Source organism: Oncorhynchus tshawytscha, linkage group LG26 (assembly GCF_018296145.1).
Source record: "Oncorhynchus tshawytscha isolate Ot180627B linkage group LG26, Otsh_v2.0, whole genome shotgun sequence".
In the NCBI taxonomy this organism is placed as follows: Eukaryota; Metazoa; Chordata; class Actinopteri; order Salmoniformes; family Salmonidae; genus Oncorhynchus; species Oncorhynchus tshawytscha.
Genome location: NC_056454.1, coordinates 36052428 through 36629143, shown reverse-complemented (window position 1 = coordinate 36629143; position 576716 = coordinate 36052428). Strand labels below are relative to the sequence as shown.

General features: G+C 41.9%; 1 protein-coding gene across 1 annotated transcript; it reads left to right on the top strand.

Annotated features, from left to right (window-relative positions):
• The first annotated feature begins 140312 nt into the window (after positions 1 to 140312).
• Positions 140313 to 505886, top strand: LOC112224856 (low-density lipoprotein receptor-related protein 1B). Its single transcript, XM_042306367.1, is given in 91 exon segments — positions 140313 to 140391; positions 141051 to 141191; positions 184877 to 185014; positions 215040 to 215159; positions 219704 to 219832; positions 237480 to 237953; positions 238311 to 238473; positions 248272 to 248494; positions 250168 to 250357; positions 251057 to 251200; positions 259459 to 259695; positions 259917 to 260097; positions 262578 to 262797; positions 263036 to 263225; positions 265759 to 265881; positions 266093 to 266233; positions 266879 to 267004; positions 267805 to 267921; positions 272360 to 272440; positions 278725 to 278895; positions 284154 to 284336; positions 289226 to 289426; positions 291280 to 291525; positions 292855 to 293052; positions 294110 to 294314; positions 302552 to 302716; positions 303728 to 303972; positions 312054 to 312185; positions 312495 to 312722; positions 314157 to 314331; positions 317967 to 318061; positions 320599 to 320748; positions 353134 to 353274; positions 353503 to 353628; positions 353914 to 354045; positions 362372 to 362506; positions 362789 to 362918; positions 367953 to 368079; positions 368228 to 368379; positions 372694 to 372818; positions 373101 to 373475; positions 379939 to 380128; positions 381822 to 382026; positions 388544 to 388736; positions 390276 to 390401; positions 392662 to 392790; positions 393395 to 393514; positions 394754 to 394867; positions 395905 to 396054; positions 397504 to 397632; positions 405114 to 405233; positions 406180 to 406308; positions 411485 to 411619; positions 411835 to 411975; positions 414078 to 414265; positions 422754 to 422937; positions 426562 to 426647; positions 431830 to 431952; positions 437123 to 437304; positions 437828 to 438027; positions 438303 to 438491; positions 438735 to 438883; positions 439153 to 439246; positions 443731 to 443847; positions 444295 to 444414; positions 445836 to 445955; positions 448905 to 449021; positions 450822 to 450928; positions 451985 to 452117; positions 454706 to 454812; positions 455111 to 455243; positions 464509 to 464631; positions 464854 to 464976; positions 465255 to 465398; positions 465715 to 465849; positions 466929 to 467048; positions 470629 to 470870; positions 475031 to 475254; positions 475820 to 475926; positions 476887 to 477003; positions 477631 to 477804; positions 483758 to 483883; positions 485792 to 485956; positions 490645 to 490806; positions 491590 to 491764; positions 497067 to 497171; positions 500414 to 500490; positions 500876 to 500966; positions 501838 to 501988; positions 502932 to 503006; positions 504145 to 505886. Coding segments are annotated over 91 exon segments (14061 nt in total). The 3' UTR covers positions 504286 to 505886.
• Positions 505887 to 576716: the final 70830 nt, after the last annotated feature.

Genomic DNA, 576716 nt, shown 5'->3' with positions numbered 1-576716 from the left:
CGCAGAAGGAGGAGGAGCCTGTTTGTTCGACCCACATGATCTGTTCGTGCTAATTCGACTTAATTATTCATCCGCGAGTCGTTTAATGTTACATAATTGGTTTGTGATTAATGAATCAATGACTGTTTCCTAATGAAAAGGGGCCTGTCTCTGCTGACTTGTCTCTCAAAGTGCTGGGCTAAGCCAGCTAGTACTACTGAGATGGCTGTTGCCTTGGAAAATAATCACAATAAACTATTGATATGATAAAAAAAGAATCATCCTATTATAACCCTAATATGATCATAATTAGTTTAGTTCAAGATAAGGTTATATAATGGTAGATGAGATAGTATTGTATATATTTATTGCAGAACACATTGTAAAAGCTGCAAAGGTCACAGCAATTATCCAGTGTTAAATCAACACCGAAAGAGTGGGAACGTATACACACTGGAATTAACACACTGCTTAATGTAAAACTTAATTTGAATATTTTCCAGAGTGCCTTACCTTTCGAGTGAATTATGACATGTTTATTGCATTGATCAATGTTGACTCCTATAGGCTTCACCAAGTTAGATCCTAAGTGAATATGTTATTCACATATGTGACTCACCACCTTGATTCGGTCTTATGTAGTACTATTTGAAATGGTGTTTTTTACATTGGATAAAAGTAGACTCAGAGCTAGAAAATGATATATCATACACTGCAGTTGAGGAATAAATGGGAAAGTAATTCTGCTTTGAAAGTTGATAAACTTGTCACGCCACCTTTGAATGTTTTGGTACACCTACAGTACTGGGGAGCTCTTCTTTGTCTACATCCGTTCAGCATAGTTGACACCCCACCTTAGCCCTACCTATCTCTTTAAGGATTCACATGTGAGGCCATGCACTAATCCACCAAAGATTTCAAGAGGTGAAAGTAATAGCAAAAAGTAGTAGTAAAAATACATTTTATCTAGTCCTTGGCCTATTTCCTAATCTGACTTTGGTGCAGGTCATATTGTTCTTCACATTACCATCTCTGGTAAACAAACACTATATAAAATAAAATAAAATGTTTATTTGTCGCATGCTCAGGATACAGAAGATGTAAACGGTACAGTGAAATGGTTCCTTGCATAGTAGTCTTTAGACATGTAGCTAGCTAAACAATGAACCATAATCCAACCCACACTACTAGCAATACAAACTGATTGTCATAGCTTACCACCATGCATGAATCTGTAGGTATCTAAAGCTAACCAACTATATAGGTTCAATGTTAGCTAGCTAGCTAACACTAGGCTATAACCAGCAATGAAAATGGATTTCTGAAATACTATTACTAAACAGATCATACACTAATGTTAGCTAGCTAGCTAACGGTACGCTTTAACTTGCAATGAAACAACTATCTGACAAAATTAGAAATTTATAATATCTGAAAATGTGGCTTGACGATAGACCCGTATACATGGATGAACGCTTCTCCTTCTCTGTCATGGATGCCATGGTTTCCCTTAGTTTGAAGATGTAATCCAGAGACAGGTGTTTTATACAACTGCCTTCTGTGTTCTCATTTCGACTCCCTCTGCATTTGCAGTCATATTCTGCTTCCACCGGGCATTCCACTGATTTCAAAACTCGGTCAACTTCTTCCTGTTGATCGCCGTCTCTTCCTCATCACTGTCATTAGAAGACTCTACAATGTCTGGTCCGATAAAAATGTTATCTAAATCAGGGATTTCCTCATCGTCTGATTCATTTTCAGAGTCAAGTTGTTAGTATGGCATGATCGTCCTACAGAAAGTACTCATTCACAACTTTTCCCATTGATCTTTGTCGATAGCTCCTGTTAAATTCAGGCCAGAAATGTTGAGATCAGTAGCAACACTTTTTCAGTACTCCATGATCACTTTCAAAAAAGCCACAGTAGCAAGGATTAGCTATACATACTGAGTAGCTTAAGTTATAGACAAAAGCATGCTACATGGAGGATCAAGCCGAACTCATCTCCCAGCGTTTCCAGCCCATCCGTCATCTCAGCCAAACATGGCTAGCGGCAAGGTTCCAGTTTTTTCCTTGGCTAAACCAACTAGGCAATTTTAAAACAATTTTATTTCTATTTACAGATGGCATACAGGTTTGTAATTAAAGCACATGAAAAGTTCACATGTTCTAGAGGGCATTTATGCCAAAAAAAGCATTTTGCTTACACAAAATGTTTGTTTTTGCTCGTGATTTTACTTTTGATGACAGATCTTCGAGGCATGCATCAAAATCACTAAGCAGTGTACTTTGAAGCAGTGTGCTGATGCCTGTAACACTTTAGCATAAGCACCTGGTCAATGGTGTCCGAAGCTTTCTTTTGATCACATGATCACCGTCGAACAACCACCTGATTGGTTTGATAGAAGACCAAAGGCTATGCCGCGCATGCGCTACAGAGTGTTGGATGTCATCTATAATAATTTAACTGGTCTAAATAATTTTGACCAGCAGGTTCCACTAGTGTACACTAGTTGATCAAATCCTTGTGTAATGATCCTATTTAAGACACAATTGGATGGAAAAGCTCAATGTATCAATGCATCAGGAAGCTTTGTTTCCATCACTAGTTTTTGCATGTACATTGATTGATTCATTCATTGATTAATCTTATCCTACACAAAGATAAATAACATACATTTTTCTAAACTAATCCAAAAAGTTAGTTAGATTGTTTTGCACCCGTTAGTTACTGAAATGGTTGTTCTAGTTTGAATGGTGTACATAGTCTCCACACAATTTCCCTAATCCTGACAGTCATTCTGAATGCAAGTCTCGCTGAGGCTGTGTAACATGCTGTTCTCCCTGTTATCTTGTTCCCCACTCTATCCAGACTGGACATGAAGTTTTCCCTTCAGGAAATACCACTGCAGGTTGTCCTTTTGCCTAACTTTGAACTAGTTTGTGTAGTTGACCTTAGGCCTCCTCCTGTGCCAGGTACGGTTACCTTGGCAGCAGAGTGATTGTTGTTGTTGCCCTGGGGGTTGTTACCATGGAGATAGCCTCCTGTTGCACTGTACTGTACAAGCCATATAAAAAGCAATAGAGAGAGAGAGGGAGAGAGGACATGTTTATTTTTTATTATTCTTGGGAAAAACAAGGATTGTAAAATCAAACACATCAAATCAAAAGTATTTATATAGCCCTTCTTACATCAGCTGATATCTCAAAGTGCTGTACAGAAACCCAGCCTAAAACCCCAAACAGCAAGCAATGCAGGTGTAGAAGCACGGTGGCTAGGAAAATCTCCCTAGAAAGGCCAAAACCTAGGAAGAAACCTAGAGAGGAACCAGGCTATGAGGGATGGCCAGTCCTCTTCTGGCTGTGCCGGGTGGAGATTATAACAGAACGTGGCCAAGATGTTCAAATGTTTATAAATGACCAGCATGGTCAAATAATAATAATCACAGTAGTTGTCGGGGGTGCAGCATGTCAGCACCTCAGGAGTAAATGTCAGTTGGCTTTTCATAGCCGATCGTTAAGAGTATCTCTACCGCTCCTGCTGTCTCTAGAGAGTTGAAAACAGCAGGTCTGGGACAGGTATTAGGTCCGGTGAACAGGTCAGGGTTCCATAGCCGCAGGAAGAACAGTTGAAACTGAAGCAGCAGCACGGCCAGGTGGACTGGGGACAGCAAGGAGTCATCATGCCAGGTAGTCCTGATGCATGGTCCTAGGGCTCAGGTCCTCCGAGAGAGAGAAAGAAAGAGAGAAAGAGAAAATTAGAGAGAGTATACTTAAATTCACACAGGACACCGGATTAGACAGGAGAAATACTCCAGATATAACAGACTGACCCTAGCCCCCCCGACACAAACTACTGCAGCATAAATACTGGAGGCTGAGACAGGAGGGGTCAGGAGACACTGTGGCCCCATCCGATGATACCTCCGGACAGGGCCAAACAGGCAGGATATAACCCCACCCACTTTTCCAAAGCACAGCCCCCAAACCACTAGAGGGATATCTTCAACCACCAACTTACCATCCTGAGACAAGGCCGAGTATAGCCCACAAAGATGGGGGGGCAACCCAGACAGGAAGATCACGTCAGTGACTCAACCCACTCAATTGACACACCCCTCCTAGGGATGGCAGGGAAGAGCACCAGTAAGCCAGTGACTCAGCCCCTGTAATAGGCTTAGAGGCAGAGAATCCCAGTGGAGAGAGGGAAACCGGCCAGGCAGAGACAGCAAGGGCGGTTTGTTGCTCCAGAGCCTTTCCGTTCACCTTCACACTCCTGGGCCAGACTACACTCAATCATATGACCCACTGACCAAATCGGAAAGATAGGTAGGAGCAAGCCCATGTAAAGCTTTGTAGGTTAACAGTAAAAGCTTGAAATCAGCCCTTGCCTTAACAGGAAGCCAGTGTAGAGAGGCTAGCACTGGAATAATGATCAATATTTTTGGTTCTAGTCAGGATTCTAGCAGCCCTATTTAGCACTAACTGAAGTTTATTTAGTGCTTTATCCGGGTAGCCAGAAAGTAGAGCATTGCAGTAGTCTAACCTAGAAGTAACAAAAGCATGGATACATTTTTCTGCATCATTTTTGGACAGAAAGTTTCTGATTTCTGCAATGTTACGCAGATGGAAAAAAAGATGTCCTTGAAAAGGTCTTGATATGTTCGTCAAAAGAGAGGTCAGGGTCCAGAGTAACGCAGAGGTCCTTCACAGTTTTATTTGAGACGACTGTACAACCATCAAGATTAATTGTCAGATTAAACAGAAGATATCTTTGTTTCTTGGGACCTAGAACAAGCATCTCTGTTTTGTCCGAGTTTAAAAGTAGAAAGTTTGCAGCCATCCACTTCCTTATGTCTGAAACACAGGCTTCTAGCGAGGGCAATTTTGGGGCTTTACCATGTTTCATTGAAATATACAGCTGTGTGTCATCCGCATAGCAGTGAAAGTAAACATGTTTTCGAATGACATCCCCAAGAGGTAAAATATATAGTGTTAACAGTGGTCCTAAAACGGAACCTTGAGGAACACCGAAATTTACAGTTGATTTGCCAGAGGACAAACCATTCACAGAGACAAACTGATATCTTTCCGACAAATAAGATCTAAACCAGGCCAGAACTTGTCTGTGTAGACCAATTACATACACAAATAGATCCAGTTCTGTAGGTCAGTAATGCTCATTTCATGCCCCTGTGCCATGGCAGCAGTAGCTGTGTTGTGGCTGTGGCCCAGGGACCAGGCTGTAGTGTGGAGCAAGGCCCAGGGCCCAGGGCTGCTGAGCCTGGCTGAAGAGACTCTCTCCTTCCCAGCTGCCACCTGGAACAGGCCAAAGGCAGAGCAGAGGGCTCAGGGGCCGATGCAGCAGTGGCCCAGAAATGAGAACAGGCCAGGGATTCATCCAACACCCAACCAGCCTTATTCAGGATCAACAGAGAGAGAGACACCCAGGGCCAGATGGTGATGTCAACATAGAAATTAATAATAGTAATTTCATGCTACACTGTCCTTCGTTAAATCAGGGTGCTAAGACATGAAAATTGGTGTTGTAAATACATCAGTGGTCACCAACCTTTTGAGTCAAGATCGCTTTCGCAGTCAAAAAGCAAGCTGAGAGCTACTGCTCAGATTTTTTAATTAAAAAAAAAAAAATTACATTAAACTCACACAAACAATGTTGTAGGAATGAGGTTTGGGCAGTAGGCCTAATACATTATCACGGCATATTAGCTATATGATTGGCCTGCCAATATTGTTAATCAGACCCTATAATATTTCAAAACTCAAGCTTTGATAACAAAATAGATCAGTTGGTTTAGCACTTGTGAGGCACTGTGGAGCATGAATTGAAATAATTCACTTTTTATTTTATTTTACTGGAGGACTGATGGTACCTGTATCTGATGGTCAACGAGGTCAAATCACGACGTCAGTGATCTTTAGGTCGAAAAGTCGAAACTCTAGAAAGATGCCCGAGTTTCCGAATTGGAATTCCGAGTTGGTTGACTGTTCACAACTATTTTTCCCAACCGCATCTCACGGTCCCTGCTCTCTCGTTCCTTTCCTCCGGTGAGACTGACCAGAGAGAGGGGACACCGTCTTCTACCTGCTCTCTCATTCCTTTCCTCCGCTGAGACTGACCAGAGAGAGGGAACACTGTCTTCCACCTGCTCTCTCCTTCCTTTCCTCCGGTGAGACTGACCAGAGAGAGGGGACACCGTCTTCCACCTGATGGCGAAACTAGAGTCACACCGCATCTGCCTCATGGTCCCTGGTCCCTCCTTCCTTTCCTCCAGTGAGACTGACCAGAGAGAGGGGACACCATCTTCCACCTGCTCTCTCCTTCCTTTCCTCCGGTGACACTGACCAGAGAGAGGGGACACCGTCTTCCACCTGCTCTCTCCTTCCTTTCCTCCGGTGAGACTGACAAGAGAGAGGACACCGTCTTCCACCTGCTCTCTCATTCCATTCCTCTTGTGAGACTGACCAGAGAGAGGGGACACCGTCTTCCACCTGCTCTCTCCTTCCTTTCCTCCGGTGAGACTGACCAGAGAGAGGGGACACCGTCTTCCACCTGCTCTCTCATTCCTTTCCTCTGGTGAGACTGACCAGAGAGAGGGGACACCGTCTTCCACCTGCTCTCTCCTTCCTTTCCTCCGGTGAGACTGACCAGAGAGAGGGGACACAGTCTTCCACCTGATGGCGAAACTAGTCACACCGCATCTGCCTCATGGTCCCTGGTCCCTCTTTCCTTCCCTCCGGTGAGACTGACCAGAGAGAGGGGACACCGTCTTCCACCTGCTCTCTCCTTCCTTTCCTCCGGTGAGACTGACCAGAGAGAGGTGACACCGTCTTCCACCTGCTCTCTCCTTCCTTTCCTCCGGTGAGACTGACCAGAGAGAGGTGACACCGTCTTCCACCTGCTCTCTCCTTCCTTTCCTCTGGTGAGACTGACCAGAGAGAGGGGACACAGTCTTCCACCTGCTCTCTCCTTCCTTTCCTCCGGTGAGACTGACCAGAGAGAAGGGACACAGTCTTCCACCTGATGGCGAAACTAGTCACACCGCATCTGCCTCATGGTCCCTGGTCCCTCTTTCCTTTCCTCCGGTGAGACTGACCAGAGAGAGGGGACACCGTCTTCCACCTGCTCTCTCCTTCCTTTCCTCTGGTGAGACTGACCAGAGAGAGGGGACACCGTCTTCCACCTGCTCTCTCCTTCCTTTCCTCCGGTGAGACTGACCAGAGAGAGGGGACACCGTCTTCCACCTGCTCTCTCCTTCCTTTCCTCCGGTGAGACTGACCAGAGAGAGGGGACACCGTCTTCCACCTGCTCTCTCATTCCTTTCCTCTGGTGAGACTGACCAGAGAGAGGGGACACCGTCTTCCACCTGCTCTCTCCTTCCTTTCCTCCGGTGAGACTGACCAGAGAGAGGGGACACAGTCTTCCACCTGATGGCGAAACTAGAGTCACACCGCATCTGCCTCATGCACAAATTCATGTTGTTCCTATGACCAGAAAAAGTTAAATATTGCTTAATTAATATTAAAATCGACACAATGAACTGCTAATAATAAAATGCAGAGCTATCGATACTTGGCTACTCATTCATTGCAGCTGCAGCCTGAGCGGAAGTACGGAGAAGCACGTTTTGTAATAGTGTTGAATAAAAACAGTGACAGTGCTGAATATAAACTGAAACATATACTCACTCATAAAAACAGCAGCTCTTTGCTGTATTTGTTAACAGTCTCTGTGGTCATGGTTTTAAAAGTTATTAATCGTAGCCTATTAAACTTGGCTCTGGCCAGGGTCTTGGAAGCTCTGTAGCCATGTTGATTTGAGCTATCCAATTGGGCAGTGCAGTAGGTGCACTCGATTTAGTCACAGTTTTGTTCGTTGGCTTTTCTACAGAAATATTTGGTGATCGACTAGGAACACATTGAAGATCAACCAGTCAATTGTCATCGACCGGTTGGTGACCACTGCTCTACATAATGTAATCATTTTTTTATAGATATGATCATACTATATGAATGCATAGGCAACAATAGTAAACTGGGCTGTCACTGTATCAGATATATATTTAGCTTTTACTCATAAGACATTATTGGTAAACTATTAGTGGTATGAATCACTAATAGGAGACAGATCAATTGGAGAGGTGCAAGGCATTGCCATAATATACATTATGTATAAGGAATGCATAGGCACTACTGTGTATGGGCATAACACACAGACACGAGGAGGCTGGTGGGAGGAGCTCATTGTAATGTCTGGAATGGATTCAATGGAATGGAGTCAAATGGGGTTTCCAGATATTTGATACCATTCCAGTCATGACAATACACCTGTCCTCCTATAGCTCATCACACCAGCCTCCTCTGACACACACACACACACACAAACAAGCACAGGCTGTCATTTTTAAGTAGTTCATTGAGCTGTAGTACATGTAGAGAGGATTTGGCTGTGTACACTGTTACCCAGTCCAGGGCTTTGGAAGTCTAGATGGAAGAGAGAATGATTTGCATTCATTGTTACAACATATTGTAACATGGAATCTACATGGAAAAGACATTGGATTTGAAAAAAATGAATTATAAGTAAACTGTTGTTTTGAGGGTGAATTTTCAACCCCAGAATTATGTCATCACTGTAACCAATTTTCAACACTGAATTTGTACCTTTGAAACATCAAAACCTTCAATGTTATATCCACTATCAGAAGAAAAATAAACTATAGGTTGGACAGCATCTCCTACTGGACAGTATATCTACAACTATTAATTGATATTTGTCACTACTACCAATGTGCTATCTTGAGAAATCTTAAAAACTAAATAATATGTTCTGTTGCTATCGAAGTCATTCCAAAGGGTAGGTTTAACAGAGCAAATGAATACTTTGTCATATATAAATACTTTGTCATATAAAACAATACTTTGTCATATATAATCAAATCACTAGAGGCTGCTGAGGGGATGACGGCTCACAATAATGGCCGGAACAGAGCAAATGGAATGACATCAAACACATGGAAACCATATTTGATACCATTCCACTTATACCGCTCAAGCCATTACCACAAGCCTGTTCTCCCCAATTAAAGTGCCACCAGCCTCCTGTGTCATCAATAGCTTTTGTTTAAATTCAACCCAGGGTTCAACTAAAAGAAGACAATACATGCAGTGCCTTCAGAAAGTCTTCACACCCCTTGATGACTTTTTCCACATTTTGTTGGTTTACAGCCTGAATTTAAATGGGATTACATATAAATGTTGTTTCATTGATCTACACACAATACCCCATAATGTCAAAGTGGAATTATGTTTTTAGAAATGTGTACAAATGAATCAAAATGGAAAGGCTGAAATTTCTAGAGTCAATAAGTATTCAACTCCTTTGTTAGAGCAAGCCTAAATAATGTCAGGAGTAAAACATTTCTTAACAAGTCAGATAATTGCCTGGACTAACTATGTGTGCAATATTGGTGTTTAACTGATTTTTTAATGACTACCCCATTTCTGTACGGTCCCAGTGAATTTCAAGCACAGATACAAAGACCAGGGAGGTTTTCCAATGCCTCGTAAAGAAGGGCACCTATTGGTAGGTGGGTAAAAATATATAAAAAAGCAGCCATTGAATATCCCTTTGAGCATGGGTAAGTTATTAATTACACTTTGGATGGTGTATCAATACCCCCAGTCACTACAAAGATACAGGAGTCATTCCTAACTCAGTTGACGGAGAAGACAGAAACCGCAGTGATTTCACCATGAGGGCAATGGTGATTTTAAACCAGTTACCGAGTTAAATAGATGTTATAAGAGAAAACTGAGGATGGATCAATAACATTTTACTTACTCCACATTACTGACCTAAATTACAGAGGGAAAAAAGGAAGCCTGTACAGAATAAAAATATTCCAAAACATCCATGCTGTTTGCTATAAGACACTAAAGTCCAAGATGGCATAGCAATCAGACGTCATCAGGTGTCACGACTGGACTACCGACGTAATCCACCTGAGGGGGTTTTCAACAGGCTCCTCCGTCACGACGTCCCCTGAATGCCCATCTGCTAGCCTGATAGCCACGGCCCACTAGCTGTCTAGAGCATATCGGACTGTTTGCTAAAAAGGTCCATCAGCCAATTTCTTGGGCTACAATGCCTATTTTGCCAATTGGCCTGAAACCTTTTACTACACGGAGCCCTGCCGATCCATTATGACTGGTCTGTCGACGTAACCACACGAGGGGGCTACAACAGACTCCTCCGTCACAACGTCCCCCTAAGGCCATTCTGCTTGCCCCAACCCGTTAGCTGTCTGAATCACTGTATCTCCAGCCCGCCTACCTACTCACTGGACCCGATGATCACTCGGCTACGCATGCTTCTCCCTAATGTCAATATGCCTTGTCCATTGCTGTTTTGGTTAGTGATAGTCTTATTTCACTGTAGAGCCTCCAGCCCTGCTCAATATGACTTAGCTAAACCTTTTGTTCCACCTCCCACACATGTGGTGACATCAACTGGTTTAAACGGTGTCTCGAGCCAATACCGCACTCATCATCACTCAATGCCTAGGTTTACCTTCACTGTATTCACATCCTACCATACCTTTGTCTGTACATTAGGGCTTGAATCTATTCTACCGCGCCCAGGAACCTGCTCCTTTTACTCTCTGTTCCGAACTTACTAGATGACCAGTTCTTATAGCTTTTAGCTATACCCTTATCCTCCTCTGTTCATCTAGTGATGTAGAGGTTAATCCAGGCCCTGCAGTGCCTAGGTCCACTCGCATTCCCCAGGCACTGTCATTTGTTGACTTCTGTAACCGTAAAAGCCTTGGTTTCATGCATGTTAACATAAGAAGCCTCCTCCCTAACTTTGTTTTATTCACTGCTTTAGCACACTCTGCCAACCCCGGATGTCCCAGCCGTGTCTGAATCCTGGCTTTGGAAGGCCACCAAAAAACAGAAATTTCCATCCCTAACTATAACATTTTCCACAAAGATAGAACTGCCAAAGGTGGCAGAGTAGCAATCTACTGCAGAGATAGCCTGCAGAGTTGTCTTACTATCCAGGTCTGTGCCCAAACAATTTCCAGGAACAAGTCTCTCACCGTTGCCGCTTGCTATAGACCTTCTGCCCCCAGCTGTGCCCTGGACACCATATGTGAATTGATTGCCCCCCATCTATCTTCAGAGCTTGTAATGTTAGGTGACCTTAGAACCAGGAACAGATAAAGCCCTTGGTTCACTCCAGACCTGACTGTCCTTGACCAGCACAAACACATCCTGTGGTGTACTGCATTAGCATTGAATAGCCCCCACGATATGCAACTTTTCAACGAAGTTAAGAACTAACAGAAATTTGCATCCTGCAGCACAAACTCCAAAATGTTCTGGGACACTGTAAAGTCCATGGAGAATAAGAGCACCTCCTCCCAGCTGCCCACTGCACTGAGGCTAGGAAACACTGTCACCACCGATAAATCCTCAATAATTGAGAATTTCAATAAGTATTTTTCTACGGCTGGCCATGCTTTCCACCTGGCTACCCCTACTCTGGTCAACAGCCCTGCATCCCCCCACAGCAACCCTGCACAAGCCTCCCCCATTTCTCCTTCACCCAAATCCAGATAGCTGATGTTCTGAAAGAGCTGCAAAATCTGAACCCCTACAAATCAGCCGGGCTAGACCATATGGATCCTGTCTTTCTAAAATTATCTGCCGCAATTGTTGCAACCCCTATTACTAGCCTGTTCAACCTCTCTTTCATATCTTCTGAGATCCCAAAAGATGGGAAAGCTGCCACAGTCATCCCCCTCTTCCAAGGGGGAGACACGAGACCCAAACTGCTACAGACCTATATCTATCCTACCCTGCCTTTCTAAGGTCTTTGAAAGCCAAGTTAACAATCAGATCACCAACCATTTCGAATCCCAACATACGTTCTCTGCTATGCATTCTGGTTTCCCAGCTGGTCATGGGTGCACCTCAGCCACGCTCATGGTCCTAACAGATATCATAACCGCCATCGATAAGAGACAATACTGTGCAGCTGTATTCATCGACCTGGCCAAGGGGTGGCAGGGTAGCCTAGTGGTTAGAGCTTTGGACTAGTAACCAAAAGGTTACAAGTTTGAATCCCCGAGCTGACAAGGTATAAATCTGCCGTTCTGCCCCTGAACAGGCAGTTAACCCACTGTTCCTAGGCTGTCATTGAAAATAAGAATTTTTTCTTAACTGACTTGCCTAGTAAAAAATAAAAAATAAAATAAAGGTGAAATAAATTGTGGTCACAGGCAGGCAATGGTCATACACAGGTAGGCAAACAGGCAGGTGAATCAAAACTAGCACGGAAGGCTGTAACTGGTTCTCACAAACGAGCTAGGAAAAGGTTTGGTAGAGTCACAAACAGAATGAACTGAACTAAATAAGGAGCAGATGAGACCAGGTGAGTACCTAACACAGGTGACATCAATGAACAAAAATGAAGAACACAGAGAAACAGAACACAAGGTTGACTAAGAAAATAAAAACAGAACCTTACATGTGTTTAGTGCCAGCAGCATACCACCCTGCATACCACTGCTGGCTTGCTTCTGAAGCTAAGCAGGGTTGGTCCTGGATGGGAGACCAGATGCTGCTGGAAGGGCTGCTAGAAGGGGTGTTGGAGGGCCAGAAGGAGGCACTCTTTCCTCTGGTCAAAAAAAACAACATATCCCTCTGCCCTGTGTAGGGTGCTGTCTTTTGGCTGGGATGTTAAATGTGTCTCCTGACTCTCTGAGGTCATTAAAGATCCCATGGCACTTATCGTAAGAGTAGGGGTGTTAACCCCGGTATCCTGACTATATTTCCAATCTGGCCCTCAAACCATCACGGTCACCTAATAATCCCCAGTTTACAATTGGCTCATTCATCCCCCTCCTCTCCCCTGTAACTATTCCCCAGGTCGTTGCTGCAAATGAGAATGTATTCTCAGTTAATTTACCTGGTAAAATAACAGATAAATAATGTATTGTATAAGGCATAATCTTATTTCAGTTTTTTCTTCTGGCTTGGGCTCATGAACCTATGTGTATGGGTGTTTTGAATTAATCATCACTTTAGAAAACGTTGTCCATTTAGTTAGTGATAGGCTTTTAAATAACAACCACAACGACCATGTTTTACACAGTTTCAACCTGCTGTTGAACTTCTTTCTTCAAATTGATCATCACAGTGAGGTGAGTTTTAAACACGGGATACTGTTTTGATGATAAGTGTTTGTTGTGATTTTCGATTGCGTTTGCGTTGATGTCAGAGTGCTTAAAGGAACAATAGAGCCCTGGTCGTTAGCAAGTTAGGTACTACCAAAGCATCTCCAGAGAGCATAAAAGAAGATTACCGTGACTCAATGGTCACATGGAATTTTACTGCGGTCATGACTCATGACCAGTCTCCGCAACATCCCTACTCAGTACTGTACTGTATTGTACTGTGCTCTACTCACTGTACTCTACTCACTGTACTCTACTGTACTGTACTGTACTGTACTGTACTCTACTGTGCTATCCAAACTTGTGAAACATAGTCTATGATGGGTTCAGATTAGGTCCAGTCCGGTCCGTCTGTGTGCGTTAACATCAAGGCCAGTGTCGGTCGGTGCTCAGTGGCTGACAGTAAATGGAAAGAGAGAGGGAGGCTCATGGGTAGGTGTCAGTAAGAGCTGGGAGAGGTGACATTAATTGGAGAGAGAGAGACACAGGAACAGCGACAGAGAGGTTGTCCAGACCACCAGAATCACAAAGAAAACAGTTATGAGTTGAACATAACAGTATGGCATAGGAAGCTAATAAACCAACTGTGGTTTGTGACTATTATGATTTCCCATTGTAGCTAATTCAGTAGCAGTAATTCAATTACTGATTTTTAGGTTACTGACTTACGAGTTTTGATCACTTAACAATTAATAAACTGAATTTATATCAGTAAAATCACTACAACTAATTGATAGGTTTACCATTACTCTTTACTTCTGCAAACATTATAATCCTCCCATCTCATGTGGGAGAGAAATGTTAAACTATCTTAAAGATACTGTATGTGGGTTTTTGGTAATGAAATAACAAAGCACAAGGCGATATTATTTACGAACAATTGAACATCTTGGCCATGTTCTGTTATAATCTCCACCCGGCACAGCCAGAAGAGGACTGGCCACCCCACATATGCTCTCTCTAATTCTCTCTTTCTTTCTCTCTCTCGGAGGACCTGAGCCCTAGGACCATGCCCCAGGACTACCTGACATGATGACTCCTTGCTGTCCCCAGTCCACCTGACTGTGCTGCTGCTCCACTTTCAACTGTTCTGCCTTATTATTATACGACCATGCTGGTCATTTATGAACATTTGAACATCTTGGCCATGTTCTGTTATAATCTCCACCCGGCACAGCCAGAAGAGGACTGGCCACCCCACATAGCCTGGTTCCTCTCTAGGTTTCTTCCTAGGTTTTGGCCTTTCTAGGGAGTTTTTCCTAGCCACCGTGCTTCTACACCTGCATTGCTTGCTGTTTGGGGTTTTAGGCTGGGTTTCTGTACAGCACTTTGAGATATCAGCTGATGTACGAAGGGCTATATAAATAAATTTGGGAGAGGTGTAAATAAATTTGATTTGATTTGAATATTTTTTAAACAATATTATCTTTTGCTCTATTTCTGATAGCCTTTAAGACTCTTTCTGATAGATGCTTACTAAGACCCCTTTTCCATCTGAAATCATAGCCTTTACTTATGCCTGATTTTTAAGATGGAAAATGGTTGAAAAATGTATCCATGCCTTTATTTCCCTAAAATATAGCCTCTGCTTTCATTTGACTCCCAAGTTTGAAACTTGGTTTAAAACTCATTCTCTGCTGTTGGTTTGAAATGTGCAATGTGCAATCAGCCCTTTTTGCCTTGCTTCGCTGTGCTATGCCTCAGTGCTCAGTAAAAAGGAGCAGAGATTAAGCTCTCAGCCTCAGACAGACTGTCACAGTCACAGGTATCTGCTGCTCACCGACTAATAAAGGACGTTTGTCTGAGACAGCCCTCGCAGTCGCAACTCTAAAACAATACAATCAAAGCATTTCTTCTAGGACCATTTTTGATACTGTTATATATATATATAAGGATGAATTACACTTAATCAGAATGGATGCGATGGCTTGTGTGTTGCAAGCCAAGTGTTGCAAGTGGATGTACTGCCTCATGGTTTTCTAAATAGTTGCAGACCCTTCATATTTGGTGTTGTATCTTCCTGCTGATGTCTGCCAAGTTATTTGAAATATCTTTACTTGCGTTGGGCCAGTACCTGAAAGGTTGCTGGTTCAAATACCTGAGCCGTCAAGGTGCAAAATCTGGCGATGTGCCCTTGACCAATGCACTTAACTCTAATTTGCTCCAGGGGTGCCCTACTACTATAGCTGACTCTGTACAACAACACATTTCACTGCACCTATCCCGGTGTATGTGACAGAAAAACATATTAGATCTGACCTTCATCTCTTTACTGGACAAAAGTTAACAAAAGGTGTGTAGGGTCAGAGAGGTAGGAGGGAATGGCTGTTGTGGTGGTTGAGTTACCCCCTTCCCTCCACACTGTGCCTTAGCCCACCGTCCACTGAGGTGAGAATTTATGGTAGTGCATTGTAAGGGCAGGGTGTTATAAATAGTAATGATTCATCACGCTAAGGTCACAGCAGGTCTTTGCTTAAGGTATTGATATTAACATGCGATTAGCTCTCATCATGGTCATCATTAGCTTATATCATGGGCAATAAACACAATACTAATCTGAATGGAAATATTGGCATTGAACAATGTATAAACTACTCCGAGTCCACACTGATTGTTGAAAGTTTGTGAAGAAGAGACGTGGAGGTTGTTTTCAAACATTCATGCTTTCATCTATCAGTGGTTTGATAGATTGGTAGTGAAGAGGAGGTGAAAGATCTGTTGATTTTGGTTGATTCCATTAATTTCTCGCTCCAGTTGGCTCAATTGACACATTGTAAATCAGCCGTGTAAACTGTCTTTTTATGTAGCATAGCCAGTAAACAGAGGTTGGAATGGGATGGAGTGAATGAGAGCCTGGACATAGGAGAGGTTAACGCCTGGACCGTTCTGTCTCTCCCAGTATTGCTCACATCATACTGTATGGTGACTCTTCCACCTTAGTAGGACTGGGGCACTTTTTCTCTCAGTCTCTGTTTCTGTCTCTCTCTTTATCTTTCTCTCTCACTCACTCTCTCTTTTTCTCACTGATCACACACTTATTTTTCGCTTCTGTCCCCTCCAAAGATAATTAATGTATTTCTGGGGACAAAATCAAAGGCGTGATGCAAGTCATGCAATCACAGGTGTGAGGCAGGAGCTGGAGCTGAGAGGTAAAAACCACACACCCCCTTCACCGCTGACTGTATAGCAGTCTGAACAAGCTCTTAGTATGGAGATGAAATCCTCTGTTTATTCGTTTATTTTGTCATGAGATGAGAACGACGAGCACCTCCTCTGCTGATGATTCATTATTGTCAAGTTGAGGGAAACCCTCACAATCAATCACTCTGCTCTGAGCTGACATTTTACCTTGATTGGCAATTACACACCATTGTTCACAGCAACAGATCGCTCCGTTAATAATATTATTGGGTGGTGACTCAGTCACTGCTGTTCTGTGGCTATGAAAATGGGCCTGTTTTGATTTGGTACTCATAAAGGCTTTTGAATTTCTAATGTTAATGTGCAATGTGCAAACATGAACCACCATTAGAGTTTTATTGAACAGTTTTTGATGTTTGACAAATTATTATGCACCCTGATTGTTCTGCTATCCCCTGAAGCAAACTGACTTGTTTCTTGTAATCAAGTGATGGCTTGTCACTTCACTGACGTGGTGTCTGTTCAGTTAACATCACTGTATAAACAACCTGCTCTCATTAGTATTTCAACTTTCATTTGAGGTAAGAGACATAACCAGAGAAAGAGAGAGAGAGCCAGAGCGAGAGAGGGAGAGAGAAAGAGAGATAGAAAGTGACAGTCACCTATGGAACAGACCTAATTATCGGAGAATACAAACACTGCAGCACAACAATTACATTGCTGCTTTGAGAGATTCCCTTCTTCCATGTAATCCAAAAACTAAATACAAACAAGGCATGTTTATTGCCTCTTGGTACAGTAGTGTATATACATTACTTTTTGTGTGTGTGTGTGTGTGTGTGTGTGTGTGTGTGTGTGTGTGTGTGTGTGTGTGTGTGTGTGTGTGTGTGTGTGCGTGTGTGTGTGCGTGTCTGTGTGCAGATGCATGCATACATCCAAAACCAGCCTTTTAGATTACAGCAGCCAAGTACACTACACCACTGACATTTCACACACCACTGAAAATTACAAACTTGATTTTGAAGATTGACCGGCTGACTGTAGATATTATTATTTTTATATATATTTTTTCACCTTTATTTAACCAGATAGGCCAGGTAGGCCAACAAGTTCTCATTTACAACTGCGACCTGACCAAGATAAAGCAAAGCAGTGTGACAAATACAACAACACATGGATACAGTCAATAACACAAAAGAAAATTCTGTATACAGTGTGTGCAATTGAAGTAAGGAGGTAAGGCAATAAATAGGTCAATAGTGAGATAAGAGATAAGGCAGAGCTTTACCTAGCAAAGACCTACAGATGACCTGGAGACAGTGTGTATGGAGACAAATATGAAGCGAGGGCCAGCCAACGAGAGCATACAGGTCGCAGTGGTGGGTAGTATATGGGGCTTTGGTGACAAAACGGATGGCACTGTGATAGACTACATCCAATTTGCTGAGTAGAGTGTTGGAGGCTATTTGTAAATTACATCTCGAGTGAAGGATCGGCAGGATAGTCAGTTTTACGAGGTTATTTTTGGCAGCATGAGTGAAAGATGCTTTGTTGCGAAATAGGAAGCTGAATCTAGATTTAATTTTGGATTTGAGATGCTAAATGTGAGTCTGGAAGGAGAGTTTACAGTCTAACCAGACAGACACACTGTACACCTAGGTATTTGTAGTTGCCCACATATTCTATATCAGAACCATCCAGAGTAGTGATGCTGGCTGGGCGGGCAGGTGCGGGCAGCGATCGGTTGAAGAGCATGCATTTAGTTTTACTTGCATTTAAGAGCAGTTTGAGGCCACGGAAGGAGAGTTGTATGGCATTGAAGCTCGCCTGGAGGTTAGTTAACAGTGTCCAAAGAAGGGCCAGATGTATACAAAATGGTGTCGTCTGCGTAGAGGTGGATCAGAGAATCACCAGCAGCAAGAGCGTCATCATTGATGTATACAGAGAAAAGAGTCGGCCAAGAATTGAACCTTTTGGCACCCCCATAGAGACTTCCAGAGGTCTGGACAACAGGCCCTCTGATTTGACACACTGAACTCTGTCTGAGTGGTAGTTGGAGATCCAGGCGAGGCAATCATTTGAGAAACCAATGCCGATAAGAATATGGTGATTTACAGAGTCGAAAGCCTTGGCCAGGTCAATGAATACAGCTGCACAGTATTGTCTCTTATCGATGGCGGTTATGATATCGTTTAGGACCTTGAGTGTGGCTGAGGTGCATCCATGACCAGCTCGGAAACCAGATTGCATAGCGGAGAAGGTATGGTGGGATTTGAAATGGTCGGTGATCTGTTTGTTAACTTGGCTTTCGAAGACCTTAGAAAGGCAGAGTAGGATAGATATAGGTTTGTAGCAGTTTGGGTCTAGAGTGTCTCCCCCTTGGAAGAGGGGGATGACTGCGGCAGCTTTCAAATTGTTGGGGATCTCAGACGATACAAAAGAGAGGTTGAACAGGCTAGTAATAGGGGTTGCAACAATTTCAGAGGATAATTTTCGAAAGAAAGTGTCCAGATTGTCTAGCCCGGATGATTTGTAAGGGTCCAGATTTTCTCAGCTGTTTCAGAACATAAGCTATCTGGATTTGGGTGAAGAAGAAATGGGGGTGGCTTGGGCAAGTTGCTGTGGGGGATGCAGAGCTATTGATCGGGGTAGGGGTAGCCAGGTGGAAAGCATGGCCAACCGTAGAAAAATGATTATTGAAATTCTCAATTATCAAGGATTTATTGGTGGTGACAGTGTTTCCCAGCCTCAGTACAGTGGGTAGCTGCGAGGAGGTGCTCTTATTCTTCATGGACTTTACAGTGACCCAGAACTTTTTGGAGTTTGTGCTACAGGATGCAAATTTCTGTTAGAAAAGCAAAGGCTAGCTTTTTCAAACTGCCTGTGTATATCGGTTCCTAACTTCCCTGAAAAGTTGCATATTGCGGGGGCTATTCGCTGCTAATGCAGTACGCCACAGGATGTTTTTGTGCTGGTCAAGGGCAGTCAGGTCTGGAATGAACCAAGGGCTATATCAGTTCCTGGTTCTACATTTTTTGAATGTGGCATGCTTATTTAAGATGGTAAGGAAAGCACTTTTAAAGAATAACCAGGCATCCTCTACTGACGGAGGTCAACATCCTTCCAGGATACCCGGGCCAGGTCGATTAAAAGGCCTGCTTGCTTAAATGTTTTAGGGTGCGTTTGAAGCTTGATGACGGGTGTTCGTTTGACCGCTGACCCATTACAGACGCAGGCAATGAGGCAGTGATCACTGAGATCCTGGTTGAAGACAGCAGAGATGTATTTGGAGGGCAGGTTGGGGAGGATGATATCTATGAGGGTGCCCATGTTTACGGATTTGGGGTTGTACATGGTAGGTTCGTAGATAATTTGTATGAGATTGAGGGCATCAAGCTTAGATTGTAGGATGGCCAGGGTGTTAAGCATGTCCCAGTTTAGGTCACCTAACAACACGAGCTCTGAAGATAGATGGGGGGTCAATCAATTCACATATGGTGTCCAGGGCACAGCTGGGGGCAGAAGGTGGTCTATAGCAAGTAGCAATGGTGAGAGACTTATTTCTGGAAAGGTGGATTTTTAAAAGTAGAAGCTCATTGTTTTGGTACAGACCTGGATAGTAAGACAGAACTCTGCAGGCTATCTCTGCAGTAGATTGCAACTCTGCCCCCTTTGGCAGTTCTATCTTTTCGGAAAATGTTATAGTTAGGAATGGAAATTTCAGGGTTCTTGGTGGCCTTCCTAAGCCAGGAATTAGACACGGCTAGGACATGGCTAAGTATGCTAAACCAGTGAATAAAAAAAACCTATGGGGGAGGCTTCTAATGTTAACATGCATGAAACCAAGGCTTTTGCGGTTACAGACGTCAACAAATTAGAGCGCCTGGGGAATGGGCGTGGAGCTCGGCACTGAAGGGCCTGGATTAACCTCTACATCACCAGAGGAGTAGTAGGATAAGGGTACGTCTAAAGGCTATAAGAACTGGTCATCTAGTCCATTCGGAACAGAGAGTAAAAGGAGCAGGTTTCTGGGCGCGGTAGAATAGATTCAAGGCATAATGTACAGACAAGGGTATGGTAGGATGTGAATACAGTGAAGGTAAACCTAGGCATTGAGTGACGATGAGAGAGGTATTGTCTCTAGAGACACCATTTAAACCAGGTGAGGTCACCGCATGTGTGGGAGCTGGAACAAAAGGCATAAGCTAAGGCATATTGAGCAGGGCTGGAGACTCTACAGTGAAATAACACAATAATCACTAACTAAAACAGCAAATGACAAGGCATATTGACATTAGTGAGAGGCATGCATAGCTAGGCGGGCTGGAGACATGGTGATTCAGATAGCTAGCGGGCCGGGACTAGCAGGCTAGGAGAAGAGCCTTAGAGGGACATCGTGACGGAAGAAGTCTGTTGTAGCCCCCTTGTGCAGTTACATCGGCAGACCAGTCGTGATGGATCAGCAGGGCTCAGTGTAGTAAAAGGGTCCAGGCCAATTGGCAAAATAGGTATAGTAGTCCAAGAATTTGACTGATGAACCTCTTCAGCTAACAGTCCGATATTCTCTAGATAGCTAATGGGCCGTGGCTAGCAGGCTAGCAGATGGGCATTCAGGGGACGTCGCGACGGAGGAGCATGTTGAAAAACCCCCTCAGGTTGATTACATCTGTAGTCCAGTCTGATGAATCGGCTGGGCTCTGTATCGGTAGTAAAAAGGGTCCAGGCCAATTGGCAAAATAGGTATTGTAGCCCAAGGAGTGGCTGATGGACCTCTTTAGCTAGCCGGGAGATAGGCCTAGCATAGGCTAACTCCAGGCTAATTGGTGCTTGCTATGGGACAGAGACGTTACCCAGGAGTAGCCACTCGGATAGCAGCTAGCTAGCTGTGATCATCCTGGTGAAAAGGTTCAGAGCTTCTGGTAGGAGTACGGTCATATGGAGAAGAAGAAGTCTGATATGCTCTTATGCCACTCCTGGCGCAAATATGCAAGCAGCTCGGCTTTGTTTGATGGTTTGTGACCTTCCTCTTGATCACATTCCAGAGGTTTTCAATGGGGTTCAGGTCTGGAGATTGGGCTGTCCATGACAGAGTCTTGATCTGGTGGTCCTCCATTTACACCTTGATTGACCTGGCTGTGTGGCTTATAGCATTGTCTTGCTAGAATAACCAATCCTCAGAGTTGGGGAACATTGTCAGAGCAGAAGGAAGCAAGTTTTCTTCCAGGACAACCTTGCACGTGGCTTAACTCATGCGTCCTTCACAAAGACAAATCTGCCCAAATCTGCCCAATTCCAGCCTTGCTGAAGCACCCCCAGATCATCACCGATCAAATTTCACAGTGGGTGCGAGACACTGTGGCTTGTAGGCCTCTCCAGGTCTCGGACCATATAAATAGTAAAACCAGAGAAACTGATAATTTTGCAGTGGTCTCTTAGTTTTTCCAGAGCTGTGTGTGTGTGTATATATATATATACAGTATATATATATATATATATGGCCAAGCCATTCAAGTGTATCTAAGGGCCCTCTCTGGTTAAATTTTATCTTAAAGATTTTAATATTTTTCATTTAGATTTTTACGGTAAACAACATTACAATGATTTTGATATATACATATATGTATATATATATATATATATATATATATATATATATATATATATATATATATATATATATATATACATATATATATGTGTTCAAATACAATATAAATATATATATAAATATATATATATATATATATATATATATATATATCAAAATCATTGTAATGTTGTTTACCGTAAAAATCTAAATGAAAAATATTAAAATCTTTAAGATAAAATTTAACCAGAGAGGGCCCTTAGATACACTTGAATGGCTTGGCCTGCTATGATTTAAAACCACACACTATTAAAGAGACTTTGATATTACTGTCCGGAATTGATATGGTGAAAACAATGTGTGGTGAGGCAGAAGTACAAAAACTCACACCAATACCGTTATCAGATAACACCTTGAAATGAAGAATTTATGCTAGCAATCAAGAGGAAACTGACTGATAACTCAAACTCCACAGCTTATGCTCTCCAAAATGGACGTTAGCTGTGAAGGCCTAGATGCTCATGCATTGACTTTTGTTCGCTATACTGTTCAAGTCGGGGGATGCTATTCACGAGGACATATTGTTCTGTCTCACGGTTGCAACTGCACAGAGGATGTTCAGTGTGCTGTGTGGCTATATTGACGAAAAACAGATTCCATGGGATCGAATGGTGGGCTTTTGCTCAGATGGGGGTCCATCTATGGTGGGACGGCAGGCAGACCTCTGCACTCTAGTTATAAATGTGTCTCCCTCTGCCATATTGAGGCATTGTATGAAACACTGAGGCTTGGTGGTGTTGTGTCTTTGGCTATGCCGGATTAAGTGATATGACATGCTATTCTATAAAATCCTTTCTCTGTAATTAATATTACCTGATTGAGCTAATCAAGTCAATGTAATTAACTAGAAAGTCAGGGCACCATGAAAGAATATTTATAGAGCTGTTATCTTCCGAATAAACTCTTAAAGAACTAGTAATATTTTACAATAGCAGTCAATATTAATCGTCACCTTATTTCAGTCTCATCTGAAAGTTGCAAATTCTTGGTTATCCTCACAAACCCTGGCTAACAAGTTGAATCAGTAATGCAAAATTGGGTTTAATTATTTATTTACTAAATACCTAATTAATCACACAGAATTACACATACACAGAATGGATTACAAATTATGTCATAAAGGAAAACATCCCTAGCGGACGGAACAGATATGACAGCTGGTTACACAAAGAAAAGGGGAGTTGGGTTTGAGTGAAAGAGCGGGAAGACTGAAGAACAAAGGGAGAAGCAGTGTCTCTATCAGAAATACAGGATCTTATGCATTCTAAATTACCGCCCATTTGGAAAAGGAGAATGGATTGAATATTTACTCTGAGCTGCGCTTAAATAGGTTGGCGGTAGATGAAAGGCTGAGTTGCCCAAGAGTTCTTCCATCCTTTGAAGCGTGTCTCTGGTGGTGAATGGGAAACTTTGTAGTGTCGTCGTTGTGTGGTAGACGGGATATTCTGTCTGTTCTTTCCTAGCCCACGTTTACAGCGGCCGCTGCTTACTCAACGGCTAGGAGGTATCACTTCTGTAGCGAATAAGAGTTCAAAGTTCATACCATTCGCAACCAAAGCTCACGCTGAGGTTGGCTTCGTTCTGTAGTTATTATCTGAATCCTTTTGACATCGGATCGTCATCCTAATGTACCTGGAACAGGAGGGTACATTTTCGTCAAGGCTTTATATAGTGGAGCGAGAAGGGTGTGTTTGAAAAGTTTTATAACCCATGTCTCTTCACAGCGGCAGATCACTGATTGAGCAGAGCCCTAACCTTATGAAAACCCAAATCTCTCATTTGGAAGCTAAAATTACATCTAATCTTTTCACCAATAATTTTATATTCAAACATTTAAATTGAACAACAATTCCATGTGATTCTGATAACTACAATGTGCAGATTTTCCACTGTAGAGTTTATGTCATCCTATCATTGATGAGAATGTCTCAGATGACAACCAAACTGACATCATATTCATTAAGTACAACCGCATATGTTCAATTGGTCGGATTACCAGAATATAGTTAATTTCCCCCCACCTTCTGATGTTCCCAGAATTTCTATGTTAACCAAAGGATTTTCAAATGTCACATCAGTAGGGTAGAGAGAGGCAAAAGGGGGGAGAGGTATTTATGACTGTCAAAAACCTGCTCCCAAGCCAACGTCATGACATTGGTTATCGAGGGGGGGTGTTGCAAAGATTTTTTTTTGCATTGAGAAAGAAACTATTCACAATGCAAGTAAAAAACAGACTTGGTTGACTTTCTGTGAAGTTAAAATGTGTCTCATTGCCTATGTATCAGACATATTTGGAAAACTGAACAAACTGAAGGCACGCATGAGGGGAAATACAAAACCATTCTACAAATGAGTGACCGAATCAGTGGACTCAGGAAATAATTATTTTTGGAGAGTCTTTCAAAAGGGAACCATGCCACTTCTCTCAGCTGTGCATGTATCTAACAGAAAACCGCATCAGTAAGTGTCCCACACGATTGATGACTGCTCACTTCCAGCGCTTTGAAGTGCACTTTGGGACATAATTCCCAATCAGTTTGACTGTGATCCTAGTTCAGTTGACATGCCAGTAAGTGAAATCGAACAGCTGATCGAGCTGTTTTGTGACCGAATGCATTCACCAGTAACTACAGAGGAGTTTTTATTTCCTGAGTCAAAGAGAATAAATACACTGCCGTGTCCCTCTGAACATTAATACCACGTTCAAAACAACTGAGAACTCGGAGCTGGGAACTCAGAAATATCAGACTTCCGACTTCAGTGCGCTCAAGACAACTGGGAATTCTGAAAAAAATTTGCTCCGACATGGCAAACTCGTTATGAACGTTCATCCAACTCGGGCCTCGAGCCTCTTTCTAGAGCTCCAACTTTCCAACGTGAAGATAACTGACTTCTTCATTTGACCTCATATTTTTCTAAGTTCCCAATTGTCTCGAAAGCACCATCAGTGCTCTCGTCAGCATTAAAACCAAATATCGATCCACACCCCCAGACTTTGAGAAGCTCCTATGTGACATGCATCAAGCACACCCATCTCATTAGTGGTAAGATACATTATGTCAGACTAATTTGGAATTGACTGTCATAGCCCCACATGTGATTGTGAGTTGAGAAGACAATCAGAATTACTGTTAAAATATAATTCAATTGACTGCTATAACTCCAAATAGAAAAGTAAACATTGGCTGTGAATTAATTATATACTTTTTTGGGTGACAAGAATTTTCAGATATCAAAAGTTTGGGAACCCCTGCATTAGTTCCTTTTAGGTAGCAATTGTACCTGTGAATTAAGGGTATTGAGGGTACACAAAATACATTTGTACCCTGGGAAACAGAAATGTACCTTCATATTGTACCCATTTTTGATAACGAGTGTGATGATTGTACCTTAATATTCAAAATATGGGGTACAAAAATGTACCATTATACTCTTTATCTGCACATGTACCCTAAAAAATAGCAAACAGTAACATGTGAGATCATATGAGTACCTCTGAAGGTACATTTTATACCCCAGGAAGAAATACCGTACCCTTATTTCTAAGAGTGTAGGGAACTACTAATGTAGTTTGAATATTTCTGACTATCAAAGTGTCAACCTAGAACCAGCCTCCACTGGCCGAAGAATTGAAAAAGAAATATCAGAGACAAAGAAATGTTAAAAAATTCCAATATGCTCCTCCTCTAAAACCAGTAAAGCATCTAGCCTCGTAGCGTAAATCTCCAGAAAGAGCTAGAATTTGGGGCTTCGTTCAAAGTTTAGGAGCTTTCCTGAGGGGATTTGTCTCACCCTATTACAGTATGTTGATGTGCCTAATTCATCTCACTGTAATGTTTCCCAACTAGAAATGCAGAACTGGGTGATAGAGAGAGGAGGAGCCATAATTTCACTGTTGTGGTCTTCAAAGTGATTTTCTGTCCTATTTAGATTATATGTACTTTTCTATGTCCAATTTTGCTGGAATAGTCCATCATTTGATGCAACAGGTGTATTGAGCTTCTGTTCATTCCTTTATAGCTATACACAAATTCTATAAATGTCCAGGAGTTCTGTGCCTTTAGAATGCCTGGTCTTGACTCTATCATGTATTTGCTATGTCAGCATTATAACAATGACGGATGTCTCAGCCCATGTGTAGGAGTGACACGTCACTTGCTAGTTAGGCTATTTAATCTCTAGTAAATTGGGATAGCCAATAGCTTGCATATACAATTCTGATATCAACTTGTCCACACAGTTAGTTTGTGATACTTGAATGAAAATGTGTCAGGGAAATCGACAATATTTTAGGGATTGGATGAAATTGCATTAAAATGACATTCTCTGAATTTGTCTGTCTATGTGCTGTTCTCAGTATCTGTAGTAATGATGTTCTCATGGACGGTCGGTCAATCTAACGGACATATCAAGTCTTCATTGTTCATGATTTTCAGAGAGAGACAGTCAGTCTTATTTTAGAGTGACAGTCTGTCACAGATTAAAATGGCTGTCAACAGATTATAACACCTTGGATGGTCTCTAGATGTGGCAGCCCTGGGGGACCTTTCTCCAGATAGCACCTCAAACCTCCTTCATTTTTATATCCACCTCAATGCAATCACCTTGTCTCTTCCCGGCAGCTAGTGTTTCCCAGAGGACACATGGGGTGCTTCATTATAGTGAGGCCCCTTACCGTCCATCCTCCACTCTACTGTGACCTAATGACTTTCTACACAGCATAGCCACGGATTAAAGCTCTGAAGCTCATCCTCCTTATTTTCCTTTTTTCTCTTGCCTTTCCTTCTCAGGAGAGAAGATGCAGTCAAAGCTGTAGCAGAGTGCAGATGTGTTTTATATTTATTCGTAGTACGAGAAAATGAAAATGGCATTGCCCTTTGCTGCATTGAATTGTTGTTCCCATTGTAGGATTTAAAGCTTATGTTATATAGATAGAGGCCAGCTAATCCACATACAGCTAGACAGTAAGTAGCTTTTTAGTGACTACACAGTTATCAGCGTTATGGTGGTGCTAAGGGATTCATTTTATGAAGCAAACAGAAGAGCCTGCTTGTGTTACAGCAAACCTGGTTGTTTAAAAGAAGTAGCCAGTATAATCTTATTATGTAGGAGGAAAGTTGATTGGACATAGATGTCTAGAAATATAGTATGCTGATGGTTGCAATTTTTGTTTTTACCATGTTCATGATTACAGTAGTTTAAGGGTGATTGACGGTTAATCACAGGCTGCTCTTGCCCTCATACCACCTATTGAGTAGCCTGTGAATATGGTTATTAGTATGGGGACTGGGCCCATAGATGCAGATAGAGCTTATTAAACAAGACAAGAACAGATCCTAAGAACGATGGATCTTAGGAGCTTTCATAATATTTTTTATATGATTTCCAATACCTTATTTGAGTGGATTGTATGTCGTTCATCAAAGTGAATAGTAAATTGGGACTCCACTATTTGTTAAAGTCATGTTGAGTATTGGTGTCAAAACAGTCTCACTGATAAATCTCTGTCATTGTAGCAGCAAATTTGCAACTGTCAAGCTAAAAGAGCACAATGATGCTTCTCCCATCTTCTTATTATTATTCACAATCCAATAGATAGTGTTAAGAATTATACACATCAAGAAGTATGGTATGAGCAAGTAATATTCCTCGTAGTGTAAGACTATTAGTGTACGAGTCAGTGTGTGTATTTTGAATCGTAAAACTACTGTTAAGCTGTGCATTCTAACTAGCTCATGGGACATGCACTGCATGGTAACTATTACAGGGAGTGAGATGTGTTGTTGGCAGATGAACTGAAACAGGCAGAGAATATGAGCTGCCTTTAGAAGCTTATTAAAACTTTAAATAGAAAAACAAATGCAGTCGTTACTGTATGCCTGTGTCGACGACAACACTTCATGTCATTAGTTGCTTGAGTAGGGGAACAACTTTGGTTTTAGAAGTGGGGGGGACAAATTTTCAGTTTTATTTTATCTAGTCAGACAAACACTCCTAACAGCCTACCCGACCGCTCGGAGCCGTCCACATGGTCCGAAAGCACACCGTTGCCTCGTTTTGTATCACATTCCAATGATGAAACTGGGGGGAGGCACAAATGCTATTTCGGACTGTGGAGGGGACATGTCCTCCCTGTCCCCAGAGAAAGTTGCGCCCCTGTACTTGAGGATTTATTTGAATGACTTGTGGTAGTCTGCTGTGATTAAAAAGGAAGGCCTCCAACTGATGCACATTGATTGGATGCTTGTTGCTCTTAAACCTGTGTCAGCCCATACTCAGCCAGCCATGGTAAAACTCAGCCGCCACAGTGCCCTCTTCAAAAACAATAACAACTGCTAACACAAAATCCTTTTTTTTTTGTCCCTCTTATCTTGTCATTCTGAAATAGTTTTTTGGTATTCTCAAGTTGTGCCCCAGGGGCATAGTTCTCTGTAAGTATTGGAAGTAAGAGGGTAAATTGTTCCACTTTCAGGTGCATGGAGCATGTTCTACACTGTAAACCACACGGGTCTGTCATTACTCAAAACATTTGATTAAGCACGTTGCACTTAATATATCTGAGTACAGTTACTTGAAGTGTTTTTGTAGTAATTACTGAAACTGATATAGTCACTGTGACCATGTAAGGGTTCAGATTTTAGTTGTATCAGCTTGAAAATGTTGACTAACGCCCCACTAAGCTATGCCTTTAAGTTTCAAGTTTTATAGGGAAATGTCAAAATGTTTCAACTTAATATTCATCACCTCCAGCACCACCCCAACATCAACATATGTGAAAATGACACGTTTCTATAAGTAAAAAGATCAAGACAAATTAGTAGATAACTAGTTGACTATTAGTGGGCAGGGCCTACTCACAATTGGTAAAAATCACACGATGCACACCGATGGTTTCATTGGAAACACATATCTTCCTTTTTTACTACAAAACATAGAAATGCACCATTTTCACATATGTTGAGATTGGGGTGGTGCTGGAGATGATGAATATGAAGTTGATACATTTTGAAGTCATGAGCAAAACTATAGTGAAATGTCTTTCTTGCAAGCTCCAAACTCAACAATGCATTATCAATGTAGCCCTAATAATAACATAAGGTAGAATTCAATTTCCCAGTGTGCCTTGCCTTTTAGACTGAATTGTAGAGTTAATGTAAATGTGACAGAGACATGGTTGTTGAATATGTTCAGTTTCAGGACTGTAGCCTTCACCAAGTGAGTTCCTAGGTGAAAACTATCATTATAATTACACTCTTTATGACCGTGCATAACATATCCTATAAGGCCTTATTTAGAGGCCTGGCTTTACCCTAATACAGTGGCCTGAAATTCATGGGTTACAGGCCATATCAGGCCTGCGAGTAGATTTACAAATAAAAAAAAATATCCTGGTTGGATGATCTCCAGGAATCTTTCAACTGGGATTTCTGGAAGACATGGGACATTTACCAGAATTTTGCAACCCTACCAGCAAGTCACATTATGCTGGCTTGCAAAGATATCCACGAAATGCTTATCTGACTGATTATATGCAGATCCTTTATGTACACATAATTAGATTCGATTGGATGAAGTTTATTAGTCACATGCACAGGGATGCAGATGTAATTGCAGGGTAAAGTGAAAATCTTATGCTCCGGGCTCCAACAGTGCAAGTCTGTTGTGGAATTTGAGCCAATCAGTTGTGTTGTGACAAGGTAGGGGTGGTATAGAAGATAGTCCTATTTGGTAAAAGACCAAGTCCACATTATGGAAAGAATAGCTCAAATAAGCAAAGAGAATCGACAGTCCATCATTATGTTAAGACATGAAGGTCAGTCAATACGGAACATTTCAAGAACTTTGTGCAGGAGCAAAAACCATCAAGCACTATGATGAAACTGGCTCTCACGAGGACCTCCACAGGAAAGGAAGACCCAGAGTTACCTCTGCTGGATACGTTCATTAGAGTTACCAGCCTCAGAAATTGCAGCCCAAATAAATGATTCGCAGAGTTCAAGAAACAGACATCTCAACATCAACTTTTCAGAGGAGAGTTTGTGAATCATGCCTTCATGGTCGAATTGCTGCAAAGAAACCACTACTAAAGGACACCGACAATAAGAAGAGACTTGCTTGGGCCAAGAAACACGAGCAATGGACATTAGACTGGTGGAAATCTGTCCTTTTGGTCTGCTGTCAAAATTTTAGATTTTTGGTTCCAACCACAGTGTCCTTTTGAGAAGGAGTGTTTGTGAATGGATGATCCCCGCATGTGTAGTTCCCACCGTGAAGCATGGAGGAGGAGGTGGCATGGTGTGGGCGTGCTTTGCTGGTGACACTCTCTGTGGTTTATTTATAATTCAAGGCACACTTAACCAGCATGGCTATCACAGCATTCTGCAGCGATATGCCATCCCATCTGGTTTGGGCTCAGTGGGACTATCATTTCATTTTTCAACAGGACAATGACCCAACACATCTCCAGGCTGTGTAAGGGCTATTTGACCAAGAAGGGGAGTGATGGAGTGCTGCGTCAGATGACCTGGCCTCCACAATCACCTGATCTCAACCCAGTTGAGATGGTTTGGGATGAGTTGGACTGTAGAGTGAAGGAAAAACAACCAACAGGTGCTCAACATATGTGGGAACTACTTCAAACTGTTGGAAAAGCATTCCAGGTGAAGCTGGTTGAGAGAATACCAAGAGTGTGCAAAGCTGTCATCAAGACAAAGGGTGGCTACTTTGAAGAATATAAAATATATTTTGATTTGTTTAACACTTTTTTTTGGTTACTACATGATTCCATATGTGCTATTTCATAGTTTTGACGTCGTCACTATTATTCTACAATGTAGAAAATTGTAAAGATAAAGAAAGATCCTTGAATGAGTAGGTGACCAAACTTTTAACTAGTACTGTATATTATATATATAGTATTTGCCCCCATTCTACTTATGCATATTTTTTATTCTGAATGTTATCAGATCTTCAACCAAAACCTAATATTAGTTAAAGGAACCTGAGTGAACATATAACACAACAATTACATAGTTACTTAATTTGTTTCATAAACAAAGTTATGCAACACCTGTGTGAAAAGGTAATTGCTTTTCACACCCTTTCACTCAATAATTGGTTGTACCACTTTTAGCTACAATGACTCCAACCAAATGCTTCATGTAGTTGTTGATCAGTCTCATGTTGCTGTGGATGAATTTTGGCCCACTCTGCCATGCATAACTGTTGTAACTCAAAGCCATTTGTGGGTTTCCAATGAACGTCTCGTTTCAAGTCCTGCCACAACAACTCAATTGGGATTAGGTCTGGACTTTGACTAGGCCCTTCCAAGACTTCAAATTTGTTGCTTTTAAAGCCATTTTCATGTCGACTTTATTGTGTGTTTTGGATCATTGTCTTTTGTATGACCCAGCTGCTCTTCAGCTCGTAGATGGATGGCCTGACATTCTCCTGTAGAATTCTCTGATACAGAGCAAAGGCCATGGTTCCTTCGATTAAGGCAAGTGTCCTGAGGCAGGAAAGCATCACCAAACCATCAAACATCCACCACCATGCTTGACCGTTCGTATGGGGTTCTTACTGTGGAATGCAACGGTTGGTTTTTGCATGCATACTGGGTGCCATGTCATTTAAAAAGTTATACTTTTGAATCATCTGTCCATAGAATATTCTTCCTAGAGTCTTGATGATCATCAAGGCGCTTTTCGGGCAAACCTGAGTCAGCATTTTGGATGACATGGGTGGACATCTTGAAGCAGGTGGGGGTAGCGGCCTGAGCTACAGAGAGAATGAAAATGTCAGAAAACACAATAGCCAGCTGTTCTGCACATATACTGAGGGCACGGCTAGGGATGTCGTCTGGGTCGGCAGCCTTGCGAGGGTAAACAGGTTTGAATGATTTACATACATTCTCTGTGGAGGCTGTAAGTATGTAGCCCTCGTTGTCCTCTGGGTCTCTCCTCAGCAGCTCAGAGTCGTCGTTGTGCTCAAAACGTGACAAAAAGGTGTTTAGCACGTCCGTTAGGGCGGCGTTCATCTCTGCAACGTGGCTGACTTTCTTTCTTTTTGTAATCCGTGATTGTTAGGAGACCCTGCCAGACACGCCTCGTGTCTGACCCATTGAATTGCTCCTCCACTTAGACCCTTTTTACTTGTGTTTCGCCATCTTGACCGATCTGCGTAGGTAGTTGTCTGCGTAGGTAGATGTCCACTCCTCCGTGGAAATCCAATATCTGGACACTGACATTTGAGAAGAGGGGCGGGCAAACTACGGCCGGCTCAATCCGGTCTTTGGGAGGGTTGAGTATAAAAAAGAGGAACAGCAAACAGAAGGAACACCATCCTAATATTGAGTTGCTCCCAATGGTGCACCTGTAGATTTTTTTGAGGATCTGAGTGCCCATGCCAAATCTTTTCAGCCTCCTGAGAGGGAAGAGGTGCTTTTGTGCCTTCTTCATGACTATGTTGGTGTGAGTGGACCATGATAATTCTTTAGTGATTTGTACACCGAGGAAGTTGAAGCTCTCGACCCGCTCCACTACAGCTCGATGTGGTTGGGGGCATGCTTGGCCCTCCATTTCCTGTAGTCCACAAATAACTCCTTTGTCTCGGTGACGTTGATGGAGAGGTTGTTGTCCTGGCACAACACTGCTCGTTCACTGACCTCCTCCCTATAGGCTGATTCATCATCGTCAGTGATCAAGCCAAACACTGTCGTGTCATCAACAAACTTAATGAGGGCATTGGAGTCGTGTGAGGCCACACACTCATGGGTGAATAGGAAGTACAGGATTGGACTAAGCATACACCCCTGAGGGGCACTCATGTTGAGGGTCAGTGTGACGGATGTGTTGTTGCCTACCCTTACCACCGGGGGAGGCGGCCCGTCAGGTAGTCCAGGATTCAGTTGCAGAGGGAGATGTTCAGTCCCAGGGTCCTGGACTTAGTGATGAGCTTTGAGGGCACTATGGTGTAGAACACTTAGCTATAGTCAAAGAACAGTATTCTCAAATTCCCTCATGTCCAGGGCAGTGTGGAGTGCAATAGAGATAGTATCTCCAAGTTAACGTTGGTCGTAAATTATCTCTGCTACGGCAAACAGTACCTATCCTTTAACACTCAATGGAGAATCACATTAGCCTGTTACAAATCAGTAGCTAGCTTCAGACAGTAACTTAAGCGCAATGACCTCCATAGCAACTATGTTTCTATACTCAAGCGGAACATTCCAATATAATCTAGGTAATTTATGCTTTTAGACTGTTATATGTTTTCCTAGGGATAACATTTGTGGTGAGAATATACTGTAATATCCTCTCAGGATCATTTTTAAAGCAAGATCGGAATGTAAAGCATAGGCCCCCTTTAGATGGATCCAAGTCTCCAACAACCATTTCAATGTTCATTCTGCATGTTCTTGGCATGTGCCTCAAGGCCAGGCATCTAAACGACATGTAAGTGCTCCATCAGTCATCTTCTGCTGTCTGTAAGATGACCTCCTCTTCTCCTGGCCATAGACCTGAGTAGCTGGTAGTCATCAAAGTAGAATAGACTACATCAGACCTGGGATAACTATAGTTAATATAGTTACTAGACTACATCTCTGTGCTCACAACATACAAAATGAATGATTTATATTGAACTGAAGGGATTCTTAACAGAAAGGAAATAACATACTGGCTGCCAATCATTATCTTCCTGCTCTTTTAATTAAGTCGAGCACCTGGGATATAATGGGTCTGTACCCTATGGGGAGATACAGGATTTAATTTTCCTTTTTATAGGTGTTTGTATTTCTGCTAAGAGAACCTTCATCTGCCTGTTGGCACCTCTTCTGCCTGATCATAGACACCTGTCATTTCCCCTCGCAGAGACATTTTTTTCAGCCTTTTATATTATACTGGGTTATATCTGGGTAGATTGCAATTCACGAGGAAGACTCTCCCTGAGTTTGTTTGAGCTGTTAGCTTTTTAACACTGTACTTTTCTACTTTTGCAGTGGTATAGCCTAATTAAAGTGTGCTGTATCTGTATATCAGGCTCTGGGGTGATTTGATTCCCAAGGACAGCTGGTGATAATAAGAAAGTATTATGACCAAACATCCATTCCTTTGCAAAATACAGTAGCAACTCATACAAGACTTCAGTAGTCTGGTACTCCCTGACACAATATAACACAAACTGTGTGGGATCGATCCAGCGGGGATCCGATCTATGGCATAGCTAGGGGTGTTGTAAACTGAGGAAGAGTGAACCTTTTAAGTTGCAAAACTGTAAATTATATATTTAATGTTCACAGAATGGCACTCGGCCGGTTCAAGAAAGAGGAAACAAAATCCAAGTCCGGTTCAGAGCACTCCACTTAAAAAAGATAATTTCGATAATAAACTAACTTGACTTTGGCTCACGGCTGCGGGAATAACTCACGCAAGTTCTTCCTCTTTTAAACCATTCTTTGTCTTTCTCTCCCAATGTCCTCTTCTGTCCTTTTATCCTTTCCTCGTTCTATATGTCTTATTATTTCTTTGTCCGCTCCTTACTCTCACCCACTTCTCCATTGTTCTCCTCTTTTTCTCCCCCGTCCCTTCACCTGCGCCGGTAATAAGGGGTGTGTTCAGGGAACCCTGTGACGTCGGCGGGGATTCCCGGAGTAGTCCTCCCCCCCGACTCTCATTGGCCCCCACACCTCTGGATGGTTCACATGTGATTGTTATTAAATCTAAATCAAATAAAATCACATTTTTTTCACATGCGCCGAATATAACGGGTGTAGTCTTTAATGTGAAATGCTTGCCTACAAGCCCTTCCCAACGATGCAGGGTTAAACAAAATATAATGAAAAGGAAAAATAGTAACACAAGAGGAATAAAATGCACAAGAATGGAGCTTATATACATGGAGTACCAGTACCAGGTCAATGTGGAGCTATATACAGGGAGTACCAGTACCAGATCAATGTGGAGCTATATACAATGAGTACCAGTACCAGATCAATGTGGAGCTATATACAGGGAGTACCAGTATCAGATCAATGTGGAGCTATATACAGGGAGTACCAGTCCCAGATCAATGTGGAGCTACATGCATGGAGTACCAGTACCAGATCAATGTGGAGCTATATACAGGGAGTACCAGTACCAGATCAATGTGGAGCTGTATACAATGAGTACCAGTACCAGATCAATGTGGAGCTATATGCAGGGAGTACCAGTACCAGATCAATGTGGAGCTATATACAGGGAGTACCAGTACCAGATCAATGTGGAGCTATATACAGGGAGTACCAGTACCAGATCAATGTGGAGCTACATGCATGGAGTACCAGTACCAGATCAATGTGGAGCTATATACAGGGAGTACCAGTACCAGATCAATGTCCAGGGGTAGGAGGTATTTGAGGTAGATGTGTACATGAAGGCAGGGTAAAGTGACTAGGCATAAGGATAGTTAATCACAAGAGTAAAATAAAGATCAGAGTAGCAGCAGCATATGAGTATAAAAGTGTGTTTGTGTGTTTGTGTTGTGTTGGTATGTGCGTGTGTATGTGTTATGTACAGTATGTGTGTACGTATAGTATGTAATGTATGTGAATGTGTGTGGATTTTGTGTGATAGTGTGAGTGTAGTGTGTGAGTGCATATATCGTCTCGTGAGAGTGCATAGAGTCAGTGCAGATAGGGGCAGTGCAGATAGACCAGGTAACCATTTCATTAACTATTTAGCAGTCTTCTGGCTATTTAACAGTCTTATGGCTTGGGGCTAGATGCTGTCTCGGAGACTGTTGGATGGAGAGCCGATGCTCCGGTACTGGACGGTGGCAGAGTGAACAGTCTATGGCTTGGGTGGCTAGAGTCTTTGGCAATTTTTGGGCCTCTGAAACTGCCTGATATAGAGGTTCTGGATGGCAGGGAGCTCGGCCACAGTGATGTACTGGGTTGTCCTCACCACCCTCTGCAGCTCTTTGTGGTCAAGGGCGGTGCATTTGCCATACCAACCGGTTGTTCAGCCAGTCAAGATGCTCTCAATGGTGCAGCTGTATAACTTTTTTGAGGATCCGATTATACAGTATGTTGAATGTGAGCGTGTGTGCTTATCTGTGTGTGTGAGTATCCACCCAGTAACATCCAGTCCACTTCTACAGTAGCTACGATCTCGGCTCACAAAGGAAGACACACCACTAGTTTTGAGAGAAATCGAGTAGAACAGCTGGAATCAAGCTGTAAAATGTGTAACTAGAGGGTAAAAAATCTCCCTGAGGAAAGCATCTTGGAGAAAGTACTGTGGAGTCTTTCAATCAGTCCACACCAGCAGGAGACTTGAGCGTCTTCCATGAACAAAATCGTTAGTTCTGCACAATATGGTCGACAGCTAGGCAGCAGTGAAAACAAAAACATCAGGCAAAATGTGCCATCTCTACTCCATCTCCGACTTTATTTTCTGAACTGTCTACACTGAGTGTCCAAAACATTATAACACCTGCTCTTTCCATGATATAGACTGACCAGGTGAATCCAGGTAAAATATATGATCCCTTACTGATGTCACTTGTTAAATCCACGTAGATGAAGGAGGAGACATGCTAAAGAAGTATTTTTTAAGTCTTAAGAATTGAGACATGGATTGTGTGTATGTGCCAATGAGGGTGAATGGGCAAGACAAAAGATTTAAGTGCCTTTGAACAGGTTATGGTAGTAGATGCCAGGCGCACTGGTTTGAGTGTGTCAAGAACTGCAACACAGTTTTCCATGTGTATCAATAATGGTCCGACACCCAAAGGACATCCAGGAAACTTGACACAACTGTGGGAAGCATTGGAGTCAACATGGGCCAGCATCTCTGTGGACATCTCTTTCGACACCTTGTAGTCCATGCCCCGACGAATTGAGGCTGTTCTGAGGGCAAAAGGGGGTGCAAGTCAATATTAAGAATTTGTTCCTAATGTTTTGTACACTCAGTGTATATAATAATTGTGGAGTTGGGAGACGGAATATGAACACTACACATGATTCAATAATAATAAGAAGGTAGCCATGTTTTGGGTACTGTAATAAAGCTTCTATTGCTTTAATTCTATGGTTGTGATTCACTTTGATGGTTTGTTACAGTATGAGTTACATTTCCCATCAGGGACCGATGATTTATTCATTTATGAACGGAATACCCATTCAGTTATTCATTTTAATTAAGCAGAAACACGGGCCACATCAAGGGTATGAACTGTTAGAGAGAGACTTGTCTGAGAGCTGCGCCTTGCAATTAGTGGGCATCTTGCTGTGGTTATTATCAATGACATACTCTAACTGACTATGCTAAGAACTGTGCATGGAATATTTAGCTATACTTTAAAACCGGACGTTGTGGGGAGAGCTAGAAAGTTGGCTGTCAGAAGTATTACACTGTAAATGTACTTTTAAACCATCTGTCTGCATATTTCAAGACATGGCATATGGGGGTGTAGTGAGATACCCTATGGGTTGGATGATTCTCTTGTCATCACTCATCGTGAAAAAACGTATACTAAAAACGTGGAAATCAACCAATCCGCCATCATTAACACAATGTAAACATTTCATTATATAAAGATTGAATGTGTGTGGGCTTCGGAGAGAAACAAAATAGTGCAGTTTCAGGCCATGTGGCAGAAAGTGATGCAGGTGCTGGAGATGGGGGGGGGGGTGCTAGTGGGTCTGGGCAGGTGTGATGTAGTTGATGTTTGTATGATGTTGTCATTTGTATGTTTTGTATTGTTTATAAAATATCAAATGAATCATACTATTTAGCTATACTGTAGCCCTCTGACAATGGCATATACTTACTTGTGTATTGTAGTCAAGTGACAACTAGGCTATCCCTAGCAGAAACCTACTATTTTTAATTACACAATGTAGCCTACTGTACTAAGAACTGTGCATATACTATGTTCAGCAATATCCCACTAACAATAGCATACACTTGTGTATTGTACTGCAGTGAAGTGATGACTGTTCTTAGCAGCAACTGAATATTATCAATGACATAGTCTTCTGTACTAAGAACTGTGCATGTAATATGTAGCTATAGTCCTCTGACAATAGCATTACACTTGTGTATTGTAGTGAATTGACGACTATCTCTAGCAGCGACTGCTTGGATAGTCAGATTTGAAGGTAAGGCCTGACAGCGAAGCGTTTGTTTGAAGATGGCCACCCGGGTTTTATTCCGTTATCACTGTCGGTTTGATTGACTGGAAGACAACAGATTGCCTCCAATCCTGGCTCTCCTTAGTGAGTCTGTCAAATCATCTTTTGGCACGGGGACATGCTGTTGGAGAGTCCTGGCTGGGCTGCTGTAGCAGTCAGAGTTGGCCGCCGAAACCTTCACTGTGATTGGATTGACTGATAATCTGGTAATATGGTCCAATAACTCTCCTGATGAAACAGCAGAAGCAGTCCTGGACCAGACAATGCTGCGAGCTGATACACTGAGCCAACACAGTCGGTGTGAAACAGATTGTGTTTACATTCTGACTGTGCCAATTTACTGCTTAAGAGCAACAGTTATCAATTCTATTGAGGTCCAAATAATTGACAGAGAATTTAATTTCCCTCCATCCAACATGATGTGGCTTAGAGAATGTCTGCTATTGTTGATTTGTTGAGGTGGGAATTCTGTCTAACCATCACTATGGTACGATAAATAAAAAATGTTAAATATCCGAACGAGCAATGTCAGAGTCCAGAATATCAATACATATATACAGTATGTATTTTAATGGTGTGTATAGACAGCATGGACAGTATGTGAGTAGAAAAGGTGTGTGCAGCAGTAGTTACATAGGATGAGCCATGATTAAAATAGAGTATATAGTGGAAAAAAGCATGTAAACATTATGAAAGTGACCAGTGTTCAGTGACTATATACAGTACATACATGTACAATGCCTTCAGAAAGTATTCACACCCCTTGACTTTTCAAAATGTTGTTGTATTACAGCCTGAATTTAAAATGGATTACATTTAGATTACGTGTCACTGGCCTACACACAATACCCCATAATATCAAAGTTGGAGTTATGTTTATTGAAATATTTACAAATGAATGAAAAATCAAAAGCTCAAATGTCCTGAGTCAACAAGCATTCAACCCCTTTGTTATGGCTTTAAAAAAAGTAACTTAAGTTGCATGAACTCACTCTGTGTACAATAATAGTGTATTACCCACACATATAATTATCTGTAAGGTCCCTCAGTCGAACAGTTCATTTCAAACACAGATTCATCCACAAAGACCAGGCTGGTTTTCCAATGCCTCGCAAAGTAGGACAGCTCAGTGGATGAGTAAAAAAAACAGACATTGAATATCCCTTTGTACATGGAGAAGATATTAATTACACTTTGGATTGTGAATAACACCCAATCACTACAAATATACAGATGTCCTTCCTAACTAAGTTGCCAGAGAGGAGGGAAAACACCATATACTGTTTTTAATGGCTGTGATCAGAGAAAACTGAAGATGGATCAACAGCTTTGTAGTTTCTCCACAATTCTAACCTATTTGAAAGAGTGAAAATAAGGAAGCCTGTGCAGAATACAAATATGTATTTTAATTTGATTTATTTCACCTTTATTTAACCAGGTAGGCTAGTTGAGAACAAGTTCTCATTTAAAAGCAGTGCGACACAAACAACAACGCAGAGTTACACATGGAATAAACAAACATACAGTCAATAATACAATAGAAAAATTCTATATACAGTGTGTGCAAATGAGGTAGGATTAGGGAGGTAAGACAATAAATACGCCATAGTATTAAAATAATTACAATTTAGCAATTAAACACTGGAGTGATAGATGTGCAGAAGATGAATGTGCAAGTAGAGAGACTGGGGTGCAAAGGAGCAATAATAATAATAATAATAATAACAGTATGGGGATGAGGTAGTTGGATAGCTATTTACAGATGGGCTTTGTACAGGTGCAGTGATCTGTGAGCTGCTCTGACAGCTGGTGTTTGAAGAGATATGAGTCTCCAACTTCAGTGATTTTTGCAATTTGTTCTAGTCATTGGCAGCAGAGAACTGGAAGGAAAGACGGCCAAAGGAGGAATTGGCTTTGGTGGTGACCAGTGAAATATACCTGCTGGAGCGCGTGCTACGGGTGGGTGCTGCTATGGTGACCAGTGAGCTGAGATAAGGCGGGGCTTTACCTAGCAAAGACTTATAGATGACCTGGAGCCAGTGGGTTTGGTGACGAATATGAAGCGAGGGCCAGCCAACGAGAGCATAAAGGTCAAAGTGGTGAGCAGTATATGGGGCTATAGTGACAAAATGGATGGCACTGTGATAGACTGCATCCAATTTGCTGAGTAGAGTGTTGGAGGCTATTTTGTAAATGACCTCGCCATATTCAAGGATCGGCAGAATAGTCAGTTTTACGAGGGTATAATTGGCAGCTTGAGTGAAGCTGCGAAACTGGAAGCCGATTCTAGATTTAATTTTGGATTTGAGATGCTTAATGTGAGTCTGGGAGGAGAGTTTACAGTCTATCCAGACACCTAGGTATTTGTAGTTGTCCACATTTTCTCAGTCAGAACCGTCCAGAGTAGTGATGCTGGACGGGCGGGCAGGTGCGGGGGGCGATCGGTTGAAGAGCATGCATTTAGTTTTACTTGCATTTAAGTGCAGTTGGAGGCCACAGAAGGCATTGAAGCTTGTCTGGAGGTTAGTTAACACAGTGTCCAAAGAAATATACAGAATGGTTTCATCTACGTAGAAATGGATCAGAGAATCACCAGCAGCAAGAGCGACATCATTGATGTATACAGAGAAAAGAGTCAGCCTGGCAATTGAACCCTGTGGCACCCCCATAGAGACTGCCAGAGGTCCGGACAACAGGCCCTCCGATTTGACACACTGAACTCTAACCAAGGCTGTTGATTCTGTCGATAAGAATGTGGTGATTGACAGAGTCGAAAGCCTTCGCCAGGTCGATGAATACAGCTGACAGTATTGTATCTTATTGATGGCGGTTATGATATCGTTTTAGACCTTGAGCGTGGCTGAGGTTCCCCCATGACCAGCTCGGAAACCAGGTTGCATAGCAGAGAAGGTACGGTGGGCTTCTAAATGGTCGGTGATCTGTTTGTTAACGTGGCTTTCGAAGACCTTAGAAAGGCTGGGAGGAAGTGCTCTTATTCTCCATGGACTTTACAGTGTCCCAGAACTTTTTGGAGTTTGTGCTACAGGATGCAAATTTCTGTTTGAAAAAGCTAGCCTTTGCTTTCCTAACTGCCTGTGTATATTGGCTCCTAACTTCCCTGAAAAGTTGCATATTTTGGGGTCTATTCGATGCCAGTGCAGTACGCCACAGGATGTTTTTGTGTTGGTCAAGGGCAGTCAGGTCTGGAGTGAACCAAGGGATTTATCTGTTCCTGGTTGTACATTTTTTGAATGTGGCATGCTTATTTAAGATGGTGAGGAAAGCACTTTTTTAAAAGAATAACCAGACATCCTCTACTGATGGAATTAGGTCAATATCCTACCAGGATACCCTGCCCAGGTCGATTTGAAAGGCCTGCTTGCTGAAGTGTTTTAGGGAGCATTTGACAGTGATGAGGGGTGGTCGTTTGACCGCAGGCCCATTATGGTTGCAGGCAATGAGGCAGTGATCGCTGAGATCCTGGTTGAAGACAGCAGAGGTGTATTTGGAGAGCAGGTTGGTTAGGATGATATCTATGAGGGTGCCCATGTTTACGGATTTGGGGTTGTACCTGGTAGGTTCATTGATCATTTGTGTGAGATTGAGGGCATCAAGTTTAGGATGGCCAGGGTGTTAATTAACTCTTGCGACGAGCAATCCCGGATCCGGGATCGTAATCATAGCCTCAAACGAATTAGCATAACGCAGCGGACATAAATACCCCTAGAAACTTTTCCTATTCATGAAATCGCAAATGAAATGAATTAAATATATTCAAACACAAGCTTAGCATTTTGTTAACAACACTGTCATCTCAGTTTTTCAAAATATGTGTTACAGCCAACGCTAGACAAGCATTTGTGTAAGTTTATCATGGCATAATGCTCTGCTATGCTCTGCTGGCAGCAGGCAACATTTTCGCGAAAATAAGAAAAGCAACCAAATTAAATAAGTTCCCTTTGAAGAACTTCAGATGCTTTCACTCAGGAGACTCCCAGTTAGATAGCAAATGTTCCTTTTTTCCAAAAATATTATTTTTGTAGGCGAAATAGCTCCCGTTTGTTCATCATGCTTAGCTGAGAAATCGACCGGAAAATGCTACCACTACAACGCCAAACTTTTTTCAAATTTTGCTCCATAATATCGACAGAAACACGGCCAACGTTGTTTAGGATCCATCCTCAAGGTGTTTTTAACCTCTTGATCCTACTTGAGACGCAGACGTCCCAACTAGAGCTCTGGAAATGCAAATGCGCTACGCTAAACGCTAATAGTATTAGTTAAAACGCAAACGTTCATTAAAATACACATGCTTGGTATTGAATTAAAGCTACACTCGTTGTGAATCCAGGCACCAAGTCAGATTTTTAAAATGCTTTTTGGCGAAAGCATGAGAAGCTATTATCTGATAGCATGTAACACCCCAAAAGACCCGTAGGGGATGTAAACAAAATAATTAGCATAGTCGGCGCTACACAAACCGCACAATAAAATATAAAACATTCATTACCTTTGACCATCTTCTTTGTTGGCACTCCTTGATGTCCCATAATCAATACTGGGTCTTTTTTCGATTAAATCGGTCCATATATAGCCTAGATATCGATCTATGAAAACTGTGTGATAAACGGAAAAAAATAGCGTTTCATAACGTAACGTCATTTTTTAAAAGTTAAAAAGTCGACGATAAACTTTCACAAAACACTTCGAAATACCTTTCTAATGCAACTTTAGGTATTACTACACGTTAATAAGCTATAAAAATCATCAGGAGGCGATGTAAATTCGATAGCTGGTCGTCTGGAAAACATGTCCGGAAAAACACCGAGCCGATGCATCAAGTTGGTGGTCGGAGGGAATCGGTTTCCTTTGGTCGGATCTACCAAGAATCAAATCAGAATCAAATGAGAAGACTCTATACATCCTGTGGAAGCTGTAGGTACTGCAACCTCGGCCTCATTTAATACGGTTCACCTTTAACAATGGGTTGAAGTGGCGCATGGATATTTTTTTCCATCTCCAGTGATCAGATTTTCCTGCGCTTTTCGATGAAACAGACGTTCTGTTATAGTCACAGCCGTGATTTAACCAGTTTTAGAAACGTCTGAGTGTTTTCTATCCACACATACTAATCATATGCATATACTATATTCCTGGCATGAGTAGCAGGACGCCAAAATGTTGCGCGATTTTTAACAGAATGTTCGAAAAAGTAGGGGGTCGGCTTATTAATTAACATATATATTCGATAATATATCCGTCGAGGCAATTGGTTTCTCATAAGAAGCGATTGGAAAAATGGCTACCTCAGTATTTTACGCAAGATTTTCTGCGGGAGACACCATGTGACCACTTGCTATATATGGTCCCTTACGGCTATTCTTCAATGGAAATGCGTAAAAAGACGTCACAATGCTGTAGACACCTTGGGGAATACGTGGAAAACGTAAGCTCATTCGTAGCTCATTCACAGCCATATAAGGAATCATTGACATGAGGCGGTTTCAAAAAATGCGGCACTTCCTGGTTGGATTATCTGGGTTTCGCCTGTAACATCAGTTCTGTGGCACTCACAGACAATATCTTTGCAGTTTTGGAAAAGTCAGAGTGTTTTCTATCCAAAGCTGTCAATTATATGCATAGTCGAGCATATTTTTGTGACAAAATATCTTGTTTAAAAAGGGGAACCGTTTTTCATCCCAAAATTTTAATAGCGCCCCCTAATGCATAACTGGTTTTAAGCTGTTTGTAGGATGGCCAGGGTTATGATTGGAGAAAAAGGGGGAGGACTGCAAGCCGAAGAACACCATCCCAACCGTGAAGCCTGGGGGTGGCAGCATGTTGTGTGGTGCTTTGCTGCAGGAGGGACTGGTGCACTTCACAAAATAGATGGCATCATGAGGTAGGAAAATTATGTGGATATATTGAAGCAACAGCTCAAGACATCAGTCAGGAAGTTAAAGCCTGTGTCGCAAATGGGTCTTCCAAATGGACAATGACCCCAAGCATACTTTCAAAGTTGTGTGCAAAATAGCTTAAGGACAACAAAGTCAAGGTATTGGAGTTGTCATCACAAAGCCCTGACATCAATCATATAGAAAATCTGTGGGCAGAACTGAAAAAGGGTTTGTGAGCAAGGAGGCCTACAAACTTGAGTCAGTTACACAAGCTCTGTCAGGAGGAATGGGCCAAAATTCACCCAACTTCTTGTGGGAAGCTCGTGGAAGGCTACCCAAAACATTTTACCCAAGTTAAACAATTTAAAGGCAATGCTACCAAATAATAATTGAGTGTATGCAAACTTCTGACCCAATGGGAATGTGATGAAAGAAATACAAGCTGAAATAAACTATTCTCTCAACTTTGATTCTGACATTTCACATTCTTACAATAAAGTGGTGATCCTAACTGACCTAAGACATGGAATTTTTACTCGGATTAAATGTCAGGAATTGTGAAAAACTGAGTTTAAATGTATTTGGCTAAGGTGTATGTAAAACTTCTGACTTCTACTGTATTCTATAATATTCTACGGTATCTTAGTCACTTAATGTTTACATATCTGGCATTACTCATCTCATATGTACTATATATACTGTTTTTTTTAATTCTTTTTTTACCTTTATTTAACAAGGCAAGTCAGTCAAGAACACATTCTTATTTTCAATGACGGCCTGGGAACAGTGGGTTAACTGCCTGTTCAGGGGCAGAACGACAGATTTGTACCTTGTCAGCTCGGGGGTTTGAACTCGCAACCTCCCGGTTACTAGTCCAACGCTCTAACCACTAGGACGCCCCACGTTTTCTAAACTATTGTATTCTATCATCTCATAAGTATATACTGTATTTTATACTATTCTACTGTTTCTTAGTCCATTCCGCTCTGACATCGCTCATCTATATGTTTATAGTCTTAATTCCGTCCTACTTAGGTTTGTGTGTATTGGGTATATGTTGTGTAATTTTTATAGATATTACTTGTTAGATAGTACTGCACTCTCTGAGCTAGATGCACAGGCATTTCGCTACACCCACAATAACATCTGCTAATCACATGTATGCGACCAATAAAATGTGATGTCTGCCCTGCTATATTGGAGAAGCAGCTTCCATATACCTTTTCTCTCCTACTTTTCTCTCCTACTTTACTTTATGTAATGGTGTGAATGGACCCTAATAACTTCTAATGTTCCATGTTAGAGTGCTACCCTGTCCCTGTCACTTTCTGTGTCACCCTCATCTGGCATGCTACAGAGAGGTAGAAGGGGAAAGAGGGAGCATGCGACTCAAATGGTACTCTATTCGCTGTACCGTGCACTACTTTTGACCATAGCCCTATAGGCCCTGGTCGAAAGGAGTGCACTATGAAGGGAATAGGGTGTAATTTGGGAGGCAGGAGAAGACACATTTGGCTCCTCAGTGGACCATTCTAAGGCTCAAACCTGATCGGAGCTCTCAGCCACAGCCTCAGACGTCTCGGTCTGTTCATAGCCCAGGTCTCTTGGTGCGTGACCTTATTCGCTGTGACATTTTCAACCATTAATCTCCAGACACACGTAAAGTGATGAAGTACCTCTCTCTCCCAGGTTACATTGTGCTCGTGTCCCACCATTTTCTGTGTGGCACAGAGGTCATTCAACCCTGTAGTTGTCGGCAGCGAGGAGGCGGGAGGTTCAACTGTAATTTAATCAGCTCACGAGGGACTGTAGGAGATCACTGCTTCAGTTGGTTGTTTGGTCATTTTTGCTATGTTATCACTGTGTGGTAGCATCAGTGTTTGGGATTTGTATGCCATTTTCACAACAAAAAAAGAGAGTCTCTAGTAACAAAAGAGAATGTATTCTTCCTAATAATGTGCATGGTTTTAGCAGCATTTACTTCCAATCTGTTTTTTGTATCCACAATTGTTAGTATGCTTTTGAAATGAAGCAGTGTAGGCACGTAAAGCATGCTACACTGACTATTCCATGTGACAACAAAAAGCATAGCATTTTTGCGCTGTCAGATGAGCAGAAATTTCTCAACTCGGCAAAACAATGGACCATGACTCTCTCAACAGTTTTGGAAACAATAGAACCTTAATGTGTGCTGAGCTATTGCTTTTAGGGATTATTCCTGCTCATAAATAATGTGGGATTCTGCTCGAATTCACACATGCAATACAGTATTCAAGATAGTTAATATCTCCTCTCTCCAATGATTTCTTTCTGGGCTTCTATAATGGAAGACTATCATTAATTTATAATATGCTGTAGAACAATGCACCGCTGTAGCCTACCTGGAAACCCAGGTTTAGTCTGTCAGCTCTGTTTGCCAGTGCAGTATATTGGGAGTAAAAGGTTACCCACTAAACCAGGGCCTTGAACAAAGCAACAATTTACAGTGATGACCCCGTCGCTTTTTCTTATCAGTATTATTTAATCACTGTCTGTAATATCACTTTATGGATCTGTTGACGAAGAGACCTAAGACAATAGTTACACACGGTTTCCCTTCTCTTTTCTCTTATCACTTTTGGGGTTGACATTGCGTTAAAGGAAAATTCCACTCAAAAACTATAGCTCAGTGACTTTCAACGTGGCACCATCATAGGATGCCACCTTTCCAACAAGTCAGTTAATCAAATTTCTGTCATGCTTAGAACAGCCCTGGTCAACTGTAAGTGCTGTTATTGTGAAGTGGAAAGTCTAGGAGCAACAACGGCTCAGCCGCGAAGCGATAGGCCACACAAGCTCACAGAACGGGACCATCGAGTGCTGAAGAGCGTAGCGCGTAAAAATGCAAGACTCACTACCAAGTTCCAAACTGCATCTGGAATCAACATCAGCACAATAACTGTTTGTTGGGAGCTTAATTAAGGAAATGGGTTTTCATGGCCGAGCAACCGCAGACATGCCTAAGATCACGATGCGCAATGACAAGTGTCAGCTGGAGTTGTGTAAAGCTCTTTGCCATTGGACTCTAGAGCAGTGAAAATGCGTTCTCTGGAGTGATGAATCATGCTTCACCATCTGGCAGTCCGAAGTGTACATCTTTTTCGAAGAGGTTTAACGGCTGGTTGACATCCAATAAATGTTGCATTACCTCCACCTACTAAACTGGAGTTTTAACTTCCTTACACTACTTGAAAAAATTTATAAATTATCAAATACCCTACGATCTAAACCTACACTCACAAAAAAAAATGCAAAAAAAAATAAGACCACCCTTCTCCACTATCGAAATCTGTTTAATACTACTTCAGGTCAACAACATGAAAGTAAGGGATACCACCACTTAACACACCCTGTAACTCTTCTGATGTCAAGTCTCGCACACCCAAATACCTCTCTGCAGCTGCCACCACAACCTCAATTTTCTGCAATTTACAGTACATTCCATCCCTGCAGTACAGTTGATAACTATTGCTATAAATGCAAAAAAATCTAATCTTACTGAAACATACAATACCAGTCAGAAGTTTGGACACACATACTTGTTCAAGAGTTGTTCTTTATTTTTACTATTTTCTACATAGTGAAGACATCTACACTATGAGGTAACACATATGGAATCATGTAGTAAGCAAAAAAGGGTTAAACAAATCAAAATATATTTTATATTTGAGATTCTTCTTATTCTACAATGTAGAAAATAGTAGTAATAAGAAAAACCATGCAATGAGTAGGTGTGTCTGAACTTTTGACTGGTACTTGCTTAATTAATTTGATTAATATTACAATGTTTCTATTCCAAGAAAAACCCTCTGGGTTAGGATGGAATGGAAAATATGGCGCTGTACAACGTGATGATCGGGTGTAGGCTACAGTACTGGACTATTTAGCTAAATAATCCACAAGTTGTGCAGGCACGCAGGAGACCAGGGTTCAATTCCCCAATGGGGAGGAAAGAGTAGGCTGTCCTTGTAAATCAGAATTTGTTCTTAACTGACTTGCCTAGTTAAAGAAAGGTTACACTAAGTGCAAGCATAACATTTCTACATCCTAATTGTATAATTGTAGTTGAACCAATACCCAAATGGAGATTCAGTCAAAATATAAATCTCATTGATTTATCAAGACCAGTCCCCATGCTTGTCTCAGAGCAGCGTGAAACAATGCTAAAATAGGCTATTGCTTCAAATCCTATTGCTTCTAACTTCAATATGCTCTTTAAATAAATAAGACCAACACCACTTTTAACAGCACATTACTCAACACTAGTTAGACTCATGTCGCCTACAGTATATCGAAAAATATGACGTGACTCTCCGCCAATGATTACATATAGAGGATTGCAGGATTCTAAATTAAAACCAAAAGCCACCTCATGGGTCTCCAACCTGCATCTGTAACAACACACTGCGGGAGCCCCCATCCACAAATATCAAAGTACAGAGAGGTGTTGGTATATTGTCCTGCTAATAGCTCATAATGGGCTATTTTAATACTGTACATGTTGTCCAGGTCAGGATTTGTTTATTTTACTAGGCAAGTCAGATAAGAACAAATTCATATTTTCAATGACAGCATAGGAACAAACAGTGGGTTAAGTGCCATTTCAGAGGCAGAACAACAGATTTGTACCTTGTCAGCTCAGGGATTTGAACTTGCAACCTTCCAGTTACTAGTCCAACACTTTAACCACTAGGCTACCCTGCCGCACCAAAACATTTCTTTATTCAAGACTATAAGAAAGAATGTTGGTACTTATTTATTTTGATCCAATGCCATGAATGAATGAGTCACTCAGCTTTATGTAGGGGATTTTTATATGACTGTGCCATCAACTTGATATTATATACCAATATTTTGGAGGTTATTTAATGTTCAATAAAACTACATTGTAATCTGAATAAAGGCCAAACTAATATTTGTAAAGGCCAAAACATTTATTTCTGTTTTTAGAGGGAGAGAAACACGGGGTCAATTGTGCACCGCCCTATGGGACTCCCAATCACGATCGGATGTGATACATAATAAAAATACTTCATGTAGAACCTAACTTAGAAATACATTTGACAATATAATTCTCTCCCTACTGTCCATCTAGGCAAGTCTATTGTCCAGCTACCTGCTAGAACAGCTGGAATGTTTTCCTAGTCACCGCCATTATTTGTGCAATGCCACTTAAAGTGTTGCTCTGTGCTACCCAGTGTGGTGGGGTGGGGGTCCACACCACTCCCTCCTCATCCCTTCCCCATGGGCTAGGTCTGTCCTCTGTGCGCGGCTCTGCAGTCCATCTCATGCCCTCTGCTCTCATGCCTTGAACCTTGCACGCTTTCAGTGGATACAGCTGGAGAACTGCAAGGCAGTCCCATTGTGTGCCACTCGGAGGCCATAAGCAATATGACCAATATATACTGTCCTGCTGATAACAGGGTTAATAATATATATGTGAGAATATCCAAGGGGATTTTATGTAATTCTAAATTATTAATAATAATCGCTTTGTTTAAAAAAAATGACATTTTGGAGATGATTTTGTTTTCAAATAATGTCAAATGAGCGAGGAGAATGGCCATTCTTGAAAAGGTGGTGAGACATTGTTAGTAAATTGTAAATAATCCAGTTTGTTATTTAGTTGTTTATTATTTCTATCTGTTTTTAGGAGGAGAGAAACCAAAAAATGTGTCTTCTTATGGGTCTTCCACTTGAGGCCAGCACAGGTACTGAACCAGCACATGTAACACACAGCTATGCCATGTCTTAGACTGTTGCGCCACTCAGGCACTGTACAACATGACCGACCAGGAGTGGGCTACAGTCTACAGTAAGAGCAAAATAATCCTAACAAAATAAAATAAAAACCTTAGTGTAACAACAGTTTTAGTAAGTAATACTGAAGTCATGCACAATTATCAGTTTCTACTTAGGTTTATGCCACCCATTCATTGTCAGTTAGAGACACAGTAGGACCCAAAAGCATAATCAGTGCTCCAACTCCCCCTTGCGCTGGTCCGCAGCATAATTGCAAAACTTTTAGTGGGGCAACCACTGTATGCAACATTCAGTGGACACCCCATATGAGTGTCTTTTAAAACCTGTTAGCAGTTGATGTTCCTCTTCAATGACACAAACCCCTAAGCAAATCAGAGGGAGGAAAATAGGGTTATTCAAATAGGATAAATCATAGATGTTATGCTGAGGTAGATGGTCATTCTCCCCTGTCCTCAGTGATGCTCTCTCTGGTTCTCTCCCCACAGAACAAAGGAACAGCATGTAGTTTATATTCTTACAAACCCCTCCTAAAAGTCAGTGATTCTTTGTTAATTCCCCCGTCTGTTTGAGTGACATTTTTTGTTTTCTTGCTGGGTAACGTAACAGACGGACGAATCTGGGTTTGACGGATGCCAGGAGACCACTACCTAACCCAATGCCAATTGCCAACTGTAAAGATTGGTGGAGGAGGAATATTGGTTTGGGGCTGTTTTTCATGGTTTTGGCTAGGCCCTTTAGTTCCAGTGAAGGGAAATCTTAAAGCTACAGCATACATTTTAAACGATTCTGTGCTTTCAACTTTGTGGCAACAGTTTGGGGAAGGCTTGGTGTGAAAGAACTTGACTGGCCTGCACAGAGCCCTGACCTCAACCCCATTGAACGATCTTTGGGATGAATTGGAACGCCGACTGCGAGCCAGGCCTAATCGCCCAACATCAGTGCACAACCCTACTAATGCTCATGTGGCTGAATGGAAGAAAGTACCCGCAGCAATGTTCCAACATCTAGTGGAAAGCCTTCCCAGAAGAGTAGAGGCTGTTATAGAAGCAAAGTGGGGACCAACTCCATATTAATACCCATGATTTTGGTTAAGATTTTCAACAAGCAGGTGTCCATTTCTTTTGGTCATGTAGTGCAGAGATGAAAAGGTATGAACTTTTAATTTCACGATTATAGTGACAAAAATTATCACAGTTATCATTATTATCACGGTATTGTTAAAATGTGCTGGCAATGTTCAAAAAGTACCGATGCACACACTGAAATCATTTCACCAAGTTTTAAATTGAAAACCAACAAAAAACAAATACAATTAGCAGCACTATGCACTTTTTGCGTGCATAAACATTAAAGTAATAACATTCATTTTAAAGATGGCACCATGTCCACATGAGAGGTAAGTTTCCCTAGTGCAGGTTTAAATGAACACAACCTTAAGTAAGCAAATCAAATCAACAAACAACAAATAAAATTAGCAGCACTCACTTTGTAGTGAGGCAAGGCAACCTTCAACCTCAGAAAGCCAGGCCTCTCAACAATTTGAAATGGCATCATGTCCATTGCAATGTAATATGAAAGGGCTGCAGTGAGGGCTTGAGCAGTTTTTGATGTGGGTGCATAAGCAGCCTGCCTTTTTAAATGCTTGCTCGAGTGTCTGTGTCACAACTGTAGATGTCTTCTGTGTTGCTTCTGTGTTGCATTTGAGTATATGCAATGACGCCATGCACAATTTACATAAATACACATGAGTCTTTAGAAGACAGGGATAGTAATTGCAATGAGCCCAACAATTGACATAAATATAGGAGTCTTGTATAGGAGTCCATAGTGTTTCTGCTGTTGGAACACTTTTACAACCAAGTCGACGTCTGCCGGATTTTAAATTAACAAAATATGTTGGTTGCGTGACTAAACTACATAACGTGTTATCGTGTGCAATGGGCAAATAGAGTCTGCAGACACAGCGCATACAGCTGCAGACCAACGTGTAGTGTTTTTACAAGAGTAGGTAACACTGAAAGCTTCAGTTTACATTATTGTCAAGCTATTATCAAGTTAGATAAACCATGACATTTTCCCCCATTCCGAAGTCCCCACATCATGCATTGAGCTAAAAGTTAACTAATCTGCATTTATTTTAAAAGTAGTGGGTGTTGGTCACAAAGATGACTCAAGCGATTTGAAGTGTCGCCCCCTTTCTCAGTGTTTTTGGTGTTGTTGTTGTTGCATGTTCTGCAGACAGGGGGGCCATCGTCGATTAAGTGTCCCTCAGGACTCTTGTAAAAGCCAAAATACGACCACATTTCAGATTTGGTCCTCTTAGAAGGCTGAGAAATCTCACAAGAGCTGTCAAATCAAATCAAATCAAATGTATTTATATAGCCCTTCGTACATCAGCTGATATCTCAAAGTACTGTACAGAAATCCAGCCTAAAACCCCAACAGCAAGCAATGCAGGTGTTGAAGCACGGTGGCTAGGAAAAACTCCCTAGAAAGGCCAAAACCTAGGAAGAAACATAGAGGGGAACCAGGCTATGGGGGGTGGCCAGTCCTCTTCTGGCTGTGCCGGGTGGAGATTATAACAGAACATGGCCAAGATGTTCAAATATTCATAAATGACCAGCATGGTCAAATAATAATAACCGCAGTAGTTGCCGAGGGTGCAGCAAGTCCGCACCTCAGGAGTACATGTAAGTTGGCTTTTCATAGCCGATCATTAAGAGTATCTCTACTGCTCCTGCTGTCTCTAGAGAGTTGAAAACAGCAGGTCTGGGACAGGTAGCACGTCCAGTGAACAGGTCAGGGTTCCATAGCCGGAGGCAGAACAGTTGAAACTGGAGCAGCAGCACGGCCAGGTGGACTGGGGACAGCAAGGAGTCCTCATGCCAGGTAGTCCTGAGGCATGGTCCTAGGGCTCAGGTCCTCCGAGAGAGAGAAAGAAAGAGAGAATTAGAGAGAGCATACTTAAATTCACACAGGACACCGGATAAGACAGGAGAAGACAGGAGAAGTACTCCAGATGTAACAAACTGACCATGGAGGCTGAGACAGGAGGGGTCAGGAGACACTGTGGCCCCATCTGATGATACCCCCGGACAGGGCCAAACAGGAAGGATATAACCCCACCCACTTTGCCAAAGCACAGCCCCCACACCACTAGAGGGATATCTTCAACCACCAACTTACCATCCTGAGACAAGGCCGAGTATAGCCCACAAAGATCTCCGCCACGGCACAACCCAAGGGAGGGGCGCCAACCCAGACAGGAAGATCACATCAGTGACTCAACCCACTCAAGTGACGCACCCCTCCTAGGGACGGCATGAAGGAGCACCAGTAAGCCAGTGACTCAGCCCCTGTAATAGGGTTAGAGGCAGAGAATCCCAGTGGAAAGAGGGGAACCGGCCAGGCAGAGACAGCAGGGCGGTTTGTTGCTCCAGAGCCTTTCCGTTCACCTTCACACTCCTGGGCCAGATTACACTCAATCATATGACCCACTGAAGAGATGAGTCTTCAGTAAAGACTTAAAGGTTGAGACCGAGTCTGCGTCTCTCACATGGGTAGGCAGACCATTCCATAAAAATGGAGCTCTATAGGAGAAAGCCCTGCCTCCAGCTGTTTGCTTAGAAATTCTAGGGACAATTAGGAGGCCTGCGTCTTGTGACCGTAGCGTACGTGTAGGTATGTACGGCAGGACCAAATCAGAGAGATAGGTAGGAGCAAGCCCATGTAATGCTTTGTAGGTTAGCAGTAAAACCTTGAAATCAGCCCTTGCCTTAACAGGAAGCCAGTGTAGAGAGGCTAGCACTGGAGTAATATGATCACATTCTTTTTGGGGGGTTCTAGTCAGGATTCTAGCAGCCGTATTTAGCAGTTTATGAAGTTTATTTAGTGCTTTATTCGGGTAGCCGGAAAGTAGAGCATTGCAGTAGTCTAACCTAGAAGTAACAAAATCATGGATTCATTTTTCTGCATCAGTTTTGGACAGAAAGTTTCAGATTTTTGCAATGTTAGGTAGATGGAAAGAGCTGTCCTTGAAACAGTCATGATATGTTCGTCAAAAGAGAGATCAGGGTCCAGAGTAACGCCACGGTCCTTCAAAGTTTTATTTGAGACGACTGTACAGCCATTAAGATTAATTGTGAGATTCAACAGAAGATCTCTTTGTTTCTTAGGACCTAGAACAAGCATCTCTGTTTTGTCCAGGTTTAAAAGTAGAAAGTTTGCAGCCATCCACTTCCTTATGTCTGAAACACAGACTTCTAGCGAGGGCAATTTTGGGGCTTCACCATGTTTCATTGAAATGTACAGCTGTGTGTCATCCGCATAGCAGGGAAAGTTAACATTATGTTTTCGAATGACATCCCCAAGAGGTCAAATATATAGTGAAAACAATAGTGTTCCTAAAACAGAACTTTGAGGAACACCGAAATTTACAGTTGATTTGTCAGAGGACAAACCATTCACAGAGACAAACTGATTTCTTTCCGACAGATAAGATCTAAACCAGGCAAGAACTTGTCCGTGTAGAACAATTTGGGTTTCCATTCTCTCCAAAAGAATGTGGTGATCGATGATATCAAAAGCAGCACTAAGGTCTAGGAGATGCAGTGCCTCGGTCTGATGCCATTAAAAGGTAATTTACCACCTTCACAAGTGCAGTTTCAGTGCTATGATTGGGTCTAAAACCAGACTGAAGCATTTCATGTACATTGTTTGTCTTCAGGAAGGCAGTGAGTTGCTGCGCAACAGCCTTTTCTAAAATTTTTGAGATGAATGTAAGATTCGATATAGGTCGATAGTTTTTCATATTTTCTGGGTCAAGGTTTGGCTTTTTCAAGAGAAACTTTATTACTGCCACTTTTAGTGAGTTTGGTACACATCCGGTGGATAGAGAGCCGTTTATTATGTTCAACATAGGAGGGCCAATCACAGGAAGCAGCTCTTTCAGTAGTTTAGTTGGAATAGGGTCCAGTATGCAGTTTGAAGGTTTAGAGGCCATGATTATTTTCATCATTGTGTCAAGAGATATAGTACTAATACACTTGAGTGTCTCTCTTGATCCTAGGTCCTGGCAGAGTTGTGCAGACTCAGGACAACTGAGCATTGAAGGAATACGCAGATTTAAAGAGGAGTCCGTAATTTGATTTCTAATAATCATGATCTTTTCCTCAAAGAAGTTCATGAATTTATTACTGCTGAAGTGAATGCCATCCTGTCGCTGCTTTCCGCAATGTTTTCACACAAAACAAACACAGACACTGGACAGAGGAAGCTTGAAAAAAAGTGTTATGGATAGACATATCTAAGTTTGAGGTTTTTGGATCACATAGTTGAATATTCGTGAGACACAGAAACAATGAAAAGAAAAAACAATCCTACCGATCCTCGACATCGGCGATGTCATTTACAAAATAGCTTCCAATACTCTACTCAGCAAACTGGATGCAGTCTATCACAGGGCCATCCGTTTTGTCACCATAGCCCCTTACACCACCCACCACTGCGACCTGTATGCTCTAGTCGGTTGGCCGTCACTACATATTCGTTGCCAGACCCACTGGCTCCAGTTCATCTATAAATCTATGCTAGGTAAAGCTCCGCCTTATCTCAGCTCACTGGTCACGATAACAGCACCCACCCGTAGCACGCGCTCCAGCAGGTATATCTCACTGGTCATCCCCAAAGCCAACACCTCTTTGGCTGCCTTTCCTTCCAGTCCTCTGCTGTCAATGATTGGAACGAATTGCAAAATCCGCTGAAGCTGGATACTTATATTTCCCTCACATCAGCTATCTGAGCAGCTAACCGATTGCTGCAGTTGTACATAGCCCATCCGTAAATAGCCCACCCAATCTACCTACCTCATCCCCATATGGTTTTTATTTACTTTTCTGCTCTTTTGAACACCAGTATTTTTACTTGCACATCACCATCTGCTCATCTATCACTCCAGTGTTTATTTTCTAAATTGTAATTACTTCGCTACTATGGCCTATCTATTGCCTTATCTCCTCGCACAATTTGCACACACTTTGCATAGACTTTCTTTTTTTCTATTGTGTTATTGACTATACGCTTGTTTATTCCATGTGTAACTCTGTGTTGTTGTTTGTGTTGCACTGCTTTGCTTTATCTTTGCCAGGTCGCAGTTGTAAATGAGAACTCAACTAGCTTACCTGGTGAAATTTAAAAAAATTAATTCCACCGATTCGGTTGAAAAATGTTTCTTAAATGGAAGCAAATGGAACGAAACAAGGATAAACATACTTGAATTTGTCCTATAGACAGATTCAAATTATTTTTTGCAACTTTTGGACTAATGATTATATCCTGTATCAGGAAGATGCAGGCAAGAGTGTGCAAGTGTGTGTCCATGTGTCACTGTCTGTGTACCTACGCTGTAAACTTTCATTCATAGGCTAGGTTGTAGCAACCTCATGATGGGTATAGGGAAGATTAGCCTAAACCGATCGCTGTTACATTGAACTGTAATAGAAATAAGGCCATTCTCATGAAAAAAAAGTTGTCCTCCCTCATTCCTCAACGCGTTTTGACTACTAGTCTTCCGTTGATTGCTCCTATATGTATTATTTTGTAAATATATTCTGTTAATATTTCACTCAATTAATTGCAATGTACTTGCTGCCTACTCGTTCTTCTTTTTTAAAATACATGTAACAACAATATTGCCCATCTCTGGGTGTTATGGACTAGTTGGATTGCTTACAGATATGGTAATTTGAGTAAAATTGCTAAAACTTTAAACTCTTTTGAAAACGACTTTTGGGGTATTTTGTCCATGGACTCACTGTGAGCATGTGGATCCCAGGGGAATTCAGTGCTTTGACCATGTATCAATGTGTCTGTGGCCTCCATCCTTTTACTGTGGATATTGGCGGGCAGAGCAGACGGTCAGAAAGCAAAGCCAGGAGTTCACTCCTCCGGCTTCTATCATTTCTCATCTCTGCTTCTGAAATGATGCTGCAGCTCCTGTGAGCTTGAAGCTGAATTAATAATGAACAATCAATAGGCAGCCAGTGTCCCATTCTCCCAGAAATCACACTGGAGTGACTTTCCTCAAGTATTGAAGTATTGAATTCAAGAAACCAATACATGTTTGCTGTTAGTGATGTGGTCCGCTTTCCTAAACTCAGAACAAAAGCAGTATTGTTTTTTAGATACCTTTTTTACTGTATGCTGGCATTACCAAAGGTTGCTATGGGAATGGAATGCTTGTCTGGGAAAATTCTGAAATACTAAGCCTTCCATAAACGGGAAGAGTACAGACAGCCAGACCCAAAGATGGGCCTTTTTTTCTTCTTCTAATCTATCTGATATTACTAGACTCTCTATTCCACATTTCTCTGATCATGTCACAAGCAGGACATAAGCTTGCATAGATGGATGTGATATTGTTTGTTTTTCCTATTCTGTATAGCTGGACTCCAGGTACTTTCTCCGATCATTGTTAAAGGAGAAAAGCTCAGGGGCCCCAACGTGTTCAGGATAATTAAACCAGTTACTTCTCTGTGATTTTTTTCTCTAAAGCTATGACATATACCATCACACACACATACACTTTCTCTCACACAAGCACGCACACACACACTTTCTCTCTCAGGTGCACACGTGTACACACACACACTGTAGAGAGCTTTACTGTCACATGACGTTTTTCTACCCTCTGTTTGTGCAACACTTGTGTAATCACTACTGCGAGACATTTCAATTTCGGCAGGGAGGGTAAACGCTTGGAAATTAGATTGGTCTGCGTCTGTTTTGTTTGGTGCAAACTAATAAAATATGCATCGGTCAGTTGCAATGCTATTTAGAGCTGTTGATCAATATTCTGGGCTGTTTTTTGGAAAAGTCTCTGAGGAGAAGCCCTGTCAGTCTGTCAGACATCATTAGCTTGGCACAAAGTGAGGTAGATTGTGACTTTTAAGAAAAGAATGAGGCAGGTACAACTGACAAATACACATTCCCATTGTTACAATTCCATCTGTCCTCCTACCATTCCATTATACACAGTTTAAGAACTTAGTCAGAGAACACAACACATGACTTACATTCTTTTATTGGTTTGCTAGGTGGGCATTTACATGTTTATGTTTTGTGGGAGAAGACGCTGTGGGGGAAGACTCAACTCATCCTACTGATTATATTGTTCTGGTTGCCTAGGCATTTTGACCATTTCTCTTTGCAAACATCATGAATACCCTCCTGATTCTGAGCTTTATTGTGTGTGTGCACAGTGCCTTCTGAAAGACCCCTGGGTTTTTCCACAAGTTACAGCCTTATTCTAATATGGATTAAATTAAAACAAATCCTCAGCAATCTACACACAATAGCCCATATTGACAAAGTGAAAACAGATGCAAATGTATTCAAAATGTGAAACAGAAATGTTTTATTTAAATAAGTAGTCAGAACCTTTGCTATGAGACTCAAAATTGAGCTTAGGTGCATCCTGTTTCCAATGGAACCCTGGCACCATCCCTACGGTGAAGCATGGTGGTGACAGCATCATGTTGTGGGGATGTTTTTCAGCGGCAGGGACTCTGAGACTAGTCTGGATCGAGGCAAAGATGAACAGAGCAAAGTACAGAGAGATCCTTGATGAAAACCTGCTCCAGAGCGGATCAGGACATCAGAATGGGGCGAAGGGTCACCTTCCAACAGGACAGTGACCCTAAGCACACAGCCAAGACAATGCAGGAGTGGTATTGGGAAAAGTCTCTGAATGTCCTTGAGTGGCCCAGCCAGAGCCCGAACCTGATCGAACATCTCTGGAGAGACCTGAAAATAGCTGTACAGTAACACTCTGCATCCAACCTGACAGAGCTTGAGAGGATCTTCAGAGAAGAATGGGAGAAACTCCCCAAATACAGGTGTGTCAAGCTTGTAGCATCACACCCAAGAAGACTCAATGCTGTAATCGCTGCCAAAGGTGCTTCAACAAAGTACAGGGTAAAGGGTCTGAATACTTACATAAATGTGATATTTATGGTTTTTATTTTTAATACATTTGCAAACATTTCTAAAAACCTGTTTTTGCTTTGTCGTTAGTGGTATTGTGTCTAGATTGATGAGGAGAAAAACAAATACATTTTAGAATAAGGCTGTAACGTAGAAAAATATGAAAAAAGTCAAGGTCTCAATACTTTTCGAAGGCACTGTATATACACAGCTACTACAGTGTCCTCTGTAATTATTGGGACAGTGAAGCTTTTTTTCTTCTTTTGGCACTATACTCAAAGTTTGGATTTGAAATTGAACAATGACTATGAGGTTGAAGTTTAAATTCTATGAGACTGTCAGCTTAAATTCGAGGCATTTTCATCCATATTGGGAGAAACATTTAGAAATTACAGCATTTGTTATACATAGTCCCTCCATTTTTAGATGAGCAAAGTTATTGGGACAAATTCACTTGTGTTTTGAAGTAGTAAAAAGTTCTACAATGTGATTTTCTGGATTTGTTTTCTCATTTTGTCTGTCATAGTTCAAGTGTACCTATGATGAAAATTACAGGCCTCTCTCATCTTTTTAAGTGGGAGAACTTGCACAATTGGTGGCTGACTAAATACTTTTTTGCCCCAATGTATGCACGTACCAGTTTTCCATTTTTTTTTTCTCGTTTAATTTTTTGAAACAAGTTATTTTTTTCATTTCACCTCACCAATTTGGACTAATTTGTGTATGTCCATTACATGAAATCCAAATAAAAAATCAATTTCAATTACAGGCTGTAATGCAACAAAATAGGAAAAATGCCAAAGGGGATGAATACTTTTGCAAGGCACTGTATAGAGCCAAAAGATTTTTAAAAAGCTTCACTGTCCCAAGAATTATGCAGCCAGTATATATATTGGAATAGGAAAATGTTGCGCATGCAAATCCTGTAATGAGGCAGCCAATAAAACATAATTTTCAAACATTTGCCAAAATGCAATTTGTGGAAAACACCATTCTAACCAGCACACGTGATGCGAGCCGTATGACAGAGACGTATATCTCAGTTAGAAACATAGAAATAGGGTGAATCTAAAGATGCAACAACTAGGATGGGTTGCTAATATGACTAGGATTGTGCCTTTGGCTTTTGGACAATGAAAGAAAGTTGATATGAAAAGAAATAGACAGAAGAGAAATGGCATGTGAGGAAGAAATTATAGGCAGCGTGCGTGGCAAAAAGCTTAGCTGATTATTGAATTGAGGCTGTCAGTGAAAAGCATCTGAAATATGTGTGAAGATAATGTGTCTTGAGTATAATTAAAAGTTGAGTCAAGAAGAAGGGAAGGGGAGTGTTGTGAAGATAGCCTATGGGCATATCTCTCTCTAGAATGAACTCAGCTGGCTCCCAAGTCTTGCGCATTCATTGTTTCATGTGAATTGTTGCCCTTTGATTGTTTATTTTTTATAAATTTCCCATTACATATGTCAGAAGAAGTAAATGTACAGTTAATCCCCGCAATGTGGTTACATTAACATCTGTTAATGCATTGTATTACTAATTAGGCCTATAGTCATTTTATCGTTCTCATTCTCAGAGTGGAAACGTTATTTGCAGAGTTCACAATCTGCTACATTTGTGAGAAAAAGGTTTTGCTTTATTTCATAACCATCATTTACGACTTGTCAATGTTCTCATTGTCTTTTGTTTGGAGTGCTCCATGTGAGCAATTAGCATGAGTCTAGTTTCTCTGTCTTGTTATTAATGTTGAGGGAGCGTGCACACCTGAGCATGCATAGAAGTAGCCTGCTGCACACAAATAAAGAAAAGTGCCCATTTAAGGATGTTTGATTTTGGATTGTCTTAATTCACCACGTCCACCACTAATAAGGAGACCTTCTCAGTCATTTTTCATCACCTCACACAGTAAGTCAACAAAGTCTGTTTTTTATTAAATTGTGAATGATACCCTCATAGTTCCACACGTTAGGCCGAATTTGAAAAAATATCTCCCCCTTGATAATCAAGCTGTGAAAGAGCAAAATATCTGAATCCCATACAATATATCCAGTGGAAACATCATGAAATACCTGAACACTTTTCTCTTGCGCAAAAACAGCTGTCTGTCCAGAGCTCACTGAAATGAGAACTCTGAGGGCTCAGAACAGGCTAGTTCACGGTCCCCAACCTTTTCTGAATCAAGATCACTTTCTGAGTCAAAATGCAAGCCGAAATTTACCGCTCCATTTTTTGTAAAACATGACTTAAAAAATGTAAGCCTATGCAACGTTAACCAATTAAAACAGTTATTTAGCAATGAGTTTTGTGCAGTAGGCTATAGGCCCAATACATTATCACTGCATATTGGCAGTGGTGATTTTAGGACGTAAATCTTGGTGGGGCATGCCAGCAAAGCCACAACACAACAAAACAGTACATTAATTGCACTATGACAAACAGTGCCCACAAACTGTTAGGTCCTACATAAAGCTGTCCCAACAACAGTCCAAGCACCTTACCACTGCTATACCTGGCTATCATCGGAACCTTGTCTGGCAGCGAAACAGTTCATTCAGGCTAATTTAATCCCTTTTAAAAAATCATAGCTGACTTGCTTAACCAAGTGTGGTTTCAACTGACAATTGAGATGTACAATGCATGGCATAAAGGGACAATGAGCAGATAAGAGGCAATTCGTAATTCCGATTAAGACAATGAGCAAGCTAGGACGGCCGTAGTCAAGATAACTATTTGTTCAGCACTTTTGAAATGTACAGCGACAGAATTCAGAACATTGGCCGTTCTTGCAGTAATCTCCCTGTACACCAAGTCAGAACCGTAGGATAAATAAAGGGGATATAAGCAGTCAGTGAAGCTCTTACAGCATTTCATGATTACATTTCTCTAAAACAGGCTATAGGCTACCAAGTCAGAACAGTAGGCGAAATGATGAGGGGAAAAGTGACCAAATTATTAGGGTGAGGCACATGGGCTACTAACAGCTTACTACACAACATACACTTAGTATTACTGTCTTAGCTACAGAGAGTATACATATCTCCCTTGCATATTACATCATTTATGCAGAAGCATACAAGTCATTTTTGGACTCACCTTGTTGTGCTGTGCTCACTTGAACAGGAAGGTGGTGCAGCGGTCCTTTGTGGGGAAATTTTGTCAACAAACTTTAATCAAATTCTGTCATTCTCTGGATTTATTGTGCTTTTATGATAACTGGTAACTCAGAAAAAAACAAGTTTGAATCACGATGATGTCAGTGATCTTCAGGTTGTAGCTCTAGAAAAAGGCCTGAGTTCCCGACTTACAATTCCGAGTTGGATGGCCGTTCAAAACATATTTTCTCAGTCAGAGCTATTTTTTTTCCGAGTTCACTGAAGTCAGATTTCCCAGTTCCAAGTTTCCAGTTGTTTTTAGCGCGGCAGAAGTCATGCTGGATTGACAGCCTGACCAATGTTGCATGTAAATATCCTTTTAAGTTTGGAAAAGAGTCCTGAAACCCAGACTTTGGACCACACAACCACTCCACTGAATAGCAGGCTAGCGATTTATTTGCCATGCTTGCTGTTAGCCATTCCTTCCAAACAAATCATTGTTGAATTTGCGATTTCTCACTTGTTGTGTAATGTTGATGCTCAATGGCCGATGAGCACCGATACGTTTTATCTATCATTTCTCTTCATTTGACCATGCTAGAAAAGGATTTGCCAGTAGATTGTTGACTTGATTCATGATGACGACTAGATTGCTAGCTACGATTTTGAAAGTATGATGTTGACATAAGTCCAATCAAAGCTGCTGTAGATATAATGTGATTTGACGTAACTTTATCTGTGGCCAATGATCTTGAGCCTTCTCGGCTGGGCACTTCTAATGTAACTCTGTGGCAGCACCCATGGGGCTTGATTTTTTGAGCTCTAACCTTAGATTTTGTGGTGATGTAGTGTCCCCATGAGTGACAAAACACTGAGCCAATTTAATTTAACTAGGCAAGTCAGTTAAGAACAAATTCTTATTTTCAATGACAGCCTAGGAACAGTGGGTTAACTGCCTGTTCAGGGGCAGAATGACAGTCAGCTTGGGGATTTGAACTTGCAACCTTTCGGTTATTAGCCCAACATTCTAACCACTAGGCTACCCTGCCACCTCTGCTCCACCAATCACGGCGCAAGTAGAGAACATTACCAACCTCTACGCTTCGTATTTCACGCTGGCTGCCCCACCACAGAAAGCATGGAGCTAGGCTGAAACACCTGCGTTTTGGAGCTGTCTTACTTATTGAATTGCCCTGCCAATGTTGTTCTTCTCAGATAATTTTGCAATTATATTTAAAACATTTAGCTATATGATAACACTGGTAAAATATAATTTGTTGTGAGGAACAGCAGTGAGCATAATTTTTGTTTTGTTTACTGGACTGGTGGACTGCATGTAATGGTCAGTCTGCCTCTCACTGTACCTCCAACCCGCCTTCCCTCCACTGAGAAAAGGGGCTTATGGCGAAACTTCCAGCTTATTGCGAAACTCAAGTCGCATTGTATTATTTCTGCCATATGCACCAATTCATGTTGTTACTCCTATGGACAATAGAAAGTTAAATATTCCAAAATATAAAAATAGACACGCCGCTAATAATAACAACGCAATCTTATCGGAACACTTCCACTGATGCTACTGTACTGGTGGCGTATGAAGCTTATATGGCTTACAAGGTTTTGAATAGCAATTTAAACATGAACTTACACATAAAAACATCAGCTCATAGCTATATTCATTGATTCTCTTTATCGTTATGGTTTTAAAAGTTTTGTAATCTCACAGTGCCAACTTTTCTGTACGTTCGAGGCTTCTTTTTACAGTCTATGGCTCGAGGAAACTGTGCAGCCTCTGTGATCTGAGCTATCTGATTGGCCAGTGGTAGGCTTATAGGTACACTTGATTAGGTCTCTGGGCCTGCCAGGTAGTCGGAGTTCTACCTTCAGACACATGAAATGGTTCAAAATGGGAACACTTTACCTCTGCGCTAGTGCTGCTGAATGAAGTTCACCTACCCTTCATCTACACTGATTTGAAATTACTAATAAGGGATCATAGCTGGTCAGTCTATGTCATGGAAAGAGCAGGTGTTCTTAATGTTTTGTTCTCTCAGTGTACATTCTTTGTTTCGGGAACTCTTGCTCTAATCTGATATTTTCTTTGTCCTGGGACCCGTTGGTCTGATGTTATATCTTCTTTGTTCTGGGACATCTGGGTCTAATGTTATATCTTCTTTGTTCTGGGCCCTCTTGTTCTCTTTTCTTCCCTTATGTGACTCTTTTTAACTTCTCTGTCACAAATGAAACCTTTAAAGCTCACAATGATGAAGAGTTGTAAAAGGCCGGCCCACTGTAGCTTTGTCATTTGTTTTTTTTCCTTCTTCAAATAACCATTCCGTTTGTTCAGTCTCTCAAAGACAACCTTTGTCTCGGTAAGAGAGCCATACTTTACCCAACACCATGTTAGAATAAAGTGGGAAGAGAGTCAGCATTTACCCAAAGAGATTTGATAGCCGGCTGTTAGTGAACGTTGTGTAGCATGGGCAACCCTGAGGCTTCTTTGTGCAGCTGTCTCATTCTGGCCCTTTCACTCCCACTCAACCTGTGTACTGGGTCTGGGCAGTATCCAGATTTTCATACCTTTTATACCGTTTCTGTACCATACCGGGATATCCGGTATTACTGGCAATGCACACAAGGGGCGCTATTTTTTCCCAAACATAAAATAAGAACAACCATAACAAAATATTAGGCAGCAGGGATCTCTATCCAGGAGAGGATTGATTGTCTCTGTTGAAACCAAAAGCTTGATCTTGCAAGCTAGCCACTTAACTAACAAGTTAGCAAACCAAATGAATAGCCGGACTTGCACATCTTAGATCTTGTGTGTATGTAGGGGTGCAAGATGGCGATGGTCAGGCAGGCAGCTCAATTACCCACTGTGTGATTATCTCCCCTTTCAGTAAGGGAGAGAGCAAAATAGTGACAAAAGTGTTAATTATAATTCCCACAACTATACTGCTCCAGTTTGTTTTTGCAGTCCCAGTTCAACTTAAGAAATTACTTTTTTTGTGATGCCAATTTGTGATGGTCAGTATAAAAGACATCACCATAGCATCAAATTCATAGCGTGGAAGCATCAGCACATAGAGGCAAAAATATGTGAATGTCAGATTAGTTTTGTTAAACAGATGAGTGAGATTGATGAAATTCGAAGTGAAGGAGGCTACAGATGACAACTGTAGTGAGTGATTTCAAATAACAAAGGCCACTGATGCATTTGAACAACGAAGTTAGTCAACCAATTTTATCTCCCTGTGTGACAGGCTAGGTGAAATAGACACTGTTCATGGTGCTTATTATTTGTATTTGCTTTGGTTGTGATTTAAGATATGTATTTCCTTAAAGATGCAAAATGTAACTTTTTGGGGGACCTGACCAAATTCACATAGAAATATGTGTCATAGATCTGTCATTTGCATTGAAAGCAAGTCTAAGGAATGGTAGATATCATCTATATGCACTATTTATATGCACCCCATCCTTAAGTTTCGTTTTTGCATCTTTTACTTTCGGTTTTGTACACCAGCGTCAAACAGCTGAAGTCTAATCTTTTTGTTATGGAAAATATATTTCACAGTTAGATGGTACAATGATTCTCTACACTATATTCCTTTTTTGAAATTGAAACTGAAATTAGGCAAAGTATTAGAATTTTAGCAACCAGGAAATGGCGGAGCTATTTCTGCATAGTGCTTCATTAAACGTTTATAAGACCAATGAAATGCAGAAACTTTTTTCGTCCTGTGATGAATTTCATTATGACATTGCAATGGGTTTTTGACCCAAAAACTTGAACTATGTTTGATTTGAAGGATGAGTACATCTCCTATCTCGAAGGATAGTACAATTGTGTGAGAGAAAATAGAATTGATGCTGTTCCTCAATGATGCGAGGAATGAGCATAAGAGCAGGAGTCAGGCAGAGTGAAGGTGGACGTATAGACACTGATTGAGAAGTAGAACAGAGTCAAGATTACTTAACCTGTTAGGGAGGCTGCGAATTTTCACAGCTTTTTGTTAAAAATCGCGCAAAATTTCAACGTCCTGCTACTCATGCAAAGAATATAGTAAATGCATATGATTAGTATGTGTGGATAGAAAACACTCTGAAGTCTCTAAAACTGGTTAATGCATACAATTCTTGCCTCGCTCCAGCCTCCTATAATCTCACATAGGATGCGTCCCAAATATAGTGCACAAATATTTAGCAGATCCCAATGGGTTCTGGTCAAAAGAAGTGCACCAAATAGGGAATAGGGTTTCATTTGGGATGCATGAATATAAATGAAAGAGGATGAATTCTTCCCTCCACCCATACCTCTCTGTCCTTCTGACCCTCATCATTCTGTTCATCATGTCTCATCCTTCCAGTTGACACCACCCACAGTGATCTTCTAATCCCAGTAATCCTGAAGCAACATTTAATCTACAGATAATTAGCCTGCTAACTCTTGATAACTGACAAGAGAAATGTATTTCCAATTTTCTTCACATTAGTGACAGATAAGTCGATATGTTATTTTTTTGTTGACATATGATCTTAATTTGATCACCCTGTTGCAGAATACCTTCCTGCAATGCAGGACATTTCAAATGTGTAGTGTATTTGAGGTTTTCCACCTTTTACATTTCAGACTTGAAAAAAATATATCAACCCCTACAAAAATGTCAATTAATTATAATCCACATAATAATTCACATTTACTGTTGCTACAGGATTATTTTCCTGCTTATAAATCTGGCGGAAATGAAGATCCTACATCTGTAACATGAAAACACTATTTAATGACACTTTCCTACATGTACTGTATCTTTGAGCTCTTTAGGCTATATAAGTCACCTCTGTGGCTCTTTGGCTAGTGCATGATAGAGAGTCTTCAAGACTGTTCCATGGTACAATGATAGTTCTCTACAGGTGTGGAGCAGAAAGCAAAACCCTGTCAGTGAGTGATTGACAGGGCTAGGTGGCAATTAAAATAGACCTGTTAAGCAAAAGAGGGGATTTTGGTCTTAGAGGTGTCCCTGTGTGTCAGCGTATAGCACAGCTCCAGTTTCCTCTCTTTCTCCTGTGCCCTCAGGCTTAAATGCAAGCTTCCCTCACTCCCTCCATCCACTCTTCACCCAGCTCCCTAATGGCAGCCAGCAATTACACACAGGACAATTACGCTGTCGCGGCTCTACGTCTGCCATACTTCACCGCTATCTTTTAATTGGAGGAGTGATGAAGTAATTTCATAGAGGATGAAGGAGATGTACTCTACCTGCTCTTAGAATAGAATGGATTCCAGAATCTCCCTGGTGCTTCTCTGTAATGAGATTTCAATCCCAGACCACATTTTTTATTATTGTTATTTTATTTTGTACCTTTATTTAACTAGGCAAGTCAGTTAAGAACAAGTTCTTAACTACAATGATGGCCTACCCCGGCCAAACCCTAACCCGGACGACACTGGGCCATTTGTTTACTGCTGTACAGCCTGGGATCGAGCCCGGGACTGTAGTGACGCCTCAAGCACTGCGATGCAGTGCCTTAGACCGCTGCGCCACTCGGAACCCAAATAGTCAGGGATAGGATAAGACACCCACTGTTTTTGTGGAGAAGTAATGGAGTGTTGGCCTATGCACATTTGGAACGTGATATTTAGCCATTCTCTGACATGGCTCATTCTGATATTTCCTCATTTATTTTCATTTATTTGGGGAATTTTTGTGTATTGTATTGTATTTTCAGCTGTTGTAGAAAATTGAAAGTAAAAGATGAAAAAACTAAATTTAAGAATGGGAAGCATGGAAATAGCGCTTATAGAACACATCTATTGCTTGTTAGACTTGCTATAACTCACATTTCTATGTAAATTTGGTCGGGTCACCAGAAAAAGTTGCATATTGTAGCTTTAAGCAATTAACTCCAACTATGTGTGCCATTTGAATACAAGAAGCAAGGATAAAATGTAGGTTTTTGGTGATGGTGATGGACGATAGAATCAGGCTACATTTTTTCTTTAAAAAAAATCTGCCTGAGGAAATTCCCAAGAACTAACTGCAAATCATACTCAATTTGATCCCACTGCCAAATGACTGGCTAAATTATGCATAACTTTTTAATTGGCTGAGCTCATAGTGGATGTGAGATTTCTTTTGTGAATATGTGATGTGAAAGGTGAGGTCGTGTTGAGTCTGGCAATGGCGGACAGCATCCCTGGATCTGTTCCAGAGGTCGCCTAGCACAGCGGTAGGCAGCCTCCTCCATGCTGTGCTGCTGTCTCCCTTCTCTCGCTTTCTCTCCTTTCTCACACGCACTCTTTCCCTCTTCCATCCACCCCCCCTCTCTCTTTCTCTCTCTCTATCAATCTATCGCTCTCCTCTGCATCTCTGTATGCCCTGTTTCGTTGACCCAAACCCTCATCCTGGTAGCTTTAATTTACCATCTGGCCAATCAAAAACGTTACCACAGGATTACAGGATTGTATGTATGTACAGTATAACAATACCTATTTTAAATGAGTGTCAGAGAAGCACACAGCACAGCCATGATGTAATGTGTCCACCGAACTGCAAACATTGAAAAAGTTAGTTGCGCAAAGATTTGTGTGTGGAAGCACACATGGTTCACTTAACGTTGACAACCTCATGTCATCATGGTGGTGTGATATTTTGTTACGAAACCTATTTCAATTCAGTCAGAAAGAAAGGGTCTGCTTACATGGCATTTTGTGTTCCTTGGTTACGACATTCAGCTAACTTCCCTACCATCATATCAGCTTACTGGCAGATAGTACCTTAGCTGTCATTTGTCCACATTGATATCCACATCAACGAAGAGGAGAGTGGATGATTGTCAACTTCCACATGGAGCCATGCAGAGGATATGACGATTACTGAGATTAGTTATGTGATGAATTACCACATCAAGCCTACATAAACCATTCCAAAAGCTCTTGAATGCACAGAGCTATCGGCCCGGGGATGAATGCTAATATCAGCTGCATTAGGTTGCAGTTGACACGCTTATCAAAATTACTTCTCTCTAACTGCTAATGATCCATTAGCTTCTCTAAATGCATAATTTGCACTGGGTCCAGAATTACCCACCTCTGAAATCCATATTCATGACAAAGGGAAAAATTCTCCATGGAAACCATCAACTATATATTTTCATTAATGGCACAATAGTGACACTAAGCAAGGGCTCATTTTCTGGAATGGCAGAAGGAGAAGATGAGAGGATGGAGGACAGGAAAGTGGAACATGTTTTGAGTGAATATGGAATAGAGGATCATACAGAACTTTTGGAAGAGCTACAGAAGGAAATTGAACGTGACGAGAGTGAGGATGAATAAAATGCGGTGTTAGGTGCAATGGTGACTGCCGAAAAGGAGCTGAGTGTAGAGGGAAGCCGTGTGGTGAGGAAGGTTGGCATCAAGTGCAAAAAGACGGATACGTGCTTCAGTAGCTCAGAGATGGAATCTGACGATAGTGAGGATAAAGTACCTGCAGTGACTACCACAGAGTCTGAGCCTCATCCCGATGATGACAAATATGATTCTGGCCCAATTGAAGTGAGATTTGTGGAGAGAATGGATCCTTGTATTCTGGCTGATCCATATGTGGTGTCAGGATGGGTGGGGAAGAGGTTGGGGACTGTTGAGTTGGTGAAAGTAACTCGAACTGGACTGGTGATGATTTATTGTGTTTCTTCCATCCAGAAGGGAGCTGGCACTACACGACTAGGGACAAGAAATGTGACTTGCTTTGCTCTTCGGAGCAGGGCTCTATTGAAAGTTGTATTAACGGGGTGGAATTAACTGTTGAGGAGGATCAGCTGAAATGGAAGATTCCTGGTCTCTATGACTCCGACCGTTCGGTGCAACGCAGACCCGGTGGAGAGTGTAGTGAAATGGAGAATACATTGTTTGTCCTGTTGAGTTTTGATGCCCAACAAGGTCAAGTTAGGATGTGTTAGTTATTAAATCAGAGATTTTGTTCCGAAAATACTGTGATGTTTTAGGTGTCAAGCTTATGGTCATGTTGCAGCAGTGTGTAGGAGGGAGATTCCTAGATGTGAGAAGTGTGCAGGAGAGCAGGAGACAAAGGAATATGTAGTATCGGTGGAGAAAGTTGTGTGTGTAAGCTGTGGGGGTGCCCATGGGACTAGAGATCACAGGTGTCCGGGGAGAGAAAGGCAGGTTGAGGTTGTCATGGTCAGAGTAGTACAGAAAGTGCCGTATGCTGAAGCAGTGAAGAGAGTGGTAGAGGAAGATGGGTACAGGAAGACCAAGGTGCAGCGTGGTGAGCGTACATTTTCTTTTATTTAGTCAAATGTCGCCAACAAAACAAGAAATAACTAAAATGACCGTGAAGCTTACAAGGGCTATATTGCCCCTAACAAAGACAACTTCCCACAATCACAACGGGGAAAAAGGCTGCCTAAGTATGATTTCCAATCAGAAACAACGATAGACAGATGTCCCTGATTGAGAACCATACCCGGCCAAAACATAGAAATACACAAACCTAGAAACCAGAACATAGAATGCCCACCCAAATCACACCCTGACCAAACCAAATAGACATAAAAAGGCTCTCTAAGGTCAGGGTGTGACACATCTGCATAGTAGTTGTTTTGGTGGTGTCGGAGGTGGAACTGCTGTAGAGCTGTCAAATCCACAAGCTAATCCCGGCTCCTGGCACTTTAGCTAAAGCTGACATTGCCATTGGCTGCATGGAGTAGTATTAAGAGAAATCCCATGCAGCCATTTTTACAAGTTCAAACACTCGAATGTGAGATATACAGTGGGGCAAAAAAGTATTTAGTCAGCCACCAATTGTGCAAGTTCTCCCACTTAAAAAGATGAGAGAGGCCTGTAATTTTCATCATAGGTACACTTCAACTATGACAGACAAAATGAGAAATAAAAATCCAGAAAATCACACTGTAGGATTTTTAATGAATTTATTTGCAAATTATGGTGGAAAATAAGTATTTGGTCACCTACAAACAAGCAAGATTTCTGGCTCTCACAGACCTGTAACTTCTTCTTTAAGAGGCTCATCTGTCCTCCACTCGTTACCTGTATTAATGGCACCTGTTTGAACTTGTTGTCAGTATAAAAGACTGATAACAACACCTCAAACAGTCACACTCCAAACTCCACTATGGCCAAGACCAAAGAGCTGTCAAAGGACACCAGAAACAAAATTGTAGACCTGCACCAGGCTGGGAAGACTGAATCTGCAATAGGTAAGCAGCTTGGTTTGAAGAAATCAACTGTGGGAGCAATTATTAGGAAATGGAAGACATACAAGACCACTGATAATCTCCCTCGATCTGGGGCTCCACGCAAGATCTCACCCCGTGGGGTCAAAATGATTTATTATTATTATTTTTTTATTTCACCTTTATTTAACCAGGTAGGCTAGTTGAGAACAAGTTCTCATTTGCAACTGCGACCTGGCCAAGATAAAGCATAGCAGTGTGAACAGACAACACAGAGTTACACATGGATTAAACAATTAACATGTCACGAATCCCGCTTCCTGAGTCTGTGCTTGCCTGTGTTTCTGTCCTGGAGTGTGTTTCCGGTGTCCTGGAACGCACCCTGTCTGGTTGCCGGGCGAATTAGCTTGTTGGGAGATCGATGTTCACCCGCACCTGTATCCCATCAGTAATCTGCACACCTGTCCTGATCATCACCTCTCCCCTTCAAAAGCTCTGACCTGACATCCATTCCCTGCCGGATCGTTAGCCATGAACAGTATGTTGTGCCATAGTATCAGCCTCAAGTTGGATAGAATTTGTTTTGTTGTTTTTTACGTATTGCTTGCCTTAAACTTACCTCCGTTTGTTCTGTCTTCAGTTACTCACCCGGATCATTTACCCCATTCCCGCCTGGTCGTCGTCGGATTCCGCTACCCCATTGGATCCACCTATTTACTCCCATCAACTCACCACCGCTGCCCGCTACGCCACCTGGATATATCTACCCATTCACATTCACTTGTAAATAAATACTCACCTTCTTCCTACTCTCCTTGTCCTGGTCTGCTTCTGGGTTCGATTTTGAAAGAACGTGACATAACAAGTCAATAACACAGTAGAAAAAAAAGGGGAGTCTATATACATTGTGTGCAAAAGGCATGAGGAGGTAGGCGAATAATTACAATTTTGCAGATTAATAACACTGGAGTGATGAATGATCAGATGGTCATGTACAGGTAGAGATATTGGTGTGCAAAAGAGCAGAAAAGTAAATAAAAACAGTATGGGGATGAGGTAGGTAAAAATGGGTGGGCTATTTACCGATAGACTATGTACAGCTGCAGCGATCGGTTAACTGCTCAGACAGCAGATGTTTGAAGTTGGTGAGGGAGATAAAAGTCTCCAACTTCAGCGATTTTTGCAATTCGTTCCAGTCACAGGCAGCAGAGAACTGGAACGAAAGGCGGCCAAATGAGGTGTTGGCTTTAGGGATGATCAGTGAGATACACCTGCTGGAGCGCGTGCTACGGATGGGTGTTGCCATCGTGACCAGTGAACTGAGATAAGGCGGAGCTTTACCTAGCATGGACTTGTAGATGACCTGGAGCCAGTGGGTCTGGCAACGAATATGTAGCGAGGGCCAGCCGACTAGAGCATACAAGTCGCAGTGGTGGGTGGTATAAGGTGCTTTAGTGACAAAACGGATGGCACTGTGATAAACTGCATCCAATTTGCTGAGTAGAGTGTTGGAAGCAATTTTGTAGATGACATCGCCGAAGTCGAGGATCGGTAGGATAGTCAGTTTTACTAGGGTAAGTTTTGCGGCGTGAGTGAAGGAGGCTTTGTTGCGGAATAGAAAGCCGATTCTTGATTTGATTTTCGATTGGAGATGTTTGATATGAGTCTGGAAGGAGAGTTTACAGTCTAGCCAGACACCTAGTTACTTATAGATGTCCACATATTCAAGGTCGGAACCATCCAGGGTGGTGATGCTGGTCAGGCGTGCGGGTGCAGGCAGCGAACGGTTGAAAAGCATGCATTTGGTTTTACTAGCGTTTAAGAGCAGTTGGAGGCCACGGAAGGAGTGTTGTATGGCATTGAAGCTTGTTTGGAGGTTGGATAGCACAGTGTCCAAGGACGGGCCGGAAGTATATAGAATGGTGTCGTCTGCGTAGAGGTGGATCAGGGAATCGCCCGCAGCAAGAGCAACATCATTGGTATATACAGAGAAAAGAGTCGGCCTGAGGATTGAACCCTGTGGCACCCCCATAGAGACTGCCAGAGGACCGGACAGCATGCCCTCCGATTTGACACACTGAACTCTGTCTGCAAAGTAATTGGTGAACCAGGCAAGGCAGTCATCCGAAAAACCGAGGCTACTGAGTCTGCCGATGAGAATATGGTGATTGACAGAATCGAAAGCCTTGGCAAGGTCGATGAAGACGGCTGCACAGTACTGTCTTTTATCGATGGCGGTTATGATATCGTTTAGTACCTTGAGCGTGGCTGAGGTGCACCCGTGACCGGCTCGGAAACCCGATTGCACAGCGGAGAAGGTACGGTGGGATTCGAGATGGTCAGTGACCTGTTTGTTGACTTGGCTTTCAAAGACCTTAGATAGGCAGGGCAGGATGGATATAGGTCTGTAACAGGTTGGGTCCAGGGTGTCTCCCCCTTTGAAGAGGGGGATGACTGCGGCAGCTTTCCAATCCTTGGGGATCTCAGACGATATGAAAGAGAGGTTGAACAGGCTGGTAATAGGGGTTGCGACAGTGGCGGCGGATAGTTTCAGAAAGAGGGTCCAGATTGTCAAGCCCAGCTGATTTGTACGGGTCCAGGTTTTGCAGCTCTTTCAGAACATCTGCTATCTGGATTTGGGTAAAGGAGAACCTGGAGAGGCTTGGGCGAGTAGCTGCGGGGTGGGGGGGGCGGAGCTGTTGGCTGAGGTTGGAGTAGCCAGGCGGAAGGCATGGCCAGCTGTTGAGAAATGCTTGTTGAAGTTTTCGATAATCATGGATTTATCGTTGGTGCCCGTGTTACCTAGCCTCAGTGCAGTGGGCAGCTGGGAGGAGGTGCTCTTGTTCTCCATGGACTTCACAGTGTCCCAGAACTTTTTGGAGTTGGAGCTACAGGATGCAAACTTCTGCCTGAAGAAGCTGGCCTTAGCTTTCCTGACTTTACTGACTGACTGCGTGTATTGGTTCCTGACTTCCCTGAACAGTTGCATATCGCGGGGACTATTCGAATGATCACAGTAACGGTGAGCAAAAATCCCAGAACCACACGGGGGGACCTAGTGAATGACCTGCAGAGAGCTGGGACCAAAGTAACAAGCCTACCATCAGTAACACACTACGCCGCCAGGGACTCAAATCCTGCAGTGCCAGACGTGTCCCCCTGCTTAAGCCAGTACATGTCCAGGCCCGTCTGAAGTTTGCTAGAGAGCATTTGGATGATTCAGAAGAAGATTGGGAGAATGTCATATGGTCAGATGAAACCAAAATAGAACTTTTTGGTAAAAACTCAACTCGTCGTGTTTGGAGGACAAAGAATGCTGAGGTGCATCCAAAGAACACCATACCTACTGTGAAGCATGGGGGTGGAAACATCATGCTTTGGGGCTGTTTTTCTGCAAAGGGACCAGGACGACTGATCCGTGTAAAGGAAAGAATGAATGGGGCCATGTATCGTGAGATTTTGAGTGAAAACCTCCTTCCATCAGCAAAGGCATTAATGATGAAACATGGCTGGGTCTTTCAGCATGACAATGATCCCAAACACACTGCCCGGGCAACGAAGGAGTGGCTTCGTAAGAAGCATTTCAAGGTCCTGGAGTGGCCTAGCCAGTCTCCAGATCTCAACCCAATAGAAAATCTTTGGAGGGAGTTGAAAGTCTGTGTTGCCCAGCAACAGCCCCAAAACATCACTGCTCTAGAGGAGATCTGCATGGAGGAATGGGCCAAAATACCAGCAACAGTGTGTGAAAACCTTGTGAAGACTTACAGAAAATGTTTGACCTCTGTCATTGTCAACAAAGGGTATATAACAAAGTATTGAGATAAACTTTTGTTATTGACCAAATACTTATTTTCCACCATAATTTGCAAATAAATTAATTAAAAATCCTACAATGTGATTTTCTGGATTTTTTTTCTCATTTTGTCTGTCATAGTTGTAAGTGTACCTATGATGAAAATTACAGGCCTCTCTCATCTTTTTAAGTGGGAAGACTTGCACAATTGGTGGCTGACTAAATACTTTTTTGCCCCACTGTACACCTCAATTGGGATTATATAAATCCTCATTATTTTGTTTAAAGATTATTAATTTTGAGCTTCATAGTTTCAAAATAGCCTACACTTTCTCCTTCTGAACTTGTGGCTTGGTGACAATGATCACCTATTTGATGGGTCCAAAGTAGTTCCATCTCCAACACCACCAAAAATTCCACAAACTGGGTGTCTGCTATCGCCGGTTAACACCTGATCTTTTTAAAAAACTTTTATTTAACTATGCAGGTCAGTTAAGAACACATTTTCAACGACAGTCTAGCAACAGTGGGTTAACTACCTTGTTCAGGGGCAGAATGACAGATTTTTACCTTGTCAGCTCGGGGATTCGATCTTATAACCTTTTGTTACAACGCTCTATCCACTAGGCCACCTGCCGCCCATTTGTTTGAATCTAGGCCTAAATGTTTTCATCTTGTTTATTTCATGGATATTTGAAAAGGCAACACTTTAGATTGCATTTCCTGTTCAATAGTGTCAGGTTCCGTAGTGGAGCAGGTTGAGAGCTTCAAGTTCCATGGCGCCCACATCACCAACAAACTAACATGGTCAAACCAATCAATCAATCAATCAAATGTATTTATAAAGCCCTTCTTACATCAGCTAATGTCACAAAGTGCTGTACAGAAACCCAGCCTAAAACCCCGAACAGCAAGCAATGCAGGTTGTAGAAGCAAGGTGGCTAGGAATAATTCCCTACAAAGGCCAGAACCTAGGAAGAAACCTAGAGAGGAACCAGGCTATGAGGGGTGGCCAGTCCTCTTCTGGCTGTGTCGGGTGGAGATTATAACAGAACATGGCCAAGATGTTCAAATGTTCATAGATGACCAGCAGGGTCAAATAATAATAATCACAGTGGTTTTTGAGGGTGCAACAAGTCAGCACCTCAGGAGTAAATGTCAGTTGGCTTTTCATAGCCGATCATTTAGAGTATCTCTACCGCTCCTGCTGTCTCTAGGGAGTTGAAAACAGCAGGTCTGGGACAGGTAGCACGTCTGGTGAACAGGTCAGGGTTCCATAGCCACAGGCAGAATCGTTGAAACTGGAGCAGCAGCACGGCCAGGTGGACTGGGGACAGCAAGGAGTCATCAGGCCAGGTAGTCCCGAGGCATGATCCTACGGCTCAGGTCCTCCGAGAGAGAGAAAGAAAGAAAGAAAGAAAGAGAGAAAGAGAGAAAGAAAGAAAGAATGAAAGAGAGAAAAAGAGAGCAAGAGAATTAGAGAGAGCATACTTAAATTCACACAGGACACCGGATAAGACAGGAGAAATTCTCCAGAGATAACAGACTGACCCTAGCCCCCGACACATAAACTACTGCAGCATAAATACTGGCGGCTGAGACAGGAGGGGTCGGGAGACACTGTGGCCCCATCCGACAATACCCCCAAACAGGGCCAAACAGGCAGGATATAACCCCACCCATTTTGCCAAAGCACCGCCCCCACACCACTAGAGGGATATCTTCAACCACCAACTTACCAAACCACACAAAGACAGTCATGAAGAGGGTACGACAAAACCTTTTCCCCCTCAGGAGACTGAAAATATTTGGCATGGGCCCTTCGATCCTCAAAAGGTTTTACAGCTGCACCATCGAGAGCATCCTGATGGGTTGCATCACTGCCTGGTATGGCAACTGCACCGCCTCCGACCACAGGCACTACAGGGGTAGTGTGTACTGCCCAGTACATCACCAGGGCTAAGCTTCCTGCCATCCAGGACCTCTTTACCAGGTGGTGTCAGAGGAAGGCCATAAAAATTGTCAAAGACTCCAGCCACCCTAGTCATAGACTGTTCTCTCTGCTACTGCACGGCAAGCAGTAACGGAGCGCCAAGTCTAGGTCCAAAAGGCTTCTAAACAGCTTCTACCCCCAAGCCATAAGACTCCTGAACAGCTAATCAAATGACTACCCAGACTATTTGTGTTGCCCCACCCTCTTCTACGCTGCCTCTATGCTCTGTTATTATATATGCATAGTCACTTTATTAACTCTCCCTACATGTACAAATGACCTCAATTATCTAAACACCGGTGCCCCCGCACATTGACTCAGTACTGGTACCCCCTGTATATAGCCCCACTATTGTTATTTACTGCTGCTCCTTAATTATTTGTTATTCTTGTCTCGTACTTTTTGGGGGAAATATTTTATTAAAACTGCATTGTTGGTTAAGGGCTTGTAAATAAGCATTTCACTGTAAGAGGAATACCTGTTGTATTCGGCGCATATCACAAAAAATATTTGATTTGAGGTTCCATTTTAGAAGTTTTGAGTTTGATAGCAATTAGCAGCAGGGTGCCAGACTGCTCCCAATCTGTCAGTGCCCAAAGAAGAAAAAACCTTTTAGATTCGTTTTTTTTTCGTCTGTTTTGGTATAAATTGGAGTTTCATTTAACATCATCCCTACGTGCCCTTCATCTATGGCTTTTAGTGTCTACCAACTAAATTATCGCCAGTATTTTATATTTTTACTGTAGAAACATCCTTAAATCTCTCCAGTGACATCTCAAGTACCAGTGAAACTTTCCTTAAAAGCCAACACATGGCCTGCCCATCGTGCCAACTATAAACGGCAGACATGTCGAAAGATGTGTTGCCAGGGTGCCAGTGTGTCTGCCATCCCACCTGCCAGTGTCACACAGGTCCCTTCCCGGTCTTCAGGCAATGCATGATGGGATGGCCATCTGACGATTCTGGCTCTATTTGCCAACACCCCTACACCCTCCTCAGTCAAACTCTCCAACACGTACACACACACGAACCCACGCACATGAACCCACACACACACAAAGGAGAGAGAGCTATCTGTTAATAGTGCTGTCCTCATATTGTAAGCCATCTGCTCCTCTGCAAGTTGTCTAGGGACTAAAACATCAATTTGTTGCTGTGGGTTTTTTCTTCCAGTCAGACATCCCCACTTCTACTCGTCTGCCTCTGTAATGCCAAGTGATAATGCAACCTGTCCATCTCTCCTCCCCCAAACCGTCTGAATATCAGTGACTCTCCCCTGCCAAATAGTCTTCGAGAGAGGAGAACAGTGAAGCGATTTGGAAGATTTCCATATGTTCAATTTACAGTCATACCATATATTTAAAAAATCATGTCAGCTGTGATGGAAACAGGAATTTTCGGTACAATTTTATAAATGCAGACAGATCATTTATTCATTCAACATAGTGGGATCTTTTTTTTTTGTTGGTAAAATTAAGTATGCAAGAAATGGTGGAAATGCCTTTATGCGCAAATATTGATATAATAACCATCATATACTGTAGAAGTGAACTTAAGAGTCACGTGATGATATGGTGTGTGTTCCTCCCACTACAACTCGAGAAACCATGCATTTTATTAGGCTACAGATGAAATAACTTGTGAACTTCACAGGGTGGTGAAAGTGCACACTGATCTTGATGCTCCTTTCCAATAAATATTGAGGGTCATATTCTGGTGACATGATGATCAATGCTTGACTGCCGTTTGACAAATAAAAATATTTGTCTCCATAATATCATGTAGACTAGCCTAACCCCACTTCATCATGTAGACTAGCCTAACCCCACTTCATCATGTAGACTAGCCTAACCCCACTTCATCATGTAGACTAGCCTAACCCCATTTCATCATGTAGACTAGCCTAACCCCGGGGCGGCAGCGTAGCCTAGTGGTTAGAGCGTTGGACTAGTAACCGGAAGGTTGCGAGTTCAAACCCCCGAGCTGACAAGGTACAAATCTGTCGTTCTGCCCCTGAACAGGCAGTTAACCCAGGCTTTTACCAGGCCGTCATTGAAAATAAGAATGTGTTCTTAACTGACTTGCCTGGTTAAATAAAGGTAAAAAAAAAAATTAAAAAAAAAAACACTTCATCATGTAGACTAGCCTAACCCCACTTCATCATGTAGACTAGCCCAACCCCACTTCATCATGTAGACTAGCCCAACCCCACTTCATCATGTAGACTAGCCCAACCCCACTTCATCATGTAGACTAGCCTAACCCCACTTCATCATGTAGACTAGCCCAACCCCACTTCATCATGTAGACTAGTCTAACCCCACTTCATCATGTAGACTAGTCTAACCCCACTGTATCTGCAAACTGTTGGCCAGAGGGCACGTGCCAAGACCAGAGTACTGTAGGCACATTTGTTATTTAACACCACAGTTTTTCTGAGAAAAATATTGGTAGTGTTGAAAATGTAATGGAAACACATAGAACTTTAGATTTTTATTCGGTACATGAAAACTTAAGGAAAAATTTAAATTCCATCTACACTATGTCATCCCACCCTGATTTTTATTTGCATCAAGTCCTTTTGGTGGAAACGCACCACTAGTGGAAAAAATAGCCTATTTTCTTTATGCGGATTTCAGAATATTCACATAAAAATCCAGCGCCAATTGGATGGAAACCTAGCTACTGACAGTGTCAAATTGGGGCCAGTGTCTTTACGGGCCCACTCTTTTCAGCGTTAAATTAACGCTATGCTAAGTGCTGACACTCTTACACTTTGTAAGTGTTAGGGAGTGACACCTCCATGTATCATTTATAACACTAGGACGTGTGTATTGTTTACACAAATGGTGTTGTGCAATAACACCTCATATAGTATTTTTAACAATTTTTATCCAACCATTATACCATACTCATATACCTCTTGACAAGGTCACTCAGTGTTGGGTTAAATGTCCTGAACAGTCATTCTGAAAGTACTTTTTCTCTCATGGCTAATGCTGGTAAAAACAACTGGGACAGCTGTGCCATACAGATTGCAAAATAGTTGGGATGAGATTTGTGATGTACCGATTCCATGGTACAGGGTATATGAGTTGATATATAAAATGACGCAAGATTCAAGACTTCGTGCTTTTCAGCTAAAGTGATTATATAGAATTCTTGCCACCTACAAAATGTTGAATATTTAGGGCATACAATCATCGAATCTCTGCAGATTTTGTTGTGAGGATACAGAGTCAATAGACCATTTATTTTGGTAATGCCCTCAGGTTTTTGGTCTCATGTTCAGGAATGGCTGAAAATGCATAACATTGATCTAAAATTTACCCTAGAAATAGTACTGTTGGGAGAACTGGAGAGACCCGGTCAGTCAATTACTAATACTCTTAGTAAAAGTTATTTATCTTCAACTCGCAATCTGTGGATTCTATTCGATTAGATTGAAATTGTATGTTAAACATCACAGCATAGTTGAACGATATATGCTGCATAGAAATCCGAAGAGGGTGGCCAGCAGAGATAGGAGGGATGTGTTGAGTGTTGGGATGTAGAATTGGAGACAAGTGGGAGTGGAGTTGCTGGGCGGGGCATAGAATGACGGTCAATGATAAAAGACAACAAAATAAAGTCTAAATAAAACATAACAAAAGTAAGTTTGAATGACACTGAGGGGCAATATTGTTACAGTTAATGGCGGTTTACCTGAGGCTAATGCCGTGCAAGTGTTTGCAATATACACACACTCTCATTCAAATGCACACATGGGCACATACACAGACACACTGATGTAAATAGTGCCATACATGCACTCAAACATTCAGTTGGCCTTGCTGTTGTGATTTTTGTTGTCCTTGATATCTTTCGTTTTTTGCATTGTTGTTTTCTTTTTTCCTTTGTTTCTCCTTTTCCTCTTTTGTTGGGGGTGGGGAATGGAAACACTGTAGTTATTTTTTTCTCAGAGGGGGGACTGTGGGGGGGTCTTGGATTGTTGACTGGCAGCTCTTGGGAAACTGTGGGGGGGATCTTGGAGGGCTGGTGGGAGATCTGTCAACTTGCCCTTGAGTAGGGCGTTGACCCTGGTTGCTTCTGTGTGTTGCTCTGAATGGGAGGCTGTTAGATTACTACTATGATGTAGTTGTTGATTGGCTTCACTGCAAGTATATTGTATGTTTTAAATATTCAATAAATAAAACAATTATGATGTCAGTGATCTTCAGGTCAGAAAATCGGAGCTCTCGAAAGAGGCCCGAGTTCCCGAGTTGGATGACAGTTCAAATTGATTTTACCCAGTCGGAGCTCATTTTTTTCAGAGTCCCCAGTTGTTTTGAACGCGGCACAACTACCAGCAAGTTTGAGAAGACATGCTGAGTGGGTGATGAGTTTTTATATTCAGAGCTTGCCTTGGATGACAGCTCTTTGAAATGCCTATGTCAAGCAACTTGGATGCAGTGAGCAGTGTTTCAGTAAAGTCATCAAGCAAATTTGATTATACACAAAGCAACTGAAACAACAATTATATTTTTTAGATACATTTCCCATTTGGCATATCTGTTGTGTTGAGGTTCACAGCAGAACTGATGGATGTGCTGACTTTCAGTTTTGAACAACCATTCCCCCACTCTAATTAACAGTTTACACTATTCATCTAGGGCGAAGATACTTCTATATTTCCCCTTTTATCTGTGTCTGTTGATAGTGTAGCTAGTTACTGGCTAGCTAGGTCTTCAGCCAGCATGGAACAAAAACACATTCAAAACTCTGATGCAGTTGTCAAGTCTACAAATCCATCAGTGATGCTTGAACCACATCACAAGAGGCATGCCAAACAGGAGATGTATAGAAAAATGGACATCCATCCACTGTTTTTATATGAGTAAGTCATACTGTATTAAAAAATAAATCATGACAGCTGTGATGGAAACAGGAAGTTTTGTAAAAAACAAAAATTAAAATGCCGACAGATCATTTGTTTGTTTCGACACGGTGTAATCTTTTTGTCTGTTAAATGTATAATGAGAGAAGTGGCGATGGAAATGCATTCATGTGCAAATATGAATATAACTACCATCATTTGACACGTAACCTTGGAGTCATGCGATAATCTGGTGTGTGGTCCCCCCCACCATGACTCAGGAAACCATGCAGTTTGTTAGGCTACAGATTCAATCATTTATGAACTTCATAAGGTGGTAGAGTGATTTTAATGCTCCTTTCCAATAAATATCAAGCGTCTGATTCGGGTGACATCGATGCCTGACTGCCTTTAGACTAATAAAAAATGTGCACTCTTATCCATAATAATCTCATGATGTAGACCAGGGGTGTCAAACTCATTCCATGGATGGCCTAGTGTCTGCAGGTTTTGGTGTTTCCTTTCAATTAAGACCTAGACAACCAGCTGAGTGGAGTTCTTTACTAATTAGTGACCTTAATTCATCAATAAAGTACAAGGGAGGAGCAAGAACCTGCAGACACTCCATGGAACCTGCAGACACTCCACTCCACAGCCTACACCAGCATTTCCCTTGGAACTCCAAGGGGTGCACATTTAGTTTTTTCCCTAACGCTACACAGCTGAAAAAAATGATCAATGTTTCATGATTAGGTGATTACTTGAATCAACTGTGTAGTGCAAGGGCAAAAATCTAAACAAGCACCCCTGGGGGTCCATAGGACAGAGTTTGGGAAACCCTGGGCAAATGTAATATCACGTTGGAATTAAGATAATTAGGATTAAGAAAGTGAGGTGAGGATGAAACAACCAGGCTATAGTGTCAGTCTCTGGGTGAAACAGTGGGGCCTAGAGCAACCTGACCCAACGGGGAAAGACTGGAAGGCACAGAGAAATGCTTTCTCTTTTTCTTTTGATGGAGTACTCCAAAAACACCTGGGAAGATCGTTGTTGAGAAACGTCATAACTCTTTCCCAGTTCCTGCTTCCCGTTCCCAAGTCCCAGCACCAACCCAAGGTTTCCAGTCCTGGCCCCAACACCAGCACGGTTCCAAGTTTCAGCCCCAGGACCAACCCCTCCACCAACCATGTATACAGCAGCGGCCACCAAAACTGTCACTTCCATCGAGCTGCTGCTAGCCCATATCCCACCCCTCCTCGACACAAACACACCGTCAACCACTCCACCAGACCAACCACTCCATTGAAGACTCCAACTCCTAGAAGATTCAAATTCCCAGAAGATTCATTCCTTAACAGACAATCTAAAAATAAACAAACAGCGAAAAAGAAGATAGACGGCATTATATTGTAATGATTTGTTAGATGGTTTAGTGTGTTACAAATTGTTTTACTCTTTGGAACTTAATATTTGAATTTCATTATTGATTGATTGTTTGGATAAATAAAAATATATCAAATCTTGTGACTTTCAGAAATATAGAGTGTACCCATAGGAACCAAGTGATTTACTCTGGCATGGTTTAATGACACCCTCACTGTGCAAAGCCATAGCATCATTATATTGGTACAACACAGTACATTGTCCTAATTACTAAACAAATAAGATGATAATGGAGTAGAAAGAGTAGATTGATGATCCATAAATAACTGCGACATAATATAATTGCAGGATAAAAAACACTGTTAGGTTTTCCCATGTTCAAATCATTGTTTGTCATGGACCAACCAGGCTGATGAATACTGAACAGAATGTCTTTGGAATTCTATCTTCGGGTCCTTGCTTCTGATTGTTGCATCATTGCATAATGTAGGGTATTTAGGCTGCATTTACACAGGCAGACCAATTCTGATATTTTTTACTAATTGGTCTTTTGGCCAATCACATCAAATCTTATTCAGAGCTGATCTGATAGTTCAAAAGACCAATTAGTGAAAGACATATCAGAATTGAGCTGTCCGTGTTAGCAGTCCTTTTCGGCACAATGTAATTTCTTGCATAGCATGCTAACTCCCACCAGTCTCCCATCTGTCCTTTTTCTACATTTCCTCCTAAAATAATCCAGAGTGAAATGTCCACAGACATTTTTGAGTAATGGAACCTGTATCGCTGGCTGTCCAAAGCCTCAAAGGCGAAGTCTTGTCAGTTGTCATCCCCATTCCACGATGCTGCGGCAGCCTGAAACTGATTGCTGTTCTGTTCCATTCTACCCAGTCCCTATAAGCATTATTTCTGTTAAATGTATTTGCAATATGTATTTCAAATACTTCTGAGTATTTTGTCATTTGTATTACACTGGGCTGAACTACACTCACATTCTTTTTAACAAGATACAGTACTTGAGAGCTGTAATTTGTATATTTTTTTAAAATACAAAATACTTTTCTATACCAGGCACTTCATGATGACAGAAGTGAATGCTACAGGGCGATAGTTATTTAGCTTGGTTACCTTCACTTTCTTGGGTACAGCAACAATGGTGGACATCCTGAAGCAAGTGTGGACAATAGACTGGGATATGGAGCGATTGAATATGTCTGTAAACACTCCAGCCAGCTGGTTTGCACATCCTCTGAGGACAAGGCTATATATTTTCTGACATTTACATTTTTGTCATTTAGCAGACAATCTTATAGTCAGTGCATTCAACTAATGTATACTGAACAAGAATATTATCACAACATGCAACAATTTCAACAATTTTACTGAGTTACAGTTCATATAAGGAAATCAGTAAATGTTAATTCATTAATTAGGCCCTAATCTATGGATTTCATATAAAGGCCCACCCACTGGGGAGCCAGGCCCAGCCAATCAGAATGACTGGGCTTTGTTACAGAAATAACTACTCCTCCGTTTATTCAGCTGTCCAGGTGGCTGGTCTCAGATGATCCCACAGGTGAAGAAGCCGGATGTGGAGGTCATGGGCTGGGGTGGTCACACGTGGGCTGGGGTGGTCACACGTGGGCTGGGGTGGTCACACGTGGGCTGGGGTGGTCACACGTGGGCTGGGGTGGTCACACGTGGGCTGGGGTGGTCACACGTGGGCTGGGGTGGTTGGACGTATTGCCAAATTCTTTCAAATTATGTTGGAGGCAATTTATGGAAGAGAAATAAACCTTACATTATCTGACAAGGGTTCTGGTGGACATTCCTGCAGTCAGCATGCCAATTGCACACTCCCTCAACTTGAGACATCTATGGCATTGTGTTGTGTGACAAAACTGCACATTTTAGAGTAGCCCTTTATTGTCCCCAGCAAAAAGAGCACCTAAGTAATGATCATGGTGTCTAATCAGCTTCTTGATATTCCACACCTGTCGGGTAGATGGATTATCTTGCTCACTTACCGGGATGTAAACAAATTTGTGCACACGTTTTCAAGGAAATAAGCTTTTTGTGAGTATGGAACATTTCTGGGATATTTTATTTAAACTCATGAAACATGGTACCAACACTTTACATGTTAGGGTTTAGATTTCTGTTCAGTATAGATAAAGAACAACATGTCATCATCATAGCAAGTAAAATGTTTCTGTAACCGTTACTGAGAAATCTTGCTGCTGTTCAGGCTGACTATTTTGCAAATGTATTTCTATATTTTTAAAAAGACAATTATTTTGTAGTTTATTTTGATACATTGATCTTGATTACATGCTAGCAGATACCAGACTTGCACTCAACTCAGTGTCATAGAGCTCTACATTCTATTTTAGGACTGCGCAGTGGAGATTTTAGCATGTAAATCTGGGTGGGGCAAACTCAAAAAATATATTTTAGATGCATGGCAGCAAAGCCACTACTAAACACAACACTAAACAATACATGAATTGCACTATAACAATGACAAACTGTGTCTACAAACTGTTAGGGTCTACATAAAGCTGTCCCAACAGCAGAGTTTTCTTTTCAGCACCATGGAGTGAATCTTTACCACCGCTACACCTGGCTATCAGCGGAGCTCTGTCTTTCTGTGAAACAGTTCATTCGGCCTCATATACTGTGCTTTTTTTAAAACATAGCTAATATGGCTGACTTGCTTAAACAAATGTGGTTTCTACTGACAATTGAGATGTACAAACCATGTTATAAGGGAGCGGATAAGAGGCAATCCATAATTTATATTAAGACATTAATGAGTGAGCTACGGCGGACATAGTCAATATAACTATATATATAAAAAAGTTCAGCACTTTGAAATGTACAGCGACAGAATTCAGACCATGAGCACGTCTTACAGTATTCTTCCTGTACACAAAGTCAGAACGGTAGGATAAATAAAGGGGGCATATAAGCAGACAATGAATACTCTTACGATATTCGATAATTACATTTCTCTAAAACAGGCTATAACCTACATGTGCACCACTAAGTCAGAACAGTAGGCTAAGTTATGAGGGGGAAAGAAACCAAATTATTAGGGCGAGGCACATGGGCTACTAACAGCTTACTACACAACATACACTTAGTATTACTTTCTTAGCTACAGTATACATATCTCCCTGGCATATTACATAATTTAAGAAGCAGCATACAATACATTTTTGGACACACCTTGATGTGCTGTGCCCACTTGATCAGGAAGGTGGCACGACGATCCTTCTTGTGGGCAAATTTTGTCATCAAACTTTATCATCAAATTCTGGCATTCTCTGGATTTATGGTGTTTTCAAGACAACTGGGAACTCGTAAAAAAACAAGGAGGAATTATGACATCAGTGATCTTCAGGTTGGAGCTCTAGAAAGAGGCCCGAGTTCCCAATTTGGAAATCCGAGATGGATAACCATTCAAAACTAATTTTGCCATTTTTTTCCAGAGTACCCAGTTGTCTTGAACCCACTGAAGTCTGAGATTTCCCAGTTCCGAGTTTCCTGTTGTTTTGAACGCGGCAGAAGTCTTGCTGGATTGACAGCATGGCCAATGTATTCCACCTTTTCTGGCCCATGGTATTGCATGTAAATATCCTTTTAAGCTTGGTAAAGAGACCCTTAAACCCAAACTTGGACCACACACCCTATCCACTGAATAACAGGCTAGTGATTGCTTTGCAATGCTTGCGTTTAGCCACTGATTCCTTCCAAACCACTCACTGTTGAATTTGCGATTCCCAACTTGTTGTGTAATGTTTATGTCCAATGGCCAATGAGCACTGATATGTTTTATCTACAATTTATCTTCATATAAAGGCTCGAAAAGGATTTGCCAGTAGATTGTTGACTTGATTCATGATGATGACTGCTTGTCTAGCTTTCTAGCTAAGAGCTTGAAAGTATGACGTTTACATGATCAGTCCAATCAAAGCTACGGTAGATATAATTTGATTTGACAATTTTATCTGTGGCCAATGACCTTGAGCCTCTTTGGATGGGCACTTCTAATATAAATATATGGCAGCACCCAAGGGGCTTGAATTTTCAAGCTCTCCCTGTAGATTTTGCGGTGCCGTGGTGTCCCCATGAGTGACAGAACACTGAGCCAATCACGGCGCAACTAGAGAACATTACCATCCCCTACACTTTTGTATTTTCTGCTGGCTTCCCCACCAACACAGAAAGCACTGAGCTAGGCTGGAACACCTGCATTTTGGAGCTGCCTTACTCAAGAAAGCAAAAAAGACACCATGTTTGTATGCAGCTTTATTTTTTTCCTTCATAATTTTCTGTATTTTATTTTTTGCCTAAAAGGTGGGGCTCAAAATAGGTGGGGTCCTGCCCTGAATAAAGGTTGCTTCTGGGACTGAGCCTTAGAATATCAGATGAGGAAATTATAACATTTTCTACACTTCCGTGTTGCAGTTTGTAATAACAAATAGGCCAATCAATGTCGGAAATTAAAATAATTAGTGCAAGTACTATGGATAGCAAGGATACTCACCATGAGCAGAAATTTGTTTATGGATACTAGAAAAAACTGTGACTAAAAGTTGAATAAAAGTTGAATTAGTTATGAGTTCTTTAGCATTCTTATTTTGAAGACCTAGTGACCTTTGCGTAATTCTAATCCTTGCTGGCTAATTTCCACAGTCTGCTGCAATAAACACTGTTTTCCCCCTCATTGAACTCCAAACCTGAATCATTGATCTCATCCACAGGTGGATAGTTGCAATTAAAAATATAACATTAATTTAAGTATTAAATGTCTGAAGTTTCTATAGAACGAATGGACACATTTAGTAGGTTACACACCAGTCATAATCTGCATTAATATTTCTAGAGAACATGTTAATAAATCAATAAAAACTATTTATGAAGCCCTTTTTACATCAGCCTATATCACAAAGTGCTGTACAGAAACCCAGCCTAAAACCCCAAACAGCAAGCATTGCAGATGTGGAAGCATGGTGGCTAGGAAAAACTCCCTAGTAAGGCCGGAACCTAGGAAGAAACTGTCACAAGACTTTTTCTCCCAATGGTTGAACTCAACTATCACTATAGCTTTGACCAATTCCCAGAAGTTTGTAAGACCCTGGTTAATGAAGAATTAGACAAAGCCCCCAGTCTGCAATAGGTTAGTTCTTTATTCAGAGAGTACTCTGAAGTCAAAAATGCAAAAGCAGTCATTTTGTATACACACACACACACACAAACAAACAAACAAACAAACAATCAAAACAAACACACACACACACACACACACACACACACACACACACACACACACACACACACACACACACAGTTTATCACTTTTTTACCAGCCTGGCCGTTTCTAGCCGTTCCTCTCCTCCCTAGATTAGAGGGACCTGGACCTTGGAAGGGGCTGTGTTGTCTCAACTCTCACATTACTACATAGTAACACAATGGTCTAGTCACACGCACATTATGGAATTATGACTCTAACACATTTCATACAATTATATGATTTCAGGGTGGAATTCTTTAGTCATTACTTTAAACATGTAAATTCAGAAACCTAGAGAGAAACCAGGCTATGAGGGGTGACCAGTCCTCTTCTGGCTGTGCTGGGGGGAAATTATAACAGAACATGGCAAAGATGTTCAAACATTCATAGATGACCAGCAGGGTCAGATAATAGTAATCACAGTGGTTGTAGAGGGTGCAACAGGTCAGCACCTCAGGAGTAAATGTCAGTTGGCTTTTCATAGCCGATCATTCAGAGTTAGAGACAGCAGGTGCGGTATAGAGAGAGTCCAAAACAGCAGGTCCGGGACAAGGTAGCACATCCAGTGAACAGGTCAGGGTTCCATAGCCATAGGCAGAACAGCTGAAACTGGTGCAGCAGCATGACTAGGTGGGCTGGAGACAGCAAGGAGTCATCAGACCAGATAGTCCTGAGGCATGGTCCTAGGGCTCAGATCCTCCGAGAGAAGGAGAAAGAGAGATAAAGAGAGAGAGAGTATTAGAGGGAGCATACTTAAATGCACACAGGACACCGGATATGACAGGAGAAATACTCCAGATATAACAGACTGACCCTAGCCCCCTGACACAAACTATTGCAGCATTATTACTGGAGGCTGAGACAGAAGGGGTCGGGAGACACTGTGGCCCTGTCCGACGATACCCCCGGACAGGGCCAAACAGGCAGGATATAACCCCACTCACTTTGTCAAAGAACACCCTGAGACAAGGCCGAGTATAGCCCATGAAGATCTCCCCCATGGCACAAACCCGAGGGGGGCATCAACCCAGACAGGAAGATCACGTCGGTGACTCAACCCACTCAAGTGACTCACCCCTCCTAGGGATGGCATGGAAGAGCACCAGTAAGCCAGTTACTCAGCCCCCATAATAGGGTTAGAGGCAGAGAATTCCAGTGGAGAGAGGGGAACTGGCCAGGCTGAGACAGCATGGGTGATTCGTCGCTCCAGTGCCTTTCCGTTGACCTTCACGCCGATGGGCCAGGCTACACTCAATCATAGGACCTACTGAAGAGATGAGTCTTCAATAAAGACTCAAAGGTCGAGACTGAGTCTGTGTCTCTCACATGGATAGGCAGACCATTCCATAAGCTCTACAGGAGAAAGCCCTGCCTCCAGCTGTTTGCTTAGAAGTTCTAAGGACAGTAAGGAGGCCTGCGTCTTGTGACTGTAGTGTACGTGTAGGTATGACCAAATCGTAAAGATAGGTAGGAGGAAGCCCACGTAATGCTTTGTAGGTTAGCAGTAAAACATTGAAATCAGCCCTAGCCTTAACAGGAAGCCAGTGTAGAGAGGCTAGCACTGGAGTAACATGATAAATATGGTTGGTTCTAGTCAAGATTCTAGCAGCCATATTTAGCACTAACTGAAGTTTATTTAGTGCTTTATCCGGGGAGCCGGAAAGTAGAGCACTGCAGTAGTCTAATCTAGAAGTTACAAAAGCATGGGTACATTTTTCTGCATCATTTTTGGACATTTCTTTTTTTTTGGACGTTTCTGATTTTTGCAATGTTACAAAGATGGAAAAAAGCTGTCCTTGAAATATTCTTGATATGTTTGTCAAAAGAGAGATCAGGGTCCAGAGTATCACCGAGGTCCTTCACAGTTTGAGATGACTGTACAATCATCAAGATTGATTGTCAGATCCAACAGAAGATTTCTTTGCTAGAACAAGCATCTCTGTTTTGTCTGAGTTTAAAAGTAAAACATTTGCTGCCATCTACTTCCTTATGTCTGAAACACAGGCTTCCAGGGAGGGCAATTTTGGGGCTTCACCATGTTTCATCAAAATGTACAGCTGTGTATCGTCCGCATAGCAGTGAAAGTTAACATTATGTTTCCAAATGACTTCACTAAGAGGTAAAAAAATATAGTGAAAACAATAGTGGTCCTAAAACGGAACCTTGAGGAACACCAAAATGTACAGTTGACAAACCAACCACAGAGACAAACTGATATATTTCAGACAGGCCAGGACTTGTCCATGTAGACCAATTTAGATTTCCAATCTCTCCCAAAAAATGTGGTGATTGATGGTATCAAAAGCAGCACTAAGGTCTAGGAGCACGAGGACAGATGCAGAGCCTTGGTCTGACGCCATTAAAAGGTAATTTACCACCTTCACGAATGCAGTCTCAGTGCTATGATGGGGTATAAAACCAGACAAGCGTTTCGTATACATTGTTTGTATTCAGAAAGGCAGTGAGTTGCTGTGCAACATCTTTTCAAAATCTTTTGAGTGGAATGGGAGATTCAATATATTTTTGGTGTATTTTGGGGGTCAGGGTTAGGCTGTTTCAAGAGAGACTTTATTACTGCCACTTTTAGTGAGTTTGGTACACATCCAGTGGATAGGGAGCCATTTATTATGTTCAACATAGGAGGGCCAAGACAGGAAGCAAATCTTTCAATAGTTAAGTTGGAATAGGGTCCAGTATGCAGCTTGAAGGTTTAGAGGCCAAGACTATTTTCATCAATGTGTCAAGAGATATAGTATTAAAAAACTTGAGTGTCTCCCTTGATCCTAGGTCCTAGGTCCTAATGCTGCTTTTTAGTTAGCTTTGCAACAGTATCAAAAATAAATGTTGGATTGTTCTTATTCTCCTCAATTATGTTGGAAAAATTTGATGATCGAGCAGCGGTCAGGGCTCTTCGATACTGCACGGTACTGTCTTTCCAAGCTAGTCGGAAGACTTCCAGTTTGGTGTAACGCCATTTACATTCCAATTTTCTGGAAGCTTGCTTCAGAGCTCGGGTATTTTATGTATACGAGGAAGCTAGTTTCTTATGACCAATGTTTTTTGTTTTTAAGGGTGAGACTGCATCTAGGGTATTACGCAAGGTTAAATTTAGTTCCTCAGTTAGGTGGTTACCCAATTTTTGCACTCTGACATCCTTGGGTAGGTGGAGGGAGTCTGGAAGGACATCTAGGAATCTTTGGGTTGTCTGAGAATTTATAGCATTGCTTTTGATGATCCTCGGTTGGTGTCTGAGCAGATTATTTGCTGCGATTGCAATCATAATAAATAATAGTGTAGGATTATGAGGAAAAACATTAAGAACCACAATATTTATTCCACGGGACAAAACTAGGTCCAGAGTATGACTGTGGCAGTAAGTAGGTCTGAAGACATGTTGGACAAATCCCACCAAGTCAATGATGGCTTCTGAAGCCTTTTGGAGTGGGTCTGTGGACTTTCCATGTGAATATTGAAGTCACCAAAAATTTGAATATCTGCCATGACTACAATGTCTGATTGTAATTTAGGGAACTCAGTGAGGAACACTGTATATGGCCCAGGAGGCTTGTAAACAGTAGCTATAAAAAGTGATTGAGTAGGCTGCATAGATTTCATGACTAGAAGATCAAAAGATGAAAACGCAGTCTTTTTTTGTAAATTGAAATTTGCTATTGTAAATGTTAGCAACACCTCCGCCTTTGCGGGATGTGAGGGGGTCATGGTCACTAGTGTAACCAGGAGGAGAGGCCTCATTTGACACAGTAAATTCATCAGACTTAAGCCTTGTTACAGTCAGGCCAATCACATCAAGATTATGATCAGTGATTAGATCGAGGCACAGACACGGTCTCAATGGGGATAGCTCAGCTGACTACACTGACTATGCTAGTGGAAGACTCCACTAAGCTGGCAGGGTGGCTAACAGCCTGCTGCCTGATCTGCACCCTATCTCATTGTGGAGCTGGAGGAGTTAGAGCCCAGTCTATGTACGTAGATAAGATGAGAGCACCCCTCCAGCTAGGATGGAGTCCGTCACTCCTCAGCAGGCCAGGCTTGGTCCTGTTTGTGGCTGAGTCCCAGAAAGAGGGCCAATCATCTTTTGGGAGGGACAGAAAACAGGTTTCAACAAGCGATTGAGTTGTAAGACTCTGCTGTAGAGCTCATCACTCCCCCTAACTGGGAGGGGGGCAGAGACAATTACTCTATTCTGACACAATTTTCTAGCTGATTTACACGCTGAAGCTATGTTGCGCTTGGTGACCTCTGACTGTTTCATCCTAACATCGTTGGTGCCGACGTGGATAACAATATCCCTATACTCTCTGCACTCGCCAGTTTTAGCTTTAGCCAGCACCATCTTCACATTAGCCTTAACATCAGTAGCCCTGCCCCCTGGTAAACAGTGTATGATCGCTGGATGATTATTTTTAAGTCTAATACTACGGCAATGATTAGGGTGTTCAATTTGTCAGAGCTAATGGTGGGAGGTCATTGGCGTCTCAGAGCCCGTAACCGGTGGAGGAGAGACCAGAGAAGAGATATAACTGCGAAGTGACTCTGACTTGTTGCTTAATGGGGAGAACTAGTTGAAAGTTTCTGTCGGCTGAATGACCGACACCGGTTGAGCATTTCTACAGCATTTCCTTCCAGAAGCCATGAGAAAATTGTCCGGCTGCTTGGACTGTGCAAGGGGATTTATACTACTATCTGTACTTATTGGTGGCATAGTCACTGTTTCATCCTTTCATACACTTAAATTACCCTTGCAGCACGGCTACCCTCTCTGTAAGGTGATCCTTATCCTATATATTATGAGTACATTGACTGCAACTAGAAGGCATAATGTTAATGTTACTGCTTGGCTTTGGCAGGTGGAGGTCGTGTAGAACCATGTCCAGATAAAGCGTCCGGGGTGAAAAAGTTGAATGAAAAAAGTTGAGCGAGGGAAAAATAAAAAATATAAAATGGTAATTAAAAAGTAAAAATGTAAAGTTGACAGGTAAAAAAGGAACCGTTTGCTTGTAGGCGGACCTCCGGAGCAGGTTGTCACTTTGTTTGACTTTGTAAACAACAATTAAATGCACAAATAATTATGGTTGTTAAAGGTCTTGTTAAGACTGAATGGTTAGACTTTAGCTTTATCTGTATTTAACATCCCCTGTATTCTCCCCATAGACTCCCCACAGTGTTGGTTCCATTTCAAATTATTTTAATGCATACTGAATGTAAACATGAATCCAAAGTTAAACACAATTAACACTGAATGGTAATGCAATATGTATGGCCATCATTAACAAGAAGAAACATACATGAATCAGACTAATATTAGTAAACAATTGGAGTTTAATGAATTACAATATTGTCACCAAATTATTGAATAGCCAAAATAAGCTCATAAGAACTAAAACTATAGTAACAGTTATCATATACTTTAGGCCTAATCATATGCAGTACCGTAACACTTTACTGTATATGAGTTTTAGTTGTCATGATTAGTTGAGGGAAATTAATAGAGGACAATGGGAGCGTTGCCAACCAGACATCTTATTGGTCCAGATGGGAAAGTAATAGGGGAGGGGCCACCAGATGGAGGATACTAGTAGAGAAGAACGGTTAGGGCCCGTGCCATACTGTTGGAAGGAGAGAGTCTTTGAGACTACTCTCTTTTCTGAATCAGGACTTTTCCTTCACTCTATCTAAATATTATCCAGGATAGAAAATCAGTTAACGTGATATCCACATTTTATCCTTAGGATATCAGGTAAGTCGGAGGAGAAATCTGACTAAACTGCCACAGATGTGGTAGAGGCTCTTAGACAGATGGGCTGGTTCCCATTGGGTAGATGAGCTATGTAATCTATGTTTGTCAGCCAAACATGTTACACTCCCGTGGAAAAGTGTAGGCCAGTCGAGCACATTGTGGGTTCTGCCCTCAAATCAATTGATACGACTCCCATAAACGGACACAACGCAAATAGTAGTTTATGTAACTGTAATAATCAGTGATGATACCTGAAAAACTTGCATCTGTCACAAAACAGACTTGACATTCACTCTGTCAATGGACACTACTATAATCTATTTTAGGTGTTCTGAGCATCCTCCTGTTGATCCCACCTTTACCTTAGGGTTTCCATTTTCCATGTTCTGAAATAACAGGTGCATTGTACACCTCGCACACTGCAAACTGTTAGTATATACTAACACATTGTTATCGTAGCGATTAGAAGTTCATATTCTGTGGCTGAAGCATGACTCCAAGTTCGTCAAACAAATCAGACAGAAGTTAAAAAGAGACATGATGTTCTGTGTATAACCATTTGTTGAGTCTATAAATGCAGTTTTGGTGATTAGGAGTTGTTTGCTGTAATTAGGGAAGATCTCCCAGTGGGCCAGTGGAATGGAGGGACATCACTTGATTACCTCCATTAAGAATCTCTCTCTCTCTCTCTCTGTCTCTCTCTCTCTCTCTCTCTCTCTCTCCGAATTAAAGGAGGACGACATGGAAAAAGCTGAAATGGACCAACCAAACAACACTTTTAACAAATGAATAATTTATGCCACTGTAAATTGTCTGGATGAGTCACTGTAGAGGAGGATGGTGTTACTTTTGACCCTTTTAAAACAAATAATCAAAAATTTCCTGTGTGAGATGCCAACACAATTATTCTCATCTTGTCACTGTTATTTTAGGTGTGTTAAGTTACAGGTTAATCAAGAGCCAAATGCAGAATCCATTCATTCTAGACCCCTGTCATTCCTCTCCATTCCATTCTACATCCATCCCTCTGAGAATGCTCGCAGTCCATTTACCCTTGAGGCTACATTTTCCCTATTAAAACTTGAGGGCTTTTCTTTCATCTAGCCAGTCCCAATACAGCACATTTAGATTATGCAAGATGTATGTTCTGTGAAAGGCCAAATGTAGCTCTTTGTAGAGGCGAGGCAGAATTGGGATGTTTTTGTCATATTTATGTCATATTTATGAGGATGCAGGAAAGGATTGTTGCGTGTCCGGAGGAAGTGGTCTAACCAACATATGGTTAACTGCCGCCACACAGCAAATTCTCCATTGTTAAATCAACACTGAAAGACTGGGACCATATACACACTGAAACCTGTGTTACATTAACACATTGCTTTGTGTAAAACCTTATTTGAATATTTCCCAGAGTGCCTTGCCTTTAGAGTGAATTGTAGAGTTTACCACTCATGACTGTATTCGTTAGTGAAAGAGACATGGTTGTTGCATTCATCCATTGGTAGTTGTATGAACTTCACCAGGTGAGATCCTAAATGAATATGTAATTATTATTATTATTTTTGTTGTTAATATTATTATTATATATACAGTATATTTTTATTTATTTAACACTATTCAATGCCTATTTTATAAGGCTGATTTTGAGGGCCTAATTTACCTTAATACAGGTGTCTAAAACTCATACACATAACTTGAACCAAAGCCATGCCTAACTTTCATTTTTCCCAGCATGCTTTACTGCAGGTAGAATTTGTGTATTGTTTTTAATATGTGTGTTTTTGCATATAAATGGATTCATTGATTAATCCTATGCTACACAAAGATAAATAACATACATGTTTCTAAACTAATCCAATCAGTAGATTTTGATTGATCCAGTATGAATGGTTTACATACAGTGGTTGCTCCACTAAAAGTTTTGAGATTATGCTGCGGGATTTAGAGGTCATTTGGCGTATAGTACGGTACCCTGTGTCACTACTTAATTGCTCCAGAACAGCGCAAATTGGAGTTAGAGCACTGATTATGATTTTGGGACCCAAGGTTCTACTGTGTCTCTGTAGTACTGTAGCCTACTCCCGATGGGTCACGTAGTACAGTGCCTTATTGGCGCAGCAGTCTAAGACACTGCATCGCAGTGCAAGCTGTGCTGCTACAAATGCTGGTTTAATACCCGTGCCGGCCTCAACTGGGAGATCCATGAGATGACTGTAGGTGTTTGGTTTTGCTCCCTCTAAAAACAAAAATAAATCATACTAAATAACAAGCTGACTTTATTTTCAAATTAGTAGCAATGTTTCACCCCATGTTCAAGAATGGCCTTTTTCTCACTCAAAATGAAATAATCTCCAAAATATTGTTATTTTTTAAACAAAGCGATAATTATTATCATTATTATTAATTTTGAATTATATAAAAGACCCTTGGATATTCTCACAGATATTTTATTAATCCTGTTATTAGCAGGACAATATATATTGGTCATATTGGTCATGGCTCCCGAGTAGCTGCACAATGGGAATGCCTTGCAGTTCTCCAGCTTTATCCACTGAAATAGTGGTGGGCGCACGAGGTTCAAGGCACGAGAGCAGGGGGCATGGGACTCATGTCGCCTACGGTAGGCCTACAGTATATAGAAAAATATGCTGTGACTCTCCGCCAATAATTACATATAGAGGGTTGGAGGATTCTCAATTTTAAAAAGTGTTAAACAAATCTAAATATATTTTAGATTCTTCAAATTAGCCACCCATTGTCTTGATGACAGCTTTGCACACTCTCGGCATGCTCTCAACCAGCTTCACCTGGAATGGTTTACCAACAGTCTTGTAGGAGTTCCCACATATGCTGAGCACTTATTGACTGCTTTTTCATCACTCTAAGATTCAACTCATCCCAAACCATCTCAATTGCATTGAGATCGGATGATTGTGGAGGCCAGGTCATCTGAAGCAACACTCCATCACTCTCCTTCTTGGAGAAATAGCCCTTACACAGCCTGGAGGTGGGTTGGGTCTTGTCCTGGAAAACAGATGATAGTTCCACTAAGAGATGGTGTATCGCTGCAGAATGCTGTGGTATTCATGCTGGTTAAGTGTGCATTGAATTCTAAATAAATCACATATAGTGTCACCAGCAAAGCACCCCCACACCATTACACCTCCTTCTCCATGCTTCACAGTGAGAACCACAGATGCAGAGATCATTCATTCACCTACTCTGCATCTCACAAATTTGGACTTATCAGACCAAAGGACAAATTTCCACTGGTCTAATGTTCATTGCTCGTATTTCTTTGCCCAAGCAAGTCTCTTCTTCCTATTAGTGTCCTTTAGTAGTGGTTTCTTTGCAGCAATTCGACTATGAAGGCCTGATTCACTCAAAATTAGTACCCGCAAAATAACAGTCTCAACAATGAAGAGGCGACTCCGGGATGCTGGCCTTCTAGGCAGAGTTGCAAAGAAAAAGCCATATCTCTGTGTTCTTTTCCCCAACTGAATCTTTTCTTTTTATTTGCCAGTCTAAGATATGGCTTTTTCTTTGCAACTCTGCCTAGAAGTCCAGCATCCCGGAGTAGCCTCTTCACTGTTGACGTTAAGACTGGTGTTTTGCGGATACTATTAAATGAAACTGCCAGTTGAGGACTTGTGATGCGTCTGTTTCTCAAACTAGACACTCTAATTTACTTGTCCTCTTGCTCAGTTGTGAACCGGGCCTCCGACCCCTCTTTCTATTCTGGTTAGACATTTTGCACTGTTCTGTGAAGGGAATACTTCACAGCGTTGTATGAGATCTTCAGTTTCTTGGCAATTTCTCGCATGGAATAGCCTTCATTTCTCAGAACAAGAATAGACTGACGAGTTTCAGAAGAAAGTGCTTTGTTTCTGGACATTTTGAGCCTGTAATCGAACCCACAAATTCTGTTGCTCCAGAACCAGTCTAAAGAAGGCCAGTTTATTGCTTCTTTAATCAGAACAACAGTTATCAGCTTTGCTAACATAATTGCAAAAGGGTTTTCTATTGATCAATTAGCCTTTTAAAATGATAAACTTGGATTAGCTAACACAACGTGCCACTGGAACACAGGAGTGATGGTTGCTGATAATGGGCCTCTGTACGCCTGTGTAGATATTCCATGAAAAGTCAGCCATTTCCAGCTACAATAGTCAATTGGGGGTGGCAGGTAGCCTAGTGGTTAGAGCATTGGGCTACTTTGAAGAATATATAATATATTTTGATTTGTTTAACACTTTTTTGCTTACTACATGATTCCATATATGTTATTTCATAGTTTTTCAGTCTTCACTGTTATTCCACCATGTAGAATATAGACAAAATAAAGAAAAACCCTGGAATGAGTAGCTTTTGACTGGTACTGTATACTGTTATTTATTTATTTTTCTGTGTTTTCTTATATCTACTACATATAGGACAAACGCTTCATGATTTATTTATTGTACTGTCTTTGCCATTTATAATTGTACTATTCAATGTGTTTCTCTGAGCTATAGTAGTAAAGGCCAACTTCAATATTTAATTATATCTAAAGGGGTTCTAAAATTCTAAATCAAATAGCTAAATGATCCATAGCTTAGAACCCCCCCACCAGGGCTTAGACTTTTAAGAAGTAAACGGGGCCTGAATCTTTGCACTTTCAGAATTTTGACTACAACAGTTCTACACTCGAAAAATAAAATATTTTAGGGGTTCTTGAAATGAAAACTGTGGGGCAACCTCACTGACGGGAAACCCCCTGGTTTCTTGAAAAACCTTTTGGGGTCCTTTATTATTATTATTAATAATCAGCATAACAATAACAATAACACAATATTTTAGTTGTCAGTGTTTCTTATGATTTTAGTGGCAAAGCAGAAAAAAAAAAAATATAAAATATATATATATATATATATATATATATATATATATATATATATATATATATATGAGGTAAACTCCCAGCAAAGCTCCAAGTTCAATCACTATATCAACTGGTGTATTAATGTGTTGATATCCTGAGTCCTATAAGTTTAGAGAAACCATTAATACAAATGTGTTGATAGCCTACATATGATCTGCATAACATTATGCGACAAACCAATACCAATTGTGTGCCTCGTCAGCATGCCTGCAGACACTGACACACACAAATAATTGGGCAGTTCAGTCATCTGAGCCCAATGCAGCAATAGCCTTCAACATATTCTTACCTGGATTGACATCCATTGAATTGGGTCCATTTTCTGTTTTAGAAAACAAATGTAAAGGGAGAAAGTGCAAAACAACACAGTCATTTGCACAAATATGAAAAGATAGATGGCATCACCATAAAACAATATCAGTTGAAATCATACAAGGGGGAAACCTTACCTTAAATTGAGTAGATCTAGTTAAGTGCCTGCATCTGCTGTTTTCTCAAATTCAAATCTACATTTTTCAGTTGGGCAGTTAGGTTCCTGCAAGAACCCCCAAGAAATAATGAGGTTCCTCGATGAACCGCACCTCCTATGGGGTTCTTGGAAGTACCTTTTGTGGAAATATTTCAGTGCCGAGAACCCTAAGGTTCTTCAAAGAACTTTGAGGATCTTAGAAGAACCCTTGTTGAACCCCTACTTTTTAGAGTGAAGTAACTGGGGGGTCTTGAAACTGGCTTCATATTATTCCTGTGGCCCTGGGGGTTTCACCAGGCAGTTCATGTCATACAGCGCAACGTCTGTACCTCTCTGGAGAACTGCCCTGCTGAATTCCAGGCAGGTCATGGTTTCTGGTCTGGCAGTTGTTGTTGCTGCTCAGCGAATAACAGCTTTTTCCTTGGCAGCTTCCTCGTTGGGGTAGTGTCAGCCACACCGCATTGTAGCGGCACATCACTCCTGGGTTCATCCCGGTCATCTTGTTCAGGTGGGTTTTTGGGTCTGCTCCAGTCCTACAGCGGAGGAAGGACAAACCTCAGAGCGGGCAGATACACCTGGAAGTCCATGACCATTGTTACTGTGTATTATGTAGTGATGTTACGTTTGATACCGAAGCTTTGAGGCACTAAGTTGTTTATTTTGAAGCAGCGTGCCGTGCCGATGCTTTGAATGCTTATTCAGAAACACATGATCAATGACTTCTGAAGCTTTGTTTTATCGAACAACCGCCTGATTGGTTTGGTATTGGTTTCGGTAGAAGACAAAAAGGCTGTGAGGCACACACGCGACAGTGTGGGACGGCATCTATAATAATTTGGCTGCTCTAAATTCTTTCCACTAGAAGGTGCCACTAGTGTTGATGAAAACCTGGAGTAATTAATCTATTTTCGACACAATTGGCTGGAAATGCTTCAGTAATCTTTGTTTTGCCATCACTAGTATTACACACCTATATGTAAAGATACAAAACAAGTGTTTCTACCTTCTTAGGAACAAATCTAAACTTTTGTTCGTAAGAGTGTAATGTAGTCGCCTGAAACTCACAGTTTACAGTGATGTTACGTTTGATACCAGAGCTTGAGGCATGCGTTGAAATTGCTAAGATTCAGTTTGGAAAAATATTCAACTTGAAGGCAAATGAAAATAATAATGGAGAAAAAAATCCCTCTATCTGATAATCGCATGCTGCTATTTATTGTTGACCAGCTAATGGGCATTGTGAACAGAAATACGTTTTTTTTTGCACAATTCAGTGAAATTGTCAAAGCCTTTCCCATCACTTCACATCAGGTCTGCTAAACACATTGTACTGGCTTGCAAAGTGATGCATAATTCCTTTTGGAATCTAGTCAGAGAGGTGTTATCAGACATTTGGAATGTTTTATCACCCACAACCTGCTTTCAGAATGTACCAGGGAAGGGAAAAATAAGAAATAATAGGACACTACCTAAAGCATCTAAATTGGAACAACCATTTCAGTAACAGGTGCAATAAAGCCATGTAACAAATTGTATTTGTTTAGAAAATGTATGTAATTTATATTTGTGCAGCATAATATATGTTAATCAATCAATGTACATGCACAAACATAGATATTGAAACAAACAATTCTAAAAATCTACCTGCAATAGAGCATGCTGAGAAATATGATAATGATGGGTGTTGTTTTGGTTCACAGTGATGTGTATGAGTTTCAGGGCCTTGTAGGTTAAAACTAGACCCTCGGTTTAAAACCTTACAAAATGCATATGGTATTGTGTTAAATATAGATATGTTTTAATTACAACATATTCACTTAAGATCTCACTTGGTGAAGTCCATTGGACTGAAAATGGATGAATGCAACAAATCAACAAATCAAAATCAAATTTATTTATATAGCCCTTCGTACATCAGCTGATATCTCAAAGTGCTGTACAGAAACCCAGCCTAAAACCCCAAACAGCAAGCAATGCAGGTGTTGAAGCACCTGTGTAGAAGCACAACCATGTATCTGTCACTAACAAATACAGTCATGGGTGGTAACTTTACTCCTTACACTAAGCAGTGTGTTCATTTAACATTGGTTCCAGTGTGTATACTGTCCCATTCATTCACTGTTGATTTAACTTCCCTAATGTTGATTTAATTTAACACTGGTTCCAGCGTGTATATGGTCCTACTCTTTCAGGGTTGTTGCTTTAACACCCTCAGTGTTGATTTAACCCTGGATAATTTGCTGTGCAGGAGAAACGATTGGCTGCAATAGCTACTGGTGCAGTCATCGTTCTACAGTAACTATAATTCACAAGGTGTACATTTTAGGACATCCCTACCTGCATTGATATAAGACCATTCCATTATAACTGACTCTGAGTCATTGATTATCACAACTCAGAGTAGTGGAATGTAATTTCATCTCACCTAAGCGATGTATTTCATCTGACTCAATCATCTGATTATTAACTAAACACCCATTTGTTTTTTTAAATTACAAATGTCATTTCCTCTTCAAGATGATAGGCACTGGCGTTCAATAAAAGTTGTGACAATAATTTAATAACTCTCCTAATCAATACAAGCAGTTTGATAATCCTCACAGCAGTTTCTGGAGTTTAGTCATGTGAAGTATGGTGTTGAAAATTCTAATATTGAGTTGCAAGTTGGAAACATTTTATTCACAGTCCTGCAGCCCCCTAGCATTCAAAGAGGTTAAACAAAGGTCATTTAGTAGGTGTATTTTGGGTACTGCAGTATGGGCTGTCTTGTATTGTTTTCGAGGCTGCAGGTGGAAAAGTGTTTCCAGGAGGGGACAGTGGGCTGGGTAGGAGTCACCTTGCTTGTGGGGCAGGAAAGCAGGCACACACACACGCAGGCAGGCAGACAAATGGGCATGGAAACTGGCAGGCACAGAGACAGGCAGGCACATTTGGAGAAAGAGTAACCTGGTGTTGTCGCTGAGGACATCCTTGGGACCAAGTGAGTCAAGCTGGCCTGCGGCCACAGGAGTCTATCACCTTCAGACAGCACTTTGCCCATTGGGGAGCGACACTAATACTGCCTGTGGTCACTGCTGGCCCTCCATAGCTTAACACAGGGAGCAGGTGGTGAGAACACACTGCCAAAAGAGACATATTTTTGGGCTGAGATTCTGAAACAGAAGAGGATGAAAATCTTCTCAGAACAGCGGTAATGGGATAGGGGTCATTCTCTAAAGTGATATTTAATCACAGATTTTGTTTTGATTTACAGCTTTTATATGACATATTTGAGGCTGGAGATACAGTGCTGTTGTAAATAGGATTGCTGTTTTCATCAATAATACTTAATCAATAATGTCTTATTGATATGTATCATGATCGTAGAAATACCATTTCAGACTAATCAAATCCATTAAACATAATGGGTTGTTTTGTTGTGGGTGGCATTCCGCTGTGAGCAAATGTTCACTGAATATAATATGATAATGTTTTATTCAAATGCAATGATTCAGAAACATTTTGACAACTTTTATTAGAAAATGCAATATTTAATGTACCACCACCTGGAAAATATTAGATATCTTAAGAGGTTAGAGGAAAGTGATCTCATTATCTAGCGGAAATCAATGTTATGCTAACCAAAATGTGTTTGCCGCCTGGTGTTGCTGCAGCAGTACAGTGAGGGGTCTGTGTAGATCAAATCAAAATGTATTGGTCACGTACACAGATTTGCAGATGTTATTGCAGGTGCAGTGATATGCTTGTGTTTCTAGCTCCAACAGTGCAGTAATAATACCTAGAAAACAATACAAAACACATCATCCAAAAGTGAAAAAAAAGAAATTAAGAAATATTGCCCTCAGGTAGCCTGATTCTGGTCTCCGGTTTAGGAATGGCTGAAAAAGCATAACATTAATCTAAAATTCACCCTGGAATAGCCCTGTTAGGAGATCTGGAGAGACCTGGTCAGTCAATTTCTAATATACTAATACCCTTAGTAAAAGTATTTATCTTCAACTCGCAATCTCTGGATTCTATTTGATTCGATAGATTCAAATTGTATGTTAAACAACACTGCATAGTTGAAAGATATATGGCACGTAGAAATCTGAAGAGGGTGGCCAGCAGAGGTAGGTGGGATGGGCTGAGGGAAGCTAAGGGTTGGGATGTGGTATTCTAGACAATTGGGAGCAGAGTTGCTGGACGGGGTATAGAATGACGGCCAAAGACAAAAGTAAAAACAAAGTAAAAAAAGCAACAAAAAAAAGGACGTTTGAATGACACTGAGGGGTAATGTTGTTTCATCTAATGGCTGTTTGCCTGAGGCCGATGTCGCACAGGTGTTTGTATGAGTGTACACATGCAAATACACACACTCGCATTCAAACACACACACGTGCACATACACGGACACACACACATGTAAATAGTGCCATACATGCACTCAAACGTATTCAGTTGGCCTTGCTGCTTACGAGTTTTTGTTGTCCTTGATGTCTTTTGTTTTTGGATTTTTGTTGTTTTCTGTATTCCTTTTTTTCTGATATCTTTTGTTGATTTGATGGTTGCTGGAGCATTGGGGGATGGTGGCTTGGGAGGGGAGGGATTTCTTGGGGGTGAGGAATGGAATTATAAAAAAAGAAAAAGAAAATGGGGGGGCTCAGATGTTTGAGGGACAGCTCTCGGGAACTGTGAGAAGGATCTTGGAGGGCTGGTGGCTTAGCGGTTGGGAGCTTGGTTCTGGTCCCTGTTTTGACCTTGTGGGAGATCTGTCGACATGCCCTTGGGCAGGACGTTGACCCTAGTTGCTCTGGATGGGAGTCTGTTAGATGACTGAATCCATTTTAATCGTTGAGCAGCTTCAATGCAAGTAGATAGTATGTTTTAATATATTTAAAAACATTTTTAAAAAGATATATAATAACATATATTTATATCAGCTCAGCAAAAAAGAAATCCTCTCACTGTCAACTGCATTTATTTTCAGCAAACTTAACATGTGTAAATATTTGTATGAACATAACAAGATTCAACAACTGAGACATAAACTGAACAAGTTCCACAGACATGTAACTAACAGAAATTGAATAATGTGTCCCTGAACAAAGGGGGGGTCAAAATCAAAAGTAACAGTCAGTATCTGGTGTGGCCACCAGCTGCATTAAGTCCTGCAGTGCATCTCCTCATCATGGACTGCACCAGATTTGCCAGTTCTTGCTGTGAGATGTTACCCCACTCTTCCACCAAGGCACCTGCAAGTTCCCGGACATTTCTGGGGGGAATGACCCTCACCCTCCGATCCAACAGGTCCCAGACGTGCTCCATGGGTTTGAGATCCGGGCTCTTCGCTGGCCATGGCATAACACTGACATTCCTGTCTTGCAGGAAATCACACACAGAACGAGCAGTATGGCTGGTGGCGTTGTCATGCTGGAGGGTCATGTCAGGATGAGCCTGCAGGAAGGGTACCACATGAGTGAGGAGGATGTCTTCCCTGTAACGCACAGCGTTGAGATTGCCTACAATGACAACAAGCTCAGTCCAATGATGCTGTAACACACTGAACCAGACCATGACGGACCCTCCACCACCGATCTACATGCACATTTATTTCTGTGTTTTAAAATACAATATATATGTATTTTAGTTAAATGAGTTTCAAAATACAAGTATTTTCTCATTTATTTTGATACATTGATCTTTATGGTAATACATTTGATACATTGATCTTTTATTGTATTTTGAAATAAAGACCCAGGGCCCTGAGCTTAGTGATGAGCTTGGAGGGCACTAAGGTGTTGAAGGCTGAGCTGTAGTTGATGAACAGAATTCTTACATAGGTATTTCTCTTGTCCAGGTGGGATAGGGCAGTGTGCAGTGCAATGGCGATTACGTCATCTGTGGATCTGTTGGGACGGTATGTGAATTGTAGTGGGTCCAGGTTGTTTGGTAAGGAGGAGGTGATATGGTCCTTAACTAGCCTCTCAAAGCACTTCATGGTAACAGAAGTGAATGCTACAGGGCAATAGTTATTTAGTTCAGTTACCTTCATTTTCTTGGGTACAGCAACAATGGTGGACATCTTGAAACAAGTGGGGACAACAGACAGTGATTTGATGAGATTGAATATGTCTGTAAATACTTCAGCCAGCTGGTCTGCACATCCTCTGAGGACGCGGCTTGAGGTGCCATCTAGGCCGGCATCATTGCAAGTGTTAACACGCTTAAATGACTTATTCATGTCCAGAGATGGGCAGTATTTTTTTAAATATGTTTTACTTCTGAGTATTTTGTAATTTGTATTACACTGGGCTGAACTACACTATTTTCGAGAGCTGTAATTTCAATTTTCAAAATAAAAAGACTATTTTTTATAGTGGTTAACAATTTTGTGGCCCCTTTTCACCCTGCATTGGTATAAGAATTGTGATGGCAGTATGGTGTGATAAGTGTCTGCTAAATTACCTAAATATAAATATATGCAAAAATAAACAATTCTAATGAGCTCCGCCCGAAAACAAGGCCAATAGTAATACCCAGTGTGCTTTGCAGTTATTTCGGGTATGTTCATTTTCACATATACACTACGGGTAAAACGTTTATGAAACACCTACTCATTCAAGGGATTTTATACATTTTTACTATTTGCTACATTGTAGAAAAATAGTGAATACATCACAACTATGAAATAACATATATGGAATCATGTAGTAACCAAAAAAGTGTTAAACAAATCAAAATATATTTTACATTTGAGATTCCTGAAATAGCCACCCTTTGCCTTGATGACAGCTTTGCACACTCTTGACATTATTTCAACCATCTTCATGAGGTAGTCCCCTGGAATGCATTTAAATTAACAGCTGTGCCTTCTTAAAAGTTAATTTGTGGAATTTGTTTCCTTCTTAATGCGTTTGAGACAATTAGTTGTGTTGTGACAAGGTAGGGGGGGCCCTATACAGAAGGTATAGACCAAGTCCATATTATGGCAAGAACAGCTCAAATAAGCAAAGAGAAACAACAGTCCTTCATTACTTTAAGACACAAAGGTCAGTAAATCTGGATAATTTCAAGAACTTTGAAAGTTCCTTGAAGCGCAGTCGCAAAAATCATCAAGTGCTACGATGAAATTGGCTCTCATGAGGACCCCCACAGGAATGGAAGACCCAAGTTACCTCTGCTGCAAAGGATAAGTTCATTTAGAGTCACCAGCTTCAGAAGTTGCAGCCCAAATACGTTCTTCACAGAGTTCAAGTTACAGACACATCAACATCAACTGTTCAGAGGAGACTGTGTGAATCAGGCGTTCATGGTCAAATTGCTGCATAGAAACCACTACTAAAGAACACCAATAAGAAGAAGAGACTTGCTTGGGCCAAGCAAAACGAGTAATGGATAATAGACCAATGGAAATTTGTCCTTTGGTCTGGAGTCCAAATTTGAGATTTTTGGTTCCAACCGTCGTGTCTTTGTGAGACACGGTGTGGGTGAACGGATGATCTCCGTATGTGTATATCCCACCATCAAGCACGGAGGAGGAGATGTTATGGTGTGGGGGTGCTTTGCTGGTGACACTGTCTGTGATTTATTTAGAATTCAAGGCACACTTAACCAGCATGACTACCAAAGCATTCTGCAGTGATACACCATCCCATCTGGTTTGCGCTTAGTGGGTCTATCATTTGTTTTTCAACAGGACAATGACCCAACACACCTCCAGGGTGTGCAAGGGCTATTTGACCAAGAAGGAGAGTGACGGAGTGCTGCATCAGATGACCTGGCCTCCACAATCCCCCGACCTCAACCAAATTGAGATGGTTTGGGATGAGTTGGACCGCAGAGTGAAGGAAAAGCAGCCAAAAGGTGCTCATTATATGTGGGAACTCCTTCAAGACTGTTAGAAAATAATTCTGTTACTGAGAATGTTGTTGCAGTTTGCACAATCTATTTGCACATTTATTTATGTGTTTTAAAATACAAAATACATGAATTTTGAAACTCATTCAATTAAAATACAAGTATTTTCATACATTGATCTTCATGGTATTTTGTTATTGTATTTTGTCTTTTTTTTTACCATTCCTGCTCATGTTGGCCATGGAGAATGGGTGCACACAGTCTTTGTAAGCTGAGGGGGCCAGCGTTGGAGGCTCAATCTTGTTACCCTCGAAGCAGGCAAAGAAGGTGTATAGTTTATCTGGGAGCGAGGCGTCAGAGTCCGCAAGGTGGTTGGCGTTCCCTTTATAATCCATGATTATCTGGAGTCCCTGCCACATACGTTTCGTGTCTGAGCCATTGAATTGAGACTACACTTGGTCCCTGTACTGTAGTTTTGTCTTTTTGATTGCCTTACGGCAGTCATAGCTGGTCTGTTTGTACAAATCCATGTTTCCAGTCACCTTGCCATGGTAAAATGCTGTGGTTTACACTTTTGCACTTTTGCGCAAATGCTGCCATCTATCCATGGGTTTTGGTTTGGAAAAGTTATAATTGTCACAGGGGGAACAAAATCCTCTATTCACAGAGTCAGTGTATAGGTCAATACTATTGTCAGAGGTGACCCAGAACACTTCCCAGTCCGTGTGATCAAAACAATCTCGAAGCATGGATTCCGATTGGTCAGACCAACGTTGAACAGTCCATACCAAAGGTGCTTCCTGTTTAAGTGTCTGCCTGTAGGTGTGGAGGATCAGAATGGAGGCGTTAGCTGTCCTGGGAGGGAGACTAGCTATGATCCAGAGTATGTGATGCGTGTGTACCACGGGATGTGTTGATATATTAAAGTCACAAGCTACAATAAATGCGGCTTCAGGATGTACAGTTTCCAATTTGCACTGAGTCCAGTGTAGTTCCTTGAGAGCTGTCGCTGTGTCGGCTTGGGGGGGAATATACACGGCAGTGACGATGACTGAAGAAAATGATCTTGGGAGGCAATGCAGTCGGCACTTGATGGTGAGGTATTCCAAATTGGGAGAACAAAAGGACTTGAGTACCTCTTACCACAATCACACCATGAGACAAACCCCTCTGCCTTTTTTCCCTGGAGAGTTCTTTCTTCCTGTACATTGTTCCTGTCCAGGTATGTCCTGCTGTGGTCTGGTCTGGTCTGTGGTTATTAATTGAGAACATCAATTACAACAGGATCGGTTCTGTCTGGTGAGAAGAGCATTCATCATGAGGCCACAGCAGGCGCTGGAACCAGCCAGGAGAAACTGGAGGAGAAAATGGGACAGCTTTGGCCTAGCCACGGTGAGCAGAGCAGGAACAGACTGGCTCGCTGCACAGGCACTGCAAATCATCGCCACCTCACCAAAGTGACAAAGTGCCATAACACAGGCCACACATTCATGTTAAATTACTACAGCATGTTTCTGCCCGTGATCATGTGTACGGGTATCAGGGCTTTCTCTTTCTTGCTCAGTCACTTTTCTATATTGTTGCAGGTAATGCTATCAGTTTGGGTGAGACTCACATGATAGCAATTGTAATGATATGGAACAGCAGGAATAACAGAGTAGGTAGGCTTATACAGAGATGGATACTAGCAGAATATCAGTGATAACACCTCTTCAATGCTTGGCTGAAAATAATCCTAATTTTCAATGTCATATGACCTGTTGTGTGAGCATAGTAGAGCATATTTCTGTAAATTTGGATTTGGTTTAAGGCTTGGCCAGTTTTAGAATCCCTACAGTAAGACTGTGAATGAGTCTCTCTGTCTGTACCACGCCTGTTTCCTCTGCATGCAGCAGCCGTTTGGTCAGAGTTAGAGTGGGTAAAAAAGTGATTTTTAAGTTGATGTTATATTTATATTTACGTGGCCGGATGGGTGTGTGTTCATATCACTGCTAGTGGTGGAGGTTTGTTGGATGCTTATAAGGTGGATGAATTAATGGTGGACTGCAGTATGAGGTCATCTGTTTATAGACTTCAACTCCACTCTCTCCACTTCCACTCTCTGTTGAGACAGCGGTCTCCAAGCCCCATAGTCAAATAGCCTGGTTAAGCCAGACTGAACTAGCCCCATATTCATACAGTTGCCTGGTTAAACCAGACTGAACACTGACAAGCTTTCCAGCCCCATAGTCATATAGCCTGGTTAAACTAGACAGCATGCTGCCTATGCCAGATTGTGCTACTAAATTCAATCATAGATACAAGATTGATTAGAATAAGTAGAAAGAAATCATTACTTTCATTTCTATTAGGTAGTACTTGGAACGCTTTGTTCCCTACGATATCTTGACTAAAATCAATAGATCTCAAAGTCTTACCTCATCATGTTCATCTTATTAATGTCGCCCACATGGAGTGTGCAGTACCTCCATTCACTGAAGCACTCCATTTTACATGGGGTCTTTGAAGAAGAATTAGAAGAAGAATTAGCATTTTTTATTATATTTTCATGTCTCCCTATAAAATGCCACTGTGCTAGGCTTGACGTTTGTGTCTCCTTGGGTCTGGGAGGAATAACATAACAAAATTCCATGATTTATCCAAACAGCTCTCTACAATAGCTATTGGGGAGGTTGTACTGTTCTAAAACACTGGTGTGAAACAACCCTTAGCCCTTCTTTTGACTTGATTGACTCCAAGACAAAGAAGTCTTAAAAGGATGCATCCTTTAAATAAACAGAAATGTACCGCATAGTGTACATCGGGTCAGGTTAAGTAAGGAACATAGCTGTTCATTTTAACAAATAATATGTAATTGTCCTTCAAGGTTAATATGATACAAAGTAAATGTCTGGCATTATTTCCTGTGTCTGAGATTCACTGTTCATTTCATTAGACTACAGTAAAGCATCATTACCATTATTATTACATTTCTACAGTCTAACAAACCAATGCAAAAGCTCCCTCAAAATAGCACTTTCAGCCCTCAGTTTTATTGTTCTGGCCTTCACTCACACGTCTAAAAAGGAGAAAGTGGTGATTAAGGAGCCTTTTCAAATAACAACCAACCCTATCCTCTAATCTTCAAATCAAAGTCCCATTATAGTTTTCTGGCTGCCTACAGATTATTCAGATAACAGGGGTATAATGCCTCTGTTTTACCTGTCAGGTTTGAGCGTTTGAAAGCTCTTTGGTCTGTTTTTAAAGAGTTGAAATGGCCACCCATTTGTCCCTCAGAGAGCTGGAGTAAGCTGAAAACTCACTGTGACTGGTGGTTTGGGGTATTAACCACTAGCCCAGACGAAAAGAGGAAAGAGACAGACATAACACATCAGACAAAAGTAGCGTACTCTTATCATCCAATATAAAAACAGAAATTAGTCATGTTGTCTGAGTGCATGATTATTATTAAGTTACATGTTGTCGTTTTTGTAAACCTGTCAGTCTTACAGCAATTTTATTTCTTGTTTTGCTAAGGAGGCCAAATATGGCCTTAACCCTAATCCTAACCTTAACCCTGACCCCTACTCTAACCTTAACTCTTACATAACCCTAACTTTAACCCTTACTTTAATTAAGACCATAAACAAAAAGCACATTTTTGTTTTCATTAATTTATGCGATATAGCCAATTCTGACTTTGTGGCTGTGGTAACTAGTGACAACGCAGATTGACTGAGGACATTTATTAGCACCCACACACACATCGTTGCACTTGGTTGCCATGACAACCCATAAATTATTTTAGCAATAGATGTTTGGATTCCCTTATGTTTTCTCCCCCTCATTTTATTTAGATCAGAGCAGCTTTACAATAATATAAATTGCAAAAATGTTGTTAATGAGGACTTTGAAAACAACTGGAATTCTGCAGAACTATGTTATTCTCAAAACATCAAGCAGTAAAATCAAGCAGTAACCGCCGGGGCGGCAGGGTAGCCTAGTGGTTAGAGCGGTAGACTTGTAACCAGAAGGTTGCAAGTTCAAACCCCCGAGCTGACAAGGTACAAATCTGTCGTTGTACCCCTGAACAGGCAGTTAACCCACTGTTCTGGGCCATCATTGAAAATAAGAATTTGTTCTTAACTGACTTGCCTAGTTAAATAAAGGTAAAAAAATAAATACAATTGTTGAATATAAATGAGGTGAGTCTGCTGCTGAAAAAAATGCAAGCAATAGCATTGGCTTCCAAATAGCCAAGCAATGATAAATCAGAACACTGCTTGAGGAGTAGGAATGTTCTTGGTGAACATGTGTTCAAATGACAATATGGATGGTTATACATTTTCCAAACAATGTTTGACAAGTGTCATTGTTGTTGAGGTTGCCTTGTGCTGAGAGGATGCATTACATGAGATTGCTAAGACCTGAGTGGTAGGCTAGTGTTAGTGTTGTAGTGTGCTGATGTCCCTCCCTATCCATCGATCGTACCCTGGTGCATATCCGTCTCCTGGATGCCCCTATTAGGCCATTGTGTGTTTGTGCGTGTGCATGCGTGTGCATGCGTGTGCATGCGTGTGCATGCGTGTGCATGCGTGTGCATGCGTTCCTGCCTCCATTAAGCCAGTGTTTGGCTGACCTTTGTCTCTATAAGAAAACAAACAGGGAAGGAGGGAATATGTTTGCCTGAGCTAATAGATGGATTTGATTTATTTCTGTCTGCTTGGTGTGCCATACACATATGTTTTATTTCCTCATATTTCTCAGCTCTTAACTTTGTATAATTACACTCTAACAAGGACCACAGCTCTCCATATGGTGAAGGATGAATTTAATCATGCATAATTAAAGTTTTCACTCATTAAATACTGCAGTAAAGTAAATTGATATACACTCTCTTGAGTGAGAAAACAAACAAACGTTATAGACCTTTACATACATGGCAAGTTTCTATTTCAGTATAGCTATATTATTATGTAGCTTATTAATCTATAGACTCTATGCTAGGTTCATAGGCTTCATTAACACAATAGTATAGTTAAGTGATAATGTCTGAGAAGCCTGTGTTCGGAGGATATATTGACACGGGTGTTGTTAGGCCCGAGACGAAGTTGAAAACCGTGCCAATATATCCTCCAAACACCGGCTTTGAGGACATTATCAAATCAAATCAAATCAAATGTATTTATATAGCCCTTCGTACATCAGCTGATATCTCAAAGTGCTGTACAGAAACCCAGCCTAAAACCCCAAACAGCAAGCAATGCAGGTGTAGAAGCACGGTGGCTAGGAAAAACTCCCTAGAAAGGCCAAAACCTAGGACGAAACCTAGAGAGGAACCAGGCAATGTGGGGTGGCCAGTCCTCTTCTGGCTGTGCCGGGTGGAGATTATAACAGAACATGGCCAAGATGTTCAAATGTTCATAAATGACCAGCATGGTCGAATAATAATAAGGCAGAACAGTTGAAACTGGAGCAGCAGCACGGTCAGGTGGACTGGGGACAGCAAGGAGTCATCATGTCAAGTAGTCCTGGGGCATGGTCCTAGGGCTCAGGTCCTCTGAGAGAGAGAAAGAAAGAAAGAAAGAAAGAAAGAAAGAAAGAAAGAAAGAAAGAAAGAAAGAAAGAAAGAAAGAAAGAAAGAAATAAAGAGAGAATTAGAGAGAGCATATGTGGGGTGGCCAGTCCTCTTCTAGCTGTGCCGGGTGGAGATTATAACAGAACATGGCCAAGATGTTCAAATGTTCATAAATGACCATTATCACTTTTATACCACGGGTCACCAACATATTCAAATAAAGATTGACATATTTTGATTCATTTATTCATACTATTTCATCATTCCACAAGATACAGTCCAGACACAAATCTAGGGTTACTACCCAAGCCGGCTGGTCGTTCGTTCAATCTATTCGTTTGCCAGAGACGCGACCGAGTCGTTCAGTCTTTTTGTTCTGTATCTAAGGAAAAACCCAGTCGTTCCTTCTAAATGTTCCATTGCCATACTGGCTGGCAACGTTCTTATCCCTTGCTTGCTAGCTATCCAACTATGGCTAACTTACAGTCACGTCAAAAGGTGCAGCCAGAATAACATTTGCATTTGTTTAAGCTGTTTTCTAGTGACACTTATTTGGATAACAATGAGCTAATGAGGGGAGATTTCGCCTGGCATAGAAAATGTGCTCACTCGTCAGAACACTGTTGTTCAGAGGAGCTAGCCAACAACACAGCTAATACAATCACTTCAAACTGAAGCTGGAAAGACTGCAAGCAAGCTGCATTTAGTTTTACCTTTTTTCAATTTAATTTTTTTTGTATATATCCATAAAAATATCAATTCATGATTTCGACTGGCTGAGAAACACTGCCTGCCTGTCTGTCTCTTCCCGACTCCCGACACCTTGATATAGAATTTCAATATTGAAGCAATGTTGCAAATGTCAAAGAAACAGACAGCAAGGTTTATACAAATCTCTGCTGTTGAAAACTAAATGTTAGTACAAAGGAAATGTGAGATAATGTCTGATGTTTTTTATAAAGGAGATCAACTTTATAAATTGCCTGGCTGGGCCGATGAGACAGTGGATTGCTGAGTCAGATGGAAGAGAGTAAATAGGCATTTTAACGTCATAGATTTAGTCGGTGGTAACTTTTGGAATAGACACCGGCTGGCATGCGCTTTTAACCAGTCAGCATTCAGAATTAGACCCACCCATTGTACTAAAACTAGTTAAGCTCTAGTATATTATTTTCCTCTAAAAAGTTCAGTTGAAGTTGCACTATATTATGAATATATGTTTATTTCACCACTGTATGTGTTTGCTGCATTCCTTTTCCCATCTGTGGTGGTCTGCATCTCAATGAAGTCTAGCAGTGGCTGACAGCCTTGTTAATTGGCTGTTGAAAAGGTCAGATGCCAAGTCATGAAACGAGCCACACAGCCACACTGCAATTAGACATTGTTCCTGGGTAATTATCAACAGTAATGCTGCACTGCTATTTTGCACTAAACTTTCTCCCACCATAAGACTAAGTGAAACAAGGTATTACAGTGCCTTCAGAAAGTATTAACACCCCTTGACTTATTTCACATTTTGTTGTGTCACAGCGTGAATTCAAAATGGATTAAATTGATTTATTCATCTACACACAATACCCCATAATGACAAAGTGAAAACATACTTTTAGAAATGTTTGCCAATTTATTGAAAATTAAATATAGAAATCTCTAATTTACGTAACTATTCACACCCCTGAGTCAATACTTTGTAGAAGCACCTTTGGCAGCAATTACAGCTGTGAGTCTTTCTGGGTAGGTCTCTAAGAGCGTTCCACACATGGATTGTGCAACATTTTCCCATTATTCTTTAAAAAATTCTTCAAGCTTTGTCAAATTGGTTGTTTATCATTGCCAAAGATGAATTGCTCTTGTCTCAATCCTCTCATATTTTAGCTGTGAAGTAAACAGAGTAACAGAGGGAGAGAACCCCCGGCACAGCCAGACGTTTTATATTCCTTTCTTTTTACCTGGCGAGTCGTAAAAGATCAGATTGATTGTCATTTAGAGAATTAGATACATCTTCTCCTCTCTCTGTTCTCAGGGTTTATAGGTCCTTTAAAAGAGGATGATCTGGCCTCTCCTTGATAGATTTGAATTAAAGCATCCCAGCCCTGGCAAAATCCATATCATAATTTTGTCTGTTTATTATAGGGGGCAGTATTTCCCCTTTGGATGAATTGCGTGCCCATAGTGAACTGCATCAAAATCTGTCCTAAATTGCTAATATATGCATATTATTATTAATATTGGATAGAAAACACTCTGAAGTTTCTAAAACCGTTTGAATTATGTCTGTGAGTATAACAGAACTCACACGGCAGGCAATCTTCCAAACTAGTTTTGAAATCCTGAAAGTTGGGGCAACTTTGACGTCATCGCCCCCTCCCTTCCCAGCAAGTTATGGATCTGGAAACACTTCCTATGTCTTCCACTAGATGTCCTCTTTCAGTAGAAAGTGTAATGGAGCATTTGCTGTGAACTTTGACCTAATGGGAAGGAAAGTAGTAAGTGTCGCAAAAGATTTCCATGTGCTTGAAGCGCATTTGCGTTCGAGTGCTTCGGCTGTTCCAATCAGCCATATTTCATTCCATATTTTTTGCATTACACACATTTGTCTATAATAATATGATTATTTATGACATACAAGAACGTATACAACCTTATTACATAACAAGGTACATCAGAATATAGTATCCCAACATCACGATTTACATAAACTCTAAAGGAACTCATACACTGCTGTAAGGCTCATTAAATTTGCAAAAATATTACTTTCCAACAGAAGCATGTGCTGACTAGACAACAGAACATATGAAAAAGAATGACATTTAGTCTCATGGGTGGCTAAAATAATGATCTAAAAGCCACACCCCTCTTAAACCACACCTCCAGTCTTCTGATCTGACACGCTGGGTCATATCTCTATTACCCAGCACCAATAATTCAGCACCCAGCATCAATTACCCAGCAGTTTTTAAAGAAAACAACCCAACTAAGTGACCCAATGCCTGCAATCCAGCAGTTAGGTCAACCAAACAACCCAGCAATTTTTAGAGTGTACAAAGCCTTTTGAACAGAAACCACAAATGTGTTACAGGAACTGTTAATGCAGCCAAATGAGTTTAGCTTCAGGCTCAGAAAGTGAAAAAGCATTTTATACTCAGTATTCTACAACAAGTCTTAAGTTTTGCTTATCACTTCCTTATATTACTTCAGCTGCAGGGCAGAGGCTGGGGCAGAGGCTGCATACCCACATGTAGAGTTAGGCATACATGGTTCTGAATGCACACATACACACAAGCACAATATTACACTTTATGTAATGGCTAGGTATTCAGCTATAATTACAGTACTATACCATGGTGAGAGAACACTGCCTCAATATAAAGCCTTTAACAAGACCTTTACAAAGTTAAGATTCTCCAGTTGTAAACTCATATTTCAAAGAAAGCCCTTTATTTAACCTTCTATTAGCAATTGCATAGGAGTTGTATAGCACTCTTCCACAAATGACATAGGCAAAGAGTGGCATGTCAACACAACCTTTGCTTAAGTGTAAGAACAGTAAGACATCTTGATAGTTGTCCATTTTTAGAGCCATGGCTGCTAAACCTCTAGTCTGTTGGATGAAGAATTTTCCAGCTTTTATTTGTATAATGTATGAAGGTGTAATACTGTGGTAGTCTTAAATATTGATTTCTTATGAACTCTCAGACAAGCTACTCAGTGCTGGTCCCTGAGGACAATGTGATCGGCTGTTTTTTGTAGCATCTCAGTGGTGTATTGATTCATCAAAGTCTTTCAATCAGCAATTAACTTTCCAAATAATGAGTCCAATCTCCCAATTAAACAGTGAAACCACAGCAGGGCTGTCTTTGACCAGATTAGCATCCCGCCGAGCCCAAGTCTACATGTCTGAAGTCTAGTCCACCTTTTATCTACAGTAGGATTTATATAAGATGTATTTATTAATTGATCTACAGTATTCCAGTATAAAACCACAAGATGCGTGACCTGTTGTAACTATGTGAAATGCAGACGTAACAATGAATTGCGACTATTTCTTCATGATCATCTCTTCCCACACATGGCACATATCAAATAAAACAGGCTGCTCTCCTCATCAAGCGGTTGTATATGAAATGCTCTGGTGGCTTCATTTTTTTATGTTACGTTCAAATTTCAATTTACCACAATTACATTGGCTCATACGGAAGTCTAATAGGACAGGGTGAGAAACATTAGATGCGACATGTGCTCCCCATTTTCTAATGAAATGAAACTAATCAGATCTGCTAAAGCTGCCTTCCAGCTGTGAGCCTGGGCTCCACTCACTGAGGGAGAAACTGGAAACTTTTCATTTCATTTCTTTACAGCAGGTGTATCTTAATCAGAGGCATCTGTGATGGTACTGTCAGCCAGCAGCAATGATACACTGCTATATCACATTAGTGAGAGGGAAGGGGTTTAGTAGAAAGATTTGTATTTGTTTTATCGTTCATTTTCTTGCCGATTTCCTGGCTGCTGTTCCTTTACTGGTTGTCAATATTCTGCCAAAAATGTATATCTATAGAAATCCAGTCAGCAACAAAAATGTTTGTTCAATAAAATCCAATTTGTATTAGTTCTCTCGGGTTTTGTACACATTTCTGTTGGATCAGGAAGCCAAACCTTTTCTATTCTGGCAATTCTGCGAACATGAAAAATGACCTGGTTTCAGCTGTTATACCTCAGTGATAAGAGTAACAATCTACCTTCTCGCCGGCTGTACAACTTGTCATCTAGTCATATTCACATCCATAGAGTTGTTGTGTATATCTTCCTGGCTTTGAACACATCATATGCAGTTTCAGAATACAATCTAGATGTAGAGTTATACACATTACTCACAGGGCATCCATTAATATAAATGTTGATGTACCTCCCAGTCATCAACATTTACACAAATGAACTTACCTATTTTGATAGACTGTATATTTGCTAAATAGTTAGGTTCAGTACTTTAGTTTGACAATGTAGCCCTACACAGCAAAGTTTCCAGTTTTCTACTGAGAGTGTTAAATCAACACTGAAAGAGTGGGACCATATACATACTCAAATCAAATCAAATGTCATTGGTCACATACACATGGTTAGCAGATGTTATTGCAAGTGTAGCGAAATGCTTGTGCTTCTAGCTCCAACAGTGCAGCAATATCTAACAAGTAATCTAACATTTCTACAACAACTACCTAATACACACACATCTAAGTAAAGGAATGGTACAAGAATATATACTGTGCATATAAATATATGGATGAGCAATGACCGAGCGACATAGGCAAGATGCAATAGATGGTATAAGATACAGTACTGTATATACATATGAGATGAGTAATGCAAGATATGTAAACATTTTTAAAGTGGCATTATTAAAGTGACTAGTAATCCATTTATTAAAGTGGTCAATGATTTCAAGTCTGTATGTAGGCAGCAGCCTCACTATGTTAGTGATGGCTGTTTAACATTTACAGTAACAGTCTGATGGCCTTGAGATAGGAGCTATTTTTCAGTCTTTTGGTCCCAGCTTTGATACACCTGTACTGACCTCACCTTCTGGATGGTGTTAATTTAAATCAACAATGAGTGTTGAATCAATAGTGAAAAAGTGGGACCTTATACACACTGAAACCAGCTTTAAATTAACATACTGCTTAGTGTAAAACTTTATTCAATTATTTTCCAGAGTGCTTTGCTTTTCCAGAAAATGTTAAAGTAACTACCAATGAATGTATTTTTTAGTACCTATACTCAATTGCATTCAACCATTTTTGGATCTATCAATTTCACCAAATAAGATTCTAAGTGAATGCTATAATTGTTTTTGTTTGTTGCATAATAATACATTTTTCATAAGATCTTATTTTGAAGGCCTAGTTTCACCCTACAGGGGCCTGAAACTCATAAACTGTGTTCGAAAAGTCATACTAACCACATTAACTGTACTATTTGTGAAGTAAATTGAGAATGTAGTATGCTTATTGGTCATAATATGGATATACAGTTGTCAGAAGTTTACATACACCTTAGCCAAATACATTTAAACTCAGTTTTTCACAATTCCTGACATTTAATCCTAGTAAAAAATTCCCTGTCTTAGGTCAGTTAGGATCACCACTTTATTTTAAGAATGTGAAATGTCAGAATAATAGTAGAGAAAATGATTTATTTCAGCTTTTATTTCTTTCATCACTTTCCCAGTTACCTACACTCAATTAGTTACCTACACTCAATTACCTACACTCAATTAGTATTTGGTAGCATTGCCTTTAAATTGTTTAACTTGGGTCTAATGTTTCGGGTAGCCTTCCACAAGCTTCCCACAATAAGTTGGGTAAATTTTGGCCCATTCGTCCTGACAGAGCTGGTGTAACTGAGTCAGGTTTGTAGACCTTGCTCGCACACGCTTTTTCAGTTCTGCCCACAAATGGTCTATAGGTTTGAGGTCAGGGTTTTGCGATGGCCACTCCAATACCTTGACTTTGTTTTCCTTTAGCCATTTTGCCACAACTTTGGAAGTATGCTCATGGTCATTGTCCTTTTGGAAGACCCATTTATGACCAAGCTTTCATTTCCTGACTGATGTCTTGATGTTGCTTCAATATATCCACATAACTTTCCTGCCTCGTGATGCCATCTATTTTGTGAAGTGCACCAGTCCCTCCTGCAGCAAAGCACCCCCACAACATGATGCTGCCACCCCCGTGCTCCCCCTTTTTCCTCCAAACATAACAATGGTCATTATGGCCAAACAGTTCTATTTTTGTTTTACCAGACTAGAGGACATTTCTCCAAAAAGTACGATCTTTGTCCCCATGTGCAGTTACAAACCGTAGTCTGGCTCTATTATGGCGGTTTTGGAGCAGTGGCTTCTTCCTCGCTGAGCGGCCTTATGTCGATATAGATACTTTTATACCTGTTTCCTCCAGCATCTTCACAAGGTCCTTTGCTGTTGTTCTGGGATTGATTTGCACTTTTCGCAACAAAGTACATTCATCTGTAGGAAACAGAACGTGTCTCCTTCCTGAGCGGTATGATGGCTGCGTGGTCCAATGGTGTTTATACATGCGTACTATTGTTTGTACAGATGAACATGGTACCTTCAGGAAATTGCCGCCAAGGATGAACCAGACTTGTGGAGGTCTACAATTTTTTTTCTGAGGTCTTGGCTGATTTCTTTTGATTTTCCCATGATGTCAAGGAAAGAGGCAATACGTTTGAAGTTAGACCTTGAAATACATCCACAGGTACCCCTCCAGTTGACTCAAATGATGTCAATTAGCCTATCAGAAGCTTCTAAAGCCATGACATCATTTTCTGGAATTTTACAAGCTGTTTAAAGACACAGTCAACTTAGTGTGTGTAAACTTCTGACCCACTGGAATTGTGATACAGTGAGTTATAAGTGAAATAATCTGTCTGTAAACAATTGTTGAAAAAATGAGTTGTGTCATGCACAAAGTAGATGTCCTAACCGACTTGACAAAAGTATAGTTTGTTAACAAGACATTTGTGGAGTGGTTGAAAGACTAGTTTTAATGACTCCAACATAAGTGTATGTAAGCTTCCGACTTAAACTGTAGTTAGTATTCCAAAAGTTCCCGGAAGTCGTACTAAATTAGCCAAAATACGAAGTATACAAGTAGTGGACACTATTTCGGTGCTTTTAGGGACCCAAAATGCAATTCTTCAGAAAATGGGCATGGCATCAATGTATTCAGATTGGAAGAAAATGGCATAAAATCGGACGAGAGGGGATACAAATGCATTGCTTTAACTAATAAAGTAATTACTTTTCAAATAAGTTACGTTACATGTTATGTTGGCTGACAATTTGTTAGCTATGCTATCCTTACGAACCGCATAGCATTACAGTATGTACCGGTATGTTAGCTAGTTACCATCCTAACATTAGTTGGCTACTAATACATCGAACTCACCAGGCAGTATATTTATTATTTGCTATCTAACTACCAAAAGTTTATTGATTTATTATTCACGTCATTCTTAGCTACGTGGTATAGTTGTTCTGAGTTCTCAATGAGCATTGTTACTTCTGGCTATCTATTCCTATTTCAGAGCACTCGTCTGAGTGTGCCAGTGCCCAGAATAACGAATGGATGTATCAATGCTCAACACCCGTTGAATATGGCCAGTGTCAGTAAACGCTGGCAAAAACAATCATAATTCAATCATTACCAACAGCACAGCTATAGTCACCAAAGCGCTGGATAACATGAGCACAGCCTATCCACCTATGCTAGGGCAAGTACAATGGTCAGAGTGAGGTGTATGTGTGTATGGAAGTAGCTAGCAAGATAGCCAACGATAGCCAGTTATCTTGGGTGCTTGACTGCCGTTGTGAGGTCAGAACGATCAGATCAACCCTACTCCTCAGCTAGAACAACCAGTGTACGCGCCGAGAGCAAAATGCGAGAGCAGAATTTACGAACGGACAATCTGACCATACTCTGGATTTGTGCACTCTGGCACTCCAGATTGTATTTTACGAACACACCCGAAATCGAAAAATGTCTAGCTAGTCATTTGTTATGCTAACAAGCTAGCAAGAGGTTGCATAGCAACAGCATCAACTTCCAGTAGACAGGCAAAGCGCTAGTACGCTCAACTGAAATGATACTGTTTGTTTACAGTATACTAAAATGAACTAATAGTATACAGTATGCTAGTATGGGTATTCGAAACTAAAACCACACCCACCATTATCATATTTCCCAGCATGCTCTACTGCCGGGTGATTTTTAGAATAGTTTGTTTCAATATCTGTCTGTGCTTGTACATTGATTAATATTTGTTTTGCTACGTAAATATACATGACATACATTTATTTGATTTGTTCCTGAAGGGGTACAAGCACTTGATTTATATCTTAAGTTATAGGTATATACAAATAGGTTACCACCACAGAAAAAATCTATTTTTCCCCCTTGTAAATGTTAATGTTGTACCCTTACCATACACCACTTAAACTGGTACACCTCCACTCACAGGTGGCAAAAAAACTGAAATCCACACCCCCGCTAAGCTTTGCCATCAATATCATTTCCGGGTGTCCCTAGCCTTTGAGGGAATTGTAGAGTTACCACCCAAATGTACTTGTTCGTAATAGAGATATACTTGTTGAATTTATTTATTTAAAAAACCTGTGGCTTTCACCAAGTCAGTTTCTAGGTTGAATGTTACCATTACATTTATGTCAATAAATTATATATTTCAAGAGGCATAGTGTAACCCGAACACAGTGGCTTGACACTCATGGAGACCAGACCACATGACTAATAATGTAGGTATGCAACAACCGTGTCTTGGTCACTAACAAATATAGCCATGGGGGTAACTTTACAAGTCACTAGAAAGGCAAGCCAGTCTGGGAAATTTTCAAATAAGGTTTTACACTAAGCAGTGTGTTAAAACTAGTTCCAGTGTGTATATGGTCCCACTCTTTCATTGTTGATTTAACACTGGATAAATTATTCATGCATTTTGACTATAAGATACATTGATTTTCAAAGGAAGTTAAGTTTTGTCAGGGTCTTATCCTTCTCTATCTATGCACTATGTATGAGTGGAGTTGCCCTTTGTTACCTACACAGAGACATGTTGCTTAGCAAAGTGGAGCTGATGGGTAATGGATAGCTCTGTGCAGACACTGCAGAGGTAATCCATCCCTCACAGTAACAGCTCTCACTCTGATTCTACAACACAGATGATGGATGCTCCTAATGTAGGATAGACACGCACACACAACCCCCCCATTGCAAAAAAATGAGCCCCAACAGAACCTTGACTGGCAGTTCACCCCGTAGCTTGACAAAGATCCTGTCACATGAAGCACCAATTATTCACTGTGATTGGTCATCATGACGTGTTTAGGGACATAAATCCTATATAGGACCCAGGTAAAATGGAGTTCTCTGATAGGACACAGTGATTAGGTTGACCTTGGACACAACTTGGAATAGGGCCATATGATTATCAACCACCACGTTTACTAACTAACTGCACATTGTCATGCATATGCATTTTTTGGCTGTGCTGCCACCTACCTCTATACAGAGTAGGCACTTAGGATGTATTACGTGTTGTGTTGCATCTAAAGAATTGTTATGAAATAATGGGGGGGGTGACCTGGCTTATAGAGGCTTTCATTGCATCTTAAGTGTTGACATTTAAGAATAGGGGATAATGATCTGGTTTACAGAGACTTTTGATTCTCACTCAGGGAGCTCAACCTCAAGTAACATTTTCTGAACAACATTTTTACCCTGCCGTTGATAATACGAGCATTCAGCTCTCACTTGCCAAATAACAATTACTACCGCTATGATTCAATAACCCATGAGATCCTGTACTTCCGCTGTGAGGCACATTGTGCTATAATGCTTTGTCTTGCATGTGGAGCCAAAAGGGAAGCAAAGGACCGAACAGCTTAAGATCATTCTCATGAATCATTCAATGTTTACTCTGTGGAATAATGCCAAGCAGCAAGGAGGTGCAAGGCTATTCCAGCATTGTCTTTCTCCTCTGAAACTTTTCCTGCTGGTTGTTCACTTCCTCTGCTAATGGGTTGACATGGACCGGCTGCTGCAGAGAAAATAAAAGTGACACTTCTCAGTAACCTGGTCTCAGAGAATTTTGAATTATTCTGTAAGTACATTTGAGTATGATATATTACGTTTCACATGTATTCATTTGTAGATGTTCACCATCCATTTCGTATGATATGTAACGCATTACAATTCGTATTACATACAATGTGTTACACATTCTAGCTAGGCTAGAAGTTAGGGTTAAGGTTAGGAGTTAGGTTAAAGGGTTAAGGTTAGGAAAAGCAGTTGCAAAGTTTTTATTCATCATTTATTTAACTAGCAGCCATGTTCAGGGACAGAACAACATATTTTTATCAATCTAGCAACCTTTTGGTTACTGGCCCAACACTCTAACCACTAGACTACCTGCCGCCCCAACTAATTAGCTAAAGTTCTAATGCTGTCTATGATGAGATTCAAACTTGCACTCTTTGGATTGCTAGATTTTCGCATTATACGCCCATTATACGCCCATCCCGAACAACCATTGCGTTATATGCCTACCCCTCCACTCCTTTAGTTTTGGCCATAAGTAACCATCTGTCTTAAGTAACCATACGAAACCTAACATATCATACTAAATGGAGTGAATCGTATTTACGTACAGAATAATAAGAAGGGCCCTGAGACCAGGCTGTTCTCAACGTTGAAGGTCACGCTGTGTCTAATGAAGACCCTGTTGTCCTTTTTCGTTGATTTCTGACCCAGTTCAGTTAGGATGCAGTTGTTGCTGCTCCACGTTGCCATGTGAGAAAGGTCCCCCGGCAGAGTCTGACATGACTTTCCTCCGGCTAGTTTAAGTGCTTAATGGAATTTGTAATTTGTAAACGCATCCTTCTCTCCTTTGTACATCATTATTTTCTCTTACGCAGAACAGTATGCTAATGAGTTGGCTATGCAAGCACTCACTTTATCTACCCTTATGGCCATTATTCTTGGCCTGAGGGAAATGGACTAAGTCTTGTGTCAATACTGATGACATTCACATAATTCCATATGGGTGGAAGCCTGAAAAATTAGTGTAATTCTGAAGTAATTTATTACAAAGAACAAAGTAATGGAGCTCTCACGTCTTCATATTCCTGATCAGAGTCAACATGGATGGCATTTTGGTTCTAAATACCACATGGAGGGTGTCACCATGAGAGATAAGCTTGTAATAAAGATGAATTGGAGTGTTAGCGACAGGCAGCAGCATTGAAATGCATGACATTGGCTCTGCATTGGGATTCATGGCAGACATGATGTGAAGATTAGGACAGGGCTTGAACACGTCCATGCTGCAGTGTGGTTATATTCTTAATAACCTGCTCAGTTTGGCAAAGCTCCCTCTCCTCTCATCCATAATGTATATGACCCACAGCTGGCCAGGAAGAGGAGTCGGTGCTGACGTACAGTAATGTTGTGTTGCATTGTATGTGTGTGTACGTGTATGTGTGTGTGTGTGTGTTTACTGTAAAACTTAAATTAATAGTCTGGGTGTTTATTTGCTTCAATCACTGAACATAATGCTTCTATTTGAGCCAGGCATCTATTTCCTTAATGCACACAGATTTTGGTCAATAAAATGTTAAAAGGACTACCACAGTGTTTATTGTGACCAGTCCGACCAGTATAAACACTATAATAACAAATCCATTGCAGATCAGACAAAGGCTGCCTATCATACACCCCCGATTCTTTTATTCAGCACCAAGGAGAGCAGTACCAGTACTCACTCATTTGATGTTGTGTTTTCTTTTTAGAGGCGCCATGACTAGAAACATGCACATGACTGTGGGAGTACCAGAGCTGTGTCCATTGTAACCTCGCAAACAATTAATTTATCCCCACGGTTGATTTGAAACGTGTTAATTTGCTGAAATGTGTGCTGATACCCGACTATTAAAAGGGATAGGTGAATATTTGAGACTCAGTGTTTAATTTAAGTTTTACGGTACTTATATTTGTCCCCCTACATAAGACCTTCAGTACCTGATGCCAGTTGAGTATTCATTGGGCTGTCACTGGACTGTCGGTTCCACAGCCACACACAACCTGTAGGGGAACATTGTGGAGAGGTTATGTCTGCGGAGCAAATTGACCAGCAAACAACACAGAGCAAAGACAAATGTTAAACTTTAAAGGTTTAATTTGAGGTTTTCAATAATAGTGTTGGATATTAATTAAACTAGTCTCTCCAGCATTGTATTGTTGCAGAGTTCCATTCCATTTAGTGTATATTTAGTTCTTGCATAGGGATATATTATGATGGAGATTTAGCCATTGTTAGGAGGGAGGGAACATCGAATGGCAGATGAAAAGTTTAATAAAGGCAATGTAATGATCAAGTAATGTATTTTCTATTAGAGGGCCTGCTCTTTATCAGCCAATTGTTGGATGTTACGATGTCAAGTGTCAAGCCTTATTTCAGCCCTTTCCATGGATAGGAATTGTATCATAATTGTCATCCTATTGGTTTATGATACAGCACAGTATTATTATGAAGTCCACTCTGCTCTGTAATGAATAATGGTAGGGTTTCAATTAATGAAGTACAGTTCTGTATCTTAATGATGGATTTACAGTACAGTATCTCACGATTAATCAACATACTGAACCTATACTATAATTTCACTTTCAAAAGAAGTAGTCTGTTATGTATTCCCTGTTAGAAAAGCAGCTGCCTTCATGGTTTTCCAGTTCTACTCACTATCAGTTCTGAAAGCCATCTTTCCTCTCTCTCTTCCTGTCTCCAAATGACATTTTCTGTTCTACTCTCTAAAATCTGCCGTGTTTCAAAGAGCTCAATGGATTTAATGAGCAGTGGTGTTCCGCCCGTCATAACGATTGCAGGGTGTCAGGAATGAAGCTTGTGATAATGTGCCCAACCAGGCTCCACTGAACGTTTCTGACCGACCAAAGCCTGCTACGGTAGCTGCCATTTTGTTATGCTGTTATTTGTGCTGTTATCCATCCATCACTGATGTTTGTTAGAAATTATCTTCAAATAATTATACCATTTAGTGATGCAGTATCTGTGGTATGTTTCTTTCTCGTGCAAATTCAGTCATTGTCCTATTTATTTTACTAGGGATCGACAAGACAGTGATGATAGTTTTTTTCCCCTCCATAGAATGTTTGTTTCTTTCTATTTCACTCTGAAATGAAATGGGGTGCAACAGTTGCAGTGCCAGCAAACATTAAGAGTCAAGAAGTAAAGGCTTTTGATTCCCGAAAGGGGAGATAAATTGACATGAGAGGTCAACCAAATGACTCAAATGTGGCCCTTTGCCTTTCAAGGCTGGCAGACAGGCAAGCATGAAAGCAGGTAGACACATCAATGGAAACCCTGGCTGCTCTGAGGTCAAGAGGCCCTCTCTTTCTTTCATGGCCCCTGCTGCCTGCCAGGAGAGTAAATGGCCTCTCAGTCACCACGAGCCTCCACCAGCTCCCTTCCTACCTTTAATGGTAATCAATTCAGCTTCAAAGGTACTAGAAACATCCATTCTGCAAACCAAGCACACCTGGTCCAACCCCTTATAACCTAGCTATTAATAGCTTATTACCCTTAGCTCGTATCTATATTGATACCTTATACCCTTATGCTCTCTCATGTTGTCAGTGAAGGTGGATAACCATTTTTGTTTACTCGCTCAACATACCCATTATTTTTCTTTTTAAAAAATGCAAAGATTTTATTGCAAAGTCCCAGAGCACTGATTTCTGCTAACAAAAGTGTATGTTCAAGACAATAATCTTTGTAAGCAGCTGTCATCACACATATACACCTGTATTTTGTAGAATGTCATTATCCGATTTGCAACCATATACATTTGACATAAAATAAAGAAAGACCTGCCTTAACCTGGTACAAACCATTTAAACCTTTAAGTACACTTTACTTTACTTTTACTTGACTGACTTTATTATCCCCCTGGAGAAATTTTGTTGCAGTGGCATGGACACGTTTAAATAACAAAACAAATTGACAATACAACTTTCATAACAGTTACAGACCAATAAAAAGAGACTGGCCTTACTGGGTCGATAGGGACATTAGCCCAAGCTATTAAGGGGGGATATCCCACCTGGCACAAATTATTGTCTAGTTCTGTTTTTTTCTGCCAATGGGTGCCCTATACCGACGCCAAGAGAGGAGTAGTTCAAAGTCTGGTACAGGGGGTGGCTTGGGTCAACAACAAAAAAAATTGAGCCTTGCAGAGGGCCCTTCTCTTAAAAAGATCTCATCCAGACCTGTCTTTTTGACTCCAAGTACCTTGTTTGCTGTGGTGATAATCCTTCTCAGAATATTTCTCTGGCTGACAGTGGAATTGCCAAACCAACAAACAATACAAAAAGTTAAAATACTATCAATGAAAGATTTGTAAAACAGAGTCAGTGTAGTACAATTAACATTAAAAGATCCCAGCCTTTTGAGAAAGTACAGTCACCGTTGACTCTTTTTGTAGATCAGTTCTATACATTTACTCCACTGAACCATATTGTCCAAGAGGACACCCATATAATTGTATTCCTCTACAATCTCTATGTTCTGACCTCTGATAGATGTTGCAGAGGTAGGTGTTGTACACTTCCTGAAGTCTATGCACGTCTCTTTGGTCTTATTGGTATTGAGGACCAAGTGTGATTCATCACACCACTCTACAAAATCATTTAGGACAGGGCCATGATGTTCCTCGCCATCATGCAACAGGCTGATCAAGGCAGTGTCATCAGCGAACTTAACGAGTTATCTGTCAGGATGGGAACTAGTACAACTATTAGTGTACAAGATGTACAGGAGTGGGGACAAAACACTTCCCTGAGAAGAGCCTGTGTTGGTGTTGCGAATGTCTGACACGTGGGGACCTATTTTGACCTGCTGTGACCATGGGCTCAGGAAGTCCAACAGCCATAAAACCAGCCCCCCATCTAAGGTGAAGACACAAATGAGTCTCTGTGCCAGAATGTAAGGCTGGATTGTGTTGAAGGCAGAAGAAAAGTCAACAAACAAAACCCTGACATGGGATTTGGCACCTTCTAGATGTCTGTAGACCATGTTGAGGAGAGTAAGAATGGCATCATCAACTCCTCTGCTGGGTTGATTTGTAATGATGCTTCCATTTGTTTTACCTCCGACACAAGGTTGTCTGATTCAAATCTTGAGATAAAAACATTCAGTTCATTAGCCATGTTCTGGCCCTCATGTCTCCCAAGGTCAGCACTGGTTTTGTAGAACCAGGGTTGTGGGTTTGGTTCCGGGGACCACCCGTATGCACACATGACTGTAAGTTGCTTTGAATAAAAGCACCTGCTAAATTACATATTTTATAAGTACAATATATTGTGTTTTCCCGTCTATCTACCCAGCAATATGGCTCAGAGTATTGTTTAGTGGAGACTGTACTAATATTTTATCATCTCAATCTCAGTGTTATCAAAAATATTTATGTGAATGACATTGTCTCCCGGTATATTTCCATAACACACACACACACACACTCTCTAAACACTTTCAAGCTACCAAAATGAAATGCCCCCTGTAATGTTATAAGTACATTTCTGGCAGCACAGAAGCCAGTAAATGACTGTAGATTTACAGGACCTTTACTGAAACACACATTTACAGCATATTACTGGAACACCTGACGACAGCAACGTACTGTATTTTTAGAATTTACAGTGCATTACTGGAAGCACAATGGTTAGTAAACCGTTATAGGTTTACGATGGGCAGTGTTTCTGTTACATGTATTTGATATAGCTATTTAAATAGTTTCAATAACAATTTTGTAATTTGTATTTCACTGGCCTGAAGTACAATTCATGTAGTTTGTAACAGTATAATTAGAACACATTGTAATGCATCTGTGTGTAGCTGGTGAGATGAGTCAGGCGCAGGACAGCAGATATGAGTAATGAAAGCAATTTTACTCAAATATATAACAATACATGTCGTATAACTACAAGGCCACAAATACGGACCGCAATACAATAAACAATTACTCACAAACAAACAGAGGGTTAAATAATGAACAACTAATTGGGGGATTGAAACCAGGTGTGTAAGACAAAGACAAAACAAATGGAAAATGAATATTGGATCGGCGATGGCTAGAAGGCCGGTGACGTCGATCACCAAATGCCGCCTGAACAAGGAGAGGGACCGACTTCGCGGGAAGTCGCGACAGTACCCCCATCCCCCTTGACCCGCAGCTCCAGCAGTGCGCCGACACCGACCTCGGGGACAACCCGGAGGACGAGGCGCAGGGCGATCCTGATGGAGACGGTGGAACTCCCGCAGCAGCGAAGGGTCCAAGACGTCCTCCACCGGCACCCAGCATCTCTCCTCCGGACCGTACCCCTCCCACACCACGAGATACTGAAGGCCCCTCGCCCGATGCCTCGAATCCAGGATGGCTCGAACAGCATACGCCGGGGTCCCCTCGATGTCCAGAGGGGGCGGAGGAACCTACCGCACCTCAGACTCCTGGAGTGAACCAGCCAGGTTTCTGGTCGAGAGCCAGACCCGGTCCTCACTGCGGTGGCGGTCGGCGCTCACCTTCTGCCATCTCACGGCCCGTTACAGGTGCACATGGGCGGCGTCCCAGGTCTCCTCCGAGCGCTTAAACCATTCTTCCACCGCAGGAGCTTCATTCTGACTCTGATGCCAAGGTGCCAGAACCGGCTGATACCCCAGTACGCACTGGAAGGGAGAATTGGGTGCACACTGAGCAGGAGGAAACATAAACCCTCATGTCCTTGGCCAAGGTAGGCCACCAGTACTTCCCACTAAGGCAACGCACGGTCTGACCGATGCCAGGATGACCAGAGGAGGGTGTCGTGATGGCCCAATAGATCAAACGGTCGCAGACAGCAGACGGAACGTACAGGCGCCCAGCTGGACACTGGGGGGGAGTGGGCTCTGTGCGTAGCCCCTGCTCGATGTCCGCGTCCAGCTCCCACACCACCGGTGCCTCCAGGCAAGAGGCCAGTGCCGGGACAGTGCATCTGCCTTAGCGTTCTGGGAACCTGGTCTGTAGGACAGAGTGAAAACAAAACGGGTAAAGTGGTCAGTCCAGATGGTCAGTCCAGATGAGGAAAGGATGTTTAGCCCCCTCAAGCCAATGTCTCAATGACTTCAGAGCCTTGACAACAGCCAACAGCTCCCGGTCCCCCACATCATAGTTTTGCTCTGCAAGGCTGAGCTTCTTCGAAAAGAAGCACAGGTGCGGAGCTTTGGTGGCGTGCCCAAGCGCTGAGAGAGCACAGCTCCTATCCCAGCCTCGGACGCGTCCACCTCCACTATGAACGCCAAAGAGGGATCCGGATGGGCCAGCATGGGAGCCGAGGTAAACAGAGCCTTCAGGTGACCAAAAGCCCTGTCCGCCTCAGCCGACCACTGCAGTCGTACCGGTCCCCCCTTCAGCAGTGAGGTAATGGGAACCGCTACCTGAACAAAACCCCGGATAAACCTCCGGTAGTAGTTGGCAAACCCTAGAAACCGCTGCACTTCCTTTACCGTGGTGGGAGTCGGCCAATTACGCACGGCTGAAATGCTGACACTCTCCATCGCCACCCCTGAAGTGGAAATGCGGTACCCTAGGAAGGAGACGGACCGTTTGAAGAACAGACATTTCTCAGCATTGACGTACAGGTCATGCTCCAACAGTCGACCAAGCACCTTGCGCACCAGAGACACATGCTCGGCGCGTGTAGTGGAGTACATCAGAATGTCGTCGATATACACCACTACACCCTGCCCGTGCAGGTTCCGGACAAATCTCATCAACAAAGGCCTGGAAGACTGATGAAGGATTCATCAACCCGTACGGCATGGCGAGGTACTCATAGTGCCCTGAGGTGGTACTAAATGCCTTCTTCCACTTGTCCCCCTCCCGGATACGCACCAGGTTGTAAGCGCTCCTGAGATCCAATTTTGTGAAGAAGCGCGCCTCGTGCATTGACTCGATCGCACTGGCGATGAGAGGCAGCGGGTAGCTGTACCTCATTGTGATCTGATTGATACCCCGATAGTCAATACACAGGAGCAGACCTCCATCCTTCTTTTTCACAAAAAAGAAACTCGAGGAGGCAGGTGAAGTGGAGGGCCGAATGTATCCCTGCCCCAGGGATTCGGAGACATATGTTTCCATAGCCACCGTTCCTCCTGTGACAGAGGATACACGTGACTACTGGGAAGTGCTCCGTCTACCAGGAGATTTATCACACAATCCCCCCGTCGATGGGGTGATAATTGAGTCGCCTTCTTCTTACAGAAGGCGAGAGCCAAATTGGCATATTCTGAGGCGAGACCTGGTCTGAACTTTCCACCATAGTCGCACTGATGGAAACTCCTACACACCTCCCTGAGCACTCTCATGACCACCCCTTGAGAGCCCTCTGTTGCCACTAAATAGTGGGGTCATGACAGGCCAACCAGGGTAGGCCCAGCACCACGGGAGACACAGGAGAATCAGTAAGGAAGAGACTGATTCTCTCCTTGTGACTCTCCTGCGTAACCATGCTTAGTGGAGCGTGCTTAGTCATGCTTAATCAACCCTGACTCTAATGGTTGACTATCTAGGGCATGCACAGGGAAGGGCTTATCCACAGGAACAAGGGGGATCCCTAAACTATGAGTAAATGAATGGTCAATAAAATGCCCAGCTGCGCTTGAATCTACGAGCGCCTTTTGCTGGGAATGCAGGGAAAACTCAGGAAGTTTAATAAAGACATACATGTGAGCAACAGGGGGCTCTGGGTGAGCCTGGTGCCGACTCACCTGGGGTGACACGATAGTGCCCTGTCTGCTGCCTTGACTCCCTGAGGAAGCTCCCCAGCACCGTGCCCTCTACGGCCACAGATGGTGCAGGGAATGGCCCCTCCTCCGGTCGCCCTAAGCGCTGCACCTCCTAGCTCCATGGGCATCGGAGCGGAGATGCTGGGGGATGGAACTGACAGGCCCCAATCTGGACGTCCGCGGGCAGCCAGCAGGTTGTCCAGCCGGATGGACAGATCCACCAGCTGGTCTAAGGTGAGGGTGGTGTCTCGGCAGGCCAACTCCCGACGAACGTACTCGCGCAGTCTGCACCGGTAGTGATCGATCAGGGCCCTGTCGTTTCATCCCGCGCTGGCAGCCAGGGTCCAGAAGTCCAAAGCGAAATCCTGTGCACTCCTCGTCCCCTGCCTCAGGCGGCACAGACGTTCACCTGCCGCTCAACCCTCAGGCGGGTGGTCGAAAACTTCCTGAAATCGGCGGGTGAACTCTGCGTAATGGTCCGCCATGTCTCCTTCACTCCATACGGTGTTGGCCCACTCCAGGGATTTGCATGAGAGGCAGGAGACGAGGGTGGACACGCTCTCATGTCCCGAAGGAGCCGGGTGGATGGTCGCCAGGTAGAGCTCCAGCTGGAGTAGGAACCCCTGGCATCCGGCAGCCGTCCCCATCATATTCCCTCGGGTGTGCGAGCCGAATCCTGCCGGGACTGGGTGTATGAGGGCTGGACAGTGGGGCCTGCTCTTGTGGGGCTGGTGGAGGCGCTGGACGACCTCCTCCTCTCTCCCAACGATCCATCGTCTGCAGCGATCCATGGCGGTGCCCAGACGTTGCAACGTGGTCACCTCGTTTAAATACAAGGCCATAAATACAGACCACAATACAATAAACAATTACTCACAAACAAACATGGGGGAACAGAGGGTTAAATAATGAACAAGTAATTGGGGGATTGAAACCAGGTATGTAAGACAAAGACAAAACAAATGGAAAATGAAAGTGGATTGAAAATGGCTAGAAGGCCGGTGACGTCAACCGCCGAACGCCGCCCGAACAAGGAGAGGGACCGACTTCGGCGGAAGTCGTGACACACATGTATTTTGTACTTTCTAATACAGAAATAAACTTGCTTGTAGTCCGCTTAACTGCAGGTCGCTCTGGAAAATGACTAAAATGTAATGAACACACGTTTTACATTTTGGTCTTGTCCAGAGCGACTCACAGTTACAGTTTGAACTAAGGTTGATTCATAAAAGACATATTATAGTCAGAGCAAGTAAAGAGTTTCTGTAACTGTTACTGAGAATGTTGTTGTAGTGACAACAACATTGGTCGTCAAGGTATTTTGTATTTGGAATACCTTACAATACCTTTTGATGTCTCTTTGCCCATCTCTGGCCAGTGCCAAAAACATTACTGTAATATTCATAATAACTTGCCACCAACTTCCTGCAAGTTACTGTAATATCAGTACAATACTGTCAGAAAGTAAATGCTACTAATCATAATATTGGTATTTTGTCATTACATGGGATTGGTGCCAACAGGTTGGCTGCTAGGTGTTTTTATAGTACAGCATATTTATGAATATTTGGTGTTATAAATCACTTGCATTTCTAGAGGCTTAGACAAAGGCTTCCAAACTGGCTGTGATTACAGGGCAAAACAGACCCAAATAACTTTACAAAATACAACCAGTTAAAGTTTAAAACATTCTATTACTCTTCTCTGTCCCCTATACACATTCAATTGTTAGGGCACTACTACCACATATCAGTTCAATTGGTAGAGCATTCTCACTAACGGGTGCAACAAATATAGCCACTTACAAGGCACACCTTGCAATAAGTTAATGAGCCAGCAATCATTTCGCCTCCCACAACATTTTTCCACAATGCACCATAATTTACACAACGCTGCAGTAAATGTACAGCAAAATATGAATACGGTCATTTATTGTTAAATTCTTACATTGTATAGTAATAAAATGACAGCAATTGCTAACAGTGAATATGTAATTAAATTTGACGGCATACCAATTAATATTTGGTGTTTTAACATGTAGAGGCTTAACAAAGGCTTCTAAACTGACAGTGACTATAGAGTGAAACAGATCAAAAGGACATGGCTTAACACTCAACCATTAACTTCTTGAGTGTAGGGGGCGGGATTTTCGTTTTTTGGCTAAAAGACGTACCCATTTGAAACTGCCTATTTCTCAGGCCCAGAAACTAGAATATGCATATAATTGTCAGATTAGGATAAAAAACACTCTGAAGTTTCCAAAACTGTCAAAACATTGTATATTGTATATAGTATAACAGAACGGATATTGCAGGCGAAAACCTGAGGAAAATCAAACCAGGAAGTGCTGTTCTTCCTGAAAGCTCTCTGTTCCATTGGATGCCTTCCATCCATTTAAAGGAATATCAACCAGATTCCCTTTCCTATGGGTTCCCCAAGGTGTCAACAGTCATTAGACATAGTTTCAGGCTTTTATTTTGAAAAATGAGCGAGAAAGATAACATCCCGTCAGTGGATAGCTGGGTGTTCGCAGAGTTTTGCTTGAACAACAGAGTGGGGCAGCCATTGTCTCTCCATCTCCGATTGAAAAAGTGACAATCCTGGTTGATATATTATCGATTATATATTTTAAAAACAACCTGAGGATTGATTATAAAAACATTTGACATGTTTCTGTGGACATTACGGATACTATTTGGAATTTTTGTCTGCGATGTCGTGACTGCTCGAGCCTGTGGATTTCTGAACATAACGCGCCAAACAAATGGAGGTATTTTGGATATAAAGACTCATCTTTATGGAACAAAAGGAACATTTATTGTGTAACTGGGAGTCTCGTGAGTGCAAATATCCGAAGATCATCAAAAGTAAGCGATTTAATCTATTGCTTTTCTGACTTTTTTGACCAATCTACTTGGCTGCTAGTGTTTGTAATATTTTGTCTGCTGCGAGAGATGTTCTTACATAAACGCTTGTTATGCTTTCCCCGAAAAGCTGTATTGAAATCTGACACACCAGGTGGATTAACAACAAGCTAAGCTGTGTTTTGCTATATTGCACTTGTGATTTCATGAAAATAAAATATTTTTAGTAATTTAATTTGATTTTGGCGCGCTGCAATTGATGATGAAAATGATCCCGCTAAAGGGATGGGTGCATAAAGAAGTTAAAGGTTTTAGACTTGCTGATCATGAGCTGCTGCTTCCTCTTCTGCTTCTTCTTCTGCTTCATAGCGCTCACACATTTTGTTTGTGCATGCCGCCACCTACTGTGTGTAGTCAATCACGTTACATTTTGTGATACAAAAATAAAAAAGGAAGGGGGAAAAGTTAACAATTGCCACCAACTAACCCTCCACCTATATACCACTATTACATACAACCAACTAACCCTCCACCTATATACCACTATTACATACAACCAACTAACACCTCCACCTAAATAAAAATCACCACCCCATTCCACTACTTTGACCCTAACTGATCTACTTTAATGGCCTGGGAGCTTCTCTGCAGCTGCCACCACAACATCCATTTTCTATGATTTACGTTACATTTCTGCGGTACAGATGATAACCATGGCAATGAATGCTGGGAAGCCAACCTTACTCAAGCACAAATTCGTATCACTCTGTATTGGCCTAGATCTCCTACTCACCCTTGACCCATCATCCACTGCGTTCTTCACAGTCGACATATGATACATTCTGTTCTACTCTGACCCTGGCAACCTCAACCTGTCTCTCTCACACCAGGTATTTCTGATCCCCAGCAACATGGGAACCCCCACAATTGACATGCACATTTTTTTCCACCTGTAGTACAGATTCCTTTGTCCCATGCTCTCCTGCACACTCAGTTCTCAGAATCTCCTTCCTACACACTGCTGAAACATGACCATAAGCTTGGCATCTGAAACATCTTAGTGGGTTGGGCAAAGAAGCACTCACTTCATAACTAACATACCCTAACCTGACTTTATCAGGAATATTAAAAAAGACAGTTTCACATTGCTCGCTACCAGGTGTGCATTACACCAAACGGCGGGCAACACAGACACAGGGAATTTTCCATTTCAGTTGCTCCACCTCAACACTTAACGCCACCCCATGAATCACTCCTTTCAAATGGCCCTGCTCCAGAGAGCAAAGCAAATCACATGTCTTGTCCCTAGTCGAGGGATGTAAAGCAGCTGCTCCCTTCGAATGATAGAAACACAGGTCCACGTCGCGCTACCAGGACGTGTACTCCGAGCATGCAATGACCAACTGGCAAGTGTCTTCACTGACATTTATAACCCTGACGAGTCTGTAATACCTACATGTTTCAAGCAGACCACCATAGTCTTTGTGCCCATGAATGCCAAGGTAACCTGCCTAAATGTCTACTGACCTGTAGCACTCACGTCTGTAGCCATGAAGTGCTTTGAAAGGCTGGTCATGGCTCACATCAACATCATGCCAGAAAGCCTAGACCTACTCAAATTTGCATACCGCCCCAACAGATCCACAGATGACGTAATCACTATTACGTTAAATACCTCGACTAACTGTACCCCTGCACATTGATTTGTTACCGGTACCCATTGTATATAGTCTCGTTATTGATATTTTACTGTTGCTCTCTCATTTTTTTAAACTGTTTATTTAGTAAATATTTTCTTAAATCTTATTTTTCTTAACTGCATTGTTGGTAAAGGGCTTGTAAGTAATAATTTCACAGTAAGGTCTACACCTGTTGTATTCAGCGCATGTGACAAATACAATTTAATTTGATTTGAGCTACCTGACCAATTTAACACTTGGGCTCCCGGTCTAAGGCACTGCATCTCAGTGCTAGAGGCATCACTACAGACACCCTGGTTCAAATCCAGACTGTATCACAACCGGCTGTGATTGGGAGTCCCATATGGGGTGCCTGGGTTTGGCCAGTGTAGGCCGTCAATGTAAATATCAAGCCGAGTGGCGCAGCGTCATTACAGACCCTGGTTCGTTTCCAGGCTGTATCACAACCGGCCGTGATTGGAAGTCCCATAGGGCGGCACACGTGTTGGCCCTGTGTCGTTAGGGTTTGGCCAGGGTAGGCCGTCATTGTAAATAAGAATTTGTTCTTAACTGGCTTGCCTTGTTAAATAAAGAATAAATAGAAAATAATGCAAAAAAATCCAAGCAGTACCCAGCCTGAGACTTCATATGGATCAGTCAAAAAGCAGGGATACATATTCTCCATAAATATCACTCCTACTAGGGCCCGGAATCTGAGGTCTTTCCCCTACACACATTGAATTGTTTGTGAACTACTCCGACATTACAGTTGAATTTCTCCAGCACTCGCACTAACGGATGCAACAAATATTGCCTCTTACAAGGCACATATCAAAATATGTTAATGAGACAGAGATTCTTTCTCAATCTACATGTTCCCACAATGCATCACAATTCACTGTACGCTGCTTTAAATATACAGCGAAACAATATGCTCCATCTTTAGAAGAGCCACCTTTTATAGTTATTTATTGTAAAATTGCTGTAATTTTACAGCAGTGTAGCGGAAAGCCATTGAGCCACATAATGCATTGCTCTTTACAGTACTGTACTACAGAATTAAAGTAGCTAACTGTAAAATGTTTGCTGTAAATTTGTTACAGTGAATGAAGGCATGTGCTAATGTCAGGCCAGAATAGTTACAGGGAATTATCTATTTTAGAGCAATACAAAAATCCCCCTGGAAAGATTACTACAGCTCTACCCATAACCTCCTATTATAATGCATCTTATTATAGTGACACAAATGTTACTATTTGTTATGGAAGTTGAGTGCTGTGCCACTTTATTTTATGGCTGTGCGCCAAATTTTTATTGGAAGGACCACAATAAATTTCTCTTAATATTTTGTTTTATCATACCAGCCTTCGTCTTTGGATATAAAGATTAAGGTCTTGCAATAGTCCAATTAGATTTGATTGTAATGACGATCTTCAATATTTTCTATTCCCAGTCCCCACTCACATGGGTATGAGTCAGGAAGGACTCAGGGGTTTGCAATATGATCAATATGCTCCATCTTTAGAAGAGGCACCTTTTATGACATAAAAACTTTCAATATTTCAAAGAAGACCTTGAATGAAACAGGGAGGTTTTTAGATGGATGGCACCGGTGGAATTAGATAGAAGAAAAAGTGTAAAAGATGAGATGGTTGACCTTTTCATATCTGTCCCCGGGTAGTGAATTTGCTTGAGGGCACTATAGGGAATAGTGCAGTGGTGCATTGAATTATCACCACTACTTACGTGCGGCAAACTTGTTCCCCCATCCTCCCCCCCACACACACACACACACACACACACACACACACACACACACACACACACACACACACACACACACACACACCTTCCTTCCTCCTTCCTCCTCCCACCATAATAGCGTTCGAAATTCAGTGTGTGTGTGTGAAAGAGAGATTTGGAGGTGGTAACTGAGCTGCACTTCCTAACCTCCTGCCAAATCTATGACTATATTAGAGACACATATTTCCCTCAGATTACATAAACCCACAAAGAATTTGAAAACAAACCCAATATTGATAAACTCCCATATCTATTGGCTGAAATACCACAGTGTGCAATCACAACAGCAAGATGTGTGACCTGTTGCCACAAGGGCAAACAGTGAAGAACAAACACCATTGTAAATACAACATGGATTTATGTTTATTTATTTTCCCTTTTGTACTTTAACTATTTGCACATCATTAAAACACTGCATATAGACATATGACATTTGGAATGTCTTGATTCTTTCATATTTACTGTTAATTGTTTATTTGACTTTAGTTTATCTATTTCACTTGCTTTGGAAATGTAAACATATGTTTCCTAGTTTCCCATGCAGAGAGAGAGAGAAAGGGAAAGAGAAAGAGAGAACAAATAATATGCCTGAGCATTAATGCTTTTAAACAAATGATTTGTTTTCTGCAGGATGGAGAGGAGGAGATAGTGGTGGGTAACACGGTGTCAAATCTTCAGCAGAGCATGTGTGAATGATCACACAGAGTGTCTGACAGCTCCCGGCAGGGAAACATGTCAACATGCTGACAGATGCCCTGCTATTGGAAGGTTGGGATGACTCTTTATTTGACCAGGTTTTCACTTTGGTCAGGGCTGGGCAAAAATTATAAAGTACCACATTCAATGTGGTACTTCATATTCAATGTATCAAAATAAACTAGAACATTCTTGTATTTTATCATGTATTTACAGTAATTAAAATACAGGTATTTTGTATTTTAAACTATGAAATGAAATTAGAAGCAGGCCTCTGAACAGCTACAACATTTTCAGTAAGGTTACAGAAACATTTGACTTGCTCTGACTGGGATATGTTATTGTTTATCTACCTTAGTTGAATGCACTGTAAGTCACTCTGGATAAAAGTCTCTGCTAAATGACCAAAATGTCAATGTATATGTGAAAAAGAACCTACCAAAATGAACTGCGGGATAAAGCAGAAAGATGTCTGTTTCCAAATCATCTGCGAGTCAACAAAATATTTTCATTGTCACGTTGTATAAATGATTGGAAAAAGGCACAGTAATATGTAATAGGGGATTTTAAAACTCCACCCAAAAATACAACATGCCATGAAAAGGCACAGGGACAAAGCCCAAAACAAACACATATAAAAAAACACAGGGATGTAACCCAAACCAAAGAGCGTGGTTACACCTCTAATAAATACACAGAACGAGACCCATAATACACTACATGGGGTGAGATCCGTAATTACAAATGCACGAGACAAGACCTGTAATAACGAGTACACAATACATGCAGCACGATCGCCGAAACCACAAAGCAGAGGTACTCAAGAACAACAGCCATGGGAACAATAACCAACAAGACAATGGTGAACAGAGGGCACATATATACAATTACTAATCAGGGGAATTGGAATCAGGTGTGCGTAATGAGACATTTCAGTGACGCCTAGAGGCCGGTGACACAGACCTCGGAACGGAGCTGTATCCCTTCTAGCCGTAACCCTTGCATATGTATGTCTCTTGTATTGTTGGCCTAGGCTTTTGGCTAACAAGCAATCAGAAAGTGTCTCATTGTGTCCAAATTATGAATTGTGAATAAGCTCTGTATTGCAGAGATTGTTAAATATTTGATCTACAAAATATCATTTAGACATCACCACCACTAAGTAATGGGCTTTTATAGCTATCAATCTTAAACAAGTTTGTGTCTAGAGATAAGGAAAGAATTCTTAAAATAGCTTACTCACAGTGAATCTCCAGTTTTTCTGAAAAAGGTATTTAGTTAAATGAACTTTATTGATCCCTAGAGCGGGAAATTGGGTAAGGAAGACCACATCCATTATTTTTCATGTTTATAGAAACTAGAGTACATGTAATAAGATCATCTCTTTTAACAAACCTGTAACCGCCTCAAACTAAATACACAATCACTTCATAGTCGTCCAACTACAGGTCGATGTTTTGAATGAAACATGTAAGCCATCCATCCCATCCCCTCCATAACATCTCTATCTCCTCTCTCCAGCCACTCTCCTCCATCCAGAGCCCATACTGTGTGACATAGGGGAGTTTCACTGCCATGACCAGGTGACCTGTGTCCCAGAGGGCTGGCTATGTGACAGGGAGCCAAACTGTCCAGATACCTCGGATGAAACACAAGACGGATGTAAGTCACTCACTCACACGTTCATCCATGCTACCATTCACCATACACTTCAATAGCGCCAGACAGATGTAATTCACTAATTCATTTATTCGCCCATTCACCATATACAGTACTTCAAGGTCACCATATTATTTCACATTCTGTGATCTCTTATTCCATGGTTTTACTTGCCTTTAACTGAACACATTCTTTAATCGTTCTGCAAATTCTGAGCATAGAAACGGGTATTGCTTCATGCTTATATCCATTTTAGATCTTTAAGCACATTTTATTATATTTTATGATGTGAAATGTAGCAGGGTGACCAGATAAGAATCCACTGCAGTTGCTGACAGATACAGCAGCTTTTACTGTCGACACGTTCACAATTCTCTACATAATGTTACATCTTGATATTTATAGTGGAGGCTGCTGAGGGGAGGATGGCTCATAATAATGGCTGGAATGGAGTCAATGGAATGGAATCAAGCCGAGTGGCGCAGCGTCACCACAGACCCTGGTTCGATTCCAGGCTGTATCACAACCGGCCGTGATTGGGAGTCCCATAGGGCGGCACACAATTGGCCCTGTGTCGTTAGGGTTTGGCCAGGGTAGGCCGTCATTGTAAATAAGAATTTGTTCTTAACTGATTTGCCTAGTTAAATAAAGGTTAAATAAATAAATAAATCCAATTAAAATGAAAATACCATACCTTTGACTCCATTCCAACCATTACTAGCCGTCCTCCCCTCAGCAGCCTCCACTGCTTGATAATGATTACAGTACCTTTCCTATTGACCTCCTGTTTGTGAGAAGATGGTACAGTATTTTACTTAACCATGGCATGTATTCCAAGGTTGCAGTGGGCCTTGTCTTCCCCGCCTCACCAGGTATTCCATTATCATTTAGATTAATTGTGTTGGCTCCATTTTATTTACTAAGCCTGTAGGGAGAAGCCCCTGAATATTCATCATGGGAATTTGGTGCAGCTCATTATCATGGATTATGTATTTTTTTTTAAAGGAATTAGATCAGCTTTGAGTGCTGCAAAGAAAAGCACAGTGAAATTAAACCACCCCTGTTTATAGGCTACCAGTGCTTTGGTTCCAATACCTTACACCATGCCCAAACTGGACGTACGTGCGCCATGGTGTGCAAATTGATTTTGTACCCCCACATCAAATCATGACACGCAGGTTGAAATACCAAAACAAACTCTGAACCAATTATATTAATTTGAGGAAAGTTCGAAAAGCATTAAACATATATGGAAATTTAGCTAGCTTGCAGTTGCTAGCTAATTTGTCCTATTTCAATAGCTAGCTTGCTGTTATTGGCTAATCTGTCATGGGATGTACACATGGAGTTGTTATTTTACCTGAAATACACAAGATCCTCTACTCCAACTATTAATCCACACATAAAAAGGTCAACCGAATCGTTTCTAGTCGTCTCTCATCCTTCCAGGCCTTTTCTTCTTTGGACCTTATATGGTGAATGGCAACTAACTTTATAAGGTGCATAACCACAACCGACCTCCATTCATATTTCAATCGCCCACGTGGGTATAGCCAACGAGGAGATGACACGTGGGCTTATGCTTTTAAAAGCCAATGGTGAGATGGGAGAGGAAGGACTTGCAGCGTGTTCTGAGCCACAAATAGAAGCAATTTCTATTTAAACGCCTGTCAACGCAGACGCTCGTTGGTGCGCGTGAGCAGTGTGGAAGCGATTATTGAATAACATGTATGTGTACATTTATTTTGCAAAGCTCATGCACGCGACGCGAGCGGTGTGGTCAGCATGTTAGAGCAGGTTTTCCAAGAGTCGGTCATCCCCCCCTTTTGGTTTCTCCCTGGCACTACACAGCTGATTCAAATAATCAAAAGTTGATGATGAGTTGGTTATTTGAATCCACTGTGTACTGCTAGGACAAAAAGCTAAACGTGCACATAATGGGGGCCCCAGGACTGAGTTTGGGAAATCCTAGTGATGGGAAACCAAGGCTTTTTAAAGGTGTTGTTGGTGCTCTCACCATATTGTTCTGAAAAATGTTTCATTACTCAGGGCATCAGTATCTGTTCACAATGCACATTAGTGAAATCTGCTGGTCAGAAATAAATATCAAATCAAATTTTATTGGTCACATACACATGGTTAGCAGATGTTATTGTGAGTGTAGCGAAATGCTTGTGCTTCTAGTTCCGACAGTGCAGCAATATCTAACAAGTAATATCTAACAATTCCACAACAAATACATCTAAGTAAAGGAATGGAATAAGAATATATAGATATATGGATGAGCAATGTCAAAGAGCATAGGCTAAGATTGCAATAGATAGTATAGAATACAGTATATTCATATGAGATAAGTATGTAAGATATGTAAACGTTATTAAAGTGCCATTATTAAAGTGACTAGTGTTCCATTTATTAAAGTAGCCAATGATTTCAAGTCTATGTAGGCAGCAGCCTCTCTGTGCTAGTGATGGCTGTTTAACAATCTGATGACCTTGAGATAGAAGCTATTTTTCAGTCTCTTGGACCCAGCTTTGATGCACCTGTACTGACCTCGCCTTCTGGATGGTAATGGGATGAACAGGCAATGGCTCGGGTGGTTGCTGTCCTGGAGGGCAGGTAATTTGCCCCCGGTGATGCGTTGTGCAGACAGCAACACCCTCTGGAGAGCCTTGCGGTTGTGGGCGATGCAATGCCATACCAGGTGGTCATACAGCCCGACAGGATGCTCTCAATTGTGCATCTGTAAAAGTTTGTAAGGATTTGTATTTGACAAACCACCTTTCTTCAACATCCTGAGGTTGAAGAGGCACTGTTGTGCCTTCTTCACCACACTGTCTGTGTGGGTGGACCATTTAAGTTTGTCCGTGATGTGTCCGTAGAGGAACTTGAAGCTTTCCAGCTTCTCCACTGCTATCCTGTCAATGTGGATAGGGGGTGCTCCCTCTGCTGTTTCCTGAAGTCTACGATAATCTCCTTTGTTTTGTTGACATTGAGTGAGAGGCTATTTTCCTGACACCAAACTCCGAGAGCCCTCAACTCCTCCCTGTAGGCTGTCTAGTCGTTGTTGGTAATCAAGTCTACTACTGTTGTGTCATTTGCAAACTTCATTATTGAGTTGGCCACGCAGTCATGTGTGAACAGGGAGTACAGGAGGGGGCTGAGCACGCACCCTTGTGGGGCCCCAGTGTTGAGGATAAGTCTAGTGGAGATATTTTTTTCCAAAGTCACTTCAGGAAGTCCAGGATCCAATTGCACAGGGCAGGATTGAGATCAAGGGCATCAAGCTTAATGATTAACTTGGAGGGTACTATGGTCCTGAATGCTGAGCTATAGTCAATGAACTGTATTCTTAAAAAAATATATATTTTATTTTAACCTTTATTTAACTAGGCAAGTCAGTTAAGAACACATTCTTATTTACAATGACGGCCTAATAAAAGGCAAAAGGCCTCCTGCTGGGGCAGGGGCCTTGGATTAAAAATAAATAAATATATACAATATAAATATAAATATAGGACAAAACACACATTACAACAAGAGAGACAACACAACACTACAAAAAGAGAGACCTAGACAACATCATAGCAAGACAGCAACAAATGACAACACAGCAACACAGCATAACAACAACATGGTAGCAATACAACATGGTAGCAGCACAAAACATGGTACAAACATTATTGGACACAGTCAACAGCACAAAGGTCAAGTAGGTAGAGAGAATAATACATCACACAAAGCAGCCACAACTGTCAGTAAGAGTGTCCATGATTGAGTCTTTGAATGAAGAGATTGAGATAAAACTCTCCAGTTTGAGTGTTTGTTGCAGCTCACTCCAGTCGCTAGCTGTGGCGAACTGAAAAGACGAGTGACCCAGGGATGTGTGTGCTTTTGGGACCTTTAACAGAATGTGACTTGCAGAACGGGTGTTGTATGTGGAGGATAAGGGCTGCAGTATATATCTCAGATAGGGGGGAGTGAGGCGTAAAAGGATTTTATATATAAGCATCAACCAGTGGGTCTTGCGACTGGTATACAGAGATGACCAGTTTACAGAGGAGTATAGAGTACAGTGATGTGTCCTATAAGGAGCATTGGTGGCAAATCTGATGGCCGAATGGTAAAGAACATGTAGCCGCTCGAGAGCACTCTTACCTACCGAACTATAAATGATGTCTCCGTAATCTAGCATGGGTAAGATGGTCATCTGAATCAGGGTTAGTTTGGCACCTGGGGTATATGAATATGATAGAGGAAACCAAGTCTAGATTCAACTTTGGCCTGCAGATCTGATATTTGATGAGAGAAGGACAGTGCACTGTCTAGCCCATGTACCTGTATGAGGTGACTACCTCAAGCTCTAAACCCTCAGAGGTAGTGATCACACCTGTGGGAAGAGGGGAATTCTTCTTACCAAACCACAAGACCTTTGTTTTGGAGGTGTTCAGAACTAGGTTAAGGGTCTTCTTAGGGCTGCTGGACACCCGTCAACAACTTCAGGTGAAATGGTAGGGCGCACAACTCAAATAAATAATCATAAAAATTATACCATGCGATTGTGAGGACGGCTCCCCACATCAAAATATTTTTCAACCTGTACAGGCTTCATAAAATCACAAATAGCATTTAAATATTCACATACTTTTTGAAAATCTTCCTCTGATTTGCAATCAAAAGGGTCCCAGCTACAACATGCATGGTTGTTTTGTTAGATAAAATCCTTCTTTATATCCCAAAAAGTATGTTTAGTTGGCACGATCGATTTGAGGAATCCAATTGTTCAACATGAAGAGAAAGGAATCCAAAAAGCAACCTCTAGACTTTGTTAAAACAAGTCAAAATAAATTTCTATTCAATCTTCAGGTAGCCTAAAATGTAATTAAACTGTAATATTTCATAAGGAAAGAAGTACGTTCAATAGGAAAGCAAAATTAGCAGGTGCGCTTCCTCTTCATCACTCGCGGACAGTCTGACTCCCAGTATTAAAACTCAAAATTCTCCCTCGTTTGGGAAGAAACAAGCATGAAACCTTGAACAAAGACTGTTGACATCTAGTGGAAGCCATAGGAATTGCAATCTGGGAGCTGGATTTGGATATTACCCTATACGTTCCATTGGAAGGGAATGGGCTCTTGGCTTTGGGCTCTTGTTTGGTTTTTCTTTGGATTTTCTCCTACCATATCAATTGTGTTATCGCCTCATACATAATTTTAACATTTCTACAAACATCAAAGTGTTTTCTATTCGATGGTACCAATTAAATGCTTATCCTGACTTTTGGGCCTGAGTACAGGCTGTTTACTTTGGGCACGTCAGTCAGACGGGAGGTGGAAAACATAGACCCTAGCCTGAAGAAGTTTTAAGGGTAGACAAAGCTTTTTTGGTCACTAAGAAAGCTTTGTGGTAGAGCATTTTTTCCGGGGAAGGGCCAGCTGAGTATAAGACTGTATCATCTGCATATAAATGGATGAGAGAGCTTCCTACTGCCTGAGCTATGCTGTTGATGTAAATTGAGAAGAGCTTGGGGCCTAGGATCGAGCCTTGGGTTTCTGCCTTGGTGACAGGCTGTGGCTGAGACAGCAGATTTTCTGACTTTATACACTGCACTCTTTGAGAGAGATAGGTAGCAAACCAGGCCAAAGACCCCTCAAAGACACCAATACTACTTAGGCGGCCCACAAGAATGGAATGTTCTACCGTATGAAAAGCTTTGGCCAAGTCAATAAATATAGCAGCACAATATTTCTTAGAATCAAGGACAATGCTGACATCATTGAGGACCTTTAAGGTTGCAGTGACACATCCATAACCTGGGCAGAAACCAGACTGCATACCCGAGAGAATACTATAGACATCAAGAAAGCCAGTCAGTTGATTATTGACAAGTTTTTCCAAAACTTTTGGTAAAAAGGGCAAAATAGAAAAATGCCTATAACAGTTAGGATCAGCTTGATATCCCCTTTAATTAAAGGACTAACTGTGGCTGTTTTCCAATCAATGGGAACCTCCCCAGAAAGGAGAGACGGGTTAAAAAGGTTGGAGATAGGCTAGGCGATGATAGGGGCAGCAACCTTAAAGAAGAAAGGGTCTAAACCATCTGACCCAGATGTTTTTTTTGTGGTCAAGTTTAAGGAGCTCCTTTAGCACCTCGGACTCAGTGACTGCCTGTAGGGACAAACTTTGTAGCGGGGAAGGGGAAAAAGAGGGAGAAGCATCGGAGATAGTCACATTAGAAGGGGTGGGAGATGAGGAAATCTTGGACGGGCAAGGAGGCATTGCTCAAATACGAGACCTGACTTAATGAAGTGGTGGTTAAAGAGCTCAGCCATGTGCTTCTTGTCAGTAACAACCACATCATCAACATTAAGGGACATGGGCAGCTGTGAGGAGGAGGGTTTATTCTCCAGGTCTTAAACCGTTTTCCAGAACTTCTTGAGGTTAGACCCACAGAGAGATAACTGTTCCTTAAAGTAACTAATTTTGGCCTTCCGGAAAGCCAAGGTGCACTTACTTCTCATTTGCCTGAACGACACCCAGTCAGCTTGAGTATGCGTGTGCTGACCCTTTCGCAAAATGCAATTCTTGAGGTGGGGTAACTCTGCAAGTTCACGGTTGAACCAGGGGCTAAACCTTTTTAATTCTCATTTTCTTTATGAGGACGTGTTTTTTAACACACCACTGAAAATATAAAAAAGAAGCTCCAAGCATCTTCGACAGAAGGGATCAAGCTGATTCTATATCATTTTACAGAGGCCAGTTCATGAAGGAAGGCTTGCTCTTTAAAGTTTTTTAGCAAGCATCTATGACAAATCAGGACAGGTTGTTTCACTGAGCAGCCATTATGAACACAGGCTGTAAAACAGTAATCACTAAGGTCATTACAGAAAACACCAGACTGATACCTATCAGGATTATTTGTGAGGATAACATAGAGGAGAGTAGCCTTTTCTGGGTGTACCTTGTGGAATTGGTGTTCATCTGAGAAAGATTTAGGGAGTCCCATTGCTTTAGGACTTGGTCAGGTGGTTTAAGAATGTCCCTGTTTAGGTCACCTAGCAGGACAAATTCAGACTTAGAGTAAGGGGCCAGGAGAGAGCTTAGGGCCAGTGCTGATTGAGGACGATAGCTATTTGAAAGTTTAATACTTAAAACCAGCAAATCAAAATGTTTAGGGACAGACTTGGTGGAGACAACTGAGCACTTAAGGTGATCCTTGGTAAAGATTGCCACTCCCTCACCTTTGGAATATCTGTTTTGCCGAAAAAGGTTATAACCAGAAAGGTTAACATCAGTATTCACTCTTTCTTAACCACGTCTCAGTAATGACCAACACATCTGGATTGCAGCTGTGAACCCACACTTTCAATTGATCCATTTTAGATAATAAGCTTTCTTGTGTTAACGTGCAGAAAACCCAGGCTTTCACGAGAGCAGAAATCAGTGAAGCAGATATCAGAGCACAAGTCAGAATTGGAGATAGCAACAATAGATGGGCCAGGGTGTACATGCACATTTCCAGATATCATCAACAGTAATACAATCAAGGCACGGCATAGTACAAGGAGAACTCTACAGTGCTGACATCTGAATGTGCATCAGATTGCAACAAGATCATATTGTACAGCAATTTCATCAGGTAACATGAATACAAAGCTGGCGAGAGGTGGTTAGAATAGGATGGGAGGCCAAAAGTCTGTGTAACCAATAGAGAGTCAGAGTCCCGAGTTTGGGAAAAAAACATAGTCTGTCCCACGGTTGGGTAAAGAAAGTTTGTGGTCAACAAAGCATGCAGAAGTCATGAGGCAAATAGCAAAATGCACAATAATTAAAATAAATATATAACGACTTGGGGCTAGCCATTGTAAGTTCAGAGTCACTCGCCCCAACAGTGCATGTGTGCTGGAGGCGAGCGAAAGCTCGGGAGAGAGGGGTGAGTGTGGTGGGGGTACCTGTACCAGACAGGGGGAGACAGGCCAGGGCAGACGGTGAACAGATCAGATCGCCAGGTGGAATCAAAGCAGCAGTGCAGCAGGCAATGGGAGTAGGTGTCACACCCACTTGGGAGAAACTTTTATTTCTGGAGGCCAGTGAATTGTCTTTGAAACAGCAGGAGGGGGCTTCAGAGGATGCTTCAAAGACTCCTGACACTTGTTGGGCCCAAAGGGCTTTTACTTCACACCTAGTGCTAATTGAATTTTGTATCTGGCTCAGTTCCAGGTTGGAATGGTGTCCTCAGGTCTTTGCTGTTTGTTGGCTAGAGCACCCTCCATATAGCTTGGAAAAATAAAACCTTGGAAGCAGTAATCTCTCCGGTTAAGGCCATACTGTGGAGGGTAGCATCCTGCATATGTACCTGCCGAAAAATCCAAGTTTACCTAACTGCAAATCTATCCTTTTGTAAACATAGGTATTCCTTTTGTCTTAGATGGGATTTGGCAGTGTGCAGTGATGATGGCGATTTCATGGTCTGTGGACCTATTAGGGTGGTAAGCAAATTTTAGTGGGTCTAGGGTGACAGGTAAGGTGGAGGTGATATGATCCTTGATTAGTCTCTCAAAGCAGGGAGTGCTATGGGGGAGTGGGAGTGCTATGGGGCGATAGAAATTTAGTTCCGTTACCTTTGAATTCTTGGGTACAGGAACAATGTTGGACATCTTGAAGCATGTGGGGACAGCAGACTGGAACGGGGAGAGATTGAATATGTCCATAAACACACCAGCCAGCTGTACTGCACATGCTCTGTGGACGCGGCTAGGGAAGCCGTCTGGGCGGGTAGCCTTGCAAGCGTTAACATGTTTAGATGTCTTACTCATGTCAGCCATGGAGAAAGAAAGCCCACTGTCCTAGGTAGCTGGCCACGTCGGTGGCACTGTGTTATCCTCAAAGTGGGCAAAGAATGTGTTTATCTTGTCTGGCAGCAAGACGTTGGTGTCCGTGACGTGGCTGGTTATCCTTTTGTAGTCCGTGATTGTCTGTACACCCTGCCACATACGTCTCATGTCTGAGCCGTTGAATTGCAACTCCACTTTGTCTCGATATTGATGTTTTGCCTGTTTGATTGCCTTGCAGAGGGAACGACTACTCTGTTTGTATTCTGCCATATTCCCCGTAACCTTTCCTTGGTTAAATGCGGTGCTTCCTGCTTTCAGTTTTGCGTGAATGCTGCCATCTATCCACGGTTTCTGGTTAGGGTAGGTTTTAATAGTTACAGTGGGTACAACATCTCCTATACACTTATTGATGAAATCAGTAACTGTCTCAGTGTACTCGTCAATATTATTCTCGGAAGCTACCCGGAACATATCCCAGTCCGCGTGATCAAAACAATCTTGAAGCATGGATTCAGATGGGTCAGACCAGCATTGAATAGGCCTTAGCACAGGTTCTTCCTGTTTCAGTTTCTGCCTATAGGAAGAGAGGAACAAAATGGATTTGTGGTCAGATTTGCCAAAAGGAGTGCGGTGGAGGGCCTTGTATGCATCCCAAAAGTTCAGAACTTCCAGTGAAGTTCCTTGAGGGCCGTCGTGGTATCGGCTTGAGGGGGGATATACACGGCTGTGACCGAAGATAATTCTCTTGGGAGATAATACGGTCGGCATTTGACTTTGAGGAATTCTAGGTCAGGTGAAAAAAAGGACTTAAGTTCCTGTATGTGTTAGAATTACACCATGAATCATTAATCATGAAACATACACCCCCGCCCTTCTTCTTCCTGGAGAGATGTTTATTTCTGTCGGTGCGATGCACTGAGAATCCAGATGGCTGTACCGACTCCGACAGTATATCCCGATAGAGCCATGTTTCCGTGAAACAGAGTATGCTACAATCCCTGATGTCTCTTTGGAAAGCATCCCTTGCTTTGATCTCGTCAACTTTGTTATCTAGGGAATGAACATTAGCGAGTAATATACTCGGAAGCAGTGGGTGGTGTGCGCACCTCCTATGTGTGACTAGAAGACCGCTCCGACTTCCTCTTCTCCAGCGATGTTGTGTGAGTCTGATTATCAGATACTGTAGGCATTCTCTTTCGCCAGTGTTTTCATCAAAACTCTGTGGTGCAGCGGTAGGTCGTTGGCTTTAGTAGGCTAGTATAATTTGGTACACCAGGTTTGCATTTTACATCATGGTTCCCTTTTTGACAAAATACAGCCTTTGTTAGGAGATATTTTATGTGTTATCAGTGATGGCACCATACAATATTTTATTAGTGCTTTGTGTTGAATGTAGTATGATTGATGGATGTTTCTTATCCAACCAAATAAGAGGCTCTGTGTTTAAGGATTTTTTCTTTGGACATGACTTTTCCCAGTTGAACTCCATGTAGTTGTACCCCACCCTGCATATTCCAGGGAACGGTCATGTCATGGTACCATTTGCTGGTACCGTTTGCTTGTCCTTGGCTCTGCCTCTCCCTCAGTGGAGAAGTGTAATCACCACATGTAAAGCCCCAGAGGGGAGACCAGCCAGGCATTCCATTACACACACACACACACACACACACACACACACACACACACACACACACACACACACACACACACACACACACACACACACACACACACACACACACACACACACACACACACACACACACACACACACACACCTTCCATTCCATTCCATTAACGTGAGACTGTAGTAGGCCACTGGTTCAGATGCTCAGCCACGGCATAGCTTACCCTGCAGGGACTGGACTGCTGACGCTCGCTACCAATACCATACGGCACCAGGGGAACTAGAAAACAGGACACTCTCCTGAAATGGCTAAAAGAAACACCAGTGAAAGTGGCAATTCTGGGAGTCCCAGAGCAAAGCAGACAGTCGACAGAGAGAATGAAGAATTAAAATAAAACCGTGTTTGGGAGTCCAGAACATTTTGAACCTTAATCGATAGAAGGTAAATTTATTTCAATATACAGTGAGCTCCAAAAGTATTGATACAGCGACACATTTTTGGTTGTTTTGGCTATGTACTCCAGCACTTTATATTTGAAATGATACAGTATAATGATGATGAGGTTAAAGTACAGACTGTCAGCTTTAATTAAAGGCTATTTTCATCCATATCGGGCAAACCTTTTAGACATTACAGTACTTTTTGTACATAGTGGGGACCAAAAGTATTGGAACAAATTCCCTTACATGACTGTGTATTGAAGTTGAAAAAGTTAAGTATTTGGTCCCATATTCATAGCACGCAATGACTCCTTGACTTTACACATTTGTTGGATGCATTTGCTGTTTGCTTTGATTGTGTTTCAGGTTATTTTGTACCCAATAGAAATGAATGGTAAATAATGTATTTTGTCATTTTGGAGTTACTTTTATTGTAAAGAGTAGAATATGTTTCTAAAAACTTCTAAATGAATGCAGATGCTACCATGATTATGGATAATCCTGAAGGAATTGTGAGTAATGATGAGTGAGAAAGTTACAGACGCACAAATATCATACTCCCCCCAAAATGCTAACCTCACTTGTTATTGGTGAGCGATTAGTCAGCATATCTTGGGGATATGACATTGTGCGTCTATAACTTTCCTGAAATGCAATAAGGAGGGAACTTGCAGTGCGTGGAGAGTCTCAAATAATACAAAGTTTTATATTAACGTTTGGCTACACAGATGCTTGTTCACACGCACAAGCAGTGTGAGTGAAATGATTGAATAACGTATGTGTACATTTATTTTACAATGCTCATGCATGCAATGTGGCCGGTGCGGTTTGTGTGTAACTATGAACTGGGTGATTCGAGCCCTGAATGCTGATTGGCTGACAGCCAGTTTATAATAGCAATAAGGCACCTCTGAGGTTTGTGATATACAGTGGCTTGTATTCAGACCCCTTGACTTTTTCCACAATTTGTTATGTTACAGCCTTATTCTAAAATTGATTAAATTGTTTTTTTCCTCTCATCAATCTACACACAATACACAATAATGACATGAGCATAAGTATTCAACCCCTTTACTCAGTACTTTGTTGAAGCACCTTTGGGAGCAATTACAGCCTCAAGTCTTCTTGGGTATGATGCTACAAGCTTGGCACACCTGTATTTGGGGAGTTTCTCCCATTCTTCTCTGCAGATCCTCTCATCTCTGTCAGGTTGGATCGGAGCATCGAAGCAAAGCTATTTTTAGGGCTCTCCAGATATGTTTGATCGGGTTCAAGTACAGGATCTGGCTGGGCAACTCAAGGACATTCAGAGATTTCTCCCGAAGCCACTCCTGCATTGTCTTGGCTGTGTGCTTAAGGTCATTGTTCTGTTGGTAGGTGAACCTTTGCTCCACTCTGAGGTCCTGATGGCTCTGGAACAGGTTTTCATCAAGGATCTCTCTATACTTTGCTCCGTTCATCTTTGCCTCGATCCTGTCTAGTCTCCAAGTGCCTACCCCTGAAAAACATCCCCACAGCATGATTCTGCCACGACCGTGCTTCACCGTAGGGATGGTGGCAGGTTTCCTCCAGATGTGACGCTTGGCATTCAATCTTGTTGCTCATGGTCTGAAAGTCTTTAGGCGCCTTTTTGGCAAACTCAAGCGGGCTCATGTGCCTTTTACTGAGGAGTGGCTTCCGTCTAGTCACTCTACCATAAAGGCTTGATTGGTGGAGTGTTGCAGAGATTGTTGTCCTTCTGGAAGGTTCTCCCATCTCCACAGAGGAACTCTAGAGCACTGTCAGAGTGACCATTGGGGTTCTTGGTCACCTCCTTGAGAAGGGGGAGCCCGATTGCTCAGTTTGGCCAGGCGTCAAGAGTCTTGGTGGTTCTAAACTTCTTCCATTTAAGAATGATGCTGCAGAAATGTTTTGGTACCCTTCCCCAGATCTCTGCCTCGACACAATCTCGTCTCAGAACTCTACAGACAATTCCTTTGGTTTTTGCTTTGACATGCACTTTCAACTGTGGGATCTTATATAAACAGGTGTGTGCCTTTCCAAATAATTTCCAATCAATTGAATTTACCACAGGTGGACTGCAAACTGTAGAAACATCTCAAGGTTTTCATTGGAAACAGGATACACCTGAGCTCAATTTCGAGTCTCAGTGCAAAGGGTCTGAATACTTATGTAAATAAGGTATTAATGTTTTTTATTTTTAATACATTTGCAAATATTTCTTAAAGCCTGTTCATCATGAGTAATGTGTGTTGATTGCTGATGATTTTTATTTATTTAATCGATTTTAGAATGAATACTTTTCTAAGGCACTATATGGCCATTATACCACTGTCACGAATCCCGCCGAACATGGTGCCTCTTCCTGTTCGGGCGGCGCTCGGCGGTCGTCGTCGCCGGCCTACTAGCTGCCATCGATTCCCTTTCCTTTTGCTTCTGTTAGTTTGGTCTAATTGGTTACACCTGCACTAGGCCCGCTGGCTATTGTGCGGGCTTGTTCTCTGTTTTATGGTGTTGGTTTAATTTGTGGTCTCTATTTTTCCGGACAGTTGTAGTCCTGTTTGTTTGGACGGGTTGTTTCATGCGCCCTTGTGTTTTGCATGTCCGTTTTTTGCTGTCATTGGAATAAAGATCCACGTACGGAACTAACCTGCTCTCTGCGCTTGACTCCTCCACCCACCATTCATAGAAGCCGTAACAACCGCGGCTAAGAGCTGTGTCCAGGCACTCCACGTTGCGCATAACAACAACCCTTAGCCGTGGTATTTTGGCCAAAAACCACACCCATTCATGCCTTATTAAGCGTAATGACAATCAGCCTGCAAAGGGGAGGGCATTCTAGGATGCCAAGGCAAGCCAGGCTTCCCACAAAAATGTAACAATAAAAAAAGAAACAAACTAATGAAATTATTTCGTGCCTATCTGTGTTTCACAATTTCCTTTAAATTCGCAAGAAGCTGAATCTATTTCACCAAAGAAAGCATCCGAGCGAGGCAAACATACTCTTTTTGGCAAGACAGCATCAGATACATGGGCTACACATACTTAAACAGAAAGGCGCTGTTTTGCTGTTGGTGCATATCAATATATTCAGGGACGACCCATCAGATCTAAACATTTCTGGGGGTGGCACTGGTGTGGCCAATCAGATTTCAGGGGCAGCTATGGCTACCCTGGGCAACCCCCTGGACACACCACTATGGGAGACACAACATCCTGTGAACCATTCAAGTGTGTATAGGACAAGTAATGGTATACATACAGTAGCTTAATCACATTAGATAATTTAGGACAGGTAACTTATTTTGTGCCGAGGTTCTCTGGAGTCTGGAATGATATCCGTTGTTGTTTTTGTTTATTTGAGTAGGAAGAGATTATTAATAAATGGTATATTGTACGTTTTAAAACCATTCCAGTGTGTACATGATGACTACCGATATACATGTACAGTAGCTTAATCATGTTAATATAACTTAGCAGACAGGTAGGTATATCTCAGCGCCAAGTCTCTCTAGAACAATATGCATTGTTGTTGTTGTTGTTGTTTACTGCATATATGAAAATATTATTAATAAGTGGGAGTGCAGGGGCCTCCCAGGTGGCGCAGTGGTCCAAGGTTCAAAACGTATAATATACCATTTGTGCCACCAGAGACACTGGGTTCAATGTCAGGCTCTGTCCCAGCCAGTCACAACCAGGAGGTCCATGGGGCAAAGCACAATTGGCCTAGTGTTGTCTGGGTTAGGGAGGGTTTGGCCAGTAGGGATCTTAGTAGAACCCTATAAGACCCAAAGGGGCTTAGGTGGTGGGTGTGACAGGTGGAGTGGTAGAGGATGTGGCAATGTACAAGGTTGGCCCGTCAGCATGGCTTGTTTGTCTTTTTAAATACATTTCTTGCAATTCCATGGAGCTGAGAGAAAATGTTGACGTTTTCAAGTTAATTTCCTGCGATTCTACATATGTGACCGACCGGCTTGATTCGGTCATATGTAGCAAATTTTTTTAAATTGTATTTTTTACATTGGGATAAAATTAGAAACTCAGAGCTAGAAAATTGCATATCATACACTACAGTTGAGGAACAATGGAAAAGTAATTCTGCTTTGAAAGTTGATACCCCTGTGATTATTATTATTATTTGACCCTGCTGGTCATCTATGAACGTTTGAACAACTTAGCCATGTACTGTTATAATCTCAAGCCAGAAGAGGGCTGGCCACCCTTCCGAGACTAGTTCCACTCTAGGTTTCTTCCTAGGTTCCTGTCTTTCTAGGGAGTTTTTCCTAGCCACCATGCTTCTACATCTGCATTTCTTTCTGTTTGGGGTTTTAGGCTGGGTTTCTGTATAGCACTTTGTGACATTGGCCGATGTAAAAAGGGCTTTGTAAATACATTTGATTTATTGATAAACTTGTAACCTCACTTTTGAGAAAATGGCCATTGAATGTTTTGGTACACCTACTGGGGAGCTCTTCTTTGTCTACACCCATTCAGCATCGTTCACACCCTCTTTAGCTCCGCCCATCTCTTTAAATATTCACATGTGAATCCATGTACTAAACAACCAAAGATTTCAAGACTAAAGGCTAGTTTATATTACGGGTGTGTTTGTAAATTTAATCTGGAGTGCCAGAGTGTGCTTTGGGCATTTGTAAAGCGAGATTGTCCGTACGTAAATTCCGAGCGTTCCGCTGTCGGAGTGTTCAGAGCGCACACTTGACACTCTGGCTGAGGAGTAAGGTTGATCCGAGCGCTCTGCCCTAACGGCAGCAGTCAAGCACCCAAACTAACTGTCTAATGTTGGCTAGCTTGTTAGCTACTTCCAGAAACAAATGAGAGAACAGCTCACTATGACCATTTTACTCGCCCTAGCAGAGCTAGTTAGGCTGTTTTTATGTTATACAAAGCTTTGGTGACTGCAACTGTGCTGCTGGCAACAATTTAATTACGCTTTTTTGCCAATATTTACAGACATCGGCCATATTCAATGGGTGTTGAGCATTTGTACATTCATCAGTTATTCTTCGCTCTGGCACACTCAGACGAGAGTGCTCTGAAATTGGATTAGATAGACAGAGCAAATTTAGCAACTTCGTCTATCAACATTTGTCGCAGTGACATCATGAACATTCTATTAAAATTATTACTTGCATAGTGAAGTCTTTTGTTTTTGACATGTAGCTAGCTAGCTAGCTAAACAGTTAACCATAATCCCAACTCATGATGTTACTAACCTGCATAAACCTGCAGGTAGCGAACCAACCAGGTTCAATGTTAGCTATCTAATGTAACCCTCTCACCAGGCTCGAATATGACTCTCACGATATTACCTTACGTAGAATATCTCAACAGCATGGGATGTTAGGTGAGAAGGACATCTCCAATAATAATTCCTATTGTAAACTATCTAGGGTGATGACAATAGGGTATTAACTTCAGATGAAATGATTATAGGTTTATGTTATTGAATCAGGATAGGCTATCCCATGCATTAAATTAGATTGAAACATTAAATGACTCCACCAAGGCAACATATATAAGGTTAAATATGTGTATTATTACATTTTCACAGCACAACATCAAAGGAAATACAAATAATAAACCCCAATGAATCGTGCACAAACCATGTCCAAATAATTTAAAGCTTGCTTAAAACCTCTTGCTCCTACCTGACACGCAGGCGTCCCATCTAGAGCTCTGGAAATGCAAATGCGCTACGCTAAACGCTAATAGTATTAGTTAAAACGCAAACGTTCATTAAAATACACATGCAGGGTATTGAATTAAAGCTACACTCGTTGTGAATCCAGGCAACAAGTCAGATTTTTAAAATGCTTTTCGGCGAAAGCATGAGAAGCTATTATCTGATAGCATGTAACACCCCAAAAGACCCGCAGGGGATGTAAACAAAATAATTAGCATAGTCGGCGCTACACAAACCGCACAATAAAATAGAAAACATTCATTTGACCATCTTCTTTGTTGGCACTCCTTGATGTCCCATAATCACTATTGGGTCTTTTTTTCGATTAAATCGGTCCATATATAGCCTAGATATCGATCTATGAAGACTGTGTGATAAACGGAAAAAAATAGCGTTTCAAAACGTAACGTCATTTTTTAAAAGTAAAAAAGTTGATGATAAACTTTCACAAAACACTTCGAAATACTTTTGTAATGCAACTTTAGGTATTAGTACACGTTAATAAGCGATAAAATTCATCAGGAGGCGATGTAAATTCTATAGGTGGTTGTCTGGAAAAAATGTCCGGAAAAATCTCAACCAAAACATCCTGTTGGATGCCGGAGGGAATCGGTTCCCTTGGGTCAGTTCGACCAAGAATCAAATCTGAAGCAAATGAGAAGACTCTAGACATCCTGTGGAAGCTGTAGGTACTGCAACCTCGGCCTCATTTAATACGGTTCACCTTTAACAATTCCTGGAAGTGGCGCATGGATATTTTTTTCCATTTTCAGTGATCAGATTTTCCTGCGCTTTTCGATGAAACAGACTCTCTGTTATAGTCACAGCCGTGATTTAACCAGTTTTAGAAACATCAGAGTGTTTTCTATCCACACATACTAATCATATGCATATACTATATTCCTGGCCTGAGTAGCAGGGCGCTGAAATGTTGCGCGATTTTTAACAGAATGTTCGAAAAAGTAGGGGGTAGGAGCAAGAGGTTTAACCCATTGGCCCACATTGGAGCTAAAAAAAATGACGACACACATAAAGTCCAGAAGCACCTCACGCTGTGGTTACTCACTACTTGTAGATATTCCTTCAGCGAAGTATGGCCCTTCCTTGCAGGTTTCCTCACAAAAGCCACAGGAAGCACCTCTATCAATGCAGACAGTACTCCTTAGCCGTAACTGATATCCCATGGGAACATAAACTCGTTAAGCTTTCCCAAACAATTCTTTCTCAGTGTTACACGATGCTAAGCTAACCTCAAGGCTTGTCAAAATCCTCCACGAGTTTAGTCTTTACTAAGTCTTAACAAAATTATAACAACTCTCTTATAAAATAAAATCGGTATTTCCCTTCATCAAATCAAATCAAATCAAATCAAATTTTATTTGTCACATACACATGGTTAGCAGATGTTAATGCGAGTGTAGCGAAATGCTTGTGCTTCTAGTTCCGACAATGCAGTAATAACGAGCAAGTAATCTAACTAACAATTCCAAAAAAACTACTGTCATACACAGTGTAAGGGGATAAAGAATATGTACATAAGGATATATGAATGAGTGATGGTACAGAGCAGCATAGGCAAGATACAGTAGATGATATCGAGTACAGTATATACATATGAGATAAGTATGTAAACCAAGTGGCATAGTTAAAGTGGCTAGTGATACATGTATTACATAAGGATGCAGTCGATGATATAGAGTACAGTATCAACGTATGCATATGAGATGAACAATGTAGGGTAAGTAACATTATATAAGGTAGCATTGTTTAAAGTGGCTAGTGATATATTTACATCATTTCCCATCGATTCCCATGATTAAAGTGGCTGGAGTAGATCAGTGTCATTGACAGTGTGTTGGCAGTAGCCACTCAATGTTAGTGGTGGCTGTTTAACAGTCTGATGGCCTTGAGATAGAAGCTGTTTTTCAGTCTCTCGGTCCCAGCTTTGATGCACCTGTACTGACCTCGCCTTCTGGATGGCAGCGGGGTGAACAGGCAGTGGCTCGGGTGGTTGATGTCCTTGATGATCTTTATGGCCTTCCTGTAGCATCGGGTGGTGTAGGTGTCCTGGAGGGCAGGTAGTTTGCCCCGGTGATGCGTTGTGCAGACCTCACTACCCTCTGGAGAGCCTTACGGTTGAGGGCGGTGCAGTTGCCATACCAGGCGGTGATACAGCCCGCCAGGATGCTCTCGATTGTGCATCTGTAGAAGTTTGTGAGTGCTTTTGGTGACAAGCCGATTTCTTCAGCCTCCTGAGGTTGAAGAGGCGCTGCTGCGCCTTCCTCACGATGCTGTCTGTGTGAGTGGACCAATTCAGTTTGTCTGTGATGTGTATGCCGAGGAACTTAAAACTTGCTACCCTCTCCACTACTGTTCCATCGATGTGGATGGGGGTGTTCCCTCTGCTTTTTCCTGAAGTCCACAATCATCTCCTTAGTTTTGTTGACGTTGAGTGTGAGGTTATTTTCCTGACACCACACTCCGAGGGCCCTCACCTCCTCCCTGTAGGCCGTCTCGTCGTTGTTGGTAATCAAGCCTACCACTGTTGTGTCGTCCGCAAACTTGATGATTGAGTTGAGGCGTGCATGGCCACGCAGTCGTGGGTGAACAGGGAGTACAGGAGAGGGCTCAGAACGCACCCTTGTGGGGCCCCAGTGTTGAGGATCAGCGGGGAGGAGATGTTGTTGCCTACCCTCACCACCTGGGGGCGGCCCGTCAGGAAGTCCAGTACCCAGTTGCACAGGGCGGGGTCGAGACCCAGGGTCTCGAGCTTGATGACGAGCTTGGAGGGTACTATGGTGTTGAATGCCGAGCTGTAGTCGATGAACAGCATTCTCACATAGGTATTCCTCTTGTCCAGATGGGTTAGGGCAGTGTGCAGTGTGGTTGAGATTGCATCATCTGTGGACCTATTTGGGCGGTAAGCAAATTGGAGTGGGTCAAGGGTGTCAGGTAGGGTGGAGGTGATATGGTCCTTGACTAGTCTCTCAAAGCACTTCATGATGACGGATGTGAGTGCTACGGGCGGTAGTCGTTTAGCTCAGTTACCTTAGCTTTCTTGGGAACAGGAACAATGGTGGCCCTCTTGAAGCATGTGGGAACAGCAGACTGGTATAGGGATTGATTGAATATGTCCGTAAACACACCGGCCAGCTGGTCTGCGCATGCTCTGAGGGCGCGGCTGGGGATGCCGTCTGGGCCTGCAGCCTTGCGAGGGTTAACACGTTTAAATGTCTTACTCACTTCGGCTGCAGTGAAGGAGAGACCGCATGTTTCCGTTGCAGGCCGTGTCAGTGGCACTGTATTGTCCTCAAAGCGGGCAAAAAGTTATTTAGTCTGCCTGGGAGCAAGACATCCTGGTCCGTGACTGGGCTGGGTTTCTTCCTGTAGTCCGTGATTGACTGTAGACCCTGCCACATACCTCTTGTGTCTGAGCCGTTGAATTGAGATTCTACTTTGTCTCTGTACTGGCGCTTAGCTTGTTTGATAGCCTTGCGGAGGGAATAGCTGCACTGTTTGTATTCAGCCATGTTACCAGACACCTTGCCCTGATTAAAAGCAGTGGTTCGTGCCTTCAGTTTCACACGAATGCTGCCATCAATCCACGGTTTCTGGTTAGGGAATGTTTTAATCGTTGCTAAGGGGAACGACATCTTCAACGCACGTTCTAATGAACTCGCACACCGTATCAGCGTATTCGTCAATGTTGTTGTCTGACGCAATACGAAACATCTCCCAGTCCACGTGATGGAAGCAGTCTTGGAGTGTGGAGTCAGCTTGGTCGGACCAGCGTTGGACAGACCTCAGCGTGGGAGCTTCTTGTTTAGTGGGTTGTCTAGCAAGGTCTAGTTTCTGTCTGTAGGCAGGGATCAACAAAATGGAGTCGTGGTCAGCTTTTCCGAAAGGGGGCGGGGCAGGGCCTTATATGCGTCGCGGAAGTTAGAGTAACAATGATCCAGGGTCTTTCCACCCCTGGTTGCGCAATCGATATGCTGATAAAATTTAGGGAGTCTTGTTTTCAGATTAGCCTTGTGAAAATCCCCAGCTACAATGAATGCAGCCTCCGGATAAATCGTTTCCAGTTTGCAGAGAGTTAAATAAAGTTCGTTCAGAGCCATCGATGTGTCTGCAGGAGGGGGATATATATACGGCTGTGATTATAATCGAAGAGAATTCTCTTGGTAGATAATGCGGTCTACATTTGATTGTGAGGAATTCTAAATCAGGTGAACAGAAGGATTTGAGTTCCTGTATGTTTCTTTCATCACACCATGTCACGTTGGCCATAAGACATACGCCCCCGCCCCTCTTCTTACCAGAAAGATGTTTGTTTCTGTCGGCGCGATGCGTGGAGAAACCCGCTGGCTGCACCGCTTCGGATTGCGTCTCTCCAGTTAGCCATGTTTCCGTGAAGCAGAGAACGTTACAGTCTCTGATGTCCCTCTGGAATGCTACCCTTGCTCGGATTTCATCAACCTTGTTGTCAAGAGACTGGACATTGGCAAGAAGAATGCTAGGGAGTGGTGCACGATGTGCCCGTCTCCGGAGTCTGACCAGAAGACCGCTCACGCGTTTCCCTCTTTTTCTGAGTCGTTTTTTTTTTTTTGGTCGCTGCATGTGATCCACTCGGTTACACTGGTTGTAAGGCAGAACACAGGATCCGCGTCGCAAAAACATATTCTTGGTCGTACTGATGGTGAGTTGACGCTGATCTTATATTCAGTAGTTCTTGTCGGCTGTATGTAAAGAAACCTAAGATGACCTGGGGTACTAGTGTAAGAAATAACACGTAAAAAAACAAAAAACTGCATAGTTTCCTAGGAACTTAACAGGCGGCCATCTCTGTCGGCGCCGGAAGTACAATGCGCCGGAAGTTCATGTCTTAGTAGGTATGGGTTTTGTTCTAGTTTTGTCGTCTTTTTTTACAATTTTTCTTCACATTAACAACATTACAATTCAGGAGCAATTCAATCACCTTTTAAATATAATACCAATTAATTATAACAAATAAACTCAATAATTGGTTTTACCAAGAATAATCTCAATACCTGGTTCAAACAAGGGTATTACACTAACATTAGGGTATAACTAGCAAAGCAAATGGCTCTGAGATATGAATAATATTACTACACATACATAAAATGTTAGTGAGCCAGCCAGCCAGCTAGTTAGCTAGTTAGTTAACGGTACACTTCAACGTGAAATGAAAATGACTTTCTGGCAAAATTAGAAACGTGTAATATCTGAAAATAGAGCTAGCTTGACTATCTTACCGTATACATCGATGGATGCTTCTCCCTCTCTGTCAGGGATACCCTTAGTTCGAAGATGTAATACGGAGACAGGTGTTTTCTCCATCTCCTTAGCTGTCATACTCTAATTCCACTGATTTCCAAACTTAGTCCTTCAGAAAGTGGAGAGAAACATTTATGCAGTTCTACTATGTGATATCTTTAAAAAAAAACTGTGTTAGAAAGGATTACCTGCACATTCTGACCAGCTCAAATAGACAGAACCGAGCTACATGGCAGACCAATCCAAACTCATCTCTCGGCATGTCCAGCCCACTCATTATCTCAGCCAATCATAGCTAGTGGGAAGGTTCTCTCTATATTTTTCTGTGGCTAAAACAACTAGGCTCATAAGTTAATAATTGTATTCGTATTTACAGTTGGCATACAAGTTTGTTATTAAGGCACATGAAAGTTCACATGTTCCAGAAGGCATTTCTGCAAGAAAATGCATTTTGTTTTATTTTTTAAAGTTGACATTCAAATGGCTCTCCTGTGAAGTAGTGATGCGTGACATACACCTAGTTTCCTGAAACGAGTCATATATTCTGCCATGGAGCTGAGAGAAAATGTTGCAGTTTTAAAGCTAATTTGTTGCAATTTTCACGTTTAACGCTATGTTATATTGCTCAAACCAAATAATAAAATCAATACTGCTAAATTCATTGTTTTGGGAATTTTCAATTCTCCCTTACTGTCTAGCTTTTATTTTGGTAATTGTTTGTTCTCAAAGATTATAAAAAAATATATAGTTCCATTATATTTTCTACATATTTTATATCTGGTTTTAGTCGTTTAGGTTTCCATCCAGATTAATTATGTGAGATTTGCCAATTTTTGTTACACTTAGGTGTCCCGGAAATAAGCTTAGGCTAACTGCCCAAGGTTTTCAATAGCAGAAAAATCCCCAGTACAGTTTAAACTGTCTGAATGTTCTCTTTTCATTAGTATCCCAAGAAAAATAATATAACTACATTGTGGAAGCAAAAGGGTAGGTCTGCAATTTGCAGATGATTGCAGTTTTCTTAATGCACTATAGTTATTTTGAACAGGTCATGATAATTTACTTTAGGTTCATTTGTGCTGCAGTCCACTCAAAAGGAATGACCGTGGTCCAATTTCTGTCAAATCATCTTCGCTTTACATTGCTAGTAATTATTATATTTTGTGGATATACAGTACCAATGACATAAAACACTGTTGAACTAGCAATGATTTCTGGTGATGCACTAAGCAGCATAAGTTCCAGGTTTAAAAACTTTCAGGCATGGCTTCGAATTATTCCATTTTTAACAAAAATAGGTGAAAACCAGGTCACGTCGCGATAACAGCCTGAGGCTATAATGCATCAGGGTGTTTTTTTTCTGTCTGTGTCCATAATGCAATAAATGTATTGTAAATGTGTCCATTCCCTGAGAGAGTTGGCAGCAATAGGACGGAGGTTTAGGGGGGTAATGTAGCGTAGCACCTTGTTTTTGAGCGGAAGGACAGACTAGGCCTTCTGCATTATGTAATGTTTACCTCCCCTGGCTGTCCTGCAGCCCCTGTTGACTCATTGTAAAATCTGAAACACATAGACTGCATCCTAAATGGCACTCCATTCCCTATGTACTGTAGTACAATGAGCCCTGGTCAAAAGTGGTGCACTACGTCGGGAATAGGCTGCTAGTTTGGACAGAGACATTGATCTGCAGTGAAAATAGACAGCCCTTTTCAAGGATATGATGTTTTAATTGAGAATACACATGTCTTTGTAATGTGCATGTTTTAACTGTCTTCTCATCTTATATTTCCCTTCGATAAGGGGAGGAGAAGGAGGACATGTCTCAGGTATGAAAGCCGTTCCAGGTCCTATTCTGACAGCTCTGACACATCATTATTTTGTGTGTGACTGGAGTGACATCGTTGAAGCAGTAGGTAATTGGATCTGGTGTTTAGATCGTCGTCCCGAAGTCAGGACGCCTAAGTGTGATACAGATCAAACATAGCCCATAGTCATTTACCCCTCATTAGCATCCGGGTGCTGTTCATAATGTTCACAATGCTGCTGTCAGTGTCTTCTCTTTAACCTGTCATGTGCATTCTGTTCAGTTATGATCTAAACTCATATTTTCCCATCCAGAGGGGAGGGTTGTGTTGTGAGGCAGAGGCAGAGGGCTTTGGAAATAAGCCTTTTAATTTAGTGGCAATCTCTCCCCAGTTGGAGTACGGCTCATCTAATTCCGGAGGCTGCTGGCACCTGCTTATGGAGAGCACAGAAACAGACACACCAATGATTATGTTTTCTCACCAGTTTGTGTGTGTGTGTGTGTGTGTGTGTGTGTGTGTGTGTATGTGTGTGTGTTTGTGTCAGGCCTGGAATTTCATGATTTAGGGGCAAGGCCACTTGGCCTTAAGGGGTTGCCCAATTTGCCAGGGCACCAAGGCAGTTAACCCACTGTTCCTAGGCCATCATTGAAAATAAGAATGTGTTCTTAACTGACTTTCCTAGTTAAATAAAGATAAAATAAAGGGCACTAATGCCATTAACCAAATTGGTTCATTAAATTGATTCGGAAACACTATTCTGTTAAGAAAAACATAAGCAATTACTGTGGAAGATTGATTCATTGCTTCTTTGAAATATGTTGTGTGTCCCTTGCCTTAGTTATATATCTAGTACCTACTGGCTAAAACGCGATGCTTTCCAGATGATATCCATGGAAAAGAAAAGCTTGTAGGCCTATTGTGTAGGCTATACAATAAACTCTTTGTCCTCCCGATTCTGTAACCTATACTTACCAAACAATATAATCAAGAATTATAGTTAATGAATTAAGATGTACTGATGACTTTAAAGGAGCATTATGTAATATTTTAACATTGTTATTCAGAAAATGTTCATGAATATCTGCAGTAATGACCCAACACACCTCCAGGCTGTATAAAGGCTATTTGACCAAGAAGGAGAGTGATGGAGTTCTGCATCAGAGGACCTGGCCTCCACAATCACCCGACCTCAACCCAATTGAGATGGTTTGGGATGAGTTGGACCGCAGTGTGAAGGAAAAGCAGCCAACAAGTGCTCAGCATATGTGGGAACTCCATTAAGACTGTAGGAAAAGCATTCCAGGTGAAGCTGGTTGAGAGAATGCCAAGTGAGTGTAAAGTTGTCATCAAGGCAAAGGGTGGCTATTTTGAAGACTCTCAAATATAAAATATATTTTGATATGTTTAACACTTTTTTGGTTACTACATGATTCCATATGTGTTATTTCATAGTGTTGATGTCTTCACTATTATTCTACAATGTAGAAAATTGTAAAAAATAATGAAAAACCTTGAAATGAGTAGATGTGTCCAAACATTTGACGAGTACTGAATAGATTCTGATGCAAAATTGCATTCTAATTGTGCAGCTTTCCTATTTGTCAACCAAAGCCATATTATTTCTCGCACAGGGCGTTAAGTTGAACAATAAAATAGGTAAACTATTCTACTATGGCGGATAGCAGATTTAAATAGTGATTTTGCTGTCCGTTGCGCGACTTGTTGTCTGAGGTAAAGTGGACAGTTCTTCTAACATCTTCAAAGTGCGCATCGGCTGAAATTTTTGTTCATTTTCCATATTTTTTGGGGAGTGGCGGCAACTACTTAGCAAAGGCGCAGAGATGAGGTAGAGCAGTGGCAGCCAGTAGGGATAGCAATAGGCCTACTTTCTTTTCTAAATTCGATATAAGGACGGGTGGCGTTGCGTCCCCGATGTGTCTGTCTTCACTTGAACTTCGGCGCTGCAAGGGCTGAGAGAAGGACCCGGTCATTGGCCAATATAAATGAGATATCTGAGAGTGCCAGTGAGTGAGGTGCTTCGGAGTGTGGTGATTGGAAAGAGCAGTGTGAATTTCACTGGCAGCCGGGAGAAGGGAATTATAATTATATTCAGCCCAAGGGCACAACAGCCACTTTGGCCGCAAGGCATGGATTTTTTGGGGGGCCATTATAGCCACACAAGGGTGGCTGGGTAATTCGAAGCTGTGTGTGTGTGTGTGTGTGTGTGTGTGTTGTGTGTGTGTGTGTGTGTGTGTGTGTGTGTGTGTGTGTGTGTGTGTGTGTGTTCTAAATGTCATTGGTGTGTTCATGGTGGCCTTTGGAGGTGACATATTGTATCTCACCCAAAAGATTCAATAAATAGAGGAATGACAACCACACAGTGTACCAACAGGTATATTGTATTAGAGTTTGAGTTTCACTCTTGATGTTCATTTCCCTTTGTGATTGATGAGAACTGAACTGACCACTCTGCCCTTGAAATATAGTTTGCTCAGAAATGTTTTTCTACCATGCTGCCGTGCAACTTTCTCAGAATCTTGGCTGGTTATGTTTGGAGCACTTGAAATGGTTTGAGTCCTATTCCTGTTCCCATTGTGGTTCTAACATCGCTGATGGTGCATTGGGAGGATAGTAGTTTCAAGTTTCAAAGTTTATTTGCCACAAGCACGGGATGCGACAGGTGTAAAGCAGTAAAATGAAACTCTTAATTGAGAGCTCTTTCACAACAATGCACACAGCAAATTGGCCAGTGTTGATTTTTCTAGTGTTGATTCTTGAGTTATAAGAATCATTTAACACTTTCACCCTTTAAGAGTGAAATTAACACCCAGTGGTGTTAAATAACCCAGTGTTGGTGTTAATAACCATAATTATCGTGTAGAAAAAACAGTCCAATCATAACTATGCCCACCAGTATCATATTTCCCAGCATGCTCCACTGCAGGTTACTTTTTAAGGATTGTTTTTAATGTCTGTGTTTTTGCATGCACAATAGTTGATTAATTAATCTTATGCTACACAAAGATAAATATTTTATTTAAAAAACATTTTTTTATGAATCCAGTCAGTTACTGAAATGGTTGTTCCAGTTTAAATGGTTTAGGTAGTCTTCTTATAAACCTTCCTAAACCTTACAGTTATTCTGAATGGAGGTTGCAACATTTCAAGCGTTGGATATCCTAACTCTGGCTGAATTCCAAAAGGAATTACACATCACTTTGCCAGCATAAGGTGACTTGCAATTATGGGTTTCATAAGACCCCTGTGTTTGGAAACATTCAGCTATCAAAGTAAGGCTTTTTGATATATGTAGTTTAATAGAGGTTAATATTAATGACAGCTTTTGCCTAGATGGTCACTTGGTAAAAGCCACAGGCTTTCCAAATGAAGGAATTCAATAACGATGTCTGTCACTAACAAATACGGTCATGGTAATTCGACAATTCACTCAGCAAAAATGCACCTTGGGAAATACCCAAACTAGGCTTTACACCACACAATGTTAAAACCCTACTCAAAAAGGATTTACTGTAAAACTACAGGTTTTAATTTCTTACACTGAGAAAGTGTAGATCTTTTCAAACACCACAATCAACTTAATTTGAACACTTTAAGAGTTAAATAGGGAACACTGCAACAGAGTTAAATCTTTAGAACGTTCAAAAGTGTTATTTTAAAACCATTTCAGTGGGACTCATGTGTTCACTGAAAATAGTATACATTTAACACTTTCAGAGTTAAATGTACACCATTGATTTTGCTGTGCAGTGATAATAACAAAAATAATAACATACATTTTAATAAAAAAACTCATAAGAAGTATGTTATCAGTTGAAGAAAGACAACTATGCAAATATATACAGATCCGTGCCAGTACCATGTGCAGGGGTGGTTGAGGTATGTTTATACATAAAAAGTGACTGGCAGTAGGATATAAATGTAAACATGGCTGAAAGGTGACTGATAACAGGAATATATAAATACTTATGGTAATATACTAACGGTAATATATAAACTCAGCAAAAAAAGAATAACCATATTCAACATCTGAGACATAAACTGAACAAGTTCCCTGAACAAATGGGGGTCAAAATCAAAAGTAACAGTCAGTATCTGGTGTGGCCACCAGCTGCATTAAGTACTGCAGTGCATCTCCTCCTCACTGCACCAAATTTGCCAATTATTGCTGTGAGATGTTACCCCACTCTTCCACTAAGGCACCTGCAAGTTTCTGGACATTTCTGGGGGGAATGGCCCTAGCCCTCACCCTCCGATCCAACAGGTTCGCAGCAGTGCTCAATGGGATTGAGAGCCGGGCTCTTTGCTGGCCATGGCAGAACACTGACATTCCTGTCTTGCAGGAAATCCCGCACAGAACGAGCAGTAGGGCTGGTAGTCTTGTCATGCTGGAGGGTCATGTCAGGATGAGCCTGCAGGAAGGGTACCAAATGAGGGAGAAGGACGTCTTCCCTGTAACGCACAGCATTGAGATTGCATGCAATGACAACAAGCTCAGTCCAATGATTTTGAGAAATGTTTTACCTTTATTTAACTAGGCAAGTAAGTTAAGAACAAACTCTAATTTTCATTGACAGCCTAGGAACGGTGGGTTAACTACCTTGTTCATGTGCAGAACAAGAGATTTTTACTTTGTCAGCTCGGGGATACGATCTACCTGCCGATGCTGTTACACACCGTCCCAGACCTTGACGGACCCTCCACCGCCGAATCGATCCCGCTCCAGAGTACAGGTCTCGGTGTAACGCTCATTCCTTCGACGATAAATGTGAATCCGACCATTTCCCCTGGTCAGACAAAACTGCAACTCGTCAGTGAAGAGCACTTTTTGCCAGTCCTGTCTGGTCCAGCGAAGGTGGGTTTGTTCCCATAGGCGACGTTGTTGCCGGTGATGCCTTACAGGCCCTCAGTCCAGCCTCTCTCAGCCTATTGTGGACAGTCTGAGCACTGACAGAGTGATTGTGCTTTCCTGGTGTAACTCGGGCAGTTGTTGTTGCCATCCTGTACCTGTCCCACAGATGTGATGTTCAGATGTACCGATCCTGTGCAGGTGTTGTTACACATCGTCTGCCACTGCGAGGACAATCAGCTGTCCGTCTTGTCTCCCTGTAGCGCTGTCTTACGTGTCTCACAGTACGGACATTGCAATTTATTGCCCTGGCCACATCTGCAGTCATCATGCCTCCTTGTAGCATGCTTAAGGCATGTTCACGCAGATGAGCATCCCTGGGCATCTTTCTTTTGGTGTTTTTCAGAGTCAGTAGAAAGGCCTCTTTAGTGTACTAAGTTTATATAACTGTGACCTGATTTGTCTACCGTCTCTAAGCTGTTAGTGTCTTAATGACCATTCGCAAGGTGCATGTTCATTAATTGTTTGTTTTTATTTTTTTATTTTTTTTATTTAACCTTTATTTAACCAGGTAGACTAGTTGAGAACAAGTTCTCATTTGCAACTGCGACCTGGCCAAGATAAAGCATAGCAATTCGACACATACAACAACACAGAGTTACACATGGAATAAACAAAACATACAGTCAATAATACAGTAAAAAAAAATATGGGAAACAGTGTTTAAACCCTTTACAATGAAGATCTGTGAAGTTATTTGGATTTTTACTCATTATCTTTGAAAGACAGGGTCATGAAAAAGGGACGTTTCTTTTTTTTTTGCTGAGTATAGATGTAAACAGGAGTAATAGTGAGCAGTAGCAGGATAAATAGATAGATACTAATGGTAATGGCGATCAATAATCAATTAACAACATCGTATTGGTAGTAATAAATCAAATCAATAATAATTTAGCAGCAGTGTGAGGGGGTGTGTGCGTGTGGGTGTGTGGCGTCAGTAATGAGTGTGTGTGATGATGTACTGTATGTGTGTCACACTGACTATTATTTGTGTTGTTTGTTTCTATGTTTTGTTTGTTTGTTTGTTTGTTTAGGGTACTTCATGTTTTTTCGTCTTTCATTAAAAAGATGTATTCACAACACGCTGCGCTTTGGTCTCCTCAATATGACGATCGTGACAATGTGATTGTATGTATGTGAGTATATTTGTGTGCGTGTGAATAAGAGTGACAATGAAGGTACAGTATGTGTTTCTGAGTTGGAAGAGACCTGTGGATGACCAAAGAGTCAGTCTGGATAGTCTGTGGGAGAGAGATGGCAGTAGTTGTTAGGCATTTAACAGTTTTATGGCCAGGGGATAGAAGCTGTTTGGGAGTCTGTTGGTCTGAGCCTTAATGCACCGGTTCCACCTGCAGACGAGAGCATGGGGAACAGCATGTCTCGGTTGGCTGGAGTCTTCGGCAATTTTCGAGCCTTTCTCAGTCATTACCATCGTGTTGTCAGCAAAGTTGACGATGGAGTTGGAGTCATGCATGGCCACACAGTCATGGGTAAAGAGGGAGTACAGGAGGGGGCTGAACATACACACCTGGGGTTGGCCCTCGTGTTGAGGGTTAGCATTGTTGCCTACTCTCCCCACCTGGGATTGGCCCCAGGATCCATTTGCAGAGGGAGCTGTAGTCGGTGAACAGCATTCTCACATAGGTATTCATCTTGTCCAGGTGGCAGAGGGCAGTGTGGAGTACAATTGAAATGGTATCGTCTTTAGATCTGTTGGGGTTGTATGCAAGTTGGAGTGGGTCTAGGGTGTCTGGGATGATGGAGTTGTTGTGAGCCATGACCTGCCTTTCAAAGCACTTTATGATTACAGATGTGAATGCTACAAGGTCATTTTGGCAGGTAGACTTACAGTTTTTGGGAACAGGAATCATGGTGGTCAGTGTGTGGGGATCACAGACTGGGACGAGGAGAAGTTGAAATGACCGTGAAGATGCCTGCAGGCTGGTCTGCACATGCTCTAAGAACGCGCCCTGGAATACCGTCCGGCCCCGCGCCCTTGCGATTGTTGACCAGATTAAAAGCCTTACTCATTTCGGACTTGGAGAGCGGGGCTTGTACGTGTTTGTGTCCTCAGCCATAACCTCGGGGTTGGCTGCGACAGCGCTGTGTGTTGTGGTAACTCTGTACCTATGTGTTAATCCAAGGCTTTTGATTGGGTAAGCAGCAAACCTTCACTGTGGAGACAACGACGGCGATGCATTTCCTGATGAAGCCGGTAACGGAGGTGCTTAGCTCGTTGATGCTATCGACAGAGTTCCGGAACATATTCCAGTCAGACCTAGAAAAGTAGTCCTGCAGTATAGCCTCCTTTTCTCTACATAGTGGACCATTTCGCTACAGAGCGTTTCATGGGTACTTACTGTTTGAGCTTCTGTTTGTAAACATGAAGCAGGAGCACTGTTCTGTATTTCATCCACTATCTCTATTTTCTGTCTTTTCCTCTCCCCCTCTATTAGTATTATAAAGGACAACATATCCATCTTGGCACCTGGAGACCTTAAAAAGGAGCAAATTGTATAACCTGTCAGGGTGGTTTTCATGGAACCATGGAGTGACATCAAAGTACTAATGCCTACATTAACCCTCTGCTGTTTCGACAGAGGAGATTTTGATGGCGCGTATCAAATGAAATTGTATTTGTCACATGCGCCGAATTACTTACAAACCCTTAAACAACAATGCAGTTTTAAGAAAATAGAGTTTTAAAAAATTTACTAAATAAACTAAAGTTAAATAAATATATATGTATAATAATAATTATAAAGTAACACAATAAAATAACAATAATGAGGCTATATACAGGGCTATGTCAATGCAAGTAGTCCGGGTGGCCATTTTATAAATTTTTCATCAGTCTTATGGACCTAGACTTGGCGCTCCAGGACCACTGCAGCGTGGTAGCAGAGAGAACAGTCTATGATTTGGGTGACTGGAGTCTTTGACAATTTTGTGGGCCTTCCTCTGACTCTACCTAGTATATACAGTAGGTCCTGGATGTCAGGAAGCTTGGCCCCAGTGATATACTGGGCTGTATGCACTACCCTCTGAAGAGCCTTACGGTCGAATGCTGAGCAGTTGTCATATCAGGTGGTGATGCAACCAGCTCTCGATGGTGCAGCTGTAGAACTTTTTAAGGATCTGGGGCCACATGCCAAATCTGTTCAATCTCCTGAGGGGGAAAAGGCGTCGTCGTGCCCTCTTCACAACTTTCTTGGTGTGTTTTGACCATGATAGTTTGCTGGTGATGTGGACACCAAGGAACTTGAAACTCGAACCACTCCACTACAGCCCCGTCGATGTGAATGGGGGCGTGTTCGGCCTTCCAGTGCACTTTGAGTCAGTACAAACACAGACAACACATAAGGGCTATGCCACCAACAGTCACCAAGAGAATGAATTGATTCCCTGGAAAAATATTCTATTTAGTAATACAACATGGATAAATGCATTTTGAGCCTCTGTACTTCAAAATAAACTGTATAATGTATTGTAATGACCATAAATCAATAATTCCTATTCTGGTTTGTTTTTCAGTCGTGTAAACACAGTTAGATTATGAAATAGTGCTATTGCCAAACCAATTATTATAGGCAACTGTTACGGTTTTCTTCTGGTGAAAGAGAGGAGGACCAAAATGCAGCGTGGTTATCTTTATACATCTTTAATGAAAGATGAAAAATACGAACAATTTACAAAACAAGAAACGTGAAAAACCGAAACAGCCCTATATGGTGCAACAAACACAGAGACAGGAACATTCACCCAACAAGAGACCTAAAGAATATGGCTGCCTAAATATGGTTCCCAATCAGACACAACGATAAACACCTGCCTCTGATTGAGAACCACTCCAGGCAACCATAGACTTACCTAGAATAATTCACTCAACACAATCCCATAACCTACAAAAAAACCCTAGACAAAACACACCACATAAATCACCCATGTCACACCCTGGCCTAACCAAAATAATAAAGAGAACACAGAATACTAAGACCAGGGCATGACAGCAACATAAAAACACTGGTTATAATCAGATAATTATCTTCCAGGAAGCTGGATTATAGCCAGCTGTTATTGAGTTCAACTGTAGTTTACTGCACATAATGTTTATGCTAATATGTATACCCCACACAATGCTGCAACATACAATGCCTTCTAAAAGAACGGCAATGAATTACATTTATGTGAATGGCACTACAACGGTACAGTACATGATTGTGCCAAAAGTATTGAGTGACAGATTATTGATAGACTGCACAATCTGTAAATGTTTTCCCTCTATGATTGGCCAGGAGACTTGAAAAAAATACTGCACAATGTATTCCAAACAAATAGCTTGTAGACAAGATTGGTTGTAGCCTTTCGTTAAATAATGTACCATATTATTCATTTGAAGACTCCCCCACCCACCCTCCCTCTAAACAATTCGATTTGTGCGTTTTCATCTAGATTCCTCCCTTAACACAAATTATGTTACTATTTCTTCCCTTAAATTAATTGGACTTTTTTTGTGATTGCTGTGCTGCTGTGTTTTGTGTTTTTTTATAAATGTAAGTTGTTGTGAATTGGCCCCAGCCTCAGTCATCACCACTTGAGGCTGATGTATGGGAATTTTATAGTACAGTAAGTGGTTTTGAATTTGATGTATTAATACTCGCAAGTTTATTGAAGTGATAGCCTCCATTTCATTGCATTTTGATTACATTACTCTGCTCTGTCTCTCACAAATGTGCATATATAAATTCTCTATGTGATTTACATTGGATTTGTGATCAATGCACACGTCTCAGTTTTGGGTCACACTTTATTTGGATAGTGAAACTATGCTCCAACTAGTTAGTTATATAGTTATTATTAATCGTAGATCTTTGTTGATGTCCACTGGGAAGAAAAAAACAACATCTAAATGTATATTAATGTTGAAGAGACTCGAGATGACATATGGACCAAAAGGCTTGCAGCTAATCTGGTTGACATTTAAAGATACATTAACAGGGACAACATGAATGCCACTGCCTCTCAGAAAGAATACAAACAGACTATTCCTGATGCAAACCTTAATAGTACAATAACATATAAATATTGCAAAATATGATATTTTTCTGAGAAGTGAGCTAAAGTGAATCACTGGCCCACCCACACTCTAAGCGGTCTCCTGCCCTTAAACCAAGAGCACCGTGTGGGGGAAGAAGGGGCCATTCATAAAGAGACTAAACACAAAGAACAAGTAAACAAATACCATCTAATGAGACCTAGTTACCATCCAGGGGTTCTGCAAAGTGAGGACAGGGCAGGATACTACTCTTTACATTCACATGTTCTACCCAAACACACTAGTAATTGATTCACACTATAGGACCAAATCAAAAATAACTTATCCAAGCCAGCACAGAATGGTTCAGGTCAACCCCATGATGCTCTAGTTATTTCAATGGAAACCAGGCACTGGTGTAAAGCCTTGCCAGGTATTCTCTAATGAGTGGAGAACAGAAGGAAATGATACTGATGTATTAACTGAAGCAGTGAGGCAATGTTCATGGGTGACCACGAAACCATGAAATGGAACCTCAGCTCGTGTATGTCATCAGAACAATTTGCCTCCGTTGTCCTAAGGGCAGGAAAATACAGAGCAGAATCTCCTTCGGCTGTAAGCAACATTTCAAATGTCAATGACCTGAAGGTCACTGGGGGAGAAAAGGTTATTTGAAAAGAGGGTAGTTTTAAGGTTATTGAGGCTATTGAAGTTAGCGTGGTGAGTTCATTTTAGGCTTACTCTTGGAGCTATATTCTCTTATGTATTGTCGGATGCTACATGTCTTTTTTTCCAAACCTAAAATACACCCACCATTGTTTTCCTAGATCTTTTCTTCAAACAAATGAACTGGCAATTATAGTACTCTTTCAGACGGACCTTATAAATCCGAGATGTCAAACTCATTTTCCCCCGGGGGCCACGTTCGGTCTGCAACGAGGGCCGGACAGCCGCACTGAAAATTTGATATATTTACTCACCGTCAAAATTGTCCTCTATTCATTGTTTTTGGAATCTTCAATGCTCCCAGTCTGTCTAGCTTACCTTTCAGTGATTATTAGCAAGCTGGACACAGTCAAGGAACTGTATGAATGTAGGTCCATTATCATGAGGAGAGAAGAGGAGAGAAGTGGAGAGGAGAAGAGGAGCCTGATTATGTGGCCAGGGTAAGGTTTGGAATTCATCCACGACACTCTCCTACTCTCACTACCATGGTTTAATTATAACCACTCAGTGTCAGGACCTTGGTTTACTGTCCAATCCACAAGATTGAACTCTTTGTAGGGCAGTTTCCCTGATCACTGCCCTGAGGCATTGGTGTCTGCTTTGACCAGAGGGATGATTGCCCCTAACTGCCCTCACTAAGCAGCAACACCGCTGGTCTCCCTTCCAGGGCTATACCAGGCCCAACTCTGCTGAATTCTCAAACAGTAGCTTGCAAGAGAGTGTGGTGGTATGTTTTACGTTGGCATGACTGGGTCAGTCTCAAGTTAGGATTTGGTTCTTAGCATCTACAGGTCTAACAGTTTTTTCTATTCATTTTTGTTTCCAAAGTCAGAGGCAGAATACACATTATGCGCTAAGGAGAGCTAGCGATGTGTGACCTTAATCATCAACATGGTTGGAAAAGGAATCCATTGGCACCCATGCAATCACAAGGCATGAGCGTTACGAATCTAGAACAGAAGAGTTCAATGAGCATCCCTACTGATTAATTTTCTATAAATCTCTTCCAAGAATTCATCATTCCACATACCGGTGGTGGAGCTCTGACTTAAAATGATAATTATAATGAACATAGCTTATGAAATTTTAGCCAGAAGGCTTTTCATTGCACATTAAATGGATGGATTAGCTAGCCCAGTCCCAGCTGATTTCTCACTATTCTCTCCTCCAAAGAGTGTAAATATCACCATGGTTTTTAATTTAAAATACTATGTGGATAGGGATAACGGAGATTGAAGATTTACTTTGGCAGTAAGTGGACTCACACCAGCAAATGACATTGCATATATTATTTTAAGTTAATGGAAAGGACAAAAACAAAACAAAAAGCTGATTTCCGTTGCACTGAATAGAGTGGACCCACTTATCTCCTTGTAAGCTCATTGTTCATAGGAAAACATTTGATATCCTCAGCCCCTTGGGCAGCAATAGTCTCTCTCTCACTGCACCCTCTGTTATTGAGAATGATATTAATAGTTTTTTCTTCACAGCAACATTAGGTTGGGATATGACCCTTGATGGCTTTGGAACCTGGGTGAGCCCTCATTTCCTGTGTTCTATCACGCACCCACCGGCACGCGACCAATTGTGCTATTTTGTGTGTTTTTTTGCATTATTTGTAACTTATTTTGTACATAATGTTTCTGCCACCGTCTCTTATGACCAAAAAGAGCTTCTGGATATCAGAAAAGCGGCTAGTCACCTCGAACTTGACGAAGATTTTATATTTAATGAGTCGGAAACTAAAAATGTACTGTTGCTACCAGACCAGGCCCAAATCCCCGTCATTCGCATGAAGAGGAGATTGCGATACAGGAGACGGGCCTTGTGAGAAGTCGCCGGCGAGTGGGTAACGCACCTCTACCATCCGTCCTATTGGCCAACCTACAATCACTGGAGAATAAACTGGATGAGCTCTGTTCAAGACTATCCTACCAACAGGATATTGAAACTGTAATAGCTTATGTTTCACCAAGTCATGGCTGAACGACGACATGGATAATATACAGTTGGCTGGGTTTTCCATGCATTGGCAAGACAGAACAGCTACGTCCAGTAAGACAAGACGGGTAGTGTGTGTCTTTTTGTGAATAACAGCTGGTGCGCAAAATCAAATTTTAAGGAAGTCTCAAGGTGTTGCTCGCCTGAGGTAGAGTACCTCATGATAAGCTGTAGACCACACTATTTACCAAGAGAGTTTTTATCTATATTTTTCTTAGCTGTCTATTTATGACCACAAACTGATGCTGGCACTAAGACCGCACTCAATGAGCTGTATAAGGCCATATGCAAACAAGAGTCGGTGCCCTAGTGGCCAGAGACTTAATGCAGGAAAATGTACATCCGTTTTACTTCATTTCGACCGGTATGTAACACCTGCAACCAGAGAAAAAAGCTCTAGACCACCTTTACTCCACACACAGAGATGCGTAAAAAGCTTTCCCTTGCCCTCCATTTGGCAAATCTGACAATAATTCTATCCCCCTGATTCCTGCTTAAAAGCAAAACTCAAGCAGGAAGTACAAGTGACTCGGTCAATACGGAAGTGGTCTGATAACTAAGCTACTGGACTGTTTTGCTAACACAGACTGGAATATGTTCCAGGATTCATCCGATGACATTGAGGAGTATACCACATCAGTCACCGGATTCATAAATATGTGCATTGATGACATTGTCCCCACAGTGACCATACGTGCATACCCCAACCAGAAGCCATGCACTACAGGCAACATCAGCACTGAGCTAAAAGGTAGAGCTGCCGCCTTCAAGGAGCGGGACTCTAACCTGAATACTTATAAAAATGAGCTGACCATTGACACGAGCCTACCAGATGAGTAAAATTACTTCTATTCACGTTTCAAGAGCGACAAGATAACTTCTATGCACCCAAGAGCGACAAGATAACCTGTCTACCAACTCGTAGCAGTCACATCTGTAGCCATGAAGTGCTTTGAAAGACTGGTCATGGCTCACATAAACACCATCATCCGGGAAACCCGAGACCCACTCCATTTCGCATACCGCCCCAACAGATCCTCAGATGATGCAATCTATATTGCAATCCACATTTCGCTTTCCCACCTGGACAAAAGGAACACCTATGTAAGAATGCTGTTCATTGACTACAGCTCAGTGTTCAACACCATAGTGCCCTCAAAGCTCATCACTAAGCTAAGGACCCTGGGAATAAACACCTCCCTCTACAACTGGTTCCTGGAATTCCTGATGTGCCGCCCCCAGGTGGTAAGGGTATGCAACAACACATCTGTCACGCTGCTCCTCAACACAGGGGACCCTCAGGAGTGCGTGCTTATTCCCCTCCTGTATGCCCTGTTCACACAACTGTGTGGTGAAGCACGACTCCAACACCATCATTAAGTTTGCCGATGACACAACGGTGGTAGGCCTGATCACCGACATCGATGAGACAGCCTATAGGGAGGAAGTCAGAGACCTGACAGTGTGGTGTCAGGACAAATCAAATCAAATCAAAATCAAATCAAATTTATTTATATAGCCCTTCGTACATCAGCTGATATCTCAAAGTGCTGTACAGAAACCCAGCCTAAAACCCCAAACAGCAAGCAATGCAGGTGTAGAAGCACGGTGGCTAGGAAAAACTCCCTAGAAAGGCCAAAACCTACGAAGAAACCTAGAGAGGAACCAGGCTATGTGGGGTGGCCAGTCCTCTTCTGGCTGTGCCGGGTGGAGATTATAACAGAACATGGCCAAGATGTTCAAATGTTCATAAATGACCAGCATGGTCGTATAATAATAAGGCAGAACAGTTGAAACTGGAGCAGCAGCACGGCCAGGTGGACTAGGGACAGCAAGGACTCATCATGTCAGGTAGTCCTGGGGCATGGTCCTAGGGCTCAGGTCCTCAGAGAGAGAGAAAGAAAGAGAGAATTAGAGAGAGCATATGTGGGGTGGCCAGTCCTCTTCTGGCTGTGCCGGGTGGAGATTATAACTGAACATGGCGAAGATGTTCAAATGTTCATAAATGACCAGCATGGTCGAATAATAATAAGGCAGAACAGTTGAAACTGGAGCAGCAGCACGGCCAGGTGGACTGGGGACAGCAAGGAGTCATCATGTCAGGTAGTCCTGGGGCATGGTCCTAGGGCTCAGGTCCTCCGAGAGAGAGAGAGAGAAAGAGAGAATTAGAGAACGCACACTTAGATTCACACAGGACACCGAATAGGACAGGAGAGGTACTCCAGATATAACAAACTGACCCTAGCCCCCGACACATTAACTACTGCAGCATAAATACTGGAGGCTGAGACAGGAGGGGTCAGGAGACACTGTGGCCCCATCCAAGGACACCCCCAGACAGGGCCAAACAGGAAGGATATAACCCCACCCACTTTGCCAAAGCACAGCCCCCACACCACTAGAGGGATATCTTCAACCACCAACTTACCATCCTGAGACAAGGCTGAGTATAGCCCACAAAGAACTCCGCCATGGCACAACCCAAGGGGTGGCGCCATCCCAGACAGGATGACCACATCAGTGAATCAACCCACTCAGGTGATGCACCCCTTCCAGGGACGGCAAGAGAGAGCCCCAGTAAGCCAGTGACTCAGCCCCTGTAATAGGGTTAGAGGCAGAGAATCCCAGTGGGAAGAGGGGAACCGGCCAGGCAGAGACAGCAAGGGCGGTTCGTTGCTCCAGAGCCTTTCCGTTCACCTACCCACTCCTGGGCCAGACTACACTCAATCATATGACCCACTGAAGAGATAAGTCTTCAGTAAGGACTTAAAGGTTGAGACCGAGTTTGCGTCTCTGACATGGGTAGGCAGACCATTCCATAAAAATGGAGCTCTATAGGAGAAAGCCCTGCAACAACATCTCCCTCAATTTGATCAAGACAAGTGAGATGAACGTGGACTACAAGTGATGGAGGGCCGAGCACACCCCCATTCACATCGACGGGGCTGTAGTAGAGCAGGTCGAGAGCTTCCTTGGTGTCCACATCCCCAACAAACTATCATGGTCCGAACACACCAAGACAGTCGTGAAGAGGGCACGACAACGGCTATTCCCCCTCAAGAGACCAAAAAGATTTGGCATGGGTCCTCAGATCTTCAAAATGTTCTACAGCAGCACCATCGAGAGCATTCTGACTGGTTGCATTACCGCCTGGTAAGGCAACTGCTCAGCATCCGACTCACCTCGACTAACCTGTACCCCTGCACATTGACTCGGTTCCAGTACCCCCTGTATATAGACTCTTTATTGTTAATTTATTGTGTTACTTTTATATTGTTTTTTTGTTTTTTTAATCTTTAGTTTATTTAGTAAATATATATATATATATATATATATTTTTTTTTTAAACTGCATTTTTATTTAAGGGCTTGTAAGTAAGCATTTCACCTATTGTATGACAAATAACATCTGATTTGATTTGATTAGAAAGGTGTTAATAAGTCAGTGCTATGCTATGAACAGTGTGCCTATTGTTATGCTGAGGAACTGTTATTGATAAGGCTCATGTTTAACTACAGTTATCGCCCTGTAAATAAATAAACTCCACTACAGCAGGCTACAAACATTCCTTTTCATGTAATTGATAGAAACATCTGTAAATAGTCCTTTGTGTTTTGAATAAAGTTATATTTAAGTTTGCATGGCTGTTTCATCTCTTGACATGATTCTTTTATTACTCAATTATTGTGAGGCTGGAGTTGTGCCACTCTCATCTACAGTAATTGGAGAGACTTACATATCACTACTTGGTTAACTAAGACACCAGTTACAGGAGCTACAGCTCCCTGCGTTTGGCATACATCTACCCACTGAAGACGTGTCATACTTAATTATCTAAAACTTTATCGTACCTGACTGTTTGATGTCTTGAAGTCTTAGTTTTGCAAACTTTTCCACAGACCCCACAGCACCATAATGAGCAGAATGTGGTTGGTAGTTTTGTGCTGGGCTATGTAGAATGATTGTCATCATCTCTCAGCTGTAGAAAAACCATCTGTGTATTCCTGCATGGTGGATCAGAACCACTGAATATTCAGTATTTTCTCTCATTGCATTTTATCAGTGCACACAGGGAGAGGATTGGGAGATATTGTCAAAGACCTACACATTCCTACACAGCAAATTATCCTGTGTTAAATCAACACTGAGAGTGTTACATTAACACTGAGAGTGTGGACCTGTGTAGATGCTGGAAATAACACACTGATTGATGTAAAGCCTTTTCTCCAGAGTGTTTTGCCTTTCATGTGAGTTGCAGAGTGCCATTTGTTAATTAATGACAGAGACATGGTTGTTGCATTTATCCATTTTCAGTCCTGTGGACTTCACCTAGTGACATCCTGAGCGAATATGTTATCATTCAAAATGTATTATTTAAGGCAATCAAGGGCCTACATAACCATTAACTCTGCAATAGTTGAATTAACATTCAAGTAAAATGATGTAAAATAACACCAGTGTTGGCATTAATAACATGTTTAACCAACACCACACCCATTTCCCAGCATGCTCTATTGAAGGTTGACTTAAATTATTGTTTATTTCAATATCTATGTTTTTGCATGTACATTGATTGATGACATACATTTTCTAAACTAATACAATATGTTGCTTGGATTTTATTTGTGCCCGTTGCTGAAATTGTTGTTCCAGATTAGATTCTTTAGAAAGCTTAGTCTCTCCAACCCTGGCAGTCATTCTGAATGCAGATTGCGGATGATTAAATATGAACATCAAACCCTGCATGGATTTCAGTAGGAATTACACATCTCTTTGCAAGCCAGCGTGATGTGACAGGTTGTTTATATTACTCAAGCATGTGTTAATTTAACCTTCAATTGGGTTTTTATTCACGTTCATGCCGTGTAGACCAAGCAGCTGGGTCTTTTTTAATGTGGATATCACATTTGGATTTGCATAGGTTTTTAAGGAACTCTCTGACTTTGCTGATAACTATTTTATTGAGAAAAAAGTGTACATACTATACCTGTGATATGTGGTTTTCCCATCAAGCTATCTTTAGATGAAATCACTAACTGTAAGTCACTCTGGATAAGATCGTCTGGTAAATGACAAAAATGTCAAATATTTGTTTTTGTCATTCCAGACATAAAATAACACAATATATGTCACAGTATATGTCAATATATGTCACAGGTGTAAATATATGGGTCATGACAGTGTTATGACAAGTTGTCAGCTGTTATGACATATTTTGACATGGTTATGACTGTGTTATGACACTGGGTGTTACCCTTTGCTGTTTGTATGGTGTTCACTTTGAAAAGTCTTTATTCGGGCTACTAGTGAATATTCTGTTAAAGAGTTTCACCTATTTCCCTTAAAATGCACCTATTTTCTAATGTTGGTTGAACTGTGGATCGCGGCAGGGGTCCATTTGGGTCACTGGATGACATTGCCCCCCAACATTTTTTCTGGGGAAATACATTTTCAATGTAGAAAAACGTAAACGTAAACGTAAACGATTAAAACCATATAGAAATTAAATAGAAAACATAATGGACCTATACATTTTTCAATAATAGTCTATAGTCTTTCAGAATTTACAATGAACAAAATAAAAGCTGGACATTCAGGCCCCCATTGATTATGTTATAATGTTTGAGCATAAGAACACAAGATTAGCCATGTCAAAATGCTTAGAATTGTAAGAAATTGCCTTTAAAACGGCAAAATGTTATGTTAGCTCCGTGGCAGGATGTCTGGAATTGCACATTTTTCTCTACTGCCAAGATATATATATATATATATATTATTATTTTTACTTTTTTTTACTCGACTCGAAAGACAGAAATTGGTGGGTCAGTAAGTAAAAAAGTTTGGGAACCCCTGGTTTTGGCTACTGCTTTCCTAGTATACTGTATAGCCTACTCTATACGAGAACAAAGATTACATCCTATTGTGTGCAATGTAGGCTTCATTCCAAAACAGATAGAGAAAATGTAACCTAAAAGATTGACTCTTAACACAGGTCTCAGAGGAAAAGTGTGAAAAGAGCCCAGTTGATTGGGCTGCCATTTTGCTCATGTATGAAATATGAACTATCAGAGTAGAGGTCACTTATATTTGACTTTCCCTAAATCTACCATATCCTCGGGGCTGGGGCGATATGTCATAGTAATAAGAGACCTAAAAAGATCACATTTCGATTAAATGTAATAAAGCAGGCCTGAGAGGAGAGGAGAGACCATGGCATTGTTACAGGGAATCATTATGGTCTCACTTCTATTGCTCCCACAAATCTCACAAATCTTAAATCTCTTGGGAATGACAGACCCCTTTTGTAATAATGGCCACCTTAATTGTGGCATCATCCTGCCTTATGAAGTGTAATTGAAAGCTGTGAATAAGTAATCCCTCAGCGAGGATGGTTCAAGTGCTCTTGGTTTTATACGAGTTTCTACAGAGGTACATGGAGGAACACTGGGGATCGTGAAGAGATCCTGTCACATGTAACAATAAATCTCCTTGTTAAAAGGCTATTGTTGCCGTTATGGTAATTGACACCACTGTAGTTAGGTGTGATATAACACATTTACAGTGCTGGCTGTTTGGGGCAGATGTGTTTTATGTCCTGTCGTGGGTTGCTGCCACGCAGATGAGGGTCACCTATATGCCTCATGAATCCTTAAACAGCTGCTCTTTCGCTGTGCGTGTGTGCGTGCGTTTTGTGCTTACGGTGTGTGCATGTGTGCGTGCGGATGCATGCGTGTGTGTGATTACATTGTTATAGGTTCTACTGTGTGGTTCAGGAGCATGGCTTTCGCATTGTAGCTCGCTGAACATCTACCGTGTATAAAGAACAATACTGTCTAGTGTAAACAGAATTTGCATACTCAGGAATATGCGTCCTATATATTGCACTCTGATGTGCTGCTGTGAATGGTAATCTTGTTTCCGTAGTGGGGGAATAGTTATTTGGGAAGAGCTTATAGAGTATGAAAAGAATATGTCTCAAAGCAGTGGATACACACAATGGTCATAAAAATAAATGCTTATATGATTAATTAGGTATAGTGATAGTGTTGTAATTTATTACCCATTCGCCTAAATAGCGACGTTTCAACCTCACATCCCGAGGATTTTGTAGTGAGCTGGTTTGGAACCATGGGTTTATTATTAAAGACCTATTAAAGCAACACCCTTGGGTGTTCCTTGGGTGTTCCTCAGAATCGAACACCTATAATCAGGTGATGAACATAGACTTGTATCACACATCATATCATACACGGCTTGTGAGCTTGCTAACAGTGACTGTCTTCTCTGTTCCAGGTGCGGGGGACGTGGTGGTGAGATGTCCCCTGAATCACATACAGTGTATAGGGACCAGGAAGTGCATTCACTTCAACAAGCTCTGCAACGGAGCAATAGATTGTGAGGATGGCTTCGATGAAGGAGTTCACTGTAGAGGTAAGAGCTGGTTGTATCTTATTCACATCAATTAGCAGTCCATGGACCACATTAACAACACTGGTTTTAGTGTAGCATGTGGTAACATAGCCATTTTTAGACTGCAGTATGTCTTTTAGCAAAATCAAGCTCTAGTCTTATTGCTATAATAGTGCAGAAGTCCAGTATCCTTTTCTAGCGCAGTATGGTTTCAATTTTGTACTGCAGCTGGTCTTTTATAATTTGCCCTCGGAGTGTGCCAAGGTCACTTCCTATTACCCAGGTATGTTGTCAGGAACAGACCAGGTTATTGGCTGACTCAGCAGGTCAGTTGTATACAGGTTGTTGTTGCTCACAACATTCTAAAGCAGCATGTAACACCAATCTCCTATAGACACCTGGCTTACTGTGATACTGACAAAGCCCACCCAGCGGGCAGCACTGACTAGATGCCCGTTAGCTGCTGTCGGCTTTTCCAGTTCTGCCAATACTTTGACCTGGAAGACATACAAGTCGCACTGTGTGTCAGTTCAAGGTGATGATCTTGGCTTTAGATTTGAATTGCTGAAAACAGTCTAAACGCCCCATCCCATTCACTGTGATGCCACTGGACATTGCACTGGCTGTTCTGTTAAATTCAATGTTCTGCTCTGGTAGCATACCGTAATGTTGGCTCTGATGAATTGGCTTGGTGTGTTGGCTGAGAGAAAGACAGGACAGGAATTGCATTAATATCGATCTCAAAGTGGTTGACATTGTAATAGAGCACTGCGTGTGTTTATTTTTTAAAACCCTCTTAAAATGTTTGATTTTGAATGAATAACAACTCCCAAAGTGATTTCATACTGTATTTGTTGAGTCTGCAGTTTAACTGCTGTATATAGCCTATAGACCGATACAGGGCTGTCATTGGCCTTAATGCAATAGTGCAATCTAGCCATGTTCTGTCAACCAGAATGTACCTAATCCATTTGCTAAGAAGTTGTTTGAAGGACTGTAAAGATTTTTTACAAACAAAAAAATCAATGCAATCATTTTAACAGTGGCACTGGCTCTTGTTTTAACAGTCATATTCATCCTCAAATTACTCATATCTGGCACCATGCAGGGATTGACTGTGGAATTGTTTTTGCTTTCTGGCCTTTTTAGTGATTCCAGAGGATGGAATATTACAAAGCATCTAATTTAACTGGAGTGGCAGTGACCTTCTGTTAGGTCCAGCTCAGGTTGGGACACATATGTTCTATTCTACTATTATGCACATAGATAGCAGTGAGAGCAGAGCAGGCTCATTCGGAGGCAGCAGAACGAACAGAGGAGGAATTGAGGTCACTAAGAGAAGTTAGATAGAACCAGCTGGGTCTATGACAAAACTTTTCCTGCTACCTCCTCTCCACTCCTCTTATGAATATACATGGCTAAATCCCAGGAGGACATAATACCAAGGTGCCCATATGGAAAAGCACTAAACCCTTCTCTCTCACCTTCAGAAAATGTGTTTATTTTTAATCACATACTCCACTCTGGGCAGTGCATGGTGGAACTTCTTTTCAGGACCACAGGGCATGATCATATTTTTCAACTGAGCCACCTGGCTCTGTTTGCTTAGTACAGTCTGTAAAGTAGCCTGAGGTAACTTCATTCCCTGAAGTCTACAGGTGCAGTGAAGAGAACATTTAGCAAGCTGGCTACTGTACTAATATACAGTATACTGTACACATACTGTAACCACAATATCACAACAGCAAACTACACACACCATTTAACTACTCAAGACCAAATGATAATGATAATGGTGATAGTAGTGAAGAATACTACTATTACTTCTACTACTACTAGCAGCCTACTACTATTGCTACTAATACTACCACTATACAGGATTCTACCTGCCACAACATAACCTTCACTCCAAATAAAACTCCAAACCTAGAACCTGATTTTGGACAAAATTACCTGGAAGGATTCCTACTACCAAAGATTCTTATTTCCAAGGTCGATACAGCAAATTCTCTGGCCAACCAACGACCAGCAAAATAAGCATAAGAAAGCTGAAAACACCATCCAACCTAGAACTTAGTGAGTAATGTTTAGTCTGAAGCTACCTTTAAAGTAAAGAAGAAAAATAAATTACAATTATATATTTTACTTTATAAGGACTTAATGCTAAGTTAAGGCAACCAAGCTTGCTAGGACAGATCAGATCAATTAGCACTGAGGTGTGAAGTGAGAGGTGTCAAATCCCTTGAGCCCAACAATGGCAGGAGAGTTTCACAGCCTCCCCCACCCAAATGCAGATGCCTTTGAAGCCCCCTCCATCTGTGCAGATGTCATTACAATACAGTACCCCCTGGATTCATCTCTATTTTGAACTGATATGCAGCCAGGACCCTTCAATTGTAAGTTACCAAGAAGAAACAATATTGTTGCTTTGATCAATCACATTAGAAGATATCCTCCTCACAATCTCCAAAATACAACAGCCACAGGACAACTTTGTTTGGACATCGTAAAGGACCATTCACCAAAACTGAAGAGATATAGCTAGCTAACAACCTCCTTTTCTACAAGGAAAAAAATGGTGGACAGAGGGATTTTCTACAAGGAATCTGCCTCCCGAAAAAGGCTTCTCCCAAGTGGGTGTGACACCTACTCTGGTCGTCTGCTGTACTGCTGCTTGGATTCAACCTGGCGATCTGTTCACCGTCTGCCCTGGCCTGTCTTCCCCTGTCTGTGCTGTGACTTGACTTTACATCAATCTGAAGACTGTTATTTATCTAATTACCTAACTATGTTTAATTGTCACCCAATTAAATTAATCATGTTACAATTAACTCATTAGGATCTGGGGCACCACGAGAGCGGTTCTTTAAACAGTTACCATCTCTCGAATTAAACTCGAAAAGGTCTTTGCCTATCACATCTATAAACAGTTAACTTATCATCATTCTGAACAGTCATAACCTCCTTGCATCTGCAAAAACCAGAGCCTTACTTATGATTCAGTACTACACAAATTGGTTTAATTATGAATGTACTAGCTAATTAAATGGAAACACAGGATAAACATACATACTCTGCACCGGTTATTGACTGGAGATGTAATATGCTGAAAACAGGTCCCTAGTGGAATGACAACAACATTGATGCTTGTTAAAGATGAGATGGAGAGAGAGAGGGACAGAGACACTTAACACTGGCACATTCAGAAACTACTCTCACCTACCATATACTTTGCACACGAACTGCCGCCGCTTTGAGTAAGAAATTATTAATATATGTATGTGAAATGCCTGGGTTCGCCAGGGGTCTCTTGGTGAACAGGGCAACCTTGGAAAGGGGGTTGGGCCTTTTTGCGGCATGCTTGTAATGCTCTGATTGTCCAAAATGGTTCCAACAAGTCTTCTATTATTGTCCTTCTTTGTAGTTGTCCGGTATCCGGTGACTTGTCGTGTAGTCCTGAACAGAACTACAGAGTTGACTTTCATAGCCAGCCGTATCAATGGTTTGAGAGCAGAGTAACTGTCACGCCCTGGTCTTAGTATTTTGTGTTTTCTTTATTATTTTGGTCAGGCCAGGGTGGTCAGGACATGGGTTTATTATGTGGTTTGTTTTGTCTTGGGGTTTTAGTAGGTATTAGGATTGTGGCTTAGTATGGTTATCTAGTAAAGTCTATGGTTGCCTGAAGTGGTTCTCAATCAGAGGCAGGTGATTATCGTTGTCTCTGATTGGGAACCATATTTAGGCAGCCATATTCTTTGAGTGTTTCGTGGGTGATGTTTCCTGTCTCTGTGTTTGTTGTCACAAGATAGGCTCAGTCACTTTGGTTTTTATTTTTTCCTTGTTTTGGAAGAGAAGAGAACGTGAGCCGGGTGCGCCATTCTCCTTGCGGAGATGGTGCTAAATCCATCAACACGGTCGGTCCCTGGGATTGGGCTGGCCAACACGATTCGGTTTGCTTGGAAGGAAAAGGAGTTGGAGCCTTTAGGATGGGAAACTTTTGGAAGGATAATATTGATGGGGATTCTAAAGCTGACGGTGAATGACGTGTTTTGTCTCCAAGGCAACTCGTTGGAGGGAGCATACGACGTGGCACTATATACAGAGGAGAAACACGATGATATCCTGAGAAGAGGGCAAGAGCAGTGAGAGGTGAGAGGCCGATGAGCCACTATGAAATAACAAGCCTGGCGAAGAACAACTTTAGGGTTGTAACTGTCAACATTTACAACCCATACGTTAAGGACGAAGAGGTGAGGGCCTTTCTGGGGAGATACATGGATAACGTCTCCTCAGCAAGGCACCTCAAAGACTCCCTTGGGTTATGGAATGGGAGGAGAGGCTTCCAGGCCCTCCTCAGGGAGGACCCAAAGGGACATGGTGGCTACCTTCATCCTCCTGCTATGTTCTCCCTAGGGGCTGACAGGGGGACGTTGTTTTATGCACGTCAGCCCCCATTTTGCAGGCGCTGTATGGCCTACGGCCACATATTCGCCTCGTGCAGCACAAGAAAATGCAGATTTTGTGGATCTGAGGAACACGAGGCGAGGGATTGTGACAAGCCTAAGGCGTGCCATGGGTGTGGCTTGTCAGCACACCTGTGGCGGGGGTGCCCGGCTCGTCAGAGGTCATATGCGTCTGCGGCTGGGGGGGGAGCAGGAGCGGGGAATGGGGGAAGAAGAGGAGGGGAAGGAAGCACACCTTATGACCAGAGTACAGGTCCAAAAGGGAAGGCCGCAAGGAAGGAGGAGGAGCAAGAAGCGGCGGATGGAAGAGAGAAGGAAACAGAAGGCACGGGAGTAGGAGAACCAGGAAAAGCGGCGGAAGAAGGCAACCGAGTGGAGGAGCATGAGAGAGAAGAAAGCGAGGGAGGAGTGGTGGAGAAGGAGACGGTGGAAGAGCAAGTGGAGTGGGGGGAAAGTGCCCTGGTGGAAGAGATGAGGGGTATGGTGGAGGAGCTGGGGGGGAGGGTGGTATCTCTCCACTGCCGCCATCACCAAAGAAAAGAATGAAGTGGAGGGTGCGATTGGCCGACAGTGAGAGGGAGGGGATGGTCAAGAGAGTGATGGGGGTGGGAGAAACCTCTGGGTTGCTGCTGGTTTCCCCAGGCCCTCAACTTCTGTTGGGTGGGGACACACCTAACAAGACTCAGGACTGGGTACAGGAGGAGGTGGGGAGTTTTTTGTTTGGGGACTCAGCCTCCCCGATTTTTTTCCAAACCAGCTGCAGCACTGGGGAGGGGGAGGAGTGTGGGGGTAGACCCAGGGTGCAGGGCACCCCGGAGCCAAACACTATTCCTGCATCCTGGGTTGGTGAGAGGGAGGGATGTCGGGAGTACGGATGGTGTTCTCACCGGTAGATATGGAGCAGGGGAGCATCGGGTGAGTCTCCTGTTTTTTTTTTTTTTTCTGTCTGGGTTTAGAATTTGAGTATATTACATGTTTTTATTTTTTCTTTCATGGGGTCTAATTTTACTTTTGTTAGTTTAAATGTAAAGGGTTCAAGGGATTTTGTTAAGAGGAGGGCGGTTTTTAGTTATTTGGAGGGTGTGGGGTTTGATTTTTGTTTTTTACAGGAGGTTCGCCTGAGGGATGGAGGGGATGTTAGTAAGTTTAAGAGGGAGTGGGACAAGGGGGTGTCGGTTTGGGGTATTGGGGGTGCACTCATCGGGGTAGGGATTTTGTGTGGGCACAGGAGGTAAAAGTGGAGGATACTTTTGTGGTGATGCAGGGGAGGGTTATAGGGGTGGATGTCACGATAAGGGATTGTAAATTTAGATTAGAGGTGGTGTATGGGCCACAGGTGGTGGCAGACAGGAGGGAGATGGTGGACTGTCTGGCGCCCCTGTGTGTCACAAATAGGAATTTAGTGATATGGGGGGATTTTAATACAGATTTAGGAATAGGGGGGATAGCAGTGCAGGCGCCATCACCGGGCTAATGGCTTGCCATGGTCTGGTTGATGGTGGCCTGCACACTACTCCGAAAATGGCCGGTCCTACATGGCGCAACTCCAGGGGGGTTGCGCGGAGGCTCGACTATATTTTTGTACCCAGGTCTTTGGGTAAGTTGTCTGGGCGGCTGTTGCCTGTTTTCTTTTCGGATCACGACGGGGTGCTCCTGCATGTGGGGTCGCCAGTCTGCCTCTTTGGTAGGGGGTACTGGAAGTTAGATCGGGATGTGCTGGAGGAGCAGGCTTTTGTTGACGGGTTTTATGGTTTCTTTTGGAGGCTTGAAGGCCTCCGGTTCATGTGCGAGGGGGTGTTAGAGTGGTGGGAATTAGTTAAGGTGAGGATTAGGGCTTTTATAATTGTAACGGCTCTCTTCTATCTCCTCCTCTGATGAAGAGGTAGAACAAGGATCGGACCAAAATGCAGCGTGATGATGATTCATGATATATTTTAATGAAGGAAAACCTATACATACAGAAACTACAAAACTAACGAAATGAAATAATGAAAACCGAAACAGCCTATCTGGTGAAAATACAAAACACTAAGACAGGAACAATCACCCACAAACACACAGTGAAACCCAGGCTACCTAAATATGGTTCCCAATCAGAGACAACGAGAATCACCTGAACCTCAGGCAGCCATAGACTATGCTAGACACCCCTACTCAGCCACAATCCCAATACCTACTAAAACCCCAATACGACAACACAATAAACCCATGTCACACCCTGGCCTGAACAAATAATTAAAGAAAACACAAAATACTAAGACCAAGGCGTGACAGAACCCCCCCAAGGTGCGGACTCCCGGACGCACCTCAAAACCATAGGGAGGGTCCGGGTGGGCGTCTGTCCATGGTGGCGGCTCCGGCTCGGGACGTGGACCCCACTCCATAAATGTCTTAGTTCCTCCCCCTCGCGTCCTGGGATAATCCACCCTCGCCGCCGACCATGGCCTAATAGTCCTCACCCAGAACCCCACTGGACTGAGGGGCAGCTCGTGACTGAGGGGCAGCTCGGGACTGAGGGGCAGCTCGGGACTGAGGGGAAGCTCGGGACTGAGGGGAAGCTCAGCACTGAGGGGAAGCTCAGCACTGAGGGGAAGCCCAGCACTGAGGGGAAGCCCAGCACTGAGGGGAAGCCCAGCACTGAGAGGAAGCCCAGCACTGAGAGGAAGCCCAGTACTGAGATGAAGCTCAGGCAGGCAGTTGGCTCCGGCAGATCCTGGCTGGCTGGCGGATCTGGAAGAGTCTGGTTGACTGGCAGATCTGGAAGAGTCTGGTTGACTGGCAGATCTGGAAGAGTCTGGTTGACTGGCAGATCTGGAAGATCATGGCTGACTGGCGGATCTAGCTGCTCTGGCTGCTCCATGCAGACTGACATCTCTGGCTGCTCCATGTAGATTGGCAACTCTGGCTGCTCCATGCAGATTGACAGCTCTGGCTTCTCCATGCAGACTGACAGTTCTGGCTGCTCCATGCAGACTGGTAGCTTCGTGCAGACTGACAGCTCTGGCTGCTCCATGCAAACTGGCAGTTCAGGCTGCTCCATGCAGACTGTCAACTCAGGCTGCTCCATGCAGGCTGACAGCTCTGGCTGCTCCATGTAGACTGGCAGCTCTGGCTGCTCCATGCAGACTGGCAGCTCTGGCTGCTCCATGCAGACTGGCAGCTCTATGCAAACTGGCAGCTCCATGCAGACTGGCAGCTCCATGCAGACTGGCAGCTCTGGCTGCTCTATGCAGACTGGCAGCTCTATGCAGACTGGCAGCTCTGGCTGCTCCATGCAACCTGGCAGCTCTGGCTGCTCCATGCAGACTGACAGCTCTGGCCGCTCCATGCAGACTGGCAGCTCTGGCTGCATTGAACATTGACAGCGCTAGAGAGAAGGATGGCTCTGGCTGTGCTGAACAGGCGGGAGGCTCCGGCAGCGCTAGAGGGAAGGAAAGCTCTGGCTGTGCTGAACAGGCGAGGCGCACTGAAGGCCTGGTGCGTGGTGCTGGAACTGGTGGTACTGGATCGAGGACACGCACAGGAAGCCTGGTGCGGGGAGCTGCTACCGGAGGACTGGTGTGTGGAGGTGGCTCTGGATAGACCGGACCGTGCAGGCGCACTGGAGCTCTTGAGCACCGAGCCTGCCCAACCTTACTTGGCTCGATGCCCACTCTAGCCCGGCTAATACGAAGAGCTGGTATGTACCGTACCGGGCTATGCACCCGCACTGGAGACACCGTGCGCTCACTAGCATAACACGGTGCCTGCCCGGTCTCTTTAGCCCCCCGGTAAGCACAGGGAGTTTGCGCAGGTCTCCTACCTGGCATCGCCATACTCCCTGTGAGCCTCCCCCGAATACATTTTTGGGGGTGACTCTCAGGCTTCCATCTGCGTCTCCGAGCTGCCTCTTCATACCAGCGCCTCTCCGCTCTCGCCGCCTCCAGTTCTTCTTTGGGGCGTCGATATTCACCAGGCTGTGCCCAGGGTCCTTTTCCGTCCAATATCTCTTCCCAAGTCCAGAAGTCCTTTGATCGCTGCTCCTCACGATTAACAGGGAGAGTTGGCTCAGGTCTGACTCCTGACTCAGCCACTCTCTCCCTGAGCCCCCCCCCCAATAAATTTTTGGGTCTGCTTTTCGGGCTTCCTTGCCAACCGTGTTCCCTCGTATCGTCGGCTCTTATCTCCGGCTGCCTCTGCTCTCCTAAATGCCTCCACCTGTTCCCATGGGAGGCAATCTCTTCCGGCCAGTATCTCCTCCCAAGTGTAACAACCTTTGCCATCCAACACGTCTTCCCATGTCCATTCCTCCTTTCGCTGCTCCTGCTGTCGCTGCCTGTTACCACGCCGCTCGGTCCGGGTGTGGTGGGTGATTCTGTAACGGCTCTCTTCTATCTCCTCCTCTGACGAAGAGGTAGAACAAGGATCGGACCAAAATGCAGCGTGATGATGATTCATGATATATTTTAATGAAGGAAAACCTATACATACAGAAACTACAAAACTAACGAAATGAAATAATGAAAACCGAAACAGCCTATCTGGTGAAAATACAAAACACTAAGACAGGAACAATCACCCACAAACACACAGTGAAAGCCAGGCTACCTAAATATGGTTCCCAATCAGAGACAACAAGAATCACCTGACTCTGATTGAGAACCTCAGGCAGCCATAGACTATGCTAGACACCCCTACTCAGCCACAATCCCAATACCTACTAAAAGGTGGATCGTATCCAAAGGTTAATTGAACTCGAGTACGAGGCAGGCAACCTCGGCGGGTCGTTTGACTGGGAGAGATCCGCAACCTTAAAGGCGCAGCTCAGGGAGTTGCAGGAGCGGAAGGCTCGAGCTTTCCTGGAGCGTGCGCATAGTGGCTTTATAGAACACAATGAGACTTGTTCTGCTATGTTCTTTAAGTCGGTTAGGGCCAGACAGAGTAGGAAGGTAATGCATGGTGTTAGGGAAGAAAATGGTAGTATAGTTTAGAGAACCAGAGGTTATGGTCAGGGTGACAACTGATCATTTCCAAGTTTTATTTAAGGAAAGGGAAATAGATGTAGAGCAGGGAAATGTGTTTTTAGAACACTTGTCCAGGCGGTTGCCGGAGGACATTAGAGAAGTGATGGAGGCCCAGATCTCACTAGAAGAGGTTGAGAGCGCTCTTAGGAGGATGGGAAAAGGGAAGGTGCCTGGGATGGATGGGCTGCCGGCTGAGTTTTATCTCAATTTTTGGGGTATACTTGGACCAGTGGTCCTCGAAGTCTTGAAGGCCATCCTTGAGAAGGGGGTCCCGGGGGGATCAATGGCTGTTGGTGTGCTGTCACTTTTATATAAGAAGGGGGAAGTAACAGACCTTGGCAATTGGCAGCCGTTGACCATGCTGTGGCAGCCGTTGGCAACTGGCAGCCGTTGACCACCCGAGCATCGGGAGCGGTTCTGAACCATGCAAAGTCTTCCGTCAAGTTTTTCGGAAGATGGCGCGGTAGAACGGATGTGCCCGGGGGGTTATCTCTCTGTGAGGGGGCCCTGAGGATTCTCGGGGTCCATTTTGAGACCTCCGGCTCAGCGACGCTAAACTGGAACATGCGTATCGCAGTGGTACAGAGGAAGCTAGCAATGTGGAAGGCTAGGTATTTGTCTTTTATGGGCAAAGTCCTGGTCCCAAAGGTGGATGTGTTGCCGTCTCTTTTGTATTTGGCATACATCTAGCCATTGCCGGCTTGTCTGAGGAGGCCTCTAGTGAGGCTTGTGTTTCAGTTCATGTGGAGTGGCAGGTGCGAGTGGGTCGCCAGGGCACGCATGCTCTGTCCCATCGGGGAGGGAGGTAGGGGGGTACCACATTTCCCCATCAAGCTGGACGCAATTTTTGTTTCTTTCTTGTTAACGGAGCTTGCTCATCCAGTGATACACCCGTCCGGTTACCTCCTGCGGGTGTTCTTCTCATATCAGGCGAGAAGCGTAATGATGTGGTCTAACACGGGTCCTCGGGCGGAACAGCTGCCGTGGCACTTTGGTCATGCGGCCAAGTGGCTGCGTGCTCGCACCCTGAGGTTGAAGTTGCCCGAGTAGGTTTAGATCACAGGCACCTGTACGAGGAGGTCAGAAAGGCAGGGAGTCCGGCGCCTGCAGTGGGCATCTCGGAAGTGGTCTGGGAGGGAGTGCAGGTGCGGGGTCTGGACAACAGGCTCAAGGACCTGAATTGGTTGAGCCTCCATAAGTGCTTGCCGGTAGGTTCCATCATGTACCGGTATAGTTTGGTGCAATCCCCCACCTGTCCAAGATCCTCTTGTGGCAGGGAGGAGACTGTGCGCCATGTCTTTTGGGACTGTGCCTTTGCCGGAGTAGTATGGGCTAGTATGGGGGGATTTTCTATTGACGTGGGCCAGATTAGAGAGAGTTGTAGGGAGAGAGAGAGGGACGGATAGGGCCAGGTTTCTGCTCTGGCTTCTCATGAGTCTCTTTAAACGGGGGCTGTGGGAAGCCAGGCAGAACATGGTGAAGAGAGGGAGAGATTGGGGGGTGGAAGGGATAGTGAGGAGGGTGGAAGGAGATTTGAGGGGGAGGATGAAGAGGGAGGAGAGGAAGTGGGGGCAGCATGCTGCTCGGGAGAGATGGAAGGGGGTTTAGGGCTGGGTGTCATTTAGATTTGTAAGGGGATAGTTTAGGGAGGGGGAGATAGGGAAAGTTAGTTTGTAGGGTGAAGGGGAGGGAAGATGCTCCCCTGAGGTTTTGTTTGGGGTTTTTGTTTAGTTAAATTGGTTAAATTAAAATACCATTATTTGAGTATATATGAAAATTATGAGTTGTAAAGAATGAATGGTATTGAAGATAATAAATTATTTTTTATAAAAATAAAAAAAATAGGCTGTATAGGTTTTCACGTTACGTTTGTTGTTTTTGTATTGTTCGTTTTTTCATCGTCATTAAACATGTATTAAGAATAACACGCTGCATTTTGGTCCGACTCTCCTTCACCGCAAGAAAACCGTAACAGTAACAGGATGGTCCTACTTAAATTCGCTTTCGAAGATACTTTACGTAGGACAGTTAATCAGCGTACCAGTGATTATCCGGGAGGTGAGTCTATCATCGCCACTTCGTGTTGAGATTCAAAGTTCAAACCACTTTAAATGTGCAGCTACAGCTTCACATCTTTCTGGTCTGGTATATTAATTTCTTAACCCATAATTTATACAGTTTGCTCAAAAGGGGTGTTTTTTTGCAAGCTGTCACGCTCGATGACCTCACTCCGGGCAGTAACGACTCACTGTGCAAAGTTAGGTAAATGAATTATCTCCTATAGCTTCTCAAATCACATCCCTCTCTTAACAAAAAACATTTAATCATTGTTCATTTTACATGCACAATAGAGTATGGAAATTTCATACATGTAGTGGGTATTCTTTCCAAGTTTAACATTTGTAATTACATCACAAAATAGCAAAGGTACATTAGTGTTCTAAAGTTTCAGTGGGTACAAATCTGTTGAAACAAAGAACATTCCTTTGGAGAATCTTGAGAGCGCAAGCCTGGATCTTCTCCCTTGATTTACAACAGGGCGTGAGTTGTTAACCCACACTAGTTCTTTCCTTCCCCCTCCAGGGTAAGAGGGGGTCTGATTGCAGTTATGCATTGCAAACCTGATCTGACCTATTTGGAAGGGATAATTCAGCCACATGATTATTGACTCTGAAGTAATGGAAATAATTGTAACATGAAGTTAAAGTACAGTAGGCATGTAATACTGTACAAGGCAAACAAGAGAGTCATACTTTACAGAATGCACAACTCCTTTTACAGAGAGCACTAATAGTTACCTCTAAACATACACAGACTTCACTGGATGTGCAATGTCATCCTGAACCCGTCACATTTACGGAAACATCTTCACTGGCTTCTTATTAGAGAAATATGACTGCAATAATAAGACTCCAGATGTCTTAAAATATTACAGTGATAAGGTGTAGCTGCCTGCTGCCTTCAAAACTGCACTGTTTTGACAGGTGCATCTCAGTTTGATCCACCAAAATATGGACCTCTTGCCACCTGCCATAAGTCTGTCTGTCTATCTGCACTGCTCAGCCATATTGGAGATTTTTTTTTAAATGTTCAGTCACCTTTTAAAACACATTTCATAAAAAATATACCTATCCTGAAGTTAGGTGTTATACATTATGTCTAAATGATGAGAGCCGCTCTCTCATAGGAGCAACTTCACAAGGCAAACTGCATTTATAGTTTTTCATTTCGTAGTTATACCTTTCATCATCTAGTTGACCTAGACAGGCTGTAAGTGATACAAATTACATTATTTTTTCCCCATCCCTTAATTGTATTTATTTTTTAGAAACAATAGATTTCTTAATATATATTTTTTTTAACTCACAGAGTAATGAGAAACAATGTCACACAAGCCCTCTCCCCTCCCTCTCTTTACCTCTCAACAGCATTCAATTATCTCACTTGATTAACTTTTCATTACCAACAATTCCAACAAACAAACAAACAAACAATATCCACCAGGGCGAGGGAGGCTGTGATAAGAGACAACGTCCCTGTTACTAAAATGACTAGCCATGAATACAGTCCAAATAATTTCCTGCTTTTCTTTGTAGCTTGAAGGAACGAACCATCCTTTTAGAGGCAACTATTAGCATATTGATTGAAATCATACTTGTCTAATGAAATTGTATAATATTCACAGAAAAAGGGGTAAATTGCTTACAATATGAACTCTGTGTTACACTTACTATGGCTTTATGGTGTTGTTTGGTTCATTCTTATCATTACAATTCATATGGCTGTTTGTAAGACACTGATTGAGTTGTAGTCAAGAGTTTATTTTATTTTAATTGAACTTTATATTACACTGTTTATCAGTGGTGCAGTGTTCCATGTAGGTAATGACATTCAGTTATTCAGTTCACTTAAACGTTTTGTTTTAATGGGAGTTCATGATTTAGCCCAGTCTAAAGCAGGCGAACACTTTTCAAAGTTTAAAGGGTGCATTGTCTTCTACCTCAGCTCAACAGTTAAATATTCTCTGGGAACTATGGAACCCATAACATAAGAAATACATACTTACTCTATTTAATATACTGCTTCCTGTTAGCTTAGATTTGATGCAATAACGCAATTGAAGGCATATAATAAAAGAATAAGGCCATGAATGTTTAGTTTACTGTAGATGTGGATTCCAAACTTTTAAGTCCAACTCTTTGAAAAGTTAAACATTTCACTCGTGTTTTGTGTTTTGCCAGTTTAGCTGCATGCCAGGCGCGCACACGCACACACACACACACACACACACACACACACACACACACACACACACACACACACACACACACACGCCATATAAACAATGACAGACTCTCACAATCAATATTTGATGCATCTCCCTCGGTTTATTTGCAGTCTGGTGAGATATTGTCAGTCATATCATTACTCTCCCTAATGGCTAAGACAATCTGGTGAGATCAAATCCTATTATGTAGGATTTTCCTCCTCGCGAGTGGATTCTGAAATAACAATGTGTGGGGTTAGATTCACATTCTGACACTCACACACCCAGGAGATTTCTTCTAATATTTAAGGGCATGTCAGAAAATTTGTGGAGTACCCGTTTCTGAAATCCCCCAGAAGATTGTGCTTTGAGGGATTAACAATATTTCCTGTCCCATTTGAGCCTGATTCCTGAGCTATGGGATTATATGCCTTCAAACTAACATGTACATGTTCATGTATCGCACATTTTTCATGACTGTTTACACTGTCAGAATCTAGACAGTTCTATGTCACATTCAAGCTGACACACTTAAAGCTACTTGGATAACTTCATAACTTTTATGATCACTTCAAGAAAAAGTATTGTTCTTCTGTTCTACAGACAATTGCTTGGTGTGTTGTAATTTATAAGATCGCTCCAAGAAAATGCTTTGTGACGTCTCTTCTTACTTCAACTTCTGGTCCATTTGAATGTTTGAACCTTGTTACTCTGCTTACCCACTCAGAGGACACCCACAGTGATTAGAGATCAGGATGGGTTAGTGTTTTAATATGGGAGCAGGGGAGATCCACGCCATGCCATGCTTATTAAAGCTCCTACAGGCTTGAGACAGCCCTGGCTTCTGTGTTGGGTCAGCATCTTAATTTGGTCTCACATTAATTGGAGGCCTTGAGAGCTAACGTGGGAGGCTGGGTAGGGGAATGGAGATGCTTGTTAAAGGGCTGGCCTTCCCAGATACAAAGGCCATGCATATCCCAGAAGGAAAGCCTATAATGAGTCCAGATGGGGGAGATCACTGTTAGTCTGGCTTGCCCCTTTTGTAGCTCCGTGGTGAAGCAGCACCAGCCGTGTTTGTGCTGGCACAGGATCCAGTGCCACAGTGATCACTATGCAGGCCATACCTGGCCATCTGTGTGACCTCCTGTGGTGTTTGCTCAGAGCCGGTTAGATTAGCGCAGGGTTTCCTGGGGACTCCATTGGGTGCACGTTCTGCTTTTTGCTGTAGCGCTATACAGCTGATTCAAAAAATTAACTCCTCATTTATTTAACCATCATGCTTTAATTATTTTAATCAGCTGTGTAGTACTAGGGCAACAACCAATACTTGCCCCCCTTGGGGTTCCTGGTATCAGTTAGCGATCAGCTCAGACACTGTGTTTTCAGATGGATGATGGGTTTATCTTTCCTTAGATAAAAAAAGGTAACACTTTTTCAATAAGGTTACATTTGTAAAGGTTTTATAAAGAGGTTATAATTACGTTATTAATGATTATTTAATTGTTTGTAAATACATTATATACCATTCATAAACAGTTATATTGCATTGTTCAAAATAGTGCAGTAACTGGTCAGTGTTGTCCAAATAGTGAGCCAATATTTACCTAAGATTATTTTATTTTCAATATTTGCACAGTTGAACAATAGTTATTTTCTCACTTTTGGGTGTGATGCATTGGTACTCTGTCCCAGGAACAGAAATGGTTGGTTTTCATGATGTGTCTTGATCCACCTTTGAAACCCTGATTCCCTGGCCAAATGTACATCTATGACATTATTCAATCATCATTCCTAACACATTACCCCTTACCAGATTATTCCAACACACTTACCACTTCTCTGTGATAGTTCAAGGATAGTGAACACTCTGGTGTTAAATGGTAACCATAATACCTTTGGTTGGTGAAACAGTGGAGGAGGTATCCTCTCACACCATTTAATGTTTTGGTCTTCATACCCACCACTAATTGACTGAACATTTAAAAAAAGTTTTGAATCTTGTCATGATTGTAGTGATGAGGTACCCAATACTGCGTATAACACAGGGGGTTGGTGGCACCTTGATTGGGAAGGACAGGCTCGTGGTAATGGCTGGAGCGGAATCAGGGGAATGGTTTCAAATACATCAAACACATGGTTTCAAGTGTTTGATGCCATTCCATTTGCTCCGTTCCAGCCATTATTATGAGCTGTCCTGCCCTCTGCGTCTTCCACTGGCGTATAAGTAAGTCTAAGCTCCGAGTGAACTCTAAAATCATCTATACATGATTTAACCACATGTATAACTGCTAAAAGTATGCCTTATTTTAAAGTCACACACCTATAAATATTTATCGCTGAGTTACCAACATTTATAACTGCTAAAAGTATACCTTATTTTAAAGTGACAGACCTATGAACATTTATATAACTGAGTTATAAACATTTATAGCTACTAAAATGATACCTTATTTTAAAGTGGCAATGCACTGACCATTAACAATTGAGTTACCAACATGTATAACTGTTGAATAGATATGTTTAACTCATTTATTAATGAGTTGCAAACATGTATAACATAATATAATCTCCTCAAACATGCAATATATAAGCGATCTTAAAAAAAATGTGTAGCCTATCATTGGTATGGTGAGTAGCCTAACTAATTCAGATAAACAGGGCATGTCTTTTTCTCCACTTCTTAACATTACAAGTCAGAATAGAAATGGACAACAGATTAACTATTTAAAATTCAATATGTGACTCACCACCTGGATTCGGTCTTATGTGGAAAAATGTGAAATTGGGTTTTGTTTTTTTACATTGTATAAAAGTAGAGACTCAGCGCTACAAAATGGTATATCATACACTGCATAGGGTCTCATGGTCCCCTTCTGTGTTGTCATCTGTTTCTTTCTGGTTAAGAATTTATTTTCCAATCCTGGAGTCTGAGACCTTATGAGAATATGTGGGAGAGAAGAGGAATTTATGACAATTTAGCATAGACACTCTAGCTATACAACTCTACTATAATCATTATTTATACCATTTAGGCTTAGCTAGTTAAGTTATCCACTGCTAGCTAATAATAATTGCTAGTTTTTAACTTGCTAACACTAATAGCTAGATACACCAGATTAAAGGGGTTAGCTAGTTATCACAATTGTGTCTAATTTACTAGCTAGTTAGCTAGATAGTAAGTTAGTCGGGCCATCTCTTCTGTCTGGCCTTTGCACACTTCTCATAGCCACGCCCATCCCGATTCCTCACTATGCACTGTCACAATGTAAGTGTCAAACAACATTCTGGGCATGTTCTAGGTCGTCTTTATATTCAGCGCAATTCACCGATGGGCAGATCTCACAAAGTCAGGGGAATTTCTTCAGAACTAGCAAACCACACCAATATTATGAAATCAAACTTTATTTGTCACATGCGTTAAATACAACAGGTGTAAACCTTACTGTGAAATAGTTACTTACAAGCCCTTCACCAACAATGCATTAAGAAAGAGATAAGAAAATATTTACAAAATTAACTAAAGTAAAAAATTATTTTAAACAGTAACAATAAAATAACGATAAAAAGGCTATATACAGGGGGTACCGGTACCGAGGTTAGTCGAGGTAATTTGTACATGTAGGTAGTGGTAAAGTGACTATGCATAGATAATAAACAACGCGAAGCAGCAGTTTAAAAAAAAAATACATGGAGGAGGGGGGTGTCTATTTACATAGTCTGGGTGGCCATTTCATTAATTGTTCAGCAGTCTTATGGCTGCTCGGCCTCCGACCGCAAGGCACTACAGAGGGTTGTGCGTATGGCCCAGTACATCACTGCGGCTAAGCTGCCTGCCATCCCATCCCATCCCATAGTCTGGGTGGTGTCAGAGGAAGCCCCTAAAACTTGTCAAAGACCCCAGCCACCACAGTCATAGACTGTTCTCTCTACTACCGCATGGCAAGTGGTACCTGAGTGCCAAGTCTAGGACAAAAAGGCTTCTCAACAGTTATTACCCCCAAGCCATAAGTCTGGTAGGCTCACGTCATTGGGCAGCTCGCAGCTGGGTTTCCCTTTGTAGTCCGTAATAGTTTTCAAGCTCTGTGTCAGAGTGTGTGCAACTGGTCAAATGAAGTCAGGTGCAGGAGAGCAGAGATGAGTGAACAGGCACACTTTAATCAGGCAGAGGAAAACAGCCGGATGCAACAATGTCAACACTCTGGACCAAGGAAAAAGCCATAGCGCACAAAATCAAACAACATGGTACAAAATAACAAAACCACGGGTTAACAATATCCGGCGCAAAACCAGCCTGAAACGACACACACATAACAAATGAACAAAACCACACACAGACATGGGGGGAACAGAGGATAATATACACGTAGAGTGATGAGGGGATGTAATCCAGGTGTGCGGAAAAACAAGACAAAACAAATGGAAAATGAAAGCGGCGATGGCTAGAAGACCGGTGACGTCGACCGCCGAACACCGCCTGAACAAGGAGAGGGACCGATTTCGGCGGGAGTCGTGACACTCTGCCACATCCGACGAGCGTCAGAGCCAGTGTAGTAGGATTCAATTTGAATCCTGTATTGACGGTTTGCTTGTTTGATGGTTCATCTGAGGACATAATGAGATTTCTTATAAGCGTCCGAATTAGTGTCTCACTCCTTGAAATCGGCAGCTGTAGCCTTTAGCTCGATATTGATGTTGCCTGTAATCCATGGGTTCTGGCTGGGATATGTACGTATGGTCACTGTGGGGACGACGTCGTCGATGCACTTATTGATGAAGCCGATGACTGAGGTGGTGTACTCCTCAATGCCACTGGATGAATCTCGGAACATATTCCAGTCTGTGCTAGCAAAACAGTCCTATAGCGTAGCATCCGCGTCATCTGACCATTTCCGTATTGAGCAAGTCACTCGTACTTCCTGCTATAGCTTTTGTTTGTTAGCAGGAATCAGGAGGATAGAATTATGTTCAGATTTGCCAATTGGAGGGCGAGAGAGAGCTATGTATGCGTCTCTGTGTGTGGAGTAAATGTGGTCTAGAATTTTTTTCTTTGGTTGCACATGTGACATGTTGGTAGAAATTAGGTAAAATGGATTTAAGCTTGCCTGCATGAAAGTCCACGGCCACTAGGAGCGCCGCTTCTGGATGAGCATTTTCTTGTTTCCTTATGGCCTTATACAGCTGGTTGAGTGCAGTCTTAGTGCCAGCATCAGTTTGTGGTGGTAAATAGACTGCTACGAATAATAAGGATGAGAACTCTCTTGGGAGATAGTGTGGTCTACAGCTTAGCATAAGGTACTGTACCTCAGGCGTGCAATAACTCAGGACTTCTTTAAGATTAGACATCGCACACCGACTGTTACTGACAAATAGACACACATCGCCGCCCCACGTTTTACCATATGTAGCTTCTCTGTCCTGCCGTTTCATGGAAAATCCCGCCAGCTCTATATTTTCTGTGTCGTCTTTCAGCCAAGACTCGGTGAAACATAAGATATTACAGTTTTTAATGTCCCGTTGGTAGGATAATCTTGATCGTAGATTATACATTTTGGTTTCTAACGATTGCACGTTGGCCAATAAAACGGATTGCATTGTGGGTTTACTCACTCGCCTATGAATTCTCAGAAGGCCGCCCGACCCTTTTCTCAGTCTTTTCTTCACGCAAATGATGGGGATTTGGGCCTGTTCCTGAGATAGCAGTATATCCTTTGCGTCGGACTCGTTAAAGAAAATAATCTTTGTCCAGTTTGAGGTGAGTAATCGCTTTTCTGATGTTTATTTTCGGTCATAAGAAACGGTAGCAGCAACATTATGTACAAAATAAGTTTCAAACAACGCGAAAATACTAACAAAATAGCACAATTGGTTAAGAGCACGTAAAATGGCAGCCATCCCCTCTCATCTTCAGATGAGGCTTTCGTTCCTAGAATAAATACGGTGCATTCTGTTTTTTTTGTTTGTTACGTTACAGCCTTATTCTACAAAAATATGTATATTTGTTTTTCCTCATCAGTCTACACACAATAGACCATAATAACTAGGCAAAAACACGTTTTTCGACATATTTGCAGATGTATAAAAAATAAATATCCTTAATACCTTATTTACATAAGTATTCAGACCATTTGATATGAGACTCAATATTGAGCTCAGGTGTATCCTGTTTCCATTGATCATCCTTGAGATGTTTCTACAAGTTAATTGGAGTCCACTTGTGGTAAATTCAATTGATTGGACATGACTATCTGTACAGTAAATTTACCAATGCATCATAAGTGTTTCAAACGTGGGTCAAAAATACATTGTGGGAGCTGACCATTGGTCTGAAAACAAACTATTTCCTTTTCCTGATGAGGAAATTAGAAAATAGCAATTGTTTAACTGTGCAAGCATTGAAAAGAAGGTTGCATGGTGTGCTCCCGAGTGGCGCAGTGGTCTAAGGTACTGCATCTCAGTGCTTGAGGTGTCACTACAGACACCCCGGGTCAATTATAGGGCGGTGCACAATTGGCCCAGCGTCGTCCGGCTTTGTCCGGTGTAGGCTGTCATTGTAAATAAGAATTTGTTCTTAACTTACTTGCCTAGTTACATACAGTACATAAGGGTTCAATATCATAAGCATTTGAAAGTGCATTTATAAGTGGTTAATAGCTGGAGGTAAATAGTGGCTCTCTCGCTATTATGAAATCCAAGATGGCATAGCAGTCAGACGTCTTGTCGTGTCGTGTCCCCTTGTATATATCGTTTTAAATTTTTTTTAACATATTTTTCTTTGCATATCTTTTAAAACATTTTGCTAAACCTCAACTTCTAAATACTCTCCTGCAACCCGCCTCACCCAATGTAGCGTGGATCTGCTTTTTTTCTAAAGTATTTATATTTACTTCGGATCCGGAACCCCCCTCAACTGAAGCTAGCCAGCTAACTACCAGCTATCAGCAAACCATTGCTAGCGGTCTTCAGCTAACCGGTCATCAGCTAACCTTTAGCTCGGAAAGCTCTCGCCAGTTCGAACAACGTGACTCTAACCAGAGCATAACGGACCTATTATTTTTTATCCCCGGATTCCCACCGCAAACGGAACATGCTGGATCTTCACAACTAGCTAACTAGCTAACCGCAACCCCGGATGATTACTCCTGGCTAGCGTTTCCACCCACTTAGCTTGAAGCTATCCCGGCCAGAGCTCCTGTGCTACCACCGAAGCATACTCCTGGGCTACAACATCCGGACCCACGACCGGTCTATCGATGTCACCGCATGAAGAGGCATAAACAGACTCACCCCCATCGCGACGTCCCCCAAAGGCTAACTTTCTAGCCCTTGCTATCTCCTTGCTTGCTAATTCGGCCTGCTAACTGCTAGCTTGTTTAGCCCCGGTCCGCTAACTGATACCTTGTTTAGCCCCGGCCTACTAACTGTTAGCTTGTTAGCACAGGCCTGCTAACCGTCTGAATCGCAGCGTCCCAAACACTCACTGGACCCATATTTACTTTCAATCTCTTTTCGATTTTTAATTCGTTTATACCTTCCGGTAACCTGCCTCACCCAATGTGATACGGAATCGCTATTATTTTTAACTTTTAGAACACACTCAAGAACCTCCAGAAGCTAACCAGCTAACTAGCTACAAGCTATTTAGTCATTGTTAGCCACTGCTAGCGGCTTTTACCTTTTACCTTCTGCACAGCCAGCCAGTTTTTTTAACCTGGATAATACCCGCCAGTCTACCTTCCCTGCCCCATCCACCGCTGCCCCCTTGACACTGATCACTTGGCTACATAGCTGATGCATGCTGGACTGTCCATTAATCACGGTACTCCATTCTGCTTGTTTATGTTTTATCTGTCGACCCCAGCCGCACTCAGGCTCTGTGTCTTGGATTTCATAATAGCGAGAGAGCCACTATTTACCTCCAGCTATTAACCACTTATAAATGCACTTTCAAATCCGACCCTCCCTGCCTAGTCAACGCCATTTTACCTGCTGTTGTTGTGCTAGCTGATTAGCTGTTGTTGTCTCATCTCCTGTTTTAGCTACTGTTTTAGCTAGCTCTCCCAATTCAACACCTGTGATTACTGTGTGCCTCGCTGTATGTCTCTCTCAAATGTCAACATGCCTTGTATACTGTTGTTCAGGTTAGTTATCATTTGTTTTAGTTTACAATGGAGCCCCTAGTTCCACCCTTCATACCCCTGATACCTCCTTTGTCCCACCTCCCACACATGCGGTGACCTCACCCATTACAACCAGCATGTCCAGTGATACAACCTCTCTCATCATCACCCAGTGCCTGGGCTTACCTCCGCTGTACCCGCACCCCACCATACCCCTGTCTGTGCATTATGCCCTGAATATATTCTACCATGCCCAGAAATCTGCTCCTTTTATTCTCTGTCCCCAACGCTCTAGGCGACCAGTTTTGATAGCCTTTAGCCGCACCCTCATTCTACTCCTCCTCTGTTCCGCGGGTGATGTGGAGGTAAACCCAGGCCCTGCATGTCCCCAGGCACCCTCATTTGTTGACTTCTGTAATCGAAAAAGCCTTGGTTTCATGCATGTCAACATCAGAAGCCTCCTCCCTAAGTTTGTTTTACTCACTGCTTTAGCACACTCTGCTAACCCTGATGTCCTTGCCGTGTCTGAATCCTGGCTCAGGAAGGCCACCAAAAATTCTGAGATTTCCATACCCAACTATAACATTTTCCGTCAAGATAGAACTGCCAAAGGGGGAGGAGTTGCAGTCTACTGCAGAGATAGCCTGCAAAGTAATGTCATACTTTCCAGGTCCATACCCAAACAGTTCAAACTACTAATTTAGAAAATTACTCTCTCCAAAAATAAGTCTCTCACTGTTGCCGCCTGCTACCGACCCCCCTCAGCTCCCAGCTGTGCCCTGGACACCATTTGTGAATTGATCGCCCCCCATCTAGCTTCAGAGTTTGTTCTGTTAGGTGACCTAAACTGGGATATGCTTAACACCCCGGCAGTCCTACAATCTAAGCTAGATGCCCTCAATCTCACACAAATCATCAAGGAACCCACCAGGTACAACCCTAAATCTGTAAACAAGGGCACCCACATAGACGTCATCCTGACCAACTGGCCCTCCAAATACACCTCTGCTGTCTTCAACCAGGATCTCAGCGATCACTGCCTCATTGCCTGTATCCGCTACGGAGCCGCAGTCAAACGACCACCCCTCATCACTGTCAAACGCTCCCTAAAACACTTCTGTGAGCAGGCCTTTCTAATCGAACGGGCCCGGGTATCCTGGAAGGACATTGACCTCATCCCGTCAGTTGAGGATGCCTGGTCATTCTTTAAAAGTAACTTCCTCACCATTTTAGATAAGCATGCTCCGTTCAAAAAATGCAGAACTAAGAACAGATATAGCCCTTGGTTCACTCCAGACCTGACTGCCCTCGACCAGCACAAAAATATCCTGTGGCGGACTGCAATAGCATCGAATAGTCCCCGCGATATGCAACTGTTCAGGGAAGTCAGGAACCAATACACGCAGTCAGTCAGGAAAGCTAAGGCCAGCTTCTTCAGGCAGAAGTTTGCATCCTGTAGCTCCAACTCCAAAAAGTTCTGGGACACTGTGAAGTCCATGGAGAACAAGAGCACCTCCTCCCAGCTGCCCACTGCACTGAGGCTAGGTAACACGGTCACCACCGATAAATCCATGATTATCGAAAACTTCAACAAGCATTTCTCAACGGCTGGCCATGCCTTCCGCCTGGCTAATCCAACCTCGGCCAACAGCTCCGCCCTCCCCCGCAGCTACTCCCAAGCCTCTCCAGGTTCTCCTTTACCCAAATCCAGATAGCAGATGTACTGAAAGAGCTGCAAAACCTGGACCCGTACAAATCAGCTGGGCTTGACAATCTGGACCCTCTATTTCTGAAACTATCCGCCGCCATTGTCGCAACCCCTATTACCAGCCTGTTCAACCTCTCTTTCATATCGTCTGAGATCCCCAAGGATTGGAAAGCTGCCGCAGTCATCCCCCTCTTCAAAGGGGGAGACACCCTGGACCCAAACTGTTACAGACCTATATCCATCCTGCCCTGCCTATCTAAGGTCTTCGAAAGCCAAGTCAACAAACAGGTCACTGAACATCTCGAATCCCACCGTACCTTCTCCGCTGTGCAATCTGGTTTCCGAGCCGGTCACGGGTGCACCTCAGCCACGCTCAAGGTACTAAACGATATCATAACCGCCATCGATAAAAGACAGTACTGTGCAGCCGTCTTCATCGACCTTGCCAAGGCTTTCGACTCTGTCAATCACCATATTCTTATCGGCAGACTCAGTAGCCTCGGTTTTTCGGATGACTGCTTTGCCTGGTTCACCAATTACTTTGCAGACAGAGTTCAGTGTGTCAAATCGGAGGGCATGCTGTCCGGTCCTCTGGCAGTCTCTATGGGGGTGCCACAGGGTTCAATCCTCGGGCAGACTGTTTTCTCTGTATATATCAATGATGTTGCTCTTGCTGCGGGCGATTCCCTGATCCACCTCTACGCAGACGACACCATTCTATAAACTTCCGGCCCGTCCTTGGACACTGTGCTATCTAACCTCCAAACGAGCTTCAATGCCATGCAACATGCCATACAACACTCGCTACATATTCGTCGCCAGACCCACTGGCTCCAGGTCATCTACAAGTCCATGCTAGGTAAAGCTCCGCCTTATCTCAGTTCACTGGTCACGATGGCAACACCCATCCATAGCATGCACTCCAGCAGGTGAATCTCACTGATCATCCCTAAAGCCAACACCTCATTTGGCCGCCTTTCGTTCCAGTTCTTTGCTGCCTGTGACTGGAACGAATTGCAAAAATCGCTGAAGTTGGAGACTTTTATCTCCCTCACCAACTTCAAACATCTGCTATCTGAGCAGCTAACCGATCGCTGCAGCTGTACATAGTCTATCGGTAAATAGCCCACCCATTTTTACCTACCTCATCCCCATACTGTTTTTACTTATTTACTTTTCTGCTCTTTTGCACACCAATATCTCTACCTGTACATGACCATCTGATCATTTATCACTCCAGTGTTAATCTGCAAAATTGTAATTATTCGCCTACCTCCTCGTGCCTTTTGCACACAATGTATATAGACTCCCTTTTTTTTCTACCATGTTATTGACTTGTTAATTGTTTACTCCATGTGTAACTCTGTGTTGTCTGTTCACACTGCTATGCTTTATCTTGGCCAGGTCGCAGTTGCAAATGAGAACTTGTTCTCAACTAGCCTACCTGGTTAAATAAAGGTGAAATAAAAAAAATAAAAAATTAAAAAATTGGTAAGGACTGGAAATCACACTATTTTGACCAATTTATTGATGGTTTATAATGCATTTACAAATGATTAAATAACCATGAATATCATAGTTACAAACCCTTCCCCTTGTTACCAATAAATAAAATGCTATTTGGTCTACTCTGTGAATTCTTAGCTCAGGATGTTATTACCTACCCTCCCCCTATCCTAGGTTGAAAATGACCTAAGATAGGTAATATCTCCAGTATTGTTCTCCTATTTATGAACTACACATTTAAATGAGAACACCTGAAAGCATGTCCTTCCAGTTGGCCAAGTACATAGAAGCGGATAAATAGACTGTTTGAGCTTTAAAATCACAAAATACATGTTATATTGCTCTGCACTCCATCTCCCTATGGGTGTAGCGATGCACTTTTCATCTGCTTTGCATCTCTCTGTAGCTGCTCCGCTACAGTTGTTAGTCCCTGATGCATAAGTGAAACGAATGCTATTTAAAAAAAAATATTTTTACCTGTGACTGAGCAAACAAACCTCCAGCCAGCCATAGAACACCTCTGGAGGTGATTAGAGGTGACTGCTCAATGATGCACTCAAAATATATAAAAACATATGAAGGGACATTATAACTGTCATGCACATGAAGGCTTTATGAATGCTACATTTAAGGTGGTACCCAAGGCTTGCCAGTTGCTCTAGCAACAGAGCAGAAGGCAGGCATCTCTCCTTACCCAGCCTTTTGTCTGGGAGTGAAATAGATGGTCTGGTGTCTGCTAGGAGATATGCGGATTAGCTTTGGTTTGGATATCTTTGGGCCCAGCGTCTAGTCGTTTTGCATGTTCTCTTCCCACAGAACAGGGAAGTATGCCAGTTAAACACATCCTGAACGATAACGCCTGAATCTTACTGGGCATAGAAGAAAGGATCAAGAGAAACAATACTAGCGGGTGGGCTGTACAGAGTACATGCACCACAAAATACACAGACAGCTTGGTGCATTTGAGCTATTTCAACAAAGTATGTCTTTGTTACATAAATGACATGGTCTGTGTCAAATACAGCTCTTGCCAGTTAAATACAGTACATTTGGAAAGTATTCACACCCTTTGACTTTTTCCAAAATGTTGTTACGTTACAGCCTTATTCTAAAATTGATGATATATTTTTTTCTCTTGTCAATCTACACAGAATACCCCATAATGACAAAGCGAAAACAGGTTTTTCGAAATTTTTGCAAATGTTTTTATAAAAAATATAAAACAGAAATACCTTATTTACATAAGTAATCAGACCATTTGCTATGAGTCTCTAAACTGAGCTCAGGTGCATCCTGTTTCCAGTGATCATATTTGAGATGTTCCTACAACTTCATTGGAGTCCACCTGTGGTAAATTTAATTGAGTAGACATGATCTGGAAAGGCACACACCTGTAAGGTCCCACAGTTGACAGTGCATGTCAGAAAAAAAACCAAGCCGTGAGGTTGTCTGTAGAGCTCCAAGACAGGATTGTGTCGAGCCTCAGATCTGGGGAAGGGTACCAGAAAAATCCTGAAGCATTGAAGGTCCCCAAGAACACAGTGGCTTCCATCATAAATGGAAGAAGTTTGGAATCACCAAAACTCTTCCTAGAACTGGCCTCCCGGCCAAACTGAGCATTCACTGTCGAAGGGCCTTGGTCAGGGAGGTGACAAAGAACCCGATGGTCACTCTGACAGTGCTCAGAGTTCCTCTGTGGTGATGGGAGAAACTTCCAGAAGGACAACCATCTCTGCAGCACTCCACCAATCAGACCTTTATGGTAAAATGGCTAGACGGAAGCCACTCCTCAGTAAAAGGCACATGACAGCCGGCTTAGAGTTTGCGAAAGGCACCTAAAGGACTCTCAGACCATGAGAAATAAGATTCTCTGGTCTGATGAAACCAAGATTGAACTCTTTGGCCTGAATGCCAAGCGCCACATCTGCAGGAAACCTGGCACCATCCCTACGGGGAAGCACAGTGGCAGAAGCATCATGCTGTGGGGATGTTTTTCAGTGGCAGGGACTGGGAGACTAGTCAGGTACAGAGAGATCCTTGATGAAAACCTGCTCCGGAGCGCTCAAGACCTCAGACTGGGGCTATGGTTCACCTTCCAACAGGACAACGACCCTAAGCACACAACCAAGACAATGCAGGAGTGGCTTAGGGACAAGTCACGGAATGTCCTTGAGTGGCCCAGCCACAGCCATCTAACATCTCTGGAGAGACCTGAAAATAGCTGTGCAGCGATGCTCCCCATCCAACCTGACGGAGCTTGAGAGGATCTGCAGAAATGAATGGGAGAAACTCCCCAAATACAACCCGTTATTGCTTTGTCATTATAGGGTATTGTGTGTAGATTGATGAAGTGCTTTGAAAGGTTGCTAATGGCTCACAACAACACCATTATACCAGAAACCCTAGACCCACCAATTTGCATACCGCCCAAACAGATCCTCAGATGATGCAATCTGTATTGCACTCCACACTGCCCTTTCCCACCTGGACAAAAGGAACACTTATGTGAGAATGTATTTCATTGAATACAGCTCAGCATTCAACACCATAGTATCCTCAAAGCTCATCACTAAGCTAAGGATCCTGGGACTAAACACGTCCCTCTGCATCTGGATCCTGGACTTCCTGACGGGCCGCCCCCAGGTGGTAAGGGTAGGTAGCCACGCATCTGCCACGCTGATCCTCAACACTGGAGCTCCCCAGGGTTGCGTGCTCAGTCCCCTCCTGTACTCCCTGTTCACCCCCGACTGCATGGACTCCAACACCATCATTAAGTTTGCAGACAACACAACAGTGGTAGGCCTTATCACCAACAACAACGAGACAGCCTATAGAGAGGAGGTCAGAGACCTGGCCAGGTGGTGCCAGAATAACAACCTATCCCTCAACGTAACCAAGACTATTGAGATGATTGTGTACTACAGGAAAAAGAGGACTGAGCACGACCCCATTCTCATCGATGTGGCTGCAGGTTGAGAGCTTCAAGTTCCTTGGTGTTCACATCAACAACAAACTAGAATGGTCCAAACACACCAAGACAGTTGTGAAGAGGGCACGACAAAGCAACCTCAGGAACTAAAAAGACTTGGCATGGGTCCTGAGATCCTCAAAAGGTTCTACAGCATCCTGACTGGTTGCATCACTGCCTGGTATGGCAATTGCTCTGCCTTTGACCACAAGGCACTACAGAGGGTAGTGCTTACGGCCCAGAGTTACGGTAGTATACATGTATGTATGAATGTGTGAGTGTGTGTGTATATTCATGTGTACTGTACAGCATTGCATTGGGATTCATACATAATGATTTCAAACATGCCTTTGAAATGAAATTATCCATCTGAGATGTCTTTATCCTTACTAGTTAATGTACTAGGTTCCAACAGCCACCCGGACAGCTTGTATTTTTCACCTGCCATCTATCCACCTGACCAATACATCTTCATGTGGCAAGCAGCCTGCAAAGACACATAATGAAACATTAACTTCTGACGCCTCTGTAAATCAATGAAGCATTCTACGCTTTTAAACTGTCAACTTCCTCTGTATAGTTAAGCAATAAGGCAATACAGGGGTTTGTGGTATATGGCCAATATACCAAGGCTAAGGGCTGTTCTTATGAACGACGCAACGCAGAGTGCCTAGATACAGCCCTTAGCCATGGTACATTGGCCATATACCACAAACGCCCAAGGTGCCTTATTGCTAATATAAACTGGTTACCAATGTAATTAGAGCAATCAAAATAAATGCTTTGTCATACTCGTGGTGTCCGGTTAGATATACCACGGTTGTCAGCCAGTCAGCATTCACCACCCAGTTTATAAATGCATTTTAATTCCTAAAAACAAGACCAATATAAATCAATTTATTTCTGTTCTGTTGGCTCTCTCCTCCACAGATAGTGAGGTTCTGAGGCTTTGGTTATTGTCTGAGCTCACTGATGACTTCCTGTCTAAGCATAATGCTGTCAGGAGTTTGCTTGGTTCTGCCGCAAGGTTCCCAGATTGTTTTAAACACAAACTAGTGCTATGTTATTGGTAATAGAAGAAAACAAGTCAATTCAATGAGCAGCCTTAACAGCCTTAACATCCTCACGGTTTCTATTTGACAGTAATTCATGTTCAGGGGCGGCATATCCATATTTTCAACAGTTAAAACTTTTTTTTCTCTATTTTTGAAGCTCATTCTTTTCTATCGGTCACGTATTCCATTGAACATCTATCAAGTCTTAAATTGCCAGTCTTTTGTTCTGTTCTGTACAGAAAATGGTGTAACACAGAGAACATCCGTACAATAGAATGAACTCTAGCAGCTTGGGACAAGAGAAGTTGTCCCTCTCAGAACTGCTGTCATTTTTTATTCCAAGTAGACAAGTGTACTAGAATACAAGGTGTACTAGAAGTGTGGTAGAATACAAGGCTGATGTCTCCTTTGTTGTAAGTCCCACAAAGTCATTTTAGACTGCTTTGCTTGCGATAGACTAGCATCCTGGCCTGTCCTGGGGATGTACTTGTGCATCAAGCTGCCTCACGCTACAGAAAAAGGAGATATAGGCTCTATGGGACGTTCTTGCATATAGTATTTGTCCTATACTGTGAGCAGGGTTCAAAATTCAAGTTATTAATTGGTAGCACTGGTCACGACTGACACGAGCTGTCATCCTTGACGACTACAATAAACTTAAGGGTACTCTGCTTCAATTATTAGTATAATTGAGTGCAGCACAGTACATGCAGGTTTATTCTGTAAATGGAAAACTAATGTACTTTGATCATTTTTCTTCTCCTCTATTAGCTTCCGTGATTTCTCTGAGATTGTAAGAAGGCTGTCTGCAGAGAGAATATCTACTAATATCAGTTTAAAAGTTTTTAGAGTTAGCAGTTACATGAGCGGCTGTGTTCTCAACCATTTTGCATTTCCTAGAGACTGACAGTAACTGTTGCGCAACATACCTATTGATTCTCTCTCTCTCTCTCTATCAGAGCTGCTGTCAGCCTGCCATGAGCTGCGTTGCCGCTACGGCTGTGTCATGACGAGAAACGGCACCTTCTGTTTCTGCGCTGACGGCTTTGAGGTCAGCGAGGATGGGACAAGCTGCAGAGGTAGGATTCGTTAACACTATCGCTCCTCTCTTTTCTCCTTCACCCTCTGCCAAACTTCTGAAATCACTAGCGCAGGCGGAGGCCTGTTGGAAATGAGAACCATCTGTCTGCAGGGCAAGGAGTTCTTCCCTCAGACCCCTTAAGTAGCAGCCCAGTCCAGTCTGACAGCTGCTGTGACATATCAGAGGTCAGGTCAGTTTTGTAACCAATGTTTGGTTCATGATGGCAATGAAGGACTAAAATAGACAAAACATTACAATATAGTTCTACTTTTCTAGTATATCTAAAGTTTACTATAAAAATACTATCATAAACCTTCAATACACTTTTTTTTCCAGTCTTTAAGTATACTAAATGTTCACTATCATTAAACTTAAACACACAAAAATGTATTCCTGGTAAAAAAAATCCCTGTCTTAGGCCAGTTAGGATCACCACTTTATTTTAAGAATGTGAAATGTCAGAATAATAGTAGAGAGTGATTTATTTCAGCTTTTAATTCTTTCATCACATTCCAAGAGGGTCAGACGTTTACATACACTCAATTATGTCATCATGAAGTGCTTTGAGAGACTAGTCAAGGACCATATCACCTCCACCCTTCCTGACACCCTAGACCCACTCCAATTTGCTTACCGCCCAAATAGGTCCACAGACGATGCAATCTCAACCACACTGCACACTGCCCTAACCCATCTGGACAAGAGGAATACCTATGTGAGAATGCTGTTCATCGACTACAGCTCGGCATTCAACACCATAGTACCCTCCAAGCTCGTCATCAAGCTCGAGACCCTGGGTCTCGACCCCGCCCTGTGCAACTGGGTACTGGACTTCCTGACGGGCCGCCCCCAGGTGGTGAGGGTAGGCAACAACATCTCCTCCCCGCTGATCCTCAACACTGGGGCCCCACAAGGGTGCGTTCTGAGCCCTCTCCTGTACTCCCTGTTCACCCACGACTGCGTGGCCACGCACGCCTCCAACTCAATCATCAAGTTTGCGGACGACACAACAGTGGTAGGCTTGATTACCAACAACGACGAGACGGCCTACAGGGAGGAGGTGAGGGCCCTCGGAGTGTGGTGTCAGGAAAATAACCTCACACTCAACGTCAACAAAACTAAGGAGATGATTGTGGACTTCAGGAAACAGCAGAGGGAACACCCCTATCCACATCGATGGAACAGTAGTGGAGAGGGTAGCAAGTTTTAAGTTCCTCGGCATACACATCACAGACAAACTGAATTGGTCCACTCACACAGACAGCATCGTGAAGAAGGCGCAGCAGCGCCTCTTCAACCTCAGGAGGCTGAAGAAATTTGGCTTGTCACCAAAAGCACTCACAAACCTCTACAGATGCACAATCGAGAGCATCCTGGCGGGCTGTATCACCGCCTGGTACGGCAACTGCTCCGCCCTCAACCGTAAGGCTCTCCAGAGGGTAGTGAGGTCTGCACAACGCATCACCGGGGGCAAACTACCTGCCCTCCAGGACACCTACACCACCCGATGGTACAGGAAGGCCATAAAGATCATCAAGGACATCAACCACCCGAGCCACTGCCAGCCACTGCCTGCCAAAAACAGCTTCTATCTCAAGGCCATCAGACTGTTTAACAGCCACCACTAACATTGAGTGGCTGCTGCCAACACACTGACACTGACACTGACTCAACTCCACAAGCATTTCGCTACACTCGCATTAACATCTGCTAACCATGTGTATGTGACAGGTAAAATTTGATTTGATTTGATTTGAATTAGTATTTGGTAGCATTGCCTTTAAATTGTTTCATTTGGGTCAAATGTTTTGGGTAGCCTTCCACAAGCTTCCCACAATAAATTGGGTGAATATTGGCCCATTCCTTCTGACAGAGCTGGTGTAACTGTGTCAGGTTTTTAGGCCTCCTTGCTCACACACGCTTTTTCAGTTCTGCCCACACATTTTCTATAGGTTTGAGGTTACTCCAAAACCTTGACTTTGTCCTTAAGCCATTTTGCCACAAATTCGGAAGTATGCTTGGAGTCAATGTCCATTTGGAAGACCCATTTGCGACAAAGCTTTAACTTCATGACTGATGTCTTGAGATGTTGCTTCAATATATCCACGTAATTCTCCTACCTCGTGATGCCATCTATTTTGTGAAGTGCACCAGTCCCTCCTGCAGCAAAGTACCCCCACAACATGATGCTGCCACCCCCGTGCTTCACGGTTGGGATGGTGTTCTTCGGGCTGCAAGCTTCCCCCTTTTTCCTCAAAACATAACAATGGTCATTATGTCCAAACAGTTCCATTTTTGTTTCATCAGACCAGAGGACATTTCTCCAAAAAGTATGATCTTTGTCCCCATATGCAGTTGCAAACCATAGTCTGGCTTTTTTATGGCGGTTTTGGAGCAGTGGCTTCTTTCTTGCTGAGCGGCCTTTCAGGTTATGTCGATATAGGACTTGTTTTACTGCGGATATAGACACTTTTGTACCTGTTTCCTCCAGCATCTTCACAAGGTCCTTTGCTGTTGTTCTGAGATTGATTTTCACTTTTCGCACCAAAGTACGTTCATCTCTAGGAGACAGAATGCACCTCCTTCCTGAGCGGTAAGACGGCTGCGTGGTCCCATGGTGTTTATACTTGTGTACTATTGTTTGTACAGATGAACGTGGTACCTTCAGGCATTTGGAAATTGCTCCCAAGGATGAACCAGACTTGTGGAGGTCTACAATTTTCTTCTGAGGTCTTGGCTGATTTCTTTTGATTTTCCCATGTTGTCAAGCACAGAGGCACTGAGTTTGAAGGTAGGCCTTGAAATACATCCACAGGTACACCTCCAATTGACTCAAATTATGTCAATTAGACTATGAGAAGCCTCTAAAGCCATGACATCATTTTCTGGAATTTTCCAAGAGGTTTAAAGGCACAGTCGACTTCGTCTATGTAAACTTCTGACACACTGGAATTGTGATACAGTGCTTTATAAGTGAAATTATCTGTCTGTAAACAATTGTTGGAAAAATGACTTGTGTCATGCACAAAGTAGATGTCCTAACCGACTTGCCAAAAGTATAGTTTGTTATCAAGCAATTTGTGTCGTGATTGAAAAATATGTTTTAATGGCTCCAACCTAAGTGTATGGAAACTTCCGACTTCAACTGTATGTGTATATATATATATATTTATGATACTCTGTGAGTGATCAATCTGTCACGTTCGTCGCATGAATGAGACCAAGCGTAACCGTGAGTAGAGTTCCACATGTTTTTAATAAAATCAAAACTCAGCAAAACAAAACAAATATGCACAAACGAACGCTATACGAATAGTGCAGACAGTCAACTAAACATAGAACAAGATTCCACAAACACCAAAGGGAAATGGCTACCAATATATGATCCCCAATCAGAGACAACGATAAACAGCTGCCTCTGATTGGGAACCATATCAGGCCACCATAAACATACAAATCACCTAGACCTACAATAACCTAGACATACAAAAACCCTAGACATACAAAAACCCTAGACATACAAAAACCCTAGACATACAAAAACCCTAGACAATACAAAACCCCTAGACAATAACCACCCTAGTCACACCCTGACCTAAACAAAATATAAAGAAAACAGAGATATCTCAGGTCAGGGCGTGACACAATCAATCAAATGTATATATAAAGCCCTTTTTTACATCAGCAGAGCAATGGAGATGTAGAAGCACAGTGGCTAGGAAAGACTCTCTAGAAAAGGAGGAACCTAGGAAGAAACCTAGGAACCTAGGAAGAAACCCAGAGAGGAACAAGGCTCTGAGAGGTAGCCAGTCCTCTTCTGGCTGTGCCGGATGGAGATTAAGTACACTAAAAGTATACAGTGCCTTGCAAAAGTATTTATACCCCTTTGATTTCTTCAGATTGTATTGTGTTACAAAGTGGAGTTAAAACTGTAAATCTTGTTTTGGTCAACAATTTTCTCAAAATACTATAATATCAAAGTGGAAGATATATATAAAAAAATTGTAAGATCAATACAAATTTGGTTAGTCAAGTCTCACTTAAAGTATATTTGTTTTGCTCATTATCTAATATACTAACAATATACTTAAGTACAAACATGTATTTAATATACTTAAATGCTAATAAAAACAAATAAAATGGACATTAAAAACATTAAATATATTTTAATTGTTCCAATTTAGATCATTTTAAATATACTTAAGTATATTTATCACAGACCTATGTAAATATATTAAAATATATTAATGAAGTATTTTTTAAGTATTTATAAATATATTTATGTTTCGCATGGGTGGCTACAGCTCATACAGTATGACTACGAGGCTAGGAATATGCCTGTAGCATAAAGAGTAGAAAAGAGTGCCTGAAGTGACAGTTTTCACACTACAGGATCCAATGACTTTCCAACGTAAGTTCCTTGGTTGTGTGGTAACCATTTCTACGGTGGTACAGTGAGGGCCACATTAAGTATACTTTATGTATTTGGGTCATGTTTGAGCACACCTAATTTGTTAGAAATGACTCTCCCTTTCTGCTCAGATTATGATGAATGTGCTGTGTACGGAACATGTAGCCAAACCTGCCTGAACACCTACGGCTCATATAGATGCAGCTGTACAGAGGGATACATCTTACAGAATGACAGAACATCCTGCACAGCCAAACAAGGTGAGACTAAGAGAACTGTATTACAAACATCATCTGCATATATGCCATGTATTCTTCATTTCTATTAATAAACATAGATGATACAATGTTGGTTCTTCGTTCAACCATTCTGGGTGTCGGTACATGATTAGGCCTAGTTCATCGTAAACTTGTTTTTCAGCATTGGGTAGCTTCAGTAGAGGAACTATTAATTTGTTCCACCACTGACCACATCTATCTTCCCCCGAGTGGCGCAGCGGTCTAAGGCACTGCATCTCAGTGCTAGAGGGGTCACTATAGACACCCTGGTTTGAATCCAGGCTGTATCACAACTGGACGTGATTGGGAGTCCCATAGTGCGGTGCAAAATTGGCCCAGCGTCTTCAGGGTTTGGCCGTTGTACTGTAGGCCGTCATTGTAAATAAGAATTTGTTCTTAACTGACTTGTCTAGTTGAATAAAAAATAGATCTGCCACCAGGGAATGTGGTAGTAGACATAGTCAGGTTAGGATAATGACAGATTTAAGGATTCCGAGGTTTTAACTGGTAACCATCTCAACACTCTGGGAGAGTTTTGTGGTGAGACAATACCCGGTGTTGTCTTGATTTATGTTATGGTCCAATAACTGGCAAACGAAGCAGCACACCTAGCTGGGGAGAGTCGCACTGTTGCTAGTTTTAATCAATGTGACTGGTTTCCTACCAGGAATAAACTGAATATGATTACCCATAAACTTAACTGAACCTAATGTTCACACACATTAATATTAATTTAGCAGAGAAACATTGCAGTACAGGGATAACTATGGGTTTACCATTAGTTGTATAAGCTCACAAATATACATTTAAGGAGCATATTTTCTCAGAGGCCATGAGATGGGGAGATGTAGAGAATGAAAAACATATTAAGGGGTTTAATGTTTAATTCAAGTTGAGAAAATATAAAGCATTGACTTGTTTTCTTCTTCTACACTGTAAAACATTTCCTGTAAAATGTACAGTAACTTACTGGCAGCAATTAGCTAGTAAATTACTGTAACTTATTTTACAGTACAGCTACTGTAATCCATTGTATGGTAATACATTTTATGGCACAAAATATTACTGTAATCTATTTAACAGTATATTACTGGAATTGCCCATGCAGTGACATATTACCCAGTGTTCTTTGCAAGTTTTCAATTTTATATTTACATTTGTATTTTGGTCATTTAGCTGGCGCTCTTGTCCTAAACAACTTACAGTCAGGGCATTCAACCAAGGTTGATGAAATAAAAATGTATAATTACATTTCAGTGGACACTCTTGTCCAGTGAAACTTAAGTGGACAATATTTCCATACTTGTCCCCAATGGGAATCAAACCCACAACCCTGGCATTGCAAGTGCCAACCAACTGAGCCACACAGGACAATATCACAGTTGTAGCAAGTCAAATATTTGTGTAACCGTTACTGAAAATGTTGTTCTAGTTAAGGATACATTTTTTTTCCTCCAATTTTGACTGTGTGGTTTCAGGGAAAAAAGTGGTGTTTCATTGGTGGGGGTGGCCATGTTGTTGGGGATCAGAAATGTCCTTTATAAGTGAAACAGATTGATGTTTCCAGGGTGAAAGCAGTGCAGAAAGTGTCATATGGTGAGGAACGTAGAGGATGGTGGACAAAGCCTGAAAGGATCCCTGTGAGTAGTAGGCCAGTACAAAGTGACCCGAACAGTTTGTGCTTTAGTAAGGTTGACTTCTTGGCGTTTATTGCTATTGTCATTAAAGATTGAAAGGAAATCCCAGAAGTTTGAATTGCTGTAACAGCAGCAGAGAAGATTTTGGATATCAGTTTTTAGTGCAGAAAAACTACAGTGTAGGATATGTTGGGGTGTGTTGGGGATAGTGGTACAGTGCCAACAGAAAGTATTCACACCCCATGACTTTTTCCACATTTTGTTGTGTTACAATCTGAATAAAACATTTATTACATATACATTTTGTGTCACTGGCCTACACACAATACCCCATAATGTCAAAGTGGAATTATGTTTTTAAAAATGCTTACAAATGAAAAAATGAGACAATAAGTATTCAACCCCTTTGTAATGCCAAGCCTAAATATTTTCAGGAGTAGAAATTTGCTTAACAAGTCATATAATAAGTTGCATGGACACTGTGCAATAATAGTGTTTAAAACATTTTTTTTATCACTACCTTGTCTCTGCACCTTCTATAAACAATTATCTGTAAAGGCAGTGGCGGTCGGTGCTGTTTAAAATGAGGGAGGACGCAGAAATGTTTTATGAACATGGACTCATATCTATTACATTTCTATTATTATTGGATGACAGTCATTCATATTCCATTCACCCAGCTCAATATAACATTGATGGTTTAGACTACTACATAACTCACATTTTCCATATACCCATCATGATGTTGCTATAACCTAGCCTATAATGAAAGTTTACAACGTAGGTGTACACAGGTCTAGAGACATTTGAGTAATCAAGGTGGCAGACATTGACACATTCATTACGGCCTCGCACACTAGCTAGCTGCCCAGAAAGACTCACAGTTGTAATCGCTGCCGAAGGTGATTCTAACATGCATTGGCTCAGAGGTGTAAATTAGATATTTCTGTATTTTATTTTCAATAAATTTGCTAAAACTTCTCCAAAAATACTACCTCATGAAGCTGATTGAGAGAATGCGAAGAGTGTGCAAAGCTGTCATCAAGGAAAAGGGTGGCTACTTTGAAGAATCTGAAATATAAAATATTTAGATTGGTTTAAAAAAATGTTGGTTGCTACTTGATTCCATATGTGTTATTTCATAGTTTTGATGTCTTCACTAGTATTTTTCAATGTAGAAAATAGTAAAAATATGGAAAAACGTTGCAAATGATCCATTAGTACTTGTTATTTGTAGCGTTCTGACAGATGACTGTGAATACCCAGTAGGCTCTCCAATGCCATTTCCAAAAGGACAAATTCACTCTCCTTTCCGCTTTCAAAGTATGGCAGTTTGGGTCTGGGAATTCCATAGGCTGAGTCTACTAGAAGTTTCATATTGTTGGCTCCCTCTTCTGGTTGCATGAAGGATAAACCCGGGACTTCTGATGAGCCCACTGTGGCCTCATTGGGCCGGTCTCCTACTGTCCCAGACCCTCCATTTGTGGCAGCCGGAATTGGGTGAGAGCCCTCCGACCTGATATTTGAGGACTGGCCTGGCCCTGGATGAAAGGAACGATTTGCCGTGGTTGGTAATTGGCCCAGGGTAAAAAAAGCTCACTCAAACTCAATTGAAGGCCAGGATCACTTCAGGCGAGCAATGCTACAAGTGTGCCCGTAGCCATAAGGCGGAGACCTGCACATTGAGGAAACCCTGCAACCGCTGTAAAGAAATCTATCTCACCGTGTTACATGATGTAATTCCCCAAGCACAGAAGGAGCAGAGTATGCTAATGGTAGGAGCTGCAAAGGAGCTGTACATCGACCAGCAGAACCGGTTTCCAAGGGTCATGTTGAAGGGAGAAGCATTGATACATTTGCCGTTCTAGATGATGGGTCAGAAAGAACAATCATTCTCACGGCGGCCACCCGTCAGCTTAACCTGGAGGGGACCCCCGAGACCCTTAATCTCAGAACGGTGCGACATGATGTTATCCAAATGAAAGGCTCTGCTGTGACCTTTAGCATTTCACCTTCAGGAAACAGGGACGTGGCCTATAACATCACCAATGCCTTCACGGCAGATGGCTTGAATCTCGCAGAGCACTCCTGCCCGGTAAGTGTTCTACAGAAACAATATCCTCATCTACGAGGATTGCCTCTTCCTAACCTGGCCAGAGTAGCACCACTTATCCTGATTGGGTCAGAACACCCACATCTCGTCCCCCCAACTGAGCCTATATGAGCTGGACGAGAAGGAGTGCCCATTGCTGTCCATACATGCTTGGGTTGGGCTGTGCAAGGTCCAGCCCATCTACTTCTCTCCACCCAAGCTGTACAGTCAACGCAAGTCCTCTTCACCAGAAGCAATCCAGATTCATCCCCCTGTGCAGCTACTGACCTCCTTCGGAATGCTGAGATGCTCTGGAAGATGCACACCTTCTCCCACCGGAAGCTACAGGAGGTTACTCGTTCGAAACATGACTCCTATGCATTAGACCTCCTAGAGAAGAGCACCACCACCACTGAAATGTATGGCGTTCACAGGTATGCGACCTCACTGCTACGGGTGCACAACCATCCTCCTCTGGCAACCACAACACGGGCTGTACTCCCCACTACTGTGTGGAACTGAGCGACGCCTGGTGAAGAATCCTGAGCTTGCTGAAGTTCATAACCGAGAGATTCATAACCTTGTGAAGGCAGGCTATGTCACAAAAGTGACCGCTCATGAAGAGGGAAACCCACTCAGCGAGTCCTGGTATCTCCCTCACCATGTTATCCAGCAACAGCTCTCCCTGAGCTAGCACAATCCCAAACACTGCCGGATCTGATCGCCTCCACAAACCAGACCTCAGATGGGGTGGCTTAGATACCCACCTCCCTCGCGGCAGAGACACTACTCCTCCAGCAAGCACAAGCAGTTAGCTTCCCTGAGGAGTTAAAAGCTCTGAAAGCCGGTAGGGAAGTGGCTAAGGACAGCCGTCTTCTCTCTCTCGTCCTTGAATATGATCAAATCCTTGGAGTGATCAGAGTCGGAGGGAGGCTGTGCCAAGCAGAGGTTTTGGACCCAGATGCTATCCACCCAATTATCCTGGACTCCAGACACCCTCTAACCAGTCTCCTCATCAAGAGTTATGATGGAGGCTTCTCCACCCAGGGCCAGAGAGGGTCTATGGGTAGATGAGGTGGAAGTACTGGATAATTGGAGGACGAGGAGCCATTCGTAAGCACCAATACGCCTGCGTAGAATGTCAGAGACGGCGGGCCGGAGCCACGGTGCCCAAAATGAAAGATTTACCCCCTGTTCGCGTCTCCTTAAACCACCCTTCTGGTCAACAGGAGTATATTGCTTTGGCCCCTTGATCATCAAGCTACAGCGGTTTATCTCCCGAGCTCAAGGCAGGAGAAGCCAGGTTGGAGGAAGCCTTCCAAGCCATGGAACCCAGGATCAGCTGATGGACCAACAAATCTCATTCAAATTTAACCCTCCAGGAGCTCCTCATTTTGGAGGAACATGGGAGCGAGAGATCAAATCTGTAAAGACGGCCTTACGAGTCGTACTAGGGGACAAAACTGTCACTGAAACTGTCTTGAGGACCGTCTTGATAGAGGTGGAAGGGATTTTGAACTCCAAACCCTTGGGATATGTCTCTGCAGACATCGTGACCCCGATCCGGTTACACCGAATATGCTCTTGATGGGATGCCGAGATGCGTCACTTCCTCAAGCCATGTATGCTGATACCAACCTCGTAGGCAGACGCTGGTGGCGACACAGCCAGATCTTAGCTGACCATTTTTGGGCCCGATTCATTCTGGATTACCTACCAAGTCTACAGCACAGAGGGAAATGGCGGAGAGAAATGGCCAGCCTGGAAACTGGCCAAGTAGTAATGATGGTGGACCCTCAGCTGGCTCAAGCCTTCTGGCCGGTGGGCCATATAACTAAGACCATGCCTGGGACCGATGGTCGTGTTAGATCAGTGGAGATCCAGGTGAAGAACCGGACATATATCCGGCCAGTTGCCCGATTTAATTCCTCTCCCTGAGATGACAGAGGACGGGGAGCAATTAGCCTTTTTTGAGGAGTGTGGAATTTAACACATTTCCGGGGTGGCTGTAGAAAAGTCCCATGGAGTTGGTGGAATAATCCTTTAATTCATTGCCATTTACTCAGCTGGGCCAGGGGTGCTTTAATTAGGTCAGGTGGAAATGTCCGACAGATCTCAACTCCATAAAAGGAGGAAATTGCCATCGCCTGATCTCGCTGCTTTCTCTTCCTTAACTCCGTCCGATCCAGAAGTTCTGTGTCTATGAATCCACGTAAGTCCACCGACTCTGTTACCTTTTCATCTGAATTATCTGTGACGATCGGGGGAGTGGGCCATCAGTTATTGCTTATCATTATTACTGCGGAGCGCGACTTGGAGCCAACGCTGCAAACATATTGTGTAATGTGAATTGTCAATGATCATGGCCCTACAGATCCACATAGGCCAATTATACAAGCGATTTTGTTAATATGTAATGAAATTAATTATATGTACACATGAAGACACATGAAGACAATTGAAAGGGTGAAATGAGAAACGTCACTGTTTGCTAACTGATCGACTTTGATACCAAACTAATGGGGATTATAGATTGAATAACCATTCACTGTTTGTATTCTTTCATGATTTATGATAAATGGTTACGAGCCTAAATGACTCACAAATGATTACTGTACAAATGTGCAATGCACTTTCCAAACTGTGAAAGGCAACAAAGCGTTTAGTCTGCTGGAAAACCATGCAAAGAAGAAGACATTTTATGATATACAGTGCATTCGGAAAGTATTCAGACCCCTTCCCTCCTTCCACATTTTGTTACATTACAGCCTTATTGTAAAATGTATTAAATCATTTTCCTAGAGCTGGACGCCCGAACAAACTGAGCAATCAGGGGAGAAGGGCCTTGGTTAGTTAGTCCGTTAGTTAGTTAGTTACTGGCTAGCTAGGTCTTCAGCCAGCATGGAACAAAAGGAGGAGATGGGTTGTTCAAAACACAGATGCAGTTGTCAAGTCATTACATCCATCGGTGCTGCGGTGAACCACATTATGAGAGACATGCCAAACGGGAGACGAATACAACTTTTTTGATGTCATTAATTCAATTTCAATGTTTTGTGTATCCCTAGATTTGCTTGAGATTATTTTACTGCAACACTGCTCACTGCATCCAAGTTCCTTGACATAGGCATTTCAAAGAGCTGCAGTCAAGGTGAACTCATGAATATTAGCTCTCCGCCCACTCAGCCCGTCTTTTCAAATCTCCTGGTAGTTAGCCATGAGAGATAAAGTACTTATTCTCACATTTTTTGCCTTTTTATCCAAAACAAATACTGTATTATGGGTGCTATTTTAGTCACTAAAATGGCATTTTTACATTAAAATCAGAATGACTGTTCAGGACCTTTGACAAAGGCTTCTAAATGGACAGTGATTACAGGGCAAAACAGATCAAAACGACATGGCTAGCCACTCAACCGTTAAAGGTTTGAGATTTGCTGCCACTCTCACTAACAGGTGCAACAAATATAGCCTCTTACAAGACCTGCCTCAAAATGTTAATGACTGGGAAACAACAATACCATGCACCCACTATTGTTCAAAAGGTAGTTAGTGCTAAAAAAAATATGGTATGGTACTGTGTTCTTAATTACAGTACACGACTGACAGCATTTGGTCAGTAAGCTACTATAGCGTTTTAGGGAAAAGTTGGTAGAATTCCTAAAATGCAGTGTGTTTTACTGTTGAAATTACAGAAAGGTCTTACGGTCTGCTGTAAAACAAATGTCCTTTTTTTCAGGGGAGGATCAGCTTTAATATTGCAGGTTGTTGCTTCCATCAATGTAATTGTCTGCATCATTTCCAATCAAGCATATTTTTTGGGGGGATAAATATATATATCTATACACATACACTACCATTCAAAAGATTGGGATACTTAGAAATGTCCTTGTTTTTGAAAGAAAAGTACATCTTTTGTCCATCAAAATAACATCAAATTGATCAGAAACACAGTGTACATTGTTAATGTTGTAAATGACTATTGTAGCTGGAAACGGCTGATTTTTTATGGAATGTCTATGTAGGCGTATAGAGGCCCATTATCAGCAACCATCACTCCTGTGTTCCAATGGCACGTTGTGTTAGCTAATGTAACGGTTCTCTTGTGGTGAAGGAGAGTCGGAACAAAATGCTGCGTGTAGATTTCGATCCATGTTGAATAAACAAACGTAAAACACGAATCAATTATAAACACTACAAAACAAAGAACGTAACGAAAACCGAAACAGCCTATACTTGTGTAAACTAACACAGAGACAGGAACAAGGACACTAAGGACAATTACCCATGAAACACTCAAAGAATATGGCTGCCTAAATATGGTTCCCAATCAGAGACAACGATAAACACCTGCCTCTGATTGAGAACCACTTCAGACAGCCATAGACTTAACTAGAACACCCCACTAAGCTACAATCCCAATACACACACACCACATACAAAAACCCATGCCACACCCTGGCCTGACCAAATAAATGAAGATAAACACAAAATACTTCGACCAGGGCGTGACAGCTAATCTGTTACGGATTTCTTCCGTCGAAGGAGAGTCGGACCAAAATGCAGCGTGGTATTTTTGATACATGTTAAATGAAGACAAAAAAATTAACAATACAAAAACAAACGTAACGTGAAAACCTATACAGCCTATCTGGTGCAAGCAAATACAGAGACAGGAACAATCACCCACGAAACACTCAGAATATGGCTGCCTAAATATGGTTCCCAATCAGAGACAATGATAATCACCTGCCTCTGATTGAGAACCAATTCAGACAGCCATAGACTATGCTAGAAAACCCTACTAAGCCACAATCCCAAAACCTACGAAAAACCCCAAGACAAAACACACCACATAATAAACCCATGACACACCCTGGCCTGACCAAAATAATAAAGAAAACACAAAAAACTAAGACCAGGGGGTGACATAATCCAAGTTTATAATTTTAAAGGGCTATTTGATCATTAGAGAACCCTTTTCCAATTATGTTATCACAGCTGAAGACTGTTGTTCTGATTAAAGAGGCAATAAAACTGGCCTTCTTTAGACTAGTTGAATATCTGGAGCATCAGTATTTGTGGGGTCGATTACAGGCTCAAAATAAAAAATTCATAACTTTCTTCTAAAACTTGTCAGTCTTTTCTTGTTCTGAGAAATTAATGGCTATTCCATGCAAGAAATTGGCAAGAAACTGAAGATCTCATACAACGCGGTATACTACTCCCTTCACAGAACATTGCAAACTGGCCCTAACTAGAATAGAAAGAGGAGTGGGAGGCCCCGGTGCACAACTGAGCGAGAGGACAAGTAAATTAGAGTGTGTCACGTAGAGTAGGCCAGATGGCTAAACTGGATAACCTAACCTCTATAAAAATAAAAAGATGGCGGAACCGCAAAAGTTCTTCTGTGCAAAGGTGTTTATTTACAAGTGATTCCGGAACAGAAAATAACAGTACTGCCATCAACGTCTACCTTATGGGACAGCTTAACAATGCTGCCCCATCCACAGCTCAATCCAAAAAATCCCCCTTAGAGACTGGAGAGAGGCTCCTTTTGTAGGGCTAGCCCCTCCCCTCAGAACAATTAACCCTAATTAATTAATCAATTAACAATACAAACCTACATTTTCCATGAACTAAACATACTAAAGGATATACACTGCAACACGGTTTTAAACAATATCACAACATAACATTTACAACATTACATCATTACTGACAATATCTTTCAATATGCCCATATGCATTAATGAGCCATTTGGGACAGGCACTATAAAGCCAACCCAATTCCCTTAGCTCGGGTCCTTTTCCAGCATACCCAGAAGCTACAGAGATGGAGAGAGAGGAACAGAACAAACAAACAATGCGCTCATCCACAACATTGATAAGTATAATAATTATTGTATCTCTCAAATATGAACATTGACAAGTGTGAAATGCATGCACCAAGACAGAAGTTAAATTGTGTGTCGACCCACATTGTTAACTTATGGTATAATGGCGCAGGGAGGAGTGATGAATATGTGTGTGCGTTAAAGAACCAAATGCTGCCCGCGGCCAGTGACGGACTTCTACGTCACATTACCTTCCTCCTCTCCTGAAGCGACCATGTTCGGGAGCCTTGATAGGTAGTCCGCAGTAACGTTCTCTTTTCCTGCCTTGTGACGGACACAGAACCTGAAGGGCTGGAGCTCCAGATACCACCTGGTCACACGAGAATTCCGGTCCTTCATGGTCTGGATACAGGTCAGTGCTCTGTGGTCCGTGTGCAGGTCAAATTCCCTCCCAAGAAGGTAGTAACGGAGGCTATCTAGGGCCCACTTTATAGCCAGGCACTCCTTTTCGATTGTAGAATACCTGGTTTCCCTGGGCAACAGCTTCCGACTCAGGTACAGCACAGGAAGCTCTTCTCTTGGCTCCCCTTGGGCCAGTACAGCTCCAATTCCTACAGCCGAAGCGTCCACCTGCACGAGAAATCTCTATTTAAAATCAGGGGTCTGGAGAACAGGGAATGAGCACAGTCGTTTTTTCAGTGTCATGAAGGCTTCCTCACACTCCTCAGTCCACTTCACAGGGTTGCTGGCCCCCTTCGAAGTGAGGTTGGTCAGAGGGACAGCGATGGTCGAAAACTGTGGAATGAATCTCCGGTACCACCCTGCCAGACCTAGGAAGGACTTCACCTGTGTCTTGGTTCTGGGTTGAGGGCTATTCCTGATGGACTCCACTTTCTCCACCTGAGGCCGAACTTCACCCTTACCCAGCTGGTAACCCAGGTACTTTGTCTCCTGTTTCGCACACTCACACTTCAGGAGGTTAAGCGTGAGGCCTGCTTCATGGATCTTCCCCAGGACGCTGCTAAGATGCTGTATGTGCTCCTCCCAGGAGTGGCTGTAGATCACCACGTCGTCCAAGTAAGCAGCACAGTAATCATCACAGTCCTGGAGGACCTTGTCCATCAGCCTCTGGAAAGTCGCAGGGGCCCCATGAAGGCCAAACGGCATGACCTTGAACTGGAACAGGCCCATTGGCGTCCGGAATGCAGTGTAGGCCTTGGATTGTTCATCCAGGGGCACCTGCCAGTACCCTTTGCAGAGATCCAATGTGGTGATGTAATGAGCTCTACCTATTCTCTCCAGTAAGTCGTCAATGCGGGGCATGGGATAGGCATCAAACTGGGAGATGGCATTCACCTTACGGAAGTCCATGCAGAAGCGCAAAGAGCAATCCTTCTTTGGGACAATGACAATAGGGCTGCTCCACTCACTTGAAGATGGCTCGACAACATCCATCTCTATCATGGTGTGGACCTCTTCCTTGAGGGCTACCACCAGCCTCTCAGGCACACGGTAAGGATGCTGGCGGACAGGGTTCTGGCCAGGTTTCAAACGAATGACGTGTTCCAGGACTTTGGTTCTTCCTGGTCTCTGACTGAAGAGGGCCGGATACTTGCCAAACAGCTGCTTCAGCTCATCTTGCTTGTCTTCTTCCAGGTGAGCCAGTATGACTTCTGCTCGTTCTTTCCATGCCTCTGTGACTCCATCCGACTCATCCTCTTCTACTCTGCGGACCAGAAAGGACTTTCCTTTGGAGAGTTCCTCTTTCTCCTCCCAGGCCTTGAGAAGGTTCACATGGTAGGCTTGCTTCTTCTTACCCTTGTCCTGGTGCAGCAACTCGTAGGTCACTGGGCCCATCTTCCTCCCGATTAGGTACGGTCCTTGCCATTGCGCAAGGAGCTTGCTGGTAGACGAGGAAGGAGGAGCAGGACTTTCTGTCCTGGCTCAAACTCTCTGTGGCGAGCGTGCTGGTCATAGCCTCTCTTCTGGGCCTTCTGGGCTTGCTGAAGGTTTGCTCTAGCTTCCTCTCGGTACCGTTCCAACCTGTCTCGCATCTGGAGGACATACTGGACAATCCCCTGTCCTGAGGTAGCTACTGGGGAACCTTCCCAGCACTTCTTCAGCAGGTCCAGTGGTCCTTGCACTGGCCATCCATAGAGGAGTTCGAATGGCGAGAAACCTGTCGATGCCTGAGGCACTTCCCTGTAAGCAAAAAGCAGAAAGGGTAACCACTTATCCCAGTCTTTACCAGTGTCAGCCACAAACTTCCTCAGCATGTTCTTGAGCGTTTGATTGAATCTCTCTACGAGCCCATCCGTTTGGGGATGGTAGGGAGTAGTCCTCAAGCCTTTAATGCCCAGCTGTCGGTGGAGTTGAACCATCAGTCGCGAGGTGAAGTTTGTCCCTTGGTCCGTCAGGATTTCATCTGGGATTCCTACACAAGAGAAGAGCTGAACAAGAGCACTGATTATCTTTGGAGTGGTTATGGAACGGAGTGGGAAGGCTTCTGGGAACCGGGTGGCATAGTCACAGATCACCAATATATACTTGTAACCTGCACTACTCTTCTCCAAGGGTCCAACAATGTCCATTGCAATTCTCTTGAATGGGGTAGAGATAACTGGCAGTGAACATAGAGGAGCCCGTTCAGACCTTCGGACAGCACTGGTTTTCTGGCACGTGGGGCATGATTTGCAGTATTTTTGTACATCAGTATACATGGAGGGCCAAAAGAAACGGGAGCCTAGCCTAAGATAGGTCTTATGTTGCCCTAGATGGCCTGCCCATGGAACTGTATGTGCAAGGTTGAGAACAAGTGGTCTACAGGTAGATGGCACCACCAACTTCCTGCTATCTGCCTCTGACCCAAGGTAGAGTATGTGGTTGTCTACTGTGTAAATCCCCCCACATAAAGATTGACTGTCCCCAGCTAAGGCCTTGTCAAACAAACATTTCAAGGTTGCGTCAGACTTCTGCAGAGTAGCAAAATTTTGTGGAACATCCCATTGCACCTCTAACCCAGACACATCAGCAACAGGTACAGGGGTTCCCACATACTTCTCAAGACGCCGCTGGCGGCATGACTTTCTGGGCCCTTTGGTTCCCCCCTCGCACAGACTATCACACAAGTCAGGCAGAGGTTGTAAACCAGCTTTGGCCTGGGCACGAGTGACAACTGAACATGCCATCTGAACATCAGACTGGCAAACTGACTGCTCATATAGCTGACCCCCACACTTCCCAACAGATCAGAGAGTACAGGCACATCCCTCCCCAAAATCATCTCAAAAGGTAGCTTCTCCATTACCCCAACTTTGAGGAGGTATTTCTGACCCTGAATCTCAACTGTGAGCTCAGCTGTGGGCTGCTGTGACTGGTCACCATGGACACATTGGATCAGTGTCTGATGACCATAATCAATGTCATTAACAGGTACATTACCTTTTCTGATCAATGACAGGGAACTGCCGGTGTCAATCATTGCAGTAAGACTTTTACCATTCACTTTTACAGGTACCAAGCATGACCCTTCCCGAGTCTGTCTATTCTGAACACCATCCCCCTCTCTGGGTACATAACAGTAACCTGAGAGCTTGGATTTACGTAGCGGACACATTGAAGCTTTGTGCCCCTGCTGCCGGCAGTAAAAACAGGTCAGACCCCTCCCATCAGAGCGAACTGCATGATCCCTTACCTCCCTCCCAGACACATAACCCCCAGAGTTACCTCCACCATCTCTGGCGTTTCTGATGTCCCTTGTGTCTCTGAGACTCCTTGGAGCGGGTGCTGCAGGTTGTGGTGGGCCCCCTTTACGTGCATTAAGATACTGCAGTGCAAGCTTGGCCGCCATAAGCCCGTCCTTGGGCTCGTGCTCTCGGACCCAGGTTCGAATGTCGTGTGGTAGAACTTGTAGAAGTTGCTCGAGGATGATGACCTCCCCGATTTCGTCCTGTGTCTTCTCCCCCCGGTCGAACCCATCGTCGGTAGAGACCCTTGAGGCGGTGGTACGTCTCTGTCGGCGACTCACCCGATGGCGTTGATGCAGCTCTGAAGCGTTGACGGTAGGTTTCCGGTGAGATGTCAAACTTCACCAGCAGCGCTTCCTTCAAGCCCTTGTAGACATTAGCCAGCCCCTCATCCATTGCTGTGTAAGCCTCTAAGGCCTTGCCCGTGAGCAATGGGACAAGCCTGCAGGCCCACTCTACCTCAGGCCACTGCCACGCGCCATGCGCTCAAACCTCAGCAGGTAGTTTTCAATGTCCTCCCCCTGCTGGTATGAGGACATCTTTGGCTCCTTCCTCAGGAATGCTGGAAGATGGACGTTAACACTGCTGGACTGGTCTCCTGGTGCTGGCCTCATTACTGCTTGGGGTGCCTGCTGTGGAGTTGAAGTCCCTGCTGCATCGAGCCTTTGTCGTCCTGGTGTTGGAAGACCCAATCTTGGGCTCTCACTGACGAGTTCCGCCTGGTGGGGAGCTGTGAGGATAGATTGGCGTAGGCCACGTAACTCCTGCTTGAGGTCTTCGTCCCTCCTCTCAAGGCAGGTGAAAAGTTGCTGAAAAAGGGTTACCATGGTTGGGTGTGGTTCTGGTCCCCCAACTGCTCCTTCAGTCAGCAGCTCACCCAGTTCTGGTTGTCTTTGGTCCCGCGGTCGGGCTCCTAGTTTCTCATACTTGACCTCTTCTTCACCAGACGATTCCATGGTATTCCACCCCGGTTCAACTTCAGGTACCTTTTCTGACAGTTGATGCTGTTGCTGAGAACGCAATCCTGTACGCATTCCTTTACCTCTCTTGTTGGAATTCACTGATTTGCGGTACGCCATCCCAACACTGCCACCATATGTCACGTAGAGTAGGCCAGATGGCTAAACTGGATAACCTAACCTCTATAAAAATAAAAAGATGGCGGAACCGCAAAAGTTCTTCTGTGCAAAGGTGTTTATTTACAAGTGATTCCGGAACAGAAAATAACAGTACTGCCATCAACGTCTACCTTATGGGACAGCTTAACAACAATGCTGCCCCATCCACAGCTCAATCCAAAAAATCCCCCTTAGAGACTGGAGAGAGGCTCCTTTTGTAGGGCTAGCCCCTCCCCTCAGAACAATTAACCCTAATTAATTAATCAATTAACAATACAAACCTACATTTTCCATGAACTAAACATACTAAAGGATATACATTGCAACACAGTTTTAAACAATATCACAACATAACATTTACAACATTACATCATTACTGACAATATCTTTCAGTATGCCCATATGCATTAATGAGCCATTTGGGACAGGCACTATAAAGCCAACCCAATTCCCTTAGCTCGGGTCCTTTTCCAGCATACCCAGAAGCTACAGAGATGGAGAGAGAGGAACAGAACAAACAAACAATGCGCTCATCCACAACATTGATAAGTATAATAATTATTGTATCTCTCAAATATGAACATTGACAAGTGTGAAATGCATGCGCCAAGACAGAAGTTAAATTGTGTGTCGACCCACATTGTTAACTTATGGTATAATGGCGCAGGGAGGAGTGATGAATATGTGTGTGCGTTAAAGAACCAAATGCTGCCCGCGGCCAGTGACGGACTTCTACGTCACAGAGTGTCTAGTTTGAGAAACAGATGCCTCACAAGTCCTTTATCTAACAGCTTCATTAAATAGTACCCGCAACACACCAGTCTCAACGTAAACAGTGAAGAGGACACTCCGGGATGCTGGCCTTCTAGGCAGAGTTGCAAAGAAAAATCCATATATCAGACTGGCCAATAAAAAGAAAAGATTAAGATGTGCAAAAGAACACAGACACTGGACAGAAGAACTCTGCCTAGATGGCCATCATCCCTTCACTGTTGAACTTTGTAAGGATTGTTTAAAAAATAATGATATTTTGGAGATTGTTTCATTTTAATGTAACTGAAAGTGAGCAGTTGTAATCTGAATGAAGGGAAAAAGGCCATTCTTGAACATGGGGTGAGACATTCTTAGTAATTTACTAGAGAACCATTTCAGATTTAAGTATAACTTTTGCATGACTGATGAGAGGTCTAATGCTTTAATATTTAATCATTTCTGCCCTCCGAATTCCTATTCGTTATACAGTATAAATAGGGCCTTTTATTTTTTTCTGGTTTGCCATTCCTAATAGATTTGAGTGTTTTTTGTTCATATAACAAAGCAGGTCACTAGGTGTAGGCAAAACCATCAGCAAATAGGTAAACTGTGATATGACTAGAGTTAATCAGGGTGATTTTTCCACAAATAGGCAGGTATTTGCCTTTTCATGGTAGCAAAATCGTATCTATTTTTGCTAACTTTCTATTAAAATGTATTTGAGTGAGATAATTACTTTCTTTCGGGATATGTATAGCGCTTTCACCTTGCATGTTCCAAAAAGTGCATAGTCCAACACTTTGTGACATTTACCTTGAATTGACATTTCATGAGTTAAAAACATATTTTTGCCTCTTTTAAAATCTAATATTTATCAGACAAATTCAATGAAATTCTAGAAATGATGTGGAAGGTAGATAGGCAGGTAGCCTAGTGTTTAGAGCATTGGACTAGTAACTGAAAGGTTGCAAGATTGAATCCCCGAGCTGACAAGTCGTTCTTTCCCTGAACAAGGCAGTTATCCCACTGTTCCTAGGCCGTCATTGAAAATAAAAAAAAATTCTTAACTGACTTGCCTAGTTAAATAAAGGTAAAAAAAAAAAATATGTGTATATATATATATATATATATATATATAGGGTAATTGTTTGACCATTTTGGTACAGTAGAGATATGTAGAGTTGAATGACAGCTACAGTTTTGCATTCAAGACAACAATGTCTCTATCAGAGAGCTTGATTGTGCCCAAAATGGCACCCTATTTCCCTATGAGCTCTGGTCAAATGTAATGGATTACACTACAAAGAGAATAGAGTGCCATTTGGGACGCAAAAATGTGCTCGTATGAGAGAACCAAAGCCCCATCCATGCTGTAGTAGTATCCCAGGGTATATTATCTAGCTCCTAAAGGTTGACTTAGAGGGATCAGGGTAAAGAAAAGTGCTTTTCACAGTGGACACACTAATTTATTGCCCATATTAGGAGAGCCAGCTCTGACTTGAACTTGTGTGGGGGATCAGTGGCAATCAATTAATCAAAATGTGTTTATAATGCCCCTTTTACATCAGCAGTTGTCACAAAGTGCAGAAACCCAGCCTAAGACCCCAAAGAACAAGCAATGCAGATGTAGAAGCACAGTGGCTAGGACAAAATCCCTAGAAAGGCAGGAACCTAGGAAGAAACCTAGAGAGGAACCAGGCTCTGAACTGTGGCCAGTCCTATACTGGCTGTGCCAGCTGGAGATTATAAAGGTACATTGTCATTAAGGACAGATCGTTCTTCAAGACATTCAAATGTACATAGATGACCAGCAGGGTCAAATAATCTGTGTGGTTATAGGGTGCAACAGGTCAGCATCATAGCCGAGCATTCAGTGTATTCACACATTCAGAGGAGAGCTCGTGGGGAGGGGGGGTAGGGGGGGGACAAACACTGTCAGTTAGGCCTCAGAAGTGGGTTGTGTTAGCCTATCACTGGGCTAAATCCCCCTTCTGACACAAAGCTGGGGAAGGAGCTTGGACTGTGGAACAAAATGTTTTGTTCATCTTCCTCCGCTTTTCATTGGAAAACGAAGTTAGTTTGCTCATGTATAGAGAAAACAGCTGGTAAATGACTTTTATTTAGATATGCTTTCCCAGCTCATCTACGACAATAATGGAAATAGGGGTGTATTGGGTAGAGGAGGAGATAACAGCTGTATTGAAAATTGTAATTGCAATAGTTGTTTTATTGAATCTGATGTAGTTTTGATGTAACTTTGATGTTCCTTCTGGAGTTTTTTCTGTTTAGTTCTAAATTACAGAAATGTCTAGAAGAAAATCCACATTGTGTTTAATATCTTCTTAGTCCTCCTGGGTTGATACAGACATTTTATATTATTTGTGAAGGATTTCCACCATGTTGTTTTTCCCCAATTTTTCCAAATGTCCTTTTTCTTGTGTTCCAGACCCTGGCGACTCTCCTCCAGCTCTACTGATTGGAAGGTCAGATTGCATAGCAACCACACGATTAAATGGATCTAATCTACAGACCTTGAAACTGTTGGATGAAAATGGATACCTTTCATTGGATTACAATTACCAGGAAAAGGAAGTGTGTTGGCTTCTTTCCTCAGACTCCCTCAGACGGCTACGCTGTGCTAAAATGAAGAATCTGAATGGATTTACAATGGAAATGGATATCAAAACAGTACAAAGTTTACAAAGTATGTCTTGCAGTGTGTCAAGTGGTCAAAGATATTCTCCAATTTACAATGATTGGCAACTATTGATTTTTTTTGCACACTCAGTCATGCCCCTTCAGAAAGCCTTAAAACGCTCCCGGTCTCTCTCTTTCTCTCCTTCTTCCTCTCTCTATGTCTCGCTCTTCTCAATGTCCATTTTCCTCCCCCTTCAAGCAACCACATGCACCCACAGCACTTAGGCTTGTATATCTCCATATTTTCAATTCAGTTTTTTTCCCCACTTACTTTCACAATGTAGGAAATGCCTACCCAATGCACTTCCCATGGTCACTCTCTTCTTCAGGGTCATTGTAGTGCTAGTCTATCCTGTTAATTCAATCATTCAATCTGTTCACTCTCAGTATACCATCAATGTTAGATTCCTTCCTTACTTTGCATTCAGTTATGTGTCTTTACCTTTAATAAATGACATGAATGTCCATAATAAAATGTTATCTAACATAATGGAAGATCAGCAGGTCTATCCTCACGATATGTCCTTAATCAAAGAAAGTTTTGGTGGAAAGAATTTAATGACTTTGTTTTCATCCATAGATGTAGAACACATGACCATTGATTGGCTCACTGGAAACTTCTACTTTGTGGACCATGTAAGCGACAAGATATTTGTTTGCAGCCATGTTGGGGACACCTGCATCACCATCATAGATTTAGATCTGACCAATCCTAAAGGAATCGCTGTGGATCCTCTTATGGGGTAAGTTTTCTTTGTATGTTTACTTTGACTGGCAATTACAAGTGTAACCTTTAGTATCCCTCAAGTCCATTGGCTCCATCTATTGTCACAGATCTTGTCACGTACCCATGATATGCATTTTTTTGTGTCCATTTAACTTGACAAACCAATTAGCTGGTATTCAAACAAGTGTGCAGAGTGGTTTTCCGAATAGCGCTTCCAGAAATGTGTTTTCCATGGTAGCACATCACAGATGGGGGTAGTAAACACTTCAAAACTGCCACTTCTGAAAAACCATTCCAGAAAAACAGTACAGTATCTTCAGTTGATTGAATAAAGCCTTTCTCAGAATGTTAAGTCTTTAAAACCTTGTGCCCACCATACCATATAACAATATGCATGATTGCCTGACCTTACGCAATGCAGATATTGCTTTCCTTTCGGAGCATGTCTTGCTGTGTAAATGCTGGGGAGCCAGTGCTCCAGACAGCTCCCACTGTCACCAGGTTTCATCAGTATTTACTGATTCCCCCTCACATCCCCCTGTATACAACTCCCCTGCAGGACCCTCTCTGTTTGAACATTTTTGGTTATGTCACCACCACATGTACCCAAACCACTGTGGGGGAGACAAAATGGCTGTCTGAAAACAGTGCTTCAAACGGAGGAGGAAAGGGGGGGTTGTGGAAAGGGGGGGTGTTATGGAGATCTGATTATATTATTTGTTATTTATTTAGTCATCAGCAGCTAAAAGGGTTTCTGTTCTGTTGTAAGATTCCCAGGGAGATGGAACCCAGGAGCTCAACAGAGAGAGAGAGAGTCAGCCCCATTATTTTCATGAGGGTACAAGGACAGTCAGTAGACATGAATTCAGAACAGCTGTGTAATGAGAAGCCTTTCGCTGAGAGATGCTGTATCTTAGCACTACGGCTCTTGGTGGAGCAAAGGCCATTTACAGTGCAAACAACACCAGAATGAGAACATTGGAACTTCTCTTCTCAATGTGTGTTATTTGGCAGTTATATACTAACCCATGCCCGGAAAAATGGCCGGGCCTTAGGGGGCCTGGCCCGCATTACCGTACCTCCTTGCCTGTCCAAATAAAATATTGAAATATTGATAATTTATTGAAATATTGATAATTTATTAGACCGAGACGCATGTCAATCTCACTTAAAACATCTGAAACAGCGCTCCTCTGTCTCAGTATGTGTAGACCATGTATCTCATGCTGTCTGGACCAAAAGAGTATGGCATGTCATACAGCATCAGATACATGGGCTACATATAGAGGGGCACTGTTTTGCTCGCTCGGATTCTTTCTACAGTGATATAGTTTCAGCAGAGAGGAAGAGGCGAGGAGAGAGGGCTCACTTTCGCAAATCTGTCTAGAATAAACCCAATGCATTTCTATGGGAATAATATGCAAACCTAAACTTGTCGCCTACCTTCCCGCCTTTGGGACAAAGGCTCCCATTGTTAGGGCGGAGACATGAGCATCTTGTCATTATGGGATAAAAGAGCTAGAAAATTATATCATACACTGCCATTGAGGAACAAGGGGAAAGTCATTTCATTTTGAAAGTTAGCGACTGAAAGTTCCTCAGTATTTGAAAAATATTTCCAACACTCCCGGCCTCGATAATCACCAAGCCTCGGTGTGAAAGAGCAAAATATCATGATCTGATAATCCCATATATCTAGTGGGAAAAAAACAGCTGTCTGTCCCAAGCTCACTGGCACAGGAAACTCTGAGAACCCAGAATAGGCTAGTTGATACAATGTTTAAAGTTCACTAATGACAGCTTCTGGCTGGACCCAGTGATGATTTGATACAATGTTGAACTTCACTAGCAATACTTCAAGACTGATAGAAAGGGAGGCAGACAGGCGGCATAGAGAAATTAATGTGATTGAAAGAACCAGAATTTTTGTCATGATATTTTCGACTATTTTTATTTGTCGGCTTATGCATTTTACTTAGGTGACGATGAACGTTATAGGCCTACTGCTGCATCAGGCTATCTCTGAGTTCTATGCTCTCATTTCTTTAGCTGTCAATGGACCACACAGTGAATCAATGTTTCCATATTGCAGAGGCTGGTGCTCTTGCCATATTTATATTTTAACATTTAGATTTGTATCATTTAACTTCAAATTTTTATGATTAACCACTTGACAAGGATTTTGACAAACAAAAACATTAATATTGAAATCAATCTGTTCCACGAAAATGCACATATAACTGGCATGCAGATCAGTAGAAATGGTAGGATAAATTGTAAGCCCAATTTTGAAACTCTTTACAGTACTTTTCCTCAGCTAAACCTCAGCATCCAGATTATTCAACATAACTTCAGATGCATGCTTCTGGTTCTCAATATAACTCCCGTATCTCTAAATAATGCAGCGTCTACTCTGCACAGCAAAATGATTCCTGTGAAGTGAACATTTTTATTGATACAAGGATTTTAGATTGGTTTCTCACATCCTCGCAATGAATTCCCCACCTAATTCCCCAAAACACTTCCTTCCTATGAAATGTCTCTGTGTTGTTTTGCTAAAAGCAATGCGGCTTGTCTCTTATAATTCACTGTGAATCTATGCAGGGTGTTGCTGTGACTGTGTTTGCATGGAGAATGACAAACATTCCCTTTTAACTTCATGAAAATAGAATGAAATTACTCCCAGGACAAACATGCCTTTTTACTTTACATGGAAAAACATTAGTTGTGGAAAAGTTAGTCACTTACACACATATACACACACACACACACACACACACACGTGCGTGCATGATGTGACGTGGTGTGTGTTTTGAGGGATAATGGTGTAGGAGGAGAGTGCATGTGCAGGTCCCTCCGGGAACAGGGAGTTGGGCATGAATTCTGCCAGCTAGATTGGTTATCAGGAGGAAGCGTTTTTCTGGTCTCGTCTTCCTCTAATTGGTGAGACATAGCTACAGCTGTTTCTAGTGAGAGAGAGAGCCTGGGGCAATGGAGTGAAAACAAAAAGAAATTGGGGAGGTTGGTGATAGCAGCATAGCATGAGGAGCAATGTTAAGGGAATATGTTCTGACACCACCCTATATTTTATTTTGCTGTTGTTTAGATTTTTTCTTTCTCTTTCATGAAAAGGAATGTTATTCTTTTACTTTTTGGCTCTGGAAAGCTTTGATGGATATGGTATGGTCTATTCTTCCCACTGTTAAAATTATCTTTGAAAAGGAATTGAAATGAGAATGAACTTTGTTTCATCTTGCCTGTGGTAGTTATAGTTACACTCTTACTTCCCAAACAAATACTGTTGACTGAGGGGGCATATTTTTCCATCATTTATATTTTGATGGGAGAATGGATTTTGATTAGGCTAAAAGCAAAAACTAAAGTAACAACAATGTTTATTAGTTTAGTCAGGCCTAGAGTCTCTAAACCCGTTGATAAATAAATCCTCGACAATATGAAACCTAGTGAGCTCTCTCAGCGTATGATGTTGTAGGTTCTCTGCAGTGCAGGCCTCAAATCAAAACAAATCTAATTGTATTTGTATCATACACATGGTTAGCAGATGTTAATGTGAGTGTAGTGAAATGCTTGTGCTTCTATTTACGACAGTGCAGTAATATTTAACTAGTAATCCAACAATTCCCCAACAACTACCTAATGCACACAAATCTAAAGGGGTGAATGAGAATATGTACATATAAATATATGGATGAGCGATGGCCGAGCGGCATAGGCAAGGTGCAGTAAATGGTATAAAATACAGTATATACATGTGATATGGATAATGTAAGATATGTAATCATTATTAAAGTGACATTATTTAAAGTGGCATTATTTAGAGTGCATTGTTTAAAGTGTCTAGTGATCCATTTATTAAAGTGTCCAGTGATTGGGTCTCAATGTAGGCAGCAGCCTCTCTGAGTTAGTGATTGCTATTTAGCAGTCTGATGGCCTTGAGATAGAATCTGTTTTTCAATCTTTCGGTCCTAGCTTTGATGCACTCTCTCGGTCCAAACTTTTTATGCACCTTCTGGATGATAGGTGTGAACAGGAAGTGGCTCGGGTTGTGGTCCTTGATGATCTTGCCCCCGGTGATACATTGTGCAGATCGCACCACCTTCTACAGTGCCTTGCAGTTGAGGGCAGTGCAGTTGCCATACGAGGCGGTGATACAGCCCGACAGGATGCTCTCGATTGTGTATCTGTAAAAGTTTTTCAGGGTTTTGGGTGACAAGCCAAATTTCTTCCGCCCTCTGAGGTTGAAGAGGTGCTGTTGTGCCTTCTTCGCCACACTGTCTGTGTGGGTGAATGATATGTTTGTCGGTGATGTGTACGCCCAGGAATTTAAAAAATGTCCACCTTCTCCACTGCTGTCCCTTCGATGTGGATAGGGGGGGGTGCTCCCTCTGGTGTTTCCTGAGGTCCACAATCATCTCCTTTGTTTCGTTGACGTTGAGTGAGAGGTTGTTTTCCTGACACTACACTTCTAGTGCCCTCACCTCCTCCCTGTAGGCTGTCTCGTCGTTGTTGGTGATCAAGCCCACTACTGTTATGTCGTCTGCAAACTTGATGGTTGAGTTGGAGGCGTGCATGCCCACGCAGTCGTGGGTGAACAGGGAGTACAGGAGAGAGCTGAGCACACACCCTTGTGGGGCCCCAGTGTTGAGGGTCAGCGAAGTGGAGATGTTGTTTCCTACCTTCACCACCGGGGGCGGCCCGTCAGAAAGTCCAGGACCCAGTTGCACAGGGCGGGGTTGAGACCCATGGCGTCCAGCTTGATGATGAGCTTGGAGGATACTATGGTGTTGAATGCTTAGCTGTAGTCAATGAACAGCATTCTTATATAGGTATTATTTTTGTCCAAATTGGATAGGGCAGTATGAATTGTGATTCCGATTGCGTCAAATGTGGACCTGTTATACCGGTATGCCAACTGAAGTGGGTCTAGGGTGGCCGGTAAGGTGGAGGTGATATGATCCTTGACTGGTCTCTCAAAGCACTTTATGATGACAGAAGTGAGTGCTACGGGGCGATAGTCATTTTGTTCAGTTATATTTGCCTTCTTGGGTACAGGAACCATGGTAGCCATCTTGAAGCATGTGGGGACAACAGACCGGGATAGGGAACGATTAAATATGTCCGTAAACACACCAGCCAGCTGGTCTGCGCATGCTCTGAGGATGCACTCTAGGGATGCCATCCTGGCCAGCAGCCTTGTGAGGGTTAACAAGTTTAAATGTTTTACTCACATCAACCACGGAGAATGATAGGGGGGACACAGTCTTTGTTAGCGAGCTGCGACGGTTTCACTGTATTATCCTCAAAGTGGGCGAAGAAGGTGTTTAGTTTGTCTGGAAGCGTGACGTCTATGTCCGGGACATGGCTGTTTTTTTTTTTGTGCCCGTGATATCCTGTAGACCCTGCCCCATACTCCACGTGTCTGAGCCATTTAATTGCGACTCCATCTTGTCCCTCTACTGGCATTTCACTTGTTTAATTGCCTTGAGGATGGAATAACTACACTGTTTATATTCAGCCATAGTTCCAGACCTCTTTCCATGGTTAAATGCGGGGGACGCGCTTTCAGTTTTGCACGAATGCTGCGATCCTTCCATGGTTTCTGGTTAGGGTAGGTCTCCAAGTTAGGATTGAGGGGGTGAGGAATTGGATGATTGGATAGAAACACTTGGATTTGGAGATGTGGAGAGTAGTCGCACTGTTATCTTTTCAATTGAATTATGTCACTGAAATCACAAAATTAATGCAGATTCAGCTTCTCTTTTCAGTTCCTATATCTACACCATCTTTCATGGTTATTTAATCTAATGGACACAAAAATACAAAAGCAACAATACCTTGAGATATGTGTATAATGTGCTGGTAGTCATTGTCTGTTTGATGGAGGTCATGGTACAACCCAAATGTCACCTCATTATGTTTTCAATTATTTTTTTAAAAGAAAGTAGTATTTAACAGAGAGAATGTATCACATTCACTGTATTTTTATGGAAGAAAGGATTTGTGGAGATGTGCAGATTGTCTCTTTTGAGGAACAACTGCACAAAGAGGAGCCCTGGATGTTTTTCCCAACTGTTCTATGGTCTAGACAAAATGTGTCCTTGTGCAGATATAGTTATAGATACATTATATGTATTGGAAGTGTAGCGGTATAAAAAGGGCCAAGGAAAGGCATGCCAATGTCATTTATTGTAGGATGTATGAACCTAAAACGTTTTGAAAGACGTTCTAAAAAACTACTGTAAAAGGTAACAAGATATATTTACAAAGGAGAAGAAAAATAGACTTCAGATAGGATGTTTAAAGACCATCATCCTCTAGATTTTGGAGCATTGCTTCGGGGACTTCCATTCAGCGACAAGAGCATTAGTGAGGTCGGGCACTGATGTATGGCGATTAGGCCTGGCTCGCAGTCAGCTTTCCAATTCATCCCAAAGGTGTTCGATGGGGTTAAGTTCGAGGCTCTGTGCAGGCCAGTCAAGCTCTTCCACACCGATCTCAACAAACCATTTCTGTATGGACCTTGGTTTGTGCACAGTGGCATTGTCATGCTGAAAACAGGAAAGGGCCTTCCCCAAACTGTTGCCACAAAGTTGGAAGCACAGAATCGTCTAGAATGTCACTGCATGCTGTAGCGTTAAGATTTCCCTTCACTGTAACAAAGGAGCCTAGCCCGAACCATGAAAAGCAGCCCCAGACCATTATTCCTCCACCAGATTTTTACAGTTGGCACCATGGATTGGCGCAGGTAGCGTTCTCCTGGCATCCGCCAAAACCCAGATTTGTCCATCGGACTGCCTGATGGTGAAGCGTGATTCATCACTCCAGAGGATGTGTTTTCACTGCTCCAGAATCCAATGGCGACGAGCTTCATACCACTCCAGTTGACACTTGGCATTGTGCATGGTGATAATGTGCTTGACGGCGGCTCCTCGGTCATGGAAACCCATTTCATGAAGTTCCGGACGAACAGTTCTTGTGCTGATGTTGATTCCAGAGGCAGTTTGGAACTCGATAGTGATTGTTGCGTCCTGTCAGTTTGTGTGGCCTACCACTTTGCGGCTGAGCTGTTGTTGCTATTAGACATTTCCACTTCACAATAACAGCACAGTTGACCGGGGCAGCTCTAGCAGGGTAGATTTGTTGGAAAGTTGGCATCCTATGACGGTGCCACATTGAAAGTCACTGAGCTCTTCAGTAAGGCCATTCTACTGCCAATGTTTGTCTATGGAGATTTCATGTCTGTGTGCTCTATTTTATACACATGGCAGCAATGGGTGTGGCTGAAATAGCTGAATCCGCTTATTTGAAGGGGGGTCCATGTACTTTTGCATATATAGTGTATGTCAAGATGCTACATTATTCTCAGAATTGTGGTAAGAGTGTGCCCAAAAATATGTCAAAATCGCTCCTTTTTTAAGCAATTTATACAAGTAAATCTGATATGCACCCTAGAGGTCAAGGGTCAAAGGTTCTGTCCAAAAATGTATCTAGTGGATAGCTGTCAATCTAAGCTTTCTAGTGATGTATAATTAAAGAGTATATGTGAGCAATAACTTATTATATACTGACATTGTTTGTCATAGGGTAAAATCCCTATGGGAAAAATAAATGGGATGGAGGGATGAAAGAAAGATTGATAACACAGAGAAAGCTAGGATTGCTGCACTGATATCACACATTCTCCAACTCTGAGGACATAGTCCTTCAAGAAAATCCCTATGAGACATTGTCGGCCCAAATTTAGGGTCTGTCTCATGGACTGTCATGACCGTGGCAATGATTATTTTTATACTGTTTATTTTGTCATCTGTACTCCATCAGCAACAATCATTATCCCGGAAAGCCATCATTGCTTTGCCACGTGGAGGCTCATCTGTTTGAGGAAGTTGATTCTCCCTGACAGAAGCTATTTTTCAGTCTAGCATGTATATCTGGGTTCAAACATCACCACTATCTCTCCCTTGACTTAACTTGTATAGATTAAGTGGGCTCTCTGGCTAACCATTAACGCTATTTCACAACAAAGCCTCCTTCACTCATGCTGACAAATATACCTGTGTAAAACTGACTATCCTACCCATCCTCGACTTCGGCGATGTCATTTACAAAATAGCCTCCAACACTCAACTCAACAAACTGGATGCAGTCTTTCACAGTGCCATCCATTTTGTCACCAAAGCCCCATACACTACCCACCACTGCGACCTGTATGCTCTCGTTGGCTGGTCCTCGCTTCATACTCGTCGCCAAACACACTGGCTACAGTTCATCTACAAGTCTTTGCTAGGTAAAGCCCCGTCTTATCTCAGCTCACTGGTCACCATAGCAGCACCCACACGCTCCAGCAAGTATATTTCACTGGTCACCCCCAAAGCCAATTCCTCCTTATGCTGACTTTCCTTCCAGTTCTCTGCTGCCAATGACTGGAACGAACTACAAAAATCGCTGAAGCTGAAGACTTATCTCCCTCACTAACTTCAAGCACCAGCTGTCAGAGCAGCTCACAGATCATTGCACCTGTACATAGCCCATCTGTAAATAGCCCATCCAACTACCTCATCCCCGTACTGTATTTATTTATTTATTTTGCTCCTTTGCACCCCAGTATCTCTACTTGCACATTCATCTTCTGCACATCTATCACTCCAGTGTTTAATTGCTATATTGTAATTTCCTCGCCACTATAGCCTATTTTATTTCCTTACCTTCCTTAACTTACCTCATTTGCACACACTGTATTTATACTTTTTTTTCTTCTGTGTTATTGACTGTATGTTTGTTTATTCCATGTGTAACTCTGTGTTGTCGTATGTGTCAAACTGCTTGGCCTTATCTTGGCCAGTTTGCAGTTGTAAATGAGAACTTGCTCTCAACTAGTCTACCTGGTTAAATAAAGTTTAAATACAATTTTTTTAAATTAGCAAGACATGTTACAATCTTAACCATTAGCAAGGCATGTTTACAACCCTAACCATTAACAAGGCATGTTAGAACCCTAACCCTTAACAAGGCATGTTACAACCCTAACCATTAGCAACGCATGATAGAAACCTAACCATTATCAAGGTAGCTCTTCCTGCATTCATATCAATGTAAAGGAGAAGAAACTTATGTTGTATCTCTCTTTATGTATATTTTATTCACCAGATTTGTGAATACATCCTTCTATTCGTTAATTGGCAATGTACATTTAATGGTCAGTTTAAAGCGATGACATTTCCATGTAGGTACTGTAGAACAGGTGATTCCTGGAAAGAGCTGGCTATAGACTGCTAGCTTAACAGTGGGTACTCGTGGGGGGTAATTTTAGACAGCCATACAAAACTACAAAACCATACTGGCCCTGACACACCATTTTCTGTATAGGTAAAATCAGGAAATGAATAGTTCAGCTTATAAGACTTACAATGATAAGGTTCAGTGGGGTTGCTTGCTTTTCATACCATGCCTACAATTAAACCATTAGCAATGGGATTCGTCAGGATTCTTCTTGTATCTGTTTTGAGTACCGTGTCCCTTTTTCTTATTGTCAACTCCTTCCATTTGTAAACCTGTAGGTTCTATACAGTCACTCCAGTTCATTTAGAACTGTCCTTGGTAGTTGGCTCTAACTTAGGTGCAGTAATTGTGTTCAAAAAGTGTTGTGGATATTTCTGAATCATTATCAATGTAGGCATGAATAACTACATGCCTACATGATCACATACACCTACTATGTATTCACTCACTGTGCTCTAAGTTTACTCAGTGGCATATTTCTACACGTTATTTTATACACATTATCTTCTCGTAGGATGCTGTTCTTCACTGACTACGGAGACGTAGCCAAGGTGGAGCGCTGTAACATGGACGGCACCAACCGAACCAGGCTGGTGGATTACAAGACAGTACAACCCACAGCCGTGGCCCTGGACCTGGCCAAGAAGCTGGTGTACTGGGCAGACGCCTACTTGGATTACATTGAAGTGGTGGATTACAATGGGAAAAACAGGCATGCAGTCATCCAGGGCAGTCAAGTGAGTGTCTAGCCTCATTGTGTTGTCGTCGTGAGGCTAAGCTGAGCTCTGCTTCTGATGATTGTCTTCTTGGGTTTACAGTTTACACGCCACGCAGGGAAATGAGTCTGAGGACATTTATATGAATTTTGAGAGGGAACAATCTGAGCTGTGTTTGTCCAGTGTGTGGGTCAGTTGTTAAGAGTGTGGCGCTAGCAATGCCACAGTTGTGGGTTAAATGTTTGCAAGGATCACATACACATACAAAGACATTACAAGAATGATAAAATCTTCCTCCTTGCAGACTGTTAACTACAGCTTTCCAAAACTATACTTGCGACGGCAGGTCAGAGGGCAGTTCAGGGGGCATTTCAGGTGAAGTAATAAATGCCTTTCTTCTACCTACAAAATGAATTCTACCTTGCCCAAGTCACTGTAGAGCTTTAACATCCCAAATGTCACCCTCTTTCCTATATAGTGTACTACTTTTGATGAGAGCCTCTGGTCAACATTAGTACACTATTTAGGGAATGGGGTGCCAGGGATGCACCTAAGGTTTGATATCTCCTGAATATGGATTTCACTGCATGGTGATAAATCAGTGTGGATGAGCTTGAGAAGCTGTGATAAGGTCACTTACAAATAGCCCAAATGGTTAGTCATTCTCCCTGTACTACACTTTGGAGATGGACAATTAGGGGATGATATTATTCAAAAGGATGCCCCTTGAAAACAACCTACTGTAATGCGAGGGAGACTTATATTGTAGGCTACGATGGAGATGGAAGGAAAGAAGGAGGCCAGGGCATATGAAATAAACCTCATTGTGTGTGCAGGTGTTCTTAGCATAATGATGCCTCTTTCTGTTCATAAATGAGTGACCTCAGTAGACCTCTGAGATGTTGCTCTGCATATGGTCTCCATGACAAATGAAAGACAGATTTGACTTTTTCTACTGGCAGACGATGTAGTGTTGCGTCGTAATCCATTTTTTAAATTCCACTTACATTTCAGCTCCAACACCACAGGGTTAATTTAACACAAAACTAAAAATACAATACAATATGCAGGTTCAGTCATAGGTCTATAGTAATTGTGAATGCTATATGATAACCTGTGTAGAAAGCACACAGCCTTGGACAAAATATTTGAAGCAAACTGTTTCAACATCATATTAAAAGAAACCATATGCAGGTCAACCCTGGACGTATAGTGATTGTGAACAGAATATGAAAAACCTTTGTAGTTTATAGATCACACAACCTTGAAATAAACTGAATGATATTAATATTCAAGCAAACTGTGTGTTTCTGAAGAACACGATGGTTCACTGGTTTCCTGGTTGTGTTTTTTCTCCTGCCACATGTTTTGCCGCCCCAGGGTTGAGGTGAGGCCGAGTGGGTTAAGGCATACTTTCTGTGTACAATGATCACCCAACCCTGTCCTGTGTGTGTGTGTGGGGGGGTCGTGGAGGGGGGGTCGTGTGTGCATGCACATGGAAGGTGTTGCTGGGTAAATGTAGCGTGTAGGGCATTATGCCCACTCCACGACCCTGTGATGGCTGGGGAATACACACACATCTCCTGTCTTAGATCCTGGATCTCCCACAGTTGAGTTATAGATTAAAAGCTTTGTTATTTTTGCAGGGGTGGGGGTTCTGTTGCATGTCAATGCATTGTTCTGCTCTGTTTTAGGTGTCCTACATCCATGGATTAGCTGTCTTTGAGAACTACCTGTATGCCACTCATTCTGACCCCTCCAATGGGAATATCATGGAAATCTTCAAGATTCATCGGTTTAACACCACAGAACCCAGGACACTTACCAGCCTAGGGAGTTCCAGAGGAGCAATACGGGTTTACCACAGACTCACTCAGCCAAAAGGTAAAGGATATTTGGTCTCCAGTTGTAACATGTGCATGTATGCACAGTACTTGTAACGCACAAGCTCATGGAGATGTCTGCTTCACTGTGACTTGATCCAGTCAGGGTACTGCAATGCATGCTGGTGTCAAATGTATCTGTAGCCTACATTTGAAAAACGTGTGTCACGTTCGTCGAAATGATGTGACCAAGGTGCAGCGTGAAAAGAGTTCCACATATTTTTTATCAACTGAAACTCACCGAAACAAAACAAAACAAAACAACAAACAACCAAACGAAACGTGACGCTACTAGTGTGCACACAGGCACCTAACTGTAGACAAGATCCCACACCAGATAGTGGGAAACAGGGCTGCCTAAATATGATCCCCAATCAGAGGCTACTATAAACAGCTGTCCCTAATTGGGAACCATATCAGGCCAACATAGAAATTCAAAAACCCCTAGACCTACTACAACCCTCGACATCCACCACCCTAGACATACAAAACCCTAGACATACAACACTGAAGAACCTACCCCAGTCACACACTGACCTAACCAAAATCAATAGAAAACAGAGATATCTACGGTCAGGGCGTGACAACGTGGTGTGAATATGAGAGAATTCTCCATCATTTGATAAAGTACAGTCAAATTATTGTGTTAGAGCTGTGTTTAATGAGTCTAATAGACTTTTCTACTCCTCCTGTCCTCTAGTTAGGAGTCACGCGTGTGAGACGGACCCGTATGGAAAGCAAGGGGGATGCTCCCACATCTGTCTGCTGAGCGGTAGCTACAAGTCCAGGACCTGTCGATGTCGGACAGGCTTCAGTCTGGAGAGTGACGGACAGTCCTGCAAAAGTCAGTGTCACGTCTCTCCCTCCTTTCCTTTTGTCATAAACATGTCATCTGTCATCTGTCAGTGTCATGTCTCCCTTCTTTCCTTATGTCATAAACATGTCATCTGTCAGTGTCATGTCTCCCTCCTTTCCTTAGGTCATAAACATGTCATCTGTCTGTGTCACATCTATCCCTCCTTTCCTTATTTCATAAACATGTAATCTGTCATCTGTCAGTGTCATGTCTCCCTCCTTATCTTATGTCATAAAAATATCATCTGTCTGTGTCACATCTATCCCTCCTTTCCTTATGTCATAAACATGTAATCAATGTAGAAAATATATAATGTAGATGAAATAGTTCCCTAAAACTACAAAAGTGTGTCGTGGAAGAACGGTAGAGATGTCGCCAAAATGTAAAACAAATATATAATAATAATAATAATAATGATAATATGTTTTATTAGGAACAAAAAATGAAGACTACAGATTAATGTATGGGACAATATACAAACGTTTTTGAGAAAGATCATGTGAAAGAACATTTTACAGAGTAAATGTACTTTTTGGTTTCTTTTCATTTTGATAAGATATGAAAATGCAATGAATTGAAGGTTATTGTTGATGTAAAAATCTAACTTTACCAATTTTAAAGTTGTGTCATGTCAAAGTCGTGCGTGTGCATGCACATGGAAGGTGTTGCTGGGTAAATGTAGCGTGTAGGGCATTATGCCCACTCCACGACCCTGTGATGGCTGGGGAATACACACACATCTCCTGTCTTAGATCCTGGATCTCCCACAGTTGAGTTATAGATTAAAAGCTTTGTTATTTTTGCAGGGGTGGGGGTTCTGTTGCATGTCAATGCATTGTTCTGCTCTGTTTTGGGTGTCCTACATCCACATCCTGTTATTGCAGGATTATTTTGCTGCGACAATACAGGTCAAATTAAGATCTTACATCTGTATATATTGCCCAGCCTCAGATAGTCAGACAGTGATGAAGACGAATACTGGTTGAGACTGGTCCATTAGAAGATTATGTCCCACTATTGACCTGTCAGGAGCTGCAATTCATTATGGCCTTAATGGAGTTTTAAGTTTGTTTGCATTTGTTAGCTTGCCTGATCAATCCACAGACATTGTGTAGTTGACAAAAAAAGCAGAAGATCAAATTGAAGACACAATCAGAGGTCCACCTCATTTCGATCGGGTGTACGAGCGCCTTGCCGCATTCCCCCTCCGAGACACGTTTGATTTATACCTCCTTGCTAGATGTTCTGATGACACCAGCTCTCTCTTCCCTTAGCCTAATGAGATTCAGTGCTAAATGGTAGTGCTTCTTTATGTCGCATCGCAGCCAGTCACGGTGGGGTTTGAGATCTGGGTCTTAATTGTCTCCTGGGGTTGCCTGGCTCTCCCTCACAAGATGATAAATTGAAGTGATGCCTGTGTGGTCTGTCTCACCCAAGCCAGTATGGTCTCCTGGGTAAAGGGGGTAGAGAAGCTGGGGGTAGAGTGAGGAGAGGTCTGGTTCTGTCTTTGTAGCCCTGGAGGATCCCTGGGGTCCCACCCAGAACCCCCCAGAGTGACTGGTGCTTTGCCGCAGTGGAGCTGCCTCAGCTTTCTATGCAGGCTCTCTATCTGCCTTTCAAAGGAGATACTGTGAAAGTCTGTTCATTAGAAGTTAACAGTCATAGTACCTTTGCTTTATTAGTCTCTCTCACCTGACTTTCATATTGTTAAAGCAGAAGGCCAAAATAGCTAGCGAGTATACTGCTCTCTCAGTGTTCTTCAGCCATTTCCCCTCACGGACTTGTTACAGGTTTCAGTTTATCTAGCCATTTTGAGGTTGGTTAGCACATTAGCACATTAGCACTGATTGGAGTCACCTCGTTAGACAGTGTGTGTTTCACTTGCGCAGGACCAGCGCATCAGTTGGAGATGCGATGTTGAGAAAGCCACATCTCACATCGGACAACCACATTAGTTTGAAAGAAGCCTGAGTTTTGGTGTTTGGCTCCATTTTCTTTTTACACCCTATCCTAAATTGGTGGGGGTTATTCTTTTAGTTTGTCTTTTCGGAGATACGTTAGTGGCCATCCATGATGGGTGTCTTTTAGAACCCCTTTTGAGACCCTTTGTTTTGGTTGACAAAGGGAACGACAACATTTTGAGTTTGTCTTATGGGAAAGTAACAGACTGAAATGCCAGTTTGGAACAAATGTGACAGAAGGGAAGTAAAACATTCATTGGCACTGATCATTGCTCCCATTAAGGAGAATAGAGGTGGGTGGACACAATCACAAAGACAGGTGAAACAGATCAGTGCGTGACAGTTAGGGCCTATAAATATTTCATAATATATTGTCATTTTTTCCTTCTTTTTCCCAATATCGTAATTTGGTGTTTTATTCTATGAGTTATCATTTCCATACTAATACATTTCATGAATTGTTTCTTTACAATTGCTTCTCTGTGGTGCCAGCGGTTTAAGACAGTTTATTGTAATCTGTTTAAGTGCTGTTATTCTCAGAATTCTGAAGAGGTGATTATCAGATTGGAGGACCCGTGCATGAGGGGTTCTTCACAGCAGTATAAGTTCTGGATTTAGAGAAAGTGAGCGTTCAAACGTATCATCCAATACTTTGTATACTTCGGTCCAGAAATGATTGAGGACTGGGCAGGAATATAGCACGTGGGTGTGGTTAACCCTACTCTCCCCAATTTACCCAGCAACTTGATGTGATGTCACAGTTGTCCTGATTGTATTATAGGAGTTCCGAAAAATCTTGAGTGCATTTTCAGAGTATTCCCTCAAGAGTAGAAAGTTGGTTGTCTTGGACGTGTTTCTAGATATGTCCTCCCAGTCCTCTTGGGTTACTACTATTTGCAGCTCGTCTACCCAATTGGTTACCGATATAATATTCTCATCTTTTGTGTCTTCTTTGGGGATTCTATATACAGTATGTGCGCCAGCACATTCTAGGCATTTACCTTGTTATATTTCTAATTAAAAGATGTACAGTACATAATTGAGCATTTCATTCGGTCCCACTGCTTTAGTAAGAAAGCATCTTGAGATTTCTGGAGGTTGTATTTAAAAAATATATATATATTCTCAAATGTGTCTATCCCATTGTCCGTGAACATCTGATACCTGGTCAGTCCTTCTTCAGCCCACGATTTAAATGTATCACCTATCATAGTTGGCTTAAAGTTTCCGTCTATTCAAATCCTCACCGGTAGGTCAGATCTGTTTGGATGCATTTTATTTTGGTGATCTTTGTCCAGACCTCTATAGTGTTATTTATACAGCCATTTTCAATCATCCTAGAGTGTGTATTGATTGTCTTCATAAATATAGTTGCACTTATTAGTTTTTTTATTTGTTGGACTTCTATCTCTCCATTTAGCTGTAGATGCCGAGTTCATCCATATTTGGTCACCTACAAACAAGCAAGATTTCTGGCTCTCACAGACCTGTAACTTCTTCTTTAAGAGGCTCCTCTGTCCTCCACTTGTTACAGAGCATGCGCAGATCTGTATTAATGGCACCTGTTTGAACTTGTTATCCGTATAAAAGACACCTGTCCACAACCTCAAACAGTCACACTCCGAACTCCACTATGGCCAATACCAAAGAGCTGTCAAAGAACACCAGAAACAAAATTGTAGACCTGCACCAGGCTGGGAAGACTGAATCTGCAATAGGTAAGCAGCTTGGTACTTCCGGCGCCGACAGAGATGGCCGCCTCGCTTCGCGTTCCTAGGAAACTATGCAGTTTTTTGTTTTTTTACGTGTTATTTCTTACATTAGTACCCCAGGTCATCTTAGGTTTCATTACATACAGTCGAGAAGAACTACTGAATATAAGATCAGCGTCAACTCACCATCAGTACGACCAATAATATGTTTTTCGCGACGCGGATCCTGTGTTCTGCCTTACAAACAGGACAACGGAGTGGATTCCATGCAGCGACCCAAAAAAACGACTCCGAAAAAGAGGGAAACAAGGCGGTCTTCTGGTCAGACTCCGGAGACGGGCACACCGTGCACCACTCCCTAGCATTCTTCTTGCCAATGTCCAGTCTCTTGACAACAAGGTTGATGAAATCCGAGCAAGGGTAGCATTCCAGAGGGACATCAGAGACTGTAACGTTCTTTGCTTCACGGAAACATGGCTCACTGGAGAGACGCTATCCGAGGCGGTGCAGCCAGCGGGTTTCTCCACGCATCGCGCCGTCAGAAACAAACATCTTTCTGGTAAGAAGAGTGGCGGGGGCGTATGCCTTATGGCTAACGTGACATGGTGTGATGAAAGAAACATACAGGAACTCAAATCCTTCTGTTCACCTGATTTAGAATTCCTCACAATCAAATGTAGACCGCATTATCTACCAAGAGAATTCTCTTCGATTATAATCACAGCCGTATATATCCCCCCCCAAGCAGACACATCTATGGCTCTGAACGAACTTTATTTAACTCTCTGCAAACTGGAAACCATATATCCGGAGGCTGCATTCATTGTAGCTGGGGATTTTAACAAGGCTAATCTGAAAACAAGACTCCCTAAATTTTATCAGCATATCGATTGTGCAACCAGGGGTGGAAAGACCTTGGATCATTGTTACTCTAACTTCCGCGACGCATATAAGGCCCTGCCCAGCCCCCCTTTCGGAAAAGCTGACCACGACTCCATTTTGTTGATCCCTGCCTACAGACAGAAACTAAAACAAGAGGCTCCCACGCTGAGATCTGTCCAACGCTGGTCCGACCAAGCTGACTCCACACTCCAAGACTGCTTCCATCACGTGGACTGGGAGATGTTTCGTATTGCGTCAGATAACGATATTGACGAATACGCTGATTCGGTGTGCGAGTTCATTAGAACGTGCGTTGAAGATGACGTTCCCAAAGCAACGATTAAAACATTCCCTAACCAGAAACCGTGGATTGATGGCAGCATTCGTGTGAAACTGAAAGCGCGAACCACTGCTTTTAATCAGGGCAAGGTGTCTGGTAACATGACTGAATACAAACAGTGCAGCTATTCCCTCCGCAAGGCTATCAAACAAGCTAAGCGTCAGTACAGAGACAAAGTAGAATCTCAATTCAACGGCTCAGACACAAGAGGCATGTGGCAGGGTCTACAGTCAATCACGGACTACAGGAAGAAATCCAGCCCAGTCACGGACCAGGATGTCTTGCTCCCAGGCAGACTAAATAACTTTTTTGCCCGCTTTGAGGACAATACAGTGCCACTGACACGGCCTGCAACGAAAACTTGCGGTCTCTACTTCACTGCAGCCGAGGTGAGTAAGACATTTAAACGTGTTAACCCTCGCATGGCTGCAGGCCCAGATGGCATCCCCAGCCGCGCCCTCAGAGCATGCGCAGACCAGCTGGCCGGTGTGTTTACGGACATATTCAATCAATCCCTATACCAGTCTGCTGTTCCCACATGCTTCAAGAGGGCCACCATTGTTCCTGTTCCCAAGAAAGCTAAGGTAACTGAGCTAAACGACTACCTCCCCGTAGCACTCACTTCCGTCATCATGAAGTGCTTTCAAAGACTAGTCAAGGACCATATCACCTCCACCCTACCTGACACCCTAGACCCACTCCAATTTGCTTACCGCCCAAATAGGTCCACAGATGATGCAATCTCAACCACACTGCACACTGCCCTAACCCATCTGGACAAGAGAAATACCTATGTGAGAATGCTGTTCGTCGACTACAGCTCGGCATTCAACACCATAGTACCCTCCAAGCTCGTCATCAAGCTCGAGACCCTGGGTCTCGACCCCGCCCTGTGCAACTGGGTACTGGACTTCCTGACGGGCCGCCCCCAGGTGGTGAGGGTAGGCCCTGATTACCAACAACGACGAGACGGCCTACAGGGAGGAGGTGAGGGCCCTTGGAGTGTGGTGTCAGGAAAATAACCTCACACTCAACGTCAACAAAACTAAGGAGATGATTGTGGACTTCAGGAAACAGCAGAGGGAACACCCCCCTATCCACATCGATGGAACAGTAGTGGAGAGGGTAGCAAGTTTTAAGTTCCTCGGCATACACATCACAGACAAACTGAATTGGTCCACTCACACAGACAGCATCGTGAAGAAGGCGCAGCAGCGCCTCTTCAACCTCAGGAGGCTGAAGAAATTTGGCTTGTCACCAAAAGCACTCACAAACCTCTACAGATGCACAATCGAGAGCATCCTGGCGGGCTGTATCACCGCCTGGTACGGCAACTGCTCCGCCCTCAACCGTAAGGCTCTCCAGAGGGTAGTGAGGTCTGCACAACGCATCACCGGGGCAAACTACCTGCCCTCCAGGACACCTACACCACCCGATGTTACAGGAAGGCCATAAAGATCATCAAGGACATCAACCACCCGAGCCACTGCCTGTTCACCCCGCTATCATCCAGAAGGCGAGGTCAGTACAGGTGCATCAAAGCTGGGACCGAGAGACTGAAAAACAGCTTCTATCTCAAGGCCATCAGACTGTTAAACAGCCACCACTAACATTGAGTGGCTGCTGCCAACACACTGACACTGACTCAACTCCAGCCACTTTAATAATGGGAATTGATGGGAAATGATGTAAATATATCACTAGCCACTTTAAACAATGCTACCTTATATAATGTTACTTACCCTACATTATTCATCTCATATGCATACGTATATACTGTTCTCTATATCATCGACTGCATCCTTATGTAATACATGTATCACTAGCCACTTTAACTATGCCACTTTGTTTACATACTCATCTCATATGTATATACTGTACTCGATACCATCTACTGTATCTTGCCTATGCTGCTCTGTGCCATCACTCATTCATATATCCTTATGTACATATTCTTTATCCCCTTACACTGTGTATAAGACAGTAGTTTTGGAATTGTTAGTTAGATTACTTGTTGGTTATTACTGCACTGTCGGAACTAGAAGCACAAGCATTTCGCTACACTCGCATTAACATCTGCTAACCATGTGTATGTGACAAATAAAATTTGATTTGATTTGTGATTTGATTTGGTTTGAAGAAATCAACTGTGGGAGCAATTATTAGGAAATGGAAGACATACAAGACCACTGATAATCTCCCTCGATCTGGGGCTCCACGCAAGATCTCACCTCGTGGGGTCAAAATTATCACAAGAACGGTGAGCAAAAATCCCAGAACCTCACGGGGGGACCTAGTGAATGACCTGCAGAGAGCTGGGACCAAAGTAACAAAGCCTTCCATCATTAACACACTACGCCGCCAGGGACTCAAATCCTGCAGTGCCAGACGTGTCCCCCTGCTTAAGCCAGTACATGTCCAGGCCCGTCTGAAGTTTGCTAGAGAGCATTTGGATGATCCAGAAGAAGATTGGGAGAATGTCATATGGTCAGATGAAACCAAAATATAACTTTTGGTAAAAACTCAACTCGTCGTGTTTGGAGGACAAAGAATGCTGAGTTGCATCCAAAGAACACCATACCTACTGTGAAGCATGGGGGTGGAAACATCATGCGTTGGGGCTCTTTTTCTGCAAAGGGACCAGGACGACTGATCCATGGAAAGGAAAGATTGAATGGGGCCATGTATCGTGAGATTTTGAGTGAAAACCTCCTTCCATTAGCAAGGGCATTGAAGATGAAACGTGGCTGGGTCTTTCAGCATGACAATGATCCCAAACACACCGCCCGGGCAATGAAAGAGTGGCTTCGTAAGAAGCATTTCAAGGTCCTGGAGTGGCCTAGCCAGTCTCCAGATCTCAACCCCATAGAAAATCTTTGGAGGGATTTGAAAGTCCGTGTTGCCCAGCAACAGCCCCAAAACATCACTGCTCTAGAGGAGATCTGCATGGAGGAATGGGCCAAAATACCATCAACAGTGTGTGAAAACCTTGTGAAAACTTACAGAAAGCGTTTGACCTCTGTCATTGGCAACAAAGGGTATATAACAAAGTTTTGAGAAACTTTTGTTATTGACCAAATGCTTATTTTCCACCATAATTTGCAAATAAATTCATTAAAAATCCTACAATGTGATTTTCTGGATTTTTTCTCATTTTGTCTGTCATAGTTGAAGTGTACCTATGTTGAAAATTACAGGCCTCTCTCATCTTTTTAAGTGGGAGAACTTGCACAATTGGTGGCTGACTAAATACTTTTTTGCCCCACTGTAGAACCCAAAAAGAATTATACCAATTAACTAACAAGAAGTAGAGTTAAGAGTAAAGATCCCTTTTCTGTTTCTGTGTCCTAGAACCCAAGAACGACCTGTTCCTGTTCTATGGTAAGGGTCGGCCAGGGGTCATCCGAGGCCTGGACATGAACGTGAAGTCCAGTGATGAGCACATGGTATCGATCGAGGACCTGGTCAACCCCAGAGCCATCGACTACCATGCAGAGTCAGGACACATCTACTTCGCTGACACCACCAGCTTCCTCATTGGCCGGCAGAAAATAGACGGGAACAGCCGGGAAACGATACTCAAAGATGGTGGGTTTATTTTGTGTTATATTTTTATGCTACAGACAAATTAATGTATCCTTTATTGCAGGTACTCTTTAATGACTAGTACCAGTTACTGTAATGACATAAAGAACACCCTTTCTGCATCAGTTAAAATACTTTCTAAATCACCCATTTACATTTAAGAAAAACAAGAAATGCAAGTCAGGGGGAGATAGCACTAACATTGGTGTTCCATCACCTTGCAGACCTGGACAACGTTGAGGGGATCTCTGTGGACTGGATTGGTAATAACCTCTACTGGACCAATGATGGGTACAGGAAAACTATTAGTGTGGCCAGACTGGAGAGGGCCTCTCAAACCAGGAAGACTCTTCTGGAGGGGGACATGTCTCACCCCCGAGCCATTGTATTGGACCCCCTCAACAGGTGAGCTCACTGAAGACGAGGCCAAATCATACAATTCCTACGGCATGTGTTACTAATGCACTGATGTCAGAGAACAATATGGTTGAAAATGTGAGTTGTCTGTGTGCACATATCTATTCAGTGATTGACCCACTGCAAAATGTACACAGAAAAGAGAATATGCACACCTCTCTAATCCTATGTGATGTTGGTTATAAACAAACAAACAAACACCCAAGAAAAGGATAAGGGATATTGTCGTCTCTGGGTGTTACAGTAGAGAACCATATAAAGCACACAATCCTTCTTGACCCTTTCTGTACTCAAAGCAATGGCATTTCCTAGCAGGTAGTGAACAATAGGTGATTCCTGGAAAGAGTTTGCTATTGTCAATTCTTTGGGTATTCGTCGGAGGTCTGTCTCTGTTTGGACGGCCATGCATAACTACTAAATCATGCTGCCACTGACCATGGAGATGGAATCATTCTATTTATGTGTCTTTGATATCGTGATTCCTTCCCAGAAATAGCTCCCGCACAGTATTGCACCAATCTGATTCCTCCCACATCAGGGGGTTTAAATTATTTTCTTTGTTATCATAACGAAGGAATAATTTCTAACTACTGACCTTCCTATTGACAGTTGCCACATCTTTATTAAAATGTTGTTTCGGGTCCTAAGTGAGCATTGGCCGATCCATCAGCAGAACCAGACATCTTTATGTGCCCTGCAGGATGGGTCTCCACAGGTGAAATGGCTGCTTAAGATCCTCTTCTGTTCGCCCCAGTTATATTTCCCTCTCTGCATGTCACCTCCAGTCTGTGTTAACATGATAGGGATTCACTTTGCTGACATACTGTCTCAATCACTTATTTTTCTGTATTTTAAATGTTCTTTCCCTATCAGTCTCTCAGTCTCTCTCACACACATCTTTTTGCTTTGGATATTGCTTCACAGAGCTTTAGCCAGGCATTGAAGACTGCGGTGTGTGTGTTGAATTATTCAGTGGATCATGAAGATGACTTGCAGAGACAGACAGTGCTTGATTCACCCTCTATCACACTGTTTTATGTAGTGCATGTGTTGCAGTCAACTCCATCATAGAAGAGACAGAAAAGGGTGTGCAGCCCCGCCAGAGGACACAAATCCCTTAAGCATGTTTATGGGTCACTAGAGACTAGATCATGTCAAATCGTTGACCCAATCACTTTTCAAATATCACAAGTCTGTTGGTAATAGCTGAGTGAAGCCCTGAAAAGATATTGACGCAAACCAGGACCTGGTTTCCGATGTGAGGGCCTAGTAGATGAACTTGTGGATTACTGTATATGTTGAATTGGGTAGGTTTGAATCAATGCTTATTTTGTGTGTGTTGAATCTTACAGTGGCAAGAAAAAGTATGTGAATCCTTTGGTCATAAAATTTGATCTGATCTTCGTCTAGGTCACAACAATAGACAAACAGTCTGGTTAAACTAATAACACACAAACAATTATAAGTTGGGATGAGGTTTTGATGTTGGTGTGCTGTAACTTTTTCTCCACCCATAGTGTTGTGTGTTCCTCCCAAACAACTCAACTGTAGTTTCATCTGTCCACAGAATATTTTGGCAGTAGCGCTGTGGAACATCCAGGTGCACTTTTGCAAACTTCAGACGTGCAGCAATGTTTTTTTTTTTGACAGCTGTGGCTTCTTCAGTGGTGTCCTCCCATGAACACCATTCTTGTTTCGTGTTTTACCTATCGTAGACTCGTCAACAGAAATGTTAGCTTGTTCCAGAGATTTCTGTAAGTTTTTAGCTGACACTAGAATTCTTCTTAACTTCATTGAAGAATCCTAGTGTCAGTCACCTTTGCAGGACGGCCACTCCTAGGGAAAGTAGCAACAGTGCTGAACTTTCTGCATTTATAGACAATTTGTATTACCGTGGACTGATGAACATCAAGGCTTTTCCAGCTTTATGCAAGTCAACACTTCTTAATCTTAGGTCTTCTGAGATCTAATTTGTTCGAGGCATGGTTCACATCAGGCAATGCTTCTTGTGAATGGAAAACTCAAGTTTTGTGAGTGTTTTTTATAGGGCAAGGCAGCTCTAACCAACATCTCCAATCTCATCTCATTGATTGGACTCCAGGTTAGCTGACTCCTGACTCCAATTTGCTTTTGGAGAAGTCATTAGCCTAGGGGTTCACATACATTTTCCAACCTACACTGTGAATGTTTAAAGTATTCAATATAGACAACAAAAAAATACAATAAGTTTTGTGTTATTAGTTTAAGCACACTGTTTGTCTATTGTTGTGACTTAGATGAAGATAAGATCAAATTTGATGACCAATTTATTCAGAAATCCAGGTAATTCCAAAGGGTTCACATACTTTTTCTTGCCACTGTATATGTTTGATGATAAAACATATTTAATCCCCAATTAATATGGTTCATTAGGGCTTTTTCCCCCTTACACTCAATTGTAGGGAATGTATTATGTTTGTGAATTTCAGTTGGATGTATTGGACGGACTGGGAGGAGGATGAGGTGAACGACAGCATAGGAAGGATAGAAAAAGCGTGGATGGATGGATCTAACAGACAGATATTTGTCACGTCTAATATGCTGTGGCCTAACGGCCTTACCCTAGACCATGGGACCAGCACCATGTACTGGTGTGATGCCAACTACGATCACATAGAGAAGATCTACCTCAACGGCACTGGCAGACAGGTGAGTGAAGCTGTACTCTAGCGGGCAAAAAACATTTTGTCATTATAGCCATGTAATGATGTCATTTCAACCAGATTTGCCCACTGGGATATCACCATTGTAGTTTTCAACTAAAATGGTCATAGTTCTCTGCCATTTCAGTGGGTTTTTTCTTCCCTCTGCTCTCTCAGGTCTTTGAGTACTGTTGTGCAGGTTGTGTTCTTTCTTTGATAAGTGTTGTATCTGATTACTCATGCAGGTTGTGTACAATGGCAAACAGCTGAACCATCCATTTGGGATTTCTCACTACCGTAACTCCATCTTCTGGACGGAGTACATGAACGCTTCTGTTTTCCAACTGGATCTAACCTCTGGGGACGTTACTCTACTAAGGAGTGAGAGGCCTCCCCTGTTTGGCCTGCATGTGTACAATGCTCAGAGTCAGCAAGGTATGTCTGACTGCTTTCACTTTTCCATCCCCTATCACTAAAGCTTAACTTTGGTGAATGTAGTCTACACAATCTTATATAGCTGTTCCTGCAAATTATCACAAAACCTCCCCCACCATTACTAAAGGTTGCCTTCAGAGAATGTTTTCTAAGGTTAGCCCTGATGCTTATATATGCAACCTTCAAAAATAGTGTTGCAATCTATCCACTATGGTATCTTATATAGCCGTTAGTATAATGAAAACAGTATTCTCCATCGTGGCATTGGTTAGTTGCTGGATAAATTGAGAGTGGCAGCAATTTTACTTTGAATTCCAGTCTATGGAAATAAAAGACTGACTCAACATAGTGCTCCCTGCTGTCTGTGTGGTGGATGATGATAGATTCCTGTTGTGGGTAGATGAATAGATAACATCAGAGAGAGATGCATGATGCGCTTTGTTGATGGTGCAGAACTGTAGGGCCTCACAGCAGGTAGAACCCTTGTTATCGTGGTTGTGAATCACTGTTTAGAGTTTAGACTAATGTGTGTGTGGAGCAGGGGGAGGTATGATTACTGTCATCTCCTCTAAGAAACAGAGAGAAGTGCCAACACTAATCATCTGCTGGGCAATCAATGGATCAAGATAAGGGGCATTTTGAGACGATTCACAGGCTTTTCATTTGTGTAATAATTTCTAGCGGTTTACATCAAAATAATACAGTTCGTTAGAGTGGTGTATGACTGTGGTATACCAAACATGTGATGCAGATAAAGAGTGAAAGGGAGAAAATGGCTGGCTGTATATGAGTTCTAATTCTCAGCATGGGTAAAGTAGAATTTCACTGGCCATTCCTCCAAAGCTCATGTCACCAAAGAGATGAATTGGCTCTGCTGTCCTCTGAGTATTACTTACTGACTCTCACAAAACAGAAGTCTTTATCTCATTGGCTCAGGCACTGCCTTTGGACCTGACACTAAACCAAACAAACAATGTTCTCCATGCCTCAACTTTATAAGTGACAGTTTCTTCACACATATTCCATTTTTTTGGTCTCGCTCCCTTGAGAACGGTTGGTTTTGTCCTAAAAGACTAATTATTCCCCTGAAAGGATACAACTGTCAAATCAAATCTCTACAATGTCCCCAATAATATGTTTGATATGTGGTTATACACTATATATACAAAAGTATGTGGACACCCTTTCAAATGAGGGGATTTGGCTATTTTAGCCACACCTGTTGCTGACAGGTGTATAACATCGAGCACACGGGCATGCAACCTCCATAGTCAAACATAGAATGGCCTTACTGAAGAGCTTAGTGACTTTCAACATGGCACCGTCATAGGATGCCACCTTTCCAACAAGTCAATTTGTCAAATTTCTGCCCTGCTAGAACTGCTCCGGTAAACTGTAAGTGCTGTTATTGTGAAATGGAATCGTCTAGGAGCAACAACGGCTCAGCCACAAAGTGGTAGGCCATATAAGCTCACAGAACGAGACCAAGTTCCAAACTGCTTCTGGAAGCAACATCAGCGCAAGAACTGTTTGTCAGGAGCTTCATGAAATGGTGTGTGGCCAAGCAGCTGCACACCATGTACAATGCCAATTGTTGGCTGGAGTGGTGTAAAGCTCGCTGCCATTGTACTCTGGAGCAGTGGAAGCGCTTTCTCTGGAGTGATGAATCACGCTTCACCATTTGGCAGGCCGATGGATATATCTGGGTTTGGCAGATGCCAGGAGAACACTACATGCCTGAATGCATAGTGCCAAATGTAAAGTTTTGTGGAGGAGGAATAATGGCCTGTGGCTATTTTTCATGGTTTGGGCCCCTTAGTTACAGTGAAGGGAAATCTTAATGCTACAGCATACAATGACATTCTAGACAATTCTGTGCTTCCAACTTTGTGGCAACAGTTTTTGTTTTTGTTTTTGTTGTCAACAGCCAGCATGACAATACCTCTGTGCACAAAGCGAGGTCCATATAGAAATGCTTTGTTGAGATTGGTGTGGAAGAACTTAACTGTCCTGCAGAGAGTCTTGACCTCAACCCCATTGAACAACTTTAGGATTAATTGGAACGCCGATTGCGAGCCAGGCCTAATCACCCAACATACTTCCCGACCTCACTAATGCTCTTGTGGCTGAATCGAAGCAAGTCCCCGCAGAAATATTCCAACATTTAGTGGAAAGCCTTCTCAGAAGAGTTGAGGTTGTTTTAGCAGCAAAGGGGTGCCCGCTCCATAGTAAGGCCTATGATTTTAGAATGAAATGTTCAACGAGCAGTGGTCCACATACTTTTGGCCATGTAGTGTAGATGACGTGGCACCCACCTGCCACATTCTTCTCAAACAGGAAATGGCTTTTGTATTAAGATGTTTTATATGCGTTTCTTCACAATTCACATTGATCTCTGCACAGTTGTTCATAGAGAGATGACGACAGACAGAACAACAATAGAGACACATGACAAAATACAATAATAATGCTTTAGAAGAATAGGATTTGAGGTTAACAGTGGTATTATTTTTTTCCTACTCTGTATTTCCAGGTGACAATGCATGCAGTGTGAATTATGGGGGATGCGGTACACTCTGCCTCGCTATCCCAGGGGGCAGAGTGTGTGCCTGTGCTGACAACCAGCTCCTGGAGAAGAACAATGTCACCTGCTCAGGTACTGTAAGACCATGCAGTGAATCAGCCAGAGCAGTATATTGCACTGTAGACAAACTATGAACATGGTTTTCTCTCACCGCTATTTTGTGCGATTTCAGTGTAAAGTATGCTTTACTTTTCAATGGAATTCATTCCGCTGTGGTTTAATTTGTCTCATGTCTGTTTCTCTGGTATTAATGTTAGTTTCTCTGTTATGTCTGTTAATTAAGTGTCGTCTGGGGTGATGGAGCCACAGCACTGTAAGAGCGATGAGTTTCAGTGTAGTAACCACCGTTGTATCCGTGCGTCATGGAGATGCGACGGGGACGATGACTGTCTGGATGGGAGTGACGAGGAGATCCAAAGCTGCTGTGTGTATATATCTGTCCACCCCCCACCATCACCATCACACACACACACACACACACATCACTTAGCATGCAACATTGCACAAAGTGATATTTTCTTGCTATCAACTTTTATCTCGCTAAATGTCATTGATATGATTCAAAGATGGTGAATACGGCCCCCCTCCCCTCTTTACGTCCCCATCTATTCGCCTCAGAAGAGAATTTGCTGTTGAGTGGATCGATAAGATAAACACCATGTTAGACGCTTGGGTGCTGACTCATTTCTCACTATGAAAAATCCTATAATGTAATCTTCTGCCAGAATTATCAGAATTGCTAAATCTATTATCTGCTCTGCTGGAATGTCAGCACGGTTTTTCAAAGTGTTCTCCTTTGGGGACAGCCAAAGAACCCTTTTAGGTTTTAGATAGCACCTTTTTTTCTAACAGTGTATAACAAGGTTTGAGGCATTCTCTGATCCAAATTCCTGCTTCGCATTGATACCTCAGATTTTTGTGAAGTCAAAGTTGGACTTTTAAAGTTAGAAACTGTAAATGTCAAATTTGTAAATCCTTTAGAAGATAAATTATATTCTACAAAGAATTTCAACTTGAAAATTTTTAAAAACAAAAAAATAATAAGAGTGTCTCTGTCTATCTGTTTCAGTGAACCACAGTTGTTCCAATGACCAGTTCAAGTGCCTCAACAATCACTGCATCCCTAAGAGATGGCTGTGTGATGGAATCAATGACTGTGGGAACAATGAGGATGAGTCCAACAACACATGTTCAGGTAACTGATACAATAACTCAGCTTTTTCTCAGATCTTCAGTCTAGCAATTGTGTTATGCCGTTTTCTGAGCTATGGAAATATATTGATGTGGTGTATTCAGTTATGCAGTTGGACTGTGTATTGTAAAAAAATATCAAACCTCTGCCCCCTTAAACTCTGCTTAGAGTTTTATGCTATGCTTAAGCTCTACATTGACAGATAGGTTTAAGCACATCACAATATAAAATAACAACATTCATAGTGGTGTCTTATGGCACTAAACAAGCCAGCAGCTACAGTGTAATCAATCTTATGTGAAAGCTCAGAATCAAAGAAGTTTAGCACTCTCAAGAGTTAACTTTTCCTGATATTGAGTTAGCGTCAGAATCACTTATGTCTGACCCTGCAGAAGTGTTTTTTTCCCCTCCTCACAATAACAGCTCTTAGCCTTCCAGGATCAATCACTGGATATCAGTGGGGGTGACTAATGTTGCCTTGTAATCAGATAGACATGCATGTTACACAGCACCAACCACCTCGCGTGCTATGCTGGTGCTGCTGTCCTTGCATGTCTGTCTCTGTCATGGACATGTGACTGAAAGGTTTGTGTAAGGGCGCCACTAATTTCCTCCAGACTTGATATATGTGATATATATGTGATGGAGAGATCAATTTAAGCTCCACAGGCCTGACATTGACATGCCATATGATTGAATGATCATTAGGGGGCTGAACACGTCTGGCTTTGATACCCACTTGATACCCATGTGATCGAATTACAAATGCGCTTCTGTCTTCCATGTCTCTCTCTCTCTCTCAGCCCAGGCCTGTCAGCCCAACCAGTTCTCTTGTCGGAACGGACGCTGTATCCCCCTAGCCTGGCGCTGCGACCGGGACGACGACTGCGGGGATATGTCCGACGAGACATCATCCTGTGGTGAGTCAGACTCTGAATCTGCATTCTCTGGCCCTGAAACCTGAATCTACCCCCATTGACATCGATGCATGATTTATATGATTGTTAAGTTGGTTATGCTTGAACATCTCAAGTTAGGTTTTTGGCCCTAAAAGAGTATTCATACTAAAAGGTTGTAGACCTGTTAACACAATACACCACACACTCTCTCTGGGAAGCCACAGTGTAAAGGAAAGTGCAGGGTTTATAAACGGCAAGAGAGGCTTTCAAAGAAGAGGTGACCACTGTTATGATGACACTGACAGTTCTGACGATTCTATTGACCACATCTCCAACCTTGGAAGGAAACCAAAAGGATATACTGCTGTGAGCTGTAGCTCAAAGGAAATGGTTCAGTGGAAAAGACCACTCAGCCTATAGTGACATAACTATACCAGAGAAGCCTTAAAAGCATTGCAAAAATATAACCTCCTGGTGAGACAACTGAATGCTAGCTTGGCTATTTGAACTCTTAGTGTGTGTTCTTGTCTAGTGCACAGCAGCCGGTTTCTTATATTTCTCTCAAAGTATAGCCTTAGTGCTTTCCTCTCTCTTACTGGGGATATAATGCTTGGTCTTAGCTCCTAGTTTTTGGGAACTAAAATGCAATATCCACTTGCTCAAACCCAGGTTTTTGAATACCATTACAGACTATTGGGTTACCTTTGAGTTGGCATAGTATTGGTTGTGAAGGGGTGAATGAGTGTACCAGTGTGCTTGTTATTGGTTGACCGGTAGTGCTGTGAAATAAGAATAGAGATATTATAACATGTCCTTGGCATCTGACACACTGTTTTCATTCTGTTTCCCCTAAATCAAATTTTCTGATAAGAATGTCCCATTTCTTCATTTATTAGGACCTTGAATACTTTGTTGTCTCTCTATTTTCTTTCGCTTGCATCAGTCATGTAAGAAGTGAGTTTTAGCAGTTACATCCTCTGGGCCAGGACCTCAGAATTCACCAGCTCAGTGTTCTAACTTACAATTACAAAGTTGCTGCCAAATAAGACTTGTAGTATTATTATTATACGTTTTATTATTATTGCAGAATTACAGGATCTATCAAAACTGATATCGAAGTAAGTTTTAGTGCATGTAATTTGAATGGCCGAAACGTTTAGTTTTCATATGGTAGACTTTATTTCTGTATGGTACTATAGTCAAATCTCGCAACAATACTATTTTGACTCGTTCAGAGGGAACTTTCCTGGCCATAAATTCTGTATTTAGTGATGTGATGTGGAAATAGAATTACTCAACAAGCATAAAAGAAGTGAGAAAAAAAATCATTTGAAAGGTTTTTAAACCTCTTTGATGTTAAGTCCCCTATTTAGCGGACTTTGAGAGGTTCTGGACCAGCTACGACTGACAGTTTGGTGTACAAAGCGCTCTGTGAACATCGCTTCACACCCCATATTTGCATCGGGAGTGACGTGTAACATTTTCTGGCCTATCTAGACAACGAATCAATTTTCTCTCCCTTCAATCGACAGAGCCCAGCCTGGGAGATGGCATATAAAAGTGGACAGTCTAGCGATTTCAGCAATCGTGGTCCCATGTTGCTCTGATATTCGCAGCCAGACATAGAGCTCTCAACATGAAAAAACACTAAATCATTTTGTATAATTGAAACACAACCACTTTATGTTTGTCCCAGAAAGATGAAATCACTTTGTTTGTAATGCTGAAGTTCTAACGTGTCTGCAGACATTCGAGTGGTGTCTCTGCGTTGGCTCAGATGAGGCTTGGTATGGTAGAAAATGCTCTGTCGCCAAATTTGTAGTCACTAAATACACTACATGGACAAAAGTATGCGGACACTTGCTCGTCTAACATCTCATTCCAAAATCATAGGCCTTAATATGGAGTTGGTCCCCTCTTTGCTGCTATAACATCCTCCACTCTTCTGGGAAGGCTTTCCACTAGATGTTAGAACATTGCTGCGGGGACATGCTTCCATTCAGCCAAAATAACATTAGTGAGGTTGGGCACTGATGTTGGGCCATTAGGCCTGTTCCAATTAATCCCAAAGTCGTTTGATGGGGTTGAGGTCAGGACTCTGTGTAGGTCAGTCAAGTTCTTCCACAGTGATCTCAACAAACCATTTTGTGCACGGGGACAGTCATACTGAAACAGGAATGGGCCTTCCCCAAACTGTTGCCACAATGTTGAAGCACAGATTCGTCTAGAATATCATTGTATGCTGTAGCATTAAGATTTCACTTCACTGGAAGTAAGGGACCGAGCCCGAACCACGAACAATTGTCCCAGACCATTATTTATCAACTTTACAGTTGGCACTATGCATTCGGGCAGGTAGCGTTCTCCTGGAATCCGTCGAACCCAGATTCGACCGTCGGCCTGCTAGATGAGGAAGTGTGATTCATCACTCCAGAGAACGTATTTTCATTGCTCCAAAGTCCAATGGCGGTGAGCTTTACACCCCTCCTGCCAACGCTTGGCATTGCACATGGGGATCTTAGGCTTGTGTGTGCCTGTTCGGTCATGGAAACCCATTTCATGAAGCTCGAGACAAATAGTTATTGTGCTGACGTTGCTTCCAGAAGCAGTTTGGAACTCGTAGTGAGTGTTGCAACCGAGGACAGGCTATTTGTACGCTCTACTCGCTTCAGCATACGTCTGTACCGTTCTGTGAGCTTGTGTGGCCTACCACTTTGTGGCTGAGCCGTTGTTGTTCCTAGACATTTCCACTTCACAATAACAGCACTTACATTTGACAAGGGCAGCTCTAGCAGGGCAGACATTTGACAAACTGACTTGTTGGAAAGGTGGCATCTTGTGATGGTGCCACGTTGAAAGTCACTGAGCTCTTCAGTAAGGCCATTCTAATGCAAATGTTTGTCTATGGAGGTTGCATGGCTGTCTGCTCAATTTGATATACCTGTCAGCAACGGGTGTGACTGAAATAGCCGAATCCACAAATTTAAAGGTGTGTCTACATACCTTTGGCAATGTAGCGTATGATCATATTCATTTTATAGTTATAAGAAAGATTAAATTTCATAGTAAGTTGTTTATAATTTTACGATTACTATATTTTGAAAGCATTTCAGTTATTTCAAGCCCTATTCCCTCTCTTTTGTTGAGTAGGAATAAAATATTTTCATATTTTCACAATATTTGTACTATATATTTGAGCTTCTATCCTCATGTGAGTCAATGTGTAACTATTTTTACCAGGAAGGTGAGATCCAGAACCTTCTAGAACTATGCAGCATTTAAGTTTTGTTTATGGCTATCTCATGAAAATGAATTACTCTTGGATATGTCTATTTAGGTGAAAATCTACATTTTGCTGTAACGTTCAACCTCCCATCCCTTCACTGTATGTGGTAAGGATGGCACATATCAGTCTCTGTTGTATCGTCTCCGACTCTCGTTGTGTGCCTACTAAGCTGCTCCAATACACAGTCACAAACAACCAGAGTGTAAGCTGTAATTAAAGTTTATGCTCGGCTTCATTCAATCATAATCAAGCTGCGCTCCAAAACATATTCTCTCCCATACTGTTGTTTGAGGTTCCTCAGGCATTACTGCTCTGTAGGAGTTCTCACCGCGTCTCTGGCAGTTCAATTTGCTCCACTGCAGCGACGAAGGGTTTTAAACACCTGAAGCTCCACACGTCGTGGTGCCACTGCCATTTGAGATGGATGCTAATTTGAATTTTGTTTGCTAGAAGTATGGTAGTTGTCAACCTGTATGTTGAACCCATAATCTCCCCTCTGTCGACTAGACTGAGAAATTAACCAGACATTATTTATGCATGTTGATATTTATTTTTAATGAGTGTTAAACCTCAACCAGACGGTCGCTGTCGAAGATAACTAAAATCCTTAGAGCGAAAATGTAGAAGACGAGTGTGATAAACATTCACTATGTCCTAGCTAAAGCCCTAGGTGTTTGTAGCAGTAGGGATTCCAAATAATCCAATAAAATGTAGTCTCTGAATTCAAACCAAAGTCAATAAAGCTCCTGGCCTCCAATGGAAATATCTCAGAAAGTGTGTTATATGTGATGCGAATTCAAATGCAGATCAGATGTATTTTTGCCCAGATTTACATTGACACTGACACATTGACACAGATTTACATTGACAATAGTGGGTGGAATATTTAGCTACCAGCACCATCAACAACAGTTAGAGAAAGTGAGAGTTGGTGTCTCTTTGAGCACACTGGAAGAAGTAAGGAGCCGATGTTGGTTAATTAAGAGGTGTTAGTTGGTTTTGAACAGGCAGCTAGCAGAATAACACACAAAACAATATATACGGTTGAAAAATGAGTTGGAATGGAGTGTTTGTAAGGAGTTTTAGACAAAGTATTTTCAGAATAAATGTAGCCCTATGGGTTTGGCCTTTAAATAACTGTAGTTGACTGTCTCTTTGCTTTTATGTCTATAGCATTGCCGACCTGTGAACCACTCACCCAGTTCAGCTGTTCCAATGGGAGATGCATCAGTGTCAAGTGGCATTGTGACTCAGGTACGTTCCTACTGAAAACCTACAGCAGTGTTTCCTCAACAACCATCAGGGCTTCAACAAAAATAAACAACGTTGAGGTCAGAATACTTGAGGACAGGAGTTGAAAAACACTGAGCTACTGTACATTTCACATGCACCTTGTATAACCCACAACCTTGAAATCAACCACAATCTCCTTATGTAATGAAAGTGGTTCGGAGAACCACACTCTTCACCCACTATGCACAACACGTCATTTCAACTTGGATATTTGGGTAATATTTGGTTGAGACATTGATCAATGAGATTACATCCTTTACTCACCCATTTTTTGTTTAGTTGTCATTTAAATGTGTTATCACTGACACGCTTTCAACCATTTGAAAACACAAAAAGTTCAAATGGGAATACAACACCAGATATTTGGTATTTATACAACAACTTAATGTGTTGTCTGTGCTTTATCTAATAGAACAACCAACTGTCCTGGATTGCAGTTGAGATTACAGTAGAAGTATGTAGTGCAAGTGATCAATGCTGTTTGAGATTTTGCACAGACTATTGTGCAGAATCAGCAATTGTGAAGATTTCTACAGACCTGCAAACTTTGCGTGCTTTCTGAAACATGCACGCTTCCTATGATTACATAAGAAGACATGTATAGTTACAGTAAGAGAGCCTTACCTTTAGGCGTGTAACTGTATTACAAAGTCCTATTCAATTGTGTTGCCTTCAGAAAGTATTCACACACCTTGACTTTTTCCACATTTTGTTGTGTTACAGCCTGAATGTAAATGTTGTGTCACTGGCCTACACACAATACCCCATAATGTCAAAATGGAATCATGATTTTATACATTTGTACAAATTAATAAAAAATGAAAACCTGAAAAGTCTTGTCAATAAGTATTCAACGCCTTTGTTATGGCAAGTCTAAATCATTTCAGGGGTAAAAATTCACATACATTGCATGGACTAATTATGTTTAACATGATTTTTGAATGACTACCTAATTTCTGTACCCCACATCCAATTATCTATAAGGTCCCTCAGTCGAGCAGTGAATTTCAAACACGGATTCAACCACAAAAACCAGGGAGGTTTTCCAATGCCTCACAAAAAAATGGCATACCATGGTAGATAGGTAAAAATAATTCAAGCTGACATTAAATGTCCAGTTGAGCATGGTGACGTTATTAATTACATTTTGGATGGTGTATCAGTACACACAGTCACTACAAAGATACAGGCGTCCTTCCTAACTCACTTGCCAGGGATTTCACCATGAGGCCAATGGTGACTTTAAAAACAGTTACAGTGTTTAATGACTGTGATGGGAGAAAACTGAGGATGTACCAACAATATTGTTGTTACTACTAACCAAAATGACAGAGTGAAAAGAAGAAGACCTATACAGAATACAAATACTCCTAAACATCCATCCTGTTTGCAAATAAGGCACCAAAGTAAAACTACAAATAAAAGTCTGGTAAAGAAATTAACTTTATATCCTGAATACAAAGCGTTAGGTTTGGGGCAAATCCAACACCACACATCACTGACTACCACTCTTCATATTTTCAAGCATGGTGGTGGCTGCATCATGTTATGGGTAGCTTGTCATCGGGAAGGTCTTAGGGAGTTTTGTAGCATAAATAGAGCTAAGGACAGCCAAATCCTAGAGGAAAACCTTCTTCAGTCTACTTTCCAACAGACACTGGGAAACAAATGCACCTTTTAGCTAAACAATAATCAACTGTGGCTCAGTTGGTAGAGCACGATAATTGCAACGCCAGGGCTGTGGGTTTGATTCCCATGAGGGACCAGTATGGACAAATGTGAAAATGTATGCACTAACTACTGTAAATCACTCTGGATAAGAGTGTCTGATAAATGACTAAAATTTAACAACCTAAAATACATACACTGGTTGCTTACCAAGTTATAGTTTTGACTTAAATCATCTTGAACATCTATGGCAAGACTTGAAAATGTCTGTCTAGCAATGAGCAACAACAAACTTGACAGACCTTGAATAATTTGACAAATAATCATGTGCAAATATTATACAATCCAGGTGTAATTGCTGCCAAAGGTGATTCTACCATGTATTGTGTGAATACTTATGTAAATGAGATATTTCTGTATTTCATTTTCAATACATTTGCAAACATTTCTAAAAACATGTTTTCACTTTTTCATTGTGCAGTATTGTGTGTAGATGGGTGAGCATTTATACATTTTTTTTAATCCATTTTGAATTCAGGCTGTAACACGACCAGATGTGGAATAAGCCAAGGGGTATGAATACTTTCTGAATGCACTGTATCTAATGCTTGGATAGTTTCATCTGAGCCACTGGCTTAATCCTATTTTTTAACTTTTATTTTTGGTTTAGTTGGAGACATGAATCCAACATATAATTTGTTAACACAACCAAGCGAACAAAACAGCGCCCCTCTGTCTCAGTATGTGTAGCTTATCTAGGCTATCTGAAGCTGTCTGTTCAGAAAGAGAATGACATTGCTGCCACCTGTAGCATTGAATGTAAGGGAAGCCCATGCGCATTTGGTCTTCCATGATAACAAAAAATATATAAAATAATAGCATATCAGCGTTGAGTTAAACTGAGTGAGCTCAACTGTGAATGGTCCTGTCACACCAAAAAAAAAACTCTTGGATTTGGCTTCAGGTCAATCACATCACATGCCAAATGTCATTATTGACAGAAAAAAAGTTGAATTGTTGCATCTCGTTGTGTTGTCCTTCGGTGGCTAGCTAGCTAGCTAGCAAGCTAAAATAGTCCCTTTCCTAAATTATCCATGGATGGAGATAATGTGTGGTTTTACTTACATCTCCATACTGGCCAATGATTATAGCAGCAATTCTGATCCAACCTTAAATGCATACAATGTGCCCCTGGCCTGAGAGGATGGAAGTTCAACATGTAGCTAGATGTAGTATGCTAATGTTAACTTAGATTTTTGGTTTAGATGGAGATGTGAATCCAACATTATCAATTATTAATTTGTAGACAAACTGGAATTAAAGCCAGTGACACAACTATACAAGATCCCCTTCAAATGTTGATATTTGGTTGTGTGACAACCAAACACAATTCAATAGCCAGTTGTATTCCTCCACTATTTGTGGAGGAACACAATGGCGCCGACAGAGAGGGCTGCCTCGCTTCTAGTTCTTAGAAGACGTTGCAGTATTTTGTTTTTTATGTGTTACATTGTTATCCCAGAAAATGTTATGCGTTATTACAAACAGCCGGGAAGAACAAAAGGATATCAGAGGAGGCACGCTCACCCTCCCTCCGCTTCCAAGTATATCACTCACTAATGTTCAGTCCCTGGATAAAAAAGTTGATGAGATCGGGGCAAGGGTTTCTTTCCAGAGAGACATCAGGGATTGTAACATACTCTGTTTCTCGGAAACATGGCACCCCCGTGATATATTGTCGGAGTCGGTATAGCCATCTGGATTCTCAGACCATTGTTATTCCAATTTTCGGGATGCATACAAGGCCCTCCCCCGCCCTCCTTTCGTCAAAGGAAAAAAAAGAGTTGTCATTCCCTCTGCAAGGAAATCAAACAGGAAAAACATCAGTATACAGACAAAGTGTAGTCGCAATTCTCAACTAGCCTACCTGGTTAAATAAAGGTGAAATAAAAAAATTAATAAAATAAAAAATTCAACGGCTCAGACACTTGACATATGTGTCTGGGTCCACAGACAATCACGGACTACAAAAGGAAAACCAGGCTCTTCGCGGACACTGACGTCTTGCTTTCGGACAAGCTCAACACGTTCTTTGCCCGCTTTGAGGATAACACAGTGCCACCAACGTGGCCAGCTACCAAGGACTATGGTTATCCTTCTCCTTGGCCGACGTGAGTAAGACATTTAAACGAGTTAACCCTCGCAAGGCTGCCGACCCAGACGGCATGCCTAGCCGCGACCTCAGATCATGTGCAGACCAGCTGGTTGGTGTATTTACAGACATATTAAGTCTCTCCCTATCCCACATGCTTAAAGATGGCCACCATTGTCCCTGTACCCAAGAATACAAAAGGTAACTGAACTAAATAACTGTCTCCCTGTAGCCCTAATTTCCGTCATCATGAAGTGCTTTGAGACACCAGTCAAGGATCATATCACCGCCACCTTACCTGTCACCCTAGACCCAGTTCAATTTGCTTACCACCCCAAAAGGTCCACAGACCATGCAATCGCCATCACATTGCACACTGCCCTATCCCAAGAGCAATACCTATGTAAGAATGCTGTTTATTGACTATACCTCAGCATTCAACGCCATAGTGCCCTCCAAGCTCATCATTAAGCTCGAGTCCCTGGGTCTGAACCCTGCCCTGTGCAATTGGGTCTTGGACTTCCTGACGGGCCGCCCCCAGGTAGTGATCTTCAACACTGGGGCCCCACAAGTGTGCGTGCTCAGCCCCCTCCTGTACTCCCTGTTCACCCATGACTGCGTGGCCATGCACACCTCCAACTCAATCATCAAGTATGCAGACGACACAACAGTAGTTGGCTTGATTACCAACAACGATGACGAGACAGCCTACAGGGAGAAGATGAGGGCTTTGGGAGTGTGGTGTCAGGAAAATAGCCTCTCACTTAACGTCAACAAAACAAAGAAGATGATCGTGGACTTGTAGGAAACAGCAGAGGGAGCACCCCCCTATCCACATCGACAGGATAGCAGTGGAGAAGGTGGAAAGTTTAAATTGCTCGACGTACATATCATGGACAAACTGAATTGGTCCACCCACACATGCAGTGTGGTGAATGCTCAACAGCACTTCAACCTCAGGAGGCTAAAGAAATGTGGCTTGTCGCCCAAAACTTTTACAGATGCACAATTGAGAGCATCCTGTCGGGCTTTATCACAGCCTGGTATGGCAACTGCACTGCCCACAACTGCAGGGCTCTCCAGAGGACAGTGCGCTCTGCACAATGCATCACCGGGGGCAAACTACCTTTTCTCCAGGACACCAACAGCACCTGATGTCACAGGAAGGCCAAAAAGATCATCAAGGACAACAACCACCCGAGCCACTGCCTGTTCACCCCGCTATCATCCAGAAGGCGAGGTCAGTACAGGTGCATCAAAGCTGGGACCGAGAGACTGAAAAACAGCTTCTATCTTAAGGCTATCAGACTGTTAAATAGCCATCACTAGCACAGAGAGACTGCTGCCTACACACAGACTTGAAATCATTGGCCACTTTAATAAATTGAGCACCAGTCACTTTAATAATGTCACTTTAATAACATTTACGTAACTTGCATTACTCATCTCATATGTATATACTGTATTGTATACTATCTACTGAATCTTAGTCTATGCCACTCTGACATTGTTCATCCATATATATATATTCTTAATTCCATTCCTTTACTTAGATTTGTGTATATTAGGTATTTGTTGTGTAATTATTAGATATTACTTGCTAGATATTGCTACACAGTCGGAACGAGAAGCACAAGCATTTCGCTTCACCCACAATAACATCTGCTAAACACATGTATGTGACCAATACATTTTGATTTGATTTGAGTTTGTCTACAAATTAAGAATTGATGTTGGATTCATGTGTCCTTCTCAACCAAAAATGTAAGTTAAAGAATAGGGGTTGAATTGAAACAATAGCTGTTGATGACTTCACCAATGCTATATCCTGTACTGTAAGCCTAAATAGCATACTTGATGATTTATGACTCATAAAATATGGTTACATTTAATTTGCTCTGGTATACCTCATTTGAAATGACTTTGATGGCAACAGTAAATCATTTTGTTATTAAGTGGAGCTTTCTTAATAATAATCATTCTCACAATTGCACATGGTTTTAGTCAGTCACAAATATCAAAGCTAATCAGGGCTGAACTTGGTTAAAACCCTGGAATGGAGAACAAAGGAATAACTGTAGATATATCAACTCTTCAGTAGGAGTTTCTGCCCAACCTGTAGTTTTTTTTCTGATAGTGGATTTAACTTTATACAGGGTTTGTCTGTTGAAAATTGGTTACCATGATGACATAATCCTTTCACCCTCAAAACACATTGATGACTTTTTTTCATGTCACATTACTTTGACAACTGAAATTGAAACAACTTTGATTCAACCAGTTTGTGCCCAGTGGGATGTGGAGAGTACGCGTACCTTGCCTAAAACGTGACTTCTGAGCCCTCCCCAATCTAATGCACATTCTTATGACATGAAGGAGTCAAACCTAGTCTGTCAAACTTGCTATTTTTCCTCTGTGTCCCAAGATGATGACTGTGGAGATGGTAGTGACGAGGTGAGTTGTGTCCACTACTGCTCCAACACCCAGTTCCAGTGCTCCAGTGGGAGATGTATTCCAGACCACTGGGCCTGCGATGGGGACGACGACTGTGGGGACTTCAGTGATGAGAACACCACCTGTGGAGGGTCTGGAGCTGGTGAGAGAAACCATGTTTTTTTGTTTTGTAATTCCTTTATTGTAGCACTTTTAGTATTCGTAATGCAAATGCAGCTTCATAAGTGATAGTGCCATCCCTCATTTTGACAAATTAATGTACTCTGCACTAAGTATCATGTTAACTATCCCAACATTGTGAGTATTGTGTTTTTCCTATTTTGCTGCATTACAACCTGTAATTTAAAATGTATTTTTATTTGGATGTCATCTAATGGACATACACAAAATAATCAAAATTGGTAAAGTGAAATGAAAAAAAATAACTTGTTATAAAAATTCCCCAAAATAAAAAAATGGAAGCAAGGGGCACCAAGGATCTCTCCAAGTTGTGGAGAAGTACAGTTGTGGAGAAGTACAAATCATGTTTGGGTTATAAAAAAAATATCCGAAACTTTGAACATCCCATGGAGCACCATTAAATCATTATAAGAAATGGAAAGAATATGGCACCACAACAAACCTGCCAAAAGAGGGCCACCCACCGAAACTCACTGACCAGGCAAGGAGGGCATTAATCAGAGAGGCAACAAAAATACCAAAGATAACCGTGAAGGAGCTGCAAAGCTCCACAGCAGAGATTGGAGTATCTGTCCATAGGACCATTTTAAGCCGTACACTCCACAGAGCTGGGCTTTACGGAAGAGTGGCCAGAAAAAAGCCATTACTTAAAGAAAAAAATAAGCAAACATGTTTGGTGTTCGCCAAAAGGCATGTGGGAGACACCCCAAACATATGGAAGAAGGTACTCTGGTCAGTTGAGACAAAAATTGAGCTTTTTGCCCATCAAGGAAAATGCTATGCCTGGCGCAAAGCCAACACCTCTCATCACCCCGAGAACACCATCCCCACAGTGAAGAATGGGGGTGGCAGCATCATGCTGTGGGGATGTTTTTCATTGGCAGGGACTGGGAAACTGGTCAGAATTGAAGGAATGATGGATGGTGCTAAATAGAGGGAAATTCTTGAGGGAAACCTGTTTCAGTGTTCTAGAGATTTGAGACTGGGATGGAAGCAACACTCAAGTGGTTTAAGGGGAAATGTGTAATTGTCTTGGGATGGCCTAGTCAAGTCCCAGAGCTCAATCCAGTTGAGAAGATTGCTGGACACCAGCGGAACCCATCCAACTTGGAGCTGGAGCAGTTTTGCCTTGAAGAATGGGCCAAAATCCCAGTGGCTAGATGTGCCAAGCTTATAGAGACTTGCAGCTGTAATTGCTGCAAAAGGTGGCTCTATAAAGTATTGACTTTGGGGGGTTGAATAGTTATGCACAGTCAAGTTCAGTTTTTGTGTCTTAATTTGTTTGTTTCACAATAAAAACTATTTTTCATCTTCAAAGTGGTAGGCATGTTGTGTAAATCAAATGATACAAACCTCCCAAAAATGTAATTTAATTCCAGGTTGTAAGGCAACAAAATAGGAAAAATGCCAAGGGGGGTGAATACTTTCGCAAGCCACTGTAGATGCTTTCAAGGTGGGCTAACTACTCATCCTCATTACTGCACGTGAAACATGGAGCGTAACTATTAATTATTCATTTGGCATTTAAATCAGCAGAAATATGTATGTTTTTAAAGATAATTAGTTTAATTTTATATTAACTGTTAACTGGTCTGGTCTAATGTCCTTAAGTCTTCATCTTCCTCTCGCACTGCTGATCTAATCTCATCTACTGTTCACAACAGTACAACATGAATATTTTAATCTGGTATAATTACCTCAGAAAGCTGAGCCTAGCCCGGGTAGCTGAAATGCTCACAGCTACCTTGTCACTAGAATGAGGAAGTTATTCATCAAACCGTCTCCCATCTCCAGCCTTTTCCTTTCTACTCTAATACAGTGTAGTGTTGCTGGGTTGTGGTCCACCCCTGGGGTTAAAGCTCTGGCTCGGCAGCCCCTGACTGTTATGGAAATACTTCTGATCTCTGATTTCAGAAGTTGTTTTTTTCCTGGCAATGTGGAAATGGTTAGGTTGAATACAAGCGGTCTTGTGACCTAGCATGATTCAAAATAACATTTGAAAGATCAATCATACAGATTATTTTGCCATAGCTTTGAATGGAAAAGAATATACATAACCCAATATTGTCAAGTTTGCCCACTGGGAACCAATTTTCACATTCACAGAAGGATTCTATTTAAGAGATAATGCCAGAGAAGTTGGTGTTTGGGGGATATATTAGCAAGGGTGTTGTTCGTCAAGGGACGGCAAACTGTGCCAATATATCCTCCAAACACCGGTTTTGAGGGCATTATTACTTTTATACAAATGGGTTACCAACATTCAAATAGTGATTGACATGTTTTCATTTTTTAAAATTTTGATTAATTTATTCATACTATTTCATCCTTCCACAAGATATAGTCCCGACACAAATCTAGGGTTGCTACACAAGCCGGCAGGTCGTTCGTTCTATCGGTTCAGTTGCCAGAGATGCAACTCAGTCATTCAGTCTTTTTGTTCTGTATCTATGGATGCAACCCCGTCGTTCATTCTAAATGTTACATTGCAATACTGGCTGGCAACGTTCTTATCCCTTGCTTGCTAGCTAGCCAACCACAGCTAACTTAAATTTACATCAAACAGTGCAGCCAGAACACCAGCAAAGGAGCTGCATTTGCATAAGTTTAAGCTGTTTTCTAGTGCCATTTATTTAGATACATCCATAACAATGAGCTAATGATGCACAATTTCACCTGGCATAGAAAATGTGCTCTCTCGTCAGGACAATGTTGTTCAGGGGAGCTAGCCAACAACACAGTCACTTCAAACGGAAGATGGAAAGACAGCAATCTAGCTGCATATCATTTCATTTGACCTTTTTTTAAATTTACATTTCTTTGCATACATCCATAAAATTATGCCAGCTGTTTCAGGATTTTGACTGGCTGAGAAAAGCTATCTGCCTGTCAGTCTCATCCAGACACGTTTATTTCTATGCGACAGCTGGAGATCGAATTTCATTATTGAAACAATGTCGGTGAGACAGACAGCAAGGTACAGTGGGGCAAAAAAGTATTTAGTCAGCCATCAATTGTGCAAGTTCTCCCACTTAAAAAGATGAGGCCCGTAATTTTCATCATAGGTACACTTCAACTCTGACAGACAAAATGAGGAGAAAAAAATCCAGAAAATCACATTGTAGGATTTTTAATGAATTTATTTGCAAATTATGGTGGAAAATAAGTCTTTGGTCAATAACAAAAGTTTCTCAATACTTTGTTATATACCCTTTGTTGGCAATGACAGAGGTCAAACGTTTTCTGTCAGTCTTCACAAGGTTCACACACTGTTGCTGGTATTTTGGCCCATTCCTCCATGCAGATCTCCTCTAGAGCAGTGATGTTTTGGGGCTGTTGCTGGGTAACACGGACTTTCAAATCTCTCCAAAGATATGGGGTTGAGGGGTTGAGATCTGGAGACTGGCTAGGCCACTCCAGGACCTTGAAATGCTTCTTATGAAGCCAGCCCTTCGTTGCCTGGGCGGTGTGTTTGGGATCATTGTCATGCTGAAAGACCCAGCCACGTTTCATCTTCAATGCCCTTGCTGATGGAAGGAGGTTTTCACTCAAAATCTCACGATACATGGCCCCATTCATTCTTTCCTTTACATGGATCAGTCGTCCTGGTCCCTTTGCAGAAAAAGAGCCCCAACGCATGATGTTTCCACCCCCATGCTTCACAGTAGTTATGGTGTTCTTTGGATGCAACTCAGCATTCTTTGTCCTCCAAACACGACGAGTTGAGTTTTTACCAAAAAGTTATATTTTGGTTTCATCTGACCATATGACATTCTCCCAATCTTCTTCTGGATCATCCAAATGCTCTCTAGCAAACTTCAGACGGGCCTGGACATGTACTGGCTTAAGCAGGGGGACACGTCTGGCACTGCAGGATTTGAGTCCCTGACGGCGTAGTGTGTTACTGATGGAAGGCTTTGTTACTTTGGTCCCAGCTCTCTGCAGGTCATTCACTAGGTCCCCCTGTGTGGTTCTGGGATTTTTGCTCACCGTTGTGATCATTTTGACCCCACGGGGTGAGATCTTGCGTAGAGCCCCAGATCGAGGGAGATTATCAGTGGTCTTGTATGTCTTCCATTTCCTAATAATTGCTCCCACAGTTGATTTCTTCAAACCAAGCTGCTTACCTATTGCAGATTCAGTCTTCCCAGCCTGTGTCAGCGCCGTGTGTGTATAGGTGGCAGGGAAGTCAGGGGCAGGAGAGTCAAAATGGAGTGTAAATGGAGTATTTTAATAAATGTCCACAGAACATGCTCCATAACACTAAAACATACAGACATGAAAAAACATGGGTACGAGGACCCGTCGCGCACCAAACACTAACAATAAAACACTCTGACAAAGACTTGAGGGTTAAATACACAACAGGTAATGAATGGGATTGAAAACAGGTGTGTGGGAAGACAAGACAAAACCAATGGAAAATTAAAAATGGATCAATGATGGCTAGAAGACCGGTGACGTCGAATGCCGAGCACCGCCCGAACAAGGAGAGGCAACTTCGGTAGAAGTCGTGACAGCCTGGTGCAGGTCTACAATTTTGTTTCTGGTGTCCTTTGACAGCTCTTTGGTCTTGGCCATAGTGGAATTTGGAGTGTGACTGTTTGAGGTTGTGGACAGGTGTCTTTTATACTGATAACAAGTTCAAACAGGTGCCATTAATACAGGTAACGAGTAGAGGACAGAGGAGCCTCTTAAAGAAGACGTTACAGGTCTGTGAGAGCCAGAAATCTTGCTTGTTTGTAGGTGACCAAATACTTATTTTCCACGATAATTTGCAAATAAATTCATTAAAAATCCTAGTGTGATTTTCTGGATTTTTTTTCTGATTTTGTCTGTCATAGTTGAAGTGTACCTATGATAAAAATTACAGGCCTCTCATCTTTTTAAATTGTAGAACTTGCACAATTGGTGGCTGACTAAATACTTTTTTGCCCCACTGTATATACAAATCTCCGCTGTTGAAATTCAAATGCTAGTCTTAATGAAACAAGAGAGAATGTCTAAATGATTTTTGTAGTAGAGATCAAGTTTATAAATTGCCTGGCTGGGCTGATGAGATACTGTATTGCGCAGTAAGATGGAACAGCATTTCAACATCATAGCTTTAGCCGGTGGTAACTTTTGGAATAGACACTGGTTGGAATGCGGTTTTAACTAATGAGCATCCAGGATTAGACCCACCCATTGTATAATTATTTATTTATTTTTCACTTGCAGCATTGCCTCCTGTGATAGAGTGCAGTGGGGATGAGTTCCACTGTACGGAAGATGGTACGTGTATCCCAGAGCGCTGGAGGTGTGATGGGGACAAAGACTGCGAGGACGGTAGTGATGAGGTGGCCTGTGAGGGCACCAAGAGGATTTGTGACCCCAAGGCCAAGTTCACATGCAAAGACACAGGTAGTATAGAGACTTCTGTCAGTAATCATAATCCAGAACCAAAACTTCCTAGCTACTCGGTTTGCCTAAGAAAATATATTGTCTGATGGTAGTGTACAATCTTTGACCATTACATTAATGCTAAACTAGAAGCAAATTTAAAAGGATGACATTGACCAACATCAAATAGCAGAGCTAGAAACTCTAGCCTCACCAACTGTCTATGTAGTACATCATAGAAACCGCATATATTTTATAGTACCATCTCTACAAAAAAAGAATGGCATGAATAAATTCCAGCTACATTATTTTTTTAGTTGCCGCTTCGCTTTGTCTCCTGATTGTAACTTTTTTTGTACATAATGTTTCCGCCATAATTTTCTATGACCAAAAAGAGCTCCTGGACATTAGAACAGTGATCACTAAACTCAATTAAGATTTATACTTCAATGAGTCGGCGACCCAGGACATAATGCTTAACTGCTATATAGACTGCTATATAGAGGCCGATGTGCGGGAATCCTGATGAAACTACAGCGTTGAGTAAATTAACCACCGCTATCTCTGTTCTATTGGTGAATGTACAATCACTGGAGAGCAAACTGGACGAGCGCCATTCGAGACTATCTTATCAACAGGACCTGAAGGACTGTAATATCCTATGTTCCTTTGAAACTTGGCTGAACAAGGACACTGACAATATTCTAGATGGTTTTTCTATGCATCGGCAGGACAGAACGGCAACGTCGGGTAAGCTCAAGGGACGTGGTGTGTGTCTCTGTTAACAACAGCTGGTGTGGAATCTCTAATATTAAAGTAAGTCTCGAGGTTCTATTCACCTGAGATAGAATACCCCATGAGAAGCTATAGACCATGCTATTTACCTAGAGTTCTCATCTATATTTTTCAGAGCTGTCTATTACCACCAAAATATTATGCTGGCACAAAGACGGCCCTCAACGAACCTTATAGGGCCACAAGCAAACAAGAAAATGCTCATCCAGAAGCGGCGCTACTTTTGGCTGATGATTTTAATGCAGGAAAACTGAAATCCATTTGACCTAATTTCTAACAGCATGTCACCTGTGCAACTAGACGCGAAAAAACTGTGGATCAACTTTACTCCACACACGGACGCATACAAAGCTCTTCCTCGCCCTCCATTTGGAAAATCGGCCCATAACTCTATTCTCCTTATTCCTGCTTAGAAGCAAGCACTCAAACAAAAAGTACCGCTGATGTGCTCAATACAGAAGTGGTCAGATGAAGCAGATGCTTAGCTACATAACTGATTCGCTAGCACACTGGAATATGTTTCTGATGGTATTGAGTTTATTACATCAGCTTAATCAATAAGTGCATCACAGTGACCGTACATACAGTGTACATATCCCAACCAGAAGCCATGTATTACTGGCAACATCCACACTGAGATAAAGGCTAGAGCTTCATCTTTCAAGGAGCGGGACACTAACCTGGACGTGTTTAAGAAATCCCGCTGCGCCCTCCAATGAATCAGCAAACAGGCAAGGCGTCAATACAGGACTAAGATTGAATCTTACTACACCAGCTCTGATGCTCATCGGATGTGTCAGGGCTTGCAAACTAGCACGGAAAAACAAAGGGAAAACCCAGCCGAGAGCTGCCCAGTGACACAAGCCTACCAGACGAGCTGAATGCATTTTATGCTTGCTTCGAGGCAAGCAACACTGAACCATATGTGAGAGCACCAGCTGTTCCAGATGTCTGTGTAATCACACTTTCAGTAGCTGATTTAAGTAAGACCTTTGAACAGGCTAACATTCACAAGGCCGCAGGGCCAGGCGGATTACCAGGATGTGTATTCAGATCATGCAATGGCCAGCTGGCAAGCCTTCACTGATATTTACAACATTTCCTGATGTAGTTTGTAATACTGTATACCTGCATGTTTCAACCAGTAGTCCCTATGCCCAAGAACGCCTAGACATCCTGTCCAAATAAATATCGCCCCACAGCACTCACGTCTGTCGCCATGAAATACTTTGCAAGCATGGTCAAGGCTCACATCAAAACCATCATCCAAGGAACCTTTGCGCCATTCCAAATCACATACCGCCCCACCAGATGCAGACATGGTGCAATCTCTATTGCACTCCACACTGCCCTTGGACAAAAGGAACACCTACATGAGAATGCTGTTCATTGACTACAGCTCAGCATTCAACACCATAGTGCCCTCCAAGCTCACCACTAAGTTAAGGACCCTGGGACTGAACACCCTCTGCAACTGATTCCTGGACTTCCTGACGGGATGCCCCCAGGTGATGAGGGCAGGCGAAAACACATTTGCCACGCTGACCCTCAACACGGGGGACCCTCTGGGGTGCATGCTCAGTCCTCTCTTGTACTCCCTACTCACCCAGGACTACGTGGCCACGCATGACTCCAACACCATCATTAAGTTTGCCAACAACACAACGGTGGTAGACCTGATCCCTGATAATGATGAGACAGCTTATAAGGAGGTCAGAGAACTGGCATTGTGGTGCCAGGACAACAACCTATTCCTCAACATCAGCAAGACAAAGGAGTTGATCGTGCACTACAGGAAACAGAGGGCCGAGCACGCCCCCTCACATCACTAAGGATCTATCATGGTCCAAACTAACCAACACAGCCGTTCCCCTGACGAGGCTGAAAATATTTGGCATGGGCATCTCAGATCCTCAAAAAGTTCTACAGCTGAACCATTGAGAGCATCTTGACTAGTGTTACGAATCCCTTTTGGCCCGACAGTCTAGGGGGGGGGGGATGGTAAATGAGACCCGTAACATAACTCATGCAAATTATTATTGTGACAAAGTTAAAAGTGTGAACGAAATAACCACGACAACAGAAATCTACCGTCAAACTCCAGGTTTATTTATAAACACACGGTAATGGGGGGGGAGCAGGAAAAGGGGGAGCAGGAAAAGGGGCTGAGCTGGACCCAAGGAAAGAAATAAATATACAAAAACACCCCTAAGCTAGACTAGCCTACTTTAACAACAGCTAACTAACTAACCAAAAATACAGTGGGTGGTCCGCCCAGTTCTAACTAGTGTATTTAACAAAGTTCACCTACGGGTAGTGTATGCCCATGGGCGACTTGTCTTGGTTTCCCCTTTTCCCACCAGCAACAAACAAACACCATAACCAAAAACAATACTCACAGGTGATGAAAGTGCTATGGAGGTGCTCAAACAAAAGAGAGGTTAAGACACAAAGCGAGAGTGAAACACAGAGACCTACAGACATGGCATTTACAGAGAGAATTGAGCTCTAGAGCAAACAAATGATGGGGTTTTTAAACCATGGGGAAGGAACTGTGATAGGGTAGGAAATAGGAGGAGGTGTGTCTTCTGATTGATGATTGATTGTTGACTGATTGGAGAGTGATGATTTTCACCTGTGAGGGGAGAAGGAGAGAAAAGAAACACACACACAGGATATACAAACACACAGGATAACTGTATCCGTAACACTAGCTACATCACCGTACATCACTGGGGCCAAACTCCCTGCCAATACAAGACCTCTATACCTGGCATTGTCAGATGAAGGCCTTAAAAATTGTCAAAGACTCCAGCTACCCAAGTCATAGACTGTTCTCTCTGCTATCACACGGCAAGCGGTACCGATGCACCAAGTCTGGAACCAACAGGACCCTGAACAGCTTCTAACCCCAAGCTATAAGACTGCTAAGTTGTTATTTAAATAGTTAACCAAATAGATACCCAGAATATCTGCATTGATCCTTTTTGCACTAACTTTTTTGACTCTGTTACTGTTTACTATCTGTAACTCTATTCCTAGATACAGTATATGTGTGTACATATCCTCTTCAATTATCTTGTATTCCTGCATATCGATACGGCACTGGTACCCCTTGTATATAGCCAAGTTATTGTTACTCATTGTGTAATTATTATTACTTTTATTATGTTTTACTTTTCTATTATTTCTCTATTTTCTTTCTCTCTGTATTGTTGGGAAGGGCCCATAAGTAAGCATTTCAATGTTAGTTCACACCTGTTGTTTACTAAGCATATGATGAATAACATTTGATTTGAAATTTGATTTTAAGTGCAACAGAGGGCAACTTTTATCGCAGGCCTCTAAATTAGGATGCTCTGTAATCCAGGCTTCACACAGTCACTGGCCTAGCTGCATTAATTAATGATGATGCTGTAAATTCTGTCAATTCTGGCATATTTGTGCCTCTTCCCCTGCAGTTATTCCACCTGCTCTGGCTGCCTCTTTGTAATACACATGGCGAGCAAGGGGAATTTGAGATTATCCCTGGTAGCAGGTATCAGGAGGCTGTAATTATCTAGCTGTGGATTTTCATTTGAAGTGAAGCATTTAACTCACAACTGTGGCTGTGCCTTTCTGTTGATGGCAGGAAGAAGATAGATTTTTTACGAAATATCTCAGCAGTGCATTACCTCATGTAATGTAGTACTGTATATTCTAGTCTAAACTCACAATACAGTACATATTTTACAGTCTTTGTAGACTGCAATCACCTCATTCTGTGGAAAAGATTATGATACGGATCATGCTATGCCTTAAATTGCTTTCAGGCTGTTGGTATGAATTCCTGATTCTTGATTTAGATGTCAAATAGCTTTTTTTCAAAGTGCCTGAGGGATGCTTGAAGTTCACTGTGTGGTTATGTTGATTGGTTCCTCTTCAGCATTTGCAGTAGTGTATTCCCTTAGGGTTCTATTTCAGAGGTTCTACTCGACTGTGTGGACAGTTGATCATTGACATTGTCTCTGAGGAATATCTTCTGCATCTTTTTTTGGTTGGGTTTATGGATTGTGCACATTTGTGTTTGTTTGTGTATGTCTGGATGTATCTGTATACATGTGTGACACCATCAGGAAAGTGTATCACCAAGAGCTGGGTTTGTGATGGCGATATCGACTGTGAGGATCGTTCCGATGAGGATTCCTGTGAGGCAGCTGTCTGTAAGCCTCCAAAATACCCCTGTGCCAATGACACCTCCATTTGCCTGCCACCAGAGAAGATCTGCAACGGCAAGACCGACTGTGCTGACCAGTCTGACGAAAGGCCTTTCTGTGGTAATAAGGAGAGATATTATTTGTAGTACACCATATTGCTTGATACCCTAGAAATAGATTAGTCTGTGGTCTTTCTGCCTAATTGTGAAGAAGTGTTCCATGTTTTTAAGTGGAAGAGATGTGTTTAGAGTAGTGGTATTCAAACTTTTCCATCTGGGACACCATTTTTTCTCACCGGAATTTCTGGGGACTCAATTCTTGTTGACAGAAATTTTAGCAACCCCACCCCAAATCTAATGACACAACCTTACAATCTGTGAAGTTTTATATTCACATAAACAAATAACCATTCACATTCATTACATTTCCATCTCTCTAAGACAGTGGTTCTCAAACCTCTTCTTGGGGACCCGCAGATGTTTCAGAATTTGGTTGTAGCTCTGAACTAACTCACCTGATTCAACTTGACAGGTTGAAAAGAAGTGTTCCATGTTTTTAAGTGGAAGCTTGCTAGCTCTGGAATAGATCGAATACATGGAATGGCTGTGGGCCCCCAAGGAGAAGTTTGAGAACCACTGCTCTAAACCACTCCTCTTCATTTTTTATTATTTCGGGTCGGGGGGGTTGGGTCGGGGGGTCGGGGGACAGTGTGACCCCATCTGACAATACCTCTGGACAGGACCAACCAAGCAGGATATACTGTAACTCCTCTCACTTTGCCAAAGTACAGCCCCCACACCACTAGAGGGATATCAACAGACCACCAACTTACTACCCTGAGACAAGGCTGAATATAGCCCACGAAGATCTCCTCTACCGCACAAACCCGATGGGGTGCAAGACCAGACAGGAAGATCACGTCAGTGAATCAACCTACTCAAGTCGAGTATAGTGCAAAAAAGCCTATTTCGCACATAGTGCACTACTTTTGAACAGAGCCCTACGCAGAACATTGTAAACGGAAAAGGGTTTAGGGAAGAGGATGCTATTTGGGATACACCATTTGAGAAAAGGCCCACACTGTGCTGCCAGCTTCATAACCAATTAGGTCACACAGGGAGACCTTGAGGGACCTGATTGATTTGAGCCAACTCAGCAGGAGTCATTCCTCCAGCTGTAACCTATGGGTGCACAGTGCTCCTATATCCTCTTCCACCCTCCACACACGCAGGCAACTAGGGGACCCCTGCAAAGAAAATGCTATCGTTTTTTTGTCTGTACCAAGAAGATTGTCTTAATCATGGCTAGCTAGCAAGGAGACTTCTGATCTGTAGTGTCCTTTTCTCACCAGAATGCCTTTTTACTTACAATAATCGGGTGCCTAGCTGCTTCAGAGAAAAGTATTTAATTACAGACTGGGGAGTGAATGGGAAAGAGAGAAAGAAAGAAAAGTAGTTCTTATTTGTTTTCCCTCTCCATATTAGTTTTATGAAAGGAATAGTAGACAACTCCACAACATTCCGATTTCATTTTGTGCCTTGGCTATAATAAAGGCGTTATCCCACAGGTCATGCTACCGAGGACTAACAGAACTGTGGAGCCTCTTTCATTATGTAATAGCTTTCGTTATGTTGTATATGCAGCGGAAATATTCTGTCATCATGCTTGACTAGGAATCTCTAGCTCAGAGCAAAAAGTGGCAGTGTTATTTTTGTGCCAGCTAGTTTTAATTCTGATATTATTTGCGTTCTCATTCTTTTTTTAAGCGTACCATGCAGCATATGGCCCAACATATTGTGGTATATTATTTTTCTAACCTCCGTTGAGGATCCCCCTGTTCATTAACAACCCAATGCTCTTTTGAAAACCATCTCAGATAAGTGTTTGGTTCTTGCTTGCTGTCCTCTCTCTCTCTCTCTACTCCCAGATCGGAGTTGGTTCTTACTTCCTGTTCTCTCTCTCTCTGCTCCCAGATAAGTGTTTGGTGGCCAAGGTTGGCTGCAGCCATCAGTGCACGGTGGTACCAGGGACGGGGGTGGTCTGCTCCTGCCCTCCAGGGCTCCACCTGGACTCTAACAACAGGACATGTGAGGCGGTGGACTACTGCAGTAGGCATCTGAAGTGCAGCCAGGTGTGTGAGCAGTACAAGACCACCGTCAAGTGTTCCTGCTACCCAGGCTGGAGGCTTGGCCCTGATGGAGACAGCTGCCACAGCACAGGTTAGGTGACAGAGTGTGTCTGTGTGGGGGTTGTGAGGACTGCGTGTGTAGAGAATATAGAGTAGAGTAGTACTTTATTGATCCTAACTTGGGAAATTGTTTTATTGCTCAACATCATTAATAAATTACAAAAACCATACCTGTATGCATGATAAACACATTTTCTTTTAAACACATGATAAGACATATAGGATGGTTCCTCCATGTTAATAGCCATTGAAGATAGAGACCAGTGAAAGATAGGTAAAAAATACTGTTGCCTATCCTACTCCTGGGAATCAAGCAACAAAAACATTCCTATTAAGAAGGCATCAGAAAGAAGGCAGTGTGTGTGTGTGTGTGTGTGTGTGTGGGGGGGGGTATTTTACATAAATCCAATCACACAGCTTTACATGACTAGAACAAACCGTCTACTTGTGTTGTAGTTTGTGTGATTGAATTGATGTTTTGGATCAATGTTTTTTTTGCTTCTGTGCTGCTGCTCGTAAACGAGGAGAACATGGCAGAACATGCAGCCTTGATGTGTCACATTCAGATTTATGAAGCTCGTTTTTTACTACTCGCCTCTCTATTTCCCTCAGAGATTGATGGCAGTTGCAGTGCTAATCATATGTTAAAACAGGGAAAGAATAGGCAATTTACTAAAGCATCACATGAACATTTTATTGGTTTTTACATAAATAAATTTTCTGCGCACAATAGAAAACTGAGTAAGAACCTCATTTAATTTAGACAAATGTGCTATTGAATCTGTGGTGATGTTTCATGCAAGAGCTCTAGCTTTTGTACAGAGAATTTCAGGTATAACTGAATTATAAATAAGTAGGGACTTGTCAGTATAGCAAGTAGTTAACATCCCTTCTCCCTACACTATCCAGTCTTTCTCATTGTTCTGTGATTTGAGGATAATATGTGTCTCCATAGTCAGGATAGGGTTTCTGTTCTGTGCATAACACAGGTTTTGCCTTAGAGTAACCTTGTATCTGGAATTCTCTGAAGATAAGGTGTGTGTACCAGTGCCCAGTCATGAAAGACCATGATCCAGTGTGTGTGCATGGGCGTGTTTGTGTAGTCATGCATACCTGTGTATGTCCTCCACTAATGGCTCCAGTTCAAACCGCTCATGTTGTTATTGTTATGGCATCGGTCACCTCCGCTTTAACATCGGTCACCTCCGCTTTAACATCGGTCACCTCCGCTTTAACATCGGTCACCTCCGCTTTAACATCGGTCATCTCCGCTTTAACATCGGTCACCTCCATTTTAACATCGGTCATCTCCGTTTTAACTCTTTCCTCTTCGTTTCCTTCCTTTCTTTCCTTCGGCCAGATCCCTTTGAGGCTTTCATCATCTTCTCTATCCGGCATGAGATAAGACGGATAGATCTTCATAAGCGAGACTACAGCCTGATGGTGCCAGGGCTCCGGAACACAATTGCGCTTGACTTCCACTTTAATCACAGCCTGCTCTACTGGACAGATGTGGTGGAGGATAAGATCTACAGAGGACGCCTCTCAGACTCTGGAGGTATGTAGGTCCTATACGTTAGATCTAGGCTACATGTTAGATCTAAATGGTGTATTCTATTGGGCTTTCAGACTCTGAAGGTACATAGGTCTAAGCTGCACATTAAATTGTAAAAGCTGTGATGTTTTGAGGGTATCAGAATCTTTAAATACTTTGGTTAGGCTAAGCGTTAGATCTAAATGCTGTGATCTATTGGATGAGGAGGATAAACATGGCTTCCTTCCCTCCCACTCTTAAACTGTAATGGAACTTTTTTTTAGACTTTCCAACTATATAGTTTAGTTCAGTAATGTTCTCAGTTTAGTTCTACTTAGCACCCTTTGATACTGTGAGTGATACTGTGCCTCCATTGAGGAGTTATTTCAGTAGGGTAATGCTGAGTGTAGTGGGTAGACTCTAGAACACTCAGTAGTCTTCCCACTGTTATAGTACATCTCTGAAGACTGATGAATTACAGCTTCTTGTTTGGTATTTGGGTTGGTGTTTTGTGCTGCACTACATTCTGTGCCTCTGCTGCAATAAAACTCTTTCTCTTAATGTGTTCTTAATGTTTTACATTAGGAAGGTGTTAATGTTTTGTACACTATTTCTCCCTTTTGTGATCCTTCCACAAAGGCTCCAGTTGCAGAGGATCACCGTAAACAGCTGGATTATAGACATACTGGCAAAACCTTATGTTTAATGGAACACTTCTTTCTTACTCAATAGTTTTTTTAGCTACGGTTTTCTCCCCATAAAATGTAATTTTGTTGGCAGACCAACAAACAAATCCCCTCAATACTGGGGAAATTATCAGGATGAGTTGAATACATCCCTTCTCCAGTCTTCTCTCACCTAGTGTGTGTCAGTGGAGGCTGCTGATGGGAGGACGGCTCATAATAAAGGCTAGAACGGAGCGAATGGCATGGCATCAAGCAAATGGAAACCATGTGTTTGATGTATTTCATTCCACTCCACTGATTCCGCTCCATGAGCCCTTTCTCCCCAATTAAGGTGCCACCAACCTCCTGTGATGTGTGCATTGATGACCATGGTTCTGTGGTTGGTGTTCCATCAGGTGTGACAGGGATCGAGGTGGTTGTGCAGCATGGGCTGGCAACTCCAGAGGGGCTGGCGGTGGATTGGATAGCAGGGAACCTGTACTGGATCGACAGTAACCTGGACCAGATTGAGGTGGCCAGGCTGAATGGCGATATGAGGACCACACTGATAGCTGGATGGATGGAGCATCCACGGGCCATCGCTCTGGACCCAGGACAAGGGTGGGTGCTAATTCACATCAGACCTGGGTTCAAATAGCGATTGTTTTCTGTAAAATGCTTTGAGTGTTTGATTGAGTCTATTTGGAGTGACAGATTTGCAGGGTTTACACTTTTGGGATTATTCAAGTTGTTCTGTTGTGCCAGACAAGCTCAATCAAACAAAGCTAAACTATTTGAAAGAAAGCAAATACTATTTAAATCCAGGTCTGAATCAAATACTGTACACAATCAATCAGGTTTGAGGTCATAATATGAAAAACAACCGCCTTCATATTCTTCTACTTCCTTCTCCCTTGATGTATGAAGATGTCTGCTAGGTTAAGGTCCATTAGTGATAAAAATATAGAAGACATTTATAATAATACTGTGGACATTCTAGCGAAGACAAGTGATATGGCTAATATTTTCCTCTTCCCTGACTCATGCACTTTACCACTCTTACTTTTTCTATTTTAATACATTGCTTCAATTAATCTCTGAACAACCTCACAGGCACAAAGTTGGATAAAAAAACAGAATAAGATGATTTTTTGGCATAGTGGGTTTAGCCTAGTTCTTCCATTTATGCATACTGATGAATTACGCTTATGTGATCATAAAACTGGTTTATTTTGTTTTAAAACAAAGTCCAGACATTCATAAAAATCAATTAAGTAGTCTTATAAGAAATAAATCTGCACTGCACATTTTAAGGGGGATGACTGCATTATAGAAGATAACACATTCTGATTAATGGATGATTTCTGTGCCTACAGGAAAAGTTTCTCTCCATAGCAATAATTCTAATTTAATTACTTGAATCCACTCAAAAGAGTGGGCCATTGATCTAAGGGGCCTGATCCAATGAATAAGGCTATTGATCTGTAGAAGGATATTTTTCCTAACACTGTTTCATTGTCATCATTGCCCAATTTAAGCCTGTGCTCTTTAAGGGCTCTATGGGTCTCCCGCACTTGCCTGTGGCTCTGTGGGCAAAAGCAGGATAGTTGCCATGTTTGGGAAAAGAAATCGCAGTGTTCATTTACAGGCTACATTGAGCCATAGAATGTAATAAAAATCAGATGGCTTCCAGTTCCAGCCAATGTCACAGATCCTGTGGAACATGGATCGGTTTGGTGCAGTTCTAGGCTACTCAGACTGCTACCAATGTGTATGTTCATGAGTCCCACTGATGGCTATACACTTATGGCTATGTAGTTATTGTAGTTTGCAATGCTTTTACATTGACAAAACAATGAAAATCGTTATGAAAGACCACCCAAAAAAATGTAAGGGGACTCTTGGTATTATCTCGTACGAATGACTTAGTGTCTCTTTTGAACAACTTCGTATCTTGTTTGAACACATTTTTTATTAATTTGTTCAATTAAGATACTAAATCATTCAAACAAGATACTAAGTTGTTCGAAGGACATACTAAGTTGTTAGGATGAGATAATTCTAAAAGTGGATATGTTTTCTTTTTTCATGGCCTTCAGTCTTGGTCATCTGAGGGAAAATAAGAATAATACAATTAATCTTCAATGTTTACTTTAGAGCTGTCCCTGAAGAAAAAAATCTTTGCCAACCAAAAGTTGTATGTTCTTTTAAAACGTGTATTTTTCCATATATAGACACACCCTATGTGTTTTAATAAAATCAACTACAATATATATGCATTGAGCTTGTCTGATGCTTTAAGCGCACTGTTTGATGAAATAAGACACAAATGACTTACTCCTACATCCTCCTCCCACTCCTACACCTACTGGCTTTTGCAGATTCTGGCTTAACTCTCCTGAAGTTGCCGGTAACAGGCTACATGAGGAGTCTGCAAACTTTCTCATGTGGAATGCCAATTTATCTTCCTTACCATTTCTACCGATCTGTGTGCCAGTTATGGTTTTCATATGCACATTTTCGTGGAACAGTTTCATTGCATTTATAATAAAGTCTTCGTATCTCAAAGTCATTGTCATATGATTAATCAAAATTCGATCCAAATCTAGATGAAAATGATACAAAGCTAAAAAGTAACGTCTATTGCCATTGCCAACTATATTAAAAATAGCCTATGAAGCCAATTTAAAAAAACATTGTAGCCTGCAATTGGAAAATATTCTGATAAAAATAAATATCACATACATCACATTGGCTACACATGGCCTGTCTGCAACAAACTTGAAACATTGTATCAACTATTAACTTAGGTCTGGCCCTGAAGCTCATGCTAGCAAACTTGCAACATTGTATAAAATAGTCTGGGCCCTCAGAGTTTCCTGCACCAATAAGCTCGGAACAGACACAGCTGTAGGCTATTTGCTCACGGGAGAAGAAGTAATCAGATAGGCCTATTTTATGACGTTTCCACTGGATCAGAGCATTACGTTGTTCCCTTTCACGCTAAGTGGTTATCGAAAGGGAGCGCTGGAAAGATCTTTCAACTACATTGATGAACTATTGTCATTCTCAGTCAGTGAAAAACAGACTTCGTTTACTTGCTGTTTGAGGTGAAGAAAACATTACTTTGAGAAGCTCTGCAGCTCATTAGTCGTGTTGCGTTAAGCCATTCAGAAATACTGTCAGAACCCCAAATGGGCACATTTATATGCGTCCTTTTGCACGCAGGCCAAGTAGCCTATAGGCCTACTTCTATGCATAATCAGGTACGTGTTCTTACTCAACATTGACAGAAGCGCTCCAAACAAAAGACTATAGCTTTGTTTAAATACTCATACTAACCACACTAACCATACTATTTGTAACGTAAATTGAGTATGCAGTATGCTTATTAGTCATATTATGCGTATGGTTAGTATGCCAAAGCAGTGGACACTATTTCAATGAGGCATTGTCTCTGTTTTTCCGGACATTTTTTCCACACGACCAACTATCGAATTTACATCGCCTCCTGATGATTTTTATAGCTTATTAACGTGTAGTAATACCTAAAGTTGCATTAGAAAGGTATTTCGAAGTGTTTTGTGAAAGTTTATCGTCGAATTTTTAACTTTTAAAAAATGACGTTACGTTATGAAACGCTATTTTTTTCCGTTTATCACACAGTCTTCATAGATCGATATCTAGGCTATATATGGACCGATTTAATCCAAAAAAGACCCAGTATTGATTATGGGACATCAAGGTGTGCCAAGAAAGAAGATGGTCAAAGGTAATTAATGTTTTATATTTTATTGTGCGGTTTGTGTAGCGCCGACTATGCTAATTCTTTTGTTTACATCCCCTACGGGTCTTTTGGGGTGTTGCATGCTATCAGATAATAGCTTCTCATGCTTTCGCCGAAAAGCATTTTAAAAATCTGACTCGGTGGCTAGATTCACAACGACTGTAGCTTTATTTCAATACCAAGCATGTGTATTTTAATGAACGTTTGCGTTGTAACTAATACTATTAGCGTGTAGCGTAGCGCATTTGCATTTCCAGAGCTCTAGGTGGGACGTCTGCGTCTCAAGTAGGATCAAGAGGTTTTTAAGGCCCATCATGGAATTCTTCAGAAAATGGGAGTAGCTTCACAACATTTTCAGATTTGAAGAAAACTGTGGAAAATATGCAGCCGAAGTCTGCCGAGAGCACATACAAATTCATTGCGTTAACAAATTATGACAAATGTTAAGAAATGTTGAGCAATGTAATAAAGTAATGACTTTTCAAATGAGTTACGTTACACGCTATGTTAGCTGACAATGTATCTATGCTAGCCTTATGAACCGCATAGCATATCATTACAGTAGTTGCTTGTATGTACCCGTATGTTAGCTAGCTACCTAATGTTAATTAGCTACTAATGCATCAAACTTGCCGATATATTAACTATATGCTATCTAACTAACTGCCCAACATGTATTGACTTGATTATTAACTTCATTCTTAGCTTAGCTAAGTAGTATAGTCATTGTGCATTCTCAGCGGGAATTGTTAATGAAATCGTAAGATGTCCGGTTCGTCATTTGTTATGCTAACAAGCTAGCAAGAAGTTGCATAGCAACAGCATCAACTTCCGGTAGAGAGGCGAAGCAATAGTACACTCAACGGAAAGGACACCGTTCTTTTACAGTATACTAAAATGATCTAATAGTATATAGTATGTAGTGTATATACTCATTAAGTATGTAGTAGACCATATGTTAGTATGGGTATTCGAACAAAGCTAATGAATAAATTGACAAAACTCATAAATGGAATGAAACAAAAAAGGTGTTTCTCTGAAATGTAGCATAGGTTGTGCGCTCTGCAAACAGCGTGTCCACTCCAACAATGAGATTGGTGAAAGTCTGGAATAATAATATGTTGAATGCATTAACAGAAATTACGGTAACCAAACAAACATTATAGATTCAACATTATATGAATTAGCGGTAAATGTACTACTGGTGATATATATCATGAGGAATTGATAGACACTAACAATCAAATGCTAATAATTCACACAATGAAGTTGTGAAACAGTAACAAATTGCACAAATTGACGGTTGAGAGTACATTCTGGAGAGGGACATCTTAACCACATGCCACTTCTACTTCAATCCCCGGCACTTCCATGATGGATTAGTCTCGGCCTCCGCAATGGATTAGTTCACTGAAATGGGCACGAATAAGACAGGTGTCTCGTGGCATAAAATAAAAAAGATTTAAAAAAATATATATATATACAGTGCCTTCGGGTCTTTTCCCACATTGTGTTACGTTACAGCCTTATTCTAAAATCAATTAAACTTCTTACGGCTAGGGGTTCCCCTCGACAACATTCCACTGAAAATGCAGAGCGCGAAATTCAAAAATATATATTTTTAATTCATACATTCACAAGTGCAATACACCAAATTAAAGCTTAAATTGTAATTTTTTGAAATGTTTGATAATTTATATTTAAAAAATCAAATATCACATTTACTTAATTATCCAGACCGTTTACTCAGTACTTTATTGAAGCACCTTTGGCAGTATTTACAGCATCGAGTCTTCTTGGGTATGACGCCACAAGCTTGAAACACCTGATTTGGGGAGTTTCTCCCATTCTTCTCTGCAGAATCCCTCAAACTCTAAAAGGTTGAATGGGGAGCATTGCTGCATTTTCAGGTCTCTCCAGAGATGTTCGATCAGGTTCAAGTCTGGGCTCTAGCCGGGCCACTCAAGAACATTCAGAGACTTGTCCCGATGCCAATCCTGCGTTGTCTTGGCTGTGTACTTAGGGGCGTTGTCTTGTTGGAAGATGAACTATTACCCCGGTTTGAGTTCCTGAGCACTCTGGAGCAGGTTTTCATCAAGGATCTCTCTGTAATTTGCTCCGTTTATCTTTGCCTTGATACTGACTAGTCTCCCAGTCCCTGACACTGAAAAACATCCCCACAGCATGATGTTGCCACCACTGTGCTTCACCGTAGGGATGGTGCCACTTTTCCTTCAGACATTACGCTTGGCATTCAGTCCAAAGAGTTCAGTCTTGGTTTCATCAGACCAGAGAATCGTGTTGCTCATGGTCTGAGAGACTTTAACATGTGCCTTTTACTGAGGAGTGGCGTCCATCTGGCCACTCTACCATAAAGGCCTGATTGGTGGAGTACTGCAGAGATGGTTGTCCTTCTGGAAAGTTCTCCCTTCTCCACAAAGGAATACTAGAGCTCTGTCAGAGTGACCATTGGGTTCTTGGTCACCTACCTGACCATGGCCCTTCTCCCCCATTTGCTCAGTTTGGCTAGGCGGCCAGCTCTAGGAAGAGTTTTGGTTTCCAAGCTTCTTCTATTTAAGAATGATGGAGGCCACTGTGTTATTGGGATCTTCAATGTTGCAGACATTTTTTGGAACCCTTCCCCAGATCTGTGACAATTTCGAGTCTCATAGCAAAGGGTCTGAATACTTATGCAAATAAGATATTTCTGTTTTAAATCTTTTATATATTTGCAAACATTTCTAAAAACCTGTTCGCTTTGTCTTTATTGGGTGTTGTGTGAAGATTGTTCAGGAATTGTTTTTATTTAATACATTTTAGAATTAGGCTGTAACGTAACAAAATAGGGAAATGGTCAAAAGAGTTTGGACACACCTGCTGCGTGAATCAGGCCTTCAAAGTTGAAATGCTGCAAAGAAACCACTACTAAAGGACACCAATAAGAAGAGACTTACTTGGGCCAAGAAACACGAGCAATGGACATTGGACGTTCCCACTGTGAAGCATAGAGGATGAGGTGTGATGGTGTGGGGGTGCTTTGCTGGTGACACTGTCAGTGATTTATTCAGATTTCAAAGCACACTTAACCAGCATGGATACCACAGCATTCTGCAGCGATACGCCATCCCATCTGATTTGCACTTAGTGGGAGTATAAATTGTTTTTCAACAGGACAATGACCCAAAACACACCTCCAGGCTGTGTAAGGGCTATTTGACCAAGAAGCAGAGTGATGGAGTGCTGCATCAAATAATCTGGCCTCCACAATCCCCCAACCTTAACCCAATTGAGATGGTTTGGGATGAGTTTGACCACAGAGTGAAGGAAAAGCAGCCAACAAGTACTCAGCATATGTGGGAACTCCTTCAAGACTGTTAGAAAAGCATTCCTTGTGAAGCTGCTTGAGAGAATGCCAAGAGAGTGAAATGCTGTCATCAAAGCAAAAGGTGGCTAATTTGAAGAATATATTTTGATTTGTTTAACATTTTGAGTGTAGGGGGCAGTATTTTGATGTTTGGATGAAAAACGTACCCAAATGTAACTGCCTATTTCTCAGGCCCAGAATCTAGAATATGCATATAATTGTCAGATTAGGATAGAAAACACTCTAAAGTTTCCAAAAAACTGTCAAATTATTGTCTGTGTGTATAACAGAACTGATATTGCAGGCGAAAACCTTAGGAAAATCCAACCCGGAAGTGCTGTTTTTCCTGAAAGCTCTCTGTTCCATTGCCTGCCTTCGCTCCATTTAAAGGGATATCAACCAGATTCCTTTTCCTATGGCTCCACCATGGTGTGACCAGTCTTTAGACATAGTTTCAGGCTTTTGTTTTGAAAAATGAGCGAGAAAGATCACATCGTGTCATTGTATGGCTGGGTGCCAGCAGCGTTTTGCATGCGCAACAGCTTGGAGCAGACATTTCTCTCTCTATCCTATTGAAGAAGCTACTGTCCCGGTTGAAATATTATCAATTATATATTGTAAAAACAACCTGAGGATTGATTATAAAAAATGTTTGACATGTTTCTACGAACTTTACGGATACTATTTGGAATTTTCATCTGCTTTGTTGTGACCGCTCGAGCCTGTGGATTTCTGAACATAATGCACCAACCAAATCTTTATGGAACAAAAGGAACATTTATTGTATAACTGGGAGTCTCGTGAGTGCAAACAACCAAAGATCATCAAAGGTAAGTGATTAATTTTATTGCTTTTTCTGACTTTTGTGACCAATCTACTTGACTGCTAGCTGTTTGTAATGTTTTGTCTACTGAGAGAGATGTCCTTACATAAACGCTTGGTGTGCTTTCACCGAAAAGCTTTTTTGAAATCTGACACGCCAGGTGGATTAACAACAAGCTAAACTGTGTTTTGCTATATTGCACTTGTGATTTCATGAAAATGTAATATTTTTAGTCATTTAATTTGAATTTGGCGCTCTGACATTCAGCGGATGTTGACGAAAATTATCCTGCTAACGGGATGGGTGCATCAAGAAGTTAACACTTTTTGGGTTACTACGTGATTCCATATGTGTTATTTCAAAGTTGTGACGTCTTCACTTTTATTCAACAATGTAGAAAATAGTAAAATAAAGAGAAACCCTTGAAATAGTAGGTGTGTCCAAACATTTGGCTGGTGCTGTGTATATATATATATATAGTATATTCATCACACCTCCTAGTGTATATATATATATATTCTACTATTTGAATAAAATGCATCTCAGTCCACCAAGCAAACGACCAGTCAATTGGGGTCAGCCCTAGTTTTCTTTTGTATTCAACACAGTGAATGGTTTTGTTATCTAGTTTGTGCTGTTGTCTAGTTGTCCATTTATTCATTTGTTTCAAATGATCTTAATTAATTTATTCCTTACATGGAGGCTTTTTCTTCAAGTCCTATTTAAACTATCAGTCTTCTTTGGATCATCTGAAAGGGTTTTATTGTCTTGGGTTTTCTGCTTGCTCTTCATAGTCTAAGGCTGGTTACTGTAGAGCGCTTTGTTGATGTTGACGTAAAAACATCTTTATTCATTCATTTTCTTGATTGATTGAATGTTTTTAGAATCCTGTTCTGGACAGACTGGGACGCTAACTTCCCCCGTATCGAGGCTGCTTCTATGAGCGGAGGAGGACGACACATTGTGTTCAAGGACATGGAGATAGGAGCCTGGCCCAACGGACTAACTCTGGATCATTTGGAGAAGAGAATTGTCTGGACTGACGCTCGGTAATTCACTCACACGTTATAATGTTTTATGTAACCTTTATTTACATATAACCTTTACAAGTCAATTAATAACAGATTCTTATGTACATTGCCAACCTATCAGGATAGGAGCACAGCAGTGATGAACATTAGGCTGCAATGATGCCTATTTGGATATACATATGGTATAAGCATGAACAGCATGTTATATTCTTTGCCTCATCTCCTTTAGGGAGATGTTCAATTACAGCGAACAGAAGGCCAATTTATCTAAATGTGCCGTAACCACAGGAAGTCATGTCTATGATGAGAAAATATCATTTGTAAACCTCCTCTTCTATCGTCAGAATATACATTAAGATTATTATTATTATTAGATTAACATTAACATTCTACAGCATTCCCCAAAAAACACCTTATGACATCCTTGTTAAAACACCTTCCTCACTATTTGGGAACTGGTGGGAACTGTGCTTTAAATTACATTTTAATTTAAAAGTAAATAAGGAGCTGCAATGTATACTACCATGGTAGCCTTACCTGGCTAGTCTTTTTAATCTGTAGACATTCACCTTCCTTACTCTTAAATGCAATACATTGAATCAAGAGTAAATATACCAAGTGAATGAGCAGCTGCAATGTACTGTTCAGTACTCCCATGGCTAAGCTAGTCTGTTTACTGTATATAGACCGGCAGCCTCATGATGAAATCCATACCACAGTGTCTCTTTTCACCAACAGCTCTCATGCCTTCTATGCTACAATGTATTGTACATCCATAGTTACTCTATCTGGCTAGTCTGCATATACTGTATCTCTTTCTCTATACAATCTCATGACATCCAGATAATGTCTTTTCCCTCTAACAGCTCTGATGTAATCTTATCTGAGCTGTATGTTATCTACCTGGCTAGTCTGTTTACTATATGAAGAGAGTCTAACCTATCATGTCTCCAATGCCACCTACTCTGGCTAGTCTGCTTACTGTTTAGAGTCACCCTCGTACTGTATCATATCTTCTCCCTCTCACAGCTCTGATGCCATCTACTCAGCGCTGTACGACGGCAGTGGGGTCATAGAGATCCTGAGGGGACATGAGTATCTGTCACACCCCTTTGCTGTGTCCCTGTTCGGGGGCAGTGTCTACTGGACAGACTGGAGGACTAACAGCCTGGCCAGGGCCAACAAGTGGACGGGCCGTAATGTCACAGTGATCCAGAAGACCAGCGCTCAGCCCTTTGACCTACAGATTTTCCACCCCAGCAGACAGCCACAAGGTAAACAGCCTAGACCTACACTGTTAGCCATTTTTGTAATTCTATCAGTAACTTAATGTATTAATAAACATTATGATACTGTATAAACTGAATAAAGTAGATTACCGTAGAATGCACAGTAAAATTCCATACATTTGTTTTACAGCACACTGTAAGACAGTTCTGTAATTTCAACAGTAAAACACTATAGGAGGCACAGTAAAATACTGTATGTTTTACAGTGGTAATTTGTGGTGCATTGTGGGAAAATGGGCGGGAAAGAGTCTCTTGCTCATTAACATTTTTGAAGGCGTGCCTTGTTAGAGGCTATATTTGTTGCACCCGTGAGTGCGAGTGCTGTACCAATTCAACTGATATGTGGTACATTTAGGTAGGGTACATATCAGATTAACAGAATGTCTTAAACCTTTAATGGTTGATTGACTAGTCATGTCCTTTGATCTGTTTTGTCTTCTAGTTCCTGTCAGTTTACAAGCCTTTGGTGCCATATAAAATACCAATAGCAATTACTGATTTTGTTTGCATACATTTAAATTATAAAGTACTGTATTGCTGTTATGCTATACAGTTTTTGCATAACAGATTGGGCTCTGTTTTCTGCAGTGTGAACAGGCAAAAGCCTCATGGATTTGGATATTTCAAGCCACATGTCAAACCACCTTCTTAGGTTTGAAGTAGATGAAAATCTGTTTCCTGGCCATGTGACTTGTCTCAACAGTAAAATCTGATATATTTGCCCCTGTTGTTTTTAGACTGTTATTTGGCAATATCTATTCTGTTGACAGTTTGACGATAACATGACATGGTAGCTAACTAGCTTGTTAATTGTTTACAAACAAATGAGTGAATGTGCTAGAAAGCTAAACAGCTACCTAGCTAGCTAGTTGACTGCTGTGGCTAGCCAAAAAATGAATTGTTTTGAAAGTTGGATTATCTTCTCCTTTTGATGCTTTAATTACAATGAATTCGGACATTCGCAGCAACTGGGAAATGGCCATGGCAGGCATAGATGTCACCTTAGCTTGCTACATAACTTCTGAGTGATAGGAAGCATGAGCACCACCACCAATCAGCCTACACCACTGCACACACACCCGTTGTCACAATGACAACTAGCGTAGCCATGTCAGCAAATGACTGCTGTCTGAACACACACACATCCGATTTGATCACTTGTAACTTGCTGTTTGGACACTCAGTATTCCGAAACGGATTTGATAAACAAACCTGATTTGAGTATTAAGGCCTGCAGTGTGAACAAGGCTTTAATGGTTAAATATTTACCCATGTCCATTTGATCTGTTTGGCCTGTAATCACGGCCAGTTTGATGCCTTTGTTCTCAGTGATTTGTTCAGGACTAAACAGCAATGAAGATTCTCCATATAAAGTATTTATCTCACTTCCCTGCTGTATCCTGAAAACTGGTTGCATATAACTCTTACTCAAATTCTGAAAATAATATGTATCAGATTTGGCCTATTATTTTCTAGTTGAACTGATTCTACTCATAATTCCTCTGTGTATTGACTAAGAAGCTTTTCCGAATAGGTGAAACCCCTGTTTTATTGAGATGAAGAGAGACTATAATGGTATTAATTTTAGCTGCTTCTCTGCCGTCATTGGGCCTGCCAATCATGGTTCTTCTCAGCATGCCTACAATGAGAAGGGGCTGAATGATTGAAAAAGGTGGTCATGCAGAGAATTAGCTTGAATTAATGGTACCTCAGAATGTGTTTTCTCCCTCCGCCCAAATTAGGCTAATTGGTTCATGCTAAAGTGTCAAGCCATTTAAAAAAATAATTGAACTAGAATTAATGACAGGAACTGCAGAATGAGAGCGTGTTACGAATAATCCTGTCGACACAGATGACAGCCTTTCTCCATATATGCCCATTGGAAATCAGAATAAAGGTACTAATTAAATCAATTATGCAGATTATGCATATAGGTGTATGGAAAGTAAAATAGTCTTACCAGTTAATACCCGATTTCATTTCATAATCCGTTTGGCATTTCAATATACTGTCATTTTCAATGTTTTTTTTGTTAATGTCTCTTTGACTATAGGTTCAGTTCAGATAGCATGGCAGAAGGCCTGAATATATTACTCTCATGTAATATGCATAATCAACAGTTATATTTCCGGGCTCAGAGTAATTTTCTTCAGCATTGAGTGGGTGTTCATTCATTTCACTTTGTTTCTAAATGAATTTGCGGAAATTGATTGATCTGTAAAACAGCTGATCATCAATGAATCATAACATCTTGGATGCCGATATTCTCTTTCCTTTAACGACCACCGGATTTACTCTCAGACCCTTAAAAATATAATATTTTCTAAGAATGTATATCGCCGGCCATGAACAAGCATTCACAGTTTAGTAATCTGGTTTGCATCTATTCAGCAATCCGGAATGATGCCAATGTGGTAGGAGTTAATGTCTGTTTCCACCTCTGTAACTGCCTGCCCGAGACTGTTCTGCTTAGATAAGTGAGCAAATTGAACTGCACGTTTAAAGAAGCCAGTAAGTATGTCTAATCCCATTTTAAAGAGCCCAGTGAGGGAGAGTTGGCTAATATCCACTCCAACCAGTCAGTCCCAAAGCCTGTAGATGCTGGTGCTCTCTGCTTGGCCCTGCAGATCTGGACCAGAGAGACCAAGAGAGGGAGGGAGGGAGACCACAGGAGAGCTGTCAGTGATACAGTACTTGTCTCTGGGGGTGTTTGGTGGGTGCCAAAACTGGAGCTTGTCTCGGGGCGTCAACAGTCTTGTTGTAAATACATCATGTGGTGTGTGTATGTATGTATGTGTGTGTGGGGGGTTAAAACAGGGAGGAGGTGCCAATGATTAGTTAAGGGAAAAATCTGTTCCAATGCCTCCCAGTGAGGAACAGTAATTGGTTAATTATAACTACAATAACACATCAAACAGATCCTAACACTCTCCACTCACTGCTCTGGTGATACGCAGCAGACTAACATGATCATATTGGAAATACAAGAATAGTGTCCGTACATTTGTGAAATGATGTATCTCAGATTGCTTTATATTGTATTTACAAAGACACAGTACAGTGTAGTAAGTACCAGTTGTTGAGTAATGATGATTTCATATAAAGTATTCTGTATTCATGGCTGCGTTAATGCAACCAAATCTGAGTGTGCCTGAAATGTTATTAAGCAAAATGACCTCTGAATGCATCTCCACATCTTTGCACTGTGCTTGCAGCGATTAGGAATGAATAAATCTGATCAGCATGCATAGTGCATGCAATCACTGCATGGAAGTAAGCAGCTGTTTCAAATACATGCAGAGTAGTAATATTTGAAGCTATAATGATAATTTTGTATTCAGAAAATGGGCAACTCACATTTACAAGGTAAATATGTGTCTTTCCTACACAGCCACCTTGTCGCATTTGCTTCTGAGTGATGGAAAGAAAGAGAGGAGTGTTGTTGATAATACAACCTGGTTATAACACATCTTGCTTGACAGAGCCACTACTCCCTGCATTAGTTTAACATAAACATGTTGAATTATTAATTTGATTTAGAAAATACACCTCTATGTGTGTCTGAATATTTATGCAGTCCTATTTTTAAAAAATGTACCTTTCAAAACAGTGACTGTTAAAAAACAACAACAACAGCATAATACACTTCACTCCACATATTTTACTGTAACATTTACCATGACTACCTGAGGCCTTTTATGAATATTCTAGCACCTCCTGAGAGTTAAGATTTACAACAGCCAAGTGCCCCAGCCCTGGCTTACATTACGTAGTATACCCAGTAGACTTAACGGTTTGCATTGAAAAGATATCACTCTTTGGAAACTAGCATATTTCTGCTCTTTATGTTAGCTAAGCATGGGGGTTTATTTATTCAGTCTGCCAGTCTAGAAATGAACAACGTCTTTCCCATGTTATTGTCATTTCTCAAGGCTGAACGCTGAAATGTATCCAGGCTTTGGTTTCCTATCATGAGTCAAGTGTTGTTGGGTATGTTTTCAACTCACACAGACAGAACAGACGGAGCAGACGGAGCGGTTTTCTCTCTTCTAAACCATCTGAATGTATAATTTATTCAACAAGACACAGTCCAGGAAATGAGTTTGGAAATGAGTTTGTCAAACTTGCTTCAGGTAAATCACTGCAAAAAGGTATCTTTATATCTGGTTTGAAAATGTACCAAAAGGAAATATCTATCCAATCTGAAAAAGCGGTGCATTTATTCGTCTGAAGTGACTGTTGACAAAGAAGGAGAAACACTGTTTGTTTGTATAATGCGTATATACTGCTTATATAGGGAGCAAATTCTCCAGTGTTAAATAACACAAACCATGTTTCCATACAACCATTTCATGTGGATTAATAATATATAATTTTATAAATGCCGACAGACAAGTTGTTCATTAGACATGGTGAGATCTTTTTGTGTCTGTAAAAATCATTATGTGAGAAATGGTGGTGGAAGCACCTTTATCCGCAAATATTGATATAATAGCCATTGTATCAAAGTAAACTTGGAGTCACGTGATGATACATTTTTTGGTCCTCCCACAACAACTCGGGAAAGCATGCATTTTATTAGGCAACAGATGAAATAAGTTATGAAGAACTTCAAAGTGGTGAATGTGCAAGGTGATGAGCTTGATCCTCCCTTCCAGTAAATATCCAGGGTCTTATTCTGATGACATGATGATCGATGCTTGGATGCCGTTTGACAAATGCAAATAATATCGGTCTTATCCATAATGATCTCATCATGTAGGTAGCCTACCCCCACTGTATCTGCAAACTGTTGGCAAAAGTATATGTGCCAAGACCAGAGTGGGCACATTTACTATATAAACAGTTTTTGTGACAAAACCATCAGTAGAGTTGAAAATGCGATGGAAACCCACAACGTGATCACACTCAGCTCTAAATCTGAAAAAGTATGTTTGATGGGAACATCTTCGGAGGGGAAATGTGCACGTTTTATGAATATTATAGAATATTTGCAAGAAAATCTGTCACAAATTGGATGGAAACCTCGCTGTCGAGTGCGTTAAACACTGAAAGCGTAGACATGTATAGACACTGGAACAGTGTTAAATGAACACAATGCTTAGTGTAAAGACTTATTTCCTAGAGTGCCTTGCCTTTTGAGTGAATTGTATAGTTACCACACGACTGCATTTGGTAGTGACAGACATGGTTGTTGCAGTCATCCATTTTCAGTCCTAAGGACATCACCAAGTGAGATCCTAAGAAAAATGGTATCACAAAAATGTAATTTTTTAACACAATACAATGTGTATTCCAAAAGGCCTTATTTTGAGGGCCTACACTCTAAACATAATTCAATACTTATATATTTCATTAACACTCATTGGTGTAAAATAATCCCAGTGTTGTTGTTAATAACCAGAGTTGAATCAAAACCACGCCCATCATTATCATATTTCATAGCATGGTATATTGCAGATTGATTTTAAAAATTGTTTTTTCAATATATATGTTTTTGTATGTTGTATTATAATTAAATGTTGTACATTGATTGATAAATTAATGTTAAACAATAAATAACAAATTTATTGTGAAGGTGTAAGCTATTTAACATGGATTTATTAGACCTTTTAAAGTGGCTTCTAGGCTGTGTGTGGAAGCCAGGAGATACTAAATGTGTTAATGTTAATTAAGTATTTTTTTAAAAACATTTATTTAATTTAACCTTTACATAACAAGGCAAGTCAGTTAAGAACAAATTCTTATTTACAATGACAGCCTACCCCGCCCTATGGGACTCCCAATCACACCTCTAGCACTGAGATGCAGTTCTTAGACCACTGTGCCACTTGAGAGCCAGTGAGAATGAGACTTTTTTGCTTGACAATCACCGGCTGGCTAAATTTTGTGACTGCCACAGCACTAGTCTTTCCAGAGATGTTTGATCGAGCTCTGGCTGGCCCACTCAAGGACTTTCAGAGACTTGTCCTGAAGCTACTCCTGCATTGTCTTTACTGTGTGCTTAGAGTCATTGTCCCATTGGAAGGTGAATCTTCGCCCCAGTCTGAGGTCCTGAGCGCTCCGGAGCAGGTTTTCATGAACGATATCTCTGTACTTTGCTCTGTTCACATTTCCTTCGATCTTGACTAGTCTTCAAGTCCCTGCTGCTGAAAAACATCCCCACAGCATTATGCTGCCACCACAATGCTTCACCGTAGGGATGGTGGCAGTTTTCCTCCAGATGTGAAGGTAATAATTCAATCACGGTTTCATCAGACCAAAGAATCTTGTTTCTCATGGTCTGAGAGTCATTTAGGTGCCTTTTGGCAAACTCCAAGCGGGCTGTCATGTGCCTTTTACTGAGGAGTGGCTTCCATCTGGTCACTCTACCATAAAGGCCAGATTGGTGGAGTGGTGCTTAGATATTTGTCCTTCTGGAAGGTTTTTCCATCTCCACAGTGGAACTCTGGAGCTCTGTCAGAGTGACCATCGGGTTCTTGATCACATCCGTGACCATGGCCCTCCTCCCCCGATTGCTCAGTTTGGCCGAGCGGCCAGCTCTAGGAAGAGTCTTGGTGGTTCCAAATTTCTTCCATTTAAGAAAGATATTTGGTACCCTTCCCCAGATCTGTGCCTCGACACATTCCTGTCTCTGAGCTGTACGGACAATTCCTTCGGCTTCTTGGCTTGGTTTTTGCTCTGACATGCACTGTCAGCTGTTCGACCTCATATAGACAGGTGTGTGCCTTTCAATATCATATCCATTCAATTGAATTTACCACAGGTGGACTACAATCAAGTTGTAGAAACATTTCAAGGATGATCAATGGAAACAGGATGCAGCTAAACTCAAAACATTTTTTGCATTTGTATTATAACTTTCTTTTTCTCCCCAATTCCATGATATCCAATTGGCAGTTACAGTCTTGTCTCATCGCTGCAACTCCCGTATGGACTCGGGAGAGGCGAAAGTCGAGAGCCATGCTTCCTCCGAAACACAACCCAACCAAGCCGCACTGCTTCTTGACACAATGCCCACTTAACCCGGAAGCCAGCCGCACCAATGTGTCAGAGGAAACACCTTACACCTAGAGACCGTGTCAGCATGCACTGCGCCGCCTGGCCTGCCACAGGACTCGCTAGTGCGCGATGGGACAAGGACATCCCTGCCGGCCAAACCCTCCCCTAATCCTGACAATGCTGGGCCAATTGTGCGCCGCCCCATGGGTCTCCCGGTCGTGGGCAGCTGCGACAGAGCCTGGACTCGGAACCCAGAATCTCTAAACTCTATTTCGAGTCTCATAGCAAAGCGTATGAATACTTATGTAAATAAGGTATTTCTGTTTTTATTTTTAAATAATAATTTTTTTCAAAATAAAAATATCTAAATATCTGTTTTCGCTTAGTCATTATGGGGTATTGTGTGTAGATTGATGAGGAAGTACTTTCTGATACTTTCCAAACCAGCCAAGTCTTACCAGGAGTAGGTGATGCCAGTGATTTAGACCACTTGAAAGCAGTGTTGAAACACGAGAACCAATGTGGGTGGTAGTAGGTGTGGATAGGGTGGAATGCCATCTCGTCAGCATTATTGTTGTATCAGAGGGAGTATCAGAGGGATTCAGCATTATGGTTGAACAGTACAGGTGGCCAACTGCCCATGGAAAAACTTTACACACAGTTTTACAGCTGTTCCTTTATTTCCTGCATTTTAAAATAACCCTTTAATCATATTGGTCTGTTGCAGATTTACAGAACTAAGCATCTGATTTTCTGTTTTTAAAAGCTTTGTTGCCCTTTACCCTGTCAGGAAGGTAAGCAGACCTTTTGACCATAGGCCCAAAACCAGATCATACTTCTGTATTTCACCACTAGTGCACTACCACTTACTCTGTTATATACTTCATAAAAAAGGACTTCCTATAAATGTTTTCCACAGAAATTAGATTATTGGGAGGCTTTTTGTTCAATTCACTTCATGTATTCATCATGGCCCAATTGTTTCTCCTCCTTTTGCATCTTTTTCTGTATTTTTGCTGACAAGTCTCAACCTGACCCCCTCCTCTCTCTCACTCTCTCTTCAGCGTCTAACCCATGTGAAGAGAATAATGGGCGTGGCCCATGCTCACACCTGTGTCTTATCAATTACAACCGTACTGCATCCTGCAACTGTCCACACCTCATGAAACTGTCCCTCAACAAACAATCTTGCACCGGTGAGTGGGACAGCCATCTTCAATCCTGTAACACCTGTATCTATCGTTTTTGTTATCAAAGTCACAAACAAGTGGGATATTGTACACAATCACTAAACAAAGAACCATAAAAATGACAGAATTATGTTTTTACATATTTATGATTTCATTGGCATTTATGAAGTATTGACTTGGGATTATGATTAGGGATAAACATCAGCATTTGCATGTCATATCTTACCCCATAAGCATATCTGACTAAAAAGTTCAACCGCTTCACAAATCAATGGTAGTCATTGATATTTCTCTCCTAATCTGATTTCTCCATAGTGTTGAAAAGGTTCCTCCTGTACGTTAGGCGGTCAGAGATCCGTGGTGTGGATATTGACAACCCTTACATGAACGTCATGACGGCACTGACTGTCCCAGACATTGATGATGTCACCGTTGTGGATTACGACACCCAGGAGGACCGGATCTACTGGGCGGATGTAAAAACACAGACCATCAAACGGGCCTTCATCAACGGCACCCGCCTGGAGACTGTCATCTCTGGAGGTAGTTAATGGCTGAATCTCAGTATATAGGGTATGGGGTGCCACTTGAGACACAGGCACTGTCTGTCCTTCATAAGTGTGTAATTCAGAGAGATAATAATGTATCAGAGATGGTTGAGTCATGGTGAGTTACCTTGCCTAAGACATGACGACTCGTGTTAACTCCCCTGAGCTTATTCTCAGGCTTTAGCTCAGTTGGCTAACAGTCTTGTGGGTTGAAGGAACTCTGGGAACAATACTGTATAGGCCTTTAAATAACGTAGTGCCAGAGCCTGCCACTCATTTGATTAATAAGATGGACATTTACATTTCGAGAGCTTGGTTCTATCTGCAAAAAGATGATTCTGAGATAATTGACTTTAAAGTTCCGAACCCTCATTGGTTTGAATAGTGTCAGCAATTGTTTATCTAGTATTCTTTTGAACTTAACAACATGAATGGGGGTATTTAGAGTACTATATAGGTAGAGAACATTGAACAGAACAAGATCTTGTCAATAACTACATTTTGACAAAAAATGCACATAGAACCTTATAGTCCCAAGCTCTCAATTGTCTGATTGGCATTACTAAGGGATGAAACACTGTGTCAAGACAAAGGCAGGAAATAACTTCTACGATCATTATTTGTTTTGTTGTGGCTTTGATGGGAATATCTGTTTTGCCAAATTGTATTGCATGAAAGTACGTCATCAAAGAGCAAAAGACAATTGCTGTTTTTCAAGAAGAGCCTCCTCTCTTCTTTCTTTGATTATCCAAAGAGTACACCCTAATTCCCATTCTGTAAATTTGTGCTTTAGATTTCATTAATGACCACCTGATAAAGAACAGAACAATAACCTGCCTGCATAAGCTTTTTGACACACTCTTATTATAATCTTTACTTTGGTAACACTTAATTTATGGGTCCATAATAAAGCATTTATAAACCATTTATAAGGCACTTACAAACGTTTGCTCACCATTTATGAATCATGACTCCTGCATTTGTAAATGTTAATAAGCTAGTTATTCACACATCTATATATTTCACTAAACATTCTGTGTTGTGTGCTTATTCTTTTACTAGCGCCTGCTGTCTACTGTCTACCAATTGCATGTTCATATTTTTGTAAGAAATTACACTGGTCACTCAAAACATTTCTAAAGTATAAATAGCGCTTCATAAATGATGAACACACACTTTATAAATACCTTATAAAAGAATGGTTTATTACGGTCCCATAAAATGAAGTGTTATCTTTACTTCCTCTGTATTTAAAAAAATATATAAATATATACATTTTTAGGAAACATAAACAACATTGAATACCAATGTTTTGGTACCTGTTTGCTGTCCCAAGGTCTGTATATTATCCTGTCTAACTGATGACCAATGTGATTCTGTAAAACTAGATGTTGGATTGACAGCCTCACTCTCTTTGTTATCCCCTCAGATATACTAAACTGCCGTGGGCTGGCGTTAGACTGGCTCTCTAGGAATTTATACTGGCTCAGCTCAGAGAATGACGAGTCTCAAATCAATGCCGCTCGCCTGGATGGTTCCCTGAAGACCTCAGTCATTCATGGGATTGATAAACCAAGGTGCCTTGTTGTGCACCCCACAAAGGGGTAAGTAGATTAAACCAGCATCTGTGTACTTCATCATTATCTACTGGGCTCACCGTCAGCGTGGGATTAGGAAAAACAAATATCTTCCACGTGTAGACAAGACACTGATAGAAGTACATTTCCAAGCTTCTGTCATGAAAAAAAACAGAATCTGCAGCAATTATTCACTGGAAATATTTATATTGTGTGCAATTTAGCCACACAGTGTCAACATGAAGAAAGTAAACAGCTCTCTACGACCAAATTATTTCTTCCTAATCAGATAGGTTTTTTACATTGACGATACATTGGAGATAATATAAGACAAGTAGTGAAAACAATAGAACACTATGAAAAATCTGGGAAACCAGATTTCACATTCATAGCTGACTTTGAAAGGCCTTGGATAAAGTACGACTGGAATCTATATATAAATGCCTGGACTATTTACATTTTGGAGAATCTCTTATACGATGGGTTAAAGTCATGTATAATAACCCCATGTATAAAATAGTAAATAATGGCAACTTCTCAGAAATAATTAAATTGTCAAAGGGAGTAAAGTAAGGCTGTCCTTTATTAACATATTTATTTATTTATTATGGCCATTGAATTGTTATCTATTAAAATCAGATCCAACAATAATATCAAGGGTTTAGAAATCCAGGGTTTAATAAAAGTGTCATTGTACCGCTGACAATTCATGTTTTATTTTAAATCTGCAATTTGGATCCCTGCACAGCCTCATAGAGGATCTAGATAATTATTCTAACCTCTCTGGATTAAAACAGAATTATGATAAATGCAACATATTACATATTGGATCTCAAAAAATTAAACTTTTACATTACTGTGTAGTTAAAATGGTCCGACAGTGAAGTGGGCATACTGTACTCGGTATTCATATCCCAAAATAATAATTTCACAACAATACATTTTAATAAAATTTAGCCAAATTATATAAGGGTTTTCTACCATAGAAAGGACAACACCTGTCTATTTGTGGAAAAATCACCCTGATGAATTCTTTAGTCATATCCCAGTTTACCTACTTACTTAATGTGCATATAGAAAGTCAACAAACTCTTTCAAAATGTTCACCTTACAGCCTGAATTGAAAACACATCAAATTGGACTTTTTCTGGCTTTATTAACAAACAGTAACCCACAATATCCAAGTAAATTTTTTTCTTAAAAACTCTGAAAATGTATAAAAATTAAAGCTGTAAAAAAATTCATTATTTGGGTAAGTAAACCCCCTCCCCTTCCTGTAAGGCAACAAAAGGGGAACATTTTGAAATGGGGTGGTGACTTTCTATACCCACTGTATGGCCTTACCTACACCTAACTACTTGTTTTTTTTATTATATAAGGAAAAAATATTCCACTCTTATTTGGAACGGCAAGCCAGGCAAAATTAAATGGACCTATTTATATAATGAATATGAATTCGGAGTGCAGAAATATTAAAGCATTGGACCTCTCACAAATGGATTCAGTTAAACAAAAATGATACTTAAATCCAAACTGGTTCTCTAACAGATTAGTAAGAAGGGCTAACCCCATGTTTAAGAATGGCCCTTTCCCTTCATTCAGATTAAAACCTCTCACTTTCAGTTATATGACAAACATTTTTAAAACAAGCAACAGATAACTGGTTGCAATTTCAGTTTGAGCCACAAATAAATTAATTTTAAAAAGTTAAAGTTAAAAGTGAAACAAACATTAGAAGATATATTATGGTTAAACTCAAATATACCAATTGGAATAGATTTTTTAAAACTGTATAATCTTTGTAAATGATATCATAAATAGGACTGGTGGAGTTATGTCACACATGGAGTTAACAAACATAAAAAACATAAAACAAACACGGAAACTTCTCTTCAAAATTACAACTAACTGATTGCAGCATTACTGCAAAAATGGAGGAGGCAAGTGGAAAGGTGAGAAGGTAAGGACCTTGTCTATTGGCCCCTGCATTAAAGACCAAAATTGGCTAAAGAAAATGGTGATAAATAAACTATACCACTTTAATTTAAGGACAAACAAATTGACAACTGCACCATACAGGTAGCAAAATAATTAGGAGGAGATTTCCGATGTACCGATTCCATGGCACAAGGTTTATGAACTGATACACAAAACGCTGGATTCAAAACGTACAGTTTTTATATTTTAAATGATTACACAAAATGTTTGCAACCAACAGAATGTTTTATATATATATATATACAGTGCTTTCGAAAAGTATTCAGACCCCTTTTATTTTTTTAAATGGATTAAGTATAATGTTTCCCTCATCAATCTACACACAATACCATAATGAAATGTCTGCAAATGTTTTAAAAAAAACACACAAAAAAACAACCTTATTTACATAAATTCAATTGATTGGACATGATTTGGAAGGCACACACCTGTAAGGTTCCACAGCTGACAGTGCATGTCAGAGCAAAAACCTGGCAATAATGTTGAAGGAATTGTCCGTAGTGCTCTGAGACAGGATTGTGTCGAGGCACGGATCTGTGACAGGGTACCACAAATGTTTGCAGCATTGAAGGTCCCCAAGAACACAGTGGCCTCCACATTCTTAAATGGAAGAAGTTTTGAATCTCCAAGACTCTTCCTAGAGCTGGCCGCCCGGCCAAACTGAGCAATCGGGGGAGAAGGGCCATGGTCAGGGATGTGACCAAGAACCTGGTGGCTCCAGAGTTCCTCTGTGGAGATGGGAGAACCTTCCAGAAGGACAACTATCTCTGCAGCACTCCACCAATCAGGCCTTTATGGTAGAGTGGTCAGATGGAAGCCACTCCTCAGTAAAAGGCACATGACAGTCCGCTTGGAGATTGCCAAAAGGCACCTAAAGGACTCTCAGACAATGAGAAACAAGATTCTCCGGTCTGATGAAACCAATATTGAATTATTTGGCCTGAAAACCAAGTGGAGGAAACCTGCCACCATCCCTACAGAGAAGCATTGTGGTGGCAACATTGTGCTGTGGGGATGTTTTCAGCGGCAGGGACTGGACTACTGGTCAGGATCGAGGAAAAGATGAATGGAGCAAAGTACAGAGAGATCCTTGATGAAAACCTGCTCCAGAGCTTTCAGGACCTCAGACTGGGGCGAAGGTTCACCTTCCAACAGGACAACGGCCCTAATCACATAAGACAATGCAGGAGTGGCTTCGGGACAAGTCTATGACTGTCCTGGAGTGGCCCAGCCAGAGCTCAATCAAACATCTCTGGAGAGACCTGAAAATAGCTGTGCAGCAACGCTCCCCATCCAACCTGACAGACCTTGGGAGGATCTGCAGAGAAGAATGAGAAAAACTCCACAAATACAGGTGTGACAAGTTTGTAGTGTCATACCCAAGAAGACTGAAAGCTGTAATCACTGCCAAAAGTGCTTATACAAAGTACTGAGTAAAGGGTCTGAATGCTTCTGTACATGTGATTTTATATATATATAAATTTTCAAAAATGTAAACTGTTTTTGCATTGTCATTATGGGGTATTGTGTGTAGATTGATGACAAAAAAAACTACCATTTAATACTTTTTAGAATAAGGCTTTAACGTAACAAAGTGTGGAAAATGTAACATGTAATGTGCAATGTGTGTGTAACTGTAGGCTTCTGATGTTCTTTGACTTTAGGAAAATCTACTGGACAGATGGCAACACGATAAACATAGCCAACATGGATGGGAGCAACAGCAAGGTCCTTCACCAGAACCAACGGGAACCAGTCGGTCAGTTGAACATTATAGCTCTGTTTGTTCAGACTGTGGAACACTACTGCTTGTTCCAACACAATGTTTCCAACATTATTTATCATGGGACAGATTCCAATGTCATACACAGGAGCAGTACAACAACCTGGCAGTGCCTGCTTTGGCCAATGTAGGGTGTACATTTGAGGACTTCCCTAGTCCTGATAACGAAAGGCCTAAAATGAACATGATACATATTTCTACCTGCATATCCCCTGATCATAAGCACTGGTTTCTTCTATTCTTATAAAGCAAAATTACAAATGGTTGGGATTTAAATAATTTGCTACTAACTGAAAACATAATCTGCTGCCATACACAGTTGTTCAACCTGAAGCTTGTATACTCAGATGATACAAGCTTCAGTGAACAATGGTGCATCTGCAGGTTCATGCATCAAGCAGCTGTTCTGTTCTCACTGCATATGTAGACCTGAAAGATCAAGTCTTCACTTTCTCAGTTAAACACAGTATCATTGTATTTGATGGGTCTCAATCGGGTTGACTTGATGGGCCCTGTCAGAAATATAAATTGATGGTTCACAATATACATCACATTACATCATGTATGATGATGGGCCGGACCTGCGAACGGGAGTAAATTATTGATGTGTTGTGACTGTGAATCTGCCTTCCATAAATCCACACACACACACACAGACAAAGCTGTTCATAGACACAAAATAGCCTCCAGTTGCCACCATCAATTGTGCCGTTCTGTCAAATCCCATCATGTCCGCTGGAGATTGGTCAAATTGTTTATAATGTCAAGTGGAGGTCACAGAGATATCCCAGCCAGGCCACGACGAATCATTCCCACACACACACACACACACACACACACACACACACACACGCAAAGACACACAAACACACTCTCGCAAACACTTAGGCATGCACACACTCACAAACACAGCCACAAGTACACACCCACATTAACACTGCATCCTATAGATACAAATAAAGGCCCATATGGAGTCACATCCCAGGTCGCAAAAAGTATTCCAACAATCTCACACTCATCCTCACAGTATCATCTCCGTGCCCAAGAAAGGGAAAGTAACTGGACTGAATGACTATTGACACGTAGCATTCGCTTCCATCATCATGAAGTGCAGTCAATGATCACATCACCTCCTCACTTCCTCCCTCCCCGAAAAACACTCAGCCCTCTCCAATTTGCCTACCACCCAAAAGATCCACAGACGATGCAATCACCACTGTTCTGCACGCTGCCCTCACCCACCTGGACAAGAGGAATGCATATGTGAGGATGCTATTCATCGACTACAGCTTGGCCTTCAATACCATGGTGCCCTCTAAGCTCACCACAATGCTCAAGGCCCTGGGACTGAACTCACCCCTATGGAGGAGTTCCCGACAGGCCGCCCCCAAGTGGTGATGGCAGGCAACATTACCTCCTCCAAACCCTCCTCCATAAGGGTTTGTCCTCAGTCCCCTCCTGTACTCCCTGTATACCCACGACTGTGTGGCCTCACAACACCATCATCAAGTTCACTGATGATATGACAGTAGTAGGCCTGATTACGAACAACCACGAGACGGCCTACATGGAGGAGGTTGGCACTCTGACGGTGTGGTGACAGGTGAACAACATATCCCTCAATGTTAGCAAAACAAAGGGGCTGATTGTGGATTTTAGGAAGAACCAGACTGGGTACGCCCACATCCTCATCAACGGAGCCGCAGTGGAGACGGTTAAAAACACATCTGAAATGGTCAAACCACACGGACACAGTGGGGAAGAAGGCACGACAGTGACTCTTCAACTTCAGGAGGCTGAAGAAATTTGTCATGTCTCATTGGGCCCTCATGTGTTCTACAGGAGTACCATTGAGAGCATACTGTCGGGCTGCATCACAGCTTGATACGGCAACTTCAATGCTGCGGACCACAAGGCGCTACAGAGGGTGGTACACTCAGCCGAACACACCATTGGGTGCACACTGCCTGCCCTCCAGGACACCGAGAACATCAGGTGTTGCAGGAAGGCCAAGAAGATCATCAGGAACCTCAGCCACCCGAGCCACGGTCTGTTCTCCCCGCTTCCGTCACTCAGACACGGGCAGTACAGGAGCATCATGGTTAGCACTGACAGACTGGGCAATATATTCTACAGCCAAACCATCAGGCTGCTGAATAGCAGCCTACGGACAACTACCCTGCCCACACCTCAATTAGCATTATACTGTATGTATGTATCCTTGTCACAGTTGTAAACATGTACCGTACATATATACATTATGTTTTATTGTTTTATTATTATTGTTTCATTCTGTACTGTTGGAGCTTAAGTATTTGACTGCACACTGCAAGTAGGCTACATCTGCGACCCTGTGTCATTAAATAAAAAATAATCTAATCAAAGAAACACACATATTATACATCTGACTTGAAAAATAAAATTCACTATATTTCACCACTCACCAGATTTTCATTTTATAGTGACACAAAGGTTTAATACCTATTATTAACCCTGTCATTCTTCTCTTCCAGGTCTCTCCATAGACTATACAGCCAACAAGCTGTACTGGATCAGCTCTGGTAATGGCACTATCAACAGGTGCAATGTGGACGGCAGTGGTCTGGAGGTGCTGGAGAGCATGAAGAGGGAGCTAACCAAAGCCTCAGCATTGGCCGTTATGGGTGAGTAGTGGCTAGTTCCAAACATAGTGTACCCGCATCCAATGAATGGTGGTCCTTTGTAGCTCAGTTGGTAGAGCATGGCACTTGTAATGGCAGGGTTGTGGGATGGATTCCTGGGACTAACCCTTTATAAATGTATCACTCCATTACTGTAAGGAGTTTTGGATAAAAGCATCTGCTAAATTGCATATATTAATGAATTGTAGGTTCTGGGTACACATAATATAAACTCAGGAAATAAAGAATATATACCTGCACATTGATGAAGGCTCCCGCTGTTGTATTGTGCAATGTTTCGACCTGAAGGTCTTCATCAGGCTTGAATAGTGGAAAATGTCAGTCAATGCATCAGATCCAGGTCATGGATTAAGGGAGAACGTGGGGAGGATTAGGGCCTAGGTGTGGTGTATGTTGCTAGTTAAGTGGCTCCTGGATAAAGCCATTTAACCAATACTATGTTTTGACTGACAGTTCTGCTTCACTCTGTGTGAAATTGTCTGGGAATTAGATAATTAAAACACTGGTTGGAGCTGCAGCTTGACTGATGATAGATTGTTTTGGAATTAGAATGGATTTGGATGGCCATTGTGTAGTGTTATTGCTTGGTATCAGTGCTGGATGCAATATGTTGGAAGATCCATCACTTAGATTTGTGTGTGTGTTTGTTTCATAAGGAAATGTGCTGAAACATTATATTTCTCCAACATGATCCTTCTTTTCAATAAGATGTCATTTTTTTCTCAAGACCATTTGTTTTGTTGTGCCATTGCACTTTACATAATACAAAGACTCATGAATGAATGAACTGATTCCCAAACTTGATGACACTTTCACCTTCATGCAAAAGGCTATGTGTAATCACAGTCTACATTAAGTTGAAAAGTTTGAAAGGAGTTTGGAATCTGTGAATGCATCTTTTTCAAAAAACATTTATACATTGTGGGAATATAAATTAAAATGTTCATTCTCTATTCTTTTTCCTCCACTGGCAACTAGTCAGCAGCACGGTAGTACTTAAATTGAAGAGGAAAGTAAAGTTTGGCCTCAGAGGATGACAAAACATATGCCAAACATCCAAGTAGGGGAATGTTAATGGGATTGATTTAAGACCAGATGGAAAGGGAAAGTAAGACCACAGTGTCTCATAAGACATTTAATTCAGCACAAAGCATCTGGCTTCTTAATTGCATTACATTCGATACACCATTTTGGATTCAGGATGCTTTTTTTTTTTAACTACACTTCCTAACAGCTACAATCTGGACAATTGGGAGGAAGCTTCTTGCTGTATGAAGGTACATTTATGTTTGCCAGGAGTGGTAATGAGAAGCAGTCACAGAATGTAGATTTTTAACTTGGTGTTGACGGTCAGAAACGTTGTCAGAGGAAAATTCACTGTCCTTTGATACACTGTACGAGGCATTCCTCGTTCCTCCGTGAACAAATGTGTGCCTCTCTCTCGCTAGGAGTTTAAAAATACCTAATTAGGCTGTCAGAAAGTGAAGAAATGAGTATAGAAGTTTGATTCGTTACTTTAGTGTCTGCTTAGAGTCTGGATGTATGGAAGTTGGAACAAATATGACAATACTTCATATATTAACACTTTTTAAGTTGGCAACCATTTCAGAGTTTTACTTTACGGAGGAAGTACTGTAAAGTAAAATGTTCTTGCTGTTAAAATGGAGACCGAGTTGGATACTTCATTATCGCATTCCACAAAATGTGAACCAAAATGCAAGGTGACAAAGATTAATGCCCTGATCAAAGCAGTAGAAACTTCCAGTAGAACAGTGGAATGTTGTGTTCACAACAAGCCATCTATCACACAGTTTGGTTGTAATGCTTTTCATTGCTTTGACTGGGATATTCCTATTCTGCCAAAGAAAGAGAACAATTGTAAAATGGTTTTATATTATGACTGTTTATGTTTAACTGTTTATGGCCTTGCAACTTTATAGCAATTTGGATTTAATTTCAAATCACATGAGGTTTTTTATTCATCCGAAAATGAAAACCAACAAACTGAACAGACACAAACAGTCAACACCACATAATGTCATATACAGATCTCCAGGCCATGATAAATCTGAAAGAAAAACAGAACATTTAGTAGATTATAGGCATTGGTTTAAGTGTAGTGTTAATAAAAATGTCCCTACCATCATATCTAAGCAAATATGAAACCAATATCGATGGAAGTTCATAAATCAGCTTGCCTGGAGGTACACAACACACTCCCCACCTCTCATTGAATCAAATCAAATGTTATTTGTCACATGCACCGAATACAACAGGTGTAGAGTAGACCTTAGAGTGAAATGCTTACTTACAAGCCCTTAAACAACAATGCAGTTGTAAGAAAAAAATGAAAAAAAGTAAGAGATATGAGTAACAAATCATTAAAGAGCAGCAGTGAATAACAATAGCATAGCTATATACAGGGGGTACCAGTACAGAGTCAATGTGCAAGGGCACCGGTGTCAAGGTAATTGAGGTAATATTTACATGTAGGTAGAGTTATTAGTGTGACTATGCATAGATAACAGAGAGTAGCAGTGGCGTAAAAGAGGGAGTGGAGGGGTGGGCAATGCAAAAAGTCTGGGTAGCCATTTAATTAGATGTTCAGGAATCTTATGGCTTGAGGGTAGAAGCTGTTTAGAAGCCTCTTGGACCTAGACTTGGTGCTCCGGTACCGCTTGCCGTGCAGTAGCAGAGAGAACAGTCTATGACTAAGGTGGCTGGAGTCTTTGACAATTTTTAGGGCCTTCCTCTGACACCACCTGGTATAGAGGTCCTGGATGGCAGGCAGCTTGGCCCTGGTGATGTACTGGGCCGTATGCACTACCATCTGTAGCACCTTGCAGTCGGAGGCCGAGTAGTTGCCATACCAGGCAATGATGCAACCCTTCAGGATGCTCTCGATGGTGCAGCTGTAGAACCTTTTGAGGATCTGAGGACGCATGCCAAATCTTTTCAGTCTCCTGAGGAGGAATAGGTTTGTCGTGCCCTCTTCACGACTGTCTTGGTGTGCATGGGCCACAATAGTTTGTTGGTGATGTGGACGCCAAGGAACTTGATGCTCTCAACCTGCTCCACTACAACCCTGTCAATGAGAGTGGGGGCGAGCTTGGTCCTCCTTTTCCTGTAGTCCACAATCTTCTCCTTTGTCTTGATCATGTTGAGGGAGAGGTTGTTGTCTTTGCACCACACGGTCAGGTCTCTGACCTCCTCCATATAGGCTATCTCATCATTGTCAGTGATCAGGCCTACCACTGTTGTGTCATCGGCAAACTTAATGATGGTGTTGGAGTTGTGCCTGGCCTTGCAGTCATGAGTGAACAGGGAGTACAGGAGGGGGACTGAGCACGCACCCCTGTGTGTTGTTACCTACCCTTACCACCTGGGGGCGGCCCATCAGGAAGTCCAAAATCCAGTTGCAGAGGGATGTGTTCAGTCCCAGGGTCCTTAACTTAGTGATGAGCTTTGAGGGCACTATGGTGTTGAACGCTGAGCTGTAGTCCATGAATAGCATTCTCACATAGGTGTTCCTTATTGTACAGGTGTGAAAGGGCAGTGTGGAGTGCAATAGAGATTGCATCATCTCTGGATCTGTTGGTGCGGTATGCAAATAGGAGTGGGTCTAGGGTTTCTGGGATAGTGGTGTTGATGTGAGCCATGACCTGCATTTCAATGCATTTCATGGCTACAGACGTGAGTGCTACAGGTCGGTAGTCATTTAGGCAGGTTACCTTAGTGTTCTTGGGCACAGGGACTATGGTGGTCTGCTTGAAACATGTTGGTATTACAGACTCAGACAGGGAGAGGTTGAAAATGTCAGTGAAGACTCTTGACAGTTGGTAGGCGCATGCTCAGAGTACACGTTCTGGTAATCTGTTTGGCCCTGCAGCCTTGTGAATGTTGGCTGTGGAGAGCGTGATCACACAGTCGCCCGGAACAGCTTGAGCTCTCATGCATGTTTCAGTGTTACTTGCCTCGTAGTGAGCATAGAAGATATTTCGCTCACCTGGTAGGTTTGTGTCACTGGGCAGCTCTCAGCTGTGCTTCCCTTTATAGACTGTAATAGTTTGCTAGCCCTGCCACATCCGACAAGCATCAGAGCCGGTGTATTTGATCTTAGTTCTGTAATGAAGATTTGCCTTTTTGATGGTTCGTTGGAGGGCATAGTGGGATTTCTTATATGCTTCCGGGTTAGAGTCACACTCCTTGAAAGCTGCAGCTTTATTCTTTAGCTCAGAGCGAATGATTTCTGTAATCCATGGCTTCTGGTTGGGGTATGTATGTAAAGTCACTGTGGGGATGACGTTATCGATGCACTTCTTAATGAAGCCGGTGACTGATGTGGTGTACTCCTCAATGCCATCGGAAATACCCAGAATGTATTCCATTCTGTGCTAGCAAAACAGTCCTGTAGTTTAGCATCTCCTTCATTCATTCAATTTTTGCATGTAAGCAGGAATCAGGAGGGTAGAATTATGGTCAGATTTGCCAAATGGAGGGCAAGGGAGAGCTTTGTACTCGTCTCTGTGTGTGGAGTAAAGGTGGTCTAGAGTTTTTTCCCTCTGGTTGCACTTCTTAGGGATAGTGTCTTATATCGGCTGAAATATTAAATTATTGTTAATCTAACTTCACTGTCCGATTTACAGTAGTTATTACAGCGAAAACATGCCATGCGATTGTTTGAGGTCGGCGCCCCACATCAAAATATTTTTCCAGCGGCACAGGTTTCATACATTCACAAATAACCATTAAATACTTACTTTCTGAAAATCTTCCTCTGATTTGTCGTCCAAAGGGTCCCAGCTATAACAAGTAGTGTCGTTTTGTTAGATAAAATCCTTCATTATATCCCAAAAAGTCAATTTAGTTGGCGCCATCGAGTTGAGTAATCCACTCATTCAACACGCAGAGAAAGAAATCCAAAAATCTTCCCCTAAACTTTGTTTCAACAACTCAAAATACATTTCTATTAACTCCTCAGATACCCTAAAATGTAATCAAACTATACTATTTCTTACTCAAAGAAGTTTTAGTAGGTGTGTAATTTCGTCATGGCGCGTGCAAACAAGAATTTCCAAGACTGTGTCCATCTGCAAAAACATATATTTCTTATTCATTTTTGAAGGTACATGCCTGAAACCTTGAACATAGCGTTTTGAAACCGTGTGAAAGCCATGGGAATTGCATCAAGGGAGCTCATTTTCAATATGACCTTACTCTTGCATTTCTAAGAGGACAGTCTCTCCAAAACAAAACAAGTCAGGTTGGTTTTTCTTTGGATTTTCTATTGTGTTATATTCACCTGCATTATTTAACATTTCTACAAACTTCAAAGTGTTTCCTTTCCAATGGTACCAATTATATGCATATCCTAGCTTCAGGGCCTGAGCTATAGGCAGTTTAGTTTGGGCACGTCATTCAGACAGGAAGTGTAGAAAAAAAGGGGCCTAGCCCTAAGTTAACTTGCTGATAGAAATGAGGTAAAACTGATTTAAGTTTTCCTGCATTAACCTCTCTGAACCACCCATTCCGGATCCGGGATAATTGTCATCAGCAATGCTGAATAGCACAGCGCCACAGTCAAGTAATATTACTAGAAAATATTCACATTCATGAAATCACAAGTGCAATATTGCAAAACACTGCTTAGCCTTTTGTTAATCCACCTGTCGTCTCAGATTTTGACATTATACTTTACAGCGAAAGCAATACAAGCGTTTGTAAGTTTATCGATCGCTCGAAAAAACAATAAGTACACTTAGCATCAGGTAACTTGGACACGAAAATCAGAAAAGCAATCAAATTCATCGTTTACCTTTGATCTTCGGATGTTTTCACTCACGAGTATCCCAGTTAGACAACAAATGTTCCTTTTGTTCAACAAATATATTTTTTATATCCAAATACCTCCGTTAGTTTGGTGCGTTATGCCCAGGAATCCACCGGAAAGAGAGGTCACAACAACGCAGACAAAAATTCCAAATTATATCCATAATGTCCACAGAAACATGTCAAACCTATTTTTATAATCAATCCTGTCACGTTCTGACCTTTATTTCCTTTGTTTTGTATTTATTTAGTATGGTCAGGGCGTGAGTTGGGTGGGCAGTCTGTTTGTTTTTCTAGGTTTTGGGTATTTCTATGTTTCAGCCTAGTATGGTTCTCAATCAGAGGCAGGTGTCATTTAGTTGTCTCTGATTGAGAATCATACTTAGGTAGCCTGGGTTTCACTGTGTGTTTGTGGGTGATTGTTCCTGTCTCTGTGCTTGCACCAGATAGGACTGTTTAGGTGTTCGCACATTTATTGTTTTGTTAGTTATTTCATGTCTAGTTCCTTTATTAAAGAACATGAATAACCACCACGCTGCATTTTGGTCCGCTTCTCCTTCACCACAGGAAAACCCTTACAAATCCTCAGGGTGTTTTTCAAATATCTATTCGATAATATATCAACTGGGACAGTTGGCTTTTCACTAGGACCGGGAGTAACAATGGCTGCCTTTCTCTTTTGCACACAACTCACTCTGAGAGCCCCCACGTATCCACTTACACAATGTGGTCGTTCACGCTCATTCTTCAAAATAAAAGCCTGAAACTATATCTAAAGGCTGTTGACACCTTAGGGAAGACATAGAAAAAGGAATCTGGTCAATATCCCTTTAAATGGGCAATAGCGATGCATAAGAACTTGTATTTTCCTCACTAACTTTAAACATCAGCAATCTGAGCAGCTAACTGATCGCTGCAGCTGTACATAGCCCATCTGTAAATAGCCCACCTGTTTTCTTCCGTTGAAGGAGAGTCGGACCAAAATGCAGCGTGGTTCATTCGATACATGTTTAATAAGGCAAACCACGATCAATACAAAACAACAAACGGAACCGTGAAAACCTATACAGCCTATTTGGTGACACAGAGACAGGAACAATCACCCACGAAACACTCAAAGAATATGGCTGCCTAAATATGGTTCCCAATCAGAGACAACGAGAATCACCTGCCTCTGATTGAGAACCGCCTCAGGCAACCATAGACTTTGCTAGAACACCCCACTAAGCCACAATCCCAAAACCTACGAAAAAACCCAATACACAAACACACCACAAAATAAACCCATGTCACACCCTGGCTTGACCAAATGAATAAAGAAAACACAAAATACTAAGATCAGGGCGTGACACCACCCAATCTACGTACCTCATCCCCATATTGTTTTAATGCACTTTTCTGCTCTTGCACACCAGTATTTCTACTTGGATATCATATCTGCTCATCTATCCCCCCAGTGTTAATTTGCTAAATTGTAATTATTTTGCTACTATGGCCTATTTATTGCATTACCTCCTCACGCCATTTGCACACACTGTATATAGGCTTTCTTTTTTTCTATTGTGTTATTGCCTGTATGCTTGTTTATTCCATGTGTAACTCTGTGTTGTTGTTTGTGTCACACTGCTTTGCTTCATCTTGGCCAGGTCGCAGTTGTAAAAGTGGAACTGGTTCTCAACTAGCTTACCTGGTTAAATAAAGGTGAAATAAAAATGTAAAAGATCGTATTTTTTGGAGAAATGTCCTCTGGTCTGATGAAACAAGAAATAGAACTGTTTGGCCATAATGACCATCGTTATGTTTGGAGGAAAAAGAGGGAGGCTTGCAAGCCGAAGAAACTCATCCCAACCGTGAAGGTCGGGGGTGGCAGCATCATGTTGTGGGGGTGCTTTGCTGCAGGAGGGACTGGTGCACTTCAGAAAATACATGGCATCATTAGGTAGGACAATTATGTGGATATATTGAAGCAACATCTCAAGACATCAGTCAGGAAGTTACAACTTGGTCACAAATGGGTCTTCCAAGTGGACAATGACCCCATGCATGTCTCCAAAGTTGTGGCAAAATGGCTTAAGGACAACAAAGTCAAGGTATTGGAGTGGCCTTCACAAAGCCCTGACCTCAACCCTATAAAACATTTGTGGGCAGAACATAAAAATGTGTGTGAGCAAGGAGGCCTACAAACATTCCTCCTGACCAGCTCTGTTAGGAGGAATAGGCCAAAATTCACCCAATTTATTGTGGGAAGCTTGTGGAAGGCTACCTGAAACGTTTGACCCAAGTTAAACAATTTAAAGGCAATGCTACCAAATACTTCTGACCCACTGGGAATGTGATGAAAGAAATAAAAGCTGAAATAAATCATTCTCTCTACTATTGTTCTGACATTTCACATTCTTAAAATAAAGTGGTGATCCTAACTGACCTAAGACAGGGAATTTTTACTCTGATTAATTGTCAGGAATTGTGAAACTGAGTTTAAATGTATTTGGCTAAGGTGTATGTAAACTTCCGACTTCAACTGTAGATAGTGTGGTCTGCAGTTTGTCATGACATACTCTTCTCAGGTGAGCAAAACCTCAAGACATCCTTCGATATCATGCCCCAGCTTTTGTTTACAAATATGCATAGGCCCCAACCCCATGTCTTACCAGAGGCTGCTGTTCTATCCTGCTGATAGATTGTATAACCCGCCAACTGTATTTTATTAATGTTGTTCAGCTACGACTCGGTGAAACATAAGACATTACAGTTTTTAATGTCCCGTTTATTTTCCAACGATTGAACGTTAGCTAACTTTGAGGATGGTAAAGGCAAATTAGACACTTGTTTCCTGGTCCTCACAAGGTACCCCGATCTCTTTCCGTGAAATCTCAGTTTCTTTCTCCAGCGAATGACGGGAATGAGGGCCTGTATGGGTGTTTGGAGTATATCCTTCCCATCTGACTCATTAAAGATCAATTCTTCATCCAATTTGAGGTGAGTAATCACTGTTCTGATGTCCAGAACTTCTTTTCGGTCATAAGAGACAGTAGCAGCAACATTATGCACAAAATATGTTACAAAACAAACTTATTTAGTACAAACTGTCTAATTCATACTCTTCAGAGGGATAATGAACTTTACAGTGTCCTGCTATTAAAATGCTGTATATGTATATATATAATTTGGCCATATGTATTTTTAGATATAGGCCTATTGTAAATTATTATTACTGTTGCATCACCATCTTTATTGCAAAAGGGACAAACATAACTTTAAGCTACATATTATTTTGACACAGGTCAGGAACTGTCCAGTGAACAGCACAGCAATAAATAAAACAGGTCAATGTTTGAAACACTTAATTCAATATTACACAGGTGAGCTAACAGGCAAAGAAAGCAGGAATGCAGACAGTCATAACTGAGCTACTGTGTCCAACACACCACCACCTGTTATGTTTGGCATCTACTGACCAAAAACGTATGTTATTAGATATTTTTTTCAATGACATGTTTTGCTAAAATAATGTTTAAGGAAATACAGCAATACTTTACTTTGTACCAATATTTTTGGCTGCTTGAGAAGATTTGAATCTTCAGCAACCTGCCTACACATAGTTTGAAGTACAATACCAACATTGCGCTCCCTCCCAAGTGGCACAGTGGTCTAAAGCACAGTGGTCTAAAGCACAGCTTTTCAGTGCTAGAGGTGTCACTACAGACCCTGGTTTGATTCCAGGCTGTATCACAACTAGCCGTGATTGGGAGTCCCCATAGGGCGGCGCACAATTGACCCAGCGTCGGCCGGGTTAGAGTTTGGCCGGGGTAGGCCATCATTGTAAATAAGAATTTGTCCTTAACTGACTTGCCTGGTTAAAATTTTTTTAAATAGTTACTGTAGTAGGTCAAAGCTGTGTGCTGGAAAACCTTGGTATAGCATGGGTGGAGTAGGCATTGTGGTGCTCATGTGAATTTCCTTTCCATTTTGGCATCAGATCCATGCCTATTCTCACTTAAAACATAGCCTTTTGTTTTTTATATGAGTTAAGGTTCATATTCACGTCAAGGATCCACATTTACAGAATGCAGAATAATCTGTTGAGAGCTATAATAATAAATTAACACTCTGGTATCTATCAGGTTCAGCAATATCATTATTTTCTTTTTCATATGTCCCTGGCTATATATGCCATCTGTCCCAAAGGGAAATTGCATATTAGATAGCGTTAGCTTTATTTTCTTGCTAGTATTAGGGGCTCTTCTCCGTTGTGAGTTAGCGAATCAATGTTATTGAATGCTGATTAAACACCAGTTCCTTCCTGTAGCTGAGGCCTTTGGTCTGCTTTGAGTCAATCAATGAAAGGCTGTGCTTGGTGTGGTTAGGCTCAACCATCAGCCTGTTTCAATGAAGAGAGATTGATACCTAACAGGGGGCTGGATCTATCGCCCCATTTTGTGTGTGTGTGTGTGTGTGTGTGTGTGTGTGTGTGTGTGTGCGTGCGTGCGTGCGTGTGTGTGCATGCGTGCGTGCGTCTGTGTGTGTGACTGACTATCGATGAGAGGTTTACCCAAGGTTGCCCTGCCTGACAGGTTATCAATAGTTTAGTTTTGCGACTGTGGTGTGGAATGGAAGCTAACTGTTACTTCATTCCTGCTGTTGTGTCGTGTCATAGTGCTAAACAGCATGTTGAGACTCAGATTGACAGATTTGATTTTTTTTATATATGTTTTTATTTTTTGGGGGAGGAGTGAAAGATCAGCTTTAATATTGCAGATAGATTGTGGCTTCCATCAATGTAATTGTCTGCATCATTTCCAAACCCCCTATATATTTTTGAGTAGATATATAAAAAATATTTTCCTTTATTATTTTCCCATAACCCTACCTCCCCTCCTATAATTGGAGTAAACTAATAGACAACAACACTTAGCTTTCTACTTCCAGCTTATACGTACTATATACATTTTACAGACACAGTATATTTTACCCTAGTTATCTTTTGTTTGTTTTTAGTCCCATCCTAAAGCTCCACTCAACCCCTCCCATCTATCTCTGAACACTATCCAGTTTTCTATTTGCCATATATTTTTCAACTGTGTTGTGATGTTTCACAAAAGTTCTGTACCTTACCATTCTGATTGTTTCTACAGATTGTAAATGAAAGATAAACATTTTTGCTAAGAGTATTATTTTACAATATTATTGATCGATTGACTGTTACGTTTTAAATAACCCAGCAGTGCTATTTGCAGAGTTAGCTCCAGGTAAATGTAGCAATTTTGACAGGCTTAAGTGCCAGAATGAACAGCAAGCTGATGATTTGAAGGTGATTTGAAGAGCTCAGTCACAACAAATGGCAAATAATTCCCTAAAAATGTCACCAATTGCATGTTTTTCTGCTGAATCACTGATGTGTCCGGATGATTCCAGAGGACATTTTTGAATAGAGGTAATGAAAGCAATGTGTGTAACACCAGATTTAAGCACTACTGTTATTGGATCTGTTAGATGGAGAGTTGAGGGCCTGTGTTTAGATTGTGTGTGTGTTAGGTGATGTGAGGTGAGGCTAGGTGTTTAGGCCGTGTGGGTGATCAGTCTCCACTTGCCATCAAACCCAGCGGTTGAGGTGGAAATATAATTTGATAAGCAATAACCAAGAAATCACTGCTATCTACACATAGTTTGAAGTACAATACCAACATTGGGCTCCCTCCCAAGTGGCACAGCTTTTCAGTGGTAGAGGTGTCACTACAGACCCTGGTTTGATTCCAGGCTGTATCACAACTAGCCGTGATTGGGAGTCCCCATAGGGCGGCGCACAATTGACCCAGCGTCGGCCGGGGCAGCAGGGTAGCCTAGTGGTTAGAGCGTTGGACTAGTAACCGAAAGGTTACAAGTTTGAATCCCCGAGCTGACAAGGTACAAATCTGTCGTTCTGCCCCTGAACAGGCAGTTAACCCACTGTTCCTAGGCCATCATTGAAAATAAGAATTTGTTCTTAACTGACTTGCCTAGTAAAATAAAGGTAAAATAAAAAAAATTAAAAAATCTACTTGCCCCAATGGCATTAACTTTAACGCAGAAAGCCCAGCTAAACGTGTCTAGGTGATCAGCAGGGTCAAATGTTTGGGAAGCGGCATGTAAGCTGTCAGTCGCACTCAAAGCAATTTGGCTGTTCCAGACATTTTTTTAAAAACTTTCCTTTGAATTTTGACTTTCAGCCCAAGGCTATTATACTGAATTGTAGTGGGTTCCTTCCTTCTCTTCTTTACAACAACTGAGGCATAAGCTACATATTGAAATTTAAATATGTAACATCTTATTACTTTCTAGTCTGTTGTCTAGTCTGATACAATGGCGCCGGAGGGAATGGCTGCCATTTACAGGCTCCTAAACCAACTGTGCTATTTTGTTTGATTATTCCCATTGTTTGAAACACATTTTGTACATAAAGTTGCTGCTACCCTCTCTTATGACTGAAAAGAGCTTCTGGACATCAGAACAGTGATTATTCACCTCGAACTGGACGAAGATGTATTCTTTAATGAGTCCGACGTGAAGGATACACTGCTTTCCGGAGACCAGGCCCCAATCCCCGTCATTCAAATCCCCGTCATTTAAAACTGTTTCACTGAGCCACGATGACACTGATAATATAGAGCTCTCTGGGTTTTCCGTGCATTGGCAGGACAGAGCAGCTACGTCTGGTAAGACGAGGGGCTGGGTGTGTCTATATTTGTCAATAACTGCTGGTGCGCAATGTGTAATATTAAATAATTCTCGAAGTATTGCTCACCTGAGGTAAAGGACCTCATGATAAGCTGTAGACCACACTATCTACCGAGAGAGTTCTCATCTATATTATTCGTAGCCGTCTATTTAAAACCACAAACCGATGCTGGCACTGAGACCGCACTCAACAACAATGGTCCAAACACACCAAGACAGTCGTGAAGAGGGCACCACAAAGCCTATTCCCCCTCAGGAAACTAAAAAGATTTGGCATGGGTCCTCAGATCCTCAAAAGGTTCTACAGCTGCAACATCGAGAGCATCCTGACTGGTTGCATCAATGCCTGGTACGGCAATTGCTCGGCCTCTGACCGCAAGGCTCTATAGAGGGTAGTGCATACGGCCCAGTACATCACTGGGGCTAAGCTCCCTGCCACCCAGGACCTCTACACCAGGCGATGTCAGAGGAAGGCCCTAAAAATTGTCAAAGACCCCAGCCACCCCAGTCATAGACTGTTCTCTCTACTACCACATGGCAAGCAGTACAGGCCAATCACGGCTAAAAAGGCTTCTCAACAGTTTTTACCTCCTAGCCATAAGACTCCTGAACAGGTAATCAAATGGCTACCCGGACAATTTGCATTTTGTGCCCCCCCAACCCCTCTTTTTACGCTACTGCTACTCTCTTGTTCATCATATATGCATAGTCACTTTACCTATACATTCATGTACATACTACCTCAATTGGGCCGACCAACCAGGGCTCCCGCACATTGGCTAACCGGGCTATCTGTATTGTGTCCTGCCACCCACCACCCACCACCCGCCAACCCCTCTTTTATGCTACTGCTACTCTTTGTTCATCATATATGCATAGGCACTTTAACCATATCAACATGTACATACTACCTCAATCAGCCTGACTAACCAGTGTCTGTATGTAGCCTCGCTACTTTTATAGCCTCGCTAACGTATGTAGCCTGTCTTTTTAATGTTGTTTTATTTCTTTACTTACCTATTGCTCACCTAACGCCTTTTTTTGCACTATTGGTTAGAGCCTGCAGGTAAGCATTTCACTGTAAGGTCTACTACACCTGTTGTATTCGGAGCACGTGACAAATAAACAAATAAACAAGGCCATAAGTGAACAAATAAATTATCATCCAGAAGGGGAAATCCTATTGGCCAGGGACTTTAATGCAGGCAAACTTAAATCAATTTCAACTCATTTCTACCAGCATGTCACATGTTCAAGTAGAGGAAAAAAAACTCTAGACCACATTTACTCCACACACAGAGACGCATACAAAGCTCTCCCTCCCCCTCCATTTGGCAAATCTGACCACAATTCTACCCTCCTGATTCCTGCTTACAAGCAGAAGTGGTCAAATTTGTATTTTTTACCTTTATTTAACTAGGCAGATCAGTTAAGAACAAATTCTTATTTTCTATGAACAGTGGGTTAACTGTCTTGTTCAGCGGTAGGACGAAAGACTTTTACCTTGCAAGCTCAGGGATTCGATCTTGCAAGCTTTCGGTTACTTGTCCGACGCTCTAACCACTAGGCTACCTGCCGCCCCCAATGATGCGGATGCTACGTTACAGGACTGTTTTGCTAGCATAGACTGGAATATGTTCCGTGATTCATCCAATGGCATTGAGGAGTATACCACCTCGGTCACTGGCCTCATCAAATAGTGCATCGGTGACGTCGTCCCCTCAGTGACCGTACGTACATATCCCAACCAGAAGCCATGGATTACAGGCAACATCTGCACCAAGCTGAAGGCTAGAGGTGCTGCTTTCAAGGAGCGGGACACTAATCTGGACGCTTATAAGGAATCCTGCTATGCCCTCAGATTAACCATCAAACAGGCAATGTGTCAATACAGGACTAAGATGCTCATCGGATGTTTTATTTTATTTTACGTTTATTTAACCAGGCAAGTCAGTTAAGAAAATTCTTATTTTCAATGACGGCCTAGGAACAGTGGGTTAACTGCCTATTCAGGGGCAGAACGACAGATTTGTACCTTGTCAGCTCGGGGGTTTGAACTTGCAACCTTGTAACCAACGCTCTAACCACTAGGCTACCCTGCCGCCCCAAGGCTTGCAAAGTATTAAGGACTACAAAGGGAAGCCCAGCCGCAAGCTGCCTAGTGACTCGAGCCTACCAGACAAGCTAAATTACTTGTATGCTCGCTTTGAGGCAAGGAACACTGAAGCATGCATGAGAGCACCAGCTGTTCTGGATGACTGTGTGATCACGCTCCCCTTGGCAGATGTGAGCAAGACCTTAAACAGGTCAACATTCATAAGGCCGTGGTGCCAGATGGATTACCAGGGTGTGTACTCAGAGAATTTGTGGACCAACTGGCAAGTGTCTTCACTGACATTTTCCACCTCTCCCTCACCGAGTCTGAAATACTTACATGTGTCTCGCAGACCACCAAAAGTCTATGTGCCCAAGAATGTGAAGGTAACCTACCTAAATGACTAAAGCACCATAGCACTTTGGTAGCAATGAAGTGCTTTGAAAGGCTAGTCATGGCTCACATCAACACCATCATTCTGTAAACCCAAGACCCACTCCAATTCGCATTTCACCCCCACAGATCCACAGATGACGCAGATCTCACAGATCTCAATTGCACTCCCCACTACCCTTTCCCAACTGAACAAAAAGAAAACCTATGTGAGAATGCTGTTCATTGACTACAGCTCAGCGTCCAACAGCATAGTGCCCTCAAAGCTCATCACTAACCTAAGGACCCTGGGACAAAACACCTCCCTCTGCAACTGGATCGTAGACTTCCTGACGGGCCGACCCCAGGTGGTAAGGGTAGGCAACAACAAATTTGCCTCAGATCAGCTTGGTAAATAGCTGACCAGACCCTCTTGCCCCGAAAGGGGGGGGTTGACACCTTAACACTCGGTTGTAAATTAGGCAGGAGGGGAGTCTCTTCCTTTGCTCCTCAGTATTGGGAAAGAAATCACTTTGTTACAGAAGGTTTTGCCGCCAAAAATCTCTAACATCCAACAATGAACACTGGGACAATATATTTCAACATCCAAATGTGGGGAATGATGAGAGATGGAACAAGGGAAATTAATGTCTATTTTGTGACGTCATTGAAAATGTTATAAAAATGTTATAATGAGAACATTGTAACTTGAAGAGCTTTCACACGGTGTATATCAGGTTTGTGTCCTTTATGTTGTGTAGGAAATATCAAGGATGAAGATAATATTTTTGTGAAGATATGATTGTGATTATAGTTCTATAACGAGATCCTAGTAATGATGATACTTTGTCTCGTAACTAGCCATGCCCTAGGGAGCTCAGAGAGCATGTCAGCATGACGAAAACGCCCCTTTTTACCCAAGGGTGAGATAAGAATTAACATACCATACTAGAAGGACCACCAGCTGCAGCTAGGTCTACATTGGCTACGACCCTGAAAATTGACACGAGTTGAAGAAGACAAAGTAGACTAACAATCAAGGTTACAGTTGAGTAACTGTTCTAAGTGCTGTATCTAAGAAAGTTAATTTAAGTAGAATCATCAGGTTATTCTCTTCAAACCATCGTCGACTACACTGCTCTCATCACAACCTTAATAATAGATAATTGGGGATAATCGACATGGCTGATTAGCTGTCCTCAGAAGACGACTCTTCCAGAACGAGTGAAAGTAAACACAGACAACCAAGGAAAATGACATTGTGACCTCTTGTGGACATAGACTTACACTTACCAATCCTTAGGAGAAGGTCGGATCCTTTTCACAAAGCGGTAGCCTTTTCACGAAGGCCTGGGTCCAACAGAGATACACGACGAAGACCTTCAACACCTAAGTACATGCATTACTTCTCACCCCAAAGGGCGGCTGTTCGGAGCAAGGTATTTGGATTACTATGAGCGAAGTTCCCAAATGTATCCAAGTGTTCTCTCTCTTTCTCTCTCGCTTTCTCTCTCTCTCTTTAACTCTCCATATTTTGTAACAAGTGTCATGTTGTGTTAGTCTGCTAGGGACCTGTTTTTATCGTATTAAGATTCTGATCAATATCTTATACCGCGCGTGTGTGTATCCTGTGTTATCATTTAGTTTGTTAGTAAATAAATAATCAAATCAATTTGTGTGGTATGGAATAATCACTAAGACTCGGGTTTGTACAGATTCCAGAAGTTTGCGACTTTCAGAATGAGACTGACATAAGGGAATTATTAACAAGTGACTGTTATCGATATCTATAAATTCTTGAGTTTAATTCCGGAGATTGTAACTCGTTAAACAACTTCTTCCATGGTGCCCCAAATTTCTAATGAGTTAATTGTTAAATGCTTAATTTAATCTGGTAACAATTAAACATAGTAGGTAATTATTCGATAAATAACAGTCATCACATTAATGAGATTCACGTCACGACACTGATCCTCAAGGGTGCATGCTTAGTCCCCTCCTGTACTACATGTTCACCTATGACTGCATGGCCAAGACCGACTCCAACACCATCATGAAGTTTGCTGACGATACAACAGTGGTAGGCCTGATCACCAACAACGATGAGATAGCCTATAGGAGGGGGGGAAGTCAGAAACCTGGCAGTGTGATGCCAGGAAAACAACCTCTCCCTCAATGTGAGCAAGACCATGTAGATGATGTGGACTACAGGAAAAGGAGAGCTGAACACGCCCCCATTAACTTCTTGCGTCGAGCAATCCCGTATCCGGGAGCGTAATCATAGCCTCAAGCTCATTACCATAACGCAACGTTAACTATTCATGAAAATTGCAAATGAAATGAAAGAAATATATTCACTCACAAGCTTAGCCTTTTGTTAACAACACTGTCATCTCAGATTTTCAAAATATGCTTTTCAACCATAGCTACACAAGCATTTGTGTAAGAGTATTGATAGCCTAGCATAGCATTTAGCCTAGCATTCAGCAGGCAACATTTTCACAAAAACAAGAAAAGCATTCAAATAAAATCATTTACCTTTGAAGAACTTCAGATGTTTTCAATGAGGAGACTCTCAGTTAGATAGCAAATGTTCAGTTTTTCCAAAAAGATTATTTGTGTAGGATAAATCGCTCCGTTTTGTTCATCACGTTTGGCTAAGAAAAAAAAAAAAATTCGGTCATTACAACGCCAAACTTTTTTCCAAATTAACTCCATAATATCGACAGAAACATGGCAAAAGTTTTTTGAATCAATCCTCAAGGTGTTTTTCACATATCTATTCGATGATAAATCATTCGTGGCAGTTGGGTTTCTCCTCTGAAGCAAATGGAAAAATGCACGCAGCTGGAGATTACGCAATCATTTCGACGGAGGACACCAAGCAGGCACCTGGTAAATATAGTCTCTTATGGTCAATCTTCCAATGATATGCCTACAAATACGTCACAATGCTGCAGACACCTTGGGGAAACGACAGAACGTGTAGGCGCATTCAAAGCCATATAAGGAGACATTGGAACACAGCGCTTTCAAAATCTGGGGCATTTCCTGTTTGAAATTTCATCTTGGTTTCGCCTGTAGCATCAGTTCTGTGGCACTCACAGATAATATCTTTGCAGTTTTGGAAACGTCAGTGTTTTCTTTCCAAAGCTGTCAATTATATGCATAGTTGAGCATATTTTCGTGACAAAATATCTTGTTTAAAACGGGAACGTTTTTTTATCCAAAAATTAAAAGAGCGCCCCCTATATCGAAGAAGTTAACATCAACGGGGCTCTAGTGGAGCGGGTCGAGAGTTTCAAGTTCCTTGGTGTCCACATCACCAATGAACTGTCATGGTCCAAACATACCAAAACAGTCATGAAGAGAGCAGGACAACACCTTTTCCCTCTCAGGAGACTGAAAAGATTTGTCAGGTCCCCAGATCCTCAAAAGGTTCTACAGCTGCTATTCGCTGTTTATTATCACTGCGTAGTCACTTCACCCCAAAGAACATGTACAAATTACCTGTACCCCCACACATGTTACTTTTTATTTCATTTTTTTACTTTAGTTTTTTTAGTAAATATTTTCTTAACTCTATTTCTTGAACTTTATTGTTGGTTAATGGCTTGTAAGTAAGCATTTCACAGTAAGGTCTACACCTGGTATATTTTGTGACAAACAAAATTGCATTTTATTTTATTTGATAGCTATGATAAAGGAAAACATAATACTTACTTATATTTGTTTTTTTAGACACTGCTTGGGTGCAATCATAATCATCTATTAGATTTCCCTGCTGACAATGGTTATGACTGACAAAAATAAAGTAAACAATATCCTTGAGAATAGTTCATTTGAGAACCGAACAATACACCAAATTGTAACACCCAAACATTTAAAGCAGACAATCAGTTGTCAAAGCAATTTAATATAAATATATATATATTATTTTAAAAAAGTATTGTAAATAAAATTAATATTTCCGTTGAAGCACCTCCGCTGTCTGCGACTGCAAAATTGAATAGGACGTCTGTGCATAACCATTGACTCACTGAAATATCAACTTTTAAATATTCATACGTGTTGAAATCTTTGTTGAAAATGGCACTGATAATAAATATGAAAGTCTTGCTAATCCTTCTGCTAACTTCAGAACACATTTCATTCATTTTCAGATTGGTAAAGTGGACCAATATTTATTCAGGGTACACCTCTGTGGCCCTCTCTTAAGGATCTGGGATTAGCATGCAACAGTTCACCGTGTTAGGTGAGGTTGGTTGCACTCCGCTGGGTTTTTGAATGAAAAACCCCTGTCACATCTGAGTTGAATGCTCTTGTCTGGAGCCAGTAGTGAGCATCAATGGATTTCACTAGGGGGGCTGGAATAGGATGGTGTTTGTTCCACTCCTAAATGGGATGCATACTGTACACACTTTCCAAACATGGACACGTATAGACAGCACTCTCTGAACTCATGGTATAACTCTCCTCTCCTAACCACTTCTCCTGCACAATACCAGATAGGTACTCTACATAGGGCTGTGACGGTCATGGAATTTTGGATGACAGTTATTGGTCAGCCAAATGACAGCACACAACGTAATAATAGTTTGAATAGCAAAGAAATATACTTACACACAGTGAATTCAGAAGTATTCAGACCCCTTGACTTTTTCCACATTTTGTTACATTACAGCCTTATTCTAAAATTGATTTTAAAAAAATGTTTTAACCGACATCAATCTATACACAATACCCCATAATGACAAAGCAAAAAAAATGTTTTTTAATGTTTTGCTAAGTATTTATCAAATCAAATCTAATTTTATTTGTCACATACACATGGTTAGCAGATGTTAATGCGAGTGTAGCGAAATGCTTGTGCTTCTAGTTCCGACAATGCAGTAATAACCAACGAGTAATCTAACCTAACAATTCCACAACTACTACCTTCTACACACAAGTGTAAAGGGATAAAGAATATGTACATAAAGATATATGAATGAGTGATGGTACAGAACGGCATAGGCAAGACACAGTAGATGCTATCGAGACCCTTACCCTTTACTCACTACTTTGTTGAAGCACCTTTGGCAGCGATTACAGCCTCGTGCCTTCTTGGGTATGACACTACAAGCTTGGCACACCTGTTTTCCCATTCTTCTCTGCAGATCCTCTCAAGCTCTATCAGGTCGGACGGGATGCGTCGCTGCACAGCTATTTTCAGGTCTCTCCAGAGATGTTTGATCGGGTTCAATTCTGGGCTCTGGCTGGGCCACTCAAGGATATTCAGAGACTTTTCCCGAAGCTACTCCTGCATTGTCTTGGCTGTGTGCTTAGGTGCGTTGTCCTGTTGGAAGGTGAACCTTCACCCCAGTCTGAGGTTTTGAGCGCTCTTGAGCAGGTTTTCATCAAGGATCTCTCTGTACTTTGCTCCTTTCATTTTTCCCTCGATCCTGACTAGTCTTCCAGTCTATGCCGCTGTAAAACATCCCCACAGCATGATGCTGCCAACTCCAATCAAGTTGTAGAAACATCTCAAGGACGATCAATGGAAACAGGATGCACCTGAGCTAAATTTTGAATCTCATTGGAAAGGGTCAGAATAGTTATGTAAATAAGCTATTTCTGTTTTTATTTTTAAGAAATTTGCAAAATAATGTCTAAAAACCTGTTTTCTCTTTGTCATTATGGGGTCATGTGTATAGAATGATGAGGATTTTTTTTTATTTAATCCATTTTAAAATAAGACTGTAACATAACAAAATGTGGGAAAAGGGAAGGGGTATGAACACTTTCCGAATGCACTGCATATATACAGTATATCGATTTTTTTATTTTATTTTAAGAACACATTTTCTCTTCTCCTCCACTCCTAAATGCACAAATGCCTGTTCTTTCCACACACAAAATAAAGTTTTTTTTTTCCGGTTATGACAGTTATTTTATGTTCATGATGGTTTTCATCCATAACTGTCAGTTACATAGTTATATGGTAATTGTGCCAGCCCTAACTCTGCATTCTACAACAGTGTAGTAGAGCCACTGAAACAAACAAATCAACAAACATGTACCTGTGTGTAGCCCAGACACAGGATAAGAGTACTGGTTTATTTGGGGATTTCACTACATTAAATGTTGCATCACCAGTAACCTATTACATTGTCAGAATTCATATATTCCAGGTCTTATGCAAGCACTACATACAGTTGAAGTCAGAAGTTTACATGCACCTTAGACAAATAAATTTAAACTCAGTTTTTCACAATTGCTGACATTTAATCTTAGGTAAAATTCGATGGTTTAGGTCAGTTAGGATCACCACTTTATTTTAAGAATGTGAAATGTCAGAATAATAGTGGAGAGTGATTTACAGTGCCTTGCGAAAGTATTCGGCCCCCTTGAACTTTGCGACCTTTTGCCACATTTCAGGCTTCAAACATAAAGATATAAAACTGTATTTTTTTGTGAAGAATCAACAACAAGTGGGACACAATCATGAAGTGGAACGACATTTATTGGATATTTCAAACTTTTTAACAAATCAAAAACTGAAAAATTGGGCGTGCAAAATTATTCAGCCCCTTTACTTTCAGTGCAGCAAACTCTCTCCAGAATTTCAGTGAGGATCTCTGAATGATCCAATGTTGACCTAAATGACTAATGATGATAAATACAATCCACCTGTGTGTAATCAAGTCTCCGTATAAATGCACCTGCACTGTGATAGTCTCAGAGGTCCGTTAAAAGCGCAGCGAGCATCATGAAGAACAAGGAACACACCAGGCAGGTCCGAGATACTGTTGTGAAGAAGTTTAAAGCCGGATTTGGATACAAAAAGATTTCCCAAGCTTTAAACATCCCAAGGAGCACTGTGCAAGCGATCATATTGAAATGGAAGGAGTATCAGACCACTGCAAATCTACCAAGACCTGGCCATCCCTCTAAACTTTCAGCTCATACAAGGAGAAGACTGATCAGAGATGCAGCCAAGTGGCCCATGATCACTCTGGATGAACTGCAGAGATCTACAGCTGAGGTGGGAGACTCTGTACATAGGACAACAATCAGTCGTATATTGCACAAATCTGGCCTTTATGGAAGAGTGGCAAGAAGAAAGCCATTTCTTAAAGATATCCATAAAAAGTGTTGTTTAAAGTTTGCCACAAGCCACCTGGGAGACATACCAAACATGTGGAAGAAGGTGCTCTGGTCAGATGAAACCAAAATTGAACTTTTTGGCAACAATGCAAAACGTTACGTTTGGCGTAAAAGCAACACAGCTCATCACCCTGAACACACCATCCCCACTGTCAAACATGGTGGTGGCAGCATCATGGTTTTTGCCTGCTTTTCTTCAGCAGGGACAGGGAAGATGGTTAAAATTGCTGGGAAGATGGATGGAGCCAAATACAGGACCATTCTGGAAGAAAACCTGATGGAGTCTGTAAAAGACCTGAGACTGGGACGGAGATTTGTCTTCCAACAAGACAAGGATCCATAACATAAAGCAAAATCTACAATGGAATGGTTCAAAAATAAACATATCCAGGTGTTAGAATGGCCAAGTCAAAGTCCAGACCTGAATCCAATCGAGAATCTGTGGAAAGAACTGAAAACTGCTGTTCACAAATGCTCTCCATCCAACCTTACTGAGCTCGAGCTGTTTTGCAAGGAGGAATGGGAAAAAATTTCAGTCTCTCGATGTGCAAAACTGATAGAGACATACCCCAAGCGACTTACAGCTGTAATCGCAGCAAAAGGTCGCGCTACAATGTATTAACTTAAGGGGGCTGAATAATTTTGCACGCCCAATTTTTCAGTGTTTGATTTGTTAAAAAAGTTTGAAATATCCAATAAATGTCATTCCACTTCATGACTGTGTCCCACTTGTTGTTGATTTTTCACAAAAAATACTGTTTTATATCTTTATGTTTGAAGCCTGAAATGTGGCAAAAGGTCGCAAAGTTCAAGGGGGCCGAATACTTTCGCAAGGCACTGTATTTCATCACATTCCCAGTGGGTCAGAAGTTTACATACACTCAATTAGTATTTGGTAGCATTGCCTTTAAATTGTTTAACTTGGGTCTAATGTTTCAGGTAGCCTTCGACAAGCTTCCCACAATAATTTGGGTGAATTTTGGCCCATTCCTCCTGACAGAGCTGATGTAACGGAGTCTGGTTTGTAGGCCTCCTTGCTCGCACACGCTTTTACAGTTCTGCCCACAAATGTTCTATAGGATTGAGGTCAGGGCTTTGCGATGACCACTCCAATATCTTGACTTTGTTGTCCTTAAGCCATTTTGCCACAACTTTGGAAGTATGCTTGGGGTCATTATCCATTTGGAAGACCCATTTGCAACCAAGCGTTAACTTCCCGACTGATGTCTTGAGATGTTGCTTCAATATATCCACATAATTTTCCATCCTCGTGATGCCATCTAATTTGTGAAGTGCACCAGTCCCTCCTGCAACAAAGCACCAACACAACATGATGCTGCCACCCCCGTGCTTCACGGATGGTGTTCTTCGGCTTGCAAGCCTCCCCCTTTTTCCTCCAAACATAACGATGGTCATCATTGCCAAACGGTTCTATTTTTGTTTCATCAGACCAGAGGACTTTTCTCCAAAAAGTACGATCTTGGTCCCCATGTGCAGTTGCAAACTGTAGTCTGGCTTTTTTATGATGGTTTTGGAGCAGTGGCTTCTTCCTTGCTGAGCGGCCTTACAGGTTATGTTGATATAGGACTCGTTTTACTGTGGATATAGATACTTTTGTACCTTTTTTCTCCAGCATCTTCACAAGGTCCTTTGCGGTTGTTCTGGGATTGATTTGCACTTTTCACACAAAGTATGTTTCTCTCGAAGAGAGATAAAGGAGAGAACATGTCTCCTTCCTGAGCGGTATGATGGCTGCATGGTCCCATGATGTTTATACTTGCGTACTATTGTTTGTACAGATGAATGTGGTACCTTCAAGCGTTTGGAAATTGTTCCCAAGGATGAACCAGACTTGTGGAGGTCTACAATTTTTTTTCTGCGGTCTTGGCTGAATTATTTTGATTTTCCCATGATGTCAAGCAAAGAGGCAGTGAGTTTGAAGGTAGACCTTGAAATACATCCACAGGTACACCTCCAATTGACTCAAATGATGTCAGTTAGCCTATCAGAAGCTTCTAAAGCCATGACATAATTTTCTGGAATTTTCCAAGCTGTTTAAAGGCACAGTCAACTTAGTGTATGTAAACTTCTGACCCACTGGACTTGTGATACAGTGAATTATAAGTGAAATAATCTGTCTGTAAACAATCGTTGAAAAAATGACTTGTTTCATGCCCAAAGTAGATGTCCTAACCGACTTGCCAAAACTATAGTTTGTTAACAAGAAATTTGTGGAGTGGTTAAAAAATAGTTTTAATGACTCCAACCTAAGTGTATGTAAACTTCCAACTTCAACTGTACTTGACCAGGTCTCCCTTGCAAAAGAAGTCAAGTTGACCTCAATGTGTCACGCCCTGACCTTAGAGAGCCTTGTTTATTCTCTATTTGGTTAGGTGAGGGTGTGACTTGGGTGGGCATATCTGTTTCTATTTCTTTGTTGGCCTAGTATGGTTCCCAATCAGAGGCAGCTGTTTGTCTTTGCTTCTGATCAGGGATCATACTTAGTAAGCCATTTTACCCACCTTTGGTTTTTATTTATTTATCTTATTTCACCTTTATTTAATCAGATAGGCAAGTTGAGAACAAGTTCTCATTTACAATTGCGACCTGGCCAAGATAAAGCAAAGCAGTTTGACACATACAACAACACAGAGTTACACATGGAGTATAACAAACACAGTCAATAATACAGTAGAAACAAATCTATATACGATGTGAGCAAATGAGGTGAGATAAGGGAGGTAAAGGCAAAAAAAGGCCATGGTGGCAAAGTAAATACAATATAGCAAGTAAAACACTGGAATGCTAGATTTGCAGTGGAAGAATGTGCGAAGTAGAAATAAAAATAATGGGGTGCAAAGGAGCAAAATAAATAAGTAAAATAAATACAGTAGGGAAAGAGGTAGTTGTTTGGGCTAAATTATAGATGGGCTATGTACAGGTGCAGTAATCTGTGAGCTACTCTGACAGCTGGTGCTTAAAGCTAGTGAGGGAGATAAGTGCTTCCAGTTTCAGATATTTTTGTAGTTCGTTCCAGTCATTTGCAGCAGAGAACTGGAAGGAGAGGTGGCCAAAGAAATAATTGGTTTTGGGGGTGACCAGAGAGATATACCTGCTGGAGCGCGTGCTACAGGTGGGTGATGCTATGGTGACCAGCGAGCTGAGATAAGAGGGGACTTTACCTTGCAGGGTCTTGTAGATGACATGGGGCCAGTGAGTTTGGCAACGAGTATGAAGCGAGGGCAGGCCAACGAGAGTGTACAGGTCGCAATGGTGGGTAGTATATGGGGCTTTGGTGACAAAATGGATGGCACTGTTGATAGACTGCATCCAATTTGTTGAGTAGACTATTGGAGGCTGTTTTGTAAATGACATCGCCGACGTCGAGGATTGGTAGGATGTTCAGTTTTACAAGGGTATGTTTGGCAGCATGAGTGAAGGATGCTTTGTTGTGAAATAGGAAGCCAATTCTAGATGTAACTTTAGATTGGTGATGTTTGATGTGGGTCTGGAAGGAGAGTTTACAGTCTAACCAGACACCTAGGTATTTGTAGTTGTCCACGTATTCAGTCAGAGCCGTCCAGAGTAGTGATGTTGGACAGGTGGGCAGGTACAGGCAGAGATCGGTTGAAGAGCATGCATGTAATTTTACTTGTATTTAAGAGCATTTGGAGGCCACAGAAGGAGAGTTGTATGGCATTGACGCTTGTCTGGAGGGTTGTTAACACAATGTCCAAAGAAGGGCCAGAAGTATACAGAATGGTGTCGTCTGCATAGAGGTGGATCAGAGACTCACCAGCAGCAAGAGCGACATCATTGATGTATACAGAGAAGAGAGTCGGTCCAAGAATTGAACCCTGTGGCACCCCCATAGAAACTGCCAGAGGTCCGAACAACAGACCCTCCGATTTGACACACTGAACTTTATCAGAGAAGTAGTTGGTGAACCAGGCGAGGCAATCCTTTGAGAAACCAAAGCTGTTGAGTCTGCCGATGAGGATGTGGTGATTGACATAGTCAAAAGCCTTGGCCAGATCAATGAATACGGCTGCACAGTAATGTTTCTTATCGATGGCGGTTAAGATATCGTTTAGGACCTTGAGCGTGGCTGAGGTGCACCCATGACCAGCTCTGAAACCAGATTACATAGCAGAGAGGGTATGGTGAGATTCGAAATGGTCAGTAATCTGTTTGTTGACTTGGCTTTCGAAGACCTTAGAAAGGCAGGGTAGGATAGATTTAGGTCTGTAACAGTTTGGGTCAAGAGTGTGTCCCCCTTTGAAGAGGGGGATGACTGCAAAAAAGAGAGGTTGAAAGAGAGGTTGAACAGGCTAATAATAGGGGTGGCAACAATTTCGGCAGATCATTTTAGAAAAAAAGGGTCAAGATTGTCTAGCCTGGCTGATTTGTAGGCGTCCAGATTTTGCAGCTCTTTCAGAACATCAGCTGACTGGATTTGGGAGAAGGAGAAATGGGGAAGGCTTGGGCAAGTTGCTGTGGGGGGTGCAGTGCTGTTGACCGGGGGTAGGGGTAGCCAGGTGGAAAGCATGGCCAGCCGTAGAAAAATGCTTTTTGAAAATCAAATCAAATCAAATCAAATGTATTTATATAGCCCTTCGTACATCAGCTGATATCTCAAAGTGCTGTTCAGAAACCCAGCCTAAAACCCCAAACAGCAAGCAATGCAGGTGTAGAAGCACGGTGGCTAGGAAAAACTCCCTAGAAAGGCCAAAACCTAGCAAGAAACCTAGAGAGGAACCAGGCTATGTGGGGTGGCCAGTCCTGTTCTGGCTGTGCCGGGTGGAGATTATAACAGAACATGGCCAAGATGTTCAAATGTTCATTAATGACCAGCATGGTCCAATAATAATAAGGCAGAACAGTTGAAACTGGAGCAGCAGCACGGTCAGATGGACTGGGGACAGCAAGGAGTCATCATGTCAGGTACAGTGCCTTGCGAAAGTATTCGGCGCCCTTGAACTTCGCAACCTTTTGCCACATTTCAGGCTTCAAACATAAAGATATAAAACTGTATTTTTTTGTGAAGAATCAACAACAAGTGGGACACAATCATGAAGTGGAACGACATTTATTGGATATTTCAAACTTTTTTAACAAATCAAAAACTGAAAAATTGGCCGTGCAAAATTATTCAGCCCCTTTACTGTCAGTGCAGCAAACTCTCTCCAGAAGTTCAGTGAGGATCTCTGAATGATCCAATGTTGACCTAAATGACTAATGATGATAAATACAATCCACCTGTGTGTAATCAAGTCTCCGTATAAATGCACCTGCAATGTGATAGTCTCAGAGGTCCGTTAATAGCGCAGAGAGCATCATGAAGAACAAGGAACACACCAGGCAGGTCCGAGATACTGTTGTGAAGTTTAAAGCCGGATTTGGATACAAAAAGATTTCCCAAGCTTTAAACATCCCAAGGAGCACTGTGCAAGCGATAATATTGAAATGGAAGGAGTATCAGACCACTGCAAATCTACCAAGACCTGGCCGTCCCTCTAAACTTTCAGCTCATACAAGGAGAAGACTGATCAGAGATGCAGCCAAGAGGCCCATGATCACTCTGGATGAACTGCAGAGATCTACAGCTGAGGTGGGAGACTCTGTCCATAGGACAACAATCAGTCGTATATTGCACAAATCTGGCCTTTATGGAAGAGTGGCAAGAAGAAAGCCATTTCTTAAAGATATCCATAAAAAGTGTCGTTTAAAGTTTGCCACAAGCCACCTGGGAGACACACCAAACATGTGGAGGAAGGTGCTCTGGTCAGATGAAACCAAAATTGAACTTTTTGGCAACAATGCAAAACATTATGTTTGGTGTAAAAGCAACACAGCTCATCACCCTGAACGCACCATCCCCACTGTCAAACATGGTGGTGGCAGCATCATGGTTTGGGCCTGCTTTTCTTCAGCAGGGACAGGGAAGATGGTTAAAATTGATGGGAAGATTGATGGAGCCAAATACAGGACCATTCTGGAAGAAAACCTGATGGAGTCTGTAAAAGACCTGAGACTGGGACGGAGATTTGTCTTCCAACAAGACAATGATCCAAAACATAAAGTAAAATCTATAATGGAATGGTTCAAAAATAAACATATCCAGGTGTTAGAATGGCCAAGTCAAAGTCCAGACCTGAATCCAATCGAGAATCTGTGGAAAGAACTGAAAAATGCTGTTCACAAATGCTCTCCATCCAACCTCACTGAGCTCGAGCTGTTTTCCAAGGAGGAATGGGAAAAAATGTCAGTCTCTCGATGTGCAAAACTGATAGAGACATACCCCAAGCGAGTTACAGCTGTAATCGCAGGAAAAGGTGGCGCTACAAAGTATTAACTTATTAAGGGGGCTGAATAATTTTGCACGCCCAATTTTTCAGTTTTTGATTTGTTAAAAAAGTTTGAAATATCCAATAAATGTCGTTCCACTTCATGATTGTGTCCCACTTGTTGTTGATTCTTCACAAAAAAATACAGTTTTATATCTTTATGTTTGAAGCCTGAAATGTGGCAAAAGGTCGCAAAGTTCAAGGGGGCCGAATACTTTCGCAAGGCACTGTAGTCCTGGGGCATGGTGCATGGTCCTAGGGCTTAGGTCCTCTGAGAGAGAGAATGAAAGAGAGAAGGAGAGAATTAGAGATCGCACACTTAGATTCACACAGGACACCGAATAGGACAGGAGAAGTACTCCAGATATAACAAACTGACCCTAGCCCCTGACACAAACTACTGCAGCATAGATACTGGAGGCTGAGACAGGAGGGGTCAGGAGACACTGTGGCCCCATCCGAGGACACCCCCGGACAGGGCCAAACAGGAAAGAAAGGGTCAATCTCAATTATAGTGGATTTATCAGTGGTGACAGTGTTTCCTATCTTCAGTGCAGTGGGCAGCTGGGGGAATGCCATAGGATGTTCTTGTGTTGGTTAAAACCTGTTGGGGCAAGGCGTTCCCCCCGGGGAACTCCATCCCCCCTGTGAAAAGGTGGTGCAGGGAATTCAAAAATATTCTTTCGAAATATTTAACTTTCACACATTAACAAGTCCAATACCTCAAATGAAAGATAAACACCTTGTTCATCTACCCATCATGTCAGATTTTTTAAATGTTTTACAGCGAAAACACAACATATATTTATGTTAGACCACCACCAAACCAAAGAAAAAACACAGCCATTTTTTCCAGCCAAAGACAAAATCACAAAAGCAGGATTAGAAATAAAATGAATCACTAACCTCTTGACAATCTTCATCAGATGACAGTCATTGTCACACCCTGACCATAGTTTGCTTTGTATGTTCTATGTTTTGTTTGTGGGCATTCTATGTTGTGTGTCTAGTTTGTCTGTTTCTGTGTTTGGCCTGATATGGTTCTCAATCAGAGGCAGGTGTTAGTCATTGTCTCTGATTGGGAACCATATTTAGGCAGCCTGTTTGGTGTTGGGTTTTGTGGGTGATTGTCTCCTGTGTCAGTGTTTGTTCCACATGGGACTGTTTCGGGTTTACACGTTTTTTTTTTTTAGTTTATTCATGTATAGTTTTCTTATTAAAAACAAACATGAATTTCCACGCTGCATTTTGGTCCTCCATTTTGGTCCTCCTCTCCTTCGACGGAAGAATCCCGTTACAGTCATATTACATGTTACACAGTACATTTATGTTTTGTTCGATAATATGCATTTTTATATCCACAAATCTCGGTTTGCATTGACGCCATGTTCAGAAATTCCTCCAAAATATCCGGAGGAATTATAGAAAGCTACGCCAGATAACAGAAATACTCATCATAAACTTTGACCTAAGATACATGTTCTACATATAATTAAAGATACACTGGTTCTTAATGCAACCCCTGTGTCAGATTTTTTTTTTTACGTTGCGGACAAAGCCTAACATTGCAATAATCTGAGACGGCACTCAGACGTAACCGCCATGTTGGAGTCAACAGAAATACGAAATTACAACACAAATATTCCCTTACCTTTGATGATCTTTTATCAGAATGTAGTGCAAAGAGTCCTAGTTCCACAATAAATCGTTGTTTTGTTCCATAATGTCCAATACTAGTGTCCAAGTAGCTGCATTTGCTATCACTTTCAGCTCACGTGCCCAAAAGCTGACTGCTGGTCCAAGCTAACTCGCACAAAAACTTCCAAAAGATATATTCCAGGTTGAATAAACTGGTCGAACTAAGTAGAGAATCAATCTTCAGGATGTTATTATCATATATATCCAATAACGTTCCAACCGGATCATATGTTTTCATCTGGGGCCGATTGGAACAGCCGTAGCACCCACAGAGAAATGTGCCACAGCAAAATGGCATTCTGTTGCGACATTGACTATTTTCCCTCCCATTAGGTCGAAGTTCACAGCAAATGCTCCATTACACTTTCTACTGAATGAGGACATCTAATGGAAGGCGTAGGAAGTGCTTCCAGATCCATATCTTGTTGGGAAAGGAGGGGGCGATGACGTCAAAGTTGCCCCAACTTTCAGAATTTCAAAACTAGTTTGGAAGATTGCCTGCCCTATGAGTTTTGTTATACTCAGACATAATTCAAACAGTTTTAGAAACTTCAGAGTGTTTTCTATCCAATAGTAATAATAATATGCATATATTAGCAATCTAGGACAGATTTTGATGCAGTTCACTATGGGCACACAATTCATCCAAAGTGAAAATACTGCCCCCTATCCCCAACAAGTTTTAAGGGCAGTCATGTCTGGGGAGAATCAAGGGATATATCTGTTCCTGGTTCTAAATTTCTTGAATGGGGCATGCTTATTTAAGATGGTTAGGTAGGCATTTTTAAAGAATAACCAGGCATTCTCTACTGACGGGATGGGATCAATATCCTTCCAGGATACCCCGGCCAGGTCGATTAGAAAGGCTTGCTCGCTGAAGTGTTTCAGGGAGCGTTTGACAGTGATGAGTGGGGGTCGTTTGACCACTGACCCATTACGGATGCAGGCAATGAGGCAGTGATCGCTGAGATCTTGGTTGAAGACAGCAGAGGTGTATTTAGAGGGCAAGTTGTTTAGGATGATATCTATGAGGGTGCCCGTGTTTACGGCTTTGTGGAGGTACCTGGTAGGATTAGTGGGGTTCCGTGTGGTAGAGGGGATCAATCCAATTCGTTAAAAAAAATATATATATAGTTATAGAGGCCCTAAAAAAAATTGGCCGATAGATCTATTCAGATAGCAGCCGATAAGACAACTAACGATTAGTGGGCCGCAGATGGGCGTTCAGATAACGTCGCGACGGAGGAGCCAGCTGGATAAATCCCTCGGACAGATAACGTCGGTAGTCCAGTTGTGAAGGCCCGGTGGGGCTCCGCGTTGGCAGTATAACGGGTCCGGATAGGTGATTGTAGCCCAGGAGTGGCTGATGGAACTCTTCAGCTGGCTAGCTCCGGAATAATGGATGTTTGCTCCGGGATCGACGTAAGCCGGTAGTCACACGGATAGCAGCTAGCTAGCTTCGAGATCCAGGTATAAATATCCAGAGCTTGCGGTTGAAATCTGAGGACATGGAGAGAAAAATAGGTCCGGTATGGTCCGGTCCGAGCCACGGCGTACAAAACTGGCGATAGATTTTCGAGCTAAAGGATTGCTGATGACCACAAACCGTGGTTAGCTGAATACTAACGATTAGCCAGTAAATAAGCTTCTGGCTAGCTTCTGGTTAGCTTCTGGCTAGCTTCTGGTTAGCTTCTATGGAAGATTACAGATTTGAGGTAAATAATTATTTCTTTTTTATAAATTGGTGAGGCGGGTTGCAGGAGAGTGTTTTGAAGTTGAGTTTATGGAAAAGAAAAGATATATATAAAAAGGTATGCGAAGAAAGTTGTAAATATATATACGGGACACGACAAGATGAGGACAAAGGACTTCTGACTGCTATGCCATCTTGGTGACGGGAGGTTGTGGGATCTTGTTTTTGCATAGTTGCTGTTTAGCCCTACAGATCTTTGCGTTCGGTTGTGTATTTTATTTTATTTTTCCCGGTGTCATTTAATAAAAGGAAAATGTACGCCTACCACGCTGCACCTTGGTCTAATCCATCTTTAAAGGAATGTAACACCATGGGAATTTTTGGATAAATAAAGGTACATAACAAAAAATCTCTTCAGAGGGTTAAAGTTGGTAGATAATGTGGTGTTTAAGGACATTTCCTTGTTTCAGGTAACAAATTGTGGTGGGCAGATGATGATTCAGCCCAACTGGGGACTGTGAACAAAAGAGATGGACGGACTCCTGTGGTCCTGAGGAATAAGACCAGCGGAGTGGTGTACATGAAGGTCTATGACAGGGAGGGACAGAGAGGTGAGGAACCCACACACACACACACACAGGCACGCACACTTTTATTTATGCACTTTTCACTTTTCAATCCCATCTGCTGACATTCATAAATGTGACGCCACGATGTACTACAGTACCTATAGCCCTCTGCATAACATATCAGATGTTAGCTTAGTAAAGATGTCCATGAAGCTAACATAATGGTGTCCTATCTCCTTACTAATATACTATTCACCATGTCCTTTCCAGGAAGGAACCCGTGTCAGGTGAACAATGGAGGCTGCTCCCAGCTCTGCTTCCCCACATCAGAGAACACCCGTAGCTGCTCCTGTACTGTGGGCTACAACCTGCGCACCGACCGAATGTCCTGTGAGGGTAAGACAACAAGTCTGATTCGCAAATAGCACCCTATTCCATACATAGTGTACTACCTTTATCCAGAGCACTATTCGGGGGGCATTGAGCAGTTCAGACACCCTAGCATCGAAGTTACCACAAGGTCTGTGAAATAAATTGACTGTTAGCGCTATAGACACCTCCGTAATCATACAAAACATACTACATTTCACTGGGGTAAATGTACTCTCTGCATATTGACTTACAGTATGTTAATCTGTCACAAGAGACTAACAGTTAAGTAATCCCTGTTGTACCCTGTAGGTATTGAGTCATTGCTGATGTACTCCATCCATGAGGGGATCAGAGGGATTGCCTTGGACCTCAATGACAACATGGAGGCTCTGATGCCCATCACTGGGACCCTGTTCGCTGTGGGGGTGGACTTCCATGCAGGTAGACACCACCAGGGCCAGTGATGGACATCTCAGAGTAGGAGGGTTGATCAAAAATCTGTTTTGGCTTATAAATCTTAATAAATAAGAGTGGGAACCCAGGACTAGCAGGACACAGTCATTTACTGCATTCATCTCCTCAGTCAACAGTTAAACCTACAGTTCATTGATTTGATGATGTCTTCCGCAGAGGGAAAAAGAGAGAGAGCGAGAGAGAAAGAGACAGAAAGGAGAGAAAGAGCTGTATTGTAGTATGCTCTCTAACCCTGTTGAATAATGGTTAGTGGTGCTGTTGAGTTCTGCAGAGATGAAAGAGTAATACGTCCACGTTACTAGAGACGCAGCATGAGAAACACCAACCATTTCTCCACATGCCCTGAACCAGGACTGTCACAAAGCAATTCCCCAGATATTGTATCAAATGAAGGTAGCATGGACATTATAATACATAAACCCAATGGCCTATGCTGGCATTTGTTATAAAAAGAGGTTTTGTCTTGCGTAATTCATGTTCTAAATATGGTGGATTCATTTCAGTTACGAATGCTATGAATAAACTAAGGGCTAGTTGAGCCACGAGGCCAAATGATAACAAACAGCCATATAGGCATACTGGGAAAGAGAAGGTTTATCTAACACACACTGTAAGTGTTACAGAAATCCTTTGTTTACAAATATATCCCATGAATTGGAGATAAGGGTGGAGAGTTGAGTTGTCACCTGACCACATTTGATAGATTAGGATGAAGGTATGGCACAACATACTGTACACTTGCAAGGCAGGACTTACTACACTACCCAAAGAGAAGAATAGGAAACTAGTCTAAAGCAACAATAAAAAAGCTTAAAGATTAAACCCGGAGCTAAAATTAGCAGCTAGCAGGCTGGGTATCTATAAGGTCTTGGTTGCCCTCCCCTTTGTTGCTGTTAAATCAAATCAAATCAAATGTATTAATATATCCCTTCATGCATCAGCTGATATCTCAAAGTGCTGTACAGAAACCCAGCCTAAAACCCCAAACAGCAAGCAATGCAGGTGTAGAAGCACGGTGGCTAGGAAAAATACCCTAGAAAGGCCAAAAAAAGGAATTAACCTAGAGAGGAACCAGGCTATGAGGGGTGGCCAATCCTCTTCTGGCTGTGCCGGGTGGAGATTATAACAGAACATGGCCAAGATGTTCAAATGTTCATAAATGACCAGCATGGTCAAATAATAATAATCACAGTTGTTGTCGAGGGTGCAACAAGTCAGCACCTCAGGAGTAAATGTCAGTTGGCTTTTATAGCCGATCATTAAGAGTATCTCTACCGCTCCTGCTGTCTCTAGGGAGTTGAAAACAGCAGGTCTGGGACAGGTAGCACGTCCGGTGAACAGGTCAGGGTTCCATAGCCGCGGGCAGAACAGTTGAAACTGGAGCAGCAGCACTGCCAGGTGGACTGGGGACAGCAAGGAGTCATCATGCCAGGTAGTCCTGAGGCATGGTCCTAGGGCTCAGGTCCTCCGAGAGAGAGAAAGAAAGAGAGAATTAGAGAGAGCATACTTAAATTCACACAGGACACCGGATAAGACCGGAGAAGTACTCCAGATATAACAGAACCTAGCCCCCCGACACATAAACTACTGCAGCATAAATACTGTAGGCTAAGACAGGAGGGGTCAGGAGACACTGTGGCCCCAACCGATGATAGCCCCAGACATGGACAAACAGGCAGGATATAACCCCAACCACTTTGCCAAAGCACAGCCCCCACACCACTATAGGGATATCTGTTATGCACCTGTTATACAGGTGAACATGAAAACATCTAGCTAAACTCAGTCAGCCAGCAGCAGTGGATAGCTCTCATGCATACTATTTTCATGTCAATATGAGGTAGGTCATTGGTGCAAAAAAAATATGAAAGCCTTCCAGCTGGAATATGTCACATGTAAGATATGTGTTAATAACAGAGTGTGAATTCTGTGTAAACAGGAAGGGGCAAATCAACATATGATTCTGCCTATCCTCCCGACAACCTGGGCCCACTGTACAGACAGGCAAATACCGAAATGTACTTAAGGCTTTAAGGCTGGACTTGGAAAGGAATGGCAATTTCATCCTGTCAGATATGAAATGGAGTTAGCCATTTAGATACTATGTTTTGCATATGCAATTTATTTTCCAATAAAACCTGGTATACAATAGCCTTTTCATTTCCCGGTATTGCATGTCAACAAAGAAATAAGCAGTCGTGTAAAGTACTTAAGTTAAAATACTTTAAAGTACTACTTAAAGTGGAACTGACAGCATTTTAACTACTTTGCAAATATGAAACAAACAGGCAATCATAATACACTATATATACAAAAGTATGCGGACACCACTTCAAATGATTGGATTTGGCTACTTCAGCGAAACCCGTTGCTTACAGGTGTATAAAACTGAGCACACAGCCATGCAATCTCCAGAGAAAAGCATTGGTAGTAGAATGGCCTTACTGAAGTGCTCAGTCATTATCAACTTGGCTCCGTCAACAAGTCAGTTTGTCAAATTTCTGCACTGCTAGAGCTGCCCCGGTCAACTGTGTGCTGTTATTGTGAAGTGTAAACGTCTTAGAGCAACAACGGCTCTGTTGTGAAGTGGTGGGCCACACATGTTTGACGAACGGGTATCCACATACAGTATGTTTTTTTGGGCAACGTTTACTGACACCAGTCATATTCCTAAATTCCTGTTATTCTGTGCTCTTGCACACTCAGACAAGAGTACTCTGAAATCAGAGTAAATAGCCAGAGTGAATTTATAAATGCACCCAGTGTCAGTAGTGCAGTGTGCGCTCAATGCTAGGAGAGTGAAACACTCTGAATTTACGAACAGACAATCTAACAATACACTGAATTTATAAACTACCCACAGTCTGATACACTGAAGGAAATTTAAGAATGCACCCTTAGTTATCAATCAAATGTATTTGCCATCGATCTAATGGGCTGGTAGGCAAATTCCCATTCATTGGGGTGGCAAGTAGCCTAGTGGTTAGAGCATTGGACTAGTAACTGAAAGGTTGCAAAATCGAATCCCTGAACTGACAAGGTAATAATCTGTTGTTCTACCCCTGAACAAGGCAGTTAACGCACTGTTCCTAGGCTGTCATTGAAAATAATAATTTGTTCTCAACTGACTTGCCTAGTTAAATAAAGCAAAAATTAATTTGGGTCAAGCATGCATTGGCAGGTGAGAAGCATGAGCAGGCTACTGTTCCTCATTGTTTATCAGTGCAATTTTGTCAGCCATATAGCTGAAAAAGTTTGAGAGGGTTTATCTAATGTTAGCTCATCTCACTCTGGCTAGCAATAGTTGTTGATGTGCATGACTGAGGGAGAGAGCCTACCTCTCATGGTTGTGTGACCAATAGGACTGTAAAGTTCCCAAATGTAAGTGGGCTCTTCATGGTATTTACATATTTGCAGAGATCTTGTGGCTTGTGGCGAATGCTTTCTAATGTTCTAAAGTTGTGCTGTTGCTACTGCCTGTAAACACACAGTCCAGTTCAAAGTGAATGATGGCAAGCCTGTGTGGGAAATGGCTTATTTGCGTAAAAGCCTACTGTAGCTCTGATTGGCTATGGCGCACCGGTCTGTGTAGACTAAGGTCTGTGTTTATTAGGTTTTATTTACTGCAGTGTCTGTTAATTGTCCAAACACACTTTATTTCTCTAGAATTTTCACAAATGCCTTACTCTACGTCATTCCCAAACATTCTATGAATTTATGAAAACGTGAAAACAACCATATCAAAGTGTGCTGTCAGTCCCACTTTAAGTAGTTTTTGGGGGTTTCTGCACTTTACATTACTATTTATATTTTTGACAACTTTTAGGTTTAGTCCACTACAATTCTAAAAAAAGTATGTACTTTTTACTCAATACATTTTCCCTGACACCCAGAAGTACTCATCACATTTTGAATGCTTAGCAGGGCAGGAAAATGGTCCAATTCAAACATTTATCAAGAGAATCATCCTTACTTCAAGATGGTGCCGACAGAGAGGGTTGCCTCACTCTAGTCCTTAAGAAACTATGCAGTAATTTGTTTTTTTATGTATTATTTCTCACATTGTTAGCCCAGAGACCGACAGAGATGGCCGCCTCGTTTCGCGTTCCTAGGAAACTATGCAGTCTTTTGTTTTTTTACGTGTTATTTCTTACATTAGTACCCCAGGTCATCTTAGGTTTCATTACATACAGTCGAGAAGAACTACTGAATATAAGATCAGCGTCAACTCACCATCAGTACGACCAAGAATATGACTTTCACGAAGCGGATCCTGTGTTCTGCCTTTCAACCAGGACAACGGAATGGATCCCAGCCGGCGACCCCAAAAAACGACTTCGTAAAAGAGGGAAACGAGGCGGTCTTCTGGTCAGACTCCGGAGACGGGCACATCGTGCACCACTCCCCAGCATTCTTCTCGCCAATGTCCAGTCTCTTGACAACAAGGTTGATGAAATCCGAGCAAGGGTAGCATTCCAGAGGGACATCAGAGACTGTAACGTTCTTTGCTTCACGGAAACATGACTCACTGGAGAGACGCTATCGGAGGCGGTGCAGCCAGCGGGTTTCTCCACGCATCGCGCAGACAGAAACAAACAACTTTCTGGTAAGAAGAGGGGCGGGGGCGTATGCCTTATGGCTAACGAGACGTGGTGTGATGACAGAAACATACAGGAACTCAAATCCTTCTGTTCACCTGATTTAGAATTCCTCACAATCAAATGTAGACCGCATTATCTACCAAGAGAATTCTCTTCGATTATAATCACAGCCGTATATATTCCCCCCCAAGCAGACACATCGATGGCTCTGAACAAACTTTATTTGACTCTTTGCAAACTGGAATCCATACATCCTGAGGCTGCATTCATTGTAGCTGGGGATTTTACCAAGGCTAATCTGAAAACAAGACTCCCTAAATTGTATCAGCTTATCGACTGCGCAACCAGGGCGGGAAAAACCTTGGATCATTGTTACTCTAACTTCCGCAACGCATATAAGGCCCTGCCCCACCCTCCTTTCGGAAAAGCTGACCACGACTCCATTTTGCTGATCCCTGCCTACAAACAGAAGCTAAAACAAGAAGCTCCCACGCTGAGGTCTGTCCAACGCTGGTCCGACCAAGCTGATTCCACACTCCAAGACTGCTTCCATCACGTGGACTGGGATATGTTTCGTATTGCGTCAGACAGCAACATTGACGAATACGCTGATTCGGTGTGCGAGTTCATTAGAACGTGCGTTGAAGATGTTGTTCCCATAGCAACGATTAAAACATTCCCTAACCAGAAACCGTGGATTGATGGCAGCATTCGCATGAAACTGAAAGCACGAACCACTGCTTTTAATCAGGGCAAGGTGACTGGTAACATGACTGAATACAAACAGTGCAGTTATTCCCTCCTCAAGGCTATCAAACAAGCTAAGCGTCAGTATAGAGACAAAGTAGAATCTCAATTCAACGGCTCAGACACAAGAGGTATGTGGCAGGGTCTACAGTCAATTACGGACTACAAGAAGAAAACCAGCCCAGTCACGGACCAGGATGTCTTGCTCCCAGGCAGACTAAATAACTTTTTTGCCCGCTTTGAGGACAACACAGTGCCACTGACACGGCCTGCAACGAAAACATGCGGCCTCTCCTTCACTGCAGCCGAGGTGAGTAAAACATTTAAACGTGTTAACCCTCGCAAGGCTGCAGGCCCAGACGGCATCCCCAGCCGCGCCCTCAGAGCATGCGCAGACCAGCTGGCTGGTGTGTTTACGGACATATTCAATCGATCCCTATACCAGTCTGCTGTTCCCACATGCTTCAAGAGGGCCACCATTGTTCCTGTTCCCAAGAAAGCTAAGGTAACTGAGCTAAACGACTACCGCCCCGTAGCACTCACTTCCGTCATCATGAAGTGCTTTGAGAGACTAGTCAAGGACCATATCACCTCCACCCTACCTGACACCCTAGACCCACTCCAATTTGCTTACCGCCCAAATAGGTCCACAGACGATGCAATCTCAACCACACTGCACACTGCCCTAACCCATCTGGACAAGAGGAATACCTATGTGAGAATGCTGTTCATCGACTACAGCTCGGCATTTAACACCGTAGTACCCTCCAAGCTCGTCATCAAGCTCGAGACCCTGGGTCTCGACACCGCCCTGTGCAACTGGGTACTGGACTTCTTGACCGGCCGCCCCAGGTGGTGAGGGTAGGCAACAACATCTCCACCCCGCTGATCCTCAACACTGGGGCCCCACAAGGGTGCGTTCTGAGCGCTCTCCTGTACTCCCTGTTCACCCATGACTGCGTGGCCATGCACGCCTCCAACTCAATCATCAAGTTTGCGGACGACACAACAGTGGTAGGCTTGATTACCAACAACGACGCGACGGCCTACAGGGAGGAGGTGAGGGCCCTCGGAGTGTGGTGTCAGGAAAATAACCTCACACTCAACGTCAACAAAACTAAGGAGATGATTGTGGACTTCAGGAAACAGCAGAGGGAACACCCCCCTATCCACATCGATGGAACAGTAGTGGAGAGGGTAGTGAGTTTTAAGTTCCTCGGCATACACATCACAGACAAACTGAATTGGTCCACTCACACAGACAGCATCGTGAAGAAGGCGCAGCAGCGCCTCTTCAACCTCAGGAGGCTGAAGAAATTCGGCTTGTCACCAAAAGCACTCACAAACTTCTACAGATGCACAATCGAGAGCATCCTGGCGGGCTGTATCACCGCCTGGTACGGCAACTGCTCCGCCCACAACCGTAAGGCTCTCCAGAGGGTAGTGAGGTCTGCACAACGCATCACCGGGGGCAAACTACCTGCCCTCCAGGACACCTACACCACCCGATGTTACAGGAAGGCCATAAAGATCATCAAGGACAACAACCACCCGAGCCACTGCCTGTACACCCCGCTATCATCCAGAAGGCGAGGTCAGTACAGGTGCATCAAAGCTGGGACCGAGAGACTGAAAAACAGCTTCTATCTCAAGGCCATCAGACTGTTAAACAGCAACCACTAACACTGAGTGGCCTCTGCCAACACACTGACTCAACTCCAGCCACTTTAATAATGGGAATTGATGGGAAATGATGTAAAATATATCACTAGCCACTTTAAACAATGCTACCTAATATAATGTTTACATACCCTACATTATTCATCTCATATGTATATGTATATACTGTACTCTATATCATCTACTGCATCCTTATGTAATTACATGTATCACTAGCCACTTTAACTATGCCACTTTGTTTACAAACTCATCTCATATGTATATACTGTACTCGATACCATCTACTGTATCTTGCCTATGCTGCTCTGTACCATCACTCATTCATATATCTCTATGTACATATTCTTATCCCCTTACACTGTGCATAAGACAGTAGTTTTGGAATTGTTAGTTAGATTACTTGTTGGTTATTACTGCATTGCCGGAACTAGAAGCACAAGCATTTCGCTACACTCGTATTAACATCTGCTAACCATGTGTATGTGACAAATAAATTTGATTTGATTTTGATTTGATTTGAAAACCTTAAGTGTTATTACATACAGCCGGGAAGAACTATTGGATATCAGAGCGACGTCAACTTACCAGCACTACGACCAGGAATACGACTTTCCCGAAGCAGATCCTTTGTTTGAACCCCCCAAGGCATTCAAACTGATTCAAGGGGCTGACACAAAACAACAACGCTGCAGAAGAGGTAGACGGAGTGACCTTTTGGTCAGACTTTGGAGGTGCACACACCACCCACCACTTCCGAGTATAGTACTCGCTAATGTCCAGTCTCTAGATTTTATATTTAATTTTATTTCACCTTTATTTAACCAGGTAGGCTAGTTGAGAGCAAGTTCTCATTTACAACTGCGACCTGGTAACAAGCTAGATGAAATTAGGGCAAGGTTTGCTTTCCAGAGAGACATCCGGGATTGTAACATACTCTGTTTCACGGAAACATGGCTCTCTGGGGACATGCTGTCGGGACAGCCACCAGGATTCTTTGTGCGTCACACCGACAGGAATTAACATCTCTCCGGGAAGAAGGGCGGGGGTGTATGTTTCATGATTAACGGCTCATGGTGTAATTGTAACAACATCCAGGAACTCAAGTCCTTTTGTTCACCTGACCTAGAATTCCTCACAATCAAATGCAGTCCGTATTATCTCCCAAGATAATTATTGTTGGTTATTGTCACAGCCAAGTACATCCCCCCTCAAGCTGACACCACGACAGACCTCAAGGAACTCCAATGTTTCCTGCCAATCCACAGGTAATGACACAGTGTACTGGACAGACATGGGCCTGAACACAATCTCCAGAGCCAAGAGGGATCAGACCTGGAGGGAGGACATCATTACTACGGGAATCAGCAGGGTAGAGGGCATCGCAGTGGACTGGATTGCTGGTCAGTATTGTCTTCTGTAAAATGTTTTTAAAAATGGGTTCTTACTATGTGGATAACCCCCCCAAGATTTTATCTCATGAGACTAACCTATATAAATAAAGGTATACATATAAAATATTCAAATCAAATTGAAAGATAGCCATTGGGATAAATGATGCAAGTCTACTGAACTGTGCTTTAAAATTACACGTTTGTGTTGTGATTATCTCCTTAGTTTCTGATGAGTAAGAGTAACAATGTTCTTTGTACTCTAATAACAGTATATTTGTCTTCCTCCCACAGGTAACCTTTACTGGACAGACCATGGTTTCAACCTCATAGAGGTTGCTCGTCTTAGTGGTACCTACCGTTGTGTAGTCATCTCAGAGGGACTCGACCAACCTAGAGCCATCGCTGTTCATCCACAGAAAGGGTATGTCTGTTTGTTTGTCTGTGTGTGTACGTGCTTGAATGCATGTTTGTACGTGCGCCAGGGGCATCAATTGGGTATGCATACCGTAGCTCAACACCAACAATTTAAAATAGGCTACTAAAATCATTCCAATCCCAATTAAAAGGCTAATGTAGTTTACTGCTATTATTCTTCTGACTTTAAGACCTTGCGGACGCCTGGGAGCAGGAGGTAAGGCTGTTTGTATGGCTGGTAGGCTTTATGGAAAGCAGAAATCTGTATATAATGACGAGATGCTTATGTCTCCGCCTTAACAATGGAAGTTGTTGTCCCAAAGGCGGGAAGGCAAATGATGGTTGGAAGTGCAGAATTGTCTAGAATGTCATTGTATGCTGTAAAGGTAAGATTTCGTAACAGATGGTGAGTGTTGTAACTGTGGACAGACGATTTTTACGTTCTAAGCAATTCAGCACTCAGCGGTCCCGTTCTGTGAGCTTGCTTGGCCTAGCACTTTGCGGCTGTTGTTACTACTAGAGGTTTCCACTTCACAATAACAGTACTTACAGTTGACCTGGGAAGCTCTAGCAGGGCATACATTTGACAAACTGACTTGCTGGAAAGGTGGCATCTTAGGACTGCGCCACGTTGAATGTCACTGAGCTCTTCAGTAAGGCCATTCTACTGCCAATGTTTGTCTATGGAGATTGCATGGCTGTGTGCTCGATTTTATACACCTGTCAGCAACGGGTGTGGCAGAAACAGCCAAAATCATGTACTTTTGTACGTATATACATTACCAGTGAAAAGTTTGGACACACCTACTCATTCAAGGTTTTTTCTTTATTTTACTATTTTCTCCATTGTAGAATAATAGTGAAGACATCGAAACTATGAAATATGAAATGAAATCACACTTTCCAAATAATATGCAATCATGTTGTAATCGACAAGATTCCTCAAAGTAACCACCCTTTGCCTTGATGATAGCTTTTAACACTCTTGGCATTCTCTCAACCAGCTTCATGCGGAATGCTTTTCTAACAGTCTTAAAGGAGTTCCCACATATGCTGAGCACTTGGCTGTTTTTCCTTCAATCTGCAGTCCAACTCATCCCAAACCATCTCAATTGGGTTGAGGTTGGGTGATTGTGGAGGCCAGATCATCTAATTCATCACTCCATCACTCTCCTTCTGGGTCAAATAGCCCCTACATTTAGAGTATGTATGCAGATGACTCAACACTCTACATGTTAGCTACCACAGTGACTGAAATGACTGCAATACTTAATGAGTGGGTGGAAAGGAATAAGTTAGTCTAAAATATTTCTGAAACTAAAAGCATTGTATTTCGGACAAATCATTCACTAAACCCTACATCTCAACTAAATATTGTAATAAATAATCTGGAACTTGAGCAAGTTGAGGTAACTAAACTGCTTGGAGTAACCCTGGATTGTAAACTGTCATGGTCAAAACATATTGATACAACAGTAGCTAAGATGGGGAGAAGTATGTCCATAATAAAGCGCTACTCTACCTTAACAGCGCTATCAACAAGACAGGTCCTGCAGGCCCTAGTTTTGTCGCACCTGGACTACTGTTCAGTCGTGTGGTCAGGTGCCAAAAAAATGACTTTTGCAAAAAAATAAAAAATTGCAACTGGCTCAGAACAGTGCAGAATGGCCGGCCCTTGGATGTACACAGAGCACTAATATTAGTAATATGCAGGTCAATCTCTCCTGACTCAAAGTAGAAAGAAGAGAGATTGACTTCAACACTACTTGTATTTATGAGAGGTATTGACATGTTGAGTGCATCGAGCTGTCTGTTTGAACTACTGGCCCACAGCTCGGACACCCATGCATACCCCACAAGACATGCCTCAAGAGGTCTCTTCACAGTCCCCAAGTCCAGAACAGACTATGGGAGGTGCACAGTGCTACATAGAGCCATGACTACACGGAACTCTATTTCACATCAAGTAACTGAACCAAGCAGTAAAAGTTGATTTAATTCAAAAACAAATAAAAAAAACACCTTATGGAACAGCACGGACTGTGAAGCAACACAAACATAGGCACAGACACATGGATTACACACACACACACGATAACATATGCACTATACACATGTACACATGGAATTTGTGCTGTAGATACAGTGGGGAGAACAAGTATTTGATACACTGCCGATTTTGCAGGTTTTCCTACTTACAAAGCATGTAGAGGACTGTCATTTTTATCATAGGTACACTTCAACTGTGAGAGACGGAATCTAAAACAAAAATCCAGAAAATCACATTGTATGATCTCTAAGTAATTAATGTGCATTTTATTGCATGACATAAGTATTTGATCACCTACCAACCAGTAAGAATTCCGTCTCTCACAGACCTGTTAGTTTTTCTTTAAGAAACCTCCTGTTCTCGACTCATTACCTGTATTAACTGCACCTGTTTGAACTCGTTACCTGTATAAAAGACATCTGTCCACACACTCAATCAAACAGACTCCAACCTCTCCACAATGGCCAAGACCAGAGAGCTGTTTAAGGACATCAGGGATAAAATTGTAGACCTGCACAAGGCTGCGATGGGCTACAGGACAATAGGCAAGCAGCTTGGTGAGAAGGCAACAAATGTTGGTGCAATTATTAGAAAATGGAAGAAGTTCAAGATGACGGTCAATCACCCTCAGACTGGGGCTCCATGCAAGATCTCACCTCGTGGGGCATCAATGATCATGAGGAAGGATCAGCCAAGAACTACACAGCAGGACCTGGTCAATGACCTGAAGAGAGCTGGGACCACAGTCTCAAAGAAAACCATTAGTAACACACTACACCGTCATGGATTAAAATCCTGCAGGGCACGCAAGGTCCCCCTACTCAAGCCAGCGCATGTCCAGGCCCGTCTGAAGTTTGCCAATGACCATCTGGATGATCCAGAGGAGAAATGGGAGAAGGACATGTGGTCTGATGAGACAAAAAAATTGCTTTTTGGTCTAAACTCCACTCGCCGTGTTTGGAGAAAGAAGAAGGATGAGTACAACCCCAAGAACACCATCCCAACCGTGAAGCATGGAGGTGGAAACATCATTCTTTGGGTATGCTTTTCTGCAAAGGGGACAGGACGACTGCACCGTATTGAGGGGAGGATGGATGGGGCCATGTATCGCAAGATCTTGGCCAACAACCTCCTTCCCTCAGTAAGAGCATTGCAGATGGGTCATGGCTGGGTCTTCCAGCATGACAACGACCCGAAACACACAGCCAGAGTAACTAAGGAGTGGCTCCGTAAGAAGCATCTCAAGGTCCTGGAGTGGCCTAGCCAGTCTCCAGACTTGAACCCAATAGAAAGTCTTTGGAGGGAGCTGAAAGTCCGTATTGCCCAGCGACAGCCCTGAAACCTGAAGGATCTGGAGAAGGTCTGTATGGAGGAGTGGGCCAAAATCCCTGCTGCAGTGTGTGCAAACCTGGTCAAGTCCTACAGGAAATGTATGATCTCTGTAATTGCAAACAAAGGTTTCTGTACCAAATATTAAGTTCTGCTTTTCTGATGTATCAAATACTTATGTAATGCAATAAAATGCAAATTAATTACTTAAAAATCATACAATGTGATTTTCTGGATTTTTGTTTTAGATTTCGTCTCTCACAGTTGAAGTGTACCTATGATAAAAATGACAGACCTCTACATGCTTTGCAAGTAGGAAAACCTGGAAAATCGGCAGTGTCTCAAATACTTGTTCCCCCCCACTGTATGTGGTAGTGGTGGAGTAGGGGCCTGAGGGCACACCGTGTTTTGTGGAATCTGTAGATGTATTTTTAGGTTTTTAAAATTGTATAAACTGCGTCATTTTATTTGACCCCAGGAATAGTATCTGCTACCTTGCAAGCAGCTAATGGGGATCCATAATAAATACAAATACAAAACTTTGTGAAGCTGGTTGAGAGAATGCCAAGAGTGTGCAAAGATGTCATCAAGGCAAAGCGTGGCTTCTTGTAGAATTTCAAATATTAAATATGTTTTGATTATTTAACACTTTTTTGGTTACTACATGATTCCATATGTGTTATTTAATAGTTTTGATGTCTTCACTGTTATTCTACATATAAAACATCTTGAATGAGTAGGTGTGTCCAAACTTTTGACTGGTACTGTATTTATTTATAAATAATAAAAAATAAATCCTTGGAGGAAATCCCCCCCCCGCTCAGACCAGTAGAAACATGCTTAGACCAGTAGAAACATGCTCAGACCAGTAGAAACATGCTCCGACCAGTAGAAACATGCTCCGACCAGTAGAAACATGCTCCGACCAGTAGAAACACGCTTAGATGTGCTCCTAGCTCCTGCAGTGATGGTTTTTGTCATGCCTGACCTATGTGAAGTTGTTTAGCAGTTGTAGGTGTTGTGTGCAGTCACAGTAAGATTCGTTTCAGTTTGCTACTAAAGGTCCGAGATCGACTGTTGACACTGCGTGAAAGATCAGCTGGAGGGGCTTGATAGGCTCACATTTCAACCATTTTCTGAAAACAGAGGGCTGTAACACCAAAGTATCCTCTCTAGACCCAATAGAAGTAGGCTTTGAGGTTAACTACATTGTAATACTTTATTATTTCAGTTGCATAGCCTCTGATAACCTCCTTATCACATTAGATCAGACATGTTGTGTATCCTTTCAGATCTGTTAATGTTGTCCAAGCAGTTAGATGTCAATAATATTGCTGTTTACCACTTTGCCCCCTGCCCCCGCTCTCTGAATGCAATTCAGAGTGCTTTATTGGCATGGGAAACATATGTTTACATTAGCAAAGCAAGCGAAATAGATAATAAACAAAAGGGAAATAAACAATAAAAAATGTACAGTAAACATTACACTCACAAAAGTTTCAAATGAATAGAGACACATGTCATATTATGGCTATATACAGTGTTGTAACAATGTGCAAATAGTTAAAGTACAAAAGGGGAAATAAATAAACATAAATATGAGTTGTATTTACAATCTCTCTCTCTCTCCCCCTCCCTCTCTCCCCTCCCTCCCTCTGGTAGGTATCTGTTCTGGACAGAGTGGGGCCAGAGCCCCTGCATAGGGAGAGCCCGTCTAGATGGGTCTGATCAGGTCACCCTGGTCAACACTGGCATTGCCTGGCCCAACGGGATCTCCATAGACTATGAGGTACAGTACAGGGCTTCCTCCTGATCCACCTATGTCCTATTTGCTCTTATCCATCCACCCCATCCTAAAGCAGTTTTATAACAGCATCCTATCCTCATATTTCTTTGTTTGGATAAAATGTACCCAATGTACCCCCATAACTCTGCAGGAAAATAGATTATACTGGTGTGATGCCCGCACTGACAAGATAGAGAGGATCAACCTTGAGACGGGTGAGAGCAGGGAGATTGTACTGTCAGTGGCCAACGTAGACCTGTTCTCCGTGGCAGTGTTTGGAGCTTACATCTACTGGTCTGACAGGTAATTTATTATTTCCTTAAATGCACACAGAGTGGGCTGCAAAGTCCGATCCTCTAACCCTTAATCTAAGAGGTCTCAGTGGGGAGATCTTCAGGGGAGTATTTTTACATGATTAGGTGCACCATCTCTTTATGTAAATGTACTAGCATATCTCAATGTCATTATCAAGGGCAAGTCCCTTAAACCTTTTGTCAAACCAGTTATCTTGAGGTATTTCATGCTTGCTTGATTATTTTCTTTATGATAAAGTGCCATTGTTAAAATAAATTATGCCAGCCTTTTCTATTTTCTGTCATTTAGAAAAGTTTAACGTTTTAATGTCACATGCACAAGTACAGTGAAATGACTTTCTTGCAAACTCAAAACCCAACAATGCAATAATCAAAAACAATGTAATACTAGAAAAAAAAACACATGAGCAATAAGAAGAACACAATAAGTAAGTAAGCATACTATATACATGGTCAGTTCCAATACTATTTACAATGTGCAGGAATACTGGAGTTATGGAGGTAGATATATATAGGGTTAAGGTGAGTAGGCAAAAGGATATAAGATAAACAGAGTAGCAGCAGCTTGTATGTGAGTGGGTTTGATTGTGTGTCAAGTCAGTATAAATTAATGTGCATATTTAAAAAATAAATACATTTGTATTTCATCTTTATTTAACCAGGTAGGACAGTTGAGAACAAGTTCTCATTTACAACTGCGACCTGGCCAAGTGTCAAGGTATGCGTGAAGGGCTGTAGGAAGTCAGGTGCAGGAGAGCAGATATTTGGTAGCAAACTGGAGCCTATTATTTGGCGGACTAAAAGCCCATGGCACAAAAGAACACGAAATACAAATACGGGTTGAACATAACCCAGCGCAACCAGCCTAACGTGAGCATACATGAAAACAGATAAACAATACCACACAAAGACATGGGGGAAAGAGAGGGTTAAATACACAACACATAATGAGTAAAATGAGAACCAGGTGTGTGGGAACACGAGACAAAACAAATGGAAAATGAAAAATGGATCGGCAGTGGCTAGAAGACCGTCGACGTCGACCGCCGAACACCGCCCGAACAAGGAGAGGCATCGACTTCGGCAGAAGTTGTGACACCAAGATAAAGCAAAGCAGCGCAACACAAACAACAACACAGAGTTTCACATGGAATAAACAAACATACAGTCAATAATAAAATAGAAAATGTATATTCAGTGTGTGCAAATGAGGTAGGGTAAGGGAGATAAGGCAATAAATAGGCCCTAGTGACGAAATAATTACAATATAGCAATTAAACACTGGAGTGATAGATGTGCAGAAGATGAGTGTGCAAGTAGAGATACTGGGGTGCAAAGGAGAAGAAAAAAAAAACAGTATGGGGATGAGGTAGTTGGATGGGCTATTTACAGATGGGCTATGTACAGGTGCAGTGATCTGTGAGCTGCTCTGACAGCTGGTGCTTAAAGTTAGATATGATATTAGGTGTGTGTATGTGTCGTCAATATAAATTAATGCATATTATGTGTGTGTGCATAGAGACAGTGCAAAAATAAAAGGTAAATAAAGATACAATGTTAACTCAAGCTTTCCTACCACACCGCCTGATGAAGATGTCCTGGATGGCAGGGAGCTCGCCCCCAGTGATATACTGGGCTGTCCGCACCACCCTCTATAGCGCCATGCGATCGAGGGCGGTGCTATTGCTATACCAGGCAGCGCTGCAGCCAGTAAAAATGCTCTCAATGGTGAAGCTGTAGAACTTTTTGAGAATTTGAGGGCCCATGCCAAACTGTTTCAACCTCCTGAGGGGGAGAGGTGCTGTCACAGCTTTATGATTTGGACACCGAGGAACTTGAAGCTCTCGTTGCCGCCCCCCCCCCCTGTTTTCTGTGGTCCAACTCCTTAGTATTACTGACGTTGAGGGAGAGATGGTTGACAGCAGTGTGGAGAGCAATTGAGATTGAATCCTCTATGGATTTATTGAGGCGGTATGCAAATTGGAGTGGGTCTAGGGTGTCTGGGATGGTGGAATTAATATTTGCCATAACCAGCCTCTCAAAGCACTTCATGATTACAGAAGTGAGCGCTACAGGGCGGTCATTGTGGTATGAAGCCACAATGGGCACAGGAATGATGGTGGTCACCTTACAGACTGGGACAAGGAGAGGTTGAAAATGACTGTGAATATGCCTGACAGCCGTTCTGCGCATGCTCTGAGAACGCACTCTGGAATACTGTCAGGTTCCCTGTGGCCTTTCGGGTGTTGACCTCATCAAAGACCTTTCTCACATCAGCCTTGGAGAGCAAGATCACCCGATCCTCTGGGTCGGTGACTGCCTTCACACCCGGCACGATGTTGTTGTCAAAGCGTGGATAAAATGCATTGAGTTCGTCTGGTAGAGAGGCATCGTTGGGCAGATCACGGTTGGGTCTTTCTTTGTAATTCGTCATGGACTGTAGCCCCTGCCACATGCGGCGGGCATCGGATCCTGTGTAGTATGATTCCACCTTATTCCTATATTGTTCTTTTGCTCATTTGATGACTCTGCGGAGGTCATAGCGGGACTTCTTGTACTTATTCCTGTCCTCAAGGTTGTCTACGATGGCTCTGTGTGTGGTAGTCCTGTCCTTTAGTTTAGTTCCAACCTCTGTGTTAATTCAGGGCTTTTAACCTCTAGCGACGAGCAATCCCGTATCCGGGAGCTTAATCATAGCCTCAAGCTCATTACCATAACGCAACTTTTCCTATTCATGAAAATCGCAAATGAAATGAAATAAATATATTCAAACACAAGCTTAGCCTTTTGTTAACAACACTGTCATCTCAGATTTTCAAAATATGCTTTTCAACCAAAGCTACACAAGCATTTGTGTAAGAGTATTGATAGCCTAGCATAGCATTAAGCCTAGCATTCAGCAGGCAACATTTTCACAAAAACAAGAAAAGCATTCAAATAAAATAATTTACCTTTGAAGAACTTCGTATGTTTTCAATGACGAGACTCTTAGTTAGATAGCAAATTTTGATTTTTTCCAAAAAGATTATTTGTGTAGACGAAATAGCTCCATTTTGTTCATCACGTTTGGCTAAGAAAAAGACTGGAAAATGCAGTCATTTACAACGCCAAACTTTTTTCCAAATTAGCTCCATAATATCGACAGAAACATGGCAAACGTTGTTTAGAATCAATCCTCAAGGTGTTTTTCACATATCTATTCGATAATCTATAAGTGGTGGCAGTTGGCTTCTCATCAGAAGCAAATGGAAAAATACTGCAGCTGGATATTACGCAATAATCGCAACAAAGGACACTTTGCACTCACAGGCAATATCTTTGCAGTTTTGGAAACGTCAGAGTGTTTTCTTTCCAAAGCTGTCAATTATATGCATAGTCGAGCATCTTTTCGTGACAAAATATCTTGTTCAAAACGGGAACGTTTTTCATCCAAAAATTTAAATAGCGCCCCCTATATCCAAGAAGTAATTTGGGGGAACCAGCGAATCCTCACCGTGGGGACAACGTCGCCGATACATTTTCTAATGAAGCTGGTGACAGAGGTGGTTAGCTTGTCAATGTTAGTGGCGTAGTCTCAAAACACATTCCAATCAGCGCTAGCAAAGCAGTCCTATATCATAATTTCTGATTCTGGTGACCATTTCTCGATGGAGCGAGTCACAGCTACTTCCTATTTGAGTTTCTGCTTGTAAACAGGAAGCAGGAGTGTGGAGTCATGAAATGATTTGCAGAGGGAGGGCCTTGTATGCTTGGTTGTGGGTAGAATAACAGTGGTCTAGGACTTTATTACCCCTAGTGGCATTAGAGACGGGTTGATGGAAGTTTGGCACCACGTCTTAGTGACCCAGAATTAAAATCGCCGGCAACCAGAAAGGCAGCCTCTAGATATTAGTTTTCTTGCTTGTTTATATCCTTGTAAAGTTCGTTAAGTGCCAGCTTGTTATTTTTCTTCTCCTGATGTCACAATCACAGTCACGATAATTGCTGAAAATTCCTCTGGAGGTAGAAGGGTCGGCATTTGACCTTCAGGTATTCTAAGATGGGTGAACAGTTGGTAGACACTTCCAACGCGCTGGAGTTAGGACACCAATTAGTGTTGATGTAGATGCAAACCCTTCCCCCCCTCGATTTCCCTGACTCCACTGTCCTGTCCTCCCGGTGAATGGAGAATCCATCAAGTTGGATAGCAATGGGGGGCATCTTGTCCGAGAGTCAAAAATAAAAGTACTTTTAAGAAACAAACAAACAAAAAAATGTGTGTCATTGATGACTTCTCAAAATGTCTCTCTCTTTCTGTCCTCAGAGCTCACTCCAATGGTTCCATCCGACGAGGCTTCAAGAGTGACGGCAGCGAGGCAGTGACCATGAGGAGTGGTCTGGGGGTCAACCTGAAGGATGTGACAGTATTTAATAGAGGGCGGGAGAAAGGTTGAGGTTTCAACTTAATTCTCCTTATTGATTCTCACCCATAATCAGTAGCAATGTTAAATGCATTGTTCAAAATCAACTGGGAGCCATCTAGTACAAGGGAAAGATAAACTGTAGCTATAGGCAGTGCATGTACAATACAAAAGTGACGTTATATCACACCAGCACATCTAGTTCTGGCACTACACTAAACAATTAACTTCATAACCATTAAATTAATGATGGTAAAGTAATCTTAGTTAGAATATGCCTTGAACAAAGTATTTGTGTCTGCCAACCCAGGTACCAACCCATGTGCCAGGAGCAATGGGGGCTGTCAGCAGCTCTGCTTCCACCTGGGCAGTGGGCGTAGGACATGTTCCTGTGCCCATGGCCACCTGGCTGAGGACGGCTTTGCCTGCGAGCGATACGAAGGCTATCTGCTTTACTCTGAGAGGACCATACTGAAGAGCGTCCACCTTTCAGACGAGAGCGACCTCAACTCGCCCGTCCAGCCCTTCGAGAGGCCCACCTACTTCAAAAACATCATAGCACTGACCTTTGATTACCGCCAGAAAACCGCAGGAGGGACAAATCGCATCTTCTTCAGCGACATTCATTTTGGGAATATCCAGATGATTAATGACGACTGGACAGGACGATCAATCATAGCCAAAAGTAAGTGCTTCTTTACTTTTTATGTTTTGATGATTTTGAGTTAGTTTATTTACAAGTGCCTGCAAGTGCCTGCATATATACGTTTATGCCTGACAGAATATATCGTTCATGTTTTATTATTTTACAAATATTTTACTTTCTAGTACATCCATTAATTTATTTTCCTCTAAATCTTGATCCCGTTGTAATGCTGGGTGCTAAGTCAATGAAATAACCTACGATGTGAAATGAGGGTCTGCAGCCAGCCTCTCCTGCCTCTTAGCAGCCATTTGTGAAAAGCTATTTGTGGAGAATATAGTGGCTGGGTCCTAGGATGTGTGGCTTTGATGCATAATACTACATCAAGTATACAGATGTAGGATCTTAATTTGATCAGCCTGTTGCAAAATAACTTTCCTGCAATTCAAAACATTTAAATATTTTAGTGTGTTTGAGCTTTAACATGCTTCTGAAGTTTGTAATATCCACTTAGAAATGTCGGACTTGATTTTCCCTTGTAAAAAATGTATCAATCCCTTCAAAAATGTCCATGAATTACAATCCACATAATAATTCACATGTCCTGTTGCTGCAGGATTATTTTCCTGCTGTAGCAAACTGGCTCAAATTAAGATCCTACATCTGTAGAGCATTGTAATGGCCACCTCTATTTTTCTTGCCCTAAATGGGAACAATTTAACTGTCAAATAAGATGTTTAAGATGGGGGATTTTTTTAGGTCTCACTATTGATGCAGAAAATTACCCAGCTCTCATTTTCACCACATTTTGACCAAAACATAAATAAGTGGCCTGAGAGTGATACAGTATCTTCACCACTCTGGGCAGCAAGCAGCATTTGCAGCATTCGCAATAGGATTAGCTAGCAATGGGTATCAGTATTGCAAGGAACAGCGTCTGCATAAAATAAGCTTAAGTATTTAGGGATTAAGGAAGTTTATAGGACACATGGGTGCTTGTGAAATTGACATCTAACAAAGATAAATTCAAAATATCTCTATTTGGCTTGAATTTAATAAATACATATAGAATGTGAAACACATAACAACTGGACCTTTTATAGCCTGCTAGTCAGTCAGTCATTCTAGATGGCAGGAGGAGAGCCAGCAGAGCCGTTGCGTCTGTTCTCCCTGTCAGTCTTTGCTAGATAAGCTGAGTGGAGGCAGATGAGCAGGGAAAGCCTCTGTTCTACACTGTTAGCATCTTTTGCCTTTTTCTGAAGTCTCCTCTGAGCTTATGTCACTCACTCACCCCTCACATTCTGGAAGAACAGCATCACCAGTCACACTCTGGGAGAACAGCAGGAGTCCACTGATCCATATCCTCATGTTCTACTGTTGGCAAAATTGACAGAGACAGATGGGATGACTGGAAATATACTTTTTTGTTCTTTTGGCTTTGACCAAGAGGAGCAATTATCATTTTGAAAAGAAGCACTGACATATAAAGAGACAAAGCTATGTGGCTGGCAAATGTCAAGTGTGTGTATGTGTTTGATATCCTTCTTTGCACCTCTTTGTGTAATTGGTAGACCTCAATCCATGCCTAGCCTGTTCACGTGCAGAGTTGGAGTGATTTATTTAGCACTGAAACATCCATTGCCTTTACTTTAGCTTAGCTTGTTATAGGGTTGTCCTTGAGTAAAGAAAATATTGGTTGACCGAAAGTCGTCTCTTCTTTCAACCAATCGATTGGTTTACATTTTAAAACGTGTATTTTTTCATATATAGATACACCCTATGTGCTTGAATAAAATCAACTATATATGCATTGAGCTTGTATGATGCTTTAAGGGCACTGTTAGATCAAATCAGACACAAATGACTCAAGACAGAGACAGAGATCAAGATAACCAGAAGAAAAAAAATGTAACCTGTCCCGAGCATCCTCCTCCACTCCTACTGGGTTTCGCAGATTCTACCGTTACACTCCTGAATTTACCTGTAATAGGCTATACGTGGAGTCTGCAACCTTTCTCACGTGGAATGCCAATTTATCTTACAATTTCTACCGATTTGCGTGCAAGTTATGGTTTCCAGTTATGATTTGCACATTGTCGTGGAACAGTTTCATTTAAAATCATTGTCATGTGGTTAATCAAAATTCTATCCAAATCTCAATGAAAATGATACAAACTTCTATTGCCATTGCCAATTATGTAAAAAATAGTCTATAAAGCCAACAAATAAACATTGCAGCCTGTAGGTAGAAAATATCCTGATAAAAATATCTTAAAAGTCACATTTTCTACGCATGGCCTGTCTGCAATGAACTTGAAACATTGTATCAACTATTAACTTGGACCCGAAGCTCATGCTAGCAAACTTGCAACATTGTCTAAAATATTCTGTGTTCTCAGAGTTTCCCAAGTCAATGTGCTTGGGACAGACACAGCTGTAGGCTATTTGTGCAAGCGATAAGAAGTAATCAGATAGGCCCTATTTTATAAAGTTTCCACTGGATCAGAGCATTACATTTTTCCCTTTCACGCTGAGTGGCTGTCGAAAGGGGGAGAGCTGGATACTTTTTTTTAATACATTGAGAAACTTCTGTCATTCTCATTGGATGTAAAAAACAGACTTTGATTGCTTGCTGTTTGAGGTGAAGAAAACATTACTTTGAGAATCTCAACAGCTCATTAGTGTTGGTGCGGTTAATTAAGCAAATCCGAAAAACTAACAGATCCCCAAATGGGCATATTTATGTGTCCATTTGCGTACAGGCCAGATAGCCTATAGGCCTACTTCAATGCGTAATCAGGTGTGTATCCTTACTCAACATTGACAGTAGCGCTCCAAACAAAAGACATTGATTGACTAAATTGAGAAAACTCATAAATGGAATAAATAAACCAAAACTTGTTTCTGACAAGTGTTGCATAGGTTGTGCGCTCTTCAAACAGCGTGTCCACTCCGACAATGAGAACGGTAAAAGACTGGAATAATAATATATTAAATGCATGAACAGAAATGACTGTTACCAAACATTATTAAGTATAGGAATTAACGGTAAGTGTACTACTGGTAATATGTAATGGGGAATTGATAGACACTAACAATCAAATGCAAACAATTCACACAATGAAGTTACGAAGCAATGAATGTGCACAAATTGGTGGGAGAGTGCGCATTCTGGAGAGAGACATGCATTATGCAGCCCCACTCCCCTTCTTCTTGGACTGTGCCATCCCAGCAGCCTCTGCAATGGATTAATCTCAGCCTCCACAATGGATTAGTTCACTGAGATGGGCGCAAATAAGACAGGTGTCTTGTGTACCATAATATATGTATATATATATTTGCCACTTCTCGACTACAAAAAATCTTGGTCGACCAACAGCCTATCGACCAAACAATCGACCAGTCGACTAATTACGGTCAGCCCTAGCTTGTTAACTCACTGTTCATAGTTGGTTGGATTCAGGACTCTTGTTAATCGACTAAACAATGTTATCAGAATCACTGTCCACCCTCTCCTTTTCCATATACCCTCTTCATTACACTCCTCTCCTCTCCTTCCCTCTCCTCTCCCTTTCCTCTACCCTCTTCTCTACCCTCCCCTCCTCTCCCCTCCTTTCCTCTCCTCTCCTTCACCCCCTTCTCTCCTTCCTCTCCACAAAGTTCTACTGCGTACCCTGTCATTGAAGAAGGGTGAAGATGTTAATCATCCATATTTCCCTAATGAAGCTCCACGTCCCCCATTAATTACTCCCTGGCCTCTCCAACGATTTCCGGCAAACCAAGCTGTCAGACGCCTTTTTATTGCGAACAATTAATTAGCAATTGGGCTGACTCAGATAGTGCCTTAAGTATTCTGTATGTCTGGTTTATAGCTTATAGAAAGCACCGGATTCAGTCCGTATCTCCAGAATTGACGACCTGTTCACCATTAAGATCAATTAAGCACTCACTCCACAGCAGATTGTAGAGTATACTGTATGTCCCATTGAGTTGGAGTTCTAGGATATAATTCAGGTGGTAAGGTTTCATCCAAGATCTTCACTAATGGTTCAGTGAATATGTTAGGTATCTTTGTGCAACGCAAGGACAGAAATATGTGTGTTTTCCCTACTAGAACAAGCATGTTGTTTATGTTTTGTCCACCAGCCGGCTGTCTCTGTCAAACCGTCTGGATTCATAGCGCCTCAGAAAGAGACTTGAATGGAGGTTGTGACCATAGCGGACAAAACAACCGCTGATTTTTATTGGATGATCTCTCAGTTCATCACCATCCAGCGCAACCATGTTACAACCTTACACAGATTAAGCCTAGTTGTAGAATAAAAAGAGTTTTCGATGGAGGTTCTCCATTGAGTTTGTTTTTTTACTCCAAGACTAGGCTTCATCTGTGTCTGGGAAACCGTCCCTTCATGTCTGGACTAGGACTGTTGCGGTGACCATATTACCTCCACACCGGCACTCATGAGTCGTGACCGCAGTACTAAGCTCCTCTTATGCCCTCTGGACATGTGTTGGTAGTACCCAACTCACTAACGACCACCAGGTCGCTAATGGCCTGGTACTCAGGTCTCCATTGTCCCTCTAACCACTCTGACATCAATGGAAATGCATTCGAAAATCACATCAAACACTTATCATCAAAACAGTATCATGCTTTTAAAACTCACCTCGATGTGATTTATCAATTTGAAGAAAGAAGTTCAACAACAGGTTGAAACTGAGTGGAAAACATGGTCCTTATGCCTAACATAACGAAATGGACTGCGCTTTCTAAACCCATACACATATTAGACCTTATGCATACACATAGGCCTATATATGAACGTGAGCCCGATTTTTAAAAACCTGAATTAAAAAAATATGTAAGATGTCTTTGGTACATAATTGGTCTAGCCTATACTCCAAAATTAAACAAATTCTACTAATCACCTTTGAGTGTGGACGGTATTATTGTGCATACTGGAGAGGCTGGTTACCTTATGCTACCCTCTAAACTTTCTATCCATGATTCTGGGAGAGAACTAAGTGTGGCTGTTGGTTCATTGATTGTGCAGGGCGGCTTACAGAGTTAGCCTACAATTATAGTCCATTTTGTATTTGATTTTAGTAATAGGGATTTTTGAAAATATTTTCTTAATTAATAGGCCAACACATTACCTTTAGCTACAGAATATCTCACCACTGTGAGTTTCTATCTCTTCCTCTCTCTGATCCATTCCTTTCTCAAGCATGTAGAGAGAGGGGCTGTCAACAGTTTCTTTAAATATGTTTGGTTGTGAAAACATGCTGCTATCGATGTTCCCAAACAGATTTTACTTGGTTTCCCAGATTAAGCACTGGGTTGGAAAGCCCATGGCATATAGAGTTTGTGCAGAATATCACCTGTTGTGCAGTGAGAGGCCGCATGCTCCTCAAACAGTGGCTGATGCATGGAGTGAAATAACTGGAATTGCCTACCTGGCATGATGGAAAAACAAACCGGAGAGAGGCTATTTGAGTGCATAAGGATGACATGTGTTTTTCCCCCTGCCTGTAATTGATAATGGGCCATTCTAAATTGAAACCAATTTGGCATATTAGTAAAGAAACTATGAAATTTAAAATAGTCTGATGGATGATATGATAACATGATCACTTGATGATGTGCATTCTGTGGCAGGGAACAGAGTGTAAGCTTTATTTTTCTACTTTCTCAAATCATAAGTAGCCTATAGTCGTGTCATGCAGCCCATATATGTTTCAATTTATAAGACATTCTAAGGTTTGTGTCATTCACACCTAAAGTGAATGACGCAAATGATCACTTTTACGCTCAACATAGACACTTCATATGCGTATTCGCTCCAGAATGGGAAAAATATCATTTATATTTTATTCAGCTAAGTTCAATTATATTCTTCGGACTATAAAATCATAAAATATCAAATAAAGTAATTGCACGGGACTTGTAAGCATATTTTGTCTATTAAATGAAAAAGCCTACAGCCCATGGCATGGTGAATAGCCAGATAACATACAGTAGGACAACTCATATTGTGTTCTTCTGAAATACATTTCCTTCATATAATAATGTTTCTTTAGAACTGCCTAAAATAAACAATGGATTTGTTGTGATGGTGTATATTAATGTGATTTATTAGCTTTCTTAAATGTAGATATTCCAAAGGTAAGCATCAGCGGCTTGTATGCGTGGATGCCTGGAGATGCTAAACATGCTAAAAGTCTTCATGTTAATTAACTGTCAATTACTGTGAGACCGGCAGGCTTATTCCATGAAAATAACAGGCTGAAAAAATGTCATGACTGCCACAGCCCTTGTCTAGACATCATTGACTTTGTTCCTCCTGAGGTGGATTCAGATCTGTCTACCTTTATCAATGGAGTCAAAGCACTGCATTACCAGTTGATTTAATGCCATGTCCATTACATGTAAGTATTTCAAATTAACTAGTGGAGGCTGGATGATTGGATGATGGTGGTGACGTCCTTGTCTGTGTACCCCCAGATGTGGGTTCAGTGGAGGGGTTGGCGTACCACCGTGCCTGGGACACTCTGTACTGGACCAGCTCTACCACCTCCAGCATCACCAGGCACAGTGTAGACCAGAGCCGGCCCGGGACCTTCAGCAGACAGGCTGTGGTCACACTCTCTGAAGATGACCATCCCCATGTCCTCGCCCTGGACGAGTGCCAAAAGTATGTAGTTCTAGTTCTACTAAGTCTCCCAATTGCCTGGTCCCAGATGTGTTTGTGTTGTCTTGCCAACTGCCATGTTCATTGTCACAGCATGGGAGTTGGCAAGACATCACAAACACATCTGTAACCAGGCTAGTCTCTTGTTTTAATGATGTCAGAATTTGTATGGACCACAAATGTAGTTCATTAGTTACTACTTCAGATGCAGTATGTAATTCTGTGCTTGAAGCTATGTTTGTACAGTATATGCTCAACAGATATTTAACATATAAACATTTTGGTAGCATTAAAACACAAGACATGCCTGCTGTCTAAAGACAATTTTGTCTAACGAATGTCACCTCTTGAACGGATCTCAGTGGGTTTAATTTTGTTAGAGCAATCAGTAGAATGTTATATGAGAGATATGCGTCCAGTTCTGTAGAGAAGATTGGATCCCTACGGTGTAGTGAAGGCGAGACATGTAATTGGTTTGACACACTCACATTTGAAGAAATACTGCCTGCAGTGCTTTCATAATAACAAACTAATGTTCCTGTTATATCCTTTAAGATATAAAAGTATGTCTCAAACTACAGTAATTATGCATGCCAAGGAGGTTTTCACAGAACACTGACAAAGAGTTCACAAACAAATTTGACCTGAGTGGGTATGCATGCAGTATGCAATTTGGCATTTTCACTACAGAACGCTGCTAATTTAAATGTAACCTAATATGATAAATTAGCACTCTCTGACATAGTATTCTAACTAGCCCCTATGAATTCTCAAGTCTTCCAATGCTGTAAACATTGTCTTCTATAGGGAGGGTCCACCATAACCATATATAGGCCTATCTCTATTTTGCTCAACTTCAAAAGTATACATTGTTAATCTTTGATCAGTACAATACAATACCTGGCAGTTTGATGAGGATATAATCCCTCTACTTTCTCTTCTAAGAAGTGAATATGTAGCTGCTGTACACTGTAATACAATTCACATATTCCTTTAATTTTGCAGAACCTACTTCCTCAGATACAATCCCACACGATCATAATTTTCCATATTCTTAGTAGTCCCCTCAAAGAAATATGAATACCAATTCCATTCAGCATTCATTGATGCTAATCTGGTTTTTATTAAATGGAAAGTGAGTATCAAAAATGAAACTGCAGCACCAACCTTATTAGAGATGGGAGTTGCAGTAGCTCCTGCAAGGCGACACTAACAAAGCCGACAGAGACAACATGAGGAGCAGATGACAGGTCATGCAGGCCATCGTGAGCTATGGGATCACGACCAGATAGAGCCGTAGGCAATTTAAAACAGCTGCCTATGAATAATTCTCACAGCTATTAGTGTTTATTTTCCCCTACGAAGAAAGCCAAGGAGCTTGACAAGTTTCAATTGCAGTCCTATTAAAGCCATCATACACTCCCCTAATTCAATTTCAAAGAGCATATATTTGTTTTGTCCTCTTCACTGAGGGGGGTATAAAGATGTCTGAGGGGAAATGTGCATATAGAGAGACATTGAATCTGGGTTATCTGTTTGCAGTGAAGGTGGAAATTGCTTTTAAGACTTGAGATAAAAAAACTTGTAAACATAACTGTTATTATCTATCTCTCCTGTTTCCAGTCAACGGACTCCTTTAAAACTGTTTCTCAAATGACCATCTAGTTAATAGTAGGTTGTTTAATGTTTATTTCAGCCTGATGTTCTGGACTAACTGGAACGAGCAGCGTCCCAGTATTATGAGGTCCACCCTGGCAGGAAACAACATGAAGGTGATCGTCAGCACTGACATCCTCACGCCTAACGGACTCACCATCGACCACAAGGCTGAGAAGATCTACTTCTCTGATGGAAGTCTGGGGAAGATAGAGAGGTGTGATTACGATGGCTTACACAGATATGTGAGTATGACTGACATGAGGATTCTCTATGTATGCCACTATAAATGCAACCACAGTTACACTATGTTACTGTGTTAGACTTTGGGCCGAATTACAAATAACTTTCAATGGAGATTATCCATTAAGCATGCTTTTTAGTCCAGGACCAGGTTTAAACTGTCGTTAAAACCTAAGGGCTCAACTAATGTCATACCTAGTTGATGTCATTAACACATTCTAATGATACAAGACATACTGCAGCTCCTTTGACTTGGGCAGCACACAAGACCACAGAAATTGAGCATATTCATTCAATCTCACCTTCTTCACTAAGGACCAAAAGTATAGGCAGTTCAAAAAGGCAATTACTTCTTGTTGAACCAACATGTGTTCTGATGTCACTGTCCATAGCTTTTTATGGAGGAGAGAAAAGATATTTGAAACATGGTAGACACAAAGGCAACGATTCTCTGCTGAAATGTCAGTGTTATGCCCCCCTTAAGCTGAAATGGGACACATTTTTTACCCGCTACATTATCTTCCATTCCTATTGAGCCTGATGGTGTTTCAGCCATCATACAAGGGATGGCTTCTGTAATACCTCTCAGCATTCTTTTCATATATTATATCTCAAAAGACAGAGTCAATTGTTTACTTAATTATAGAAGTAATTTCCCTTCAAATTGTAAAGGAAAGGACCAGTCTCATGTTATCTGTGAGAGGTTGCTTGCATAATATATATTCATAGTGGTGAAAATTCTGAATATGTACTGTATCCTTCTGCATCCCTGGCATGTAAGGGATTACAATAGAATGTGGCTCTCCTCTTTGCCTACGGATTTCAATTTGTGCTTGACACGACCTCTGTGACCGAGGACTTTGGCCCATCTCAATTAGTTACCCATACGTTTGCCAAAGCAGGGTCGTGCGGCTCAAAAGTCACACCGTTTGGGTTCCTGCGTGCGCCGCCTGCGGTCTCTCTCATGCTAATGAAGGCTCACACAGAAAAGCCCTGTGGGGGCGAGCCCATCACTCTCCCTATTAGAATGTGAAAATGAAACAGCGCAAACGGGTTATCAACAAAGCAGCGGTGAGACACCCCGGGTGGAGAGAGGTGGGGAGACAGAGGGAGAGAGAGAGAGGGGGTTGAGAGAGAGAGAGAGCGAGCGAGAGTTGGCTAGAGTGGGACTTCCTGACATTATGTGTGATGATGTGGGGGCGGTGCAGGGCAGTATGTGGGCGGGGTGGTGCAGAGTGGTATTGTATGGCAGAAGGTCCACAGAGGGACTCCATGGCTCCTGTAGCTCAGGGATCTGGAAGTGTCATTGCTGCCTGACAACCTAACACTGTGACTGTGTGACACCCCCTCCCTCTGCTCTGACAGACATGAGATTAACACAGAGTACAGCAAAGAGCTAAAAATGCCCACTTGCCTTCCTCACTCCAGTGTGCCATTTTAAGTGGAGCCGTCCTGTCATTAACCATGCTGCCAAAAGTCCAGAGCGCCCGCTGGAGTATGTGATGGGGATAAGATGTCAACACATTAAGGCGGTGAAAATAAGACCTTTTAAGTGTGAACAGACTGAATACTAATTGAGAACTGGTTCTTAAGGGTGGTTATTATGTTATATGATCACTGGATATGATCTTCAAGATTTATGCGATCCCAAATCCCAAAATTAGAGTGTGGCATGATATGATCTTCAGACTACAATTACATTGTATGACAATTATTTGTGACGTCTTATATACATTGACATACTTATGCAAGATCTTAGGGCTGGTCCAACTCGAGGTGTCATAAAAAAAAAATGCACCCCCCCACCCCAACGTTAAAAATATTTTCACATGACCGTCTCCTGTACTATAAACAAAGAAATCACCCCATCCACCCTCATAAAATTTACAAAAAAGGATGATTACCACCATAAATAAAAATAACTGTGGCAACCCTGCATTCATAAACGTGCATGTGGACTTAACCACTTCAGCAGGGTTTTGTGGCAGGGCTACGGGCCAGAAGGTAAAGGTTTGCCGACCACAAGCTCAATCTCACTGAGATCAGAGCTGGCTACAGGCAATGATTAGCTAGGGGGAAATCAGATTTTCAACATTTTGATGCTTTTTATATATAATTTGATAAAATATACGCAACAGTTTTCCACCAACAGGTTTCTGTACCAATGCACCACACACAACCAATAAGCATAACTGCATACCGATTACCGACTTCGAGCTTCATTGTGGTTTGCATTTTCAACACCACAATCAAATAGAGTATGTCAGTCTCGACCAATAGAAAATACATTCCTCCGTACTCAGTATCAAAGGCTTGGCTTGACAATCTCCGAATGTCATTAAACCTTTTGGTGTTTTATAACAGATGTCTCTTTCCATTCATTGAATAGCCTGTGAACAGTTCGGATACTGGAGTGGAGGAGCATGTGCAGGTAGCCGACAGGAGTCTTTTGAAGTTTACGCACTGGTTTTGTTTATGTCACACATGAAAGGTCATAGAATTTAAAAGTTAAATGACATACACAACCGTTCAAAAGAGTGTCTACAAATGTCCTTGTTTTTGAAAAAAGCAAAAATGTTGTCCATTAAAATAAAATAGTTCAGAAATACAGTGTAGACATTGTTAATGTTGTAAATGACTATTGTAGCTGGAAACGGCTGTTTTTTAATGGAATATCTACATAGGCGTACAGAGGCCCATTATCACAACTATCACTCCTGTGTTCCAATGGCGCGTTGTTAGCTAATCCAAGTTTATCATTTTAAAAGGCTAATTGATCATTAGAAAACCCTTTTGAAATTATGTTAGCACAGCTGAAAACTGTTTTTAAACCGGATTTTAAAGAAGCAATAAAACTGGACTTTAGACTAGTTGAGTATCTGGAACATCAGCATTTGTGGGTTTGATTACAGGCTAAAAATGTCCAGAAACATTCTTGGCCAGAAACTTTCTTCTGAAACATGTCAGTCTATTCTTGTTCTGAGAAATGAAGGCTATTCCATGCAAGAAATTGCCAAGAAACTGAAGATCCCGTACACCATTGTGTACTACTCCTTCACAGAACAGCGCAAACTGGCTCTAACCAGAATAGAAAGAGGAGTGGTAGGCCCCGGTGCACATCTGAGCAAGAGAATAAGTACATTAGAGTGTCTAGTTTGAGAAACAGACGCCTCACAGGTCCTCAACTGGCAGCAAAACACCAGTCTCGTAAACAGTGAAGAGGCGACTCTGGTATGCTCGACTTCTAGGCAGAGTTGCAAAGATGTATCTTAGACTGGCCAATAAAAAGAAAAGATTAAGATGGTCAAAGGAACACAGGCATTGGACAGAGGAACTCTGCCTCGAAGGCCAGCATCCCGGAGTCGCCAAAATCAAATCAAAACTGTATTTGTGGGTAAGGGTAAAAGTGACTAGGCAATCAGGATAAGCTGTATAATAAACAGAGTAGCAGCAGCGTATGTGAAGTGTGAAAGTGTGTCAATGTGTGAGTGTGTGTGGCGTCAATATGCATGTGTGTGTGTGTATATGTTTTGTGTGTGTTGGAGTGTCAGTGTAGTATGTGTGGGTAGAGTTTATCGAGTGTACATAGAGCCAGTGCAAAGGAGTCAGCGCAAAATGATTAAGATAAATAAATAAATAAGGGAGTCAATGTAAATAGTCCGGGTTGCCATTTGATTAACTGTTCAGTAGTCTTATGGCTTGGGGGTAGAAGCTGTTCAGTATAATGGTTTTGGAGTGACAGTCACAGGGACCAGGGTTTGAGTCCCAGTCAGGGTACCCCCCAATCCACTATATTGGTGTCAGGTGTTAGAGGGTGTTATTGAATATATGTCCCAGCCAAGTTTTAGTTACAGTACATTTGTGTTAATGATGTTTCTGTCAGATTTCCATACTGCACATGTGATGGCAGAGTATGTACAACAAATGTGCAACCGATTGATATAAATCATCATGATATCATTCTGCCAGGTAGGCCTACTTTGCATTCAACATTTAATTGGGAAGGGTTTGGGGGAAAAACTTAGAAAATGACTGTTTCAGCAGGCATTGTGGATTTTATAGAGCCAATATACAGTATATCTTGCTTTTAGAAGTGTTTACTTCAGGCCGACTACAAGCATCTATTGAGTTGCAATGTCTCAAAAATTGAATGTCCAAATAAACCTAAAGTATCTACAAAATTTGATTTGCAGCGACACAATTCAAAATGAAGGCTACAGCTAAATTGTTTCCTTTTACTGTTTGCGATTCACAGATGATTCTTATGATTCCCATGATTTGATTTACCACGATTTAACCAAACAATGGCGAAGCACATCATTCATTCAAAGAATTGTTTAAAAATAATCGATTCATATGAATTAAATGAATCACTATATATTTTGTGCTATTTTGAGAAATGTGAAGAGGGGAATAGTTTATACAGTAAATTCAACTTTTATGGCCTTAACAAGATTAACAAGCTTTTTGAGCTGCGTGTCTCGTGTCTTGACTGTTCTTTCATGTGTTCTTGCAAAGAAACACCTGGCCTCTGCTGCTTGTCAGCTATTCCTCTATGTTCTTGTGGATTTATATTGGAAATTGGTGCAGATTTGAATGACTTTATGTGTGATATGTTTGCTAGTTAACCTACTGCAGACCTGGGCAAACAATCCACCTTACCACTATTGTCACTATGAATAGAGGGCAGGATAATGTTGACTGTATAGTAAGCCGCAGAAAACCGTAGTGCATAAGGGAAGTACCAACACACTTTGATAGGGGAGACATGCCAGCAGATGAGGAAATGTGAGGAAATGTGGCTATATGGAAGAAATTATATAGTAATTAAATTATATAGTAAAACCTGCTAAATGTGGAATCTAAATGCACGACCATCCCCTGTGCCCAATAACAAATCACATAACCCTCCCCAAAGCCTAAAGAAAAGTTTTAAACCCTGTTTTGGACTAGCACCCCCACCCTAGTAAATGTACAACTGTGCCTAAGCAAGTCATACAATAGTTTTAAAGTTCTCAAAGTACTCCCTGACGAAGGCCATGTGAAAATGAGTCAGAGTGTTAAATTGTTTGTTCTATTGAACATGCCATAGCAATAAATGCATTTTAATCATCTGAATAGTGCCTAGGTCCGTTTGAGGTTTTTTTCTGACCATTTAACCCCTTTGCCAAAGAACATTTACCTGCAAAGTTATACTATTATATCCCAGGGCTTCCCTTCCTTTTGTTGTCTACAACTGCCTTGGTTTTATTTACTCAGAACTGTAACGATGTGCGCTGAGAGTTGGGAAGCAAGTTCAGGGAGTGAATGTTTTAATAAATAAACGCAACATAATACAAAACACAAACAAACAACGCACAAACATGACACTGGAACAGAAACAATAACACCTGGGGAAGAAACCAAAGGAAGTGACATATATAGGGAAGGTAATGGAGTCCAGGTGAGTCTGATGATGCGCAGGTGCGTGTAACGATGGTGACAGTTGTGCACCATAATGAGCAGCCTGGTGACCTAGAGGCTGGAAAGGGACAACACGTGACAAGAAATTTCATATAAATAGATTCTAAGAGATTTTGAACACAGTGGTAATTTGTCCCTGTGTATAAAACTAGCATTCTCCCGAATAAAATGTCTGTCAAAATCCCTCTGGATTCCTTGTCATCTCTCTCTCTCAATTCATAGGGGTTTTATTGGCATGGGAAGCATGTTTACATTGCCAAAGCAAGTGAAATAAACAATCAACAAAAGTGAGAAGACACAAAAAAATATTAGAATATAACATTAAATATTACACTCAAAAAGATAGACATTTCAAGTGTTATATTATCCGCTACGTACAGTGTTTTAGCAATGTGTAAATAGTTGTAGTAGGAATAGCAGGGGATGATAAATAAAGAGATACATATTGGTGGTATTTACAATGTTTGTGCTCCACTGGTTGCCCTTTCTCTTGCTCTTTCTCTCCTGCTGGCCAGTTGTTTTCCCTGTAACAAGCTGTGCTCCTTGAATCAACACCTGTCCTATTAATCCCTGTATGGCAGCAGGGCTAATGTGATGATGGTTATGAGCATGTCCCACTAATGGCTGAGACTACAGACCTGCAGGAAGACCTGCCTGGTGGCCCCACCATAGAGAGAGACTCCCAAAGGAGCCGTCTGTCTGCTGTATTCCTGTCTCCCTCTCTGTGACACTGTCATACATTTACATAGCAACAACTGGGTTTAGCACTAACCTAGGAGAGGTTGTTTGTGTGTACAGGGGTTGATGATGCAGTGATTAATTAATTTCTTTGTGCTATGTATTCAAAGTCTGTTTTTTATTTTATTTTATTTATGTTTTCATCAATATTTACTCATTTGATGTTTAGATGTAATTGACATGAAGTCTTTGAAAATCATATATGTTTTACTAGAGTACAAGGAGGTAGAGGACTTAGCTATAGCTTGGTATTGGCACTCTAGACATATTAGACAAGTTATGAATGCTTTCACTGATGTACTGCTTTGTAAATCACAGGTCATCGTGAAGTCAGGGCCAGGAACTTTTTTTGGTCTGGCTATTTATGGGGACTTCCTCTTCTGGTCGGACTGGGCTCGCAGGGCCGTGCTACGATCCAACAAGTACACAGGTGGAGAGACCAAGGTTCTGCGAGCAGATATCCCCCACCAGCCCATGGGAATCATCGCTGTCACAAATGACTCCAACAGCTGTGAGTATCTAGACTTACGACACCAACTCCCAGGAATCTAGACTTACGACACCAACTCCCTGAATTCTTATCTCAAAAATGTGAATGTTTGGGGGCCCATGTATGTCTGTGCAATGCACTTATGCCCACACATTATTTCCCTCCAATATGGAATGTGTAAGAGAAGAATAGATCTGTTAGTGTAATAGTATATCTGTCTGTTGCAGATCTGTGCATTTGCCTACATTTGTCTGTTTAATTTAGTTTGGGGTTTGGGATTCTTTTTACTTATTGGTTTTCCAGTAGGACTCACAGCAGTGTATCTACCTACCAGGGCTCCTTCTCTTGATGTAAAGAAAATGGTGGGAATGATAAATTAAGATGGTTTTATTTAGCTGGGGAGAAACTAAAGCTGGCAACGTAATTAATAAAAAAATAATCTCCGAGTTCGATAGGAGGGCTCTGAAGTGTGCATATGTACTGTAAGTACTAGGACATTGGGAAAAGTACTTACGAGCTTCCCAACGGCTTGACTCTCTCTATGAAGATGTTGAGGGACTTTTCCTTCTCATTTATTTCATCATCACAAATGATCGCAGACATAACTTTTTGACCTCTACGTCTTGCCAATTGATAAGTAACAACCTGCAATGTTTAAATTAATAAAACATTTTATCCAAAGCTAATTACAGTACAGGTAATGCATCCATGTTTAGTATGTATGTGATCCCTGCGGGCATTGAACCTAGTTTGCTACCGTCACGCTATTACATGTAAAGCTGAGTCACACAGGACCACTGTTCATCTCACCCCAGTTTTCCTCCTCCAGATAGTTAAATGTGAAGTCAATGCTTCCACATTTTCATCAGTCTTCCTATCGGTCCTTCCTGATCCTCTCGTTCCTCTGTAATCAGATGAGGCCAACCTGAACCTGGGGGCTCCAGGAGCTCTTCCAGAGGCCTGCTGAGTCATCCATCCATCCTCACACACATGCACACACACACACCGACACATCCCTCACACACACATCCCCCACACACAGACACTGATGCGTGAATGAGAGACAGAGGGTTGGAGGGGAGGGAAGGAAAGGAAAGCTATGGTTCATTTGTCACGTGTCTCTCCAGTGAGCACTGGTGATGCCTGTGCTTTATTTTTTCCCCTCCCTCTGCATCCTTCGCTCTTTCTTTATCAGGGAGGATGAGACCATACCTGCTTGTTCCTGTTACACTGACTGAGCTGATGCGTTCTTTATGCTGGGCTGGTGGGAGGTGGGAGCTGTGGGTTGGGACCGTTGGCCTTGAAATAAACTCTGTTAATTGAGGTTTAGCCGTTAATTAACTGGTGACATTCAGTTTAGTTTATTGGTCGTTCTTCAGCGTTAAATGTTCTTAAAAACAGTTGATAATAAAAATTCGGAATGTCTTTGACATTGCAAGATACTGTATAATTGCAACCTCACTTTGTCTCTGTCTTTTTGCCTCACACATGTCTATAAAGCATCTTTTGTTTGTCTCCTGTTGTGTCTATAATAGCTCTGATTGGTCGTGTGTTCTGTAGGTGAGATGTCCCCATGCAGACTCAATAACAGTGGCTGTGGTGACTTGTGTCTGTTGGCCCCAGATGGAAGAGTCAACTGTAGTTGTCGGGGAGCACGTGTGTTATTAGATGACAACAGATGCATTTGTAAGTTTTGATATTATTTATTTTTTAACCCCTTTTTTCTCCCCAATTTTGTGATATCCATCTGGTAGTTAAAGTATTATTCCATCGCTGCAACTCCCGTACGGACTCGGGAGTAGCGAAGGTCAAGAGGTCACACTGCTCGCTTAACCCGGAAGTCAGACGCACCAATGTGTCTGAGGAAACACCGTACCACTGGCGACCAAAGTCAGCGTGCGTGCACCCGGCCTCCACAAGGAGTCGCAAGAGCGCGATGAGACAAGGACATCCCAGCCGGTCAAACTCTCCACCAACCCAGACGACACTGGGCCAATTGTGCACCACCACATGGGTCTCCCTGTCGCGGCCGTCTGCGACAAATCCCAGGATCAAACCCAGATCTGTAGTGAAACCACTAGCACTGCGATGCAGTGCCTTAGACCGCTGTGCCACTTGGAGTCCCGAAATTTAGCTTTTTAACCTGTTGCGACGAGCAATCCCATATCCGGGATCCTATTTATAGCCTCAAGCTCATTACCATAACGCAACGTTAACTATTCATGAAAATTGCAAATGAAATGAAATAAATATATTAGCTCTCAAGCTTAGCCTTTTGTTAACAACACTGTCATCTCAGATTTTCAAAATATGCTTTTGAACCATAGCTAAACAAGCATTTGTGTAAGAGTATTGATAGCTAGCATAGCATTAAGCCTAGCATTCAGCATGCAACATTTTCACAAAAACAAGAAAAGCATTCAAATAAAATCATTTACCTTTGAAAAACTTCAGATGTTTTCAATGAGGAGACTCTCAGTTAGATAGCAAATGTTCAGTTTTTCCAAAAAGATTATTTGTGTAGGACAAATCGCTCCGTTTTGTTCATCATGTTTGGCTACGAAAAAAACCTGTATCCAGGAGTGTAATTATCGCCGCAAGCTCATTAGCATAACGCAACGTTAACTATTCATGAAAATCGCAAATGAAATGAAATAAATATATTAGCTGTCAAGCTTAGCCTTTTGTTAACAACACTGTCATCTCAGATTTTCAAAATATGCTTTTCAACCATAGCTAAACAAGCATTTGTGTAAGAGTATTGATAGCTAGCATAGCATTAAGCCTAGCATTCAGCATGCAACATTTTCACAAAAACAAGAAAAGCATTTAAATAAAATAATTTACCTTTGAAGAACTTCAGATGTTTTCAATGAGGAGACTCTCAGTTAGATAGCAAATGTTCAGTTTTTCCAAAAATATTATTTGTGTAGGACAAATCGCTCCGTTTTGTTCATCATGTAAGAAAAAAAACGAAAATTAAGTCATTACAACGCGAACTTTTTTCCAAATTAACTCCATATCCTATCGACAGAAACATGGCAAACGCTGTTTAGAATCAATCCTCAAGGTGTTTTTCACATATCTATCGATGATAAATCATTCATGGCAGTTGACTTTCTCCTCTGAAGAAAATGGAACGCGCATGGAGCTGGAGATTACGCAATAATTTCAACGGAGGACACCGGGCGGACACCTAGTAAATGTAGTCTCTTATGGTCAATCTTCCAATGATATGCCTACAAATACGTCACAATGCTGCAGACACCTTGGGAAACGACAGAAAGTGCAGGCTCATTCCTGGCGCATTCACAGTCATATAAGGAGACATTGGAACACAGGGCATTCAAAATCTGGACCATTTCCTGCATGAAATTTCATCTTGGTTTCGCCTGTAGCATTAGTTCTGGGGCACTCACAGATAATATCTTTGCAGTTTTAAAAACGTCAGAGTTTTTTCTTTCCAAAGCTGTCAATTACATGCATAGTCGAGCATCTTTTCGTGACAAAATATCTTGTTTAAAACGGGAACGTTTTTTATCCAAAAATTAAAAGAGCACCCCCTATCTCGAAGAAGTTAATTAACCAACCATACATTCAATAATCTTGCAATTCTCACAAAAAAAATATAACTAGTAGTTTAGATCAGATTTTCAACTTTTTTTAGAGAAATGTTTCCTCTTCAGTAATTATCTATACACTTTTATTCACTGGCAAGGACAGACTGTTTTAGGTTGTTGTAATACATTAGCACCCAATTAACTTTGTTTCAGAGAGGAATATGCAGTGTTTGTACTTTTAACATAAAGGTCATACTGGAACAGTTACAGCTAAGCCTGGTGCAGCTACTGCTAACTTGAAGACCACAGCTAAAGCCATTGTGGTGAGAAAATGCACAAACATTTGACTTAACTTGTTTAACTAGCTTAGTCATCTTCTTTTGCAGCAGGGAATTCCTCCTGCAACATCCACAAGGAGTTTGAATGTGGGAACGGCGAATGCATCAACTATCAGTTCACATGTGATGGAATAGCGCATTGCAAAGACAAATCAGATGAGAAAATGCAATATTGTGGTAAGCAATTGATCTCATATCAGCATTTTGGTACTTCAAATCTCTCCCAGTCAACAAAAATATAATGAATGATCTACTACTACATGCAAGCAAGCATAAGCCCATTCCTATAATGGATGTGCTGTAGCCAACCATGTGGCATGACAATGATAGCAGGGTTGGCTACAGGGCATATGAAAGGGAAAGGGGGATACCTAGTCAGTTGTACAACTGAATGCCTTCAACTGAAATATGTCTTCTGCATTTAACCCAACCCATCTGAATCAGAGTGGTGCAGGGGGCTGCCTTAATCGATATCCACTTCTTCGACAACCAGGGTTGGCGTCTATTCCATACAAATTTCAGTAACTTCAGGAAGTACACTGAATTTCCAATTCCAACTAACTTCAATGCTTTCCAATGAGGAATTGGAATTTGGTGTACTTTCTGAGTGGAATTGAAATGTATTTGATCCCAACCCTGATGACATCCATTGAAGAATTGGCTAGAGCACATTCAGTGTGGGACTGCACAGTTGATATCTAGAGGATGTCATAAGAAGAAGATTACTACCATTACCATTTCCTATTTGAAGTGAACACATTTTGTTTTGTAATTTCACCAGATAACAGGGACTGTAGGAGAGGCTTCAGGGCGTGTGACAACCAACGCTGTGTGGCCAACAGTCATTTCTGCGATGGGGTGGATGACTGTGGGGACAACTCAGACGAGGCCTTCTGTAACAGTGAGTATGGATAGATCGACCGCTTAATCACCCAGTATATCCAGTGTGTGTGTGTGTGTGTGTGTGTGTGTGTGTGTGTGTGTGTGTGCAGCATATAGCAGGCTTCACACTGGGCTGAGCCTCTCTTTAATGAGCCCCAGCATCACATAGCTCCTCAAAGACCAAGGGCCACTCTCAGACAGAGAATACTGTCTGAGACAGAAGGGCAGCATATTGGGCACAAATTGTTCAGAAAATCATGCAAAGATTGCCGCGGCCCGAATCGCCAATCTTTGTCATTGCTATTCTAATCAAGTGACATTCTTTGCTATTATTTTCAATTTAGTTTCTGTGGCTGTTATTCAGCTGCATGCAGTTAGCCCAGAGGAAAACAAACCCAGCACTCTTTAACAGGAACTTAATGTGCTTTAAACCTGAAACGAGACAATTAAGAGAGGCCATGAGGCAGCAGTAGGATTCTCTAAAGATGGATGAAGCTCCCAAGGACTGGGATATCAGGCACGTCTAGCTGTAATGACTCTCAAAGCATGCAGTTGGTTTGTTTTTTTAATGGCAAATTATCAACACCCCTGTTTCTATAACCATTAAAACATTTAATTATATGCATTTAAATGAAAATACCATAGTTTCCGTAGATGGTAAATCGAGCAAGAAAACCCCTTTTTACTAGATCAATCAAATATAATGTCCCTGTAGGTTTTCAGTATCTAATTTGCATTTGTTTATTAGTAGTGCAGACCATAAATGGCATTTGCATAAACTAAATGATCATTAATAAGTCCTGATGTTTTTTTAACTAGGCAATTCAGTTAAGAACAAATTCTTATTTACAATGTCAGCCTACACTGGCAAAACCCGGACGGCGCTGGGCCAATTGTTCACCACCCTATGGGACTCCCAATTATGGCCTGTTGTGATACAGCCTGGATTTGAACCAGGGTGTCTGTAATGACACCTCTAGCACTGAGATGCAGTGCCTTAGACCGCTGCACCACTCAGGAGTGGACTTGATGACTCGTATACCTCTGCTTGTTTGCTTCTCAAGCATGCATGCACATAATGCGCACTTACACAAACACCTGACATCCTCCCTATCCTAGATATTCTCCCTAGACCTGATGCTAAACACTACTGAGCCATCTACCTGGATTACACTATTAACTGCTCCCTCTCTTCCTGATGTGTTGTTCCTAGCATCGGGTCTTTTCGAAGGGTTAATTTCTCTCTCTCCCCTCTCAGATGTCACGTGTGCATCTTTTGAATCCTCATGCCAGGATGGGAGCTGTATCCCCGGCTCAGCCTGGTGTAACCAGGTCATTGACTGTGCTGATGCCTCAGATGAAAAGAACTGCAGTAAGTTAAGCCTTTTCAAGGTATGGTATGTGTCATGATCAAAACAATGCACTATGCTAACATGGTGACCTCATCACCATTGATGGATCGCTTGTTTTCAGTCAGTCAGCATTATCCAGATAGTAATTTATTTGTTATTGCACAGGTAAACAAGCAACTTAATGTACAGTGTTACTAGCTAGGCCTCCATCCGATTGGCAAATGATTTTCATGCAAATATTCTAAAATCCGCACTAAGAAAATATGCACATTTTCCTACCAGTGGTGTGTTTCCACCAAAAAGACTTGTTGTGGATAAAGTACTGTACACAGTAGTGTACACAAAATGTACCTTTTCGGATAAGTTTTCATGTAAGTCTAAAGTTCAATGTGTTTACATCATATTTTTGTCACAAACTGTTGTGTTAAATGGCAAATGTTCCTACTCTGGTCTTGGCACGTGTGCTCTTGCCAACAGCTCGCAGATAAAGTGCTGGTAGGCTGTGTGGGTAAACTAGTCTACATGATGAGGTTATTATGGATAAGAGCAAGAATTGTTTTATTTGGCACAGCAGTCAGGCAATTGTCATCAAGTCACCATAATAAGACACTTGACATTTATTGGAAAGGAGCATCAAGATCACAGTGCACCACCCTGTGAAGTTCATCACAAGTTAATTCATATGTAGCCTAATAAACTACATGGTTTCCCGAGACGTAGTATCATTGCATGACTCCAAGTTTATTTGCCAGATGATGGTTATTATATCAATATGCATAAAGGCATTGACCACCGCCATTTCTCACATTATTCATTTTACCGACACAAAAAGATCTCACCATGTCGAACAAACAAATGATTGGTCTGCATTTATAAAACTGTACCGAATCTTCCTGTTTCCATTACAGCTGTGGTGAGTTTTTTTTGTTATACGGTATGACTTTACCTACATAAACCTGGTTAATGTTACCTTTTTATACCTTAGTGTTACCTACTGTTAGTGGATTTACAGTAGCTTGTGTTTAGCTAGCTAAGGTTAGCTAATGTTTTTGTGTAGACAACACAGACTGCTCTGAATTCTACAAACTGGGGGTGAAAGAGAAAGGCTTCATCAGCTGTAATACCACCTCCCTTTGTATCCACCCCTCCTGGATCTGTGATGGAGCCAACGACTGTGGTGATTATGCAGATGAGACCAACTGCCAGGGTGAGTCTCTTGTCTTGTCTTCTCCTCTCTTCTTTCCTCTCTCTGCCTAAGGAAGACAGATCGAGGAAGTCAGCTTAAATTAGAGAAGACTTGCATAAAATCAAAAAACAAAGATATACCATTTTCTGAAGTGATTAGTGGAGCAGGTCAAGAGTTTCAAGTTCCTTGGTGTCAACATTACCAAAAAACTATCATGGTCCAAACACACCACGAAAGTCTTGAAGAGTGCACACGGCAACACCTTTTCCCCCTTAGGAGACTGAAAAGATTGATCTGGGTCCCCAGATCCTCAAAAAGTTTTACAGCTGCACAATTGAGAGCATCCTGATCGGTTGCACCACTGCCAGGTATGGCGATGATGCTCGGCATCTGACCGGAGCGCCAAGTCTAGGCACCTTAACAGCTTCTACCCCCAATCTATAAGTCTGCTGAACAATTAACAAAATTACCAAGGCTGATCCAAAATTACATCGAAGGGGGGGCTTTGTTTTTACACTGCTGCAACTCGCTGTTTATTATCTATGCATAGTCACTTTACCCCTACCTACAGTACATGTACAAATTACCTCGACTAACCTGTACCCCCGTACATTGACTCGGTACCTGTACCCCCTGTTTATAGCTTCGTAATTTTATTGTGTTACTATTTATTTGATTTTTTACTTTAGTTTATTTAGTAATTATTATATTATTCTAACTCTATTTCTTGAACTGCATCGTAAGTAAGCATTCCATGGTATGGTCTACACCTATTGTATGTTACATTTGATTTCATTTGATTAGGGGTGCCAGAGTTCAAGTTTAGGGAAAAGATAATGACCTGAATCACGACTGTATGAATATTTAGAAGATAAATACTCAACACAAAGGACTCAAAGTCAAGAGGACTAGAATTAATGATCAATGGAAATAGTGTTTTTTCTGGAACAGGGAATTAATGATCAATGGAAATCTACATGGCAAGTTCTCATTGGTCCAAATTGTCTATACATCGTGCCTGAAATGCGATGCGTGTTATCTGGCCATTGGCCCAATTTTATTGCCAGGAATTCTAATTGGTCAACCACAGGCAAGGGTTGGGGGTATATAATGTTTGGTTCAGATTCTGTCTCTTTGTTCTGTGGAGAGAATCACTGAGGACAGGGGAGAATGAACATCTTAGATTAAATTGTTAGATTACTTGTTAGATATTACTTGCATGGTTGGAACTAGAAGCACAAGCATTTTGCTACACTCGCATTAACATCTGCTAACCATGTGTATGTGACCAAACAAATTTGATTTGATTTGTCTACCTCTCAGCATAACATCTATGATTTGTCCTCTTTGAGTAAACCTATTTTTCTCCCCCTGATTTGCTTTGGGGTCTGTGTTATTGAAGAGTAACATCAACTGCTAACACCACTGAATCACCTCTGAGATGACTCTTCCCTTCCGTTGTTTTCTCAGCCCTAGTTTCCCATGGGCAGAAGTGTGAAGAGGGCCACTTCGCCTGCCCCAGCGGTAACTGCATCTCCAGTGTGTGGCTGTGTGATGGACAGAAGGACTGTGAGGATGGGGCAGATGAGTTTCAGTGTGGTAAGGCTTTGCTATGTTGATAGCCCATTACATTACAAAGAGAATATTTATAAGATGGCTTGTCTGAATGACTTATAGACATCTATAGGAAGCCAAAAATTCAGTGTATTTATATGGACAGAAAGACTGTGATTACTAGGCCGATGTGGTTCTGTGCATTAAGGCTTTGCTACGTTTATTGAACCATGTGGGTAGACACATTTCATTGCATTACAGAATACCATTTATTAGTTGGCTTGTCTCACGGCCGGCCTGCTCATTAGGCAGGATTAAGCGGCTGTCTATGGTGGCAGATTGACGAAGGCAGAATTTTCTGAGCTAAACTGACCAAGACGCACCTCCAACAGCAACACATAAAACCTCACATAATTCTGCCCAAAAACGATGACAATTTCTCTCAACCAGTGGCATGTGGGCATTTTAGGTTAAGCAGTGCCCACTTTGTTAAAGGTAGGGGCTTGCTTTTCCATTCCAAGCACGCCCCTCAAGGGTGTTGTTGGAGAGATGCAGCTCTGCAGTGCTCCACCAACATTCTGTCAAAAAGAAATACATCTAACATAAATCATGTAGCAGATATAGAATATGGTAGAAAGAGTGTGTGGTCTTTTCTGTAACCTACAGGTTGGAGATAAAATGTACAACAATGTAATGAGACAGACAATTTTTACGATCAAATAGCCTAACATAAATGGCACTCAATCAAATAAAAAACACGCTGTCATGTTAACAAGCAACATTTCCTAAAAACAGGACAGGTCAAAGTAAAATGGACAGTATTAAAGGGACAATCACAACTGTTGTCCAGGAGTTTCACCCCATTGTCATGATTAGTGGTTTCAAGTTTGTATCCGTCAATATTTGACAAGCTAATCATAGTGAAAAAGAAGATACTTCTGCATTACCCGCTGTGTAAACACATTGGGAATTGGCTGGCGATAACTCCTTGTTAGCTGATATTCAGAGCTTAAATAGCCATATTAATTAGTCACAAGAATCAGGACTAATAAAACCAATGCAATGGCCTGTTTTACACACAGTGGGCCTACTACATTAGTGGGCATTCATAAAATGTAATTGGAGGCCGACATGGTAGGCTACATCCCAGTAAGCACGAGCCAACGTATTTTGGACATTTTTTTTTTTGTCCTACCCGGACCTAATTTTTTGGTGTTTTACAAATGGTAGGCTTACCACATAGATGGGCATTCATAAAATTGTCATTCAGGCAACACTGTTTGCTACACCTCAGTAAGCACGAACCAACGCCTTTTGGACATATTCTTTTGGTGCCGTTCCGGACCAGCCTTGATTTCAACATCCACAAACATTGGTTTTTGGTCCAGACCAAATCTGAACCAATCATAGACGTCTATGTTTGGTTCCGATTTTGTCCGGTCTGGATCAGCCTTGATTTGGCCCAAACATAGATGTAGAACACCTATAAATTACTTATTTTGAACTTTCATTCAGAACCAAAAAATGAGCATGATTTCAACATCTGCAAACATCCGTAAAATATGTATTTTCAATTTCATTCAGAACTGTCTGGAAAAGACGCCTTTTCAACATTCTGGAAATGTGTATTTTAGACATTCAACTTACTTATTTTTAGATGTCTTTTCAACGTCATCATTCTTCTTGGGACTATTCTAGTTTTGCAGGGGCAGCATTCTTTGGTCTCACCTATGGCGGCAGAACGGCAAGGACCGGCCCTGGCTTGTCTGAATTATTTCTAGACAACCACAGGAAGACACAAATCCAGTGTTAGCAGTGACAAATCACTAATGATTGGAGTTAATTGTCTCTACTGGATATTGTATTGTTCATCCTCTTTGTGTATTTAATTGCTTGCCAAGTTGTCTGCTAGCCTACTTATGTGTATAGAGCATATACCTCCAGCCCTGATATTCAAATAAAGCCACTTAAAAAGGACACAAGGGTGATTTTTCTCTGGCTTTGAATTAGCATATTCTCCCATTGTGTGTAAGTTAATTAATTATCAATTTGTCATTGTGAATTGTTACCAGAGATGGAAACATGTGGGTTCACTGAGAAGTGGCTGACATCTGAACGGATCACATGGACTGTTCTCCCACACTGACCTTTCACACGGAACCTTGCACATGGAACCCTCTCACCAGGGAAGACAAGAACACTTCTAGCCTACCTCTTTGATCCTTTCTAATGTGCGTGTTACTTACCATGACAAAGACTTTCCACCTAGATAGCTCAACCAAAATTGAGTCATGGTCTGGTAAATAGAATTTTCAATCAAACAGATGACTTATTTATGTATACCGTTTATGTTTCATTACTTTTGCTGTCAAAGTGATGAAGAAGGATCTTCCAAGAGTGTTTGAGTGCCACTGAGGTGGTAATACTTATCCTGACCTGCATCACAGCTAGGCTTCAGATTAATAAATGCCCTGAACTACTGAGGAATTAATTAATTTAGACAGAATGGCCCACACAAATAACACTGTCATATGTTATTAACTGTCTTGAAGAGTAAGATCATGTTTATTGAAGTGAAATAAATCACAGTAGATTGTCTAAATTAAGAGCAGAATGAGGTTTGGTAATCATGTTAACTGGGTGACTCAATTTCATCTCAAACAACATGATTCTGTGTACCATCAAATGACTGAAAAACACATTCCCATTCATTTAGCTAAGTGCTTCATTATTGTTTGAATTTATTTGAATTTGAAATAATGGTATTGCAAATTGCAAATGTACCGTAGCTCCTTTCAAAACTAAGCAGAAGGATGCTGCTGTTTGAATATCATTCAGTCTGTTAGATGTTTAGAACTGGCATTCTCAGGACAAATGGAAAATATTCCCATTTCACTGAGTTGATTACCATATAAAAAGCCAGAGCTATTGATAAACAGAAAGTAAAGGAAAAAGGTTAGAAGTAAATGTCATTATATCACTGGAAATCCAGAATCTCACAACTGATTAGATGAAATACTTGTCTGTCATTGTAAAATGTCTGATGATCTTTCCCTGTACAGTGAAATACCACTGAAGCCTAAGATATGAAATATTAGCATCTCCAGAATGAGCCTTTGTCGAGATATCTGAAAGAGACAGAGGCATTGGATCTAGGCCCCCAAGGCAGGGTGGTTCTTTGAATTTAAATGAATCCAGATATGAAGGTACATATGTGTTCCTGTCTGTGCGTAGGGCTGTTATGGTGACCATATTACTCACACACCGGAGGTCACAAGTCATGATGGCAGTCAAATTCCACGTGGTAATTAGGCTTCTCCAAGCTCTGATTCTGCCGATGGTCAGGAGTAGCCTACCAAGCTTGCTAACTGCCTGGTCCTCAGCATTCTCTTGTCCCCCGATTTACTCTGACATAAATGCAAATGTAATCGAAAATCGAATCAAACACTTCATGAGAGCCCATGAGCTCATGTTGCACAACATTTCTATAAGCTATGCAATTGCATGAGAAAACTGAATTTTAATGGGCTCTATTAAAAACAGGAGGATCCCATCAGTTTTCTATAGGTCAGGCCTAATATATTTATTTATGAAGTTTCCTAATATTGAGCACATTTCGTCTCTTTATAATAGGAGTATAGTCTACCTGGCGGGCATGCACATGAATTACGGGAATAGAGTCCTCCATTCGCTATTTAAGTGCACAGATGACATGTATTTTTTCCCCTGTCCCTGATTCGAGACAGGTGCGTGATAATGGTTCACTCTAAATCAAAACTAATTTCCCAAATATATTATTTAGTATATGTAAAGATAAGAGTAAATCAAGAATAGTCTGATGGGTGACAATATTGGGCCTATCACTTGTGAATGATGCCCAGCTTGTGTGCAGTCAGGCAAGAAACAGCGCATGTCTTTTTTTGCAACTTTTTCAAATCATAGTCGCAATCCTCATGTAGCCTAGCCCTAGCACTCACCGACCGGTAGCACTCACGTATGTAACCATGAAGTGTTTTGAAAGGTTGGTCATGGCTCACATCAACACCATTATCCCAAAAACCCTAGACCCACTCCGATTTGCATACCGCCCCAACAGATCTACAAACGATGCAATCTCTATTGCACTCCACAGTGCCCTTTCACACCGGGAAAAAAGGAACATCTATGTGAGAATGCTATTAGTTGACTACAGATCAGCGTTCAGCGTTCAACACCATAGTGCACTCAAAGCTCATCACTAAGCTAAGTACCCTAGGACTGAACATCTCCCTCTGCAACTGGATCCTGAACTTACTGACGGGCTGTCCCCAGGTGGTAAGGGCAGGTAAAAACACATCCTCCACGCTGATCCTAAACACGCGGGCCCCTCAGGGGTGTGTGCTCAGTCCCCTCCTGTACTCCCTGTTCACTCATGACTGCACGGCCAGGCATGACTCTAACACCATCATTAAGTTTGCCATTGACACAAAAGTGGTAGGCTTGATGACCAACAACAACGAAGCAGCATATCGGGATGAGGCAGAGAAATGGATGTGTGGTTCCAGGACAGCAACCTCTACCTCAACGTGATCAAGACTAAGGAGATGATTGTGGACTACAGGAAAAGGAGGACCGAGCACGCCCCCATTCTCATTGATGGGGCTGTGGTGCAGCAGGTTGAGTGTCCACATCACCAACAAACTATCATGGTCCAAGCACACCAAGACAGTTGTGAAGAGGGCACGACAAAACCAATTTCCCCCCAGGAGACTGAAAAGATTTGGCATGGGTCCTCAGAGGCTCAAAAGGTTCTGCAGCTGCACCATCAAGAGCATCCTGACTGGTTGCATCACTGCCTGGTATGGCAACTGCTCGGCCTCCGACCACAAGGCACTACAGAGGGTAGATTGTACTGCCCAGTACATCACCTGGGCTAAGTTCCTTGCCATCCAGGACCTCTATAGCAGGTGGTGTCAGAGGGAGGCCCTAAAAAATTGTCAGACTCCAGTGACCCTAGTCATAGACTGTTCTCTCTGCTACCGCACGGCAAGTGGTACCGGAGCACCAAGTCTAGGTCCAAGAGGCTTCTAAACAGCTTCTACCTTAAAGCAATAAGACTCCTGAACATCCAATCAAATGACTACCCAGACACAGACTACTTGCATTGCCCCTCCCCTCTCTTTTACACTGCTGCTACTCTCTGTTATTATCTATGCATAACTCACTTTAATAACTCTACCTACATGTATATATTACCTCAATTACCTCGACAAACCGGTGCCCCCTGTATATAGCCTCGGTATTGGTATTTTACTGCTGCTCATTAATTATTTGTGACTTTATTTCTTATTTTTTAGCTATTTTTCTTAAAACTGCATCGCTGGTTAATTAAGCGCTTGTAATTTAGCATTTCACTGTTGTATTCGGCGCATGTGAAAAATAGAATTTGATTTGATTTATCAGTTTTGATAAGGTTTGTATCACAGCTAAAGCAGACAAATAACTTCTTAAAATTAAGCACATTAATCTGTTTTACAGCGGGAGTAGAGCATAACTTTGAGAATGGCATTTCCCGCTAATTGATTTCATTTTTGAATATTGCACTTATAGTCTACTGTACTGCCGTGTGCACTTTGCTGTGCTTATTATGTGAAAAAATAGCCTAATAGTTGATCAACATTTTAAGCTAAACGTTCTGATCTGTTGCATAAGCATAATTGGTTTTAAGCGTTGTTTTAATGCTTGTGGTTGTATTAATTTGGGATCTATAGCATCCCACAACTGTCCCAGACTGTGTTTAGGATATTTATTTCTATGCACAGAATAGAATAGGTTAGCTTTCGTACTATGGGGGATAGTAGATAGACATAGGCTAATGCTTCTGCTGTCCGTTAGGCCTACTCATCTTGTTGGCTGATGGAAAGTAAATGTGAACAGTTCTTCCAACATCTTTAATATGAGCCTCGGAATTCAATATGGACGCGTGAAGTTGCGTCCTCGATAAGTCTGTCTTCACTTGTAGCCTGTGAGTAGGACCCAATCATGTGACAGGCATAGGCTAATGTGAATTGAGAGAGATCTGAGAGAGCCATGTGAGTGAGAGGTGCTTCGGCCCACACAGCTGGGGGAAGGGAGTTATTATTATATTCAGCCCAAGGGCACAACGTCCACTGGCCGCACAAGGCATGGATTTTTTTAGGGGGCATTACGGACACACAAAGGGGATACCGCCGGGAAATTTGAGGCATTATCAAGTGCTTGTTTAATTGTGAATGTGAAACTGATGAAGTGTGTGCTACTTTTTTTCATTAGAGTCGCATCATGCAGCCTTAGAATGTATTAAAAAATTTAAATTTAGCCCATTTGTATCACAACTGAAGTTGCATCAATACCTCTAAATTAAGCATATAGGAGGAACTGTTTCTATGTTAACTACTCAACACAGAATATCCGCATGTGAACACTCCCTCAAATCGTTTGACGGAAATATCCTTTATATTCTCTTCAGCTATGTTCAATTGAATTCTTCATTCTTTAAAATAATATAAAATAATGCCATGTCATTCAAAGCAAACCTTGTCTGCTAAATGAGCGAGTGTAACCCACAGCCATAATGTATGACATGGCCAGATCATGGCCCAACATAAGGACAACTCAGAGTATGATATTCTGTTCTTCTGACTACATTTTCTTCACATCATGTTTCTTTAGACCTGTTTGAAGTTAATCATGAATTTATTGTGATGGTGTAGGCTATAATAAATGAATTTATTGTGATGGTGTAGGCTATAATACATGGATTTATTAGACTTTTTAAAATGTAGATGTTCCAAAGGTCTGCGTCAGTGGCTCGTAGGTTATGCGTGGAAGACAGGAGATGCTAAATGTGTTGACGGACTTTAACGGTCAATTACTGTGAGACCGGCAGTGATTTGCTTGACAATCATCGGCTGACAAAAGGTCAGGACCGCCCCAGCTCTATCTGTGCATCTGTGATTATGTACAGTTCAACAATATAAGGCTTCTGTTGATTTTCAGCATGGAACGATAGGAAAAAGCATATATGGGAAAAGCATATATGAATAGACGCCAGCAGTCAAGACCGAGCCTGTACCATGTACCGTGTCACATTTGCACTTGTCTATTCTTACTAGCACTGACTGCTAATTACTGCTTTATTGAGAACACATTTTACTTACCATGACTGCAATGTGTGTTATTCTGCATAATTCCATTAAGTAAAGCTCCAGCCTTTGGATTATTATTATTGTTTTTACCAGTCAGCTCCCCTTGGAACACTACGGATTTGTTATATTAAAAACTGAAGAGGAGAAAACACCCACAAAATATTTTATTTGGCTCCAATTCCAGTCACCCTCTCTGGAAATAGAAAGGCTAAGGGGCAGATGGTAACCCAAACACTTGTTGTGCTTTGATTAAAAATAACTGGGCGACTTCTACTACTACAGGGTATTGTTGTTTTTGTCCTGTTTTTCTTTCACTTACGTGTTTTGATTCATGGTATTATGAATGTGCTTCTCCCCTAGACTCCTCTTGCCTGTGGAACCAGTTTGCCTGTTCTAAGAATAAGTGCATCGCCAAGCAGTGGCTGTGTGATGGAGAGAACGACTGTGAGGACGGACTGGATGAGAGTGTGCAGATATGTGGTAAGTACCCAAGGTCATGTAGCTATACTTTGGGTGAAGATTGCATGTATTTCAAACATGTAGTTTGAGACCAGTCTGAGACCATTCCCAGCTGGCATTACAACCTGATTACAACATTATTTTGAGACCAGTTGGAGACGTTTTAGACTAGTTTCTAGACTATTGAAATGATAACACAGAAATTAAGTTAGAGACATATTGAAAATACTTTGATGGGTGATGAGGCCAAGAGGCGGAGCAATTTCACCATGTAAATGAGATGTAACAATAATGAATCTGCCAATAAAAACAAATAATCATACAACAATAAATATAAAATGTTTGCCGAGAATATTGGTATAATTGGATTGTAATGGAAATGTCAAGGCAAAATGAATGAAATAGCCTTAAGCTTTTTCCTTGCACTACTGCAATCAAAAGCAAGGAAGTGCATTTTAAACAGACAAGCATTATTGAGCAAATGTACTTACCTTTATTGTCACAGTATGAGGCTTTGTATTGTCTCTGAGGCCACATAAAACGTAACAGATCCTGTACGATATAGGCCTCTGCTTGAATATATAGATTCATTTGACCCTGTTTGCTACAGCAGGAAAATAATCCTGCAGCAACTGGAAATGTGATTATTGTCATTAATGGACCCTTTTGTAGGGGTTGATACATTTTTCGTAAGGGAAAATCAAGTCTGAACTGTCAAAGTGGAAATTACAAACTTCAGAAGCATTTTTAAAACTAAAACAGTTATACAAGTTTTACATATCCTGCATTGCAGGAAAGTTATCCTGCAACAGGGTGATCAAATTAAGGTCCTAGATCTGTCAGTGGCAGGAATGGATATGATACTTTTTCCATCCTTTACGTTATTCATAGTTGTCTTAGGTTATAGTTCAGTTTAGCCCATTCTGCAGTTTGTTTGACCTGCCTCTTTCTCTCTATTGACTCTCAGGTTTGGTAACGTGTGCTCCAGGGTTATTCAGCTGCCCTGGGTCCTACGCCTGTGTCCCTAAACGCTGGCTCTGTGACGGGGAGAGAGACTGTCCTGATGGCAGTGACGAACTGTCTGCAGCTGGATGTGGTAAGTTTGCAATGAGCCTCCATATTAATTTTAAATAGTAAGGACTGTATTGTCTGTGGCTCTATCTGCTGGTGTGATGTTGCGTCATCTACAGTGCATTCAGAAGATATTCAGACCCCTTCAATTGATTGGACATAATTTGGAAAGGCACACACCTGTCTATATAAAGGTCCCACAGTTGACAGTGCATGTCAGTGCAAAAATCAAGCCATGAGATCGAAGGAATTGTCCGTAGAGCTCAGAGACAGGATTGTGTCGAAGCACAGATCTGGGGAAGGGTGCTAAAAAATGTCTGCAGCATTGAAGGTCCCCAAGAACACAGTGGCCTCCTTCATTCTTAAATGGAAGAGGTTTGGAACCACCAAGACTCTTCCTAGAGCTGGCCACAATTTGGGAAGAAGGGCCATGGTCTGGGAGGTGACCAAGAACTTGATGGTCACTCTGACAGAGCGTCAGAGTTCATTTGTGGAGATGGGAGAACATTCCAGAAGGACAACCATCTTTGCAGCACTCCACTAATCAGGGCTTTATGGTAGAGAGGTCAGATGGAAGCCACTCCTCAGTAAAAGGCACGTGACAGCCCACTTGGAGTTTGCCAAAATGCACCTAATGGACTATCAGACTATGAGAAAGAAGATCTTGATAAAACCAAGATTGATCTCTTTGGACTGAATGCCACGCATCACGTCTGGAGGAAACCTGGCACAATCCCTTCGGTGAAGCATGGGGGTGGCAGCATCATGCTGTTTGGATGTTTTCAGTGGCAAGGACTGAGAGACGAGTCAGGATCGAGGGAAAGATGAACGGAGCAAAGTACAGAGAGATACTTGATGAAAATCGTCTCCAGAACGCTCAGGACCTTAGACTGGGGCGAAGGTTCACCTTCCAACAGGACAACGACTCTAAGCACATAGGCAAGACAATGCAGGAGTGGCTTCGAGACAACTCTCTGAATGTCCTTGAGTGACCCAGCAAAAGCCCAGACTTGATCCCGATCAAACAGCTCTGGAGAGACCTGAATAAAGCTGTGCAGCAACGCTCCCCATCCAACCTGGCAGAGCTTGAGAGGATCTACAGAGAAGAATGGGATAAACTTCCCAAATACCAGAATGCCTAGCTTGTAGCCTCATAACCAAGGAGACTGAAGGCTATAGTTGCTGCAAAATATGCTTCAACAGTAAAGGGTCTGAATAGGAATGTAAATGTTATATTTCAGTTTTTTATATAATTTCTAAAGAATGTTATTTTTGTCATCATGGGGTATTGTGTGTAGAATCTACATGAATGGTGATGTTGTGGATTCACTTGATACTTGCTAGCTTCCACGGATGTTTTCTCTAAAACTACCGTGAGCAAGTAGTTAGTAGAAGAAGAAGAGTGAATGAAGCTGCTATAGCGGGCAGGCCCCTCTGTTGGCCTAAACAAGCAGAACGCGATTGAGACGTCAACCGGTAGGCTCTGCTGCCCGGTCTTTCTTGCCAAGTAAAATATTTCACTTTGCGGTCTGTTTTTAACGCACAGTTAACTACAGGGACATTTTGGGGACAGCTCCAGCCGGGGACAGGCCACCAAAAACAGGGACGTCTGCTCACCCTAGTAGATTGATGCGGGGAAAAAACAATTTAATCCATTTTAGAATAGGGCTGTAACGTAACAAAATGTGGAAAGGTAAATGGGTCTGAACACTTTCCAAATGAACTGTATGTCAATGTTAATGGAGAATTTTACCGCTAGACACTATTTGGGATGTTTTTCCGTCTCCCTCTAAAATGATGAGTTATGAAAAGTGTTTTGGACATAATTATTATTTATATTTTTGCGCTGGGAGAGTTCGACCAATGACGCCATCGGTTGAATGAGTATGCTGTCTGATCTAAAAATAAATAAATGGAGTAATGTTTTGTAGCAATTGTTGTGGCATTTGTGTTTCGTCAATTGCAATTGCGAGGATATATTGTTGTCCTTATTCAATAGAGCAATTGGACTCAACGATTCTCATATCTGCCACAAAATTGCAGGGTATCTAGATTGACTCATTTTCCCTGGCTTTGTAAAGATTTCTGCCTGATGAAAACTCTACTTCCTTGTTCAATTATGTTCCCACCCTTGAAGGCTTTTCAAAATGGGGGCGGAACTAGTTTCTATAGAATCACGGGAGCTATGTTACTGTCTGTCTGAGATTGCTAAATAATTACAATGACTGCTTCTGATGATTCCTCTCACCAAGAAGAGCTGGACGAAGTTTTTGAAATTATTTTACATAGGGACATACAGCCCTACATTTCAGCTGCAATAAACGGAAGAGGAATTGATACAGCGACAACAAGAACTGCGAGACCGGCAAGCAGCGATGGGGAGCCACGGTCAGACTTCAACTCGTGGTGCCTATGCGGTGCTCTCCAGCCATCCCGATGGAAGAGGAATGTTTGTGCTGCAACTAATTTGATTGCTGACAGTTCTTACTGGAGAGGGTCAGTGCAGACCCTATGCATTGTGTGTGTGTGTGTGTGTGTGTGTGTGTGTGTGTGTGTGTGTGTGTGTGTGTGTGTGTGTGTGTGTGTCAGACCATCGAAGTTTTCCACATATGGATAGACGGGTGCTGGAGACGTTTTTCAAAACTTCCAAGCTCAACTGGCGGTGTCAGCCTAGACCAGCTGGACCAGGAGGACAAATGAGTCAATTGTTTTGCTGTCGGTAGCTAGCTAGCAATATAAGCTTTCGTGATCGAATCGGGCATAATCGGGCTTGCTAGTACCATTACAAGTCAAGTTAGCCATGTTTAGCTAGCTAGCTTTGTTTGCTTTAACCTAAATATAATGAAACATTATCTTATAGCTAGCTAGTTAGTTAATGTTAGCTTGCTAGTCTAGCAAGCCTCAGTGCATCTTATTTGGAGCAAAACTGGAGAAATGTTTTGATGATAAAGAGTAAAGGAATGACTTTGGCATTATGACTCATAATAGTCATAATAGAGTTTCTATACCTGTGTGTTGTAGCTAGCTAGCTAACTAATGTGTGTCTGTACCATGCTGCTACATTAGGAATACAGACAATACACAATAATTGCCCATGAAAGTCTAATAGTGTTTTTGTCTTTCTCTTATAGACAATACCGTTTGGTGGCCTGCAGGTTATTTTTGGAGTTTGTTCTACGTGGGAAGAAGCTAGGCAGAGGACACTGAATCCCCTTGCCTGCGTGTGTTGTTGTTGGCCATTCGAGCAATTTATCCCTCACACAATGGACAGTAGGTTGGATACAAAGAAGTTGATGACCCGAGGAGATGTGAAAGGTCCCATAACAACAATCTCACCTTGTATTAAAGTGACTCCGAACACCTCACTGCACCCACCAAACACACCATATGCAAGTATTCCCTTTGTAGAACTGTAGTATACAGTACCAGTCAAAAGTTTGGACACCTACTTGTTCAAGGGTTTTTCTATATTTTTTCACTATTTTCTATATTGTAGAATAATAGTGAAGACATCAAAACTATGAAATAACACATATGGATTCATGTAGCAACCCAAAAATGTTAAACAAATCAAAATATATTAAGATTTTGGATTCTTCAAAGTAGCCACCCTTTGCCTTGATGACAGCTTTGCACACTCCTGGCATTTTCTCAACCAGCTTCATGGGACAGTCACCTGGAATGCATTTCACTTAACAGGTGTGCCTTATTTAAAGTTAATTTGTGGAATGTCTTTCCTTCTTAATGCACACTCTTGGCATGCTCTCAACCAGCTTCATAGTTTTGATGTCTTCACTATTATTTCCAATGTAGAAAATTGTACAAACAAAGAAAAACCCTTGAATGAGTAGGTGTGTCCACCTTTGTGACTGGAACTGTATATTATAAGCATTAGTAGTATATTTTTCTGCTACTGCTATATGTCATAAATTGCCATAACTGTTCCTGCATACTGCTGTGTAAACTCACCTCGATCTCCAGAGCCAATAAACATTGTATTGAATACAAGCCATGTGTACTTATTTGCTACATTGACCTAATAATCGTCTTTTTATTGAAACATATTTACTTGCCAGCAAATGAAAGTTGAAATGATACACCAACTCCCTGCATCATTTGTTTAAGCAGTAAGATTGTAGCTAGTTACTTCCAAATACATTTCATGAATATTGTAGCTAGTTACAATGCATGGATCCAGGAGTTGAAGTCAACACTTTATTGGTTTCTGATGCAGTAGGAATCATTTAGTCAGTGGTTAGTACACTTGTAAAAAACTTTTCTGTTAAACGTCTTGTCAAACTACATTATATACATATGTACAAGAGCTAGGAATATCTATATCACAATTCAATTGTGAGCATATTAGGCATTCTATATTATACTACAACATCAGTCTAACTAAAGATGGATGTTGTGTTGGTTGAATGTTCCAGGCAGGTTCCTGAATGTTCTTCAGCTGGTGAACCTTGTCTTGTGTTGGGCAATGCCAGCTGGTCTTGCAGATGCACTCCATGACCTTTGACTCAGACTATACACATTGGCTCTTGCCAGCCCCGTACAGTCTTTTCCTCTTCCGAGTCAGATGATGTTGCGCTTGTTCCCGGTTGAAAGCTTTCATCCAATGGGTCTACATGATCTGTACTATTTAAGCTGGTGTTGAGGTCATCATCATCAAAATCAGCAGCAGGATTAGTCTGTAGTCAGTAGTCTGTAGTCTGTAGTCAGGGATTGTGGTTTGCTTACAACCAGGAAACGTAGAAGGCCTGTTTCTACTGGTGAGATGCAGAAATGCTTGTACAGTATTGCATGTAGTAAGGAAATTCAAGATTTTTATGGCACCTATTATATGTAAAGAAATATATAACACATATTATACAGTAAAAGAGCAGCTGTGGAATTTCGCTTTATTTGTTTTTGTAACACAAGTGTTAAAGACGCAAGTCAAATTCCTGAAAAAGGCCTCCACCCCTACTTCCTTCAGAGCTGACTCCATATTGTTGAGCATATGTACTTCACCGCCACATCTCTAGAGCAGGGTTTTCCAAACTCGTTCCTGGGGCCCCATCTGGGTGCACGTTTAGTTTTTTTCCCGAGCACTACACAGCTGGGGGGGGGACAATGTTCGGAAAACCCTGCTCTAGAGTGCCATGATATTGTCAACTCCTAGTGTAAAACTCCAACCATATTTCTCACCCATCCAGCACCCAACAACACATGTGATGATAACTCCTTCCTTTGCCACAACGAAGCCTGTGTTCCCCAGCGTTTTGTCTGTGACCATGATGACGACTGTGGTGATGGATCTGATGAGTCACTTGAATGTGGCAAGTAGATTTGTTGCTTTGTCTTTTAATACCGCCCATAGAATAATAACTAAGTTATAACATTGTAATAAGTTATAACAGAGATTTAACTAATTAATACCTTACTGTAAGTTGGAAGTAGAATGACTTTTCAGTAATCTATCTGGGATCTGCGATGATGTGTTGGCCTGTGTAAGTGTCAGTTAGTGAGGCTGCAGCTCTCTCTCTTTGTTTTTCTGTATCTGCAGTGTACCGGCCCTGTGGACCTGAGGAGTTTCGCTGTGGGGATGGTCGCTGCCTGCTCAGTGCTCAATGGGAGTGTGACGGCTGCCCAGACTGTCCTGACCGATCTGACGAGCTGCCCCTGAACCTCAAATGCCTGGCCGCAGGTAGTGTAGTTTACTGCTGTTCAAATGCCTGGCCGCAGGAAGTGTAGTTTACTGCTGTTCAAATGCCTGGCCGCAGGTAGTGCAGTTTACTGCTGTTCAAATGCCTGGCCACAGTTACTCTAGTTTACTGCTGTTCAAATGCCTGGCCGCAGGTAGTGTAGTTTACTGCTGTATTGTAGTTTACCGCTGTACTGTACTCTGTGCTGTTAGTACCGTCTGGCCGCAGGTAGTATATTCTACTGCTGTTTGACTGGCCACAGGTACTCTAGTCTACTGCTGTTTGACTGGCCGCGGGTACTCTAGTCTACTGCTGTTTGACTGGCCACAGGTACTCTAGTCTACTGCTGTTTGACTGGCCGTGGGTACTCTAGTCTACTGCTGTTTGACTGGCCGTGGGTACTCTAGTCTACTGCTGTTTGACTGGCCACAGGTACTCTAGTCTACTGCTGTTTGACTGGCCGTGGGTACTCTAGTCTACTGCTGTTTGACTGGCCGTGGGTACTCTAGTCTACTGCTGTTTGACTGGCCGTGGGTACTCTAGTCTACTGCTGTTTGACTGGCCACAGGTACTCTAGTCTACTGCTGTTTGACTGGCCACAGGTACTCTAGTCTACTGCTGTTTGACTGGCCGTGGGTACTCTAGTCTACTGCTGTTTGACTGGCCGCGGGTACTCTAGTCTACTGCTGTTTGACTGGCCACACATACTCTAGTCTACTGCTGTTTGACTGGCCGTGGGTACTCTAGTCTACTGCTGTTTGACTGGCCGTGGGTACTCTAGTCTACTGCTGTTTGACTGGCCACAGGTACTCTAGTCTACTCTGTTTGAGTCTAGTCTACTGCTGTTTGACTGGCCACAGGTACTCTAGTCTACTGCTGTTTGACTGGCCGTGGGTACTCTAGTCTACTGCTGTTTGACTGGCCACACATACTCTAGTCTACTGCTGTTTGACTGGCCGCGGGTACTCTAGTCTACTGCTGTTTGACTGGCCGTGGGTACTCTAGTCTACTGCTGTTTGGCTCTCTCTATTACTGTCATCAGTCTACTATAAGAGAGGATAGAAACCACACAAAACATTGCTGGGTTGAATATGTAATATGGCATGGCCTATTGGGGACGTGGCTTTCAGATAGTTATTTAACCCGTCTGTGATAGTAAATGTCATTCTGCTTCATATGTTCTTTTGTGTTGTCAACACATGTTGAGCAAAGACACTTTTGTAGCTGTAATGAGTCTTACACAAAAGTATGAGTTTCTCAAGTGCCTGTGCATATCCCAATGTTGGGACTGTTACCACTTTGTCTAAATAATATTGCTATTAAGTGTATATGAATACAAACTTAACATGATGAACAGGAATGACATTTACTATTACGGATGGGCAAAAACAACTATTTGAAAGCCACACCCCCAATACACCATGCCACATGACATATTCTTACATAAAATGTCTAACATTATTATTTAAATATTATATGACAAAGTGGTAACTCTCCCAACATTGGGACATTCACAGGCACTTGAGGAACTCATACTCTTCGGTATACCTCACTGAAGGTCAGAAGGTAGCCTATCGGTTAAGAGTTTTGGACCAGTAACCAAAACATTGCTGGTTCAAATCCCCAAGCCAACTAGGTGAAAAGTCTGTCGACATACCCTTAAGCAATGCACTTAATTCAAATTGCTTCTGTAGACCACTCTGGATAAGAGCATCAGCTAAGTGACTCAAATGTAAACATGTTAGTACTCAACAAACAGATAATACAACAGACAGATGAACCAGAATGACATTAACTCTTATGGGTGACCAACTCTCTGAAATCCATGCCTCTACTATGCCACCCCTAAAGTCTTCTGCTCTGATCTGGTGAATCTTAGATTGCAACCAAAATGAGTGGCCAAACTGGCTTTGTCAAAATAACCCAATGTGTATTCTGCAAATTATTTACCAAAATTGGTTTGTTTTTCACCCAGCATTTTTTTGAGTGCGAAGATATAAAGACAGTAAGAGTAAAACTTTCAGAATATCATCAATCTAAATTAAATGATTACTATTGTAAATGCTTTTTGACTCACCATTGACAGTTATAAATTACCTTCCAGGGAGTCTGTGCAATGGTTCCTTCTTCATGTGTTCCAATGGACGCTGCATCTCTGAAGGGATTCTGTGTGACAAGAAAGACGACTGTGGAGACCGGTCCGATGAGAAGAACTGCAACGTGAACGAGTGTCTGAATCGCAGAGTCAGTGGCTGTACACAGGACTGTCAGGATCTTCCTGTTGGATACAAGGTAGGAATCACCACAGACTTAAACAGGCCTTGATGCGTAGCTTGGACAACTGCACATGTATCATATATTCAGAATCATAATCAAGGTTAGGCTGTCTTTCCTAGGGTTTTATGAATTCTAGATATCCCGTCTTTATTTCAGCCAGAGACAGATTTGTAAGTGGACAGACATCACCTGGTGGAAGGCTTACAGATATTACCAATAATAATATAGCCAGAGCAATAGAAATGTTTCAAATATGTACATGCAGAATCTGACTTTAATCAAGTTAACTTTGTTTTTTCTGAATGTTTTGTATTAAGAAGCCTATAACACGGACCTAATAAAGTGCCAACATTATTATCTCAGTGTGCATGATTCAAATGATTATGTCGTGCCTGAGGCTATATTAGGCTTTCCCACACAAGATAGGAAGACAAAGTTATACACACAGTACAGTAGGATCCTATCATCATTAGGGCCGGCACATTACCAGCATCGCCGGGACGATACCAGCATCGCGATACTCGTTAGTATCGTGGCAAGGAAACGACTTTAACTTCTTTATGAAAACAATCCTGATGTTGGATACAAACATATAATGTTATCTCGAGTAACATTTATTTATTTTCCAAGCTATATTGCTCACCATGAAACATTTATAGGTTTAGTAGACAAGTTTAAAAGATTGATGTTTTGTCCTACTTAAAATGCTATAGCACACAATATTTGACATACAGCAGGTTTTTAAAGGACCAAAGAGTTTGGTCTGCTTCTTGTTTTTAAAGGAAAACATATTGCAATACTGGTATTGTCCGTGCCCTTATCATCATCTTGAACACAAACCTATGCTATGGATACAAGCGATGAAAGATGAGAAAATAGTTTTGAGAGGCTTCCGTGCCATCGGTTCGTTTGCTGGGATCCTTGGCGACAGGCAGGCAGGCTCCATAGAGAGAGAATGCGTCACAAATGGCATTATTCCCCATATTTGAAACAAAGGACAATGTACAACAAAACATTAGTCGCAGAAGTGAAAAGTGATGCGTTGCAGCTGATTTAGCTAACAGCTCATTTACATCTGCAAGTTACATCGGCAGTCAACATTATTCTGACAGTTATATAGTGCACTACTTTTGACCACAGTCCTATGGGCCCTATATAGGGAATAGGTTGCCATCTGAGATGCAACCTGAGAGAAGGACAGTTCTGCTGACTGTTCAGCGGGGTGACTGTGCTAGTCTGCTGTCTGGCCTGAATCCAGGGCACGGCCACCCACCAAGGTGAACTTGCGGCCATCAGAGATATCAGAATAACACATCCTGACCTTCACTCTGGGCTTTCCCTCCTGCCCCTGTCCTACCCCATGCTCTCTGCATCACAAAGTGACCGAGAAGGACAGACTAAAACAGTCATCCCTGTCCTGGCTGTCTAGATACTGAAGCAGAGCAGAGCTGTATGACCAGAGAGCACATCAATGAAGACCCCTTAGTGGCTAGCTCATCCATCTCTAGGCCGGAACAGATAGATCAGCAGAAATGCCCTCAAGGTTGGGAATTCTGGATCAGAGAGGCTTAAAGCAGGGGCCAGTAACAGCTGATATAAGCATTTTGAGTTATTTTGGGCTGGAGTTGCTGAATGGCACCAATTTTATTTAATATTTCGTTAGCTCTTGAGCTATGACATTTATGTCATCATACTGATTCCGCTCTGTTTTTATTGGTCTTGTGTGTAACTTTGTGAGTAGATCTACTGGCATATTGAGGAGCTACACAGCAAATTATCCAGTATTACATTACATCAACACTGAAAGAGTGGGACCATATACACACTGAAATGAGTGTCAAATTAACACACTGCTTTTAGTGTAATACCTTGTTAAAATATTTCCCAGAATTCCTTGCCTTTTGAGTGAATCATAGAGTTATCACCCATGATTGTATTTGTTATTAAGTGATTATGTTATCATAAAATGTTTATTTTATTTAACACAATGTCATGCGCCACATGTCAAACTCATTCCGTGGAGGGCCGAGTCTGCAGGTTTTCGATCCGAGTTTTCGCTTCCTTGTACTTGATTCATAAGTTAAGGTCACTAATTATGAATTAACTCCCCTCACCTGATTTTCTAGGTATTCATTGAAAGGGAAAAAACCCCAGCATACACTAGGCTCTACATTGAATGAGTTTGACACCCCTGTCATACGCATTTCATAAGGTCTTATTTTGAGGGCCTAGTTTTACCCTACAGAGGTCTGAAACAAATTGTATTTTTATTTTACCTTTATGTAACTAGGCAAGTCAGTTAAGAACAAATTCTTATTTTCAGTTAACTGCCTTGTTCAGGGGCAGAACGACAGATTTTTACCTTTTTGGCTCGGGGATTCGATCTTGCAAACGTTCGGTTACAAGTCCGACGCTCTAACCGCTAGGCTACCAAAACCACTAATCTAATCAATGTGATACTAAAACCACACCCATCATTATCATATTTCCCAACATTGTTTTTGCAGGTTGAGTTTTATAATTGTTCAAGAAATATGTTTGTGCATGTAAATGGATTAATAATAATCCATTTATAAATGACAATCCAAAAATAAATTACAAACATTTTCTAAACCAATCCAATATGGTTGTTGGTTGTTCCAGTTTTGATGCTTTAGTTAGTCTCATATCTTAGTCTTCCCAACCATGTAAGTCATTCTGAATGCAGGATGAGGTGATAGAACATTCAAAATATTTGTACAAGCTAAATTCCAATTGGAATTATGAATCACTTTGCAAGCCTGCACAATGTGACTTGCAGACCTGATGTGGCCTGTAGACCTTGAGTTCCATGGCAACTGTATTATACCCTTACAAAAAAAGGTTTGATTATAGCTGAGTCGGTGTGGGTAGGTCTCTAAGAGCCTTTGCACGCCTGTATTGTACAATATTTTCCCATTATTCTTTTTACACTTTTCAAGCTGGTTGTTGATCATTGCTAGAAATAAATTTTCAAGTCTTGCCATAGATTAAGCCTATTTAAGTCAAAACTGTAACTAGGCCACCCAGGGACATTCAATATAATCTTGGTAAGCAACTCCAGTGTATATTTGGCCTTCTGTTTTAGGCTTATTGTCCTGCTGAAAAGTGAAATCATCTCCCAGTGTCTGTTGGAATGAAGACTGAACCAGGTTTTCCTCTAGGATTTTGCATGTGCTTAGCTGTATTCTTTTTCTTTTCATCATAAAAACCACCCCAGTCCTTGCCGATGACAAGCATACTCATAACATTATTCAGCCACCACTATGCTTGAAAATATAAAGAGTGGTACTCAGTGATGTGTTGGATTTGCCCCAAACACAACAATTTTTATTCAGGACAAGTGTTAGTTTCTTTGCCACATTCTTTGCAGTATTACTTAAGTGACTTGTTCTAAACAGGTAGTGGTGTGTATTCATGGATGCCAAGGGAAGCCAGGCTTCCCCAAATATTTGACCAATAACATTTTTTAAGTTATAAAATAATTTCTCTTTCGTCTCTGAGTTTGAGTTGATTTATTTTTATTTTTACAGGGACAGTGCACATTACTCAACGTTTCAGTAAAAGTGTTGGTTTTAGCCAGCCGGCTAATTTTCAACCGCAGTCTCTGGGCAGGTTATTAGAGAGAATTGGGCCAGTAACCAAAAGGTTGCTAGATCGAATCCCCGAGCTGACAAGGTAAAAATATGTTGTTCTGCCCCTGAACAAGGTAGTTAACCCACTGTTCCTAGGCTGTCATTGTAAATAAGAATTTGTTCTTAACTGACTTGCCTAGTTAAATAAAGGTAAAATAAAATAATTGATTGAATATGTCCGTAAACACACCAGCCAGCTGGTCTGCACATGCTTGGAGGACGCGTCTATGGATGCCGTCTGGGCCGGCAGCCTTGCGAGGGTTGACACGTTGAAATGTTTTACTCACGTTGGCTGCGTTGAAGGAGAGCCCGCAGGTTTTGGTAGTGGGCCATGTCAGTGGCACTGTATTGCACTCAAAGCGAGCAAAGAAGCTGTTTAGTTTGTCTGGGAACAAGACATCATGGTCCACGACGGGGCTTCTTTTTGTAATCCGTGATTGACTGTAGACCCTGCCACATACCTCTCGTGTCTGAGCCGTTGAATTGCGACTCAACTTTGTCTCTTTACTGACGCTTCGCTTGTTTGATTGGCTTGCGGAGGGAATGGCTACACTGTTTATATTCGGTCATGTTTCCGGTTGCCTTGCCATAATTAAAAGCAGTGGTTTGCGCTTTCAGTTTTGTGCAAATGCTGCCATCAATGCACAGTTTCTGGTTGGGGAAGGTTTTAATAGTCACCGTGGGTTCAACATCACCAATGCTCTTGCTAATAAACTCGCTCACTGAATCAGCGTATACATCAATGTTGTTGTCCTATGCCATCCGGAACATATCCCAGTCCACGTGATCGAAGCAGTCTTGAAGCGTGGAATCAGATTGGTCAGACCAGCGTTGAACAGACCTGAGTACGGGCGTTTGCTGTTTTAGTTTCTGTCTATAGGCTGGGAGCAACAAAATGGAGTCGGAGTTGCAATGTACTGGAGATAAATGCATAATTGCGGAGAAATCATCCAAGTGAAGATAGCAGCGACCCCCAGTCTCTCAGTATGTGTAGCCCAAGTATTTGATGCTGCCTGGAACAAAATAGTATGACATGTTGCCACCTTGGCATTTGATTGATTGATGCCAGCAAGGATTTGGCCTACCTTGATAAACAAATTATAAATTATTACAAATTATTATTATTGGACCATGCTTGTCATTTATGAACAATTGAACATCTTGGCCATGTTCTGTTATAATCTCCACCCGGCACAGCCAGAAGAGGACTGGCCACCCCACATAGCCTGGTTCCTCTCTAGGTTTCTTCCTAGGTTTTTGGCCTTTCTAGGGAGTTTTTCCTAGCCACCGTGCTTCTACACCTGCATTGCTTGCTGTTTGGGGTTTTAGGCTGGCTTTCTGTACAGCACATTGAGATATCAGCTGATGTACGAAGGGCTATATAAATACATTTGATTTGATTTGATTCAATGAAATAATTAGCCAATCAGACCTTTGCTGGCATGTCTTGTGGGGTATGCATGAGCTGTATGCTAGTAGCTTGAACAGACACCACTGCATGTCAACACTTCTTACAAAAACAAGTAGTGATGAAATCAATCTCTCCTCTACATACATGTTAGCTGTCCATGTACATTTATGGGCCAGCCTGGCTGCCCTGTTCTGAGCCAATTGTAATTTTCCGAGGTCCCTCTTTGTGGCACCTGACCACACGCCTGAACAGTAGTCCAGGTGCAACAAAACTAGAGCCTGTAGGACCTGCCTTGTTGATAGTGTTGTTAAAAAAGCAGAGCAACAATTTATTATGGACAGACTTCTCCCCATATTAGCTCCAGTTGTATCAACATGACAGTTTACTATCCAGGGTAAATCCAAGCAGTTTAATCATGTCAATTTGCTCAATTTCCACATAATTTAATACAATGTTTAGTTCAGGTTTAGGGTTTAGTGAATGATTTGTCCCAAATACAATGCTTTTAGTTTAAAAAAAATATATATATAGTACTTATTCCTTGCCACCCATTCTGAAACTTACTGCAGATCTTTAAGTGTTGCAGTGATTTCACTTGCTGTAGTAGCTAATGTGTATAGTGTTGAGTCATCCGCATACATATATACACTGGCTTTACTCAGGGCCAGTGGCATGGCATTAGTAAAGATTTTTACATGTAAGGGGCCTAGACAGCTGCCGTGGGGAATTCCTGATTCTACCTGGATTATATTGGGGAGGCTTCCATTAAAGAACACCCTCTTTATCCAAAATATAGCATGGGGTGTAAAGCTATAACACACGTTTTTCCATCAGCAGACTATGAGCGATAATGTCAAAAGCCGCACAAGTCCAACAAAACAGCTCACACAATCTTCCTATCATCAATTTCCCATTTATGTAAGTGCCATGCTTGTTGAATGTCCTTCTCTATAAGTGTGCTGAAAGTCTGTTGTCAATTTGTTAACAGTAAAATAGCGTTGTATCTGGTCAAACACAATTTTATGGCAATTTGAAACGGTAAAGGGAGCTGTACTATTCTTGGGTAGCGGAATTACTTTTGCTTCCTTACAGGCTTGAGGGCACACACTTTCTAGTAGGCTTAGATTGAAAATATAGGAAATGGGAGTGTCAATATCGTCCGCTATTACCCTCAGTAATTTTCCATTTATTTGGTTATTTCAAAATATAATAGATGTCAAAATGTCAAATAAAATGTAGTTCAACTTCTAAATAATCAATAATTCAATGAATAAATAATCAATACAACTTAAATTAATCAAATCAAAAGAAAAACAAACAATTTCCCCAGAAAAAAAAAAAACATGCATTCAAACAAATAACATTTAACAATCATCAGTCAGTCATGGTTGGTCTGATGGAGTGGTTCACTGTGTGTTTGTGTCTTTGTGTTGGGGTAGGGGAAGGTGTGGGTTCTGAGCTGGCAGTTGCTGGATGAAGTTGGCAGTTGTGGTTGGTCGGTGCTGTATCTAGGGTGTAGTGGAAATTTCCTGTATTTACCAAATCATGAGAGCAAACCACACACAAGTCAGAGTTATCATAAAGTCCATCTTTAATTATATGAGCTCCATCACAACCCTGTGACTGTCAGATCAATTCAGTGTCTATAAATGAATTCTCTGAGAGTGCTTACAAAATAGTTCTTAGTATCATTTATAGCCAAGACACACCCATCTCAACTCACATGACGAATAAGAGATCTTAGGAACATTACAAAGGAAGATTTTACTTGAGAGAGGAGTATCCCATAGCCAGACAACATTAGCTATACATTATCATTCAGTTTGCTCTCCTAAAATGAGGTTCTACTTCTCGTTCTTGGTATAACATAGTACCAAGACATTAGGATATATATCAATTGTCATTTTAGACACTCCCATTCTGGACAAGCTCACGGAGACACAGTGACTGGCACACAGACATTGTGGAGCCAAGAGATAATTGGTTCCCCCTCAATCACCCCTTCACATGGTTTAAAAGATGTGTTTACATATGAAGACAAGCTTGACCTCTCCCCTTTCTGCGGCCCAAGTAACTGAACCCAACAGTATTATCCAAAAATAGACATTCTAATGACATATCTCACATAACCATGCAATAAAATAAATAAAACATTTTATTTATAAATGTTACCTAAATAATTCTGATTCTGCCACGACAAGGGTTAGTGCTGAGTCCAGGGCTGGTGCTGCTGTTTGGGGCTGGAACTGGGAAAAATTGGGTTGATGTTGGGACTGGATTGAAAATCGTGCTGTACCAGGGCTGGGTCTAGTGCTAGGACTCTGGGCCTTGGAGAAAAACAGGAACATTGGCTGGTGCTGGGTTTGGGATCTGTAGAGGGGAGGAAAGACAACATGAGGAGCAAGCAGGAACACATGGGAGCCCTAGACCCATAGTTCTTTGGTGGTACTTCCCTGTGATCTTTGGTACCTCCTCTGCACCTCATCTGGTGGTCTGATGCTGGGACTGGCCAGTGTTTTAATTTAACACTGGTTCCAGTGTGTATATGGTCCCACACTTTGTGTTGATTTAACCAGTGGTGTAAAATACTTAAGTATTTCTTTTCATTGAACCCTTATTTTACCAGGTAAGTTGACTTAAAACACATTCTCATTTACAGCAACAACCTGGGGAATAGTTACAGGGGATAGGAGGGGGGATGAATGAGACAATTAGAAGTTACTTTAACATACTATTTAAGTCGTTTTATGGGGTATCTGTACTTTATTTTACTATTTTTATTTTTGATGACTTATACTTTTACTTCACTACATTCCTAAAGAAAAGAAAATCATGTACTATTTACGCCATACACTTACACTGACACCCCAAAAAACACTCACTGCTTAGCAGGACTGGAAAATGGTCCAATTCATGCACTTCCCAAGAGAACATGCCTGGTCATCCCTACTACTTCTGATCTGGCGGACTCACTAAAGACACATGCTACGTTTGTAAATTATTTCTGAGTGTTGGAGTGTGCCCCTGGCTATCTGTAAATAAAAATAAAGAAAACAAGGAAATGGTGCCATCTGGTTTGCTTAATATAAGGAATTTGAAAATACTTATACTTTACTTTTGATTCTTAAGTATATTTTAAACCAAACACCTTTAGATTTTTACTCAAGTATTATTTTACTGGGTGACTTTCACTTTTACTTGAGTGATTTTCTATTAAGGTATATTTACCTAGAATGTGTTGTGTATAGTTAAGTGAGTGTTGTTGAAAGACAATTAGGCACAATTGAATAATGCAGCTGAATGTCCATCTGTCTCTGCATAGCATTTTACTGTATCGACCAGCTGCTGAAAAGCCTGAGTAAATGGAATATAAACTATTATTTGTTAAATTTGTCTAGACTAAAAATGCTTCATTACTTTTTTGTTTGTGTGATGTCAGTGCAAGTGTTGGCCTGGATTCCGGCTGAAAGATGATGGGAAAACGTGCGTGGACGTTAACGAATGTTCCTCCAGCCTGCCCTGCAGCCAGCGTTGTATCAACACCTACGGCTCCTTCAAGTGTCTGTGTGTAGAAGGCTACGAAGCCCTGGAGAGAAACCCCAACTCCTGCAAGGCTCTCTCAGGTAAAGCTATTCACATGTCTTGGCAGCAAGCTTGTACTATAATATACTCTAGTCCTTTGGATTAATTCACTAGTGATATACTGTATTTTACATAATTTAAATTGAAGTTTAAGTGTTATTCTAAATCGTGTTTACCTGCATGTATATTTAGAAATGTTGAGCTTGTTCTGTAATATACTGTAATATATATATATATATATATATATATATATATTTATATTTATATTTATATTTATATATATATATATATTTATATATATTTATATATATTTATTTATATATTTATTTATATATATATTTATTTATATATATATATATATATATATATATATATATTTATATGTGTGTGTGTGTTTGTGTATATAAACACACATTATACAGTATATACTGTAACCGACAACCACAGGAGGATTCAGGAGCCCACTCTCAATGAGTGTAGACAGCCAGCTGCTGCCACTCTGCTTATAATCAGATGGGGGAGGAGAGGAGGTAGGGGGCCCACGTGGGTAACTTGGAGGACCTGCCTTGATTAGGTAACTGATTCATAAATAAATTGGTCAATTGTGTGAGTCAGGGGCTGGGCCCAAGTCAGAAAAATAAATACTAATTTTTATACTAAAATAAAAGTTAAGTTATTATTATTATTTTTTCAACCACAGGAGCCGCTCTCAATTTTCAAAATACACCAGAGAGCATACTTTAGCCATAGAGGATCAATAGTTTAAAAAAACGAACTGTGGATTACAGTTTTTGACAATTGCTTACACATTCTGAAACCATAGCTCCTTTTCTCTAGACTCAAAACACACACTTAACATGCGAAACGTCACACGTCTCTTGCAAAATGAAACACTTCATTCAAAACTATTTTAACTCTTCTCAAAATTGTGTTTTTACATCAAAACTCTACACACAAACCATCAAATGATTAGCTATTATACACGCCAACTACACACGGATGTGACAAATGTAAAACACTACTATGTTGTGTCTTTTGCATGTTCAGTGTGCAGTGGAGTCCACGGCAGTTTGTCATAGCACTCACACGTACATGTATGTGCACAAATATATACAGTATGTATGCATATTCAGTATATGTTTACACTATAAACAGAAATGCACAGGAGGAAAAAATAAAATGTATTTCTTTCTCAAAACATTGTATTTTCATCCAGATTTTGGGATGAACAGTAAGAGACAAAACAAATACAGTAGAAGATAAACAAATAGGCTTGTTACTGTAAAGAAAAAAACAATTAGGGTGCATTTTGTCTCCTATTTTGAGCTGGCAACAGCACCTCATCAACATCACAAGCGATGTTCTCTCTGGCTAAACAGCAATGGACGTAGCCCTGGCATGCCCCTTAGTCTATGTCACCACAGGCCTCCTCCATTGCCTGGAGAAGGGGTATGCGTTGGTGGGGTTGGCGATCGTATACCTTCCAATGTCACCACGAAAATAACTCTTCTATTGGGTTTAGAAAAGGAGAATATGATGGCAGGTTGAGCATCAAAACTTGCAGATGGTCAATGAACCAGTTGTGGACCAGAGCAGCCCAGTGGAAACTTACGTTGTCCCAGATGACAACAAACCCAGACTGCTCTGGCCATTCTGGCCCATTCTTCTGGTCATTGGGAATGAGGATATTATGCAGGGTGTCAAGGAAGGTGATAATGTGGGCAGTATTGTGAGGACCAAGAGTGGCATGATGATGCCAGGATACCGTTCTGACTAATGGCTGCACACATTGATGTTGCTACCACGCTGTCCAGGGACACTCACGATGGTGCGGTGTCCTATGGGGTTTCTTCCCCTACGTCTTGTTTCGGGTAGGTTAAAGCCGACCTCATCAACGTAGACAAAATCATGATGCTCTGCAGCAGCATCTAGTTCCATAACTCTCTGACAAGACTAAACATTATTGTATGACAGTATGAATAGACAGAGCAGTCAATATGTAGCACAATACACTGAAATACAGTATCAATTACAGGTTAATATAACTTACTTGTATGTATTCATAGTGCAGTTGTTTCACTCTGTCAGAATTTAGTTCAAATGGTACTCTGTAGAGCTGCTTCCTACAAATCTGATGGCGTTTCAGGAGACGGCCGAGTGCAGATAAACTCACCCTATTTATGTTACTGAATGTTGTCTTTTCAGTGATGGTGTGGTGTTGCAATTGTTGTAAACGTATGCTGTTGTTTGAAATGACCATATTCACTATGTGTTGTTCCTACTCTGCTGTGAACAGACTGTTTCTTCCTCCATTGAAGGGTCATCTAGCAATTCTGCAAAAACATGATGTGAATTGTTAGGGTGCAAGATTTCTTTCAGTATGAAATGAAATGTTACAACAGTGCTGTAAGTGCTACAGTGTTGTATGTACAGCAGCATGGTATAGAGGGTAGGTTTACTTACCTGTTCTCATTTTGAAATGTCCAAATGACACTTGCTGCAGTGTAGCAGGCTCAAGTTAGGCTGAACCCTCTACCCAGCCTCCCTGAAACTCAAACCATGGTTGACCACATGGTCAACCAAAGTGGCCCGGATGTCATCTGTGATTGTTCTCCTTCCTCCTTCCTTGTCTTCGTCCTCTTCCTTGTCCTTGACCTCCTCCTTGTCCTCATCCCCCTCTTACTCTCACTCCTCTTCCTCTAACTCTCTCTCCAAAATTGGCCTCCATTGTTTTCCAAACCAAGAAAGCCAACCTGAAGCCTATTTATAGTGCTCAAGCTCTGATTTCTAAGTGAAGAAATGAGCTGTGTGTTTTCACATGTGAGCACTGGGTGTAGGTAATCGCTAAATGAGAGTGGCATTTTGAATGGCAGTGTTTTCCAAACGATTATATTTCTAGAGTTGGTTGCGGCTGTCTGTTTGCCTTTTGCACATTTCTAAATACAATTGCACGAAAAACGCACAGTTTGGAAGGCAAATGCCTACTACTGAAACGAGAAGACTAACCTGTCCGTAGAACCAATAGAACAAATGTTTCTCAACAACCCAATTTTTAGAGAACAGCAGCACTGTTTTACAAAGTAACGTTAGCTCATCTTGAGATAAGCTATTACCACGATGAGCGCATCAGCCATCAATCACCGTGAGGAGTAGCCTATGGCTTCATCTTTAGGTGAATCAATATGACACTGGCAATTATAATTAGTAGCCTGTTATGTAAGCTAATGTCTTCTGATGTAGAATTGCATGAAATGTGTTTTGAGACTGATGGAATGGTTCCAATTAAAGAAATGTTTACCTTTTTCTCCCAAATTTCATGGTATCCAATTGGTAGTTAGTCTTTTCTCATCGCTGCAACTCCCATACGGACTCGGGAGAGGCGGAGGTTGAGAGCTCTGAAACACAACCCAACCGAGCCGCACTGCTTCTTGACACAAAGCCCACTTAACCCGCCACAGGAGTCGCTACTGTGCGACGAGACCCTCCCCTAATCCGGTTGACGTTGGGCCAATTGTGCGCTGCCCCATGGGTTTCCCAGTAGTGGCCGGCTGCGACAGAGCCTGTATTCGAACCCAGAATCTCTAGTGGCACAGCCTTAGACCACTGCGCCACACTGGAGGCATTTACCTTATTCTAAAGGATGTTTATGGTTCTCTTCCTTTCAGTGGAGGAACCTTTTCTCGTACTGGCAGATCATCATGAAATCCGGAAACTAAGTGTGGATGGATCAAATTACACCATTTTGAAACAGGTAAGAGGAAACCATTTATCTACACAAGTGGTAGTATTTGTTTTAAACTGATGCCAAAATATGCATAGGAATCCCTAGTATGTCTTGTCACTCTGTTTTGGCAAAATAAGAACAACTCAGGGTAAAATGACAGAAACCAGAAAATCAAGTGAATACAATTAGATCTGTAACCATACCTGGTTTGCATATATTTGTCACTGTCAGTCAGATTACCTTGCAACTACTCTGCCATTTTGTTTATATTTTAAATGTTACAATTGTACACATTTAGCAGACGGTCTTATCCAGAGTGACATATAATTAGTGGATTCATCGTAGAACTTTCATGCAGTCAGATGACCAAATCGCCCTATTGTGGCATCATTGGTTGAATGTTAATGATATTTTCATAATTAATTAATAAACTTTTTTTAAAAAATGTAATATTGGGATTCAAACTGTTATACATTTCAACTTTATATCTGATATGGTGCAGGTGCTTTCTTTTTTCTAAGCACATAACCTTGTGTGTGAGGTGTATCCTTTTGTGTAAAAGTAGATACGTTTCAGACTACCAAGAAACACTCTGTGACCCTTTTATTTCCCGCTACAGTAAAAGGTCAAAACTCTGTACACAGCTGATAATATAACGTTAGAAATATCAGTCCCGCTTTAATGCCTTCATAAGCATTACATGAATGTGTTACAAAGCATCTATATAGGCCGTCATTGTGAATAAGAATTTGTTCTGAACTGACTTGCCTAGTTAAATGAAGGTTAAATGTTATTTTTTATAACATAATAACCACGTTATGCTTTGTAAAGGGTTCATACATGTGGCATATCTGTGTGACATAATCAAAAATGTCAAATGTGACATAACCTACTATGTTGAATATGATTTAAACATGTGCTTAATAAATGTCATTTTATTTGGTTATTCCAAAATTTATTACAGTTTAAAATGTTCAACAAGTTAAAATTCAAATCCATAATTATTTTTTTTTAAATCCAAATAATAAACAAATCAAACAATAAGTAATCCATTCAAATTAGGTAAAATAAACTAATGGTCATCCAATCAAAAAAAAACAAAGCAATCAATGAATCAAAAAATAATCAAAAATGCTGTCAGTCCAGTCAGTCATGCCACAATATGTCTGTGTCTTTGTGTTGGTGGAGGGGAAGGGGTGGGTCTGTGCTGGCAGTTGCTCAAAGGATTTGGCAGTTGTGGTTGATCGGTGCTGTGTCCAGGGTTGGGGTTGGGGCCGGGACTGGAGGCCAAGGGTTGGTGCTGGTCTAGTGCTGCAGAACGGGGGAAAAAATAAGAATCGGGAAGTGGGGCAGGTGCTGGGTCGGGATCTGGATCTGGATCTGGATCTGTAACGGGGAGGAAGGACAACCTGTGGAGCAAGTAGACACAAGGGAGCCCTAGACCCAGAGATCAAAGATGGTGCTTCCCTGTGGCCTGTTTGCTCCGGGTGACTGTGTAATCTTTGGTCCCTCCTCCGTGCCTCATCTGGTGGTCTGATGCTGGGACTGGCCAATGGGATCTGGATTTGTGTTGGATCTACAGAGGCGAGGAAGGACAACCTGAGGAGCAAGCAGACACACGAGGGAGCCCTAGACCCAGAGGTCAAATGTTGCACTCCCCTGTAGTCCACTCGCTCCAGGTGAAGGTCTGTGCTTTATAAAGAATGACATGTTGTGCTGAAGGATGGCACATGCTCTGAATTGAATTCACGTTTGTCACATAACACCTAATCTCATTCCCAGACACTTCCACCCACCCTGGTGGACCAATGCATCAAACCTTCATTAGCTAGGTTTAGGTTTCAAATCTAATTTGAAGAAGAGAAATTGTGGAAATGGGTAGGGTTTAGTCATAATTATGATTTTTGTGGCTGTGTTAACTAGTGTCGACCAGGGGGAATGATGACAAATACTTTACTCAGTAAGGTCACTCCCATAGAATTCAATGGTCACTCCCAGTAAGGCCAACTTTGAATGGTTGGGGACGACATTGAAAGTGGCTTTCTTATGGAACTAAGTCACATTCCTCAGTACATAAACACGCACACAACAATATAATGAGGGAATGGGAACAGAAGAAGAATGATTACCTGGTGCGGTAGTCTCAGGTTCGACTACTCCAAATCATCTTGGCTCTGACACACACAAACACAAGCTTTGCAGGTCCATCAAATTGAAATACCTTTCATCAAATTGAAATACCCTTCACACCCTACAGTAACCTGTGGATCATGAGCACCTTCAAAAATCAGCAGTACATTAATAACATATTTATTGACACTTTATGTAGTGTCCCGTAATACTTTGTTTGAAGTGAGATGCCTTCGATCATTCATAGCAAATCCATAAATACTCTATATCGCATGTGTCTGCACTTACTTTAAACTTCTTCGGGATATCCCCCCTTTTTTCAATTTTCACCTAAAATGACATACCCAAATCTAACTGCCTGTAGCTCAGGCCCTGAAGCAAGGATATATGCAATATAAGTCACCGAAAGTATTTGAAATAACGATTGAGGTAGCTATATATAATATAACTCAACACTTAACTACTAAAACTAATTTTAATTACAATAAATAAAAGCCTTTTAAAAGGATCAAACCCTTTTTTCCCATTTTCGACCTAAAATGCCTGTAGCTCAGGACCTGAAGCAAGGATATGCATATTCTTGATACTATTTTAAATGAAACACTTTGAAGTTTGTGGAAATGTGAAATTAATGTAGGAGAATATAACACATTAGATCTGGTAAAAGATAATACATTGACATTTTTTTTTTTTTGTACCATCTTTGAATTGCAAGAAAAAAGGCCATAATGCATTATTCCAGCCCAGGCGCAATTTAGATTTTGGCCACTAGATGGCAACAGTGTATGTGCAAAGTTTTAGACTGATCCAATCCAACCATTGCATATCTGTTCAAAATGTTGTATCAAGACTGCCCAAATGTGCCTAATTTGTTTATTAATACATTTTCAAGTTCATAATTGTGCACTCTCCTCAACAATAGCATAGTATTCTTTCACTGTAATAGCATCTTTAAATTGGACAGTGCAGTTAGATTAACACTCCCGACCCTTAGAAAACACCCTCATGTAGCCCTACTAACACTCTCTGTCACCAACATGAGTCATTATGTAAATCAGTTACATTTTGTGTCTTCTTGGGACCGAGTACTGACAACTTTTCGTATATCATTGTCTAAGCTAATTGATACATGTACAGTTCTTGTTTGTATTTGTCATTTGCTATCTTTATATATTATTTTGTAAGTGCTCCAGGTTACTTAGATACAGGTATAGCTATTTGGAGAGATACTTCACATCAGAAGCATTTTTAGCTATACGAGGCCTAGGTAGCCTTGCCTGACCTTGTCATGAAGTTGAGATGAGAGTTGGGAAGTTGTCAGAAAAGCCACAGCGGCTTACTTCTTACAGAGAGAGCTCTATATTATATATCCTGTCTATCCATCCATCTACCTTCAGGCAACACATTACATCCCTCTGTCATTCTCCAGCTTGTCAACCTTCCAATTTCAATGTGATTATTCACCCGTCCTCCCTGTGGGGGAGTTGACCTGCCCATGTTGATTGGCAGAGGGAAATAGTCTTACCCAGATCCCTCTGGAGAGCCTATTTCAATCACTGTTAGGCCTCATCACTACTGCCATGTTATCACATGTTCATTATGTGAATCACACACTCTGAGAATGGAGTTTAAGCTGGGGGAATTCTATAGGGGCCTATTGAGAACCATCTCCTCCTCTCCTGACTGTTCTGTTGAGTGGCCTGGCTGGCCTCAGCAGCAATAATTCACTTTAATCACCATGCTAGCTTTAATGGTAGCTAAAGTGGGGGATCTGCATAATATATGCGTATTACAGCTGTCTCTACTAAGTGGCCCCGCTGCATTGCTGTCTGGCTAACACTCCACTGACCTCATGTCAATGTATCACACCATCACATGTTCAATGTAGATCATACCACTAATGATTTTATGTAAATCTGAGATTACCTAATCAGTGTAAAATATTAAACATTAACATCACATGGAATGTATCTCGCCTTATAAAACTACAAATATATTTGAGGCTTACCAGCTCCCCCGTTATCATATAGTTAGGCCTACAATAGGCATTATTAGACCTGATGATAGGCCTACATACATAGGCCTACTTTAGACCTCAGTCTTTCCTTCTTTTGTAATATACCATGTAAATGATTGAGTCTGTCTGTGTGCAGTTCTTCCTACCAGAGAGCTGCTGGTTGCACTTAAGAGCTGTGCTGCTCTGAGAGAGAAGAAAGAGACCTCTCTGCTCCCACGGAGAGGTCCCTGAGGACTCTGTGGCGCAGGCTGTCTTTGAGGGTGTTGATGATCTGATGAAGATGTCTGGTACAGCCTGTCAAGATTCTCTGACACCTTATCCTGGCACCCGCTGTGCAGCCCAGTAGGGGAGGTGCGATTGTTTAGGGAGACGTTCCTGTCTGACTGACAGGGGGGTCTTCTTAGCATGACAGCAAGAGATGTACCTCGCTCTTATTTCTTTGATAGCTAAGGCTCCTCTTGGTGGGGCTTCAGTTTTCACTGGGTTTAAGAATATAGCTGGAGGCGAGTCACTGCAACTCACGGGGGAAATCATCCAAAATCAATATTGTTACTGCATTTCACAGGTGGACACATTAACTAGGCCTAAGTGTGTTTACAGGTCACTTTGTGTGTATTACTTGCATCTGTGAAACACCCAGTTTCAGTCTCACTGAAGAATATGCCCTCACTTGTAAATGCTCTCTTACGGCTCTTTACATTACTGAAGCAATGAATGAAAGGTTACCATGATGTACCAATTAATCACATTTATTTTTTTTAAATTCTGCTTTTGAATGTTGCTTATTTTCTAAATTGCACTCAATTGCAATTCGAAAAGTAATTTAACTAGTGAAAGGAGTGTTTCATGTAGCATTTGTCACCATTTACACGGTAGCTTCTGCCTTTATATGCAGGTTTGGGTCATTGGGGCACTCACTATTAATGTCTGACTGATTACCGTTGTTTGTTTCCTGCTGTTTTTCTATGTGGTTTGTGTATGTAATGTTTGAACTGGGGTAATATTTTCCTCTTCTAGGACAACAAATATAAACTAATCTAATAATGTCTATCTTATATCCAGGGCCTGAACAACATCATTCACATAGACTTTGACTACAGGAAAGAGTTCATCTACTGGATAGACTCTTCAAGACCCAGCGGACGGAAGATCAACAGAATGAGACTCAATGGGAGTGACCTTAAGGTACTGCTGCTAGAGGGAAGTCATTTATATGTAGCATGCACTTAGCATCAAACACTCTTAACAACACAACTTATCTGTGGACTATGTTCGGGAAGAGTAGTTATAAGATTACCATATGAAAGACCAGACCAGAGACCAGGATGTAAAGTTTAAATATATGTACTAAATGCCTGATTGTTTATTTTTTAGGAAAATAGATTTTAGTTCTCAAAAATAATAACATTTGCAACAATGTTTCACAGTGTGATTCACACAATAAACAATGTTAACAAAATAATATTATAGGCCTAGATCAATTTCAATACCTTGGGTTAAAGTATATGGTTCTACAGTATTTCAATGTACTGACCTGTTGCACCCTCTACAACCACTGTGATTATCATTTGAGAACTGTTATAATCACCACCAGGCATACCCAGAAGGGGACTGGCCACCCCTAAGAGCCTGGTTCCTCTCTAGGTTTGTTTCTAGGTTCCTGTCTTTCTAGGGACTTTTTTCATAGCCACCATGCTTCTACATCTGCATTGCTTGCTGTTTGGGGTTTTAGGCTGGGTTTCTGTATAGCACTTTGTGACATCTGCTGATGTAAAAATGGTTTTATAAATACATTTGATTGATTGATTGAATACCTCCGGTAAAATTGGGTGCACCCTTCGATAGTAATATCAAGTATCACCAGTAAATATCCAGATCAATTCAATGTAGAAAACAAAATAACTTTCAAATCCATGTTCACAACAGTCCTACCACACATATGGAGTGATCAGTTCCATCAAACATTGTAGGGCAGTGGGGAAAGTGAACTCAAAGGTCCTCTTGAAGAGTTTAAATGTCTTTCTACGTCACTCTCTTTGGGTAGGCTCACCATCCAATGAATCAACTGCAACGAAAACCTGACCAAGTAAATGTTCCAAAAGCACATTCAACCTCGTCTCAGTACGAGTGTGATGAACTGACCATCGATTGTCAGTGTTTCTCTTAATATATTTCAAGATTTGTCTAGTTATTTCTAGCTTTTAATGCAGATTCCTGACAATCACGAACAATAGAAAGTCTGTCATAAAATGTTGCTTCCTCTACAGGGTTTACTCAAGATTGGAAATGATTGAGCTGTCAATCAAAGGTGGGACCTAAGTGCACTTCTGATTGGTAATTTCTTGCATAAATACAATAATATTTAGCTCATTAGTTGACTTGGGATACAGATGTCCCTGGATGCCCCTGTGATATGGGGTGGCAAACATAGTTAGAGCATTGGGCCAGTAACCGAAAGGTTGCTAGATCGAATCCCTGAGCTGACAAGGTAAAAAAACATCATTTTGCCCCTGAACAAGGCAGTTAACCCACTGTTCCTAGTCCGTCATTGTGAATAAGAATTTGTCCTTAACTAACTTGCCAGGGTAAATAATAATAATATGCTACCTACAGTACCATTTAGAGCTTGCTCCCCATGCTCCATTTCCCTCTCACCATCCTCTCCTGCCCTGCTGGCTTCACTTATGTAGATAAGGATCATACTGAATGAAGTACACACTGCAGTGTGAATCAACTTAGTTGACTCTTCAGCTGTGTGCCGAATACCTTACAAAGTGCTCAGGAACCCATTTTCCAAAAGTATCTAATGATGAACTTAGCATTAATATTATTTTGGTGAACCGGGTCCTGGTCAAAAGTAGTGCACTATAAACGGAATAGGGTGCCATTTTGGATGCATCCTTGAATGGATATAGAGATTGAAAATGTAATTGCTCCCAATTGATGATTGTTTCCTTTCATCCTTTATAAGCAGGCATCATAATGGACTTGTATCATTTACAGAGGCATTAAACAGTGAGGCAGCGCTGTAATCAATGCCTATTAACGAGACAACGATTAGCTCTCTGGCTGAACGCAACAGGTCTGTATAATCATGGAGGTCCATTCAGGTCATGGGATTGGAGCCCAGAACACACAAACATCACGGGGTCACCTGCTGGACAACCCTGACGCACCCCATCCCACCCGTCCTCTCATCTCATTAGAATTGTATTTTGAGAGCAGGAGGTTCGTTCAGCTAAATTACACCCAGGCTGTGTCTCAAATGGCAACCTATTCCCTATGCAGTGCACTACTTTTGACTAGAGCTCTGACTCGGAACCAGTCACCCACAGTCCCTGTTTGAGCCTCCACCACACTCTTAGAAAATGTTATTTTTTAACACATCATACATATAGTTAGGGATGACATATGCTGTGTTACTTTTAGCAGTCACAGTGTTGTTGTTTTATTACACAGTGTTCTATTCCACTTAAATCCACTTTTTTAATTTTTATTTTATTTTTTTAAACACTTTAACAATTATGTAAATGACTGGGGAAGACATTTAGAAAAAAAGTTGCCATTTAAAATGTTTAGTTATTGCTCCATATACAAAATCTAACATGAAACAAATTATGCACACGCAAAATATTCATCTTTAAATATTTCTAACATGTTAGTGCCTGGTAGATACACAGTCCAGGGAAACCTACTCAAACAATTGTGTATCTGAGATACAGGAGAACAGACTATTGTTGGATATGGTAGCCATTTATTCTTTGTTAGAGACAAAAAATATCCAGATCTGGTTTACCATATACAGATGAGGTTTAACATATACAGTTAAACTGATACAGAACTTCCACTCACGGGTAGTTAAAAATAACAAACTAAGACACACCTCCAATATACTTTCCCAATGCGCCTTGCCTTTTTGAGTGAATTGTAGAGTTACCACCCATGACTGTACTGTATTTGTTGGTGACAGAGACATGCTTGTTGAATTTGTTTATTTTCAGTCATGTAGCTATCACCAAGTGAGTTCCTACGCAAATGCCACCATTAAAATGACTCTTTATAACAATACATTACAGACGGGCCTTTTTTTAAGGACTAGTTTATCCTTACACAGTGGTCTGAAACTCATGGTTTACAGGCCACTTCAGGCCTGCAAGTAAGGTTGCAATATTCCAGTAACTTAACAAAAATTCCCTAAAATCCTGGTTGAAGGACTCCAGATTTCCTGCTTATTCCCACCTGTTCCCAGGAAGTTCCCAACTGGGATATTTGTAAAGCTACCAGAGTTTTGCAAGCCTACCTGCGAGTCACATTATGCTGGTTTGCAATGTGAGGTGTAAATTCCTATTGGAATCCAGCCAGTGCTAGGATCTCTAAAAGTTTGAATTTTTATTCAGCCGCAACCTGCATTCAGAATGACTGCCAGAGTTAAGTAAATTGTGTGGAGACTACCTAAGCCCCATTTAAACTGGAACAATCATTTCACAAACGTCTGCTCAATGCAAAAACACAGAAGTTAAAAACGTTTTTTTTTTTTATCAACCTGCAGTAGTGCATGCTGGGAAATATGATAGTGATGTGCATGGTTTTGCCTAACTATCCTAACTTCTTAAAATTTGTCAGGGCTAAAATATTGCTGTGTTCACGCTATATTAGCATCAAATGGTCACCTCATTCGGATAAAGAGTGAATTTACCTTGTTTCGTATACCTGCTGCTGGCTGGCTGAGGCTCACTCCAAGCTGTCAGTTGTCACTTTTCAGAGAGTAAGGGCCAGTGTGTTGACTTTGGATCCGCAATGCAATTGGTCAATAATCTAACACAGCTTTCAACACATTCATTTCAGGAATTTTCAAAAAAATGTGTTGAGAAATGTACACGAATGTGTTAAAAATAGTGCTCACTGCCACCAGCACCCTGCCACGGCTCAGCCACAGCTAAAGGATTTGAGATAGGTCTGTTGTTTTAGCATGGAGGTTAATTATGAGAACAGTGAATAAAGCAGACCATAGTTTAAGCCCTAGAATATGACTTCTTTAAAGCATAAGACATGGAATGGGCAAAGCTAGGGGATTTGTGCTTATTTACTTCAGGGTAGAGGCAAGTTAATCCCAGTGAAATGAACTGCATATGTTTCTTCTCTTTTGCGGCGAGGAAATTAATGGTGGATATTTTGCATGTACCATATTTAGACTGCCAGAAATGGATGAGTGTTTTTCTACATACATTACAATGTGTTTTCTATGGCAATGCTTGACAATGTAATTTAGACAATGATGTTATAAGTAGCCCCCTGGGTTATAGGTAATGTTCTAACTAACCCTAAACTACAATAACATTATACTGTTGTGCTGACAGAACATTACAGTGAATAATGAGTACAGTTTTTTTTTTGTTAATCATAGTTCTAATCTGCCTCTCCAATAACAGCCCTTAGCAAGCCTCCAGTATGTGCGCCTCTGGGTGTTTACTCTGTGCAAACATAAGGCATGTTAATGATGAAACAGGATGATAAAGCATAATTGAAGTTAATCAGAAGCAGAAGAGGTGATTTCTAGTCTGAGTATGGCTCAGAGACCAGGGGAGCACCTCCAGTGAGGTCTGTATAAGAAAGTAGCCAGCCCAGCTAAATGAAAGACACAGAGCATCATTGAAATACTTCACAGCTTTTATTTGGATTGTGATTATAGTTCTATGCTCATTGTCTATAGTCAGCAGGGTTTGGGGGACCTTACATGTTGACAAGACTCAAATCCACATGAAGAAATATTTCAAATCAATGCAACAAAAAGAGAAGCTAGCAGAAGACCACAGGCTCTACCTAAAGTGTTGTGTATTAACTACTCCCCCCTCTGTCTTTTTACTGCCTCCGGAGCAAGTTTCCTGACGGAAAACACTCCTCAATCTGTGACATTTTGGAGACTGTTTGAAGCTCCAGTTTAGTCTAAATTACTGCTTAGGGGACAGCCTAGTCGATTTGGCAAGGCTATATATCTCTTGCAAATGAGGATAGAGAAGGCCTCAAAGCGCATGATGTCCCTTAATGGTAGATTGCATGGGTGTTGTTGGGTCTGAAATAGTGTTTCAAGGCATCAGTTTCATGTGCCAGCTGGCACTATTATTGTTTATTCCTAACAACTGGTTTGCTAATTCAAAAGCTGCCTAAACTGAGAGACATTGAGTGAAAGTTCCTGTATAATTCCACCATCATTAAGGATAAGGTTTTTCACTTTTTTTTTTCAAAAATCTTTCATATGTTTTGGACATTAATCATATGATGAATGTTTTGGTTGTTGTTGTTGTCATTGTCTCTGCTAGTTTTTTAAATTTTTATCTCCCTCTCTCTTTCCCACCAGATAGTCCATCGGACTGCGGTCCCCAGTGCACTGGCCCTGGATTGGATAGGGAAAAACCTGTACTGGTGTGACATCGAGAGGAAGAGCCTGGAGGTGTCTAAAGCTAACGGCCTGTACCCCTCTGTCCTGGTCAGCACTGGTATCAGGAACCCTACAGACCTGGCCCTGGATCCACAGTCAGGGTACTGTATCAGACACATTGACCTCTAACCCTAACCCCACTGACCTGGCCCTGGATCCACAGTCAGGGCACTGTATCAGACACATTGACCTCTAACCCTAACCCCACTGACAACTTAAACAAACACTCAAGCACGACTACACACTAAGCTGGACTGTCCGACTTTCAGCAAACAGGAGGCTTGTCATTAAGATCTGTTTATGTTAGGGCTCAATCCAGAAGAAAGGTTATTTACGTGTCAAATCATCAATTGGTGACCCCTCCCTTAAGGAATTACTTGGCACATTGTTAAGCAAATGTAATATTCAAAATTGACTCTGGATAAGAGTGACTGCTAAATTACTCAAATGTAAATGTACAATGTGATGATATACTGAGCAGTCTACTTTTACACCTGAGGGTTTTTATAGCACTGAACACTAATTTTGTTTTTTCATTGTCATTTTCCTTATGTTAACCTAGCATTCTAATGATGTTTTGTAAGAGACAACTTGTAAGACCTCTCCACATTCATCCATGTGTAGGTATGCATTCTGGGTAGACTGCTGTGAATCCCCTCACATCAGTCGTGTGGGTATGGATGGTCGAGGGCATGCTGTTATCATCGACAAAGAGATCTACAGCCCCACTGCCCTCACTATAGATTACACCAACAAGAGGCTGTACTGGGCAGATGACAACCACATTCTGTTCGCCAACATAGACGGCTCACAGAGACACAAAGGTAAGGAAGAATATAATGTTGGACTTTTTCCACTATAAGAATATGTGATTAATCAGGGTTTCTACCCGGGTCTCCTGCTCACCACAATACCATTTCAGCTGAGCCAAAGCCTAGGCATTAGATTGGGAGCTAACCCAAGTCTTGAGGTCTCAGGCTAGGTTACTCATCACACAAGTGTGATTGCTAAGCCACCTCAATTACATGTGTTTGGTGTTCTCTCACTTTTCTCATCAACTAATGATGGGTCTACTGTTTTGTATTGTGTCTCTCTCCAGTGTCCTATGATCACATTCAGGGGGTGATGGGTCTGACACTGTTTGAGGACTTTGTCTACTGGACAGATGGGAAATCCAAGTCACTCCGACGAGCACATAAAACTACTGGGGCCCAAGGAATTGAGCTGCTCAACTCCTGGCAAGCTATCAAATCTGTCAAGGTTTACCATTCACTACGCCAACCTGAAGGTAGAGTAACCCACCCAACACAGTAGTCCCGCACGTACCCACCTGCCAACCCAAAGACATGGTCATATACTGTATGGTTACATAGGTTATTACTATTATATAGTTTATGATATTATTATATAGGATGCGATTATATAGGGTATGGTATTAAGAATGTGGCTAATGTTCTATTTAATTATGCTGTACTTTCGGTTTTGTTCTCCCCCACCCTCTCTTTCTCTCTCCCCCCCTCTCTCTGTGCAGTGCCCAAGCACCAGTGTCAGGTGGCCAATGGAGGATGTAGCCACTTGTGTCTCCTTTCTCCTGGCGGGGAACACAAGTGTGCTTGTCCAACTAATTTCTACCTTGCTGCTGACAACAAGACCTGCCTCTCCAACTGCACTGCAAGTCAGGTCAGTGTCTATCCCTTCTCACACTCCTCAGCACTTGTAGATATGGTAACTCTTTTGCACAGTCTGTTATTCTATTCTGTTTTCCCTCAAGGCAGATCTGTTGTTTTCATTCCCTTTCTCCTTGTTTATCACACTGTCTCTTCTCTCCTGCCATGCTTCTGCAGCTTAAGTCCCATGAAAATAGTAGTGTTGTTTGTTTTCCTTTTGTTTGAACAACAGTTTTTTGGGATAAGTTAGAATTCTGTCTAGTTAATTTGTGTGTTCTGTAGTTCCGCTGTGGAACCGACGAGTGTATTCCTTTCTGGTGGAAGTGTGACACTGTGGATGACTGTGGCGATGGATCAGATGAGCCTGCTGACTGTCGTGAGTAACATGTTTTTTCATTCCATACCAACTATGCATTACTGGACTTCCTGACTTCCTTGTAGCTCAGTGTTAAATTAAAATATTGCTTCCATCATTTAAACCAATGTGACACCAATGTCGATAAAACTCAGCAAATCAACCTAATTGTAGGTACAAGACACTCTCCCCGCCTCTTGTCATGAGATGTCCGGCTGTTACTGAGAACCACGTACCAGATTTTTAACAAGGTTGTTAGCATTAGGAAAGAAAGAAAATTACTTGCCTCGACCTAGCTCAACATTTAGGCATAGGATAAGAACGAGAATACAGCGTCTATAAAGTGACAATTTACTTGCCACCTTTTGGACTGAATAATTTTTGAGAAAATTTATAATTTCTCGTTCTCAGTTGCCCATTTCTGTATATTAAGAACCAACAATGTGCTTTCGTTTTGTAGCATTTCTGACAATTATGCTAACATTATTTAGCCAAAGCTCAGAGTTCTAAAACCGGGACCAACAACTCTGTTGCTAGCAGCTGTAGCTAGCTAACACCAGTCGGATGAGAAACTAGCTACAAGCAAAGGAAGTTAGCTAGCTATTTTCCAATAGGTTTTTCATATGGCTGAAGTCATCTGTGTAAACTAAATCAGAGCACAACCAAAAATAAGCTAGCAAACGTCCTTGGCCACTATCATAGCCTGTTAGCTAGCCAACTAGGCAGTAGTTACAAGCTAACTAGACTGTGCTATGGCTGTATTGGTGCACCAACCGCAACTCAATGCTGACAATATACAGTGCCTTGCGAAAGTATTCGGCCCCCTTGAACTTTGCGACCTTTTGCCACATTTCAGGCTTCAAACATAAAGATATAAAACTGTATTTTTTTGTGAAGAATCAACAACAAGTGGGACACAATCATGAAGTGGAACGACATTTATTGGATATTTCTAACTTTTTTAACAAATCAAAAACTGAAAAATTGGGCGTGCAAAATTATTCAGCCCCTTTACTTTCAGTGCAGCAAACTCTCTCCAGAAGTTCAGTGAGGATCTCTGAATGATCCAATGTTGACCTAAATGACTAATGATGATAAATACAATCCACCTGTGTGTAATCAAGTCTCCGTATGAATGCACCTGCACTGTGATAGTCTCAGAGGTCCGTTAAAAGCGCAGAGAGCATCATGAAGAACAAGGAACACACCAGGCAGGTCCGAGATACTGTTGTGAAGAAGTTTAAAGACGGATTTGGATACAAAAAGATTGCCCAAGCTTTAAACATCCCAAGGAGCACTGTGCAAGCGACAATATTGAAATGGAAGGAGTATCAGACCACTGCAAATCTACCAAGACCTGGCCGTCCCTCTAAACTTTCAGCTCATACAAGGAGAAGACTGATCAGAGATGCAGCCAAGAGGCCCATGATCACTCTGGATGAACTGCAGAGATCTACAGCTGAGGTGGGAGACTGTCCATAGGACAACAATCAGTCGTATATTGCACAAATCTGGCCTTTATGGAAGAGTGGCAAGAAGAAAGCCATTTCTTAAAGATATCCATAAAAAGTGTCGTTTAAAGTTTGCCACAAGCCACCTGGGAGACACACCAAACATGTGGAAGAAGGTGCTCTGGTCAGATGAAACTAAAATTGAACTTTTTGGCAACAATGCAAAACGTTATGTTTGGCGTAAAAGCAACACCCTGAACACACCATCCCCACTGTCAAACATGGTGGTGGCAGCATCATGGTTTGGGCCTGCTTTTCTTCAGCAGGGACAGGGAAGATGGTTAAAATTGATGGGAAGATGGATGGAGCCAAATACAGGACCATTCTGGAAGAAAACCTGATGGAGTCTGCAAAAGACCTGAGACTGGGATGGAGATTTGTCTTCCAACAAGACAATGATCCAAAACATAAAGCAAAATCTACAATGGAATGGTTCAAAAATAAACATATCCAGGTGTTAGAATGGCCAAGTCAAAGTCCAGACCTGAATCCAATTGAGAATCTGTGGAAAGAATAGAAAACTGCTGTTCACAAATGCTCTCCATCCAATCTCACTGAGCTCGAGCTGTTTTGCAAGGAGGAATGGGAAAAAACTTCAGTCTCTCGATGTGCAAAACTGATAGAGACATACCCCAAGCGACTTACAGCTGTAATCGCAGCAAAAGGTGGCGCTACAAAGTATTAACTTAAGGGGGCTGAATAATTTTGCACGCCCAATTTTTCAGTTTTTGATTTGTTAAAAAAGTTTGAAATATCCAATAAATGTCATTCCACTTCATGATTGTGTCCCACTTGTTGTTAATTCTTCACAAAAAAATACAGTTTTATATCTTTATGTTTGAAGCCTGAAATGTGGCAAAGGGTCGCAAAGTTCAAGGGGGCCGAATACTTTCGCAAGGCACTGTATCTTAGTTAGCTAAATTCTTCCATAAAACAGAGCTAGCTAAGTAAAGTTCATAGTCACACAAACAACACCAAACTTTGCTAATTTATAATTCATGCAATCAAACTGGCTGGATTAGCTATGTCATCATTTCATCAATCAAAACCAGCCTCTTACAACACAAACTGTAGCTATACGTTTTCTTGCAAAGAAACAGTTAGCTATGTTGAATCTAAACCCGGCCAATGCACATACAAGCAAACACATCTGCTGTGCAATGCACTGTGTCTACATGCTGGCTAGCTAGTTAGCTAGATCAACACATGAGTCCGACATGTTTTTTAAAATGTATTTTTAATTTTATTTCACCTTTATTTAACCAGGTAGGCAAGTTGAGAACAAGTTCTCATTTACAATTGCGACCTGGCCAAGATAAAGCAAAGCAGTTCGACACATACAACAACACAGAGTTACACATGGAGTAAAACAAACATACAGTCAATAATGAGCAAATGAGGTGAGATAAGGGAGGTAAAGGCAAAAAAAGGCCATGGTGGCAAGGTAAATACAATATAGCAAGTAAAACACTGGAATGCTAGATTTGCAGTGGAAGAATGTGCAAAGTAGAAATGAAAATAATGGGGTGCAAAGGAGCAAAATAAATAAATAAAATAAATACAGTAGGGAAAGAGGTAGTTGTTTGGGCTAAATTATAGATGGGCTATGTACAGGTGCAGTAATCTGTGAGCTGCTCTGACAGCTGGTGCTTAAAGCTAGTGAGGGAGATAAGTGTTTCCAGTTTCAGAGATTTTTGTAGTTCGTTCCAGTCATTGGCAGCAGAGAACTGGAAGGAGAGGCGGCCAAAGAAAGAATTGGTTTTGGGGGTGACCAGAGAGATATACCTGCTGGAGCGTGTGCTACCGGTGGGTGATGTGAGACCAGTGAGCTGAGATAAGGGGGGACTTTACCTAGCAGGGTCTTGTAGATGACATGGAGCCAGTGGGTTTGGCGACGAGTATGAAGCGAGGGCCAGCCAACGAGAGTGTACAGGTCGCAATGGTGGGTATTATATGGGGCTTTGGTGACAAAACGGAAATGTTGCTGTTCGTGCATCCTGCAAATAAAGTGCAACTTTAGTAACAATGGTTTTGGGAAACAGCTCTGAGATTTAATGATGCGCCTACGAAGGATCTAATGATAAACTTAGCCTTAATAAGATGCTTTTGGGAAACCTGGATAGTGCTGTCGCGGTAAACGTATGACCACCACACTTGGGGCGACAGGGTAGCCTAGTGGTTAGAGAGTTGGACTAGTAACTTAAAGGTTGCAAGTTCGAATCCCCGAGCTGACAAGGTACACATCTGTCGTTCTTCCCCTGAACAGGCTGTTAACCCACTGTTCCTAGGCCGTCATTGAAAATAAGAATGTGTTCCTAACTGACTTGCCTGGTTAAATAAAGGTTAAAAAAAAGTAGTGACCATTGGTCATGGTAATCCCTTCCAAAACTGTGCAAACTGTGCAAATTAATGGAGCTGATGGGTAGCCTACCAAACTTGCTAACTGAATCCTAAACAGCCTGCATACACATTGTTTGAAATACAATAGACCAACATGGCTACTTTAGTACTTTAAAGCTCTGTGCTGGAAAGCCTTGGTAGAGTATGGGTGGAGTAGTCGCTGTGACGGTCATGTGAATTTACTTTCTTTTTTTGGCTTCAGACCAATACCTACTTCTCACTTAACTTTAAAAAAAGTTTTTAATATTTATAACTCAACCTTTGAAACTATATATTTTTTATTACATTTGACTTACTTTATTGCTGTGATCTTTTACTGTGATCTCTCAAATTAGGATTACAGGATAATTGCTGTATATTTTGAAATGTGGAATATGTATTAAATGCTTGCTAACATTTGCTACTTAGTTACACATGTTTTATTTGAGGGATAGTTTCAGAAATGCTGTTTTACATTAAGTCATTAAGTATTTTTTAGATTACAAATGTGTAGTTTATCACCATACATGAGCATACATAATGTTCAGTGTACAAGTAGTGTAATTAGCTGGTTTGCATTCCCTGGCATAACGTTGCTAATACATTTTCATGCAGCTGAATTCAAATGTCAGCCTGGGAGGTTCCAGTGTGGCACTGGCCTCTGTGCTCTTCCTCCCTTCATCTGTGATGGAGAGAACGACTGTGGAGACAACTCAGATGAGGCCAACTGTGGTAAGGAGGAAGACTGGGGATGTTGCAAGTAGATGGGTGAAGTCAAATTGCAGTGGTCTGAGGAGTCTGTAATCTGTTGATATCTGGCCACAGTAGCATATCGATTAAAGAAGACGACTGTGATTGTTACTGTCCTTCACATCAAACCTGTTGATGAGAACATAAGACAGAAGCCAGCAGCTTCATACCTTTCTTACTGCTTGATACCTTTTAATGCTTTTTGTTGCAATTTACGTATTGATTTGTCACAATAAAAAGCCCATGTGGGAATGTGCTTTATTTTCAAAGCATTGTAAAACATGTTATTAGCTTGTTTTTGGCTTAGCCAACATTACTTTCACTTTATCTTAAGGTGCCCTTTTGTCCTACATTTTCTTTGATGGATGCTTTTCACCTTCAATGGATGCTCCATCGGTTCTACCTCTTCTTCTCCATTTTGTCTTTCAGAGACGTACATCTGTCTGTCAGGGCAGTTCAAATGCACCCGGAAACAGAAGTGTATCCCTCTAAACCTCCGCTGTAACGGACAGGACGACTGTGGAGACGGAGAGGATGAGACAGAATGTCGTAAGAAGAAGAACCTTCTGTATTAGTACCTGACGGATTGTTTAAGGAATCTTTAGGATTACTTTTTAATTTAGGCTAGACTTTTTCTCTAAGATTATTTTCTGTTTTATAGCTCTTTCCCCCAAGGAAGAGTGAGATGGAACTTATTATGTGAAGGTTTAACGGTGGTATCTGACAAGTTGAGACCAGTGAATTTATAGTAAAACTCAGACGGTCTACCCTTAGGTGCTGCCTTAAATAATATTGAGTCAGGTAGTGATTAGGTATTCCAAAGGCATGCTTGATTAGCGCTTTCCCTGTGTGAGAGGATTAGCTATCATTGAATTAGAAAGTGAAAGAGAGAACAGAATAGTGAGAGGTATTTCCCTTCTGTTATGGTAACTCTAGCTATCAGCAGTAGCATTATACATCAGACAAATATATTTGTTTTGCCTGCCTGATTTCAAGATGGAGTGAATGTCACTATGGAGTGAGAGTCAGTATAAAAGCCTTGATTAAGAAGAGAGGCGTTCTCCCCTTGAATTAGACTGTATATTTAAATGTGTAAATGTAAAAGATATTTTCAGAAGTACTGTGCCAATCAAAAGATAATGGTACAGATGTGGGATCTTAATTTGAGCCAGTTTGCTAGAGAAGGAAAATAATCCTGCAGTAACAGGAAATGTGGATTGTAATTGATGGCCATTTATTTAGGGGTTGATACATTTTTCGTAAGGGAAAATCAGTCTGAAATGTCAAAGTGGAAATAACAAACTTCAGAGGCCATTTTAAACCTCAAATACACTACAAGTTTTAAATGTCCTGCATTGCAGAAAAGTTATCCTGCAACATGGTGATCAAATTAAGATCCTACATCTGTAGCGGCATCTGTGATAATGGAAGGTAAATAACGGAACAGAAGACAACTGCTGCTGCTTTTGGTATGCAGTGATACTATACCACAGTTGATATAGTGTCTGACTTTGATTGTCTAGCCTGCATATACAGTATATCAGTTTAACTGTTTATTGTGTTACCCTTTTTGCAAATCAGTTATTTCTGAGCCAGAGGCTGATAATAATAATGTAACTATAATTATTATGATTACATCCGTAAAGTATAGTAATACATGTTATTACCGCAGCATGTCTTCTCTTTGTTCCTGCCTCTGTAAATTATAGGTATTTTACACAGCTGGCCTGTTTATCCAGGCTGTTTTTCTGTTAACATTCTGTCAATAATAGTGTTGTTTGTTCATCTCTCACTCCTTATACCACTCTCTCCCTCTCTTGGTCTCGCTCTCTCTAACTCCCTCTCCCCTCCATCGATCCCTCTCTCTCACTTTCTCTTGGTTTTTCTCTCTTTCTCGATTTATCTCTCCCTTCCTCTCTCCTTCCCTCCCCCTCCTTGGCCTGGTGTAAACCTGGACCCCCTCTCCACAGCGGAGAGTACATGTTCCCCGGAACAGTTCCAGTGCAAGGCCTCCATGCACTGCATCTCCAAGCTGTGGGTGTGTGATGAGGACCCGGACTGCACCGACGGGTCAGATGAAGCTAATTGTGGTGAGTGGGGGAGCGCTTAAATCATAATTCAAATAAGTCCTAAGTTTTATTGAGCCTTGGTTGAAATTGTGATTAGGAGATGAATAAATTTTACACATGGGCACATTCTCATCTGCTCTGTACTGATTGAGTTGAAGCAGCCATAGAGAATACCTACTGGTAGTTTATCACCACAGGTTGTCAGACTTGTCAGTAGTGTGTATGGCACTGAAACACCAGTGCCATACACCCCCCCAAAAAAAAAAAAAAAAAAGTATTTTCAGGTTATTTTCAGTGGTGGAGAACCTTTCCAAACTCCCACAACTATACTGCCCTACCAAGCAAATAGGCGGTAACTGCTCATAGTGTGGAACTAAGAAAAATGGCTTTTATTTACCTTGGTTTCACAGTAACTTTAGGCAGTTGCTGCTAACATTAGCCCTGTTTCCTCCAAAACAAAATACAATAGAGGCAGGATATTTGTCCACATGACTAAGCATGTATTTAATGTAACAAAAATGACATTTACAAATTTTCTCCCAAATGAGCAGTTACTGCCTTTTTGCTTGGTAGGGCAGTATATCTTCCACTGGTTATTACTTTAAACTGTGTAGCCTCCTGGAGAGCATCTGCGCTAACTTGAACGCCTTTTGTTCTGAGACACAATACTGCTAGGAAGTCCCTCAACTGAGTTGTTATACTTTAAAGCCGTTGTCTTCCACTGGATGAAGCGTTCAATGATTTTAGCTATGCTCACATCTAAAGAAGGGAGAGAACAAGGTCCAGCATGTAGTCTCCCGCCTTTGTGGAGAGGTAATTATGTTGTTTTCCTCTACATCTCATCCCAATGGTTATTTGAGTGGATAGATAGGTTGCCATTCTCTTTGGTAATATCGAACAGCACGGAATCAATATTTTCTTCACTCAGTATTGGTTGTTTTGTTAGCTACTAGCTCTTATTAAGTTCAAAACCAGATGTAAGCTAATAATTGCTGCGAACTAAAGAATGTATTTATTTTAGAAGTTGTAAAATGTTAATGAACATTTCCTAAATGCTGTTCAGTTGTACAACAGTTTTAGAGTACATTTGATAGTGTTAGGGGGGCGCCTTATACACCAACAGAAAAAGTAATAATAATTTAGTGCAATATAGAGGAAAATTAGGATAGTGAAATAAAAGTACAGTATATTCCCAAAAATATACTCTCCCAGTCAAAAGTTTTAGAACACCTATTCTCAAGGGTCTTTCTTTATATTTACTATTTTCTGCATTGTTGAATAATAGTGAAGACATGGAATCATGTAGTAACCAAAAAAGTGTTAAACATATATCAAAATATATTTGAGATTCTTCAAAGTAGTTACCCTTTGCCTCGATCACAGCTTTGCACACTCCTGGCATTCTCTCAACCAGCTTTTCCAACAGTCTTGAAGGAGTTCCCACATATGCTGAGCACTTGTTGGCTGCTTTTCCTTCACTCTGCGGTCCAACTCATCCCAAACCATCTCAATTGGGTTGAGGTTGGGTGATTGTGGAGGCCAGGTCATCTGATTCAGCATTCCATCACTCTCCTTGGTCAAATAGCCCTTACACAGCCTGGAGGTGTGTTTTGGGTCATTGTCCTGTTGAAAAACAGGACAATGCGCAAACCAGATGGGATGGCATATTGCTGCAGAATGATGTGGTAGCTATGCTGGTTAAGTGTGCCTTGAATTCTAAATAAATCACAGACAGTGTCACCAGCAAAGCACTCCCATACCATCGCACCTCCTCCTCCATGCTTCACGGTGGGAACCACACTTGTGGAGATCATCCGTTCACCTACTCTGCTTCTCACAAAGACAGCGGTTGGAACCAAAATCTCACGCTTGGATTCATCAGACCAAAGGTCAGATTTCCACCAGTCTAATGTCCATTGCTTGTGTTTCTTGGCCCAAGCATGTCTTCTTCTTATTGGTGTCCTTTAGTAGTGGTTTCTTTGCAGCAATTCAACCATGAAGGCCTGATTCACACAGTCTCCTCTGAACAGTTAATGTTGAGGTGTGTCTGTTACTTGAACTCTGTGAAGCATTTATTTATGCTGCAATTTCTAAGGCTTGTAACTCTAATGAACTTATCCTCTGCAACAAAGGTAACTCTGGCTTTTTCTTTCCTGTGATGGTCCTCGAGAGCCAGTTTCATCATAGCGCTTGATGGTTTTTGCGACTGCACTTGAAGAAACTTTTAAAGTTCTTGACATTTTCCCGGATTGCTTATTTGAGCTGTTCTTGCCATAATATGGACTAGGTCTTTTACCAAATAGGGCTATCATCTGTATACCAACCCTACCTTGTCCTAACACAGCTGATTGGCTCAAACGCATTAAGAAGGAAAGAAACTGCACAAATGAACTTTTAACAAGGCACACCGGTATTTTAAATGCATTCCAGGTGACTACCTCATGAAGCTGGTTGAGAAAATGTCAGGAGTGTGCAAAGCTTATTACTTTGAATAATTTCACATAAAAAATATATTTAGATTTATTTAACCCTTTTTTGGTTACCACATGATTCCATATGTGTTATTTCATAGTTTTGATGTCTTCACTATTATTCTACAATGTAGAAAATAGTAAAATAATGAGAAATCCTTGTGTGTCCAAACTTTTGACTGGTACTGTACATACTTTTCTGAAACATTTGTTTCAAATACTTTATTTGCTAGTAAGTGTTTAATATTGCAAACTTGTCATAGATTCTGTTAGGAGATCTAAGCCGTTGGCAGCACAGTCAGGTATTTCATCCTACACTGTGTAGCCTCTCTCGAGTATGAAGGAGGTTTTGAACTTGGTGTCAGGCTTGCACTACGAGGAAACCCTGAGGAAATGATGATTACATGTATAAATATAATAGCTCCACCATTAATATTCATGCTTTTTGAAGCCATTTTCATCTGCTTGTTTGTTTGTTTGTTTCTTGATGTAAAAAAAGATGAAAAGACCTGCGGACCTCATGAATTCCGCTGTGAGAATAACAACTGTATCCCGGACCACTGGAGGTGTGACAGCCAGAACGACTGTGGAGACAACTCAGATGAGCATAACTGCAGTGAGTATGCCCATCTATGCTGCTCTCTACTCTCTTACCTCACTTCTAGCTATTTGGCAACTTATATATACATCAACAGGCCTATGCACTTGCGCAGTTCAGTTAGTATTTTGGAATTGTTTGAAGATTAACTGACTCCCCTCCTGGTCTTTGTTTATATACTGTACCGTTCCTCTGTTTAACTTTGTAAAGAGATCCCACAATCAAAGTAATATAGGCAGCTCAATGGAGCTCTGTTCTTAACTGTTTCTAACGCGGCTATGCCCTCTGAGCATGTTCCCCTCTCCAACTCCACTTTGGATCTAAAAGAAAGTCAGAGTTCCAGATTCTTCAGCTTTGATGCCATCTCTCCTCTCCTTCCCAGGCTCACTTTTTAGTTTAGATATTCATAACCAACTACTGGAATGAAGTTTGTTTACGTATGAAAGGGATTTGTTATGCCAGCTAGCCCATATCTCTGCTCTGTGTGTGTGTGTGTGTGTGTGTGTGTGTGTGTGTGTGTGTGTGTGTGTGTGTGTGTGTGTGTGTGTGTGTGTGCCTGAGTGCACACAAGCGTGTGTGTATATGCATTTTATGCTGAGTATGCGTCGTACATGTTTTTTATTATGGGCTTATTCCCCTTACCTATTAATGTCGCTTAAAATGCAAATGAATCCCAGTCAAGTGTTGGATGGTAAAGAATTAAGTAGGTGCACCAGCTAGGCTAGCAGACAGGAGAGCGAGAGAGGCTGCAAATCACAATATGCTGCAGACTGCAGGCTCTGTTGGGACCTTTTCTCTAACTGCAGCTCATAACCACAACTATCTTCACTCATTCAGTCAGTTAACAGTCCACGATAACCAGGGGGTGAGGGGAGGACCCCAACACTTGAATTTGATGGTGCTTAACTATGGTTTAATGTTGTCCTCAGAGACCTAGACATAGAGTGCACCTGAATGTGGAGGTTGCCAGATAGTAGGGTTCAGGAGTATACTGGCTATGAATGTATTTACATCTTGAGCCACTGGCATTCCAACCATCATGTCCAACAAATGTCTTTGACGAGCCAACAGTAGGCTTACTGCAAGGGCCCAGCTTTTCCAAAAGTTATCTATCTAGATTTCGCCTATCGGATAGGATTTACATAGAAATAGAAGAAATTAACAGACAAATCATTGACTTGAATGGGGACTCTCATCCTATTCATTCTATTTCTATGCATTTAATCCTATATGAAAAGTATGCAAAATCCAGATGAGCTTTTGAAAAAATGGGCCCAGATTAAGCAATGCTTAAGAGATATCTCTTGTAAAAGGGCCCTTACACAAAACCACATGATTTCACATGTGGAAGATAATATGATTTTATGTAAAATTCCACTTATGAATCATGAGAATCATGTGTTTTTAGGAGAACTTCATGTGATCACGTGAAGTTCATGTTGTTTTTTTTCATTAAGGGGGCTTTAGGGGATTCACTTCTCTCATGATACCTCTTATAAAGGCCCATGTGTGTGTTTTCTTAGAGGTTGGTTGCTTTTCCATGGTTATTTCAAGTGTAAATAGTCTATATAGCCTAGTCTATAACACACATAGTATATATATATATATATAGTCTTTAAGTAGTCTTTAACGGACATCACTTGTTAGGGAGTACTAGGGCCTTGTAGAAAATGATGAAGATCCACCCTTGGATGGCGTCGTTGTGTAACTAGTCTAATTAAAGTTGTGTGGTGGAGTGTATATCGTGTTTGAGGGCCCGACTCCTATGTCATTTCTATTTCAAGTGTAGTGATGTCCTTGTCCTCTCCCTTGACTCAGAGCCAGTGACCTGTAACCACAAGGACTTTGCCTGTGCTAACGGGGACTGCATCTCCGCTCGATTCCGCTGCGATGGAGACTATGATTGCCCTGATAATTCAGACGAGGTCAGTGATCCCTGTTGTCATTTAAAAACAGCCTGTAATGTAGCCTGTAAATAGCATGTTATAGCCTGTAAACTCTGTGAGTCACAACCTCTTGAATAATCGTATTTGAGTGAATTGACCCTTATTAATCTTAACCTTATGTTTCTATCTTGCTTTTTCTTTCATAAATGTGAATGTTTTATTTTTCTCCTAAAAGGCATGCATATTGAATTGCAGATAGGATTTGATGGCAGCATGATATTCAAATCGTAAAATATTCTGAATTTTATTGGAACGCAGATGATAATATTATGGATGACAATGTCCTAATCGAGAGACATTTTATGTTTGTTCTGTTATGCAAATGTGTGAACAATTATGCAAACTGGTTTACTAACCAAAAATACTAAATTAACTAGGCATGCATGGGACCTGTTTTGTGGAATGTGATTTTTTTTAAAGCGAGAGCTATTCATGAAATATGAGCCAATCAATAGAAAATATTCAGGTTTCCATTGTGTGATGGCTGAGGAGAGAGCCACGGAATTACTAATTTATTATGCCTTGTAATTTATTGCTCTGTTAAATACCCCCACAGCAATTACAGCATACAGTATGAGTAATCCCCTCCAAGAGCAACCTCTCTTAACACATTATTGTGTGTGGTCCCAATGACATCATTCTGGGTCAAACTGAATATATTTTTTATTTTATTTAACTAGGCAAGTCAGTTAATAACAAATTCTTATTTACAATAACGGCCTACACCAGCCAAACCCAGACGATGCTGGGGCAATTGTGCGCCGCCCAATGGGACTGTGTTGTTATACAGCCTAGAATCAAACCAGGGTGTCTGTAGTGACGCCTCAAGCACTGAGATGCAGTGCCTTAGACTGCTGCGCCACTCTGGAGCCCAAATGTTGTCCACCCTATTCTTACCTAAAACTGACTAAACAGGCAATGAAGACTCAATGGGTGTCAATGCCCGGCAATACCCTGCCATCCTGCACACGCCTAACATGTAAAGTATAAGCCTATTGTAAATGTGAGCTTCTTGTCCTTTATATCTCTCTACAGAAGGACTGTGAGGCTCGATGTGCTGAGGACCAGTTTCAGTGTCTCAATAACCTCTGCATCTCCCTCAAGTGGCTCTGTGACGGCCAAGAGGATTGCAAGACAGGAGAGGACGAGAGGAACTGCCAGGGGACAGGTACGGTATATGAGGAAAACAAGGTAAAAAGGTTACCCCCCCCCCCCAAAAAAACAATGTTTTAATGTGAAATTTAAGTAGTTGTTAAAAAGCTAAATAACACAAGCTCCTGCGGTAACATGGACTGTTGTAGTTTATATACTTTGGTTGAAAAACAAGACAAAGTTAGAGTTTTTCTGGACTTTTTTATGGGGAGTAGGGTAAGATGAGGACATTTTGGTGTGGAGGGGGGTGCTTTAGAAGCAGTAGAATTGCCAAGGCTGCTTTCTGTGTGACTTGTAGTTAAATACTGTTCCAATTCTCTACGCCATGTGTTTTTACCCACAGTAAAGCCATAAAAACAACTGTATAACGGATAAAAACACTTCAAAAAGTGCTGCGAGCGAGTTCTCCTCCCCCCAATTTTTTAAAATCAAATAAAAGTTTGCTTAAACCACCTAGCAACCTCGCCAACAGATTTGTACCTTTTGGTATTTTAGCGAATAGCAGGGCAGGGAAAGAAGCTGGGTCGCTGTCACGAAAGACAAACATCATACGCGTTGTGCCAATAGGAGTAGGACTATTTGGGTCTACCTGTGCCAAAACTCTGCTATTGATCATTCTTTAGCTGGTTCTCCATCTTCTTTAAAAAAAAAAATGGTGAGCCAACATGTTTTAATCACTTTACCTACTAAAAATGTTTTTCATGGCTTTCGCTTGTCCCTCTGAAGCAGACATATAGTAAGCAATACAGCGCCTTCGGAAAGTATTCAGACCGCTTGACTTTTTCCACATTTTATTACGTTACAGCCTTATTCTAAAATGGATTAAATCTAAAAATGGCCTCAGCAATCTACACACAATACCCCATAATGATGAAGTGAAAACATGTTTTTAGAAATGTTTGCTAAAATATTAAAAATTAAAAACAGAAATACCTTATTCTGACCCTTTGCTATGAGACTCGAAATTTAGCTCAGGTGCATCCTGTTTCCATTGATCATCCTTGAGATGTTTCTACAACTTGATTGGAGTCCACCTGTGGTAAATTCAATTGATTGGACATGATTTGGAAAGGCACCCACCTGTCTATATAAGGTCCCACAGTTGACAGTGCATGTCAGAGAAAAACCAAGCCATGAGGTCGAAGGAAGTGCTGCGAGACAGGATTGTGTCGAGGCACAGATCTGGGGAAGGGTACAAAAAAATGTCTGCAGCATTGAAGGTCCCCAAGAACACAGTGGCCTCCATCATTTTTAAATGGAAGAAGTTTGGAACCACCAAGACTCTTCCTAGAGCTGGGCGGAGCAATAGGGGGCGAAGGGCCTTGGTCAGAGAGGTGTCCAAGAGCCCGATGGTAACTCTGACAGAGCTCTAGAGTTCTTCTGTGGAGATGGGAGAAACTTCCAGAAGGACAACAATTTCTGCAGCACTCCACCAATCAGGCCTTTATTGTCGAGTGGCCAGACGGAAGCCACTTCTCAGTAAAAGGCACATGACAGCCCGCTTGGAGTATGCCAAAAGGCACCTAAAGACTCTCAGGCCATGAGAAACAAGATTCTCTGGTCTGATGAAACCAAAATTGAACTCTTTGGCCTGAATGCCAAGCGTCATGTCTGGAGGAAACCTGGCATCATTACTATGGTGAAGCATTGTGGTGGCAGCATCATGCTTTGGGGATGTTTTTCAGCAGCAGGGGCTTGGAGACTAGTCAGGATCGAGACAAAGATGAATGGAGTAAAGAACAGAGAGGTCCTTGATGGGGCGAAGGATCGCCTTCCAACAGGACAACGACCCCTAAGCACACAGCCAAGAGAACGCAAGAGTGGCTTCGGCACAAGTCTTTGAATGTCCTTGAGTGGCCCAGCCAGAGCCTGGACTTGAACCCGATCGAACATCTCGCTCCCCATCTAACCTGACAGCTTGAGACTATCTGCAGAGAAGAATGGGAGATACTCCCCAAATACAGGTGGGACAAACTTGTAGCGTCATACCCAAGAAGACTCAAGGCTGTAATCGCTGCCAAAGGTGCTTCAACAAAGTACTGAGTAAAGGGTCTGAATACATAAATGTAAATATTCCTTTTTTTTTTTTTTTTTTTTTTTTTTTTTATAACTGTTTTTGCTCTGTCATTATGGGGTATTGTTTGTAGATTGATGAGAAAAAAACAACAATTTAATCAATTTTAGAATAAGGCTGTAACCTAAAAAAAATATTAAAAAGTAAAGGGGTCTGAATACACCCTTCCACATTGTGCCAATGGGGTTAACCCACTTGGTGATAATTGCAACATGGCTCATAACCTCATCCGAAAGCCCCAATGGTGATGATTGCCTGAGTGGGTTTTAGCACAGCAGTAGGCAGCACACAGCGTGCTCTAGCCTGAGGGAAGACATCATATTTAGACCTAGGATCTGTTCAAAGTCTAGCACTGCTGGTTTGGACAGAAACAATGGGTTGTAGCATTTATTTTTTCACGAGTTCATAACAGTGTGCAGAACACATACAAACCGGCCCCACTCATGCTGTGAATGATGGGTGTTATATTATTATGTGGTGGAGTGTGTGCCCTCAATAAAGCTCTCTATCTCTGATCTGGGTGTTTCCAGTGCTCCCCTCTTGCTCCCTAAATGAGTATGTGTGTGCCAGTGGAGGCTGTGTCTCGGCCAGTCTGAGATGTGATGGACAGGACAACTGTCTGGACGGATCAGATGAGGTGGGTGTGGCTCTGCTTGGTACTTTAACCTCGTCCGATATCAATCAAGCACTTACTGTAGCTTTCTTTAGCTTATTTACGTAAAACGGGATTTTCCCACACTGTATGAAGCATTTATCTAGGGATTGTCCTATTTGTAAGGATCATCCCTACATAATTTGGTGCCCTGTTCCTAACAGTATACAAAAGGATGTTATTGAAGACACTTGTATCAAACTTTATCACTGAGAATGGCTTGACTGTGTTGGACATTTAATGTTTAATGCTGTTTACTTGTTTTGTGTTGCCATGTCGACAGGCGGGCTGCGTGAAAGAGTGCAAGGAAGATGAGTACTTGTGTCTGAACCACGCCCACTGTATCCCACGGAGATGGTGCTGTGACGACGTGTTTGACTGTGTGGACCATAGTGACGAGGAGAACTGCAGTCAAGGTACGACAGGGGTTGGACAAACTCACTTCACATATCAATGTACTAGAAAACTGTAACTGCAGCCAGAGTTGGACAGGTATTAGAAATGACAACAGGACTAGACAGAGCTAATTTTATTCAGTTGCAGTTGAAACTTTGAGAGATGGGGTGGAAACTGTCTCCTCTTAGTAAGTAGTTGGTTTTCCATACATGTCTGTTTTCATTTTCATTTACAAGCAACATGTCCTACTACAGTAGAGACATGCCTTTCAGGTGTTGAAACAGAGAATTTGTGCAACTTTCGGCAAGCATTTACATATAATCGATGAGGCTGTACCCTTACAGTTTTAGACAGGAGCCAGTAGGCTATTGTGGCTATGTGAGCATAACGTAGGCCTATAAACAAATCAATGGAGCAAAACCCATAACATTTTCACATGGAAATAGCTTTTGATTTCTATGATATAGCCTACATGTGGTATTCAATGCAGGCCTACATTGCATGATATATTTATATTATGAAGGGCTTGACATTAATTAAGGATTTTTTACTTGGTCTGTAACACCATGGGCCAAATAGGTGACTGTAAATTACATTGTTGTAACGGTTCTCTTGTGGTGAAGGAGAGTCGGACCAAAATGCAGTGTGTAGATTTCGATCCATGTTTAATAAACAAACGTAAAACATGAATCAATTATAAACACTACAAAACAAAGAACCTAATGAACGTAACGAAAACCGAAACAGCCTATACTTGTGTAAACTAACACCGAGACAGGAACAAGGACACTAAGGACAATCACCCACGAAACACTCAAAGAATATGGCTGCCTAAATATGGTTCCCAATCAGAGACAACGATAAAACACCTGCCTCTGATTGAGAACCACTTCAGACAGCCATAGACTTAACTAGAACATCCCACTAAGCTACAATCCCAATACATACACACCACATACAAAAACCCATGCCACACCCTGGCCTGACCAAATAAATGAAGATAAACACAAAATACTTCGACCAGGGCGTGACAGAACCCCCCCTATGGTGCGGACTCCCGGACGCACCTCAAAACAATAGCGAGGGTCCGGGTGGGCGTCTGTCCATGGTGGCGGCTTTGGTGCGGGACGTGGACCCCACTCAATCAATGTCTTAGTACCTCCTCCTCGCGTCCCTGGATAGTCCACCCTCGCCGCCGACCATGGCCTAGTAGTCCTCACCCAGAACCCCACGGGACTGAGGGGCAGCTCGGGACTGAGGGGCAGCTCGGGACTGAGGGGCAGCTCGGGACTGAGGGGCAGCTCGGGACTGAGGGGCAGCTCGGGACTGAGGGGCAGCTCGGGACTGAGGGGCAGCTCGGGACTGAGGGGCAGCTCGGGACTGAGGGGCAGCTCGGGACTGAGGGGCAGCTCGGGACTGAGGGGCAGCTCGGGACTGAGGGGCAGCTCGGGACTGAGGGGAAGCTCGGGAGTGAGAGGAAGCTCGGGAGTGAGAGGAAGCTCAGGCAGGTTGATGGATCTACCTGGCAGATCCTGGCTGGATCTGGAAGAGTCTGGTTGACTGGCAGATCCTGGCTGACCTGGCAGTTCTGGAAGAGTCTGGCTGACTGGCGGATCTGGAAGAGTCTGGTTGACTGGCGGATCTGGAAGAGTCTGGTTGACTGGCGGATCTGGAAGAGTCTGGCTGACTGGCAGATCTGGAAGAGTCTGGCTGACTGGCAGATCTGGAAGAGTCTGGCTGACTAGCGGATCTGGAAGAGTCTGGCTGACTGGCAGATCTGGAAGAGTCTGGCCTGACTGGCAGATCTGGAAGAGTCTGGCTGACTGGCAGATCTGGAAGAGTCTGGCTGACTGGCAGATCTGGAAGAGTCTGGCTGACTGGCAGATCTGGAAGAGTCTGGCTGACTGGCAGATCTGGAAGAGTCTGGCTGACTGGCAGATCTGGAAGAGTCTGGCTGACTGGCAGATCTGGAAGAGTCTGGCTGACTGGCAGATCTGGAAGAGTCTGGCTGACTGGCGGATCCTGGCAGACTGACGGATCTGGCTGCTCCATGCTGACTGGCGGCTCTGGCTGCTCCACGCTGACTGGCGGCTCTGGCTGCTCCATATAGGCTGACAGCTCTGGCGGCTTCTTACAGACTGGCAGCTCTGGCGGCTCCTTGCAGACTGGCAGCTCCTTGCAGACTGGCAGCTCCTTGCAGACTGGCAGCTCCTTGCAGACTGGCAGCTCTGGCTGCTCCATGCAGACTGACAGCTCTGGCTGCTCCATATAGGCTGACAGCTCTGGCTGCTCCATGCAGACTGGCAGCTCTGGCTGCTTCATGCAGACTGGCAGCAGGAGACTCCGGCTGCGCTGGAGATGAGGAAAGCTCTGACAGCGCTGGAGAGGCGAGGCGCACTGTAGGCCTGATGCGTGGTGCTGGCACTGGTAGTACTGGACCGAGAACGCGCACAGGAAGCCTGGTGCGGGGAGCTGCCACCGAAGGGCTGGTGCGTGAAGGTGGTACTGGATAGACCGGACCGTGAAGGCTCACTGGAGCTCTTGAGCACCGAGCCTGCCCAACCTTACCCGGTTGAATGGTCCCGGTCGCCCTGCCAGTGCGGCGAGGTGGAATAGCCCGCACTGGGCTATGCAGGCGAACCGGGGACACCGTGCGCAAGGCTGGTGCCATGTAAGCCGGCCCAAGGAGACGTACTGGGGACCAGATGCGTAGAGCCGGCTTCATGGCATTTGGCTCGACGCTCAATCTAGCCCGGCCGATACGCGGAGCTGGAATATACCGCACCGGGCTATGCACCCGCACTGGGGACACCGTGCGCACCACTGCATAACACGGTGCCTGCCCGGTCTCTCTAGCCCCCCGGTAACCACAGGAAGTTTGCACAGGTCTCCTACCTGGCATAGCCATACTCCCTGTGAGCCCACCCCCAAGAAATTTTCGGAGCTGACTCTCGGGCTTCCGTCCGCGCCGCCGTGCTTGCTTCGCCAACCTCATTCTCCGATAACCTTCCGCGCACTGCTCCATCGAATCCCAGGCGGGCTCCGGCACTCTCCCTGGGTCGACCGCCCACCTGTCTATCTCCTCCCAAGAAGTATAGTCCATACTGTACTCCTCTTTGGGCTGCTCCTGTTGCCTCCTCTCCTGCTGCACCTGTTGCTTCTCCTGCTGCTCCTGCCTGCTGACACACTGCTTGGTCCTGTTTTGGTGGGTGATTCTGTAACGGTTTTCTGTATGGGAAGGAGAGTCGGACCAAAATGCAGCGTGTAGATTTCGATCCATGTTTAATAAACAAACGTAAAACACGAATCAATTATAAACACTACAAAACAAAGAACCTAATGAACGTAACGAAAACTGAAACAGCCTATACTTGTGTAAACTAACACAGAGACAGGAACAAGGACACTAAGGACAATCACCCACGAAACACTCAAAGAATATGGCTGCCTAAATATGGTTCCCAATCAGAGACAATGATAAACACCTGCCTCTGATTGAGAACCACTTCAGACAGCCATAGACTTAACTAGAACACCCCACTAAGCTACAATCCCAATACATACACACCACATACAAAAACCCATGCCACACCCTGGCCTGACCAAATAAATGAAGATAAACACAAAATACTTCGACCAGGGCGTGACAATTGTATTACAGATGGTCGCCTCGCTTCGATTTCTTAGGAAACGATGCAGTATTTTGTTTTTTTATGAATTATTTCTTACATATAGTATACTACTAGCCAACGTCCAGTCTCTTGACAACAAGGTAGATGATATTCGAGCAAGGGTTGCCTTCCAGAGATTGTAACGTTCTCTGTTTCACGGAAACATGGCTCTCTCTGGATATGTTGTCGGAATCGGTTCAGCCACTGGGCTTCTCCATGCATCGCGCTGACAGAGATAAACACCTCTCTGGGAAAAGGAAGGGCGGTGGTGTATGCTTTATGATTAACAACTCATCATAACAACATACAGGAACTTAAGTCCTTCTGCTCACCCGTTCTAGAATTCCTTACAATCAAGTGCCGGCCATTTTACCTACCAAGAGAATTCTCGTCAGTTATAGTCACAGCTGTGTACATTCCACCTCAAGCAGACACCAAGACAGCCATCAAGGAACTTCACTGGACTATATGCAAACTGGAAACCATACATCCTGAGGCTGCATTTATTGTAGTGGGGATATTAACAAAGCAAATTTAAATCAACCTAAGTTCTTCCAGCATATTGCTTGCACTACTTGCATGGGCAATACCCTCGACCACTGCTACTCTAACTTCCGCGATGCATACAAAGAGTTCCCTTCGGCAAATCTGAACACGACGCCATCTTGCTCCTTCCGTCTTATAGGCAGAAACTCAAGCAGGATGTACCAGTGACGAGAACCATTCATTGCTGGTCTGACCAATTGGAAGCCACGCTTCAAGATTGTTTTGATCAAGCGGATATGTTTTGATCAGCCTCAGAGAACAACCTATACGTTGACTCAGTGAGTGCGTTTATTAAGAAGCGCATTGGAGATTTTGTACCCACTGTGACTATTAAAACCTACCCTAACCAGAAACCGTGGATGGAGGGCGGCGTTGGTGCAAGAATGGAAGAGGGAACCACCGCATTTAACCATGGAAAGAGGTCTGGGAATATGTCTGAATATAAACAGTGTAGCTATTCCCTCCACAAGGCAATCAAACAAGTGAAATGCCAGAACAGGGACAAGATGGAGTCACAACGCAACGGCTCAGACATGAGATGTACAGTGGGGCAAAAAAGTATTTAGTCAGCCACCAATTGTGCAAGTTCTCCAACTTAAAAAGATGAGAGAGGCTTGTAATTTTCATCATAGGTACACTTCAACTATGACAGACAAAATGAGGGAAAAAATCCAGAAAATCACATTGTAGGATTTTTTTATGAATTTATTTGCAAATTATGGTGGAAAATAAGTATTTGGTCACCTACAAACAAGCAAGATTTCTGGCTCTCACAGAGCTGTAACTTCTTCTTTAAGAGGCTCCTCTGTCCTCCTCTGTCCTCCACTCGTTACCCTGTATGAATGGCACCTGTTTGAACTTGTTATCAGTATAAAAGACACCTGTCCACAACCTCAAACAGTCACACTCCAAACTCCACTATGGCCAAGACCAAAGAGCTGTCAAAGGACACCAGAAACAAAATTGTAGACCTGCACCAGGCTGGGAAGACTGAATCTGCAAAAGGTAAGCAGCTTGGTTTGAAGAAATCAACTGTGGGGGCAATTATTAGGAAATGGAAGACATACAAGACCACTGATAATCTCCCTTGATCTGGGGCTCTACGCAAGATCTCACCCCGTGGGGTCAAAATGATCACAAGAACGGAGAACAAAAATTCCAGAACCACACGGGGGGGACCTAGTGAATGACCTGCAGAGAGCTGGGACCAAAGTAACAAAGCCTACCATCAGTAACACACTATGCCGCCAGGGACTCAAATCCTGCAGTGCCAGACGTGTCCCCCTGCTTAAGCCAGTACATGTCCAGGCCCGTCTGAAGTTTGCTAGAGAGCATTTGGATGATCCAGAAGAAGATTGGGAGAATGTCATATGGTCAGATGAAAACAAAATAGAACTTTTTGGTAAAAACTCAACTCGTCGTGTTTGGAGGACAAAGAATGCTGAGTTGCATCCAAAGAACACCATACCTACTGTGAAGCATGGGCGTGGAAACATCATGCTATGGGGCTGTTTTTCTGCAAAGGGACCAGGACGACTGATCCGTGTAAAGGAAAGAATGAATAGGGCCATGTATCGTGAGATGTTCAGCAAGGGCATTGAAGATGGCTGGGTCTGGGTCTTTCAGCATGACACTGATCCCAAACACACCGCCCGGGCAACGAAGGAGTGGCTTCGTAAGAAGCATTTCAAGGTCCTGGAGTGGCCTAGCCAGTCTCCAGATCTCAACCCCATAGAAATTCTTTGGAGGGAGTTGAAAATCCGTGTTGCCCAGCAACAGCCCCAAAACATCACGGCTCTAGAGGAGATCTGCATGGAGGAATGGGCCAAAATACCAGCAACTGTGTGTGAAAACCTTGTGAAGACTTACAGAAAACATTTGACCTCTGTCATTGCCAACAAAGGGTATATAACAAAGTATTGAGAAAAACTTTTGTTATTGACCAAATACTTATTTTCCACCATAATTTGCTAAATAAATTCATAAAAAATCCCTACAATGTGATTTTCTGGATTTTTTTTTCTCATTTTGTCTGTCATAGTTGAAATGTACCTATGATGAAAATTACAGGCCTCTCATCTTTTTAAGTGGGAGAACTTGCACAATTGGTGGCTGACTAAATACTTTTTTGCCCCACTGTATATGGCAGGGTCTACAGGAAATCACAGACTACAAAAAGAAATCCAGCCACGTCACAGACACCGATGTCACACTTCCAGACAAACTAAACACCTTCTTTGCCCGCTTTGAAGATAATACAGTGCCACCGTCGCGGCCCGCTAACAAGGACTGCGTTCCTCCCCCCGTCTGTCCATCACCGTGGCTGACGTGAGTAAAACATTTAAACGTGTTAACCCTGGCAAGGCTGCTGGTTCAGACGGCATACCTATACGCATCCTCAAAGCATGCTCAGACAAGCTGGCTGGTGTGTTTATGGACATATTCAATCGTTCCCTATCCCAGTCTATTGTCCCCACGTGCTTCAAAATGGCTACCATTATTCCTGTACCCAAAAAGACAAATATAACTGAACTAAATGACTGCCGCCCTGTAGCACTCACTTCTGTCATCATGAAGTGCTTTGAGAGACTAGTCAAGGATCATATCATCTCCACCTTACCGGCCACCCTAGACCCACTTCAGTTTGCATACCGCCCCAACAGGTCCACAGACGATTCAATCGCCATCCCACTGCACACTGCCCTATCCCATCTGGACAAAATAAATACCTATGTAAGAATCCTGTTCATTGACTACAGCTCAGCATTCAACACCATAGTACCCTCCAATCTCATCATCAAGCATGAGGCCCTGGGTCTCAACCCTGCCCTGTACAATTGGGTCCTGGACTTTCTGACGGACCACCCCCAGGTGGTGAAGGTAGAAAATAACATCTCCACTTCGCTGACTCTCAACACTGGGGCCTCACAAGGGTGCATGCTCATCCCCCTGCTGTACTCCCTGTTCACCCACGACTGCGTTGCCATGCACGCCTCCAACTCAATCATCAAGTTTGCAGACAACACAACAGTAGTGGCCTTGATTACCAACAACAACGAGACAGCCTACAGGGACGAGGTGAGGGCACTCGGAGTGTGGTATCAGGAAAACAACCTCTCACTCAACAAAACAAAGAAGACGATCGTGGACTTCAGGAAACCGCAGAGGGAGCACTCCCCTATCTACATCAAGGGACAGCAGTGGAGAATATGGAAAGTTCCTCTGCGTACACATCACAGACAAACTGGAATTGTCCACTCACACAGACAGTGTGGTAAAGAAGGCACAACAGCGCCTCTTAAACCCAAGGAAGCTGAAGAAATTTGGCTTGTCACCTAAAACCATGACAAACTTTTACAGATGCACAATCGAGATCATCCCGTCGGGCTGTATCATAGCCTGGTATGGCAACTACACCAGCCTCAACCGCAAGGCTCTCCAGAGGGTGGTGTGGTCTGCACAATGCATCACCGGGAGCAAACTACCTGCCCTCTATGACACCTACAGCACCCGATGTCACAGGAAGGCCAAAAAGATCATCAAGGACATCAACCACCCAAACCACTGCCTGTTCACACCGCTACCATCCAGAAGGCGAGGTCAGTACGGGCACATCAAAGCTGGGACCAAGAGACTGAAAAACAGCTTCTATCTCAAGGCCATCAGACTGTTAAACGGCACTCACTAACTCAGAGAGGTTGCTGCCTACATTGAGACCCAATCACTGGCCACTTCAATAAATGGATCAGTCGTCACTTTATACAATGCACTCTAAATAATGCCACTTTTATGTTTACATATCTTACATTACTCATATCACATGTATATACTGTATTTTACACCATCTATTGCACCTTGCCTATGCCACTCGGCTATCGCTCATTCATGTACTTACATGTACATATTCTCATTCACCTCTTTAGATTTGTGTGTATTAGGTATATGTTGGGGAATTGTTAGACTATCTGTTAGATATTACTGCACTGTTGGAACTAGAAGCACAAGCATTTCGCTACACTCACATCAACATCTGCTAACCATGTGTATGTGACAAATAAAATAAAATGTGATTTGATTTATTTTTACCATACAGAGATTTAGACAATGTAGGCTACCCCCCTGCTTATTGGCCTATTTGCATATTCAAGCCTGTCTCAAAATACAACACTGCCCCTTTAATTAAAACGTAAGCTTTTTACCTGACTGGCTTCTCAAAAATAGCTTGAAATATATTCTACACATTTTGTGCTCTTGTAGGAAGCAGTATTACTGACCTATACTTATCTATAACTGGGCTAATAACTCGCTAACTTGCAAAGAATATCAACAGAATGTGCACGCAAACGGCTCTGCGCTCTGATCTGAAGTCATCTGAAAAGCGCATTCACTCACACATGATTGAAAGACCGCAACCACTAATACAATTATACTCCATTGCACTCTGGCTCTGCCTACAACAAAATTACAGACTCAATCTTGCAAAGTTAGATTTCTTTTGGTTTGTTGCATTGAAAAGGGGCTGATATAATGTTTATTCGATCACAGAAAAAACGTTGATCTATAGTGCAAACTAATGGCGCGAACTGAGTGAAGTTCTATCTCTTGCGTATTTGCATGGCATTTCTTCTGTGCGGCAGTCTAAGAGGAAATGCACGCGCGCAGTTTAGAGGGAACATTGATTGCAACTATGGGTAGAGTTGAGCATGTTTACTGGAACACTGTAATACAGATTACATGCTTGTCAATATGGTACACACATTTGCTTTTCTTCCTTCATAGTACCATGTCAGCAACAAGGGGTGTTGAAATTCACACATAACACATGGCTAGTAGCATATCAATCACCATTCTAGCCATGTGTTTTACTGTGAAAGGTGTACAAAACAATAGTCATATTCTGACTAAGCACTGACTTTGCTAACAAGAATGTTCTTTCATACAGACACTATAGTGATAGCACAATGCTATTGAATAGAAGTTTAGAAGGAAATGGAAAAACCTAGCTATAAGACAACCTTGTGAAAGAAAGCCCATAGCACTACTGTTACCCTTCCGTTTGTAATTTCAGGCATCTTCTTCTGCCGTCCTGATGAGTTCATTTGCAATAACACCTTATGCAAGCTCCATGCGTGGGTGTGTGATGGCAAGGACGACTGTGGAGACAACTCAGACGAGGACACAGAGATGTGTGGTGGGTTGAAATAACAACTTAGATCTTTGATGGATATTTTATTATAACTCCATGCAAGGTCATATTCATGTTTGAAATGGTGGATTCTGTTGAATGGACTAGAATGGACTTTGTTGAATGGACTAGAATGGAGTAATTTAAATAGACTAGAATGGACTATGTTGAATGAACTAAAATGTATTTGACTGTCTGCAATACTTGTGTTATTCTTCTCCCCTCCAGCCAAACTTTCCTGTCCCCCCACACGGCCACACCGATGCAGAAATGACCGTGTGTGTCTGCGCCCTGACCAACTGTGTAACAAGGTTGACGACTGTGGGGATAACTCGGATGAGGAGGAATGTGGTGAGTTTACACCAGCTACAGTTGAAATTACATTACATTTTTCTTCATCAAGAATGTTGAACTAAGGAAATTGTATATTCCAATAAAACATCATTCCTAATCGTATCAGTGCGACAACAGCAACAATGTTGTATTAGTCAAGTTCCTTTGATTTCCCTACAAACTCCACATCACATCATATAAAAATATCTCAGAGTTCCACTCATCCTTTCATGCAAATGCCTTCTCTGTTGCCGATGCAGCCTGACGTGTGTTTGGCTTCTGTGTGCGTCCCAAAGCAGAGGTGGTGTCTGGCAGACCCAGACGGTGTGGGAAGGCAGAGTTCACCTGTAGTACCCAGCGATGCATCCCAGCCCAGCTGCAGTGTGACCTCTTCATTGACTGTGGGGACGGGGGATCGGATGAGCAGGACTGCAAGGCCTGTATGTGTGTGTGTTTTGTGTGTCACACAGATCAATATCCTTCTGTTTAGATTGAAGTATTAAATGTTTCTAGGGAGGAACTTGAGCCGTGAGATAATCTAGGGCTCTTCTGCTTATATTCTTCTGCTAGATCCAAATGTTAGATGATGTCAGAACATTTATGGCAATACATGACCCAAATTTGCTGAGTTTTTTGTTTGTTTGAAGAAAGTTGATCTTCACCTGGCTTCCACACATCAATGGAACAACTTTTTGCAAGTATATTCGATGTATAGAAATGTGTTTTCATGTGCAATCACATTGTCTTCGACTGTAGCTTCCAATGGAGACATATGTGGAAAGAAAACAAACCCATGTGGGGAGGATGCAATTTGCAATCAGACAAACACAAATGCAATATGTCAGTGCAAATCTGGCTTCAGGAGGAATCTGAAGACTGCCCAGTGTGAAGGTACTGTACGGCCTGGTTTTCCCCTCACTGTTTAATTAGACAGAATAACGTTACTGTAATAATAAATGGCATTTTTTAAAACATTTAAGAAATATATACATTTAACTAATATGGTTAAATATGTACATAGCCATGGTTAATGAACAATATACATAACATATTGCTTTCTAGTTTTTCCTTACAGACACCAATTCCTTCAATATATTTATCTCCGAGTAGGTGTTTATAGTATCTTAGTAGCTTTCACTTACAGATAATGTAGTAAGCCATCCAGTCTCAATGAGCTTAAGTAATTATGGATTGAGTAGCCAAGTTATGCATCATTTAGTTGGAGATAACGATATCTGCGATTATAAACTGAACTCTAAACCTGGCTTTTGCCTCCTAGTTATTGCTTTTGTGCTCAGTGGTTATTGATTATTCTATTAAGGGGGAGAGTAACTAAGTACTCAAGTTGTAATTGCCACTTTCGTAATGGGTTAAGACTCTTTCTGAAAGATAACCAAGGACCATTTAAACCTAGACTTCCTATGCATGTTGTCATCACATCAGCTGACTGCTACTCTGAATATGACTCAGTAACTGTTGCTTAGTAAAGCTGGTATATGAACGTACTTCAACATGTGAAACTGAACCAGTGTTAACAGCAATATATATATATATTTTTAGCAGGTTGACATTAATTGGGATGACTCATTTACTGGTAGGCAGCTCTGCAGGGTAGTCTCTCAGCCACAAAGTCGTAACATCCGATTTTAAATCTAACCTTAACCCTGAATTTAACCATACTGCTAACTTTATGCCTAACCCTTAACTTAAGACCAAATAGCACATTTTTGTTTTCATATATTTTTATGATATATACCAAATGTTGACATTGCAACTGTCCAATCTAGTGCAAATCTCACTTTTTTTTAAAGTATTTTTTAATTTTTATTTCAGTATACAATAGGTATCCTCAAATCCTATAGGTTAGGGCAATATCAACATTAACTGACATTTCTGAGAGGTATGGCAGCTTAACTGTTTCCATGTGCAGTACAGTAACTGAATGAACATGTTTTTCCTTTTCTCCTCAGAAATCAATGAGTGTCTTGAGTTTGACACATGTGCTCACTATTGTACAAACACTAAAGGATCCTACAAGTGTACTTGTGACAAGAATTTCAAGGAAATCAATAGAAACTGTATAGTAAAAGGTATGGACCATTTTATTACTGTATGTTCTAACTGAATTACATTGAACTATCATCTTGATGTGCCACAAATTGAGCTAGGATTTTTTTTACTGTTGTAGTTTCAATTGATATACAGTATTGTATTTGGTATTTTTAAGCTAAAAGGAATTAAATCAGTATACTGTTAGTATATTATGTATTTCTATAAACTGCAAAATGTTCTTGAATATTGTATACCATTTATTTGAAAAGATTAGTTTTATTCAATAGATGAAACTGTACATTATCCTTACCACTCTTCATTGTAAAGATACTGTCATAGTTATCAGATAACTTTTACATTAAGACAACAGGAATGTATAAGTAATACTGAATGTATACAAGACCAGTCATTTAACAATTTAGATAGTTTAAAACTGAGCTGTTTCTGATGTGACCAGTAAGGATTATATTAATAATGATTGGCAATATTCACTAAAATCTATTTCACATCTTTTCTCTAAAGGGTTAAAGTTACGGGTGTATACACCACTGTGATACAGTGCCTTCGGAAAGTATAATATATTCTAAATGTTGTTGCGTTACAACCTTGAAATTAAAATATATTAAATCATTTTTTTCTTCTCAACCATCGACACACAATACCCCATAATGACAGGGAAAACATGTTTCGACATTTTTGCAAATGTATTGAAAATTAATCATAAATATTCACACCCCTGAGTCAATACTTTGTAGAAGCACATTTGGAGTCGATTACAGCTTTGGTATATCTTGATTTGGGGATTTTCTCCCATTCTTCCTTGCAGATTTTCTCAAGCTCTGTTAAGTTTCCAAAGATTTTCAATGGAATTCAAGTCTGGGCTTTTGCGAGGCCATTCAAGGACTTTCACATTCTGGTTTGTCTGTATGCTTGGTGTCATTGTCCTGTTGGAATGTAAATCTTCGCCTTCACTCCAGTCTTAGGTTGTTTGCACTCTGAAGCGGGTTCTCATCAGGGATTTGCCTGTATTTGGCTCCATTAAATGTTTCCTCTATCCTTACCAGTCTCCCAGGCCCTGCCACTGAAAAACATTCCCATAGCACATCACCTGGTAGTGATGGTGTAAGACGGGTGGTGAGCTGTGCCTGGCTTTTTTCCAGACATAGCGCTTTGTATTTAGGCCAAATAGTTAAATTTTTGTCTCATCAGACCATATCTCATCAGAGTTTTTCACTTGCCTTTTTGCAAACTCAAGGCATGCTGTCATGTGTCTTTTTCTCAGGAGTGACTTCTGTCTGGCTACTCCTATAATGCCCAGATTGGTGAAGTGCTGTAGAAACTGTTGTCCTTCTGTCATGTTCTCCCATCTCAGCCAATGAACTCTGTAGTTCTGTCAGTGGTCATTGGGTTCTTGGTCACCTCCCTGACCAAGGTCCTTCTTGCCCGGTTGCTCAGTTTGATCGGACAGCCAGCTCTAGACAGAGCCTGGGTAGTTCCATATTTTTTCAGTTTCCCAATGGTGGAGACCACTGTGCTTTTGGAAACTTTCAACATTGTTGTATACCCTTCCTCACAGTGGCGTGCCTGGGGCCTGGGCCTTCAGTGAAGTCCTACACAGTCCCACCCGAATTAATCCACCTCTTATTACCATCATTATGGTACCATGGCTCTAGACACTATACATTTAGACAGAAACGCAGTATAACCAGGCGTTGCGTCACCTTGAAATTGACATTTTTATTCAGAGAATTGCAGGGGAAGAGTACAATACCTTTTCATTGTGCAGCTTCGTTGCCCTGCGCGCTTGTTCGTTGAGCTGTAGATCCACTCGGGTGTCCCCAAAAGTTTTCAAAAGCACCATTGCTTGTAAGTGCCCAGCCGTACTTTGGTGTCTCGTTGCTGCCTTGGTTAGACAACTCAAGTTTGCAAAGCCAGTGTGACTCCAAACACCAAATCGATCACTTGCAAACAATAGGCATTCCCAGCAGTACAGTTTGCAGTGCTTCTCGGAGCCTGTGAGCCATTGATAGCGCTCGTAGTTGGAACTTTGAAAGTGGCGAAAGAACCCCTTTCCCGCCTGTGACAGGCTTTGTAGCGTCGGCGTCGACCTCTCCTGACAATGTCTAACTTTTCTTGAAAAGTTTGTCTTGAGAATGGCGTTATAATTATATCCTCGACCAAATCGATATCTTCTCCTTCCGCCATTGTGGGTTGAAAAAACAGCTTCGTAGTACGCAAATTAATTTGTTTATCAAATTCAGTTTCCTAGTTCTGAGATTCTGCATAGACCTGCCCATATAGGACCTGCCTCTCAATATTGGTAATCCAATCAAAAGATGTGTATGCACTACGCCTGCTAGCTGGCTCCTGTGTAACACTGGAGCCAGCCAGCAGGCGTACAATAGCCAACTCTAAAGCTGATTGGTTGACACTAAATTTTAATTTCCATTCACTTTAAGCTACAAGCACCCGCACTGTTGATTCTGAAGGCCTGAGGGCAGATTTTAGACCCCTGGCAACACATCATGGCTGAATATGATTGGATAAAAGATCTAACATAAAGACCAGCCCTCCAAATCTCAACCTGGGGCTGGAAGCAGTGCAACCAAGAGGAAAGCTATGAAATGAAGAGTATAACTCTTACTCTGGGGAATAATTTAATACATATTTGTGGGAAAATATATTTAAAAAATATATATATTCTGATGATGTTTAGGCCAGCAGAGAAGGCCTTGCTGGTCCTGACGGCCCACCACTGCTTCCTCAGATATATGCCTCATCACAATTCTATCTTGGAGATGTAGTTTCTGCTCTGACATGCATTGGCAACTGTTGGACCTTTTATATAGACAGGTGTGTTTCTTTCTAAATCATGTCCAAACAATTGAATTGGCCACAGGTGGACACCAATCAAGTTGTAGCGACATATCAAGGATGATCAAGGGAAATTGGATGCACCTCAATTTGGAGCTCAATTTGGAGTGTCATAGCAAAGAGGTGTGAATACATATGTAAATTAGATATTTATTTCATTTTCAATAATTTAGCAAACATTTATAAAAACATGTTTTCACTTTGTCATTATGGAGAATTGTGTGTAGATGGGTGAGTGAAAAATACATTTAATCCATTTCGATTTCAGGCTGTAACACAACAAAATGTGGAATAAGTCAATGGGTATGAATGCTTTCTGAAGGCACTTTTCCCATTTTAATGACATATCCCCTCTATCCCCACTATTCCTACTGATTGGCATCACAGGTAGTAGTAGTAGTAATAAATTACTGGTCTTGTTACTATGTGATTATATATTATTATCCTGATCCACAAGGAATATGTGATATATGGGGGCAGTTTGTTGGACGCAGATTCATCCTAATCCTGGAATAAAAAGAAAAATCAAAGTAGAATCTGCATCAAAAATGCTTTTTAGTCCAGGTCTAGGCTTAATGTGTCCAGAAAACTGCCCAAGAATGTTTATATATGACTTGATTGCCATATATTATACTTTTTTGCTTCTGTAAATTAAATTATGCTGTCAAACTGTTGTTTAAAACCCCAAATGGAATTTAGCCACTTTTCATTTTTTTTGCATATTAATAACTCAACAACGGGCAGGACCAGAAGATCGAGTGCTCTACATAGCTAATGACACTGAAATCCGAAGTTTTGTGTATCCGTTTAACCAGAGCCATGGACACAAACTCCTCACTCGCATCGAGGACAATGCCCGCATTATTGGGATGGATGCTCTGTTACACCAACAAAAGGTTATCTGGGCTACCCAGTTTAACCCCGGTGGACTTTTTTACAAAGAAATCCTAGACAAGAGTCAAACTAAAACTAATGTCGGAAACATAGTAAGTATTTCCAAAGGTGTGGTTAGGGTGGTTGGAAAGTCTACTTTACTTTGAAATGTATGATATTGTCCATTCAATGTCTGCTTACTAATATCCACAGGATATCTACAGTAATGTTTAAGTAACACTATCACAAGATATGCATGTTTTTTTCTTTTCTAAATCCATTGAATCTACAGTATGTCTTGGTTACTGCATTTGAGCACAATTAATTATAAAATGATTAGCCGTGAGAGCGTGAATATAGCAGTGAGTGCTTGAAGATGAAATGTACATCATATAGTCACATATCTCATGTGAGCTAGAGTACAGAACATTAGGTGCCAAGCTTTTTCCAGGTTTTGTTTGAAATAAAGGAGAATAACAACACATTTTTGAAAAATGGTCTATGTTCCTAACCCCCTCTGCCTTGATGTTGGACTGTCTGTCAATGTGCGCACCTCTCTCACTCAGGGAGACAAGGTGGAGCTAGAGCGAGAGCTACGTCACAGGGTTATACAGCCCCCCACTCAGTGCAGTGCTAGATAGAACTTTATGGAATAAAATATAAACGTTCTGTCACAGCGAAAATACTAAAATAGGGAAAGCCAATCGATTGGGAGATGTGGCATAACATTTTATGTGAACAATTTGGGTCGCGGGTTCACAATTGTACCTTTTCCGAGATCCCGGCCAAGCAAGGAGGGAACAGCAGCCAGCTCATGCAACAACACACACACAAGGGGGCTCCTCAGAAACACAACACACTGGAAGTTTTCAAAATGGCCTACATTCGACATTAGCACATCACCCAACACAACACGCCTCTGGTGTATTTTGTTAGAAGTTTGAAATATATTGCACAATAGGCAATAAGGTTTTTCCCTGGTGCGAGTACAGTACAACACGCATAACAAGCTTAATAAATGTATACTGAAGAAAAGCTTCACCCACATTTAGATAAGAAAATATCCGCCTACCTTTCTATCATGTCAACCATCCATCCAAAACAAATAATTCCATGTGTCTGCCTTTTGTCTCGATAAACTTTCACATAGCCTATTCCATGATATGGGGTAATCCAATGAGCAACACTGCAGCTGTTGATTGCAGTGATCATCATTCTTCTGTGCTATACATAATCAATATACGACTTTCACATGTAGGGTATTTTATGCAAGAGTATTTGATTTAAACATAGGCTATAGGAATACTTTTCAATAATGGTTACATTATGACATTCTTCTGCTTGCTCGAGGAAGGCAATTTGGCCCTGGCTTGCAAATTAAATCCTCTGCATAGTTTTGTAAATGATTGCATTATTATACCGATTTGAAAATGTAAATGTAGGCTAATAATCATTTTAATAATAGAATATTTGATCTACCCCAATGAAAACTTGGACAGTGAGCATGAGTCGCATTTCGATAGCCTAGCTACTGATGCATGCATCTATCTATTATATCTGCAACAAATGAATTTAGAAGGATATGTTTGCTGTCAGCTGGCTACTGTAGGAACATTACAGTCTAATGAAACATTTGTACATAAATGAGCCTTTTAGCCCATATGTGTCATCCTATGAAGTGGGTGTTATGTTGCAATCTCACTAGTCTTTCATTCTACATTTAGTAGATATATTTTGGTGTGTAGCCAACTGTTAATAGGGAAGATGGACAGTGTTGATTGGCAGGTGCAATTATGTACAATGGAGTTACAGGATAAAAGTGGGAGGCGGACTAAGGTCGGCTCCTTTCCTCAGAAATTGTCAAATTGTGAACCCGTGACCCAAATGGATCACATAAAATGTATATGCCATATCTCACAATTGATTGGACTTCACAAATGTTGTATTTTTGGTTTGATAGAATGTTTTATATTTTTCGTAGATTAAAGATATTACACAAAGTTCTATCTAGTGCTGCGGCTACTGGAAAGTTTTATAACTCTGTGATGTAGCTCTAGTTCTACCTCGCTCTCCCTGAGTGAGAGATATACACGCTTTGACAGACAGTCCATCAACTAGTCAGAGGGGTTTAGAAACATAGATATATTTTTGAAATTTGCCAATGTTCCCCTTTAATGCAATGAATGTCTCGGACGATTCATTTTTCTCATTTGTAGATATGGCTACTGACAAACTCAAAGAAAGCCAGTAAATTGTTTTACGATTAATGACACACATCTTTCAATGTCATTTGGAGATACTATTATTCAAATACCATGATGTACAGTGCCTTGCGAAAGTATTCGGCCCCCTTGAACTTTGCGACCTTTTGCCACATTTCAGGCTTCAAACATAAAGATATAAAACTGTATTTTTTTGTGAAGAATCAACAACAAGTGGGACAAAATCATGAAGTGGAACAACATTTATTGGATATTTCAAACTTTTTTAACAAATCAAAAACTGAAAAATTGTGCGCGCAAAATTATTCAGCCCCTTTACTTTCAGTGCAGCAAACTCTCTCCAGAAGTTCAGTGAGGATCTCTGAATGATCCAATGTTGACCTAAATGACTAATGATGATAAATACAATCCACCTGTGTGTAATCAAGTCTCCGTGTTAATGCACCTGCACTGTGATAGTCTCAGAGGTCCGTTAAAAGCGCAGAGAGCATCATGAAGAACAAGGAACACACCAGGCAGGTCCGAGATACTGTTGTGAAGAAGTTTAAAGCCGGATTTGGATACAAAAAGATTTCCCGAGCTTTAAACATCCCAAGGAGCACTGTGCAAGCGATAATATTGAAATGGAAGGAGTATCAGACCACTGCAAATCTACCAAGACCTGGCCGTCCCTCTAAACTTTCAGCTCATACAAGGAGAAGACTGATCAGAGATGGAGCCAAGAGGCCCATGATCACTCTGGATGAACTGCAGAGATCTACAGCTGAGGTGGGAGACTCTGTCCATAGGACAACAATCAGTCGTATATTGCACAAATCTGGCCTTTATGGAAGAGAGGCAAGAAGAAAGCCATTTCTTAAAGATATCCATAAAAAGTGTCGTTTAAAGTTTGCCACAAGCCACCTGGGAGACACACCAAACATGTGGAAGAAGGTGCTCTGGTCAGATGAAACCAAAATTGAACTTTTTGGCAACAATGCAAAACGTTATGTTTGGCGTAAAAGCAACACAGCTCATCACCCTGAACACACCATCCCCACTGTCAAACATGGTGGTGGCAGCATCATGGTTTGGGCCTGCTTTTCTTCAGCAGGGACAGGGAAGATGGTTAAAATTGATGGGAAGATGGATGGAGCCAAATACAGGACCATTCTGGAAGAAAACCTGATGGAGTCTGCAAAAGACCTGAGACTGGGACGGAGATTTGTCTTCCAACAAGACAATGATCCAAAACATAGAGCAAAATCTACAATGGAATGGTTCAAAAATAAACATATCCAGGTGTTAGAATGGCCAAGTCAAAGTCCAGACCTGAATCCAATCGAGAATCTGTGGAAAGAACTGAAAACTGCTGTTCACAAATGCTCTCCATCCAACCTCACTGAGCTCGAGCTGTTTTGCAAGGAGGAATGGGAAAAAATTTCAGTCTCTCGATGTGCAAAACTGATAGAGACATACCCCAAGCGACTTACAGCTGTAATCGCAGCAAAAGGTGGCGCTACAAAGTATTAACTTAAGGGGGCTGAATAATCTTGCACGCCCAATTTTTCAGTTTTTGATTTGTTAAAAAAGTTTGAAATATCCAATAAATGTCGTTCCACTTCATGATTGTGTCCCACTTGTTGTTGATTCTTCACAAAAAAATACAGTTTTATATCTTTATGTTTGAAGCCTGAAATGTGGCAAAAGGTCGCAAAGTTCAAGCGGGCCGAATACTTTCGCAAGGAACTGTACATTGATCTAGATCTAAAGTTTGAGCCATTGTTGTCTCATTGGAAACATTACTGTAAAGAATAACCTGATCACACGCAATACTTCTTACACATTAAGCATAGGCTACTAAACCTTTACTAGCATCAAGTATTGGATTAGACATACCGCTATCATGTTTGATAGGGGAAAGAATAGTGAGTGCATCTAAATACGTCAATGGATAACACAATTCTTCACATCTGAATGTTAAACTTTATTTGCCATATTTAATACAAATACCTTGAAAGTATTTGTCATGTTCACGCTTTCATGTTTACAAGCTCTGATTTTCATTGCAGTGTTCAGACTTCCGTAGACCGAGGGATGTGTCTGCTGACTGGATTACAGGAAATATCTATTGGACAGACCATTCTCGAATGCACTGGTTCAGCTATTACACAGCCCACTGGACTAAGCTCAGATACTCTATAAACGTGGGCCAGCTCAGAGGGCCAAATTGCACCCGTCTGATAACTGACATTGCAGGAGAGCCGTACGCCATCGCTGTCAACCCACCGCAAGGGTAAGAGCATCCTTTTCATTCAATGTTCAATTTCATCATTATGTTGTCACTTTATACCTTTCTGCTTTATCATTATTTTGTAACTCTGCTGAAGGAAGACGGCTGTGCAATTTTGAAAAATGCATCCAAGATGGTTTCCAAAATGTGTTTTCTTTACTGATTTGTTAAGCCATACATACAGTATTTGACAGGGTTTCCAGGGATTCCATAAATATATCAGTGGTTCCAGGGACTCTATAAGTATAGATGGGGATTACAGGGATTCTATAAGTATAGACAAGCATTACAGGGATTCTATAAGTATAGACAGGGATTACAGGGATTCTATAAGTATAGACAGGGATTACAGGGATTCTATAACTATAGCAGGGATTCTATAAATATAGACAGGAATTACAGGGATTCTATAAATATAGACAGGGATTAAAGGGATTCTATAACTATAGCAGGGATTCTATAAATATAGATAGGAATTCCAATCTCTGTGCATTTAATCCCCTGATATCCATTAGACCAGATGCTATGGAGACCCAACAGAAAATACTTGTCTTTGTACCTTCTACAGGATGATGTATTGGACAGTAATAGGTGATCATTCTCATATTGAGGAGTCGGCTATGGATGGGACTATGCGTAGGATATTTTTGGAAAAGAACCTCAGGAGACCAACAGGTATCTACAGTACAGTGTCTCCTCATGTCACATTAGTATGTTTGATTTAGCTAACATACTGTACCATAGGATAACATTTTTTCACAATCTTGTTAAAGGCAATGACTGTAGGAGTTGGTAAGACAGCAAATACCGATCTGGGACCAGGCTAGTTGTAGACTAGAGGATAAAGCTGGTTAAAATAAGGCCATGGAAAAAGTTAATGAGTGTCTCTGACAGACCAAACCTGTTGTTATGGTCCTGGGGGAGACACTTGGTGCTGATCTAGTTTTTAAAGATGGTTTGGCCTCCTTTAATATCAGGGACCCATGAACTGTCTCCAAGGTAGAAGGAATTCACAATCTGTGTAAAAACGCACACCAATTTAATCACCATGGCAACTTGGGTATTTTATCCACACATATTAGATTTAACACCAAAAATCTGTAATTAAAAAAAAAATATATATATATATATATATATATATATATATATATATGCTGGTATATGCAGTACCAATCAAAAGTTTAGACACATCTACTCATTCAAGGGTTTTTCTTTGTTTTTACTATTTTCTACATGATAGTGAAGACATCAAAACTATGAAATAACACATATGGAATCATGTAGTAACCAAAAAAGTGATTCTTCAAAGTAACCACCCCTTGTCTTGATGACAGTTTTGCACAAACTTTTGACTGGTACTGTATATATCCTGTAGAATGATTCCATTTAAATGTTAATGAATTTCTCTCAGCTGCGTAGGAAGTGAGGTACCAAAAGGAAATAGATTAAATAACTGTCAGTTTATGCAGTCTATCCGCAGTTTATATGGAATGTTGACAGCTGCAATCCATGCAATTGTGTTCAAATATTTCAAGAACATTGTTTATAATCTGAATGTTCTCAGAATGAAGGCATCCATATTGATCTTTACAAAATTCATGAGGAAAATAAAGTTTGTTCTCTCATCCTTACCAGGTCTGGCCATCGATTACTTCAACCAACGTTTGTACTGGGCTGATCCTGAGCTCTCCGAGATAGGCAGTGTGAGATTGGATGGGTCGGACCCTCTGGTTGCAATCAGGGACAGACACGGTAACACCACTCTGAGAACAAAACAAAGATTTACTTTCCAAGCACATACTAGCTACTGATGTGATCGTTGTTTAATTTCCTCTACATTTTATCAACAGATTGCTACAATAACATAGTGTGTGCGTTTGTGTTTAGTGTTTCCCTTAGGATTTTTTCCAGCAACTGTGGCAAAGTTGCATTGGGGGGTAGTGGCCGTGGCCAATGGCACAGTCTACCACCAAAATGTTTAGAGGCCCTCTTGGCTGCAGAGACAGCATTTTGTTATTTTAAAGTACATTTCCTGCAATTCTACACATTTTGTTAACACGTATGCCGTGTTTGCATGATATCTGAGTGACTCATACATTATAACAAGATCAATAGGGGCTCCATGACATGACAATTTTTATTCTCCCTGACTGTCTAGTTTTTATTTTGTTAGTTCTCAAAGGAAAATATATAGCTCCATTATCTTTTCTACATACTTTATATTTGGTTTTAGGCATTTAAGTTTGCACTGAAAACATTTTACCATCCCAAATAGGATTTTCTAAAAAACATATATATTATTTTATTTTTTCACAGTGTTCATGGTCATATGCTTCTTTCCACCCTGCCTTCATTCTGTTTCCATGGCTGTGTTCCCAGGAATATCCCAGCCATACAGGATTGACATATTTGAAGACTACATCTACGGGACTGGTCTAAAACATGAAGTCTTCAGAGTTCACAAGTATGGCAAACAGCCTGTGGAGTTTCTCCACTTGGGTCTCGAGAAAACGACCAATGTCCTGATCTCCCACCGATATAAGCAGCAAGATGGTAAATATATCAAATCTACTGCTGTGTTTCAATGGGTAATTTAATGAATACAAATGTTAATAAGGGTCTTGGGTAATGCAGGGAAATTAGGAGGGTCATGTGCATAGTGAAAGTACCATTTCAATAGCCATCAAGCTTAAAAGGGGGCGGCAGGTATCCTAGTGGTTAGAGCCGAAATATTGCAAGACCGAAAGGTTGCAAGATTGAATCTCCGAGCTGACAAGGTAAAACTGTCGTTCTGACCCTGAACAAGGCAGTTAACTCACTGTTCCAAGGCCCTCATTGAAAATAAGAATTTGTTCTTAACTGATTTGCCTAGGTAAAAAATGGAAGTATAACAATGGCAACTAACATGATATGCCAGTAACATGATATGCTAGTAACATGGTATTACCGTTTTGCCGTTTTGGTTAGTGATTATTGTCTTATTTCACTGTAGAGCCTTCAGCACTGCTCAATATGCCTCAATATGCCCTCTTGTCTCACCTCCCACACATGCGGTGACCTCACCTGGTTTAATTGATGTCTCCAGAGACAATACCTCTCTCATCGTCACTCAATGCCTTGGTTTACCTCCACTGTATTCACATCCTACCATACCTTTGTCTGTACATTATGCATTGAATCTATTCTACCGCGCCCAGAAACCTGCTCCTTTTACTCTCTGTTCCGAACGTACTAGACGACCAGTTCTTATAACCTTTAGCCGTACCCTTATCCTACTACTACTCTGGTGATGTAGAGGTTAACCGAAGCCCTGTAGCCCCCAGTACCACACCTATTCCCCAGGTGCTCTCATTTGTTGACTTCTGTAACCGTAAAAGCCTTTGGTTCATGCAAGTTAACATTAGAAGCCTCCTCCCTAGGTTTGTTTTATTCACTGCTTTAGCACACTCTGCCAACCCAGATGTCTTAGCAGTGTCTGAATCCTGGCTTAGGAAGGCCACCAAAAACCCTTACATTTCTATCCCAAACTATAACATTTTACAACAAGATAGAAGTGCCAAAGGGGGCGGAGTTGCAATCTACTGCAGAGATAGCCTGCAGAGTTCTGTCTTTACTATCCAGGTCTGGGCCCAAACAATTTGAGCTTCTACTTTTAAAAATCCACCTTTCCAGAAACAAGTCCCTTACCGTTGTCACTTGCTATAGACCACCTTCTGCCCCCAGCTGTGCCCTGGACACCACATGAATCGATTGCCCCCCATCTATCTTCAGAGCTCGTGCTGTTAGGTGATCTAAACTGGGACATGCTTAACACCCCACCCCATCCTACAATCTAAGCTTGATGCCCTCAATCTCACACAAATGATCAATGAACCTACCAGGTACAAACCCAAATCTGTAAACACAGGCACCCTCATAGATATCATCCTACCCAACCTGCTCTCCAAATACACCTCTGCTGTCTTCAACTAGGATCTCAGCGATCACTCTCATTGCTTTCGTCCATAATAGGTCTGCGTTCAAACGACCAACCCTCATCACTGTCAAACGCTCCCTAAAACACTTCAGCGAGCAGGCCTTTTTAATCGACCTAGCCCGGGTATCCTGGAAGGATATTGACCTCATTCCGTCAGTAGAAGATGTCTGGTTATTCTTTAAAAGTGCTTTCCTCACAATCTTAAATAAGCATTTCTCATTGAAAAATATTTGAATCGGGAACAGATATAGCCCGTGGTTCACTCCAGACCTGACTGCCCTTGACCAGCACAAAAACATCCTGTGGCATACTGTATTAGCTTCGAATAGCCCCCGCGATATGCAACTTTGCATGGAAGTTAGGAACCAATATACACAGTCATTTAGGAAAGCAAAGGCTAGCTTTTTCAAACAGAAATTTGCATCCTGCAGCACAAACTCCAAAAGGTTTTGGGACACTGTAAAGTCCATGGATAATAAGAGCACCTCCTCCCAGCTGCCCACTGCACTGAGGCTAGGAAACACTGTCAAAACCGATAAATCCACGATAATGGAGAATTTCAATAAGCATTTTTCTACGGCTGGCCAAGCCTCCCCATTTCTCCTTCACCCAAGTCCAGATAGCTGATGTTCTGAAAGATCTGCAAAATCTGGACCGGTACAAATCAGCAGGGCTAGACAATCTGGGCCCTCTCTTTCTAAAATGATCAGCTGAAATTGTTGCTACCCCTTTACTAGCCTGTTCAACCTCTCTTTTGTATCGTCTGAGAACCCCAGAGATTGGAAAGCTGCTGCGGTCATTCCCCTCTTCAAAGGGGGAGACACTCTGGACCCAAACTGTTACAGACCTATATCTATTGTACCCTGCCTTTTCTAAGGTCTTCAAAAGCCAAGTTAACAAACAGATCACCGACTGTTTCGAATCCCACCGTAGCTTCTCCGCTCTGCAATCTGGTTTCCGAGCTGATCATGGGTGCACCTCAGCCGTGCTCAAGGTCCTAAACGATATCATAACCTCTATCGATAAGAGACAATATAGTGCAGCTGTATTCATAGATCTGGCCTAGGCTTTCGAATCACCACATTCTTATCGGCAGACTCAACAGCCTTGGTTTCTTTCTTTTCTCTGTATACATCAATGATGTCATTCTTGCTGCTGGTGATTCTCTGATCCACCTCTACGCAGATGATACCATTCTGTATACTTCTGGCCCTTCTTTGGACACTGTGTTAACAAACCTCCAGACGAGCTTTAATGCCATTTAACTCTCCTTCTGTGGCCTCCAACTGCTCTTAAATGCAAATAAAACTAAATGCATGCTCTTCAACCGATCGCTACCAGCACCTGCCTGCCCATCCAGCATCACTACTCTGGACGGTTCTGACAACTACAAATACCTAGGTGTCTGGTTAGGATGTAAACTCTCCTTTCCAGACTCACATTAAGCATCTCCAATCCAAAACAATCTAGAACCGGCTTCCTATTTCGCAACAAAGCATCCTTCACTCATGCTGCCAAATATACCCTCGTAAAACTGACTATCCTACCGATCCTTGACTTCCGCGATGTCATTTACAAAATAGCCTCCAACACTCTACTCAGAAAATTGGATGCAGTCTATCACAGTGCCATCCATTTTGATACCAAAGCCCCATATACTACCCACCACTGTGACCTGTATGCTGTCCTTGGCTGGCCCTCGCTTCATATTCATCGCCAAACCCACTGGCTCCAGATCATCTATGAGTCTTTGCTATTTAAGGCCCCGCCTTATCTCAGCTCACTGGTCACCATAGCAGCACCCACCCGTAGCAGTAGGTATAGTTCACTGGTCACCCCCGAAAGCCAATTCCTCCTTTGGCCGCCTTTTCCTTCCAGTTCTCTGCTGCCAATGACTGGAAAGAATTGCAAAAATCACTGAAGCTGGAGACTCATATCTCCCTCACTAACTTTAAGCACCAGCTGTCAGAGCAGCTCACAGATCACTGCACCTGTACATAGCCCATCTGTAAATAGTCCATCCAACTACCTCATCCCCATACTGTATTTATTTATCTATTTTGCTCCTTTGCTCTCCAGTATCTCTACTTGCACATTCGTCTTCTGCACATCTATCACTCCAATGTTTAATTGCTATATTGTAATTACTTCGCCACTATGGCCTATTTATTGCCTTACCTCATTTGCACACACTGTATATAGACGTTTTCTATTGTATTATTGACTGTATGTTTGTTTATTCCATCTGTAACTCTGTGTTGTTGTATGTGTCGAACTGATTTGCTTTATCTTGGCCAGGTCGCAATTGTAAATGAGAACTTGTTCTCAACTTGCCTACCTGGTCAAATAAATGTGAAAAAATAATAATAATTTAAAAAACAATAGTAACGACAATTTCGCATTGATATTCTATCTGGTTCACCAACACAGACTGCAGATAACTGTGGGTCCACAGTCTGGATGGAAGTGCAAGTGTTTCTTGAGCTAGTTTTTCATTTTCTCAAGTGTGGGACATGAGAGTCATTTCATCTCCCATGTTAGGAGCAATCAAACCAATATATCCTTCATCCTCTGCCTCCCCACTTCTCTTTTCACTGTAGCTCTCGGGTGCTATTTGTTATCTGTATCGTGTTTATAGTTGTGGAGCGTCAGGCACTAAAGGGCAGCTGAACCGTTCCCCAAAGACTCATTAGTCCAGCTTCTGCGGCTACTCTCTGTTTATTATCTATGCATAGTCACTTACCTCTACCTACATGTACATATTACCTCAATTACCTTGACTAACCTGTGCCCCCGCACATTTACTCTGTACCGGTACCCCTGTATATAGCCTTGCTACTGTTATTTTATTGGTGCTTTTTAATTATTTGTTATTTTTCTATTTTCTTCTTCTTTTTTTGTGTGTTTTACGTCAGCTTATTTTAGCAAATACTTTCTTGACACTTGTTTTTCTTAAAACCGCATTGTTGGTTAAGGACCTGTTGTATTCAGCGCATGTGAAAAATAAAATGAGATTTGATTTTTGTAGCCTACTCTTTAGGCAGCATAAGTTAATGCACAGCTAGCAGAACAGAAATACCAGGAGTGTTACATGCTGACCAGACCGCACGAGTGCTGATTTTGTCCCCCCACACCAGACGCAATCAGGACACGAAATATCAAAACAAACTCTGAACCAATTATATTACGGTAATTTGGGGACAGGTTCAAAGCATTAAACATTTATGGCAATTTAGCTAGCTAGCTTGCTGTTTCTAGCGAATTTGTAATGGGATCTAAACATTGGGTTGCTATTTTACCTGAAATGCACAATTTCCTCTACTCCGACAATTAATCCACAGATAAAAACAGTAAACCCGAATTTGTTTCTAGTCATCTCTCCTCCTTCCTCCAGGCTTCTTCTTCTTCTTTGGACTTTAAATGGCAGTTGGCAAGCAACATTAAGGTCCATTATCACACCCGAATGGCGTGTGGACCTCAGTTCATCTTTCAATCACCCACGTGGATATATGCTCCTAAAAACCAATAAGGAGATGGCACGTGGGTAAATGCTCCTAAAAAACAGTGAGGAGATGGGAGAGGCAGTTCTTGCAGCGTTTCGAGCGTCACAAATAGAATCAAGTTCTATTTTAGTGCCTGACTAAGCAATAATTTAATAACATGTATGTGTACATTTATTTTACAATGCACGCGACGCGTCCGGTCTGGCCAGCATGTTGCTGTTGTTTTGATGTCTTCAGCAGAACACATGGACACCCATTCTTTCGCTAGCTTTGAACCACGATGATCCCTATCACCCCAAACACAATACTTTTTTTTTTTGTTATTATTGAAAACCCAAGGCTTCCATTGACTTATTGGAGGAATATGGCAGCATGTTGCTGATGTGGTGCATATCAAAGTAGTGTTCACTAACAGGAAAGGAAAGGGGGATACCTAGTCAGTTGTGCAACTGAATGCATTCAACTGAAATGTGTCTCCAACATTTAATCCAACCCCTCTGAATCAGAGAGGTGCGAGGTGCAGCCTTTATCGACATCTATGTCATCGGCGCCCGGATATAGTAGTCCTTTGGGACCAGGAATTGAGTGGAATATGGACCATATTTCTTGTTGATTCTGAATAGAAATACATTTGTGCACAGTATTAACTAAATCCATAAGGTTTAGCTTCTTCCCTGTGTGTTTGCCTCAGAATGTTTAATGGAACAATAGTAATAAAGGAGTGGATGTTTTTTATTTGACGACTGTATTGAAGCTTCGGCTTGAATGACAAATCCTCTTAACATTAACATTTTTTAAATTTAACTAGGCAAGTGACTTAAGAACAGATTGTTATTTACAATGACGGCCTACCCCAGCCAAACCCGTCCGATGCTGGGCCAATTGTGAGCCACCCTATGGAACTCCCAATCACTGGCAGATGTGATACAGCCTGTATTTGAACCAGGGACTGTAGTGGCTCCTCTTGCACTGAGATGCAGTGCCTTAGACCACTGCGCCATTCTGTTTGTCTCTTGTCTTTCTGCAGCGGTCAACCCGTGCCTGAGAATGAACTGTGACTTCATGTGTCTACTGAACCCAACGGGCGCCACCTGCACCTGTCCAGAAGGGAAGGTACTGGTCAACGGCTCTTGCAGTGATGTCAACGTCTCAGGTAAGCTCGTCAAGACCCCTGCTTAGACCTCACCTACTGCCTACAAATGTAATTTCACCTCTAAAACTGCTACAATAGCAAGACCCAGCTGAGAAGGAACTTGGCCAAGTAAAATCTTTCTGAATCGCTCAGCATTTAGTGTACAGTCGTGGCCAAAGGTTTTGAGAATGACACAAATATACATTTTCACAAAGTCTGCTGCCTCAGTTTGTATGATGGCCATTTGCATTTACTCCAGAATGTTATGAAGAGTGATCAGATGAATTGCAATTAATTGCAAAGTCCCTCTTTGCCATGCAAATGAACTGAATCCCCCAAAAACATTTCCACTGCATTTCAGCCCTGCCACAAAAGGACCAGCTGACATCATGTCAGTGATTCTCTCGTTAACACAGGTGTGAGTGTTGACGAGGACAAGGCTGGAGATCACTCTGTCATGCTGATTGAGTTTGAATAACAGACTGGAAGCTTCAAAAGGAGGGTGGTGCGTGGAATCATTGTTCTTCCTCTGTCAAACATGGTTACCTGCAAGGAAACACGTGCCGTCATCATTGCTTTGCACAAAAAGGGCTTCACAGGCAAAGATATTGCTGCCAGTAAGATTGCACCTAAATCAACCATTTATCGGATCACCAAGAACTTCAAGGAGAGCGTTTCAATTGTTGTGAAGAAGGCTTCAGGGAGCCCAAGAAAGTCCAGCAAGCGCCAGGACCGTCTCCTAAAGTTGATTCAGCTGCGGGATCGGGGACCACCAGTACATAGCTTGCTCAGGAATGGCAGCAGGCAGGTGTGAGTGCATCTGCACGCACAGTGAGGCGAAAACTTTAGGAGGACGGCCTGGTGTCTAGAAGGGAAGCATAGAAGCCACTTCTCTACAGGAAAAACATCAGGGACAGACTGATATTCTTCAAAAGGTGCAGGGATTGGATTGCTGAGGACTGGGGTAAAGTCATTTTCTCTGATGAATCCCCTTTCCGATTGTTTGGGGCATCCAGAAAAAAGCTTGTCCGGAGAAGACAAGGTGAGCGCTACCATCAGTCCTGTGTCATGCCAACAGTAAAGCATCCTGAGACCATTAATGTATGGGGTTGCTTCTCAGCCAAGGGAGTGGGCTCACTCACAATTTTGCCTAAGAACACAGCCCTGAATAAAGAATGGTACCAACACATCCTCCGAGAGCAACTTCTCCCAACAATCCAGGAACAGTTTGGTGATGAACAATGCCTTTTCCAGCATGATGGAGCACCTTGCCATAAGGCAGAAGTGATAACTAAGTGGCTCGGGGAACAAAACATCAACATTTTGGGTCCATGGCCAGGAAACTCCCCAGACCTTAATCCCATTGAGAACTTGGGGTCAATCCTCAAGAGGCAGGTGGAAAAACAAAAACCCACAAATTCTGACAAACTCCAAGCATTGATTATGCAAGAATGGGCTGCCATCAGTCAGGATGTGGCCCAGAAGTTAATTGACAGCATGCCAGGGTGGATTGCAGAGGTTTTTAAAAAGAAGGGTCAACACTGCAAATATTGACTCTTTGCATCAACTTCATGTAATTGTCAATAAAAGCCTTTGACACTTATGAAATGCTTGTAATTATACTTCAGTATTCCATAGTAACATCTGACAAAAATATGTAAAGACACTGAAGCAGCAAAATTTGTGGAAATTAATATTCGTGTCATTCTCAAAACTTTTGGCCACGATTGTCCTTCAAAAGAAGACTTGAAATTATAGCATAAGACGACATGCTTGTGCAATACCAACCTCTTTTTACTGGCCCAGGACTAAATTCATGTCTCTGTAGACACGGATCATATTCATAGTTTACAAATAAAAGCTACTTCAAAAACCTGTGTACAAGATCATCATAATGAACATACTGTACTGTGTCTTGATGTGTTAAAGGTGAGCTGTGTCGGCCACCGTGTGAGAACGGCGGGCGCTGCCTTGCCAATGAGAAAGGGGACTGGCGCTGCTACTGCTGGCCTGACTTTTCTGGAGAACACTGTGAGGTCAATCACTGCACCGACTACTGCCTCAATGGAGGCACTTGCATGGGCTCACCGCTGGGTGAGTCTGCTGTTAACATCCATATATTGATTGATGGATGGCTGGATTGAACTAAAATAGTGCAGAACACTTGAGTTTTACTTTAGTCTCTTTGCTACAAACCAGTCAACCGGTTACATAATGCAGGCAAAAGGGAAATTATTCACAACATCTCAGTCTCTTACCACTGATGGACTGTGTGGACTCACAAGAGAAATTACCCATTGAGATAGATACATTTGGATTACTGTGGTTTCCTGACCATTACTCAAATAAATAATACATGTTGCGAAGGTTTGTGTAAATGTTAAATCGCTTCATGGATTGCAAGAAAGGCATTTCACTGTACTTGTGCATGTGACATTAAAACTTGAAACAAAAAAGTCAATTTTAGAGAGTGTGCTAAATATAATACGTGAATGTTGAATGCTGACATAAATAACATAAATGTGGTGATTGAACAATTTTAATGCTCCTGTCATGACTGGGGTAGATACAGTGCATTCAGAAAGTATTCAGACCCCTTGACTTTTTCCACTTTTCCGTTTTATTACCTTACAGCCTTATTCTAAAATGGATTAAATATATTTTTCCCCTCATCAATCTACACACAATACCCCAAAATGACAAATCAAAAACTGTTTTTTAGAATTTTGTGCAAATGTATTAAAAATGTAAATATTACATTTACATAAGTATTCAGACCCTTTACTCTGTACATTGTTGAAGGACCTTTGACAGTGATTACAGCTTAGAGTCTTTTTGGGTATGACTATAAGCTTGGAACACCTGCATTTGGTGAGTTTCTCCCATTCTTCTCTGCAGATCCCCTCAAGCTCTGTCAGGTTGGATGGGAAGCGTCGCTGCACAGCTATTTTCAGGTTTCTCCAGAGATGTTTGATTGGGTTCAAGTCCGGGCTCTGGCTGGGCCACTCAAGGACATTCAGAGACTTGTCCCAAAGCCACTCCTGCGTTGTCTTGGCTGTGTGCTTAGTGTTGTTGTTCTGTTGCAAGGTGAACATTCGCCCAGTCTGAGGTCCTGAGCGCTCTGGAACAGGTTTTCATCAAGGATCTCTCTGTACTTTGCTCAGTTCATATGTCCCTCGATCTTGACTAGTCTCCCAGTCCCGGGCGCTGAAACACATCCCCACAGCATGAAGCTGCCACCACAATGATTCACCGTAGGGATGGAGACAGATTTCCTCTATGCGTGACGCTTGGCATTCAGAGAATATTGTTTCTCATTTTCTGAGAGTCCTTTAGGTGCCTTTTGACAAACCCCATGCGGGCTGCCATGTGCCTGAGGACTGGCTTCCGTCTAGCCACCCTAACATAGAGGCCTGATTGGTGAAGTGCTGCAGAGATGGTTGTCCTTCTGGAAGGTTCTCCCATCTCCACAGAGAAACTCTGGAGCTCTGACAGAGTGACTTGGTCATCTCCCCCGATTGTTCAGTTTGGTCGGGCGGCCAGCTCTAGGAAGAGTCTTGGTGGTTCCAAACTTCTTCCCTTTAAGAATGATGGAGGCCACTGTGTTCTTAGGGTCCTTCAATGCTGCAGAAATGTTTTGGTACCCTTCCCCAGATCTGTGCCTCGACGCAATCCTGTCTCAACGCTCTACGGACAATTTCTTCGAACTAACGGCTTGGTATTTGCTTTGACATGCACTTTCAACTGTGGGACAAAACAAATGAAAAATTAAACTGGGATCGGTGGTGATTAGAAAACAGGTGACGTCGACTGTCGAACGCCGCCCGAACAAGGAGAGGGACCAACTTCGGAAGTCGTGACAGTACCCCTCCCATGACGCACGGCTCAAGCAGCCCGCCGACACCGTCCTCGGGGACGACCCGCAGGACGAGGCGCAAGATGATCCGGGTGGAGACGGTGAAACTCCACCAGCACTTAGTATCTCTCCCCCGGACCGTACCCCTTCCACTCCACGAGGTACTGAAGGCACCTCGCACGACGCCTTGAGTCCATGATGGCTCGAACAGCATACGCCGGGACCCCCTCGATGTCCAGAGGGGGCAGAGGAACCTCCCGCACCTCAGATTCCCGCACCTCCCGGCAGGAGAGAGTTTGCTGCACTGAAAGTAAAGGGGCTGAATAATTTTGCACGCCCAATTTTTCAGTTTTTGATTTGTTAAAAAAGTTTGAAATATCCAATAAATGTTGTTCCACTTCATGACTGTGTCCCACTTGTTGTTGATTCTTCACAAAAAAATACAGTTTTATATCTTTATGTTTGAAGCCTGAAATGTGGCAAAAGGTCGCAAAGTTCAAGGGGGCCGAATACTTTCGCAAGGCACTGTAAATGCCAAGGAGGGATCAGGATGAGCCAGCACTGGAGCCGAGGTAAACAGAGCCTTCAGGTGACCAAAAGCCCTGTCCGCCCCAGCTGACCACTGCAGTCGCACCGGTCCCCCCTTCAGCATTGAGGTAATGGGAGCCGCTACTTGACCAAAGCCCCGGATAATCCTCCGGTAGTAGTTGGCAAACTCTAAGAACCGCTGCACCTCCTTTACCGTGTTTGGAGTTGGCCAATTACCCACCGCTGAAATGTGGTCACACTCCATCTCCACCCCTGACGCGGAAAGGCGGTACCCTAGGAAAGAGACAGACTGATGGAAGGACAGTACAAGTCATGCTCCAACAGTCGACCAAGCACCCTGCGCACCAGGGACACATTCTCGGCGCACGTAGCTGAGTATATCAGAATGTCATCGATGTACACCACTACACCCTGCCCGTGCACGTCCCTGAAAATCTTGTCTACAAAGGACTGGAAGACTGCTGGAGCATTCATCAACCCGTACGGCATGGCGAGGTACTCATAGTGCTCAGAGGTGGTACTAAATGCCGTCTTCCACTCATCCCCCCTCCCGGATACGCACCAGATTGTAAGCGCTCCTGAGATCCAATTTTGTGAAGAAGCCCGCCCCGTGCATTGACTCTATCGCACTGGCTATGAGAGGCAGCGGGTAACTGTACCTCACCGTGATCTGATTGATACCTCGATAGTCAATACACGGGCGTCAACCTCCATCCTTCTTCTTCACAAAAAAGAAACTTGAGGAGGCAGGTGAAGTGGAAGGTGAATAATGCAGTTCACAAAACGAGACAACTTGACAATAACAAACACGCATAAAACCAAGGGGGAAACCAGAGGGTTAATTAGGGAACAATGATATTGGAATGGAAACCAGGTGTGTACAATGAAGACAAAACAAATGGAAAATGAAACGTGGATCGGTGGCGACTAGAAAACCGGTGACGTCGACCGCCGAACGCCGCCCGAACAAGGAGAGGGACCAACTTCGGCAGAAGTCGTGACAGGGATCTTATACAGACAGGTGTGTGCCTTTCCAAATCTCATCCAATCAATTGCATTTACCACAGGTGTACTCCAATCAAGTTGTTGACACATCTCAATTATGATCAATGGAAACAGGATGCACTTTCGAGTCTGCTCAATTTCGAGTCCCATAGCAAAGGGAATTAATACTTATGTAAATAAGGTATTTCTGTTTTTTATTTTTCAGAAATGTCCAAAAACCTGCTTTCACTTTGTCATTATGGGATTATTGTTTGTAGATTGATGAGGTAAAAATGAAATGTAATCCTTTTTAGAGTAAGGCTGTAACGTAACAAAATGTTGAAAAAGTCAAGGCGTCTGAATTCTTTCTGAATGTACTGCACAGTATTTAGAGACTGGTCTACGACTATTGTGTTGAATCTTTTAGTCTGGGAAGTGAAATGTTTGCCCTTAAAACATATTTTCTCATCACCTCGTAATACATGTGTCATCTTTCATAAAATACTTTAACTTGCAACAGTCTCTGGCCATTCTATTCACAATATCTAAGTACACTCTTGCCCAGGGGGAATGAAGACCAGGTATTTGATAGTTTAGGAATAATATTTGAAAACATGATCTCAGTCAATTGACTTCAAGCTGTCAGTCTTTTGTATTATGACAGCAGTATTTGGCTAGTGAGCTTGACAGGTGCGTGATATGTGTGATATGTGATATGCAATAACTTATTCATATGTGAGTGAAGCAAAGTGAGTATTGCAGCAGTATTTTAAATTATTTGGAGAGTTGCAGGCAAGTTTTGTTCTTTCTTTGTTGATGATCAGTCTTATTTTGTGCTTGGTTCACTAGCCCAGTCAGTGCTTTGTGTTATATGTCCAATGCAGTCAAAGAGGAGTGAAAAAAAGTGATGGGATATTTGTTCTGCTGCTGGGCATACAGGCACTGACTGTTCGGTCTGTTCATTCATGCTTTGCGACTGACTGATTTTTCATAAAGTAAGAGGTTTCACTGTGTTGAGCAGGCTTGGGGAGTATTGCTTTTAATGAGCGATGGAAGCTGAGCTTGGGAGAGCTTACTGTCAAATGTTTTTCCTCAAGTACCCCAGTTTGGTGATAAGGAGAACAGGCCTCACTGGAGGCAGCCACTGTTATCAATTAAAGGACTGGAAATATTTCAATTATATCTCTCTGACCTCCAGGGACCTTGTGTTATTAAGAATCCGCTATCTTTGGTTTTTCGGATGCTTGATACTCTGCTTTAGGAACAAGAACACACAGCCTTAAAAACATTTGAGTTGATAACCATGCACACAATTGTCAGCAAAACTTCTCTTCTCTTCTCTCCCCCTTTCTCCCACCCTCTCCTTCCTTCGTCCTCTCCTCTCTCCTTCCAGGCAAGCCAACGTGTCGGTGCCCTGTAGGGTTTACAGGTCCATTCTGTGAGAAGCGGGTGTGTGATAACCACTGTCTGAATGGTGGTACCTGTGATGTCAGCTTAGGGAACCAGCCGGTGTGCCGCTGCATGGCAGAGTATACTGGAGACCGCTGTCTTTACCGTGAGTAAAGGGATCCAATTGCATATTGACTCTAGGAGTTGCCCAGTGTTTCTTGTGGTGGTCATCTATAGCTTTGTTTGTAGAGCATGGCTCTTGCAATGCCAAGATAGTGGGTTTGACTTCTGGGACCACCCATACATAGAAAAACATTTATATTGCAAGTGGTATGGAGAGCCTCTGATTTGTTATGAGGGGAACAGCCCCCCCTCCTTCGTCACACTCTAGAAATCAGACATTTTTTCAGTTTTTCATATTTAAGGTTCCAACAACAACAAGAAAGTCTAAATAAAAAAAAACGGGGGGGGGGACTATTTGTTTTTACCAGAAAGGGCAATTCCTTCTTAGCTACAAATACCACGTTTGGGCGAGAGAGTAATTATAAATGCCCCTCTAAACAGCGTCTGGGGGTTTCTGTGCTGCACTGATAAAATATGGCGTTCTCTTATGTAGGCTTTGTCATTATAAATTGTGAGGAAAACAATTTCAACTGACACTATTAGTGCATTCCAACTGTTACTTGCCCAAGGGGTGATACGTTTTCATCTATGGATGAGATGCCATTTGTTGCAGATAATTAAGTCTCATTAAAAGCCTGTAAAATTCTAATCAAACCAGCTAAAACTATGCTCCGTTTCCTCATTATGAAATGCACCTCTCTCTCTCTCCCTCTCTCTCAATATCCCTCCCTCCCTCCTTCCATCTCACTATCTCTGTCTCTCTATCTATCTAATTCGCTCTCTCCATGTCTCTTTCTCTTTCCTCTGTTCTTTCTCTCCTCTGCAGACATCTGCCACCACTACTGTGTAAACTCCAAGGCCTGTACATTGTCCAGTAGTGGCCATGTAGAGTGTGTGTGTCCGGTCAGATACGAGGGAAACAAATGTGAGGTGGATAAGTGCCTGAGGTGCCATGGAGCACCTTGCCTCGTCAACGATGATACAGCAGATGTGGTCTGCAAGTGAGTTACAACATTACAACATTGCTTTATATTCTGTGTTGGGTAAACACCTTACACAGTAAAACCAAGTGATTACTATCTGCACACATAAATATACTCTCTTCTGTTACACTTTTTACATGTGTCAAGGCATTTCAAAAGTGAATGTTTAAGTAGATGTTCCAATTAAAAGGAAACCAACATAAAGTGCCTTTGGAAAGTATTTAGATCTCTTGACTTTTTCCACATTTTCTTAAATTACAGCCTTATTCTAAAATGAAAAATATATAAAAAATCCTCAGTAATCTACATGCAATAACCCAGAATGACAAAGCAAAAAAAGGTTGAGCTCATTGCATCCTATTATCCATTGATTATCCTTAAGATGTTTTTACACCTTCATTGGAGTCCACTTGTGGTAAATCCAATTGAATGGACATGATTTGAAAAGGCACACACCTGTCTATATAAGGTTCCACAGTTTACAGTTCATGTCAGAGCAAAAACCAAGCCATGAGATCGAAGTAATTGCCTGTAGAACTCCGAGACACGATTGTGTCGAGGCACAGATCTAGGAAGGGTACCAAAAAATGTCTGCAGCGTTGAAGGTCCCCAAGAACACAGTGGCCTACATCATTCTTAAATGGAAGATGTTTGGAACCACCAAGACTCTTCTTAGAGCTGGCCACCCAGCCAAACTGAGCAATCGGGTGAGAAGGGCCTTGGTCAGGGAGGTGACCAAGAACCTGATGTTCACTCTTACAGAGCTCCAGAGAGCCTCTGTGGAGATGGGAGAACCTTCTAGAAGGACAACTACCTCTGCAGCACTCCACCAATCAGTCTTTATGGTAGTGGCCAAACGGATGCCACTCCTCAGTAAAAGGCACATGACAGCCAGCTTGGAGTAAACCAAAAGGCACCTAAAGACTCTCAGACCATGATAAACCAGAAACCTCTGGTCTGATGGTCTGATGAAAACAAGATGGAACTCTTTGGCCAGAATGCCAAATGTCACACCTGGAGGAAACCTGGAACCATCCCTACAGTGAAGCATGGTGGTGGCAGCATCAATTTGGGGATGTTTTTCAGTGGCTCGGACTGGGAGACGAGTTAGGATCGTGGCAAAGATGAATGGAGCAAAGTACAGAGAGATCCTTGATCAAATCAAATCAAATGTTATTTGTCACATGCGCCGAATACAACAGGTGTAGTAGACCTTACCGTGAAATGCTTACTTACAAACCCTTAACCAAGAATGCAGTTCAAGAAATAGAGTAAAGAAAATATTTACTAAATAAACTAAAATAAACAAAAAAGCAACACAATAAAATAACAATAACGAGGCAAAATACAGCGGGTACGGGTACAGAGTCTTGTCACGCCCTGACCCGAGAGAGCCTTTTTATGTCTCTTTTTGGTTTGGTCCGGGTGTGATTTGGATGGGCTTTCTATGTTCTGATTTTCTATGTTTTCTATTTCTTTGTGTTTGGCCGGGTATGGTTCTCAATCAGGGACAGCTGTCTATCGTTGTCTCTGATTGGGAATCATACTTAGGCAGCCTTTTTCCCTGTTGGTTTTGTGGGTAGTTGACTTTGTTAGAGGCATTATAGCCGAAGCGTCACGGTCGTTTCCTTGACTACATTTTCTATAAATAAAAGGAATATGTACGCTCACTACGCTGCACTTTGGTCCACTTCTTACGACGCCGGTGACAAGTCTATGTGCGGGGTACAGGTCAGTCGAGGTAATTTGTACGTGTAGGTAGGGGTAAAGTGACTAGGCATAGATAATAAACTGCGAGTAGCAGCAGTGTGAAGGAAAAAGCAAACCGCACACTGCTCTTGATAGTATCACTGATATTTAATAAGCTTACGTATCGGCCTCACAGCCTTCATCAGAGCTTCTGTGAGTTTTTTTTAAATTAGCACCCTTATGTAGATCTAGCCCCTCCCACATCTGTTCCACACATTGAATGGGGATGGAAGCAAAGGAAAAACAAATAAGTGCTACCAGAGTAGTAGCAGTGTAAAAACAAAGGGTGGGGAAGGGGTGTCATGGGTGGCCATTTGATTAATTGTTCAGCAGTCTTATGGCTTAGGGGTAGAAGCTGTTAAGGAGTCTTTTGGACCTAGACTTGGTGCTCTGGTACAGCTTGCCGTGCGGTTGCAGAGAGAACAGTCTATGACCTGGGTGACTGGAGTCTTTGACAATTTTTTTGTACCTAGGTCCTGGATGGCAGGAAGCTTGGTCCCCGTGATGTACTGGGTCTTACACACTACCCTCTGAAGCGCCGTATGGTTGGATGCCGAGCAGTTGCCATACCAGGTGGTGATTCAACCGGTCAGGATGCTCTCGATGGTGCAGCTGTAGAACGTTTTGAAGATCTGGGGACCCATAACAAATCTTTTCAGTCTCCAGAGGGGCAAAAGGTGCTGTCGTGTCCTCTTCACGACTGTCTTGGTGTGTTTGGACCATAATAGTTTGTTGGTGATGTGGAAACCAAAGAACTTGAAACTCTCAACCCACTCCACTACAGCCCTGTCGATGTTAATTGGGCTTGCTCGGCCCTCCTTTTCTTGTAGTCCACGATCAGCTCCTTTGTCTTGCTCACATTGAGGGAGAGGTTGTTGTCCAGGCACCATTCTGCCAGGTTTCTGGCCTTCTCCCTATAGGCTGTCTCATCGTTCTCGGTGATCAGGCCTACCACTGTTGTATCGTCAGCAAACTTAATGATGCTGTTGGAGTCGTGCTTGGCCACGCAGTCATCGATGAACAGGGAGTACAGAAGGGGACCAGCGTGGCAAATGTGTTGTTGCCTACCCTTACCACCTGGGAGCGGCCAGTCAGGAAGTCCAGGATCCAGTTGCAGAGGGAGGTTTTTAGTCCCAGGGTCCTTAGCTTAGTGATGAGCTTTGAGGGCACTATAGAGTTGAATGCTGAGCTGTAGTCAATGAACAGCATTCTCACATAGGTTTTCTTTTTGTCCAGGTGGGGAAGGGCCGTGTGGAGTGTGATTTGAGATTACGTTCATCTGTGGATCTTTTGGGACGGTATCCGATTTGGAGTGGGTCTAGTGTTTCTGGTGTTGATGTGCATCATGACGAGAATTTCAAAGCACTTCATGGCTACCAACGTGAGTGCTACATGCGGTAGTCATTTAGGAAGGTTACCTTCACTTTCTTGGGCACAGAGACTATGTTGGTCTGCTTGAAACATCTAGGTATTACAGACTTGGTCAGGGAGAGGTTGGAAATGTCAGTGAAGACACTTGCCAGTTGGTCCGCGCGTGCTCTGAGTGCACATCCTGGTAGTCTGTCTGGCCCCGCGGCTTGAGAGGATCTGCAGAAAAAAATGGGAAAACTCCCCAAATACAGGTGTGCCAAGCTTGTAGCATCATACCCAAGAAAGCTCGAGGCTGTAATCTCTGCCAAAGGTGCGTCAACAAAGTACAGATTAAAGGGTCTGAATACTTATGTAAATATGATATTTCAGTTTTTATTTTTCCTAAATTAGCAAACATTTCTTAACCTGTTTTTGCTTTGTCATTATGAAGTAATGTGTGTAAATTGATGAGGAGAAAAAAAAACAATTTAATCAATTTTAGAATAAGGCTGTAATGTAACTAAATATGGAAAAAGTCAAGGGGTCTGAATACTTTCCAAAGGCACTGTATAATGCTTTTCATAAGACATTTAGTTTAGGCCTAATTATCGTCAACATTGTGGTCTTAAAATCCTGGCACATGGGCAACATCAGACCTCCAAGTGACAATATGCTTGTTACTGAAATTATTAGTACTTCCTATCGGAATCTTGTCAGAGGAAGGATAGCCATCAGTTGGAAAATTTTATCACCCACAACCTACACTAAGTGTGACTGCTGTGGTGAACTACTTAATAACTAGACTACCGAAACCATCTAAACTGGAACAACCATCTCAATAACAACAAGTCCAACCCCTTACAGATTGCATTAGTTTTTGAAAATGTTTAGTTATTTATCTTTCTATAGTATAAGATCCATTAATTAATCAATGTGCATGAGGAAACATACATTTTAAAATAACCTATTCTAAAAATCAGTTCGCAGAAATGAACTCGCGGAACAACACCACCCGATTGAAAAGCTTTCTTGAATCAAATGTTCAGTTGGGAAGAAATGTAGATAAGGTAAAAGACATTCTTAACGCTGATCTGAATAAAAGAAAATCACACATTTCTTAATCCTTTTTCGTGATATCCAATTGGTAGTTACAGTCTTGTCCCATCTCTGCAACTCCTGTACCAACTCGGGAGAGTCGAAGATCGAGAGCCACTTGTCCTTCGAAACATGACCCTGCCAAGCCGCACTGTTCACTTAACCTGGAAGCTAGCCGCACCAATGTATCGGAGGAAACACTGTACAACTCCCGACCGAAGTCAACATGCCCGGCCCGCCACAAGTAGTCACTAGAGCGCGCTGGGACTAGGGCACCCTGGCAGGCCAAACCCTCCCCTAACCCGGACGATGCTGGGCCAATTGTGTGCTGCCTCATGGGTTTCCCTGTCAGCTGTGACACAGCACGGGATCGAACCCAGGTCTGTAGTGACACCTTTAGCACTGAAATGCAGTGCCTTAGATTGCTGCGCCACTCAGGAGAACCTCAAATCACATTTTATGACTAAATTCATTCTACACCAGTTGATGGGGAAGTAAACACTAGTGTTAAAATCTGAACACTTGTGAGATATAGGTGTTCTCCTGGTTGAAAACTGACTGGAAAAAGCTGAATATCATCAAATAAAATCAAATGTATCATGGTTAATCTTGCATTCTAAACACCTGTGTTTAAGATGAGAACACTTACTGGCAAATCTAATGTTGAAGTTTTAAACACTGACGTTTTGGTTATAAACGTGTCACATGTTCCATTGTTTTACTGTGTAGAGCTAATGCTTGATGTACTGTAGTTGAATTGTCTTCCATCCAAAGATTTTACCGACGTATTTTCTATGATCAAAGTTTTTATTTTATTTTATTTAACCTTTATTTAAATAGGCAAGTCATTTAAGAACATTTTTTTTTTTACAATGACAGCCTACCAAAAGGTAAAAGGTTTTGTCCAAATATATGTCAATGGAGACAAGACTACATAAAGAGAGACCTAAAGACAATAAATTGCATTTACAATTCACAGATTCAAATATTTCAATGCATTTGACAACAGAAAATAGGGCTTAATCACTACGGATAATCCGTAGTCTTGCATTTCCAAACAATGTAAGAAAGACATAAACCGTGGGCCAACCATCAGTGACACCAACTTTCCTCTATTTTCCTCCAGCTGTACTAATGGCAGGATAGCACCCAGCTGTAAACTATGTGATGGCTACTGTTACAACGGAGGTACTTGCCACCTGGACCCTGACACCAACCTGCCCTTCTGTCAGTAAGTACAGTAACTACTAGCAATAGCCCGGAATAACAATAGCCTAAGAATGTTCTCTATTTGTACTTTATTCTTTCTTTGTTCTTCATTACCATTCAGTTATGCCAGGAAGGCTGGCCTTTAATGGAACCAAAACTCATTAGTATTTTATTCTAATGATTTGATTTTTGAAAATAAGTGGGGAGTTGTTTTTCCTTTTTTTTTACACAGGGCTAAGATCCTAAGTAAAGAGAATGTTTGACACCAGTGGATGCAGGCCATGTCATAGCAGGAGGCAGGATGTTAGGGCTCAATAAGAGAATGAGTCACACCTGGCTGTGGGTATAGATCTTTAGAAAGCTAGCCCTCTGTGACAGAGTAGAAGTAATAAAGCTCTGCGTGGGGTACAGCTACAGACATGGGAAGGTAACTGAAACTACTGAAACATTACTGTTCAGAACATATCACACTGTTCTTTTGATCTTCAGTGGTAAGAACAGTGTTACACACGCTATGAGCGGCGGGAACTCAATGGCAATGACTGGTAGAGGACAATAGACTGTCTCTCAGAGACCTGTGGGAATCATCCAGGAAAGAGAATGCTCTGCGCTTCTGGTGGTCCACAAATATTAATTTCAGCTCTGCTATTAACAGGTGTGGTTCAATGTTAAAGACCTCCCCACAAAGATGATTGGAAATCCATCTGAAAAGACAAACCTTGTTGCTCTATCTTTTTACTGTCCCATTGCTCATTGTAGTTACAATTAAATGTGTGGCTGTGACTGGCACGATTCAAGGGATATAATCAATTTCTATGCAAATGATCCCATCTCGTTTTCCACACGGTTAACAGATCTAGATAATGTGGTTTAATCATTGGCTGCGAGGCATAGAGATTATTTGCGATGATGGATATGCCAGTGTCAAGAAATCATAATGTTTGACCTTAAACTATAACAGAGTAAATTAATATCTCATCCAAGACACCCCAGAAACTCCACAAGCAGAAATATCATTGAGATGGTAATTAGCAGAAAACTGTCTTAAAGGTCCAAGGGATTTTCATAACTGATCAGTGTGTTCCGCCAGTAAATATTCTACGTGTATTGTTTTGATGAATTATCGAGATCAACATGTTCCTAACTAATCAGAATTTGCTTATGTCTGTATTGAAATGTTTCTGTTCATTTTGTTTATGAATACTGTAAATAAGCTTGCGAATTTATAACAACATTCTGAAAAACCTATATTTTTTTTGCCTCAATTGATGTAGCTGTCATTAGTTTAGCTAAACATAACGTTTCTACCTTAGTTTAGTTTTAGATTAATGTATACGTCATGAATGATACAAACATAAATAATATCTTAGAACAAATCTATGTAGTATTTTGTTTGTTGCTATGTTGAAAGATTTCCATCTGCCTATACAATACCTAGCCTGGTTGTTTCTATCGCTATCACTCCACCACACTGTTTTACAGCTGCACGTCAGGGTTCAAGAACCAACGTTGTGATGAGCTGGCCAACCCATGTGATTACTTCTGTCAGAATGACGGGATGTGCACTATCACTGCCCTTAACAAACCCCGCTGCAAGTAGGTCCCTTCCTACATCACTTCCCGTGGCTGTTCCAGAGGTCTCAACCTCCCACCTCTCGTCATTCAGCTCCATTTCGGCCAGTGTGATGCTCTATATGGCTGTTCCAGAGGTCTCACCCTCCCACCTCTCGTCATTCACCTCCATTTCAGTCATTGTGATGGTCTATATAACACTTTCTCACCTCTAATAGAGTATTTACTCCCTCTTCAACTCACTGCTAACTAACTGCATGTCATACAGCCCGAGCTGACATGCCATTCGAGTGACATTCAAGTGCTGTCTGATTGTGAATATAGGGGACCTGTTGTGATCAATGCATGTAATGTGTTAAGAGTGTGTTAACAGCCAGGAAATGTGGACTTGAGACTTGCATGGTCTCTGCTGTAGCTCTGAAATAAATCCATTCACGAGCATGTCAGAGATTGTTTAAAAAAAAAAGTTTTATTTAACCAGGTAGGCCAGTTGAGAACACGTTCTCATTTACAACTGCGACCTGGCCAAGCTAAAGCACAGCAGTGTGACACAAACAACAACACAGAGTTACACATGGAATAAACATGGAATGTACAGTCAATAATACAATAGAAAAAGTCTGTGTGTACATCTGCAGCGATCGGTTAGCTGCTCAGATAGCTGATGTTTAAAGTTAGTGAGGGAGATATAAGGTGTTGGCTTTGGGGATGACCAGTGAGATATACCTGCTGGCGCGCGTGCTACTGGTGGGTGTTGTTATCGTGACTAGTGAGCTGAGATAAGGTGGAGCTTTACCTAGCAAAGACTTATAGATGACCTGGGGCCAGTGGGTCTGGCGACGAATATGTAGCGAGGGCCAGACGACGAGAGCATACAGGTCGCAGGGGTGGGTGGTATATGGGGCTTTGGTGAGCAAACGGATGGCACTGTGATAGACTGCATCCAGTTTGCTGAGTAGAGTGTTGGAGGCTATTTTGTAAATGACTTCTCTGAAGTTGAAGATCGGTAGGATAGTCAGTTTTACGGGGGTATGTTTAAATAGACTACAAACCCTTTTACACATCCGCTCATCAGTTGCTCATCCGATCTTACCTAGTATTTTCCCTAACAATATTTTATTTGATATTTTACCCATCAGAAAGGATGATTCATTTGTAAACCCCCCTCCATTAAAATGCATGATTGTTTGTGCTGTGACATTCTTTCCATAAGGGAATGATTCATTGTCTACATGCGTGGGATGCAATTCTTATTCCTGATCATTTGGTGTTGTGATTTCTTGGAGTGCATGTAATTTAGTGTAATTTCATTCCTTCCATCACCAACCTGTTGCAGTGGTCAGATCGCTCATGCTTTACATACACCTCAGCATCAATCACGCCCAATAAGAAATCACCTCCTAACTAGTCATTCATCACTCCCATTGGATCCCATCCAAACAACAAACCAGATGACTCCATATTGATATACTGTTTTCTGCAGAATATTCATCCTGTTAATCTACTCACTCTGTTTTCTAACCAGCACTATTTTTAGATGTCTTCTATACAAAAAGGGTTTCTCTAAGAAAATCTGTAAAAAAAAATATCCATGGCTGTGTCTGTTCCCATAGCACTTGTTTTATGTGTTGATTAAGTTAGAGACAGCTAAAGACTATGGTTGTTTTCTCCTCTCTGATTGGTCTGTTCCAGGTGTTCAGTCAATTGGGCAGGCACACAGTGTGAAAGGCCCGCCCCCAAGAGCAGCAGATCAGACAACACCAGTGGAGGTGAGTGCAGAAGTCAAGTGACTCACCCAGCATCATACACGGCTTTACAACCCATCCTCCAGTTAGCCTTATGGTTGTGGTCAGATGGATTGTCTACTGCTGTAATATATACCCCCATCTGCTTTGGCTGTTCAAGAAAGCTCATTGGATGACATTTTACATACGCTATTATCCGGAGCAACTAGAGTTAAGTGCTTTGCTCGAAGGGCACATCGGCAGATTTTTCACCAAGTCGGCTCTGGGATTTAAACCAGCAACCTTTCAGTTACTGACCCAACGCTCTTAACCACTAGGCTACATGTTAACTCTTGCAATGAGACTGTGATAACACTAACAGCAATCCAAAATGCTAAAGCAGTTTCATTCTTTCTCTTCTCTGTTTCAGGGAGCATAGCCATCATCGTACCTCTGGTCCTGCTGGTGATCTTGATCACAACGGTGGTGGCGGGCATTTTCATCTGCAAAAGAAGGCAGAGGTACACTACGTTAAGCCTAATAAGTAAATATGCTTGCTGGTGTGTCCTCTGATATGTGTATAAGTGTTTTGCATGTGTTGTTATTTAGATTTTGTGATCACCAGACACATTTTCATATGTGACAATAAAGTATTCAAATCAATTGAAATGTTGATGTGGCTGGTGATCTCAGGTACCAGCCAGGTCACCTGTGATACAAGTCAGTATTCAACATCCGTGTTTGAGGATGTCTGGCAATGACATGAAACCCGATCACTAGGGGAAACTGTGAGCGGTAGAATGTGGGTTGAATGTGGTTTGAATGTGGGTTGAATGTGAGTTGATGTGGCTGGTGATCTCAGGTACCAGGCCAGGTCACCCGTAATACAAGTCAGTATTCAACATCCGTGTTTGAGGATGTCTGGCAATGACATGGAGACCAACCACTAGGGGAAACCATGAGCACTGTTACCTTCAAGTAGATTTTGGTTTTGCTAGGGTGTTGTGGACGGGGATGGCGGATGTATGTAAGTAAGCACCTGCCTCTGATTCCAAAGGTTGCAAATTGAAATCCAGCGATAGAAAGTTGTTCTTGTTTTAAGCCTATTCCAAACCTTAACCCTCAACCATTCAGAGTTAACGCCTAACCTTAAGATTTCAGAGTTTTTTTTACTAAACTTAACCCTAACCTTAAATATTCGGAGTTATTGCCTAAACTTAACCTTAAACACTTTGAAATTTGATGTTTGGAACAACTTCGAAATTTGACGTTTAAGAAACATGGATGAACGTCTAATGCTAACGTGAGTCTGTGATAGCTAGTTGCAGGTACTGTACAACATACCATTAATTATCAAATGTTAATGAGTGTTAGTTGTCCTCCTCCTCCCAGGGGGAAGAGGGTGACGAGGCAGCCCATGACGAATGGAGGGATCAACGTGGAGATAGGAAATCCTACCTACAACATGTATGAGGTCGACCACGACAACCATGCAGATGCTGGCAGCCTTTTGCGACCAAACTTTACACTGGACCCTCATAAGGTTTGTATTGGAAGACTATGTACAAAATCCACCATTCATTTTGTGCGTAATAACATTTTAGGCAAAAACAAAATGCAAAAACTCTGTTTGGTTGAATATTGTAAGAGTGTACCTCAAAGGAAAATCTTTTCGTGTTTCTATATTTATTTGGGATAATATAATTTACAGAGACAACATTGCAATCTGTTAATCCATCAGTTTGCAACCATCATCCATCCATTATTGGTATCATAGTCATGTAATCAGTAGTGTGATTAACAAAATTAGGCTTTAGCATCTCATGTGGCATACCAAATACAATTTCTACCAGATTTCTGTCCACGGTATGATCTGATATAGATGTGTAGTTACATTAACAGATGGAGCACAAACCTCAGGTATGTGGAGAGAAACATTATTCAGGCGCTCTGTACCAAGGGAACATTTTATCTTCTGTTGACTCATTTTCTTCATGGGCCTCAACACGCACTAACGCCCCGAATACCAAATAAATCATAACAGCTTTACTGATCTATCTTGTTATCTAACTTGCCTGCTACCACTTCAAGCTTAATGCGTTTGCTTCTCGCCATGCCAACTTTGACATCTGGTAGTGTCAGTCCCACCTGGATCCCTTTGCATTAGAAAGGTAGAGGCTGACTGAATCACAAGTAGCTAACTCCACTATAGTGTTTCTTTATCATATCAGGGAATACTGTAGGTGCCACGTTTTTTTGTTGAATTTGAATCCTCAATCTAAGTTCTAAAACCAAATATGGATAGACAATTGTTGATCTCATTTTCTAATCATCACATGATTTTGAGTTCCTCACTGATGTTGACATATAATAGATTTTCAGTTGGATTTTATCCATATACACTTGTGGTAAAGTGTACAGTATGTTGGTTGAGAACAGCTTGGCCTTGTGGCATGGTGAACATTGGCAGAACTTGTGTGTTGCAGGGCTGGTGTGTGAAGTCCAGTGACCCTCGCACCCTGGGCATACATACTGTTCCCAAGGAGGTGATACCTGGACAGGTGATTTCTCCCATCCTTCCCCTTAGTTTAGACAACCAACCTCTTACAGGGGAAGGCATGCTGTTATGCCGTTCACTATAGAAGGAACAGAGCTGTAGAACGTTTGTAAATCTCCTTTTGGAAGGAAACCTGTGGACTTGTCAATAAAAAGGAAGCTGAATGGCACTTTCAGTGCATTTTTGTGGTTTTAGATATGATTAAATTAATCTTGAAGTATTTAAAAAGGAAAAGTATTGTTGCACTTGTAACATTTACCTCTTCTGAATGTATGCTACAACCAATTTGGAAAAAATATTGCGTTGGAAAATCTCATTGTTAATTTAATGCATATTAGGAGTAAACCCTGCGACTGCACATTTAATTATGTTGCTTGGGCTAATGTGCATGAGCTATATCCTATTCTTTCCTGCTACCTTGCAATAACAACCTTACAGTCTTAGCTGTGTTCTTCGTCTTTAACCTTCTCTAACATAAACATAGAAATGCCAAAGTCGTCTGTTGTCTCTGTGTCGAGAAATAATATTGCGACATAGAAATGCCAAAGTCGTCTGTTGTCTCTGTGTCGAGAAATAATATTGCTATACTGTGTGTATTGCAATGCAGCATATCAGAAACCTTTTTTTAAAGGGATACTTTGGGATTTTGGCAAAAAAAGGCCCTTTATCTACTTCCTCAGAGTCATTTGAACTTGTGGATACCATTTTCATCTCTGCATGCAGTTTGAAGTAAGTTGCTAACTAGCACAATTGCTAACTAGCGTTAGGGCAATGACTGGAAGTCTATGGGTATCTGCTAGCATGCTTGTAGATACCCATAGGCTTCCACTCATTGCGCAATGCTAGTTAGCATTGCCTCACGGAACTACCTCTAACTTCCTTCATACTGGACACTGAAACATAAAAATGGTATCAACAAGCTCATCTGTCTCTGGGGAAGTAGACAAAGTGCATATTGACAAAATCCAGAAGTATCCTTTTAAGTCACAGTAAGTTATAATAAGTTACAGATAGTAGAGTAGGATATTGTCATCATACAGGGCACCAGATTATGTAGGCTATTTTCTTATGCATTGTTGAGAGCTGTGCGAATATGATGTGCCTGTCAAATATCTAACAGCATTTTTACTTCCTCAATGCAGCCCTTGAACTATTCCAACCCAGTGTATGCAAAGATCTACCTTGACGGACAGAACTGTCGCAAACCGGTCATCAACATAGACGAAAGGAGAGGGCTACTCCCAAAGAAACTAGAGGGGACAATTCGCGAAACCGCCGCATAGCCTGACTACACTTTCTACTCCTTTTATACGACAGTGTACAAATGTATAAAAACAAGGAAAATAAGAATTTTCTATTTCCTATCAGGCTCCTGTCCTTAGGTTTGTTGGTTTTTAGCATCGGCATTACCTCTTCAGTTGTGTGCTGAACACTTTGATTTAAACATTTTAGTTTCCATTGTTTGCTTTCTGTTTGTCGAACATTCGTTATACAGCACTATTTAGTATATACTGAATGACACTGAAGTAAAGCTGCTGATTTGCAAAATAACATAACTCCGGAACTCTTCTGTTGTAAACAAACGTCAAGATTGATACAGTACTTATTTCTGAACCTGTATATGTCTGTCTCTTGTTAGGCCGGGATTTAATCAGATAAAGCGTTAACCGGCAATAGCCCACACCCACTTAGCTGAAGTTTTGTGTCAGAGGTGGAACTGTGTTGAATTTGAAATCAGTGAGCAGCTTCTCTTGTGATCATTGTCACAAAGCCAAATTCATCCCATCCGTTCAGAACGAGAAAGTGTAGGCTATATAGAAATAATGACCTTCAAATGAATCATCATTAAACAAAATAATGAAGGTAGTCCATCAGCCTCACATTCCAGTGTTTGAACTTGTAAACAAGGTTGCATGGGATTTCTCTTCATTTGACTCTGTGCAGCCAATGGCAATGTCCGCTTTGGTGTCGATTGTGGATTTTGACAGTGCTCACGCAGATTCACCTCAGACACTGTCAAAATATCAGCTATGCAGATGTTGGCTAAAACAGATCTAATTTAATTGGGGCCTCAGTGGAACCAACAACTTGTTATTTTGGTGCAGTATACAGATCTAAAGCAGGTCTATATATATTTTTTCTGAATAAATTATATATCTTATAAAAACAAGAACAGTTTGAGATTGGTCAAAGTTTTATGTGCCATGGTTTCCATTGTCATTGATTTCCCCAGAACAAGAACTGTTAATCTTCACAATAACATGTTATAATTTCATGGCTTTATACCTGAACAATGAAGCTTGTTTTCTGTCCTTGTGTTTGTATCGTTTCATTCAGCCAAGATGGATACAATCCAGAAGTGGCCAAGGTTAGTTTTAAGAGGATTATTTTCCGTTAACCATCTAATTCAGTTCTTTACAGTATTTTATCATGTTCATGTAATAATTCCAAACACATATATTTGCTCTGCTACAAATAGAAGATATTTTACTGAGGTGACTGAAATGTATATTCCATCTTAGATGTTCTGCTTGGATCACAGAAATGATTGAAACTCAACATGAATGTTATGAGAAGAGAATCACAGACATCTGTATTTTTGTAGGTCTCTTGTTCCAACAACATATCTGTATCAACTTTACAGCATAAGGATGTGAACACGGTGAATAATTTAACACAACTCTATTGCTACAAAGTGACTTTAGATAATTATAAAGATACTTTCTGTCACTTTCAGAAAAGGACAGACGATAGATATAACACATTTTATAATTTTGTATTTGATTTGTATGTTGTTTGGCTGCTTGTATTTTGAAGAAATGTATTAAATGTAAGTACTTTTATATCAAATGTAAATCAATATAAAATAAAGGGCAAATTTCCATTTCAAAATAATTCTTTGAGTTTCTGAAATCTCAGCTTGATAATGGCGCTAACATCAGACTTCAACACGATACAGCTAGTGCTTAAGCAAGACACCTGTTGGAACATTTCCCTGAACTCACATGAAGGGATTTAAGTGACAAAGCTGTCATATTTCCAGGGTTTGAGTGGTCCATGACCTAACAAGTCAATCACCAGTTGTGACATCTTATCTGTGGTATGAAACAGGCTCAAAGGACAGGGTGATTAGTGTGTGAGTGTGTGTGTGAAGGCTAAGTGCATTCATTACCTCCAATGATGACCACTCCATCAACACCCGCCACACAGCACACTGAATGGTAATTCAGTCCCTTGGAGTTATAACACAACGGCCGATTATCTGCACCCCTCTGTGTTTCACCTTCTCTGTCACCATGGCAACTGCACTACCAAGAGGGAGGACAGACGGACTGACTGCTCTTTGTCCAGTGCTGCTCCCAGTTCCGTCCCCTGGCATTTTCCTCCCCTGCTATCAACATGAATCTGTACAGTAAAGTGCTGGTGCTGCTGTGGGGGAGGGGGGCTGCTATTTGATGTGGGGGCTACTATTTGATGTGGCTACACTCTGGCTTATCTCCAGATTTTGAGGGGATTTGAGTCTCACTTCTATCATTAGGAGCCAGACATTTGATAGGTACTCTAATGTCTATTGAATTAGCCACATCAATCAGGTAGTTTTATAAATTAATTTATTACAAGTGCCATGTGATGTCACTGTAGCTACCCTATATCTTCTACCTGTCAACACAATTTGTTGCTGATGTGGTTTAAATTACGTGCATTGAGATGTTGTCTTTTGACAACAGTTGAATGATTTCGAGAACTGCTAATATATTATAAATACATTTAGAATATTTGATAACCTGTCAATTGTACATTGGTGATGAGGTCTTCATGGCACACTTTGAGAAAACAACTGTTGAATGTTTAGCTACAAAAGTGTCAAACATGACAATACATGTGTTTACATTGAGGATTTAATTACCTGTCGATTAGATTGTATGATGGTAAATTGGGTTGCATTACACACCTGCTTTAAGAATAAATATAATCGTCTATGAACTTTTAACTACAAAAACATTGCAAACTGAAAACAGTACTATATTTCTGACCTTGTGTAAATGTAAATTGTATGTTGCTGAAGTGTGTTACATTACATGACATCCATTGAGAAGGAAGACAACTGTTGAATGGTTATTGTAGATACAAACTGTTGAATGCTTAGCTACAAATAGTCAGAACATGTCTGTATTTGTGACCTTGAGGAGTGAACGGTGATAGCCATACTGATGGTGTGGTGGTGATGAGTGTGTCTGAGTGATCCATTGATTAATGCAGCAGGGTGTTTGATGAAACCAAACTGATTGCACTGCTGTGAGTAGCCACCTTATCAAGTTCAGTCTGATGAGCAATTACCTGCACTATATCTTATTCATGTCCTTTCCTCAATGTTGGATTTGATACTCCAGGAGTGTGAATAGAGTTGATGAACAGTAAAGATACTTATTAGAGTTATTTACTTGGACAGTGGATAGTCCTCCCCATGTCTGGCGGGCTACTCTCTCCAATTTGTGATTTGAATCAGAATAGAGGACAGTAGTTTGACACAGCTTGGTGCACTCCATCTGAAGTGTATGTAGTCCTGCCTCCAGTATTACTGAAAGAACAACTGAGATGAGGTATGAACATAGGTCTGCTGTCTACAATGATACTAAACCCAGCAGAAGTATGATGCACTTGTGCTGTGGAAATACATCTGAGGAGGAAAGCTCTCACAGTACCACTCAGTTAGCCTATAAAGTGCATTAAAGGAAAGGGAGAAAAATGGAAATGGAACAGCAAACCCAGAGCTCAGGATCCCTGTCCGCCTCCCCTCACCTTGATCTCTTTTCCACTTAGCAAGCATCATCATATTCCCGCATAAACATACTCCTGCTCTTATTGATTCTATCATCCCCTGGACAGAATCAATAAGAGCCAGAGTCATATTCACATTATTAACTACAGGGCATGCATAGGCATAGTGTAGCCAGGTACAGAACAACACAGCCTGTCTGCATCAGTGTCACTGAAGGCTGCTCATCTATACATAGGGGAAAATGGGATAGAATCAGAAACATAAACCCATGTGAATGCAAATGTGTTTCTCTGTATTTGGATAATATTAAAGTACCTTGGTTTATTGAAGTGTAAGTTATGGATGAAACAATGATGTGATGATGTTTTCTGGAGAAATTAGTTTGATCAAAATTGTGCAACTATTGTCTTTCTCTTTGAGTCAACTACTCACCACATTTTACGCAATGCAGTGCTAGCTAGGTGCAGTTTATTCTTTCAGTACTAGATTTATTCACTGATCCTTTGATTGAATGGACAACATATCAGTTCATGCTGCAAGAGCTCTGATAGGTTGGAGGACGTCCTCTGGAAGTCGTTATAATTAGGTTTAATGTACACAGAGGAGGACGGAAAATAGCTGTCCTCCAGCTACACCATGATGCTACCCTACAGAGTGCTGTCGAGGCTACTGTAGACCTTCATAGCAAAACAGTGTTTTAATAAATTATTTGGTGACATATCTAGTATAGTTCTATCTAAAAATATTTTTTTTAATGTACACTATTTTATGAAATTCACTAAGTAGGATGGTCCTTCCCTTCCTCTGAGGATCTTCACTGATCCCCAGTCCTTAAAAACCCCACCCACCCCTAATGTGGATCACTTTCTATTATACTTAAAAGTGGAAACCAAGGGTGAGAATGATTTGCTCTTCAGCTCCAGTCTGGTCATATATCTGACTATTGTCAGAGGGGTTTTATGCTGGCCTTGTAGAAATGGTTCGGGAAATCATGGGTAACAAATTACAGCATTGACAAGGTTCATGAATCTGTTTTATTATGAGCACTTTGTAAAGCCTGGGCTCTGTCCCTAGAAAGAACTCTAATAAACTACATATGAAAAAGCCATAAGACACATGTAGCCTATCCAATGAATTAACAGTCTTCTTCCCTGTATAGCCAGATCCCCTTTGAATAAAACTTTATTTGTAACATAACTCATTGACATGCAAATCTGGCTCCAAGCGCTAACGGTTGCTGCGGTTCTACTTCTAGAACATACCTAGACTAGTGAATGGACAGATATGAGTCCTGTAGGGTTCACTTATTGGTGTCTTTCTTTCATATGTGGTTTGTGATTGGTTTGTCCCTCAATCCCTGTCCTTGATCACCACAGAAAGACTGTCGCTAGCCTTGTTGTTCTGATCTTGAACAGTGCGTAACAGTTCCGGTCAATACATTTCAACCAAATTAATCCCTAGCCCAACAAAAATGTTGCCCCTGTGAACAATTCAGTCTTATAGCCACCCAGGGAGAGGTGAGAGGGATTGATGTAACTTGTTTGTTCAGATGTGCTCAGGCATGCATGGTTGGAGGGGCACTTTGTGTGCCCGCCATGGAATCAGTGGACATATCTGACTCATCACTCATCCACTGGCCATTTCCATGCACCATTACTCATGGTACATACACAGCCTATGTTCCACGTGCCAGACAAACAGGTTCGCTTGTGTTCTCTGGTAACATAATCCTCCATCCGTTCCACAATCCAACTGCTCTTTGTTCTCCTCAGCAGATCCAGCCGAGCTCAGTAGCTTAGTATTATCTCTCTGTTTCTCTATGCCAATCTCATCCTGCCATTTACAGCCTAGTCGGTCCAACGACAAGGCCCTCTAGGGGCTTGTTGAATGGCATTTCTCCCTCTAAAAATGAAAGACTGGGAGGACGTGTGGATTCCTCTCCCTGCTACTGCAGGCTCTGGGTAATAGAGAGTCAGTAGTATCCAACAGTATGGCTCTGTGTGGCCTGGCCATTCCTGGCACGCTGGGCGCTGGCTGCAGCTATAATCACACTGTTGGTCTAAATCTCCCATCAGACATGGAGGCTCCTGCCAGCTCCCAGCTCTGAGGGAGGCAGTGACCTGCTGCGGTAGCAGATGTTGAAAAAATGATAAGTTAGGTTTTTGTAGACTCTTTCCCATCCTTGTTGTATATTACTGACTCGCTGCACGTCAAGGCACCTGCCTGGCCCACAAGAATGTGAGGGGTGAACGATTTGATGGGTAGAGGAAGTCGATTGTAATTCTTATGGATTTTTCCCACTCTTTACTTTTCAGGTCCATCATGTCAGACTTGGTCCTGTATGGCTCAGTTAGTAGAGCATGGAGCTTGTACCGCCAGGGTTGTGGTTCCCATGACTGGAAGTCACTTTGGTTAAAAGTGTCTGCTAAATGGCATTGATATTAGATGCATGTTTACTTTTTTACATTATATTGAATAGTGATGTTAAAATACACCTGTTTATAAAAAAAATTCTGTCTAGCATTAGATATTCAATAAACACAGATATAGCTCACCCCACAATAACACCTACCGTAACATATCCCTGTAAGCTCTAGGATGCGAAAGCACAGCTAATTGATTTAAATCATCCCACTGAGTGTGCCGTTATCTAATTGCTGAGTTGTACGTATCTGGTGACATTGTTTTAAGGGATGCAGCTGAGGCCAGATTGTGTGTCTGTGGCCAGATTGACTGAAAAGTATTGTCCATACCTTTGATTTTGTTTCTTCTATAGTGTGCACTGTCGGCCAACTCTCTTGTGGAAGAGAACATTAACTGGGATGCTTTAACCCTAGTTGCTCTGGAGAAGAGTGTCTGCTAAATTATTCAAATGTAATATGGACTGTTATTTTTAACTTAGTCAATGTATCACTGCAAATCATATAAACAAACCTATTATCCCATTGTACATGGCCATTATGATGCCTGTAAAATATTTTTTTCAAAGCGTAGGGACAACACACATGCTGTGTAAATATGGGTTATTATCTTCAAGCAGTGGTGTATCTGAAAGAGAGGATCCACTGGAAGTACTTAACATCCATTATTTACAAGGGCTGATAAAAATATAAATACTTTTAGGTCTAAATTGGACTGTTGAATGTAGAATAATTGCTTTACTTTGAGTCCTGTGGCATTGCCCTGTTGAAATATAAATTATATTAGACCTATTAAAAGGATACTTTGGGATTTTGACAATAAAGCCATTTATCTACTTCCCCAGAGTCAGATGAACTCCTGGATACCATTTGTATGTCTCTGCATACAATATGAAGGAAGATAGAGGTAGATTCATGGGGCCAATGCTAACTAATGTTAGCTCAATGACTGGAAGTCTATGGCATATACCAGCATGCTAGCAGTTACCATAGATTTCCTCTAGTTGGCAACTTCCTTCAAACTGCACACAGAAACGTAAAAATGGTATTCATGCATTCATCTGACGCTGGGGAAGTAGATAAAGGGATGTAGATAAACGGCTGAAGGTTCCCTTTAAAATAGGTGTGATATCTCTAATAAAATGAAAAGGAAAGGTTTTATCAAACTTTATCAGGGAGAAAAAAGGCATTTGAATATACATTGTTTTACTTGACAAAAGCTGTTAGAATACAGTACCAGTCAACAGTTTGGACACACCTAATCATTCAAGTTTTCATTTTTTAAACTATTTTCTACACTGTAAAATAATAGTGAAGACATCAAAACTATGAAATAACACATGGAATCCTATAGTAACCTAAAAAGTGTTAAGCAAATCAAAATGTAGTTTAGATTTTAGATTCTTCAAAGTAGCCACCCTTTGCCTTGATGACAGTTTTACACACTCTTGGTATTCACTCAACCATGCTTTCCCAACAGTCTTGAAGGAGTTCCCACATATGCTGAGTACTTGTTGCCTGCTTTTCCTTGACTCTGCGGTCCAACTCATCCAAAACCCATCTCAATTAGATTGAGGTCAGGTGATTGTGGAGGCCAGGTCATCTGATGCAGCACTCCATCACTCTCCTTCTTGGTCAGATAACCCTTATACAGCCTGGAGAAAATCAAATGATAGTCCCACTAAGACCAAACCAGTTGGGATGGCCTATCACTGCAAAATTCTGTGGTAGTGATGCTGGTTAAGTGTGCCTTGAATTCTAAATAAATCACAGACAGTGTCACCAGCAAAGCATTCCCACACAATCACACCTATTCCTCCATGCTTCACGGTGGGAACCACACATGTGGAGATCATCTGTTCACCTACTCTGTCTCACAAAGACACGGCATTTGGAACCAAAAATCAAAAATGTGGACTCATCAGACCAAAGGGCAGATTTCTATCGGTCTAATGTCCATTGCTCATGTTTCTTGGCCCAAGCAAGTCTCTTATTCTTATTGGTGTCCTTTAGTTGTGGTTTCTTTGCAGCAATACGACCTTGAAGGCCTGATTCACACAGTTTCCTCTGAATAGTTGATGTTGAGATGTGTCTGTTACTTGAACTCTGTGAAGCATTTATTTGTGCTGCAATTTCTGAGGCTGGTAACTCTAATGAACTTATCCTCTGCAGCAGAGGTTTTTCTTTCCTGTGACGGTCCTCAAGAGAGCCAGTTTCATCATAGCGCTTAATGGTTTTTGCGACTGCACTTGAAGAAACTTTTAAAGTTCTTGACTTTTTCCGGATCGCTTATTTGAGCTGTTCCTGCCGTAATATGGACTTGGTCTTTTACCAAATAGGGCTATCATCTGTATACCAACCTTACCTTGTCACAACACAGCTGATTGGTACAAATGCATTAAGAAGTAAAGAAACTGCACAAATAAACTTTTAACAAGGCACACTTGTTAATTGAAATGCATTCCAGGTGACTAACTCATGAAGCTAGTTGAGAGAATGTCAAGAAAGTGCAAAGCTGTCATCAAGGCAAAGGGTGGCTACTTTGAAGAATCTCTAATATAAAACTTAAATATTGATTTACTGATTCTGTGAGCAATTTTTGCATCAATGAGCAGCAGAAATGTTGTTGCATGTACATGCATGTAACATTTGTACATGTTGTTCATGGCCATTAGGACATGATGACCAGATGTATATTTTTGTTTTATTGTCCACAAACAGTATATTAACAGTACACAAAACAACATTTTCCTCCAGCCTGAGGCTTTCTGTGTCCTTGCTCAGTAATCAGGAACCTCTGCAATATGAGCCTATCACTCCAATGCAGATTTTTTTTTTCTCTCTCTCTCTCTCTCTCTCTCTCAAGCAGCAACATTGTGCTGAGAGCATGGAGTGGAGGGACCTGCAGATATGGAGGAGGGGGAGAATAGGAGGGTAGGTCATAGAGCCCTCATAGACTGTGGGGCGCTGGGCTGGATAGAGAGAGGCTTGAAGCCTGCCAAAGCATTTTGAGCCTCGACTGTCATGTTCTCTTTCACAACCCATTTATTGTGTCCAAGATGAAAAAATAACAGATACAGAGGGTCATGGAACCCACTGTCCAAAAAAGCAAACTATGATGCTGTCACAAAAAGTTATAAAGTACAGGTTGAGATAAAGAAACAAGCACCACTGAGCAAAATGATCATTGAAGATGGATATGTCTTGTCTTCAGCTATTGTTCTTGGCATTAGGAAACTTTAAAGCGTGTCTAAATTCGATCACACTTTATTTGGATAGTCTACCTGTAGATGCTCTACACTCTCATCAAAAATGGTTCCAAAGGGGTTTTTCAGCTGTACCCATAGGATAACACTTTTTGGTTCCAGGTAGAACTCTTTTGGGTTCCATGTATAATGCTCTGTGGAAGGGGTTCTATATGGAACACACATACACACACACGAGATAACATATGCACTATACATACACATGGATTTAGTACTATAGATATGTGGTAGTGGTGGAGTAGGGGCCTGAGGGCACACAGTGTGTTGTGAAATCTGTGAATCTATTGTAATGTTTTAAATTAATCCATGCTTTTGTCACTTCTAGGTTAGACTACTGCAATGCTCTAATTTCCGGCTACCCGGATAAAGCACTAAATAAACTTCAGTTAGTGCTAAATACGGCTGCTAGAATCCTGACTAGAACCAAAAAATGTGATCATATTACTCCAGTGCTAGCCTCCCTACACTGGCTTCCTGTCAAAGCAAGGGCTGATTTCAAGGTTTTACTGCTAACCTACAAAGCATTACATGGGCTTGCTCCTACCTATCTCTCTGATTTGGTCCTGCCGTACATACCTACACGTACGCTACGGTCACAAGACGCAGGCCTCCTAATTGTCCCTAGAATGTCTAAGCAAACAGCTGGAGGCAGGGCTTTCTCCTATAGAGCTCAATTTTTATGGAAAGGTCTGCCTACCCATGTCAGAGACGCAAACTCAGTCTCAGCCTTTAAGTCTTTACTGAAGACTCATCTCTTCAGTGGGTCATATGATTGAGTGTAGTCTGGCACAGGAGTGGGAAGGTGAACGGAAAGGCTCTGGAGCAACGAACCGCCCTTGCTGTCTCTGCCTGGCTGGTTCCCCTCTTTCCACTGGCATTCTCTGCCCCAATGGTTCTCCTATGGAGACAGCCGAATATCCTTTTAGGTTCTAGATAGCACCTTTTTTTAATTGTACAGATAACTCTGTTGATAAGCAACCGTTTGCTCAGGTTGCAGTTAGGGAAAGGTTTAGAATAAGGGTAAAGGTTGAGGTTAGAGTTATGGTTAGGGTAAGGGTTAGTTGAAATTTTACTGACAGTCTGTAAATAGTCTGTAGAGAGCATCTACAGATAGACTATCCAAATAAAGTGTAACCGTCAATTAATGGGATCATCTTTCTCATTGTACATATTCTACAACTATGTTGACAGGTGATGCACGTTTAGTGATCCTAAATACTTTGTCCCATGTTGATGGGGTGTTGTGCATTTAGTGATTCTAACACATCCAGGAAAACATCTCATATCAAATTAGATTTTATAGATCACATACATGTGATTAGCAGATGTTATTGTGGGTGTACTAAAATGCTTGTGCTTCTAGCTCCGATAGTGCAGTAATATCTTACAAGTAATATCTAACAAATTACACAACATATACCCAATACACACAAACCTAAGTAGGACGGAATTTAGACTATATACATATGGACGAGCGATGTCAGAGCGGAACAGACTAAGATACAGTAGAATAGTATAGAAAAACAGTAAATAGATATGACATGTGCATCAACACCAGAGTGCCCTAGAAACTTATCAATGAGCTAAGGGCCCTGGGACTAAACACCTCCCTCTGAAACTGGATCCTGGACTTCCTGACGGGTCGCCCCCAGGTGGTAAGGGTAGGTAACAACACATCTGCCATGCTGATCCTCAACACAAGGGCCCCTCAGCGGTGCGTGCTCAGCCCCCTCCTGTACTCCCTGTTCACTTATGACTGCAAGGCCAGGCATGACCCCAACACCGTTATTAAGTTTGCAGATGACACGACAGTGGTAAGCCTGATCAACAATGAGACAGCCTATAGGGAGGAGGTCAGAGACCTGGCCGTGTGGTGCCAGGACAACAACCTCTCCCTCAACGTGATCAATACAAAGGAGATGATTGTGGACTAAAGGAAAAAGAGGACCGAGCACGCTCCCATTCTCATTGATGTGGCTGCAATGGAGCAGGTTGAGAGCTTCAAGTTCCTTGGTGTCCACATCACCAACAAACTAACATGGTCCAAGAACACCATGACAGTCGTGAAGCGGGCACAACAAAACCTATTCCCCCTTAGGAGACTGAAAATATTTGGCATGGGTCCTTAGATCCTCAAAAGGTTCTACAGCTGCACCATCGAGAGCATCCTGACTGGTTGCATCAATACCTGGTATGGCAACTGCTCTGCCTCCGACTGCAAGGCACTACAGAGGGTAATGCTGAATGGCCCAGTACATGACTGGTGCCAAGCTTCCTGCCATCCAAGACCTCTACCAGGCAGTGTCAGAGGAAGGCCCTACAAATTGTCAAAGACTCCAGCCACTCTAGTCACAGACTGTTCTCTCTGCTACCATACGGAAAGCGGTTCCAGAACGCCAAGTCTAGGTCCAGGAGGCTTCTAAACAGCTTCTACGCCCAAGCCACAAGACTCCTGAACATCTTGTCAAATGGCTACCCAGACTATTTGCATTGCCCTAATGTGCTAGTGATGGCTGTTTGACAGTCTGATGGCCTTGAGATAGAAGCTGTTTTTCAGTCTCTTGGTCCCAGCTTTGATGCACCTGTACTGACCTCGCCTTCTGGCTGACAGCAAGGTGAACAGGCAGTGGCTCGGGTGGTTGATGTCATTGATGATCTTTTTGGCCTTCCTGTGACATTGGGTACTGTAGGTGTACTGGGTGGCGGGTAGTTTTCCCCCGGTAATGCATTGGGCAGACCGCACCACCCCCTGGATAGCCTTGCGGTTGCAGGCAGTGCAGTTGCCGTACCAGACGGTGAAACAGCCCGACAGGATGCATTCAATTGTGCATCTGTAAAAATGTGTGAAGGTTTTAGGTGACAAGCCAAATTTCCTTAGCCTCCAGAGGTTGAAGAGGCTCTGTTGTGCCTTCTTCACCATACTGTCTGTGTGGGTGGTCTATTTCAGTTTGTCAGTGATGTGTATGCCAAGGAACTTGAAGATTTCCACCTTCTCCACAGCAGTCCACAGCGCCACCCTTTGCTGTTTCCGGAAGTCCACGATCATCTCCTTTGTTTTCTTGGCGTTGAGTGAGAGGTTGTTTTCCAGGCACCACACTCACCTCCTTCCTCCCTGTAGGTAGTCAAGCCTACTACTGTTGTGTCGTCTACACACTTGATGATTGAGCTGGAGGCGTGCTTTTCCATGTAGTCATGGTTGAACAGGGAGTACAGGAGGGGGCTGAGCACGTACCCTTGTGGTGGCCTCAGTGTTAAGGATCAGCATTGTGGAGGTGATGTTTCCTACCTTCACCACCTGGGGGCGGCCAGTCAGGAAGTCCAGGACTCAGTTGCACAGGGTGGGGTTGAGACCCAAGGCCTCAAGCTTAATGATGAGCTTGGAGGGTACTATGGTGTTGAGCTATAGTCAATAAACAGCATTCTTACATAGTTATTCCTCTTGTCCAGATGGGATAGGGCAGTGTGCAGAGTGATGGCGATTGCATCATCTGTGGATCTATTGGGGCGGTAAGCAAATTGAAGTGGGTCTAGGGTGGCAGGTAAGGTAGAGGTGATATGATCCTTGACTAGACTCTCAAAGCACTTCATGATGACAGAGGTGAGTGCTACAGGGCGATAGTCATCAAGTTCAGTTACCTTTGCCTTCTTCCTGTTTGGCCCTGTCTGGGGGTGTCCTCGGATGGGGCCACAGTGTCTCCTGACCCCTCCTGTCTCAGCCTCCAGTATTTATGCTGCAGTAGTTAATGTGTCGGGGGGCTAGGGTCAGTTTGTTATATCTGGAGTACCTCTCCTGTCCTATTCGGTGTCCTGTGTGAATCTAAGTGTGCGTTCTCTAATTCTCTCTCTCTCTCTCTCTGAGGCCCTGAGCCCTAGGACCATGCCCCAGGACTACCTGACATGATGACTCCTTGCTGTCCCCAGTCCACCTGGCCGTGCAGCTGCTCCAGTTTCAACTGTTCTGCCTTATTATTATACGACCATGCTGGTCATTTATGAACATTTGAACATCTTGGCCATGTTCTGTTATAATCTCCACCCGGCACAGCCAGAAGAGGACTGGCCACCCCACATAGCCTGGTTCCTCTCTAGGTTTCTTCCTAGGTTTTGGCCTTTCTAGGGAGTTTTTCCTAGCCACCGTGCTTCTACACCTGCATTGCTTGCTGTTTGGGGTTTTAGGCTGGGTTTCTGTACAGCACTTTGAGATATCAGCTGATGTACGAAGGGCTATATAAATAAATTTGATTTGATTTTGATTTGATTCTTGGGTACAGGAACAACGGTGGCCATCTTGGAGCATGTGGGGACAGCAGACTGGGATAGGAGAGATTTAATATGCTGTTTTGTGTTTAGTGATCCAAACACATCCTGTTGGGGTAAAAGTATGTTTTTCCCAGAGAGGATTTCCTGCTGAGCCCATCCCTCTGCTCTGTAATCAATCAGGATGAAAGCTAATTTACCATCCCCTTAAACACAGCGGACTGACACACTCTACACACTCCAGTAGATTGACATGCATCCAATACACTCATTGAAACTAATAATGTGTTTTTTCTACCATTACGGCTGATTTCTATTCATTTTAAGTCCCTGTATCAATAGAGACCACCCATGGGTCAATATCAGAGCCTTAAACAGATGATGAGATTTGTGGCATTATTGTCGTAGAATCAACGGAAGAATGTGGCTGGCAAAAACTATTTTTGTCATTTGGGTAAGTGACACAAGCATAACATCTCACTGCGCCATATGGACTCAGATAGTCCTCATCTTTCTTATGTGCCTCAAGAGAAGGAAGACAACAGGATGGATCAGTGTTTTAAGTATAAGTTTTCAGTATTCTACTTTTACAGTCTCATTTCGGTTGGAAGCATCAAGAACCCAAATCTAACCCCCGCTGTGAAATATGAAATATACACTGCTGCAGGGATGTGAATAATTTAAGCAAAAGCCTTTTTTCTGCTAATTGTCTCTCACTGTAAAGTGACAATCACCAGACCAGGAAATACTGCAGCAGTTTTGCCTGTATAGTAGAGTGTATTTTATTCATATAATGTAACAATGTAGGTAGTGTATATGACATTTATAACTGCTTACATAGGCCTGTGAGTGTGAGCACCCTCAAACAATTAAACGCATAACAATTTATATGTAGTTTATTGTAAACCACTTTCATCTATGTTCATCTGGCATGGTGTTTGTTAATGTTATGCTAATTTTACCACAATGAGTCATAGCCTTTCTCCAGCGGTGCCCTCGTGAATTTTCTATAGTGGAAAAACATAAACAAATGAGTACATTTCAGCTAGTCTTTAAAAACTTGTTATGGACTAGGTCCCTGTGGCGGGATCAAATCAGCGGAAATTTTAGAGCGCCACCTAATAGTTTTCGATAAAACTCAAACTTTCATTAAAACACACATACAAGGTACTGAATTAAAGCTACACTCGTTGTGAATCTAGCCAGCAAGTCAGATTTGTAAAATGCTTTTCGGCGAAAGCATGAGAAGCTATTATCTGATAGCATGCACCCCCCAGAATACCAGACCGTCAACAAAACAACAGATTTCGCGGTAGCCGGCACTACCCAAAACGCAGAAATAAAATATAAAACATTCATTACCTTTGACGAGCTTCTTTCTTGGCACTCCTATATGTCACATAAACATCACAATTGGGTCTTTTTCCCGATTAAATCCGTCATTGTATACCCAAAATGTGATTTGCTGAAGACCGGTCTGATCCAGAAAAATGCCCCTTTACAAGACGCAACGTCACTTTTTAAAATTACAAAAGTTGCCTATAAACTTTTACAAATCACTTCAAACTACTTATCTAAACCAACTTTAGGTATTAATAAACGTTAATAATCTATCAAATTGATCACGTGGCGATCTGTATTCGATAGCAGCAAGTCTTGAAATCATACTCCATGTTTTCACTTTCATAACATCCTGTGGTGTACTCGATGAAAGGAAGTGCTTACACGTCACCAAACCAAGGATAAAGCAGCCCCAAAATGACAGCATTGGCGACTTCGTGTGGAAGCTGTAGGCGTTTACAGGGGATCTCCATGTATTTTCCTCAGCCTTAGACAATACATTGACTGGCGGATGAATATTATTTTTGTATTTTTGGTGAACAGTTTTTTTAAGGATTTTGACTCCTAAACACGTTCTGTTATAGCCACAGACACGATTTAACCAGTTTTAGAGACTTCAGAGTGTTTTCTATACACACACACTTATCATATGCATATACTATATTCCTGGCATGAGTAGCAGGACGCTGAAATGTTGCGCGATTTTTAACAAAAAGCTGTGAAAATTCGCAGCCTCCTTAACAGGTTTTTTAATACAGTTCATTTACTGTGCAGCATTTGAGCGAGTCTATGTATGTATGTCAAGTCTAAGTCTATCTTTGTATGTCAACCTCTTGAAAAGGGACCAGGTAGGCCTTAACTACATACACATTGATTTCCTCTTGACACAGTGCACGCAGGTCATCAACATCTAAACCCAAGCTGGAAAGTCAATACATGTAGGATGAGATGCCCTGATCTTCTTCCCTCCAAACAAATAAAGAGAAGGTCGTTATTGACCCAACTGTAGATTTAAAACTTGGGCGTGATGAAGTCTAAAAAAACTCCTAATAGAAATATGTAGGAGTAGCCTCATACAGCCTCAATGTATTTTATTGTATGAAGTACGTAATTGACAATGTGACACAGGTAAGGAGGACAATAGAAAACAAGTGTGCCAAATACATACATTAACATTGCATTTTGAAAACCTAAGATTCTTACAGAGGGGTCTTAACATGGGTCTTAACATTGAACATGATCTCTATAGCCTCTGGTTACTTTTAATGCATGTAGCCTACTGTTTTATGTTACTTTTTTACTTGAATTTGATATTTGCTCAGTGAGATTACACTGGATAGTCAGTAATAATCTAAGGTAATAGAAAAGGCAGTATAGGTACAGTGGGTGAGTAGTTTTCACTATAGAAGAGAGGGTTTTATTTGCTTTGGTGAAAACATTATCCCTTAAGTCATTGCTTTTTCCAATTACTGTCCGCAGGTACATAGCAAATTGTCCAGTGTTACCTATTGTTGATTTTTCAGTTCAACATTACTAGTGTTGATTCAGGTGTTAAATTAACACTTACAGAGTTAAGTGTTGTAAAATAACTCCAATGTTGGTGTTAAACCAAAACCATTATCATATTTCCTAGCATGCTCTATTGGAGGTAGATTAGAATTGTTTGTTTCAATATGTTTTTGCATGTACATTGATTCATTCATATTAACCTACTCAAATATAAATAACATACATTTTAATCCAATCTATTACTTGGACATATTGTTCCCGTCAATGAAATAGTTGTTCCAGTTAAGATGGTTAAGGTCACATATGTCAAACTCATTACATGGAGGGTCGAGTGTCTGTGGGTTTTTGCTCCTCCCTTGTATATGATTGCAAACAAATGCAAATACATGTCACGTTCTGACCATCGTTCGTGTGTGTTTTCCTTGTTTTAGTGTTGGTCAGGACGTGAGCTGGGTGGGCATTCTATGTTGTGTGTCTGGTTTGTCTATTTCTATGTTTGGCCTGATATGGTTCTCCATCAGAGGCAGGTGTTAGTCATTGTCTCTGATTGGAACCATATTTAGGTAGCCTGTTTTGTGTTGGGTTTTGTGGGTGATTGTTCTGGTCTCTGTGTTTGTTGCACCAGATAGGGCTGTTTTGGTTTTGTCACATTTCTTGTTTTTGTAGATTGTTGTATTTTCATCTTTATTAAAGATGCACAAAACTAACCACGCTGCGTTTTGGTCCGCCTCTCTTTCCCCAGAAGAAAACCATTAGAGAATCACCCACTGTTATTGTGTCTGCACTGTTTGATGTGACTTTAAGTTCGATGTAGTTGGCTAGCTAGCAAGCAAGGGATAAGAACGTTGCATACCAGTATGGCAATAGAAGATTTAGAACGAACTACTGGGTCTCGTCCATAGACACAGAACAAAAAGACTGAACGACTGAGCCTGAAGAAATATGGCTTGTCACCTATAACCCTCACAAACTTTTACAGATGCACAAGTGAGAGTATCCTGTTGGGCTATATCACCTCCTGGTACAGCAACTGCACCGCCTGCCACCGCAGGGCTCTCCAGAGGGTGGTGCGGTCTGCACAACTCATCACCGGTTGCAAACTACCTGCCCTCCAGGACACCTACACCACCCGATGTCACAGGAAGGCCAAAAAGATCATCAAGGACAACAACCACCAGGGCGAGGTCAGTACAGGTGCATCACAGTGGGGACCGAGAGAAGCTGTTTTTCAGTCTATCTCAAGGCCATCAGACTGTTAAACAACCATCACTAACATTGAGTGGCTGCTGCCAACATACTGACTCAACTCTAGCCACTTTAATAATGGAAAAATGTATAATCAATTTATCACTAGCCACTTTATATAATGCTTACATACCCTACATTACTCATCTCATATGTACAGTATATCACAAAAGTGAGTACACCCCTCACATTTTTGTAAATATTTGAGTATCTTTTCTTTTGACTACACTGAAGAAATGACACTTTGCTACAATGTAAAGTAGTGAGTGTACAGCTTGTATAACAGTGTAAATTTGCTGTCCCCTCAATAACTCAACACACAGCCATTAACGTCTAAACCGCTGGCAACAAAAGTGAGTACACCCCTAAGTGAAAATGTCCAAATTGGGCCCAATTAGCCATTTCCCTCCCCGGTGTTATGTGACTTGTTAGTGTTACAAGGTCTCAGGTGTGAATGGGGAGCAGGTGTGTTAAATTTGGTGTCATCGCTCTCACACTCTCTCATCCTGACTGGTCACTGGAAGTTCAACATGGCACCTCATGGCAAAGAACTCTCTGAGGATCTGAAAAAAATAATTGTTGCTCTACATAAAGATGGCCTGGGCTATAAGAAGATTGCCAAGACCCTGAAACTGGGCTGCAGCACGGTGGCCAAGACATACAGCGGTTTAACTGGACAGGTTCCACTCAGAACAGGCCTCGCCATGGTCGACCAAAGAAGTTGAGTGCACGTGCTCAGCGTCATATCCAGAGGTTGTCAAATAGACGTATGTTTGCTGCCAGCATTGCTGCAGAGGATGAAGGGGTGGGGGGTCCGCCTGTCAGTGCTCAGACCATACGCCGAACACTGCATCAAATTGGTCTGCATGGCTGCCTCTCCTAAAGATGATGCACAAGAAAGCCTGCAAAAAAAAAAGTTTGCTGAAGACAAGCAGACTAAGGACATGGGTTACTGGAACCACGTCCTGTGGTCTGATGAGACCAAGAAACTTATTTGGTTCAGATGGTGTCAAGTGTGTGTGGCAGCAACCAGGTGAGGAGTACAAAGACAAGTGTCTTGCCTACAGTCAAGCATGGTGGTGGGAGTGTCATGGTCTGGGGCTGCATGAGTGCTGCCGGCACTGGGGAGCTACAGTTCATTGAGGGAACCATGAATGCCAACATATACTGAAGCAGAGCATGATCCCCTCCCTTCGGAGACTGGGCCGCAGGGCAGTATTCCAACATGATAACGACCCCAAACACCTCCAAGACGACCACTGCCTTGCTATAGAAGCTGAGGGTAAAGGTGATGGACTGGCCAAGCATGACTCCACACCTAAACCCTATTGAGCATCTGTGAGGCATCCTCAAATGGAAAGTGGAGGAGTGCAAGGTCTCTAACATCCACCAGCTCTGTGACATCGTCATGGAGGAGTGGAAGAGAACTCCAGTGGCAAACTGTGAAGCTCTGGTGAACTCTATGCCCAAGAGGGTTAATGATGGTGGCCACACAAAATATTGACACTTTGGGCCCAATTTGGACATTTTCACTTAGGGGTGTACTCACCTTTGTTGCCAGCGGTTTAGACATTAATGGCTGTATTATTTTGAGGGGACAGCAAATTTATACTGTTATACAAGCTGTACACTCACTACTTTACATTGTAGCAAAGTGTAATTTCTTCAGTGTTGTCACATGAAAAGATACACTCAAATATTTACAATGTGAGGGGTGTACTCACTTTTGTGATATACTGTACGCTATACCATCTACTGCATCTTGCCATCTTGATGTAATTAAATGTATCACTAGCCACTTTAAAAAATGCCACTTTATATGTTTTCATACCCTACATTACTCATCTCATATGTATATACTGTACTCTATACCATCTACTGCATCTTGCCTATGTCGTTTGGGCATCACTCATTCATATATTTTTATGTACATATTTGTATTCATTCCTTTACACTTGTGTCTGTATAAGATAGTAGTTTGGAAATTTTTAGGTTATATTACTTGTTCGATATTACTGCATGGTCTGAACTAGAAGCACAAGCACTTCGCTACGCTCGCATTAACATCTGCTAACCATGTGTATGTGATAAATTAAATTAGATTTTGATAACTTTCAAAGTTGTGGCAAAATGACTTAAGGACAATAAAGTCAAGGTATTGGAGTGGCCATCACAAAGCCCTGACCTCAACCCTATAGAACTGAAAAAGTGTGTGCGAGCAAGGAGGCCTAAAAACCTGACTCAGTTACACCGGCTCTGCCAGGAGGAATGGGCCAAAATTCACCCAGCTTATTGTGGGAAGGCTACGTTTGACCCAAGTTAAACAATTTAAAGGCAATGTTACCGAATACTAATTGAGTGTATGTAAACTTCTGACCCACTGGGAACGTGATGAGAAAAATAAAAGCTGAAATAAATCATTCTCTGTACATTCTGACATTTCACATTCTTAAAGTAAAGTGGTGATCCTAACTGCCTGAAGACAATTAATTTTTACTAGGATTAAATGTCAGGAATTGTAAAAAATGCTGTTAAATGTATTTGGCTGAGGTGTAAGTAAACTTCTGACTTCAACTGTAAATATGTCTATGAGCAATGTCAGTGCTATAGGCTAAGATGCGATAGTATAGAATACAGTACATATGGGATGAGTAAATCAAGACTCTTAAACATTATTCAAGTGACATTACAAAAGTGACTAGTGTTCAATTTATTTAATTGCCCAATGATTTCAAGTCTGTATGTAGGCAGCAGCCACTGTGCTAGTGATGGCTATATAACAGTCTAATGGCTTTGAGATAGAAGCTGTTTTTCAGTCTCTCAGTCCCAGCTTTGATGCACCTGTACTGACCTCTCCTTCTGGATGATAAGCGGGGTGAACAGGCAGTGGCTCGGGTGGTTGTTGTCCTTGATGATCTTTTTGGCCTTTCTGTGACAAGTGCTGTAAGTGTCCTGGAGGGCAGGTAGTTCGCCCCCTGTGATCTGTTGTGCAGACCACACCACCCTCTGGAGAGCCCTGCGGTTGTGGGTGGTGCAGTTGCTGTACCAAGCGGTGATACAGCCCGACAGGATGCTCTCATTGTGCATCTGTAAAAGTTTGAGGGTTATAGGTGACAAGCCACATTTCTTCAGGCTCCTGAGGTTGAAGAGGCATTGTTCTGCCTTCACCACACTGTCTGTGTGGGTGGACCATTTCAGTGTGACGATGATATGATCGCGGAGGAACTTACAACTTTCCACCTTCTCCACTGCTCTCCCGTCAATGTGGATAAGTGGGTTCTCCCTCTGCTGTTTCCTGAAGTCTACGATCATCTCCTTTGTTTTTTTGAGGTCAAGTGAGAGGTTATTTTCTGGATTCCACACTCCCAGAGCCCTCACTTCCTTCCTGTAGGATGTCTGGTCATTGTTGGTGATCAAGCCTACTGCTATCCAGTATTTATGCTGCAGTAGTTTTTGTCGGGGGGCTAGGGTCAGTTGGTTATATCTGGAGTTCTTCTCCTGTCCTATTCGGTGTCCTGTGTGCGTTCTCTAATTCTCTCCTTCTCTCTTCCTTTCTCTCTCTCGGAGGACCTGAGCCCTAGGACCATGCCCCAGGACTACCTGACATGATGACTCCTTGCTGTCCACCTGGCCGTGCTGCTGCTCCAGTTTCAACTTGTCGTGGAATAATCAGAATTTGTTGGTAACATATGTAAGATGTTTTATATTCATCAAATGTGTGTAAGTTACTTCTCATCAAGAATGTTATTTTTGTATAATACTGTGCCAGGGTTGCAGTTATCTGCTCTATGTCAAGACTAAGTTGCATGGGCCGCAGAGAGGGGAGAGGTCAAAGTATCATGTGTAAACATATCTTTTGCTCCACTGTGCGTGCCAGTTCACTCCCTACTTTTCCCATGGAGGATGGCAGTGTCTGGAATCATTCTATCCTCTCCGTGAGCTTGTCCAGGATTGGTTGTATTTAGAGTTGGTTGTATCTAAATGACAATTTGATATATGCCTGTTGATATGGAGGGTTGGTTTATGGTTCTGGGGTTTGAGAAAGGAGACAAAGCTGAACGATGAATTATGCTGATGCTGTCTTATCCTGTGTGTGTCTTTGCTATAAAGGACCTCATTTGAAATGTGGAAGGGGCTCTCAGAATTCACTGGGAGACACTGAATTACCTGAGTCACAGGATTGTGGTAGAGCTCATATAATTAAAGATGGACTTTGATAACTAACTCTGACGTGTGTGTGGTTTGCTCCCATGATTTGGTAAACAGAGGACATTTCAATGACACTGTTCTGCCTTATTATTATTATTATTGGACCATGCTGGTCATTTATGAACATTTGAACGTCTTGGCCATGTTCTGTTATCTCCACCCGGCACAGCCAGAAGAGGCCTGGCCACCCCACATAGCCTGGTTCCTCTCTAGGTTTCTTCCTAGGTTTTGGCCTTTCTAGGGAGTTTTTCCTAGCCACCGTGCTTCTACACCTGCATTGCTTGCTGTTTGGGGTTTTAGGCTGGGTTTCTGTACAGCACTTTGAGATATCAGCTGATTTACGAAGGGCTATATAAATAAATTTGATTTGATTTTGATTTGATTCTTGGGTACAGGAACAATGGTGGCCATCTTGGAGCATGTGGGGACAGCAGACTGGGATAGGAGAGATTTAATATGCTGTTTTGTGTTTAGTGATCCCTCCCTATGTTTACACCATAGTCTACATGTCAACAGTATGTTTATGTGTGATAACACACTCGGTAGCCGATGTGAGCAAGACCTTTAAAAACTTATCAGGGATAGGGGTCCAGCTAGCGGGACAACTTCAGGTGAAACTGCAGGGCGTGCAATTCAAATAAATAATCCTAAATATTATGGATATGAAATATTTAGGTACAGTGCCTTGCGAAAGTATTCGGCCCCCTTGAACTTTGCGACCTTTTGCCACATTTCAGGCTTGAAACATAAAGATATGAAACAATTTTTTTGTGAAGAATCAACAAGTGGGACACAATCATGAAGTGGAACGACATTTATTGGATATTTCAAACGTTTTTAACAAATCAAAAACTGAAAAATTGGGCGTGCAAAATTTTACAGCCCCTTTACTTTCAGTGCAGCAAACTCTCTCCAGAAGTTCAGTGAGGATCTCTGAATGATCCAATGTTGACCTAAATGACTAATGATTACACACAGGTGGATTGTATTTATCAAGGTTTTTCTATATTTGCGAGGCTACCAGACAAGCTAAATGCTTTTTCGAGGCAAGCAACACGGAAGAATGCATGAGAGCACCAGCTGTTTCCGACGACTGTGTGATAACGCTCTCGGTAGCCGATGTGAGCAAGACCTTTAAACAGGTCAACACTCACAAAGCCGCAGGGCCAGACGGATTACCAGTACATGTACTCAAAGTATGTGTGGACCAACTGCAAAGTGCCTTCACTGACATTTTCAACCTCTCCCTGACCGAGTCTGTAATACCTACATGTTTCAAGCAGACCACCATAGACCCTGTTCCCAAGGAAACTAAGGTAACCTGCCTATATGATTACCGTCCTGTAGCACTCACGTCGGTAGCCATTAAGTGCTTTGAAAGGCTGGTCATGGCTCACATCAACAGCATCATCCAGGATACCCAAGACCCACTCCATTTTTCACACCACCCCAACAGATCCACAGATGACGCAATCTCAATCGCACTCCACACTGCCCTTTCCCACTTGGACAAAAGGAACACCTATGTGAGAATGCTGTTCAATGACTACAGCTCAGCATTCAGCACCATAGTCCCCACAAAGCTCATCACTAAGCTAAGGACCCTGGGACTAAACACCTCCCTCTGCAACTGGCTCCTGGACATCCTGACCGACCGCCCCCAGGTGGTAGGAGTAGGCAACAACACATCTGCTATGCTGATCCTCAACACTGGGGCCCCTCAGGGGTGTATGCTTAGTCCCCTCTGTACTTTCTGTTCACCCACGACTGCGTTGCCAAGCATGACTCCAACACCATTAAGTTGGCTGATGACACAACAGTGGTAGGCCTGATTACCGAAAATGATGAGACAGCCTATAGGGAGGAGATCAGAGAAAGCTGCTGCAGTCATCCCCCTCTTCAAAGGGGGAGACACCCTGGACCCAAACTGTTAGACCTATATCCATCCTGCCCTGCCTATCTAAGGTCTTTGAAAGCCAAGTCAACAAGCAGGTCACTGACCATCTCGAATCCCACCGTACCTTCTCCGCTGTGCAATCTGGTTTCCGAGCCGGTCACGGGTGCACCTCAGCCACGCTCAAGGTACTAAACGATATAACCGCCATCGATAAAAGACAGTACTGTGCAGCCGTCTTCATCGACCTTGCCAAGGCTTTCGACTCAGTCAATCACCATATTCTTATCGGCAGACTCAGTAGCCTCGGTTTTTCGGATGACTGCCTTGTCTGGTTCACCAATTACTTTGTAGACAGAGTTCAGTGTGTCAAATCGGAGGGCATACTGTCCGGTCCTCTGGCAGTCTCTATGGGGGTGCCAGAGGGTTCAATCCTCGGGCCGACTCTTTTCTCTGTATATATCAATGATGTTGCTCTTGCTGCGGGCGATTCCCTGATCCACCTCTACGCAGACGACACCATTCTATATACTTCCGGCCCGTCCTTGGACACTGTGCTATCTAACCTCCAAATGAGCTTCAATGCCAAACAACACTCCTTCCGTGGCCTCCAACTGCTCTTAAACGCTAGTAAAACCAAATGCATGCTTTTCAACCGTTCGCTGCCTGCACCCGCACGCCTGACCAGCATCACCGCCCTGGATGGTTCCGACCTTGAATATGTGGACATAAGTACCTAGGTGTCTGGCTAGACTGTAAACTCTCCTTCCAGACTCATATCAAACATCTCCAATCGAAAATCAAATCAAGAGTCGGCTTTCTATTCCGCAACAAAGCCTCCTTCACTCACGCCGCCAAACTTACCCTAGTAAAACTGACTATCCTACCGATCCTCGACTTCGGCGATGTCATCTACAAAATTTCTTCCAACACTCTACTCAGCAAACTGGATGCAGTTTATCACAGTGCCATCCGTTTTGTCACTAAAGCACCTTATACCACCCACCACTGCGACTTGTATGCTCTAGTCGGCTGGCCCTCGCTACATATTCGTCGCCAGACCCACTGGCTCCAGGTCATCTACAAGTCCATGCTAGGTAAAGCTCTGCCTTATCTCAGTTCACTGGTCACGATGGCAACACCCACCCGTAGCACGTGCTCCAGCAGGTGTATCTCACTGATCATCCCTAAAGCCAACACCTCATTTGGCCGCCTTTCGTTCCAGTTCTCTGCTGCCTGTGACTGGAACAAATTGCAAAAATCGCTGAAGTTGGAGACTTATCTCCCTCACCAACTTCAAACATCTGCTGTCTGAGCAGTTAACCGATCGCTGCAGCTGTACATAGTCTATCGGTAAATAGCCCACCCATTTTTACCTACCTCATCCCCATACTGTTTTTATTTATTTACTTTTCTGCCCTTTTGCACACCAATATCTCTCCCCAGATCCTCAAAAAGTTCTACATCTGCACCATCGAGAGCATCCTGACCAGTTGAATCACCCCCTGATATGGCAACTGCTTGACATTTGACTGTAAGGCACTACAGAGGGTACTGCATACGTCCCAGTACATCCCTGGGGCCAAGCTTCCTGCCATCCAGGACGTTTATACTAGATGGTGTCAGAGGAATGCCCCAAAATTTGTCAAAGACTCCAGTCACTAATGTCATAGACTGTTCTCTGCTACTGCACGGAAGCGGTACTGGAGCGCAAGTCTAGGACCATTTGGCTCCCTAACAGCTTCTACTCACAACAAAAACACTGCTTTACTTTTAATCAAATTGCTACCCGGACTATTTACATTAATACCCCCCCATTTGTTTTTACACTGCTGCTACTCGCTGTTTGTTATCCATGCAAAGTCACTTTACCCCTACACACAAATTACCTTGACTAACCTGCACCCCCGCACATTGACTTGGTACCGGGAACCCCTACATATAGCCTCTTATTGTTATTTTATCTTGTTACTTTTGATTTTTTAAACTTTGGATTATTTGGTAAATATTTTCTTTACTCTCTCTTGAACTGCATTGTTGGTTAAGGGCTTGTGAGTAAGTATTTCACTGTAAGGTTGTTGAATTCGGCGCATGTGACAAATAAAGTTTGATTTGATTTGACCCGATACTATTTAGAAATATTATATATTATTAAAAAGAAGATTATTATTAATCAAATTAAATGAAAAACAATCTAATTTATTGGATATATTCACAGTCTATGGGTTTATGATGATAATGTAGGCTATATGGCTCGAATGCAATGCAATTCCATCTGCTATTTCTGAGATGTGCAAATATGATCTGTAAGATGGTTCCAAGATGTTTATAAAACATAGAACTTGACAGCAGTGAGTGGACATTCCCCCTTTGTCTTTATATTGGATCTTTATCCAGCTCCTGTGAACATTTTGGATCAATTACAGTGCCTGTAACTGTATTTAGCCTATGATTCATTTTTATTTGAATTTGATTGGAATTATGTAATGTGTTTTTAGGCCTTATCAATAGCCCTGTGAATTTAATCTTGCTTATTGACTACGTTTGGCATGTCCAGACTACAATATACAGTAGATCTAGCCCCTATATTAGTGCAAATGCTATAGCCTATGCTTAACAATGTATGTCCTTATTGAAGCAATGCAATTACAACTATGTGGAATGCAAACATTCATTATATTTTGTAAATATGGGCCAGACTATTTAACCAACAAGGCTATAAAATACTTACATCTGAATTGGAGTTGATGACAACGCAATACATAAAACACCATAAATACACAGCTTGAAGCAACCACATATTTAGACATGAGCCCGTTCTGATTGGCCAGTGAGGGGCCAAGCCTCGACACACCCACAACTTGTTTGTTCGTCAAATCCCAGCCCTTTCTCCCCAACGCCAGTAACTGCAATGATAATTGTGGTTGTGAAAATAGCAAAAATATTCATAACGCTTAGATTTACCATTGCGTTTGTTAAAATATATCCTTAAATCTCAATAGTGTATAATGCGTTCCGTACCTTGTGGACAATATAACAAACAGTTGACAATATAAAACAGATGTTAAAATGTACTTTGAAGCAATAGGTAAGGGATAAAATCACTCAAATGACTTACAGCAGAATGGTGGGGGAGGGAGTTGGGTATCTTTGTATCATTAAGAGACCTACAGTGAAAGGAGGGAAGGTAGTCCAGGAACAATTTGGAACTAGTACTAGGAACACTGTTCAAATATATCTTCCCTTTTGACAGAAAACATATGCTGTATGACATTTTGTGTGTAATATTGGTAGACAATCGTTATTGAGACAAAACGAATAAGATAAATGTTTTTTATTTCCATGCAGATACCTTAGATTCATTTTACTGTACTAGCATTGGGTGTTTTAAGGTGCTTTACATGCATAGAGAGATGGCACTGAACTGTGCATGCTTTAATAACTTGTAGTAATTTCAAGGTTATATCAGAGTAAGATCCCCTGTCGAAGGCTGGCACCATCAGGAAATATTGAGTGAACACAATCACATGCAGCCTTTGCCTTGATTAAATTATCCCCCAGTCAGCACGTTTAGTACATGGGCCCGGATGGCTTCGTCTAATAAATTAAATTATTAAATAGCAGGGGTCCTATAGATGTGGCCTTTTGAAAATTATGCTGCACATGCTGTTCAGAGAAATGGTTTCCAGCTGTACAACTTTATAATAATACTAACTCTGGAAATTCAGCCTATGCTTAATTTAGCAGAACCACATCACCTCTTTTATTTCTTTGTGCATGTGGGTTGCAAATATAATTATACAAATGCAGTTTTAGCCACTGCTTCAATTGATTATATCAGCTTGCTGAGGTTTGTCAATCTGAATGAATCAATAAATACACTGAACAAAATTATAGACACAACATGCAACATTTTCAAAGATTTGACTGAGTTACAGTTCATATAAGGAAATCAGTCAATTGAAATAAATAAATTAGGCCCCAATCTATGGATTTCACATGACTGGAAATACAGATATGCATCTGTTGGACACAGACACCTTAAAAAAATGGATCAAAAAACCACTCTGTGACCACCAGATACTGATCAGGCCGTTGATTGTGGCCTGTGGAATGTTGTCCCACTCCTTCTCAATTGCCATGTGAAGTTGATATTTACATTTTTATTTAACTAGGCAAGTCAGTAAAGAACAAATTCTCATTTACAATGACAGCCAAGTAACAGTGAGTTCAGGGGCAGAATGATAGATTTTAACCTTGTCAGCTCAGGGATTAAATCTAGCAACATTTCAGTTACTGGCCCAACGATCTAACCACTAGGCTACCTGCTGCCCCAAATATTATATTGGTGGGAACTAGAACACGCTGTTGTACACATCCATCCAGAGCATCCCAAGCCTGCTCAATGGGTGACATGTCTGGTGAGTATGCAGGCTATGGAAGAACTTGGACATTTTCAGCTTCCAGGAATTGTGTACAGATCCTTGTGACATGGGGCTGTGCATTATCATGCTGAAACATGAGGTGATGGCGGCGGATGAATGGCACTACAATGGGTCTCAGGATCTCGTCACACAATCTCTGTGCATTCATCCACCAATAAAATGGTAAAATGCAATTGTGTTCATTGTCCTTAGCTTATCTGTGCCCATACCATAAACCCACCACAAACATGGAGCACTCTGTTCACAACGATGCCACATGACGTCTGCCGTCTGCCCGGGACAGATGAAACCAGGATTAATTTGTGAAGAGCTCACTTCTCCAGCAAACTTCTCAATTACAATGCCGAACTGCAGTCAGGACCCTGGTGAGGACGACGGTGTGTGCAGAAATTCTTTGGTTGTTCAAAACCACAGTCTCATCAGCTATTCGGGTGGCTGGTCTCAGATGATCCTGTAGATGATGAAGCCGGATGTGAAGGTCCTGGGCTGGCGTGGTTACACGTGGTCTGCGGTTGTGAAGCCGGATGGACTTACTGCCAAATTCTCTAAAATGACATTGGAGGCAGTTTATGGTAGATAAATTAACATGACATTCTCTTGCAACAGCTCTGGTGGACATTCCTTCAGTCAGCATGCCAATTGCATGCTCCCTCAAAACTTGATACATCTAAAATCAAATCAAATCAAATATATTCATATAGCCCTTTGTACATCAGCTGATATCTCAAAGTGCTGTACAGAAACCCAGCCTAAAACCCCAAACAGCAAGCAATGCAGGTGTAGAAGCACGGTGGCTAGGAAAAAGGCCCAAACCTAGGAAGAAACGTAGAGAGGAACTAGGCTATGAGGGGTGGCCAGTCCTCTTCTGGCTGTGCCGGGTGGAGATTATAACAAAACATGGCCAAGATGTTCAAATGTTCATAAATGACCAGCATGGTCAAATAATAATAATCACAGGCAGAACAGTTGAAACTGGAGCAGCAGCACGGCCAGGTGGACTGGGGACAGCAAGGAGTCATCATGCCAGGTAGTCCTGAGGCATGGTCCTAGGGCTCAGGTCCTCTGAGAGAGAAAGAAAGAGAGAATTAGAGAGAGCATACTTAGATTCACACAGGACACCGTATAAGACAGGAGAAGTACTCCAGATATGACAAACTGACCCTAGCCCCCCGACACATAAACTACTGCAGCATAAATACTGGAGGCTGAGACAGGAGGGGTCAGGAGACACTGTGGCCCCATCCGATGATACCCCTGGACAGGGCCAAACAGGAAGGACATAACCCCACCCTCTTTGCCAAAGCATAGCCCCCACACCACTACAGGGACATCTGTGGCATTGTGTTGTGTGACAAAGTTTCACATTTTAGAGTGGTCTTTTATTGTCCCCAGCACAAGGTGCACCTGTGTAATGGTCATGCTGTTTTGTCAGCTTCATGCCACACCTAACAGGTGGATGGATTATCTTGGCAAATGCTCACTAACAGGGATGTAAACAAATTTGTGCACAACATTTGAGATAAATAAGCTTTTTGTGGGTATGGAACATTTCTGGGATATTTTTTTTCAGCTCATGAAGCACTTTACATGTTGCGTTTATATTTTTGTTCAGTGTAAATGGATAAAATAATTTATATGTTTAAAGATAAATAATTCTTCCCTGAAACCTAACTATTAGGGATTATAGTTTATGTAGCATGTATAAGGAATAATTAAATTATTAAACGTAAATCCAACTAGGCTCAGAAGAGACCTGTAAGGGAGAGAAATGTGTGTGCCTAAGAAAATACCAAGAACAATTCAACTGTGTTTAACCCGACCTGGCTAGAACTCTGAGAAACTTATGATTGGACACGGAGTACTTCTCAAGGTTTCCCTAATCTCGGGGAAATGGAACTGTCCGCTGGGTAGTGATACACAGTGGTGAGAACTCACCTACTGTTTGTGTGTATGTAGGATACCTACTGTTTGTGTGGAAGTATGTGCGTAAGTAGGGAGCAAGTATAAAATGGATGTCTTTGTATAATGGACTTCAGAGTACTCTCGTGAATAAACATTTTGACTATTGTAAGATGGGACTCTTGTCTGTTTCATTCAACCAGAATCTTACAAACTCTGGGTTGCAAACTGAGTAGATTAATTGAAGTTTATGATAACGAAATTCTCATAACAAAATACATACTATACATTGTGTACCCTCTGTGTTATTTCTCATAACAACTAATCATTATGGAGGCTTTCTTATTTTACACAGTTATTCATATGTACACAGCAAATTCAGTTTTAAATGAACACTGAAAGTGTGGACCCATATAGACACTGAACAGTGTTGAATTAAATACAGCCAGCCAGAGTGTCACGACTTCCGCCGAAGTCGGTCCCTCTCCTTGTTCGGGTGGTGTTCGGCGGTCACCGACTTTCTAGCCACTTTCTAGCCAACACTGATCCATTTTTCATTTTCCATTGGTTTTGTCTTGTCGTCCTTCACACCTGGTTCCAAACCCATCAATTACATGTCCTGTATTTAACCCTCTGTTTCCCCTCATGTCCTTGTCGGTGATTGTATGTGATGGTGTGCGACGGGTTTTTATACCCACTTTTGTTAGTTTAAAAAAAAAGTTATGTTAGCACTTATTAAAGACTCCGTTTACACCAAGTTAATTCTCCTGCGCCTGACTTCCCTGCCACCAACACGCACCCTTTACACAAAGGCTATGCAACTCTGAGGGATTTAAAGATTAATGTAGATGAGAATACAAGCACAGGGGAGTGCAGATGTCATATCTTAATTTGAGCCAGTTTGCTACTGCAGGAAAATAATCCTGCAGCAAGAGGAAATGTGAATTATTTATGTGGATTATAATTAATGGACATTTTTTTGTAGGGGTTGATACATTTTTCTGAAGAGAAAATCAAGTCTGAAGTTTCAAAGTGGAAATTACAAACATCAGAGGTATTTTCAGACCTCAAATACACTATAAGTAAAACATGTCCTGCACTGCAGGAAAGTTCTCCTGCAAAAGGGTGATCAAATTAAGGCCTGGATTCAATCAGATCAACCCGGTAACCGGCAATAGCGACCCCTGTACAGCTGATGTTTTGGCGGGGTTGGAGGTGTAACTGCTTGGAGCTGTCAAATCGGTGAGCAGCTGCTTTTAAACATTGTCACGAAGCCACACCGGTCCCACTGTCACGACTTCCGCCGAAGTTGGTGCTTCTCCATGTTCGGGCGGGGTTCTGCGGTTGTCGTCACCGGCTTTCTAGCTGCCACCGATCCACTTTTCTTTTCCATTTGTTACGTCTTGATTGTACACACCTGGTTCCCATTACGTTATTATTATTTCCCTATTTAACCCTCTGGTTCTCATTATGTTTTGTGCGTGATTGTTCCTGATTTTGTGTTAGTCTTTTGTGTCAGGGTTTGTTATCCCTGCGTGGATTTATTGGCTGATTATTTTTCAGCATAAAGTACTTTATTTTACCCAGTTCTGTGTCCTGCGCCTGACTCCGTCCTCACCTCTGCACAACTGACACTTGACACCCACTCGCATTAGAAGTTCCGAATGAGAAAGTGTAGACCAGGTATTTAGAAATAATGACGCTCAAATGTAAAATCATTAAACTAAATATTGATGATTTTTATAAACCTAATCGAGGTGTAGATTAGTCTACATCTCCCAATGTCCGCTTTAGGCATAATGCCAGGAGCTGCTTGTGGATTTGACAGCTTTAATGCAGTTCCACCCCCGACACCGCCAAAACAACTACTATGTGGATATCCGCGTAGGCATTCCATGCAGTCAAATGAACAATTCAGCTTTATGGGGTGGAATGTTATTAATATTAGTAATTGATAAACATTATTTTATTATTTAACACTGAAAATCTGGTGTTTCTATGTCATCAAACGGTTTTGTTATGTGTCAGTCTTTTATGATGTTCACTACATATACAAAAGTATGTGGACATCCCTTCAAATTAGTGGATTCTGCAATTTCAGCCACAACCATTGCTGACAGGTGTATAAAATTGATCACACAGCCATGCAATCTCCATAGACAAACATTGGCAGTAGAATGGCCTTACTGAAGTGACTTTCAAAGCGGCACTGTCATAGAATGCCACCTTTCCAACAAGCCAGTTCATCAAATCTCTGCCCTGCTAGATCTGCCCTGGTCAACTGTAAGTGCTGTTATTGTGAAGTGGAAACATAGGAGCAACAACAACTCAGCCGCAAAGTGGTAGACCACACAAGCTCACAGAACGGGACCAATGAGTGCTGAAGTGAGTAGAGAGTCAAAATTGTCTGTCCTCGGTTGCAACACTCACTACCTACCTCCAAACTGCCTCTGGAAGTAAAGTCAGCACAAGAACAGTTCTGTAGCAGTGGAAACTCACTCTCTGGAGTGATGAATCACACATCACCATCTGGCAGTCTGCCGGATGAATCTGGGTTTGGCAGATGTCTGGAGAACGCTACCTGCCCCAATACTTAGTGCCAACTGTAAAGTTTGGTGGAGGAGGAATAATGGTCTGGGGCTGTTTTTCATGGTTCGGGCTAGACCCCTTAGTTCCAATGAAGGGAAATCTTAACGCTACAGCATGCAATGCAATTCTAGGCGATTCTGTGCTTCCAACTTCTGCACAGAGCCCTGACCACAACCCCATCGAACACCCTTGGAATGAATTGGAATGCTGACTGTGAGCCAGGCCTAATTGCCTAACATCAGTGCCCGACCTCACTAATGCTCTTGTGGTTGAATGGAAGCAAGTCCCCTCAGCAATGTTCCAACATCTAGTGGAAAGCCTTCCCAGAAGAGTGGAGGCTGTTATAGCAGCAAAGTCAGGACCAACTCCATATTAAGGCCCATGATTTTGGAATGAGATGTTTGACGAGCCGGTGTCCACATACTTTTGGTCATGTAGTGTATGTTAATGAGCTAGGCTTCTAAACTGACAGTAACTGCAGGGCAAAACAGAAAGACATGGCTAGCCACTCAACCATAAAAAGTAATTTTATTTGATTATGCATAAGTCATACATAATTCATATTACCGCAAAAAAGTTTTAAGCAGGGTATTCAATCAATTCAATAAATGTTATGTCGATAAATAATAAGCAATTATTAAATAGAAAACAAGAAAAAAAAACAATGTACAAATTTTTTATTCATTTCAAAAACCTAAAGTTTCAGCATCCTTAAACTGTTAATTAGTTCGTTTTTGTTTTACAGTGTTTTTGGGTAGTAGATCTTGCCTTTTTAACATTTTAAAAGTATGAGATTAGCTGCCACACTGTTCTAGTCTCAATGTAAATTCAATTGTTAGGGAACCAGTACCACATATCACTTAAATTGGAAAAGCACTCTCACTCACGGGTGCAACAAATATAGCCTCTTACAAGACACGCATCAAAATATGTTAATTTTAGTGATGTTACGTTTGATATTGGAGCTCCAAGGTATGCGTCAAAATCGTTAAGCAGTGTACTTCGAAGCAGTGGCCCGATGCGTGGGATGTCATCGATAATAATGTGGCTGCTCAAAATTATTTTGACCAGCAGCTGCCACTAGTGTACAGTATGTTGATCAAAGCCTTGAGTAATGATCCTATTTACGACACAATTGGCTGGAAAACATCAATGCTTCAGGAAGCTTTGTTTCCCCATCACTGGTTATTATACCATGTACCCACTTGTGTTCAAAATGTATTTGGCACTTCAAAAATGTGGTATTGTACAGTATTCTGAATTGCAGTTAATTACTGGTGGCAATTGGCCTGTAAGTTACCGTAGAATTTCAGGACAAGGTTTGTAGAATTCCTAAAATACAGTATATTACCGTATTCTCTAGGGGGTTACAGGATTCTCAAAAAATGTAGCCTCTTAAAAGCCTTAAAATATGTTAATGAGCCAGAGACTCCTTCCCGCCCACAACATTTCACTACAATGCACCAAAGTGATACTGTAAATACACATTTATGGTACACATTGGGGTGGCAGGGCAGCCTAGTGGTTAGAGCATTGGACTAGTAACCAAAACGTTGCAAGTTCAAATCCCCCAGCTGACAAGGTACAAATCTGTCGTTCTGCCCCTGAACATGCAGTTAACCCACTAGGCCATCATTGAAAATAAGAATTTGTTCTTAACTGACTTGCCTAGTTAAATAAAGGTTAAAAAAAATATATTATGGTATTTTACTGTGCATTCTACAGTGATTTACTGTATTCAGTTTACACAGTATAATACAGTAAGTAATTACTGTATAGTTATAAAAATGGCTAACAATCTATATGGTTATTTGTTGTATTCAATTTCTCAAGTGACTCTCCAGGCTTTATAACCTTGTCAGACATTTCCATGAGGACCATGCTATCTGTCATTGAATAAAAAGTAGCGTTGACATAGCATCTGCGTCTTTTGGAACTATGAGCTTACAGTACAAGTAGCATAATGATGACACAAAGCCTAATAAACCATTCTTCGCATTGTCAAATCAAATCAAATCAACTTTATTTATATAGCCCTTCGTACATCAGCTGATATCTCAAAGTGCTGTACAGAAACCCAGCCTAAAACCCCAAACAGCAAGCAATGCAGGTGTAGAAGCACGGTGGCTAGGAAAAACTCCCTAGAAAGGCCAAAACCTAGGAAGAAACGTAGAGAGGAACTAGGCTATGAGGGGTGGCCAGTCCTCTTCTGGCTGTGCCGGGTGGAGATTATAACAAAACATGGCCAAGATGTTCAAATGTTCATAAATGACCAGCATGTTTGAATAATAATAAGGCAGAACAGTTGAAACTGGAGCAGCACGGCCAGGTGGACTGGGGACAGCAAGGAGTCATCAAGTCAGGTAGTCCTGGGGCATGGTCCTAGGGCTCAGGTCCTCCGAGAGAGAGAAAGAAAGAGAGAAGGAGAGAATTAGAGAATGCGCACTTAGATTCACACAGGACACTGAATAGGACAGGGGAAGTACTCCAGATATAACAAACTGACCCTAGCCCCCCCGACACATGAACTACTACAGCATAAATACTGGAGGCTGAGACAGGAGGGGTCAGGAGACACTGTGGCCCCATCCGAGGACACCCCCGGACAGGGCCAAACAGGAAAAATATAACCCCAAGGCATTGTGATTGACAGAGCCATCTCTCAAAAGTGCACTCGAGTGATCTATGAACCTGTTGAAGAACTTTTTTAAATAGACCAATCCCAGCACAGGTTGAAGGAAGCATTCAAACAGTAAAATAATGACTCTCAGCTCCATGGCAGGTATGTGCATCATGATTTGAGATAAAAAATCTTATTTTTCCTTCAACACCTTACTTACCTCCTTTCTCAATAAAAATGTGTCTATTCTTTGAAAGCAGCTGGAAGCCATGAGTCTCATTCTAAATGCAATTATATGTGTGCTTTTCACCCCCGCCACACTGTGGATCTGCTATAAACCCTAGCGGTAGGGTCATGTATTATTAAGCTAAGTCTTTTGTTATTGATGTATTTAAGGGAAGGAAGCGGGAAGTGTCTGAATCAAGGCCTTTCCTTTTTGATGTGGAAAATTGGACTCTCCACTCTCCCTCGAGGGCCAGATTGATCTGATAAAAAGCATTTCCATTATTTCAGTATCTTTGTGCTGTTTGGTTATCACATTTTTAGTCATGTTTCTGTATGGATGATGTTCTTGCCTGGTCATTCTGTGTAATCTGAAAGTTATAATGTGTTTTTTATGAGTAACAATGGAATATTTGATAGCACTTTATTTGAAAGGGTTTATTCCTAGGTACCTATAACCATATAATGACTTACTGCGCATCAAACGGTCATCCAACTCAGAATTCCAACTCGGGAACTCGAGTTCCCAGTTATTTTGAACACTTGCAATAGAATACCACAGTATGAGTCATAATACCGATAAAACCTACAGAGGTCAAACAGGGAAATGGTTCCAATCATTTTCCACTTAAACACTTAGAATAAGGCCTGTTTCGTGTAGGCTCACCCTGACATGACGTTTTGATAACCATGTGTGACTCTCTAGGACAAGGTGACTTTTATAAATATATTCGATTGTATTTACCCCACAAAATGAAATGCTAATTAGCTTCTAATGTTGCGAGTTCCCAGTTCCCAGTTGTTTTGAACGCAGCATTAGTAGGAGCGTGACTTTCAGCAAGCTATTTTAGGCCACCCATGAGTGTAAATGTAATTCCGGTTAATCTATTCTGTTGAATTTTTATCGTGTGTTACGGCTGGGTAGGGTGTCGGGCACAGCAAGTTATAGGACCAAGCTTTTGCTTTGTCCTCTCGCTCTCTTTTCTTGTACTGACAGTACTTGTTGCTGTTTCTTTAGGGGTTCATTTGGCATAAGCTATGGCCAGACAGTAGCCTGTGAGAGTTTAGGTTCAGTAAGCCATTTTCATTTGAGGACTCAAGAACTGTTGTGAACATTTGCTCATTTATGAGATATCAAGGTCATTACAATACAGTAAAATACTGATAAAATTACATAAATGGCTAACGTACAGTGTAAACCCATAGAGATGACAGATTATAAAATATGCACTAGTTTGATCAGGGGACTCACCCATAATATATACGTTTGAAAAGACCGGCTGAGTGGGCAGGGAGCTTATATTAAGGAGTTCACCTTGAGAGACAGATCTTTGAAACACCTACAGTATGTCAAGAAACTTGGACGCAGTGACCAGTGTTGCTAAAAAATCATCTCAATCAAATTTTATGATACACAAAACAATTCAAATAACATTGCAATTGCATCAAGGATCTCCCATTTGGCATGTATCTGATGGATTTGTTGACATGACAACTGCATCATTGTTTTGAAAAACCATTTCACCCCCCCTTTTGTTCCATGCTGGCTAAAGACCCAGCTAGCCAGTAACTAGTTAACACCAGAAACATATGGAAGGGGAGACATAGAAATATCTTTGCCATACTGTAGATGAATAATGTAAACGTTTAATTATATTTGCTGACACCCTACAGTAAAATGTTGGCACCAGGAGAGTAGCTGTACAACTATATAAACCACTCCCCTCTGCAAACAGGCCTTCTCCGATGTTGGTTACAAGATGGTACTCATTTAAATTAGGTAAGAGAAAATCATGTTATCATTGGTGTATTCAAATGACAGTTAGGGTAATGTCACCCTGTCCCCTCAATAATCCCGCCTCCTGAATCCAAGCGTTTGATATGGGGGAGGGGACCAGTAACTTTATGATCAAACTATATCAATGTAGACGCAACATACTTTGACCTGGTTTCACTCAATTATCATCAAATGTCACAAATAAAACATTATTATGATTGTTCATGACCTTTAAGACCACAATGAAGACTAGAAAATGGTTTGGTTATAGAGTGAGAACAGATGTTTTAAGTAATCGTAAGATTAGTGGTAAAAATGAACAGCCTTGCCTGGTCTTAAACTCAAATCTGTGGCAGAGATTAAAACTCCCGAATAGAAATTCCCAGAACAGTAAAGTGCACAGGATAGATCTACTCAAATTAAGATTTTTCAAGCAAATCAAAAAGTAATTTGTGTCGAAAGGAATGGACAATCGTAAAAAGGGCCTCTCAGACATACAGTTGAAGTCGGAAGTTTACATGCACTTAGGTTGGAGTCATTAAAACTTGATTTTCAACCACTCCACAAATTTCTTGTTAACAAACTGTAGTTTTGGCAAGCCTCTTAGGACATCTACTTTGTGCATGACACAAGTCATTTTTCCAACGATTGTTTACAGACAGATTATTTCACTCATAATTCACTGTATCACAATTCCAGTGGGTCAGACGTTTACATACACTAAGTTGACTGTGCCATTAAACAGCTTGGAAAATTCCAGAAAATGATGTCATGGCTTTAGAATCTTCTGATAGTCAATTGGAGGTGTACCTGTGGATGTATTTCAAGGCCTACCTTCAAACTCAGTGCCTCTTTGCTTGACATCATGGGAAAATCAAATAAATCAGCCAAGGACTCAGAAAAAAAATTGTAGACCTCCACTCTGATTAATCCTTGGGAGCAATATCCAAACACCTGAAGGTAACACGTTCATCTGTACAAACAATAGTACGCAAGTATAAACATCATGGGACCACACAGCCGTCATACCGCTCAGGAAGAAGACACGTACTGTCTCCTAGAGATGAATGTGTGTTGGTGCGAAAAGTGCAAATAAATCCTAGAACAACAGAAAAGGACCTTGTGAAGATGCTGGAGGGAACAGGTACAAAAGTATCTATATCCACAGTAAAACGAGTCCTATATCGACATAACCTGAGCAAGGAAGATGCCACTGCTCCAAAACCATCATAAAAAAACAGACTACGGTTTGCAACTGCACATGGGGACAAAGATGATACCTTTTGGAGAAATGTCCTCTGGTCTGATGAAGTAAAAATAGAACTGTTTGGCCATAATGACCATTGTTATGTTTGGAGGAAAAAAGGGGAGGCTTGCAAGCCAACGAACACCATCCCAACCATGAAACACGGGGGTGGCAGCATCATATTGTGGGGGTGCTTTGCTGCAGGAGGGACTCGTGCACTTCACAAAGTAGATGGCGTCATGAGGAGGAAAAATTACATGGATATATTGAAGCAACATCTCAAGACATCAGTCAGGAAGTTAAAGCTTGGTTGCAAGTGGGTCTTCCGAATGAACATTGACCCCAAGCATACTTCCAAAGTTGTGGCAAAATGGCTTAAGTACAACAAAGTCAAGGTATTGGAGTGGCCAGCATAAAGCCCTGACCTCAATCCAAAAGAAAATTTGTGGGCAGAACTGAAAACGCATGTGCAAGCAAGGAGGCCTACAAACCTGACTCAGTTACAGCAACTCTGTCAGGAGGAATGGGACAAAATTCAACCAACTTATTGTGGGAAGCGTGTGGAAGGCTACCCAAAACCTTTGACGCAAGTTAAACAATTTAAAAGCAATGCTACCAAATACTAATTGAGTTTATGTAAACGTCTGACCCACTGGGAATGTGATGAAAGAAATAAAAGCTGAAATAAATCATTCTCTCTACTATTATTCTGACATTTCACATTCTTAAAATAAAGTGGTGATCTTAACTGACCTAAGACAGGGAATTTTTACTTGGATTAAATGTCAGGAATTGTGAAAAACTGAGTTTAAATGTAGTTGGCTAAGTTGTATGTAAACTTCCGACTTCAACTGTACCACAAGGTCTTCCTCCCAAATAACCCATAGAACTTATATAGTCATTACAGTACATTTTTAAAATTTATATTTTAAAATTGAGAATTTCTGAGCCATCACAATCTTCCAAAACCCCTTGATAATAGTCAGTGTATTGGGATACGTCTGAGGCTAATATTTCCGTCACGGAAAGAGCTCAGAAGACGAGAGTTAGCGTGTATGGATTGTGATAATAGGTGATATGGAGCCGTGAAACTTGATGACACTAAGCTCAGATTCAATCAGTTGGGTCATAATGTTATGTGCCAATAAGTAAAATACATAAATATCAGCCTATCCCAGCACCATTTTTAGCATCACTTGCTACATATCCCCTCTCATATTAGAAGAGTTGGAAAAAGTTAAATGATGGACATTTACTCAGACTCACCTTTCAAGAGATGAAAGCTCTGCTAATGATGACATCAAAGGTAGTCTGTTATTTATTCATTAATGCAGTTGCAGTTTTTTAATCCATAATTTGACATCTGAAAATAGTGTAAAATAAGCAACGGTGTACCAGAACCAAACTATAACTTAAATAATGGCAATCAAGATTGACTGAGGGCAATGTGACTTTCTGCTGGTTCTACATTATACAAAGTATCCATAGGAAAGCTTGAGAACATACTAAAGTGCTAAAGCGGATCTCAGATAATTTTTACATTTCATTTCTTTGAATAGATTATCTGGTAATTCAGTGGCATCCAGTCATTGACCTCAAATGGTGTTCCGATAACGTCATTGGAAATCCATTTTATGTGGAATTTGGAAATATATACCTTTCATTTGTATGCAAAATTTAAACATTAAACATTACATTTTTGGTGTTAAACAATGAAGGCAATTTGAGCTTCACTGAGTCATACCATTTATTCCATTCACAAACACAGTGAGGCTGTAGTGCAAATTCAAGGGGAAACTTTATCGCCTTGGCAAATCACTGAATTAATGGTTGAGTGGCTAGCCATGCCCTTTTGATCACTTTTGCCCTGTAGACACTGTTAGTTTAGAAGCCTTTGTTTAAACAATAAAATAACTATTTCATATGGCTTTATTTTGAGGGCCTACACTCGAAACATAACAAGTAACTCTGTAAGTGTTAAATGAACACTCATTGGTGTAAATTAAGCCCAGGTGTAGGTGTAAATGTAGGTACCTAAATGTAGGTATTTACAATGGTGTTTGTTTTTCACTGGTTGCCCTTTTCTTGTGGCAATAGCTCACACATCTTGCTGCTGTGATTGTACACTGTGGTATTTCATCCAATATATATGGGTGTTATCAAAATTGGAAAACTGACATACTATTATGAAACACCTATCCCCAGAGACTCTGTGCAGTAGTAGGCTCAGTCTTTTCTGCCTATTAGCTAAAGTTCTGTCTACATCAAAGTTTGCTGCTCTGTTCAATCGCCGATTACGCCTAGAATCTGATCGTTAGACCCCTCCATCAGTGTCTGTGTGGGTGTGAGTATATGTGTTTGTGTGTATGTGTTTGTGCATGTGTGTGAGGATGGATGGATGATTCAGCAGACCTCTGGAAGAGCTCCTAGAGCGCCCAGGTTCATGTTGGCAATCTCATCTTATTACAGAGGAACGGGAGGATCAGGAAGGACAGACAGGAGGAGGAAAACGTGACAAGACTACTTCTCGTTGTCCTTTACATTCTGGAGTTAGTCATTTCCTGTAAAAACTGGAGTTGTCCCCTTTGCCACTTGCCAAAAAACTAGCATTTTTCTTGAAGAAACAAATAATAATATAATCATACTGAATAATAACATTACTTTGTAACTAGGTTTCGCACTTTGCATACGTATTCATCATAGTTGTTAATTCAGTGCTTTGATTAGTAACCCAAACAAGATAGGACTGAAGGTGGGCCCATTAAACTCAGAGCCCCAGATGTTGTTGCTATGTAAATGTATGACAGTGTCACAGAGAGGGAGTAAGGAATACATCAGACAGACAGCTCCTTTGGGAGTCTCTCTCTATGCTGGGGACACCAGGCAGGTCTTCCTGCAGGTCTGTAGTCTCAGTAATTAGTGCAGCTTTTCCCGAACTCGGTCCTGGCAACCCCAAGGGGTGCACGTTTTAGTTTTTTACCTATCGATACACAATTGATTCAAATAATCCAAATTTGATGATTAGTTCATTATTTGAATTAGCTGTGTAGTTATAGGGCAAAAACCTAAATGTGCACACCTTGGGGTCTTCAGGACTGAGTTTGGGAAACGCTGCCATACAGGGATTAATTTTAAATGTTTAAATTTTTTATTTCACCTTTATTTAACCAGGTAGGCTAGTTGAGAACAAGTTCTCACATACAACTGCAAACTGGCCAAGATAAAGCAAAGCAGTGCGAAACAAACAAAAACACAGAGTTACACATGGAATAAACAAACATACAGTCAATACAAAAGTCTATATACAGTGGGTCCAAATGAGGTAGGATAAGGGAGGTAAGGCAATAAATAGGCCATAGTGGCGAAATAATTACAATATAGCAATTAAACACTGGAGTGATAGATGTGCAGAAGATAAATGTGCAAGTAGAGATACTAGTGTGCAAAGGAGCAAAATAAATAAATAACAGTATGAGGATGAGGAAGTTGGATGGGCTATCTACAGATGGGCTATGTACAGGTGCAGTAATCTGTAAACTGCTCTGGCAGCTGGTGCTTAAAAGTTAGTGAGAGAGATATGAGTCTCCAGCTTCAGTGATTTTTTTCAGCTTGTTCCAGTCATTGGCAGCAGAGAACTGGAAGGAAAGCCGGCCAAAGGAGGAATTGGCTTTTGGGGTTGACCAGTAAAATATACCTGCTGGAGCGCGTGCTACGGGTGGGTGCTGCTATTTTTTATTTTTTTATTTTACCTTTATTTAACCAGGTAGGCAAGTTGAGAACAAGTTCTCATTTACAACTGCGACCTGGCCAAGATAAAGCAAAGCAGTTTGACAGATACAACGACACAGAGTTACACATGGAGTAAAACAAACATGCAGTCAATAATACAGTATAAACAAGTCTATATACAATGTGAGCAAATGAGGTGAGAAGGGAGGTAAAGGCAAAAAAGGCCATGGTGGCAAAGTAAATACAATATAGCAAGTAAAACACTGGAATGGTAGTTTTGCAATGGAAGAATGTGCAAAGTAAAAATAAAAATAATGGGGTGCAAAGGAGCAAAATAAATAAATATATTAAAATGAAATACAGTTGGGAAAGAGGTAGTTGTTTGGGCTAAATTATAGGTGGGCTATGTACAGGTGCAGTAATCTGTGAGCTGCTCTGACAGTTGGTGCTTAAAGCTAGTGAGGGAGATAAGTGTTTCCAGTTTCAGAGATTTTTGTAGTTCGTTCCAGTCATTGGCAGCAGAGAACTGGAAGGAGAGGTGGCCAAAGAAAGAATTGGTTTTGGGGTGACTAGAGAGATATACCTGCTGGAGCGTGTGCTACAGGTGGGAGATGCTATGGTGACCAGCGAGCTGAGATAAGGGGGACTTTACCTAGCAGGGTGTTGTAGATGACATGGAGCCAGTGGGTTTGGCGACGAGTATGAAGCGAGGGCCAGCCAACGAGAGCGTACAGGTCGCAATGGTGGGTAGTATATGGGGCTTTGGTGACAAAACAGATTGCACTGTGATAGACTGCATCCAATTTGTTGAGTAGGGTATTGGAGGCTATTTTGTAAATGACATCGCCAAAGTCGAGGATTGGTAGGATGGTCTGTTTTACAAGGGTATGTTTGGCAGCATGAGTGAAGGATGCTTTGTTGCGAAATAGGAAGCCAATTCTAGATTTAACTTTGGATTGGAGATGTTTGATATGGGTCTGGAAGGAGAGTTTACAGTCTAACCAGACACCTAAGTATTTGTAGTTGTCCACCTATTCTAAGTCAGAGCCGTCCAGAGTAGTGATGTTGGACAGGCGGGTAGGTGCAGGTAGCGATCGGTTGAAGAGCATGCATTTAGTTTTACATGTATTTAAGAGCAATTGGAGGCCACGGAAGGAGAGTTGTATGGCATTGAAGCTTGCCTGGAGGGTTGTTAACACAGTGTCCAAAGAAGGGCCGGAAGTATACAGAATGGTGTCGTCTGCGTAGAGGTGGATCAGAGACTCACCAGCAGCAAGAGCGACCTCATTGATGTATACAGAGAAGAGAGTCGGTCCAAGAATTGAACCCTATGGCACCCCCATAGAGACTGGCAGAGGTCCGGACAGCAGACCCTCCGATTTGACACACTGAACTCTGTCTGTGAAGTAGTTGATGAACCAGTAGTTGATGAACCAGGCGAGGCAGTCATTTGAGAAACCAAGGTTATCGAGTCTGCTGATGAGGATGTGGTGATTGACAGAGTCTAAAGCATTGGCCAGGTAAATGAATACGGCTGCACAGTATTGTCTCTTATCGATGGTGGTTATGATATCGTTTAGGACCTTGAGCGTGGCTGAGGTGCACCCATGACCAGCTCTGAAACCAGATTGCATAGCGGAGAAGGTACGGTGGGACTCGAAATGGTCGGTGATCTGCTTGTTAACTTTATTGGGCTCATTGGGATGCTAGTGTCCCACTTCGACAACATCCGGTGAAATTGCAGAGCGCCACATTCAAATTACAAGAATAGTAATAATAAACATTCATGAATATACAAGTGTTATACATCGGTTAAAAGATTAACTTCTTTTTAATCCAGCCTCTTTGTCATATTTCAAGAAGGCTTTATGGTGAAAGCATACCATGTGATTATCTGAGGACAGCGCCCCGCATACAAAAACATACAAACATTTTCCAACCAAGCAGAGATGTCACGAAAGTCAGAAATAGCAATAAAATAAATCACTTACCTTTGAAGATCTTCCTCTGTTGGCAATTCAAAGGGTCCCAGCTACACAATAAATGGTAGTTTTGTTCGTTCCTCTTTATATCCCAAAAACTCAGTTTTGTTGGCGCTTTTTGTTCAGTAAACCACTGGCTCAAAGGCGGTCAAAACATACAGACGAATACATCCTAATAGTACCGGTAAAGTTTTCTCGAAACATGTCAAATGATGTTTATAATTAATCCTCAGGTTGTCAATTATCTAAATAATCGATAATATTTCAACCGTACAACAGTGTATTCAATAGAAAGGAAAAAGAATGAAGAGCACGCACACAGTCACACGTGCAAACCAGTACTGCATGATTCCATAGACCACTTACCAAAAGGTCTCATTCTTCGTCTTTTTCAGAAAATAAGACTGAAACCATGTCGAAAGACTGTTGACATCTAGTGGAAGCCGTAGGAACTGCAATGTGGGCCCTAAACCCTAAAATAGTCAATAGGCTTTCAATGGAAAACCACTCACATCCCATTTCCTGGATGGATTTTCCTTGGGTTTTGCCTGCCATATCAATTATGTTAAACTCACAGACATTATTTTAACAGTTTTAGAAACTTCAGAGTGTTTTCTATCCAAATCTTCCAAGTATATGCATATCCCAACTTCTGGGCCTGAGTAACAGGCTTTGGGCACGTCAGTCATCTTAAATTCCGAATACTGCCCCCGAGACCAAAATGGTTAACTTGGCTTTCGAAGACCTTAGAAAGGCAGGGTAGGATATATATAGGTCTGTAGCAGTTTGGGTCGTCGAAGAGGGGGATGACCAATGCAGCTTTCCAATCTTTGGGGATCTCAGACGATATGAAAGTGTCACGGTTCATGAATCCACTGCCTCCTCTCTCTCTCTCTTTCTCTCTCTCTCTCTCTCTCTCTCTCTCTCTCTCTCTCTCTCTCTCTCTCCCGTGTTTGTGTGGGCATGGTTCCCAATCTCGGCCTGATTGTCTGTGCCAGCTGGAATCACTTATCTTCCCTTTATATGTTCTGTAACCAGTGTTTCTTGTTGTCAGATCGTTGTTACTTCTCTGAGGTTGTGTCGTGTGTCTGTGCTCATCTCTCACCGCCCTTGTGTGGATTATCTGCTGTGCTTCCTCCTACCCATCCGGACACACTCCCCTGGATTTCTCAGCACGCTATCATAGGAAGATACGCCCTAGTCCCTGGGTCGGATTCCGTCTGAGTACAGTCTGTCTGTCCTGTTGCTGCTGTAAACTGTATTCATTAAACCATCGTTGCTTGCATCTTGCATCCGCCTCTGTATTGTTACAGAACGATCTGACCAGACCATGGATGCAGCGAGTTCAACGAGTCTGACCGAATTCATTTCCCGCAGTATCACGAGAATGGATCAACAAGAGGAGAACATCTCCAGCACAGGTCGGGCAGTACAAACCCTTGTGACGCAGGTATCCCAGCTGACCCAACAATTACGACATCTGAGGGGTCTCGCTGCGCCACCTACACCGGCAGTTCAACCCGCCCCGCCAGAGCCGGATTCCCAGCTAGAGCCACGGCTACTGACACCAGAGGGTTATTCAGGTGATCCTGACTATTGTAGAGCTTTTCTTACGAGATGTTCCATGCAATTCACGTTGCAGCCACGGACCTTCAACCGTGAACAGTCTAAGGTGGCATTCGTACTCACACTGCTATCAGGCAAAGCGGCTCTTTGGGGAACGGCGGTGTGGGCGAACCAGGACCCATGCTGCACCTCTTTCCAGACACTCTCCGAGGAGATGAGAAGGGTCTTCGATCGGGCCGTGGCGGGTAGGGAGGCGGCCAGACTACTCGCTGACCTTCGCCAAGGAGACCGTTCAGTATCGGAATACTCCATCCAATTCCGCACTCTGGCCGCAGAGTGTCAGTGAAACGAGGAGGCGCAGTGGGACATGTTCCTGCATGGGCTGGAGGACCGGATCCAGAAGGAGATTTATGTTCTGGACCTTCCCAGGAATTTAAATGGACTAGTGGAACTAGCCTTGAGGGTCGATGCTCGTCTGAGTCGTATTGGCCGCCGAGCATGCCCTAACAGACCGTATAACGACACGGAGGGCTGGCATGCCAGCGGCGGGAACACGGCCAGTTCAGCCTCCGCTCATGAACCCATGCAGCTGGGGAGAGCTCGCCTCTCCCGGGAAGAGAGGGAGAGGCGGAGATCCCAAGGACTCTGTCTCTACTGTGGTAGAGCGGGCCACTTTATCCACTCCTGCCCGGTAAAAGATCAGGCCCGGTAGTAAGCATGAGGCTACTATCGGGTGGTGTCACCACAGAGAAGACCTCATCATCTACTCTCCTCCCGGTAAGACTAAGATGGGCCACCCACACGCACGACACCCAAGCCTTACTGGACTCAGGAGCAGAGGGTAATTTCATGGACTTCAAGCTCGCTCACAAACTCCAGATTCCTATCACCTCACTCTCGCACAAGATATCCGTCAACGCTCTCAATGGTCAAGAACTCCCCAACATTTCTCACACCACTGAACCTATCACACTCATCACTTCTGGCAATCACACTGAGACACTATCATTTCTACTCATGGACTCACCCCTTGCACCATTAGTTCTCGGCCACCCTTGGCTCACCCAACACAACCCCAGAGTTGACTGGGGTCATAACTCTATATCCATGTGGAGTAACAAGTGCCTTGAGTCCTGTTTGGTGTCTGCTTGTTCGTCTGTGTCTGATTCTGTGTTTCTAGAGGAGGCAGTGGATTTGTCTAACGTGCCCGTTGAATACCTCGACCTGAAGGAGGTGTTCAGTAAGTCCCGTGCTGCTTCTCTTCCTCCGCATCGTCCCTATGACTGTGCAATAGAATTATTGCCAGGTGAGTCTCCGCCTAAAGGCAAGTTATATTCACTCTTTGTTCCTGAGAGGGAGGCTATGGAGAGATACATCACTGGTTCTCTGGCATCTGGATTCATTCGTCCTTCCTCTTCTCCAGCGGGGGCGGGGTTCTTCTTTGTGGGGAAGAAGGACGGTTCTCTGCGTCCTTGCATTGATTACCGTGGGTTGAATAACATCACAGTGAAGAATACCTATCCCTTACCGTTGATGTCCTCAGCCTTTGAAAGGTTACAGGGAGCATCCGTGTTCACTAAGTTGGATTTACGGAATGCATATCATTTGGTTCGCATAAGGGGGGGGGACGAATGGAAGACCGCGTTTAACACCCCCAGAGGGCACTTCGAATATTTGGTCATGCCTTTTGGGCTATCCAACTCCCCAGCGGTTTTCCAGGCACTCGTCAATGACGTGCTGAGAGATATGATTGATCAGTTCATATATGTTTACCTGGATGACATACTGATTTTTCTTCTTCTCTCCAGGAACACGTTCAGCACGTCAGACGAGTACTTCAGAGGTTGTTGGAGAATGGACTTTTTGTCAAGGCGGAGAAATGGATTTTTCATGCACAATCCGTTCCATTCCTAGGTTACATCGTCTCGACTGAAGGTATTCGCATGGATCCTGACAAGGTTAAGGCTGTGGTGGATTGGCCAAGCCCAGATTCCCGTAAGGCCCTACAGAGGTTTCTGGGATTCGCCAATTTCTACCGCCGTTTCGTTCGCAACTTTAGCCAGATAGTCGCTCCTCTTACCGCCTTAACCTCCCCCAGAGTGACGTTCAGGTGGTCCGATACAGCCGAGGCTGCATTCGCCAAACTCGAGAGCCGCTTTGTTTCGGCTCCCATCCTCATAGCTCCCGATCCCTCGCGTCAGTTCGTGGTGGAGGTGGACGCTTCAGAGGTGGGGGTAGGTGCGGTACTTTCCCAACGTTCCTCTTCTGACGACAAGATGCACCCTTGCGCGTTCCTTTCCCATCGGTTATCACCTGCGGAACGCAACTACGACATTGGCAACAGAGAGTTGTTGGCAGTGAAGCTAGCACTGGAGGAGTGGCGCCATTGGTTAGAGGGTTCGGGGGTACCTTTTATAGTTTGGACCGATCACAAAAATTTTGAATATATCAGAACCGCCAAGCGACTCAACTCCAGGCAGGCGCGGTGGGCACTCTTTTTCGGACGTTTTGACTTCTCTCTCTCGTATCGCCCGGGTTCCAAGAATGTCAAACCCGATTCCCATTCTCGCATTTTTGACCATTCCGAACGCCCATCCACTCCCGAGTGCATCCTACCCGGGACCCTAGTGGTCTCCACACTCACATGGGAGGTTGAATCGAGGGTCAAAACGGCCTTAGAAGGGGTAACGCCTCCGCCCGGTTGCCCGCCTAATCGGTTGTTTGTGCCGGAGGGGTGTCGGTCCGATGTTATTCGGTGGGGGCATTGCTCCAACGTAGCGTGTCATCCAGGAGTCAGCCGCACTAGCTTTTTGGTTAAGCAACGCTTTTGGTGGCCACTGATGGCTCGTGACATTCACAGTTTTGTCTTGGCTTGCTTGGTTTGTGCCACTGGGAAGACTTCTAATCGACCCCCAGATGGGTTACTCCAACCGCTGTCGGTCCCTTCGAGACCCTGGTCCCACATCGCGCTAGATTTTGTTACCGCCCTCCCGCCCTCCCAGGGCAAGACGGTTGTTTTGACCGTGGTGGACCGGTTCTCGAAGGTGGCTCATTTTATTCCCTTGCCTAAATTACCATCTGCCAAGGAGACAGTGGTAACTGTCGTGGATCACGTCTTTCGCTTACATGGCCTGCCGATGGACGTAGTTTCTGACAGGGGGCCCCAATTTGTGTCCAAGTTTTGGCAAGAGTTTTGTAGGTTACTGGGAGCGAGTGTCAGCCTGTCTTCAGGGTTTCATCCCCAGAGCAACGGTCAAACGGAGAGGGCCAACCAGGATTTGGAGAGAGTGTTGCGATGTTTGGTTTCTAAGAATCCCTCTTCCTGGAGTCAACAACTCTCTATGGTTGAGTACGCTCACAATTCGTTGCCAGTGGCAGCCACGGGTCTCTCTCCGTTTGAGTGTAGTTTAGGTTACCAGCCACCTATCTTTCCCAGTACGGAGTCCGAGGTCACTGTTCCCTCCGCTCACGCTTTCATCCAGAGGTGCCGTCACGCATGGAGCAGAGCCTGTGAGACTCTTCTCCGGGTGGGGGCGCGCACCAAGGCTAAGGCCGATCGCCACCGGTCGAAGCCTCCGGTATACGTCGTTGGCCAAAGAGTGTGGCTTTCTACTAAGAAAATTCCACTCCGATCCGTTTCGAACAAGCTTGCCCCCAAATTTATCGGCCCGTTCAAAGTCACCAGGATCATTAGTCCGGTGGCGGTCCGGCTCAAGCTTCCTCCGGCGTATAGGAGAATTCATCCTACCTTTCATGTGTCTAAAATAAAACCTGTGTTTCAGGCACGTATTAACCCGCCGGTCCCGGTTCCCCCGCCGCCACGACTTGTTGATGGGGAACCCACCTTTTCTGTCAATCGTATTTTGGACTCTAGAAGGAGGGGACGCGGATTCCAGTACCTGGTGGACTGGGAGGGTTACGGCCCGGAGGAGAGAAGTTGGGTACCTGCTAGGGACATTCTGGATCACTCCCTTATCGATGATTTCAATCGACAGGTAAATTCGCCTGGGAACGCCAAGAGGCGTTCCTAGGGGGTATTGTAACGGTTCATGAATCCACTGCCTCCCTCCTCTCTCTCTCTCTCTCTCTCTCTCTCTCTCTCTCTCTCTCTCTCTCTCTCTCCCGTGTTTGTGTGGGCGTGGTTCCCAATCTCGGCCTGATTGTCTGTGCCAGCTGGAATCACTTATCTTCCCTTTATATGTTCTGTAACCAGTGTTTCTTGTTGTCAGATCGTTGTTACTTCTCTGAGGTTGTGTCGTGTGTCTGTGCTCATCTCTCACCGCCCTTGTGTGGATTATCTGCTGTGCTTCCTCCTACCCATCCGGACACACTCCCCTGGATTTCTCAGCACGCTATCATAGGAAGATGCGCCCTAGTCCCTGGGTCGGATTCCGTCTGAGTACAGTCTGTCTGTCCTGTTGCTGCTGTAAACTGTATTCATTAAACCATCGTTGCTTGCATCTTGCATCCGCCTCTGTATTGTTACAGAAAGAGAGGGGCTTGGGAAAGTTGCTGTGGAGGGTGCAGGGCTTTTGAACAGGGTAGAGGTAGCCAGGTGGAAGGCATGGCCAGCCGTAGAAAAATGCTTATTGAAATTCTCAATTATTGTGGATTTATCGGTGGTCACAGTGTTTCCTAGCCTCGGTGCAGTGGGCAGCTGGGAGGAGGTGCTCCTATTCTCCATGGACTTTACAGTGTCCCAGAACTTTTTGGAGTTTGTGCTAGAGTATGCAAATTTCTGCTTGAAAAAGCTAGCCTTTGCTTTCCGAACTGTCTGTGTATATTGGTTCCTAACTTCCCTGAAAAGTTGCATATCGCGGGGGTTATTCGATGCAAATGCAGGATGACACAGGATGTTTTTGTGCTGGTCAAGGGCAGTCAGGTCTGGAGTGAACCAAGTTCCTGTTCCTGGTTCAATTTTTTTTAATGGGGCATGCTTGTTTAAGATTGTGAGGAAAGCACTTTTAAATAATAACCAGGCACCCTCTACTGACGGAATGAGTTCCTCAATTCTTCCAGGATACCCGGGACAGGTCGATTAGAGGCCTGCTCAGTGTTTTAGGGAGTGTTTGACAGTGATGAGGGGTGGTCGTTTGACCGCAGACCCATTACGGACACAGGCAATGAGGCAGTGATTGCTGAGATCCTGGTTGAAGACAGCAGAGGTGTATTTGGAGGGCAGGTTGGTTAGGATGATATCTATGAGGGTGCCCGTGTCTACGGATTTGGGGTTGACCCTGGTATGTTCATTGATCATTTGTGTGAGATTGAGGGCATCAAGCTTAGATTGAAGGATGGCCGGGGTGTTAAGCATGTCCCAGTTTAGGTCACCTAACAGCACGAGCTCTGAGGATAGATGGAGGGCAATCAATTCACATATGGTGTCCAGGGCACAGCTGGGGGCAGAAGGTGGTCTCTAGCAAGCGGCAAAGGTGAGAGACTTGTTTCTGGAAAGGTGGATTTGTTTGGGCACAGACCAAACAGTTCAAATTGTTTGTGCACAGACCTGGATAGTAAGACAGAACTCTGCAGGCTATCTCTGCAGTAGATTGCAACTCCGCCCCCTTTGGCAGTTCTATCTTGTTGGAAAATGTTATAGTTAGGGATAGAAATGTAAGGGTTTTTGGTGGTCTTCCTAAGCCAGGATTCAGACACGGCTAGGACATCCGGGTTATCAGAGTGTGATAAAGCAGTGAATAAATCATGCTTAGAGAGGAGGCTTCTAATGTTAACATGCATGAAACCAAGTCTTTTGTGGTTACAGAAGTCAACCAATAGTGTGCCTGGTGAATGGGAGTGGAGCTAGGCACTGCAGGGCCTGGATTAACCTCTACATCACCAGAGGAACAGAGGAGGAGTAGGATATGTGTACGTCTAAAGGCTATAAGAACTGGTCGTCTAGTACGTTCTGACCACAGAGTAAAAGGAGCAGGTTTCTGGGCACGGTAGAATAGATTCAAGGCATAATGTACAGACAAAGGTATGGTAGGATGTGAATGCAGTGGAGGTAAACCTATGCACTGAGTGACGATGAGAGAGATATTGTCTTTAGAAACATCTCTTAAACCAGGTGAGGTCACCGCATGTGTGGGAGGTGGAACTAAAGGGTTAGCTAAGGCATACTGAGCTGGGCTAGAGGCTCTACAGTGAAATATGCCAATAATCCCTAACCTAAATAGCAATGGACAAGGCATATTGATATTAGGGAGAGGCATGCGTAGCCATGTGATCGTAGGGCTCCAGTGAGTAGCTAGGCGGGCTGGAGACACGGCGATTCAGACAGCTAGCTGGTCGGGGCTAGCAAGCTAGCAGAAGGGCCTTAGAGGGACATCGCGGCAGAAGAAGTCTGTTGTAGCCCCTCATGCGTTTAAGTCGGCAGACAAGTCGTGATGGATCAGCAGGGCTCAGTGTTGTAAAAGGGTCCAGGCCAATTGGCAAAATAGGTATAGTGGCCCAATAAATTGGCCGACGGGCCTCTTCAGCTAACAGTCCGATATGCTCTAGACAGCTAGCGGGCCGCGGCTAGCAGGCTAGCAGATGGGTATTCAGGGGACGTCGCAATGGAGGAGCCAGTTGGAAAACCCCCTTGGGAAGATTACGTCAGTAGTCCAGTCGTGATGGATCTGCGGGGGCTCCGTATTGGCAGTAAAAGGGGTCCAGGCCAATTGGAAAAATAGGTCCTGTAGCCCAAGGAGTGGCTGATGGACCTCTTCAGCTAGCTGAGAGATGGGCCTTGCATAGGGTAGTTCCAGGCTAATTGATGCTTGCTTCAGGACAGAGACATTAGCCAAGAGTTGCCACTCGTACGGCAGCTAGCTAGCTGAGATGATCCATGTGAAAAGGTTCAGAGCTTGCGGTAGGAATCCGGAGATATGGAGAAAAATAAGTCTGATATGCTATGGTTTGAATCGCGCTGTGCAGACTGGCAAGAGTTGTCCGGGCTAAAGGTTAGCTGTTGACGGCTAGCAGTGGCTAGCTGACTACTAGCTAGTAGTTCCGGTTCTAAAGTAAAGAAAATAGCAGATCCATACCACATTGGGTGAGGCGGATTGCAGGAGAGTATGTTGAAGTTGAGGTTAAGAAAAATATATATTTTTAAATATATGCGAAGATAGAAAAAGAGTTATACATGGGACACGACAAGACGAAGACAAAGACGTCTGACTGCTACGCCATCTTGTATTTAAGGACAGATATTGATTAAAAGATCACAGCACGTGTAGCCGGCAACAACTGGAGAGAGAAACAGAAAGATTGGCAGATGGGCTTTTGGATGGAACATAGAGACAGATTATTTATTTTTTGTATTTTGAAGGTTTAGACAAAACCTTGTTGGTGGCATGCATGTGTACTTAAACTTCAAAATAAATGTTGCCTAACACTTAAATCTGGCAGGTACAATGCTTTATAACTCTTGACAAGCTTTATAATCAGGTTTATAATGAGTTAGAGTATATCTCTCTAAGTATAGCTGGACATTTAACAGGAACATTATGTCAGGGATAATCAACTAGGGGCTATGCGTTCTATCGAAAATAATGAACGAAGTGGAAGGTGTGTTCCACAACCCGCTAGTGGGTTGACCTTCCATGGTGTTGATTTATTTTCTAGAGAACACATAGAGCACGGAGTTGATAATCCCTTTTATACAATAGTTATAATTTAACACATTTGCCTCTAGAAATGTGTTAATTTGCCAGTAGAAATGTGTTCAACTTCCACTGAAGTAACTAGCAAGTTAAATAGATACAGTGCCTTGCGAAAGTATTCGGCCCCCTTGAACTTTGCGACCGGTCCGAGATACTGTTGTGAAGAAGTTTAAAGCCGGATTTGGATACAAAAAGATTTCCCAAGCTTTAAACATCCCAAGGAGCACTGTGCAAGCGATACTATTGAAATGGAAGGAGTATCAGACCACTGCAAATCTACCAAGACCTGGCCGTCCCTCTAAACTTTCAGCTCATACAAGGAGAAGACTGATCAGAGATGCAGCCAAGAGGCCCATGATCACTCTGGATGAACTGCAGAGATCTACAGCTGAGGTGGGAGACTCTGTCCATAGGACAACAATCAGTCGTATATTGCACAAATCTGGCCTTTATGGAAGAGTGGCAAGAAGAAAGCCATTTCTTAAAGATATCCATAAAAAGTGTTGTTTAAAGTGTGCCACAAGCCACCTGGGAGACACACCAAACATGTGGAAGAAGGTGCTATGGTCAGATGAAACCAAAATTGAACTTTTTTCAACAATGCAAAACGTTATGTTTGGCGTAAAAGCAACACAGCTCATCACCCTGAACACACCATCCCCACTGTCAAACATGGTGGTGGCAGCATCATGGTTTGGGCCTGCTTTTCTTCAGCAGGGACAGGGAAGATGGTTAAAATTGATGGGAAGATGGATGGAGCCAAATACAGGACCATTCTGGAAGAAAACCTGATGGAGTCTGCAAAAGACCTGAGACTGGGACGGAGATTTGTCTTCCAACAAGACAATGATCCAAAACATAAAGCAAAATCTACAATGGAATGGTTCAAAAATAAACATATCCAGGTGTTAGAATGGCCAAGTCAAAGTCCAGACCTGAATCCAATCGAGAATCTGTGGAAAAAACTGAAAACTGCTGTTCACAAATGCTCTCCATCCAACCTCACTGAGCTCGAGCTGTTTTGCAAGGAGGAATGGGAAAAAATGTCAGTCTCTCGATGTGCAAAACTGATAGAGACATACCCCAAGCGACTTACAGCTGTAATCGCAGCAAAAGGTGGCGCTACAATGTATTAACTTAAGGGGGCTGAATAATTTTGCACGCCCAATTTTTCAGTTTTTGATTTGTTAAAAAAGTTGGAAATATCCAATAAATGTCGTTCCACTTCATGATTGTGTCCCACTTGTTGTTGATTCTTCACAAAAAAATACAGTTTTATATCTTTATGTTTGAAGCCTGAAATGTGGCAAAAGGTCGCAAAGTTCAAGGGGGCCGAATACTTTCGCAAGGCACTGTAGCTACAGTAGTTTCCATGGTAACCAAACAAACAGACTTGCTAGTTTAGCTAACCAAACCATCAGTCCAAGCTATGAAAATCGAATTCAACAATACCAATAATAAATATGTGAGAATTAAATATAGCCATTGAATTCTATGGTGCCAATCTACAGTGTGTCATAGGGAAATAATGCATGGTCTAGAATGCCCTTCAAGCCAATAACAAATGAGTATTCAACAATGCCACTGTATAATTAAGTAATAAGGCCAGAGGAGATGTGGTATATGGCCAATATACCACTGCTAAGGGCTGTTCTTTAAACACGACGCAACGCGGAGTACCTGGACACAGCCCTTAGACGTGGTATATTTGCCATATATCACAAACCCCCGAGATGCCTTATTGCTATTATAAACTGGTTATCAATGTAATTAGAGAAGGACAAATAATTGTTTTGTCATATCTGTGTTATACGATCTGATACGCCACGGCTGTCAGCCAATCAGAATTCAAGGCTCGAACGACCCAGTTTATAAGAGGTGATAATCAGACAAGGCAATACAACCTGAAGCAAGGTCTCTCACTGTCCTTTCTCTTATTTTATTTCCACCAGGCCTTTAGAACGCATAGGAGCTAGGCCACTTGAGGACTTAATTGTAGCTCGCTTTTGACACTTTTGGTGAAGGATGAAGCAACGGAGAATAAAGCTCCCTAAATAAGGTTTGACATTGCAGTTGCTTAGAGAGTAAGATGGTAACTCAGGCTAAGGCAGCTGTAGGCATTGATGTGTATCCTCTGAAATAATTTCAATTAGTGCATTTAAAATGCACAATTAATATTTTTCAAAAACAATTGCAAAGAAATTAGGACTTATTAGAAGCACTGAGGAACTGAATCAATCACTGTCATGTCTTAATATGCTGTTTGTGTTGTACAACAGGTGGAATATTGATGGTCATCAGGAAACAGCACAAGCGCTCAGTTCAGAGGTTAAATTGGCTTGTCTAAACCGTTCAAATATGAAATACATTTTTGACATGATATGTTGGTTTCAGTCAGCATGTGCAGTAAATGTGTTTAATAACTGGTCATTTCACAGAAAAATGTGAAGGTAAAAAAATAAATATGATCTATTGACAATATAATGTTGGCAAAGATGTAAGATGATAGGATATGCCTCAACCTGCTGCAGTCATGTACAAACCACAATGTCAACCTTGAACCAAGAGACTTTTAAGTAAACTACATACTGCTTTTTGATTAATGATACTTTTTGTCCAGAGTAATTTGATAGCAAATGCCCATTAGTTAGTCAAGCTAATAGAAGTCTGTTAAGATAAAGGATGTTGATCAATCATCACTGGTTAATTTTTATTAACTCAATGCGTCTGAGGCCCATTTGAAAACGTTCCAAATAACTGCCCTGGGAAACGCTCTCAGGGGTGGGAGGTTTAATTTAGTCCAATCAGATTCTGTTTCATCTTGAACCGGAGGTCAGCACATCTGTGGAATATCAAGTCCTCCTGCTAATCACACTTCTTGTGAGTTGGCTTGACATGCCCTTTACATAATGCTGTTAATGAGGAGGACGGTTGAGGACTTCAGTTCATGTTAAATCAAATATGTGTCTGGATCTCTTTTTTAAGTGTTAACATTTTTACTGATGTTTTACTTAATAAAAAAAATGCATTTAGTTGAATAGAATTCAATCACCTGGGGCGACAGGTTTTTTAAATATATTTTTTATTTCACCTTTATTTAACCAGGTAGGCTAGTTGAGAACAAATTCTCATTTACAACTGCGACCTGGCCAAGATAAAGCATAGCAGTGTGAACAGACAACACAGATTTACACATTGAGTAAACAATTAAGAAGTCAATAACACAGTAGAAAAAAAGAAAAAAAAGAGAGTCTATATACATTGTGTGCAAAAGGCATGAGGAGGTAGGCAAATAATTAAAATTTTGCAGATTAACACTGGAGTGATAAATGATCAGATGGTCATGTACAGGTAGAGATACTGGTGTGCAAAAGAGCAGAAAAGTAAATAAATATAAGCAGTATGGGGATGAGGTAGGTAAATTGGGTGGGCTATTTACCGATAGACTATGTACAGCTGCAGCGATCAGTTAGCTGCTCAGATAGCAGATGTTTGAAGTTGGTGAGGGAGATAAAAGTCTCCAACTTCAGCGATTTTTGCAATTAGTTCCAGTCACAGGCAGCAGAGAACTGGAACGAAAGGCGGCCAAATGAGGTGTTGGCTTTAGGGATGAACAGTGAGATACACCTGCTGGAGCGCATGCTACGGGTGGGTGTTGCCATCGTGACCAGTGAACTGAGATAAGGCGGTGCTTTACCTAGCATGGACTTGTAGCTGACCTGGAGCCAGTTGGTCTGGCGACGAATATGTAGCGAGGGCCAGCCGACTAGAGCATACAGGTCGCAGTGGTGGGTGGTATAAGGTGCTTTAGTAACAAAACGGATGGCACTGTGATAAACTGCATCCAGTTTGCTGAGTAGAGTATTGGAAGTTATTTTGTAGATGACATCGCCGAAGTCGAGGATCGGTAGGATAGTCAGTTTTACTAGGGTAAATTTGGCGGCGTGAGTGAAGGAGGCTTTGTTGCGGAATAGAAAGCTTACTCTAGATTTGATTATAGATTGGAGATGTTTGATATGAGTCTGGAAGGAGAGTTTACAGTCTAGGTAGCCTAGTGGTTAGAGCATTGGACGAGTAACCATAAGGTTACAAGACCGAACTGACAAGGTATAATCTGTTGTTCTGCTCCTGAACAAGGCAGTCAACCCACTGTTCCTAGGCCGTCATTGAAAATAAGAATTTGTTCTTAATTGACTTGCCTAGTTAAATAAAGGTAAAATAAAACAATGAAATATTAAGGTGATACACACACAGCTAAAACAAAAAGAAACAGAAACATAACATACTAGTAGTATAGTATGGGTAAATGTATATAGCCTATTGTAAATACATGTGTACTTCTATAATGGTATAAATATCACACTGGAAAAAGGACAGCACTGGACTGTTATCCATTTTTATCAAGAGCTGATGATAGAGTGGAAAAGGATATATTTTAATCTTAAATCTCCTTTTGAATCTTTTAATCTTAAGAGTCCCCTTTTGACTGACAAATGGGTGCCATTTAGTAGCAAAGAAAATACATGTCAATTACTGTACATACAGTACGTTTCTTATGTGCCATGTGCAGGGAGCCCACACAGCAAATTCTCAAGTGTAAAAAAACGAAATTAACACTGAGGGGCGGTTTAGCGAACAGAATTTAATTTAAATCAGGACTAGGCTAATACTTAAATTAATCCAGACAGAAAAAGGGCTTTCTGAGATGTTGCTTAACCTAAACTAGTGAGTCTCAGACTAAGGTAAATAAAGACTAACCTGTTCATTTTTGTGAAGCCTGATTAGATTAACAATGTGCACTTGATGCTAGCCTGAGGATGCTTCAAAAACCAGGGATGGGACACTAATACACAAGCATTTTCTGGAGTTGGCGCCAGTCACCTAAACCAAACCATGGACAGAGGTATAAGAAAATATTAAAAGAATTTCAATGTCTTTGAAAAAGCCCTCTTGAAGCGAATTGTGTCAAAACACCCAATTATTGACAACAAACAGCATGATTCATGGGGGACTAAATGTATTTGTGAGACAGAAATTTAACAAAACAATATCATCCATAATTACTTGTATGATTTATATATTGTCTTTCTAAGGTCCTGTGGAAAAACATGAAAATCTACAAGACAAATGCTGTTGCTCGTACGGAATTTCAAGGTTGGTAAAACCAGAGACACTTGTAGGGAGTTGAAACAAGCAAACAAATAATGTAATCTTTATTTTCTTTGTACATACGGAAATCAAGTAACAGAAATAGATTTTTTACATTTTATAATTCAATGGGTTGCTCCTGCTTATAACAGTGCCTTCTGTCTGGCCTTGGTGATGCTCTTTGATCATTATTGAAATAGTGCAGGTAATCTATTTTCTTATATTGTAATTTCAGTTAATCCAGTTTAAAAAGTGCAATTTATTCTTGGATTAGGTTTCATCTGTGTCCATGTAAATGCCCCTGAGAGAGTTAAATCAACACTGAAAATGTTGAGTCTGTAGACCCATATAGATACCGGAACAGTGTATTCCTATAACTCATTCACTGTAACAGAAAACTGTCATTTGTATGGTAATTATAGCTATTATCAACAGTAAAAAAAACTTTGAAACTTTTTACTGCAGAATACTGTAAATGACGGTGCATTGTGAAAAAATGGTGGTACTTTCAATGGTACTGTAATTCCACCCCACAGAATACAGTACCATACCGTATCTTTGGTGTGCCTAACATTTTCAAATCAAATCAAATTTTATTTGTCACATACACATGGTTAGCAGATGTTAATGCGAGTGTAGCGAAATGCTTGTGCTTCTAGTTCCGACCATGCAGTAATAACCAACGAGTAATCTAACCTAACAATTCCACAACTACTACCTTATACACACAAGTGTAAAGGGATAAAGAGTATGTTCATAAAGATATATGAATGAGTGATGGTACAGAACGTCATAGGCAAGATGCAGTAGATGGTATAGAGTACAGTATATACATTTGAGATGAGTAATGTAGGGTATATAAACATAAAGTATTACATAAAGATGGCAAGATGCAGTAGATGATATAGAGTACAGTATATACATGTACATATGAGATGAGTAATGTAGGGTATGTAAACATTATATTAAGTGACATTGTTTAAAGTGGCTTTTGATACATTTTTCCATCAATTTCCATTATTAAAGTGGCTGGAGTTGAGTCAGTATGTTGGCAGCAGCCACTCAATGTTAGTGGTGGCTGTTTAACAGTCTGATGGCCTTGAGATAGAAGCTGTTTTTTAATGTCTCGGTCCCTGCTTTGATGCACCTGTACTGACCTCACCTTCTGGATGATAGCAGGGTGAACAGGCAGTGGCTCGGGTGGTTGTTGTCCTTGATGATCTTTATGGCCTTCCTGTGACATTGAGTGGTGTAGGTGTCCTGGAGGGCAGGTAGTTTTCCCCTCGTGATTCGTTGTGCAGACCTCACTACCCTCTGGGGGGCCTTACGGTTGTGGGCAGAGCAGTTGCCGTACCAGGCGGTGATGAAGCCCGACAGGATGCTCTCGATTGTGCATCTGTAGAAGTTTGTGAGTGCTTTTGGTGACTTTGCGCGAATGCTGCAATCACTCCACGGTTTCTGGTTTGGGAATGTTTTAATCGTTGCTGTGGGTATAATGTCACTGATGCACTTTCGAATGAACTCGCTCACCGAATCAGCGTATTCGTCAATGTTGTTGTTGGACGCAATGCGGAACATATCCCAGTCCACGTGATGAAGCAGTCTTGAAGCGTGTAATCAGATTGGTCGGACCAGCGTTGAACAGACCTGAGCGCGGGAGCTTCTTGTTTTAGTTTCTGTCTGTAGGCTGGAAGCAACAAAATGGACCACTAGTGAGTGCATGGTATTGCTTTTATTTTTAGTAACATGAAATGAATGAATTAATCAACCAATCAATTTAAATGCACAAACTTAGATATTGAAACAAATGAGAAATATAATAATGATGAGCGTGGTTTTGGTTCAGTGATGTGTATGCTTTAAGCCTCTGTATTAGAGTAAAACTAGGCCCTCAAATTAAGGCCTTATGAAATACTATACGTATGGTATTGTGGTAAACATCCCGAACAGTCATTCTAATTCCCATGTAAAATATCCTTTTGAGTGACTAAAATATCACCTATAATATTTGCTTTAGATAGACTACCAGGTTAACTACCAGTAATTTTCAATAGACAACCTGAGTGGGCAGAGAGTTTATATTCATGACCTCACCTTGACTGACAGCTCTCTGAAACAACTACTGTATTTTAAGCAACTTGGATGCAGTGAGCAGTAAAATAATCTCAAGCTATTTTAATGATACACAAAAATATTTAAACATTAAAATTGCATCAATGAATGTCAAAAATGTTTAATATGTCTCACATTTGGCATTTATTTTGTGAGGTGATTCACATCAGCACAGACGGATGTGTTGACTTGACAACTGCGTCAGAGTTTTGAACAACCCAACTGGTATCATAACTGGTATCATAAAATGTATTGCAGCTTTTGACCATTTTGGTTGTCATAACTTATTTATATTTACCTGTACAAAATATCATTGGTTAATTGGTTTGACTTCAGTATGTACACCTTGTCACCTCCAAAGTAACTATTTGTTCCCCTGGAAAAAAGTTACTTTCCACAAAGCATGGTTAAAACTATAGTTCTCCAAGGTCTGAGTCAAAGCAAACCTGTTATTACCAAACAATCCTTGTCATACTCTCCTCATCTTGAGTAGGCCTACACGCATCTTATCCCTAAGTGCAGCCCACAAAACTCTTACACATGGAAAGCATATTGATGGGTTTGACAAGAGAAAGAGGGTTTAATATTCTCCCCTCTCCAGAAGACATGTTGCCTCAGATCTGTTACTTACACAAAACAACTTTGAGGTACGCCGATATGCACATTTTGCACTAACAAGCTTGTGCCTCGTTTCAAAAGATATTTGTGTTGATTTACTGTTTTTCTCCTTTTTTCAAAGACCTGAGAGCTCCTCCACTGTTGTTGTTTATTGAAAGGATCTGAGCCACGACTTGTAAAAGGGGAATAAGGCACTGTATTATATAAAGTATGTTCTCTCTCTCAGACTCAGTAAGGCACAGGCTTATGCACCAATTGATATGGAACTAAAAGGGTTGCTTTGTGTTATTTCTCATCAGGACTAGAAAAAATAAGAATATATTGACGTGCACATGTTTTATAAATTATACCGTATGTCTGTGAATTATGATATATAGCAACTCATTGAAATACAGTAGTGTTCCTCCGTGCTTTGAGTTTGTGTTTATTCACCACTTGTTAGTGTGTGAATTCACACTATGTTAACAGTTATCTCACATGTGACAGGATCCAGCTGGAAGGCTTTCATCTGCTTTATGCTCTGCTTGTCTCACTCATAACAACATGGAAATGATAGGCTTGCTGCTGCTGCTTGAGTAATCAGTGGCCCAGGTTGCCTCTACTCACCTGTTGTCAAGAGGAGAGAACTGCAGCACTGGGAAAATTATGGAAGGAAGGGGGGATGACGCTTAGAGGAGAGAGGGGGGAAGTGAGGGAGAGAGGTAGGGACAGAGGGACTTAGAGGAGGTGTGCAGTTGATTGCAATGAAACCAAACATGACTGGAAAAGTCACGTTTAGTGTGTGTATTTACATCGAATGTGTCGTCGAAAATCGAATGAGACGGAATTCACGACACAAGCGGTTCACAAAATGTTTCGTGTTAGGCTATAAAAATTGATTTTATCAAACAAAAGACCATTAACAGAACAGAAGGCAAAGGCAGATTAGCCACTCGTCGCCTGATCCTCACAAGGCATCCTGATCTCTCTCCGCGAAACCTACGTTTCCTTTTCTAGCGAATCACGGGGATCTGGGCCTGGTCGGGTGTCCATAGTATAACCCTCACGTCTGACTCATTGAAGAAGAACTCCTCATCCAATTTGAGGTAAGAAATTCCAGTTCTGATGTCCAGAATCTCTTTTTGGTCATAAGGCAGCAACATTATGTACAAAACAAGTTACGACCAATGCAAAATAAAATGTTGGTACATAAACTCAGCAAAAAAAGAAACATTGCTTTTTCAGGACCCTGTCTTTCAAAGATAATTCGTAAAAATCCAAATAACTTCACAGATCTTCAGTATAAAGAGTTTAAACACTGTTTCCCATGCTTGTTCAATGAACCATAAACAATTAATGAACATGCGCCTGTGGAACGGTCGTTAAGACACTAACAGCTCACAGACACTAGGCAATTAAGGTCACAGTTATGAAAACTTAGGACACTAAAGAGGCCTTTCTATTGACTCTGAAAAACACCAAAAGAAAGATGCCCAGGGCCCCGCCCATCTGCGTGAACGCGCCTTAGGCATGCTGCAAGGAGGTATGAGGACTGCGGATGTGGCCAGGGCAATAACTTGCAATGTCCGTACTGTGAGATGCTTAAGACAGCGCTACAGGGAGACAGGACGGACAGCTGACTGTCCTCGCAGTGGCAAACCAAGTGTAACAACACCTGCACAGGATCAGTACATTAGAACATCACACCTGCGGGACAGGTACAGGATGGCAACAACAACTGCCCGAGTTACACCAGGAATGCACATTCCCTGTAATTTCCTGCAAGACAGGAATGTCAGTGTTCTGCCATGGCCAGCGAAGAGCCCGGATCTCAATCCCATTGAGCACGTCTGGGACCTGTTGGATCGGAGGGTGAGGGCTAGGGCCATTCCCCCCAGAAATGTCCGGGAACTTGTAGGTGCCTTGGTGGATGAGTGGGATAACATCTCACAGCAAGAACTGGCAAATCTGATGCAGTCCATGAGGAGGAGATGCACTGCAGTACTTAATGCAACTGGTGGCCACACCAGATAATGACTGTTACTTTAGATTTTGACCCCCCCCCCCTTTGTTCAGGGACACATTATTCCATTTCTGTTAGTCATATGTCTGTGGAACGTGTTCAGTTTATGTCTGTTTTTGAATCTAATGTTCATACAAATATTTACACGTTAAGTTTGTTGAAAATAAACGCAGTTGACAGTGAGAGGACGTTTCTTTTTTTTGCTGAGTTTATAAGTTTCTTATAATGGCAGAAAGATTACATTCTTGTTAACCTAACTGCATTGTCCAATTTACAGTATCTATTACAACAAAAAAATGCCATGCTATTGTTTGAGGAGAGTGCAGAACAACGAAACACTTTTTTCACTGCGACAGGTTTGATACATTCATGTCTGAATGTGAAATATTACATTCTGAAATTATGCTCTGATCTGTCATCCTAAGGGTCCAAGAACTAACACATTGTGCCATTTTGTTAGATAAACCCCTTTTCATGTCCTAAAAAGGTACATATAGTATGCACGATCGATTTTGTTTTTCCACTCGTTCAACATGCAAAGAAAGAAATCTGTGAAAATCGAACGCTAAATGTTGTTTCAACAAGTCAAATTATGTTAGTATAATTCCTCAGACACGCGAAAAAGTAACAAAACTTTGCTAGATCCGTCTGCATTCAGTCAATCCATTGGAAAACTGATTTTAGCTAGGAAGGCATCATGGCTATTTGGCATCATTGCACTCCGATGACACGGCAGTGTTCACTTGATTGACTGTGTCTTTGTCAAATGAGCACCTATCGTAATCAAATTAAGCTAGCTAGATAGCCAATGTGCTTTACTGGAGTATGTGGAAACCCTTCATCCATCGCACAATCTCTCAGCTAACCTAGCGCCAGGAGGCTTGTTCCGTTTGGACATTTATGAAAGAATATGTTGAAGAGCCTTACGCATAGCTGTGAGTTATGAACACGAAGTGTTTTGCAAATTTTTTACTTACAATATGGCTACTAATACTGGAAAAGCTAAATTAATGTCCAGGTATACCAATTTTGGACGATATTAATACAGAACTCTACCCGGAAAATGTCATTGATTGTAGCTAAAGGAGAGGACACTAACATTACCTTAGACTGGGAAGTGAAATACGAGTCTTTTACATTTATATTATTTTATATTGTAAATCTGAAAGTCACAACATGTCAAAGTCAACATACAATAGACATTGGGCACCCGACTGGCGCAGTGGTCTAACACACTGCAGTACGTGGTTCGAATCCAGGCTGCGTCACATCCGACTTTGATTGGGAGTCCCATAGAGCGGCGCACAATTGGCCCAGCGTCGTCCGGGGTAGCCGTCACTGTAAATAAGAATTTATACTGACTTGCCGTGTTAAATAAATAGTATAATTTAAAAAGAAATTGGTTCACACTCTTCACCACAGTGTTCTCCACTGTATATAATATATGTTTACAGATGTGTTGTTTATTTGATGTGTTGCTAAAATAAAGGTTCAATAAAATAAGTAATAAACTTCAGTTCTTACTGATTTTTTTTGTGGTGAAGACTGACTTCAAAGAGACTACGTTCAAGTCCTCCATCCCCCACTTCAACAAACCCCCGCCCGGCCATCTAGAGGTGTAAATACCCAGACAGGATGGTAGTGCTTCACACCAAAAAGAGAAAGAGACTTGGGACCATCAGCACAATGTTGTGTAGAGGGTGTTCTAAATTCTGTAATTGTAAATAGTGTTTTTTATTTATAATTATTATAATATATATATATTTTTTTACTTTGTGTGGTTTGTGGTGTTTTCATTTATGACTTTAGATCAGTGTTGGCTGCTAACTTGGCCCTTAAATATTTCACTTCTGTGTTTGGAGACATTGGATCAGCATTCTTGTTGCATCTCATGTTAGTACATTTTATGTAGGGAAGCTAATGATCCATAATGTATGACATTCCTGGGAGTGTGTAAACTTGTATTTTTTATTAGCATAGCATTTTTGTATGTTTTCTATAGTTATATTCATGAAAATTTATCAACTGAAATCAGTTCAACCAAATTTCTATCAACATGATAAATGTGCAAGAGGGAAAAAAATCGAAATCACCTGTAGTCCACACGCATTCAAAGATCTCCCTTGCCCTCCATTTTGTAAATCCGACCACAACTCTATCCTCCTGATTCCTGCTTACAAGCAAAAATTAAAGCTGGAAGCAGCAGTGACTCGGTCTATAAAAAAGTGGTCAGATGAAGCAGATGCTAAACTACAGGACTGTTTTGCTTTCACAGACTGGAACATGTCCCGGGATTCTTCTGATGGCATTGAGGAGTACACCACATCAGTCACTGGCTTTATCAATAAGTACATCGAGGACGTCGTCCCCACAGTGACTGTACGTACATACCCCAACTAGAAGACATGGATTACAGGCAACATCCTCACTGAGCTAAAGGGTAGAGCTGCCGCTTTCAAGGTGCGGGACTCTAACCTGGAAGCTTACAAGAAATCATGCTATGCCCTGTGACTAACCATCCAACAGGCAAAGCATCAATACAGGACTAAGATTGAATCATACTACACGGGCTCCGACGCTCGTCTTATGTGGCAGGGCTTGCAAACTATTACAGACTACAAAGGGAAGCACAGCCGTGAGCTGCCCAGTGACACGAGCCTATCAGACAAGCTAAATAATTTCTATTCTCGCTTCGAGGCAAGCAACACTGAAGCATGCATGAGAGCATCAGCTGTTCCTAATGACTGCGTGATCACGCACTCCGTAACTGATGTGAGTAAAACCTTTAAACAGGTCAACATACACAAGGCTGCAGGGCCAGACGGATTACCGGGATGTGTGCTCCGGGCATGTGCTGACCAACTGGCAGGTGTCATCACTGACATTTTCAACATGTTCTTGATTGAGTCTGTAATACCAACATGTTTCAAGCAGACCACCATAGTCTCTGTGCCCAAGAACACAAAGGCAACCTGCCTAAATGACTACAGACCATTAGCACTCACGTCCGTAGCCATGAAGTGCTTTGAAAGGTTGGTAGTGGCAAACATCAACACCATTATCCCAGAGACCCTAGACCCACACGAATGTGCATACCGCCCAAACAGATCCACAGATGATGCAATCTCTATTGAAATCCACACTGCCCTTTCCCACTGGGACAAAAGGAACACTTATGTGAGAATGCTATTCATTGACTACAGCTCAGCGTTCAACACCATAGTACCCTCAAAGCTTATCAATAAGCTAAGGAACTTGGGACTAAACACCTCCCTCTGCAACTGGATCCTGGACTTCCTGAGGGGCCGCCCCCAGGTGGTGAGGGTAGGTAGCAACACATCTGCCAAGCTGATCCTCAACACTGGAGCTCCCCAGGGGTGCGTGCACAGTCCCCTCCTGTAGTCCCTGTTCACACATGACTGCACGGCCATGCGCGACTCCAACACCATCATTAAGTATGCTGATGACACAACAGTCGTAGGCCTGATCACCGAAAACGATGAGACAGCCTATTGGAAGGAGGTCAGAGACCTAACCGTGTGGTGCAAGGACAACAACCTCTCCCTCAACATGATCAAGTCAAAGGAGACGATTGTGGACTACAGGAAAATGAGGACTGAGCATGCCCCCATTCTCATCAATGGGGCATCCTGATGGGTTGTGTCATGGGTCCCCAGATCCTCAAACAGTTCTACAGCTGCACCATCGAGAGCATCCTGACCGGTTGAATCACCACCTACTATGACAACTGCTCGGCCTCTGACCGCAAGGCACTACAGAGGGTATTGCGTACGGCCCAGTACATCACTAGGGCCAAGCTTCCTGCCATCTAGGACCTCAATACAAGGCGGTGTCAGAGGAAGGCCCTAAAAATTGTCAAAGACTCCAGTATACTCATAGACTGTTCTCTCTACTACCGCACAGCAAGCTGTACTGGAGTGCCAAATCTAGGTCCAAAAGGCTTCTAAACAGCTTCTACCCCCAAGCCGTAAGACTCCTGAACAGCTATTTAATTGGCTACTCAGACTATTTTCGTCTGTTGTTATCTATGCATACCCACTTTAATAACCCTACATACATGTACATAATTACCTCAATTACTTCGACACCGGTACCACCCGCACACTGACACATTGACTCTGTACCGGTACCCCCTCTGCATATAGCCCCGCTATTGTTATTTACTGCTGCTCTATCATTATTTGTTATTCTTATCTCTTACTTTTTTAGGGGTTTTCTTAAAACGGCATTCAAATCAAATCAAATGTATTTATATAGCCCTTCGTACATCAGCTGATATCTCAAAGTGCTGTACAGAAACCCAGCCTAAAACCCCAAACAGCAAGCAATGCAGGTGTAGAAGCACGGTGGCTAGGAAAAACTCCTTAGAAAGGCCAAAACCTAGGAAGAAACCTAGAGAGGAACCAGGCTATGTGAGGTGGCCAGTCCTCTTCTGGCTGTGCCGGGTGGAGATTATTACAGAACATGGCCAAGATGTTCAAATGTTCTTAGGTAACCAGCAGGGTCAAATAATAATAATCACATTAGATCTGTAATTTGCTTTCTAATGATCATGTACTTTTCCTCAAAGAAGTTTGTGGATTTATCACTGCTGAAGTGAAAGCCTTTCTCTCTTGGGCAATGCTGATTTTTAGTTAGCTTTGCGACAGTATCAAAAATACATTTAGGATTGTTCTTATTTTCCTCAATTAAGTTGGAAAAATAGGATGATTGAGCAGCAATGAGGGCTCTTCGATACTGTACGGTACTGTCTTTCCAAACTAGTCGGAAGTCTTCCAGTTTGGTGTGACGCCATTTCCGTTCCAATTTTCTGGAAGCTTGCTTCAGAGCTCGGGTATTTTCTGTATACCAGAGAGCTAGTTTCTCATGAAAAATGTTTTTTGTTTTTAGGGGTGCGTTTGCATCTAGGGTATTGCGCAAGGTTAAATTGAGTTCCTCAGTTAGTTGGTTAACTGATTTTTGTACTTTGACGTCATTGGGTTGGCAAAGGGAGTCTGGAAGGGTGTCTAGGAATCTTTGTATTGTCTGAGAATTTATAGCACGACTTTTGATGATCCTTGGTTTGGGTCTGAGCAGATTATTTGTTGCAATTGCGAACATAATAAAATGATGGTCCGATAGTCCAGGATTATGAGGACAAATAGTAAGATCCACAACATTTATTCCACGGGACAAAACTAGGTCCAGAGTATGACTGTGGCAGTGAGTAGGTTCAGAGACATGTTGGACAAAACCCAAGTTGATGATGACTCCAAAAGTTGATGAGTTGATGATGACTCCAAAAGCCTTTTGGACTGGGTCTTTGGACTTTTCCATGTGATTATATAAGAGTCACCAAAAATTTGAATATTATCTGCTATGACTACAAGGTCCAATAGGAATTCAGAGAACTCCGTGAGGAACGTTGTATATGGCCCAGGAGGCCTGTAAACAGTAGCTATAAAAAGTAATTGTGTAGGCTGCATAGATTTGATGATTAGAAGCTCAAAATATGAAAACATAATTTTTTGAGGGGTAAATTGAAATTTGCTATCATAAATGTCAGAAACACCTACGCCTTTGCGGCATGCATGGGGGATATGGTCACTAGTGTAACAAGGAGGTGAGGTTTCATTTAACACAGTAAATTCATCAGGATTAAGTATTGGTATGGTAGGTAACCATGTTCTATGTTTGGTGTGACATTGATGAAATATTTTCCGTAACTGGGGCAGCAACTAGCTTCGAGATTAGAACTTTGTTCCAGTAACCAAAACTTTTCTGTTTCGAATACCGGAGCTGACAAGGTGAAAAAATATGTCACTGTGCCTTTGAGGAACTTAAACCTAATCGCCCCAGGAAAGCTGTAAAATTGTCACACTGGCCGTGACCCCACTCCTAGCAAACATATTTCCATTACACGTGTGTTAAAGGACAAATATAAGCACATCCCAAATTACTATGACCATCAGAAAACTGGACACAAATTTTTTTGAACCGGTAATATCTTATATGTAGAACATTAATATCTTATATTCTTAGAAAATGGCAACCGTGTTCTTTGTATGTTTGGTGGGATGTTGATGGAATATTCTCCTAACCCTCAGAAAACTGGACACAACATTTTTGAAATGTCCCATGAAACATGTCTAGAACATTAATATTGGATATTCTGAGAACATGGTAACCACGTTCTAGATAAGTTCTGTTTGGCATTAAGGGAATGTTTTCCTAACTCTAACACCAAAAAAATGCTAAATATGTTCTCAGGAGGTTTTTACTAACACATATAGAATGTTCCTCTAACTAATGGAAAACTGGCCATTCAAACATCACCAGAACATTACAGGTAACATTACAAAAATGTTCTCTCTCCATAGAATTGTTAGCTGGGATGCCACCATTAACTTAAGTAATTTCTCCTGGTGTGAACAATTACAACAGAGTAAAGGAAAGGGTAGAAAATTAATTATCTGTGAGCTATCTTCCTCCCAGGTTAAACACTTGAAGTTATTCATGGAAGTTTCAAGAATCCTTTTTAATCAGGGCCCATTCAGTTTGATGTGTCTCTGTGGGGAGGATGGTGCTGAGGATTCTATAGCCCAGCTGGAGAACAGAACAGGGGACCTATGGGAGACTAATCACACACTGAGTACAATAATATGATAAAAACACATTCAGCTAAAGCACACACACTCATTAAAATAATCACAGTGGAAACCCTCATCAGTATGTTCTAACAGTATCCATCACTTAGCTGTGTACTCTGCTAATAAATAGGAAAAGGCAGATGATTCATCTCAAACAAACGGGACCATTGTATATAAAATCAGTGGAAGATCAAACTCACAACTGCACAGTCCTCCCGTGTTATCTTGTGCATACATTATGGTTTCCCATCAGTCTCAAGCATGCTAATAAATTGTCATACACAAAAAGCTTTTCCTCTGCATGCTTATGTCACAGTAGGCACAGTCTACTTTTCCCCAGCCCCGAGTGTGCAATCATAATCTCTGTAATAAGATAAAACCCTTGAAGTTGAAAGTTGAAACCCATGTCAACATTAAAATATAACTTGAAACTACATCTAGTCATTACCACAAAAGAGAGCAAAGAACCTATTACTCTTCCCAATAGTCAACCAAACAGTTTACACCCTTCACTCAGTAAGATATTGGAGGATATTGTGAGTAGACAAATATGGGAGTATATGGAAAAGAATGGTCTGATCACAGCCAATCAGCATGCTTTTCGGAAAAAACATTCCACTACCACTGCATTGGTTGACATGACTGACCAGTGGCTCAATGCTATGGATAATGTCAAGTTTGTGGGTGTGCTAATTTTAGATTTCAGTGCAGCATTTGATTTAGTGGATCATGAAATAATTTTGACAAAATTATTGCATTATGGGTTTAAAACAAATATTTTTCGGGATTGGTGTCGCTTCCACGGGAAAGTTGAGCTAACATAGGCTAATGCAATTACATAAGGTTTGTAAGTAACATGAACATTTCACAGGATATAGGCATATCTGCTGTTGGCAGAAAGCTTAAATTCTTGTAAATCCAACTGCACTGTCCAATTTACAGTAGCTATCACAGTGAAATAATACCATTCTATTGTTTGAGGAGAGTAAACAATGTTTAACATAAAAAGTTATTAATAAACTAATTAGGCACATTTGGGCAGTCTTGATACAACATTTTGAACAGATATGCAATGGTTCATTGGATCAGTCTAAAACTTAGCACATACACTGATGCCATCTAGTCACCAAATTCTAAATTGCACCTGGGCTGGAATAATGCATTATGCCCTTTCTCTTGCATTTCAAAGATGATGGTACAAAAAATAGAAAAGAATGGTTGTTTCTTTCTTTATATTATCTTTTACCAGATCTATTGTGTTATATTCTACTACATTCCTTTCACAACAAGAAAATGCATATCCTTGCTTCAGGACCTGAGCTACAGGCAGTTAGATTTGGGTATGTCATTTTAGGCAAAAATGGAAAAAAGGGGCTAAAAAAGTCCACCTATATTAATTGTTAGTTTTCTTCCCCTCATGCTTTAAATTGTGGAATACCACAGGGCAGCTGCCTTGGGCCACTTATTTACCGTAAGGAGAGACCAAACACCAGACCTTCACCTGGAGCGAGCTGACCACAGGGGAGTGCAACATTTGACCTCCGGTTCTAGGGCTCCATTGTGTGTCTGCAGGTTGTCCTTCCTCCCCTCTGAGGATACATGACCAGGACCAGTCCCAGCACCAATCCAGATCCCATTGGCCAGCACCAGATGAGGGTCCAAAGATGACACTTTCACCCAATGTGAGCAGACTATATGGAAGTAACACCATTGACCTCTGGGTCTAGGGCTCCCTTGTGTGTCTGCTCGCTCATCAAGTTTTTGTTCCTCTCCTCTACAGACCCAGATTCTGAACCAGCACCTGCAGCATCCCCAGTTCCTGGTTCCTCCTTCCCGGTTCCTATTTTATTTTCCCCGGTCCCCAGCACCAAACCTTGGCCTCCAGTCCCGGCTTCAACACCAGTACCAACCCAGGTTTTCCCGGTTTAAGCCACAACACATGTGCCACCCCTTGACACAGTACTGAACAACCACAATGATCAATTTGTTTCAGCAACTGCCAGCCCAGACCCCAACACTTCCCCTCCCCAACACAAAGACACAGACACATTGCTGACGGACTGACTGACTGAATGAATGGACTGACTCATTTTTTCTGTTTCTTTTTTGATTAATTGATTGATTTTGTTTTGTTTTATCTTGATTGGATGACCATTTGTTTTTGCCTAATTTGAATTGATTTCTATTGTTTTGAATTGTTTATAATTTTGAATGAATAACGGATTGAAATTTTAGTATTTTAACATTTTAACTGTAATGAATTATACTGTAATAATATTATTATTATCTCCCAGACAGCATGGGGCCTAATGGGGCTGAAGGCATGGCAAAGATAACATGTCCTTCGGCCTACTCTCAATTGATCCCTTCATCAATGGTCCCCATCAGGTTGTCTGGTTCGGGGGTGGCGGGGATCCATGTCAAAGACATTTTAGATCTCAATTTATGACAGGATTACGCCTTGGTACGATACAATCTATAACCTAGAAACCCCTGGCCCCGAGACATGGGTGGCTCATTAACTTAGGGCTAGTGTCCC